The sequence below is a fragment of the Pomacea canaliculata genome, linkage group LG14, assembly GCF_003073045.1.
Source record: "Pomacea canaliculata isolate SZHN2017 linkage group LG14, ASM307304v1, whole genome shotgun sequence".
Taxonomy (NCBI): domain Eukaryota; kingdom Metazoa; phylum Mollusca; class Gastropoda; order Architaenioglossa; family Ampullariidae; genus Pomacea; species Pomacea canaliculata.
Window position 1 is genome coordinate 12,624,374 of NC_037603.1, and position 520,841 is coordinate 13,145,214.

A 520,841-nucleotide genomic window follows, 5' to 3' on the forward strand; every position below is an offset into this window, starting at 1 on the left:
AAAACCTTGGTGGCTTTTCCTTAATATTTCATGTTTTGTTCAAAAATACCATCAGAATATCTGTGATATAAAGTACATTTTTAAATTTCCCATTTGAAAAACATCATCATCTGAAATGTTCAATTCATTGTTGTTTTATGCATGAAAATAATAAATCTGCATATACTTCTAGCAAAAGCATCTCTATTGTTGAATTAGAAGATTGAACTGGAGTGTTCTATATTGCACCTCCTATATATGTCAATATTATTATTTTATTACTCTCCCCTATCATGAAAGACTTCTGGAGGAACCAGCGTATAAATGATTCACCACCTGTAACAAAAACTAAATCAGAAATGTATCTAGTTATTTTAAATAAATGTATTTCGGATGGAAATACTTATTTTCAAACTGGCTGTTGTGTGCTGACTATAGGCTTTGCATTTGCATTCTCTCGGTATCTAGAGCTTTTTCTGCAGATGACACAGACGTAAAAAAAAAAAGTCTACACAGGTAAACAAAAAGACCAACCTTCGATGTTTATGCCTTCCATCAGTTCTCAGAAGAAATCATCTACCAAAATATTTATCACTTTCTCCTTTCATCACGGGTGTTTCTGGTGGCCCCCTGTCTGCTGATGGATGTTTTTGACGACATCGAAATGAAATTATGGAAGATCTTAAATTCGTTCATTTCTTTCTTATTTCATCTTTTTCTTTTTCTGGTAAAGCCTCTTCTTCTCCCTGGTAACCTCCTCGATTAAGACTAATAGTTCGCTGTCGCACATCTCTCCTTCGTTTCAGCCATGGTATGCAGACGAATTTCGCGGCTCAGCACCATCGCTGTAGCGCAGTTTTCATTGGTGGAATATACGGTTGGCAAGGCCGCTCCCGGACGAATTTATTTATATCGCCCACCTCGACCGCCGCGCTGACCTGACCCGTTTCTCAGCTAAGCAAGGGGCTGAGCTCGCTCATGCAACAGGATTGAGACCGTGAACTTAGCCAAGACGAAAAGCGAGTTAAGCAAGGCATCTTAAGACGAAAAGTTAAGACCGCCTATGCACCGGAGCCCAGGTGGTTGGATGTGGTTGGGAGGGGTGGAGGATGAAGAGGTGAGGGGGAGAATGAGAGGAGAGCTAGCGAAGCCGACGATTCTTGAGAGCTTTGGACCAGACCTGGGCAAAGGCCTCCTGTCTCTGACCGGCCCGCCCGCCAGTATATATACTATACATACAGTATTGGGTAAAACTGAGTTAACTATATTAGTCCGGCCCTCTAAAACCATCCCAATTTCTCATGCGGCCCCTTGGGAAAATTAATTGCCCACCCTGCTTTGGACTGACGGGTAACTTGAACAAATAAAGCTGTTTTTACGAACCCTCGATCACTACTATGCCACTCTCGCTACTATGTCACTTTTGCTCGGTCCCGGTAGGTGGCATAGTAGGGAGATTTGACTGTACTGTATATATAGTATATATACTGGCGGGCGGGTGGGCTGGCGGGCGGGTGGGCGGGCGGGCCGGTCAATAAGTATTAAGCTGAGACTCAATTCAGCACAGTCGACATTGAAAGGAAACACGTTGACACGTCATGTGAACATATAACCTGTAACCATGTCAATATATATAGTAACATAAGCAAGCTGTTCAGAGTCTGCGTTGCCCTCCTGAATGTTTCAGTACAAATGCTGCACAGGCTGTGTGAACAATGGTGAACCTCGGACACAAACATTCGTGATGGCGACTGTTTATTTACTGTGATGAGTAACCCGGTCAGAGGCTCCGTCGCCCGCAGTATTTGTGAATATTCAACGGCTTGTGAACATAGTGTATCTCTTCTTTCCGATATGTACACATTTTCCCAGCATGCCACTTACGAGCCGAGGCTACAAGTGCCCCATGTCTTTGCTACAAGGATATCCGGCTTGTTCCTGGTGGCCTCCTGACACGTTCACATTACACAATGCACCACCGTGTGCACCCGCTCCCCCAGCTCCATCCTCTTCCTTTCACTCCTCCCCTGAAGGTCGGCGGTGGTGATAACAACCAGTATACTAAGTTGCTTTGATGGTCATCACTGTACTGACCTGCATGTACTGCTGTCAGGAGTATGAGTTGGACTCCGGACACCCGCACTACTAACTGCGCAACACTGGTGAACCTTGACATTGCGACAAGTAGTCTGTCATGTTCGCTGGAGAGAAAGTTGTAAATGATATTTAGCGATAATAACCTTTTGAAAACAGCGGAGCCACTTGAATTTCCTGGAGTCGTTTGAAGGAAGTCGACGTGCAGGCAGTCCTACTCACAACTCGCAGGCTACTGTAAGTACACGATTTCAAGTGGCTTTCCTCTACAACCGTTATCGTGTATTAACACTTACTAAGCCTTACTCAATATAGGTGTCTACTCATTTAAGAGGCCAGCAATCCGCTTACCTGAATTTACCTACGCTTACTGTCAGTAAAGTCTCCCAACAGTTTGACTAAATATAACAATTGTTTATAAGGCTACAGATATTAAAATCGCTCAAAAGTTAACAAAACATTCCTGTAAAAGCAGCAGCCATTATCGTCGCTCAGCAACCTGTTTCATGTAACGTGTACCAAACAATACAAGACCTCTTGTCAAAACTGAAACCTCTAGTCTAGATTTTGGTGTGACGTCGCATAATAGAGGTTGTTGCACGATGGTCGAGTGGCAAGCAAGTGATCGAACACAGAAACACAGTTGTATGGTTGAGGATAGATAACGTGACACTGACACAGTAAAGACAAGACAAGCACGGCTTAAAAGCAGCAGATAAAAGGTTGCTAAAACAGGATGTGTACTAGAGAGAAAAGTTTCCGTGTCATCAATCCCTAAAATCGAAATATGCTTGGAATGAAGATGGAGGTTGCCACATGTTAAAGTTTACCACACTAGACAGAAACTATTAAAAAAAAAATAAAAGTTTTGCCTACAGCACCCGGTGTTCCCAGGCGGTCACCCATCCAAGTACTAACCAGGCCCGACGTTGCTTAACTTCGGTGATCGGACGAGAACCGGTGTGTTCTACGTGGTATGGCCGTAGGCGAGGAGTGTGTGTTTAGAAAGCTTTATTAAATAAGCATCCCCTACCTGACGGGGAGCGAGTATTTTAAGTGTGCCTACAAACTCACATATGCAAATTCCATTATCATTAACACCAGTCATTTTAAGAAAGAACAAAAAGCACAGCAACAGAAAACAAACATTAAACGATACAATGCACAAACATGACCGTTGTGCCAAACCCAGTGTGCAAAATATGTCTCTCTCTCACACACACACAAACTACACCGTACTTAGTGGCAGGTAGTGTACTTGTTAGATGTTCTGTCATTTTTCTGCTGTGGTTTTCCCTCAGTGACAGTCCACGTCTACCCGGTATGGGTCAAATCTTGGAAAACTTTTGAAGTAATTCGAAATTGTCTAATAGTTTATCTCCCTTTATTGCTTCAACTAGTCTAAGAAATAGATAGTAAGGTAAATAATTCACTTCAAGTGATAAAGCTCCCTTTTTCTTTACCGACCACATTAGAGTTGATCGAGGAACAGCTGAGATGTTGTCAGTCGTACTGCTGACCTCTGACCTGTACAGTGTCAGACAAAAAGCAAGAGAGGTAACCGCAATGCCAATGGCGCGAAGATTGCAGTTGTCTAAACTTTTTTACCTTAATTTGAGAATTTTAAACACACGCTTGTTGCTTAACATTTTAAATAAAATGACAAATTTTAGTTTGTAATGCACTTTATTTACAATGGAAGAAATTTATATTATTTGAGTAAATAAATGGAAAAAAAGCTATAAATAAAATTCTCTGAGATCACCACTAAATAGCGCACAAATAGTTTGGGCTGCCTGTGTCACACGAACAGTTCGTTCATACTTACCTGGCACGGGAGGCACCTTGATCATCAAGGAGGTCCTCCCAGGGCTGGGTTAATCTCCCCCGCCGTCGTCTCCTTAAGCCCCTGCGGCGTCTCGTCGTCTGTGGTACCCCGTTCTTTGATCTTAGCCAAAAGGCTAAACTGCAAAGTGTAGTATCTGTTCTTCGATTTTTCAGTTTTTGCGATATCGTGGCCTTTTAAGGCCGGATACACCTGAGTAGGTGGTAGAGAGTCGACTCCACGACAGCAAGAGGAGTCAGCCACACAGCAGCGCCCCAGTCAGGGCTCCTTGTCTCAGCACTGATATTTTCTAGACATGCCTTCCTTGTACTCACAGATCGTCACCGGCGGCAACGACACCACCTCAGCAACAAGACCACCAGGCGGCTTCATCCCTCTCTCGGAGGTGGGAGTAGTTTCCTTCACCCTCGAAGATGGAGACTGCGATGAACTCCTAAAAAGATCAACGATCCAGCTGCACCTGTCAGGCCGACACGCCCTCCTCACTAGAAGGGAAGCCATCGTCGCCATCTTGATAGCGTCCGGCGTACCAAAGGCCGAGATTGTCGGCATATGGAAGGGTGAAAACCCTCGCCTAGTCAATGTCACTCTTTCAAGACCAGAGTTCGTACCGACAGTCCTTGAGGCCAGCCCCATGACACTTCCACAAGGCGTCACGGCACATGTTGAACACGCGGACCGTGCAGTGGTGGAGATAAGGATCCATTGGGTCCCACCATATATCCAGAACACTCTCATCACTAGGGGCTTCGAACAAATAGGGAGAGTGAAGGAAATTCAGACAGAACGAGACGAGGACGGCAGCGACAAGGGTACAAGATACCTGAAGCTTGAGATACAGAGAAAGAACATGGGGAAAATCCCCACCATAATCACTGTACCAAGACATACGCTCAAAATGTTAGTGACAGTTAAAGGCAGAGCGTCAACCTGTCTGGTTTGCGGACGGCCGGGACACACCAGGCGAGACTGCCCCGACGTCAGAAAACAATACAGACCAGCGACTGGACCCAGCAAAACCACCCCCGGGCGAGACGACAAAGAGCCAAGCACAGCGCCGACACTCACGGTCCTCGGCAGGGTCAAGGCAAAGCCTGCCCCGAGGACGCAGAGCCTGAGGGCTGAGGTTGTGAAAACAGAATGTGTACTAGAGAGAAAAGTGTCCGTGTCCTCATGCAGTCACTAAAAATCGAAATATGCTTGGAATGAAGATGGAGGTTGTTGCCCAATGTAAAAGTTCACCACAGTAGAGAGAAAGTATTAAAGAAGTTAAACAAATAAAAACTTGCCTACAACACCCGGTGTTCCCAGGCGGTCACCCATCCAAGTACTAACCGGGCCCGACGTTGCTTAACTTCGGTGATCGGACGAGAACCGGTGTGTTCAACGTGGTATGGCCGTAGGCGAAGATTGTTGATGATGATGATGATGTCGATTTGTAATGCGCAGGTATCCATTCCGAAGAATGCTCATTGCGCAGAAAAAAGAACAAATGAAGAACAAAAAAGTGAACAAATATATAAAACACCAGGAAAAGTAAAAAAATGGACAGAAGTGTTTCTTGGTAGTTTAAGACTCGCTTGAAAGAAACAGATGGGTTTTCAGTTTTTTGCGGAACGTGGTTGGTGAGGTGATGGTGGAGAGTGACGATGGCAGAGCATTCCACAGCTTAGGTGCCGCATTTTTGAAGGCCCTGGCTCCAGTGGCTTCTTGGTGTCTTCCACTGCAGGGAGACAGAAGCGTGACTGGGAGCCTGAGCGCAGGCCACGTGACGGCTGGTATGGAGGAACTATCTCCTGCAAATAGTCAGGAGCAGTTTTAGACATGCAGGACTGGGCAATGGAAAGTACTTTGTGGTCAATACGCTTGTTCATTGGGAGCCAATGAAGGCTCTGTAGGATAGGGGTGATGTGCTCAGTGGACGACTTTGCACGGGTGACAATCGTGGCAGCTGTGTTTTGAACTCTTTGGAGTCGATCCAACTGAGTAACAGGTATACCCCACAATGCACTGTTACAATAGTCCAATCGTGATGTGATGGTAGCCACAGCAAGTGAGTTTGCAGCAGCTTGAGTCAGCATGGGCCGTAGTCTACCTAAAGTCCTCAAAAAGTAGTAGGACTTAGCCACAACAGAACCAACATGGTTGCACATGGAGAGCTCTGCATCAATAAACAGCCCTAGGTCCCGTACACAGTCAGCAAAGGCTATGGAGGCTTCACCGACCTGCACGGCACTAATGCCAATCTGCTCCCTTCTGGCCCTGGGGCCACACAGTAACGCTTCTGTCTTGTCGTCGTTGAGTTTAAGACGATTCCTGGTCATCCACGCCTTCACCGCAACACAACAAGATTCAAGTCGTTGAAGCGCAACCCTAGCCACTGCCGGGTTGGGGGGAAAACTGTTGAGAATCTGTGTATCGTCCGCAAAGAACTGACGTCCCATCTGAAAGCGTTCAATGAACCGTCCAAGCTGTGAAACATATACCGAAAATAATAATGGACCCAGAACAGATCCCTGTGGTACGCCACACACCAGAGGAACTGCCTCAGAGCTTGCAGAGCCGACAATCACTCTCTGAGATCTTTCGGCAAGATAGGAGGCAATCCACTGCAGTGCAGCGCCCTGGATACCAGCCTCTGACGACAATCTCTGGAGCAGCATGCGGTGGTTGATGGTGTCAAACGCACTACTCAGGTCAAGTAATACTAACAGCACTAAGTTGCCAGAGTTGACACTAAAAAGAATGTCATTTGTCACACGAAGAAGAGCAGTTTCTGTGCTGAAGCCAGGACGATACGCTGACTGAAATTTATCTAGGCAGCTATAATTAATAAAATGGGTCATAAGCTGCTCTGCAACCACCCTCTCCAGTAGCTTGGGAATATATGATAAGTTTGACACTGGACGATAGTTTTTACAGTCGGAGGGATCCAGGTTCGCTTTTTTCAACAAGGGCTTCACAACAGCCTGCTTAAAACACCGTGGAACACATCCTGCTCTCAAACTGGCATTAATAATGTCCAAGATGACAGGAAATAGAATGTCCAGAAGTTGAATAATAAATTTAGTTGGTACAGGATCCAAGGCACATGAAGTTTTAGTTGATCTCGCTACAAGTTTCCTCAAGTAACTCTCATCAATACACGTCAAAGAAGTCAGCGGAACACCAGCAAATGGCACAGAATAATCTGCCTCACACTCTGGCAACTCACAAGCTGCACTCTCAAGTCCAGCACTAATTTCCTTTATCTTATTAACAAAGAAGGAAAACAGCTGATCAGCAGCTGACTTGACATCCACCTCAGGAACAACCCGACTAGTCCCGTTCTTACCCAACAAGCTGTTCACAATGTCAAAAGTCTTTCTGGGATTTCCACTCGCAGCCTCCAGCTGCTCCTGCACGAATAGCGACTTAGCCTTTTTTACAGCACAAACATATTTATTTCTGGCTAACTTATACAGCTGTCTGTCAATCTCAAGTTTGGTCTTTCTCCATTTTTTCTCTGCCTGCCATCTCTGTTTCTTGGCTTCACTCACCCCTTCACAAAACCACGCACAATCTGGTCTATCTACAACAATTTTGCTGACTGCAGGCGCATGCTTATCAAGCAGCTCTAGTAAAGTCTGATTATATAACTCTGCTAACTCATCAACATCTGTGGGAGGATCTAATAACAACTTTGACTGAAGCAGGTCTTCACTGAAAGCGTTCAGGTCAACCTTCTTCAAATTTCTACACAAATCAGATGTCGTTCTACGCCTTGGTCGAGAAAGATCAGTCACCAAGGACTGCACAAAATGGTCTGAAAGCAAAAAATCCTCGACAACAGCTGACTTGACCAGTGACTCTGATGGCGCACGAGTGATAACCCAGTCAAGAATGTGTCCAAGTCTATGAGTTGGTTTATCAAGCAGCTGACAAAGACCATGACTATCCAAAGCCTCAATCAACCGCTTCATATCACTATTTTGAGGTCTATCAAAGTGAAAATTTACATCCCCCAAAATAAAAATCTTCTCCGTTGTGAGTAAACTGTCCAACAGCATAGTAAATTCCTCATGAAACAGAGAATCGGAAAGCTGATTCTTTTTCGATGGAGGAGGTCTATACAAACAAATGATCTCTAATGTCTGCTTGGCAAATATCAGTCTTGCTGTTATGTACTCAAAGGACCTGTACTGTGTTTGTCTCTTCAACACTGTAAATTTCAAATGTACATTAAATAAAACTCCAACTCCACCCCCACTCCTACCACTCCTGGGATTATGTGCAAATGTATAACCCTGTGGCGTAAGGTCTTTGATTACTGATTCATCACCTATCTCTTTTAACCATGTCTCTGACAAGAAAAATACATCAAAGTCATTATCCAACACTAAATCATGAATGTCCACAGCCTTGTTGCAGACTGACTGCACATTTAAGTGACCAACACATAGACTTGTCAAGTTTTTCGTTTCTATTGAAAGTCGCCCGCTCTTTGACAAAGGAAAATTCTCATTAAAATTTAGACTCCGTGTTTAGAAAGCTTTATTAAATAAACGTACCTTACCTGACTGGGAGCAAGTATTTTACGTGTCCCTACAAAAATTACATACACAAATTCCATAATTATTAATTAACAACAGCATTTTTTAAGAAAGAAGAAAAAGCAGAGCAAAAGAAAACAAAACTTAAACGATACAATGCACAAACATGACCGTTGTGCCAAACCCGGTGTGCAAAATATATATATATATCTCTCACACACACACACAAAATACACCACGTAGTGGCAGGTAGTGTACTTGTTTGATGTTCTGTCATTTTTCTGTTGCGGTTTTCCCTCAGTGACAGTCCACGTCTACCCTGACGGGTCAAATCTAGGAAAACGTTTGAAGTTATTCGAAATTGTTTAATATTTTATCTCCCTTTATTGCTTCAACTGGTCAAAGAAATAGATAGTAAGGTAAATAATTCACTTCAAGTGAAAAAGCTCCCTTTTTCTTTACCGCCCACATTGGAGTTGAGGAACAGCTGAGACGTTGTCGGTCGTACTGCTGACCTCTGACCTGTATATATATATAGTGTCAGACACAAGCAAGCGATGTAACCGTAATGCCAATGGCGCGAAGATTGCAGTTGTCTAAACTTTTCTCGTTTTACATTAAGTTGAGAATTTTAAACACACGCTTGTTGCTAAACATTTTCAATAAAATAGCAAAATTTATTTTTTAATGTACTTTGTTCACCATTGAAGAAATTTATACTGAGTAAATAGGTGGGGAAAAAAAGAAAAAAAGAAAAATCACTGAGATCACCACTGAATAGCGAACAAATAGTTTGGGGTGGCTCTGTGACACGACACTCCCAGGATGAAACCTCATCAGTGCAGTTTATGCCTGTTTTTGCAAAATGGGACTGCGTTCGCGCTATCCCTGGAAAACAATGTCACATGAAAATGGTTGAATCCCATCATAGGTAACCTCACACTTACCTTAAACATTTCTGTATGGAAGTTAAATGTGTCAGCTGTGCTATATATATTTATATGGCCTATTCATTACTCACTACACATATCCACACTTTCTTCATTCTTCCACCGCCGCAATCCAATCAGTAAACACGTGTACAGTCGTCTGCTATCATCAATGTCAACCAAACGCTGCAACATTTGTATTTCTTACCACCAGTCCTCGTTCAACGGGTTCAAGTCGTTGCCGTTAGGTTACCACGCTGACACTAGGACTGTGAATACTTATAGCCTTGTTAGCATGCAAGATAGTTGTCGAACTGTGTGAATACTAGTGTATAAACTATCTAGCGCAAATTATCACATTCTTTTTCCGATTTTCAAGAACTGTTTATATTTTTCCAGAAGACTGCTGTGTCGACTTTCATCAGCGTCGGGTGGCGACAGACGAGCGGAGAGGGTTTCTCGCTTTTCTTTCTTGATGTGTATGTAAGCCTCTATTTGTGCGTGCGTGTTGATGTTTGTAAGCCTCTATTTCCAGAATGAAAAGAGCGCGTATCACTCAGATTGTGGGAAGTAGTATCTTTCACTGAGGTATTATAAAATGCACCCACCCACCACCCCACTAGAGCATTACAACAGCTCAATGATATGTATTTCTGGAGAAACACCTAGGGACCAGGGACTTATTGGACCTGACTGACAGACGGGGTGAGTGACACAAGACACTAGTGCACATGGAAAGACTGACAGAATAAGTATTAAGCTGAGACTCAATTCAGCACAGTCGGCATTGAAAGGAAACACGTTGACACGTCATGTGAACATATAACCTGTAACCATGTCAATATATATAGTAACATAAGCAAGCTGTTCAGTCTGCGTTGCCCTCCTGAATGTTTCAGTACAAATGCTGCACAGGCTGTGTGAACAATTGTGAACCTCGGACACAAGCATTCGTCAGGCGACTGTTTATTTACTGTGATGAGTAACCCGGTCACACGCTCCGTCGCCCGCAGTATTTGTGAATATTCAACGGCGTGTGAACATAGTGTATATCTTCTTTCCGATATGTACACATTTTCCCAGCATGCCACTTACGAGCCGAGGCTACAAGTGCCCCTTGTCTTTGCTACAAGGATATCCGGCTTGTTCCTGGTGGCGTCCTGACACGTTCGCATTACACAATGCACCACCGTGTGCACCCGCTCCCCCATCCCATCCTCTTCCTTTCACTCCTCCCCTGAAGGTCGGCGGTGGTGATAACAGCCAGTACTATTGCCTCGATGGTCATCACTGTACTGACCTGCATGTACTGCTGTCAGGAGTATGAGTTGAACTCCGGACACCTGCACTACTACTGCGTAACACTGGTGAACCTTGACATTGCGACAAGTAGTCTGTCACAGTCGCTGGAGAGAAAGTTGTAAATGATATTTAGCGATAATAACCTTTTGAAAACAGCGGAGCCACTTGAATTTCCTGGAGTCGTTTGAAGGAAGTCGGCGTGCATGCAGTCCTACTCACAACTCGCAGGCTACTGTAAGTACACGATTTCATGTGGCTTTCCTCTACAGCCGTTACCGTCTATTAACACTTATCCAATAGGTGGCTATACATTTAAGAGACCAGCAGACCGCTTACCTGAATTTACCTACGCTTACTGTCAGTAAAGTCTCCCAACAGTTTGACTAAATATGCTTTGTAAGGCTACAGATATTAAAATCGCTCAAAAGTTAACAAAACATTCCTGTAAAAGCAGCAGCCATTATCGTCGCTCAGCAACCTGTTTCATGTAACGTGTACCAAACAATACAAGACCTCTTGTCAAAACTAAAACCTCTAGTCTAGATTTTGGTGTGACGTCGCATAATACAGGTTGTTGCACGATGGTCGAGTGGCAAGCAAGTGATCGAACACAGAAACACAGTTGTATGGTTGAGGATAGATAACGTGACACTGACACAGTAAAGACGAAGACAAGCACGGCTTAAAAGCAGCAGATAAAAGGTTGCTAAAACAGGATGTGTACTAGAGAGAGAAGTTTCCGTGTCATCAATCCCTAAAATCGAAATATGCTTGGAATGAAGATGGAGGTTGCCACATGTTAAAGTTTACCACACTAGACAGAAACTATTAAAAAAAAAATAAAAGTTTTGCCTACAGCACCCGGTGTTCCCAGGCGGTCACCCATCCAAGTACTAACCAGGCCCGACGTTGCTTAACTTCGGTGATCGGACGAGAACCGGTGTGTTCAACGTGGTATGGCCGTAGGCGAGGAGTGTGTGTTTAGAAAGCTTTATTAAATAAGCATCCCCTACCTGACGGGGAGCGAGTATTTTAAGTGTGCCTACAAACTCACATATGCAAATTCCATTATCATTAACACCAGTCTTTTTAAGAAAGAACAAAAAGCACAGCAACAGAAAACAAACATTAAACGATACAATGCACAAACATCACCGTTGTGCAACACCCAGTGTGCAAAATATGTCTCTCTCTCACACACACACAAACTTCACCGTACTTAGTGGCAGGTAGTGTACTTGTTAGATGTTCTGTCATTTTTCTGCTGTGGTTTTCCCTCAGTGACAGTCCACGTCTACCCGGTATGGGTCAAATCTTGGAAAACTTTTGAAGTAATTCGAAATTGTCTAATAGTTTATCTCCCTTTATTGCTTCAACTAGTCTAAGAAATAGATAGTAAGGTAAATAATTCACTTCAAGTGATAAAGCTCCTTTTTCTTTACCGACCACATTAGAGTTGATCGAGGAACAGCTGAGATGTTGTCGGTCGTACTGCTGACCTCTGACCTGTACAGTGTCAGACAAAAAGCAAGAGAGGTAACCGCAATGCCAATGGCGCGAAGATTGCAGTTGTCTAAACTTTTGTCGGTTACCTTAATTTGAGAATTTTAAACACACTCTTGTTGCTTAACATTTTAAATAAAATGACAAATTTTATTTTGTAATGCACTTTATTTACAATGGAAGAAATTTATATTATTTGAGTAAATAAATGGAAAAAAAGCTATAAATAAAATTCTCTGAGATCACCACAGAATAGCGCACAAATAGTTTGGGGTGGCTGTGTCACACGAACAGTTCGATCATACTTGCCTGGCACGGGAGGCACCTTGATCATCAAGGAGATCCTCCCAGGGCAGGGTTCATCTCCCCGCCGTCATCCCCATAAGCTCCTGCGGCGTCTCGTCGTCTGTGGTACCACGTTCTTTGATCTTAGCCAAAAGGCTAAACTGCAAAGTGTAGTACAGGTAGTCCTCGGGTTACGACGGTCTCGAGTTACGTCGTTTCGTGGTTACGACGCTCATTCCGACTTACGAGGTCAGTGCATCAAAGAAAAGGAAGGCCATCACCATGGAAGTGAAAGTGGATATCATAAGGCAATCTGATAAGGGGGAAACAGCAACAGAAATTAGCAGGTCTTTAGGACTTCGTCGCTCGACTGTCGCTACGATTATCAAGGATAGAGATCGCATCCTTGAACACGTGACAGGATCTGCTCCTATGAAAGCGACAGTGATAACACAGTGTACTGTACTGCACAATATTGTACTGTACTTATGTTTGTTGATAGTTATGTAGGGACTGTGTTAGGATAGGTGTTTGGATAGGCTAAGTGTTTGCAGTACTGTACTGTTATTATGGTACAGTACGGTATGAACGTATGATCCGACTTACGTCGAAATTCGGTTTACGACGCCGCGTTAAGAACGGATCCCCGTCGTAAGTCGAGGACTACCTGTATCTGTTCTTCGATTTTTCAGTTTTTGCGATATCGTGGCCTTTTAAGGCCGGATACACCTGAGTAGGTGGTAGAGAGTCGACTCCACGACAGCAAGAGGAGTCAGCCACACAGCAGCGCCCCAGTCAGGGCTCCTTGTCTCAGCACTGATATTTTCCAGACATGCCTTCCTTGTACTCACAGATCGTCACCGGCGGCAACGACATCACCTCAGCAACAAGACCACCAGGCGGCTTCATCCCTCTCTCGGAGGTGGGAGTAGTTTCCTTCACCCTCGAAGATGGAGACTGCGATGAACTCCTAAAAAGATCAACGATCCAGCTGCACCTGTCAGGCCGACACGCCCTCCTCACTAGAAGGGAAGCCATCGTCGCCATCTTGATAGCGTCCGGCGTACCAAAGGCCGAGATTGTCGGCATATGGAAGGGTGAAAACCCTCGCCTAGTCAATGTCACTCATTCAAGACCAGAGTTCGTACCGACAGTCCTTGAGGCCAGCCCCATGACACTTCCACAAGGCGTCACGGCACATGTTGAACACGCGGACTGCGCAGTGGTGGAGGTAAGGATCCACTGGGTCCCACCGTATATCCAGAACGCTCTCCTCACTAGGGGCTTCGAGCAAATAGGGAGAGTCAAAGAAATTCAGACGGAGAGAGAGGAAGACGGCAGCGACAAGGGGACAAGATACCTAAAGGTCGAGATGCAGAGAAAGAACATGGGGAAAATCCCCACCATGATCGCCGTACCAGGACATACTCTCAACATGCTAGTGACAGTTAAAGGCAGAGCGTCAACCTGTCTGGTATGCGGACGGCCGGGACGCGTATCTTTTTTTCTTGAACAGTGAAGCAGCTTCGGAAGCCTTCGGAAGCGTGACGTCAGCGACCTTGCACACTTCCCTTCTAAGCCAACCTCCGCTTCACTCTTTGAAAGCTATGAAACTTGTTCTGGGGGACTAATTCTACAACTTTAAAATACTGTGAAGGGTGGCATAAAGTGAACTATGACAGGCAAAATTGCTCAAGGCCTTAAACTGATGACAGGTCAAGGTACAATCAATGAGGGCCCATCCACCACAAGCGAGTGAGAAACTATTTGAAAAAAAAAAAAAAGTTCGCCTACAGCACCCGGTGTTCCCATGCGGTCACCCATCCAAGTACTAACCGGGCCCGACGTTGCTTAACTTTGGTGATCAGACGAGAACCGGTGTGTTCAAAGTGGTATGGCCGTAGGCTAAGTTGCTTTGTTTAGGAAGCGTTATTAAATAAGCATACCCTACCTCCCTTTATTGCTTCAACTAGTCTAAGAAATAGATAGTAAGGTAAATAATTCACTTCAAGTGATAAAGCTCCCTTTTTCTTAACCGCCCACATTAGAGTTGATCGAGGAACAGCTGAGATGTTGTCGGTCGTACTGCTGACCTCTGACCTCTGACAAAAGCAAGAGAGGTAACCGCAATGCCAATGGCGCGAAGATTGCAGTTGTCTAAACTTTTGTCGTTTACCTTAATTTGAGAATTTTAAAAACACGCTTGTTGCTTAACATTTTGAATAAAATGACAAAATTTTGTTTATAATGTACTTTGTTCACCATTGACGAAATATATACTATCTGAGTAAATAGATGGGAAAAAAACTATAAATCAAAATCTCTTAGAACACCACAGAATAGCGCACAAATAGTTTGGGGTGGGTGTGTCACACGTTCATGTCAATCATACTTACCTGGCACGGGAGGCACCTTGATCATCAAGGAGGTCCTCCCAGGGCGAGGCCTGCCCATTGCACCTGGGGCGGGTTGACCCCTGCGATCACCCCAAATGTGGGTGACTCGAGTGCGTAATTTATGCGTAAGGGGGACTGCGTTCGCGCTATCCCCTGCAAAAACAATTTAATGTCATGAAAAACTAGAGCTTTTAATATATATTTAAAATATATTTTACCGCGGCACTGTTTGTATGCTCACGGGCGAATCCAGTGATATGTACTTGTACCGGGATATGCAATGAACTTGTGTAAAGATTTTAAGCCATGAAACTCTTGAGATATTCCTCGAAGGGATTCCACAATAAATAGGAGTTATATGTAAGTACCACTTTTGTACGCATTTCCTTTCCAATCTCTTTTGATGTCGTATCTTATCATTATATTAGTTGAGTAATAATAATAATGTGAACTGCTGTTTTGTGGCCATCTCAAGATGGAAACTGGAGAGACCATGGATTTCTGCAAGCTACAGTTGTGTTCAACAATTTTTGTTGTCCTACTACTGACATGGCTGCCAGATGCAACTGCTGCTGACGATCCTTTTAGATGTCATGAACAAGGACCATGCAGTCAAAACTGGCCAGGTATGGCCATGTGCGTATGTGTGTTTTGATTTACTTTATGGAAACTGATGATGAAGATTGGCAGTGATTAGGGTTTGGGGTCTATCTATCTATCTATTCCTCTTCGTGCATCAGGTTGCACATAAGGCCTCAACCAGAGTCCGCCACCGATGTCGATCGGCTGAAACCCGCTCTAGGTGACCCCATGTCCAGCCCTTTCCTTTCATCTCCCTTTCCACTGTTCTTCTCCAAGTTTCCTTTGGGCGGCCTCGTTTTCTTCGGCCGTCTGGAGTCCATCGTAGGGCGACTCTGGAAAGGTCTGCTGTCTGCTGGCGGAGCACATGTCCAATCCATCGCCAACGCCTTCGTTGAACTTGCGTGGTGATGGACTCGGTTTCAGTTCTTCGGTGGAGTTCTTCGTTGCTGATGGTATTTGGCCAAAAGATGTTAAGTATGCGCCTGAGGCATCTGTTTTGGAAGACGTCAAGCTTGTTACTGATGGTTTTGGTCATCTTCCAGGATTCTGATCCGTAAAGGAGGGTGCTGATCACATTTGACTTGAAGATTCTCAGTTTGATCTTCTGGCTGATGTTTTTTGCCTTCCATGTGCTCTCTGAGTGAGGCGAAGGCCTGGCTGGCTTTCGCCAGTCGGCTCGAATCTCACCTCCGCATCCCCTGTGTTTGACATTTTGGACCCAAGATAGGTGAAACTGTCAACTTCCTCAATCTCTTCTCCATTTAGTTTGATGCCGTCTTGGACTCTGGCGTTCACTCTCATACTTTCGTTTTCTTTGTGCTGACCTTCAAGCCAAGGTTTCCAGCTGTTTCTGAGAAGGCCTTTGTTTTTTCATGCATGTCTTGGTGGCGGTGTGACAGCAGGGCAATGTCATCAGCAAAGTCCAAGTCTTCCAGCGTTGTTGTTGCTGTCATAGTCATGGTCCATCTGATCCTCTCCTCTCACTGTCGGTGGAAGTCTTCATGATCCAGTCCATGGCCAGGATGAAGAGGAACGGCGACAGAATGCAGCCTGCTTCACCCCGGTACTGACGTTGAAGGGGTCTGTGAGCTCCGTGTCACAGACAACCTGGGATTTGAAATCGCTGTACAGCATTGCAATGACCTGAACAAGTTTTGCAGGGACTCCGTAATGCCTCAGGATCTTCCATAAGGACTCGCGGTGGATGCTGTCAAAAGCCTTCTCCAGGTCGATGAAATTGATGTACAGCGGTGTGTTCCATTCGTTGCTCTGCTCCAGAATCTGTCGCAGAATGAAGATGTGTTCGGAGCAGGATCGCCCAGGACAAAATCCTGCTTGCTGTGGTCGGAGGTCTTTCTCAAGAGTTGCCGTCAGTCTTGACAAAACAATCTTGCTGAAGACCTTGCTGGTGAGGGAAAGAAGTGTTATGCCCCTCCAATTATTGCAGTCTCCAAGATCTCCTTTCTTGGGTAACTTGAAGATGAGCCCTGTCTTCCAAGCAACAGGGAGCTGCCTGATTCCCAAACTTGCTTGAAGATTTCAGTCAGCTTGGGAGCTGTCACATTTATATCTGCTTTCAACATCTCTGCTGTTATTCCATCTGCCCCTGGTGCTTTGCCGCTCTTCATTGTCTTGACTGCTGCTGTCACTTCTTCCAGGCTTGGTGGGTCTGTGCAGATGTCAAGGTCTATAGCTGCTGGCTGGATGTCTGCAAGCTGAGGGGGATCTGGTCTGTTCAGAACCGACTCAAAATGTTCCTTCCAGCGCTGTAGTTTTCCTGCCTCTCCCTCGATGACATTACCGTTCATGTCTTTCACTGGCACATCACTGTTCTTAAACCCGTTGTTGAGCTGTTTGTTTATCTTGTACAGTGTCTTCAGGTCATTTTTACTTGCTGCATTTTCTGCTTCATCTGCCAGTTTCTCTATGTGGTCTCTTTTGTCGGTTCTTGCCATCCTCTTTACCTCTTTGTTTAGTTTTGCATATCTTTGTCTGAGTTGTTCTTTCAGGCGTTCAGATCTGGTGCTGTTGATTCTTTGCTTGGCTGACTTTCTCTCTTCTATCTTCTTCCATGTCTCTTCTCTGATCCACTGTTCTTTCTTTTTCCGTTGGAAGCCCAGTATTTTCTCTCCTGATTCCTGTAAGACTCGATTGAAGTCGTCTAAGGTCATCTCTTGTTGGTCTCCTAGTGCTTGGAACCTGTTCTTTACTTCCATAGCAAAGGCCCTTTCTATGACTGGATTTTTCAGTTTGCCGGAGTCCACTCTCTGCTGGCGTGCCTGTTTTCCTCGTGATCGACGTAGCTTCAGTGAAACTGTGGCTATCACAAGAGTGTGGTCACTGGCAATGTCTGCTCCTCTGTAGGCTCTAACATCTTGAAGTGAGCTCCTCCATTTTCGGTTGATGATGACATGGTCTATCTGGTTCTTTGTGCTCCCATCTGGTGATGTCCATGTTGCCTTGTGGATGTCTTTGTGTGGGAAGAGTGTGCCACCAATCAGTAGGTTGTTTTCTTCACAAAAGTCTGCCAGTCTCTCTCCGTTGTCATTGATGGTTCCGATTCCATGTTTGCCCATGACATGCTCCCTGCAGGTATTGTCACTTCCCACCTTGGCATTGAGATCGCCGATGATGAGCAACATGTCATGGGCTGGAACGCTCTCTGAGGCTGCTTGGAGCTGATCGTAAAAAGCATCCTTGTCTTCTGCCTCAGAGTCATTTGTTGGTGCATAGCAGGCTAGCACTGTCAGCTTGGTGTACTTTGAATGGAATCTTGCTCTCAAAAGCCTAGGTCCATAAGGCTTCCATTCCAGCAGTGCCTTTTCCGTTTTCTTGTTGAGGAGTAGAGCTACTCCTTCAGAGTGCTGAGCGTCTGATCTTCCTGAGAACAAGATGGTATGTCCTGACGCTAGTCTCCTCTTTCCGTGCCGGTCCATCTGACCTCACTGACTCCCAGGATGTCCAAGTTGTAGTTGTCAAACTCCTTGACTAATTGGAGCATCCTGCCAGTCTGGTACAAGGTCTGGACGTTCCAGCACCCCACCCTCAACTTTTGCCTCGGCTTCAGTAAATCCACTGTCGGGGCGCCAGCTCCCTTTCGGGTTTGGCTGTCGTCCGTCATTAGTCCAGTCACCTGGTGTGCTTCATTACCTCCGCCATCTGTGACGAGTTCTCTGGTTTTAGTTTCTGTAACATACTTTTTTTTACATGGTGGGGTTGTTAGCCCTACCACAACCTAATTTACCTCTAGGTGAGGTGTCCACCTTAGTCGCCTCTTACGACATGCCTGGCTGGATGGCAGGGACCCTATTCTTACAATGCTTGCTAGGCAAGCATACCCCGGGGTCCCACAGGGGAGGGTTTGGGGTAGGTTAGTGTTATTTTAAAAGTTAGTTTAGGTTAGTATTAGATTAGTGCGAAGGTTAAGGTCTTTGAGAGCATCTTAATTGTGTTGGATCAGAGACATACTTCCATGTTGGGGTTTTGGTGAAAAGAAAAAAAAAACTTTTATTGAGGTCTGTGGGAGGGAAGTGGTTCTGCGCTGAAACCAAGGGACTATGCCACATTATGCTATTTTCTCTGGTAATTTTGTAAAAGACTTTTTACTTTCATAAACCAGGGGTTTCAGTAACCAGGAACTATCGAGCAGGTTCGTGAATGCATCCCCAGTTTCAAGGAAATATGTACTAATATGTGTGTGAATGAGTGTGTGTTTGCAAGATAGACAATGTGTGTGCGATTGCAGAATAGCTCAGTATACTGTGCCAGTATATTTATGGCATAACCAGAATGAAATTTTTTAAGAGAAATGTTAAAGACTACTTGATTCAAAAGTAAACTACTTTGACAGCCACCTCACCACAAAGTCAGATTGCCCTTAGTTTGAAGTCACAGAGAAGAATGTAACTTGGCTTTTCTTATTCTAGCATTCTAACACAAAAAGAATTTTAAAATACTTGACAATGTCCAGCGTAATAGTCTCTGTGGGGAAAAAGATAATATTCACTTAACAGAAATTTTCACGACAATGTGTTATACTCTGATTTGCAGGTCCCGGATCAATAGATATGAATAACAATGAAAACCTGACTTTTGAAGACTTCCATGGTCGGATGGGTGCACTATGGCACTGTGCTGAAAATTTTACAACTTTTCAATGGTATAAGTTGATAAACAATACTCATGTGCCATTTCCATGGGGACGAGAAAGCGGAATTGAACTTTGTGACAGCAATCAGACCATCATTATAAAAAGTCTGCAGATGATGGATAAAGGAACCTACATATATAAAGCTAGCAATGGAACAGCAGATGTGTGGGGATTTATCAACTATGAGGTTGCCTGTACATATTTTTTTAACTTATTATTTGTTGTCAGAAAATAAATCAGAAAAAGCTTGGCTTCTTGCTGACAATAAATCTTAGCATTACAGATTTATATTTTACTTTTTTTAAACCATCATAAATTTCTGAAGAATCTATATTTTCTGAGTCACTTTTCAAATCCTGAGGCCAATATTTCCAGTGTGTATATGCATTTGATAGGATTGTGCATCTAGTTTATTGACATATTGCATCATGACCTTGCAACGTGCGCAACTTATGACAGGCAAACCTGGAAGGAGTCAACTGATCACGAAGGAACAACCAGAGCAGTACATCACCCTGGGAGCTCAGAAAACGCTTCACTGTGCAGCATACTTCGGAAACTGTGATTATCACAGTGATGGTGCTGTCATGTGGTATGTACAAACGTCACATGGTCAACAACATCTTACCGCAAACACCACCAACCGCTTCATCACATGCAAGTGAGGACTGGTTTAAATGGTATTTTCTTTCCTCTTAAATTTATCATCTAATCTCTTATAGTTTTGAAACTGTTTTATTCAGGTAATGATGACTTATACAGGCAAATGCTTTGTTAAAGTCTATTTGTCTTTTTGGAATAATACGCATTAGTTTGTCTCAACAGGACTTGATGTGTTGTTAAAAGATTTAAAAGATAAACTATTTTTGATTGCTCTTAAGAAAAATCTGGATAAATGGCATAAGTCATAAGAGAGGTGAACAGTGTTAGTTTTAATCCCTTACTTGTGTACTTGCTTCTTGACCTTCTAATTAATTCTCCTGTTTGCAGCACTGGTGGATTCAATGGACAATCTTGCAATCTTACCTTTTCAAAAGTGTCAGAAGATGACTTTGGAGTGAAATATATCTGTCTTCTGATCATACCAGAAGAGAGTTTAAGCTCGGATAATCAGTATTCAGTCGTTTTTATCAAACTAGGTGAGTCGGACTTCAGTGTTATATTTTGCTGTCAGTAAAGAAAAAAATGTTAAATATTTGAACTGTTCTGGTTCAACTTCTTATAGCTTATTCAGTATGGATACAATGATGTGAGGTGCATAAAGCTTCTGTGATAATAATCAGGAAGACTTGCAGAAGTAATACTTATGAGACTTTCAGACTAAACTATATAGCACTTATTTGTAGTGCTTTTTTACAGTTTGTTATATATGATGAAAACTTAACTTTGATGCTATGAACTGTGGTGCATTAACAAAAAATAGTTTAATATGGGTGTAATTAGGCATACCCTGCACACAAATACACTTTCTCCTTTCTGAAAATGTCATAATCTGGTAAATACACAGTACTTAATTTTCAATAGCACAAAATTTCTTCAAGGAATAATAAGAACAGTCCAGTTCAAAGTTTAATTTAAAATTTTTCAGTAATTAATGAATGCAACCTGTACTGAAGTGATCATCTTATTTTCAGACACTCTGAAAAAGTCATGGCTGTTTATTATCATTGGAACTGCCTTAGGCTGTGCATTAGTCAGTGGGATAACGGTCTTTATAGTGCGTCACCATGGAGAACGTATCAAATTTTGGCTGAGACGGCAGCCAGAACGAAGTATGTCTTTTTAACAACAAAAATAATGAAGCTCAACAATAATGCAAAATATTACTCATCATGCAAACACATTAATATTATCACAAGCACATATTTCAGCTTAGAAATAAATGCTTAATGAAAAAAAGAAATAAGAGTTTTCCATAAATAGATGAGATAATCATTTTAAAAATACATAAAATAAGACATTTTAAGCAAATTCTTTGTTTACTAAATATATATGAATGCACACAGTTTATATTTATATATACATATGAAATATGCTCCTTCTAATCTGCTTTCCACCACTGTTTGGTGTTCAGGATATTGGAAACATGATGTGGTTCTGATTCGTGATGAAGACCACGAATGTCTCGTAGAGAATTACATCAAACCTCAGCTGACGAAAGAAGGATATCGCATCTGTGTCATGAGACCAGGACATCGTAAGTGCTTTAAAAGAAAATTCTGCATACTTATTGAGCTGTGCTTGACCTTCGTGATCAGAAATAATAAAATTCAAAGCAGATATGAAATTGTTCTGAACATTAAGGGGAATTAATTCCAAAAGTCCTTTTTAACTTTACAGTATAATTCAATCTTGACTTCATGTAAGGAATGAACTTTAAGATGTAACACTCTAGAAGGTTTATTCCACTGTTTAGAGCACCAGGTTTTCCCCCCTAGAATAGTAGATATTTCTTGAATAGAAAATAACTGCTATATTGCACTCAGGCCCTACTGAAATTGGCATTTCAATATGTCAGGATTGAGTTCATGGTACCTATGGCAGTTGAGAATCACTTTGTATTGTTTTATTCTGTTCACAGCTGCCATCTTGGAGCAAACCAGTGGCATTGTCAGTGCATACAGTGTTATCTTCTCCTTCTCTCCACATGAAATCCATGGTGCTGATTCACATATGCTTGCTGAGCTTGCTGCAAGTGCCAAGCAGAAACATTCCCGGCGTAATGTCGTTGTTATTCGGAAAGATGAAGAACAAGGCATTGATCACTCTCAAACCAGTTCAGCAGAGCAAAGACAGATTCAGACAAGTGCAGGGTGTCAAATAAAAAATGCTTGGAAAGACTTGAAGCACTTGACATGGCCTAAACTTGAAATCAGTGAGGAAAGTGATCAGCCATTCCATTCTATACAACTAGACAAGTTCTGGAGTAGCCTCCATAAACACCTACCCAGGACCAATCAATCTGTCAACATGACTGTAGAATCAAGTCAACGAGAGATAATGACTAGCTGCAGTTCAACCAACAGTCGACGACATCTGTTATCCACCTGTAGTCAAGAGTCAACACATTACAGTCACGATCCAGAAGACTTCGGCACCTTCACAAATGGAATTAAAGGCAAAGATTTAGAGGAGGAAATTGATTATAACCAAAAAATAACTCTATTACAGACTACAAGCTTAACATATCCAATAAATATGCCATCTAAAAAGAGGTTTAGAGAATACCAAAATATTTCTAAAAATGTGCTGGAGGAACCCTGTAAACAAACTGAACCTGAGGAAAAAGAGGATGAGGAAGAAAGTACAGAGGATGAACAAGATGAAGATGTTCCTGCTGCAGTAACGGATTACAGGAATAGTACCCCAGAAACAGTTCAGGTAGCCCACCCGTCAGTTAACCAGACACTCACTCCTTCACCAAGTACTTATTCTTCATGTTCTCCCCTAGGTGCCCAGGTCATCTTAACAAGAATCCCAGAAGATGGAACTGTTACACAGACTCCTGACTCATCGTTTCCTATATTTTCAGACTTTCGCTGCTTGTACTCAGAACAACTGTCGGAGGAATCTGTTGCATCTGCACAATGTCATCAAGATAGCACACTCTCAAGCCTGGAGAATAGCTTTTCATCTACAGGCACCGGCCAAGGAACAACTGCTTCACAATCTGTCTTTAAATACATACCAACACAACTTATAGACAGTGCCTCAAATCCCAGTGCTTTGAGTTCTAAGCTTGGCAACACACTCAAATCACTTACAAACTGCAGACCAGCTGTCCTCTGGGACCAGAAGATGTATGCTCATCCAACATGAACTCGACAAAAACGTTTCTTGACTGGACTGTAGCTCCAGAGAACAGAATGCAATTTGCCCATGCTGTATTGCCATCAAAGTGATGTAATGATTTTCCCATCATCCAACAGCTAGCATCATTACATCCGTCTGTTGTTTATGAATATATAGTAATATGTTATTGAGTTCGACAGGCACACATACACACACATACCAACACATATACACGCTGGGTGAGCCGCACGCGTATCTTTTTTTCTTGAACAGTGAAGCAGCTTCGGAAGCCTTCGGAAGCGTGACGTCAGCGACCTTGCACACTTCCCTTCTAAGCCAACCTCCGCTTCACTTTTTGAAAGCTATTAAACTTGTTCTGGGGACTAATCCTACAACTTTTAAATACTATGAAGGGTGGCATAAAGTGAACTATGACAGGCAAAATAGCTCAAGGCCTTAAACTGATGACAGGTCAAAGTAAAATCAATGAGGGCCCATCCAACACAAGCGAGACGATGTTTCTACAAGTACGTTAGGTTAAAAAGCTTCGTAAGCTTCGCCTCTGTAGTCTAGTGGTTAGGTGTGAGGCCTGATGTTTGAAAGTAGGTGTGTTCGAAACTTGGGGTGGCGATCGTTTTTATTTTGCTTTGGAATGTTTTTCGTTTGATGTGATACTTATATTTCTGAATCTAAAACTTATGAAAGTAAAATTTATTTTTTTATGAATTTAGGCGGAATACCATAGTGGTTCATCAGCAATTATTTAATGCTGTTGAATCTTCAACAAAATTGAGTAAAGAACATTTGAGAACATTATATCACTTTTAAGACTATACGCAGCTAGATTACATGACTTCTCTGGGCAATCAACAGGTTTTAATGAAAGGCTTGATAGAAAATTGATCATATTAGAGAACGAAAAACATTCCAAAGCAAAATAAAAACGATCGCCACCCCAAGTTTCGAACACACCTACTCTCAAACATCAGGTATAAGTATACACGTAGAAGCAATTATGTTTTTTATATATATAAAACATCATTTATATTACATTTCTCCATTTGTGTACATGTGGTGTGTGGCGGGATGGGGACTGGGTGGAAGCGACTGCGTGGCTTTAAAAGTAAATGTTAGTGACACAAACTTGCATGAAAAGGTGACATATATAATCTTTATCATCAGGACTCAAGATAGTATTAACACATGTACCTGTTGTGGACTTTTTCTACAAACTGACCAATAAACAATATGAAAAATTTTCTCCTTTTATGGATGGTAAACACATGGATTGAAAGGAATATGAATGAAAGCTTTCATTGAGCTGGAAAAAATTGTCATTTTCTATAAACTCTGTTTGGCCCCCAACTGACAGTTGTGTCCGTGCTAGCGTCCCACTTCAGCTGTCAAATGTATTACCTACATATTTGTAACTGTTGAGCATTTCAGCAACATTAATTACCACGAATATAGTACTTTCAAGTGCATCAGCTTTGTATACCCTGAGGGCAAAAGTCATTTCCTTTCCTTTGAGACATTGATGTCGCGGTGTTCGACACGATCAGGAATGGAAAATCCTCGTTATGAGTGTGACAGCACAAAGTAACTAGGAATGTAACATATGTAACATATAACTGGGATAATTGTACTAGAAAGTGACGGAATGTTTAAAGTATATACTATAGAAAAAGTTTAGAATATTGTAGAAAGTATATATATATATAGTGACTGGAAATGTCGGTGGTGGGTGGTAAAGTAGCTAAATATTTTATTTGGAATCCTGGGAATTTTGAAAGAAAGTGGCTGGTAATGTCGCGGATATGAAGTGTACCATGTCATACAGAGGCAGTAACAAAGATGGCACTATACGGACGATACGGACAGAATGTCATAGAAATCAATCATGACTGGGTATGTTCTGAATGTTACATGCAAATTGCTGGAAAGATAAATTAAAAAATCCCCCAGCATTTGCTCAACTCGGTCCATGTATGGTGGCTACTGGTTAAATGTTCTTCTGTCTCAAATTTAAGCAGCCAAGATGGTCTTTTCATATAAAAGTAGCTGTTTTGCAGCATTAATGATGTTCCATCAAAAACCTCAATGACGTTGATGCTGACAGTTTACACAGGGAATAATAGCAGCTAAAATGCATAGAAATAATAAAATCCCTTTCCCAGTAGAAATTTTAATTAATTTATTTATTTTAATTTATTCGTTTGACAGCTGCATTGATGAGACAGTACACCATTCGCCTCTCTTGCAGCTAAAGCCATTGTCCTTAGTCTGTGTAGTTCATCTGCCATGTACCGTCCAACTTATTGTGAGCTTCACTCTGTGTGTAGGTTGGGGAAATGTGTGTTTCTGTGAGTGCACGCACGTGGGTGTGTGTCTATATTATATACTTAATATATATATAGGGATACAGCAGGTCACTGTCTCGATCCTTTTATTTCAGATGACAGAATAGACACACGGTTACATTCATTTGCTTCATTGTCGGGGCTCTACATCCCATTCAGGAAATGAGTCAACTGCATGGGACACACAATTCAGTGTGCACATAAAATAACCACCAACATGGTATTCAACAGAATAGTTAATGCAATCACAAAAAGAAAGTACTGGATTTTTTAAAGGCAGGACCTTGTTAGAAACTCATTTTCAGTGTGATCTCTTGTCCTCAGACTGTTCAACCTATTTTTGTCCTTCATAAAAACCTCTTCTCCAGAGAAACGGATATATCATAAGTGGTCTTCTACAAAGAGGATGTCGCTTTTCCAAGCAGAAAGTAAAGGAGGTATTGTTTAATATATTTATATATAAGTGATTTTTTTTCGTGGTACAGTACAGTACAAACTCCACTTACGACAGTCACGAGTGTGGGACCGGATGTAGGGTTGCGGAAGCTGCTCACTGGATGCCATATAATCTCTGGTCCACAGTCCAACATACTCTGTTCGTGCATCAACATCTTTTTTTCTGCTCCTGCACCCTTCTCTTCAGAAGATTAATCAGGTTAGTGTTGTGTTATGTATTGAGATGTTAATAAGCGTTTTTCTGTGGATTCTTGTCTCGGGACAACAGCAAGATGATGAGGATGATGATACTGCTAGCATTAAAACCAGTAAAACAAAGAATGCAATGATTTGCTTGCTGCCACGATTAATAATGGATGTCCTGGTGGTTGTAAATGTATAAGAGGCCTCAGTTCTTATTCGTTAAATGTTTCGAAAAACAATTATTAATTTTATATCTGATTTGTTTAAACGATGGAGTAATAACTTCTAGTAAGTTTTCCTTTCTTGAATCTTCTCTCCTCTCGGCGGAACCCTTCTCAAGTCGATGTTGAAATTCTTGTATAGTAATAACATTGATATTCTGCAGTCAGGTTTTCATTCGTTGTCTGCTGTGCTCCGATGCTCCAGGGGTTGAAAAGAATGGAAGCTGAGAAAGTGCAACTGTTGTCAGTGATTTTCACAGTTCTGGTGATGCCATGGCTGGCACAACAAACTGCAGGCACTTCTTTTGAATGTCATGAAAAAGGCTACTGCAGTAAATACCTCCCTGGTTCGTAACTTGGTCTTCAAAATTACATAATTACATAAATTCTAACTAATATAGGAAACGCACAAGTATGGGGAGATCACCTACGTTTGATGCTGTGAATGATGATGTACTTGTGAATATAACAAATAACTTAATTAGCACAGTTGTGTTAATTGGAAACAGGTTGACATAATAAGCAATTGTGATGAGGAATGTGGTTATAATTTTCAATCTTGTTTCTTATTTCTTAGGTTTCTTAGAAAATGTAAGAGAAATATGAAATGTTCCCTGTATTGCATCTGACTTGTCTCTTGTCACAGGTCCAGGGCCGCTGAACATGAATGACTATAAAAACTTTTCTCTGGAGAACTCCGCTGGCTCCGAGGAGATAATACCGAGGTGTGCCGAGAACTTCACCTCCTTTCAGTGGTATCGGATAATTGACGATACTTACCTACCGTTTCCATGGGGACGAGAAGACGGCCTGCAGCTGTGTGACAACAACCAGACCCTCATTATAAACAGTGTGCAGAAGGATGATGAAGGGGTATACGTATTTCAAGTTAGCAATGGAACGGCGCATGCGCGTGGATTTCTGAACTACACGGTTTCATGTACGTGGAAAACAGTCTGCGATCATTCAATAATTCACATATTATTTGCAATCTTTTGTCATTATTTTTTTCAGGGGTCGGTTTTAGATTCCAAAGATAATATATTGCAATTTAAAATTTTAGTCCACATCCATATTAGTGTCTATAAGATGGTCTAAGATTTTTTTAATGAAACGGTTTCTAACTGTACAGTTTACTGACTGCAATGACTGGTATAGAAAAAAAGTTTAATCACTAGCAAAGACAAGTTGGAAAAATCATTTTCAAACTGAAAAAGTGGAAAATTTATTACTTTCAGTGGCATGACTTTTGGGCTTTCTAACAGTATATATATATTGTCTACAGTTTCATCTCATGATTACTTTCCAACGGAAGTGAGTTCCGTTTTAACATCATCACTACTAGAAGTAGAATCCTGTTACCAGACCTCACCATTCACGGGTTTCACTCTCAGGGTTTTTATTATTCGCGGGTTAGCCTTCAATTATTCAAATGGGATTTTTAAAAAAAAAGTTTGTCGACCTGCTACGGAAGATACACAGTCTATTGCTTTGTTTAAATGTGTTACATATGATTAGAATAGTGATAAGGGGAGGAGAGCTGTTTTATTCGCGGGGAAAGTGGGGAGGGGGTTATAGGAACCTGACCTCAAGGGAAACTGAGTGTGGCCTATACATTGCTATGTGGACAGGCAAGTCTGGAAAGGGTCAACTGATCACGAATGAACAACCAGAGCAGTACATCGCCCTGGGAGCCCAGAAAACCCTTCAATGTGCAGCAGACTTTGGGGACTGTGGGTATCACGATGGTGTCGTCATGTGGACGGTCAATAAGTCTGATGGTCATCTACAACTCGTGAGAAATTCCACAAACCGCTTCATCAAGTGCGAGTAAGAAATTGCTTTGGGTCGTCGTCGTCGTCGTCGTCGTCGTCGTCGAATATAGTTTTCTTTTTATTTATTTATTTTTATCATTCTCTGTTCCAGAGTGAAATAGCTCTCCGACTTGCTTATCTGAGTCTTCTGTAACTTAAAAATGGAATTTAATTCAAATTTCATTTACTGTCTTTTAAAATATTTTTTAACGTTTGGCTACATATCCACGTGTGGGAAAAGTTCTTTTAATATTTCTCACTGAATATATAAAGGAGTGGGAAGAATGGTGAATAATAAGCTCATCTATAATCACTGACAGTGTGCTTGATGTCCTTTCTCAGCACTAATGGATACAATGGAAAATCCTGCAATCTTACTTTCTCGAAAGTGTCAGCTGAAGACTTTGAAGTGGAATACAATTGTCGTCTTTACACCCCACAAATTCCACCTGACCCGGCCAACCAGTACTCTGTCCGCTTACTCCAACTGTGTAAGTACCACAAACTTCAAACTAGTATAAGTACTCTGTCCGATTAGTAAGTTCCACTTGTAGGTTCACCATTGCTCTCAGCAAAGAGAAGCAAGAGAGCCTAGTTGTCCCAATAACTCAACTGGTGACGGTGGTGGAGGAATTGGAAATTATATTCAGAAAATCTTAGCAACTACTACACATGGACCGATTTCTGGAACTTTTTGAACAGAAATTAAGTTCGCTCGTGTGTCCCTCCATCAAATGCAAACCAGGCAGTCTTGTTGCTCAATAGTTTTTAAATATACGATTGCAGTCTGCATTGAAAGAAAACAATACACATCTGCAGAATCCGCAAGGAAAAAACATACATATTTAAAGGTGTTGAATATACATTTTTGTCAAGTAATGTGCGAGCAGGTTAATATTTACTTGTGTGACAAAGAGGCTGTAGTGTAACACGATGCAATTCGTGATGACACTAAAGAAGGGTTCGGTGAATGTGCATATGAAACTTGTGGGTTCGAGTTTTTTTTTTTTTTTTTAATTTATTTTTTTTATTTTTATTTTGATTTTTGGGTTTTTGTTTTTGTTTTGTTTTTTTTTAATAGAAGGGAGACAACTCTTTAAAGTTGCTAAAGAAATAAGTTTGTACTGTTTGTGGATTATCGTTCTTCCTCCATTGTGTAATGTTCTCTGAGCTAGAAAATACATATTGCTAAAAGAGTGTTAAATAATACAGAGTGCTACATTTGAAATAACAGGAAATGTAATAATAGTAATGAGAGCACTCTGCATTTAAAACATGATCCAAATTTCCTCAGCAATGAATGAATGTGGTATTGAGCCTTGAGCACGGAGTTAAACTTACACAGGTGTGACCATTTTGTTCCCAGACAGTGTGGAGGAGTCCTGGCTGGGTTACATCATTGCAGTTGTCTTGACTTGCGTGTTGGTTGGTGTGGCAGCAGTCTTCACCGTGCGGCGCTATGGTGAATGTATCAAGTTCTGGCTGAGACGACAGCCACACGGAGGTTAGTCTCCCCTGGACGGATTATGAGATCAAGGATTTAGCTAATTCTAAACAGACATTTAGAAATGTATGTGTGTATATATTTTACGTACGTCCATTACACGTTGCTTATTGTCGAGAAAAATAAGGTGGTTTTGTGTAGATGTTGTCCTACAATAGCCTTTAAAATGGTTCTTTTCGAAAAGTAATTCAAACCATTGGATGTTCTACAAGAATATATATAACTAAAATGCGCGATTCGTGTCAGAGTAAGCTCCTGCTTTCCAGTTTGTTTTTCAAGCACTACTACTCTTGTTCCCAGATAAATGGGAACATGATGTTGTCGTTATCCATGGTGAAGACCACCACTCCCTCGTCACCAACCACGTGATTCCCCAGCTCCAGAAGGAAGGCTATGCCGTTGCTGTGGATGTCGTTAGACTAGGAAGACGTGAGTATAGGAAACAAAAGGATGACATGTCTTACATGCAACACATACATTCTTAACAGTAACTGCCTTCTGTGTGTATGTTTTATTTCACAAGTATGCTCTTAATTTTCACATGTTTTGCGTGTATATTTTCTGTGTGTGTGTGTGTTATTTCACACTACATGATGTCTCTCACAGCGGAGATCATAGAGCAAGCCAACGCTGTCGTCAGTGCCTACAGTGTTATCTTCTTCTTCTCTCCCGATGAGCTCTGTCGGGGTGGTCCCCACTTTCTAACGACTCTGGCCCAGCAGACGCACTCTTACGGGAGCATCATCGTCATCCGTCAAGAAGGTAAAGGACACAATCAGAACCTCCTCAGCCTCGCTTCCCATCCCAGACAACCAGTTTCAGAGGACTTACCACTTCTGAAAAACGATGACAGCTGTATGAAGAAAACATGGAAGAATCAGGAATATGGTTCCTTTAAACAACTGACATGGCCCGAAATTGAAATCAGTCCAGAAAATGGTCAACCGCTTCCTTGCAGAAAGTTAGACCAGTTCTGGTATGGTGTCCGTAACAATCTCCCTAAGCCACGGAATAAAGACAAATCCGTGCCACCTCAGAATTTCCCTATTTGATAGTCTTTGCTATGTAATGTACCTCGACAATATCTGTATAACTGCGCTCTTCTTGGTCAAACTTTACCCACATATGTCTGCACTGTCACTTCTTGTGTCAAACTCTTCCCACAGGCCATATTTTTAATTTTGTAAAAGTGTAAATAGGTTTAAAGAACAGCGATGTAAAAATGTAAATAAGTTTCAAAAGCGATGAGCATTGTTGGGAAGGGTTAGGGTCGGAGTTATGTTCTGAACTATGAATATTATCATCACCACAACTGAACATGTCGCAACTTCATTGTATAAACCACATTTATCGTTATACCATATCACTAAATATTTGTATTTTGTAAATAATTGTACATTATCACGTGTATGTCGCATTATCACAGCTGTGTACAATTCAAGCGATAAAAAGATGTCGCATGTGTTGACTGTCATTTGGTTACTAAGTTAAGGTCTACGGTCATCTTCAGCAGTTAGCCTATCGTGTTTTTAAATTTTCTTCAACTTTCATCATTACATATAAACTAAATACCACAGTTTTATATTTTATTTTCATATGCAAAATATTTCTCATATTTAAAGAATTAAAAAACATATATTCCTTTCAGAATTATGTTAGTTCATTTGTGAATATTGCTTCTGAATGATTGTCAAAATATTTCACTGTTAAGTAGCGACTTTCTACTCACCTGTTGATGTGCAGGAGGTAACAGTTCCAGCCATTACACAGCCCCTCTTAAATCATTACACGACCCCTAGACACACGTGCAAGTTCTGAAAGATGTGTGTGAGTGCGTGCGTCTATGACTATCTGTCTTCACCCGGGCTTGTCTTCTCCTTCTCTCTCTCTTGTATGACTGCGTGGGTCTATGACTGTTCGTGCCTTTACACCAGCATGTCTTCTTTTTCGATCGTTCGTTGTGAGTGCACGTGCGTACAGGGATGCTGTTACATATTTTCACTTATTTATTCACTAAAAGTTTATCCTGAATTCATGCCAAAAAAATAAAATCAGTGATTTTATTGTCAAGGCTGCATATCATATCATATTCAAATCAAGCTTATTCAATGAATTCCTTGTACGGAGTAATGAAATACTTGTTTTCAAGACTGTGATGTATGTGTTGTCAAGTACTGCTGCTGGTTCCACGTGTCTGTGCTTCGCATGACTGACCATACAATCACTGCCAGACTGCAGGTAAACAGTTTGTGGTGAGACTGTTACAAATGAAAAATTAAGTGGTGTTGGTGTGCGTGAGTTGACATGCAGCACTGCTCTATCCCCTTCTCTCACACTCACATTCACACACACACTCACACACACACAACTATATTCAGTCAACCATCGATTACAGCTCCACTTTGTGGAACTTCACTTGTGGAACTTTGATGACTTTAACCCTCGTGAAAGCGGACAAAGGGAAGCAATCACATCGGCGCTACTCAAACGAAAACTCAGTTCCATTATTTCTCATCTCTGGGGGTCATGCGACAAACTGAAATGCAACAAAAGTATATGTTCATCTATAAAATACTCACAAGCAAAATGTCTCCTAAACTTTTTATGCTATTTTCCATTAAAAAGATACAAGAGAGTCCCTCAACTTGAATGCTCCAGTCAGAACCGACGAGTATTCTCAGGTAGTGAGTGTTCTGTGGAAAAACCTTTATTTCCTTCACACCCTCAGTAAACAGAATATCTAGTCTATACCTGTTTAAAACAGGACATAAAATTTGATCGCTTGCAGAGGCCTCCAATCCAATGTAAACAAATCCTACCTATTTATACTAAGCATTATAAAAAAAATTAACATACCGCATGTAACTTAAGTAGCACTCAAAATAAAAATCCCCTGTTAAATAATTAAGATATCAAGCTCCATCTATGTACACATATTCTTATTTTCAATTATTGTATGGAGGTGCCTTTGTTTTGTGGTAATGTAGCTGATCAGTTTTTTAAGATTAGAGGTAACTTTTGTGTTTTAGTACCCGCGTAAATATTTGGCATTGCACTCTCTCTCTCTCTAGCTCTTTCTCTCTCTCTCTCTCATCTAACTGTACATTTTCATTTTGTTTTGTTTTGTTTCTGTTTTTGTTTTTTTTTTTTGCTTTGTTTGTTTTTAATCTCCCCTATATAGCTATAACTCGAGAAATCTGTTTGCGGAATTGTACTACTTTTGCATCTCCTTATTAATCACCAGTAAACATCCACTCCCACTACGGTCGTTACTAAACCATTCTCGACAGGATGTCAGCTGCACACGCAGGTGACGCAAGATAACGTGACTGACATTTGTCAGGTGACACATTCTCAGTGTCGCGTGGTCGCGACGAAGCCAGTCGAACTTCAACTGAGCGCAGACCATACACAGTCGTTTTTCCTTAAAAATATTTTTTAAGTAAATCAAAATTCTTCATCCAGATATGCTCAGCATCATCTTCTATAGGTTGTTTCTGACTAGAAAGTTTATGCTTATGATTTCAATGAATAATAAAACATTCCTAGCTTTGTGTTTATAATCTCAAATGCAATGCTTTTAACTGCTCTCGGCTTGTGTCTTCAGCCAAACACGTGTCTGATCGACAACCTGTGCTTTCAAGATGGAGAACTCAATCCAAAAAATAACTCACAAATATGTACCGTTACACTCAGTGCGACAGAGTGGTCTCCTGTACCTACAGTTCCATGTGAGAATAACTTACGACATAGAACATTGTAATCTTTGCGAAGAAGGTGTTTTTACAAAATTCCATTCTCATCAACTTATAATTATTTCAGTTTCAAAATGTTATGATTTCCGAAAAAGCTCTACAGTGGAATCTAGTCCTAATAAAATAAAATTTCACATTAGTTAAGTTATCTTGAGGAATGTTTTTAATAATAAAATGTTTCCAGCCAAAAGGGGAGATTAAAGGAGAAGAACAGAACAGAACAGTAGAGAGGTATGTTTGCCTGAGACACTTATCTGGCTGACTGTTTTCAGCGGATTATCCGGTCATCATGTCGGTCATCGTGAGCAGGTCAAAGGACAACACCCAGTTAAGATGTGTGGTCAACGCTGATGCCTCAAAGCCCACAGCCAGCTTCCGGGTGGCCTGGGGTGTCGATGGCGACTGGCGTCAAGAGTCGGTCCTGACCAGTGGACATCTGGAGATTGCCATCAGCATGTCGGACGTTAGATATGCTCACAAGGTCTGTGTGGCCTATTTCAGCTCAATTGTAACGGTACAAAAAAACAAAACAAAACAACAACAACAAACAAACAAATGTATGCAGCCCCAATGTTACAGACTAAGGACTTCGTACGCTGTACTTATGAGCGTTTTTCACATACACTTGGTTCTTTTCAGTCAGTTTAAGTCGCTTGATGGTCACTGTCATCAACACTGATCTCGATGCCTTCTCAGATGTTATTATCTAAAAAAAAACAAACCACAAAAACAAAAACTGAAAATCACAGAAACATATCAAATAGATTTTACAGAACATAATACTTTATATACTATGCACACAAAATGCAGCGTTTTTCAGCTTTTCGTCAAGAGCGCGATGTGAAAAGATGTTAAATTGTCCTCCTCCGATTGTTGGGGAAAACTCACACGTGTACTACAAGTTGGTTTGCGCATGCGCACGCGTGGATTTTCCTCGGTGTTCCCTCAAGGTCTGGGTGTCAAAGCCGCGTATGCAAATGTCGACGGCCCTTGAGCTGCGCTGCGGTGAAACGGGTGACACGTGACACAGGTCACCTGGCGACTGGCAGCTCTCGGGAGATGACAGGTTTAGCGATGCGGAAAATGGTGGCAGGATAAAATTGCTTGACTGCTGTACACAGCACGCACAAGACCAAACTGTCATCAAACTCACGTTTACTGTTCACATACACAACACATGAACTGAAAAGATTTTTCAACGATTGCTCATTGTTGGTACAGACACGACTGATAAAAATGTAGAAAATATGAAAGTGGCCTTTTCATTGTTCTCAGCACTATGTGTACCACATGTTATCCAATCTAACCATAAGTAATGTTAGCACTTTAACTGTTAGCACAGAGAGCCATGAGGTTACTAACACCTCCACCCTGACGTCACTCAGTCACTCACAAAGATGTGTTCTGTTGTTACTTTGCTTTCTAACATATACAGTGTTAATCTGTCTACTAAGACATACCAGTGGTGTGTGATTTAGGATCTGTTAACATTTAAAGTGACACGTGGTCTCATCTGTTTGTTTATATGTACAGGTGGCTTGTCGTGCTCGTTCAGTGTTCACTGACCGTGGTGTTTTCAGTCCCTACACGGTCAGCAATATTTTCTCTATGGCGGTGAGTTTAAATCCTTGACATTTTCCTTTTTGTTTTTAGTATCACATCTTTCTCTTTCTCTGTTTCTTTCTGCTTATGTCACGCATGTCTCTAATCTTCTGCACATGTACCTGTATCCTGCGTCAGACTGACTACAAGAAAAAGCTAATTTTAATTACCTCCTATCAAAAGATATTTATCATTCCCGTAATCTTTCTGTGTTTTTTCAGGGTCTCTGAAAGCAGGAAGAAAGCCGTCACACTGCATGTTATGGAAGTTATATGAAAGTTGTTTTATTTGGATACAGTCATCAGACTATAAAAATGTTGGAACGTGAAAAGTGCTTTCTGCACCTCAACCTTAACAATAAAAATATGTAAAAATGTTTCTTTGTTTGATTCTTAGTTCCTAAGAATGTCCAAATTCTATGTTATCCACGTACTCAGCTCTGTATGTATTGTGTTTTGGTGTTGATTTATATTGATGCATGTGCGTACATTATTACACGAATATTTTAATGTACTTAGCATTTTATTAGTCGCAGTACAACTAAGTGTAACCACCCGCTCCACGCCTGTTCAACTGAGCGATCCCGTGGTATCGCAGGTGGACATTGAATGCTAAGTAATTATATGATGTAATTATATGATGCCATGATGTCCTCATTTTCAGACATTCTGTTATATACAGGGCAACATTAATAGCTACTCTTCCCTTAAGGTTCTTACACAAAAGGTGAACCTTAGAGGGTGAGGGCAATTTATGGTAAAAGAGTGGGATATATCTCTTACTTAGAATCGTATATTTAGGGCATATTAACAAACAATGGTATCGGTCTTCCACACGTTGACTATCACACTGCTCGCACTCAGGTGTGTTGCTAGTTTGGTGACGAGTATTTCCATTAAGGGGTAAACAATTACTTCTCAGCAAACATGGTCCACAATCAATAGTCATAGCTGTCAGGTAAATTACAAACTTCAAACAGCTTATATATTTATATATTTATTATAATATCCCCCAAACTAAAAAAGATAGAGACTCAAGATTTGTTTTGTGTTTTTTGTATTTTCTTTTACTTTCATGTGAACATAAAAACTCATTTAACAAAAAGTTATTTTGTGTGGCGGTACGTACTTAAAGAACATTTTAGTGTCAGGTGCAATGTCAGCATGTGCGATGTAGAAAATGTATTTATCGCATTCAGATTTATACACTTTTTTATGGTATACTACACTATCCCATAAATATTGGACGTTGGATTCACACTTCATAAATCACACGAACATTAAGCATAAACAGCCTGAAAAAAGTAAATCACAGACTAAATATTCAGTTCTAAAAATCTAACAATTATTCTGGCGTCAAACTTCCTTAATATTACTACTAAAAATTTATCATTAATAATTTCTAATATATTTATTATTTGTTATAATTTATCGTCTTAATCAGTCAGTTAAAGTCTATTCCATATTGAAAATACCCGCTGTTAATAATATTTCCGTTAATGTTTCTATTTCTAGCTCAACATTTCAGCAGATTTGCCTATTTACCCAACCACCACAGATATTTATAGTTTTGTTGTATGATGTGGGAAAATCCGATACGGTAGACTTCGTTGACACCCGGAAGAAACATCGAGTAGAAATGACTTGATCCGCCATCTTTCCACTTTCTTTTATGACCAGAGTAACAGAGGTAAGTCAGATATTGCCATAGTTACGGAATATTATACACACAACCCAGTCCATTCACTTAAAGAAAGGTGAATATTATTTCTTGTAGTTCTATCCATGTACCTGTATAGTAGGATACCACCACCACAGACAAAGGCGACAGAACAGTTGACAGATTGTGAGATTTCAGGTCTCAGGTATTGCCAGCTTTGGTGGACGAGGAGGTATAGAGGGTGAGCGCACGGACAGAAAGGGGGTTAATAGGGCTGGCAGTAAGATCAAGTTCTACCTGTACAAATTGTGCTTTTGACAAGTGGCGCTAACAATGTGCAATGCCTTGGACAATAAATATCTCACAACATCTAGTGTCGCTCATATTTGACATCCTAGCTGTCTACCATCATCAAGCACAGAGAGGACATGACAGTCTATCTGACAGACCGCAGACGACAGTCGCTGCCTCTTATAGACTTGGTCCTGCTGAGGGGAGACCACTGTCAGCCATGTCTGGTCCCCCGCCGTCTGCTTCACAACAGGTGAGACAAGGTGTAGTCGACCCAGGACTGGGAGTCTGTTGGGGTAAGACGGGTAAAGGTTAAAAAGGTTACAACTTTAGAAGAAATTTAACGATTTGTAAACTTTGTTGTAAAATATACTCTTATGCGCATTTTTATCAGACAAGCTGTGTATATGGAGTTCAGTCAAGGATGTTACATGTAAATTTGTAATAAATATTACAGGGACAATTCTGGAAAGGAGGCCCTGGAGGAGAAAGTTCTAGAGGCGGCGGAGAAGTCAAAGTTTACCTACACGCCGTGACCGACCAACAGTCTGCACTACTTCAGAATACAGGTGAGTTTGGTTTTCGTGTTATTCTCTGAGAAATATTTTGTTTTGAGCAAGATCAGGTGAATAGTGTGGTTTTTCCAGTACGACCATGAACTACCGGATGCTCAGGTCGGTGTCAGTAGATGTATTGTCGTTTTGAAGCAGCCAGGGTGCAATTTCTCACAACACCCTGAATACCCGGCAGTTCCTGTTCGAGATTTTGTTATTACCTACCATGATATATTGGTCAATAAGCAAGTCTACAAAGAGATTTACCGGCGTTTACTTCGCTTATTGCAAATGAAAAGACAAGAGTTGCAACAGCAGAAAAGGCGGCTTGACCACAATGTTGAACAACTCAAGCACTAGGGGGCGCCCTTGACGGACCATGACTGTCGGGGCAGAGATAGCTCCCATTAGGCTATTGGGGAGCACCGCGGTCTTCTACATTGTGTGGATGATACATTGTGTGCACGAGACCGTATTCAATGTTAAAGTTTTGTATCACATGCCCCAGGACCCCATGGCACACTCTCAAAAGCTTTTGTAAAGTCTATGAAGTTGTGATTTAGGTCCCACTGATACCCAAGATGTTTTTCTATCAGGACTGTGCTTTTACCTGCTATGAAGCCAGTCTGTTCTGTTACTATTAGTTTTTTCTGTCGCAGTTCTGATACGATTCTGTATTGCTTTCAACATGAGTTTGCTCGGTTGGATGATTAGACTGGTTCCTTTATCTAGAAAGAATATGAAAAATTACTGCTTTCATTCTTTTGGACTATTCTGCGCGTTTCTAGACACTTCAGCACACAACAATAAATACCACTTTGTTTGGTGTATTAATTACAGTTTCAAATGCACCTGTCGGCTAGATTTTTGCATAAAAAATAATCAAAAATATATTTTTTTTTACAGAAAACATATGTCTACTTGACGAGGTGAGCAAACAGACAGGCGCTGACATAAACTTTGATGTCAACTCATCACCTGTACTCGGTAGGAAGGTTGTCACCATACGTGGTGATCCATCTCAGATCGACGAAGCAGTCAAGCTCATCAATAAAAAGGTTTGTTAGTTTTCTTACACATTTATTTAAATAAAAACTACACGAGGATCTAACAGTATAAATATAAGCAAAAGTGTCAATTTGAAAAAAAAGCGCTTTAAACAATAATGCCATTGGTAATTTGTAATAAATATTTCATTTCCGTAAGTTCGAATAGTTTTATGTGAAAGTAAATGATAAATGTTTGTCAAAGAAAAGTCTAAATAAATTGACTTATAGTAATACGCCAAGCTTTCAGTTTCATGTAGTAAAGCGGCTTTGATGCAGTTAACATTATCAGAACAAGCCCAGACATTCTGGTTACAATGGGTTGAGGCCTCGTTCCCTGATCTCGACTCTGACGCCTACTTCCTGCCTCCTGTCTACTTCAACCGCGTGCCGATGACCAGAGAGTCCATTGCTGATGAGAGTATTGTGGTCCTTCAGCCAGCACCTGGAAAGGCCGGTCAGTCCAACAAACAAGCGATGACTCCACCTGCTGCTGGTCAGGCTCCCAGACCTCAACCTACTCGTGTTCAGGACAGTGATACCCGAGACGATGCCGCCATGAATCGGGTTCTCATCTGTCTGCAGACAATGTCTAAACAGAACAAAGAAGTTTTGGTAGGACTTAGTCAGCTGAAGTTCGGACAGTACTTGAGTGAACCTTGTTACTCAGCCGCAGTTGCCCAGTTACCTGTAGCCCTCAGTCTTCCGTCGTGTCTGCCCCGAAACTGGAAACAAGGAGACTTTGATGTACTTCTTGTTCACCGACATTTTGGTTTGGTCGTACTTGAGGTGAAGACATTTGGTGACAACCTACAGGAACTGAAGATGCCAGAGCAGGAAATAGATAATCAAATAAAAAAGAAGCTTAAAGAGGCCGTGTCACAGCTGGACAAGGCGGAGGCCATGTTGTCTCACCTGGTGTCCGACATCGCTCCCGGTCTGCGCATCACTAAGACCATCGCTTTCCCCAACCTCACGGCTCGTCAACTTCAACAGGCCATCTCCGGCGACACCCTCATAGCTCAAGTAAAAACTGTTTCACATCATGAAATTAAAATATTGTGTACATTTCACTTTTTTACTGACCAATCAAATACAGTTATTTTTATTTTTACTTGTAAGCGACTTACGTTCAGAAGTAGCCTGAATGAGTTTGTGGAGTAATCTTATATCGCTACATCTCTCTCTCACATACTTTAACAATTGTCTCCCTTGAAGATAATCTATCGTCATGCACTGGATGACCCCTTCTGTGGTCAGCACTGCTGTGAAAGGCGCTCCACTGTAACGGTCGAGTAGTACACTGCTACTCATACACACACACATTTACAAGCCGCCAAGGGGGATAGCCCTGGTTGGTGACATCAGATGATACTATAATTTTCAAGAAGCTGCTTAGTTTAAACACCAGAACTGTCAAAGAATACGCTCTTTTGATCACGTGGTTGTATTTTAGGACCTGTGTCTGTGTCTGGGAACAACAGACCCCGCCGACATCCCAGGTCTGTGTCTGTGCTGTGATCAGTTGTCTGACCCCAAGACACCGTGTGACGTCAGTAGTCACGTGCTGAGGGAACTCGGACACTGGTGGCAGCGACGTGTGGCTGGAGCTGGACATGACAGTCACATGACACGTGATGTGTACAAGACACTTGTAGCCAGGTGAGTTGTAGAAATGTATGATATGATATAAAAAAGTTTATTATTTATGGTAAGTATTTGTTGTCCAGAAAACAGCATGGGTCGTGATGAAGTCATTGGCTCTGTTGGTCTGTTTACTTTAAAATCGCTTGTTACCTCATTGTGTCCGCCGAGGATAAGATCATTAATCAAGGTTTTAGGGACTTGTAACGTTAGCTTCTGAACAACTAGGATAACCTAGCTGTGGTGCGTGATTGGATGTAGTGGCAGGTCATGCGGTAGGACTGACCAATCGCGTGCACGTACGGCCACAAGCCAGAGTTTAATATTGGCTTGTCGCTAGGGATCCTTGGAGATTAAGAATCGAAGAGGACGTCTCAACTCCAGTCCTCGCTACCTGTATTTTATGACAGTGTTATGTACATGTACCGCCACTCCAGTTACATACAGCGAACGTGTTATTCATCTGGCCACAACCACCTCTCTACCCCCATCATAAAACGGATTCCACTCGAGACCTGTATGTAGTCGCACAGGTTTTGTTGTTTGTGGTAAACAGCCCTATAACCATGGCAACTAAAAGGAAAGTGTTTTTGCTTCCAGAAAAGGTGGATATAATTACCGAGGTTGATAATAACCCAAAAGTAAAGACGATTGACATGGCAACAAGTCTTGGCATGCGAAGCGAAACATTGCAAAATGTATCAACAAGGTTAAAACATCATATCTTCAGGCTAAATAATTAATTGCACTTACCTCAAGACACTTTTCGACTTTTAAAATCGAATGACTAGAAATAGCATGGCGAAGGCACTGCCCACCCACTATCCTGCTTCACAGTTGCCACAAGTGTTTTGAAATTATTTTGCTAACAAGATTTCAGACATTCGATCATCCTTGGACTCGATATCAGAGCCTGGCAGCATCTCTTGTGATATTTCCCTGGGACACTCTCTGACCGAATTTCAACCAGCCTCTGATGCTGATATAAAGGCGGTTATTCTGACAGCCAAGCCAACAACTTGCCAGTTAGATCAAATATTCACAAGTCTTCTTCTTGAGTAGTTACATATTTTACTTCCTTCCATCACAAACATTGTGACTGTCAGCTTGTGATCAGATGTTTTCCCATCTTTGTTTAAAAATGCTCTAGTGAAGCCAGTTCTTAAGAAATCCACGCTTGATGTCAATGTGTCGAACAATTATCCCCCAGTTTCCAACCTGTCTTTTCTCTCACAGATCACAGAGAAAGTAGGTTTAACACAGCTGTGGGCTACTTACTGGATCACCAGCTCATCCCCCGTGCTCAGTCAGCATATAGACCTTTTCACAGAACTCAAACTACTTTAATTAAAGTGACCACACACATATTATCTGCCCTTGACAGTGGTGATGTTTTACCTTAACTCTACTGGACCTGTCTGCTGCATTTGATACTATGGACCACTCTCTGCTCCTTCATAGACTACACACCCTCTACGGGATTTCTGGACCTGCACTAGCGGGGTTCAACTCCTACCTCACTGATAGGATGCAGACTGTGTTATTGATGGTCAAGCATCTCGCCCTGTTCCACTTTCTTGAGGCGTCCCCCAAGACTCAGTTGTCGGCCCACTTCTGTTTATTCTGTGTATGAAGCCACTTTCATCAAGCGTCCGGTCTTACAACTCAGCTCTGATGTTAAAACTGTTAAATATTTAATGAAGATTCTTAACAATTTGCAAAAGTAATGTCAGGTTACTTTGTTTATTCACTCAGAAAAACTATTTTCACAAAGGTAACAATAGCTATTTTTTCTGGTTGGCTTTAGATTGCGGAGGTGACAGTATTTATTGGTGAAGAGAATAAAGTTAGAGAGAAGAATTCATGCTTCACCGCGACATGTACAACTGTTAGTAGACAGTAGACCATTAGTGACAGAGGGACAAACAGAATTTGGAAACTACTTCTAATTTTTTTTCTTATTATAGAAGTACGTGAGTACGTAAAGACAGAAAAAGTTATTCCTAAATGAAGCAAGCCACTTGTAGTAAATAATGTAAATAACTAAATATACAGGGTTTGTCGCAGCAGTTGATGTTTATTTTAATAGTAAGATGAGTTCAAGAAACCAACATTTGTTTGTTGTAGGTTCTGTGGTCCGGCGACAACAGTGACTGTGCCATGCACATGTCCTCCACGTGTGAGTGTCAAGACCCTGGGTCAGGCCGTGTGGTGGACAGGAGAGTGCTACACTGCTGTAATAACACTCTTCCCGGAGCAAGTTCACCTGCTACACACGGCGCCTCCCACACTCTTTGTCACCGGACCGCCAGGTACAGGTAAAACTGTGGTGCTGCTGCTGATGGCCATACAGTGGCTGCGGTGTGGTCACCACGTCTACGTTGTCAGTACGTGGTGGGGGAGTCGTGCAGCGTGCACCATGTTGTATCACCTGTTGCTGCAGACAGTAAAGACACAACAGTCAGCAGGTGTATCACCCGGTCAGCCTCACCTCCTGCAGTACGACCTTGATGGGGGTGACGTGGAGAAGGCCGTCAACGACTTGTCACAGGCGGCGAGCGGAGTGTCGTTGTACGTCATCGCTGATGAAGTGTGAGTTGTACAGCGTGTTATCAATATATTAGACACATTGGTAGATGCTGTCTGCATTTACTGGATCAAAACTATTTATTATTGTGACATCACTTCCTCGATGACATCATTGGTAACAACATTACACATGATACACAAACAGAATCACACACTAATAATAGTACACAGTGTAACTCGTGTAGCTACATTCTATGTTACCGTCATGTCTACAGAATCAAGAAATTCCAGACTTTGTGTGAGTTGCTGCAGACACGAGTTCCTCGTCTCCATCTGTGGGCAGCAAGTTGTTTCCATCAAAATTCACCCCCCAGCTGGAAAGTGGAATATTTAACCAGACCCCTCCGCTCTCCTCCGGCTGTCGTCATGGAAGTCGAGCAGGATGCGATGATCACTACACACCGTGATGTACGGCCGTACAGTGAGCGAGGTGTGCCCGACCACACAGACGGCCCGCCAGTCACACGATTGTATCACCGAGGTCAGGGTCACTCAGAACGCTTGCCAGTTGACTGTGTGACGTGCGGTCGTGAGGTGGCCAGCTTCCTACACAGTCTCCGTGTTAGTGTTACAGGTAGGTATGTGTATTGTGTAGTGTAACGTTGTTTACAGTTAAACACTTACCAATGTGATAAATAGCAAATGCGTGACAAACAGTCTTGTAAATAAGACTGTGTTAGTGACGTGTGTCTCTCAGTGTACGTGATGACGTCACGATGCTTTTGTTAATATCCATATTGACAGGGAGAAGCACAACAACATCTACAACATTGACCTCTACCAGTGCCGGCACAACACCACCCTGTCTACAGTGGAGAGACGTGCTGGTGTTGTACTGGGATAATGTTACTGATCAGTCGGGTGTGGTGACAGGACTGCAAGAAGCGGGTATCCCAGTGCAGGTGATGAAGGATGATGACATCGAGGACGTGTCCACGGCCCGCAGTGACGTGTTGTGGGTGGCGTGTGGACATCGTGTTCGTGGTCTGGAGAGAAAAGTCGTCGTCTGCCTGGAGGACCCTGATTACGGTTTGATTAGATCTAAGTATTTACAACGGTACAAACTTAGATCTGCCCGACTTGACCTCATGTCCCGCTGTACGTCACAACTTGTGATTGTCTACACTGACGACAAGCCGCTAGAAGGTGACTGACACTGACACTGACACATCTGTCACCTGCTGTAGTCGTGTGTCAGTCTCTTACACCAAGTGTTTGTCCTCTTTTACTCTCAGTCTATCACCACGTCATCACCTTATGACGTAAAAGATATGACGTCATTACAGACTTTTTCATCAACATGTCCGTGTCTCTGTTCACAAAACAACAAGTGTCAACAAGTTTGTCTGTTTCAGAGGTGTGTGTGTGTGTGTGTGTGTGTCATCATATCCGTGCGTGTGTCAGTCTACCAGTGTGATATCTGTGTCACTGTGTGTATAAGATGTTGTACACGTGCTGTCAAAGAGTCTCATCAGACTGTAATGTCAGTGTCGTGCACTAAAGTGTTCAGTCTGTTATTGTTTACTGTCATTGGTAAACAAAGGGGACAGAACTCTGAGACTAAATACAGACACGAGTGGTCCATCAAAACCCGCTTCATTGAGTTCAGAGATTTATTGATGTAAACACAACAAACACTAGCGGCTCATTTATACAACACATGTTACAAGTTTAACTGTTTGACACAAACACATTCACACGATGTACAAATGTTGTTTCAAATCGTTTATAAATGTCGCCCACACGTTTTACACCGAGTGTTTCAATAAAGATTTTTGTTGTTAGTTTAAAAAAGGTACAGACTGTTGTTAAGTGGTTAAAATAGTTTTAACAGTCATGTCACCAACAGGCAACACGTGCGCAGTTTCAACAAAGTCAAACAACAGGCTGACAATATAAATATACAGCAGACAGCAAATAAACCAATAAATAGCAATGACAGGATAGAATAACTACTCCACGATCACATGACACTGTTACAGTTTGCCAACATCTTGTCACAACACACACTATACCCTCACGGTGACATGTCATGACACGAAATCTCACAATCAGCCATTTCTGACGGGATGTTAGCCCTCAGTGACGTCATGTGGATGGAGGATGAAGATGGACAGCGACTGTCGTCTGTCAGGAAAGCGATGATCATGTACGGTGACTGTATCTTCTCAGAAAACTACAGAATCCCAAGGAATAGAGGGGCGACAGTGAGAGAAGGCAGCCAATAAAATGCAAAAGCAAAGTAGACCTCATCCAGCAAACAAAGACACGTGTTTGTTTTCGATAGTTCACATCACAAGAAGTAAGATTACAGACCGAGTACTAAACCTAAAGAAAGAGGCGCTGCTACCGATGAAGATAACACCGCTCACTCAGGAAGCAGGCAACAGAAGGTAATCCCTAACGATCAGTGTCTTTCATCTAAAAAGAAAAGCTGACAACAACGATGTGAAAAGAACGATAGTCAACCTTTAACTAGTAATAAAATACAAGATACAAGAAATCTTACAAAGCGATAACCAAACAAACAACAAACAACTTACCCAGGCTGCCTTACAACGATCAGAAGGAAGAGAGTTGTGGAGGTCAGTGAGACACACCTGTAGGCTACCTGGTGATAAAACATGGCTACCCTTCACATTCCTGTGTATGACATCTTTGGTATGTAAGTATTCCGGAGCATGCACTACACCCCGCAAGTTATATGTGACCACTAGCTTTATTATATCTAATTATATCCACAATTACTCGGTCTATACTCAAATAATGTGTGACCACTACCTCTATGCTTTGTCGCTGATTTGTCTCACATGACTTTTGTCAGACTTTAGACACAACGGTCCACACTTGTCCATACTGGCCCACTCTGGTGTACAATAGTCCACACTGGTCCCCAATGCTTACACAACTACAAGTGTCAGTAAAGGAAACACAAAATCAAGTTCAGTCAAAAGTCCAAAGATGGAAGAATTGGAGACCGAAGCCGTTATTGGAGGAAGATGTCTGTTGTAGGAAATGACGCAGCACACGAACTGAAGAACAATCCTAAACAGAGGCAAACGGTGTAACAAACATCCCAGATGAGTAGGAGACAACAAACATCAAAAGATCACAGATGAGTAGGAGTACCTTCATTAAAACTCATAACCACGAAGTTTATATATGTCTTTTGCCGTCTCGCTCTTACATAAACATTTAAATAAACGTGTGATAGACAGAAGATAGAGTAGAAGAAACACCGAAGACAGCTGTGTCATGAGATAACTAGGAATAGCCCTATAACCACAGGGTTGATGCTGCACTTCTGTTTCCTACACAAGTCGATCGAACTTGCTGCTAAACGGGTAGAAGGGGAAAGGGTCAGCTGATAGGCGGCGCTACGTCAGGTGGACACAACAGTCGCCCTCTGGCGGCACCTGGCCGATGGGATGGACAAGGGGCACAAATGTCTCACCGCTGTTTATCCCCCTGGAATCAGTTGTGCCTGAGAATTGCTGGCCGCTTACGTTAGTATGTACCTAGTTCTGGTCGAGATGTACCTAGTGCTGGTCGAGATGTACCTAGTGCTGGTCGAGATGTACCTAGCAGGACGACAGCGACCTGTGTTGTTGCAATCAACTGGACACAGTAGTGATTACTAGTATAGACGCGATTACTGACGCGCTACTGATGCGAGGGTAAGTAAGGAGGTACAGTGGGCAGGAGTTAGTCACAATGACCAACTGTCTATCAGGTGTTAACGATGTGTCGATTGGTCAGTTGTTACTGCCTCGAGGTGACGAGAGGGACACGTGGTGACGACATGCCAGTGTCAAGCGTGTCACTGCTGGTGAATGGGTGAAACAACGGTCGTTAAGAAAATCTGAGAGTCCTCCACCTGGCAAGAGACATTCGTGTGTGGAGAAAATTAAGTGGCGAATGTGTGTTGTGTGTGTTGTGTTAAGGTAGAGACTTATGATACCTGTATTGTCCCCAGGGGATCGTAACATGACTTCAGAAAACAAGCAATAAGTACAATTTTCAAGTCATTGAATCTTTAGTGAATTCTGTAGTAAAAACTCGTGATTGTTAATAATTTTCTTGACACTTAATTACCTTCAGTTCGTTATTGGGGACGTACGCTGGGGGCTTGGAGTCGATAGAATTATTTCTAGCAAATTAGTGTAAGTGTTCGCCTATACAACGGACACTGACAGTCTGCATTTATCATGGTTTTGAAAAGTAATTTAACACGATAATTGCAGACTTTGAACGTCCGAATAATCCAAAGTGTCGATCGCTCATTCTCTCTCTGTTTACATTTGACAATTTCTTATAAAATTGTAATCTCTAAATGGCAAAAGTTGCTTTCCTAGCGTCTTGTTACCATGCCTACAAGAACAAGGAAGTAAATGGTAGACAATCACGTGAGGCAACGCATTAAGATCGGGGACTTCCCAGAGGCTATTTTTAGAACTGCCTGTTCTTTTTTCGCCGATACCTATCGGAGACCTGTCAAAGTGTTCCTACATACTAACTTATCTAGAAAACAGTTTTTGGTACAATTGGCTAACGAGGTGCCTTGTATACATTACAGTCGTTACAATACGGTCTTGCACACTGAGATTCTTGGCATAACATAATCTAGTTCCGCAAACTGACCGAACGGTGTATTCTTCCGCGTCAACAGCATCATCCAAGGACAGCTAGCACGCAGCTTGCTTCTACATCCTGACATGTGGTGTTCACACACAGCAAACTGGGTTGCTCCGTCGCTCTTACTGGCTGTAGCAGCTCTTCACAGTACGTTAATTCTTTAAAATAATTAATCTTGTACATTTTGAGTAGCTTTTAAACAGTATTTCTATCGACTGTTTCCTAGACGCGCAATTTGTGTGATACACTGTCGACGGACATTTTGCGCAGCAGGCAGACAAAAATTGTGGTAATTGCCAGAACTGCGGATTGCGAAAGAGGATCGTTCTTCAACAGATAGTGATGATAAAGAACGTTAAAAAAATCCGATATTGCCGTGTTTTTTTTTCTGACAATCCGCCGAAACAATGAGATGAGATGGAATGAAGGTGCTTGAGTTAAGATGCATCGACATGGTCAACATCCTAGTTGTGGGGTTTAATTTTTGTCCATCAAACACGAGACTAGTAATAGTTCTCTGCTCCCACCACCACCCCCAAAAAAGAGCTACCGAGTTTAATGCATTAAAATATTTTTATACTAAATCTTTTTATCTTTAGAAAATGATTTGCTTTGAGATCAACTTGGTAAGCGTGTGTAAAATAACATGAACTTGTATTAACGAAGTGTATGTTTGCTTGTTGTTGTTTACATCTATGTATAATTATTTTTGTTATATCTCATGACCATGTACAAATGTTCCTGCTATACTAAGAATCAGATAGAACATTATTAATCCTTATAAAGGCATGTTCATTTTTCGATTTTTCAAGACCAGCAATTCGCATGACCCGCTGTCAGCCGGCATTTTGCCATCGAGCAGATAAAAATTACAATAAATGCTAGAATTTCAAATCAGATAGGATTGCGAAAGAAGATAGTTTTTGAAAGATAATAATATTAAAGAACGTTATAAAATAAAAATAAAAACTTCCGAGATCAGCGTGTTTCTTTATGATAAACTGACCAAAACTTTGACCAGAGATTGAAGGTGCCGGAGTTAACATCTATCGTGCTTTCCCTCTTTAATTTTCTCGTTCTTAATTCGTTTTGGAGTAGTGTTTCAGTTTCCTTTTCTTTAGACTGAGGGCTAGAGGTAAAAAAGTATAACTTTTGCTTATTATGTTACCCTCGTATATAACGACTTGCCGTTTCTCCATTTCTCGGCTTTTCTACCTTTTTCGCACTTTGTGAAGAATCCTGTCTCAAGCATTGAGCCGGGAAGCGGGTACAAAAGAAGAGGTATATGTATATCCCTAAAGAAGCCCGACAAGGATTGAGCATAAACAAGCGCCCAACCCTGTACTTTGGCATAATTGGATACAAAAGCAAGCATGCATTTTATGTAATCCTGTTGAGATACAGACTGGTTCATGTACTGCTAGAAAAACTCACACATTTTAATAAAACATATTTTCATGGTACAGAACAGAGCTGACTGCGCTGATGAACCACTCATCCTATTTGTTGCTGCACTTTATGTTCCTGGTTGCTTTGTGGTTAATTGTCCTGAGTAGGAGGCGCAGTGAAGGGCTGATTCTATTGTTTTTACTGATCAACACAATGACCGTTAGCTGAATCCTCTTGACAAATGTATTCATGCAATTAAGAGCACTGGTTCTCAAAGTGTCAACTAAAGTATCGGGCAAAGTATTAAATGTGATATATAAAGATTCTGTAAGTTTTAAAATAGTGTCGTACTTGTCTTCATTAAAAGAGGTAATGATAAGATCATCATAGTAATCTAAGTAATAAATATGATCACACGATTTCTACACAAAATTGAAAACGGAGTTTTTCATTTTCAACATGATATACTTATTCCTAACATACATCTACGTACTTATTATTAACACAACGTTTACATGTACTGTAATCATACAATTCACAACAATGTTTTCTTTGGCTGTCAGCTACCATATGTGTTTATAAAGAAAGTATTATTTATTAAGAAATTGGTAAATTTAATGAAAATTAATTTAAAATTCCCAATACTTTGTTAATTTAACATTTTTATATCGAACAAATATGATCTTTATTCACAGCAGCGACATCTTCTTTATTGTCTGTTTCACGTGTTCAAAAAAGAAATTCTTGCTACCGACTATTTGCGGTCTACTGCAAGATTTTGTTGAAATCAGGCCGAAACATTTCTTTTACAATCACGGACACATGCTCATATCTGGAGTTAGTTTTTATATCATTGTTCAGTCAAGTGTAATGGGATGATAAGTAAGCATGACTGAGCGAATGAGAGAATGAAATAGAAAATTACACGGTCTGATTTTGAAAACTGTATTTTGCAACATTTAAAAAAACGAACTTGAAATTAATGGTATTTTAGGTCGTGGTTGTGGAAAGTAGACTATACTTGTTTTCACTATCAGCTACGACCTGGCCTGGTATTCAGCGAACCCCTCGTTGCAGCGAATTATTGTACAACAGCCGGCTATAGTAGGTCCTGCATAAGAATTTTCACGCGATATCGTGACGAGAGTCCAGCGGGGGGCTACTAGCACACCAGACCTGGTTTTGTGGATTTTAGAAAGTCTGAACACAAAGTGTTTACTGTACTTGTTTTAATTCATGTTGAAAAGCCAGGGCGATCTAAAATAAGCACAGAAAACTAATTTGACCCCCGCATGATTACAGTGACAGTAATTTAACCATTAGCAATGCTAACAATGAACAGAATGATAACGATGATGTTTATCAGTTTTCTATTTGTACATGTCTAGATGTCGCTGCCCAGGCAACGCCTGACCCTTGTCTCCATGGAAACTACCAGAACCTGACGGACGTTCACCGCAGTGTGTCCTATGTGACGACCTACCCAGAGCCTCCACTGTGTGACATTGACCTCGTCGCGGGCTGGTACCGGTTTGTGGTAGATGCTGAGAGTAAAATGCCTGAGACATGTGTCAATAATTTCAAGGTAGGAAAATGAAGATTTTTATAGTCTGTCAATCGGAGAGAAAAAATGTTATTCACACATAAAAAAGATTCTACTTACACTTAATGACACGATAGGGCTGGTTACACAACGAAAAAACAATGTTACAGAAGAAAAGACAATATATTGCAATGCCTGTAACTATCTTGCACAAACAGACTCATTTCATGCTCTCCTACAATGCGTTCTTGTGCAGTGCGGGACGACTGTTCCAATATGGATGAATGGTACTCACCCCTCTGTAAGTGACGGGATCCAAACGAGGCGAGCATGCGCGAACTTCCAGTCTGGTGGCGCCTCCTACACCCCGTGTTGTGGACAGGCCGTGAAGATCGGGGTCAAGAACTGTGAGGGTTTTTTCATTTATTATCTACATCCAACACCAGCCTGCCCGATGGCGTATTGTGCAGGTAATTAAAAAACTGTTTTATTGTTGTTTACATCCTTTTGTCTGAATATTTCTCCGACCGTTCATGCACGTTTCATTTGGACCTCAATTTAAAAAAATGATTTTGCATGCATCAAGCAGACGGGGAGAGTATTGAGCGCAGATTGTATTGTATTAGCTATGTAAGTGGTATGATAGTTCAGATGTATCGTAAGACAAGCGAGTGTTAGCTCTTAAGATCTCCACTTGCTGTATTTTACAGGAAAGGACGCACCATGTCCCGCTGGAAAGTGGTCTCCTACAGGTCTTCCGCCCGACTGCAAAGGTGGGTGAATCAGTTTTCTTGTATGCATCAATGTAATATATGGACGTCCGAGCGTCTGTGTAATGAAACAAATCTTAGTAAGACATAGTTTAAGGCAGACTACAAAGTATGCGATCATCCTTCTGAGAGACATAGCCAAGAAAAAACTCGTATGGTGCGAGAAAGACAAAGGCATTTTGAGTTTCGCTGAATGTAATTGTCACGTGCTACGTCCCCGTGCACTGTCTGCTAATTCCGGAAGCGTGTTTACTTACCATGAGAGTCCATCAGTTGCTCTGCTGTCTCCTCTATCGGCAGACACCTACCCACAGCTGACTGACCCGCCGACTTTCCTGGGACCTGTGATAGAACGAAACACCTTCTACTTCACCTGTGACCTGACCTTTAGCGGCAACGACCCGGATCAAGCCTTTGAGTTCGTCTGGCTGTTTAATGCCTGGAGGACCCTAAAGTGCCGCCAGAAGTAGTCAGTGAGCCAGGGCGATCTGCGAGACTGGATGGGGCTCAACTGGCGGGTCTCCTCAACAAGAATGTGAGCTTATAATAACATGTTAACTGCAGACAACACAGTGATTGTAGGGCGTGACAGAAGGACGTAGTTATATTTTTTTCAATATTAAATACGAGATATAATTACAGCATTTATTGTTGTTATTATTTTTCTATTGAATTACTGTCGTTCTTCTGGTGATAAATGAGACAATGTAGAGGAGGTCAACTAACATATGCTGTGCTGACGTTTAAAATGAGATCAACAAAATGGAAGATTTGTGAGACATGCATAGGTACCCGAAAGCACAGTAGGGTTTACAATGGCAGTAACGAATGTGGCAAGACAAAGAAAAAAGAGCGAAATAGTAATAGAGAAAACAAGAGAGGAAGTCTGAGTCTGAGAAAGAACAAACGAGAGAAAGAGAGGGACGGAGAGAGAGAGAGAACAGTTGGAAAGCTCTTTAAACATGGGACTTCAGATTTTCGAGAGGTTGTGAGATAAGTGGATTTTTACAATCAGTGTCAACACACTAGATTCCGGTTTATCATTGTAAATTCTCGTCCCCGCCCACATCCTAATGTTCTCTTGCATCTCCCTCTCTACAATAAAGTAAACCCTGTTTCCTCCCACCCATTCCTGAGAACAAGCGAGGGTGACAGAGAAAGAGAGATTCATAACTTTCTGTGGTCATGTTCATATTAAAGTCTCATTCGAATCCTTGACAGGTTTGTTGTAAGGTGCGTGCATTTTACAAGCAAAATGCGATAAAAAAAGGACCCTGGCTGGAGAGCGCTGGGACGTACTGGGCTGGAATACAAGTAAGTATCCATAACAGGTTGAGGTTGTAAATTACATGTAGACTGCCAAACCTCTCGCTAAACACAGCCATATCAAATAGAGAAAAAGGGGAATTTAAGCAGGGATTGCAATAATAAAGAAAGGATAAGTTGTCCGCTGTGAGTTAAGAGCAGGCTTCTTGTTCCTGTAGTTAGAAAGTATTTTCTACCGTCATATCTGTCTTAGCCCAACCATTTTTTACACAGACGGATCCCTCTCACATCTCCATACGTACTGATGAAGACAAACAAGATGTGGTCATAAGGTCAACACTTCCTGTCTTATGCAACTCACCTGGGACAGATGATCAATGTTGTCTTCTGATTTTCCTGTTGGTCGATGGTTCTGCAGGCCGGGGTCAAGGTTAGTTGAGACCAGATAAATTTCCCGTCGTTCACTTTGATAACACTGCCCTCATCTCATAATTAGTTTTCTTTGTCCTACAGAAATATCTAAATTTACAGCTAGATTCAGAGAATTTTAAATATAGTTTGGAAAGGATAAAAATTGAATGCTTTTGTATGTGTGTGAATGCTTTTTTAAAGCCACCGTGGTAGTGCCAAGCGATTGCAGGTATTCAATATGCACGTCAAACTGGAACAACACGCTTCAAGAAGTGTCAACGACGGTGTCAGTCGTGCCCAGCAAGACTCAGATGCAGGATGGCAACAAGGACTTGCTGGTCTCCTTTGCTAATATTGTCGTCGCGGACCCTTCGCCGTATCATCAAATATTCCAAGGCTTTAAGATCCCCTCGGTACAGGTAAATAAAGTGAACTACAGCAACGAGCATCGTAATTTTAAATAAGACTATGTGGCAAAACCTGTTTTCTCCCTTTCTAGTTTTGCAGTTTTACACACATAAACATATAGTACAGCAAGGTTAACACAAGACAGTACAAAATATAGGCACGTGATAAAAGTAAAATATTATAATAATAGTAGTAAAGAAATATCAAAGATGCGTAATCTAAATGGGTTTCCCTTTTTCCCCCAACAGTTCATATTTTATTTTCAGGTCAGCAGTTCGTAAAGTCCATTGTGACTTTTGACAAAATCACAGAACAGACTTTGCTGTATCAATTCAGAAAGTACAACTAGTGCGATTGTGTCCCCTATAAATAAACATAGTATATTAACGCTCAGCGGATTGCTTACTACAGATGTAGATATTTGCAATCATTGTGATTTTATTGCGCACTTTTCACTCGTGAAAATACCTCTTCCTTTACCACCTCCCCGCACCTCTTTAAAGAAAGCTTGCGTATAAACATGTATAATTAGTCTGTTAATTCACTGATAATGCTCTCTAAATCTCGTTCCCGACATAAGGCGAAAGCCTGCAATGCGTTCTGTAGACACAGCGGATGAAATTTCGACAGGTATTTAAAAAAAATTATATCTACTGATCTACAACATTGACAACTATGATACTCCTTTTTGAATATCATTTTTTAAACATTTACGTAGTGTAAATTTTAAGAAATATAGGATTTGTTTTTTGATAGTAAAATTGAATGAAAGATTGTATGCGACAGAGATTTCACAAATCGGAAAGTAGGTCAAATGATAGAAATAGACACAAAATTATTTAGACGATATTAACGAATTTAAAGCATCAAAGAAACACATATTTTATTAGAATATACATTAGAATTTAAATATTACTTGCTGTTTTCTTTTATGTTTGGTTGTTTGAGTACAAATTCATGTTGAATTGAGTAACCGGTAACCGACTTTAACATGGCGCTTGATCACAGAACCTTCACTTACTTTCAAACATAACGAAATACACTGTAGCTGACTGGGTGACTTTTGTTCAGCTGTTAAAGGGAAGTAACCTATAGTGAAACAACTCATAAAGGTTCCAGTACTTGCCTCCCTTGTATATTCATTTACCCACAGAGCAATGTGTTCTAAGATGCTACTCCTACATGGTACATATCTGTAAGAACCTTTCCCTGCGACAGTGTGCGGGGTGAGGTCAGATTGTATCAGTATGAGTGGAAAGCTCTTTAAGTCGGGCTTTTTAAAAAAAGGAGACATGATTTACTGTCACTTTCTCGTGTTCGCCCTTGTACTTCACATCAAATCAAATCAAAACAGACTTTATTTTCTGTGGAGGAGACCCAGGACAGAAATTTTTCTTCGCTCACAAGGGCAGGCATACATACTCATACAGACATTAACACACAGTTAGGATTAAAGATACAAGTAGTTTGGATCTCCGTCAGATGGTAATGAAATTCCAATATTTTAAATTTCTGTGTATATATACTTACCGTTCTCAACTTTATTAACCCATTTATATCTTCATTTGCTTCTCTTGTTCTTATATATATATTAAGGCTCGCTAAGCGTGCCACGAAATATCGAAATTGTAAACAAATCTATGCTTTTTATTGTCTTTTTTTACCTGATACTCATCACACAGGTTGATGTTGAGCAAAGGGATTCAAAGCTCTGCAGCATCGTAACAGATCCACACATCACAGGACTGGAGAACAAGAGGTCAGAAGCAATATATTTTTAAATAAAGTAGCATTAGTACTGTAGTATTTATTTAATCTGCTTGTCTAATGTAGTAGTTAATTTAGAATAAAATTGAATAATGTCGAAATTTCTGGAAAACAGCAGTTCTATTTGTTTCAGAACATTTCATCTGTTTAAAGTGGGTGACTACACTGCCTACGAAAATGTCCAAAGGGACTTTGAGGTAAAGTGCAGCTGAATACCTCTATTTTATTTCCTACCGTTGTAGCAGAAGTCATTCACACAGCTCAAGGTTTATTTTATTTGTGCTCTGCTATTGAAGCTGAGGAATACAATCTAAGTTACTAAGGTTCAATTGTCAAGGTTTTTATTTTTTCACTTTCTCAGGGATATTGAGATAGTCAAATGAGTCTTCCGCATTACACGCAATGTAAATATAACAGTGTGTGTTACATAGGATATATGATTGAATGTCTGTATTACAAGACGGAGTAATGTACTAGTTATATTTTTAGTTGTAATGCCTGCTGGGGTCACAGACTCATTCCTGGATTCTGACGGAATGAAAACATTCATTTTTAGATATTGGTTTCCATATTATGCTTTGCTTTTTTAATATTATGGTTAAATCTTCCCTTGTCTGAAGGATGATGCCAATGATATTAAAGATATCAATTGTCAGTTCTCTCTCTCTCACACACAGAGAAAGTCACGTAATTCAACATCGACATTGCAACAACAACGTTCTCGCTTACGACATTAACATTCTCACTCTAACATTTCATACCTAATGAAAATAAATGATAAGTTTGTATTTTGACATTCCTGGTTTCCTACCACTCAGGTTCAGATTCGGACGTGGCCTTGCTTCAAAGAGCTTCGAAGCAGGGCGGTAACCTGTGTCTGTGGAGTTGCGGTTCGTGAGAAGGACGATCTGATCAGAGTCAATGGCTGCAATCATGGCTTCTACGGCCGAAGTGTTGGGTCACCGGAAATCAGCGTGCCCAGGCGTCTGAGAGAAGGCACGACCATACTTCAAGCTACGGATGGATCGACGATAATAGTAATTCATCTTCAATTATGATTCTCTCTTCTCTCCCTCTTTTTCTTGGTCACTGTTATTTTTATTACAGGACAAATATTTCACTTGAATGACACTGTGGCTTCCAAGTCCTTCTGACTCTTACTTGAGAAGGTTCCTTGACAGGTTCACCATCCTCGTGTCTTTTCTGGGCTCGTGCATTAAGTTGCATTTTTTTCCCATGGCCTTTGATGATGTCGTTCGAATGGGCCCAGTGGTGATTCAAAGAGTTTATATTCTAGGCCCTGTTGATAGACTACGGATCGCTCCAGCGGATGTAGATTCATTGAGCTACATTCAAGATGGCGTCTAATACACTCTAATACAGCCGCCACTTCTTGTCTGCTTCTTGCTTCTACCTTATTGAAGTAGTCTTAGGTCCTTCATGTAACAGCTGATAAAAAGACTACTAAGTTTCAAACTACTAGAAGTGTCTCGTTCACTATAGACCTGGGTATCAGAGACAATGAAAGCTTGACAGTAGCACGCAGTTCTTGTGTCTTATTAAGAGTAGTGTTTCTTTACATTCATACATCTGGGTGATGACCTATAGTTTAATAACTATAAAGAAATTTTTAAGCACATTTAATGTGTTTGTCGACATTGTATCGGCTATTGTCACAAACAATATGCTTATATTGTTTTTGTCGGCAGCTGTATTTTCCATCTAGTTCCGAGATTAAAATTACCGCATCGGCATGGTTTGGTGGTCATCTCAACCTGGAGATCTTGGTTCCTGGCACCGACTACCTCAATGGAAGAGGCTTGTGCGGGACGTTTGATAACAACCCCAACAACGACCTGACCCACCGGTCTGGCTTTGTGGACACAATGCCTGCAGACGATGTACCAGAGGATTTCACAGAGTCCTGGAAGTAATCACTGTTGTTTTGTTGTTTTCTACGTTCAGATAACTTTGGTTTACTGTCAATGTGAATGATATTATATGTTTAAACACACTAAGATTTCGTGAATTTATGCTTTAACTCCAGAACATCATTTAATGCTTCAGAAACAATGACAGTACAAGCTTGTTCAGGATTGTACCTCCAGAAATGGGGGACTCGTACGTGCCTCGATACTGCACGTGCAGTAACGACGGCAGTGGAGCTGTAAACTGTGCTTACCAAGGAGACATAATGGCACACGCACTAACGGTTTCCAATATTAGTCATTATTTACTTATTCACTTCTTTATTCACTTATTATTCACCTATTTATCCACTTGCTGTTAAAATGACCCTCGTTCCGGAAAATATCTGGGAGAACGAATATTAATGACATAATCAATGACATAATAGAACTGTGTTTCTATTATTCTTAGTACGGAATTATTACCTCATTTGGGAAATAATATAATCACACTACTTAAATAAAACATAGGCTCATTATAACAAAATGCATTTGTTACCGATCAGTGTGGTCAGTATAACAAAATGAACCAAGAAAATACTTAAAAAATAATTTGGATAGTGCTGATATAATAAAAATGATGACAAAATCAAGGAAACTTAACTTGTTCACAGCTCGGAAGAAAGCTGATGTGGATAGAGGCAGCAATTTGCCGTCGTGTGCTCTTAAAGACCAGCCGAAATGGCTCGCGGACTTTTGCAGATATCAATAGATTATGTCATTTGCCACTCGAGAACAGGCACTTATTTTCGAGACATTACATGGAAACCAGCCCATGTTGCGGTTTTAACAGATATCTTAAATCCATTTTTGTTACTCTCTTTGTCAGAAGTTTGAATATGATATTACATTCTGAACTACCCTTAGGGAGCTTCCACAGTCATGTTTTTTAATGGTTTTGAAGGACATTGAGTGAGTCACATTTTTTACCCAGCAGTGTGCAGGTGTTTCCCAGCAAACACGCAAGATTGGGCCAATCTTGGGAAAAACTTATAACACTGGTTTGCCCATTGCCAAGCATCTCTTAAACAAACGTTTGCCAAAGTTCATGGTGCGCGTGCAACGCGATCTGCGATGGGGAGATTGCAAAGCTTGGCAAAGCCGTTAACCCACCACTGCTTGTGACGAAATTCGTGGCCACCGCATTGACCAGTCTTGCTGATATGAATATTTATGACTATCAAGTTATCATTCGCTAAAAGTTTTGTAATTATAATTACTTTGTGTTAAATATTTTATAACTATATTTATCTTTATAGTTATCAGTCTAAATAAATGTGAATATATATATGTATCAAGAACCGCTCCCTCACGACAAACGCAAGTGGTCGTGTTTGTGCCATCTTCAGTTACAGATCTTCACATATCGTAGAAAGTTTTTAAAGCTAAAAGTATCCAGATATATATTCATCGCTCAATATCTGAAATTTTAGCAAAGATGAGCGAATCCCACTCAGCAAACTGGAGACGCATCATTTTATAGTACATCCTATAGAAATGCATCATTAATTTTTTAAAAGTTATGAATAACATTAAATAAGATTTTAAAACTAGTTTTTCAGGTTATTAAAGTTCTTCTATAGCAAAATGTCCCTAGCTTTTTCTATTGATAAAATGTTTTTATGATATGACTTTCGATTTCAAGAGATGTACCGCATTATCGAGATTGTCAAAAATGGCAAGAAAGCAGCAGTGGCTGTGCCTAATGAGTAGCTGGTGCTAGGCAACGCACATAAATATTCTGTCCAAGATCTGGTGGGGATTCTACTTGGGTGAAGAAGCGTAGGAAGACAGGCCCTAATTGGAATTTTTATTCCTATGAAAGCATTATCAAAAACAAAAGCATTTAATATGCTTGTGTGGTTTTTTCTTTCATGAGGAGTGTTGTATATATGTATACATATGAAAGGCCGAGCCCACCTTTCGTGGTTTAAAAATAAAAGGGTTAATATTTATATTTACTGTGTTGAGGTGGTTAAGACATCTAAATGTAAGAATAGCGTGGTTGCTGGTATGAAAAATATTCTAATATGGTTTCTGCTCACGAAGAGCAACTTGCAAGTGAACAGTTAATGTTAGTCTAGTTACAATTTGTGAACTAAAGTACAGCTTTCTACATAGATTTTTTACATTACATGCTTGATAGCATTAAGCGCTACAGAAAGTAAAGGTTTAAGAAGAGGATTTGATGGGGACTTAATACCAAGAAAAACATAATTTGGCCAAACCTGGAGTGTCCTTGGAATCTTGGCAATGCCACGCTTGGGCCAGGATTGGCCCAATATTTTATACATTGGGCCAAGCTAGGCTTTATATTGGTGCTATGTAAATGCGAGGTTTTACCCAGTCTTGGGCCAGTCTTGAATCAATCGTGGCCCAAGCTAGGCGTTACGTTGGTGTATATGGAATGCCGAGATTCGTCCAGGCTTAAACCCTTCTTTGGCCAATGTTGGGCCAGTTTTCACTCCCAATCGTGGGTTAATATTGTAACCAAGGAAATACCAATATTGGAGCCAATAACGCGCCCAGCTAATGCCGACACTGGGCCAATCTTGGTGTGTTTGCGGGGCTGTTTGTGCAAGACACTTTATGCTTGAAGCAAAAAAAAAAAACAAAACAAGTTTGATCTAAATTGTTTTTTGTGCAGTGAACTGTTCACATGTCATTTCTAACCCAATGTATGAATCCTATAAAAAGCTAACAACATCTTTTTTTTGCTATTTTACTTTTTTAATAAGTGCCTGTTTCAATAATTTACTAAGCACACAACGAATACGCAATGAAACATCATCAGCAGAACTTTGCATTTGAACACTGAGGATGGGGAAGGGGGACTGATGTGACATAGTTTTCAACCCTTGAAGTGTCATCATCTAGCTGGATTGTTTTCCTGCACTTTTATTCACTGTCCTTTATTCTATCTTATCCCTGCAAGTTACAACAGCAGCTTTGACTAATTTTTTGGTTCACTAATCTCTCTTTAAGTTTAACATGAATGTAAGAGATTTTCTTTCGTAGCTGACTTGCTGAACAAAGGTATATGGTATTATTTTGCTGAAATGAAGATATATATGTGTAGACACTTAAAAAAAACTGACTTCACCTATCCGAATAATACATGTTTGTCATAAATATCCTTCTAATCATCATCATATTTATCTTCCTCTACTTTATAACCAATCAAACAGATGTTGCAATGGACATTTTGTCAGTGACATGCTCTTTTTTAATATTTGCATGTGAAGTGTCCTGACTGCCAAGATACCACAAGAAAAAGTGATTTTACGGGAGGTGGATGGGAAACACTCAGAAGAAAGAGATCTGCAAGTGGTAATGCATACGTCGACTCTGATGAAATACAGAAACCTTACGACCCTAACGATTATGCAGGTAAATGTATTTTGTTTTATGTAATTAAATCATAATTACCATGGTTGTGTTTGTCTGTCATGATGATAGTGATAAGGATGATGGCGATTGAAACAAAAAGTGCGTTAGGGGAGAGAAATAAGTTAATTAACGAGAAGGCAAGATGGGGGTCGATCAAGGTGATTAGTTCTGATGTTCCAGATTTCCAACCGCCAAAACTGTCATGGCCGACATCGACTGGCATCAGCGAGAGTCAAGCAGAGAACTACTGCTCCACTGCCTTGAGACAGTCTCAGCTCTGGTCTCACTGTCAGGACAGAAGCCAAGAGATTCAAGGGCTGATCGAAAACTGCAAGATCGATCTTTTAGTGAGTATTGAAAACATAAAATGTACAGAATACTTCTTAACTTTCAGCAGTCTATTATACGAATCTCATTTGACACATATCTCTGCCTGTTACATTAATAGTTGTAATTTTAATCCTGTTTGTTCTGGATTTTACTCTCATTCTGACCTCCAGGTAGCTGATAATTACATAGGATTGGAAGCCATCGTGGACACTTTCCTGACAATTTGCAAGGTGGAGTTAGCCAAGAACCCGGATAACTACATCACCACACATAGCGGAGAAAGTGTCGTGAAGCCAGAGATCTCTGACGACGTCTGCAACCCTGTGTGCTACATCAACGGACGATGTGACCGAGGGCGCTGTGTGTGCATTAGAGGCTTTGTCGGCGATAACTGTCAGATAAAAGATGAACCACCTAAACTGCTTCAGATCCGAGGGTGAGGAGCTGAACTTGTAGTAGTAGCAGTAGCTGACAGCAAATTTTTGAAGGCCCAAGGAGTGTATTATTTCAGAAATGATTGTAAAGAAAAGAATTTAAATACATGACTAAGTTAATTAAAAGATCAATTTTTGCAAACAAACTAGGAATTTCTAACTGAAAATAGCAGAAAACAATAGAAAACATACAAAAATGTAGTGGATCACAACACAACGCTCATCATGTACTAAGCTTGTTTGGTTTAAAAAAATAGTAAATCAAACAGTAACATGCATTGCTACAACAAACGTTCATCTTGTTTTGCACAGGTCCAGTTTGTGTGACTTTAATGAACGGCCATGCAAAAAACTCTTCATCAACGCTGAAAATATTCAGAATACGGCGACAATGGCATGTAAAATTCACGAAATTCTGGTAAGGATTTGCAGTTGTTTAAAGCAAATAAGACCTTCCTCTAATAATTTTTAAATTGGCATTGAAATATATGAAGATTTTATTAATTTAATAATATATGAGATTTCTTATATTTCTAGGACGATGGATCAGTTTCCGAAAGGGCTTCTATGGAAGAAGCTGTTTTTCTGACTCTTAACAAACTCGGCTGCGTCTTGCCTGATGCTGGCATCAAAACAGGTGAGTAACCTGTAACGAGCTTTTCATTCGCTTCTGAATGTATGGTTCCTGTCCATGGATGTCATGTGACATGTAGGCCGGTCCAACATACTTGCTCCTGCCTATGAACCGTCCTGTTTTGATAGGCAATGCCAGGAACAAAATAATAAAAGATATCTATATTGAGATGAATGTAATATTAAATAATACTCTTTTAACTTCAGAGAAGTCCATCAAACGGTTTTATATCACGGCTACTATCGATGGCGATCGCTATAGCAACGCAGTGAACATGACTGTCTACGACTCGTCCTGTCAGAGCTGTACACAGGAGGGATGCCAGAAACTGGTAGGTTTTCTCCCTTTTATGTTCTTAATAATTACATTTAGCATTTGGGATTCGTTTATCTGTAATTGTAATACCTAACTGTCGTAGCACATTCTCAGCTTCTGATTACACACCTTCAGCTCCAGAGCGCATACACTATTTTTTAACAATTATTTCCTAGTAAATCAAGTCTCCAATCTCGACTTCTGCGCGTCTCATGTTCCTTTATTTCATGTTGAACAACAAAACGAATGAAAATTATGTTCATATCCACCACTTTCATAGCTTAAAAGAGATAAGACTTAGCCACAACTCCCATTTTCATTATAACCAAGGTTTCTTGACTGTAGTCAGTTCAAAGCGATTACTTCTGGAGATTTGTGTCTTCAGCCAGACACGTGTCTGATCAACAACCTGTGTTTCCAAGATGGAGAACTCAATCCGAAGGATAACTCGCAGGTCTGCAATGTTTCTGCGAGCACGACGGAGTGGTCTATCGTGCCAACAGCTCCATGTGAGGATGACATTTGGACATTTTTTGTATTTGTTTTTAATGGATGGAAGGAGTTCATTTACAATAATTTCCTCCATTCGAGTTCCAAGTGACTCGCCATCAAAAAAATGGAAGAGCGCTATACTACAATATGTACACTGTTTGTCTAATTAATTGTACATCGTGTTGAATTTCAGAGAACAAAATGTTTTCGGCGTGATTATGCAGTCAGATAAAAGAGACTCGTCTGTTTTGCAGCAGACTATCCGGTCATCACATCAGTGAACGTGAGGAGGTCAAAGGACAACACCCAGTTAAGATGTGAGGTCAACGCTGATACCTCAAAGCCCACAGCCAGCTTCCGGATGGCCTGGGGTGTCGATGGCGACTGGCTTCAAGAGTCGGTCCTCCCCAGTGGACATCTGGAGGCTGCCATCAACTTGTCTGACGTTAGTTACGCTAAACAGGTCAGTTGTAGATGTTGTATGTTTGTTTTCTTGTGTATGTGTTTCTAGCTTACTCTTCTTTTGTTTTTCTGTTTCTCTCCTGACTGTATGTCTATGTTTTTTATGTTGTTTTCCACTTGGCCAGTCTGTTCGATGCATGAATAGTACAGTTAGGTCGTGATAGTATGAAATATCAAACAACGAAATCATAGACACGTCTAATCACATATTTTCAAGGAGTTCTTTGCCCTTATAAATTACAATATAATGTATTTCAATAAATTGAGTGAGTATTTGTACTGGCAGGTTGATTGGTTTATTGAATCAGTGTGATACGGTTAAAAGGTAAAGTTAAACGTTTCTAAAAAACTGATTATCTAAACAGATTTGATGCCTTTTTTGAAAACTTTTTAAAAGTGAGTAATGTGTTATGGACTTGGTTCTTAGACTTGTTTCCTATGGTATGGGTGCTGTGCAGAAATATATAAATGGGATAGGTATCGGCTGAGTAAATTTCAAACAATATTTTTATTGTTATTGCATGGAATGAACCAGAGTATGTTATACCTACATTGGCAACACATAGACGTTATACATCTTGCAAACTGCAGAAATAATTTTTTCTTTCACCTCCGACACTTTACATTCATTGTTTTCTCCTATTTACATGAGAGGTTGGTCTCTCCCTGTCTTTCGTGAATGAGAAGTTTCACGCACACGACAGTCTGTCAGTAAATCCCTTTGTGTGACCACCATATGTAATTCTGTCTACATAAGCTCACTGAGCCCGCTGTACTGTAAAGAATTAATTTTATAAATGCACTGTTCGTATTAGACTATTATCACTAGTAGTAACACACATTTGACATATCACATAATAATCTGCTAATATCTACAGGTGACATGTCGTGCACGTTCCACGTTCACCGACAGTGACATCTTTAGTCCTTTCACCTACAGCAATCCATTCTCCATGGAAGTGAGCTTAGTCTTTACAATTTTTGTTATTTTTTATTATATTTGGTACGTTTGCATGTGTGTGTGTGTGTGCGTGTCTTGCGTGTGTGCAAGCGCGTGTTTGTAGTCTGTCTTCTGCTAACATTCCGTTTTAAAGGATATCGTTAAACAGTTACCAAAGATAAGTAAGGTTAGGAAGCACTCAGTGTTCCTTCTTTATATATTTTATGAGAGCATCTGAAGACAGAAGGGAATCTGGAAGATTACAACGCTACCGATGTCTGAGGAAAACGCATTTTCCTTGTTCATGAACTTAACGATTAAAAGAAAGGAACGAGAATACCTGTTACCTTAGTAACAAAAATAAATATTCATGTGTTCTGGTTTATGTGTACAGTTCTAAGTTCCTGAGAAACGCGCGCGCGCGACCAAACACACACACATACGCGCGCGTTTCACTTTCATATTCACGTGCGTGCGGACACACAGAAACACAGATAAAGCACGCTTTGTATCAAGTAAAATTAAAAAATCTTTAGATGACACTTTATATCTGCTTTGTCCCTCTATATTTTATTTCATTTTCTGTCTACCAGGGACAGGCGCCAATGTCATCCACTGTGTCGTGGAGTAGGACACCCGACACACTTCACCTCACCCTCACCCTCCTTACAGCTCTGGGCTTTACAGGCATGCTGTGGTCTGTATAGGAAGACTGGCAAACCATTACATTAATCTCTTGTGAATAAACCAATATAAATATCCAGCCTGACTGGAAACAGTTTAACTTTATAAACTACTGTAAGCTTTGGTTTTTTTTATGTACTTAACTAAAAGATGTGTAATGTTCTCTTTTATGTGGCTGTATTGACATGAAAAACTTTATATCTTCTTATTATTTGTGTTTTGGTAAAATATTCCTATAGGGATTAAAGATGATTAGAAATTTATCTTTGGGAACAGCGAATTGGAAGAAAGTTATACTGTAACAGCATCACATTGATATAACAGGAGGTTCCATCGCACGTCTGACATAGTGAGACACTGTTGTACTTAGCTGACTACCACCGAGACTGTAGTCATTTATTGCAGAAATAACTGTAGAATTTTACTGATGTATCTGTCATAATGACATCAGTGAGCATTAAAATGCAGTAGAACCATTGTCATGTCGTAGCTGAGACAGGTCTTAGAGGGGAGATCAACCAGTTCGCTTTCATTCCAGGAACTTTATATGATTTCATACATTTATAAATCCTCGTTCATGTATTTAAATTTTGAAATAAAGGTTTTATATATCCTAATGATTGTTATTTTGCTATAGCTTGGTCATGCTCATTTGGTTATTGTGTGTTTGATTGAAGATTTAGAGGGAAACTAACTCGCTATGCATTCGGCAGTCAGCAGCAAACAGCACACGTGACCCGATATATAATGGCGGCTAACGGTAGCGCCATATCATGTTGCTATGACGCTCGTATCCCATGGCCTTAAATTCCGTCTATTTAACTGGACGTGCAGGACAAACTGTATGCCCTGATGTGGTCAGTTCATTACAAGACAACTTTATCAATCAGCAAGGGCAATTACAGAACACAGTATCCATCTTTGTGTTTTCTTATGCGACAGAAAATCTGCAGCTAGTCCACGCGTTATCGTTACCTGTGTCTTTCACACAAAACAATGCCAAACATTCGACATTTTCTGGGTTAAGAATGGATTTTATCCATAACAATTGTGCCTACGTTAGCTGCACTTCTGGTGTCCTTAATGATCTGACTATATTAAATGTAGCTTTCTACCTTTTAATTGTTTACTGTGTGGCTCCTGGGAGTGGAGGTCATTTCTAAATATACATAGCTATCAGAGACAATTTTTATATGCTCAAGAAATTTACATAAGTAATTTACACCTTGACTAGAATACTACCGGATGATGTACCAAGAGGACTCAGTTGCTTAGTAGAAGTAGATGCAAAGAAAATACTAGATAAAGTGGTTTGAATATGGCCAGGCAAGCTGATGGTGCATTACAAAACACACACACAACACCCTAGCCTTCCACACACTCATTCTGGCAAATCGTCCACAGATCACATCATCCCTGGATTGCTGTCTACACGATAAAGCACACTGCATCGACTGTGTGACATTTTCACCGGCGAACTGTATGAAGAAATCATTATGGCGGGATGTAAGAAGGAGGCAGTCGATAGGAAGTTGTGTGTAGGTGGACACGGTATGGTGCAGACACAGAAAGAGCAACACAAATGAGTGTAAATACACAACAAAAACACAGATCAAGAGAAGACTGAGATCGAAGAACAAGAGAGTGCAGTCCCCTTAAGTCAGTTAGGCGAATGGACATCACTGTCGGTTTAACTGTAAGGTTCCCTCAATAAAATATATTTTTCCTACATACTGTCGCTTGTCAAATATTTGTTTGCTTTTTTTTTTTTTTTTTTAAGTATTATTTCTGTGAAATGTACTCCAGGCACTTTACGATGGACGCGCTCGTAGCAGACGAACCTCAGCGTCAGTTGTCGCAGGCTATTTTTATCCTGCTGTAGAGGGATAGGGCAGATAAAGATCAGCTGACGTTTGTTGTGTTTGACGTCACCAGTCGTCTGCTCAGCGCTGTTTCTAACGTACTTGTGTGGCTGTTGGCTGTCCATTGCCTCTTCTATCTTTGTGCACGTTTTATTTGGAGCAAAATTTCCGAATGGTGTCGGCGCTGGCTATTATTTCAGCCCCAGCCAAATATTGTCTTGAATCTCGGAATTTACCGTGTCCTGGTCAGTCGTCTGTCAGCAGCAGGCTGTGGCGGACGTGCCAGGCGGTGCTGACCGTAGTACATGGGTGCCACTGTTGGACAAGATCCATCACTAAGCCGTTTGGGTAAATAAACGAATTTTTCTCCCCCTCATCATAGAATCTTGAGCGGCTCTCATCGGTGAGTGCATACGTGGTTGTGCGTCTGTTTTCGATCAAATCCGTTTGTCTTTTTTGCATGATCTGGGAATGTTTCTGATGAGGAGTTTTGCTTTGTACTGCCCCTAATTGCCCTACTGGAAAAATTGTTATCTTTTTGGTCGGTTTCTTTACTTTAGATGATGGCTAGTGAATCCTTATACTTCAGTGATAGCACTGCCTTGTCTTTCTCGCATACTCCTTCTTTTTCACTGCTGTCCGCTTTCACACACCCAGTTATCTTTCAAACTGAAGTTGTACATAACATCTTTGCAATTTCCGCCCCAAAATACTGCTTTCTTTGATTATTTAGTTTATTAAACTGGATGAAAATAGCTCTTTCTGAATAACAGGATCTTCTCATAAAATTTAAATATCTAAATCAGTGAAGCAAATGGTAGGTAAACACATACGCGGCAAAACTTGAAGATCGGGAGAGGGGAGGAGGCTCCCAACAAGTTGTTATTAAATCTGCTTTTTTTGTCACCGACAACTATCGGAGACCTATCAAAGTGTCTCTGTATGCCAACTTATCGGGAGGACAGCTTTCCGCCTGAAAGGCTCTATGAACCGATTGGCTAACGGGACGCCTTGTATACATTACGACCATTTCAAGCATAAAGATATCCTATTTGAATTCAATGTGGTCGTGCACAGACTCGGCATAACAACATCTACATCCGCATACTGACCTAAGGGTGTATTATTCCGCGGCAACAGCCGATAGACTAGTCCCTGCTCCAATATAAATACTTGCACGCAGATTGATTCTACATCCTAACATGGGGTGCGCACATACAGCCAAATGGTTCCTGCCGTCGCTCCTCCTGGCTTTCGCAGCTCTTCAAAGTAAGTTCTTTTAAAGAATTAATCTCGCTTATAGTTTCGTAGACAATATTTCTACTGATTGTTTTGAGGAAAAATTTGCGTGATACACTGTCGCCCGAAAGTTTGCGCAAAAAAAAAAAAAAAAAAAAAAAATTGCGATAAGTGTTCTTCAGGGTGCGAAAAAAGATCGATTTTGAAAGATAGTGATGTTAAAGAACGTTTATCATGTAAAAGAAACTTCCGAGATCGGCGTTTTTCTTTGTGATAATCCTCCGAAACATTAAGCTAAGATCGAATGAAGCTCTCAAGGTTAATATAGTTGTGGGGTAAGTTTTTTAAAATATTTTTTGTCTCTGTCACGACAGTAGTAATATTTATCTGCACAAATAATATATTGAATTAAACGGTTTAAAATTGTTTTAATATATAATCTTTTTATCTCTACAAAATGTGACATTATTTGATTTGCCTTGAGATAAACTTGGTAAGCGTGTGTGAAACAATAAAATGTACGAGTTTAATGTTTTGCTTGTTGCTGCTTACATCTATGTACAACTTTATACATCATGACCATTTATAGATGTTCCTGGTGTAATTAGGAGGAGATAAAACAGAAATCCTTAAGGGCAAATACATTTTTCCAAGTTATAGAAAGTGCATATTGAAATCGAGAGTTTTTCACGTTATAAAAGCCAAGGTGAGAAAAATGTTAACAACATTATTATTTTCTATAACTATTTACTTGCTGTTATAGGCATTTGAATCTTGTTATGCAAATTTGTATGTTCTAAAAAAAATTTAAAAATAATCCTCATTATTTGGCACTTGCATTTAAAAATTTTAAATGATGACCACACTCATCAGGAAAAGTGAAGATACTAAGAAATCAAGTTTATAATTCACGTAGTGACTTTTGTCAGAGTAGGAGATGAAGATCGTAGCCAGCGTCCTGTGCCGTCGGTACCCAGAAGGACACTCGCATTTAGAGCATTCAGCGGCACTCCATCACTCGCGGCGAACAATGCCAGCCCATCCTCTCAGAAAACAGGACACGTACATCTTCACAACACACTCACAGGTTTATTTGCCAAAACAGGAATCAAAAGAAAGAAAAGAAAAGTGCACCTGCCTACGCAACAACACAACAAAATATGACCTATCACCCAACAAAGTGGTGATGTTTTGCTTTGGCTTGGGAAAACTCCATGAAGTCAGGGAATGACGTTCGCCCTCGCACAATACAGAGGAAGGAGAGGCCTCCCACTTCACGTAAACACCCATTCTTCTTAGTCTTGTTTACCCCAGTGAAGTACCGGCCCTCAACCACACCACTTTAGCGGATCCGGCTTCGAGCGTGCTTCTTCAGTTGGGTTCATGCCATCCCGGATGCCTCCACCCAGCCATGGATCGACCTCATCCACGTCTGTCTGGGTGTAAAGGACGAGCCAATCAAACAGCACCAATACACCCACGGCGTCTACATGCGTTCTTTCAATAACAAAAAACGACGACCCTTGTAAACGATCTTTGAAGCACTTTTGATGTTAATATCCTGTTCATACGTGTTAATTATATTATTTCGATGTAGCTCACTATATGCGCATTTCAGAGCAGCCTCTGGAATTTTTGCACGTGATGTATATATCCGTTCTACCCATTCTGCGTGCATGGCAGGACTTGCTGAGGCCTGCAGCCATTCGGGGCTATTCTTTTTGGAAATGAAAGCCTTCATTCAACTAATGGATGAAAGAAACTCTAATTCACCTGCCTACTTACTGGGTATTTCCAAGTTCAAAAATATTTTTAAAAGTTAAAGCGATGGACTTACTGCCGCCAAGGGGAAGAAATGTGAACGTTGTTTGCAACAGCCTCCTGGTAAAGCTGCCATTGTGAACTCTTCAAAGCAAGAAAAGGATGACAAGAGGTAGCGTTCGAGAATATTCCACACATTTGAGCAAATTACATTTTGTTATAGTTTTGATTTTCCTTGTGGCTTTACTAATTGAGATTTTGCTGTCGGATTTTATGTAGAGGTGCTGTATATACCATATTTTTTTTAACTTTAAGGAACATTTACCTATATCTGCAATTAAAGCAGTGTTTTTGGAAAATAATTGTCATGGATTCTTACATTTATGTAATAATGTTTTTAGCTGTATGTTATAGTAGTTTAATGGACATTGTGTAACACATCAAGGTTTGCACGCTTACGTTTACATGATTGCATACTGATGATTATGCCTTTCATCTAATAACACAGATAGTAAATCACGCACTATTTTAGGAACTTTTATATTTCATACTGTATATTTACATGTCACACAAATGTACAACCACATGATCATGATGTACCATATATCTTCTTTTCAAGAAATGTCTTCAACTGCACATTAAATCATGACATCTTATGGACACGGTCAAGTTTGCAACTGTACTTTGGCATAATTGGATACAGAAGCATGCATTTCATGTAATCATATAGATATACAAACAGGTTGAATGATGTAGTGCTATAAAATCTTGATGTTTGCACATGCATGAAGTGTCTGCTTCGCTATCCCAGGTTTTGAAGAAATACCACTGAGCCATCTGAAAGGTTTTAAAACTTTATATAATAAAGAGGGAACAATGGAGACTATTTTGTTATATCGATGCTACTGAAGCAATTATTTGTTTATGCAAGATTTTAAAGTAATTCTTAGACAGGTAAAACAATAGTTCATTTAATAAATTGACAAAGAATCTATTATAATGTTTCTCTAGTTTCTGTACTCATTAGTTTTTTGCAACACATTCTTTGTGTGGCCCATAGGTACTGTGTCTTCCATTTAAGAGAAAAAGAATTCTTCCCTAACAAAAGGACATGAATAAAGAGCTTTTACCATCATATGGTATACCTTCCTGTGGTAATGTCAGCTAACAATCTAAAGAATTATGACGACGACGACGACGACGATGACGACGACGACGACGACGACGACGACGACGATGATGATGATGATGATGATGATGATGATGATGATGATGACGCCGTCGTTCATCATTTGCAATTTGTACGTGCTTAGATGTCGCTGCCCAGCCAATGCCTGACCCTTGTCTCCATGGAAACTACAAGAACCTGACGAACGTTCACCGCAGTGTGTCCTATGAGACGGCCTACCCGGAGACTCCACTGTGCGACATTGACCTAGACACGGGCTGGTACCGGTTTGTGGTAGATGCTGAGAGTAAAATGCCTGAAACATGCGTCGATCCTTTTAAGGTACAAAAATAAAGATGTTTGCAATCCGTCAACACATCTGTCTATTAATCAGAAAGAAAGAGAAAGCTCTTATTCAATTATAAAAAATGATTTTATTTAAACTCACACGATATTGCTCGCTACAAAATGAAAAATTAAAGTCTGATCCAGAAAAAAGAAAATATTGTATTGCAGTGTCTTTAACGATTTTGCACAATTATTTGTTAGAATAAGCTTGAAAAAGAAACTTGACCTAAGCCCTGAAACAGACTCATTTCATGCTCTCCTACAATTCATTCGTGTCCAGTGCGGGACGACTGTTCCAATCTGGCTGAATTGTACTCACCCCTCTGTAAGTGACGGGATCCAAACGAGGCGAGCATGCGCGAACCTCCAGGCTGGTGGCGCCTCTAGTGGTCCGTGCTGTGGACAGGCCGTCAACATCGGGGTCAAGAACTGTGAGGGTTTTTTCGTTTACTATCTACATCCAACACGAGCCTGCCCGATGGCCTATTGTGCAGGTAATTCGAATATAACTCAACTGTATTTAAATTAATAATAATAATAATAATAATAAAAATAATAATAAAAATATCCGTTCCTATGTTTCATTTGGACCTCAAATTTAATTTAAAGAATTTTGCGTGGACCAAGGACAGGGAGAGCATATTGAACTCAGGTTGTGTTGTATTTGTTATTTCTTTGTGAGAAGGTATACTTCGTTTTAAAGAAAATCGCTACTCATGTTCATATCTGTGTGCTTTCATGCGTTTGTGCTTGTGTGAGAGCGAAAAAGAGATTAAGCCGGGTTGATTTCTGCCTCTAGCTCTTTCACCTGTAATGTTATTATCCACTTTTAATATACCTCTTCATTTATTCATTAAAGTCAGTCCAACCTATGCTAGGCGTCATTGAAGAAAAATAGGGAAACATACTCTTGATGTCCCTTCCCTAAAATGACAGGTTGACATCTCGTTATCAGCAATGGAGCATTAGGTTTTAAAAAAAGGGGGTGGCTCGCTCTCAGTCCGATTAGTATTTTTTCAACATGGAACCACTGGTACTTTGTAACACGGTTTATGGAGGCGTATATTAACCAAGTCCAGCACCGAACCATAAATGTCAAGAATATTCCTAACAGATTTGGTGAGCAATTGGTATAGTGGTATAGTACCACAAGTGTCGTCACAAGTATAATCATAGTCAATTGTATAATCTAGATATATATATAGATAATAAGAGAGAGAAGGAAGGGAGTAGACAAGAAAGAATACATCAAGTGCAATGATAGTTAAGATGTATCTGTATGGTTAGCTAGTGTCAGCTCTTAAGATCTGTGCTTGTTGAACTTCGCAGGAAAAGACGCACCATGTCCCGCTGGAAAGTGGTCTCCCACAGGTTTTCCACCCGGCTGTAAAGGTAGGGGATACGTTTTCTTGTATGCGAATGCATCACTGTAATATATAGACGTCTGAACGTCTGTGTAATGAAACAAATCTCAGTAAGACATAGTTTAAGACGGAATACAAGTATGCGATCGCCCTTCTGACAGCCATAGACAGGTTTGGTGTCGGAAAGGCAAAGTTATTTTGAGTTTCGCTGAATATGATTGTCAAGTGCTACGTCCCCGTGCACTGTCTGCTATATTCGCAAACATGTTTACTCACCATGAGAGTCCATCAGTTGTTCTGCTCTCTCCCCTATCGGCAGACCCCTACCCACAGCTGACTGACCCGCCGAAATTCCGGGGACCTGTGATTAAGCGGAGAAGCGTCTACTTCACCTGTGACCTGACCTTTAGCGGCAACGACCCGGATCAAGTCTTTGAGTTCGTCTGGCTGTTTGACGGCGTGGAGGACCCTAAAGTGCCGCCTGAAGTCGTCCGTGACCCAAAGCGATCTGCGAGACTGGACGGGGCTCAACTGGCGGGTCTCCTCAACAAGAACGTGAGCTTATAATAACATGTTAACTGCAGACAACACAGTGATTGCAGGGCGTAACATGATTACGTATTGCTATATCATTGTAGAAACGATAGCTTTGTTGTTTGTGGCTGCTTTTTGCCTATGCGATATTGTAGAGCGCTTATTATTATTATAAAATTGTGAGACGCGACAATGTAGGGGAAGTAATCTGGCATAGTGTGCTGAGGTTTAACGCAGGATCAACAAATTACTTGAGAAGAAGGAGGTGAGATAGAGACAGTGAAGAAGGAGGCAATAGAGAAAGAGAAAGTATAAAGCCAAGAGAAAAACTTGTTGTAAAGTTGCACTTTCTCGCCCACATCCTCGTTTTACCTGACAATACCACCTACCCTATATCCCCCACCCAATCTGGAAAAGCAATAGACATGGAGAGAGATTCAATAGAGAAAGAGAAAGTATAAAGCCAAGCGAAAAACAGAGATAGTGGGTAGACTACTTATTACGGTCCTCTAAAAGGGCTGTAAAGTTGCATTTTCTCGCTCACATCCTTATTTTACCTGACAATACCCCCGACAATACCACCTACCTTATATCCCCCACCCAATCTGCAAAAGCAATAGAAATGGAGAAAGAGAGATTCATTAGTCTGTTTGAAATCTAATTCATTTAATTATTTTTTTGGAATCCTTACAGGTTGGTTGTAAAGTTCGTGCATTTTACAAGCAAAATGTCGTCAAGAAAGGACCCTGGCTGGAGAGCACTAGGACGTACTGGGCTGGAATACAAGTAAGTATCGATGACATGTTTTCACTAACTGTAAATTATATGCCAACAGCAAAACCTCTGGCTAAATACATCCAGATCAAACAATAAGTAATTGGAATGCAAAGCAGGGTAAATATATCACCATTGACAAGGGCAGAATTAATAAAACAAGGGTAAGTTGTCCTCATGGAGAAATCTAGGGCAAGCTTCTTGCTCCGGTTGTTATAAGGTGGTTTTTTTTTTACTCCCTTAGTCATCGGTAAAAACTATTCCTCGGAGCAAAATAACATAAAGCACTGTCCACGTAATCTAGACAATGCGTCGGGACTAAGGAGGAAGAAGTTTGTCCTTACTTTCCCCATTTTTGGCGAGTAAAAAGTTCCAGGGCCCACAACTCATGATCAAGTTATAAACAATTTACTAAAATAAAGGGTTTAATCTTTAATCAAAAGTCATGTTCAAAAACTGAAAATCGAAGCGAAAATTTTAGAATGGGTTCTAAAACAGCCATCAGGCCGTTTCCAAATCGTTTGGGGAAGTTTGCAGTGTAGGTCACGAGGAAAACAGGAAATCAGGGATGTATCAGAAAAATTTGTTGTTTTGTGTTTCTTTCACGTGTGTCTCCAATTTTAGCCAATACCTTGAGCACACTAATCACCACCATATAGCAACTTTCCTTTCCACAAGTGTCACTTCATTGGAACAGTCAGTATATTTACATTATACCATATATGACTAAGTTATTTTCATATGTTACAGCAACCTTAACCGATTTTTTTTTCTCAGACAGATCCCTCAAAAATCTCCATACGTACGGATGAAGACAAGTTTGACGTGGTCATAAGGTCAACACTTCCGGTCTTATGTAACTCGTCTGTGAAAGATGATCAGTGTTGTGTTTGGATTTACTTGTCGGTCACCGGGTCTGAAGGGGATCAAGGTCAGTTGAGAGCTCAGCTGAATTTGTGTCTTTCCCTCTGATGACACTGCCATCATGTAAAGTCAATCTACTGTGCCTTTGTTCTCAAAAGCTATTCACGGTCTCTAAATCTGTCTTTTAAATTTTTTGTTAAAGGGTGTCTTTTTCTTATGCTTGTTTATTTTATTTATTTTTTTTTTGCACAGCCTTTCTGGTAGTGTCAAAGGATTGTAGGTACTCAATATGTAAATCAGACTGGAACAGCACGAGTCAAGAAGCGTCAAAGACGGTGTCAGTCGTGGCCAGCAAGACTCAGATGCAGTATGGCACCAAGGACTTGCTGGTCTCCTTCGAGAATATTGTCATCGCAGACACTTCCCGGTATCAGCGAATATTCCAAGGTTTTAAGATCCCCTCAGTACAGGTAATTTAAGGGTTCTACATCAAATAACATTTTACCAAATTTAAATTAAGAAAAAAACTTCTCGTCACTTTCTACCTTTACCTTTTGCACAAATGAAAATTTAGTTCAGCAAAGCTAACACAAGACAGTACTAAATAAAAAAAATATGAAGAATGACTATTATAGTCCCGCCAATAAAGATGTGCTTTGCGTCTTTTTCTAGCATTTCGTAATTTATTTTTGGACCAGCTGTTCGTAAAATTGCGGTTTTTGAAGGATTAAAAGAAAGATTACAGGGACATCACTAAAAGAGTAATGCCGCAGAAAATAATCATAATATATCGATGTTTATTGGATTGTTTAGCACAGATGTAGATGTCTGTGTTTTGCATGTGTGCGTGCGTGCGTGCGTGCGTGCGTGCGAGGTTTTACTGCGCAGTTTCATGAAAATTCGACTCATAATGTTTACTCTCAAACGTGGAAAGCACTTCCAGAATGTCTTTGTAAACGTTGACACGATTCACTATCACTTATTTGAGCTCGCCTTTGTAGTTCAGTGTGATCTTACTCCATTTACACATTAATGTCTTCATTTCCGTCTCTGTTTGCTTCTTGTTCTTCTGTGCCTGACCATGTATCTCTGCTAACTTAGCATGCCAAGAAATTTCGAAATTGTAAAGAAATGTATTTATGTCTGTTTTTCTTTACCTGATACTCATCACACAGGTTGATCTTCAGCAAAGGGATTCAAAGCTCTGCAGCATTGTAACAGATCCACACATCACAGGACTGGACGACAAGAGGTTAGAGGAAATACATTTGTAAATGAATTAGCATTATTACTGTATCCTTTGATCTAATTTAATATGCTTTTCTAATGTAGTTTTTGATTGAATAAACAAATAAATAATGTAAAAAACTCTAAAGCAAACGGTTCTGTTCGTTCCAGAGTATTCCATCTGTATCGAGTGGGTGACTACACTGCATATGAAAATGTCCAAAGGGATTTTGAGGTAATGTGTAACTGAATACCTGTGTTGTTCATTCGTTTATCCTTAGTTATTTCAGGAAGGGTAATGCTATTTCTGTTTGTTTATGGATCTAGGAGGCAACAACACAAATTTGAAGTAGCAGCTGAGAAATACGATCAGTAATAAGAAATAAGTTAACACGTCAAAACCCAGTAACATGTTAACAACTGATTCATCCCTATCAATGACACTGAAATTCTATCTATAAATTACAAACCTATAGAAACCAAATGATCAGTTTACATGTTGGTCTTACTGTTTTCCTCCACTACTTAGGTTCAGATTCGGACGTGGCCTTGCTTCCAAGAGCGTCCTGACAGGGCGGTAACCTGTATCTGTGGAGTTGCGGTTCGTGAGAAGGACGATGTGATCAGGGTCAATGGCTGCAACCATGGCTTCTACGGTCAAAGCGTTGGATCACCGGAAATCACCGTGCCCAGGCCTTTAAGAGAAGGCACGACTATACTTCAGTCTACGGATGGATCGATGATAACAGTAATTTTTTTTCCCTTATATTCTCATCTCTCATCTTTCTTGATTACTGGCTCTTACTTTAGAAGGTTTCTTGTCAGTAATGAGTCAAATAGTTTATTTTCTAGACCCTACCAAGAGACTACGGAAAACTCTATCTGATATAAATAAGACTGTTGAGCAGTATTCATAATGGCGTCTGACAATTCTGATACGCTCCTTAAAGACCAGCCTGACTGGTTTGCGTTTTTTCAGATATCAGTAGACATAGGCGATATAAAAATAACCTGTAAAATTAATCCTCCAAAACCCATCCGTTAATTAACTATTCGCTAAGATTCGCACCTGTTATCAACAAGCACTGTTAACAGTGTACTACCTTACGTTTAGTACACCATTCAAAAGCTTGGCTACCCTGAGTTCATTTCTCGTCTCGGGCATGCTGTTCTTTCTCTGCACGTGGCATATCGTTGTATTCGAAACTGTCATTAGGCCACCAGCTCCATTAAAGTGCTTGTTGTTCGAAGCAGCATTTACTTTACTATGACCTATAGTCATGTGTACAAACAATGATACTGTAATGCAATGTTTGATACAACTGATATTATTTTTGTCGATAGCTGTATTTTCCGTCCAGTACTGAAATTCAAATTACCGCATCGGCAATACTTGGTGGTCATCTCAACCTCTACATCTCGGTTCCTGGCACCGACTATCTCAATGGAAGAGGCTTGTGCGGGACGTTTGATAACAACCCCAACAACGACCTGACCCACCGGTCTGGCTTTGTGGACACAATGCCTGCAGACAGTGTACCAGAGGGTTTCACCGAGTCCTGGAAGTAAGGACTGTTGTTTGTTTTTATGTCCGTTCAGATAACGTTCGCTTACAGCTAATTTGTGAATAATGTTTTCTCGTTGAAGCACGCAATTTCTTGAATTTATGGTTTAACTTCAGAGTATCATTGTAATTTCAGGAACGATGACAGCACAAGCTTGTTCAGGATTGTACCTCCAGAAACGGGGGAGTCGTACGTGCCTCAATACTGCAAATGCAATAACGATGGCCGTGGAACTGTGAACTGTACTTACCAGGGGGACATAAACGAACGCAAACTACCGGTTAGCTAATATCGTTAGACATTTTCATACATATTTTCTAGAATCTAATTCACCGCTCTTTGTCCTATCTTTGCCCTGCAGTTGGAAACAACAACCCTAAACAACTTTTTAAGAATTGTTGTTAAAATTTTAACATAAGAGTGGGAGATATTCTGACTGAGATGAGTGGTATTATTTGGCTAATAAAAAAGATATGTGTGTAGACTCTTTTTAAAAACTGGATGAGCTCCCCTCTCCGGATGATACAAGTTTTTCATAAACCTCGTCATCGTCATCATTTTTATCCTTGTTTTCTTTAAAGAAAACTGATGGTGCGATAGCAATTGAGTGACATGACCTTTTAATATTTGCACGTGAAGTGTCCTAATTGCCAAGACACCACAGGCAAAAGTGGTTTTTTGGATGGTGGATGGACGTCCAAAAGAAGAAAAAGATCTGTTAGTGGTAAAGCATACGTCGACTCCGATGAAATAGAACAAGTTTACGACCCTAACGATTTTGCAGGTAACAGTGTGTCTTACTTTTCTTGTAATTAAATCACGATGACCATGGCTGCGTTTGTCTGTGAGGATGATGTGGATTATTGTGATTGAAGCAAGGGAGTGGGTTAGGGAAAGGGAAAGAAGTTTTTGAGGAAGATGGAGGGCGATCAAGGTGATTAGTTCTGATGTTCCAGATTTCCGACCGCCAAATCTGTCATGGCCGACATCGACTGGCATCAGCGAGAGTCAAGCAGAGAACTACTGCTCCAACGCCTTGAGACAGTCTCAGCTCTGGCCTCACTGTCAGGACAAAAGACAAGAGATAGAAGGGCAGACCGAAAACTGCAAGATCGATATTTTGGTGAGTTTTAAAAACTTGAAATTGACAAAAGTCTTCTTAACTTTATGCGGACTATTTTCTGTCTTTGAAGTTTTAATATGTATTATGCAAGAATTCAATAACTCACATAACGCATATCTCTGCATAGATCGATATTTTGGTAAGATTTTAAAACTTAAAATCCACCAAAAACTTTCTAACTTTCAGCAATCTATTCTACGATTCCCTTTCAAGTTTTAATCTGTATTATACACAGAAATTCAATAACTCACATGACACATATCTCTACCTGTTTTATTAATAGTTGTAATTTTAATATTTTTTGTTCTGGATTTTACCCTCATTCGGACCTCTAGGTAGCTAATAATTACACAAGTACAGAGGCCATCGTGGAAGCTTTCCAGACAAACTGCAAAGTGGAGCTGGCCAAGGACCCAGATAACTACATCACCACACCCGGCGGAGAGAGTGTCCTGAAGCCAGAGATCTCTAACGACGTCTGCAACCCTGTGTGCTACATCAACGGACGATGCGACAGGGGGCAATGTGTCTGCAACAGAGGCTTTATCGGCGATAACTGTCAGATAAAAGATGAACCGCCTAAATTGCTCGGCTTACGAGGGTGAGGAACAGAACTAGTTGTTGTTGATGAATGTTTGAAGTCTCACAGAGCGTTTATTTCAGATAGGATTGTAAGGAAAAGAAGTTAGATACACAAATAAGATATATTAAAGACAGATTACTGTCACAAACAATCAAGAAGCTTTTGCAAGGAAAAATAGAGGAATCTTTAATTGCAAATAATACAAAACAGACATGATTAATAGAAAACATGATAAAAAGTATTAGGTCACGATGCCTATCTTGTACTGAGCTTCTTGTTGGGTTATACCAGAAATACTTAGCAAATATAACAATAACATGCATTGCTACAGCAGGTATTTGTTCTTGTTTTGTATAAGGTCCAACCTGTGTGACTTTAATGAACGGCCATGCAAACAAATCTTCATCAACGCTGAAAATATTCAAAATACGGCGACAATGGCATGCAAAATTCAAGAAATTCTGGTAAGGATTTGCAAATATTTAAAGTAAACTAGACCTTTCTGTAATAATTTTTTAAATTTACTAGACATTTAAAGAATATAAAGATTTTATTTAGTTTAGTAACAAATCAGATAGGATCTTGTTATATTTCTAGGATGATGGATCAGTTTCTGAACAAGCTTCTATGGAAGAAGCTGTTTTCCTGACTCTTAACAAACTCGGCTGCGCTTTGCCTGATGCTGGCATCAAAACAGGTGAGTAACCTGCAACCAGATTTTGATTCGCTTCTGAATGTATGGTTCCTGTCATTCGATCTTTTCTAACAACTGCGCCAGTCATAAAGACTTGTAGCTGCCTGTTAACCGTCCTGATTCCATAGGCAATACTGGGAAGGAAGAGACAAGACACCTGGCCTTTCAAAGACCGCATCTATGGTGTCCACACAATAATGTGGACAGTAAGAAAGTTCATATATCTCTGCATTGATTGGACGACCTGATATGAGTTGACATAAGTGATTATAATAAAATATGTCTATGGTGAGATGAAAGAACTGTTACTGATACTGTTTTTTCAGAGAAGTCCATCAAGCGATTTTATATCACGGCTACTATTGATGGCCATCGCTATAGCAACGCAGTGAACATGACTGTCTACGACTCGTCCTGTCAGAGCTGTACACAGGAGGGATGTCAGAAACTGGTAGATTTTCTCCCGTTTTCTGTTCTTCTTAATATGTACATTTAGCAAATTGGAAGTGTTCGTCCTCCATTGCGCTTCGCTTGCTCATATTCTAAACTTCTGATTATATATCTTCAGTTCCTAAGCATAAACATTCTAACAATTATTTCCTAGGAAATCAGGTATTCATTTATAACTACTGTTCGTTTCTTGTTCATTTACTTTGTGTTTAATGACAAAACAACTAAAAACTATTTTCATATCCAGCGCTTTCATAGTTAAATAAAAACTTAGCCGCAACTCACATTTTTATTATAACCAAGGTTTCTCGATTGTAGTCGGTTCTAAGCAATCACTTTTGGTGATTTGTGTCTTTAGCCAAACACGTGTCTCATCAATAACCTGTGTTTCCAAGATGGAGAACTCTATCCGAGGAATAACTCGCAGGTCTGCAATGTTTCTGCGAGCACGACGGGGTGGTCTCTCGTGCCTACAGCTCCAGGTGAGATGACCTTATAACAACTTTGTAAGATTTTTGAATGAGTGGAGCGAGTTCGTTTAAAATACTTACCTCCTATCGAGTTTCAATTTACAGGCCATAAAATACTGAAATTTCTAGAGCGCTGTATTTCCCAGACTAGTTCTGTAATCAATTGTGCATCACGTTTAGTTTCGTATCGCAAAATGTTTTTAGTAAAGGATGACGAAGTCAGATAAAAAAAAAACAACTTGTTTGAGACATACATATAGCCTGATGCTGTTTTCAGCGGATTACCCGGTCATCCTGTCAGTGAACGTGATGAGGTCAAAGGACAACATCCAGTTACGATGTGTGGTCAACGCTGATGCCTCAAAGCCCACAGCCAGCTTCCGGATGGCCTGGGGCATCGATGGCGACTGGCTTCAAGAGTCGGTCCTCCCCAGTGGACATCTGGAGGCTGCCATTAACGTGTCTGACGTTAGTGGCACTTATCAGGTCAGTCATAGTAGCTCCGTGTATGCTTGTGTGTCTGTTCTTAGTTTGTTCATACTTCCTTGTTTTTCTTTTCGTCAGTTTGACTGTACGTTGACTGTACGTCTATATTTTTCATGCTGTTTTTCCCTTTACCCGTCTGTTGACTCCATGAATAGTACAGTTACGTCGTGTTTGGCAAAAGTACAATGCCATTCACCACATGTAATTTTGTGTCTACGTAAGCGCACTGAGCTCGCTATATGGTAGGGTAAATATGTTCCATAAATGTCCTGTTTTATTATATTATTGATACTAGAAGTAACACACATTTGACATATCACATAATACGTATATTAATATCTGCAGGTGGTATGTCGTGCACGCTCAGTGTTCACTGACAGAGGCATTTTCAGTCCTTACGCCTACAGCAATGTTTTTATTCCATGGTGGTGAGCTTGGGGTTTTCCTTCCGCAGTAACCGAATGATTAAAAGGTTAGAAGGAAAATACTTGTTAACTTAGCAATAAAAATGATGTCCATTTTCTAAATTAATTTGCAGTTCTTAATTTCTTAGAAATACACACATACATACACAGACTGGCAAACCATTACCTTAGTTTCTTGTCAAAAAAAAATCCCATTACAAATACCCAGCGCCGATCAATGAAAACTGCAGAACTTTCTGAACTACTGCATACCTTTCCTTTTTATTGATGTAAGTAGAAAATAAGTTTCGCTTTCTACGTGGCTTTATTAATATGAGAAAACAGTACATTGATAGGTTATTATCTGTGTTATGGCAAAAGACTGTTGTAAGGTGAGAGGACCTGTTTAGGTAAAACATTACCCAGCTTCCACCAGTGAAAACTGCATATCTTTGAACTGCTGCATAGCTTTGAAGTTTTATTTATGTAAGCAAAATATAATTGCAATTTTCGTTTTTTATGGCTATATTGATCTGATAAAGCAATAGCCTGCTAGCTTATTACATGTGTTATGGCGAGATACTCTGCCTTGAGGTCAGAAGGAGCTGTTTATAGCATCATAAATACCCAGCGCCGACCAATAAAAACTGTGTTTTTTTTATAACTAATGCATAGCTTTCCTTTTTCATTTAAGTAAGCAGAGAAAAATTATAATTTTCGCTTTTTATATATAGCTGTATTGATAAGGGAAACCAGTGGCTTGATAGCTTATTCTTATTTGAGTTATGGTGGGAGAGTGTGATAAGTGAGAAGAACCTGTTTGGAGTTTAAGGATGTTTAGCAGAAATTACGAAGGTTTTCACTGATGTATGTGATTAATTAAATAAACATCAGTGCTGAATGACATACAGTAAAACCATGAACTTGTATAACTGGACTGCTTACAGATGATTTTTTCCAATTAACTACTAAAACGAGTCTGGTGTATACAAAGCTTCCTGTTTAGTCACATTGATTGTTCAGACATTCATGGTACACATTGCCGAGACTAACAGCGGACAACTTCGCAAGAGGTTAAGCGTTGGTCTCGGCAGACGGACAGCAGTCCTTCAATACACGTCCATGGTGAAACCTTTCTAATAAGGCTCATATCCACCAGAGTCAGGTCATAACTGAGGGGGGGGGGGTCGTGGTAGGGAGATCAAACAATACATAACGAAGAACATTGACTTTGCATATATAAATCCAAGTTCATGTATTCAAATTATGAAATAAAGGTTTTAAAGAACATGATAACATTTTTGTTTTTGCTATCGCTAGGTCATGCTTATTCAGACCATTTGAAATGCCTTCAGCATGACAACGTAAGCAATAAAAAGTTAATCTTTTTTGCTCGTTTGTATGGTTCTTAGCTTTAAAGAGCGAAGTAGCCCTTGATATTTACCGAGTGTTGTTTTGTGTGTGTGCCTGCATTTACAATAAAACAGACAGTAATTTTTTAGCATCCAATTAGTAACAGCATATGCGCGGGTAGGTTTGAAAAATATTCGATGTAAATGCGTAGGGGAAAGAGGTAAAGAAATGACTGAAGGAAAAGCGAAGAACCAGAAAATCATGAAAATTCTTTTCCTTTCCTGAGAGGATATTCTCAAAGAGGGACAGTAAACAAGGATGAAAAGAAGAAATAAAAGAATAAAGATAAAATCGAGGATATAAACATAGTAAGGATTTAAGAAGGAAAGATGAACAGACGAAATAAAAATGGGATGCAAAATTAATGAAAGAAACGGGAAAATGGCAAAATTTCTAGGATTACCTTTGGAAGATGTGTAAGCGCGCAACACATTTAAACATCCAGCATTATCTTTTGCGACAGACATGTATAAAACAAGCGTCTTGAGAAATAACAACTCATTGAGATAAGCATCATAACTTGGGACACTCAAAACATTCAAGGTTTCTACAGCTTAAAGAAATGAGAAGTGCATGACAATCAACAATAGAAGACGTTATCAATAATATATGTCCTATCATAAAAGGTAAACAGTAAAATAATGTACGCATTTGTGTATTTATGATTTAGATGGTGTTACGGGGCATCGGAGATATAGCAGGCGGGTAGAGAGAGTGCATCTGGTCATGTCAGGACCACCTGTGAATTCCCATCCTTCACTCTCAAACAGCTCATTGGCTAACGGGATTCTCGTCCAAAATAGATTTTTACGTGTCCACCGAGATATAAACACAAATATTTCATCTTTCAAAAACATATCAAACATCATGTTTTTTTTTCAGCCACCCCGACCCGGTCTGCACTCATTTTCTTCCTTCACTCCATCTTCTTTAATGTTGTTCGTTGTTTCGATAACCTATTTTTTTAAATTTCAGAAAACAATTCAATCCGTGGCCACTCCACAGTTACTTTCTTTCTGAGAAAATGCCAATCTTCCTCGCAATCTGCAATGACTAAAAATAGTAACGATTTTCAGTCGTCTTCCCTACTCATCTGCGATTAAGTAGAGGTACAAAACAATGATAACGCAGCAGGTCACAGAATCCTTGCGTCTTGAATATTTTGAAATAAACTCTTTGTTTAAAGTGATCCTGAAGTAGGTTATTGACAGTCGGTTGGTATACCTCTTTGTAAATGAATAATTGATAGGATTTTCAGTATGTCTGCACATGTTCTTTCTTAGGCTTATCTTAAACAAAAAATCCTTTGGGCCTTTTCTTAGTGACTACAAGTCCTATATATATATTGTTGTACTAGTTTAAAATATTCGAAATGCCTCTCTTAGTCTCTTGTAGGATTAAAAGCCTCAAATGACAGCGGAAGTCTTGTTATATGCAGGGGTGGAGGTACACTTTTGTTCTCCAAATAAGTCCTGCACATTTATATATTATGGACCATACTTTTTCATTACTCGTTGTCCTTATGAACTGCATACACACACACAGAGTTCTATATAAAAAGATGTAAGATGAAAATGACTTTATCCATCACTCTCACATATTATAATTCTCTTGTCGACTGTCTCACGCATAGTGTATAAACTATGGCCGTGTATAGGTGGACAGATGTCTGTCTGGCGAGACCAACTCTTAGCCTCTTGCAAAGTTCTCCGGTGTTAGTGTCAGGGAGCTTGTTTGTTTGTTTGTTTGTTTGTTTGTTTGTTTGTTTGTTTGTTTGTTTGTTTGGTTTAACGCCGTGCCTTAAACTTAGGCTATATCACGGCGACAAGAGTAATCTTAACTTTAAAAGTTTAGAGAAGAAAGAAACTTCCAAGTAATACAACCATAACATTCTTTTTTTAAAAATAAACACAATAAGTAATCAATATGTACAAGATTGGGTAAAGCGGAGTGGTGTGTCGGGGAGCAGACTTCCAAAAGAGATGACAGAACTAAGCGCAAAGATGAAATTTAACGAGACTTTTGATGTCAACAGTATGATTACAGTAAATGCATATAAATAATCATGTTTAAAGAACAGTGAGAGAACTTACTGAATTGTGTACTACTACATACGCACGCCGACCTAACTGTATTCCTCCGCCTGAAGTGGAGATAGGCTGGCTATAAATACCGACATGCTGATTAATTCTGGAACAACATGAAGTACTCACAAACAACAAAATGGTTCCTGTGGTCGTTCTTGCTGGTTCTAGAAACTCGTTACTGTAAGTCCATTTCTTATACATTTAATCTGTTGGTCTCGTTTGGCTTTTTCATTTAAATGTGTCTCCTGTGTGTGTCGAAGCAGATCTGACTGAGTAGTATTTAGGAAGTTAAGTTTTCAAATGTTAAACCATGTAAATGTTTTCACTGTCTATCAGTCGCATTATATCGTATAAATACGATATATTTAAATTATCCTATTTCAAAAGAAATCCACTTTCCGAAATAGTTGATAAATGGTTGATTGCAGTCAATTTTGTGTTAATTTAGCTAAATGAATCTTCCACCTAATTTTTGTAAATATTGAAATTATAGATGTTTGAAGTCATGGTTGTGGAATGTAAGCAGACTAGTAGGTTTCTCAAACGACGCTCATCAGGTGTCTGGTTGTACATACCTAGATGCGGCTGCCCAGCCAATGCTTGACCCTTGTCTCCATGGAAACTACCAGAACCTGACAGACGTTCATCGCAGTGTGTCCTATGTGACGGCCTCCCCAGAGCTCCACTGTGCGACATTGACCTCATCGCGGGCTGGTACCGGTTTGTGGTAGATGCTGAGAGTAAAATGCCTGAAACATGCGTCGATCCTTTTAAGGTACGAAATTGAAGATTACCAGAATCCATCCATCCGTCCGTCTGTCAGTCCAACCATCCAACATAACAAACACATTATTTCTTGTCTTAGTTTTCGATATCAAGACAAGGAGAGACGGCAAAATTATTCGTGATAGACATTATTGCGCTTATATTCACACCACTTAAAATATTGTAGAAGCTGGTAATGCCAAATGAAAACATCATATCGCTTACTCGTAGGATAAAGCAAAGTTAGTGCATATTCCACTACTGACACTATTTATGCACTATTTATCGAACTATAGCCAATGTCTATTTAATGCTGTTATCTATACAACTCATACATAGATGCATTTTGCATTTTGATACAAATATGTCACGGATCAGTCCGTGCCTCCTTGTTTTGAAATTAGTTTAATCCCGTCCCTGTATGCAAATAACATGTATTGATGAGTGAGAGTGTCAACGAGGAAAGGGAGATCACTCTAGCGACATAGAGAAGAAGCAGACGGCACTGGCGGACATCAGAGAGGACGTTGTGTGTGAGTGTGTTTTTGATAGAAAGGTAATAATTTCTTGTCTAGACAAGGTTTATTGTTCTGTGTGTACGGGCAATTGTGTTAGAGCCCTGCTGATCGAGGATTACATCTAGACAAATCCTCGATCGCCTGAGGTAAGACACCCAGCAGTGTGTGGGCGGGTGTACCGTTGACTTCGTGTCGCTAAGAAACTGTAAGTGTAGCACTCAACGTCTGCTGGTGTGATTATAATTGAGGTAATATAATTGGAACTTTGTGTTGACTAGCAGAACTGTGAGAGCCGTGTGTTTCCTATACATAGACGGCGAGAGTTGAGATTAAGATTTAGAGCCTGCCTTTCTCTCACCGCTTGGGATAGAAAGGCAGCTGACAGCAGACGACGTTTGACGTCATCTTCCAGGTTATTTTTATCCGGTTCGCGGGGAAAGGTCAAGGCCTTTTTTCTGACTATAGTGACGCTTGACGTCATGTACGTGTAGGTCAAGCGTCGTCTGCTGTTTGCTGCTTGTTTGAACGACTTGACAATATAACGATTGTTACAGAATGAATATATGTTTTCCTGACAGAAAATATCTTTTTGAAAGTCTTTACCGGTCTGTTACAAATATTCGTTAGAATAAACTTCTGGAACAAACGACGAAAGTCCTCAAACAGACTCGCTTCATGCTTTCTTTCAATGCGTGCGTGTGCAGTGCGGGACGACTGTTCCAATATGGCTGAGAGGTACTCACCCCTCTGTAAGTGACGGGATCCAAACGAGGCAAGCATGCGCGAACCTCCAGACTGGTGGCGCCTCCTACGTCCCGTGCTGTGGACAGGCTGTCAACATCGGGGTCAAGAACTGTGGCGGATTTTACGTTTACTATCTACATCCACCACCATCCTGTCCGATTGCGTATTGTGCAGGTAATTCGGAAAAATACTTAATTTTTCTCGTTGTTAAAAATTTGTTTATCTACACATTTCTTCGACCGTTCATGCATTTTTCTTTTCTTGACATTTTCCTTCCAGGTCTAATAATTTACGCATCAAAGAGAAAAAGAGGATAGAGATCAGATTATACTGAATTTTGTATATTATTGAGACAGGATGAGCTTTGTCAAAAAGGCCTTCGCACGTATGCACGTACCTATGCGAACTCTTCCATTTGTGATGTTATTTTTATGTCCACTCAGTTTACCAATCCATCTTTCTCGAACCTCGCAGGACCAGCCGCATCAGACATCTCTCTGTTGCCTCCACTAAGCTGCTTATGTCGGCATTCATGTTGTCCTAGCTCGGGTACTGTAATTCTTTCATAGATCTTCCTGGCCTGCTTGAGAAGCTCCAGAAAGCTCAGAAGAGTGCTGCCCCCATTGTATTCCGTAAGCGGAAGGCTGACCATGCCTCACTGGTTCTAAGCAATCTCCCATGGCTGCCACTTCGGGCTGGCAACGAATTCAAACTCTCCATTCCTTGCTATCGTGCTGTTCTTGGCCTTGTCCCAGTCTGTATGAGATTGTGTTGCCATATCAGCTCCGCAGGTCAATTCACTTAGATGTCTCTGTAAGAAAGCGGATGTTAGCTCTTAAAATCTCAGCTCTTTGAACTTTACAGGGAAGGACGCACCATGTCCCGCTGGCAAGTGGTCTCCGACAGGTTTTCCACCCGGATGTAAAGGTGGGTGAATATGTTGCTTTGCATGCGAATATGTCACTGTAAGATATGGACGTCGGTGCGTCTGTGTTGATGCCTGTAATTTAGGATATTTGTCAGTCACCCGACGACTAGGTGAATAGTTAATCACGTGATCAAAGAACTTAGCCCATAACCGGATGAAATAATGCACAGTATATTAAACGGACCACAAGTATGTGATCGCCCTTCTGACAGCCATAAGCAAGGAGTGACTCACTTGGTGTGGTAAAGACACAGGAATTTTGAGTTTCGCTTAATTGTCGTGTTCTACTTCCCCGTGCACTGCCTGCTATGTTCGCAATCGTGTTTCCTCACCAGAAGAGTCCATCAGTTATTATTATCTCTCCTCTATCGGCAGAGGCCTACCCACAGCTGACTGACCCACCGAGATTCCGAGGACCTGTGATAGAGCGAAACACCTTCTACTTCACCTGTGACCTGACCTTTAGCGGCAACGACCCGGATCAAGCCTTTGAGTTCGTCTGGCTGTTTGACGGCGTGGAGGACCCTAAAGTGCCGCCAGAAGTCATCAGTTATCCGTGGCAATATGCGAGACTGGACGGGGCTAAACTGGCGGGTCTCCTTAACAAGAACGTGAGCTTATAATTACATGTTAACTGCAAACAACACAGTGATTGCAGGGCATGACATGATGAAATACTGTTGTATCATTGTGGTATGTCAACACACCAGAATCATGCTTATCTCTGCAAAGCTGCTCATACGCCCACATTATTATCTAGGCAGGGGTCGCCCTGACCGCAAAAAAGCCAACTGTATGTCCTCCCATGCATTCTGAGAGCGACCTAGAGCAAAAAAGAAAGATTCATAACAGTCTTTTGTGGGTTAGAAAAATCTCATTTGAATCCTTGACAGGTTGGTTGTAAAGTGCGTGCATTTTACAAACAAAATGCCATCAAGAAAGGACCCTGGCTGGAGAGCGCTGTGACGTACTGGGCTGGAATACAAGTAAGTATCGACAACAGGTTGAGAGTGTCTGTAAAGTACATGCCGACTGTCGCATCTCTTGCTATACACATCTGTACAGGCCGCAACTTTAAGCGGTTTACCGTGTCTAGAGATTTCACATTCCCTGGGAAGTTAAATAATATTTCTGGTAGTTTGGAAGGGGGGGGGGAATCTTAAGCCTTTTACCTTAAACCTCGAGTAGACTAATCGCCAAAAAACTTACCTTCCAGAAAGTTCACGTCATTAGAACAGTCTGTTTACATTAATATACATGTATAATATGTAATCATTGTATATAATGTCTCTCTGTGGTTTTCTACCGTCATATCTTAACCAGATCACTATTTTGACAGACGAATCCCTCCCACATCTCCATACGAACGGATCAAGACAAACAAGATTGGTCATACGGTCAACACTTCCCATCTTGTGCAACTCGACGAATAGTTCTTGTTGTCTTATGATTTTCCTGTCGGTCACCGGGTCTGCAGGAGGTCAAGGTAAGTTGAGACCAGCTGAAAAAAAGTTGAGAACAGCTTAACTTCGTGTCATTCGTTATAATAACAGTGCCTCTCATCTTATGAACAGTTAGTTACAACACCGCAAACTGTGTCTCTAGCTCACTCCCTTTCGAACACACGGGGCCCGACAAATACGTGTTATCACACAAATAAACAAAATGACTTATCTGGACGAATCTTCCTACTTTTACTAAATGCAACAAAATTACGTATATAAAAAATCATAACTACGATTTATAACCTTTCTTGAAAGAGATATCTAGTAGATACAATTCTCCGTTTATTAACAACAATTGGCAATTGCTCCCTACACTAATAGTCCAATGCGAAACGGACTCCACAACTACTCTCTTTACGTCACACTTCCTTTTTACATCATGGAGACACGCATTCAGAAAACTGACGTCATTCCCGCTTTTTCGTCCTTGCACGTGCGCTTAGTCCTACCTCTCCAACTAGATCAGTATCAGCCTTAGTTCGTTGTCTATAAAAATACCAACATTACTCTCTAATCTATATCGCAGATACCTTGAGAAAAGGTAAGATTGAAATGCTTTTCTAAAGTTTATTTATTATTTTGCAAAGCCTCCGTGGTGGTGTCAAAGGATTGCAGATATTTAATATGCACGTCACAATGGGACAACGCGCGTCAAGAAGCGGCAACGACGGTGTCAGTCGTTGCCAGCAAGACTGAGATACAGGACGGCACCAAGGACTTGCTGGTCTCCTTCGCTAATCTTGTCGTCGCGGACCCTTCACCGTATCAGCAAATATTCCAAGGTTTTAAGATTCCCTCCGTACAGGTAAGTAAAGTACACTACATTAAAGAGCTTCTTTAAATTTAAATGAGGCTATGTGAGCAAACTACTCTTCTCGCGCTTGCGTATAAAATGTCTCTTTAGTTCCTTGCTTTACTGAGAATCCTCACTCTCTGATGAGGAAAGCACTTCAAGCCAGTTTTTGCAAGAGTCGAGACATGAATCGCTCCCACTTTTTGTGTTTTCCTTTGTACTTGAATTTATTTTTCTCATCTTAATTCCTTCACACATTAATATCTTCATCTGCTTCTCTATCTGTTTCTTCCATGCCTGTCATTGTATCTATAGGCTCGCTAAATATGCCGCGAAGTATCAAAATTGTCAAGAAATATATTTATGCTTATTTTTATTTATGTTACCTGATATTTATCACACAGGTTGATGTTGAGCAGAGAGATTCAAAGCTTTGCAACATTGTAACAGATCCACACATCACAGGACTGGAGAACAAAAGGTCAAAGACAATTCATTTGTAAATAAAGTAACATTAGTACTGTATATTTGGTGTTAATTTAATCTGCCTTTTAATGTAAAGGTTAATTTAGAATAAAAATATAAAATGTGGCAATCTCTGTGGAAAAAAAAGTTCTGTTTGTTCCAGAACATTCAATCTGTATCGAGTGGGTGACTACACTGCATATGAAAATGTCCAAAGGGATTTTGAGGTAAAGTTCAGCTGATTACCCGTAGTGATATTATTATTATTGTTTTGTGTTTCCCTTTCCTTGTTGGGTCAAGAGAAGTCTCTCTAGTTTCAGAGTGTACGGAGACAGAAGATGCCGCACAACAGATCTTGCTGGTGCTCTTAAATCGAAGCTGAGAAATATGATTCAAGCTATCAAGATTGAATATTATTTAAAGTTTTTCATTCTTTCGCCCACATAGGTAATAGTCTACAATTGATTCCTCGTTACATATAAAGTAAAACCTATATAAGAGAATCCTGGCAATACTATAGAAAAAAAGATATACACAAATTCCTTTCTTTACAATCTCTCTCTCTCTCACTCTCACTCTCACTCACACACACACACACATATATAAAAGGAAATAACACGTCAGGTAAATCATCAGTGACATTACGGCAAGAGCCTCCTCCTATAAACAACATCAAATATTTATCGATAAATTATTTACCAAGAGAAATCACGGGATACATTTGCATGCTGCAGGTTCAGATTCGGACGTGGCCTTGCTACGAAGAGCGTGAGGACAGGGCGGTAACCTGTGTCTGTGGAGTTGCGGTTCGTGAGAAGGACGATGTGATCAGGGTCAATGGCTGCGATCATGGCTTCTATGGCAAAAGCGTTGGGTCACCGGAAATCACCGTGGCCAGACCTTTGAGAGAAGGCACGACCATACTTCAAGCTACGGATGGATCGACGATAACAGTAATTCATCTTTAATTATGAATCTCTCTTCTCTCCATCTTCTTCTTGGTCACTGATTTCTTTATGTTTTCGGCAAATTTTCAACACAATCACATCCGCGGCTTCCAAGTCCTTCTGGCTCTTATGTGAAATGATTCCTTGTCAGGTTTTGGATGGATCGGGGTTCGTGCATAGAGAAGCAATTGTCTTACCCATGGCCTGGGTTAGTGTGGTTTGCATGGACTCAATGATAATAACCTAGTATTTTTGTTCTAGACCCTCTCCTAGGTGTCTCTTTTAGCTGATGTAGGTAAGACTGCGTAACCACATTCAAAATGAAACCTGGCAATTTCCTTCGTTTTAAACTTTAAGTGATTCTGTCCTCTCAACCTTGTGCCAGTCAATCTACACACAACAGCCACTTTCTGTCGACCTCTTTCTTCTACCTTCCTGAGGTGTTTCAAGATTTTTATTTCTTTTTGCTGGGGGGGGGGGCTGACACTGCTTCATCACATCTCAGAGATGTTTAAAGAGACCCAGCCAAACATATTTTGGGCTGTTAGAGCTTGGGCAATTACCCTTCGATTTTAACAAGTGCCATACAGTTGCGAGCATATCGTCCGTAGCTTGGTCAAAGTAGATGTCATTGTGTCACCAGTTCATTCAAAGCTAACATTTTTATCCGAAGCACCATTTACTTTCGAGAAAATATAAACACATTTTCTAAAATTTTAAACATATTCCATGGAATTGTCAACATTTTGTTGCTTAGTTTGTCATGTATTTCTGTTCGACAATGATTGAATCATTCTGGAATGTAACGTTTGATACAGATGATTTCCTGTTGTCGGCAGCTGTATTTTCCATCCAGTTCTGAGATTAAAATTGCCGCATCGGCTATGTTCGGCGTCATCTCGGTCTAGACATCTCTGTTCCTGGTAGTGACTACCTCAATGGAAGAGGCTTGTGCGGGACGTTTGACAACAACGCTAACAACGAACTAACCCACCGGTCTGGCTTTGTGGACACAATGCCTGCAGACGATGTACCGGAGGCTTTCACTGAGTCATGGAAGTAATCACTAATGTTTTGTTGTTTTCTACGTTCAGACAGTTTTTTTTACATTTTAAAATGTGTTTCCACGTTAAAACACACTACGATTTCATGAATTTATACTTAACTTTAAAACATCATTGTAATGTAATTAATGTTTCAGGAACGATGACCGTACAAGCTTGTTCAGGATAGCACCTCAGGAAACGGGGGAGTCGTACGTGCCTAAGTACTGCAAGTGCAATGACGGTGGCACTGTGAACTGTACTTACCAGGGGGACATAAAGAAACGCAAACTACCGGTTAGCTAATATCGTTAGACATTTTTCATTTAACGTTTTCCAGTGTAACCATGCTGTTAAAATGACCCTTGGTCCAAAAAATATTTGAAATAACGAATATTCAGTTTATATTTCCATTATTTTTCCGTTATTCATATTTCAGAATAATTATTAACTCATTGGAAAATTAATAGACAAATCACCTGCATAATATTCTTAAATAAAACATACATCCATCATAACTTCTACATTTGCTATCGATCAATGTAATCAGCAAAGCATGAAGTGAAAAGAAAAATATATAAAGAATAAATGGAGTATAATACTGATGAAGTAAAAATAATGAGGATCATTTAAAATATACGTATAGTGCTAAGATAATGAAAATTATGACAAAACCACGAAAAAGAAGTTGTTAACTTTTAGTAGCATTCACTGTTCTGTTGGTGACATGCACTTTTAAATATTTGCATGTGAAGTGTCCTAACTGCCCAGACGTCACTGAAAAGAGTGGTTTTACAGTAAGTACATGGCGTCCCCCAGCAGGTAAGAGATCTGCAAGTGGTAATGCATACGTCGACTCCGATGAAATACACCGTGCTTACGACCCTAACGATTATGCAGGTAAAAGAATTTTTTTTCTGTGATTACCATCACTAAACCATAATGGTGTATATCTGTAGTGATATAGATAATGACGACAGTGACTAATGGTTGAAGAAAAATGGTCGAGAGAAACGAAGTAATTAGGAAAAAAGTCAAGATGGTCGATAAAGATGATTCACTCTGATGTTCCAGATTTCCGACACCAAAACTTCATGGCCCCACATCGACTGCATCAAGCCAGAGTCAAGCAGAAGAACTACTGCCCACCGCCTTGAACAGTTCTCAGCTCTGGTCTCACTGTCAGACAAAACTCAGGAATTCAAGGTTGATCGAAAACTGCAAAGATCGATATTTTGGTAATTTTCACAAATACGAAAAAAGACTGTTTAACATTCAGAAGTTCATTTTACAACTCTCTTTAAAGTTTTAATCTGTATTATATATATACACACATTCATATATTGTCTGACGAAATTCAATGTTTGATAAGTAATATTTATACCTGTTATTTTAATAGAATGAATTGTAGGAAACTAATAGAATACTTGTTCTGAATTTTATCTTCATTCTGAACGATCAGTAGCTGATTAACTTATACAGGAACGGAGGCCATCGTAGAAGCTTTCCTGACAATTTGCAAGGTGGAGCTGGCCAAGGACCCGGATAACTATGTTAGTACACCCACCGGAGAGAGTGTCGTGAAGCCGGAGATCTCTGACGACGTCTGCAACCCTATTTGCTACATCAACGGACGATGCAACAGCGGACAATGTGTCTGCAACAGAGGCTTTATCGGCGATAACTGTCAGATAAAAGATGAACCGCCTAAACTGCTCGGCATCCGAGGGTGAGGACTTGTTGATTATGATTTTAAGAAAGGGTTGTAAAGAAAAGTTAGATATAGATTAAGCCATCTTAAAGACTAATACCTATAACGAATATACAAGACGATTTGCAAGCAATGTAAAGAAGTATCAAATAAATAAAATAACACAAAAAACGTGATTAGTAGAAAATACGAAAGAGTAGTCCGTCACAACGCCAATCATGTAGTGAGCTTCTTGTTGGACAACAGAACGAAATCTTAGTAGATGAAAAGGTAACATGCATTACTAAAACAGATGTTTATTGTTTTGTATAAGGTCCAGCTTGTGCGATTTTAATGAACGGCCATGCAAACAAGTCTTTATCAACGCTGAAAATATTCAGAATAAGGAGACAATGGCATGCAAAATTCAAGAAATTCTGGTAAGGCTTTGTAGATTTTTAAAGCTAATTAGAACCTTCACTAGTAATATTAAAATTTACTTGGTAATAATACAATATATGAAGATATTATTATCTTAATAATAATAATTCATACATGGTTTTGTTATATTTCTAGGACGATGGATCAGTTTCCGAAAGGGCTTCTATGGAAGAAGCTGTTTTCCTGACTCTTAACAAACTCGGCTGCTTCTTACCTGATGCTGGCATTAAAACGGGTAATTAACCTTCAACCGGCTTTTATTTAGTCTCCTGATAAATGGTTTCTGGATGTCTTGTAACACGTACGCAGGTCCCACAGTCTTGGAGCTGCGTGTGGGTCTTCCTGTTTCTATGGGCTAAAATGGAAATGAAAATACGGAACGCCTTGCCTTTCAAAACCACTTTACTGTCGCGGAAAATGTTAATTAAAAAATAAGAGGGTTAAGCTGCCTCGGTTTTTATTGGACACTCTGACATGTGTTGTCTTCACTGATTGCACTAAGAGATGTCGGAGGTACTCTTGCTGCTGGTGGTGGTCTAAGGAAGTAAGGGTGGAAGTTAAAAATCATTTATCAGAAGTTTTTATTTTCAGAGAAGTCAATCAAACGGTTTTATATTACGGCAACTATCGATGGCCACGTTCTTTTCCTATAGCAACCCACCCGTGAAGATGACTGTGTTACGACTCGTCCTGTCGAGAAACTGCACACAGAGGATGCCGGAAACTGATAGTTTATCTCCCCTTATTTTGTTTCTAAACTATACACACGCAGCATCTTGAGTCTGTCTGCTTTGCTCTTCGCTTTCACACATTCTCAGCATCTGATTATATACCATCGGCTCCTAAGCGTATACTTTCCTTCGTCACAATTATTTCCCAATTTTTGCTCCACTCTCATTTATTTCATGTTCAACAACAAAATGAATGTAAATTGTCTTCGTAGCCATGTCTTTCATAGTTTAAAAAAATAGTAAAGCTTACCATATCTCGTTTTTATTAGAGTCAAAGTTTCTCGACTGTAGTCGATTCTAAGCGATCACTTCTGGCAACTTGTGTCTACAGCCAAACACGTGTCTGATCAACAACTTGTGTTTCCAAGATGGAGAACTCAATGCGAAGGATAACTCGCAGATATGTACCGTTACGCTTCAGCACGACGGATGTCTCCTTTACCTACAGTTCGAGTAGGATGACATGGCGACGATGTGGTCGTGCGCGAGTTTTTGAAGAGTGCTGTATCCACAATATTCAAACGTCACTCTAAAATAGTACATCGCGTTGAATTTCCTCCAAGTGAACAAGTTCCAATGAACGAAAAGTTGATTAAGACATAACCTGGACCTGATGTGTTACAGCAGACTACCCGGTCATCATGTCCGTGAACGTGACCAGGTCAGAGGACAACACCCAGTTAAGATGCGTGGTCAACGCTGATGCCTCAAAGCCCACAGCCAGCTTCCGGATGGCCTGGGGTATCGATGGTGACTGGCTTCGAGAGTTGGTCATCCCCAGTGGACATCTGGAGGCTGCCATCAGCATGTCGGACGTTAGTCACGCTCATCAGGTCTGTTCGAAATGCTGCGTGCCTTCCTGTCTGATTATAGCTTATTCTTTTTCTTACGATTATCTGTTCGTCTGCCTCTCTTTTTATCTATGTTGATGTTTTACCTTTGCCGTCTTCTGACACCAGGAATCGTTCAGCTTATCGCAATTCAGAGCAAGATTGATCTCAGATTGTTCTATTTCAATGACTTGTACGTATTTATGCATTGGGATATAAAGTATTAGAATAAACGGATTGATTGGATGTTTGTATTGGCAGACTGATTGGCTGATTGAGTTAGTTGCTATAGGTTTATTTGTATGTGTGTATGTGACATTTCTGGAGGAGTGAATAGCCGAGTTGGTTATTAACTTTCATTTGTAAATGATTAATTCTGTCTACGTAAGCGCATTGAACCCAATATATCGTAGGGAAATGCATTTTATAAATGTACTGTTCTTATTATTATCAGTAGGACATTTGACATGTCACAATATGTATGCTAATATCCACAGGTGGCATGTCGTGCACGTTCAGTTTTCACTGACACCAACATTTTCAGTCCCTACACCTACAGCAACATTCTTTCTATGGGGGTGAGTTTCCAATCTTAAAATGTTTTGTTATTTTTAGTTACATTTTCCCCTCCCTCGTTTGTACTTGTTTGTGTGTGCGTGTGAGTGTGATAGAGAGAGTGTGTGAGTGAGCGCGCCGTGAGTGACAAGGCTCTCACTGCTCTTTCTGTTTTTTTCGTCAGGGACGCTGAAACCAGACGAAAAGATGACAAAGAATGAAGTTACTTAAGTCTGATAACAGTAACTTAGAAATATTGGAATGGAAGTACCCACTACATTAGCTATAAAGTGAATATTTTTGGAAAAATACTTCTTTACATCCCACTTTGTATTTGTCTTTATTTCACTCTGTGTCTACCCTATACAGGTGACCATACCATCCCCTGCTTAGTGGAGTAAGATACCCGACAAACTTCCCAGACATTAACTGTGATCTCTTCCCCGCTCCCACACACGCACATACACAATATATCAAAGAACAAACCAAAGAATGTAGAAAGGAACTAGAGGAACACATCCAAACATCCAATGGCAGGCACAGCGGAAAGCACACATTCAATTATAGTACAGGTAGAAGACAATACCTGAAGACAAGCGTCGCATCTAAAGACACCCAGACACAAGAGAACAAAGAGAATGCAAAGTTTCGGCACATGCTTTTCGACTTTATTGTAAAAGTGCATGATTCTCTTAAGAACTAACTAAGGAAGCTGTCACTAAATTCTTTGGACACAAACTGTATAAATTATTTTACTTGAATGAGTTCATGGTAGTCTGACATTTATCAGTCCTTGTGAACGATCTAAAAACTGTCTTTCATGATGGTCTCACGTTCTTGCACGAGACACTTCGTTAGCAGATTTAGCCAACATCAGCAGTCTGAAAAGATGCTTATATATATATATTTATCTTAAAACACACACATATCCATATCTATAAAACATGAATCAGCAAAGTGAATGTGTTTGTACTCTATGCAAAAACCACACCGTTTGCTTCAAATTTTGCTGAACTTCTTTTATATAACAAAGGCTTATGTTTGGCATATATATTTTCTTCAGACCTTTGCTATTGTATTTTAAACTTATTGGTCGCCCCATACCTACGGAAAGAAAGTTACCCTCAACGCTGAGTAGATGATGACAAGACTTCACGTGCAACAGTTCGCTGGACAATACAGGGTGTGGTAATGTCGGGTAGCTAAGGTATTTCATTATTTTATTTGACTGACACCTGGAATATCAACCACTGGATCCAGAAAATTTGGTTGAAGAAAAAAGAAGAGGGTTAAACACGAAAGAATGAACGAAACTAGGAAGCAAAGAAAGAAAAAGTGGAGAAATAGAAAAAAAAGGTGAGACAAAAACGAGTTTTGTTCGTTCTGTGACACTCACCTGAAGGGAAATAACATTGCTGATAGTGAAAGGACTAAAGATGTTATGATCAGTGAAGTAAGACCGCGCACGGCACGCCACCTGTCGGTTAAAAAAAGACAAAACACGAGTTCAGTCTCCACTGAATAATTCAGCTGTAAGAAACAAACAAGCTGAGACACAGGTTTTTTAAAGACATGTAAAGGATTAATCTGTGGTCAGCTAAACGACAATAATTAACAGAACAATATTGCACAAAATAAGGACGATTAATTTCTTTGAACAATCATTTGGTTTAAATCTTTTTTTACAGCAAGGTCGGTCCTAAAAGCTACTGAAAGTGCAAATGTGAACTACAACCATAAGCGAACTTGTACTGTTTATGGATAAATATAAGTATCCGTACCTACATAGATAAAACAGAAACTTACCTGGACACCATTAGGTAGATCTGACAGAGTGACACTGGCTGTCAGGTGACCTGAATCCACCTCCTGTTCCTCCCTCCACAGCCCGTCAACGCCTCAACTTAGTCGGTATCTGGCTGTAGGTGCCGTGACCTCCGAGTTGATGTCGCAGACCAGCAGAGTGTCGTTGCTAGGCGACCTGCTCAGGCTGACAGCCGTTATGACCGGGAAGTCAGCTGCAGAAGCAAAACATAGGGAATAAGGCTACATTGTCATCGGCATCGGCATCGGAAACTACCCACCTCTGAGAACATTTCGTTGTCTTGGAAAAGTACAGGGACGTTTAAAGTTGAGAACGAGCTATGATAAATTAAAAAGACTGAAATCAAACTTTCATTCGCTCAACCACGTTATTACAGTTAACAGTAAACAGGTATAAGAATCACAGATAAATTATTTGTAATGGTAGAGACATATGGATCAACAGCCAATCATCTTTGACCAGCGACAACCATGATCCTCCCCCAATTCCTGTGCCTACCCGAGACAGGTGACAATGGAGTCCACTGTGTGGTGGAGTCGGACACCCGACAGACTTCACTGGCTTTGAATGGGTTGTGTTCACCTTCCTCATAGCACAGACTGTTTATAAGACACGCTGTGGTCTGAATGACAAACACTAGCGAGACATTAAATCGATCATTTGTTACTAAAGTATTGCATCCCTTAGATTTTACTTCTTTAAATGAAAACAATTTCAAATTTTCAAACGGCTTCATTGATTTCAAAACCGATGGCTTGATAATTTAATATTATTTGTGTTATGATGAATGGCTGTGTTTTAAGGTAATTAGGAACAGCTTGGGGTTTAAGGGTGATTAGAAATTATTTCTGTAAATGAGAAACCTAAAACGCTACAGAGGTCGGCAGAAAGTTCCGCCTTCATGACGATTTCTCCTGTGGAGGAAGTGACTTAGTTGTCGGGATCCTTGCTGAGCTCTGTTTGACATTCCTAGGTGAACGAGGCCGTGGCAGACACGACTAGGTCATAGGTGTCGCCAAACTGGTGTCACGTGCATAACACACACAATATTACAAGCAGTTAAAATGTAGGTTTTATTTTATATTATCAGTACAACAACTTTCATCGTCATATTCATTGTCATCGTCATTGTTATTATCATCATCATCTCACCAAAACATTAGCAACACAGTCTTGCTGATAGCTGTCGACTATCTTCTGAATACTCTGACAGTGAGTCCACAGCTGTGAGCTACGCAGACCTTCCTGACATTTGACCCTTGCCTGTTCTTCCGTCATGTTGCTGGATGTCGGCCATGTTGGATTTGCAGGTTGAAAGTCTGTAACACAAAATCACCTTCACTACACTTGGAGTCCGGGAAATTGAAATAAGTAAACAAAGATATTCCAAGCATGTAATAAAGGATTTTCTGCTGGGAACTTGACTGGCAAATGATGAACATCATGAAAAGAATTGCATGACATTCTCGTTGACATTGCTGACAGTCATCTTATAAATAAAATCTGAACTCGTTATCCCACCGCCAGTTCTTTTTCTACTTTAGTTACAATTTGTGGCAAATGGATTTTCCCCAATGTTATCCCAAATTAAAATCATTAGCCCTCTTTATTTACCATATCTACCTGTAATTTCACTGTGCGGCAAACGGATTTTTCCCAAAGTTACCCCCAGTTATGGATCGCATACCCTCTCTAGTAATTATCGTCAGTTGACCAGCATTTGATTTTAAATGGCTGATGGTGAGAGAAGTAGTCGGGGCTCTATCGATAAATATTGTCTTTCTATGTATAGACCTACTTTTATGGTAAAACAAAAAATTGCAAACCCCGAAGTTAACCATTCGCAGCTTGAGAGATGCCATCCTGACCTGTAAAACTGTCGGGTTCGGAGATCTATCAGACAGGTGGAAAGAGTGCATCTGGTCATGTCAGGAGCACCTGTGAATTCCCATCCTTCACTCTCAAGCAGCTCATTGGCTAACGGGATTCTCATCCAAAATAGATTCTTCCGTGTCCGCTGAGAGATAAACACAAATATTTCATCTTTCAAAAACATATCAAACATCATGTTTCTTTTCAGCCACCCCGACCCGGTCTGCACTCATTTTCTTCCTTCACTCCATCTTCTTTACTGTTATTCGTTGTTTCGATAACCTTTTTTTTTTAAATTTCAGAAAGCTATTCAATCCGTGACTGTGTCGTGTCAGCGATTGTGCTGTCATCCTTGCATGCCTCCCATACTGAGCTGGCCCATCGTTAGGTGTTTCTGTCATGCTTTGTCCCCTCTTTGTCTTACGTCTTGCGCCGCGCGCGACAGCTTCCTTGATGCGTCATTTTACTTTTTCCTTTTTTACGTCATGGTAGTCGTCATCAATAGTAACACGGTGCTAGACCGGTTGCCATGACAGTCAGAAGTTTTTCATTTTGTATCACGCGATCTGCCACAAGCCGTTTTGGGTGAGTAGACCCATCTGTCGGTTCCACCCATTCTAGTCTGTAAGGCTTGGGTGGCGTGGAAGTGCAAGTGAGAGAATCTTTTTATGTTCAAAGCATAGTCCGATGTTAATTGCTAAGATTTGTTACTTTTTTAGGTTGAACGTCGTGATTGCCGGGTCGCGACGGCTTGTAGCGCGTTACCGTTTCGTTGTATGGATTTGTGTAAGATCAACATTAGAATATGAGCGAATCTATGACTATCCGAGGTCAGATTATATGTGTCGGTGTAAAATATTGTTTTAGAAATTGAGCAGTTTCGGACACGCCTGTTGATTGTAAGAATTGTTTATCTACAGGCTTATTTTTCGTTCTTCTTCACTCTTTCACACTGTTGTGTTTTTCGCTCTTCCTTCGTGTCACCGTGTTTCAATCCTTTCTTCGCATTGCTGTCCGTCATCGTGTCGAGCGTCCACCCGCACCATCATCATCATCTCGTCGGCGAGTGAACTCGCGACCCTGCTGCACCAGTGTGCGGAAAGGCTTTCGACTGAACACCTAGAGCAGGAACCTTCGAGCAGGAGCCTTCGTGACCAGTGGCCGGCCCACAGTTAGTTTCTTTCTGAGAAAAGGCCAATCTTCCTCGCAATCTGCCATAACTAAAAATAGTAACGATTTTCAGTCGTCTTCCCCACTCATCTGCGATTAAGTAGAGGTACAAAACAGTGATAACGCAGCAGGTCTTGACTATTTTGAAATAAACTCTTTGTATAAGATGATCCTGAAGTAGGTTACTGACAGTCGGTTGGTATAACTCCTTGTAAATGATAAATTGATAGGATTTTAAGTATGTCTGCACATGTTCTTTCCTATCTTCGGCTTATCTTAAATAAACAATCCTTTGGTCCATTTCTTAGTGACTACCAGTCTTATATATATATACACGTTGTTGTTTTAGTTTAAAATATTCGAAATGCCTCTCTTTGTCTGTTTGTAAGATTTATAGCCTGAAATGACAGCAGAAGTCTTGTGATATGCAGGGGTTGGGGCACTATTTTTTTCTCCAAATAAGCCCTTCACATTTATATATTATAGACCTTAATTTCTCATTACTCATTGTCTTTATGATATGCAGAGAGAGAGAGAGAGAGAGAGAAAGAGAGAGAGAGAAAAATAATATGAATATATATATAAAATGATGTCCGATGAAAATGACTTTATCCATCACTCTCAAATATTATCGTTCTCTTGTCGACTCTCTCATGCGTAGTGTATAAACTATGGAGGTGTATAGGTGGACTGATGTCTGGCGAGAGCAACCCTTAGCCTCTTGCAAAGTTCTCCGTTGTTAGTGTCGGGGAGCTTGTTTGTTTGTTTGTTTGTTTTTAACTCCGTGCCTACAACTTAGGATATATCACGCCGACTGTAGTAATCTTAACTTTAAAAGTTTAGAGAAAAAAACCCTTCCAAGTAATACAACCACAACATTCTTTTTTTAAAAATGAACACAGAGCAGACTTCCAAAAGAGATGACAGAACAAAGCGCAAAGGAGAAATTTAACGAGACTTTTGATGTCAACAGTATGATTACAGTAAATGCATATAAATAATCTTCTTAAAGAAGTGTGAGAGAACTTACTGAATTGTGTACTACTACATACGCACGCTGACCTAACTGTATTCCTCCGCCTGAAGTGGAGATAGGCTGGCTATAAATACTGACATGCTGATTAATTCTGGAACAACATGAAGTACTCACAAACAACAAAATGTTTCTGTGGTCGTTCTTGCTCGTTCTAGAAACTCGTTACTGTAAGTCCATTTCTTATACATTTATTAATCTGTTGATTTCTTTTTGGCTTTTTCATTTAAATATGTCTCCTGTGTGTGTCGAAAGCAGATCTGACTGATTAGTATTTAGGAAGTTAAGTTTTCAAATGTTAAACCATGTAAATGTTTTCACTGTTTATCAGTTAAATTATATCGTATAAAATTATGCTATTTCAAAAGGAATCCACTTTCCGATATAGTTGATAAATGGTTCATTGCAGTCAATTTTGTGTTTATTTAGCTAAATGAATCTTCCAGTAATTTTTTAAATATTGAAATTATAGATGTTTGAAGTCATGGTTGTGGAATATAAGTAGACTAGTAGGTTTCTCAAACGACGCTCATCAGGTGTCTGGTTGTACATTCCTAGATGTCGCTGCCCAGGCAGTGCCTGACCCTTGTCTCCATGGAAACTACCAAAACCTGACGGACGTTCACCGCAGTGTGTCCTATGTGACGGCCTACCCAGAGCCTCCACTGTGCGACATTGACCTCGTCGTGGGCTGGTACCGGTTTATGGTAGATGCTGAGAGTAAAATGCCTGAGACATGCGTCGATACTTTTAAGGTACGAAATTGAAGATTTTCATCATTCATCCATCCGTCCGTCTGTCTGTCCAACCATCCAACATAACAAACACATTATTTCTAGTCTTAGTTTTCGATATAAAGACAAGGGGAGCCGCCAAAATTATTCGTGATATACATTATTTCGCTTATATTCTCACCACTTAAAATATTGTAGAAGCTGGAAATGACGAATGAAAACATCATATCACTTACAAGGATAAAGCTAAATTAGTGCATATTCCACTTTTGACAGATTTTTCAAACTATAGCTAATGTCTATTAAATGCTCTATCTATACCACTCATACATAGATGCATTTCCTTAATATTTTGATACAAATATGTAACGGATCAGTCTGTGCCTCCTTGTTTTGAACTTAGTTTAATCCCTTCGCTGTGTGTAAATAACATGTACTGATGAGTGAGAGTGTCAGCGAGGAAAGGGAGATCACTCTAGCGACATAGAGAAGAAGCAGACGGCATTGGCGGCCATGAGAGATGAACGGTGTGTGTGAGTGTGTTTTGCAAGATAGAAAGGTAAATGCCAGTAATAATTTCTTGCCTAGCCAAGGTTTATTGTTCTGTGTACACGAGCAATTGTGTTAGAACCCTGCTGATCGAGGATTACATCTAGAAAAATCCTCCATCGCCTGAGGTAAGACACCCAGCAGTGTGTGAGCGGGTGTACCGTTGACTTCATGTCGCCAAGAAACTGTAAGTGTAGCACTCAGTGTCTGCTGGTGCGATTATAATTGAGATAATATAATTGGAACTTTGTGTTGACGAGCAGAACTGTGAGAGCCGTGTGTTTCCTATACATAGACGACGAGAGTTGAGATGAAGATTAAGAGCTAAGTGTGATTGATCGGAGAGGTGCCCCAGAGATAAACATTGTATCATTAGTTGTGTGTCACCGATAGAGTATTGTGTAGAAGCGAGCAATTATTTATGCATGTGTGTTTTGTAATCTGTAAGTCCTGAGCCATTCGAGCATTTTAATAACATTACGTGCACAGCCGCAAGCAATCTTATTTTGTGCATTGAAAGAACACGTACGTACGTCGTGTATGTGTGTTGTCTGTGAGTGCACCGGCGTCCGTGACAAACTATGAGATACGCACCTACATCTTCGCATCCATTATATTACTTACAGTCATCTGGACTATACATGTTTATGCTGGCAATGATGATGGGGATACCTGTCGTATGACAGACATTTTTATCTGTGCCTGCCTTTCTCTCAGCGCTTGGGACAGAAAGCCAAGCAGACGACGTTTGACGTCATCTTCCAGGCTATTTTTATCTGGTTCGCGGGGAAAGGTCAAAGCCTGTTTTTCTGAAAAGCAATGCTTGACGTCATGTCCGTGTACGTCACGCGTCGTCTGCTATTTGCTGCTTGTTTGAACGACTTGACATTATACCGATCGTAACAAAATGAAAACGTGTTTTCCTGCCCGCAGAAAATATCTTTTTGAAAGTCTTTACCGGTCTGTTACAAATATTTGTTACAATAAACTTGAGGAACAAACGACGAAAGTCCTCAGACAGATTCACTTTATGCTTTCTTTCAATGCGTGCGTGTGCAGTGCGGGACGACTGTTCCAATATGGCTGAGAGGTACTCACCCCTCTGTAAGTGACGGGATCCAAACGAGGCAAGCATGCGCGAACGTCAGACTGGTGGGCCCTTCCTACGTCCCGTGTTGTGGACACCGCTATCAACATCGGGTCAAAGAACTTGTGGCGGATTTTACGTTTACTATCTACATCCACCATCATCCTGTCCGATTGCGTATTGTGCAGGTAATTCGGAAACAAACATAATTTTTTTTCTACACATTTCTTCGACCGTTCATGCATTTTTCTTTTCTTGTCATTTTCCTTCCAGGTCTAATAATTTGAGCATCAAAGACAAAAAGAGAGGATAGAGAGCTCAGATTATATTGAATTTTGTATATTATTGTGACAAGAAGAGCTTTGCTAAAAAGGCCTTCTCAAGTATGCACGTACGTATGCGAACTCTTCCATTTGTGATGTTTTTGTTATGTCCACTCAGTTTACAAATCCATCTTGTTGAACTTTACAGGAAAGGACGCACCATGTCCAGCTGGCAAGTGGTCTCCGACAGGTTTTCCACCCGGCTGTAAAGGTGGGTGAATATGTTACCTTGCATGCGAATATGTCACTGTAAGATATGGACGTCAGTGCGTCTGTGTTGATGCCTGTAATTCATGACATTTGTCAGTCAACCAACGACTAAATGAATAGTTAATCACGTGATCAAAGAACATAGCCGATAACCAGATGAAATAATGCACAGTATATTAAATAGACTACAAGTATGCTATCGCATTTTTCTGACAGCCATAAGCAAGGAGCGACTCGCTTGGTGTGGTAAAGACAAAGGAATTTTGAGTTTCGCTGAATGTAATTGTCACGTGCTACGTCCCCGTGCACTGTCTGCTAATTTTCGCAAACCCTCACCATGAGAGTCCATCAGTTGTTCTGCTCTCTCTTTTATCGGCAGACCCCTACCCACAGCTGACTGACCCGCCGAGATTCCGGGGACCTGTGATAGAGCGAAACACCTTCTATTTCACCTGTGACCTGACCTTTAGCGGCAACGACCCGGATCAAGCCTTTGAGTTTGTCTGGCTGTTTGACGGCGTGGAGGACCCTAAAGTGCCGCCAGAAGTCATCAGTTATCCGTGGCAATCTGGGAGACTGGATGGGGCTCAACTGGCGGGTCTCCTCAACAAGAACGTGAGCTTATAATTACATGTTAACTGCAAACAACACAGTGATTGCAGGGCATGACATGATGAAGTACTGTTGTATCATTGTGGTATGTCAAAACACCAGAATCATGTTAATCTCTGCAAAGCTGCTCATACGCCCACATTATTATCTAGGTAGGGGTCTCCCTGACCGCAAAAAAGCCAACTGTATATCCTCCCATGCATTCTGAGAGCGAGCTAGAGTAAAAAAGAAAGATTCATAACAGTCTTTTGTGGGTTAGAAAAATCTCCTTTGAATCTTTGACAGGTTGGTTGTAAAGTGCGTGCATTTTACAAACAAAATGCCATCAAGAAGGGACCCTGGCTGGAGAGCGCTGTGACGTACTGGGCTGGAATACAAGTAAGTATCGACAACAGGTTGAGAGTATCTGTAAAGTACATGCCGACTGTCGCATCTCTTGCTATACATATCTGTACAGGCCGCAACTTTAAGCGGTTTACCGTGTCTAGAGATTTCACATTCCCTGGGAAGTTAAATAATCTTCCTGGTAGGTGGTAAGTAAGCCTTTTACCTCGAGTAGACTAATCGGCAAAAAACTTACCTTCCAGAAAGTTCACGTCATTAGAACAGTCTGTTTACATTAATATACATGTATAATATGTAATCATTGTATATAATGTCTCTATGTAGTTTTCTACCGTCATATCTTAACCAGATCACTTTTTTGACAGACAAATCCCTCCAATATCTCCATACGTACTGATGAAGACAGACAGGATGTGGTCATAAGGTCAACACTTCCTATCTTATGCAACTCGACTTATGGTGCTTGTTGTTTAAGGATTTACCTGTCGGTCACCGGGTCTGTAGGAGGTCACGGTAAGTTGAGACCAGATGAAAAAAAAAACTGAGAACAGCTTACCTTCGTGTCATTCGTTATAATAACAGTGCCTCTCATCTTATGATCAGTTAGTTCATTTCAGTTCAGTTCAGTCCCATGCCCGGTCCGGGCGTAGTGGGGACCTTCCGGCAGCAGCAACAGACATCTTTTCTGCTGTGCGTCCATGAGTCCTTTCAGTGGGCTTTGGCGAACTTGGCGGCGCCCATCTCCTCAGTTAGTTACAACACCGCAAACTGTGTCTCTCCCTTTCGAACACACAGGGCCAGACAAATACGTGTTATCACACAAATAAACAAAATGACTTATCTGGACGAATCTTCCTACTTTTACTAAATGCAACACAATTACGTATATAAATAAATCATAACTACGATGTTTAACCTTTCTTGAAAGAGATATCTAGTAGATACCATTCCCCGTTCACTAACAACAGTCATAACACGATACGCTTCACGATGTGAAGGAAGAAATAATTATCCAATCGCTCCCTACACTGATAGTCCAATGGGAAACGGACTTTACAACTACTCTCTTCACGACCGGCCTACGTCACACCTCCTTTTTACATCATGGATACACGCATTAAGAAAACTGACGTCATTCCCACTCTTTCGTCATTGCACGTGCCCTTAGTCCTTCCTCTCTGTGACAGTGTGAGTTTGTTGTCTAGAAAAATACCAAATTATTCTATATTCTATATCGCAGATATTTTGAAAAAAGGTAAGATTAAAATGCTTTTCTTAAGTTTATTTCTTCTTTTGCAAAGCCCCCGTGGTAGTGTCCAACGATTGCAGAAATTTAATATGCACGTCACACTGGGACAACGGGCGTCATGAAGCGGCAACGACGGTGTCAGTCGTGGCCAGCAAGACTCAGATGCAGTCCGGCACCAAGGACTTGCTGGTCTCCTTCGCTAATATTGTCGTCAATGACCCTTCGCCGTATCATCAAATATTCCAAGGTTTTAAGATCCCCTCGGTACAGGTAAGTAAAGTGCACTACAGCAACGAGCTTCTTTAAATTTAAATGAGACAATGCGAACAAACTACTGTTCTCTCTTTGTATCTTGCACCTTTAAATACACACATATATATATAATTATTAAAGCAAGATTAACAAAGCGCAGTACTTCAATTACACACTTGTCACCTATAAATAAACATAGACGTTTAACAGACTGTATGTAGATATGTGCTCGTATACTCTGTGTGTGTGTGTATGCGCGCGCTTGCGTATAAAATGTCTCATTAGTTTCTTGTCTCACTGAGAATCCTAACTCTCTAATGAGGAAAGCACTTCAAGCCAATTTTTGCAAAAGTCAAGACATGGATCGCTCCCACTTTTTGTGTTTGCCTTTGTACTTGAATTTATTTTTCTCATCTTAATACCTTCACACATTAATATCTTCATCTGCATCTCTGTCTGTTTCTTCCGTGCCTGTCGTTGTATCTATAGTCTCGCTAAATATGCCGCGAAATATCGAAATTGTCAGGAAATATATTTATGCTTATTTTTATTTCTGTTACCTGATACACATCACACAGGTTCATGTTGAGCAGAGGGATTCAAAGGTCTGCAACATTATAACAGATCCACACATCACAGTCACAGGGCTGGAGAATAAAAGGTCAAAGACAATTCATTTGTAAATAAAGTAACATTAGTACTGTATATTTCGTGTTCATTTAATCTGCGTTTCTAATGTAATGGTTAATTTAGAATAAAAATAAAAAAATTTGGCAATCTCTGTGAAAAAAAAAACAGTTCTGTTTGTTACAGAGTTTTCCATCTGTTTAAAGTGGGTGACTACACTGCCTACGAAAATATCCAAAGGGATTTTGAGGTAAAGTGCAGCTGAATACCCGTAGTGTTTTTTGTGTTTCCCTTCCTTGTGTCAAGAGAAGTCTTTCTAGTTTCGTCGTACGAAGACAAAAGATGCCACACAACAGATCTTGCTGGTGCTATTAAATCGAAGCTGAGAAATACGATTCAAGTTATCAAGGTTGAACATTATTTAAAGTTTTTCATTTTTTCGCCCACTCAGGTAATAGTAAACATTTAACTCTTCGTTACATATAAAGTAAAACCTATATAAGAGAATTATGGCAATACTATAGGAAAAAAATACACGTTCCGATCTTTACAAGCTCTCTCACTCACTCACACATAAAAGCAAATAACACGTCAGGTAAATCATCAGCGACATTACAAAGAGCCTCCTCCTATAAACGACATCAATATTCTATCGATAAATTATTTACCAATAGAAATACCGTGATAAATTTGCATGCTTGCAGGTTCAGATTCGGACGTGGCCTTGCTACAAAGAGCGTGCTGACAGGGCGGTAACCTGTGTCTGTGGAGTTGCGGTTCGTGAGAAGGACGATGTGATCAGGGTCAATGGCTGCGATCATGGCTTCTATGGCAAAAGCGTTGGGTCACCGGAAATCACCGTGGCCAGGCCTTTGAGAGAAGGCACGACCATACTTCAAGCTACGGATGGATCGACGATAACAGTAAGTCATCTTCAATTATGATTCTCTCTTCTCTCCATCTTCTTCTTGGTCACTGATTTCTTTATGTTTTCTTCAAATTTTTAACAAAATCACATCCGCGGCTTCCAGGTCCTTCTAAGTCTTAAGTGAAATGATTCCTTGTCATGTTTTCTATCCACGTCACGTCTGCAGTAGGCGGTATTGAAGCACTTTAGTGTTTATGCATGAATCTCTATCTCTGAGCCTCTTTTCGGGGTTCGTGCATCGAGCAGCAACTGTCTTAGCCATGGCCTTGGTTAGTGTGATTCGAATGGAGTCAATTATATTACCTAGTTTGTTTTTTTTTCTAGAGCCTGTCCTAAGTGTCTCTTTTAGCTGATGTAGGTAAGACTGTTGAACCACATTCAAAATGGCATCTGACAATTTCTTTCGTTTTAAACTTTAAGTGATTCTGTCCTCTCAACCTTGTGCCAGTCAATCTACACCAGGGGTCTCAAACTCAATTTACCCGGGGGCCACTGGAGGCAGAGTCTGGATGAGGCCGGGCCGCATCAGGTTTTCCACAAGAAAAGCTCTTACAAAAACATTCCAATGTCATCAAATGTCTTATTTTTTCATCTTATTTTTGTGTTAAAAAATAAAAATAAATTAACAAATTCATAAGAAAAAATAAATCAATTTGTAATAAATGAATAAATTGAAAATGAAAATATAATAATAATACAGCAGATATAGAAGACTGAAGAAAATATAGTTGCTGACCAGAGAAATGTAATTATTATTATTCAGATTCAAATGTCTGTATTAGCATTTCTTTAACATTTAACTTTCTTAACATGAATGGAACATTGAACATAAACTGTTCTGAACATGGCTTCTTCTGCCTACTTCTTGCTGCTAGAGATGTGGCAGCGCTTACTCTCGCATAGCCGAGCCACATTTGGCTTAAGGGAGGAAGCAGTTGAGACCCTCAGTACGGCTTGAAGATGCTCATCAGTAAGTCTGAATCTGTACTTGGACTTATTGAAGTTCAAGGTAGAGAAGAGCTTTTCGCACAAGTATGTGCTCCCAAAGAGACACACGGTCCGCTTGAACATTCGGGAAAGCTCAGGGAAGCTAGGGGGCAATTCTCTCAAAAATTGCCCGAGCTTGTCTGCTTTTCCACTCACCTCCCTGAACTTGGCTTTGAGTTCAGAGTTGCACTGCAGGTCAATGAGCTCCATTTGAAGCACAGGAGGAGCATCTTGTACATAAAAGGAGTAGGGGTCCTCAAAAATTTGAAATGTGGTTCTGTGCGTCTTGAAATCCGCAAATCTGTGATCGAATTCCTCCTGTAGCTTCAAAATGACATCCACATACTCTTCACCACTGAACGGTGTGCCTGCATCCATGAGTGCCTTGCATGCTGGAAATGGCAAAGGTCTGTCTGAGAAAGCTGGCTTCCATAACATAAGTTTTGTAGAGAGTGCTCTCACGTTGTCATAGGCAACACTGACAAGTTGCCCCTGACCTTGTAGCTTCTTGTTCAGTACGTTAAGCTCATGTGTCATATCAACCAAAAAAGCTAAGTCCATGAGCCATTTTGGATCACTTAGCACAGGAACAGCAACCCCATCTTTCTCCATGAAGGCTTTCACTTCGGCTCTCAACTCAAAAAATCTCTTCAATATGTTTCCCCTGCTGAGCCAACGTACCTCGGTGAAGCAGAGCACATCCCCATATTCTGACTCCATTTCCTCTAAAAAAAGCACGAAACCTTCTGTGCTTTAAACCCCTGGATCTGATTTGGTTGATACATTTCACAACGATAGACATCACATTGTCAAACTTCAGGCATTTGCTGCAAAGGGCCTGCTGATGAATAATGCAGTGCAGAGCAATGGCCTCCTCCACACCTTCCTCTTCCAGTTTGTTTGTTTTTTTTTTTGTTTTGTTTTGTTTTGTTGTTTTTTTTGAACAAGTGCCACCAGTCCTCCCTGTCATTGATGGCGCTCCATCAGTTGTTATTCAACAAACCTCCTCAAGGCAAACCGGCATTCTCAATGCATCACACAGCTGGTGAAATATCTCCTGAGCTGTGGTCTGGCCATGCATTGGAATCACTGAGAGCAACTCCTCTATGACTTCAAAAGTTCATCAACACCGCGGACAAAGACTGCGAGTTGGGCAGTGTCGGTGATGTCTGTGGTCTCATCAAGAGCGACTGAGTATACAATATGAAATAATATATATGAAACATTTGCTTTCTCACACAGTTGATCATAAATGTCACTTGACAGGTCAGAAATGCGCTCTGCTACGGTGTTGCAGAAAGGCTGATGTTGCTAAACTGACCTTTCTTTTCTGGACAGACAATACATGCAGCCTGTAATATGCACATTTTTAAAAATTCACCTTCTTTGGATGGCTTTCCTGCTTTAGCAATCATCTCACTAACCACGTAGCTAGCTTCGACTGCTGCGTCATTCTCTTTGGTTGCTTTCTTCAAGAAATTTTGTTGCTTCAGTAGATGTGTTTTAAGATTAGCAACCCGGCTGACTCTCTCATCTCCCTGGTATTTTGCATACTCCTCAGCATGTCTAGTTGTGTAATAACGTTTCAAATTGTATTCTTTGTGCACTGCAACTTTCTATTTGCAAATAAGACACGTTGGGGGCGAGAGAGGAGAAGATATAACAGTATCAAACTCGGGCCGCACTAACATGAAACTTTGATATTGAGGTGGGGGCCGCAAACTTTTGTCCGGCGGGCCGCAGTTGGCCCGCGGGCCGCGAGTTTGAGACCCCTGATCTACACACACCAACCACTTCCTGTCAACCTCTTGCTTCTACCTTTCTGAGGTGTTTCAAGAATTTTTTTTTTTTTGCTGGGGGGCTGACACTCAGCTTCATCACATCTCAGAAATGTTTCTCTGCTTCTGACGGCTATCAATCTCTCTCTTGAAAGATATGTAACACATATAGTACACTAACGTTATTTGGTGTAAATTAGTTTAGAGACGTTTTCTTGGGTCTTTTTTTTTAAAAATTAGTTCATAATTTGTTTATACATAGATACCTATGCCTATGCTTGTGTGCATGAGTGAGTGAGCACGCGTCCTAAGTATGTTTATCTGTTAGACACATAGGTACTCCTCCCAATTGTCAGCAAACATTTTGTGTAATTTTCAAACAGTTTTTAATCTAATCATTAGATTAAAGTTCATGAACAGTTTTCTTGATCTATGACTGTGTTCCTTGAAATATATCCAAAGGAAAATCACAGCAATCTACTACAATAAACAACAGAATAAAGAGAGACCAAGCCAAACATAAAAAGCTAGGAGATAAAAAGTATTTGAATCACCCTCTATTCTGGACAGTTAGCATAGAGTTTGGACAATTACCCTTCGATTTTAACAAGTGCCATACAGCTGCGAGCATAGCATCAGTTGCGTGGTCAAAGTACATGTCCTTGTGTCACCAGTTCATTCAAAACGATAATTTTTTATCCGAAGCACCATTTACTTTCGAGAAAATATAAACAAATTTTCTAAAATTTTAAACATATTCCATGGTTTGTCGACATGTTATTGCTTAGTTTGTCATGTATTTCTGTTCGACAAGAAATGAATCATTCTGGAATGTAACGTTTGACACAGCTGATTTCCTGTTGTCGGCAGCTGTATTTTCCATCCAGTTCTGAGATTAAAATTACCACATTGGGAAAGTTTGGTGGTCATCTCAACCTGGACATCTCTGTTCCTGGTACTGACTACCTCAATGGAAGAGGCTTGTGTGGGACGTTTGATAACAACCCTAACAACGAACTGACCCACCGGTTTGGCTTTGTGGACACAATGCCTGCAGACAGTGTACCAGAGGGTTTCACAGAGTCCTGGAAGTAATCACTAATGTTTTGTTGTTTTCTACGTTCAGATAGTTTTCTTTACATTTTAAAATGTGTTTCCACGTTAAAATACACTAAGATTTCAAGAATTTATACTTAACTTCAAAACATCATTGTAATGTAATTAATGTTTCAGGAACGATGACCGTACAAGCTTGTTCAGGATTGTACCTCCACAAACGGGGGAGTCGTACGTGCCTAAGTACTGCACATGCAATAATGATGGCGCTGGAACTGTGAACTGTGCTTACCAGGTGACATACCAGGACACGTACTACCGGTTAGCTAATATCGTTAGACATTTTTCATTTAATCTTTTCCATGCTGTTAAAATGACCTTTGGTCCAAAAAATATTTGGAATAACGAATATTCACTTTATATTTCTATTATTTTTCCGTTATTCATATTATGGAATAATTATTAACTCATTAAACAATTAATAGACAAATCACCTGCATAATGTTCTTAAATAAAACATACATCCATCATAACTTCTACATTTGTTATCGATCAATGTAATCAGCAAAGCATGAAGTGAAAAAAAAGAATAAATGGCGTATAATACTGATAAAGTAAAAATAATGAAGATCATTTTAAAATATACGTATAGTGCTAAGATAATGAAAATTATGACAAAATCACGAAAACGAAGTTGTCAACTTCTTGTAGCATTCACTGTTCTGTCGTGACAGCAATTTAAATATTTGCATGTGAAGTGTCCTACCTGCACAGACATCACAGCCAACAGTGGTTTTGTAGTAGGTGCATGGGGTGCATGGGTGCCTTACAAAATAATAGATCTGCAAGCACAGCCAACAGTGGTTTTACAGAAGGTGCATGGGTTCACCCACAAAGTAAGAGATCTGCAAGTGGTAAAGCATACGTCGACTCCGATGAAATACACCGTGCTTACGACCCTAACGATTATGCAGGTAAAAGTATTTTTTTTTGTGATTACCATCACCAAACCATAATGATGTTTATCTGTAGTGATAGAGATAATGATGACAGTGACTAATGGTTGAAGAAAAATGGTCAGGAGAAACGAAGTACTTAGAAAAAAGTCAAGATGGGGGTCGATAAAGATGATTAGCTCTGATGTTCCAGATTTCCAACCGCCAAAACTGTCATGGCCGACATCGACTGGCATCAGCGAGAGTCAAGCAGAGAACTACTGCTCCACCGCCTTGAGACAGTCTCAGCTCTGGTCTCACTGTCAGGACAAAACTCAGGAGATTCAAGGGCTGATCGAAAACTGCAAGATCGATATTTTGGTGAATTTTCACAAAATACGAAAAAGACTGTTTAAAATTCAGAAGTTCATTTTACAACGCTCTTTAAAGTTTTAATCTGTATTATATATACACACATTCATATATTGTCTGACGAAATTCAATGTTTGATGACTAATATTTATACCTGTTATTTTAATAGAATGAATTGTAGGAAACTAATAGAATACTTGTTCTGAATTTTATCTTCATTCAGACGATCAGGTAGCTGATAATTATACAGGAACGGAGGCCATCGTGGAAGCTTTCCTGACAATTTGCAAAGTAGAGTTGGCCAAGGACCCGGATAACTACGTCACCACACCCACCGGAGAGAGTGTCGTGAAGCCAGAGATCTCTGACGACGTCTGCAACCCTGTGTGCTACATCAACGGACGATGCAACAGGGGACAATGTGTCTGCAACAGAGGCTTTATCGGCGATAACTGTCAGATAAAAGATGAACCACCTAAACTGCTCGGCATCCGAGGGTGAGGAGTAGAACTAGTTGATTATGATTTTTAAGAAAGGGTTGTAAAGAAAAGCTAGATATAGATTGAGCCATCTTAAAGACTAATACCTATCACTAATATACACAAGACGATTTGCAAGCAATTTAAAGAAATATCAAATAAATAAAATAACACAAAAAACGTCATTGGTAGAAAATAACAACGCCAATCATGTAGTGAGCTTTTTGTTGGACAACAGAACGAAATTTTAGTAAATGAAAAGGTAACATGCATTACTACAACAGGTTTTTATTGCTTTGTATAAGGTCCAACTTGTGTGACTTTAATGAACGGCCATGCAAACAAGTCTTTATCAACGCTGAAAATATTCAGAATAAGGAGACAATGGCATGTAGAATTCAAGAAATTCTGGTAAGGATTTGCAGATTTTTAAAGCTAATTAGAATTTTCACTAGTAATATTAAAATTTACTTGGTAATAATATAATATATGAAGATATTATTAGCTTAATAATAATAATAATAATTCATACATGGTTTTGTTATATTTCTAGGACGATGGATCAGTTTCCGAAAGGGCTTCTATGAAAGAAGCTGTTTTCCTGACTCTTAACAAACTCGGCTGCTTCTTGCCTGATGCTGGCATAAAAACGGGTAAGTAACTCTCAACCGCCTTTTATTTAGTCTCCTGATGAATGGTTTCTGCATGTCTTGTAACACGTACGCAAGCCCCACAGTCTTGGAGCTGCGTGTGGGTCGCCCTGTCTCTATGGGCGAAAATGGGAATGAAAATACGAAACACCTGGGCTTTCAAAACCACTTTACTGTCGCAGAAAATGTTAAGTAAAAAAGAAGAGGGTTATGCTGCCTCGGTTTTTATTGGACACTCTGACATGTGTTGTCTTCACTGACGGCACTAAGAGATGTTGGAGGTACTCTTACTGCTGTTGTTGGACTAAGGAAGTAAGGGTGGAAGTTAAAAATCAATTATCAGAAGTTTTTATTTTCAGAGAAGTCAATCAAACGGTTTTACATTACGGCAACCATCGATGGCCATCGTTATAGCAACCCAGTGAATATGACTGTGTACGACTCGTCCTGTCAGAACTGCACACAGGAGGGATGCTGGAGACTGGTAGGTTTATCTCCCCTTATTTTGTTTCTTCTAAATAATATACATACGCAGCATCTGGAGTCTGCCTGCATTTGCTCTTCACTTTTACATATTTTCAGCTTCTGATTATACACCATCGACTCCTAAGCGTATACTTACTTTTTCTTCGTCACAATTATTCCCAGTTTTTGCTCCACTCTCATTTATTTATTTCATGTTCATCAACAATTGTCTTCGTAGCCATGGCTTTCATAGTTAAAAAAAATAGTAAAGCTTACCCCCATCTCGCGTTTTTATTATTAAAGTTTCTCGACTGTAGTCGATTCTAAATGATCGCTTCTGGCAACTTTTGTCTACAGCCAAGCACGTGTCTGATCAACAACTTGTGTTTCCAAGATGGAGAACTCAATTCGAAGGATAACTCGCAGATATGTACCGTTACGGTCAGCACGACGGAGTGGTCTCCTGTACCTACAGTTCGATGTGAGGATGACATTTCGACGATGTGTGTGTGCGAGTGTTTTTGAAGAGTGCTGTATCACAATATTCAAACTGTCACTCTAAATAAGTGTACATCGCGTTGAATTTCCTCCAAGGTGAACAAGTCTAATGAACGAAAGTTGATTAAGACATACACCTGGCCTGATGTTGTTTACAGCAGACTACCCGGTCATCATGTCCGTGAACGTGACCAGGTCAGAGGACAACACCCAGTTAAGATGTGAGGTCAACGCTGATGCCTCAAAGCCCACAGCCAGCTTCCGGATGGCCTGGGGTGTCGATGGCGACTGGCTTCGAGAGTTGGTCATCCCCAGTGGACATCTGGAGGCTGCCATCAGCATGTCGGACGTTAGTCACGCTCATCAGGTCTGTTCGAAATGCTGCGTGCCTTCCTGTCTGATTATAGCTTATTCTTTTTCTTACGATTATCTGTTCGTCTTCCTGACTGTATATCTATGTTGATGTTTTACCTTTGCAATGAATCGTTCAGCTTATCGCAATTCTTAGCAAGATTGATCTCATATTGTTACATTTCAATGACTCGTAGGTATGTATATACTAGGATATAATAAATGAGAATGAACGGATTTATTTAATGTTTGTATTGGCAGACTGATCGGCTGATTGAGTTAGCTGCTATAGGTGTATTTGTATGTGTGTATGTGACATTTCTGGAGGAGTGAATAGCCGAGTTGTTTATTAACTTTCATTTTTAAATGATTAATTCTGTCTACGTAAGCGCATTGAACCCGATATATGGTAGGGAAATGCATTTTATAAATGCACTGTTCTTATTATTATCAGTAGCACATTTGACATGTCACAATATGTATGCTAATATCCACAGGTGGCATGTCGTGTACGTTCAGTTTTCACTGACACCAACATTTTCAGTCCCTACACCTACAGCAACATTCTTTCTATGGGGGTGAGTTTCCAATCTTAAAATGTTTTGTTATTTTTAATTACATTTTCCCCTCCCACGTTTGTACTTGTTTGTGTGTGTGTGTGTGTGTGCGTGTGTGTGTGTGAGTGAGTGAGTGTGTGAGAGAGTGCGCTTGAGAGAGAGATTGCGCCGTGAGTGACAAGGCTCTGACTACTCTTTCTGTTTTTTTTCGTCAGGGACGCTGAAACCAGAAGAAAAGCTGACAAAGAATAAAGTTACTAAAGTTTGATAACAGTAACTTAGAAATATTGGAATGGAAGTACCCACTACATTAGCAATAAGGTGAATGTTTTTATTTATATTACTTTGTTTCTGTGTACGTAATTCTTGCATGTTTCACACTCATATTTGCTCTGCTGGGGAACAGGTAAGCGACACATACACACTCACATATAAATATCTCCTCTCCCACACACACACACACACACACACACACACAAAGTGTTCACTTGTACCAAGCAAACTGGAAAAATACATCTTTACATCCCACTTTGTTATTTGTCTCTATTTCACTCTGTTTACCCTAGACAGGTGACAGTACCATCCCCTGCTTAGGGGAGTAAGATACCCGACACACTTCCCCGGCATTAACTGTGATCTCTCCCCGACTCACTCACACAAGCACATACATATCAATCAACAAACCATCGAAGGTAGAAAAGAACTACATCCAAACATCCAATGGCAGGGACAGCGGAAAACACACATTCAATCAAAGTACAGGTGGAAGACAATACCTGAAGACACGAGTCGCATCTAAGCACGCACCCAGACACAAGAGAACAAAGAGAATGCGAAGTTTCAGAACATGCTTTTCGACTTTATTATAAAAGTACATGATTCTCTTAACAACTATCACTAAATTCTTTGGACACGAACTGTATAAATTATTTTACTTAATGAGTTCATGGTAAACAGTCTGACACTTTATCAGTCCCTGTGAACGACCTAAAAACTGTCTTTCATGATGGTCTCAAGTTCTTGCACGAGACACTTCATTAGCAGATTTAGCCAACATCAGCAGTCTGAAAAGATGCTTATATAAATGTATTTTATAACACACACACATATATATATATCTATAAAACATGAATCAGCAAAGTGAAGGTGTTTGTACTCTATGCAAAATCCACACCGTTTGCTTCAAATTTTGAAGAACTTTTTTTTTACCTACAAAAGGCTTATGTTTGGCTCATGTATTTTCTTCAGAGCTTTATTATTGTAGTTTTAGCTTATTGGTTGCCCCAGACCTACGGAAAGAAAGCTACCCTCAACGCTGAGTAGATGATGGCAAGATTTCATGTGCAAGAGTTCACTGGACAATACAGGGTGTGGTACTGTCGGGTAACTAAGGTATGTCACTATTTTATCAGACTGACACTAGGAATATCGATTACTGAATCCAGTATATTTGACTCCATCTTGGAAAGTGGTTGAAGAAAGAAAAGAGGGTTGACCACGACAGAATGAACGAAAATAGGAAGCAAAGAAAGAAAAAGTGGAGGAATGGAAAGAAGCTGTGAGACAAAAACGAGTTCTGCTCGTTCTGTGACACTCACCTGAAGGGAGATAACATTGCTGATAATGAAAGGACTAAAGATGTTATGATCAGTGAAGTAAGACCGCGCACGGCACGCCACCTGTCGGTTCAAAAAAGACAAAACACGAGTTCAGTCTCCACTGAATAATCCAGATGTAGGAAACAAACTTAAAACTAACTTATACACAATTTTTAAAACATGTAAATTACTAATCTGTGGTCAGCTAAACGACAATAATTAACAGAACAATATTGCACAAAATAAGGAGGATTAATTTCTTTGAACAATTATTTGGTTTAAATCTTTTTTTACAGCAAGGTCGGTCCTCCAGCGAACTTGTACTGTTTATGGACAAATAGAAATATTCGTACCTACATAGATAAAACAGAAACTTACCTGGACACCATTAGGTAGATCTGACACAGTGACACTGGCTGTCAGGTGACCTGAATCCACCTCCTGTTCCTCCCTCCACAGCCCGTCAACGCCCCAACTTAGTCGGTACCTGGCTGTTGGCGCCGTGACCTGCGAGTTGATGTCGCAGACCAGCAGCGTGTGGTTGCTAGGCGACCTGCTGAGGCTGACAGCCGTTATGACCGGAAAGTCAGCTGCGGAAGCAAAACATAGGGAATAAGGGTACATTGTCATCGGCATCGGCATTGGACACTACCCACCTCTGAGAACATTTCCTTTGTCTCGGAAAAGGTACAGGGACGGTTCAAAGTTGAGAACGAGGCTATGATAAATTAAAAAGACTGAATCAACGTTCATTCGCTCAACCACGTTATTACAGTTAACAGTAAACAGGTATAAGAATCACAGATAAATTATTTGTAATGGTAGAGACATATGGATCAACAGCCAATCATCTTTGACCAGCGACAACCATGCTCCTCCCCCAATTCCTGTGCCTACCCGAGACAGGTGACAATGCAGTCCACTGTGTGGTGGAGTCGGACACCCGACAGACTTCACTGGCGTTGGATGGGTTGTGTTCACCTTCCTCATAGCACAGACTGTTTATAAGACAGGCTGTGGTCTGAAAGACAAACACTAGCGAGTAATTAAATTGATTATTGGTACTAAGTACTGAATCACTTCCATTTTAAATAAAAATGCAGTTATTCTGTATATATGGCTGCATTATATCTAAACGGGTGGCTTTGAAGCTTAATACTATTTGTGTTGTGGTGAAGGACTGTGTTTTAAGGTAATTAGGAACAGCCTGGGGTTTCAGGGTGATTAGAAATTATTTCTGTAAATGAGAAACCTGAAAGAATGAATGGTGTACTTACTTTATGATAGCAGGACGTCCCGTCGCATGTCCGACATCTACCATCATACACCGTTATATTTAACTGGTTACCATAGAGACTGCCATCATTTGTTGCGGAAATAATGTAGTGTTTCACGGATTTATCTGTCACAAGGATCTCCATGCAGTATAGAATGGAAAATCTCTCTTTCTGTCTCTCTGTCTCTCTCTCCCTCTCTCTCTCTCGCACACACAAACAGACACGCATGGACAAACTGACATACAAGTATCTGTTATGAGAATGTTCATTCATTCTTCCATGATACTGGTCCTCATATATGATCAGACAATCTTGCATGGTGGGTAACATTTTACAAAGCACAGATCAGTCATCATACCTGATTTTACACGTGCGTCTGGTAGATTACACGCCAGTCTACCGGCAGAAAGGAAGTCACCGTCGTCTACAGACATGTCAGGTAAAAGAGACCCATCTGTCTGTAAACGGAGATGAAAAGAGTATTGTCTTAATGTTCGACTGTTGAATCAAATTAACTGGAGTACAAAAAGGATGGAAAAATCCAAATTGTAGAAGGACATTGTAGACAAAGTTTTTGTGTGTGTGTCATGACACTGACATGACCCAAATGTTTGCCAATCATATCATTTACATTTCATGGTAGCGTGGACTTGTTATGTCACTGACATAAGCACGGAGCTGTCATGACAAGCACTCACCAGGACTTCCTGTACCCTACACTTCAGTTGGTCCGTGAGGGCGATGTTAGTGACGTCAATGAAGACCTTCCGACATGGCCGCTCATTGACGTCACAAGCGTTGGAGCTACAAAGAAATATTATAACGGTTTGTAGATAACGTCTGATAAAATGACAATGTCGGGGAACATTCTGATCACCTTCTGTATCTTTGATACGATAACAGAGTTTCGAGCTGGAATTTACACCTTGAGCTGACAAGTTCTTGCGATCATGTCATACATATATATATGTGTGTGCTATGTCTCTATGTTTGAAAACTGTACACATCCTCGATCAACAGAGTCAGGGGTGTCTTCAGATTTGGGTTCTGAGATAATAATTTGTATCCAAGAGAAGCAGACGGGTTAATAGTGTTAATAAATCAGTGATGGAGAAACAGGACTGATGACATTCATTGCTTCAGTCGCATTAACACACACGCTGCACTAACTTTCGGATTCTGGAAAGTTGCGGTCCCTGGCCTTCAAGAAGGTGACAGTTGTCTCCCGTGTAGCCAGTGTTGCAGACGCAGTGCCCCCATGTTGCAGGTTCCATGCCGGAGACAGGTGGCGCCACAGAGGTCGGCGGAAAGTTCCGCCTTCATGACGATTTCTCCTGTGGAGGAAGTGACGTAGTTGTCCGGATCCTTGCTGAGCTCTGTTTGACATTCCTCGCTGAACGAGGCCGTGGCAGACTCGACTAGGTCATAGGTGTCGCCAAACTGGTGTCACGTGCGTAACACACACACACACACACACACACACACACACACAATATTACAAGCAGTTACAATATAGGTTTACTTTATATTATCACTACAACAACTTTCATAATCATATTTATTGTCGTCGTCATTGTTATTATCATCATTATCATCTCACCAAAATATCAGCAACACAGTCTTGCTGATAGCTGTCGACTATCTTCTGAATACTCTGACAGTGAGTCCACAGCTGTGAGCTACGCAGACCTTCCTGACATTTGACCCTTGACTGTTCTTCCGTCAGGTTGCTGGATGTCGGCCATGTTGGATTTGCAGGCTGAAAGTCTATAACACAAAATCACCTTCACTACCCGTGGAGTTCGGGAATATGAAATAAGTAAACAACGATATTCCAAACATATAATAAAGGATTTTCTAGTGTAAACTTGACTGGCAAATGATGAACATCATGAAACGAATTGCATGACAATCTCCTTGACAGTATTGACAGTCTTGTTATAAATAAAATCTGAACTCGTTATCCCACCGCCAGTTTTTTTTTCTACTTTAATCACAATTTGTTGCAAAATGAATTTTCCCCAATGTTATCCCAAGTTAAGATCAGTAGCCCTCTTTATTTACCACCCATACCTGTAATTTATCTTTGTAGCAAACGGATTTTCCTCAAAGTTACCCCCAGTTATGGATCGCATACCCTCGTCTCGTAATTATCGTCAGTTGATCAGCATTTGATTTTAAACGGCTGGTGGTGAGAAAGGTAGTCGGGGCTTTATTGATAAATATTGTCTTTCTATGTATTGATATACTTTTTGGGTAGGACCAAAAAATTGCAAACCCCGAAGATAACCATTCACAGCTTGAGAGAAGCCATCCTGACCTGTGAAATTGTCGGGTTCGAACCTGGCATCCTGTTCATCGAGGTCAGTGGCATTGAGAGCACCTCCCGCAACAACTGTTAGTCTGTCGGTAATGTCGGGGCAGTTTGGACACTGAACATAGATCATCATCATCATACTCATCATCATCAGCATCATCAATCATCATCATCCATCATCCATCATCATCAAGAAGAAAGTTCCTGATCCTCATTATTTTCTCTAGTTTTTGGTAGAAGAGTTTGAAGAAAGAAGAGCAATCGCATACATTGAAGGCAGCGCTGGACACATGTCGCCTGCTGGTGCAGTTGCTTCTCGTCACATCACCACTTCCGGTATCGCAAGAACAATATTTGGTCGCATCGGGCTCGATTACTTTTGGTGGGAGAGATTTGAACAGACTTTGCGTTTTGTTGTTTCTGAAACATACGAACCCAGAAATCATTCGAGTATGACCCTTTCAGTAATAAAAAAGCGAAAATGTGATAACAGTTAAAGTGTCGGGAAAAGCATGGCGTTCCATCGTTAGACTGTTTTGTGTTGCTGACCTCCAAGACTCGGTGAAGTTGATGGGAAGAAGGCTGCTGCTGTCCACGTAGCCGTTGCGGTGCGTGAACTCGTTCAGCGGGTCGCCGTCAAAGGTGCCGCACACACCTCGACCTTTACCTTCGTCCACAGGTGAGGCCAGCAGGTGTACGTTCAGCCCCCACCTTCGAGCGTCGACACTGATTCCAGTTCCTGACGGCAGGTTCACCTGTGTATCAATCACAGAAACCACAAATGTATTGAACCATTGCCGTGTACAACAGGGTCACCTGTCTCACCTAGCAAATATCCGTTTTGATGTACTTCAAGAAAAGTAAAAGCTGTTCAGTATGTATCCCGCTTTGTAGAAATAGCTGTGGGTGTAGTTACAAATGAAAACCACGAAATGGTGTCCCAATACGTAAGACTATACATACATATATATATATTTCCTCATTCATACATATATACATACAACGATTTTACTCCCATCTGAAGATCGCAGTATGACTGTTCCATCTCTCAGAGGTTGCGAGTACACCGTGACTAGTGGTGACGTGTGAGGACTTCCGTAGGGCTGATCGCACTGGTCAATACGAATGATCTCATTGAGTTCTCTGATGGCGATTCCACATACGCACGTGACATTTCCGCCATTGCAAGGCCACGTGCGAGCCTGGATCTGTAAAAAAAAGGACGAACTCAACAGAAGATGTCCAGTTGGTGGTCGGTCACTAGCCTGTGTTATAAGCGACACCGTGTTTTGAGTTTTATTATCTCGATTTGCTTCGAAAGAGTGTGAGAGAGAGAGAGAGACAGAGACAGAGACAGAGACAGAGACAGGATAAAAAAGGTGAAAAAGCCTATTAGCTTGAATACTAAGATAACATCATTGGTATGTAATTTGATTTTTCACTTACAACATCCTTACAATAGAGATAAATCATTGTTGTGCTTACCTCAAAGGCTCTGCTCGGATTTTCATACATTGTGTAGTCACCAACATTATACAGGTTAAAAGACCTGGAAAATAGCAATTAATAATTTTGCTCTTATATTTTATCAGTACTCAAAAGAATCAATTAGTTATTCTTTGGTGATTCTCGCTTTTAAAAGGAAATAGAGCTATAGTACAACTTTATTTAGCCGAAAGGGAAATTAAAGATAGTTCAGATGAATACATTTTAATGATAAAGAAAAGGATGTAGAGGGAAATAAAGTTGTCTTTCAGGAAACATCCTCGTCAATATTAGACTTGTCAGTGCTGGTCAACAAAAACAGAACCCAGATTCATAACAAACCGGTCACTCACAGGGACGACTCGAAGCCATGAACGTGTGAGTCTCCTGTCCACGAGCAGGATGGTATCTCTACATCCCGCACAGTGATCTACATCGAACAAAAGAAGAAGAGAGAGACAAAACAGTAAGGAACTGGCAAAAAAAAAACCAACAAAAAACAAAAAAACAAAAACAACAACAACTAATTTACATATCTTTCCTCTATCTCGAACTTGTAAAAAAAATCTTTTGGCCCCTTCGAGTCATTATGCACTGTGCTGTGATTGTAACACTTACATTGGTGGTAAGAGCTCTGTAGCCCTCAAACACTAACGGATTCAGGTCTCCATCTTCTGCCTGGATCACCTGGAAGCTCAACAGAAGCTCAACATCTCCATCATCAATGAGATCCCTGACTGCCATCAGCGGGATGTTGACAGAAGCTGAGTCAGACACGTTTTCCCTGGCGCACAGCTTGTATTCACAGTCACCAGCCGTCACCAGATTCTCTGATAACAAGCAAACCGAAGCCAGTCTTTGGTGGATGATAACACTATTTCTACCAAACCATGAGTTTCTAGGAGTTATCTTGATTAGAAAACGGTTATTTTGAGCGAATGTGAAGATGTAATAATTCTCCAAGATACCGATAATAAAGTTTTTGTCTCTGAAACAAGTCTGATAATTTTACAATCATCTGTGTCATCCACACAAGTTAGCAATTTTGAGGCTTGAAGTCTACCACAGAATTGAAATAAATAAATCTGATTTGTCAGGCCACCGTGATTCAGATATACTCAGACTTACTTCCATACTTTCATGTAGTGGTAGAGTGAACACTTTCCTGGTAGAGCAAAGAAAAATGTGTTTGCGAGAACTTGTTCAATAGTGTTTAGAAGCTAGTAACAAAATTGAGTGTAAGTCTATTGCTTACGTCGAGAACCTTCCACGTCCAGCCTCAAGGAGAGACAACACCCTCCGTCTCGAGGGCTGCTACACAAAATCGGAATGGTGGACGTGAGAAGGACATTGCGAAGTTCTTCTTTCTCGCTGATTTCCAAGCGAGAAGGTTCTGTCTGTTTTATGGAAGTGAAGATTAAAACAAATAAGACAAAAGCGCGTTTAAAAGATGAGTTAAGTTACATTTCGAAAACTGGAATATGGTTTTCTATATCAGCCCTGTTCTCTGTTAGTATGGACAAGAGAGACAACAAACAGATAAACATCTTTGAATCTGGTCACTGTGTTATAAAGAATCATGCAAATGGTTATACAGCCAGTAAATATTATTGTGAATATAAAACATAATGTTCTTACATAAAATTATTTTAATATCATCCAACTATCAGCATGATGTCTATAATTTTAATTATAAGTATTGCATGCAGTCAAGTGCTTCTACCATAGTCATAGCAATTGTCTACCTGCAGTCCCACCCAGTAGGTGTTACTTGACAGCCATGGGCTTGCATATTGGCTCCCACGGTAGTTGGACCGCACTTTGCATCCGATCTGACACCAGTTTAGAAAAAGCTTGCTTTTTATTTTAAAATATATTTTTCAGGTATGATCATTGACGTTTAGAACACTTAAGTAAATTACATTAAAAACTAAAATTCATCTGTTAATTGAATAATCATTGTGCTATTTTGGGAAATATTTATAGAACATAACATAGAAAGAAAACATCAAAAACATAAAAAGAAAAGTGGTTTTAGTCCCGGCAGTTTAGACAAACAGAGGGATGCAGGATTTTTAATTGTTCCAAACTCTTGCCTAGAAGGAAGGATGAGCACGTCACTGTAATTTTTGTCAGTAAAGTATACGTTTTTGTTAACCAGAATTTTGATCAGCACTTTCTAATTTATTTATTTCTCCTTAAATACACACACACACACACTGACTACAGACTTACAGTTGAGCCCAAGTGAGCTTTCAGAAAGGAGCCATCCAGGTAGGCTACTCGATCAGGGTCTAGGAAGAGCTTTTTCCAGGTGTTGTTGCCGTTGACTGTCCACAGCACTTCAATCATGTTATCCGGGTCTTGGGTGAGGTCAAAGTGACACGAGAACCAGAAGGAACTGTTGCGGACTGCTGGTCCTCGTAAAATTGGGTTGGAAGCAAACTTTGGAAACAGTCCTCAAAAAAAGAACACAGGCTGTTTGTGGGGAGTATGCAAGCCTCCTTCTACATTTGAATGTGTCATTTGTTCCTTTACTAAACTTACCTTGATCGTCTCCTGTTTAACGGTTACAATGGTAGTGCTGACATCGGAGAGGAAGAAAGAAGAGGAATAAAGGCATTGGCTTCGCATTAAAAATAGTTGATCATTATGTTAGCCATGATGCAATAATCAAGTGTTCAGTTTTCAATAAGCTAATACAAAAAAATGTATATGTTTATGTTGATGCTGACCTTCCTTGCAAGGTGGCATACCATCAAGACTCCACTGGTCCTGAGTACACACATCCTTATCCCCTGCGAACAATTTAAGAATTTGAATATTTACAAAATTAACGCTCACACACACACACATCCCTAGACTCAAACAGCAGACTTTCCTTCTAAACACACAAACACAAAGAATCAACAACACAAAGAAGACAACAGACAATTATTACAAAACATGACAGAAAAATGTCAAGGTAAAAATGATACAACATAATAAACGGATAGGACACACTTGTCTGATGAAGTAGGAGAGAGTTCAAAGGTGAAAAGTCAGAGTTACAGGTCATAGCTTTAGACAGGTAAACACACCACCGCAGTAACTGATGGGACAACTATCAGTGGGACTCAGGTGGTAGACATAAAAGGAGCCGCAGTTCTTGATTTCTATGTCAATCTCGATGTCACAGCAGGGGCCATACAGCGGGCGGTCGGACCCATAGTTGGCACAGGACGTCCTCTGCACGATGCCCTCGGTGACATCGGGGTGGGTACCGTTTATCCACACAGGAGCCTGTGTTCCACACTGATAAAATATATTTTTTGTGAACATAAATTGTAAATGGTAGATATTTCACAGCAAATAAGCAGTTGGTTCTAAGAAATTTCAAATAACTACAAAAAAATGCAAAAGCATAAAATAAAATTAAAATATTAGATGGTACATAGAAGTTACAATGCATGTGGATGGAATGATGGATATACAATTATCCTATTTCCACTGAGAGGCGAATGAGTAAAGTATCCTGCTTGCCAAAGACTCCTACCTACAAACTTCCAACCGCAGTTTTACTATTCACTTTCAGTTATATCTGGACATGTATAGTTGATATAATACTTTACATGATGTAATAGTAAGTTGAAAAAAAATATTAATTACAACTTTATATGAAAATATGACCATTGTGACATCTAGAGTAGTTCTGGAAAATAAGACCAGAGTTATCTATCTCTTCTGTTTGATGACATTATCTATGTATAAACTTTGATAATCACGTGTGTCCGGGGTATGCAGGTTTCCGGCATCATGTCGCCAGCCGGACCTGTGAAACGGTACCAGGCTCTGGTCAAAGAGACATCACATTCGGGTATCTTGGGGTAGCTGAACATGTATTTCACACTGCGATAGGCATCGTTCAGCTCCTGATAGTTGCCGGCCTGGCAGGGGTCCTGCGCCGCTCCTAGTGCTGTCAGGTGCACAGGTAAACATACATAATACATAGACAATTTTACAGACAAAACCTACAGAAAACTGTGAGCAGCAAGAAAGTAGTTATCTGCTTCTGAACATTTGTGTTTATTGACTACTCACGTACCCATGCAGATCACCATGGTGACACAGACTCCAACCCGAGGAAACCACATTTCAGGGGACTCCAGCTACATTTGGTAGTAAACTTATCTTGAGGTGAGTTCTGAGGATGTTTATCGGCTGTTATGTAAGAAAACCTGTGTATGAGGGGCGTTTCCATCAGAAAGCTATTAATAGCAAATCGTTTCGATAACCAAGAGTTAAAGATAAGACATCGGGGCTCCTGTTACTGCCTGATGACAGCTATCATGGTTTGAAGGTTTGACCTTCTGATTTTGATTTTTCTTGGCACAGTAAGGAAAATTTCTTAAAGAAACAGGTGAAGTACATCTGTCTCCGGAAAAAAGAGGAAGAACGAAGAATAAGAGATGGGTAGAGAAAGACAGAGACGAAAGGAAGAAAGAGACAAAAGTAAATGCAAGGAAAAGACAGTAGAGGCAAAGAAAGAAGCAAAAAAGGGAAGAAAGGGACAGAGAAAGAGGTTTAGAAAAGATAGGACAGAAACAGTAAGGGATAGAGAGAAAGAAAAGAGTGAGAGAGCAGAAGACAAGTGAACAGATTTAAGGAGAAAAAAAAATAGACAGACTGGAGAGAAAGGTTTCTGGAATGACACATGGTTGGTGATAAAGATTGTTTTGTAATTTGGAAACTAAAATATCCGTGTATGTATTTGTAGATGTCTATGTATATTCCAGTTTGTGCCCTCGAATCTTGGATGAAGACAAGCGCGTATTGTTTTCACTCTCACATCCATTTATCTCAACAAGCCCAGAGCGACTCGGAATGTAGTTGTTGGTGTAATGTTGATACATCTACTCCTGTGTTAGACTTAAATAGAGACAGGTTTCCATTGGTTACCGTCAAAGTGTATCTTCATTACAAAATTAACGTTTAATTTAATTAAATGAAAACAGATTGGGAGGACATAGTCTCACACACACACACACACAATAAACCAGAGTAAGCAACACCTAAGGAGAGTATAGGCAATAATGGTGAGTGATTTTTTTTTTATTGACTAGTCTTCAAGGTGAAGAAGATATTATTTGAATATCATCACATAGTGGGATTCCTCTTCGTATTCGATGATAACAGGAAGGAAAAAAATGATGGGATTTTGATTAACCGGCACGATGATCCTGTAAATAAAATAAACAAAATAAGTTTAACGAACACTGCTTCATGAATGTGCACCACACACGCATGCACGCACGCGCACTAGAGAAAAACAGAAAAAAGGAAAGGAAAGAGGACAACATTATAGATTCATACCCCAGAGATTAAAAAAAACAAAAAACTCACCTATAGGGAGAAAACATTGCTGACAGTAAAAGAACTGAGGATGTTTCGATCACTGTAGTAAGACCGCACTCGGCACATCACCTGACGACAGACCAACGACGATACTTTAACGATAGACACACATAGACAAACACACAAACACACCCACACCCACACACACACCACATACACAAACACACACGCGTACATATGCATACAATCGCTCCTGGCCATCAACAAACCTCATGAGCGTTTTTGAAGTTTGCCAGGACGAGGACGACTTGTAGTTGACCTCTCGACACCTCCATCTCGCGATACCAGACGCCATCGACAGCCCAGGTCACGCGGTAGCTGGCTGTGGGTTTTACATCGCCGGAGCTTATAGTGCACAGCAGCATCCTGTTGTCAGGTGATCTAGTCAGGCTGACCGCGGTGATGACTGGGAAGTCAACTGGAGACAGAAGTCGAGAGACACAAAGACAATAATCAAGAGTCGAGGACGAACATGGAGAAGAAGAGTAAATATTTACACGAAAAACACAGTTTTCACAGTGAAAAATAAACAGAAAGAAATCTGCACCCTGGTAAAAAGTGATGGAGGGAGAAAATGTTATCCTTGCCCGAGACAGGAGCCACAGACGTCCACTGGGTCGTGGAGGTGGACACGCGACACACTTCACTGGTGTTGGCTGGGTTCTGGGATCCGTCCTCGTAGCACAGACTGTCAATCAGACACGCTGTACTCTGTACAATAGACAGGAAGACAAACGTACAGACAACTCCCCACAGCATAACACAGGCCGGGTACAATTACGATTTTTGTGATTTTAAAAATAATTAATAACCTCGTTTTTGTTTTGATAATTTTAGCTTAAGCTGAGACTATCGTCTGTCTATAACGATTGGTTTGTCCGTCTTTACAAACCCACTTTATAGACTTACGAGTGAGAGTTATTTCCCTTATACTACGATAGTCTTCCTTGATAGTGGGTCACACCGCACGTGAAATATCTCGATGCAGCCAGGTATCTAATGCGGAACATTGAAAGCATGGGTTCGAATGTGAGTTTTAACATTTTTGAAATAGGAACAGTGAAGCTGGGAAGTGATACAAAGAAAAAATAAAACAGAGAGAGAGGGGAAATTTTTTCGTGAACGTGAATATTATGTGAAAAAGTCGCAGTGTGTGGGTGAGGACATGTACTCACCTTCTGGCGACAGGAGACCCCATCACACGCTTGACAACGGGAATCATACACCGTCAGGTTCAACTGGTTTCCGTACATGTGACCATCGTTGGAAGCGGAAATGAGGTAGATCTTTACTGACTTTTCTGTTGGTAGATTATTGACAACATGGTAGGGCATGACAGACACACTTTCCACATACACACACATGTGCAAGCATTTCAAGTCCTTCCACGTGACTCATTTGCCCCATCGCGACTAACTTCGGCTCTCATGTTACTTTAGTGAGGTCACGTGACGTGTTAGTTTGATGAAGTCCCTTCCTTGTCAGATTTGGACACGGAGCGACCACATGAAAGGAAAGGACTAAAAACAGTTCTAAGAGGGTTTCTCACCTGTTTTGACCTTTGCGTCAGGAATGTTGCACGCCAGTCTGCCAGCAGAAAGAAACTCGCCCTGCTCCAGGGAAGAATTTTGTGAAACGGATCCATCCGGCTGTTAAAAAAAATCAAATTTGGATTGCTGTCTTGGTTGACCCCTTGCATATTTTGTGTGACTGCCATAATAACTTTGCTTGATAGTTATAGTTATATTCTGAGTTTTATTTTTAATCCAGAGATGAAAGCCCTTCCAATGCTGTTTCTGAAAGAAAAAGTACTTCGACATAAAGGACGATTCGGAGTTGGGACAACATAGACATAGCTGGGAAGGTTTTATATGCTGTGGGCTGAAATTACTGACGACACGAATGGGAAACTTTATATAACTTATAAGGGAGATTTTTTGCAATAGAGAAAAGGGAAGATTTATTTCTCTTACCTTTTTGGTGAAAAATTAATATGAAATAAACTACAGGTACCCGCAAGAGATACACTTGCAAAACCTGTCATGACATTAACATTACAGAAATGCCAACTGTCATGACATAACATTACAGAAAGGACATGTCGTGACATAACATTACAGAAGCACCAACTTGTGATTGTGACTCACTAGAACCTCCTGCACTCTACACGTCAGCCGATCCGCGAGGTCGATGTTACTAACATCGATGAAGATCTTCCGACATGGCCGCTCGTTGACGTCACAAATGTTGGAACTGTAAGAAACAGTCGTGATCAGCTAGGTATGAGTGACCTGTCCTACCGTGACAACTTTTGTCTTTGAATGGTAAAAGGAAAATTAAAATTTTCGAATTTATATATGTAAAAGATGGCGCATGCTGAAAAGGTTGAAAAGAAAATAGCGAAATTATCATCGGACCGGATTCAGACAATTAGCACCGATAATTAACGATTTATCATATCAATGTTATACCTTTAAACTGACAATGGATGTCTAAAACAACTTACTTTCTGATTCTAGAGAGTTGTGGTCCTTTGCCCGCAAGAAGATGGCAGTTGTCTCCCGTGTAGCCGGACTCACAGACACACTGCCCTTTGTTGCAGGTTCCATGAAGCAGACACTTCGTGCTGCAGATGTCCGTAGAAAGTTCCGGCTTCATTTCAAGTTCTCCTGTAGCGGAAGTGACGTAATTTCTGGGGTCTCTGCTGAGCTCCAGCTGGCAATCAGTTTCGAACGATTCCCTGTAGGAGTCCGCAAACTCGAATGTGTCTCCAAACTGGCAAAAGATTTCAGAAAAATAAAAGGACGAAGAATAACGAAGAGGAAACGTGTGACTGTAAACTGTCTCTGAGCATTTGAAAATACAGCTGCACTTACATTATTATTGTAAATCCGCGACTAACAGAAAAATGACAGAAATGAAGTGAGAGATCAAAGGTTGACAATATGAGCACAGGTGGAAGTCAGTGGCAGAAAGTAAACCGGGTGCCCGAACGATGGGTAGTTCAGTTTATTTTCATCGCTCACTGAGTAAACCCTCCTAAGGACTCATTGACTCACTTCGATATCAGTAACACAGTTCTCAATGAAGTTATCCACTTTCTCTTTGTCCTGGCAGTGAGTCCACAGCTGGGAGCTAGTCAAAGCCAACTGGCATTTGGTCCTGGCTTGCTCTTCCGTGATGCCACTGGGTGTCGGCCATGTTGCATTTCCGGGCACAAAGTCTACATAAACAAACAACGAATAGAGTTTCCTTTTTTTGATATCGGCAAATGTTAAAAATTCCAGCGCTACATACTTACACCTACCCATAAACTCACCCGCATCCCTACCCTGCATTTTTATCTCGTTATCCTCGATACTTTGACACCCTTGATATTCTACACTTCACATTAATTCTCCCCCCAGCGCCTGTACACCCCACCTCCATAACCAACAGTCTAGAAATGGTTTGAAGCATGTATGTAACTCAGGTGAATTTAGCAAGGGATTCTTACCTGTAAAATTGTCTGGATCATACACAGCTTCCGGTTCGTCCGTGTCTGCGTCAGTCAGAGACCTTTTCCCTCCCGCTGGTGCTACTTGTTGATACGGTGCGGGAGGGCAGCCCGGGCACTGCGAAATTATTTGTTACATTTTACCCTCTATTGGCAAGCAGTAGCTTACATGCGCCTATCTTTATTTATTTATGAGACACTTCAATTAAGATGATGTAATGTTCTCATTCATATGCAACATGTGACATTATTAAACTATTGCATACATCTCTTGCAGTGAAATTCATGCACTTATCAGAATGTATGTATACATGTGACGAGGCAGTTAAATTCACTCGAATAGTTGTAAGTTAAACTGAATTAATGTTTCAAGTTCGACGTATACAGTATTTTAATTTTTATTTTTATTATCTCCCCTAGTAAAGGGTTAAAAAAAATCATGTGTCAATAGAGAATCTTGACTTTTGAACACTGTATGTCCTAAAACTGCAACATAAAACTGACTGGTACTCCAGTGTTGGGAGACACAGGTGCAGGCGTGCAGTTGACTCTGTTCCCAGTGTCGCAAGAACAGTATCTGACAGTATAAGGATCAGTTATTTTGGCCGGAATATACTTGAACAAGCTTTCCTGTCCGCTTTTTCTGAAATACATGATCCACAAAAATGCACGATGACAGTAAATAAAGGAAACAAACTAAAAATCATCATAGTCATCATCATCATCATCATCATCAGCAGCAGCAGCAGCAGCATCCGTTGCCACATTACTAGGGTGTTCTAGAAGGTGAGAAGTCAGGCACTCTTACAGCCAAGATTGTGTGAAGGCTTCTGGCAGATCGCTCCACCGATCCACGAACCCGCTGCGGTGGGTGAGCTCATTGAAAGGGTTGCCATCAAAGGTACCGCACACCCCCCTCCCTTTGCCCTGGTCCACGCTTGATGCCAATATGTCCACATCGAGGCCGTAGTTTTGATGGCGGATGATGATGCCAGTACCTGAGGGAAGGTTTACCTGTGTCGGGAAAAAAAAATAGAGCGATTGAATGGAAGAATGTTGGTCTGTCTGCTAAATGGACTAACCGTGGATGACTTGCTTGTCAACCTTCTCAGTCGCTGAGTCCATCTTGAACATTTTTTTACCCCACCTTATGTTCATTACAGCTAGTCTTGCTCAAGAGAGTGAACGAATGTCTAAATGGAGGTATAGGTACAGAAAAATGCTAATTTGCAACATACGGGCACTCACAGTGATTCTACTGCCGTCTCTCGATCTCTGTATACTAGTTCCTTCTCGCAACGGTCCATTGTACACCTTGATGATTGGTGACGTGTGAGGGTTGCCGTACCGCTGGTCGCACTGGTCGATTCGAATGACATCGTTGACCTCTCTGATGACCACGCCACATACGCACGTCACGCGCATGCTACAGCACGGCCACGTGCGAGCTTGTATCTTAAATGAAGAAAGATAATGAGCTACAATTTACTTTATAAACCTCTCCAAGAAATCTCTTCAGACACCGTTCTCAAAAAGAACAAAGTATATTCTTTAACCATTCATCTGACTTTAGTAAGAATTCAGATGGTTACAATAGTTGTTGACAGCGTGATTGTTTTACTAAACAACATATCATTAAATGAAAACAAACACGTATCCTAAGATTGGAAATAAAGACGTATCTTAACATTATCTCAAAAAACAAAAAAAAGTTATCAACCAACCTCGAAGGCTCTACTGGGATTTTCGTACATTGTGTAGTCTCCGACTCTGTAAAGGTTGAATTTTCTGAAACACAATAATTGTTCTCACAACGAATGCGAGCTTCTGTGTCAGGTCCAGCGCTACATCTGCTCAAAAATGATGGCTACTGCCGAGGTTTGAAATTATTGAATTATAATAACAGCCTCGTCTTGTTAATGATTTTTTGGTAATTATTTACCCATGACTTGCTCAGTCTATCTACCAGGTAGACTTTCCGGCCGGGTTATTTTTTCTTAGGAAACAAGACAAGGTGAATATCTAAAAGAATAGAGATGTAAACGGTAAGCTCTACAGGTTAAAAAATGATCAATTAATGTAAGATTTATCACGGACCTGTTGGATTCGAACCCTTGTATATGAGGGTCTCCTTGCCATGAGCAAGTTTTTGTCCCGACATCCTTCACAGTGACCTGAAAAGCCAATGAATTAGTCAGGTAACTTACTCTTCCTGTTTTAATACCGCGTGTAGTAATAGAAGCGTGTCCGCACATTGTATTTATCAAATTTATCCCCCCTTTTTGTTTCTTGCGTTCTGCTACCTGTACCCACTTTCGTTGTCTGAGGACGATAGCCTTCGAAAGCTGAGAGGTAGGGTCCACCGACACCAACCCCTAGCATTGGCTCAAAGCTCAAGAGGAGGTCCTTGTCACCGTCGTTGATGAGGTCCTTCTTGGCCACTACCTGTACGTCAGTAAACCCGTCCACTGCCGGAATTTTGTACTGGCAGATGTTGGCCATAGCATTATCTGATGGGGAAAAAACAAAAGGAACGATGGCGGCGGTGATATACAAGGAAGATCATGTCTTTTCATTGTCATATGTGTGTATTTAGATGAAAGAAAGGTATTTCACTCAAATTCTGAAGCAGGAATAAAATGAACTAATACTTAGCCATTCTAGAACCAGCGAGGGACGAAGGAAACCTAAAGCTAGACAGTTTGTAGATAGAGTAAACCGCATACATGTACTTACTTGCTGTACCATCCACATGGAGCTTTACGGTCAGAGAACAATCTTGGGGAAAGTTGCAAATGATTGGGATTGTGGATGTGAGACGGATATTGGTCAGTTCTTCTGCTGCTTCACTGATTTGAAGAACAGGTGGATCTGTCTGACATGTAGAAAGTCAACGATTTGTGAACATACAGTAGTAGTGCGACAGCAAGAAATGGGACACAAGGTGACTACAACATGAAGATGATGATAAATGCAGTATATTTTGTACGGACCTTTAAGATAAGACATTTGATATAGATTATGTCAACAGACTAAACATGTATAGTCTATGTCAGTGTGCCAGTTGTCCCTGTTAATGTGTTTTAGGAAATTTAAGGCAGCGATGAACAGGGAGTGAAGACACATTCTGAATTTGGGGCCAGTGTGTGTGATGATTGTAATCCCTAACACCTTACTCCCCGACGACGTAAAGATCACGTGACGACCCTAACCTGTCAAAACCTTCACCAGTTGCACAGTCTGTTGTCAAACTATCATTACTACAATTTACACTTGTCTTCGCACATAAAATATGTCGGTCAAGAACAATTCAAGATGAACTATATCTTAGCTCAGAGGCAGAATTTTATAACAAGATATTAAAACATAAGATTACCCGGATTCCTGCCCAGTAGGTGTTGCTGGATAACCAAGGACTCCGTGGTAAGCTACTGCCGAAATAATACGAACGTACTTTGCACCCTACCTGAAAAAGACTTTTAAGGTCAAAGTTGACTTCATCATAACTTGATAAGGCTTTAGTCAATCATTTGTAATTTTTAATAATATTTCCATGGATTTATCCTCTAAATTCAGTTAACGAGCCTCTTTCGGAGATCATTAGTTGTCATGGAAACACCAAGCACTACAAGAAGGGATATTTCACAAGCCATTTACAAGAAATGCCAATATTAATACAGAAACTGGAAACAAAAACAAATAAAAAGTTACAGTATACACACTTTACATCCAGTTAAATACCACTCATTCATAAATTCACTAGAGAGAGAGAGAGAGAGAGAGAGAATGAGTTAGAAAGAGACAGCAGAAGAAAGAGGAGGAGAGAGAAGAGAAGACAGACTCACCTCAGTACCCATGTGGCCCTTTAGGGCAGAGCCATTTAAATGCGCCACACGGTCGGGGTCTGATAACACTGTTGACCCTATGACATCATCTTCTTTACCATCAAACGTCCACATCACATCAAACCTTGCATCCGGGTCCACGTCAGGAAAATCAATGGTGCAGGTAAATTCGAATTGACTTCCATTGACTATTGGTCCTTTCAAGACTGGCTCCGACCGAAGTTTTGGATGCACATCTGAAAAAAAGTCAGCAGTGAAAATAAACAGAAAATATTGTTCTGAAGAGTTATCCTTACGAGCTCATGGACCCGATTAATGATGATGATTATAACGATGAAAAGGAGGAGGATTTTTTTTTATCAGTAATGCTTAACTCTTCTCTCAAAGGAAAACACATTTTAGAATAATTGAGCTTGCAGTAGATGTTGCTCACCTCTACATGGTGGACTGCCGCTGTCGCTCCACTTGCCAGCAGGGCAAACCTCTTGATCTCCTGTGTACAAAATAATTTTTGAAACGAAGACATCTTTGGCAAAAAATTACTTAGACCTTATGGGTTGTTGTTTTATTTTATACAGAGAAAAAAACCTGCTTGTACATGTAACCGAGTGGTGGTAACCTCTACATACATACTTTAGTTGAAAAAGAGCAATTGGCAAATTATTGCCATGCCACATCATAATCAACTAGGCGAGACTTAAATATTAGAAAAATGTAAAAAGTAACCCCGAAATTAAGACAGTAGAAGGATACTCAGACAATCAAGACTTTAGAATTTTAAAAAAAATCTTAACTGCGCAATAGGCGATGGGGCAGCTTGGGGTGGGCTGCAGAAAGTAAACGAAGAAACCACCACAGTTCTTCACTTGTATCGATAAATCAAAATCACAGCAGGACCTGGCCAGAATCGAAATTGGCGCATGCTTTTCTTGTCACAATGCCGTCTGCGACACCTGGATGGCCCCCATACATCCACACAGGAGCTACTGTCCCGCACTGAATGAGTGAAGCAAATAAAAAAGTTGAAGAAAATTCTCACTGTTCTGATGACTGAATCACGTGTAGCGGCTGAACACAAGTGTTCATCTGTCTTGAACTAATGGGAATATTTATTTTCACTGTATCTAAACTTAAAGAGAGAGTCGTATGAAGTGACTGCCTAAAGTTCAGCTCAAGGCCTTATTTTTTAAAATACATAATATATGTCTAAGACTATCATCTATTATCAAGATACATGGGTAAAAAAAAAGAGAAAGAAGCCAAAGTCATGTTTGTTCAGGGATGCGACTAATTGATAATGTGGTCCCAGCTCTCCCATTGGCCGAGGCCTTGGCAGCACAAACTTATCCATGTACAATCCCTACGTCATGTTGTTACTCAACAAATTAAGTGTCCATTAAAACGGCCTTTTAATAATAATAATTACGTGAAATCTTTGTACGCAGCTCTCTGGGATTTTTTCGACCTTAGTGGAGTTGAAAATGTACCACCCAGGTATGAGGTCTGTGTCACAGATGGGGGTCTCCATGGACCCAATCGTGTAGCGAATGGAGCGATGCACCTCCCTTATCACCTGGTGGTTACCTTCCTGGCAGGGGTCCGTGTCGCCTCTTACCACTGTGACGTATAGAAGACAATTAATCGTGATTTTCTGCTAAGAATATTTTGTGTTTTGTAGCTGAACAAGAGGTTCAAGAAACGTGCCAGAGTCCTAATAAGAGTATCACAGAGACCAAAGGTGAAGAGCGAGGGTCGGGTATTTGACACCACAGACAACAGACAAAGACCTTTACTCGCCGAGTGTGGACAGGTATGTTCTGGCGCGGCGAAAATGGTAGCTAGGGGAACCAGGTAAAAGAAGCAGAAGGGAGAGTGCTGGAAAAGTGTTGCAAGCAGAAAAGAAATAAAGCACAACTTAAAAAAAAAGGCTACTACTATTTGAAGCAAAAAGCTATCAAATACACACACACACACACACACACACACACACACACACACACACACACACACACACACACACACACACACACACACACACACACACACACACACACACACAGACCTACAGGCTGGAATATTACTGCTTATTAAACAAACCAAAATAATCAACAATCTACATGTGTCTTGTAATTATTTTGTTATAGCTTAATATTTTTTTTAATTCTGCAATGCAACATAAATTCAGTTCGATGATGGCCAACATTGACATCATGCTCATAAAACGTTGAAGGTTCTTAATGATCTGTCCCTAGAAAATTACTTGTGAAATCTTCATAAACTAAAACAGTACCAAAGTATTCTGTTTGTCTACATTTATTTGTAATCAATGACTCACCCACACACAGGGCAAGAGTGACAAGACCTGACAAAGTGCAGCACAACATTTCTTTTAAATCCAGTGACTGTCAGCGATGAACATACTTTGACAGAAGTCGTGGTTATCGCCTACGTTTTTTATTTTGTGTGTGTGTGTTCAAATGTGTCTCATTTGCTGGCACAGAATTGGGGGACATTTTTTATTTATATAGGCCTTCATGTGCAAGATAAACACAAGGTCCAAAGTGAAGTGTTCCACGTGACAGACACATGTCCATTTGTGATAGTCAAAACTTCCTCCTTCAGTCTATCTTACCAAATAAGAACAACTCTTTTCTTCAAACTGTTTGATAGTCAAATTCAGCCAATACTATGGTAATTTGGAGGCTGTCAGCTGATACTCATATAAGTGACAGAGTACACACCTTTGCTATAAAATTGCTCAGGGGTGTCTATACTACCCTAGACAATGGTGTGCAGTGTCCATTATTTAATTAATTGCATACAATTTAAGATTCATGCCATTTTTATCCCAAAATAGTCTGCCAAGGAAGGTCTTCAAAATGATGTATTCTATTCACTCGAATAGTAAGATTATTTGGTTGTATGATATCAGGATGACTTTAGTTGTGTCTGGGCAAACCAAGGAGTAGGAGATATTTATTTTAAACTATTTAAGCTAAGAATTACAACTTGTTACCAGTAAGAGTGACATGATCCCATTAGAATCAGAGCAACACTTATGCAGATTTATGTGAACAACAGGGTACAAAACAATTCTACAGATACCCTGATTTCGGTTGTGTATGTTTATATCAGAGAGTAGCTCGTGAGACATGGCGGTTGGCATGTCATCTCTGTCAAACCTTAACAAAGAGAAATAATGATATATTACATTAGAGAGGTTGTGTGCGCGTGCATGTGTTTATCTGTACATGAATGTGTGCATGGGGATATGGATTTTACTTATTATTTCAATATATGGATCATGAACTTATTCACTTTGTTTGATGAGAAGTAAAACAACTTGTGTTGGAGATGTAGACAAATTCACAGTGATTATAATTACTATTATTTCTTATTGTTGTCTTGATGTCTGTACCATATAATGTGCTGCCAATGTAAATTTATTTTAATCTTAATTTTGTCTTTTCACCTCCTCAGTTAATGGCCCTCAGGATTAGTGTAGCCCTTCTGAAATGTAAACAACAAGAGTCGGAGTTCTCTTTTGATATTAAACTTACCTACAGCCTTAACCAAGGTTTTTGATTTATTATAATTTGTCCTTACAATTTTCCCGAGTGTATATATCTATATATATATATGTAAACCGATGGCCTATATAGTACGGTTCTCTCAGCTGCTGTTGATTCTCTAATGTTTGAATGAATGAATGAAAAAGAAATAAGGAATTGAGAAAAACAAAAACACAAGAAGGCTAAAGTTTAGAAGTGCAAACAGATATCTGATCATTCTTCTGTTCTTACAATTCTGTCCATGTTTTATTGTAATAGGCCATACACAGGCCATAAGCCTCATAACCTGCACAGCGGCAAGTGACGAAAGCAGCAAACTATTATCGGTGAGTTCAGAGGTCACGGAAGGTTCCAGAACGTCGACCAGCTGCTAAATCCCACGGTTCATACACCGTTCAGTACTTAGAAGAGACAATAAATTTTACCTCAATTATTCTGTGCTTCTCAAAAACAAATAATTTATTAATATATAAAAATCATTCAAACCATTCAAAAAATCACACACACACACACAGACCGTTGCGCGCGTGCTTGAAAACTCTGGTTACGACATTCCCATCATAAGTGAAGGGAGAGAGATATATATATAAGCAATATAAGCAAGATACACACACGTGTCTGTGTACATATAATTACATACATCATATATATATATTATTTTTGGAGATCACTTGCTGCGCATGAATCGTAGACTAGAGGATGATGACACTCAAGCAATCTGTATTTCAGTCCAAACATGGTTTTGTTTTATTTGTATGTCTACTCACTGCTCTTGAAGTCTTTATTACCCGTGTTATTTCCATTATTACCAAAGGATGTAAAATAAATGACATTCACTAGGATCAGAAGGCAGGTAACCACTTAAGTGTTAAAGGTTAATTAGTTCACTGTCCCGTGTTTTTGTCTCCTGTGGACTTCACAGTGATGTGCTGCTGTGATGGTTCATCAACACCCAAACAGCAAATATTTTGCTTAAATTGGTTTTATATTTTGTTAACTAAGGCTTTACCGAAACTGATTTCCTTCGTTTTCTGTCTTAAAAAATGTTTAAAAGATTTTTTTTTCTGCCTCTCTTACTACAAACTTAATGAACACACTGACATCTGCAATAGCACACGTGTGTACGATAGGAACTGTTTCTTATCTCCATAATGAGGTTACTTTAGACCTGCTATCTTTTTTATAAATATAGAACTTGGTCACTGATTTCTCAGAAAGTCTTTCTGTCTTATCAGCGCAATATTTTTAAATGTATTTTCTTGTTGATTTGTAAAAAACTTTATTGAGCTTCTGACAATTTTCTTTCACAAGAAAATATGGAAAATATGTTTGTGTGTCGTATTTTCCTTAATTTCTTTAGACATGTTCTAAGTTCTAAGTGTACACAGTGAACTAAAATATAAAAATATACTTGATTGTTTCTTACGCAATTTTATGCTTCCTGTTAATCCGGGAAAAATATTGTTTGGAATGTATTTTTGTAGGAATAATCAACACCATCACTACAACAAGACCGACCAATAAACGAGCAACTTCCAAAAAACGATTATATGAATTAAAAACAACAGTCACACAACTGCTTTGAAAGCAAACAAAAACAAAAACAAAACATGAAGACAAACTACAAAACCCTAGACACACACACAAGAATATTTGAAAACAAACAAAACACAAGACAGACAAACAAATCGTCAAGTACATTTTACATCTATGTGCGAAAGAAGGAAAGTGCTTTTCAAGAGTAAACAATCGCTCATGACGAGAAAACAAACATTTATTGCGCGGATATACTGTTTTCAACTAGGATCTCAAGGATAATTATATAAATGTAGCCATAAGTCTGTGTAATAACATCCACGCCACAGCTGGACCATTACGAAGGCTTCTGAAAAAAAAATATTTTGCTTGTCATTTCGACAATTTTCCTCATGATGACAAAGACGACGACGATGACAAAAAAAAACAACAACAGAGAGAACAAGAAATTTTGAAGCAGTGATAGAAATAGGTAGACGGGTACAGTGATTTGGAGAGACAGAGAAGCTGAAAAGCAGAAATGTTAAATAGAAGAATAAATAAATATCAGAATAGAAAGTAGTCTATAAATCATCTTCATCTACAGGTCTTATGAACCGCGTGATGGTCTTGAACACTGAATAATTATTTCTCTGTCCTCCACTCAGAGCTACCGCATGTTGATAGCAAGTCATGGAAGATAAGTGAAGGGAGTAAAAGAAAGAAATAAAGAAAAAGGAGCGATTAAATGTTTCGAGAATCAAACTCTTTAAAGTTTTTTCAGTATTCAAGACGATCCGTATGTACTGGCAGGGGTAAAATAAACAAATAAATAAATACCTGCACCATCTTGGCTTCACTGGTCAGGTAGCCACTGAAGACGCTGACGTCACGATAGAAAGAGCGAGCCATGCAGTACACCTGAGAGTAGATGAGAGAGTAGATGAGAGGATAGATGAGAGAGTAGATGATTTCAATGTCAACTCTAATATCTTTACACGTGACTATCATGATGTGTTCGTGAAAATTTATTCCAAGTTGAAAGGTCGCGGGGATTGCGATAAAGAAAAAAAACAAGCGACAAAGAATGAAAAAAGGAGAGATGAAGAAATAATCTTTTAAAAAAATTGAAGATGGATGGTGAAATTTCTATAAGAATAGTGATAGAAAATATAAACATAGCATCAATGTTTGCACCTTTCCACTTGTGGTCGGCATGTCGGGAAGGTTGTACGTGGATTCCCGAGCTGCGCCGTACAACGTTTCCGATTTCTGACGTTGGTCGTTAACGTACCACGTGACCTCGAAGCGTGCTGATGAGCTGACGTCATCTGAGTGTAGAGTGCACGTCAGAATAAAGTCAGCATCAGGTCCAGACAGGGTAGGGGGCGTCATAGTAGGATAGCGCCCTGCAATACAAACAAAACAACATTAGTGAGTGGTTAGACTTTTCGAATTAAAGTTTTCTTTAGCTGACTGCAAAATCTAGGGAGGAAAAAACAACAACAGAAAGACCAGATTGATAGCTAGCATGACAGATCGAGAGGGTACGAGAATAAGAAAGAAATAGAGTAAAAGGAAAACAAAACAAAAAAGAAAGAATGATAAAACAAAAGGACAAAAAGAAAAAAACAAAGATAAGAAATAATGAAACAAAAAAAAAAAATAAACTAAACAAAAACGAAAAAGCAAAATCAAACAAACAAGCTGCAAAAGACAATCAAAAGAGAACCATAAACAAAAAAAGAAAGAAAGAATAAAAACGATAGAAACAAAAATAGAACAAAACAAAACAAAAATGAAACAATGAACACACATTTCGAATAAGTAAACAAAATAATTAATAAAAAACAAAAAAGAACGACAGAAAAATATAAACAAAAATTATAAAAAAGGAAAAAGAAAGAGCAAGAAAAAAAAGAAAATAGAACAAAAGTAAATAAGAAAGAAAATTTTTAATCTCTGCACGATTTGTGTTTCTGTGAGTGCATGCGAGGATATATTTGACTATGGCAGTTATGTGTTTGTGAGTATGCACGTGCAGTGGTATTATAGGACATTTGACATGAAGCAATCCGCGGAGGTCACAAATTCATTTCACCAGAAGTGGTCTGAAGATTCTTCCACATGGTGGTGGAGTAGGTCACCTGACACACTTCATTGGTGTTGGCAGGGTTTCGCTCGCCGTCCAAATAACAAAGATTATTTATCAGGCACGCCGAGCTCTGAAACCGTTGGTTAGGTGTTATTATCACAAAGAAAGAAAGAAAAATTAAACACATAAAATCTACAGCAACTTAACAAAACAATATCAAGGACTCTTCTCAATAATAACAACCCTGCTATTGTTCTTTAATAAAATCGCTGGAGTTGTCTTCCACCCATTCCCCCCAAAAAAGAAGGACATCCTCCGACACCCCTGTCACCTTCATCAGTATGATCTAGTTTTGTTGGACCAACTGTTTTTTCATTAATATTTTTCTTATTTCTGTAATGGTATCATTATCTGTCCATGAAGGCTGCCTACCTTTTGCTGGCAAGTTCCTCCTCTGCATGTCTGGCATCTGGAGTCAAACACCGTCACGTTCACCTGGTTGCCATAGATACGACCGTCGTTTGTCGCAGAAATGACGAAGGTCTTCACTGACCTTTCTGTCGACAGGTAAAAAAAAATCCCTTCAAAGCCACAGCAGCGAAAACTCTCAGAATAGTACAGGTGAGCTTGCAGACACCAACACACCATCACGCGCACCTACTTCACGAAAGACAAGTTCATGAAAATAAATAATGTCCACCTTAGTAAACATTGTGGAGGAAGTGTCTCCATACCTGATTTTATGCGTGCATCCGGTAGTGCACACGCCAAGCGCCCGGATGACAGGAAGTGACCTTCTTGGATGAAAGCATCGTGCGACACGGAGCCGTCCGGCTAAAAACGAAAAATTCTAACAAAAATTCACACCAAAATTCACAATATCGTAGATAAATCTTTCAACAAAGAGTCATTAGCTCTCGATTTATTACAAAATGAACTGGACACTTTAATAGCACGGACATTATGGGCATGAGCTTGTCATGACACTGACTCACCAGAACCTCCTGTACTCTACACATCAGCTGATCCGTGAGGGCGATGTTCGTGGCATCGATGAAAACCTTCCGACATGGCCGCTCATTGATGTCACAAACATTGGAGCTGTAAGAGATACATCATCGTCATGGTAACCGGAAAATATCGCAAAAGATAACCGCGTGGACAACTTGAGATTTATAAAACTGAGAGATTTCAACAAGTGGACAGACAAGTCAGAGACTTAATTGAAGAAAACAAAGTAAAAAGAAAACGTAACAAGGGGGAGACAAACGCACCTCCTTACTCTAGCCAGTTGAGGCCCCACGCCAGCAAGCAGGTGGCAGTTGTCTCCCTCGTAGCCGGTGTCGCAGATGCACTGCCCTCTGTTGCAGCGGCCGTGGCGCAGGCAAATCGCGCTGCAGATGTCGGTGGAGATTTCCGGTTTCATCATCAATTTCCCATCAGGGGAAGTGACGTAATTGTTGGGATCTCTACTCAGCTCCATCTGGCATTCTGTGGTGAATGAGGACAGGATGCCCTCCAGGAAGGTATAGCCGTCTGTGAACTGAGATAGATAAAAAAAAATAAAGAAGGAAATGATGATGATGATGATGATGACGACGACGACGACGACGACGACGACGACGATGTAATTGTCACAACCAAAAGCATGTTCCCTGCTCTTTAAAATGGCAACAAAGATTTTTTCTAAGTTTGATATCAATGTTTTCATGCAAACATACGATAGACACACGTGTAACTTCGATCTTATTTTTGTATTTGAAGGGGAAAGGGAGAGAAACACTTATGTTGTCTCCCTTTACTACATACTAGCGTATCCGCGACACAGTTCTGCAGGTAGGTATCCACGATATCCTGACTGCCCTGACAGTGAGTCCATATCTGTGAGCCATGCAGTGTCTCCAGACACTTGGTGTGAGCCTGCTGCTGGGTGATGCCACTGGGTGTCGGCCATGTTGGATTGCCGGGCTGAAAGTCTGTCAAGGGAGAGCAATAGAAGTAAACAGATACAGTAAACAAAAATGTCAAGTCTACAAACACAGAACACGTAGTTACAATGGTACAGAGGTATGCGCGCGCACGTACACAAATGTACCTTTGTGGTCTTCCGGGTTGAATCGAGGGTCAGGCTCGTCCACGTCGTTGTAAGCTGGAGCTGACCGCCTCGTCCATCCCCCGATATTCCCCCCGAAGATCGGCGCAAGGTTTGTGATGTTCGAGCAGGCCTGGCACTAAGTATCAATTAAAAGAACATTTCTATCCAGAACTAAAATTATAAAAATTATTTAAAAAATGCGATCTTGTATTTAAGTTTACTCTATGTCACGTGCTGGTAAACAATCGTCGTCGTGTAGCTTTTCATCGTCAACCAGAGATGTCTTGCAGTGTGTGGACCATGTGAGAGTGTTGATATACATCATGGGTAATGTTAGTTGTGTTAGTGGTAAGACTGTGGACACTGTGTAGGGGTCGCTGACCTTCATGACCGTGTTGGGGATGGCGCCTCTCGATGCGCAGTTGGCGATGACGTCATTATTGGTCCCCTTGTCGCACGTGCAGTATGAGGCTTCGTAGTTATCGCTCACTTTCACAGGGAGAGACTCGAACAGGCTTGTGCTTCGGTTGTTCCTGAAAGAATAATGAGATGTGTACAAGGTGTATAAAAATGTGATGAAAAGTTATAGAACTGTGATATTACTTTATTACAGTTTGAAAGCGCGAACACACACACACACACGTACAGCCAACCACAAGGACTCGGAGAAAGAGTTGACGAGAAATGATTAGGAGAGTGAAGTGAAGGAGGAAGTTGGGAGACAGAGAAGGAGGATGGTAAGGTACACAGGTAGTTTGGTGAGTCACAGGAGGCGCCATGTACCGCCAGGAGTCGGTGAAGCTGTCAGGGCGGGGACAATAGTGACACACGGGGTCCACGTGACCGTCACGGTGAGTGAACTCGTTGTTAGGGTTGCCATCAAAAGTGCCGCACAGGCCCCTCGCCTCCCCCGAGTCGACAGGTGGCGCCAGCAGGTGCACGTCCAGTCCATAATCGGCTGCCGTGACCTTCACCTCCGTGCTGGACGGTAGGTTGACCTGCGCGAAGAGGTCAAGGGAGTTGAGGGAGGTCAGCAGTTACCGGATGTCAACAGGTTCGTCATACATCGTCTGGCTTATCAACGGCCACACTTGCTATGTATTAATTTACAGATGTCTATAAATTAATATATAATTTCGCTCCAATTCCATACATTGTTAATTTATTGATAACAGTGATTGATTAATTACGTTTTTGTTAATTACGTTTGTTATGGTTGTGGAACTGAGTGATTTACTTACGGTCACTTCATGACCATCGGTGGATCGCTGAATGACAGTTCCTTCTCTTAAAGGTTTACTGTACACTTCCACCTTCGGAGACGTGTGATGTCCGGCGTACGGCTGGTCGCACTCGTCGACACGTATGACGTCATTCTTTTCACGGATGACCACACCGCACACGCATGACACGTGACCGCAGGGCCAGGTACGAACTTGCATCTGACAGGGTGTGTGCAAAAGCAGAGATTATTAAATTGCGGCACAAAAACTTTCTAATAACTCAATTGCAAAATTTTAATTATTCTTACGTAATAAAGTTATTTTTAATATTTATTTTATCTATATATTATATTGCAGACATATTACTTGTAAAGTTATATTTGTATCTTTATCTCGATGTTCTATAAATATAAGAGTCGTATTATATTTATCTTGTATTATTTGTATTTTATTTGTATATTATTCTCTATAATACATTTTTTTATTTATATCGCTGTATCTGAACCGCCGTCAGACCATCAGTAAATGCTGCTCTATTGAAAAAATAATTATCTATATACATCCAGCCCATAATTTCTAATTTTGTTCTGGCTGACTCCAGGAGTAAAAATGTAAATTAAGTACTTTAGTGCATGTCATAAATGTAGATTGTTATATTTAGTTTTATGTTGATTTAACCCGTTTGTGTGTGTGTGAGAGAGAGAGAGATGTATGTATCTATATCGGTCAGACAAAGAAACAGAAGGTGGCCATTACAGACCTACCTCAAAGTCTCTTTTGGGATTTTGATACATCGTATAATCGCCAATCTTGAACATGTCGTAAGGTCTGAAAGAACAAGCGGCAAAGCAATTATTTCACATTTGACAATCATTTAATTGACGAATAAATCATCATCATCATCATCATCATCATTATCATCATCATCATCATCATCGGGTGCATCATCATCATCATCTCAGTCTCAGATATTAAGTGAATAGTGTTGCAGTGTTTTCAGGTTTCACACTCAGCCTAGGGTGATGTACAGAGTTAACTCCTCTTTCCGGACATTTTTGGGGTTTGTGGGAAATGGGGTGAGTGGCTCACCGTGACGCATTACGTCTTTCAGACAACTTTAAGGAGAGAGGTAAACTACAGGAAGATGCCTATTGTCTTTCAGACAAGTTTGAGGCCAGGGTTAGTATTCAGGGTATGAAAGTTGTACAGACGCAGACAGCCTCCGACAGACAGGATTGTGTGCAAGGTGTTAGGGACAGACCTTTATCTCGATCTCCTTCTCAAATAAATGCGAGATCGGCGCTCATTAGCTCATTCACACACACACACACAGATACATAAAGATGTATTTACCTCGATGACTCCAAGCTTGTAATATGAGGGTCTCCTACCAAAGAGCAGGACTTGGTGGGGACATCCAGAACCTTGATCTGCAGCACGCACACACACACATTGGCATACACGCAGCCTGACATCAGATTCTTCTTAACCTGACCTACATATTAGTCATCTGCACCTTAAAAATATTTTCTTACATTCTTACATTCATGTTCGTTTGTGCCTCTCACTGTGCACTCGACCGACACTGAAGTACCAAAGGGAGCTGAACAGAACTCACCTGTGTAGGTGCAAAGCGGTATCCATCAAAGGCACCCAGGTAGGGTCCTCCCCCTGCAGTCAGGATCTGCTCAAAGCTGAGCAGCACGTCCTTGTTGCCATCGGTGATGAGGTCTTTAGAAGCTACCAGGGGACATTCACTGAGGCAGTGTGGGTCACGGGGTTCCAGTCCTCACGACAAATGTCGTAAGTGCACTTGTGTGCAGTCACAAGATTGTCTGGCGGGAAAATGAAACCAAGAAATTTTTTTTACTTTTTTTTATCTTTATTTATTCATAGTTGTGGATTGGTAAACTTTATACTTATCTTCACCTTAATCATTGAAAAGGTGAGATGATAACGAATTACGAACTCTAGAAGAGTTGAAATCAGGGTGCAGCCGGTTAAAAGACACATTTAATGATGTTCTTCAGGAATTTTAAAGTAATTTTGAAAATTTTGTCTTTTGCTATCTTGCTTTGCTTGACCGTCTGGTGTGTGTGTGGGGGGGGTTTTTTTTTTTTTTTGTTTTTTTTTTTTTGTTTTTTTGTTGTTTTTTGCTTTTCCTGCTTTGAAAACTTGGTTCATATTGTGTCTTCGTGAATCATGTTGTTTGTTTTCTCTCTTGCCTGAGTTGATGGCACAGAGTAAATCACAAACAACCAACAAACTTGGTTTATCTCGTTTCGTCTTTAGCCTTGTCTTGTCATGTTATTTCTGGTAATTTTATGCTTTTTTCATTTGATGTCTTGGCGTTCTTTTGTCATGTGTTGTGTTTTCATGTATTGTTTTGTCATGTGACTTACTCTTGGGACCATCAACATCCAGTTTGACAGTTAGGCAGCACGTGTAGTTGTGGTCGCACACGATGGGGATAGTAGAGGTCAGGGTGACATTTCTTATCTCTTCCTTCTCACTGATCTGAAGACTGGGTGGGTTCGTCTGATGGAAGTGAAGAGACATTATGTCCAGCGAGAATATATATAACACAAACAGAAGCAACAACTACAACAGAATAGAGCAGGACAAGACCAGAGAAATTTGATTCAGTAAATATGAATTGCATGAAAATCGTTTCCATGGCAACAAGACTCACCCTGATGCCTGCCCAGTAGGTGTTGCTATCGAGCCATGGGCTGGTGACGTTTCTACCACTGTAGTATGTCCTCACCTTGCAGCCGACCTGATAAACAACATTTGATTGAGAGAGTTCAGAGGTCACCCAGACGCCAGGTGTGAACAAGAAATGGTTTCTAGAGCTGAAGGCGTTACACCTGAGGCTTCTACATGACTCACGTGCAAGTGTGATGAACATGTGGAGTGAAGTGATGGGATATTTTAATGTCCAAGATTATTCCTATAGCGTGATTAAATAAATATAAATTCAATTATACTTAATTATATAATTTATGATTTTATACGAACACCCATTCGTACACGCGCGCAAACACACACACACATAACGTCCAAAAGGGCAGATTGACGAGCTGACGAGTTGAGATCGTATTTACATTCGTTCCCATGTGACCTTTCAGCGATGACCCGGGCAGATATGCCACGTGGTCTGTGGACTTCAGCACCGTCGATGGAATTGCTGAGTCCACGTGTCCGTCAAAAGTCCAGACCACCTCAAACATCTGATTAGGGTCGTTATTTTGGGCAGGAATCTCGCAGGAAAACCGGAAGGAGTTATTCGTCACTTCCGGTCCTTTCAGAACCGGGTCTGTATCAATCTTTGGATATGCGTCTGGGAAAAACCGTAAATTAAACGTAATTTTTCTAACGAGTAAATATAGAGAATAAGAAATGTTTCATCAACATATGTTACTCTTGTGAAGAAAAAAAAAAGACGACAACATTGAGTAAATGGAACAATTGTTGACAATGTTAGTAAACAATGAAAAAACAGCAACAATCAATATGGTAATAGCATATAATTATTATGTAAGGAGCTGAGTAGTTTTTGTTTTTAATGCCAAGTCACTGAGAACAGTAGCAGATGACAGGTTGAAAGATAAGACTGGATAGAGATGAGGACCTCAAAGACTAATGAGATGTCGACACGTTAACATGTATTGCACTCAACAAAAAAAATACATCGATAACAGAAGAAATCATTGGTAATGGAAGGGTGAGTACGTCAGAGTAATGTGTGTTAACCGATGAACATTTTAATGTTTGTCAAAACCTCCAGCAAACATGTGAACGATGTGAAGAAAGTTCTAGACTTTGAGTGAAGAACTATGTTACCTGTACATGGTTCAAATCCAGTCGCTGACCATTTATTTGCAGGACATGGCTGTTTAACATCACTTGTACCTTTGAGATAGAAACAGTTAAAATTTTACTGCTAGTCTCATGCAATAGTCACAAAATTTAACCTGCTTACTTTGATGACATATGATATTAATGCAGTAGGTAAATATACGGTTGTCTGTGTTTTTAAATGTTCTCGAATGGAGTGTTTATACAAAAAAATGATCACCTGTTGAAATGTTTTCGTGCACACTATGATGTTACTTACATAAAGAAAGGCAATTTTACGAAATGAAAAGCACTAAGTAGGGAATTCATGGGTACATGACTGGAACTCAAATAAAGACACGAGCAGTCGATGTCAAAATAAAAAAGACGAAATAGCGATTTCACACGAGGACAGAAAGACGAGACAGTGAGTTCACACGAGAACGTGATGTGAGGGTGAAGAATGAAGTCCACTGACGACGGAAAGAATTTAGTGGATACACCAGTCATCAAACTGGCGCAAGAACTGCAATGAGAAACCTACATCATGTCATGAAAAGAGGTGGGTAGTGCTAAAGAAATCTTTTGTAGCGAAAACAGATGAATATTTATTAAGTACGGATGACAAATAAAAAACATAAATTTAAAGTTTTTCTTTATTTGTGCCTTAGCCTTTCAGAATGATTCAGTGAAAGGCGGTTACTTCAACAATCCCCCATCAAAAACAACAAACAAACAAAACAAACAATAAAAAACAAAGCAAAACAAACAATAAAAAACAAAGCAAAACAAACAATAAAAAACAAAACAAAGCAAACAATAAAAACAAATCAAACAATTAAAAAACAAAACAAAAAACGGCTGCGTGGGTGGGTGGCTCACTAACAGGTAAAGATCAAGTTCCGGACCTGCGCAGTAGGCGACGGGGCAGGCAGGAGTGGGCTGCAGGTAGTAAACAAAGAAGTCGCCGCAGTTCTTGACGGCGATCTGTACAGAATGTTCGCAGCAAGGGTTCGACTGCTCGCCTCCAGTTTCGAAGTTGGCGCAGGCTTTTCTCGCCACGATCCCTTCCTCCTCGTTCGGGTGCTTACCGGCCATCCACACCGGAACTATGGTCCCGCACTGAATACAACACATGTTTGAGAGAAGAGAGTATTGAAATATTATTATCAGTAATACTATGTCCCGAATTCTATTTTCCCCATGACATTTCGGCTTCTGTTCGTGTTTTTTTTTTTTTTTAATTTTATAATAGTAAGATAAATTTTGGAAAAACAGGCAGAATCAAAAATTAACAACTTCGTTAAAGATAGTACTAATTTTATGGATTCAGAGGTTCGATTAAAATATTGATTACAATACACTGCACAAAGATTTGCTTGAGGAGAGGTGAGAAAGGGGAGACTACTCACGTGGAATCTGGGGACGCAAATCTCGGGCATCATGCCGTTCGCGAAGCGGTACCAGCCACTTTGCAAGGAGATGTCACAGAGGGGGGTCAGTGGGTACTGCGCCGTGTACCCGACACTGCGGTGGGTGTCCGCCAGCTCTGTGTAGCAGTTCGGCAGGCAGGGGTCCACCTCGCACTCACACCCCGCTTAGTCCGAACACAGGAGGTATAAATGATTAGCAAGGATGGTGAGAACGTCGAAGTAAGAGATGAATGAGAACCAACACCAACACCAAAGCTGCTATCTTTTCGGTTTTATGCATATCGTGCTGTAGTAGTATTTATAGTTTTTGTTGGTGGTGTAGTAGTAATAAAAATATTTATTTATTAAAACAATGTTCTGTTTGCTGCAGAGCAGAATGATATACACGGAAACAAATAGACACGAGAAATTAAAAACAAAAAAAATTTAATTTAAAAAATGCAATCAAAACAATAGAACCATAAAGAGTCAAAGGATGCGTTTCAAACTAATATTCCCCCTGTGCAACTACTACTACTACTACTACTACTACTACTACTACTACTACTACTACTACTACTACTACTACTACTACTACTACTAATAATAATAATAATAATAATAATAATAATAATAAAATAATAATACAAAAGTTGAAAAGCGCATATTCACATTCCTCTTAGCTCCTAGGAACGTTGTACAGAACAACTTTGTATAAAGACAATATAAACAAATTTTAGTTTATTTAATCATGTGACCAACAAATAAAACTCTTATTCAAGGTTTTCGGTGTTTCTTACAAAATTATGGTGCCTCAGTGTCATTGTTTTCTTATCTCGCTTTCATCGTCAGCAAAAACGGACGATTAGAAAGACACGAAAAAGTTTCTTATCAAGTTGCGTAGAACTCAGAATGTTTTAAAAAGAAATGCGCAATCAAACAATTTCAATTTAATTCGAAAATCGATCCATGTTCAGTGAAAGTCTTACCTGCATATATTGCTATGGTTACAAGCACCCTAGACCCACACACTCCACATCTTGCTGTGGCCACAGTTGACAAAGTCAGTGAGAAAATACAGTCATGTGTTCGGTATATAAAGAATGGGTCAGAAACTGAGGCGAAGTATTTCTTTATCTCCGAACAATTGACAAAATGAGTTCAGTACACAAAAGATGAACCACACTACTGTCAAAGAGTCAAAGGTTACAGGAACTATGACAAATGTTACATAACTTCTATTTATTTACTTTACTTATTTTATTTGTTTATAATTGGTGTCAGCTTTCACAATGAAATATTTTCTGATGTATTTTCTTGCGTGGAATGTAAGGTTGGGTGTGTATGTGAGTGTTTCAGTTTCTGTGTTTAGTTGAATGGGACGTGTGTTCACGTGTGTGTGTGTGTAGGTGGGTGCGTGTGCTTCGTTCAACGTATTTGTGAGTGTGTCAAGAAAAGGACAAGAAGCAAGAAGGAAGAAAAGAAAACGAATACTCGGAAATAAAAATAATAAAAAAGTCACTACAAGTCCACAGAGAAAAAAATAAATGATATCACTGGAAGGATGAGAAAAGAGAAAAACTTCAAATCATAAACATGACTACAGCAAGACCAGGAGAGATGTGCATGTACGCAGATTTTCAAAAATAATTGAATGACACTAACATTTTCATGAAGAGATTTGCAGATTCTTCTCGTTGGAATTACTTGAGAATAGCTACCCAAATTTATTCCAAATAACCATACTTTGTGATATGAAAGTTTTTAAAACAAAATGGTTCGCACATACTGGTATAGCACATGCACTTTTTTTTAAACCCCAAAAGACTGGAGAGACAGATAAACACATCGCTATGATACTATGACATGTAGGTCTTTCACCTTACTGTCTCGTTTCTGGGACACTTTTTTCAGTACACGACCCAGTTCTGGTGACTTTCTCCGTTTCGTACCTCGGTCAGGCACGAGGATAAAGCGAACAAAAAAAAAAAAGTCGATTAGAGAACACACACACAGTGTGCGGTCAAAGAGAGACAACCGCTATTTCTAAAGTTGAATTGATTACCTTCTATAGCCTCCCCTAACACAAATAAAACCCCATTTTTTTAGAACTATTTTTTCTCACGCGTGCTTCGAATCATATAAGCTGTGAATGAAGTAAATTTTTTTTTTTAATGTTGGCATTTAGCAATGGTCAAGTGTCTAGTCTTTATACTTAATATACTTTCCGGTTTCTCGTACGCATTTTTTTTTCAAACGGTCCAACATTTTCAAGGCATACAAACAGTATGTATTCGAAGTCAACATTTCCACTCAGATAATAAGCAATTTTTTTTTAACACTGTGTTTCTGCTGCCAGTATATCGCAATTAATTTATGCAAATTGGTTTAGTTTAACATGTTAGTTCTTGGTTTGATGAAAAATAATGGAAAAAATAAAATTAAAATTCCTATGTTCATTTCCCTTTTAAAAAGGCGTATTTGTACAGTTACATCGTTTTAAAAAATTTCTTCAGAATATATAGATTAGGTCAAGAATGATAGAGAGACAGACCAAACAAAATGACAAAAAAATGTTACAAGTTAGACTGTTAGAGGAAACGTATTCCTGTGGCCAACCTTCTATGATTTTTCTTGAAATTTCTGGTCTAGTAGTGAAGTTGTGTTTGTGTCCAGTGTAGTCAGAGACTATGAAAGTCCGAGGATTCGTGTCTCGTCTCGGGTCACGCTACCAGCACCTGACACATGTCCATAGTCCTGACTGTTTGGTACTTCTCCGGGTACTCCAGGTGTTTCCCCTTTCCTTTTTCCTATTAGTGCGAAATCGTTGCTAAGAACCCGCCAACCATTATTTCTTTAGTTCCCCTATGTCTTTCTGAGTCCAGAGTCAGTAAAGCATTTATTACATCCTCCCTCCCCTATTTTCCCCTTGGTTTGTGATACAGCTGGAAAAGAAAACAACTTGCTGCTATACAGTGCCTCCGTCCATCATTTAATCGATGATAAAAATCTGTTTTTCAGCCTCTCTCTTTCGCACTCTACACATTCCTGAATCTCTCCACTAATAATTATCATCTTCCCGCAATCGCGCTTGTGGGCGTCAATAGCCGGCTGATTGAGTCCATAACCGCTCACATCATGGCTCTTGCATTGTGGGATATCAGGTTCCTGATATTCTGATTTTCTCGACGCTTCCGGTGAAAATTAACAGACCGATCAATCAGTTTTCAGCCAATTACACCTCATCACATCCGAAATTGCAGGCTCGTCAGGTTCACTGCCTGAACTGTCGGATAGACTGGCGCCAACACACCAACGCACCAGCCCACGCAAATACCGCTGCCATGGAAACGAGTAGGCGGCAGGAAGCAGGGGGGAGCATTTTCCACTCGGCAGTAAAAGGTTTTCCCGGCGCAGACAATGTTATGAGGAAGTGATCAAACAAATTGATTCAGGTTTCCTTTTGCCGTGGAATGTCAGGAGCTAAATAACAGGCAGACAAGGCCACAGGTCGCTGACATGACAGGGTTATAAACCTGTCACGTGGTTAACACACAAGCGGGTGTAGATGGCGACCAACGATCAGCCAAGCGTGACTATAGCAACTCGGTGTATAGACACTCACGGTTGACCGGCAAGTTTCACAACATTGAATCGAATCGATGGTCTAGCCAGCTAACAAAGGGTTTCGATGATCCCCATCATCATTGTTCTCCAAGCCAGGCAACCCTGACCCCACCCTCGAGTGACGGTTAACTCTCCGCCTCAGTGCTACTCGCTTGTAACAGCTTGCTGATACTGCTTCCGGCCTGCTTTCGACCTGACAAGGTGTGCAGCGCACCTCCGCCCTCACCTGAGACATCCCAGGTAAGTGTAGCTTGACAGGTGTTTTGTGATAATGTGTGTGGTAAGCTGATCGTGGTACAGGAAACCTTGCAAAGCTCTTTACAACACATCGTGGATGAGGTGGGATGACCCTGACACACCCGGTGAATGAGATGACAGCACGGTGCTGCAGGAGTGAAGAACAAGCTTTGGGTGTTGGTCTCTTAATTGTAACGGGATACGACAGGCTTCGATCGCAGGCGATTACAACTTGATTGGCAGACGGTGACGGTCACGCTGCATGCAGCACAATGCACGCTCATGTGTGTGTGTGGGCGTGCGCGCGTGCTCAGTATCACAAACATAACCGCTTCGCCCTCGATCTCGCCAGGTAACCCCAGTGACCCCGCGTTTTTCCGTATGCTCAGCTTTTATGCAGTCGCGCATGCGCAGTGGGTGGGTCATGCGTGCGAGAAACTCGGAGGCGGTGAGTGGCATAAACTCATGTTGACCCCTGCAAAGTGTGATAATATGGAAGATGTGTAGAGGGCGAACTTCAGGGTTTTTTTTTTTTTTCTCGCTCTCTCTCTCTCCTTCGTTTGTTCGTGTTTCACCTTGAAGCTGTGTAGAGTCAGGTGACAAACTATATATGCTGACTCAGGGATACGGTCTGATTGCTGCACAGCCCCACCTAGGTCAGGACAAGTGCAGGTCGGAGGATCAATCCAGCGTGACAACCCTCAGGTTTTCCTCCTGTGGACACGTATAAAGTTACTCTCTCACCCCCAGAGAGACAAACTACATAATAAATCTTCCTGTCAAGATTTTTTTTAATAATGCAGTCGTCATATTACATACATGTTGAAGATGGTACACAAGTACTCACGAACATGCACATTAAATATAGCAAAAGAGAACACACCAGACGAGTGACACATGTGTCATAGGACAGTGTCGGTCATGACACGGCAAGATTTCTGCCTTGCCGGCAGGTGAGAGTTCCTGGGTGTACCGGACACAGGTAACATGAAAACAAACCGCCGCCCACCGCTCACCTTGTGTCGCATATTTCACCTGTACCACGTCCTGTTTGTGTGTCACCTTCGTTGTTGTTCTCTGGCTGCCAGTGTCCTCTAGTTCTTTAACCGACCTCGCTTTGCCAGCGACGACATCCAGGCGATGACAGACGAAACTGATTTCAATTTCTCGTTAGTGAGTAGTATTTTATTTTTCTTGAAAACGACCCGCGATTCTGAAGTGTTCTTACTTCATTACAAAAACTGAAGATACAGGGAGGGATGGAGTGTTTACTGATCCTCGCTAAACACACTGATAAAAACATGGCTGTCCACTTGATCCTCCTCCCCCACTTTGTTTTGTCGATTGTCGTCCTGGTCTGGAGGGAGAGATAATAAATGCACTTGGGCATGCCTTCGTTGGCAAGTGCGATGGCGGAAGACACTTTTGTAAACATATATTTACTTTCAGTGAATGCTATACTAACTTGGCGAAGAACTAGAAAATAGTCGTGTTTATTTTTTATGATATGTGTGTGTGTGTGTGTAAAAGACAGAGTGTGTAAGTGGATGTATGGTGTGTAGTCTCTCTCTCACACACACAGAGTAGTTCATCTCATTCTTCGGTGTTCCAAGACATAATTCATTATAAGAATTTTCATACTCTTGCTCCAACAATATTCATGCGACTGCTTATTCCTTATAATGATTTTTCGTCGAGCCTGTCTTTCAAAAAAAAAAAAAAAAAAAAAAATCGGTTTCCTGTTTACAGGAAGCCGCCAGGCGAGTTTCGACTCAGCAACCACGAGAGCGAGGCCAACGTGCTGTGTCATCATGAAATATTAACAGAAGCTGAGCCAGACTTCGCTTCCAGACTCGATGCTGGAAACAGCCAACCACTCTGATCACAGGCTGCTGCTCCACAACCAAGACTCAATGAATTTTTAAACTTTGTAAACATGGTGGTCTATCTGGAATAGGGTGAATGGACCGGGACAAACCCACCCCCACTGTTTATACATTCATCTTTCTTTCGGCTTTTGTTTACTCCTTCAGAGTTCATCAGTTCATCAAAAGCAATAAAACTATTTTTAACACTCAAACACTGACAATTTTTTCTTCTTCACCAATAACACATGCATTCTTGACGATAAACAAGAGGCTAGACACCTACACACCCACCCACACATTGATGGTGCAGGTAGTGCAACAACTTGTGAAGGAAATACTTGACCCACTTTCGGCCTTGACCTGAGGCTTTCGAGAGTCAAATACCTTCTTCTCTCACTTACTACTGACGACCTGTACTTGAGCTGCCAAGGTGTGAAAAAAAAAATCACAGGAAGAAATTGTAAAATGGTTCTGACATCGGCCCTCTTGTTCTTCTACTTTCGAGACCTGGCGAACTACATGTTGGACTGGGGACAGATCTACTACAAGGTGAGTAGTATTCAGTCACTCAAGTGAAGCTTTGTTTATTACATTTGTAAACACAGGTACAATCATCCAGGAAATATTAGTGTGGCACGTGTGTGTTTGTGTGTGTTTACATGAATGCGAGCGTGTCCATACAACAAACAGCCAAATGTCTTTCGTTGTTCTACCAACCTTCATCTACATATCGCTTGGGTTCTGACTGGCTGAAGGCCACAGAAATGTTCTGGAAGTATCAGACGATGTTTTTTTTCTGCCGCGACAAACACGTTGCCGGGTGGGTCGATAAAACCATCGATAATGTTAACGACGGTAACCTGCCCGTCTGGCTGTGACGCCATTCCTCACACCGCCAACATGAGGGTGGAACTCTTCCTGCAACTGTCTGGGGTACGTACACGTCTGCCTTACTGCACCTGCACCCGACCTTTGGCGCTGTTGACGATTTCTGTTGTACTCGTGTACTGTTGTTATTGCTAGCTTCGTATGTAACAATTCTTTAATGTTTAATACATTATAAAATTATAAAGGTAGGTGGGAGCCAGCGGTCTCCATTCCTCTCCCTCGCGGCTTAATACCTTCATTAATCCTCGATCAGGGGTCACCAAGCGTTTTGACACTGAGAGCCACTTGATACTGAGTAATACGACGAACTATTTGTTTGGTAAAACTTACTGAGTAGCATACACGATGGTAGAGACATGCCAGGTATCAACATGCCCCGCAGGTGACACACAGTCTGTCTAGCCTACCTATCCATGCTCCCTGTAGTCAATTACCCGATCCAGACAGCTGAGTCAACAGGGGAAAGCTTACCACATGGGTATCGAACTCTGTGTGTTTGAGTTGAGCTTTCTTTCTACGTTTAAAGACAATGTAAGACACGAAAATGGCAATGGTAGATTGGTAGCAGTAACATTAGACACGTCAGATGTAATGTTACTACATATGTAACGCTGTCTATGCTTACAACAAAGGAAATGTGAGGAATAATAATAAATAACACATTGTGTGCGCTTTTTGCAGCATCAGTGTCAGAGGTCATGCTAGACAATAGAGAAAAGAAACATTGGCATTCCAAGCAGCTAGATCATATGGAATCTCGTCTTCTGTTATTGAATTATTTTGTGTCAAACTTTATTTAACTCTTTTGTGTCATATTTTTGTTATTATTATCCTTTTACATGTTTTATATCGCTGTTTTCATTTCGCGTCGTTGCTCAGTCTCGCACGCACGCGCAGGAAGCTGCTGTTTACAATCCGTGAACTTCTAGCACCTAGCACTGCGCATGCGTGACACAACCCGCTGTGGACTTGGTCAGCGGATGCACGTGGTCACGTGACCATTGATGCAGTAACGGTAATGCTGTCTTGGAGGGGGAGGCTACTCAAGTGCACATAAGGCCGGCCAGGACACGTAATCGCCCTTTGATCAGCTCACCTGTAGTTACCTGACTTCCATACAGCGTGTGTGTGCGCGTGTGTGTACGTAGTGTGTGTGCGTGTGTGTTTGTTTAATATGCGATTATCTTTTTTGTGCTCGTCTGTCTGTACGTGAACTTATCTGTGAATGTCCTTTTGGTACTCAGTGTGTGTGCGCGCGCTACCAAGAGCTGGCGGGATGCGAGACTGGAGTCATGGTTGCCCAATGGGGTCACCACCTGTGGGCCGAGGGCGTCTGTTGTCTAAATATGGTGTGTGAGCGAGGGAGCAGGAGTGGGAGGCACGTTTAACCACTTCCCAAGTAGGGGCAGGCAACCGCAGCAAGCACACAGCTGGATTCTTGTCACCTGGGTGTGTATAACTGGTCGAGCAACGATTCACCTGGGTGTCCTCATCTGGTCCTGGGTTTATCAACTGTGACAAGCTCCCGCACCCTGCTGTGACTCAGTTCTGCGCAAACTTTGTCCAACTTCCATGTTATTTACACACAGAGAGACTGAGAGTGTCCGTTTGACTGTCGGTTAGATGAAGTAAAATTTGCCGACCATTAACTTGCAGGATGGATGGAGATAGCTTCACAATACCCCCCAGGACCGTTCTTTATGCTTCCATTTTGTCGCCTTGTCTCATTCCTCCATCTTCTCTTTGTTCTCTCGATGGGAACGAAAATAATATCTATGACAAACCACAGCCAGGGCAGTAGTTGGTTTACTGATGATATACTTGCTTTTAAACAGCAGAATAAACTTCAAAGACACCGCAATAGTTAACAAGCTAAGAAGGTTGGAGACAAAAGTGTCGCAGGTAAATATTACCTATGGAACACCTGAACATGTAGGTGAGCACTGTGGCCTCAAACTGTGTACGGCTGTGGTGTGAGATATGTTGGTGTGTCACACCCACCAAAGCTAGTCAAACCAGTCTTGCCGAGCTTGTTTTTAGCAGGAAATTTATTAGCTGCCTTTATTTTATTTTATTTTTTACAGCGTTATCATCGCATACGACTACAGGTAGCGAAATATCCAGTTTTCTCGCACCTGCCTGCCATTGGACATTGCTGTTGAACAGTAATTTTTGCAACTGATGAGAGACATCGATAGATACTCTTCTTTCCGTCCTCTAACGACGACTAAAAATTTCAAAAAAATAAATAAAAACCTGTATCGCATCGATACTTACAGGTGAGTCCCCCAACTTACAGGTGCGTCCGTAAAACTTGTGCTAAAAATAGCACATCAGGCGCTTGGGGGAGGTAGTTGGGGAGGGCGGGTGTTGGTGTGAGGAGATCGACGTGTTAGCCGGGTGTGGGGCGTACCCCTTTCTACGCAGACAGTTATTCAGGGCAAAGTAGGGGCAGGCACATGCCTGGTGTTTGTATTGGTGAACACGGTCACTGGTCGTTGGGCTTGTTTATGATGGCTGCCTAATCGTTGTCGTCGTGAAGTGAGGTGACGAGTGTTGGTCCGGACACCAGACCGCCCAGAAGTCTAAGGAGGGAGTGAAGGGATTAGAGGAGGTTGTCGTCAGTTTGTGAGACGAGTCGAGTGAAAGTGGGACGTGAAGTCGCCAGGGAGGACCTGCTGGAGTTTGTGCATCTGATTGGTGAGTGTGGATGTCTGCGTGTGCGTGCACGTGCGTACGTGTGTGTGTATGTGTCCCTCTACGTCGATACATGCGTTATTAGGTGTGAACAGCTTTAATTATTCTCTAGAGAAATTGTTGTTCATGTGTGTGTAAGTGCATGTATGCCTGTGTGAGTTGGGAAGCACGAGCCTCTCTTTAGAACCTCGCTGTGTCACACTCTCAACCACTCACGCACACACATACACAAACACACAAGCAAACACCATTTCCTGCCATCTGTAGCCACCATCGATCTGCAATCAATACTTGTCACACCTTTCTATTTTTAATAGTTCAGGCTTGCCTGCACATTCATTCAAACCGCTGCTGGCGAAATACGAGGCTCGTAATGAGCTGAGCTCATTAAATCATAACAAACAATATTGCCCGCCTTAGTGTGGTCAATGCTGTTGTATTCTGTACATAAACTTTATATTTATGCAATAATATAAATCATTGTATACAGTCTGTAGATTAGCGAAAACTTAAATCCCTTAATTTATCGGCTGCTGTAGTCACACTGTATATATATATATTGTATAATATTTTATAAATAATCCAATAGCTTATGTTGGTGGGTTAGCAATGCTGCATACCACAAGCTAAAATATGAAAGTATATTGCACAACAGATATGCTTATGTTGTTACTGATATCTTACGCATTGGTAAAGTTACCTGCGCAGGTATCCCAGGTGTACTGTAGCATGACGGAGGGACAGCTTTATGAAGAGCTGATGTAGGTAAAAGTGATATATAAGGGGGAGGTTGACATGAACAGGGTGTATGTAGGTTTTTTCCCTTTTATGTCTGTCACTGACACTTACTAGACGAGCGCACTTGACAGTCCTTGAAGTGAGTGTTTACTTCAGTGTTTGTATATCTACACACCGACGGTTACGTTTATGGTAGCGGTCTCTAACAGAAATACACGCACACACGCTGACACATACACGGATACATACACACTCGCAATCACATACACACAAAGGGTATTGTGTGATCTCTAACAGGAACAACATCACATAAACATGTCAACTTTGAAAGCTGCTCCTGTTTGCTCTGAGAGAAGGTTGAAAAGACTGAATGAATGTCAAAGAAAAACAAATAAAAAAAGAAAAAAAATTATAGCCTTCGCGTATCAGCATGTAGACATAAATTAATAGCCTCACTGGACTTCAATACACGAGACCAGTCGTCATTTGTGTGTTTGTGTGCGTGTTTGTGGCTGTCAACGCGACTGTTCGTGTGCGTTCGCGTGTACAAGTAAGTAGTGCGAAGGTTCGTATGCGTAAGTGCGTTATGTGTGTATCTGGAAATGAACAGCGAGCGAGAGAGAGAGAAGAATGTGTTCACAGGGCGTGGGAAAGACTTCTAGAGAACGTTCTCTATTGACAATCCTGTTTCACAAGTCGCCCAAGACCATTCTTTCACATTCGCTCCATTACCTTCCTGGCCATTATCAAACCTTAACATCAGGGTATACAAGGGGAGAGAGAAAAGGAAGGATTAGAAATCTGTTCGCTTGCGAGAATATTAGGGATTTGGATAATACACGAGGTTTTTAAAATTGACAGAATATAATTGTGGGTTAGGGTAACACATGGGTTCGTGGGTTTTAAAGAAAAAAATAAGGTTTGCGGATTTTCAACAAAGCTTTTGGTTTTTTTTTTTTGTTTTTGTTTTTTGTTTTGTTTTGTTTTGGTTTTTTTTTTTTTTTTTTGGTTGTTGGACAATACTTGTGATACCCATCATGCACCATTCAGCATCCAGATGGAAAGGATAACAAAAAGGAATTCTAACTAGTTATAATTAAACTTCCGTAGTGTTCTATCTAGTCCTTGTCTTCGTGTTCGATTCTTTGATGTTGTAGTATTCGTGGTGTTCATCTTCTCGTAGTCTGCTTTGGCTTTCCTGTCAAGACAGAGACACGATCCAAGACAGGTTCGTTTCTCCGCATGGTCGGCTTTATGAAGACATAAGAATTAACAGCTTTGGTGTTACCCAGAATTCCTTTCCGCCTGCTGCACACCTGTGAAAGGCAGGTGACCCAGGGAGAGCCAGGATGACCTGGCAGGCGAGCGCCCGAGGGGGTAGTTACCTGGAGTTTGTCACAGCCCCGTGTCACCATTATGTGACGTCACACAGGATAATATCACAGGACAATTTGTACTGTGGTCTCTTTTCCCGCCTGCTTTATCTTTTTTTCGCTCTGTCTCTGTGGGCGTGCCTGGTTTTCAAACAAAATGAGTCAATGATGCACAGGAGGACATTAAACACTCGCTAAGCCCGGTAACCCGGCTGTTATCAACTTTTGGAGGCGATGTAATAACTTAGTGATATTAATTAATTTTTGCTCGACTGCATGTCTGAAGCATGCGTGGACCTGTGTCTAGAACATTCTCCATTCTTCTTGCCAACCCGGCGAAACAGAGCGGGTACCTGAGGTTTCACGGGAGTTAAATGTGGCGGAAAGGGAGGGTTGGGTGCTGCCTCCCACATATTGTGTTTTTTACACGGTGAACCACTTTAAGTGCCTCTATGGCTTTTAGGTTAAGGGGGTCTTTATCTTTTACCTGTTGGCTTTTACGTGCTACCTTTACCATGACATCTTACCTCTTACCTTTACCGGCTTCATTTTACATGTCACCTGTGCCCTTGACCTGTTACTTTTCCACTTGATCCTGATCAGGACCTCCTTCTCTTCGTTTTCTTCATCATTTCCCTTTTCTTCCTGTTTCCTTCTTCTAAGTGGTCCGGTGGCACAAAGGTCTGTCACCAAAACAGCGAGGATTGGTAGCCATGGGTTCGGATCTGGTCTCGGAAACGCTGTTTTTTGGTTTTTTTGGTTTTTTTTTTTTTTTTTTGTTTTTTTTTGTTTTGTTGGTTTTTTTCTTTCATGTGGGACCTGTTTATCTTTGCTTTTAGTTGCAGGCTTGGTGTAAAACACCAATTCCATCCCTCCCCTGCAAATCTTCTAAAATGGTCACGTGATGTTTGCCAGACATTTTGACATCCTCCCATGCATGTAACCGCCTATGAAGTAGTGATCATTTTACAAAAGATTCGAACAGCAGTAACAGACATTATTCACATAGTTTCTCCTCGTGGGACCATAGACCTCAATCTTCTGTGGGCCTGTCCCATGCGCGTGACGTCACGAAGTCACGTGTCCATCCATCAGCAGCTTCGTTTGTCAGATCGGCTAACAGGCATGCTACATGATGCTAACAGTGTATTACAGTCTTTACTTTAAGACACCGACCTCATAAAACATAATCTGATTTTAAAAAGGAGGATTAGGCTTAATCTGGTCGAGAACATGAATCGAGACCCCGCCACGTGACATGGAGAAACGATTTGGAGAGGGGAGTGACATCAACTGATGCCATTAGTGCGTGGATGCTAATCGTCCAATAAAAAATGTTTGAAAATATTTGTAAATCTTGTTCCAGTCTGAAGTTGTGAGATGCAGAACTAATGACTAGGACTGTTTGAAATGCTAGACACACACCTGCTGTCCCACACCTTGAGGCTGTGGCTTTGCAAACTCGCAGCCTGCTGATGTTATTCGAACTTTATTGTCACGTGGATCGACAGGGTGACGCACGCTTTTAAGGGGCAATAACTCTGTCGTGTTTTAATACCAAACCTTTACACACAAATCGACTGTATGACAAAGTAAAAGGAATAAAACATAGCATTGAACATTAAACATCCAGAAATTAGAGAACGAGAGAGAAAAGGTGTGTTTGTGTGTGTGCGCGCGGTCCAGCATGTCACATGCATAATGAATATGTCGGTAGAAGATCGGTTACCATCCTTCTGACAATTACGCACGCAGACAGGGTAATGCAGGGTACCCTGAATACAGACCCGCAGATTACGAGGACGAAAATATATCCACTCCCTGAAAAGCAAATGTTTCTGAACCTTACCCTCCAGCCCTCCAGTACCTCCCACCCGCCATCGCTTCCTGTTCGTGCCTCCCACCCACCCGCCTGCCAGCACGGGAGGGAGAGGGACCGACACCCAGTGCTGCCAGCCAAGTGGGTCACACTCGTTTTTCAGGCCCTCAAAAGGTGAGTGAGTGGCAAACGCGCCAAGTCAGGGTCTGGCTGAGGGTCTTCCGTCACTGACCTGCGCGTCTGGCCGGGCGGTGGGACTGGTTCCAGTTCTCGTCAAGCTCGCGCCGTAAGCGGTTGCACGTTACGTCCACGCGCTACGTCGTTCTGCCGTCAAGCAAAGGTCAGACACCTTTATAAGCTGCTTTTGGTTTTTAGAAAGAAAACAGTTTTATTTTTCAACTGAAGCGTTAGCACAACACGTGTTCGTGTCTGTGACTGTGTTTATTATTGTTATAATATGTTTGTGTCATATTGCGTTGATTTATCTGTGACAAACATTCTACATTTTTTTTTGTAATGAAACTACACCTTGGAAAGGGTGAGTGAAAAAAAAGGGTTGGCGGGCTTTTGTTGGGTGTTAACCAATGCGCTAGGTAACGAATGTGAAACGAAGTAAAATAAGGTTGGGCTCAACTTGGGTTTACTTGTTCTTTTTTCTCTCCTTCATAATACTTAAACGCGGTTAGTTAAATACACTTATCGGACACTGGCGATATAACACATAACTGTGGCTGTTACATTACATAAAAATGTCCCTGGCAGTAAAGAAAAGATTTCAGATATGTAATTTGTTCCACCCACGCCATCACACCCATCCTGTGCGACAAAAGCCCTGTTCACCTATGACCCCGTGAACAGAAATAAAAGCTTGAGGGTTAAACGAGTCGAGAACCTTGCAAGCAACAGTCCGTATCAAGCTATTTATATATTCCTCTAATTTTTTGTGACGGAGGTGCGAAGAAAAACCAGTTTTAGGGTTAAAATTTAGAAAATGTTGAAAATAGAGTATTAAAATTTGTCCTTTTGACATTTTTTCGGGGAATAAACGCCAAGCAGTTTTTCCTCCATGGCCTAGTCTAGTGCTCATGCACTACAGCTGTTTGGCTGGGATGAATATTAAGAACCTATCAACCATATACACGTTTAAAGTAGAATGTGAGGCTAATATTTTGTGCAACATCCTGCGGCGATGAAGGGTGGTTTGCATTAGTCATCCAACGGATTGAATGCTTGAGAGCAAGTCAAATAAATCAGCTGATTGGTTATGTTTTATATTAACGGGATCTCGACGTGGGTTTTAATCAAATCATGGCCTGTCTGTGTAAAATTTTGATTGATTCAGTAACACGTTTTCTCTCTCTCTCTCTGGCATTACTCCCTTCTCTCCTCTTCTTTCCCCTTCCATCTCTTTCTGCTTTCTCTTTTATTGTTTTTCATTCCTTTTTTGACTTTCTTTGTTTTTTCATTCACCCCTTCCTATAGATGCCAAAAAGTAGTCACATAGACCTGTAATAGCATTGGGTAGCACAGTATGTTAGGTACCTACAGCCCTCAGTAAACCTCCCAGCACACCTATGCACCTCACCAACACACACACTCACCTGGCAGTGTGCAGCGTGTCGTAGTCCCTCCCGCCATTTCTTCCCTCCTTCCCACCAGCACCCCTACCACCCCGCCCTCAGCGTGGTTAATCAGTGTCCCACTGCTTGCATCCTCCCTCCTTCCTCCCTTCCTCCCTCCCCCCGTGTCGTCATTCCCCAGACCTGACCGCAGGTATGTCGGCATGAGCGCGTCGCTCAAGGAGTGTTTTCATTATGACTAAAGAAAGCGCTGGCGGCATGTCAAGTGTCGCGTGTTTGTATTCACGGAAAAACACAATCGCTTCTTGCATGTCTTCAGAATGTGTTTCACGCCTGAGTTTGTTAGTCTGAGGATTACACAGGGGTCATTGGTATGGGGAGTCATGTCTTGAATTCAAATAGACACAGAGAAGGTAGATGTTTCGAGAAATGTTGTGAAGCAGCATGAAGCGAAAACATTCATTGGGCGGGACATGGGGTTCTTCTTTCTCCTCCTCATCTTGTCCCTTGTCTACATCATATATAAATATACTTGTGCATGCTAGCGTGTATTCACAAACAAATAATAGTTTGAGAGACAATAAATTTCCTTTATTCGATAGACTCGTGCTCATTACCGATGTCGAGGTAATGGTGGGGTAATCAAGTAAAAATACAAAATACATACATGCAGTGCCCTTATTTTAATAAATTTACAACATACATTAATTTTTATTAACAATATTAATAACTTGCAAGTTATTTGTCCTCCCTAATCTACAGTGATTGGTAAACAAAGTAGACAACATTGTTGGACAGAAAGAGGGAAGGAGATATTCAAAGTTTCATCAGCTCGGGCTTAACTCTTTTACAAGTCAACACTTCGCGATCTCTCGTCGCTTGACAATTTCAACATGAGCCTAAACATTTGCTGCATTTCATGTCAACAAATAAGCTATAGGGCTGTATTGTGCCATTGTGAATACATAGCCCTGAGTCCTTATCTCCAACCCTCCCGTCTGACACAAATGTTGAACGACAGGCGAGGACGATTTGAAAGAGGGAATGGGATCCACAGCAAGGGGTTACTTTGAGGCTAATCTGTTCTGTCACAAAGTGTGGCGGGAGGATTTATTTTTTTTTTTTTTTTTGCGAGATAACACCTGATAAAATTCTTTTCTAATACTCGAAACTTTTTCTCGTTAATTGTCGGATGTATGAATACCAACGCTTTATATCCTAGGTATTTAAAGGATTAACGAGGTGAACATCGGATATACAGGTCTGAGTTGCTTTGAGAACAACGAAAACGCTGACAGGATTGGGGGGATTCTGTGTTGACCCACTTGAAGAAAGCGGGTGAAACTGCCGTGTCCTCCAGTCCCTTCAAAACCAACACGAAACAGGCTTTTCTTGTTTGATCAGAGGTAATAAGGGGACGAGTCGACAGTTTGAAGACATCCGCCCGACCTTAATCGTGTTCCACCCTGCACCCTTGTTTTCATTCTACTCTCTTAAATTGAAAAAAAAAATTAAATTAATTTAAATTTGCAAGTCCACCAACTTTGTAGTCCGCAAAACCTTGTTCTTGACTCGAATTCTCTCCCTTTAGCCATTTTGTCTCCCTTTTTCTATTTTTCTATTTAACGCCACTTCTAAAGGATTTTTATTTTCTTTTATTTTCTTTCGGAAATACTTATAGCTTCTCTGATAATACCTGGGCTTTTTAGATGAGCAAGTAAGATTTTTGTCGTCCAAATTGATGGAAGGAGGTTCATCTGAAATAAATTTCATCTATGTACTGGTCATTCGTCTGAGAGCGATTTTCTTAGCAAGTAGACTGCTTATTATCCACTAACATGAAATGTTAAACAAATTATATATATATATTCCTTCTCGCTTAATTTTTATTATTATTTATTTATTTGGGTTATTGACATGGTCGTTAATTTGCGAAGAGATGGGAGGTTAGCTTCATCACCCAAGACACCGATGCAAACGTTTTCTTCTTTTATCTTTCCTTTAGAATCGCTGTCTTTTATTTAGCAATATCTACCTCTGGGCTAAGCTTTGTTAACACCAGCAGTGTGAACAGTACCTGGGTGTAGGTTGAAGGCAGTTATTGGTGTTCAGTCACACCTACACGGACTGTATTGTTATCAAGCAGTCACGCGACTCAGTCAACAGCCGGGGTACAGGCATCATAGCACAACTCACAAATGATTGTTTACATAAAAATATTGATCTGTTATTATCGTCTCCCCTATTCTCATCACACCCCACACCCATCATCAATCGCCTGACCCTCTCCGCATGCACGCACACTGTCTCGCACGCACGCGCACACACACATACACACGCACGCGCACACACTATTTACGCGCGAGTTCATCCAGCATCATTACACTCACCTGCCTCCGACACATCCACACAGGCAAGTATGAACTTCTGTAACAATCAAGAAAATAAATTATTCTCCATGTCACGGGAAAGCTTATTAACAGCTGGCTGGACACTTCGCCTCAAGTCGTCATCGTCGTCAGTTCATATAGTTGTTACAGACGACTGCTTCAACATTCGACTCCCTCCTTGGTGTTCGTCCACGGTGTAGAAAAACTGTTATCAGTAACATCTGTTTCCAGTTGTTTTAATAATCCTACTTTCTATGCAAATAGAAACACCTTTGCCATTTTTTTTCCCCTTCCTTTGACATTCATCGATTCACAACTTGTGGTTTTTCTTTTTTCAGAAAAAAATGGCGAAGTCGGAAGTGCAGAGGTGTTTAGACTGGCTGTTTCAAAAACAGGTAAGTGTTCATATTAATTTTTAATACTACGTGCAATAACTTGGATACATATTTTTCTTGGCAACACTGTTCAAAAAACAAATCGACTTAAACTGCTACTCTTTAGTTAATGTATTCCGGGTGCATGGTTGGGTGCTTTGCCTGTCAACTACAACTGTCGACGTGAGGTTGGCTAGTATAGAAGGAGAGAAAGAAAGCAGAACTCAAGAGTGAAATAGTCAGAGAGGGTTAGGCTTATCCGCGAGCACAAATTGAAAGCCTGTGACCTCTGACCTGTTGGAAACTACTCCTTACCAGTCTGTGCGCACGGTTTTCACCTGGCGCGTGCAGCACGTCATCACATAAGCACGACACGTGCATCAAGTTATTCAGTAAACAGTCATAGACAGGGAGCATGGGCAAGTGCAACAACATAGGACTAGTGGTACAGAGGTTTGCATGGTAAGACAGGTAGGTAGACAGGTAGGTAGACAGGTAGGTAAACAGGTAGGCAGACAGGTAGGTAGACAGGTAGGTAAACAGGTAGGTAGACAGGTAGGTAGACAGGTAGGTAGACAGGTAGGTCTGAGAGAGACCAGTGTGCAGCCATGCGTGGCGACCGTAGTAAACAAGACGCCAGGTGGTTCATCGACAAACACTACCGAAATCTAGATAATGCACGTCCTCCCCACACACATACATACAGTCACACACAAACATATACTCGTACATACTGCGTGTGATAGAAAGAGAGAAAATATAGAATGAAAATATTCTTCAATCGGATAGACTCGTGTACAGTCCCACCAACCCACAGACATGTCTGCCAATGTCCAGACCTGTGACCTGTCGCTTCACTGTTGACATGTAGTCCACAAATAAAAAATAAATAAGAATTTCACGTCAACTGGTATCAATAAATTCATAGTTTACTAAACAGGTTTAATTAATCCATCTATGACATCCATGTTAGACCTCTCTAATTAGAAAGTTTACACTTCATTACACAGAATAAAAGGGAGAAGTGAGTGGTCCAACGATTGATTTGCTGTGGGAGCTCGAGTGTGAAGAGATATTTTCAACAGAAGGCATGAGTCATGATATGTACCTTCACTCTGCAGTCTGTGTATTCTATTTAGCGGATTTTTAGCCCAACCCCTATTTCTGAATCCACCCTCCCTTCCCTCCAATCTACGCTCGACCCACCACCGGTGCCGCGACAACAAAAATACTCCGTCGTTGTCGTTGTCAGGCACCTGTCCCTGACACTAGAGCAATTCAACAAGTTATCTGCGACCTCAGATCTCATTCTGTTTTGTACCCGCACTTGAAAAGTGAAACTTCCCAATGGCGGCAATGGTTTCAGGGGAGAGTACTCGCTTTTCTTCCTCCCCCTTTCCCCACCATTATCCTGTGAGACTGAGTCCTGTGGGGTCCCCCCGAAGTGTCCTTTCAGTCTCGTGTGTCGGCCAACGATTTAGCAAAATAGACGAGAGTTTCAGGGCCGACAATCTGTCGGACAAGTCTTCTGACGCAGTAATGTCCCTTTGCCTGTGATTGAGTACGTGTGTGTGTGAGGGAGAGAGAGACAGAGGGATACAGAAATTCGAGAAAATAAGAAGAAAATTACATAATGAGAGCCACGTATACCATCATTCATTTCATCGACTCAATCATCATTCCCGGCATTAATTTTTATTTTTCTCTTGTTGATAAGGCAACAAGCTTGACGACAGAAAACAAACTAAACACCAGCTTGATTAGCTTGAACTTTTGATGCATCTTTAACCAAACCATCTTTTTATTCGTCCTCCATCTGTCATTCCACTTCTGCAAGAAGCAAGAATGTGGTCAGGCCCCCAGCCTCGTGCACTATTATCTCAATGGCGCAGTTACCCATGATTCAGTCGGCAGTAATGTCGAATCACTTAGTGGTTGACCTTTTGGTGGAGCAGACCAGCGATGGTGTCATTAGGTGGAAGCTGCTGCAGCAAACTCTGTGTCGTGTCAGGCAGTTGGGAAGTGCATGTGTGTCACTGGATTGCTTGCCGCCGGAAACCGGACATGGAGTTCACACAGGTCAAGGACCATTAACCAGAAATTGGAACGGACTGGGTTGTGACTGTATACAACCGCCTGGGTCAAAGGTCACAGGAAACTCCATTGTACTTATAGCTCTGTTGGTTATTTTGTCAATAACAATATTTATATATCATGCTGTTTACGGCTTTATATGTGTTTATTAAATAAGAAAAATTATCCTCTCTACTCTTTCATATTTTAAACTATTAAACCCATAACCACACACAATACAGAAAGAATAACATAACTCTGTACAACATAAATGAGAAAAGTACAGTTTTGCGTCCTATGGATGGTAAAGGGAATACAGAATCAGAGTGGTTCAGTGTGCCAAATATCGCTCTATGACAGTCCATCTACAGTGAATATTTAAGATCTGAATTAAGGAAAGCAGCTAGTGTGTCTTAAAAAATATTTTAAAAAAATATCCGTTTATATTCTCTGTTGAATTTAAATCTGAGAACGAGACTAATGATAGTAAAAATAGTTCTATAATTGTATAAACTATACAGTTTGTAGTCACATGACTTGTGTTGCCGTATAGTTATATAGTTGCATGATGTAAATAACTACATTAGGTATATTGTTGAAATATTTAGTGACACGTGTTCTTTAGTCATAATAGTTTAATACCTGTCTGTCACATAATTATATGGCTACACGTACTATGTATCTAAGCTATACACTTACACCAATGTTACATTTTATCAGCTACATACGTACATGTAAATAATACGATTATTTAGGCAGCTATACAGCCGAGGTTCAGGATTTGTGACTGAGGAGACAGGAGGTTGCTATCCCATGCTGCTTAGGGGCAACAACGACTTTTGTGTCTTTGTCATAATTACGGTATCTGATGATTGTTTGTTTATTTACAGAGCGAGCTGGAGACGGAGAGTTTCGGCAAGGGGAGACAAGGCGTCGTGGACGCGCTGTCTTCTCAGAGGGCAAGGACGAACGACATCCACAACTTCCGGTCCAAGATTGACAAGCTTGTGGAGACTGAGGTCTGTAGCAGAGACCCTGGCTTGGTTTATTCTTCTCTTTATTTTTCTCTTCAATAAAGATCAATGGACAAAGGTATGCACGATCTTATTAAAGTGCAAAGTAATCTCAAGAATAAGACAGGGGGTGGTCCTTGGGGTCCCTGCCAAATGGTATGCGCATTGGTCTTTGTCCATCCACCCACTTGTGTATCTTACAGTCTGTCGATCCATATATTTGCACGTTTAATGTCTTTGTCCTTCTGTATTTTCACTCACAGTCAGCTCTGTTTTGCTGTTATTAAGCTAAAAATTTCATTTGATGACAGAAATTGGCCGCAGAAACAGCGAAAGATTTGGATGGCAATTACAACTCAGTGTCGGTGAGTAGACAGATGTGGAGAATATTTAGTAGCAACCTTACAGTCTTGATTGCACGGTATGTGCGCTAATATAAGAGTTTATAAAATTTATGTTGCTCCTCATCATTCTCATCTTCTTTCTCCATCTCGTGCTCCTCTTCTTCTCTCACTTTTTCATTATCTTCTTATTTTTTTTAATCTCGAAAATGTAGAATCATTTGCAGCGCCAATCCCTTCGTGGGTCTGTTGTACTTTTACTTTTTCCATTGTCCGCTGTTTATTTTGGCGCAAGGGAGATAAGAATCCAGACAGACTTGATGTTATTGGTTGACAGAAAAGTTGGAGAGAATCTTATTTACTCGATTATGTTTGTCAAATATTTAGTGAAACTGAAACAACTACACGTTGGTTTTCAGTCCTTGTCCAAGAAAAGACAGCAATGTCTGGAGACTGTAGCCCAGATCGCTTCTTTGGAAGAATTTATACAGGTAAACAAGCTGTTGACTATTAGAATATCCTACCTTAGCTAAATAACTCCTGAAAGGCGGTTGATTTTTCGATTGAAAGAGGAGGGTGGGATTGTTGCATGAACAATCAAGTATAAGGCTCGGTAATGTTTTGGTGGAATATGCTGTTTATGTACGTTGACAACAAAAGTGGATAAGCAATTACACCTGTCATTTTGTTACAGAACATGGCAACAGAGTTCGATTCCAGAGCGCTTCATCTTGTGAGCAAAGCTGAAGTGGAGAAGCAGACCGGATCCCCAGACCAGTCCAATGAGAGTCTGGCCAAAGCCAGTCAGGTGGGTGGACATGACTCACCGGGGTCAAGGAGTGCTCCAGTCTGGTGTTACCTTTATAGTAGAGATTGAGTCTCCAGACCTGTCTGTCTCTGCCGGTCCAACTCATCATAGACCTTACTGTATGCTCACGTGCTTGTGGACGTTGGTGTGTTGGAAGCACTTCTCTCTCTGTCTCCATGGCTTTATTCTCACACTCACCTGTCTTTTACTCACCATCGTGTTCGTTACTTGGGTTCCAGACTTGTATCCAGGCGGTGCGTGCCAACTGGCAGTGGCTCTTCCAGGTCATGCAGTGCGCCGAGGTCCACCTGCGCAACGACGCCCTGTATCAGGAGGTCAGTACATGATCACGTGATCAGCACTAGCGAAGGGCAAAGGCCAATGGTCATTGTAAAGTTGGACCTGCCCACCATACGCTAGAGTGTCAGATTTTATTCATCGTCCAGTTGTTACATTATCTCTCTGTCTCTCTGCTAATGAATGTCTAATGCATTGATATTCCACAACACATCCATCCAAAAACACAAGAATTCATACTTTCTGCAAGTATGTAGGTCTGCGAGAATATGGCATACTTATCACATCCGTCTCAGAACAGTAGCAAGGGCACAGTCTACAAATATATTAATGTTGCTGAGGTTGTTTAAAAAAAAATAGGTCTCATAATTTATTGGTGGGTTCCCTTAGAATTATTTCTCATTTGCATTCTCTTTGGTTAAACACCATGCCTGACATCTGTGGATGCAGTTTTTCCACGAGGTAGAGGAGGCTGAGTACTGGATGGAAACCACACTTACCCGCATCCACCTGTCCTTTGACCGGAACCGCCTGCAGGGAAACAGAGCCGACGCGGAGGCTATTCAAGAAGAAATCAATGTAGGTGTCTCTGTCTTTTAAGTGCTTTTTTTTTTTTAATAAGAATTTTCTCCTCTGTGAGAGTCGAATTGCATTATCTATCATTATCCCCTTCTGTGAGTTCTCTTCCGCACTGTCAAGACCTTTTTTCTGTAATTTTGTTTTTATGGCATTCGTGAAAGTTAAACAAGTGTAAGCAAAAACTGCTGTGGTACAATGACAATGAAATTCGTGATTTTGTCAGAACACCTGATCTTAGACATTTGTCGATTCTCTTTCTCGTAGCATCAAACACTCATCCCAAAGCAGACAGATCCTCTGTTAGTCGTGTAATTAATCTTCTCATCTTGCTTAGGAGGATTAGTTTCTTCAAACTCTTGCTGGATGGCTGGTTTCTCTGACAATAAGTTAAATCAGGTAAACTAGGGAGGTTCAGTTTGTCAAAAAAAAAAATTCATATCGAAAGTTCATGAGACAATTCATTCACAGAACACATCCTCAGTCCATATTTCAATGGGATTATAATTGATACTTCTGCTCAAGCATAGTGTCAGAGAAATATATTATTGAAAAGCCGTTCATTTGTATGCATTGAAGTGTTTATTAAAGGGCAATAACTCTTCAGAGCTTACAAACTGAACACACGCGTGATAGGTAAATGAGGGAAAGTTACGTCCCTTTGTCTATACACTCTTCCTTGGCTGGTCCAGATTGTGTGTTAGAGGGTGATAACTCGTCAGACCTTATAAACCAGATAAAAAAATCTTTGGAGTTCCTCTCTACACACATCTGTCACTGGAGCTTGGTCCTTAGTGTTTATTGTAAAACCTCTGGCTTGTCTGAGTATTTGTAATCACGCTCTTCATGATCTCCTGTTCGTCTGTGTGTACTTGTAGATTATCTTATCTTCTGTTTGATGATCCCTTCACAATCCCCATTCTTCTACTCCACACATAATCATCACCGCATCCGTTTGTACTCGTTACTTGACAACACCGGTCCTTTCTTTCTTCCTTTATTCATTGACCTGGTCAAGCTATTCACTGAGTGTGGTCAAGCTATTCATTGATGTGGTCAAGCTACTCATTGATGTGCTATTCATCCTCCTTGGTTGCTGTGCTGCAGGACGTGCTGCAAGCCTTCCTGCTGTGGCAGACCAAGATCGACTACCTGTTCGACCGCGCCAAACAAGTCGTGCCGGTGCCGCAAAGGGTTAAAGGGATTAAAGAGCCGCGACCTGTCTTGGCCCTCACAGACTTCGACAACAGCGAGGTGAGCACCACCAGCATCTGCACCCACATGTGGTGTGAGAGAGAGAATGTGTGCATAAGTGAAAGTGTGAAGAGAGTGTGTGAGAGAGCAATCAAGATGTGTATGTATGAGACTGTGTGAGTGAACGAGCTTAGTGTATTTAAGGATAATTGCGATGTGTTTGATATGTCATTACTGTTAGTGTGTGACACCCTTGTGTCTCGTGTTTGTGTAAAGACAGGAGAGTGTGCCTGTTGTAATTTCAGAAATTCGAAGCTAATGACTCCTTAAGTTAAAGGATATCAGATTTTTTTTTTTTTTTTTTTTTTTTGATAAATAAAATAAACTAGATACATTCTGTTAAAACCTTTATTGTTGCTTACTCAGATAAAATTCATCGAGGGAGAGGCACTCACTCTGCTGGATAACTCAGATAGAAGCAAATGGAAAGTAAGTGTGTTACTGCGCTGAACAAATTGATCAGCATCATCATTATCATCATAATCATCATCATCATGCATACGATCTAGTAAGAAAATCTCTAATTTTAGTCTGATAATCTTCTTACATCTATCTGCTGAAGGGAAGTAATATTCGTGTTCTCTCCCTTGTCTTGATGTCGGATGAGGCTGACATGCGGATAGGTTGTGTACACCGTGCGTCACAGTGACGTTATGTATGTTCCTGCTTAACTGTTTGTCATCCTGTGTGGTGACGTGTCTGCAAAGTGTGTGACTGTCGAGTGACTCAGGGTCTGTGCGTTAGAGCCAGGCGTGAGAACCATTCAGACAGAAGAATGAACTGTAGAACAAGTTACATAAGAGTGAGTGTGTTACGACTGAAATTTTTGTATATCCCAGAAAGGTCCCCTGATCCAAGCCATTTAATGTTTCAACAAATTCTCTCATTATTTCATTTTTTTTCTCACAAAAGATGAAGAAACTCTTTTTCTCTCTCTTATTCTTTCTCTCTTCTCTCTCTCTCACCAGATGTCATTGTATTATCTCCTTCAACAGGTACGCAACAGTGAAGGTAAAGAATCCCTGGTACCTGCTGTGATCATTCTCATACCTCCCCCGAGTGGTGAGGCCATGGACGCGGCCATCAGGTGTGTATGCTAATGCGACCCTGACCTCACTTCCACTTTCTCACAGGTGTTCAAGGCCCAGAGTAAGATTAGAACATTCCCTCAGGTGTGTTTTCTCTCTTTCTTGCTTTGTACACGTTTACTCGAACAGGAAACTGTTTTCCAACGAAAGCAAGAAACTCTGAGCTGTAAGATGTATCCTATTCATCCTCGCTGTCTGATGCACATGCAGGTTGCGCGTGCAGCTTCTGTCGCTATGGACAACGAGTGTCAAGAGGTTAGGCTACCAGCTGATCGCCTTCATGCTTCTCGTCTTCCGAGACTGGAACGATGAGGAGGTGAGTGGACTGTAACCTACACAACAAAACAACAAACATCTTATACGTCACACGTTGCGTCATTTTCACCCTCCCCTAATGCGTCACAGTTCTTAAAATTGTCGCAAAACGTTTGCTGATGACGTCGCAGTCAAAAAGACGTCAGAATTCAGCTGGGCTTAAAGACCTACTAGAGTGCAAAATCTGTGATTTTCAAATATAATATAAAGTGTTTCAAAAGATGCTATTTCTTCAAATGTGTTGATAGTCTCGTCGTTTTTTAAGACCATTAAAACATGTCTAAACATAAGGTCTCGCTGGTGACGTCTAGTTCACAGCTATCTCAGTTGCTGTGGTCTTAAAGCTGAAACTTGCAAATATTACTGTCTGCGTTTCTGAGTGCTTCTTGACAGAAGGAAGCAACGGGAGTATTGAGGATATTCATCCAAATTTGAAGAAACAGCATTTCATTCTGAGCTCAGAACAGGTCATGGAAAAAGAAATTACGCTTTTGTAAATCTTTAACGACAATAAACACTGGAGCGCCACCTGGCGATAACATCCTAAAATAGACATTTGCTTATTTATATTTACTGAATAGGATGGAAGAATCATCGTACCACATTTTCTGGAGAATTTAACCACGACCTAGCTTTTAATTTTTTTAAAGAACTCTTCACAGCAAACATATCATCACATGCAAACAGTGATTAAAAAATAATAAAACAGTTGTAGCGCACATCTTTGCTGTGGCCTTGAAACTAGGGATGGTGTGGGAGGTGTGGGAGGTGTGGGTTCATCACCCCTAGGGCCATCTGCTGACGACATCGTCACAAACATTTCGAGGCGTTTCCTCAAATAACCACCAATCGTCCGTGCCTGAAGGCGAGGAAATGTTTAGAGGATGTCCCATGAGGCAAAGTGTTGACGACATCGCGACACTGTGTCGCTGATACCCAGAATTAGCATATGGCGGTGTGACCACAGCCTCGAGTCCACCGCCAAGTCTTTAAGTGCAAAACGCCGTTGGGTGGGGGAAGGATTTTAGTGATCTTTAATGACACGGAGACATTTGCAGTTGAATACCAGATGTGTGTACGCGAGTGTAGTACAGTTCATGTTTACAGAGGCCTCTACATTATTTATAAAGAATCATTACATCTTAAAAAAGAAAACATCCTCCCGGCTATTGGCTAGCAAAACAGAACTTAAGTGGTTAAAGAGAGAGAGAGGATAAAACTAGGATGGTGTGGAGAGATAGACACTCATAAAACAGAAGGACAATGTGTTTTATTGGTTTATCGGTTATCTAAGCCCTTAAGAAATGTAATACATCAGGTTTAAAAATCCACATTTAACCTGATCATAAAATATACTAAAGATCTTTTATATATATATAGGGGAAATCTTTTGATTGCAATATAGACAACGATACGATTTTAAATGCCAGTACTTGGTATAATATTCAGTATTTATGTGAGGTCCGTGAGGGGCTGCCTGGAGGGCGATGTGGACAGCGATAACGATGACTGTGACGTCGGTAGTGACGAAATGAGGTGCCTCTCTGTCCGCCAGACGGCGCTGTTGCAGCAACTGTCTCCTGAGGACAAGGTGGAGCTGCTGCGGGTCATCAAGTACATTGAGAGCACGCTGCAGGAGCACTGGCAGGAGTACGGGGACTTCCAGGAGCTGCAGGAGAGGATTCTGAGGCTGAGGATGATCATCGAGGAGGCGCCTGAAGGGAGAGAATCGAGTAAGTGGTGGGAAGAAGCGATGAAAGAAATAAAAAGAAGTGGTGTGTGTGTGGGTCTGTGTTCGTTGGTTTATAGAAAGGGAATGTATTTGATAAAGAAAGTGTATGTGTGTGTTGAAATAAGTGAGAGAGTGGACGAGTAAAAATGAGAAAGAATTTTATACCGTGAGTCTGTTTTGTTTTTGTTTTGTTTTTTTTTTTTTGGGGGGGGGGGGGTAAAAAAAGAGAGAGAAAAAATAGTATAATTGAAAGGTAAGAAATTATTCAAAGAAGTGGTGGAATTAATTTAAATTCCAAATATTCTATATATATATATATTCCTGAAGTATTGGGGCTCATAAGAATGGGACGTAGCGTGGGTCTGTGTGACTGGAGAATTTCTTTGGAAAGTATTGACTGAAACTCTTAAAGTTTGTTTTATTAAATGTTTCAGATACAGAATTTCTGCAGACTGTTGTCGTTCAGATTAAAACACTCGAAGACCTCTTGAAAAAGTACAAGGTAGGTAAAGGTCTAGATGTCTCACTGTGTCCAATGTGGTTCTGTGTGTGTGTGAAAGAGCTGAGAGAGACACTGCTCCCTTTTTGTCTCGCAATTAAAGATTGAATACAAGAGCATGCTGATTTACATTTTTGAATAAATTTATATCTTGAATACGCACACAATACTGTTAGCAATAAACACAGCTCTTAGCAAAGGATTTCGAGATAAATCTCAAACCTCGTTTAGTTTGATAAACATGTCTGTGGGTATTTAAACTCGAAGACTATGAGGTGAAGTTTGGTGTGTAATGAATATGACTTTTTTCAGGACTTCTGGGCCTTTTGGGAGACCTTCAAGGTGATCGTGGAGCTTCTGAAGCAACCCAAATTTTTGCTGGTGTGTGACAAGTGGGACCAGCTGAAGTACATCACCACAGCCCACTTCGTCAGGTAGGTCCACCGCAAAGGTAGTTGGGAAATATGTTAGTGGTTGTAGACTATCTGTTAGTACTAACGTTAGTCCACTACCTGTATCGTCAATTAGAGAATTATTTATCATCATTAGAGTTAGCAATACAGCCTATCATTACTAATGTTGGTAGATGAGCTGGTAAAACATTTTTTGTTTAACTTTTTTGGTAGAATTTGACTACAAACACTAACAGTCTGTAGTTGAACGGTGGAGGTTGTATGTGGGGATTGTGGTGGTGGTGATGGTTAGGCAACAAGCATGGAATGAAAAGTGAAAGGAAAGAAATGTTAGCTAATCTAGTCTCAACACCTGACTGTTAGTACAGCACCCAAAATAGTCTCAACGTTTTCAGACAAGTTCGTGATATAGTTATGATACATTCCATATATTTATCCAGTTGAAAAAACTGAAGTTGTTCCTACTTATAATCTATGCCCCTGAGAATCATAGTGTAAATAAAAGTATATAACGGCGAATATTTCATTGCAAACTTTGCGAACTCTAGCTATAAAATGACATAAGGTTTGGGCATGATAGTTTTTGACATCTAATTTACCTGCCGGAGGAAGAAAACATACAAATTTCGCATTACAAGTCAAAATTTTGCTATTTTTGCCAATAAATCCGTGTATCCGTAGCAAAATTAATTCTCACCTTACATCAACAAGAATGCGCTGTATAGAGTGCGTGTAGATACAACGAAACTCATAAAGATGTCGATGTCTTGGAAGTCAGGTTCCTTTGGAGAGAACTTTTTTAAAGACAAATGGCAGAGTTGAATCTTTTTTATGTTCACCATATCTCGTTGTATCCATGACTTTTGCTCTATTTTAATCTACATAAAATGCTCTTCAGTCTAGTGTAGGCTGCTCCTCTTTCACATCAAGCATCACGAAGTTGCTTTCCGACAGTTAGTTCTGCCCCTAAGACCAATAATCACCTGACAGTAGTATACATTTACTCAGAATAATTTCCTCGAGACTTGTTTGCACTTCTCTAGCACAAGTCCCTATTGGTTTGGGTCAAATAAACCTGCTTTCGGTCTGGTTTGTAATCTTCTGTAGGAAGCTACTGGCATGCATGCAATGGCTTGATACGTGCCTTGCAATCCACCCTTGTTCTAGGTTCTTGGATGTAAAACTGGATGCTGTTAATGGAAAAGCCAAAAAAGAGCCATCCAGCATGGTTCTGCAAGAAAAGTATCATGTCTCGATGTATACTACTTCATTTCTTTCCTGTCATTCTGTTGGTTATTTTTTTTTTTCATTTGCAAATTCTTTTTATACTGAAAGGCAGTAATTCTTCAACAGATAAAGCCGGGTAAATTTTTGATAGCAACGGAAGGCGGAGAAGATATTTTGTTTACTCTAGGACATCATAATTTTTTTTTAACCTAAAATCGTGTGAATTCTAACTTATTCATGCCACAGATTGTCATGGATGAGCGCCGGACTCACACATTTATCCCTAGAGTTACGAGTTCTTTTGTTCAAACCACGAGGACAAACTGCGGCTAGAGCTATCTACTGAAATTACCTAATTATATCAGTCAAACTAAAGTGACTCTATCTTAATATTATACATCAAATAAATAAAACTCGCGCGAACAACGAAATAACTGGTTATTTCCGAAATTGTTAAATAAAACGCAACATGCTCGATTCCAACTGTTGTAAATGCTACTCTACATGATTATTAATTAAGAACATTTACAATAATTTTCACAATTCCATGTCACAGTTACTTTTGACAATATTGTGTAACCCAGTATTTATAAATATTTTTCGCTCAGGCTATCTGGTATAGAATTGCTGCCTTCCAGTATACAACAGTGAAACCTGTGCTCTTCATCCTCATTATAACATTTTTACTTTTTTTGCTGCCTTTTCTTTCAATGTCAGTAATTACCACATACAATGTGTTTGATATGTCTCACATTTAATCTTCTTTCAGTGCGCTTTGTTTATAATTATTATTATTCAGCTTAAGTGGTGTTGCACTGAGTTCAAGGCGCTGATGTGTTAGGGACACAAAGCTGCCTCCTCCCATTAGCTGCACAGGAAACAGTGGAGAGGCTGAGTGTTGTGTTGAAGTATTTAATTACACCTGATGTGATGTGTGTCTGTGCGTGCGTGCTTGTGCTCCAGCTCCTGTATCTGCTTTGCGTGGTGTGCGCGCACATGAAAGAGAGAAAGAAAAAAGGGAAACAAGAAATAGATAAGCAAAGAAATACAGGGAAAGAGACATAAAAAGCAAAGGAGAAAGCGAGTGAAAGAGTTAAAAAAAAGAAAGGAATGATGGAAGAGGAAAAAATAAAGTAGAAAGAACGAACAAGACAGGGAAATCTGACAGAAAAACAAAGGAAATGTGATAAAATATAAACTATAGTTCCCCCTACTGGTTAACTGGGTCGATGTAAGTCCAATTCGGGTGCTTATATTCACAATTGTGTAAAATGTTAATTCAAGCAGCAAACCAAATTATTTACGAATAAGCTCTGTTAGCACTAACATTAATAAAAATAAAATCCACTAGCAAACAAACACACAAACAAACAAGCAAGCAAACAAACAAACAAAAGACAAAGAGAGTTTATTCCATGCTTGACAATCATTGACTGAAGAACCTTACTCGTGAATAATGTTGTCTATAGAAAAACTCCTTTAAACTTATTTTAATTTTACTTGTGTTAGCTTTATATAAATACAAGATTTGTTTTTCTTTGACATAGTTTGACGAAGAGTTATTCCTCTAAAAACCTAAATCAAACGGAGCGAATTTTGACTTTCAAGACAGAAAAATTAAGAAAAACGAGATAGTCTTAGATAATGTTGAAAATAAAACTAAAAGTTCCGGTTTTTATGTAAGTTGTTTAATTTTAATGAATGATAAATAGATTTTAAAAAGTGTTTTGTGGCTTCAGCGCCAATTAATTCATTTCTACCCATTCTCTAAGGAACATGAAGCCTGGTAAATTCTTCGGTCCTGCAGACAGGTACACGTGTGTTACAAGCGCATTAACTGACAGACAGGTGTGGCAGCTGAGCTGAGCTCAGTGGCTTTGTAGATGCAGCATCATCATCATCAGGCAGCAAGTCGTGCATGGCAGTGATGTTGCTACAGACGTTTGCTTAAAGCTTGATTTCTAGTGGTACCTCGGCACTCGAATTGCGGGCTCAAACATTTCAGTCTTTGGCCAATACTTATGTTCGAGAAAATTCGGTCTGGGTGCTCGCCTTCTTGCTCGACACTCTGTCATACAATACTATGAATAATACAAAGTAGTTACCTATTTATTGTTGTCGGAACCAATCAAATACATTAACATGTTTTTCTCCTGAGGAATGGGGAATGTTCGGCACTCAACCAGCGTTCCATTGTGGTCGAGTGCCGAGGTACCGTTGTATTATGATGACGTAGCTTGGACAGGTAACATTACTGACTTTTACTCAGGTAGGATTTATCATCATACACATAAGCGTGCTTCATTTGCTTTGCTTGACGATCTACGGTGAAGATAAGCTTATCAAAGTTACTTTAATCGCCTTTTAAAAAAAACCTGACCAATCCACCTAATCACTTAAAAGGACATTAAAGCCGTTTGACAGTGTGACAAAGGAGTTGGACGGTTTTGTTTGTATTTTTAATTCGTGTGGCGTGATGAGTTAACAAAACTCCTAAAAACATTTAACAAAATTTGTGTGTGCCTAATTATTTTTATATAAACTAGATTTAAAAAAAAAACTCGGTACTAAAATTTCCGCTATGAAAATGTTAGTACAATGTCAACAACACGCTTGAGTGCTTTACATGTCTATTAGATATCCTGGTAAAAACCTAAAGAAAAAAGTTTGGTTGTGCTTGCTCTTATTTTGTGTGGTTTGTTGAAATATTTAATGCTGTTTTGTTTCCAAGATGTGTTAAATGAATGCTATAGCCACAGATGATTGTAAATTATGCTGAAAAGTTGGCTGTGTTCTTTTTACACGTTTTCTATTTTTTCGCATTTAAATTTTCTTTTTAAATCTTTATTGTATGCTTACAATTTCTTTAATTCTTTCTGTTCTTTGAATAATCAGAATCATATTGATGTTGTTGTTGCTTTATTTGATGACATTATTATGGAATCCGGCTTGTACATTTATATATTAAATTCACACAAACTCGTGAACGCAAGCCAAAAAAAAAAGTGATTAATTTTTACTTATATGTGCATATTACAAATACACAATTATTAGTTATATCCTTTATTACTTTTTGTTCATTCAGTTCGTGGCTACATCCATTTTCAACTTTAAAAAATATACAAACGCACACGAATGCAGGCTAACTATATCATACATAAGTGCATAATTACAGACGAGAATACTCAAGGCAAACGAACGAAATCCCGATCTGACTTAAAAGAAAAAAAAGGATTAAAAGCATCAGACTGTGTCCCATAAATATCTAACTCTTTGTATTTCTATTTTGCCTATTTCTTTTTTTAATAACATAAAGATAAGAACTTCTTATTAACAAAGATCCGACAATAGTTGTGGTTGATACATAATGAGCTTGGAGACTAATCACATATTTGAACTTTTAATTAACAAGGTTCTGGGACACCAACCTCGACATTGCTGACGGCGACCTGACGAAGCAGACGGCATCTCTCGTCCTACAGGAGGCGCCGAGTGAGGAGCTGGTCAGCAGTGAGGTCATCATTTCGGAGGAGAAGGAGGAGACCACGACTGACACAGTAGGTTATGTAGTGCTTGAGTCCGTGCGTGAGTGTGTACGTGCATATGTGTGACGGAGTGTGTGTGTGTTTGAGGATGCTGTGAACACTACTCTCATGCGTCGCTCTTGTCTCGACAGCTGACAACGAGCTTAGAAGAAGAACAAAGCACCTTCATCATCACAGGTGTTCTCGACCCTCGCGACAACGAGAGCAAACTGACGTTACAGGAAGCCATCATGCTTGGAGTTGTTGACCAGGTATGAAGATTTGACTGATATCCTCAGTAATTGATGTCTTGCTTGCCTTCGTGAACTGATATGGCAACATTGGTAACATACAATCAGATTTTAGTACGAATTTGATGGCAGCTTTTGACATCTTGCCTGTAATCAGGCAGTGGGATGGTTGCCATGGCGATTATTGACCTTTTTTCCCGCTGTCAGGCCAAGGGACTGTACCGGAACCCACTGACCGGCAGCAGCATGACGATGACGGACGCTATGAGCGATGGTCGTGTCCTGCTAGAGATCGTCTCTAAGAAAAAGATCCGGGAGGAGAAGAATTCTTACGGCATCATCACCATCAAAATCACTCGAGAGACACGTCCGTACACCATCACAGGTGAGTCTTCAAAATTTGTCATCTTGAATCACATCCAACCCCGTGAACCACGCAGATGACATTTGCCATGCAGACTCTGTGGTGCACACTGACTGATTATCTACCCAAGAACAGAAAACTGTGTACATCATCATAAAGTGTTTTTAGAGCGACATATTATTTTTTTTCTTCTTCTTCTTTTCCATTTTTAAGACCATGGATATGACATCAGATGTCATCCTCGTAGTCCAGCTCTCCAGTACATATTATGATAACTTTTTTGATGGACAGGAGTTGTCGACCCTCACTCGGAGACGATTTTGAGTGTGACTCAGGCCGTTCACGACAATATTTTAGACACACACAACTCCACCTACAAAACAGAGACAGGGGAGCTCATTTCCATCAGCGATGCCATTGCCAGTGGACTGGTTCACGTGGACTACCACGAAGACCCGAACGCCAAACCGGAAGTCGTGTCGAAAACGTACACCGTCCATGGAGTGGTAGACACGAGGCGCAAACAGAAGGTGAGTTTAAATTTTCTGTCCTCGTCATAATGTTTCTGGCAAAGATTTTACAACTTTTACTGAATGGAGACTTGCAGTTATAAGAATTCAAGTCAGTACAAATGTCAAGAAAGGATAAGAAAATGTAGACAGAAAGATTTGGGGGATGATGTTCGTCAAGTTCTCTCATTAAAGTTTCTCTTTGAGGAAAGTTACATCATAAAGTATGTTGCAGGTATCCTTCTCAGACGCTGTTCGACTTGGCCTGCTGGACCGTGACACAGGTGAGTATATCAACAATGTCACGCATCAAAAGGTCGGAGTGCAAGAGGCCATCATGCGAGGATTCATCAAAGCCAGGGTCGTGGCTGACCCGTCCAAGCTGGAGGTCGACCCAAGGAACCAGATTGTCGTTCAGAAGCTGGAAAGTGCGAAGGAAAAACTGAAGAAAGGCGTGAGGGCAATCAAGCAGTTCAAAGCCCTTGGAAAGCCGCTGTAAACTCTCCTCTTGCCGCCATGGATTTGAATTGTAAATTATAGACTTCATGAAAGTGGAGAATTGAACTACATGCATGAAAATATATCCTCTACTGATTTAGTGTAAAGATCTCAATTTGCATTTCTTTTCTATGGGTTTCTTTTTTTTCGTCATGGCTGTAGTTAGATATTTTAGTGTCTTTTAAATAGAATTCAGAGTGACTAGAATTGAAAATATTGTAAAGACAAATAAAAATGTTATCAGAAAGTTGATCTGTAAGATTGCATGTATTATGAGCGAGGTCAAATGAATGTAATAAGTGAGAAGGTCGGCACATTTATCTGAGGAAGTTATAGCCAGCTAAACAATATTTAATTTCAGGATTTCATTAAAAAAAACAAAACAAAATAAGTCATCTTGCTTTAACTATAAGGCTAGAGATTTCCTGTGACGGAGCTTACACAGACAATACACACTTAAATGTCATGTTTATTTCTGTGCCAGGTATTAATTAAATTAAATTAAATTGAGTTAAGCTAATCATCTTACAGTCTTAGCTAAAATGATATTTTTCTTGTGGCTGAAGATACTGCAGTTCATCTGAATATTTAGAGATAAAGAAGATAAAATTTGAATCACTTCTAAGTTTTTCTTCTGCTTATACTTTGGAATTAGATAAGAGATTGATTTATATAAATTTTTATGAATGTTTAAATATATTTAAATTCATATATTTTAATATCTGTTGTACTGAAACATGCATGCACTTTAATGTAGATGTGCATTTGCATGTTTTATTCTGTGTTTTCTACCGGAATGAATGTGTCAGTAAGTAATGTTCTCAAAATATGGCGCATGTCGTCATTTGGCGTGTTACTGCTGGGAAGTAAGAAATAAAATAAATCGTTGAACTTTCTTTTTGTGAGTGAAGAATATCGCTGGAAAAAAAGAAACTGGAGATACGAACACAGATTTACTTCTTAGAGAACAAAGCAAAGTGAACATGATCTGAAGTAACACTTTTAATTCCCATGCTCCTTTTAGTGATCATATGGTTGTCTTATCTGTGAAGATGATGACAATAATGAGGATGATAGTAGTGGTAGTGCAGGTGGTGATGGGTTCACACAACGACAAAGCTGATACTTATTACATACAACAGTTTAATTCGCCATGACGCCTGATAAAAATATGCCTCTGTCTGCCTATCTGTCTGGTTGTGTGTGTGTGTGGTTGTTTTTTTTTTTTTGTTTGTTTTTGTGCAATTGTATTTGTTCAGATACGTTGTCTTTGAATAGTTCTGTCTCTTAAACACGTTTCTACATACATATATGTATATGCGTTTTTTATAAGTTAGAACGAATTCAACTTTCATCTGGGACGTACAAGCAAGGAGGTTAGACATTATAGCTGCCTTCATTCTTTATTTTAAAGGATAAATTCTGATTGAAGAAACAAACAATTTTCGCACGACATTAACTTTGGAGAAAATAGCGGATTATAATTTATCACTTTACAACAAGCTCAGCGCACTTTTTCAAATAATTCCAACATAAACATCGTTCTAAAGTAAAATATGTGTTCATGAAAATAGTGACAGCAGACTCAGAAGCTATTCATTACCATTATTCTTTCAAATGTCTATTAAATAATTGCCCACAAAAAGTTTAAATTAACATACTTATTTACTAAATAAATTTGTATTCACTGTTACCTTCACGGAAGTCGAAACTCAAGAAGTCAAAATTTTAAAGATTTATAACTTTTAAAAAAAAATCACAGGGCTGCACCTTTATTTTAGAGGTTTGTTTCATAAATCCTTTTAAAAGATGTCTTTCAAGCGGTTGTACCTAGGAGATGGGTTTGTTTAATAGGATGGCCAGGAAGAAGACTCGCGGAAGTATTCGAAGTTGTCAGACTCCAAGCCGAGGTCCTTCCAGTAACACTTTGACTTACTGAAAGGATTTGCCTGAGTAAATTTTTAGAGAGACATGAACATGAACCACGAAAACGAGGAAGAGTGGCCTCTCTAGCTAAGCTTCTGACGACAGCGGCAATTCAAAACCATCACCGGATGTTGGGACTGGTTTAACTTCCGTGACCTCTTGTCTCTACCGCCATCTTCATTGCTAACTACAGTTGTGGTCGGGTGAAAATAACTTCACTCCACTCCCACAATCACGTTTTGTATCCGTCTTCTATTTCGCACTTTCATTGTGCACATGCAATCATGTAAAGTTTAGAGTAGGTATTACTGTCAGCAAGTAATGTAAACAAAGTTATGATCATAGTTGACTAGTCCGCCTGCTCGTCTTTCCTCAGACTTCTTTTCCATCGTGTTTGTTCCCTGATTCCTCTTTGTATCTTTTATGTTTTCTTTTATTACTTGTCTGCAGAAATGTTTCTCCTTCTTATTCAGTCCATGTCTCCTACATCGTGAGCGTGATTAAGCGTTTTATAAATCACATTATTATTGTAGTTGATTTATGTAAATGTATTTACATACTGTGAGAAATTCAAGGTATTACGGCAACGTACTCAAAAAAATTTTGGAATATATTTGTTTATGTAAGGAATTATTTGAGATTTTTTCCAGTCCCAGTTTAGCATCACATACACGCACACAGGGTTTTGGTAGAAACACAGGATTACTAGAAATCTTTGTCTTGTAGATCACAAGCTGTTGAACTTTGAGGACTAAAAATCCTCGTCTGAAAAAAAGTTTCCTCCAATGTACACTAGTTAAACTGTCTGCTGTCCATTTGTTTGTCCATCCATTCTTTTTGGTGTCTCTTTTCTTCTGGCTATTCCCTTCATAATTTATCTTTTCTCGTTTGTGTATTTATCTTAAGCCTCTGTAAAAACGGTTTATAAGCAATTCTTGTCAACTTTCTTGCTACCTACATGCGCTGGACTGAATGTGGACACTCTGTAGAAGGCGAATCAAGGTAGACAAACGGGGTGGAGAGAAAGACAATGACAGAAAGAGATAATCTGTTATCATGCCATCCTCTATAGAGGCGGTCACGCAAGGGGACGACACTCTTGTGACAAGCACAGTTAACGTTCTTGATCCCAGCAACGGCGGTAGACTGGACCGCGCACGTTTCCCTTTCTGCGACTAAAGAAGGTATGAAACCCATTTTTGTGTATGACATACTTGGAAAAAAGAAGTAAACAGAATTAAATCTGACAGTGTACAAAATTTCCTTAACCCAGTTTTTATTCAGAAGACGATTTAGACCGTCAAGACGTCTGACTGATTTCACATGTGCGCAAGAGTATAAGTCCTTCTAATGCTAAGTCGATTAACTTGAAAATCTTCCCTCCTTGTCACTGAAAAGTCGGGAAAGTCATTTTTATGAGTAAATAAGATGTGTCATTTGCAAAATCTTGCTTTTGACTTTGTTAGAAATTTTGATTTGAGTTACTGGTAATTGTTGGTGAACAGTGCGGTAAAACTGAAATTTCTGTGTTAAAAATATAAAATATAAAATATAAAATTAATTTTTTTATAATAATAGGATAGAATTGTATGATTATGTCCGATATTAAGCAAGATGCCCAGATGTGTCACAGGCTGGCATACAAAATAAATGTGGCCACTCGTATTCAGAGATCTATTAAATGTCGACTGCAGATCTAAGGTTGTCTCGACATTGAGACGACTTGCGAAGAACGACAACCCCGTCCTCATACAGCATACTGATGAAGCATTTTACTTGAATTACTTATAATAGTGACACTGTTACTGCTTACAATATCAACACTATTACTGCTCACAATATTAACAGTATTTATGAATCGATCTAGCAGTGGATTGCTTTAAAAAAATGACACATTTAACAAATCTAGATAATCTGGTTCCTAGAGGGCAAAGGTTAATCCTTGTTGTAATTATCTTTTCTTTAAACATTGAATCAAATTTAAAGTTAAAGATAGAAAAAGCGGGTTCAGCTATAAATTCAACAATCGTGTATATCTTAGTTTGCTTTATTTTTTAATGTTTTACACACTCCGTAGTATCTTTTGTCCGACCAGCTCCGCCAGTTGATAGATTATAATGTATTCTTTGTATTTTATCTTCAACTTTATACAACAAATGATTGAAACATGTAATCAGATTTTCAAAACAGTGAAATGTCGGTAAAACACTGTCTGTGTTATGCATTCATTCATTTCAGCATCATTTCCCAGACTTAGGCAGAAATTCGTTGTCGTTGAGTTCAACAAGTTAATTAAATCTTTTTTTTTCAAACCTAGCACTCCGTGCACTTTCCTTTAATGTCGGGAACAAACAGGCTGGTCTCTGTTTCACGGTTGACAGAATCCCTGTTCATGACTTCAGGACAGGTCAGATGTATAGCGGTCAACATGTACGCCGCGCTTGTACCGTAAGCAGGTCGAGTTCGTCCCTGTAACAACGGCAAAAGTTCGGGTCCCCTCTTGACGACCGGAAGGCGCTCGTCCTGTGTGGCTCTTCACGCTGCCGATGGGACGAAAGGGCTCGAGTGAACAGACCTATACACAGCAGTAAGACTCGGTGGTGAGCAAAGCAAGGGGTAGGGTAGCGACATTTCTTCTTGCCATTGTGCCAAGACGGAAAAGGGGAAATTACAAACTGTTGAATACTTTGAAAGGTCGTTTGAATGCCGTATGGTAGGAACGTTGATAAGAAAAAAAAAAAAACGCAGTTGATTCTTCTTGTCGGGTTCATCATCACAAGAGAAGAAGGAAGAAGAGAGAGGTTCTAAGTGCGCAAAATGTGTAACAGTCTCTTGTCCACAATTAAGATCGTTGCAAAGACGCAGTTAGAACAGTTTGTACCATTGAAGTTCGTGGTAACGTTATGGCAAGCGTCAGTAAACAACAATATAAACAACAGTTCAGAACTTCACGGTGAATAAGTCTTTAGTGTCTCCTCCTTTTGTAGTGAATTATTAGCCGAGTTCAACCCAGTGTCACAAAGCAAACACAAGTCAAAGTTCGAAAGGCGGTCCGTGGTCCACCCTACATGTCGGTCGTGCCAGAGAGCGTGCGCGTGACGTTGGGCATCTCCTGAAGAGGTTGCTGCAGCAGCAGCAGCAGCACTGTCGCCGACTGCGGAGCGACGCGAGCTTGACCCCGCGTTCCTCGCGATGGTGGTCGATCGAGAGCCTCTGCGACGGAGGAGAGTGGCGGACATGGGAGTACTCGCGATGCAGGCAGTTAAGTGGGGGGAAAAGGGAGGAGGCGTGTCACCGTATTGTCAGGCACTGAGTCATGGCTGTCTTCTCCTCTAGCAGCGGCAGGACCGTGGATTCTGTCACGTGACAGCTATGGCGGTTCTGGGGAGTTTCAAACGCTTCTAGAAACACTCACACATCGTGATGCTTCATTTGTTCCAGTAACGACATTGACGTGAGGCAACACTTGAAAGCCTGACGTAAACAACTCACCATCCTTTAAAATCAAAACAATGACTCGGTTGTCCTGCTAGTAAGACTTTCTCACGTTCGTGATCACTATCAATGTCCTTGTTTACAGTTTCATTATAGCTGAAGTAGAGAAGAGGACTTTGTGTGTCCTCGGCAATATTCTAACTTCCTTTGAAGTTCACGTCCTTTACAATTAAAACAATTTTATTTGCTAATTAACAAATCATTTTCTAAGATTTTCTTCCGGGTTACTAGAAGAAACATGCTTACTTATCTATATTTTTCTTTGTTTTTTATTACTTTAAGACAGAATATTTCAAGGCGTTTCTGTGAAACTTTTTTGGATAAATGTGAGGGTTCGTTACAGATAGGTTTATCTACACGAACTAAATATTCTTGTATCCTCCCATTTTTCCATGTTTTTTTCGAATGTTGAGTATCAAATGTTTTAGTCTTTTAAATATTTGTAGTCTGGTAGGTTTATTAATATGAATACATCCGTATTTGTATAATCTTTAGTTTTAGAGGGAGGACAGAAAATGACATTTATAGGACATTTCAGTGACATGTGCAAAGGAGATTTTCGTCCCATTAGAGTAAAACTGAACTGACAGATTATTAGGAGTAATGAAAAGTAATATGAAACTGTATGAGCAGTCATTACACTGAACCGTTGCAGACAGTTGTACGCAGGGTGATGTAGGTACCAGGTGGGTATAATAGTCCCCTCCACCTACCCTCCCACACACACATACAGAAAAAGGCAAGTAGTTGAAATGTCAGAGTTAGTTGATGGATAGAAGTGAAGTGGAAGGTCACACGCGCTGAGGCGGAAGTTGTATACGATCGTCTGCTACTTGTGAATGAGTGCCGTGCCGCGCATGTGCAGGCCTGCTCGTGCTACACTTCTCTCCACAACAACCGCCTCAACCGGCAGCTGCTGCGTCGTGGATGTGACAGCGATGGTCCAGACATCAAGTATGATCCAGTTGGCATGGATACTCCTTCTCCCGGCGGCTTTTTCAAGTAAGTATCCGCTGGACTATTTTCTTTACCAGCTGCAGGTTTCCAGCCTGGAGTTGAACTCTTTGCCGTTAATGGCGGGTCTGCCAGTCACATCACCCACTCGATAAATTCATCTGCAAGCAAGACGCTCTGCCTTCTCCGACCTATATTTGTGTCGCACGTCACGTCGCCAATGTTATGTTCAGTGTCGCAAATATTAATTGACTCCATGCCATGGCAGACTTGTTTCTCTGTGTCGCGGTGCGGGCTTCTCCATCTCTGTGTGTGTGATGCAGACTAATAGACAATCATCTGGAGAGAGGGAGGGAGGAAGGAGATGGGAGGAATGAAAGAGGCAGACAGGCTGCCAGCTCTTGACGATTTCCTCACGAAGAAATCAGATACCTGATTTGTGGTAGATTTGTGTGTGGAGACCATGGCATGCAGTGTCAATTGGGGGTAATTACAGACATGGCACAGTCACCACGTCATCACTCACGGCACTAGAAACAAGGGCCACGGGAAATGAACCTTCTCCTTATCGGTTCCACAGTTGTTTTGAAAGCCATCGTTAGTCGTGAAGACGTTGGCGCCACGAAAACATCTTTTGCCTACGCATGGAAGCAACAGGTTGCAAAGGAAATACAGGGTTCGCTCGTGACCCCAGTTGGTTAACTGTAGATATTTGTTTGAGTACAATGTATTAGACAATGTAACTTGATTTTAAGATGCATGTCTATGAAGGATCTAAGAAGGAAGCATTTAAATTCATCAGTGTATACCAAGAGTACTGTCTGACCCAATACATTTTTTTCTGTGGCTGATTACAAAATCTGCTTTAACGTACCTGTTCGTTTCTAAAAATTTATTACCTTTTAATAGACTTTAGAAATTTTCGAATAGCGAACTGGAAACCTGTATCGTACTACTAGTGTATGAAGAAAGTTCTCTCTAAACGAAGAATAATTAATCAGGAGAAGGTTATCTTTGAATCATTTTCTTGATAACAACCAGAAACTAAATATTATCTTTTGAAGCCCATGACCATTGCGCCTATACATCACGAGCAGACGAGTGACACAGAAATAATGAAGTTGAAACAATACATGTGTAATTATGTGGTGTATTTCGAAAAGACAGCAATGCGGAAAAATGAAATATTACACATGTTTAATATTTTAAAGGAAGCACATATTTTGAGTGTGTTTTCCTGTGACTTCGCTACAACTCAGCTTGGAAGTCACGTGATCTGGAAAAAAGCTGATTACGGCGAGATTAGCGTTTATTATCCATTTAAACAAAGTTAATCGAGAGGACTTTCATTTAAACCTCTTATCAAAGTATCACCATGCAGATAGAATACGGTAATCACAGTAAATATTATCGGCTGTCCTGACCCGCAAGGGCGTGTCTCTCCCATCCCGCCTACACTTAATAAGTCTTCTAAGTTTCGGAAATGGGATCGGAAGTAGAGTACACACCACAGCGAGGCTAGATACAGTTGCCATGCCGCCAGTCGATGTTACCAATGTTTTCTACTAGTTTTGGGTTTGGTTTTGGTTCTTCTGTTCATCCAATCTATTATTGGCCTTAAACAATGCTTAGAGCCAACAGATATGACTCTTTGACCATAAAGGAATCAGAACAAGCTTCACCGAGTTTGTGGATATATTTTGTAATACAGTATTTTCTAGACTTCACGTGTATTTATCAATATGATTAGCATCATTAACCGGATTTTCCCCAGGAAATCTACTCTATGCTTAAGAGAAAAGCGCACATAGTTAAACATTGGTATGTCCTCCCTAACAGCATCATCCCTGAAGTCAAAGTCAACCTGGACATCCACCATTTCTCCCCATCCCCTTCAACAACCCATTGTTATCAATCTCAACCTTGTATTTTCTTGAAGCCAGGAGCTCCTTGATAGGTTACCTCCCTTCCCTCCCCCATTTTCCTAGTGTTTGCCAGAAAGATCCAGAACTACCAAGCAGTTGTCCTTCACTTTGGTGGCCTGTGGTGCGTGAAAACCCACATCAAGAAAGTAGGTCAGCCTGCTCGAAGGGAGTTTCCGGTGAGGGCTTTGCCCTCGGGGTTCAAGGGCTAGACAGGTCTCACCTCGGGTGAGGTGTCCAGCCATTGACGCACCACCATCCTACTTAGCCTTTGACTCACTGCTTTTCTGCTCCTCCCCTTAACAAATATCGGAGTTGTCAATGGTAAACGTGTTCCCCCAGACCTGTCTACCCTGCTGGGCAGGAACGGGTACCTGGTTTATCTCGGAAGGTAATGTCGGGGGAGGATAAGGTTGGGCTTCGCCTTTCACATACCATGTTCTAGACAGGGTGAACCCTTCACAGCCACTGTCCTCATGGTCTGTAGGTTATCCCACCATTTATATATATATATCATTTAGATTACTGTCACTTTATATTTATGTAAAGCTGTAAGCTATGTCCCTGGTATTTACAGAAATAAATATATTCAACTTTAGTGCACTCTTGCTCACTTAATTTGTTTATCTTTGTTTACCAGCATCTGTCCTCCAGCTAAGCAACAGTACAGTTGCACCAGTTGTAAATGAAAGCCACTTAGAGTACAACTTCAGGCTAGTTGAGGGTTCCATAATTTTTGCAAAAGCTTCCGTTACTGTACGAGAAAGTCAAAGGATCAAGTGGTCTGCCTTACTGAAGCAAAACCACTTCTCTGTGCGTTGACTACCTTAAATTAAAGAAACAATCTGTTTTAGTGATGACACATTATCTGCTTTCTGCTTTAGTGTAATAAATTGTTGTAGCACCATCGAGATTTTGGCTTGAATGATGTTTGTTGCAGTTCGACACGAGTCGAACTTGATCTGGGCTCAAACTCCATCCCTGCAACTGGTGGTGTCGCGCCTGGTGGGCATAGAAGGTGACCCCTCCGTGTGGGTCACCAACCGAATGCCGAGTGTCAAACAGATTAGTGCCCCGCACATCGGATGGGAGTTCAAGGCCCTGGGCTTTGACTACCGGAAGCAGATGCTTGTGTGGAGCGAGGCTATGAACAAAAAGATTCAGGGCTTGTACTTGAATGGGTTCGTATAACCTCTTAAGGTTCTGCTCTCTCTCTGTTGCATCCATACCACTTTCTTTTCTTCATTAGCGGAGTATAACTAGGGCTGGTTTATGTTTCTTCTAATGCGGGAAGGAACGGGTTCTTATACTGGAATTAAAAAACCCTCCGTTATTAACAGCAGCAGCATTGCCAACAACAGAAATAAAAATAAACAACAACTTCCACCAACACCACCAACAACTCCATATAACTACACCTAGCAAAAGAAAGAACAGCAACGACAACTTCTAAATTTTGTCAAATAAGATAAACAGCAAGTTGTTGACTCCAATGTCTTTATGGTACATGAATTCTGACTTGCTAGCCTTATATCAATAACAAATTACCAGAGAGCTCTAGACGCGGTCAAGAACACAAACGCACGTTGCAGGTCGACGGAGACAGTGGACGTGTATACGGGTACATCCTCTGAGGTTCTGGGGCTGGTCGTCGACTGGGTATCTAGCAACGTCTACTGGTCTGATGGCATCTACAACTGGATCATGATGGCGCCCTTGCGAAAGTCGGGTGGCCAAGACCAGATCTACCGAATCTTGGTGCAAGAGGGCCTGGACAACCCTCACGGCTTGGCTGTGTATCCCAAGAAGGGGTATGTCTCTACCGCCCACATCCTCTGTGTGGTCTAATGAAATCTCCAGAAAAAAGATAATTATAACGCTTAATATTTCAATTAACGTATCTTTGGAGGTTTAAAGGTCAAGGGTTGCACCTGCTTGTTGTCAAATAAATTTACAATCTTTCAAATATTATGTGCTTACTATTTTATCACTGTACCTCTTTTAACTTCTATAGCTTCAGATTTAAAAATCACATTTTACACTTTACGGTTTGATTCTTACTGACCTGAACGTTTCCAGATACCTGTTCTTCTCCGACTGGGGCATCAGGCCACGCATTGAAGTCTGCGATCTCCTTGGCAACAACAGACGGACCATAGTTGACTCGAACCTTGTGCACCCGAGAGGTCTGGCTTTGGATATGTCTCAGGATCGCATCTTCTGGGTGGACAGCGGTATATACTCTGTGGAAAGTGCCTCGCTGAATGGAATGGGCCGCGAAGTTTTCAGAATAGACACCGGGACCAGCTACTACGGTATAGCAGTCCACAAGGTACGCGAGGTGGTCCGATCACTAAATTTGATTTCAAAAGTTGAAATGAAAATGATAAAGACATATGTATTATCTGTGGTGTAAAGAATGGAACAAGAATATCTTGCTGCGTGTCTGTGTTGTTGAAGGATGACTGTCATTGAAACTGTGTTATTGGTGTTGAAAGTAATACTGTCACCAAAACAACTCTCGATGTTGTTCTATTATGTACAATGATTGTCACAAACCTTTTTGTGTTTGACACAAACCTTTCTGCTTCTATCTATTTGTTGTAGAACTTTCTCTTCGTTACGGAGCAGTCAAACGGTTTGCTCAAGATTTTCAATCGGGTCGGACATGTTCCACCTGTCAGCTTCACACTGGGTAACGTGCCCAACAGCATCATCATGTACGATGAAAGTCAACAAGAGGGCAACAGCAGTGAGTCAACCGAAAAAAATATACAATTCGTTTATCGTTTAATCAGACGTCTTTTTTCTCTGAACCCTCTTCCCTGCAAATTTCCCTCCGTTCTTCGTTTAAGTTCATGTTGCAATGAGGACATACCTCTCTGTTTGTAACCTTGCACTTAATTTGATGTGTTTGTTTACTGAAACATCCTCTTGTCCCAGGTGCGTGCGATGCAGAAAAGTGCGCACACATGTGCGTGGATGACCCTCTGACTGGCCCCAAGTGTATTTGTGGCGAAGGTTACGTCCTGTTACCGGACAACAAAGGCTGCAACCGTACGTTGGACTTAACAGTCTAAATTCACGCCTTAACCAAAAGTAAAGGTCTAGAGACGCTGACTATCGTTCTGATATACACTTTCCTATACTTTTACGATGTTAAGTCTTCGAAAACTATTTGAAGTATTCTTTTTTTTCTTTTTTTCCGATGAGAAATCTGAAACTAAATATCTACTCTGTCCTTTATATCATCCTGTCTTTGCCTTAGCAGGGATTCGGGGGGTAGGGGAGGAAGCTATGACAACCAGTGAGACCGTTAGTGTTGGGGACACTGGAGGTGTCGTACACACACAATCACTCGGGTGTTCTTTCCACCAAAAATAATTTCTGGACGTAAAACGAATATTAACACAAATGTGAAGTACTCAAAGTCCTAGGGTTCACCTTCGACTTTAAGTATTTGACTTCTTCTGTCTATCCACTCTTTTCTCTTTTTCTTATCTACCTCCTTTCTCCATCTTTCTTACCCTCTCTTTCTCTCATCTACTTTTTTGTCTTAAAATGCTACAAACTGATTTATTTACATTTTCTACGTTCTACTTTTATGTCGTGGCGCTCACATCCGTGACAGACAGATAAACAAATCTGTGATAAGCATTTCTTTAGTATATCCATCGGTATTACAATAAACATATCATCGGCTTAAGTTTGTGTCGATAAACTCATTTCAGCAAGTCACTGAGTCTATAAACATTTCTCTAGTACACACATATTTTTGTTTCTTGACGCGTGATTTTTCTTTCAGTCACCAAACATTTTGTGCATCCCTCACACCTGTATGCTATCGGCGAGGCCATCTGCCAGTACCCTGCCAACATGGCCGACATGTCCCTGGACAACGTCACCTTGACCTCGCAATGCTTCCTGGCGGAACGTTACGGATACCTGGCCTTGACCTTTGACGGCGCCCAGAACATGCTCTACTACTCCAGCAACTACACCAACACCATTTCCGCCATTCCACTGGAAACGGGGGCCAAGGCAAAGATTGTGGCGGGAGGAACTGGAACGGTCAAAGGTAAAAGCCAGAGCTACTCACTCCATCAGGGGTGGGGTAGGGGTGGGGATGACGTTTTAATTAAGCACATCCAGAGTCCTAAGATTCCTGAAATTTCACACCTCTGCAAGAAATGTTATCTGCTAACCATCGGCATCCTCGTCATGGTTTAGGAAAAATATTTCAACTACTTGCCCTCGCCTGCTTGAGAAGATGAGTTAGGGGTATGGGAAAAGAAAATCTAACCTGTTGGTCATCTGAAAACATCAGGAGGGGTTTCTCGAGCTGGGGTCTTGTTTCTATTGAGGTCTAATGTCCTCTGTAAAGTTTGTTAATACTTTTGCAGGCTTGGCGCTGGACTGGGTAAGCGGCAACCTGTTCTGGACCGACAGCACCAACAGCGTCCTCAAGGTGGCACGCAAGGACGGCGCCTACCAGCGGGTATTTGTTAACGACAAGGTGTTCAGCCCCCTGGGTATCGCAGTCCACCCAGCTAGAGGGTAAGAGTGGGAAGTTACTCTCACTTTGGCTTAGATGCTGACATTTTCTTGAATGACTGTCAGTTTTATTGTAATAATCAAATTACATAGAACAGAGAGAATCTTAACGTAAAGATATCCTGGTAAAACAACTTTTCTGTCATCAGAAATGACAACTCAGTACCAAACAACACTCAAACTTTGTAAAATTTTTAAGAAAGGTAGTAAAAAAAAACTTGACAAAATCCTTTTAAAATAATCTTATTTCATTTGCTAACATAGATGTTTTTCATCATGCACAAGATCAGTTGATAAGAATTATTAAAACAATATCCTTGTTTACCCACAGGACAGTCTACTGGACGGATCTCGGTGATGATGATTATTTAATGCACGCAAAGATAGAGAAAATAAATATGGACGGCACAGAACGAGAATTAGTCATTGAAGAACACGTTGGGCAGCCTAACCATCTTTTCATCGACTACCAGACAGATATGTAAGTCTTGAAAATTGTTCAAAATTCATTGAAAGGCTTGATGACCCCCCAAAAAAAACAACTTTGTAGTGTCGATGTTCTGCTTACTGACAACATTTTGTGATGTTTGTAATGTATTTTTCAGAATGTACTGGGCAGACTCTCAGCTAAACCAGGTGGGACAAGTTGACCTGAACACAAACATAAAATCTACTTTCTTCACCATGAAAAATGTTCGCTTCTACGGAATCAGTCTTTTTAAGGTCTGTATCAGATTTTTCATCCTCGATTAAACTGTAGCACTGACATCTTAGTCTCTTGTATAAACGAATTTCGTTCCAGTTATGTGTTGTTGTACAGGGTGGGTCATGTTAGTGCAAATCTTTTGTAGGACCACCCCAACAGTGTCATCTCCACTTAGGTCTTAGGTTCTCTTTTTTTAGGTGTATTGTAGACCAGTGACTATTGTCGTTGTTATTATTGTTGTCGCTATTGTTATCAGGATCTGCTGCTGTGGACAGACAAAGGTGAGATGAATGGCATTCACGTGGCACGTCTGGACAAGATGCGCAAGGTTCGTGGTATCATCCACCCCAGCTACGGCGACGCCAGCGACATCATCACCTTTGACCCCCTGGCGCAGCCCAAGTTAAAGTGTGAGTTCATGCTTGAAGTCTGTGGGGGGAGGGTTAGGGATGCAGGCTCCCCCATACACCTGTTGTCCGAATACCGGTGACAAATGTTTAGACAAATCTTTGCCCCTACACCCACCTTCTTCCACCCGTCCTCAACCATGCACGTCAACATTTTTTCTAAAAGCTAAAAATCAAGGTTTTTTCTATCTGTCCTTTCAAGTGGCGTCCTTCTGTCTGTCTAACTGACCTGTAAAATGACGTTCATGTGTTAGTGTCTTTGTTCGACTATTCAGCTGTCTTTGTTTCCTTGTCATTTCTGTGTGATTGTGATTGTGATTGTGTGATTAGGAACCTTCATATTTTCAAATTTGACTGCGTAGTGGTTTCAGTAGGTTTAATTAGCGCGCAATCAATGCATCCACTTGACCTACAGTTCTACACAGAAGGTTGGCTACATCAGCAGTCAAAGGGAAGCAAGAAGGTGGCCGTTAATTCAAAGTTAGGGAAATGTACATTGTACATCCTCAAGCTCTTTACCAAAAGAAAAAAAAACCTTCACCCTTTTTATGTCATTAGGGTGTGAAGCGTGAAAGACATCCCTTAACTTAGTACCAAATTAATGTGAAGGCTAATTAACCCTAACCCTGGTTAGCTCCACTTCCTAGCTACATTATCGTCACCAACTCTCTATGGGGTCGGGTACCCATTCCTTATTGTTGACAACTGGATCCAACTGGGGAGTTACTGCGCCACACGGAAATCGAACCAGGGCGCCTCTTGGTTAATCTTATTCCCTTTACCTTTGTGTGTGTGTGTGTGAGAGAGAGAGAGAGAAAGAAAGAGAGTTTAAAAGTGAAAAAGACAGAGAGTCAATGCTCGGTAGATTGCGACACCCTCAATCATGCTGACGGAGAAATGTAAGGACGGATAAACTTTTGAAAGTGTATCTTCCTTGTTTGTCATGGAACTGGTGTGCTTCTCTAACAGCCAAATGTCCAGAAGGGGAAGATAAGTGCCAGCAACTGTGTCTCCCTCACGGCAAAAGTTACTACACCTGTCACTGCGGCCTGGGATACCAGCTGGACGACAATGGCTACCACTGTAGATCAGGTAGACTACAGGTGTCAGTAGGTTGTGGTTACTGTAATGCTTCCTACAGACCAAATCTGTATTTTATCACGAAATAATAATAATATTTAATAATTATAAATAAATAATATAATAAACAATATTATTTATTAATTTATAATTATTATTACTGTTTTTGTTATTTTAACTTTTTTTATAGAGTGCATCTCGTACCTACTCAGTGGGCTCATTGTTACTCAATTTGAGTTTCAACAAACAGCAAACCAAATGTCTGAATCTGAAGTTTGTGCAATTTCTATTATGAAATTCCTTAAAAATGGACAAGTAACAGCTTACGGGGACTGATCTGTGTCTTTTTGTATTCTTCTCTCACCGATCTTTGTCTTGATGTGCTTTGGGTCGTTGCTGCCAAAGGATGCGATGCATCCTTCCATCTCGGTGGCAGTTTCTTTAGACCGGGAGACATCAGTGTCTTTTATAAATAATAATGTTAGTAAAAGCACAAACTTCCCTTAGTATTTCATCAGCTAAAAGGTTACCCATTCTTAGCTGTTTCTGTTATCATAGAATTCACAATTTTGATGTGGCGTCGTTACAGTCATCTTACCGCTCATCTACGACAATTGTTTCGTCACGCAGAGCTCGTCAACGACAACTTTCTGATCGTCAACGACGCGCAGAAGCAGATCTATCAGATCGACACCCGCAACGGCGCCATCAGCGCTCTGGGGCTGGCCACGGAGCACGAACCCATTGCCCTCGATTTCGACCCTCTGACGTCACATGTGTACTGGTCCGACAACACTGCGCATGTCCTGGCGCGCACGGAACTCCAGTCCCGCGAGACAGAGCTCGTACGGAAGCTCTCCGAAAGTAAGTTCACAATCTGTTTATGACTTTTTTCTCATTTCTTCCTTTGGAGATTTTTTTAAAGCAGGATGAGGCACTTACATGGCTTCGAGTTTTGTAATTAAAAGTCCGTCTCGTAGCCCAAGATTTTTTTAGAAAATAAAATTAATATTTGCTGACACTATGAATGAACAAAATGGTTGAATTTGCCTGGTACCCCGAGTTTCTGTCTTCAAGCTACCTGCAGATCTAAAATCGTTTTTTTAAACAAAGAATTCAACTTCTGGTCTGATCATGTTTCTGTCGTGAATATTGTAAGTGCAATCATGCTTCTGTTGGCTTCAGAGGCCATTTGTGATGGCATCGCAGTTGACTTCGTCAACCAGCTCCTCTTCTACACAGACACGGGCAATGACGTCATTGGAGTTGTGTCCATTGTCGACATCTCAAAGTTTAGGACACTCATTAACCACAGCCTTGACGAGCCACGTGATATTGTCGCGTCACCAACTGAGGGGTAAGGTAGATGTTCCAGGGAATCGTAAAACTTAGTGTTTGTATTAAAATATTCGATAAGTAGAATATGGCATGACAGTATTTATAATAGAATAATATATAAGTAAAGCATGGCATGATATATAAGGAGCACCAGTTAAATGTAGAATGACGTAATCATGATGTGAGTGATGAAGAACGACGATGGTTATGAAGGTAGCAAAGACGGCGAAAATATATTGTTGTGCTTCAATTGTGAAATTTCTGGTAAATAATGCAGGAAGATTTACTGGTCGGATTGGGGTAAAGAACCTCGGATCTCCTCGGCGAGCATGGATGGCACCGGGATTACGATAGTGATCTCCCTTAAAACTCTCTCCTGGCCTAACGGACTCGCCCTTGACGTCAGAGGTAACCTCTCCTACTCCGTAAAACGCTTTTGCATTGTCTTGATGGGGATTTTTAAATTAAAAATACAACAAACACCAATACCAAAAAATTCCCCATCAGGTAATAGTTTTTTGTAGACTCTTACAATACCTTATACCTGTTAATTTAACACCTTGCACAAAGCAAATTAAAACATTAAAATATATAACATTAATGTGGAGGTGATATTTATTGTTATTGTTTTTTGTATGAAATGGTAATATATTTACATTTCTCTCGACTTCGCACATAGGATTTGCGAGTGGTTTGACTCTATATTTGTACTTTTTTGTTTTTATTTGTGTAAACGTCATCAAGTCCGCTCTATAGTGGAGTCCGTTCTATATAAAGCTGTTGATGTGTTGATGTAGGACATTGTAGAATGTAAGTGAAGGTGTTAGACAAAGAGTGAGAGATGGTGTTTGGGCAGGTCGAGTGCTGTACTGGGCAGACGCACAGGCCAACTCCATCCACATGTACAACATCGACACGCAGACCAACCGCACCATGGTCATCGAACCTGCCGCCCACTACTTCGGCCTCTTCGTCATGGGAGACTTTCTCTACGTCACCGACTGGCGCCGGAAGTACGTTCGGAGTAGTCCTTTTTATTCAAAGCTAACACATTATTTTATAAAAGCGAACACATATTTACACGTGCAGAATGCTTATTTTTCACTGTTTCACTCCCTCCTTCCACTCGACATTGCAGCTCTCTGGCCAGGATGCACAAGTCTGGGGGAGAAATCATGCCTTACAGCACTGCCAATTTCACAAAACTTTACGGTATCAGTGGCTTCAACTCCTCTGAAATACTTCGAGGTATGAACTTTTCATCTTCAGGATCAACATCTCCCAGACACTAATCACTCAATAGTTATAATAACTCCTCGCTTTAAAAGCGATTTGAATTTTTCAGTAGCGTACAATGTACAAAGTATTTCTGGAAAGTATTATAAACGAAGAAAGGGTGGCAAAAATCTAGACAATTGTTATTACTTCAGGTTACAATTTTATTCATTTCTTTGCTCTGCACAGCCGTGAGTGTGTGTAGGAACAACTCGTGTGCTCACCTGTGCATACCTCTGCCCCACAACGAACGGCGCTGCATGTGTTCTGATAATTACATGGAGACACCTGGAGGAGGATGCTTTCCATGTGAGTCTTGACTCCCAGCTTTGTTTATGTGCTCTTTGAAGCTATAATCTCTCGAGAAACTCTTTCTATTATGTCTAACACGTAACTACAAAATGAATTTTAACAACAATTTTATAGTTATAATTTACAGGTTCCGACATTTCTTTTGGTATTTCTTACTGCGTTATACAGGTTTGAAGTGTGTAGGTACCCTAGCGGCCTTTTTGAGAAAAACAGGTTCAAAATTTTTTTAGCAATCCTACGAGGTTTATCTTAGCAACTAATAATTCTAATAGCTCACATTGTACTCAATTGTCTATGGTTATGTGTGGATACATACAATAATATTATATCTCTCTATTTATACTCACATAATACCTACAAATTTGTAGGTGTATGTACACATAACATATAAATGTGTATATGTATGTACACGCTATTGTGTTTGTGTATGTAGACAGCATGTTATCGTGTATGTTTGTGTACAAGTACGCGTAAACCGTAGGCATATGTCTAGCTAGGACTACAAGTGCACTTGTTTTGATTTCTGTATATTCACCTGGGTCTTCTTCCTCTCATCGTGTCTTTAGTATTTGATGAGAGTACCACGACGTCAAAGCCAGCTGAGCCCACCTCTTCACGCTCTTCATCTGAAGACTTTTCGTCTCACCATTTCACCTCTCACTATGACCATGACGAGGAGCACGAGGTCGATCACGATGACGACGACGAGTTCGATAAGGGGTCCCCGAGCTTACCAGCCTCCGCCACCACACCCACCACAGCAGTTACCAAGGAGACGCCTCCTAGTTCCCAGACTAACTCGGAGACGCCTCCTAGTTCCCAGACTAACTCGAAGGAGACGCTGCCTAGTTTCCAGACTAACTCGCCCCTGCCAACGGGAAACAGTCCACGTCCAACGATGACGTCGTCCACCAGCCCAAAGCACGTGACTCCAACGCCTAGGACTGGGTCTGGCACCAGCGCCAGGGTAGCGGAGACAGACAAGCCTCCCGTCGCTGGGGAAAGCCAGAGTCAGCGTGAGTTGGACAGTCTATCTTTGCTTATTTCGTGGAATTTTAAAAGTAAACATCTTGTCCATTCTGTTACAAATTGTGTGAACTAAGTCTTGATGTTACTGCTTGACGCGGATATGTGTGGATAATGTAACCTCTATGTCCAGTGGTGTCTAAGACAGCAAGTGAATTTATTCTGAGTTCCAGTTGCCACACAGGTAAACATTACAAAAGACATTCAGGGCTTCTGCTAAGGCTAAATTCTTTGGGGTCCCAGGGACCCCTTCTTCAGACTTTTAAGGGGTCCATGTTCTTCGCCCAAATTTGAATGGGACCCCATTGACGAAAATTGAAGGGGTCCTCCGAGCTTTTAATGCGTACTGTACGCAATTTTTTGCGTAAGCAGAAGCCCTGTGACATAAAAAGCAAAAATCTAACCAAAACACAAACAAAAACAAGCGACAAAAATTAACAACAAACAAACGATAACCGATTAACAAAATTCAACCAATAAACAATTATCAAAACACTAACAATAAACAATCCAGCAGCAAAAACAAACAAGCAAAATTACACAAAAAATAAAAGCCTAACGAAAGTCCTGTTAGTCAGATTTCCTAATTGTTGTTTTCTTTTTCTATGTTAGAAGCCAACTCGGGTACCATCGTTGCCGTGGCAGTCGTTCTGTCTGCTCTTCTGGTGTCCGCTGGGGTGATAGCGTTCATAGTGTACAAGAGGTAAAGTTGACAAAAATAAAAGTGATAGATGCTTCTTTCATTAGGGGAGTGACCGATACTCATGCTTATTATTTCCTCTCGACATTACACGCTGTATATTTTATTACACTTCTCACATAAAAATGTTAAGTTAATTAGCAACGTCGACTGCACTCACTTTAAGACTCTCACAACACAAGACATGATTATGGAAGGAAAAAACAGAATTGTGTTGGCTTAATGTAGCAAAACATAACTAGAAATAACTAGTGACAGTTGGGTTGGATTGGTATATAAGTAGACAATAACTAGTGACAATTGTGCAGTGGCAATCGTTTTGGTAAATCTTCTGGTGGCTGCTGCGGTTTCAGCGTCCCTGCTCAACAAGAGGTAAGGTGAAGAGAGATGAAGAGGCTGACAGATGTTGCAAAAGAGAGTGGTGGATATTTTCCCTTAGTTCTACCTCAAAACAATTAGTGACCATTGTGATGGATGCTAGAACAAAGTCTAAGTGGACAAGAACTATATTTGGCATGCATATTAAACAAGTTTTAATTCACGTGCAGTTTATATTGGTCATACATCTTTTTTTTTTTTTGGTTCTACATCCAAAAGAAAAAGGAGACAAAACTCATTGAAACTTTCTGTGCTGATATTCTCTAGACCACGGCGGAACGATATATTTATATGTGTATATGTGTGTAATAAGAACAAAACAGAAATCACTATACATTTCTCAACACAGTCTGTACAAAAAAACTGTCAAGCCTACTTCATTTATTCACAATTAGCATTTGACTCGAGACTAGTCTGGCGGAGTGCAACGCGAAGATCCAGACAAGATAATGACGAGTGTGTCAAAGACCTCTAGAATCTACCATGTCTGCCCTGTAACTCTGGGGTTGACAGAGTTTGAATGTACGAACGGTGAGGAGAAGATTGACAAAATGACAACGACGATAATTTCTTGATCCTCATAGGTCGTCAAAAAGGAAGGAAAGCCACAAAAATATTTCCATTATTGTGGGAAGAACATTTTCAGCCACGCTTCTTCTGTTGTTACTTTATACTCTAGTCATAACAAAATTTTTCACTATTCCACGTTAACTTTAATATGCATGTGTTATTTTAATTAATATTCAATACGTCACGAGTCTAACTCAACCTTTTCTTCTCTAGGCGTCATGGCTACACTATTCCTCATTCAAAGCTGACAGAAGAAAGCTCGGGAACCTACCCAAAGGTAATCTTTCCTCGAGGAGGAGACAGTGTGACGTTTGATTCCGGAATCGAAAACCCAACCTATGACGTCACGCAGACTATGTTGAAGAACGAGGAATGCTAACACGATGACTTTCATTCCATGAAATACTCATCATTGTGGCTTATTAAATATTGCAAGCGCTTAAATAATGGTTCTAAAATATGTTCTTTGTAATAATTCTTTAAAACGTTTACAGGCATAATGATCTACTTAAGAAGTGTTTGGGGTTTTTTTATGATTCGGGTACTCAGTGGCGATTTGGGATCTCACCAATCACGTTTTCAAAGGAAGATCTTATTCTTCGTGTGAGGTTTTGTTTTCGAGAAAGTGCTGGCAGTGACTGTGTTGTTGGAGAAGACGTTGCAGGACTTTACACTTGGGCATTCCAGACTTCTGTGTTCATAGAAAAAAATGTCGCTGTCATGAAGTTACGTTGTAAAACCATTTTGGTGCTATTTACTAATGTTACAGTTTTGCTTAATGTCTTAATGAAGTCTGTATTTACTATAATTGCCAGAGAGAAACCCAATTGTCACCTGCCCTTCGAGAAGGAGGCTTTAAAGAGATCACTGCTTTTTGTAGGCTAAAAAAGTTTAACAACTTTTTGATTTCTTTGCTTCTCTGTCGAGGACCTCACGTTTATGAATCTGCGGTCGACTGAAGGTATACCTACCAAGTTAGGTCCCTCAGATTTCAAACCTTTTTTTCTGAAGAAAAGTTGTCTTACTGCGTGACGTAGACCAGAGTTAAATTCACTTAAAGATGCTTTGCTAGGTATTGCTGTATTTGATGTGTATGCTTGTGTGTTTATCTCTGCATGTGTTCTTTGCATTTGAATATATATGTGTGTGCGTGAAAGCATTCGTATGTGTGCATCCTTATTAAAATAAGGCGGTACAAAAACATCCACACCATTGTTTAAGTAGCAGTGACAGTCGCTGTAATAGTAATTAGTGTAGCAGAAAACAAAGATATTTGTGAAATGTCATACCTCTTACGTACAAATTATTTTAGAATGAAATGCATGTATACAGCCTGCATGATTTTTTCACTGCATTTTTATAAACTCTGATTCAGAATCTACTCTCAGTGTCTTACTCACAATGTGTACTTAAGCATACCATCATGCCAGGAACAAATACAGACCCGTTGGTAAGGTTCTGGTTGTAGCCTGTGTAGCCTGATGTCAATGAGAAAGTCCCGTTACTGATGCCAAAGCCGTTGTTTTATCTCCATTGCCGTAGAGGAAACGGTTCACGTCCTCTTTCTAGATGAAGTTATACTGCGTGTTCATTTTGATTCTGAAGTCAATGTTTCTTCTGCATTACCCTAGTGCAGACTTGTATTTCATGTTTTCGAGGCCATTCCAGATGTCATTCCAGTTCGTCACCTGTCTCTACCTCTTTCTTTTATTCCAGGGTTTTCTTATTCTTTATTCCCTTGTTCCGGGGTATCCTATGGTCAAACATATTTTCAGAACGTATTGGGACAAAAATACTGACTTTGACCAGTGAACAGATTTAATCAAGACTTGAAATAACTAATATGATAGAGTTGTATTGTCATTGACTATTTTGATTAACTGTTTTTACTTTTTCATCAGATCATACAATAATGTCTAAATTATACTTGAGACAAATTAATGATATAGATATTGAATCAGTTTGATGGTTCAATGTAATTTTGTAGAAAAGGTTTGCTGTCCTTGTTTTCACTTTCAGGTCCATTTTGAAAATCTGTTTTTACTTGTGGTCAGTGAACAATTTTGTTTTTGTTTCTTCGGCCTAGAGCTGTAATGTTTTATGTCGAAGTAAGGATGTATGCTCTGTAATCAGAGTGTGATTGGCTACGTGGCATGCAGCCAACGATGTCGTCAATGATGAGGACTGAATACACTTTCTTTGTTCTTGTAAACCACAGTCCTCAAGCTGTTTGCTTCTGGTCAGTATGGAAACCTACGGTGATATAATGACTAAAATCATGCCTTTGTCATAGACATCAGTCTAGTCATTTTAGATTATCAACAATCATCTTAAGACATGAAATTACTTGACCAGTAGTTTTTTTTATTTGTTAGTTCGTTGAGTGTTCATGATATATTGTACATAGTTCCACAATTTGGAAAATGCGCTGAGCTTTAATCACTTGAGTCAAATTTTCCATGACATTTCATCTAAAATTATGGTAAAAAACAAACAAAGTGTAATGCTAGCAACATGTGTTGTTGCGCAGTCAGATAAAAATAATGTTTTTGTATTTTTTTCTTGTTGTTTGTTGGAATTGCAGTTATCATTTTTCAAAGCATATCAAAAAGCTGTAAAGATTGAAAACTAGTCGGTACTTAATTCTGTAATGTTACCAGAAAATTCAAATTTTTTCTAGGGTGTGTACTAAAGTACAATGTCTCCTAGGGTTTGCATGCACAGATCAGACGGGTCCATTACACATAGACATCCACATACGCACACACAAATAAAGATACACATTATCAAAAAAAAGTATAGCGCATGCTTGTTGGTACGGACGTAAAAGGACAGTCCACAGGAAATTTTAAAAAATATGTCTTGAACTTGATTTCCAATTGTTGTACATTTGATAAATTTTGATTAAGAAATACAAAAAACTGGTGATACCGATTCAATTCTTTCATGTCACTGACTTGTCATTGTCCACTGAATGACACTTTGTTGTTGCCAAACAAGCACAGGTGAGAGAAAGAAAAATAAACATGCCTTACACCAGCTGCAAATGGTTTGTCTTTGTTTATTATTAGGACCATAATAAAATATCCTTCTAGGTAACTGATGTACAAAAACAGACACATACTTGCAACTTTGAAAACGAGAAAAGACAAAAATCATGTTTGTTGTTGAATGTTCTGTTGATTTGTAATGCTAAAGTTTTATGACAATGACAGGATTTTATTATTTAAGCAATTACTGGATTGTTCACGTTTGTAATAAAATTAAAAAAGAAACATTTACGAGAATGTTTCCTCTGAGAGTACATTCTCAACCAGAAAGTCTGCCGATGAAACGACTCAAAATCTCCGAGAAATATCTGTCATATGAATTTTGGGGATCTTTCGCCTGTCCAATACTTTCTACACCTTCTTAAAGACTTAAAAACACCCGGTCGAGATGTTGAACTCATTTTTTTGCTAAGAAGACACCAATTAATTCTCCATGTTGCACCCATGGAAGAGATTTATCTTCGTCTATAACTGCTGCTACAGGAGGTGAAACCAAAGTCCGAGATGAAAAGTAACACCCACCGAAAGTTTCCATCTTATTGTTACAAAACTAAATATTGTTTTCAATGTTTATATATCTTGCGAGAACTGATGGCTGTGCTTCATCATTTTCTTGCAGATAGAATGGTAAAGACGGTAAAAATACGATGATTAATGATCGTTTAAAAAAATAGACAATTACTTTGCAAATATATTACATTCTGTTTTATCATAAAAATCAATTTCATCACAATAAAAGAATTTCTTTCATACCTTATTTCTCTTAAATTCACGCAGAAAGTGACGGTGGCAAACAGAGCTTATGCACAGGTATGGCTTTCCCGAGACAGAAAGAAAAAGAGAACGGGCAGAATTTCTAATCCTAAAGATTTGATTGGAGGGACCCATGTGCTACCTGGTTACTGTTACTGCGGGTGATGATGGTGTCTGAGTCTTGCATCCAGCTGCCCTCTGGGCGGGGTCCGGAAACACGCAGCAGCAGCAGCCGCACACGTGGCGCCATCTTGCAGTCCTCCAAACATCGGTTCTTGAGTTGCCAACGATTTGGTAATAAGTAGTCTCTCCTTGCCAACGACAGAGGATAACTGATGGGCTAGGAGTTGACTGTAGGGATGTCTGGAGGGAGTCAAGTGAGGTCTCTCTCTCTCACACTCACACACACAAACATATACACGCCAACAGAACAGACACACACTCGCACACACACCCGAAACTACACACGAACATTCACGTATACCCATGCATAAGTATAAAAGTAAGGAAAGAAGAAGGACCGGCGCAGATCTTTCATCGGAGTAGACAGGAATGGTTGGAAACATCTAAGGTGAAGAACAGTTGCTGCACGTCTTCTGTCCTCCACTTCTCGCTTCACTGAACACCGACAACACCGCTCCAGCCAGGTGATCTCAGTAAGACTATTTTTTTTAATTTTCGAGTAAATAAACTCTGTGCTGTTTAACTTCTAAAAAAATAAAATAACTAATTTTTTTATAGTAAAGTACATAAAATCATAAGAAACAACATATGAAGACCTTTACTAGATCGACAAGTATTTCTCGCTTTAAATTATTTCTGTTAATCAAAATGTTTAGTTGGCACAAGAGGATATTTTATTTATACTAGTGTGCAGCATTGCTCAAAAAGATAAAAACCCTAAAAAAATTCAATTTAAAATGAAAGCCTTTATTTTATCTGCCCTCGTCAGAGGATGAGACTCGTGCGGTTGCCGGGTCCCTGTGTCTTGCTGTGCATGACCGTCTTCAGCCACACCTCCATGGCTTCGGGTGAGTGCGTCAAGGCGCACAAGTCCATCCACTTCACGGTGCCCGGGTACATCACGTACCCCATTCATACCAACGAGTGCCGCGAGACGGTGTCTTCGGTGATCTCCCCTGTCGTGTCGGTCAACGCGTCGCACCTGAGCATGTTCCGCCGGCACTACTCCACGTGCTGCTGCGGCATCGACAACACCAGTCTCCATGAGGTACGGCAATCGTTATCCTTCTTTGTGATTTCATCATCATCATCATCATCATCATCATCATCATCATCATCATCATCATCATCATCATCATCATCATCATCATCATCATCATCATCATCATCATTCATGCATACAGACTATTCTTATTTTGTTATAGGCAGAACTGCTCAGTCTAGATGGCCGTCCGTCCATCATTCTCCTGTACCGTCGGATTGAAGAGTGTGTCTGCGTCTCCTGCGACGATGTTTCCAGAGTCAGTCGTCGGCTACTTCCGGAAATCGCCGATCGCTTCCGATCCAAGCGGCTGCAACTTGCCCGACAGCCATCGCTCGCCACTCGCGGAGGTGCGGAGGCTCTCAGCGACATCCTAGGGATGTGAAGACCACGTGACCCTGTCTTGAGGCCCCTCGGTCCCCTCTTTTCGACCACATAGCACGTGGTACCTGGTTTCCTAAGTAGGAACGAGTCGACTGTTCTGCACTGTCTTGTCGTCTGGAAAGGATCAGAGAGAAAGTAGCTCCGTGGACTTGGATTTTGAACTTTAAGAGACGGTAGTTGTGAATCTATTAATAACTTTTCCACGATCTGCTCCTTCGTGCGAATGGCGACGCAATCGGAAAGTGCCCCAGGGTTTTAAAAATGTAGACATTGTATCCCATCTCATATCCAAATTTTTTTTTACAGTTTTCGCAGAAACATGTTCACATATTTTTCTGCCTTTTTCTCTTCATCTTCACTTCTCTATGTCTATCTCACTATATATATATAAAACACTACATGCACACATACTAGTGAAAAACACCCGTTATTTTATCTTCTTTTCATCTGGAACCCAGGTTGGTAGGAAAGACAAAAGAATAAAAGTACAGTGAAAATTGAAGAAAAAAAAGGACTAAATGAACAAACAAATAAGCGAGTTTGTGAGTGAGCGAGAGAATGAGTGACAACCATTACATACCTCAGTAAGATGAAGCAGGGGCGGTAAGACAGTGATAACAGTCAAGGGGAGACAAGAACGGTAAGAGGTCTCATTTTTGGCTCTAGAGTTGTCGAAAAATAAAAGCATGCAAAATTATCTCGCGAGTCACGTGCTTTGTTTCCTTTAATTTGTATCATTCGTGTTTGTTGTGCCACAGCTTTGAGAAGGTGTTTACCGAACTCGGAATAACAGGATCATCATGACCCATGTGGTCACTTTTGCCCTCTCCCTGTCCTCCCGCATCCATTCAAGCACAGCAGCATGCGAGCACACACACATATAAACACACACAAACACACATACACACACATCTATCACACATCAAGCGAAGTCCATCATCAGTCAACAAACGGATGATGCTGTAGTTTTTCGTCGTCACAACTGTCGTCTGATTTGAGGAACCACTGGCCAAACGCTTTGAAGCGGATTATTTTCTCCCTCGTGGTCGTCAAGAAGTTGTTGTGTATGGCTTTAGGAGAGGTTCGTCTCCTAAGAATCTTGTTGGTGTACCATTTGCCGTCGACGACACTCGTGTTGTAATCCACTAAGCCATAGCGAACACCTTCGTAATTCACCTGTAACCCAGAAATGAACTAAAATGAAAAAAATTAAAATGTACATTAATGAACAAACATTTGTCAGATATTCAAGGTGTGAGCTCCCATTCAAAGGTGTTTGAATTACAAAAATATGAGTTTGAGAAACTCACCGCTAGAAGAGCGTTGAGGTACCGCTGTTCATTTTCCTTCTTCGGTGCAGACTCATTGTCTTTCAAGAATTTCATTCTGTCCTCCAAAGAGTGCATCTTACGCGTCACTTCCGCCCAGAGAAGGCGCGTGTGCTCTGTGTTCCGAAAATAAATGAATCCTCCGCACATGATTTGGTCCTCTACGGCTGATTTCGATCCGACCAAGTCCAACTCTTCTTTGAAAGCCAGCTCAAGGAAATCTGGAACCGGGTTCCTCAGCCAGACAAAATCCGTTTCGAACAGAACGAACGGCAGGTTACTTTGCACCAGTTCATTGAGAACCTCGGTTCGAAGCACCATCATGCGAACGTAGCCCACAGTGTTGAACGGCAGCTGACCACCGAGACTGAACCGCTGAGAGTTGATGGTCATGGAACGGACCCCAGGCCATCTCTGGGTGAACTGTGCCAGAGATTGCTTGTCCTCGGCCAACACCAGCAGTCTGTCGTGTAGACCTTGAAAACGCTTTGTGTGACACATCCAGTTGTACATCAACGGCAGGTAGGCGTGGTTGATGACCGTGACGAGGAGAGGATGCTCGTCTAGCAATTTCTTTGCTGCACTCGCCACGACTGACAACGAAGGGTCTCGAATGTCAGCTTTGTTCACTGCATCTTGGTAGGGCATTGGATGATCGAAAGAAGACAACAGGAGAAGCAGATATGAAAAAAAAATATTTAAGGTGTCAGTGATGGATGGCTATAATAAATAGTTAAAAATTCTAACAAAAGAAACATTTTTAATTAAAAAAAATCAAGGAGAGCTAAAAACAGACTTAGAAAGAAATATGTGATCTTTGATAAAATGTTTTCTTTTAGAACTACTAAATGCTGATTTATCTAAGCTGAACCAGCTAGTCAGAATCAAAGTTGTTATTTCTTATTTGTAACTTCAGTGGTTATAAATGACTTCAGATACTAAACAAACATACAAATCAGAATGTCCCCAGCAATTTTTATCTATGAAATCGCAATTTTTCAGTATAGGGGCACGTCCATAGCCGATAAGCTAAACGTGGCGTTGACAAAATTACGGGGGAGTTTAAAAGTCCACACTGGGAATATAAATTAACTGACATCTCTAAAGTAGCCATGACAAGTGTAAAGGTCACCAACAAGATGGACTAGAGGTAACAAAGTGCAGGGGAATGTTTATGAATCTTTACTGACACGCACGAGTCTTGGAAGAGACAGAAAAAGTAAAGATTGTTCGCGAACCTTTTCATCGCAGGGGAGAGAAGTATTACAGCCACCATGTACCTCCATGCCAACACTTCGTGAGAACGACACCCATTCTCTCGCCGACAAAGCTTACTCAACATTCCACAGGTAAGTTTTGCTACTCCACCCCGGCGTTGAACTAATGTATCTCTATGTTCAGACGTCAGCGTTCAAACCACTCAGCTCCTCCCCTCCCCCAAAGTGTGTGAGAGGGGAAATGGGGGGGAAAGGGAGAGCATCCCAACCCTATGTTTGTCGTGTAGTCGGCAGGATCTTTGACTCACCTCCATACCTGCAGTTATTGTGGAAGAGATCCGCCAGGTAGATGACCAGACACATCAAGAGGACAACGGTTATTGCTGGGCAGAGGTGGAGCCGCCTGATCCCCATGTCTGACATCACTTTACACGTGACTCCAAGCGGAAGTAGATCAAAGAAAGATATCGACAATAAATGAACAACAAAAAAAAAATAAATATAATAAATAAAAAGAAATCATTTCCGTAACAATTCGTGGTTATAAGCATGGACTGTATTTTCACGGCATGAAAGAAAACTTAATATTTAAGTTGAACTATGGAACGAGTAGTATATCACATATTTAACTTTTTAAATTATTTTACGAGTAGTGTATCTTACAGTAATAAAAAATGAATTAATGCCTTCATATTGCTTAAGAATTTATCTTAGGATATACTGAACTGCACTCATATGATTGGCAAGATTAATCCCGAAATGCGTATCCGCAATCAAGGAATAAAAAGTTCATTTTTATGCTTTCTTCTGTCTTAATGTTTTGAGACTAAGAGTGTAGCTTGATATTCGACAATGTAAATATTTTTTATTTCGCTGTTGGTCTCAAACGTACTTGTTCTATTGGTTGTTAATATATATTTACACCCCTAGATAGGTATCGGCACGAGCTTAGTTAAAGGAAGAAATATTGTAGAAGTAGAAGTCTTAGTTTTCTTCAATTAAAATCGTTTTTTAAGTCGAAGAAGAAATTGACGCAAAGAAGAACAAAAGAGACTGTGTACAGAAAAGAAAGAGTTAATAAAATAAAATCAGAAAAAACAAATAAAAACCGACACATTTACGATACACACATAGATAATCCACGACTACTTACTCGCTGGGAGAAACGTTTTCACGCGCATGTCTGCAGGTGTAACATGGTTGTGCTACCTGTATCTGTTCTGTTCCTGTTCTCCCGGCTCACAAGCCTCAAAATATCACCTTTGTACACCTGCCAGGTAACACACCTTGATAACACCCACCTCACCTGTCCCTGGGTCCCGGCGATACCTGCACAATCTTCTGCACGGAGATATTGGAGCTGACGGTCCTGAGGGTCAAGTCCTGCTGTTAAATATTTCTTATCTCTTAATTTTATTCTTATTTCTTATCTGTGCTGGACTTCAATCGCATGTCGGCTACAGGAAAAGCAAACAAGAAATTAAAAACTAAAGACCGGTTCTAGAGTGCGTTATCGGCAAAGGAGGGAAGGGAGAAGGTTAGAAGGTGGAAAGGTGTTGCAGTGTAGCTACCCCTAGTTTTTTTATCACATTTTTTTTTCTTGAGTTGTCAGTGGTAATCATGTTTGTCTACGTGTCCACTTGACTGCTTGCATGTGTGTCTTGCTGTACCTCGCACTGTGGTACAGTATAGAAGTCTGGCAAAGGAGTGCAAGAAGGTCTCATCATTAAAGTGTTTACACAGCTGAGGTCAGTGTAGAGAAGGAGGGAGACATTTGTTGTAAGAGTGTGATGAGGGTGTCATCAAGTACTTCTGTTGTTTAAAGTCATCCGTGATGACGATCTGTCTTCACGTCTGGAATAAAATGGTCTGCAACCTTCCTGGACTTATTAACTTCCTGAGGACGAAATGAGTATTTATACACATCTTGATTAGGATCGGTGTTAAATTGAATAGCACACACACACACTTATAAATTGTCACATATATTATGTGTACATATATTGTCACATATATTATCACTTTTTTCTCGAACTGCATTTTTAAAACAGTTTATAAACTTATGTAAGTCAAATTCAACAAAAATTAAAAAGAAACACAATGATGAGGAGTTTTTAAATTTTATTGTGTTATGATACAGTTGAGTACTTTTGTACAAATAATTTGACATTTGGATTTCTATTATACGAGGACTGTACGTGATTATGTATCATAAACATAATTTGAGTTAAAAATAACTGCCATTTGCAGTGCAGAATATTAATGAGTCTGTTGGTTACAAATAAAAAAATTAGCCATCCATCAAGCAAACCGAGCAATCACAGGGAGTGGAGAAATGACACTTTCTGTCTTCACGGAAAAGTACAACCACTTTCCTTTCCCTCACTTTACCTCAGGCCAACTGTTAGGGCTTAACACATTTTTGTAAGTCTTATCTTTATATTCCACAAAGCTTCTGTCCTTTGAACTTCCTGTTCTTCTACCTCACCCACTGAATGCAAATACACGCTAAATCTGTCAAAGACGGATGGAGGGACGAGTCAACCCTCCCAGCTTTACCTGTGAGGTGTGGAGAGAGGGAAGGGACAGGTGGAGTGTTCGGGTCTCGGTCCTGCGGGGAAAAGAAATGTGTAGCAGCTACCTGAGGTCAAAGGTAAGGTCACTGCGTTTGCCGCCGCGAGGACTGCGACAACCTCTGGCACAGCTGGCGAAGATATCCTCGCTAGATAACGGCGAGGAGTCGTTTACGACTTGTCGTCACGATCATGACAATAAAGGTTCAGAGAGTCGACACAAGAAAAAATAGAAATGGCCTCCAGGCTGTGCATGGTGGAGATTGGTTGATACATGGCGGGCGTGCGTGTTGGGTGTATGGAGACCTCCGTCTGGTACACGAGGACAAGGGAAATCATGGGGGAGACATCCCCTGTTACACACGGAGTAAGGGAGGAGGTTAGGTAGTGCATGCCTAGTCCCTGATACATGGGAGACAAGCAAGAAAGAGAAATGGGTGAGAGGAGACAATAAAGCCAGACTGCAAGTCAGAACTCACATGCTAACACGTGATCAAGAATAGTAAGGATAAGGGATACCTTCCAAACATTAGATTACTTACTAACGATGACTCGTGATTAAAATGATTGGTTCCTCAGACTAAGCAGACACTGAAGAGAAAAAAAAAAAAAAGAAAAAAAAAAGAAGGAAGACTTGTTGATACGTGGTATCCGGAAAGTGAAGAAAATTACCACATTAAAAATTCTGATTTTATGAACTTTTTAATGCATGAGGCACACATAAAGAAGTGAGTGTAGGAATAATTGAGACATGAGGTTACAAGCAAATATATATATATACAAGTCGCTGCTACATTTAATACCTGAGAGAAAAAGTGATTCAATGACACGTAGGTGACACCAAGGAAGATAAAAGTCACCATATCAAAGTCTCATCCGTATTCCCTCTGTATCAACAGAACTCAGTCTTTATTATTCTCTTCTGGCAATCCTCTAGTCTGCATCAGGCACTTCATCTTTTCTCGCCACTAGCAGTTTTTCTATGAATTCCGATTTTATTATACAACTCTCGCATATGAGAAAACCATTTAGGTATTATCAACAAAAACCACAGTCATCAAGTCATCAAATCACCATTTTCACTTTAGTTTCGCAGGTGCAAAGTCCTTTTTCCTTTATCTCAAATAGAAGTACAAAAATTTATTCTGTGAGTCTATCATGCTTGCTTCTTCTTCGAAAATACTTTCGGAATGAACTGCCATCAAACTATATTTAAGACGACCTCTGGCGAAAGTGATTCTGGAAATATTGTCCTGCAACGAAGTTTTGCTCCATTCTGAGAAGCACTGAAAGTGTGTCGAGCCCTCAGAGTGACGTCACGCAAGCACTCGTCAAACACAGCCTCGGTTCTGGAAGCCCCACTGAGGACTATGTGAACAAAGGTGGAGCTCCCAGGGTCTGCGATTTCCCAGAACACAGATCCGCTCTCAGCCTCCACTCGGGCAGAACACGAAACCGTTGTTGGAGTTGCGCTGCTGATGGTCTGAGGCACAGAAATGTCCAGTCTCTGGAGACTTTTAGGAACTGGATGAGACAAACAGAAAGATTAATTTTGATTGGCCGTATACCTCTGAAGTATAAAAGATGTCTCATTAGAAAACTTTGAAACAAAAACGAAGACTGGTATGGTCCAGTTACCAAAATTCTATTAATGAAGTGTGTATGATGTGGACTGTCATCCTCTCACCTTCCACCTTGACGAAAGCGCTGGCTGTGAGACCCACGATGACCTCCTGACACGTGTACAAGCGCTGGTCAGAACACGAGACATTGTTGAAGATCAGTGTGAAGGTGTTGTTGAACCCCACTTGGGTGTCCTCCAGGTCCATATTGGCGAGGAAAGTGTTGCACCCGACCATCTGCGTGCACCCGAAGACGTTCTGGTACCCGGCTATGGTGTCCGTGTCGTTCCGGAGGAGCACCACGAAGGACCAGTCGTTGCCGATGTGAGTGCAGCTCAGCTTGCCGGGCTTGTACAGCTCAAGCACCGAATCCATAAAAAGGATTTCTGTGTGGAGGAAATATCGAGAGAAAAAAATGTTTGAGATTAATTGAAGTTCGTGGGAAGGGTGGCGGTGGTTGTTGCTATAAATATTACATTGTTTTTTTCTTATCCCACTTATCCACCCACCCTACTGACAAGAGAGGTTCATGCCAGATTTTATTTTTCCTTCAACACGGACACTCCGACATACTCACCACTCTTCGGTGGAGTAGTGGTTGATGTAGTCATCAAAGTTGTTGTGGATGTCAGGAGACTAGAGGCAGGCGTTGTCACTGACGTAGTCTTCAAAAACACTGACGAGGGGCTTGGTGTCAATGATGTTGTCGGAGGGGACGAGGAAATTCTAGTCGTCACGACTACAGCAGTGGTGAATGTTGTGCTGACACTGCTGGAGGTTCTCGACACTACAGTTGGAACAGTTAGCTTGGTTGTAGATGCTGCAGTTGATGTCAGCGCTAAACTTGTAGTCAAAGTCGGCATTGTTGATAACAGGGAAGGAAACATCGTAGGATTTGATGTACTTGGAGGAGTTGTACGACTTGGAGAAATAGTCGGAGCTGTAATAGTTGTAGGAGTGGTGGTGGTGGTGGTGGAAGCGATAGTGGTGGTAGTCGAAGCAGCGATGGATGTATGTGATGTGGTCAGCGTCATTGTTTGTCGTATTCCATTAGTTGTAGCTGTGGAAGTGGTGATGATGTTTGTACTAACAGGAACTAACCGAGGTGTTGAAGTAGTTGTGGTTAGCAAACGTGTAGCAGGGTCACTGACTTTCATCGTCTCTGAAGTCGTCGATGGCAACAAAGAGGCAGAAACAGTTGTGTGAAGACCGAGGCTGGATGACGACGAGAGGACAGTGGTTGCCAGGCTCCCAGCTGTAGAAGCAGGTCTTGATGGTGTGACCGAGGACATTGAAGACGTCGCTCTTACTGCAGTAGAGCTGATGAAAGGTACTGATGTTGTCACAGACTTCGACGTCTGCGATGTAGGTAGTACAGCTGTTGTCGTGGTAGTTGTGGCTGTAGCAGATATTGCTGTAGATTGAAATATCGGAGCTGGTGTCGTCATGAAAGTGGATGTTGCACCTGCTGCTTTTGTCGTCGGGGCAACGGTGGGGGCAGTAATTGTTATGGTAGATGTTGCTGTAGCGGCAGGTGTAACCCTATCTTTAGATACAACTGTGACGACAGATGAAACAGCAGTGCTAGGTAAAACGGTTGTAACAACAGGTGTAGCAGCAATTCCAGGTGTACTAGGAGCCAGTGACACTATTTTCACACCTGCCGTAAAAAGCATTGGCGTAGGAGTAAACAAGTCTGTCCTTGTTGTTGTTTGTTGTAATCCTGTAGTCAACATTGCTGTAGCCGAAGCCGCGGACGGCAGTGTTACGGGTGGTGACGTAGGTGGCGTTACAGTCCCTGTAGTCGCAGTAGTGACGATGGATGGTGTCGTCGTCATTTGGGAGGACAGGCTCGGCGAGCCTGAAGTAGCAGTTGTCGTCTTTGCGGCCACCGTTGAGGTGTCTGGTCTCTGGGTCGCGGTGCCCGTCGTGATGGAGCTGCTTGTCACACCAGACAAGGTTCGCACCACATCACTCTTACCTGAGAAGCCATCTACTACCGTACTCCAGGTAACAGACACTGATGACGTCACTGTAGCAGCGGCAGGTAACCCTGTGTGTACTGCAGTAGAGATGGGAGAGATTTTTCCAAATAAGTTCGAATTAGAAGACATCCCTCCAGGATAACCTGAATTAGAGAATATTCCTCCAGAGATACTCGGATCAGAAGACAACAATGTTACGGGTAGTGTTACAGTTGCTGGTGTCGCAGTCCGAGCTGGTGTCGGCGTGGTGTAGGCTGGTGTGTTGCTAGGAACAACAGTCGTCAGGGGAGAAAACCCAAACGAATTTCCGCCAACTGAGGTTGATGTGACGAGAGACGTTTGTGCTGCAGATGTAGCGGTTGTTTTTGGTGTTGTTGATGGTGTTGATGTACCTATTCCATTTCCTGTTGGCAGTCGTGATGACGTCACGCTACCATCTCCTGATAATGGTGTTGCCAAGGTAACGATTGTATTGACAGCTGTTCTTGGTACCGATATGGGGACTGTATTTTCTGTTACCTTTTGCATCGATGACATAAGTGTATTTTCTGTTACTTGTGACATTGAAATAATATTTGTGTTTTTTGTTGCCTTTGAACCGGACATTACCATAATATTTCCTGTTGTCAGTGATGGCGATGTAAATATTGTATTTGCCATCACCGAAGAAATGTGTTTGTTGTCTGTCGCTAGTGGCATTGATGTCCTCACTGTGTTTGCTGTAGGAGTTGTTGTCGATGTGATGGCTGTATTTTCCGACACTAGTTTTGCAGATGTTATAATTGTATTATCTTCTGGATATAATATTATTGCTTTTACTATTGATGAAATGTTTAATGCATATCCTGTTGTAGTTGCTGTTGTTGTTGCTAATGTGGTATTTGCATTTCCTTCAGATGGTGCTACCGAAGTAATAATTGTATTACTTATTCCCGGAGGTAACAATGTATCAACTGTGTTTCCTATTTTCGGGGTTACCAATGTAGTCGTTGCAAACCCTGTCTCAAGTGATAACCACGAAGTTTGTAGTGTGGACAAAAACTCTGGGATTCTAGTTTCAGAGAAACTTGAGGTTGTTTTGGTAAGAGATGATGGTGGTGATGTCCATAGTAACGGGTCCATCCTACCTAGCAAAGCAGTGCTTGTGAATGCAGAGGTCGCTGTGTGAGATCCGAGATTGGGATAGTTGTTTGTGACTAAAACTTTTGTGGGAAATTGTTGTGGAAACATGAGGGTGGCGGTGCTGGTGACACCACTGTGTCCTGTATTTGTACCCAGAGCTGAAAGCTGGGTGAGTGAGTAAAGCTCACTGTCATGTGATGGTCTGGGTATCGTGTAGTTTCTTTCGTGTGACGGGTTTGTTATGTTCACGTAGCCTCCGGTGACTGAAACAAGAAACAAAATAGTTTACTGTAAATAAGCAGTTTCTCAAACCAAAACAGAAACATCCCCCGCCCAGTCCATTTCTGTGTTTTATTTTATTTTATTTACTTCGGAACATCGTTTACATATATTTTGATGATCACGCGCTTTAATCAGCGATTAAGGTATTGGCTTACTTGGGTCAGGGGGTCGGCTGATGATCATGATGAAAATGACAGCGATGATCCCGGCCAGGATTCCTAGAGCTCCGATCCCAAGCACCAGACAGGCCAGCGTTTTCCGCCGCCTGTCAGAATCTCTCTTAAGTGAACACTCTGAACTGTCACAACCACTCACTTCCTGGAGGGCGAGGTCTCTCTTTGCGAGTCCAGTAGTCCTGTAGTCATCGTAAGACTGAAGAACCACAGACAGAAGGGTTTGTGTCACGTGATACAAATACTTTGACATTCCTGCTACTGTATGAATAGTGCTGTTAGCTTTACATATTAGTTGTACATTCATAATACATCGTCAGGGATACACACACGCACACACACACAAACAAAGAGAAATAGAAAAAGATTTTGTAGTATATTTGTAAATTAGTAATATCGAACATATTAGGAAGAATACTTGACCCAGAAGATCATGTAAAAAAGATAAACTTTATATAAAATAAATTTTACTTAAAAGAAATAACACTTACATAGGTTATTATTATGTGATAAGGTATGTATATCTACTCTACTTGTCACTAACTCAAGATGTTCTTCCCGGCCATCTGAAGACAGTAACAATGTCCTATGGTGTCCTCTTTATTCTATTCTGCCGGATGTGGTTCTGATCCCACGATACAGACTTGTATTCACAGCGGTTTCTTTGTTCTAACTTTTTTTCTCTTTCATGAAATGTTTTGCAAGTCATGATTTATTACCCAGCAAGTCTTTGCCCGGCAGATCACATAAGATACATCGAGAACTGAGGGATACGTGTAGTGTCACAAAACGACCTTTCTTTCAAAAAAATATTGTTCTCGTCTTTCTTAATTTCTTTTATCTTTACGTGTTCTTTTTTTCCTGTTGCCGTTTATAGTCTTTGATTTCCTGTTCTCTTCTGTTGTCATTGCAAGTGATGTCCCAGAGACAGTTATCGTAAAGCTTATCGCCAAAACTTTCATGTAACACAATTGACATTCCGATGTCGCCTTGCCAGTCATTAACGACCAAGTCAGATGAATACATCTACATTATTTAAAACATAGACACACATGTGAATACTGATCTCCATATTGCTTGCTTTAGAGCGTGTACATATGTATATCTTCAAGCAGTTGTTATATTGTTTTCTTTTTTAAGTTGGATGTGTACAGATTTTTAATAATTGTGAGAGAGACTGTATAGCTATAGAGTAATGAACTGAATATAGGTGGTTGCTTATAAAAATAAATTTTGAATGTTTTATATAAAGTGGTGTTACTATTGGCAGACAAAACAATCTCATGGAAAAACATATTTATGAAGATATTTTGCATTTGTATGAGTTTTGTATTATAGTGTCTTCACACGGCCAACAAAGCTGTCCTCATTAAAATAATTATTAATAATTATAAGAGGTTCTGGGTGGCTAGTCTTCCAAACAAAATACTTTAAAAGAGATTTTAAAAGTTAGGCAACAGTAGTCAATATTAATCCAATAATCAGTCACGTGCTCAATGACAAAGACTTACTCTTCGAAAGTAAAATCCAAACAACTCGTCGATGTCCGGGAGGCTCATGGTCACCAGCCAGTCCGGCTTTTCTCGAAGATGGACTGTGTGCAGGTCGTCATACAGGGAAGAACCTCCGCCATCCCAGAAGTCATCCTTCGTCGATTTCGATTTTTCTTGCGATGGATCACCATACTTTTGGTCTTGTATACCATAGTCAAACTTTCTCGCTACTTTTGATCCAAACAGTTCGTATCTCGGGAATCCATCCATGATTTCTAGCGCCGGGTACAGCCTGGCGCAACTAGACAAATTGAAGAGTTTAAGCACGCCGATGACTTGGAAGAAAAATCACAATTTTTGGGTAGTTTAGCCCCTTTTCCATACCCTTTTAAATTTGATTACACCACTGGACACATCTCTGATCTTCTGTGGAGCAGTCAGCAGGGGTTCGTGGTCAATGACTACCTTCTGAGGTTGCTTTAGGCACAGGATCGTTCAAAGCAATGAAAAGGGATTTTCTGAGATGCAGTTATCCACACCCGACTCTATGCTCCAGGAACAAGAAGAATAAGAAGTTGTCCACACCAAACCACGCTCCCACCTTTAGTATTCTCCCCTTTTTGGATTTTTTTCGCTCCCTCCATCCTCTCACCTTCCCCTCACATCTACCTGGACTACCCCTCTTACTTTATTTCTTACCCCGGAGCAAGCGCTTAAACAGCAGGCATCATTCTCTATCGTCTTCATCTTCACCCTAATTCAAGCTCGACGGTTTCCCATTGTTATGGATGATTAACGCTGAGGTATTTGTGATTTATTAGCGTCTGGTTTTGTCAATGAAATCAGTGAAGTGTGAATCTTTCCTCCGCTCCCTCTCTCTCTCTCTCTACAATACTGTACCCTTCACGACCCATTTTGTAGCAAAACTTTTGTTCTTTCTCGTTGCTTTGCTTCTGAGTTCCTAACTACAAATATACAGAAAATATTCAACAAAAAGGTAAATTATCCGGGATACACTGTCTACATCCCCAGTCGTCATATTTCTGGTCAGTTATCGGCTTTAGAGTAGTCACGTGACAGCCATCACTCGTAGCTTCTGCCATTCTCACATAAAATCGTCGAAGCATGACCGTGGTGGCTGGTCCCCCGCCCTGCGATTGATGGTGGTCCTACAGCGTTTATGGGGTTAATTGTCGGACACTCGACACAAGTGAAGGGGTCGTGGAGAAGCTTTCACGCGCTGTTTAACTGACGTCAGTCAGGATGGGCAGGGGCGTGTCAACAGTGTCCTTGTCTCCCTTGCCTCCATCGAAACTGTTTCGAACTGAAGAAGCTGCTGATACCGTCCTGTCTTCAAAATGGATGGTTTGAACAAAAAGAGCGTTGGCGGGAGTTGAAGAGAGTGGGTAAACACATGAGGAAGGGGTGGATCAGAGTAGGTTAGTGAGTGCAGCATCAATTTAAATATCTCTATGTAAATACAATAAGAAGGGTGTGATTACAGCACTAGTAATGCCTACGGTGGTAAGCAGAGAACCACCCAGCTGTCGGGAATGGGTACCTGACTCTGTGGAGGGCTGAGGAAGGTAAAGCAGCAATGGAGAAGAGATGTGCACCTCACATAAAGGTAGTCCCGAGAAAAGTGAGGTCTGTAACTCCTCTCCTCCCAACGACCCAGCGGCTTTTTATGTAAATACCCTGTTTATCATCAGAACACTATGGAGGCAGACTGTGGATGTCAGTCACGTGATTCTGAAGCTATTAAGCACAACTCACGATGAGTAAAGTCGGTCTGTGAGCAAATGAAATCGTCTGTATTGAGCTTCACATCGCCACTCAGCTCGTCTTGTGTGTCTTCCACAGTTCTTGGGTCACTGGTGAGTGAACTTGATACCTGGTCCTCGCTCTGTGTTCGACATATCTTCGCGTCCTTCTATAATGAATAAGATAAATAAAAATAGGTGTAGGTGATTGTATTAATATAGTTCCTACACCTCTTAATACATTTTAGTCTGAGAGACAACGGTAACATCCATCTAGTCATCAATGAGAAACCGATGTCCAGACACTTGCCAACCAATATTCATAGGGGAAATAACTCTTGCCTCCTTCCCTCCCTCCAACCGTCCTTTATTTTTGGCTCTTCGCAGGTACAAGAGGGCATAGGTTATATTTTAACTTTTAACTATTTAAAACCTTCTGGTGTGTTCGAGTTTTGAGAGGCGAGTAGGGTGGGGCGTGACGTGGACTAGTGTGACGTTAGTGAACTACTCCCTTTAATGGACCACGTGATAGGAATATTTTAATTTATGTCACCGATTTATATAAGTGTCGGGTGTGAAGCAGACGGATGTCACTGCCCTCAATTTACATACTAACATCTATGCTGACCTTTCTAAGTACAAAAGATGAACTTTAAGACCAGAGATAAAAATACTACACCTATTTGCCTACCAAGTACAAGTCTTTGGGCAGTGTGTGTAATGTGTGTGTGTGTGCGCGAGGTTGTATGTTTGTATGTGTGTTTGACTGTGTCTACATATGGTTAGTGGCGAATTAAAAGAAAAAAAAATGTGTGTGTCCGTGCGTGCGCGCATATACATGTATTTGCAGGTGCAAATGGAAGTGTGCACAACGTAATTGATTGGAAAGAAACAACAAAGACGAAATGAACGGCACAAATAAGTTTAATCACATGTAGATGAAAATATAAAAAGATGTGGAAAACACACACACACACACACACACACACACACACACACACACACACACACACACACACACAAGAAAACAGAGATACTCCACGCCCAAAAGATAATATTTTTACTATTTCATAGTAACACAGAACCTTTGACTTCTGGCTATATCAGTTACTTTTGAATTGTGACTTGCATATAAATGACCGTCTGGTGGCGGTCTAGACGGATGCTTAGCCTTATAAAATTTTGCGATGTTGTTGGGATTGCGGTCAGTGTGTTGTCTACATCCCTGCGATTACCACCTCGGTAAGTATTCGTAACTTATTAAACATTCTTTTCGTCTTTAATAGGAAAAGTAAAAATTAACGACTTGTTCACAAATGTGTGATAAAATAAAATAAAATTTTATAATCATGAAAAAGTAACGTTACCGACGACTCTCGTCGTATGTAATGAATCTTTAAAAAAAAAATTTAGGACTCCCAGCGTATGAAATGACCTTTTAACACCTGTCCACTCGCAAGGTGAAGCTAATTAGTGAGCGAATGTTTCAGAGAAGTGCGGTAGAAGAACAGAATGAACAAAGGGAGAGAATCACCAATGTCTACCAGTGACACCATCGCGTCACGACTGCGGTACTGGAGTGTGACGTCACCAGAGACAATGGCTTTTATCTACGTCACCCCTGAAGGAGAGCGATATGCGTACAGCAGACGAGAGTTTTTCTCTTGGTCACGCAGGTGCGTGTAGGTATAACAAGGGAGGATCAGGACATTTCAAATGAGTTTGAATATTATACCCTTAAATCAGAAATGTTTGAGGTTGATTGTGTTACATTTCGTTTTCCATATTTTTTCCTAGTCATAATATTCGCTGTCCTTGTCTCAGGCAGTGTGTGTGTGTGTGACGGAGACATACAGAGATATAGAACGAGATATGCAAACAACTTAGAGGCTTAAAATAATCTCCGGTCTGACAGATTTCTACTTACTTTACAGGGCGGCCAGTTGGCTTCGATCCCGGGGCATGCGCAAACGTGACGTCATTCTGTGCCTGCTAAGCAACTCCCCCGAGGAAACATTTATCACCATGGGGGCCACGTTGCTAGGGGCAACAGTTATAGTCGCCAGAATGCAGTTTCAAGACGGATCGGATCTGGTGCCAGTCTTGACCCTGGGTGACGTCACGACCATAGTCCTTGACCCGAGAGACACTGACATCATTTCCGGTCTCAAGAATCACATCCCCAACTTGTCTGGTGGAGAGGTCACTGCTGACGCTTTTCCAGCCTTGAGGACCGTTATCTGTTGCAATCGAAACCCCGAGGGTTCAGGAGAGCTGTTTCTGGAATCCATTTGCAGGGAGCAAGAGGCAGAACCTGAGGACATCAGCCCCGATGACCCCGCCCACATTTTCCTTACTTCCGGTAGTACAGGACAGTCTAAGCTCGTGCTACGTACTCACAAGTGAGAAGCTCTGTGCTTTTAAAAAATTTATTGAAAGTCGATAGTTTATTTAAAACTAGAAACTGGGAGCTGCATTCATTCTAAATAATTAGTATCAATCATTTAAGTACAACATTACACGTCTTTAGTCGTTACTTAGATACAAAGACATTAATAATGTCATCCCAATCCCGTATACTGAATAAAAACGGAGAAAGTACAAAATAAATCTTTAGTCTTCAATAAATCTGCCCTTTCACTTGACATGAAACACATTTTATATCTACAGTAAATATATGCTTATACAAACAAAAACAAAACAAAAAAAACATTTTTTATTAAGGGGGATTCATTTTAGCCCAAAGAAAGATGGAAAATTTTAAAAAGGTTCTTTAGTTGAAGTGATACAAAACCAATGTTGGACATGTTCACAGGCAGGTCCTGGCCCTTGGGCCCCCGATGTGCGAGTCCTACGGGTGTAAGCCGGGTGACGTGCTATTCAGCAGCAACTTTTTTGGGTGGGTTACTGGATATCCCTCCAGTTACTTCTTTTGTGGAATTACAAGAGTGACACCTTATATCAAAGGTGAGATGATTTTTAGTTTGCATTTATCCTCCTTTTATCTGGCCACAGTTGAACTGTTGACTATTATATAAACATTGTATAAATATAATATTTCGATATGTTAATAAAATTAAAGGATAAATTAAAAAATTCTTATGACTTATACATCATATTATTTGTTGTTTGTTATTGTTTGTATCGGTAGATTATATAATTACACGGTATTTAATCCTGAAAAGGTTCCCAACCAAAAGACGAGTTGAAGTTCCTGCTAGATGTGATGAGTAAAGAGAAGGCCACTCATGTCCTGACTTTGCCCCAAGTGGCCAAGAAATTTCTCACACGCACTGACCTCCTGACCTCTCATCTCACTTGGCGAGCGCGAGCGTTCATTTTTGGCGGCTCCCCAGTCAGGAAAGATGTCGCCGGGATCCTGGGAACTCTGACGTCAGAGCTTCGGGTGTCCTGTGGAACCACAGAGACAGGCTTCAACTTGTACAAATCCTACACAGACCCTGAGAAGGTATTTTTGTTGTTGTTTTTGTTGTTGCAAACATTGTTTAGGTGCTCATATGAAGGAAAAGCCCAGGGACTCAGTTTCTACATCTTCCTCTTTATATTAAAAGATTTCGCGTACATATGTTTATGTAAGTATGCTGTGTTGGTTATCATAGCCCAAGTGTCATAGCGAACAGAACTGCGTCTAACAAACTTTTTCTACCTTATTCTTGTGTCAAAGGTCGAAAGCTTCAACTGCGGAAAACCTGTTCAAGGTGTACAGGTCAAGGTGGTGGACCAAAATCTTCAGGAAGTTCCTCCCGACACCAAAGGTGAACTGATGATTATGCACAACAACGTTTTCCCCGGTTATCTCAAGCAGCAGTCAGCTGCAGCCACACCTGAGCCTGGCTGGTTCAAATCTGGTGACCTCGCTTACGTCACTGATGAGGGCGACGTTTGTGTTGAGGGGAGACAAACCGAGGCTATAACTGTGGGGACGTGGACGCTGTATCCACAGGTAAGACAATTCCTTCAAAGTCCTCTTTCCATACAAAAAAGAAAAGAAAAGAAAAAGCGCAACAAATTTGTATCTGTTTAACTAAGATTAAGTAAATAAAAATAATAAAGCACAGCATATTAAGGCGAAAAAGAAACCAAACAAACAAACAAACAAAGCCAGCTACAGCACTAGTTTATTTACCCACCTATGTGTTAAAAAAAGAGCATTTTCGCAAAACATCCTGTAAGTTACAAAACTTTTCCTAACAACATCACATTTTGTCAGCTTTCGACTTTCATCGTTTCACCCAGTTAAACAAATACAAACACTATCTAAACATCGATGCTAACCGATGAGGATAATTTTAAAAAGAAAAGAGACATCACAAAATTAAACTCAAATAAAAATGTAAGAGAACGGAAACAAAACTGAAATCGAAAAATCACCTTCTCAACATTTATCTTATGTTGACTATATTTCATATATCTCTTTGTACTAACTACCAATTTCCAGCCCTTGGAGACAAGTCTCCTGACTTGTCCAGGAGTACACGAGGTGGCAGTGGTGGCGATTCCTGACAAGGACTTTGGTAGCCGTCCTTGCGCATGCGTCGTGCCAGATCCCAGACCGGAAGTTAAGAACGTTGTGCCTGAAGCTGTTCTTCGCCTGTGCTCGGAATTTTTTCGAGAAAGTTTTCTCCAGGAGTACAAGCAGGAATCCTCTCCTATCAAGAACTGTTTGCTCTTTGATCAGTTTCCTGTCAACTCCAGCGGTAAGGTACAACGGAGTCTGCTTCGAACCTTAGCGAGAGAGAGGCTTGGCTTGTAAACTCATCTTACTAACTTCACAATAAAATCATGGCAACTTCTATTTGCATCAAACCATAATTATTCAAATTCTTATTATTCCTTTGGTATGCTTTTAACTAAAGCCTACTCAGTGCATATGCGAACTGTGGCAGCTGATTATTGTGAAACAGTCGACATTAATGGCCAGAGGTATGACTGCAACCCTGTATGCAACGGAGTTTCTTTCTGATAAAAGCCAAGATTGAAAAAAAAAAACTCCCAAAGATTTGTGAAAGATTATTTAATCTATTCGAATATTTATTGTCTGCCATTCTCTTTGTCGGCTACGGTTATTTTTAATTTTTTTTTCTTCTGTTCAAAATTTTATTAGGATTATAACAGTTATTACATTTTTTGATTGTAAGATTATAGAATATTTTTGACGCTGTACTTGCATTTCCAACAAGAAATAAATGATGCTATATTATGAGAATTGTAACTTTTAAACTGCTTCACACAGTGGTTTTGTAATCATGACTAATTTTTTTTTTTTTTTAAAAATTATTTTTTTGCATTTTTGCTCACTTTGTTGATTTGTATGTCAATATTTACTCAAAAACTAGTCTGGCGAAGGAGACAGAGTCATTCGACATGACATTGATATACCCATCGATCTATTGTTTCAATAGATTGTTTCGTACCTTAATGTAACAGAGTGATTCAACATCAAATCCTCTCACCCTGTAAGATATCAACAACCAACAACCCTAACTGATACTCTAGAATCATTCTTGAACACTTGAGAGTTAACAAGTTAAAGCATCCACTCACGCAAGCTCTCTATTAGTAAAAAAAAAAAAAAAATACAAAATGCCAAAAAGTCTTCATTAAAGAAAATCTTTGCATACCCACACAATTATAAGAGAAAGGCTTAGCCCAATCAGTCACCACTTAATCTGATTGAAATTTGAAGTGATCTTTGATAAAAGGACAAACTAAAAGACGATGTGTTCATTTTACTGTCTGAACTTCGTGAGGTAGCAAATACTCAAGTCTTATACGGTAAAAAAACAAGTTGAGTTACAGGCAAACCTCGGGATGTTGGATTCACCTGGTTATCGCATCTACTCACGTGGCGAGCGCTTTTCTCTGATTTCTCAGGTAGACTGCTGATAATTGAAATTAGTGGCTACGGAGGCACGAATACTGAGGTACTGATGTCAGGGTATGTTTGCGAGAAAAACAAATAAACAAAGAAACAAACAAATAAAAAAAAAACGGCAGAAGTGAGAACTCATTCTCCAACACATGACAACACAACAGAAGCTACGTGATCTTTGTTAGTAATTGAATAAAGTGGTTACTTCCCTTTTCTTTTTGAGACTGATTATGTTTCTGTGTACATGTTTTTATTTCCTATTTTTTATGTATTGTCAATTAACGTGTTGTTTTTAAGCAGAAAAGCTATTGCCACAGATACTGTCAGCACTTGTAGTGCAGAAGTAACAAGCAGAACACAATACTGCGTGACATGCTGCAGGTATGTGCTTACTTTCTGAATTTTGTTTTTTAGGTAGGTTTATGTGTGTGTGTTGCTTGTTGTTTAAAAAGACTGAGTGATGCCAGATAGAAATGAATTGAGCAGCTTGTCTATAAAACATCTTTCGATTCCCGCAGGTAGCCCTCCAAACACATTTTAATGCCCCACAGTTTTAACCTTTTGACCTCCCAGTTGGTGATACCTATTATCCCAGGTGAGCCACGCTAGCTTACGTAACATCCCGACTGTCAAGCTCCGCCCGAAGCTTTCTCCTGATGTAACAGCAGTTTCTTAAGTTTACCCGGCGTGCATTGCGAGGTTATTCAGTCAAGTAACTACCTGCCAGGTGAGGCTACCTTTGAATTCTTGCCAAACCACCACTGCAGCTACTCGCTGGTAAGATTCCATTTATTTAATTACAAAGTCAGATGCTTTCTTCTGAAAATAACAAGAACTGATGATTTCTTTTTTGGCTGTGATTTGTTTGTTCTCGTTTCGATTATGTGGATGTTAGAGTCCGCCTGTCGTGTCTACAGCGTAGCCACGTGTGAAAGTGTGGAGGTCGCCATCTTACATGTTCTTAGGCGAACGAAAACAAATTGATAGGAAGTAGCGAGGAATCGTTTGACAAGAAAGAAAACTGTCACTCCAGTCTTTTCCATCTGAACACTCTCTGTACCTGGGTACAAAATCGAATGGCGCGTTTTCACACATCTATGATGCTCGTGCTTTCATGACCGCAATCATGAGACTAAAAGTGATCCCCCAAACCCTTGAGTCTCGCTAAGGTTACTAGATAACAATGTGAACCGCAAAAAAAAAATAATAATGAAAATAAAATAAATAATAAAATGAGATCCTTTCTGACTATGAACTACCCAGGAGATGTACATTTAGACATACCTGTAAACCAACGATTGTTGCTACACCCGTCACGAAACCATTTACAGCGTGACGATCTGTAATAATTACACATGTTATCATTTCTCTTCATGAGTTGTGTTTTTATTTCCCTTTTCACAATATAAACAGACCACGAGCTATCTACCAGGCGTCCTATTTTTCGTCTTCTTGTCATTTTACTCTTGCCTTACCAAATGTCACGAAGGGCAGTAATAGGGCTACACCGACAGGTGGCCCATAATTGACAGATAAAATGAGTGTCATGTATTTATTTGTTACTGATTTTTTAATCATTTTGTGTGATTTATTTGTTTTGACAGGAATGGATGCGACGCAAGAACCGCTTTTAACCAACTGTGATAAGCCGGAGTGTCCTGTATGTCTAAGCCCCTTCACAGAACCCAAGATCATGTTTTGCGGTCACGTGATCTGCCGGGTGTGCCTGATCACGTGGGTAGAGGCGAGGGGAGTGTCGGCAGGCTGTCCACTGTGTCGTCATCGTATTTTGGTAATGCAGCCTCCAGACTTGCAGCGAATGGAGCATCTGGCGGAGTATGTGGCCGACTCTCTGCCAACACATCACATAATAAAGGCGACTGCGCGCGGCACAGTGGACATCACCCCTGACACTTGTCTGAGATGCGAAAATCTCATTTGTTCCTCCAGCAGCTCCCCCCATCCTAACTGCACGGGACCGCGAGATGCACAGAACGCTGACCAGCGCGAGGCGGAGGCTCTCGACATAGTGAATGATCTGTCCCATAAGCTGCAGATGATGGTCGAGTGGACGGACTACTTTCAAGACTTCCTCCTGGACATAGTGACAGCTCTCCGTGGTCTGGTGGTCGTCAACGACAGGGTGTCTCAGCTAAAAGACCAGTCCCTGCAGTTTCTCACCTTTTTCCAGGGTAAGATAACAGAGTGTCGAACTGTTCTTCTGACCCACCAGCACCTCTTGGAGATCATGCGAGACAGTCGTCAGGTGGTGGCCACCATCCTGATGAGAAAGCCCATGCAAGAAAGAATAAAAACTATTCTGACACAGTGTGAACGCTTGCACCTCTCTTTTTCACGAGGCTGTCGAGATCTGCGCTCACCTTGGATAACAGAAACTTAACTAACATGATATAGATAAATAAACTGATATAGGTAAAATTCTCATCTGTGTCTTTGTCAGACTGTTTTAGATCACACTTTCACTCACTACATGCATGTCCCCTTTCGTGTTCTTTCAATCACAAATCACATAGATTTGTCCTGGGCAACAAAACTTTATATCAATCAACATTAACTAAATATATACAAAGTCCGTAGGTCTTCCTCACAGCGACCTATAACTCCAAACTGTCGTATGTTTTTGAATAATTCGTTAGTCTTAGTTACTCACACCCAAAAATGAAACTTCCTGGTAAAATCCTCTCTTCCCCTTGTCCAACAGTCGTGCAGTCTTGCCCACACTTGATTGATATCCACACACACACACAAACGTTTAGAGGAAACCACATACAGGTTCCGATGCTTAATGATAATAAGTGCTGACTTGGCAGACACCTAATCGACGACTCAGGTTATAGTTTCTAGGATCAACACACCAGATCCAAAACGAATACCACGAATATATTTCCTGGGATCAACACACCAGATCCAAAGCGAACACCACGCATAAATCCTCTGGGATCGACACATAAGATCCAAAGCGAACACTATAACTAATTTCTCTGGGATCGACACACAAGATCCAAAGCGGACACCACACACTCAGTCCGCCTCTCTTCACTTCTCTCAGCCGTCTCTGTATCCACACGTACAGTAAGACCACTTCTCAGTTTTCCGCCCGTCCTTTCTCCCCCAACAAAATCTTCTCCGTCGTCTCGGCGGTTTCGCTGGGGATTCCACACCCCCAGTTAGTCCCTCTGTAGTTCCTTGACTGGGCAAGCAACTAGTTTACTTATTACCGGTCCCTGTATCCACACGTACAGCAAGACCTCTTTCCCTCTCGTCTGCCCGTCGTCTGCCGTCTTCCAAATAATTTTCACTCTCACCACACTCTAAAATTGCGTCATAAAATGACGTCGTGTTCTGACGCTAAACACGACGCAAAAACACTCTCCGATACTGGTAAGGGCAATAATCCCTGACTAACACTAACAGGGGCAACAACCCCCTGTGCCTAACACAGACCCTAAAAACGTTTGGCAAAAGGGTTGCTCTTCACTGCTGGCACATCGTGATTATTCTGAAATCACTTGTTATGATAATAAAATTTACATGACAGTGGAGTAAACTTTGATTACACAAAAATGATAAACCAGTTGATTGAAATTTAGGAAACGGTTAATTTTTGTTTTCCTTAAAAGAGGATAAATTCAGCTGCTATCTAAGGCAGAATACCTTATACTCAAAATCCAGCGAGTTTAAAAAAGTAACTTCATTAGAGTCTACTTTACAATTCTACAAAGTTCCAGGTATTCAAACTTTTAATAACACGTTCATATTTCTAAATCAAAAAAATCTGAAATCCTGAAGATAATAAAGGAATATGGAAGAGAAAAGATAGTGTGATAAGAAATAAACTGATTTTTAATCGCCTAACCTAATCCTACCGACCACCAGGTGTTCCAGAGGTGACTAAGAGCCTTCTGTTGATCCCAGCCTGACTGACGCCCCATCTCGTGCTGGCCTGTCGACGTAACCGTGTCACGTGACATCATGATAGACTGACAGACAGGTGACTAGTTTACAAGTGTCATGTCTGCAGTGACAATGAGATATGACTTGATCTAAGAAGAGAAAGAATTGACACTGCATGGGGAACATCTTAATGATGGCGACTACTTACTTGACCAATGACAATTACACACTTGATCACGTGTCAGCCATGCGCCTGTGCCGGCCTCTCTCTCTCAGTAACGACTTCTCTTTTATCTACCCCTTCCTTTCTTCCTTCTGTCGCCTTCATTGTCCGGCGTGCAAGGCCACAGTGTCAACAGATTACACGGTGTCGACATCTAACGTCAGGCCTGAAGGACTCAGGGGCAAGAACTCTGACAGCACTGTGCCTCAGTGTGTGGATTTTTCTATTATCTCCCTTACTGACGTTTATTTTGCTTGGGCGTGGAGTATCTCTGTTTTCTTTGTGTGTGTGTGTTCCCATCTTTTTATATTTTCATCTAAATGTAATTAAAGTTATTTGTACCGTTCATACCCAAACATTGTAAATTCGACACTTACCATGTGTAGAGACACTCAAACACACATGTGAACACACACACACTTTTCATTACTGTGTGACACATGGACCAGAGGTTAAATCACAATCATGATCCTTCATTATGAAAAGTATTTTTTGAAATAGTATTATCATCTACACATACAATTATTTGCATTAAATATTTTAAATAAAAGATGTACTTCAAACTTTATAAAACAAAACCAAGCTTTATCAACCAAGTATTACATGTCAGCTTGTATTTTCTTCATGGCTTACTTGCAGTGTCACTACCACACTACGATGTCAAAGTTCACCGCCTGCCCCCAATTAACCTCTTTCTCTCCTCCTTTCTTCTCGTGTGTCGCTCCACACGGTTTGTGTTACTTACTGCACGTGGCTGTTTGTTTGTCTCTTTTATGGTTTGTTGTTGTTGCTTTTTCTGTTTAACGACTATCATGCACGTAAAAGGAACTTATCTTAGAACGTTTACCATTTCATCGTAATACAGAACCTTTGATAACAACGAGATGCAGCTATTTCAGGGCAGGAGATGATAACCTACTAAACTTTTGCCACCACAAAGTACTTTAAAACAATCATTAACCTTACATTATTCCCTTTCATGACTGGAACACTAGTCTAATATCCCGTCCAGATTGTTTTTCTGGTAAAGTGAGTTAAATTCGGTGACAACAAAGGTTATACCAGGTCATCACTCTTGTAACCCTATGCTCGCATTTGTTAGAGGAACATTCGAGTTGACTGGACTGTTTGTTAGAAGGAAGTAGATGTAATGTATGGAATAAATACAGGCAAACAACACGTGACAAAATGTCAGTTGGTGACGTAAATTCAAATTAAAGACGTTAGTAGGGTCACATGCCCAGAGTAGTGGATGGAGGTATCAAGGAGGGTTTAGCCTTATAAAAGCTTGCGATGTTGCTGGGATAAAGGTCAGTCTGCTATCTACATTCCTGCGATTTTCACCTCGGTAAGTATTTTTTGTCTTTTAAGAAAACTAAAGATTAACAGAAAATTGGCAATTTTATTTATCAACTAGTGCCCTTGTTGTATTTGCCAGTGAAGTAGGATCTGTAGGGATCTGGCATCGCGTCTCAAACGAACAAGAAGTTTTGTTTGAGTTCTAGAGTTTTTACCTGGGTAAACGACTTACCCTCGCCTGAAAATTACTGCTTCAGAGGTAGTCTACCTATAGGGGTAAAATCAGCGAACCGAAGGTAGTCATAAATATTCTCTTAATCATAACCTCCACGCAGGTCTGTCAAAAAAAAAATGTTTTTTCAGAAAATAGTTTATCCGAAGAACTTGCAGTTTGGTTCCATACCTAAATACGATTTTTTTTCAAAAAAAAAAAACAAACAAAAAAACCCAGTCTTCTCCCTCTCTCCCCTGTTCCACACAAAAAAGCTGAAATTTATTTGCTGTAATATAGTGTATACAGGTGGAAGTCACTATGTGTGACACTCATTTAAGAGACATAAGTTTTTTTTAAGCATTAGGTTAAGTGTGAAAAAGGAGACACAAGTGGTCACATTCATCCGTGGCATTAATCTACAATAGTTCAAAACATTTTAGTTAAAAGCTCTTACAAGTTAACTGAATTGTTTTATAAATGTGCTCCGAAAAATATTTACTCATATTCCCTTCCTGATTTGTTCACAAATGTTTTGATAAAATAAAATGTTATTATCAGTAAAAGAAACGTTACCGACGACTCTCGTCGTATGAAATGACCTTTTCACACCTGTCAACTCGCAAGGGACGAGTTAATTGTTCAGTTAATGTTTCAGAGAAGTGCGGTGGATAGAACAGACTGAACAAAGGGAGAGAATCCCCAATGGCAGACATGTCTCACAGTGACACCATTGCGTCACGACTGCGGTACTGGAGTGTGACTTCTCCAGAGACAATGGCTTTTATCTACGTCACCCCTGAAGGAGAGCGATATGCGTACAGCAGACGAGAGTTTTTCTCTTGGTCACGCAGGTGTGTGTAGGTATAACAAGGGAGGACCAGGACATTTCAACTAAATTTTAATGTTATACTCTTAAATCAGAACTGTTTGGGGTTGATTGTGTTACATTTTATTTTCCATATTATTATTTTTCCTAGTCTTGATGTTCGCTGCCCTTGTCTCAGACAGTGTGTGTGTGTGTGAAGAAGAGATACAGAGATATAGAATGACATGTGCTAACAAGTTCGAGTTTCTGAAGGCTTAATTAAAATAAATCTAAGACATACCAGTTGTGCCCTTTTTTTCCAGCTTAAAGATCCGTGAATTTCTCTGGTCGCCTATTGTCCTTTTTATCTCCGGTCTGACAGATTTCTACTTACTTTACAGGGCGGCCAGCTGGCTTCGATCCCGGGGCATGCGCAAACGTGACGTCATTCTCTGCCTTCTAAGCAACTCCCCCGAGCAAGCCTTTATCATGATGGGTGCCACGTTGCTAGGGGCAACAGTTATAGTCACCGGAATGCAGTTTCGAGACGGATCGGACCTGGTGCCAGTCTTGACCCTCGGTGACGTCACGACTATTGTCCTCGACCCGAGAGACGCTGACATCATTTCCGGTCTCAAGAATCACATCCCTAACTTGTGTGGTGGACAGGTCACTGCTGACACTTTTCCAGCTTTGAGGACCGTTATCTTCTGTAATAGAAACCCCGAGGGTTCAGGGGAGCTGTTTCTGGAATCCATTTCCAGGGACCAAGAGGCAGAACCTGAGGACATCAACCCCGATGACCCCGCCCACATTTTCCTCACATCCGGTAGTACAGGACAGTCTAAGCTCGTGCTATGTACTCACAAGTAAGAAGTTTTGCATTTTATGACATTATTGCAATTCGACAGTTTGTTGAGAACCAGAATCTGGGAGCTGAACATATTCTAAATAATTAGTATCTATCATTTAAGTACAATCTCAAGTGCATCTTTGAAGACTTTTCATGTTGTTCAGCTATCAAACTGTTGTAAACTTCAGTTGTTATTTTTAAAGTCATTAATTGTTATTTTTCAGGTATAAAAACATTAATGTCATCCCTATACTGTCAATTAAATAAAAGCGGAAAAGGGGAAAATAAATATTTGCTCTTAAATAATCTGCCCTTCTAGACATGAAACGATTTTTTATATCGACCGTCAATATAAGCGTATACCAAAAAATAAAATAAAAAAATTTTAAAAATTCTGTGAAAGGCTGATTGATTTTAGCCCAAAGTGAAAGATGGAAAATCTCAAAACAGTTCTTTAGTTGAAGCGATTCAAGAAACAATGTTGGACATGTTCACAGGCAGGTCCTGGCCCTCGGGCCCACGATGATCGAGTGCTATGGGTGTAAGCCGGGTGACGTGCTATTCAGCAGCAACTTTTTTGGGTGGGTTACTGGATATCCCGCCGGTTACTACTTTTGTGGAATTACAAGAGTGGCCCCTTATATCAAAGGTAATTTCGAGTTTGCTTTTATTCTACTTTTATCCGGCCATGGTGTACTGAGGGCTGACAATCGAATAGAACAAAGAATCTTTGCTAGAATATACATGTTTAGATAAAAATATTTAGATATATTAAAAAACTTAAAAGTTTTATTTAAATGACTTATACATAATAATATTTGCTAAGTTTGTTATTGTTTATATCCATAGATTATATAATTAGACAGTGTTTAATCCTGAAAAGGTTCCCAACCAAAAGACGAGTTAAAATTCCTGCTTGATGTGATGAGCAAAGAGAAGGCCACTCATGTCCTGACTTTACCTCAAGTGGCCAAGAAATTTCTCACACGCACTGACCTCCTGACCTCTGATCTGACGTGGCGAGCGCGAGCGTTCATTTTTGGCGGCTCCCCGGTCAGGAAAGATGTCGCCGGGATCTTGGGAACTCTGACGTCAGAGATTCGGGTGGTCTGTGGGACCACAGAGACAGGCTTCAACTTGTACAAATCCTACACAGACCCTGACAAGGTATTTTGTTTTTGTTTGTTTGCTTGTTTGTTGTTGTTGTTTGTTGTTGTTGTTTCGTTTTGTTTTTGCACACACTGAGTGAGAAGCACAGGGACTAATTAAGTTTAATTAAGTTTCTCCATCTGCCGCTTTCTTTTTTTTACTTTTACATATATTTTTTTATTTATTTTTATTCCTAACAACCTTACCCATAATGCTCGTCCTTTTTCTCACTCTTCCTTTTGCTATATCATGTTACTCTTAGCTATTGTTCTTGTTCCTGTTTGTGTTTTCTGTATTTGATTTTTTTCTTCGTTTAGTAGGGATGTTTATTCTCTTATAGCTCATACGTTGTTTGTTTGTTTTCCTGTCCCTCGTATGTTGTCCATGTTTTGTTCTTGTTCTTAAGCGCAAAGAGCATGCTCCTTAGTAGTGTGAGTATGCGCTGTATAAATTTGGCATTTATGATGTTGATGATGATGATATTATTATTACTATTATTACCATCATCATCATCATCATCATCATCATCGTCATCATCATCATCATCATCATCATCATCATCATCATCATCATCATCATCATCATCATCATCATCATTATTATATTATTATTATTATTATTATTATTAATTTAATATTATTATTTTTGTTATTTTTGTTATTTTTATTATTATTTTTTTAAAGCACAGTACTTCTGCCACCACCACTATCAAAAGCACGACCACACCAACAACATGACAGCCACATCTGTTTTCTGTCTTCATCCTCTTGTCTTCATGGTGCTGGTCCTTACAGACAATCGGACATAAGACTTTAACATAAATAGATCGAATCTTCACAAATTTGTGAATTTTTTTTTTCTAAGAATAGTTGGTAACCAAACCCGCTTATCAACTGTTTCATAAACTAATTTTGGGACTGCTAGTAACACGAGGAACAGAACTGAGTCCAACAAACTTTTTCTGCTTTATTCTTGTCTGAAAGGTCGAAAACTTCAACTGCGGAAAACCTGTCCAGGGTGCACAGGTCAAAGTCGTTGACCAACATCTTCAGGAAGTTCCTCCCAACACTAAAGGTGAACTGATGATCATGCACAACAACGTTTTCCCCGGTTATCTCAAGCAGCCAGGGCAGTCAGCTGCAGCCACACCGGAGCCTGGCTGGTTCAAACCTGGTGACCTCGCTTACGTCACTGACGAGGGCGACGTTTGTGTCGAGGGGAGACAAACTGAGGCTATAACTGTGGGAACGTGGACGATGTATCCGCAGGTAAGAAAATTCCTTCAAAGTCCTCTCTACATACAAGAAAGAAAAGAAACAGTGCAACAAATTTGTATCTATTTATCCAAGATTAAAATAAATGAAAATGATAAAGCACATCAAATTCAGGCAAAATAAACAACAACAACAGCAGTAGTTTTATTTAGCCATGTATAAAAAAAAATTATCGTATGGTGTATAGCAACAATTAAACGATATTCCCTCTTATCTTTTTGTACTAACTCACAATTTCCAGCCCTTGGAGACCAGTCTCCTGACATGTCCAGGAGTACACGAGGTGGCAGTGGTGGCTATTCCCGACAAGGACTTTGGAAGCCGTCCTTGCGCATGCGTCGTGCCAGATTCCAGACCGGAAGCTGATCGCCTTGTGCCTGACGATGTTCTTCGCGTGTGCTCGGAATTTTTTCGAGGAAGTTTTCTCAGAGAGTACAGGCACGAATCCTCTCCTATCAAGAACTGCTTGCTCTTTGATCAGTTTCCTGTCAACTCCAGTGGTAAAGTACAACGGAGTCTTCTTCGAACCTTAGCGAGAGAGAGGCTTGGCTTGTAAACTCATCTTACTAACTTCGCAGTAAAATCATGGACACTTCGATTTGTATCAACCCATTATTATTCAAATTGTTATAAATATAAGTTTAATTAGTTTTTTTTTCTGACAAGCAAGTCTGTGTTATTTTTAACTTCGTTTCAGTTGCCAGACAGATAGAACTCAGTTTCCATCAACAAAAGTATAGAATTTTAACATCACTGGAAAACAGTTCTTTTATTATAAATTTTTACAATCCATTGACCGCTTCCGTTATTTTCTGACTTTTCAACAACGATTGTTTCCCACTATTGTTCACCACTTGTATATAAAGTATTCATTTGGTGTGGTTTACCTGAAGCCTACTCAGTGCATATGAAAACTGTGGTAGCTTCCAGATTTATTAGTTGGATACTGATTATTGTGAAACAGTCTATATTAGTGGCACCAGGTATGACTACAACCCTATATGAAGCGGGTTTTTTTAAAAGGGCTAAGATTGAAAAAAAATTCCCAAAGATTTGTGAAGATTATTTACTTTATTCGAATCTTTATTGCCTGCCATTCTGTTTGTCTCCACGTTTATTTGAAACTTTTATCGATAGCTTCTGTTCATAAAATTTTATTCGGATTTCACAGTTTTTACATTTACTGACTGTTAAGATTAAACATATTTTTGACGCTGTACTTGCATTTCCAACGAGAAATAAAAGATGGTTTTATTATCATGACTAGATTATGTTCTCAAAAACTACATCAGAGAGCGACTACTATTTGTACTTCGACCATCTTCTTTTTATATATATATTTACATCCTGTAAATAAAGCAGTTTTAACTCTGTGTGTGCGTGTTTGCAAATCAACACCGCTTACCCTTAATATTAATCATATAGTCCTGTTTTCAGAGGAAACACCTGAAATTATGATTAAAATTTGACATGTTTATTATTTACTTTCATGTCCACCCTTGTTATCAGTTACCCACGGATCAAGAAAGTTCCCTAGCCAGAGCAAACTTCAATTTAACTCTGAACCCCTGACAACCGTGTAATCTAGGAGGATAGGCTGTCAGACAAACGTGAGGGGGGGGGGATTGTGGAGGGGGAACATGCTTTGTGGTCGTTGTCATCGTGGAAAGTCTCATCTCTTTCAATGCAGGCGGGTGGCTCTACCCATCCCCTCACCCCCTTCATTTGCTATTCATCAGTGCCGCCCGCACATTCACCCATGACAATTCTTTTTTTGTTTGGGACACGAACGTGACATGAGTGCAACTCCCTAATTTGTGACCCCTACAGGTTATGGAAGGGTCACCAACATTGCAAGAAGAGTAGTTTTTGTTGCTGAGTCGACGCCAAGAAGTCTCTTGTCGAGAGGAACAGGCTGGATTGGGCTACAGGAGGGGAGGATAACAGGTTGACAGGATAATCACTGTTAGACGAGTACACACTTGAGATAAATAAATATGTTTAAAAAAGAAAAGAAACATGTATGCCAGCTAAGAGCCAGTTGTACACTCTATCAACCGTTTTCTTCAGTCTGCAAAGTGCATGTCAGGGTCAGCATGTGGTCTACACTGTTAACTGTCCATGACCTCATTGACCTGACCTTAACCCTGCACAAACGATAGGTGATTGGGACCAACTGACATGTGATCTTAGCTACGAGAACAGACGGTGATAATGTTTGCCTGTCATTCTGTGACTTGGTGAACTAGCGAGGGTATTTGTTCAGGCATGTGATAAATAAAAATGGGAATAATAAACTTTATTGGCAAGCTCTTTCAAATAATGAAAATATTAATTTAAAACAAACAGACTGTCAATGTTTCTATCAAGACAACTGTTGGATGGACTTAGATATGAAAATCGCAGTGAAGCAGGTTATCAGCTCAACCTACCTCTATGAGTAAAAAACAAATAATACCGATACAAAATTAAATTAATCTCTGTTGGTGTCACTTGTCTGTTGGTGTCACCCGTTGTACTTTACAGATCCTCGCACTCAAGTGAACCTACTCGTCCTCTCCACTTACCCTACTTTCCAAGACAAGAGTGCAATCAGGTCATCTGCCGAGGTCATGATAATAAACTTTGTTCTTACATCCAGTACAAGTTTTCTCTTCTCAGACACTGCAAGCTATAAATCAAGATCGTGCTCGCCACTCGACAAAACTGCCAACAGGTATTCAGAATCTCTCAAAAATGTTTATGTCAAGTGGTCTGAATATATCACAAGTCAGGTTGACTTTGTTTTCCTTCGTAAAACAGTCGTGAACCACCCCGGGACTGTGTTTTTCAATAATTTTTAGCAAATTAAAATTGTAAGCCGAAATATTTCACAAAGTCAAACTTATCCTTCTAATTCTCTTACCTATTCCTTGCTTCCCTCTTTAAAGTTATTAAATTTGCCAATTTGCTCTGTAGAGGGTGCAGTGGATGTCGACAACCTATGCACGGTTGGCTGGGTGTCCGGCTACCGGAGTGCTTTGAATTTGCACAAACACGCCTGACCCTACATTAAAATTCAACATATTTTGTCCTCACTTTAGTTAGGTTTGAATGTGTCAGGAGAGTCTCATGTGAAGTTATGACAGAGTTAGAGAAACGAGTTATTAGAACAAGGAATTCTTTAAAGTTAGCTTGGATCCACTAAAAGATTTATATGAAAGAATCCGCGCGGCTCACAGAGATAGAGAGAGGGCAAGGGACGACGGGATGGAAAAGAAGATGAACATCGGTCATCCACATCCATTTCTCTCACCAAGTGAGAGAAATCACGAAGTATCCCCCACAAACATGCTGAACGATGGTCACTCGTGTCCTCCGATATCAGTCATAGCTAACTTAAAGACCTACTGTAGGCAAGGTCTTTCTCTGGTCAACATACATTTCGTCCTCATATTTCTTAGTTCATCATGTTAATGCTGATATACATTACACGAGCAACCTGTCAGTATTCACTTGCTTCTTTTTTCTTTCTTCTTGGCAGTGTGAAAACTACGAAGGTAAAAAAGCTGTTTATGTTCTAGCCAGGATACTGATGCAAGCGAAGAAAAGATAGCTCCTCAGTAGGGCTTTAACACAGTAGCTAAAATAGCTTGATGCATTGTCACAGTTTGTATAAATTTAAACCTACCCGAGTGTCGAATGTACCCCTTTATAAATCTCTCCTTTAACAAAGTGGGTCTACACTACCACACACACACAATAAACGAAGGGTGCGCCATTCCTTGCTGTGGTTGTAGTTCTTTTCATTTTTTTTTTCACCTTTGACATTTACTGTTATTAAACAACTTACATCTCACTCTTCCTTATCTTTCTGACAGCTCACTCCATGCACTTTTGTGAGGTGGAGTAGGTAGTGTTTATTGGATATAAAATAGGGAACACCATGTCCAACTTTTACGAGGTGAACCGACATCAGTTTGTCTATTTGATCCTGTTTATTTTTTATTTTTTTTAATTCTTAAAATAGTGTTATTGTATCCTCCGAGTGTCTTCTTTCTCCTCCTTTTAACCTTGCCTCGCCATTGTACAGCTTTAGATGGAAGCAGGGTGTAAAACAAAACTCAACCAAGAACAGTTACGTGCTATATATACAGTGGTACCTCGACATACGAGTTTAATTCGTTCCGTAACCTTGCTCGTATGTCAAATTGCTCATATCTCAAAGCAATTTTTCCCATTGAAATTCATTGAAATGCCATTAATCCGTTCCAGCTCCCAAAACACCACCTCAGTTGTTTTTGTTAAGTGTTTTTGAATAAGAAAAAGTGTATTTACAAGAAGAAACATTTATTTATGAATAACAAATACATATTCTATAAAAACATATTAAATTCTTCGTTTGTGGAAGTGTGTGGGATCTGCTTCTGCAAATCACCGTAAATCGCTCGTGCCTTCTCACACATGATGCTTTGTGTTAAGGTTCCTCCTTGAAGCTGCTTCTCTGTCACCCACACAGTCAATAGTTTCTCCATCTTTTCATGGAGAGAAGTCCGGAGCTTAGAAATTATTGTAACGCCCCTAGCTGGTGTTGTACCCTTCATCAACTCCTGTTTAAGCTCAGAACATATCATTGATGTGCTACACCCGTACATCCTCGCCAAGTCAATTACTCGCACACCTTGCTCATGTTTTTCTACGATTTCGCGCTTTAATTCAATAGACATCATCTTCTTTTTCGGACCCATGGTTACAAAAATTAATGGGATAATGTTTTGAAAATGTACAAAAAGCAAAAAAACGCGAACCCAACTTATCAAAAATGTTTCGAAAACGAGGGAAACAAGCACACAACTGTTAGACGCTGCACACGACCCTAATATCCGCCCTGCAAGTTGGGGTCGTGTGCAGCGGTGTAGTGTGCGATTCCTCGTATCTCAAATCTTGCTCTTATCTCGAAGCAAAATATCGCTCGCTCGGCGGCTCGTATCTCAAAACACTCGTATGTCAGGGCACTCGTATGTCGAGGTACCACTGTATATATATTTTTTTTTCGTTGGACTCTCTGCTTGACTGCATTTGGATTCGGTTAATATTGAAGTGGTGTAACGGGGTGAATTTTTCTAGAACAATCCTGTACTCAAATTTTAAATGATTCGGCGGAAGTTAATATTTTGAGGGAAGACGGTCGTTCATATACCTCGGGGAAGACAAAAGTTCAGACCCATGTTCAGAACTATTTTGTCTTAAGCTTAATGATTCAGACCTGGTTATCTTTGTCACCGAGTATTTTCTTGTTTGCTTTTTATAATTAAGGCCACAAATAATGGCTGCCATGACATGATATGTCACATCAGGATGCTAACAATGGAGGAAATGGTCACGTGTGAGGACGACTCTTTTCCCTGATGTTCAATGCTTCAGTCCTGCAATATTTTACCTTTACTTACTCCACGTGTCCATTCATGCCTACCGAAACTTATTTTTACTCCATAATATACAGACAATGAGGTTGACATGCAAATACGTATACAGGGTTTCCCCAAATTAATTCTTTTAAAATATATTAATGGAGGTTTTTTGCTAAAAACATTTCGTTTGGTTTAAAGATAACTAAACATCGTCAGGTTGTGTTTCAATTACCGACAGCAAGTGTAGAAAGTCACAAGAGATTCTCCCAATGAACTTAAGTAAAAAAAAATAAAAAAAATATTGTGATACGACATATTATCAGGCCTCGTTCAGCCCGCCAAGGGCTCAAGCACTAAGGGAAACTCAGGTGAGATCTAATGTTTAAAAAATAAAAAAAAAATAACAAAAACAAAAAAATAAAAAAAACGGTGAAGGACGTGAAAGAAAAACATTCCTATACTAACTATTACGCTTTCAAAAAAAAAAAAAAAAAAAAAAATACGGATAATGACAGCGTTCAACCCCTTAGCTAAAAACTACTGTTCCTGACCGGGTGTTCACCCCGCAAAATACCTGTAGACGGAGATAGCTCACTGCGATACACCGATATGTCCCCATCTCAATGTCATGATCATATTGGTGGGAAAAAAGCTCGCTGTTCTTGCGTACGATTTTTTCAACACCTGTATTTTTTTAAAGAGCAGGACGATTTTATCTTTTGGACTTGGATCTTACTCACGTGTAAATTAACTAAATCACTAAAAAAAAAAATGCTTAGTACGATGTTTATTTATATTTATTTAAATAATGTGATACAGTAAAATTAAAAAATTGACAAAAAAACAAACCCCCAACAACAACAGGATGTTTTATTGTTGTGATTTACTGCATGTTATACTATTTTTTTTTTCTCTGTTTGAGGAGGTGGGGCAAAGAAAAGTACATTTGACAGACCGCCAACCACACAGCAGCCAGGACCCACTTCATTTTATCTATCAGTTGCCTTTTTTTTCCAACAAACATTTCATCTATCCCTCCCTAGCAACAACTGTCCTTGTCATTGTCACAATACTCAGGTGAGCTCAATTTTCGTTATCTAGAGTTGTCTTGCTGACGACGATTTACACGTTAGACGTGGGGGACACGTGAGATATCAATCAAGAGCGGCCTTGACAGCCTGTTGACAAAGTTCGCCACGCATCAATAAATACCTCCCCAGGTGTACACTCCGTCACACGAGACGACTGTTTGATTCTGCCTTCTAAAGCTCGCCGGGGCCTCGACACAAAAATCGCACGGTGTAGTTACCTGTCGTTTTGCTGTGTATGATTTTTGGTGTCGACTCAGGTAGGGTTGGTGTGACGGGCTGGTGTTATCTCGACCTGTCCAAGGAACACTCGAGTTCGAAATTTGTTTAGGACAGGAGATATTGGCTTTAGGGAAGGCTGTTGCTTGCGGAAATACCTCAGGTAAGACAAAAAATTTTTTCTTGTTTCGTCGAAGAAGCTTTAAGGTCTACAGCTTAGTGTTTGAGAGTTAAATTTAGAGAACTTATAATAACAGCAGGTGTAGATGATGATCTGACACAAAGTATGACACTGGCATGAGGCAGGTAAGGGAATAAATTCGAATTTCACAACTAAGAGGTTCTCGTTATACTTTACTCCTTGCCCGACATTCCAGTGTCTAGTCAAAGTTAATATAAATTCACAAGTCACTCTTCCGTGACATTGGGGAAGTGAGCGACTGACAACAATCCCTTCTGTAACGTTCTTTTTTTTTCTGTCTACCTGTTCGTTTGTATTTAGTTTCTAAACCTCTTCTTCCTTCATAAAAGATTTGAATTAAATTTTGACTTTTTTGTATGATAAGCAAAAGTTGTGGTCTGATGTCACAGATACCTGTGAAAGGTAAGAAGAAAGGAACCGACATGATGCACGGTATGACTCCTGATGACACAGTGGTCTCACGACTGCGGTACTGGAGTGTGACGTCACCAGAGACACCAGCTTTTGTCTACGTCACACCTGACGGCGAGCGTTATGCTTACTCAAGAAAGGAACTCTACTCCTTGTCACGAAGGTAGGGAGTAACAAAAAGTCTGTAACTCTTACCTGTAGGGATGTGACCGAATTTTCGATCATTTCAGTGACAGCGATACTTATTGAAAACGGCGTCTTTCTCTGTCCCCCATTCCTCCCTCCGTTTCATCTTTTTCTACAGTTAAATCCGTTCAGGAGATGAAAACATTTGAGAACGTTGACATCTCAAGTTTTATTTCTCCTTTCAATCCCAACTGCATTGTAATCTTTATCTCCCCTTTCACTCCAGGTGTTTCACCTTTCTCAACTCTCCCCTTCCCTTTGCCCTGAGTTGCTGCACACGAGTTGTCAGACAAGTCAGAGAAAGAATAAAATAAAAATAGAACAGGTGAATATGTGTTTTACAAGCACACGGGTACAGTCTGTTACTGAATGACAATCCTGACACAAATGAAAGGGTAACGGAAGTTGATAATTGGAGTTGGGTGTTGAAGGAAGCAATTAAACCGGGTGAAGCATGGTATCCCGGTGATTACCAACGAAAATGATCCGCTCAATTATTATTTACATGTACACAAACCACATATGTAGTAGTTTACAGGTGCTTCGACAGTCACGCCTTAGTCAGGACTTTCCAAAAACAAAAACAAACAAAACAAAAAAAAAGTTTTTTATTGAGCACAACTCACAATAAGGAGTCCTTGTACAGCCTGGTCCTCGCAAGTTTTTCCACACTGGAGAAGACCAGGTCATCGTCACCTTCACCACCGCCAGAGGGCGATTGTAGAGTACACTGTAGTGCCTGTGCTTGACATACCCGTTAGAACTTCAACGACCTTTTTATGGGCGACACCCACTCAGCTTATCAATAGGCGGGGTGCCGAGCTGGGGGGAACATAAAAAAGACTGGAGGGGTTTGAACCGTTTGATTCTCGTGTTTATAAACGCAGTGGCTCACTGTGACAAGCTGCACGAGTTTAGGGTTATTGAAAGGGTCGATGGGTGCAAACGGAAACTCGGTCGGACCTTTTTTTCAGGGCTCCAGCAATGGCGCACTTTACCTTCACTTATCTGAAATAAGTGCTTAGAGTCTTAGTGTTGCTCATAAGAGTACAGAAAAGGGTCAGATACCAGTATAGATACTTGTGATATTTCTGTTAATGTCAGTTAAAGGTGGATGACACGATAGCAAGGAGAGGAACATGTGGGTGACTAAAGTGAACAGGATGTCCATTGGGGGACCTTCTCACGCATGCGCATGACCGGTCTCACTGGCGTGAGTTCTACTCAGCCCTGTCCCATCCTATCTCTCACACAACTGGTACTTCCGGTGCCATTTAAGTTAAATTAGAAGAAAAAGAAGATTTTATACATTTAAATATGATGACAATGTTTAGGTTTAATGACACTATGCTCCTCAACACTCGTAGGAAAAATTTATCATTTCATTTTCGGCCTTTCTCGTCATCGTATGAATGCAAAAGGTTAATGGATTATTTATTCTTGAGCACTGGTTACTGGTAACCATTGGTCACCCAGATAATGACTATAAACAAGACATTTTTTTTTTAGGGCAGCCACTTGGTTAAGTCAGCGAGGAGTAGGAAAGAAAGAAGTCCTTCTGTGCTTGATACCAACATCTCCTGAACAAACATTTACATCGCTGGGAGCAACGGTCTTGGGAGCAACGACGATGTGTACGATGATTCAGTATCGGGACGGTTCCGACATTGTGCCTGTGATCAACTGTGGAGATGTCACAACCATTGTCGTGGACCAGACAGACAAGCAAGCCATTAATGCCTTGGAGACCTTTATCCCCAACCTGTCACCTGGGTCTGTCACAAGCCCTGCTGCTCCTTCATTGAAAACTGTCATCTTCTGCAACCGGTTCCCCAAAGAATCAGAATTGTCGTTCCTTGACTCGATCGCCATGGAAGAAGAAGCCGAAGTCGTTGACGTGGGTCCTGATGACCTGGCGACGATATTTGTGACATCTGGAACCTCAGGGCAACCGAAGCTTGTTCCTCGAACTCACAGGTAAGAATCAGAAATGATTACCTGTTATAGGCACTGGTTCTCTAGGTTGCAACACATACATGTCGGAATAACCACAATATGGAGGTCACTCCGTGATTTCAGACATGAGACTTGAAGTAGCTATAGTAGACTATGTCAGACACTAGACTAGAAGTAACTATAGTAGACTATGTCAGACTCTAGATATGAAGTTACTATAGTCGACTATGTCAGATTCTAGACCTTAAGTAGCTATAGTCGTCTATGTCAGACTCTAGACGAAGTTACTCAGCTTGTCTGTAGGCAGGTCATGGCTATGGCTGCCCAAGGAAGTAATATCTGGAGTGCATCGGGTGCAGATGTTTACTACAGCCCGTCCTCGTTTGGGTGGGTGTCTGGCTACCCGAGTGATTACTGTGGCTTCGCTAAGACACGCGTTGTTCCCTACGTTAAAGGTAGGTATTTATCAATTAACCCTAATCTTCTAAGAAATATGGTCACGCGTTATAAATAGCCCCTATGGAATGTCCTTTTTCCCATAAAGAAATATTATTATTGTTGTTATTACATCAATTTTTTTTAAATGTGAAAATAATCTGGGACTTGTTTCCAGGTAACTCTACTTTCATTTCTAACCTTCACCTGTCTGTTCTAACGTCCTTACATCATCTTGCGTTTCAAAATTTGCAGACTGTTTATTTTTAGCACTTTTTCCAAAGGCTCGCGACCAAAAGATGAAGACAAATTCCTGTGGAACCTGCTGATGGAAGAAAATGTCAAGATTATGTTCACATCGCCCCTAAGGCTTCAAGGTCTGCTTGCACGCGCTGACCTCCTGCAGTCTGACGTCACCTGGCGCGCGAAGGCGATTATTTTCCGGGGTAGCGTGATCCGGAAGGAGTTTGGCAGTGTGCTTGGACCTTTGACCTCCAAGCTGCTCGTGTTCTACGGGTGCACGGAGGTGGGGATAGTCTCGGAGAAGTTTTATTTCGGCGATGATGCAGAGGTAAGAAGAAAGTCCGGCATAAGTATGAGCTTCTGTCTGGCTTTTAGTAAGATATAGAAAATTCCATCTGCTCAACAACAACAACAAAAAAATAATAAATAAATTAATAAAAAAACAACAAGAAAGGGAATAATTTATTTATTCTCTCAACACGTATATGTAGATAAGTCAGTCGGTATTTTCGTGCATCCACCATAGTCAACCCGTATCTGCTTGCGTTTCCTAGTGCTTCCACCCGTATCTCTGTGAGTTCGCGTGTCTCCCTTTACCTTCATATTCCCCACCCTTATCTCCGCGGGATTATCTACTAAATTTTCTACCTGTTACAAATTCTTTGCAGGTCCAGGATTGTAACTGTGGCAAGCCTGGGAAAGACCTGCAGGTCAAGATCGTCGATGACAATCTCGAGGAAGTTCCACCGTATACCAAAGGGGAGATAATCATCAAGCATAACGGCATTTTCTCCGGGTATCTGAAGCAGCCCGAGCTCACAGCATCAGCAACACCGGAAGAAGGCTGGTTCAGACCTGGCGATATTGGCTACATCAACGACGAAGGCGAGGTCTTTGTCGAGGGGAGAAAATCTGAAGTCATTTCAATCGGCACCTGGATGATGCATCCCCAGGTGAGTTACATAATATTGTAATCAGACTTAAATAAAATGAATTAAAAGATTTTAAAACCTAATTTTATATGAAATGTGCTAACGAGGGTACAATAATTCGTCTCCCTAGGTATTGGAATAGTCTTTAATACACATAATTGTATATCATTTTATTTATACACACTTTCAGATCATTGACACCAAGGTTAATATCACGCAAAAAGCAAGAGGCGCGGACAAATTTTGAGAGAAACTATTTGCACAACACTCTCGTGCCCGTGTACTTTATTAGCTGACCAGCGCTCGGACAGTAACACGAACAGGAACTTTAACAGCAAACATACACCCGCATGTTTCTCTATTTCATGGTTGTTTTACATCTCAAGTGTTGTCTTTACTTTTGTGGGTTTTTACTTTTTTTTTTGATTGTTTGTTTAGTAGATTGGATGGCTGGGTGGTGGTCAGTATTTTAATGCAATCAGCGAAGATAAGGAACAAACTTATCTTTGAATTTCTTATCATTATTTTTATTTATTTTGTGACTTTATTACCTTCTTTAGGGGAGATAATTTAATTTAGACGTCATAGAGCAGCAGTTTCCTATCTCCCTTTAAGTTCTCATACAAACTTTAACCAAATATATTTTACTAGTTGTGGACTACTGGAAATTGTTTAATATTGCCTTGTCACCGGTAATGAATTCGTGATAAAATTTCATATCACTAGAAGAAAGGAAAGTGGGTGAGGAATTAATTACGATTACGACAAGATACATGTACATTAATTAATACATTTAACCATTAATTAAATAAAAGTGTGTAATAACACTTACAGAGAGAAAGATAGAACAGGCACTTTGGGGATAAAAAAAATTATTTATAACGAAAGTACTTGTAAGATTAGATAATTTTTATGTTTGTTTACAAGATAAATGAAATTTGATATTTCTGTAAAGGTTTCATTTGAGTAATTTCTTATCCCCCTTTTATTCCCAGCCGCTGGAGTCCCTTCTCATGAAGTGTCCGGGAGTGCATGACGTGGCTGTGGTGGCTATCCCCGACAAGGACTTCGACAACCTTCCGTGTGTGTGCGTCGTGCAGGATCCCAGACCGGAAGCCCCGCTCCTAGTGCCTGACGATCTCCTTCGCGCATGCGCCGAGTATTTCCAGGACAGTTTTCTCCAGGAGAACAAGTCTCGTGATGCAGGTGTTCCCAAGGTGTGTCTGGTGTTTGACAAGTTTCCTGTGAATATTAACGGCAAAGTTCAGCGAACCGCCTTACGAGCTCTGGCCATGGAGAGGTTGGGACTACAGAAAACAGTTTGTTAGTAAAATAAACACTAAATTTGTTAAATGGCATAACTTGTCTGTCAAATCGTGATAAATATATCACTATCCTTATAATAAGGATATCTGGATTTTAATTTAATAATCTTTCTCATATTCACTTGGTTTTCAATTCTTTCTCTCTGTTTTCGAGTACGACTGGAACAATATTTTATTATCAAAAGAAGACCTTGAATCCGTGAGCCTGAGACTGTGAGAGAGCTTCTTCTAACAATAACAATAATAATAACAACCAACTTTATTAGTCCCAATGGGCAATTTAAATGGAAGGTAAACAAACCTGTTGAGAATAATAAACGTTTATTATAAGGTTTACAATGTGTTCAACAAATACCTGTTTTATAGAGTATCACTTAAATATTTCTATCTCACTGGTCTACTTCGAAGAATTTTTTCTTCTTTAGTAGACTTGTTGGACTCGTTATGGCAACTTTGACATTTTAAACCTACACAGCGACAGACCAAGACTTCACATTCAAACATGCACATTGCCAAACGCACACACATCCCCACATCACCACTATATTACTTATAACGATTATTATAAAAAGTGTGTGTTATATTTATCATATAATTATATTATCATGTAATGTTATAAGAATGACTGTCCTCTTAATTGTTAAATAAATATACCAGAACTATGAGAAAAATGTTTGTTATGCAATATGTTCCAGATGTGTATTATATTTGAACTCATTTTGCTTTCTGATTCTATGCTTTTGTTATGTTTCTTTACTGCAGAGGACAATTTGTTCCTGTTTCTTTTTCTCTGTACCTCTCTCACACATGCACAGATACTTTTCTCTCACATGCAAGCTTTCTGTTTCTCTCTCTCGCTGGCACATATTTGCTAATAATCAAGCTTTGTCATGTCTTCATCTAATTTATTATGACATATAGAGAATGCAAAACACACAACAAAAAAAAAAATCTGCCTGAGCTTTCTCTACACATACACAGAGAGAATGACATAAGATATTTAAGAGATTAAAACATACATAAATAATCCTCGTGCTGCTTCATGGCGTCTCCTTTGTACACAGATGGGTTTAGTGAACATACGATCCCAGCTCTCACACGTGCCGAGGCCTTTACAGTTTAAATCCATGTTAATCCTCACTAAGTGTATTTAACATTGTGTGCAAGCTTATTTATTTGTAGGCGTGTATCTGGGTAGCTAGAAGAGGAAATTACCCGGATGTTGGAATTACCTTCCACAAAGCTTTACCGTCTCATTCAGAAAAGTGTTCTCTGCTAGACTCTAAAGGGGAGTCACCATGTTCTGATATTTTTTCCTCCTGATAGTAACTTACCCTATGTGTAAGCGGGATGGGTATGAGTAAAGAAATAAATATTAAGGACAGGGGCAAAGTAATCTTCAATGTAACGACATTGTTCAAATTCTGAGAGAGGGAGAGATATTGTAAGATAAAAAAAATCTTGATTGAATTCTAAACATTTGCTTTGCGGTGATCTTTATTTAGAGAATATATTATAGTAGGTGAGGAGGATGTATGAACATAAACTCAACCACCAAACTTGCGACAAACTTTTATAAATGTCTCACAGCTGTTACATCAAGGTTGGTTTGTTTAGGGATATTTTCGACACTCACACACGAGTGGAACAGTTAAGACAGGTTTAACCTTTGCAAACTTTTATCAGGATTATCTTTTTGTGAGGATGGTGACCATATCCTATCATCCCTGATTACATCGCCCAAAATCTAAAGGGTCACATCTCGAGTGGATGTATTACCATGTAGCTGCTGTCTATGTATAAAGTTTAACTCAATGTTTCTTGTGAACACGATTAGGGGAAGGTATTCTTAATCTATGATAATGATATAATAAAAATGTGGGTAAAGTACTTTATCATACTTCTTTATTGTAATATGAATAGACGATGTACAAATAAAATTAATTAATTATAATAAACAGTCGATAGATACGTGAGTTAAGATTAACACACTAGCCCCCAACCCATGCAAGTTTGCTTACTAGGGCTTGCAAAATAAATTACATGCATCTAATCAAAATGCATAACGAAGGACTTCAAACTCCCAAGATCATTTTACTGTTAACTTGAGCATTTTGTATCTCTGATAACTGAAACATATCGCTAAGAAAAAAAAAACCCAACGGAACAGAGAACATGCCACATGTTAATTTATGAATCGTAACTAAATAAAAATTAAAAGAAACCAAAACGGTCTTGAGATAGATATTGAGAACAAAAATTCAAATCTGCACAGCATTTCTACTTAGAAGCGATTGTTATGGTTTCTAACCAATGTCCAAGGAAAACTAGAAAGTCAGATTTCAGTCTGCCTGATGAAAAGTCTCTCTATAGCCATATCTCGTAAAGCTCTTCGCTGCAACTTGCCGTTGGAATTCACAGGGAACTTGTCAAACACCAGACACACTTTAGGAACGCCGAGTTCTTGTTCTATGTTTTCATGGACAAAACTTTCTTGGAAATACTCGGAACATCTGCGAATAAGTTCTTCGGGTACAACTTCGTCGCCCTCGGGTGTGGGATACCGCACGAGGCAGATGCACGGAACATTCTCGAAGTCCTTGTCAGGGATAGCCACCACAGCCACATCATACACTCCTGGACACTTCATGAGGTGGGACTCCAGCGGCTGGGAATTAATCAAAACAGAAAAATAATGCCAATCATTTCTTTTAAATTTGGGTTGTTTCCAAATTTCCTTTTTCTTGACGACAAGTCATCACCATTAGTATCATACTTTTTATCATCATCATCACATGTGTAAAGGGCTACATTTGTACATGTCTTTATGGAAAGTAGGTTTTAGTTAAAGGTAAATTTTCACCTGTGGAAACATCTTGAAACTCCCAATTGAAATAGCTTCCGATTGTCTTCCCTCAATAAAGATTTCGCCTTCATCGTTGAGCCACCCAATGTCACCGGGCCTAAACCAACCCTCCTCCGGTAGGGCGACCGCTGTCAGAGCTGGCTGCTTCAGGTACCCAGAGAAAAAGCCGTTGTTCTTGATCATGATGTTCCCTTTGGTATTCGGAGGAACTTCCTTGAGATTGTCATCCACAACCATGATCTCCACACCTTTCACAGGCTTCCCGCATTTGAAGTCTTCCATCTAGAGACATTAGTTTGTGACAAAGTTTACGGAATTCAATGCATATAAGGTATAAAGACCATCCGACATTGGGATTAGTTACTTCCAATACATTGTTAGACAAACAGTTATAATCAGAAATAGATTGGGTTGTTGTTTTGAAGGATTTGGTGTTTGTTAGTATAACGCATGTACGAATGTTCACCTGGACCTTGTCGGTGTACACCTTGTAGGCGGCAAAGCCAATCTCCGTACACCCATACCGCACTCGTATTTCCACGCTCAGTTTTTCCAGAATACGGGAAAACTCCTTCCTGAAGACGCTGCCTCCAAAAATAACGGTTCTAACCGTCCAGGTAAAGGGAGTCTTCAGGAGGTCATTGCGTGCCAGCAATTTCTTCAGGCTTGCAGGTGAAGTAAACAGTTGTGTGACTTTCTCTTGTCGTAACACATCCAGCAGGAATTTGTCTTCATCATCAGGTGGCGATTCTTTGAAAACGGAAATATAATAACTGTTAAGACATCGCAGCTCCCTAAAAAGTACTTCAAAGAATTTGAAAGCAAAATTGAAAGTCTTCTAGAAAAGAGTCATAGAATCGTTGACAAAACTGGACGTGAAAGGAATACAAGCCGAACAATAAGAAAAATGTAGAAATTGTGAATGCAAAAGATAAGATAATGCTGTCCAGGCAGCGGCAGAAGGAAAATTAATCTTTGAAGAAAATCACTGATATTAAATATGGTCTTCACGAAACAGGTGTCCACTTCGACAAAGTCTAACATTTTTGTAAGCTGACACAAACAATACCAGGACATGTGATGTGACGAGGAGCAAAGACAGTAGACACGCATGTACGCATGTACGCACGCACTCGCACTCTCTCTCTCTCACACACACACACACACACATATACAAACACTACAAAAAAAAGGTATAAAAAGCAAAGCCTCTCACTTTTCACGTAGGGAACCACCCGTGTTTGTCCAAACGCAAAGTAGAGGAACGGGTACCCAGAAATCCACCCAAGGGAGCTGCCATTGAATATAACATCACCGTCTGCTGTGGGGCATATCTCATAGCTCTGCATTGCCATTGTCCAGATTTGCCTGTTGACAAACATACATACTTAGGCAAGACACACACACAGAGAATACAGCTTTCGGGTTTTTTTCCTCTTTCTTTGCCTCGCTGAAAAAAGTCGCAAAAAACTATCAATAACATACACAATAATATCAATAATAAACACATGCTTTGTTATCAAAACATAATCTCATCTGCTACATCAAGTACTACAGTCGTTTCTCACCGATGTGTTTTGGGTACAAGCTTTGATTGACCTGATGTGCCAGACGTCACGAAAATTGTCGCTACATCATCAGGACTGACATCAACAACTCTGGCTTCTGATTCCTGGATATCAACTCCAGAAACGACAACTCTTCCTCTTCTGGATGACGGTTGCAAAAGATGGCAGTTTTGACCGACGGAAACGCTTGGCTTGTGACAGGGCCAGCTGACAAGTTTGGGATGAAGGTCTCCAGAGTGGAAATGACTTGTTTGTCTGCCTGGTCCATGACAATGACAGTGACATCACCACAGTTTATCAGCGGTACAATGTCGGAGCCGTCCTGATATTTCACCATGGAACATATCGTTGTTGCCCCCAAGACCGTTGCCCCTAGCGATATAAAGGTCTGCTCAGGAGATGTTGGCACCAGACACAGAAGGACATCTTTCTTGCCAACGCCTCTCTGGTGTAGCCAACTGGCTGCCCTTTAAAAATAAAAAAGCTGTAATTCTCGTATGATTATTGAAATAAGAGCTCGAATTTTAAGAAATTATCATATAATAAAGGATTGGTTGAGTGTTCCGAGGGCAAATATAAACACAAAATTTATCAAAGCTCTGTGCTAAGCCGGCATTGTATTTGAAAAATACCATACCTGATTCTTGTTTGAACTGATTTTACAATTATCTCAACCTGTCTGATATTGTTCATATCCTTTTTCCGGTTGGATGTCTTTACCTCTCGAATTTTTTGTTAAGCTCTTTTAATCATCGCCAAAAGTTTTCATTTCTTTAGTTTTGCTCTAGTTATTTAATTTTGAGTCAAACTTTAAAAACAATTTAAATAAATAAAGGTTTTAAGCAATTTTCGGAAATAATTTCCGACGCCGCACTATTGTCTTCTTTTTTTGCTGGAGCTGTAGTCAAGAATAATGAAGCTGACTTCACACCCGATGTTGTTGCCTGGTTACCGTGTACCTGCGTGACAAAGAGAAGAGCTCTTGTCTTGAGTACGCGTAACGTTCGCTTTCAGGAGTGACGTATACAAAAGCTAACGTCTCTGGTGACGTCACACTCCAGTACTGCAGTCGAGAGGTCACGGTGTCTTCAGGACAGAGGTCAGACATATTTATAGTCTTCTTCTTTGTTTACTCACACTCTTAACCTGCGACATACCACAGTAGTATTTTGACATGAGTTATCTTTATTGTTTATATATATATATATATATTGTGCAAGGTCATTGTTATTTCATCAGATCAAGGTACTTACAGTTCAACTAATCAACAAACCTTTATGTTATTTTATTAATATTTTCTAAATGTGTATTTAGTTTTCGTTACCACTGTTCGTTAGTTCAGCTCGTTATAATTTGTCCTTTTGATATTAATATTGTCTTCATCAATTTGTCACTTGTATGGCTTACCACCATCTTTACAAATCGTGTGTAGCTTGGTTTAAAAGTTATTGAGATTATCATTTATTAAGTTTGTTTATAGATATAAATAAATAGCATTAACATGTCCAAAGGAACATTCTCTTTAACATACAGACGGACAATAACTATGATAACTCGTCACACTAACTGATAAAGGGTTTGATAGCTTGATGCCAAATTGAAGTTATCGAAATTCGTCATCAAGTTGATCAAACTTTACCTTCTCTAGTCAAAGATGAAGAAGACAGCAATTTTCTCTTTCACCCAGACTACAGACGTCTTCAGTTTGATGGTTAGACGAGGACTTCTTGTTTACAACGACACCGTCTTCTACCCTAGAAAACTGATTCTTCGACTGTTCAAGGAGTCAAAATATATATATATATCCCATGTTGGTCTTGACATTCTTGACATTAACAAATTTTGATTTTATATGCATGACATTGTGGTAAACAACAAATCTGATCCTCCTCTGACCCATGACCCTCACCAGAAGTTATCGTTCTTACTATTGTACTTTAATGTCTCCAGGTATACACATTGTGCTTTGTTGACAAATAGAAATGCTTTTTGACATTTTATTAGTGAAGATCAAACCTTTCACCGTGGCAGAGCGATCAAAGAATTTCATTACATCGTTACTCCTCTGAATAGAGAAACCAAAAGAAACCATTTTTCTCTCTTTATATATTTTTAATGAAAATGTCTTTGCTTTTTTTTAATTTTCCCATTACAAAGTGCTTCAAAATCAAGCGCAAATATTTGTATATTATTAATTTTCATGTAAATGTAAGTTTTATGCATGGTGTGCCTCCGTGAAGACAAATACCTACATGTCAGGTTAACTTCAGAAAAAGTAAATGTAATTTTTCTCTAGATTCCGTCAAAACTGTGGAAACAACAAATTTGTAGAAACAACAAATTAAAGAAAGAAGACAAAAAAAAAAAACAAAACAAAGAAACAAAACAAAATAAAATTGAAAACTGAAAGAGAAACCGAGAGGTAAGAGGCCTATGAATGTATGTCCATAATTCAAACCACTTATATCTGTGACAGAGGATACCATCGACTACTTAGGCCTCGAAAATGTCATGGAGTATGTGGCCCGTTGTGTTTGGTTCTGATGACATTTGTTAGTGTGATCGTGTAAAGTTAAAAAAAAAAACAGTCATCCAAGTAATTCTTGTTCAAAAATGTTAAAGCAAGCAAGAGGCAGTCAGCTGATAACAGAGCAGAAAGCTGGAATTAATCTGTCCAGAGCTGGTGCTTTCATTGTGCTTCTGGAATCTCTCACTCAAGACTAGCGATGGTGTTTTAGTGGTCATGTAGACAAACACGTTCGGGAGATTGTTAGGGTGGAAAATATATGTAAACGCATTTATAATGACTACACTTATAATGGTCATGCGATGTAGCTCGTGATCACTGCTACTTCATCAAGGAAAAGCCCGCAAAAATGGTTCCTTCAACGGAAAAAAATGAATGCAGAATACATTTTGTCATCGTCTCAACTCTCATCCTGATGGCCACGACAGTTGCTTTGAAGAAAGCGCCTATTTCAGGGAACATATATATATATGTATATTATACCTTCGATACAGAAAGGTCAAGAATAGGACACAATTAGAATAATTCAGACATAGGGATAAAGTCTAAACATGTCTTTAAAATTCAGTTATGTACAAGTTGTGTGTCGGTGTTATGGTGTACTTTAACGTCTCTGTTGCACAAGTGTTGGCTTGGTGTGGGTCGAGCACTGCTCACTGACCTCAGGGAGGAGGATAATCTACTGCCCGCATTCAGCCCACGACTTCACTATAGGTCACTGTAGGTCCACACCAGGTCACGAGGACACTTTCATTAGGCACACGACTGTCTTATATTACAGGTTGATGATAAGTATGATGATGGAGGCAGAAGCGGAGGACGACCATCTACAGGACCAAGAACTTGTTGGGTAGAATGAGTAGAAAAAAGCAGAATGAAGGAGCACGTGAATTGGTGTGTGTGAGAGAGACGTGGGGCATGTCTGTGATGTTCTCTCGTCTCTCCGATCATCGATGATAAGAGAGTACGCGAGGAGCGGTCTCCTGCTGCCGGCAATGGTCAACACTGACCTCCTAACCTCTGACCTCATGTGAACTTGAATTTAATTGAGCGAGATGAAATTCTGTTCTTGAAATATTTTTATTTCTTGCTCACTGCTTTTCGTAAACCATCATCGCTAAATTAAAGAACTATGTATTTTAGGTCAGCTTAATATCATAATGAAACCATTTGTTGATTTGCTTTCAGTGTACGCAGATTAAGATCGCGCAATTGTCAGGTGTGAGTGTGTTGGTAGAAACATTGACAGTATGTGTGTATTTAAGGGTGTTTTGCTTTTGCTTTTCCTTCTTAACAGTCTACAAACATCTGCATATACAATGGAAAGCGTACATGTCTATATACATGGAGAGCACCGGAGAGAAAAAGAAATTGAGTAAACAAACAAAACTGGACGACGAAATAAAAGAATAAATAAAAGAAAAGAAATTGATAGAAGGAAGAAAGAGAGATGGAGAAAGAGGTAGAGAAAGAATAAATATCGAGCAAGCACGAGATGGAGAAATGAGAGAGTAAAATAAAATGTAGGACGAAAAAACAGGAATAAAGAGAGTAAGAAAGCCTTAGTTTTATTTAACCCGTACATACAAGGCCTGGTGATCAGCCATCAGTCGAGAAGATGTTTTTACATATCAGATAATTACAGTCTGACAGGAGCTTGTTTGTAAAATGCACTATGACCTTTGAACTTCACCTGACCTCACACTACTGTCAGTAAGTTACAGTCATGATGCTGAATTCAATGTCTCTTTGCACTTTGTCATCCTTGTAATAATGCATGAAATCCTTACTGTACTTCACAGATATTATGTAGCACTTGTCTGGTTTACACACCCTTCACTCAGCTAAAACTTAATTCTTGCGAAGGAGTTGAAATAAAAGTGAACACTGAAGAGCAGTTAAATGTGGGGAACTGTTTACACTATCTAAGTATGAGTTGACAGTTGGTGATTTGATGACTACAGGTCTTAAGTACACGTGTTAGTAATTATTTTTGCTTGTGTATGGGTAAATCTTTGTTCTTCTGTGTATTCATGTTTGTGTTTGTGGCTGAATAGTTGAAAAATGTTTGGGCGGAACTGCAGCACTCTGCCTTTTTTTCTAAATAATAAATTGTTTATGTCCGATTCTGTCGAAGTCATCAACACTCTTAGAAATGCTTTTTTCAGCCGTGCACAATTCTCAAGAAGATGACAAACTAGTTTAAAGTGTTAATTATTGTGAATTTCACAATATTTTTACAATTGTCGGTACACTTTCAGTGTGATGCACTTGAAACACATAACTGATGGGAGAGAAAAGTAAACTATTTCTGTGTGTTTGTTTTTCATTTCAACGCCTTGTTTAGAGGGAATCAGGTACCCAATCAAAAAATTAATTCATCTGGGTATTTACCAGAGAAGATTGATTGAGCCACATCGCTTAAGTATATTTGATTGGATGGCGTGCTTTCAATGCACATACTTCTCCTCTGACTATATTATATTTTTATATTATTCTTATCGTCTGACTACTATTGCCCAGAAATACTTCCGACCTGCAAGAGAGGACATCAACACATTATGAGTGAGTCATTGTGTCCGTTCTATAGACTATACAGAAAAGTCTTTAACCTACCGCCCAGCCAGTGACATGGTTTATATGACCTTTTGTCATTTGCATACTACGATTGGTGCCTTCAGTGCTACTCACATCTCACCAGAATGGTTTTATTTTTCTTCTCATAAGCAGCTGCTACCCACAGATTTACTAAGTCTCTGTCTCTCATTATATACTAGTGTCAAATAAGACACATTGAGAAAAAAAGATATCTTTAACGACTTTATTCATTGCCACAAACTCATCCTTCATCCTTCTTGTACAAATCCATGAATACAGGTGTTGAGTTGGGTGGGGAATAGTGTTTGCTTTGCGGTTACAGTAATTTACAGCTTTCAATTTTATGTTGATAAACAGTTTGATAAATCCCACATACGCTTGAGTTCATCTTTATAATTAATTATATTTATATCTGATATCGCTACATACGGATAAGATTGTTTGCTATGTTGTCCAGAGTTTGATGTAAGTTTAACAAAGAAATAATTTGGGTCACTTAAGCTTTCATCTTTCATCTGACTTTCTCCATTTTTAGAACATATCTCTTTGTGCGAGTATGAATGAATATATAAGGGAGGCAAGTACTGAAACTTTAGTTCTTCCATTATAGATTACTTCCCTTTAAAGGTTAGGCAAGAGTCAACGGATCAGATATTTCGTTATGTTTGAAAGTAGGCAGAATTCTGTGATCAAGCGCCATGTGAAAGTCGGTTACTTGTTAAAGAATTCTACATGGATCTCTACTCAAACAACTGAAAATAAGAAGAAAACAGTAAAAAAACAGTAAATACTAAAATTCTAATTTATATTCTAATAAAATATGTTTGTTTGGTACTTTATGTTTGTTTATATCTTGTGAAAATTTTTTTTTTGCTTAATTCTAACGGTTGAGCTATCACCCGATTAGTGAATTCTCTGTCGCATACACTTACAATCTTTCATTTCATTTTACTACCAGTAAACAAAAACTAAATTTCTTAAAATTTACACCAGGTAAATGTTTTTAAAATGCTCTTTAAGAAAGAGAACCATCGATAATTGTCAACATTGTAGGTTAATAGATATAATTTTAAAAAATATCGGTAGAAGTTACATTATGACCGGCCTCTTAAATGAGTTTTTCATCCTTAATAAACATAGACGTGCGCGCGCGCAAGTAAGCTAATATAAGTAGTAAACAATAATTTCATACACGCACTCCTTTCCTGATTGAAGTGAGAGGACAGGGGAGATAAGGCAGGAAAGCTACGTCATAATTTGCTTACTTCCCTTTAGCCTTGAGTATTTAGTGATGTGTGATCATCATTTCTCCTTATTGTGTCGTGTCATCTCGATACTTCTTACCAATAATATTATGTAATATTGACGAGCATTCTTAACAAACTAAGCTATCTTCATTCTTTGTGTATGTCGTCACGTGCTTGACACCGTTTTTTTACTTATGTTAGTGTTACAGATGGCTTATTCATGAATGACATGCAAGTTATCAGCTCTTGACAGACACAAACACATTGCTTGCATTTTTTTTTTGTCTTTTACTTAGATGGACTCCTCAGTGATCATCCCTGTAATGCCTACAATGAAAAGCTCAAATCTCCAAGGTGACGGCGAGCACGTGAGGTGTACAGTGTACAGGTCAGTCCGGCGAGAAGTTCAAGGAGCTACACAGGTTATTCCAACATCAAACGTTTTCAACACGCCTTTGAATTTCCGGATTTTTTTACATGTTGACAGAGCATTTAGTGGTCATGTCTGGGGTTGACAATGACATTCCTTTCCTTCAACTTCAGGGTGATGTGTATGTTTGTGTGTATGTTTGTGTGTATGTAGTAGAGGGAGTAATCAAGTGTAGTCTATGTTGGTAAAGCGTTGTGTACCTGACTTTGGTTGGCGACAAGCGTTAAATAGGTTCTGATGATTTTTTTAAATACTTTTTTCATCTTTATCAGACTTTTTGCTTTACTTTATGTTCCTCTTTATTTGATTATTTTTGCCTTTTTATCTGTTGTTGTTCTTCTTCATTATTATTATTTATTCATTGTTAATATTATCAATATTAAATTTAAAATTAAATTTAGTTTTAATATTAGTAATATATAGTAGGTAAATTTTAAGAGTTTGTGTAGTTTTTTTTTTTTAGTTTATTTTGTTTTGTTTATGGCAGTGCATGATTTTCAGAAGACATTAAGAACATGTACTACCAGGTCTTGTAAAGCAATGTGAGCCTCATTTTAGTTGTAAATAACGAGATATAAGTTTTTGACTGAGGATTCTTCTTCTTAATCTACTCCTTTTTATTTTCTGAGTTTTGCTAATAATATTATTATTAATGAGGAGTTTCTTCAAGTTTTTTCAATTATACAATCTATACACAAAACATAAAATGCTACCACTTAAAACAATTTCCATAAAATAATATATTCAAAATAAAAAACATCCCTGGCAATGTACCAAAAAAACTTTTATCAATCTCTCCTCATACCCTACCTTATGGAGAAAGAAGCAGCTCACCATAGAAAATGTAGCTGTAGTAGTTTGCCCTTGCCTTATAGTTGTAGCTTAAATATTAAAAAATCGCTTTCACCCAAACTACACTATTATTTAAGGAACTTCGCACATTTCCAACATATGCTCGACATAGTAATTTATATCATAGGTAAACAACACAAATACTAAGCGTTTGCGTTGGTATTTAGTAGGTATTGTGTGAATTTCAGAAGATAGTAATACATCTCGTTGAACCCCACTTTGATTGGGGTAAGGGCAATTAAAGTTTACGAATGATTATTCTTCTTGTTAACAGTGCTATTAATTAATTAGAATCAAGAGGAAAAAAGGTGGTTAATTGTTTTGAGTTTGCTTAAGTCTTTTGAATCTGAGTGTCTAATTATCTTCAGAAGACACGAGAGAGATAGGTGATGATAGAAAAGTTGATCACTTGTCAGTCAGCAGCCCGAGTCTCTCCACAGCCAGAGCTCGTAGAGCTCTTCGTTGTACTTTTCCATTGGGATTGAGAGGAAACTTGTCAAACACCAGACACACCTTAGGAACGCTTAGTTCTGCCTGCTTGCTCAACTGGACAAAACTGTCCTGGAAATACTCGGCGCATGCGCGAAGGAGGTGGTCAGGAACCACGCGCGGGGCTTCCGGTCTGGGATCCTGCACGACGCACACACATGGAAGGTTCTCGAAATCCTTGTCGGGGATAGCCACCACAGCCACGTCATGCACTCCGGGACACTCCATGAGGTGGGACTCCAGTAGCTGGGAGTATCAGCCACAACAATAATCAATTTTATGAATGGTTGAGTGAATTCTATTACCATTTTAAAAAAGGTAATTACTTTGAAAAAGCTACGAAGGATTTAAATTATTCTTTGAAGCTAGTCATTTTTATAAAAATAATTTACAATTTATTCGTCTTTCGTTCTAATCCCCCCCTCCAAAAAAAAAATTACCTGTGGGTAAAACCTCCAGCTGCTTATGGCAATGACCTCCGATTGTCTCCCCTCAACAAAGAGATCACCCTCGTTGTTGATGTAAGCAAGGTCTCGAGGTCTGAACCACCCGTCTTCTGGTGTGGCGTCTGCTGTGAGATCTGGCTGATTGAGGTACCCGGTGAAGAAGCCGTTGTGTTTGATCATTACCTCCCCTTTGGTGTTGGGAGGAACTTCTCTCAGATTGTCGTCGACAATTTTCACTGCCATTCCGTCTACATGCCTCCCGCAGTTAAAATTCACGACCTAGGTAACGAGATTGGAAAACACGTAACAGTATATATTTTTCACAAAAAATACCCCACTAATTCATACAGAAATAAAGGCAGATAACAAAATACAGACTAAATTATAATGATAAATCCTTAAAACGACACGAGCTAGCTCTCACACAAGTATAAAGAAAGGTAAGCACAACAATTATTGTATGATATTATGTGTGTATGTATGCGTGTATTGTGGACGCGTGCATTTCAGTTCCCAGGTGTAATAAACTTTTTTTTCCGAACAGTAATCACTCTGTGTACCTTGCCGGGATCGTCGTAGGTTTTGTATGAGACAAAACCTACTTCAGTGCATCCGTAGACCACCCTCAGCTCAGAGGTCAAAGGTCCTATGGCAGGGGCAACATCTGTCCTGACTGCGTTGGCTCCAGTGATGATCAAGGGCAAGCGCCACGTGACGTCACACTGCAAGAGGTCAGCGCGTGCCAGTAGGGTCTTGATTGTTGGCGGTAATAACACTGCGCTGTCAACGGACTCTTTCTTCAACAAGTCCATCAAGAACTTGGCCTCATCATTTGGAGGAGCTCCTTTTGTACATCATTATCATCAATCAGCAATCATCAATAATCATCATCATCGCCAAATTCTTTTTTTAATCATCTTTTATCTTCTTCTTAATTCGATTCCTTTATGTTACTTTTGTTTCGTCGTTTTCATTCTTAAATTTTCCTTTTCTTTCTTCTTATTTATCTCATAATTATCTGAAGTCAAAGTGTAACGACAAGCATTTAAATGAAACTCACCTTTGAAGTAAGGAACTACCTTCGTCTTCCCACTCGTAAAATATATCGAAGGATAGCCAGACATCCAACCAAATGAGCTGGAATTGTAGTGGACTCCCATTTTGGGTCTTGACTCTGTGTGGAGGCAACACTGGTAATAATTTAACCCCATGGTCATGACCTCCCTGGAAAAAAACAACATCGTAAAGTACAGTTATCTGACGCATGAGGAGGAATAAAGCGATGTGTATATCTAAGATTGTTGTAAACTATTCACATTACTAAAAAATAAGCCGCCGTTTCTCGTACCTGTGGGTTCTGGTCACTAGCTTCGGTTGCCCGGAGCTACCAGAGGTCGCGAAAATCGTCGTGACATCATCAGGACTGACGTCAGCAAGGTCTCCTTCTTCCTCAGCGACTACAGCTACCAAGAAGGACAACTGTGAGAAGCGATTACAGAAGATAACAGATTTTAACGACGGAACAGCTTCGCTGATGACCGATGGAGCAGACAAGTTGGGGATGAAGGTCTGTAGGGCAGCGATGGCTTGTTGGTCTGTCTCGTCCACCACTAAGGTCGTGACGTCAGCGTTTTTCATCAAAGGCGAAATGTCGGATCCGTCTCTGTACTGCATGTTTGTACACATCACTGTCGCCCCTAGCAACTCCGTTCCAAGGGCGATCAACATCTGCTCTGGTGATGTCGGAACGAGGCAGAGAAGGACGTCACTTTTGCACACGTTTCGCTTATGAAGCCAACTGGCTGCTCTGTTAACAAATAAAGGAGTTCAAAGCATCAACTGTTTTGTTCTGCTTTACATTTATTCAGAGAATTCTGTTTTCAATATATATGGTTAAAAGACTAACGTTTGTAGAGAACTGTAGTACAAAAATGGAAATTAACAATGCCATAGAACTTGTTTTATCCACTCCGGCAATGCAACATATTTCTTATTCTAGCAATAAGTCTTTGAGGCTTGTTTGAAGCTACTTACAATATTGTCACACACAAGTGAACAGACACAAATAATAAACAGCGCTTCTAGAGACGGTTATACAGAAATTGACCATCCAAAGCTGAACATTTACTTCATGTACCTGCGTGACATAGAGAACAGCTCCTTCCTTGTGTAAGCAAACCGCTGGCCGTCAGGAGTGACGTAGACAAACGCCAGCGTCTCTGGCGACGTCACACTCCAGTAACGTAATCGAGACGTTACTGTGTCATCAGCAGACAATCCAAACATTCTTCTTTTGGGGGATTTTCTTCTTTACAGTCTGCAAACGCATGGATATAAAATAAGAAAATCACATGTATGAACGAAGAGAGTACGGGAGAGAACAAGCAATGGAGTGAGCACGAAAAAGAAATGGAGAAATAAAGAAAATGAAAATAGATACAGGAAAGAAGAAAGTAAAAAGAAAGATGCAGAGAAAGCAGAAATATAGAGCAAAGGAGAAATAATGAAAAGGAACGAAGGGAGAGGTAGGATGAACGAGAAAGGTAGAGAGAAAAATAAAACGTAAGATGAGAAAACATGAATAAAGACAGCAAGAGAGTATTAATTTAATCTTACCAGTTCCTACAAGGCTAAGTGAGCTGTCATCAATCGAGAAGTTATTTGTGCATGGGTATTCACCATTTACATCGTAAAAAATATTTTAAAGGAGAGAAAGTGTCGTCTACAATTTGCTGGAAACAAAGCTTTTCCTGTAAAAGAAAAAACTCCGTAGCGGCCTTTAGGGAGCAACCATCGGTTGACTCATGGGATGTTTGAAACCTCGATCATCTTTTGTAAAATCGATGTTATAAACTTCACGATGATAAAATAGTTGTCAGAGAACTTTATGGTTTACTCTGTCGTGCTGACTATAAATATATGTACATTTATTTTAACAGTAGAGATACGAAAAAGCATACTTACAATGACACCGTTTTCTACCCTACAGAAACTCTCTTTGACTGTTAAGTATATTCAGTTAGTTACTGTATATATCCCCCGTTGCTCTTGACATTCACAAATTTTGATTTTACATGCATGACATTGTGGTAAACAGTAAATCTGATCCGCCTCTGACCCATGACCCTCACCAGAAGCTATCCTCTTTACTAGTGTCCTCTACAGCCTCCACGTATAAACATTTTGCTTTGTTGAGAAATAGAAATGTTTTTGACAGTTTATTAGTGAAGATCTTGACTCAAACCTTCCACCGTGACAGAGAGATTTTATGATATCGTTATTCCTCTGGAATCTCTCACTCTATATTAGCGATGGTGTTTAAGTGGTCATGTAGACAGACAGGTTCGGGAGATTGTTATGGTGAAAATATATGTAAACACATTTATAATGAATACAATTATAATGGGCGCGCGATGTGGCTCGTGATCGCTGCTACTTCTTCAATGGAAAGCCCGCAAAAAATAATTCCTTCAACAGAAAAGAAATGACTACAGATAACATTTTTTCATCGTCTCAACTATCATTCTGATGGCCACGACAATTGCTTTGTCGAAAGCTGCTAATGCTTTTATATATTTCATGGAAAATATATATATACCTGCGATCAAGGAGGGTCAAGAATAGGTCGAAATTAGAATAATACAGACATTGGGGTGAAGTCTAAACATGTCTCATTTGTGTAAAAGTTGTGTGTCGGTGTTATGGTGTATGTTACCGTCACTAATGCGCAGGTGTTGGCTTGGTGTAGGTCGAGCACTGCTCACTGACCTCAGGGAGGAGGATTATCTACTGGCCGCATTCAGTCCATGACTTCACTCACACCAGGTCACGTGACACGTTTATTAGGCACACGACAGTCTTAAGTGACAGATTGATGATAAATATGATGAGGATGGGGAGGCAGAGGCGGATGAAGACAGTCTACAGGACCAAGAACGTGTGGGATAGAATGAGTAGAGAAAAGTAGACTGAAGGAGCTCGTGCGTGTGTGCATCGTGGTGCATGTCTGTGTGTGTGTGTCACGGACCAGTGTCTCAGTGTTTTCTTCTTGTATTATATTTCAAACCCTGTGAGTGGATGTCTCTAATGACTTCCATAACCTCCCTTCAGACAGCGAGGTTGGTCATTTTTTGTGGGTCAGTATGAGAGGGTGCAAGGGGGGTGGACTGATCTTCATGTTTTGATTGCAAGACTTAAATAATGCCGATCAGTGGAGCCCTAGAGGATCGTTAGTACTCTGTAAGGACGTAGAGTGTTGCGACTATTTATGTTGTTGTTTACCAAATCCTAAGCCAACAACGACAGGAAAAAAATAACATGATTTGAGCAGCCTCTGGCCATTATTTTGTTGTTTGTTGAAAGAACGCGCAATTGTCAGGTGTGAGTGTGTTGGTAGAAACATTCGTGCATTGAGTGTATCTGTGTGTGGAGGGGTGGTTGTGGGATGTGTGGGCGTGTGCGTGTGCGTGTGCGTGTGCATAATATTTTAGGAATAACTTAGTGTGGCCTGTACATGTCATAAATATTAAAATGAATTTTGGAGGAAAAAATATTTCCCCCGCCCAAACTAAACTATGACATTTCAACAAACACTACCGCTTCGTAAACGTCAGGGTAGAAAGAAAATATAAAACAAACATGACAAAAATTAATAGTAATAACCAAAAGTAACTCAGGAAGATAATCATTATGAGAAGGATGAAAATGTCATGAATCCATGAATACATGTGTTGGGTTGGGCGGGGAATAGTTTTTACTTGGTTACAGGAATCTACAGCTTTCATTTTTATGTTTATAACCAGTTTAATAAATCACATATACGCATGAGTTAATCCTTATAATTAATTACATTTTTGTTTTATATCGCTACATATGGATAAGATTATTTGCAATGTAGTCGAAAGATTGATGTAAGTTTAACAAAGAAAAAAATTCGTGTCACTTAAGCTTTCATCTTTATCTGCTTTCTTCTTTCTTAGAACAAATCGCTCTGTGCGTAAATATATTAATACTTAAGGGAGGCAAGTACTGGAACCTTTAGCAGTTGTACTACTATAGATTACTTCCCTTTAAAAATATTAGACATTCACCAAAAACAAACAAAAAAAAGCAACAACAACAACAACAACAACAACAACAACAACAACAACAAAACAAAACAAAAAAAGTCAACCGATCAAGCATTTCGTTATGTTTGAAAGTAGGCAAAGATTCTGTGTTCAAGCCTCATTTTAAAGTCAGTTAACGGTTACTGAATTCAACATAGTTTTGTACTGCAACAACAAAAAATAAGATTTAACCAGTCAGTAATATTTAAATTCTAATGTATATTCTAATAAAATGTATGTTTGTTTAGATCGTGTAAATACTTTTTTTCTTATTTTCTAACGGTTGACCTATTTTCCGATTATTGAATTGTTTGTCGAATACAGTTACAATCTTTTATTTAATTTTACTACCAGTAAATAAAACCTTTACTAAAATTTACACCACTTAAATCTTTTTAGTTATGCTCTTGAAAACGGAGTATCTTCGATAATTGTCAACATTGTTGGTGAATACATTTGAATTTTTAAAAGATCAGTCGAATTTCAATCGCGGCATTCAGCGCTTCGTCCACTGGTAGCATCTCCCTACGTGCCGATTCAGTTTAGTGTCTTAAAATGTTTCGGATGATGTTTTTTTTTAAGAGTCCGTTGTCATTCCGAGCCCGAGTCTGTCCACAGCCAGAGCTCGCAATGCTCGCCGCTGCACCTTTCCATTGGGATTGAGAGGAAACTTGTCAAACACCAGACACACCTTTGGAACGGCTAGTTCTCCCTGCTTGTTCACCTGAAGAAAACTGTCCTGGAAATACTCGGCGCATGTTCTAAGGAGTTCGTCGGGCACTAAGAGCGGGGCTTCCGGTCTGGGATCCTGCACGACGCACACACACGGAAGGTTGTCGAAGTCCTTGTCGGGGATAGCCACCACAGCCACGTCATGCACTCCCGGACACTTTATGAGGTGGGACTCCAGCAGCTGGGAATATAAACCACAAGATTTATCAATTTTATGAATGGTTGGGTGAATCCTATTACCATTTCAAAAAAGGTAATTACTTTTAAAAAAGCTACGAGAGATTTAAATTATTCTTTGAAGCCAGTCATTTTTATAAAAGTTATTTACAATTTATTCGTCTTTCGTTCTAATCCTTAAGAAACATACCTGTGGGTATATCATCAAGCTGCCTATGGCGATGATCTCCGATTGTCTCCCCTCAACAAAGAGGTCACCTTCGTTGTTGATGTAAGCAAGGTCTCGAGGTCTGAACCACCCGTCTTCTGGTGTGGCGTCTGCTGTGAGATCTGGCTGCTTGAGGTACCCGGTGAAAAAGCCGTTGTGCTTGATCATTATCTCCCCTTTGGTGTTCGGGGGAACCTCTCTCAAATTGTCATCGACAATTTTCACTGCCATTTCGTCTAGAGGCTTACCGCAGTTAAAGTTGACCACCTAGGTAATGAGATTGAATACCAGTAACATATTTTTATTTGCGAAAAAATTCTCGACGAAGAAATAAATAATGGCAGAGAACAAAATACAGACTGAAGTATAATTTTACGACAGGTTAAAGGCGTTCAAACCCCCCTGTACTCGTGAATTTACCCTCGTTAAAAAAATTATTAAAAAATAACTAAACAAGATAAAACAACAATTCAAATTTATTATGACAGATAAAGATGTGTAGAAGTGAGCAGTTTTACTTTAATCGTGCTTGAGAACTCACTTTTATGACAATCCAACCAAAATTAGGTGTATACAGTGAATTTTGAAAAAAAGGTGGGTTTTTTTTTACACATTTCAAACATGGCGTGGCCCGAAATTTGGGAGCAGATGAAAACCATTTTTACACGTACTCGCTCTCACACATACGCACAGAAGCATAAACAAACGTACGGATATTGATTAAGTATGATATTATGTATGAAAATGTGGGAGTATTGTGGACGCGTGCATTTCAGTACACAGGCTTAATAACGATTTGTTTTCGTACAGTCATCACTCTGTGTACCTTGCCGGGGTCGTTGTAGGTCTTGTATGAGACGAAACCAACTTCAGTGCATCCGTAGACCACCCTGAACTCTGAGGTCAAAGTTCCAAGGGCATTGGCAACATCTGTTTTGACTGCGCTGCCTCCAGTGAGGATCAAGGGCAAGCGCCACGTGACGTCACACTGCAAGAGGTCAGCGCGTGCCAGTAGAGTCTTGATTGTTGACGGAAATATTACTGCGCTGTCAACGGACTCTTTCTTCAACAAGTCCATCAAGAACGTGGCCTCATCTTTTGGGGGAGCTCCTTTTGTACATCATCATCATCATCATCATCATCATCATCATCATCATCATCATCATCATCATCATCATCATCATCATCGCTATCAATTTAAAATTTGTGTCTTTATTCTTTTTTCCTGCGATTGTTTTTCTTAGTTCTTTTTTTAATTGATCAACTTTATGATCAATTTTTTTGTAAACTTTTACCTATATCGAAATCCTATTCCTTTATGCTGCTTCTGTTTTGTATTTTTCCTTCCTACATCTTCCTTCTGTTTCTTCAGCTTTATCTGAAAATTATCTTTAGCCAAAGTGTTACGACAAGCATTTAAATTAAAGCTCACCTTTAACGTACGTAGCTACCCTCGTCTGCCCGCTCGTAAAATATATCGCAGGATAGCCAGTAAACCAACCGAATGAGCAGGAGTTGTAGTGGACGTCTGTCTTGAGTCCTGACTCTGTCTGGAGGGTACATTGGTAATAATTTAGCCCCATGGTCATCACCTCCCTGCAAAAACACGGTGTCAAGTACACTTATCTGACGCATGAGATGGAACCAAGTGGTCTACATATGTAAGATGTTTATAATCTATTTATATTACTTGGGTGGAAAGTCGATTCTCGTACCTGTGCGTTCTGGCCACTAGCTTCGGTTGCCCTGAGCTACCAGAGGTCGCGAAAATCGTCGTAACATCATCAGGACTGACGTCAGCAAGGTCTGCTTCTTCCTCAGCGGCTACATCTACCAAGAAGGACAACTGTGAGAAGCGATTACAGAAGATAACAGATTTCAACGACGGAACAGCTTCGCTGATGACCGATGGAGCAGACAAGTTGGGGATGAAGGTCTGTAGGGCGGCGATGGCTTGTTAATCTGTCTCGTCCACAACTAAGGCCGTGACGTCAGCGTTTTTCATCAAGGGCAAAATGTCGGATCCGTCTCGGTACTGCACCTCTGCACAGATCACTGTCGCCCCTAGCAACGCCGTTCCAAAGACGATAAGCATCTGCTCTGGTGATGTTGGAACGAGGCAGACAAGGACGTCACTTTTGCACACGTTTCGCTTATGAAGCCAACTGGCCGCTCTGTTACCAAATAAAGGAGTTCCAAGCATCAATGCTTTGTGTTACTTTGCATTTATTTAGAAAATTGTTGAATCTATACTATAATTATGTTCTAAAGAGAAACTTTTGTAGAGAACTGTAGTACTTCAAAAAATGCACACTATGTTACAATTTCACAACAATACAATCGAACTTTATTTACCCCCAGGGAGAACTAAACATATTGCCCGTTCAAGCAATAATATATACATGATATAAAAGAGATTATATATATGTACATGTTGAAATAGTAACTCTCACTCATTTTCTATTTCTCACTAACACACACATTCCTAACAGCAGATACAGTTGGTGACCCCAGGCCACCTCAGGCTAATACAAGATGACGGCCAGTAGAGTTTATCAAGTGAATGACACGTGGAATGAGTGAGTTGCGGTGGCGATTGGTTCTGCAGACAGACATCGCATACATACAGCCAGACAGCAAGGGTAAAACCTCAGATGTCAACACGTGATCAGGAAAAGTGAGGATACGGAATACCTTCCTATTTGTTTGCTGATGACTTGAGTCTGCCAATTCCCTTTACCTTGTTCCGGTGATCTTGGAAGAGATATTAACAAGAGAGACAAGACTTCCTGTTCCCTAGGGAGAGGCTGTGGAATCAAGAGAAGAAATAATAAGTGATGAGACTTTCAACGAAGGACTGATAAAACCGAGTTAAGATGGCAGAGTTGACAGAGAAAGATCTGAGTTTCTGTAGGAGGTCCAGACGTTGTTGACTGTTACGGAGGATAAGGCCAAAGATAGTTCCAAGATTTTTGTAACAGGTCGACTACCTCGATGACATCATCATGAATATTACCGAAAGTCGAAAATCATTTCCTTAGTCTTTGAGGCATGTTGGAAGCTGAAAAGGAAAGCTACTTAAAATATTTTCACACACAAGTGTACAGACACAAATAATAAACAGTGCATCTAGATACGATTATACAGATATCGAGCATCGACAGCTAAACACTTCATTCAAGTACCTGCGTGACATAGAGAACAGCTCCTTCCTTGTGTAAGCAAACCGCTGGCCGTCAGGAGTGACGTAGACAAACGCCAGAGTCTCTGGCGACGTCACACTCCAGTAACGTAATCGAGACGTTACTGTGTCATTAGAAGATAATCCAAACATTCTTCTTTTGTATTTTCTTCTTAACAGTCTGCAAAAGTCTGCATATACAATGGGAATATCACATGTATGAATTAAGAGATCATGGGAGAGAATAAGGAATGGAGTAAGCACGAAAAAGATGACGGAAGAGAAGTAGAAATAAAGAAAATGAAAATAGATACAAAAAAGAGAAAAAAATAGAAAGATTCAGAGAAAGAAGAAATATAAAGCAAGCGAGAAATAATGAAAAGGAACGAAGGGATAGGTAGGATGAACGAGAAAGGGAGAGGTAAAAACAACATGTAGGATGAGCAAACAGGAATAAAGACAGCAAGAGAGTATTAATTTCCTCTTACCTGCTCGAACAAGGCTAAGTGAGCTGTCATCAATCGAGAAGTTATTTCTGCATGTGTATTCACCATTTACATCGCAAAAAATATTTTAAACGATAGAAAGTGTCAAGTCTATAAGATGCTGGAAATAAAACTGTTCCTGTAAAAGAGGACAAAAGGTAAAATTCCGAAGAGGCCTTTAGGGAGCAACCATCGGTTGACTCATGGGATGTTCTAAACCTCGACCACATTTTCTAAAGTCTCAGTCATAAACTACACGATGGTAATGTTTTTTTCCAGGTAACTTTAAAGTCATTTCTGTCTTTCTGACTATAAATATACGTACATTTATTTTAACAGGACAGATACAAAAAAGCATACTTACAAGGACACCGTTTTCTACCCTAGAAAACTGATTCTTCGACTGCTAAAGGAGTGACTGTATATACCCCCTGTTGTTCTTGACATTCACAAATTATGATTTGATATGCATGACATTGTGGTAAACAACAAATCTGATCTTCCTCTGACCCATGACCCTCACCAGAAGTTATCGTTGTTACTATTGTACTTTAATGTCTCCAGGTATAAACATGGTGCTTTGTTGACAAATAGAAATGTTTTTGACATTTTATTAGTAAAGATCTTGACTCAAAACTTCTACCGTGGCAGAGAGATCATAGTATTTTATGACATCGTTATTCTTCTGAATAGAGAAACCAAAAGAAACCTTTTTCCTCTGCCTGTATGATATTTTTAATGAAAGTTATGTCTTTGCATATTTTTTTCAGCTGATAACAGAGCAGAAAACGGGAGTTAATCTGTCCAGACCTGGTGCTTCCATGGAGCTTCTAGAATCTCTCACTATAGACTAGCGATGGTGTTTTAAGTGGTCATGCAGACAAACATTTTTGATAGATAGTTAGGGTGGAAAATATATGTAAACACATTTATAATGACTACACTTATAATGGTCGCGCGATGTAGCTCCTGATCGTTGCTACTTCATCAAGGAAAATCCCGCTAAAATGATTCCTTCAACGGGAAAAAACAAATAATGCAGATAACATTTTGTCATCGTCTCAACTCTCATCCTGATGGCCACGACAGTTGCTTTTGAAGAAAGCGCCTATTTCAGGGAACAGATATATTTTTATTGCACCTTCGACCAAGGAAGGTCAAGAATAGTTCAGAATTAGAAGAATACAGACATAGGTGTGAAGTCTAAACATGTCTTTAAAATTCGGTTATGTACAAGTTGTGTGTCGGTGTTATGGTGTAATGTACTTTACCGTATTGCGCAAGTGTTGGCTTGGTGTAGGTCACTGACCTCAGGGAGGAGGATAATCTACTGGCCGCATTCAGCCCATGAATTCACTCACACCAGGTCACGATGACACGTTTATTAGACACACGTCAGTCTTAAGTGACAGGTTAATGATAAATATGATGAAGAGGGGAGGCAGAGGCGGAGGACGACAGTCTACAGGACCAAGAACTTGTGGGATAGAATGAGTAGATAAAAGTATAATGAAGGAGCACGTGTGTGTGTGTATCGTGGTGCATGTCTGTGATGTACTCTCGTCTCTCTGACCATCGATGTTAAGAGAGTATGCGAGGAGCGGTCTCCTGTTGACGGCTATGGTCAACCCTGACCTACTAACCTCTGACCTCATGTGAACTTGAATTTAATTGGAAGAGATGAAGTTCTGTTGCAATACATACCGTCTATATTTTCCAGGCCAAGTTCTCTTGAAATATTTTTTAATTTATTGCTCACTGCTTTTCATTGAGCATCATCGCTAAATTAAAGAACGATATATTTCAGGTCAGCTTAATATCATATTGAAACTATTTGTTGATTTGCTTTCAGTGTACGCAGATTAAGATCACGCAATTGTCAGGTGTGAGTTGGTAGAAACATTCGAGCATTGACAGTATGCATGTGTGTGTGTGCGTTATTGTGTCATCAGGAGACAATCCAAACATCTTTCTTGTTTTGCTCTTCCTTCATAACAGTCTGCATATACAATGGAAAGCGTACATGCCTCTGTACATAGAGAGCACTGGACAGAAAAAGAAACTGAGTAAACAAACAAACAAACAAACAAAAAAAGACGACGAAATAAAAGAAGAAATAAAAGAAGGGAAATTGATAGAAGGAAGAGAGACGGAGAAAGATGTGGATAAAGAATAATTATCGCGCTAGCAAGAGATGGAGAAATGAGAGAGAAAAATATCATGTAAAACCAAAAAACAGGAATAAAGAGAGTAAGAAAGCCTTAGTTTTATCTAAACCGTACATACAAGGCCTGGTGAGCAGTCATAAGTCGAGAAGATACTTTTGCATATCAGATAATTACAGTCTGACAGGAGCTTGTTCGTAAAATGCACTTTGACCTTTGAACATCACCTGACCTCACACTAGTGTCTGTAAGTTACAGTCATGATGCTGCATTCAATGTCTCTTGTCATCCTTGTAATAAAGCATGAAATCCTCACTGTACTTCACAGATATTATGTAGCACTTGTCTGGTTTACACACCCTTCACTCAGCTAAAACTTAATTCTTGCGAAGGAGTTGAAATAAAAGTGTACACTGAAGACCAGTTAAATGTGGGGAACTGTTTACATTATCTAAGTATGAGTTGACAGTTGGTGATTTGATGACTACAGGTCTTAAGTACACGTGTTAGTAATTATTTTTGCTTGTGTATGTTATAACATCTTTGTTCTTCTGTGTATTCATGTATTCATGTAGATTTTCCTTAAGTAGGTGATTATCATTCTGTCTCTCATTATATACTAGTGTCAAATAAGACACATTGAGAAAAAAGATATCTTTAACCACTTTATTCACTGCCACAAACTCATCTTTCATCCGTCTTTTACAAATCCACAGGGTTGTCCATGGGACATATTTTCTATATCCATCCCATCCCAGGGCAATTTATGCCTGTCCCATCCCATCCCATCCCACGGGATTTCCATTATATAATATTAATATGGAATACAGTTCAAATAAAATCATTAAATTTATGAAAGTTTAGGTATAGTGTCTACTAAATAGGACTACAACTGCAAATTTCAGCGTAAATTTATTTTACAATATCAAGTATCGACTACCATGAGAAATACAAATGTGTGCTGTCCCATCCCGTCCCATCCCATGGGACGTTTCCCATGGTAATAACATTCATATGGACAACACTGCGCATTGCACACATGTTAACAAAGTCATGGCATAATGAAACTGGAATAAAAAAATATTTTTCCTGTGCTTAAAAAATCTGACAATGCAAATTTCAGCGTAAATTTATTTTACAATATCAAGTATCGACTACCATGCAATGTAGTCCAGAGTTTGATGTAAGTTTAACAAAGAAAAAATTGGGGTCACTTAAGCTTTCATCTTTCATCTGCTTTCTCCTTTTTTAGAACATATCGCTCTGTGCGTGTATGAACGGATACACAAGGGAGGCAAGTACTGGAACATTAGCTCTTTCACTATAGATTACTTCCCTTTAAAGACTGAAAAAAAAAAAAAAATTAAAAGATCAGATATTTCGTTATGTTTGAAAGTAGGCAGAATTCTGGGATCAATGTTAATGTCTGTTACCGGTTACTGAATGCAACATGGATTATACTCAAAGAACTGAAAATAAGAAGAAAACAGTAAATATTAAAATTCTAATGTATATTCTAATAAAATATGTTTTGCTTGGTACTTAATATTTGTTTATATCTTGTAAAAAAATTTTTTGTTAAATTCTAACGGTTGAGCTATCTCCCGATAAGTGAATTCTCTGTCGCATACAGTTACAATCTTTCATTTCATTTTATTACCAGTAAACAAAACCTAAATTTCTTTAAATTTTTACCACGTAAATGTTTTTGAAATGCTCTTTAAAGCGGAGTATCATCAATAATTGTCAACATTGTAGGTTAATAGATATAATTTTTAAAAATGCCAATATAAATTTTACTCGTGGGCTGTCAGCTCTTCGTCTACTGGAAGCATCTCCCTACTCGCCCATTGAGTTAAAATGTTTCGGATGATGTTCTTTTTCCACTTCATCTCTTTCTTGTCTTTCTAATGATCTTTTTAATTAATTTAGCCTCACCAGGAAATAAATTAGTCAATTATTAAGAGCTTGAGTGAGTCTCTAACTAATGTATCTTGGTTTCTAATTATTTTCAGATTACATAAAAAAGACGATTGAGTGACACGTTTATTAGGCACGTGACAGTCTTAAGTGACAGGTTGATGATAAATATGATGAGGAGGGCGAGGCAGAGGCGGAGGACGACAGTCTACAGGACCAAGAACTTGTGGTATAGAATGAGTAGAGAAAAGTAGACTGAAGGAGCACGTGTGTGTGTGTGTGAGACGAGGTGCATGTCTGTGTTATACTCTCGTCTCTCTGACCATCGATGATAATTGAGAGTACTCGAGGGGCGGTCTCCTGTTATCGGCAATGATTAAAAGGTTCCTTGTAGACATAGGATTCAAAACCTCTCACCTCTTGTGAACTTGAATTTAATTGGACGAGACGACAAGTCCGTGTCTCAGTGTTTTATTCTTGTAGTATATTTCAAAACTGTGAGTGGATGTCTCTAATGACTGCCATAACCTACATTGAGACAGCAAGGTTGGTCATTTTTGTGAGTCAGTATGAGAGGGTGCAGGGGTTGTGGACTGATTTTCATGTTTTGATTGCAAGACTTAAATAATGTCGATCAGTGGAACCCTAGAGGATCGTTAGTACTCTGTAAGGACGTAGAGGGTTGCGAATATTTATGTTGTTGTTTACCAAGTCCTAAGCCCACAACGGAAAAAATGACATAATTTGAGCAGCCTCGGGGCATTATGTTGTTGTTTGTTGAAAGCACGCACAATTGTCAGGTGTGAGTGTGTTGGTAGAAACATTCGTGCATTGAGTGTATCTGTGTGTGGAGGGGTGGTTGCGGGATGTGTAATCGTGCGCGTGCGTACGCGTGCATAATATTGTATGAATAACTTTGTGTGGCCTGTAAATGTCGTAATTATTAAAATAAACATTGGAGGAAAAATGTTCCCCCCCCCCTACACTCAACTATGACATTTCAAACAAACACTACCGCTTCCCAAACGTCAGTGTAGAAAGAAAATATTAAAACAAACACATGAAAAAATTAATTGCTCTAGCCATAAGTAACTCATGAAGATAATCATGATGAGGGGGATGAAAATGACATGAATCCATGAATACAGGTTTTGGGTTGGGTGAGGAATAGTTTTTAGTTGGCGGTTACAGGAATCTACAGTTTTCATTTTTATGTTTATAAACAGTCTAATAAATCCCACATACACTTGAGTTCATCTTTATAATAAATTATATTTATGTTTGATATCGCTACATACGGATAAGATTATTTGCAATGCAATCGAAAGTTTGATGTAAGTTTAACAAAAAAAAATTCGGGTCACTTAAGCTTTCATCTCCATCTGCTTTCTTCTTTCCTAGAACATATCGCTCTGTGCGAAGATGAATACATAAGGGAGGCAAGTACTGGAACCTTGAGGAGTTGTTCTACTATAGATTACTTCCCTTTAAAAGCTAAACAAAGAGATGGGGGGGGGGGGTAAAAAAAGCCAACCGATCAGGTAGTTCGTTGTGTTTAAAAGTAGGCAAAGATTCTGTGTTCAAGCGTCATTTTAAAGTCAGTTAACGGTTACTGAACAGAACATAAATTTGTAATATAAAAACAAATAATAAGAAGGAAACAGTCAGTAATATTTAAATTCTAATGTATATTATGATAAAATGTATGTTTGTTTAGATCGTGTAAATACTTTTTTTATTATTTTCTAACGGTTGATCTTCCCGATTAGTGAATTCTTTGTCGCATACAGCTACAATCTTTCATTTGATTTTACTACCAGTAAATAAAACCTTTATTTCCTAAAATTTACACCACCTAAATCTTTTTAGTAATGCTCTTTAAAACAGAGTATAACCGATAATTGTCAACGTTGTTGGTCAATAGATTTGAATTTTTAAAATATCAGTCGAATTTAAATCACGGGCATTCAGCGCTTCGTCCACTAGTAGCATCTCACTACGAGACGATTAAGTGTCCCAAAATGTTTCAGATGATGTTCTTTTTCCAACTTCATCACTTTCTTGTCTTTCTTGTTAATAATAATTTTAATTAAATTAGTGTCAACAGGAAATAAAGAATTTATGTGAGTCTCTAATGTATCTTAGTTTCTAATTATTTTCAGATTTCATGAAAAAAGACGATAGAAGAGTGAGTCAGTTGTCATTCAGTCCAAGTCTGTCCACAGCCAGAGCTCGCAATGCTCCCCGCTGCACCTTTCCATTGGGATTGAGAGGAAACTTGTCAAACACCAGACACACCTTAGGAACGCTTAGTTCTGCCTCCTTGTTCACCTGAAGAAAACTTTCCTGGAAATACTCTGCGCATGCGCGAAGGAGGTCGTCAGGCACCACGCGCTGGGCTTCCGGTCTGGGATCCTGCACGACGCACACACACGGAATGTTCTCGAAGTCCTTGTCGGGGATAGCAACCACAGCCACGTCATGCACTCCCGGACACTTCATGAGGTGGGACTCCAGCAGCTGGGAATATCAGCCACAAGATTTATCACGACTATCAATGGTTGGGTGAATCCTATTACCATTTCAAAAAGGTAATTTAAAAAAGCTATGAAACATTTAAATCTGTCAGTAAAATTAATATTTAAGATAATCATTTTTACAAAAGTAATTTACAATTTATAGTATTTCGTTTGAATCCTAAAGAAACACACCTGTGGGTACATCATCAAGCTGCCTATGGCAATGGCTTCCGATTGTCTCCCCTCAACAAAGAGGTCACCTTCGTCGTTGATGTAAGCAAGGTCTCGAGGTCTGAACCACCCGTCTTCTGGTGTGGCGTCTGCTGTGAGATCTGGCTGCTTGAGGTACCCGGTGAAAAAGCCGTTGTGCTTGATCATTACCTCCCCTTTGGTGTTGGGAGGAACTTCTCTCAGATTGTCGTCGACAATTTTCACTGCCATTCCGTTTACAGGCTTCCCGCAGTTAAAATTCACGACCTACGTAATGAGCTTGAATACCAGTAACATATATATATATATATTTTTGCGAAAAAATACCCGATCAATAAATAAATAAATAATGACAAATAACAAAATACAGAGTCAAGAATTATAATTAACCCTGACAGTGACACCAGTTCGTTCTTACACACACGCACAGAAGAATAAAGAAACATACGGATAATGATTAAGTATGATATTATGTATGAATATATGTGCGTATTGTGGACGCGTGCATTTTAGTTCCCAGGCGTAATAAAGTTTTGTTTTCGTACAGTGATCACTCTGTGTACCTTGCTGGGGTCTTTGTAGGCTTTGTATGAAACGAACCCTGCTTCAGTGCATCCGTAGACCACCCTGAGCTCGGAGGTCAAAGGTCCTATGGCACGGGCAACATCTGTCCTGACTGCGCTGCCTCCAGTGATGATCAAGGGCAAGCGCCACGTGACGTCACACTGCAAGAGGTCAGCGCGTGCCAGTAGGGTCTTGATTGTTGGCGGTAATATCACTGCGCTGTCAACGGACTCTTTCTTCAACAAGTCCATCAAGAACTTGGCCTCATCAATTGGAGGAGCTCCTTTTGTACATCATCATCATCATCATCATCATCATCATCATCATCATCATCATCATCATCATCGCCATCAATTTAAAATGTGTATTTATTTTTTGTTCCTGTTAATGTTTTTCTTATTACTATCAACTTTATGTCCAATATTTTTGTAAACGTTTACCTTTATCTAAATCCTATTGTTGCTTCTGTTATGTATTTTGCCGTGATATAGCATTAGTTGCTGGCTAGGCATAAAACACAAACAAACAATCAATTCTGTTTTGTGATGTCCCTTCTTACATGTTTCTGATGTTTGTTCGGTTTTATCATAAAATTATCTTAGTCAAAGTGTTAAGACAAGCATTTAAATTAAAGCTCACCTTTAACGTACGTAGCTACTCTCGTCTGCCCGCTCGTAAAATATATCGCAACCAAATGAGCTGGGGTTGTAGTGGACGTCCGTCTTGAGTCCTGACTCTGTCAGGAGGCTACATTGGTAATAACTTAGCCCCATGGTCATGACCTCCCTGCAAAATGCAAGGCGTAAAGTACAGTTATCCGAGGAATGGAACCATTGGTCTACATATGTAAGATGTTTATAATCTATATTTACTTGGGGGAAAAGGCGATTCTCGTACCTGTGCGTTCTGGCCACTAGTTTCGGTTGCCCTGAGCTACCTGAGGTCGAGAAAATCGTCGTAACATCATCAGGACTGACGTCAGCAAGGTCTCCTTCTTCCTCAGCGGCTACAGCTACCAAGAAGGACAACTGCGAGAAGCGATTACAGAAGATAACAGATTTTAACGACGGAACGGCTTCGCTGATGACCGATGGAGCAGACAAGTTGGTGATGAAGGTCTGTAGGGCGGCGATGGCTTGTTGGTCTGTCTCGTCCACAACCACGGCCGTGACGTCACCGGTTTTCATCAAAGGCAAAATGTCGGATCCGTCTCTGTACTGCACTTCTGTACACATCACTGTCGCCCCTAGCAACGCCGTTCCAAAGGCGATAAGCATCTGCTCTGGTGATGTCGGAACGAGGCAGAGAACGACGTCATTTTTGCACACGTTTCGCTTATGAAGCCAACTGGCCGCTCTGTTACAAAATAAAGGAGTTGAAAGCATGAACTCTTTTGTGTTAATTTGCATTTATTCAAAGAATTCTTGAATTTATAATATAATTATATGGTCTAAAGAAAAAGTTTTGTAGAGAACTGTAGTACATAAAAAATGCTCAGCATGTTACAATTCTACAACAATGCAATATAACTGTATTTACATCCACGGAAAATTCAGCATGTTTCTCGTTCAAACAATAATATATATATACATGATATAAAAGAGATCATATATATGTACATGTTGAAATAGTAACTCTCACTCATCTTCTGTTTCTCATTAACACAGACACACACACACACATATTCCTAACAGCAGATACAGTTGGTGAACCCAGGCCTCCTCAGGCTAATACAAGATGACGGCCAGTAGAGTTTATCAAGTGAATGACACGTTTAATGAGTAAGTTCCGGTGACGATTCGTTCTACAGACAGACATCGCAGGTCAGTGTTGATGTCCCATTTCATTTTGTTATCAAAGATAGGTACTGGATTTTTGTATGAGTCGACTACCTCGACGGCATCATCATGAATACTATCGAAAGTCGAAAATCATTTCCTTAATCTTTAAAGCATGTTCGGAGCTGAAAATGAAAGCTACTTAGAATTTTTTCACACACAAGTGTACAGACACAAATAATAAACAGCGCATCTAGAGACAATTATACAGAAATCGAGTATCGAAAGCTAAACACTTATTTCAATTACCTGCGTGACATAGAGAACAGCTCCTTCCTTGTGTAAACAAACCGCTGGCCGTCAGGAGTGACGTAGACAAACGCCAGAGTCTCTGGTGACGTCACACTCCAGTAACGTAATCGAGACGTTACGGTGTCATCAGCAGACAGTCCAAACATTCTTCTTTTTTTTTGTATTTTCTTCTTAACAGTCTGCAAACGTCTGCATATACAATGGGAATATCACATGTACGAATCAAGAGATCATGGGAGAGAATAAGGAATGGAGTGAGCACGAAAAAGACGACGGAAGAGAAGGAGAAATAAAGAAAATGAAAAAAGATACAAGAAAGAAAAAAAAAATAGAAAGATGCAGAGAAAGACGAAATATACAGCAAGCGAGAAATAATGAAAAGGAACGAAGGGATAGGTAGGATGGACAAGAAAGAGAGAGGGAAATATAAAATGTAGGATGAGCAAACAGGAATAAAGACAGCAAGAGAGTATTAATTTCCTCTTACCAGTTTGTACAAGGCTAAGTGAGCTGTCATCAATCGAGAAGTTATTTCTGCATGTGTATTCATCGCAAAAAATATTTTAAAGGATAGACAGTGTCAAGTCTATAAGATGCTGGAAATAAAGCTTTTCCTGTAAAAGAACAAAAGGTAAAATTCCAAAGAGGCTTTTAGGGAGCAACCATCGTTGACTCATGGGATGTTCTAAACCTCGACCACCTTTTCTAAAGTCTCAGTCATAAACTACACGGTGAAAATGTTTTTTTCATGTAACTTTAAAGTCAATTCTGTCTTTCTGACTATAAATATACGTACATTTATTTTAACAGGACAGATACAAAAAAGCATACTTACAAGGACACCGTCTTCTACCCTAGAAAACTGATTCTTCGACTGCTAAAGGAGTGACTGTATATACCCCCTGTTGTTCTTGACATTCACAAATTATGATTTGATATGCATGCCATTGTGGTAAACAACAAATCTGATCTTCCTCTGACCCATGACCCTCACCAGAAGTTATCGTTGTTACTATTGTACTTTAATGTCTCCAGGTATAAACATGGTGCTTTGTTGACAAATAGAAATGTTTTTGACATTTTATTAGTAAAGATCTTGACTCAAAACATCTACCGTGGCAGAGAGATCATAGTATTTTATGACATCGTTACTCTTCTGAATAGAGAAACCAAAAGAAACATTTTTCCTCTGTTTGTATGATATTTTTAATGAAAGTAATGTCTTTGCATATTTTTTTGCGCTGATAACTAAGCAGACAACGGGAGTAAATCTGTCTAGACCTGGTGCTTCCATGGAGCTTCTGGAATCTCTCACTATAGACTAGCGATGGTGTTTTAAGTGGTCAGCAGACAAACATTTTTGATAGATAGTTAGGGTGGAAAATATATGTAAACACATTTATAATGACTACACTTATAATGGTCGCGCGATGTAGCTCCTGATCGTTGCTACTTCATCACGGAAAAGCCCTCAAAAATGATTCCTTCAACGGCAAAAAAAATAACGCAAATAACATTTTGTCATCGTTTCAACTCTCATCCTGATGGCCACGACAGTTGCTTTGAAGAAAGCACCTATTTCAGGGAACATATATGTATATAATATGTATATTACACCTTCGATCAAGGAAGGTCAAGAATAGTACAGAATTAGAATAATGCATTCATAGGGATGAAGTCTAAACATGTCTTTAAAATTCAGTTAGGTACAAGTTGTGTGTCGGTGTTATGGTGTACTTTACCGTCTCTGTTGCGCAAGTGTTGGATTGCTGTAGGTCACTGACCTCAGGGAGGAGGATTATCTACTGACCGCATTCAGCCCATGACTTCACTGACACCAGGTCACGATGACACGTTCATTAGGCACACGACAGTCTTGAGAGCCAGGTTAATGATAAATATGATGAGGAGGGGGAGGTGTGGAACGGCAGTCTACAGGACCAAGAACTTTTTGGGTAGAATGAGTAAAAAATAGTAGAATGAAAGATCACGTGAATGTGTGTATGTGTGTGTGAGACGTGGTGCATGTCTGTGTTGTACTCTCGTCTCTCTGACCATCGATGATAACAGTACGCGAGGAGCGGTCTCCTGTTGCCGGTAAAGGTCAACATTGACCTCCTGACCTCTGACCTCATGTAAACTTGAATTTCATTGGACGAGATGAAGTTCTGTTGCAATACATACCGTCTATATTTCCCAGGCCACAGTCTCTTCAAATATTTTTATTTCTTGCTCACTGCTTTGCATAGAGCATCATCGCTAAATTAAAGAACTATGTATTTTAGGTCAGCTTAATATCATATTGAAGCCATTTGTTGATTTGCTTTCAGTGTACGCAGATTAAGATCGCGCAATTGTCAGGTGTGAGTGTGTCTAACCCGTACATACAAGGCCTGGTGAGCAGTCATCAGTCGAGAATATATTTTTGCATATCAGATAATTACAGTCTGACAGGAGCTTGTTTGTAAAATGCACTTTGACCTTTCAACTTCACCTGACCTCACACTACTGTCAGTAAGTTACAGTCATGATGCTGCATTCAATGTCTCTTGACATCCTTGTAATAAAGCATGAAATCCTTACTGTACTTCACAGATATTATGTAACATGTGTCTGGTTTACACACCCTTCACTCAGCTGAAACTTGCAAAGGAGTTGAAATAAAAGTGAACACTGAAGACCAGTGAAATGTGGGGAACTAGTTAAATTATCTAAGTATGAGTTGACAGTTGGTGATTTGATGACCACAGGTCTTAAGTACACGTGTTAGTAATTATTTTTTCTTGTGTATGTGTAAATCTTTGTTCTTCTGTGTATTCATGTTTGTGTTTGTGTAAATGTAGATTTTCCTTAAGTGGATGAATATCATTCTGTCTCTCATTATATACTAGTGTCAAATAAAACACATTGAGAAAAAAAAATCTTTAACGACTTTATTCACTGCTACAAACTCATCCTTCATCCTTCTTTTACAAATCCATGAATACAGGTGTTGGGTTGAGTGGGGAATAGTGTTTACTTTGCGGTTACAGTAATTTACAGCTTTCAATTTTATGTTGATAAACAGTTTGATAAATCCCACATACGCTTGAGCTCATCTTTATAATTAATTATATTTATGTTTGATATCGCTACATACGGATAAGATTGTTTGCTATGTTGTCTAGAGTTTGATGTAAGTTTAACAAAGAAAAAATTCGGGTCACTTAAGCTTTCATCTTCATCTGCTTTCTTCTTTTTTAGAACACATCGCTCTGTGCGTGTATGAATGAATACTTAAGGGAGGCAAGTACTAGAACTTTAGTTCTTTCACTATAGATTACTTCCCTTTAAAGACTGAAAAAAAAAAATTCAACGGATCAGATATTTCGTTCTGTTTGAAAGTAGGCAGAATTCTGTGATCAAGCGCTATGTTAAAGTCGGTTACCGGTTATTGAATTCAACATGGATTTGTACTCAAACAACTGAAAATAAGAAGAAAACAGTAAATATTAAAATTATAATGTATATTCTAATAAAATATGTTTTGTTTGGTACTTTATGTTTGTTTATATCTTGTAAAAAAATTTTTTTTGCTTAATTCTAACTGTTGAGCTATCTCCCGATTAATGAATTCTCAGTCGCATACAGTTGCAATCTTTCATTTCATTTTACTACCAGTAAACAAAACCTAAATTTCTTAAAATTTACACCACGGAAGTGTTTTTAAAATGTTCTTTAAGAAAGAGAACCATCGATAATTGTCAACATTATAGGTTAATAGATATAATTTTTAAAAATACCATTAGAAATTTTACTCTCGGGCTTTTACTGGTATCATCTCTCTACGTGTCCAATTCAGTTAAAATGCTTCAGATGATGTTCTTTTTCCAATTTATCTCTTTCTTGTCTTTCTTGTTAATGATGTTTTTAATTAATTTAGCGTCAACAGGAAATAAATTAGTCAATTATTAAGAGTTTAAGTGAGTCTCTAACTAATGTATCTTGGTTTCTAATTATTTTCAGATTTTAAAAAAAGACGATAGAAGAGTGAGTCAGTTGTCATTCAGTCCAAGTCTGTCCACAGCCAGAGCTCGCAATGCTCCCCGCTGCACCTTTCCATTGGGATTGAGAGGAAACTTGTCAAACACCAGACACACCTTTGGAACGGCTACATCTCGCTGCTTGTGAACCTGGCGAAAACTGTCCTGGAAATACTCGGCGCATGCGCGAAGGAGGTCGTAAGGCACCACGCGCTGAGCTTCCGGTCTGGGATCCTGCACGACGCACACACACGGAAGGTTCTCGAAGTCCTTGTCGGGGATAGCCACCACAGCCACGTCATGCACTCCCGGACACTTCATGAGGTGGGACTCAAGCAGCTGGGAATATCAACCACAAGATCAATCACGACTTTGAATGGTTGGGTGAATCTTATTCCCGTATTAATATCAGTAATGGCATTACATAATAATTTTAATCTGTGACTATAACTAGTCATGGAACTAAGTAATTATTCATAAAAATAGTCTATTTCGTTCTTAATCCTCAGATATTCACCTGTGGGTACATCATCCAGCTGCCTATTGCAATGACCTCCGATTGTCTCCCCTCAACAAAGAGGTCACCTTCGTTGTTGATGTAAGCAAGGTCTCGAGGTCTGAACCACCCGTCTTCTGGTGTGGCGTCTGCTGTGAGACCTGGGTGCTTGAGGTACCCGGTGAAAAGACCGTTGTGCTTGATCATTATCTCCCCTTCTGTGTTTGGGGGAACTTCTCTCAGATTGTCGTCGACAATTTTCACTGCCATTCCGTCTAGAAGCTTCCCGCAGTTAAAATTCACGACCTAGGTAATGAGGTAAGAAAAAAGTTAGATAATAACTTTGTCAAGATAATAAATCACAAGGCAAAGAAAACATTAATTTGTGAAAATAAAGTTTTGAGGTAAAGCTTGGGGCTCGGAGGTGATCTACACTCTCTACCTCACCCCCCCCCCCCCCCCCCCACAGAGACCTAAACAAGCAGAAGTTATTGTAGGCGATAATTACATACACGAATGTGTGTTACTGCGAGCACATTGACTATTTTTTGCAGAGAATCAAAGCGAGGTTTGAGTTTTGTTTTGAGTGATTACTCTGTGTACCTTTCTGGGATCGTTGTAGGTCTTTCTTGAGACGAAACCTACTTCAGTGCATCCATAACCCACTAGGACCTCGGAGGTCAAAGTTCCTATGGCAGGGGCAATATCTGTCCTGACTGCGTTGCCTCCAGTGAGGATAAGGTCCAAACGCCACGTGACGTCACTCTGCAAGAGGTCAGCGCGTGCCAGTAGAGTCTTGATTGTTTGCGGTAATAACACTGCGCTGTCAACGCCCTCTCGCTTCATCAAGTCCATCGTGAACTTGGCTTCATCGTCTGGCAGAGCCCCTTTTAATAAATCATCATCATCATCATCATCATCATCATCATCATCATCATCATCATCATCATCAATTTTTATATCTCTTTCTGTTTTCATGTTAATCCTTAATTAGCTTTGCAATCTTTATAGCAATTTACTTGTTTTAAATATTTTTTCTCCATTTCATCCTTTATCTTGTATAATGTTTTAATTGTTCATCCTTATATTGATTCTTCTGCTCTCTGTTACAATTATCTCTAATCAAGGTGTTGCTACAAGCATGTAAACCAAAACTCACCTTTGAGATAAGGAACTACCCTCGTCTGCCCGCTCGTTAAATACATTAAAGGATAGCCGGACAACCAACCAAATGAGCTGGGGTTGTAGTGGACGTCCGTCTTAAGACTTGAATCGGTCTGGAGGCTACATTGGTAATAACCTAGCGCCATGGTCATGAGCTCCCTGGAAAAAAACCACAAAACAAGGTTTATTTGTCTGTGGCATAAGGAGAAATAAAACGGTCTATACAGTGGAACCTCGGTTAGCGAACGCCTCGGATAGCGAATATTTCAGATAACGAACAAAACTTTCGTTAAAAGTTTGTCTTAGATAGCGAACAAAATTTCGGATAACAAACAGCCACCTGAACCACACGTGACCGACCAGCATGTCGTCATTCGCGCTCGAGATACAGTTACTATCAGTCGTTCCTTACCTGTGCGCATCCTTCTTATTTTGTGATTTTTGTGCTTTATTTTAATACGATAATCCTTAATCATGGCTCCAAAGAAAATTAAGAGCAATTAATAGTAGTGAGGTAAGGACAATGAAGCGGCCAACAAATGAAATGAAAAAGGAAATGATTTCAAAGTATGAATGTGGCATGCGTCTGTCGGATGTGTGATGTCGTATTACCGAAGAGTTTTACAAAAAAGGCAGAAGGAACAGACACTGGACAAGATTTTTTTAACCTCAAAGCTACAGAAAAGGGAAGTCACCCCAGATTTTACAATGTCACGTGTGCTCATGGAGGGGGAATCCAAGAAGTAATTCCACCCCTTCCTCCCCACACCACCATCCACTACGCCGTCAAAACAAGTTTTCTGATGTTTAAATGCTTTCGTTAATGTTTTTATGTTTATTTAACTCCATTTATATTGTATTATAACTGTTCTCATTAAAACAAATACCTATAGAGCCTGTAACTTTCAAATATTAGCGAGTCAACAGGGGCTGGGAACCAATTAAATCTATTTCCCTTATTTCTTATGGAAAAATTTTTTTCGGATAACGAACATTTCCGATAACGAACAGCTTTCCAGAACGGATTAAGTTCGTTAACCGAGGTTCCACTGTATATCTAAGATGGTTGTAAACTATTGACGTCACTGGGAAATATGTCACCGGTAATCGTACCTGTGGGTTCTGGGCACTAGTTTCGGTTGCCCTGAGCTACCAGAGGTCGCGAAAATCGTCGTGACATCATCAGGACTGACGTCAGCAAGGTCTCCTTCTTCCTCAGCAGCTACAGCTACCAAGAATGATAACTGTGAGAAGCGATTACAGAAGATAACAGACTTTAACGACGGAACGGCTTCGCTGATGACCGATGGAGCAGACAAGTTGGGGATGAAGGTCTGTAGGGCGGCGATGGCTTGTTGATCCGTCTCGTCCACAACAACGGCCGTGACGTCACCAGTTTTCATCAAGGGCAAAATGTCTGATCCGTCTCTGTACTGAATGTTTGTACACATCACTGTCGCCCCTAGCAACGCCGTTCCCAGTGCGATGAACGTTTGCTCCGGCGATGTCGGAACGAGGCAAAGAACGACGTCACTTTTGCACACGTTTCGCTTAGAAAGCCAACTGGCTGCTCTGTTAATAAAGGAAAACGTCAAACACATCATCAATTTGTTCTAGTATTTATTCATGCAGTAGATACTTGTATAAAACAAATATGTGGCAAGATAAACAACTAGTCCATAGAATTGAAGTACTTAAAAAAAATTCAGAACATATTAGGAACTGAAAGGAAAGCTACTTAAAAATACTTTACACACACGCAAAGACTCTTATACCTTTATAAACATAGATAGCTGAACACTTATTTCCATTACCTGCGTGACATAGAGAACAGCTCCTTCCTTGTGTAAGCAAACCGCTGGCCGTCAGGAGTGACGTAGACAAACGCCAGAGTCTCTGGCGACGTCACACTCCAGTAACGTAATCGAGACGTTACTGTGTCATCAGCAGACAATCCAAACATTTTCCTTTTTTGGATTTTCTTCTTACCAGTCTGCAAACGTCTGCATATACAATGGAAAAAGCGCATTGCAGAGAGCACGGGAGAGAACAAGGGATGGGTTGAAATAAAAGAAAAAAATACATCGAGGAAAAAAGAGATAAGTAAAGTCTGTAGATGAATTTTTAAAAACCTCGGAAATCTTTTCCTTACATCTTAGTAAAGCTTTTCCACGGAACTTTACGGTATAGTGTATCTTACTGACTATAAAAATCACTGCATTTTTCTTATAAAAGGAGAGAAGCGAAACAAGACTTACTTTCAATGACACGACTTCCACACCAGCAAACTGATTCTTCGACTGTTAACTCAGTCTTCATGGAGTGACTTTATATACAACTGTTGTTCTTGACAGTCGCAGATTTACATTTTCCATGCATGACATTGTGGTAAACAACAAATCTTTTTCTTCTCTGACTCATGATCATCTCCTTCATGCCGCAGTGTAATGTCTCCACGTCTCATTATTGTGCTTTGTTGACAAATACTATGTTTATTACATTTTTGGTAAGTGAAAACCTTGACATAAAGCTTTTCATATGGCAGAGAGATCCTAGCAAATTTTATTAAAGCACTACTCAGAAACCAAAAACAAACTTCTGTTCAACTTTTGTAATGATATTTTTTCGGTTTTTAAAAAATTAAATTATCTCGTTTCGAGTGATTTTTTTTTTATTTTGATTTGCTAAGTGAAAATGGCAAACATTTCCACTGTATTTTGTAAAACGTTATCAAATTTTGTATAAGTGTAAATTTTACGTATGATATTAGTAGTTTCATAGAAACAAATACGTAGGTTAACGTTTAAAACCAAAAAAATTTGATTTGCTTTCTTGACCTGGCTGAAAAAGCTGTGCTTTTGTCGAAGAAACAAATAAAAGAAAGAAAACAAAAAGTGTGATGACACGAAGAAAGAGAGATATAGGGGGAACTTAAAAGTAGGCCTGTGAATGTATGTCCATGATTTATACCTCTCATATCTGTGACAGAAGAGTGACATAAAGTCAACGAGTCATCCGTAATTTCTGGTTCTAATGACATTCTTAATGAAATTTATTCGTGAGCTGGAGTAACGTTTAAAAGCAGTCATGCAAGTAATTCTTGTTACAAAATATTAAAGCAACCCAGAGGGCATCAGCTGATAAGAGAGCAGAAAAAAGAGTTAATCTGGACAGAGCTGGTGTTGCCATGGTGCTTCTGGAATAGTTATTATTATTATTTCATTATGAAATATACGGAACATTCAAAAGGTGTTGATTATTGTGTACGAGGGCTAAGGGATGGCAAGGGTTTCTCGATGGTCTTCGAGCAATTCATCACAGCTGTAGTGTGGTCAATGGGGCTATTATACTTGATATAAACATTATACATACTTAACGGCAGTTTATAACAGCCATGAAAAAATCTTTCATTCGTCATTGTGTACGTCTGACACAGTTGAAAGACATGTTTGTTTGAGGGTTTAAGTGCTGTGACCTCGCACTATTAGCAAGTTAAAGTCATGATGCTGTATTTAATGTCTCTCTTAACTTTGTCATCCATGATAGTCCAACTGTACTTCACAGATATTATGTAACATTTGTCTGGCTCACACAACCTCCATACGGCTCAGGTTATTTGCAATGTAGTTGAGAGTTCATGGTAAGTTTAACAAATAAAATATACAGTTCACTCATGCTTTGATCTTTCATCTGCTTTTTCATTATGTAGTCGTTTTCTTCTCGCGTATCTCATCATTATTATACTTCTTACCTTTAATATTTTGTATTCTTGACAAAACTTCTTAATATACTAAACCACATATATTGTGAATGTTTGTCGTCACACGCTTAACACCTGTTTCAAAGAATGATTTAAATTTATTGCAGTAATACGGTTTACAAGCACACTAAGGACTTTATTACATTGTTTGAACTTGTTTTTGTCTTTAGCTTATATGGACACATCAGTGACAATTAATCTCCTTAATGCTTACAGTCACACGATTGTGGTTAGAACCTTAGGTGTACAGGACAGTCCAGTGAGAAGTTCAAGGAGCTTCAAAAGTTATTCCAGCATCAACAGTTTCTCAACAGGTCTTTGAATTGTCAACGGAGACTCCTAGAGGTCCTGTCTGGTGTTAGCAATGATATTCCTTTCCTTAGACCGCAGACTGTGGTGTGTGTTTGTATAAAACAAATAAAATGGCAGTACATACACTATAGTTTTTAAACATTTTAGTATCCGTTTTAAAGCGATGTGTGACTAACTTTAGTTGGGGAACAGAGTTATCAAAGTTCTGTAAAGACTTTTATTTACTTTTTTTGTTCTTTTGTTGTTCTTCTTTCTTGCTTTTGGTATTGTTGTTGTTGTTTTTCTTTTTATTTTTTCATTATTATTAGCAGTAAAAAAATTAGTATCGAATTCACTAATACCAGAAATAAAAATAGATAATTAGAGAATTTGCGGAGGTATCTTTTGTATTTGGACTGTAGTTGCGAGCTTCATGTAATTTATCAAAACATTAAGGTCTACGTTTCTCATTCAAGCATCTTCTTTTCATCCTGTTCCTTGTTGTCATTTTCCGCTCTTTCCTCTTCTCTTTTATCATTCATATCTTTAATGAATTGTGCTATTGACAACGAATCATAATAACATAATTCATCTTTATTTTCAATGTATGTTGCCACCATGCCTAATATACGTATCATAAAGCAATAATTTTACATTATAGGCAGAGTTACAGTGTGTTATTTATAGTTGATGTCCAAGTTACAAGCTTGTCACAAACATAAACACATTGAACTTGTTCTTGTTGTTTGTTTATATGAAATCATCATTTAGATACCCATAATGCTGACAGTCGAAAGATCAAATCTCTAAAGGGACGATGAGCATCTGTGGTGTACATTATAGACAAACAAGAAGTTTTAGGAGCTGTAAAAGTCATTTCAACATATCTCAGGTGACGGTAAGCACCAAAGGTGTAGAGGACAGTCAGGGAAAAGCTGCAGAAGTCATTCCAGCATGAAACAGTTTTCAGCAAATCTTTCAGAACTTCCAGATAGCTACAATGTCTGGCAATGAAAAAAATATTCCTTTCCCTGGACCAACGACTAGTGTTCGCATGTTTGTGTGTATGTTACAGAGGGACTGGTGGTCCAGAAAATATAGTTTGTAAATAATGTCTGTAAGGCATTGTAAGCCTGTCGTTGGTTGGGGAAGAGTTCTGTAACTTCTCTAATGATTATTTTACTTTTTTATTCTTCTTTATGTTTTTGTTCTCGTTCTTAATTATCAACTATCATTATTCATAGAATAAAATTCAGTATTAGCAAAAATAAGGTAGGTAATTCTTACATCTTCTTTTTAAAGCTAAGGGTAATAATTTATAACATTAAAAAAATGAAGGTTTTACATCTAAAGAACTTTTGGGGATATCGGTAGTGGATGTCAGAGAGAGAGAGAGACTGTCTTCCCTCGTACTTCAGCAGAGACAATGGACACTTAGAGGTTTGAACCACAGGCAGCAAGTGTAAAGAAGGGAGTCTTGTTTCTCTAGGATGCAGATCACTACCTGTTGGCACTTACGATCTGGATAAAGCAAAAAACAAATTTTATATTTTCGGAAGATTTTTGCGTTTCTCCAGGACGACGAGTGAATAAATGAAGCTCTTGAATTTGATCAACTGATTCAACAGCGCTGTCATTCCTTGCCGGCATCAAGCGACTGGTGGTTGGTCGTGGTTGTAGAACTCTGTCGTACATCGTCCCTCATGTCCTAAAGAGCTTCGGATGAGGATCTTTTTCCACTTCTTCTCTTTCTTGTCTTTTTTGTTAATAATATTTTTAATTAATTTAGTGTCAACAAGAAATAAAGTAGTCAATTATTCAGAGTTTAAGTGAGTCTTTAATGTATCTTAGGGTCTATTTTTTTCACAAAATATGAAAAATACAGTTACTGGTAGAAGAATGAGTCAGTTGTCATTCAGAGCCCAGTCTGTCCACAGCCAGAGCTCGCAATGCTCCCCGCTGCACCTTTCCATTGGGATTGAGAGGAAACTTGTCAAACACCAGACACACCTTAGGAACGGCTACATCTCGCTGCTTGTTCCTGTCGAAAACTGTCCTGGAAATACTCAGCGCATGCGCGAAGGATGTCTTCAGGCAAAACGAGCGGGGCTTCCGGTCTGGGATCCTGCACGACGCACACACACGGAAGGTTCTCGAAGTCCTTGTCGGGGATAGCCACCACAGCCACGTCATGCACTCCCGGACACTTCATGAGGTGGGACTCCAGCAGCTGGAATATCAACCACAAGATTAATCACGACTTTGAATGGTTGGGTGAATCCTATTCCCGTATTAATATCAGTAATGGCATTACAGAATAATTTTAATCTGTGACTATAACTAGTCTTGGAACTAAGTAATTATTCATAAAAATAGTCTATTTCGTTCTTAATCCTCAGATATTCACCTGTGGGTACATCATCCAGCTGCCTATGGCGATGACCTCCGATTGTCTCCCCTCAACAAAGAGGTCAACTTCGTCGTTGATGTAAGCAAGGTCTCGAGGTCTGAACCACCCGTCTTCTGGTGTGGCGTCTGCTGTGAGACCTGGATGCTTGAAGTACCCGGGAAAAGGCCGTTGTGCTTGATCATTATCTCCCCTTTGGTGTTGGGAGGAACTTCTCTCAGATTGTGGTCGACAATTTTCACTGCCATTCCGTCTATAGGCCTCCCGCAGTTAAAATTCACGACCAGGTAATGAGGTAAGAAAAAAAGTTACATAATAACTTTGTCAAGATAATAAATCACAAGGCAAAGAAAACATTAATTTGTGAAAATAAAGTTTTCAATTAAAGCTTGGGGTCCCGACGTGATCTACACTCTCCACCTCATCCCCACACACAAAAAGACATGAACAAGCAAAAATGATTGTAAGCGATAATTACATACACGAATGTGTGTCACAGCGAGCACATTGTTCATTTTTTTCCAGAGAATCAAAGCGAGGTTTGAGTTTTGTTTTCAGTGATCACTCTGTGTACCTTTACGGGATCGTTGTAGGTCTTTCTTGAGACGAAACCTACTTCAGTGCATCCATAACCCACTAGGAGCTCGGAGGTCAAAGTTCCTATGGCAGGGGCAATATCTGTCCTGACAGCGTTGCCTCCAGTGAGGATAAGTCCAAACGCCGCGTGACGTCACACTGCAAGAGGTCAGCGCGTGCTAGTAATGTCTTGATTGTTTGCGGCAATAAAAAAGCGCTAACAACGCCCTCTCTCTTCATCAATTCCATCGTGAACTTGGCTTCATCGTCTGGCAGAGCCCCTTTTAATAAATCATATCATCATCATCATCATCATCATCATCATCATCAATTTTTATATCTCTGTTTTCTTGTTAATTTTTTTATATTTTGATCCTTAATCAGCTTTGTAATCTTTATAGCAGTTTTCTTGTTTAAATTTATTTTCTCAATCTTTATCATGTGTTATGTTTTAATTTTTTATCCTTATTTTGATTTTTCTGCTCTCTATTACAATTATCTCTAATCAAGGTGTTGCTACAAGCATGTAAACCAAAACTCACCTTTGAAATAAGGAACTACCCTCGTCTGCCCTGTCGTTAGATACAAAAAAGGATAGCCAGACAACCAAGCAAATGAGCTGGGGTTGTAGTGGACGTCCGTCTTAAGACTTGAATCGGTCTGGAGGCTAAATTGGTAATAATGTAGCCCCATGGTCATGACCTGGCTGGATAAAAACCATGAAACAAAGTATATTTATCTGAGGCATAAAGAGGAATAAAGCAGTTTATATATCTAAGATGGTTGTAAACTATTCACATTACTGGGAAACAAGTCGCCGTTTCTCGTACCTGTGGGATCTGGTCACTAGTTTCGGTTGCCCTGAGCTACCAGAGGTCGCGAAAATCGTCGTGACATCATCAGGACTGACGTCAGCAAGGTCTACTTCTTTCTCAGCGGCTACAGCTACCAAGAAGGATAACTGCGAAAAGCGATTACAGAAGATAACAGATTTTAAAGATGGAACGGCTTCGCTGATGACCGATGGAGCAGACAAGTTGGGGATGAAGGTCTGTAGGGCGGCGATGGCTTGTTGGTCTGTCTCGTCCACAACCACGGTCGTGACGTCAGCGTCTTTCATCAAGGGCGAAATGTCGGATCCGTCTCGGTACTGCATGTTTGTACACATCACTGTCGCCCCTAGCAACGCCGTCCCCAGTGCGATGAACGTTTGCTCCGGTGATGTCGGAACGAGGCAAAGAACGATGTCATTTTTACACACGTTTCGCTTAGAAAGCCAACTGGCTGCTCTGTTAATAAATTAAAAAGTCAAATGCATCAACGATTTTGTTCTAGTATTCATTAATACACAAGGTACTTGTATCAAACAAATATGTGGCAAAATAAACCACTACTCCATAGAATTAAGTACTAAGAAAATTCACAACATATTAGGAGCTGAAAGGAGAGCTACTTAAAAATACCTTACACACATGCAAAGACTCTTATACCTTTATAAACATAAATAGCTGAAGACTTATTTCAAGTACCTGCGTGACATAGAGAACAGCTCCTTCCTTGTGTAAGCAAACCGCTGGCCGTCAGGAGTGACGTAGACAAACGCCAGCGTCTCTGGCGACGTCACACTCCAGTAACGTAATCGAGACGTTACTGTGTCATCAGCAGACAATCCAAACATTTTCCTTTTTTGGATTTTCTTCTTACCAGTCTGCAAACGTCTGCATAAACAATGGAGAGAGCACATGGCTGTATTTAGAGAGCACTGGAGAGAACAAGACATGGGGAGAAATAAAAGAATAAAAATACAAAAAGGGAAGAAAGATATAAGTAAAGTATGTAGGGAAAGAAAAACTACAGAGCGAGCAAGAGATGGAGAAAGTGAGGAAAGGGAAATAAGATGTAGGACGAGAAAACGTCGAATGTAGAGAGCTTTAGTTTCTCCATCCCGTACATACAAGGCCTGGTGACTAGTCATCAGTCCAGAAACTATTTTTCCATCGTAGTCACCCTTTACATGAAATAACATCTTTATAACGACAGAAAGTGTCAAGTCGATGACTTGCTGGCTACAAAGCTCCCCCGGGTAGGAACAGAGAGTGAAACGCCTGCAGACCTTCAGGAGGAGCTATTGGTTGACCCAGGGAATTTTTAAAAACCTCGGGCGTCTTTTCCTTGCATCTTAGTAAAGCTTTTCCATGGAACTTTAAGGTATGGTGTATGTTACTGACAATAAAAATCAGTATATTCTTATTTTAAGCGGAGAGAGGCAAAAAAAGACTTACTTTCAATGACAACCGACTTGTACACTAGCAAACTGATTCTTCAACTGCTTAACTCAGTGTTCATGAGTGACCTCATATACCGCTTTCTTCTTGACAGTCACAGATTTACATTTTCCATGCATGACATTGTGGTAAATAACAAATCTTTTTCTTCTCTGACCCATGATCATCTCCTTCATGCCGCAGCCTAATGTCTCCAAGTCTCATTATTGTGCATTGTTGACAAATGCTCTGTTTATGACTTTTTTGGTAAGTGAAAACCTTGACACAAATTATAGTAGTAGTGAAGACTTTGACATAAAACTTTTCAGTATTGCTGAGTCATCATAGCCAATATTCTTGAAACACTACCCACACCCTCCATACAGCTTAAAAGAAAATAAAAGTGTACAGTGAATAATTCAGCAAAATGTGGGGAACCATTTGAATTATCGGTGTGTAAATATGAAGTTAACGGTTGGTGATTGTCGCAAACATGTTTGTGTACATGTAGATTTTTCTTTAGTAGCTGATCAGTTGAAAAAGGTGTGGGCTGAACTGCAGCACTCTGCCTTTCTTTGTTTTAAATATTAAATTCTTTGTTTGAGGCTCTTGATGTCATCAGCACTTTTAGAAATACAATCAACACTTTTTCAGCCGAGGGCTAATCGCCAGGAAGACGAGAAACTAATTTGAAAGGTAATTACTGTTTATTTAATGGAGATGTCGGTACCTTCTCTGTCAATGTGTGTTGTTAGCTTAATACATATATTGCTGCGAGAGAGCAATACAACATTGCTTATGTTCTCATTACATGCACTGGTTTAAAGGACCAGTACTCAATCAACAACTTAATTAAACTTTGTATTCACCAGAGGAAGCTGTGTATTTACTGTCTGGATATTTCTCAAGATTTGTCAGCCATGAGATGTATGAAACTGTCTTATGAGTTAGTCATTGTGTCTGTTCTATAGACTACACAAAGTCTTTGACCTACATTCCAGCCAGTGACCTGCTTTATGACCTTTTGTCATCAGTTTTGAATACGATGATTTACTGCATCTGATGCTATTCACGTTTCACTAGAATGGATTTTCATGTAGTTTTTGCCTCATAAATAATATTCTGCTAGTCACCCATAAATTTAACTTAATTTTCTCGCTCCATACAATTTTTGAAGTAGAGGAAAGTAGAGAGATTTCAATTAAGAAGAGGCAAGCTTAATTTTTATGTAGGAATAGTTTATGTTTTTTAGAAACCGCCCTCAAATATAATAATGAGTAATGGAGTTGATGTGCATGTCAGATACTTAATATCTCTTTCATTAATGCTAAGAATTACTTTAACATATTCGTCGCTAGTCCAAACTAATTTCTGTAGTCAGGAGAGATTTACCTACACTACAATATCATTTTAGCCGTGCAGAAGACAGGGGCTTTCATCTCTTACACCAAAATAAAAACTGTGTTAATTAGTGGTCTTATAAATAACTGTATTAAACTGTATAAAAGTTTGTATTTATTAAGGATAGTGTTTGTGCTACATAGCCAATAGATTTTTGCAGTGAATAATATTATTTTCTCTACATTTACAAATTTATTACATAGATAAATTTGTATTAGAGTCCCATCATTATAATTTTCTTCTGTGTGCAGCTTCATTCCAACTCCTGGTCAGTGAACGCCCTTCCATTTTTGTTACACACTTTTATTAACTTCACCATGCACCGTAAGAGGTCGACATTATCAGGGTAACCTATGGGTACCTATATGAATGTGTGTCGGGTAGTCTACATTCAAAAATAATTCTGAACAGATTTAACAATCTAGTGTTTGTTTTGTGCTGTTTTCATCAAATCTGTTCTCAACTTTAAGGTTTTCCTTTATTAAATATTGCTACAAAAGCACACTTTCGCTCGCAAAATAGACTGGTTTGATAAAATCTTTATGAGATATAAGATAAATATTTTATTTTTTCTTTTTTTCATTTTTGTTGCCTTTTTTTTCTTATTTATCATGATTTTGTTTTACTTCTTCTCTTTCTTTTCTTTCTTGTAAAAATTTTTTGTTATTAGTTTAGTGTCAACAGGAAATATGGTAGCTAATAAAATAGAGAATTATAAAGAGTTTTAGTGAGTATCTGGTGTAACATAGTGTCTATTTCCAGGTGACATGAAAAATACAGTGATAGAAGGGTGAGTCAGTTGTCATTCAGAGCCCGAGTCTCTCCACAGCCAGAGCTCGCAATGCTCGCCGCTGCACCTTTCCATTGGGATTGAGAGGAAACTTGTCAAACACCAGACACACCTTAGGAACACTTAGTTCTCCCTGCTTGTTCCCCTGGACAAAACTGTCCTGAAAATATTCGGCGCATGCGCGAAGGAGGTCTTCAGGCACTAGAAGCGGGGCTTCCGGTCTTGAGTCCTGCACGACGCACACACACGGAATGTTCTCGAAGTCCTTGTCCGGGATAGCCACCACAGCCACGTCATGCACTCCCGGACACTTCATGAGAAGGGACTCCAGCAGCTGGGAATATCAACCGCGAGATTAATCACTTCTATAAATGGGCGGTAATAGCAACTAAATATTATAAGTTAATGATTTTATTTAAAAATTATATAAAATACTTAAATCTCCGACTAAATGTAGTCTTGAAAGTTACTCAATTTTCACAAAAATAATTTAAGATCTATTCGTATTCGTTTTAACTCTTAGATATTCACCTGTGGGTACATCATCCAGCTGCCTATGGAAATGACCTCCGATTGTCTCCCCTCAACAAAGAGGTCACCTTCGTTGTTGATGTAAGCAAGGTCTCGAGGTCTGAACCACCCGTCTTCTGGTGTGGCGTCTGCTGTGAGATCTGGGTTCTTGAGGTACCCGGTGAAAAGACCGTTGTGCTTGATCATTACCTCCCCTTTGGTGTTTGGAGGAACTTCTTTTAGATTGTTGTCAACAATTTTCACTGCCATTCCGTCTACAGGCCTCCCGCATTTAAAATTCACGACCTAGGTAACGAGAATACACGTTACCTAATTTCTTTCGAAATAATAAAATTAAAAACAAAGAAAGCATAAAGTCTATGAAAAAAAAGGGTAAAAATGGTTGTGAGGTAAAGCTAGGGGCTCGTCATTCACACTCTCTGACCCATCCTCACCCCATACACACCTGGAAAAAACATCAAGAATGATTGTAAGCGATAATTACATGTACGAATGTGTATTTCTGCTGGTAGATGTTTGCGTGTATTTCATTTTTTCCAGGGAATTAAAACGAAATTTGTGATTTGTGCTTAATTTTCACTGCGTACCTCTACGGGATCGTCGTAGGTTTTGTATGTCACGATCCCTACTTCAGTGCTTCCATAAACGACTACAAGCCTGGCAGTCAAAGTTCCTATGACGCGGGCAATATCTGTTCTGATCGCAGTGCCTCCAGTTACGATCAAGTCCAAACACCACGTGACGTCACAGTGCAAGAGGTCAGCGCGTGCCAGTAACGTCTTCATTGTTTGCGGTAATAAAAACGAGCTAACAACGCCCTCTCTCTTCATTAAGTCCATAGTGTACTTGGCTTCATCGTCTGGCGGAGCTCCTTTCATAAACAATCATCATCATCATCATTCCTTTCTTTTTTTCTTCTTAATTTTTTTCTTTTTTATCTTTAACTTGTAATCTTTATAGCAATTTTAATTTAATCCTATTTTTTCTATTTCTTGTTTCACTTCTTTTTAATTCTGCTTTTTCTTTCTGCTTCTATTTACAAATATCTTGTATCCAAATGTAAGGTGTCCAGTCACTTAATCCCCAGACACTTCATCCCCGACACTTCATCCCCGACACTTCATCCCCTAGACTTTTAATCCCCAGACACTTCATCCCCAGACACTTAATCCCCGACACTTCATCCCCAACACTCAAGAACAATTTTCAAATCATATTGTTGAAGAACATTAAATTTACTAGCTTATATGAACTTTAACTAATGTTGTAGATGTTCAAATGACGTTGAAGTTAATAGAATGATTTGAATTTGAATTTCAATTAAATTTTTCGCTGACTTCATAATTTTTATAGTTAAGGATTTAGTTTAGGGATTAAGTGTCTGGGGATGAAGTGTCTGGGGATTAAAAGTCTAGGGGATGAAGTGTCGGGGATGAAGTGTCTGGGGATGAAGTGACTGGGAACCCAAATGTAAAAGCATTTAAACTGAAACTTACCTTTGATGTAAGGAACTACCCTCGTCTGCCCGCTCGTTAGATACACAAAAGGATATCCAGTCACCCAACCAAATGAACTGGGGTTGTAGTTGACATCCGTCTTGAGACTTAAATGTGTCTGGAGGCTACATTGGTAATAACCTAGCGCCATAGTCATTACCTCCCTGGAAAAAAAAAACCACGGCGTAAAGTAGTTATCTAACTTTAAGGTTAATAAAGCTGACTGTATATCTAAGATTACTGTAAATTAGAAAATACAATACCTGTGGGTTCTGGCCACTAATTTCGGTTGCCCGGAGCTACCAGAGGTCGCGAAAATCGTCGTGACATCATCAGGACTGACGTCAGCAAGGTCTCCTTCTTCCTCAGCAGCTACAGCTACCAAGAAGGACAACTGTGAGAAGCGATTACAGAAGATAACAGATTTCAACGACGGAACGGCTTCACTGATGACCGATGGAGCAGACAAGTTGGGGATGAAGGTCTGTAGGGCGGCGATGGCTTGTTGATCTGTCTCGTCCACAACCACGGCCGTGACGTCACCGGTTTTCATCAAGGGCGAAATGTCGGATCCGTCTCTGTACTGCATGTTTGCACACATCACTGTCGCCCCTAGCAACGCCGTGCCCAGTGCGATGAACGCTTGCTCCGGCGATGTCGGAACGAGACAAAGAACGACGTCACTTTTGCACACGTTTCGCTTAGAAAGCCAACTGGCTGCTCTGTTAATCAATAAAAATAGTTAAATACATCAACGATTTTGTGCTAGCTTGCATTGATGCACAATGTAGTTGTATAGAATATATGTGGCAAAATCAACCACCAGTCTACAAACCTGAGCTACTTCAAAAATGCAGAGCATGCTAGGAGCTGACAGAAAAGCAACTGAAAAATACTTCACACACACACACAAAACACACACACACACACACACTAAACTCTGACACTTTTACACAAAACATGAGCATCAATATGTAAACACTTATTTCATGTACCTTTGTGACATAGAGAACAGCTCCTTCCTTGTGTAAGCAAACCGCTGGCCGTCAGGAGTGACGTAGACAAACGCCAGCGTCTCTGGCGACGTCACACTCCAGTAACGTAATCGAGACGTTACTGTGTCGTCAGCAGACAATCCAAACATTTTCCTTTTTTTTTTTTTTTTTTGATTTACTTCTTAACAGTCAACAAACGTCTGCGTAGACAATGGAAAAACGTACATGACTGTATACAGAGAGCACGGGAGAGAACAGGGGATGGGATGAAGTCGAAAAAGACGACAAAAGGAAAGAAGAAATAAAAGAAGAAAAATACATATAGGGAAGAAAAAGATAAGAAAACTCTGTAAAGAAATAACTATAGAGTGAGCGAAAGATGGAGAAATCGAGAAAGAGAAATAAAATGTAGGACGAGAAAACATCGAATGTAGTAGAGAGGATGAGAGCTTTAGTTTTCTCCATCCAGTACATACAAGGCCTGATGACTAGTCATCAGTCGAGAAAATATTTTTCCACCCTTTACTTCATATAAAATCTTTAAAACAACAGAGAGTGTCAAGTCGATGACTTGCTGGCTATAAAGCTCCTCCTGGTAGAAATAGAAGGTGAGACGGCCTGCAGACCTTCAGGGAGTAGCTACTGGTTGACTCAAGGAATTTTTCAAAACCTTGGCCCTCTTTTCCTTACATCTTAGTAAAGCTTTTCCACTGAACTTTTAGGTATATAGTGTATCGTGCTGAGTATAAAAATCACTACATTTTTCTTATAATAGGAGAGAAACAAAAAAGGCTTACCTTCAAAAACACCGACTGGTACACTAGCAAACTAATTCTTCGACTGTTAAGTCAGTGCTCATGGAGTGAATTCATATACCTCTTTCTTCTTGACAGTCGCACATTTACATTTTACATGCATGACATTGTGGTAAACAACAAATCTGACTCTCCTCTGACCCATGATTCTCTCCTTCATGCCGCAGTCTTATATCTCCTCGTCTCATTATTGTGCTTTGTTGACAAATACTATGTTTATGACTTTGTTTATTCCTGAAGACCTTGACGAAAAACTTTTCAGTATGGCAGAGTCATCATAGCCAATATTATTGAAACACTACCCATAAATCAAACAAATCGCTCTTCGACTGTTGTAATAATATTTTTCGGTATTTTAAAATACAAATAATGCCATTTCGAGTTGTATTATTTTTCTTGTTGCAAAGTGCTCAAAGAAAATAGTAAACATTTCTACTGTATGTTGCAAAACGTATCAAATTTTTGTAAGTGTAAATTTTATGCATGAAAAATTCTATTCATAGAAACATATACCTAAGTTAACTTAAAAAATAAATGAGATTTATTTTCTTGATCCCACAAAAGCTGTGTAGTAACAATTTACAGAAAGAAAACAAGAAGTGTGAAGACACGAAGACAGAAGGGGGGACTTATGACCTTTGACTTACTACAGCTCTAGAGATAGTGTAAAGTATCTACCTACCATGGAGTCATTGTGCTTTATGTAAACATTATACATATAGGTAGATAATAACAGCGAAGAAAAAATTCCTTACTCATCTGACACAGTTGTAAGACATGTTTGTTTGAGGGTTTGAGTGCTGTGACCTCGCACTATTAGCAAGTTACAGTCATGGTGCTTCATTCAATGTCTCCCTTAACTTTATCATCCTTCTAATAAGTCGTGAGAGTTCAACTGTACTTTACAGATATTATGTAACATTTATCTGGCTCACACACCCTTCATACAGCTTAGAAGAAAATAAAAGTGCACTCTGAATAATTCAGCTAAATGGAGAGAACCGTTTGAATTACCGGTGTGTAAATGCGAGTTATTGTCGCAAACATGTTTGTGTACATGCAGATTTTTTTTTTTTTAGTAGCTGATCAGTTGAAAAAATGTGTGGGTTGAACTGCATAGATTTTCATGTACTTTTCGCCTCTGTTAATCACCCAGATTTTAGTTTTCTCACCCCATACATTTTTTTAAAGTAGATGAAAGTAGAGAGAATACAATTAAGAAGAGGCAAGCTTAATTTTTGATGTAGGAATAGTTTATGCTTTTTAGAAGCCGCCCTCAAATATAATAATGACTAATGGAGCTGATGTGCAATTCACATGCCTAACATCTCTTTGAATAATGCTAAGAATTACATTAACATATTCGTCGCTAGTGCAAAGTAATTTCTGTAGTCAGGAGAGATTTCCCTACACTACAATATCATTTTAGAGGTGTAGAAGGGAGAGGCTTTCATCTCTTACACCCTAATAAGAAGGGTCTTAATTAGTGGTCTTATATATGACTGCATTGAACTGTACAAAAGTTTTTATTTATTAAGGATAGTGTTTGTGCTACATAGCCAATAGATTTTTGTAGTGAAGAATATTATTTTCTCTACATTTACAAATTTATTACTACTTGGATAAATTTGTATTAGAGTCCCACCATTTTAATTTTCTTCTGTGTGCAGCTTCATTCCAACTCCTGATTAATGAACGCCCTTCCAGTTTTGCTACACACTTTTATTTACTTAGCCATGCACCGTAAGAGGTCGACATCACAAGGGTAACAAGTAACCCCCGGACTAGTGCCTCCGTGTTCACGGCCTGTCACGTGGACAGGTAGCGGCTGTGGTAAGCCAAACGAACAATCTTAATGATACACAGCAATACTGAAATACATTGTGAGAATATTACTGGTTGGATAAAATCGTTATAAGATATAAGATAAATATTTTATTTTTTCTTTTGTTCATTTTTGTCGCATTCTTTTTCATTTTTACTATCTAAGTATCAATGCCATTAACAGTATTAAATAAAGTCTTTAATTTACTATTATAAAGATAGGTAATTATAAAGAGTTTGCTTAAGTCTCTTTTATATACTAGTGTGTGTCTTTCACAAGACTAAGTTTCGTAACAGTTTTGGATCATGATTTTGTTTTACTTCTTGTCTTTCTTGTTAAAAATATTTGTAATTCGTTTAGTGTCAACAGGAAATATGGTAGCTAATGAAGTAGACAACTATTAAGAGTTTAAGTGAGGATCTGGTGTAACTTTGTGTCTATTTCCAGGTGACATGAAAAAGACAGGTAAGTATAGAAAAGTGAGTCAGTTGTCATTCAGAGTCCAAGTCTGTCCATAGCCAGAGCTCGCAATGCTCCCCGCTGCACCTTTCCATTGGGATTGAGAGGAAACTTGTCAAACACCAGACACACCTTTGGAACGGCTACATCTCGCTGCTTGTGAACCTGACGAAAACTGTCCTGGAAATACTCGGCGCATGCGCGAAGGAGGTCTTCAGGCACTAAGAGATGGGCTTCCGCTCTGGGATCCTGCACGACGCACACACACGGAAGGTTCTCGAAGTCCTTGTCGGGGATAGCCACCACAGCCACGTCATGCACTCCCGGACACTTCATGAGGTGGGACTCCAGCAGCTGGGAAGATCAGAAGATTAAATACTTTTAAAACTGGGCGGTAATAGCATTTGCATATTAATAAAGATAATGATTATATTTAAAAATTATATAAAATACTTAAATCACCGACTAAATGTAGTCTTGAAAGTTACTCAATTTTCACAAAAATAATTTAAGATCTACCATATTTCGTTTTAAACCTCAGATATTCACCTGTGGGTACATCATCAAGCTGCCTATGGCAATAACCTCCGATTGTCTCCCCTCAACAAAGAGGTCACCCTCGTCGTTGATGTAAGCAAGGTCTCGAGGTCTGAACCACCCGTCTTCTGGTGTGGCGTCTGCTGTGAGATCTGGGTGCTTGAGGTACCCGGTGAAGATGCCGTTGTGCTTGATTATTATCTCCCCTTTGGTGTTGGGAGGAACTTCTCTCAGATTGTCGTCGATAATTTTCACTGCCATTCCGTCTACAGGCCTCCCGCAGTTAAAATTCACGACCTAGGTCATGAGAATACACGTTACTTAATTTCTTTCGAAATATTAAATTGTGAAAACAAAGAAAGCATAAAGTCTATGAAAAAAAGGGTAAAAAGGGTTGTGAGGTAAAGCTGGGGGCTCGTCATTCACACTCTCTGACCCATCCACACCCCATGCAACCATGGAAAAGACATAAACGAAAATAATTATAAGCGATAATGTACGAATGTGTATTTCTGCTGGTAGATGTATGGGTGTATTTCATTTTTTCTAGGAAATTGAAACGAAATTCGCGATTTGTGCTTAATGTTCACAGTCTACCTTTAAGGGATCGTCGTAGGTTTTGTATGTCGCGATCCCTACTTCAGTGCTTCCATAAACGACTACAAGCCTGGTAGTCAAAGTTCCTATGACGCGGGCAATATCTGTCCTGACCGAGTTGCCTCCAGTTACGATCAAGTCCAAACGCCACGTGACGTCACAGTGCAAGAGGTCAGCGCGTGCCAGTAACGTCTTCATTGTTTGCGGTAATAAAAACGCACTAACAACGCCCTCGCTCTTCATCAAGTCCATCGTGAACTTGGCTTCATCGTCTGGCGGAGCTCCTTTAATAGATCATCATCATCATCATCATCATCATCATCATCATCATCATCATCATCATCATCATCATCATCATCATCATCATCATCATCATCATCATTCCTTTCTTCCTTTCTTTTTTTTATTTTTACCTTCCGTCCTTTCTTTATTTCTTTCTTCCTTTCTCTCTTCTTATTCCTTTCACTTTTATCTTTAACTTGTAATCTTCAAAGAATTGTAAGTTAATCCTATTTTTTTTATTTCTTGTTTGACTTCTGTTTAATTCTGCTTTTTCTTTCTGCTTCTATTTACAAATACCTTGTGCCAAATGTAAGGACAAGCATTTAAACTGAAACTCACCTATGACGTAAGGAACTACCCTCGTCTGCCCGGTCGTTAGATACACAGAAGGATAGCCAGTCGCCCAGCCAAATGAGCTGGGGTTGTAGATGACATCCGTCTTGAGACTTGACTCGCTCTGGTGGCTACATTGGTAATGACTAGCCCCATGGTCATGGCCTCTCTAGAAAAACCAAGTACAGTTATTTGACTCATAAGTAATAAAGCGGTCTGTATATCTAGGATTATTTTAAACTAGAAAAAAGTCTCCCTTTTTCGTACCTGTGGGTTCTTGGCACTAATTTCGGTTGCCCTGAGCTACCAGAGGTCGCGAAAATCGTCGTGACATCATCAGGACTGACGTCAGCAAGGTCTCCTTCTTCCTCAGCGGCTACAGCTACCAAGAAGGACAACTGTGAGAAGCGATTACAGAAGATAACAGATTTTAACGATGGAACGGCTTCGCTGATGACGGATGGAGCAGACAAGTTGGGGATGAAGGTCTGTAGGGCGGCGATGGCTTGTTCATCTGTCTCGTCTACAACCACGGCCGTGACGTCACCAGTTTTCATCAAGGGCGAAATGTCGGATCCGTCTCTGTACTGCATGTTTGTACACATCACTGTCGCCCCTAGCAACGCCGTGCCCAGTGCGATGAACGTCTGCTCCGGCGATGTCGGAACGAGGCAAAGAACGACGTCACTTTTGCACACGTTTCGCTTGGAAAGCCAACTGGCTGCTCTGTTAATAAATAAAAATAGTTAAATACATCAACGAATTTGTGCTAGCTTGCATTGATGCAGACGGCAGTTGTTTAGAATATATTACTGACAAAATCAACCACCCCTCAAAATAGACTTCAAGTACTTTAAATAGGAACCGCAAATAGAAATAGAAAGGAAAGCTACTCAACATATTTTCGGATACAACTTTACAGACACAGAAAATAAGCAATGCATCTACAAACTCTTATACAAAACATAAACATCAAAAGTTAAACACTTATTTCAAGTACCTGCGTGACATAGAGAACAGCTCCTGCCTTGTGTAAGCAAACCGCTGACCGTCAGGAGTGACGTAGACAAACGCCAGAGTCTCTGGCGACGTCACACTCCAGTAACGTAATCGAGACGTTACTGTGTCGTCAGCAGACAATCCAAACATTTTTCTTTATTTGGAGTTTCTTTTAGTCCTGAAACTTCTGCGAATACAAAAGAAAATGAATATGCCTGTAAATAGAGATCACAAAAGAGAATAATGAATAGAGTGAACACAAAAAACACGACAGAAGGAAAGGAAAAATAAAGAGAAAAAGAAATAGGTAGACGTAAGTAAAAGAGAAAGAAAAATGTGTACAGAAAAAAAGAAATATAGAACTAGGGATTGATTGAAAACGTGAGAGAAAGAGAGACATAAGATATAGGACGAGAAAACATCGAATTATGAGAGCAAGAAAGTTTTAGTTTTCTCCATACCTTACATACAAAGCCTGGTGAGCAGTCATCAGTCGAGAAGATATTTTTACACTGAGTCACCCTTTACGTGACATAAAATCTTTTAAACCACAAAAGCTACAAAGCTCTTTCTGTGAAAGGACAGAAGGTGAAACGGCCTGCGGACCTTTATTGGACCATTGGTTGGCTCCAGAAATTTTTAAAACCCCGGCCATCTTTTTTAAAGTCGTTGTTACAACGTGCACATTAATAAATCTTTTCCACCGAACTTTAAGGTATAATGTATCTCGCTGACTATGAAAGTAAGTTAGGTTTTTCTGTTAGAAGGAGAGAAGTAAAATAAAAAACCTACTTACAATTACCGACTTCTACACCAGCAAACCGATGCATTAATTCCTCGACTGATAAGTCCGTGTTCATTGGGTCACTTTATATACCACCGTTGCTTTTGACATTCGCTGATTTTTATTTTACGTGCATTACATTTTGATAAACAACAAAGTTGACCGTTCTCTGACCCATGAACTGTTCTAGGTGTTGCAATCTCCTGTCTTATCGTGTCAACATTGTCCTCTGTTGGCAAGAGATCATAGAAAATTTTTAGGTCACTGCCTTTTTGAGTCAGGAAAAGAAAGGTTTTTCGATTTGTAATTTACTCAATTTTTTTTCAATTTAAAAATAATACCGTTACGAGTTTGTTTTGTTTTTTGTTTTTTTGTTTTTTGTTGCTGCAAAGTACTCCAAAACAATAGTAAACATTGTCACTGAATTTTGAAGAACGAAAATTAAATTTCAGCTAATGTAGGTTTTATGCATGCTGTAAGGGGATATTAAAGCAAGCCAGAGGTCATCAGGTGAGATGCTTGTGTGTTTGTTAGCTGTGTGTCGGTGTTATAGTGTACGTGACCGCGCATGTCGCGCATGTTTTAGCTCAAAACAGTCGATTCAAGATAACAGATGACTATCTGTACCTTTGTCGGTCAAAAGTTCAGTGGCTTAGTGTATGTCGAGCACTGAACTTTTGACCGACCAGATAAAGATAGTCATCTGTTATCTTTAATCGACGAAGCACTGAGCGAATGTGTCTTTAGTGACAGGCTGGTGATTATTTAACAATCACAGTCATCCTTAAAAATGTAGTATTCTGTCACCAGACCTTACTGCAGTGCAAACTGCTATCAGTGGAAATGTTTAGGACAAGATGGTGGACCTCATATAAACTGTTAGCAAACTGTCGACAGGCTATAAACCTTTTAAAGACTTACTGAATGTCCAAGGGTCAGTTAATTTGAGTAATTTATTATATTATTTAACGCCGACAGTTGTAGTCTCTCTATACATAAATTTAAAAGATGTGTTTGTGCAATAAGATCATTCAGCTTCTCAGTCACAGCGCCATCGTCATATTCAGTAAATACATTTTGAAGTGTAAGCTATGTGAGCTGCGTGTGTCAGATGGTATAATTATATTTTTATTAGTTTTTAATGTACTGAGATTTAAAGGATTGTATTTAGAAATTTTCTCCCCTCAAACCGTTCAAAAAATTGGTATTTAACATCTGATATGTTTTGAGTGTTGTGATTATTGTACATTAAACGTTATCTTTACTTTATACTTCAATGATTATACATCATATCTATTTTAATTAACTGTCTTTGCTTATTCTCTCTCTAACACACACACACACCTTTTGCTGTGTGACTTTCTATAATTAATGTTCACAGCGGTGTTCACTGACTGTTGCAGCAAACGACTATTAGGCGTTGTCTCCCCTTACTGAAGGGGACGATGAGCATCTATGGTGTACATTATAGTCAAACAAGAAGTTTTAGGAGCTGTAAAAGTCATTTCAACATATCTAAGGTGACTGTAAGCACCCAAGGTGTACAGGACAATCAGGGAAAAGCAGCAGAAGTCATTCCAGCATCAAACAGTTTTCAGCAAATCTTTCAGAACTTCCAGATAGCGGCGATGTCAGGCAATGACAAATATATTCCTTTCCCTGGACCAAAGACTAGTGTTTGCATGTTTGTGTGTATGTTACAGAGGGACTGGTGGTCCAGAAAATATAGTATGTAAATAATGTATGTAAAGCATTGCGAGCCTGTCGTCGGATGGGGAAGCGTTGTGTAAGTTATGTAATAATTATTTTACTTTTTTATTCTTCTTTATGTTCTTGTTCTTGTTCTTAATCATCAACCATCATTATTCGTAGAATTAAATTCAGTATTAGCAAAAATAAAGGTAGGTACTGTTACATCTTTTTAAAGCTAAGGGAAATAATTTATAACGTCCAAAAAATGAAGGTTTTACATCTAGAGAGCTTTGGGGGATATCGTTAGTCGATGTTAGAGAGAGACTGTCTTCCCTCGTACTTCAGCAGAGACAATGGACACTTACAGGTTTAGCAGGCAGCAGGGAGTCTTGTTTCTCTAGGATGCAGATCACTACCTGTTGGCCCTTATGGTCTGGATAAAGCAAAAAACAAATTTTATATTTTCGGAAACTTTTTTCGTTTCTCCCGGACGACGAGTGAAGAAATGAAGCTCTTGAAGTTAATCAACCGATCAACAGCGTTATCGTTCCTTGCCTGCATCAAGTGATTGGTGGATGGTCGTAGCTGTAGAACTCCCTCGTACATTGTCCCTCGTCCTAAACTGTCCTAAAAAGTTTCGGATGATGATCTATTTCCAATTCTTCTCTTTTTTTGTCTTTCTTGTTAAAACAATGTTTAATTAATTTATTGTCAACAAAAAATAAAGTAGTCAATTATTAAGAGTTTAAGTGAGTCTCTAATGTATCTTAGAGTCTATTTTTCAGGAAATATGACAAATACAGTTAGTGATAGAAGGGTTAGTCAGTTGTCATTCAGAGCCCCAGTCTCTCCACAGCCAGAGCTCGCAATGCTCCCCGCTGCACCTTTCCATTGGGATTGAGAGGAAACTTGTCAAACACCAGACACACTGGGGGAACAGCTACATCTCGCTGCTTGTTCACCTGGCGAAAACTGTCCTGGAAATACTCGGCGCATGCGCGAAGGAGGTCTTCAGGCAATACGAGCGGGGCTTCCGGTCTGGGATCCTGGACGACGCACACACACGGAAGGTTCTCGAAGTCCTTGTCAGGGATAGCCACCACAGCCACGTCATGCACTCCCGGACACTTCATAAGGTGGGACTCCAGCAGCTGGGAATATCAACCACAAGAATAAACACTTCTATAAATTGGCGGTAATAGCATTTGCATATTAATAAAGTTAATGATTATATTAGTATCAATGCCATATAACAGTAGTCATTTACTATTATAAAGATAGGTAATGAGTTTGCTTAAGTCTCTTTTATATACTAGTGTGTGTCTTTCACAAGACTAAGGTAACAGTTTTGGATCATGATTTTGTTTTACTAAAAAATATTTGTAATTCGTTTAGTGTCAACAGGAAAATATGGTAGCTAATCAACTATTAAGAGTTAAGTGAGGATCTGGTGTAACTTTGTGTCTATTTCAGGTGACATGAATAAGTATAGAAAAGTGAGTCATTGTCATTCAGATCCAAGTCTGTCCATAGCCAGAGCTCGCAATGCTCCCGCTGCACCTTCCATGGATTGAGAGAAACTTGTCAAACACCAGACACAAACGGCTACATCTCGCTGACCTGACGAAAACTGTCCTGGAAATACTCGGCGCATGCGCGAAGGAGGCTTCAGGCACTAAGAGATGGGCTTCCGCTCTGGATCCTGCACGACGCACACACACGGAAGGTTCTCGAAGTCCTTGTCGGGATAGCCACCACAAGCCACGTCATGCACCCCGGACACTTCATGAGGTGGGACTCCAGCAGCTGGGAAGATCAGAAGATTAAATACTTTTAAAACTGGGCGGTAATAGCATTTGCATATTAATAAAGATAATGATTATTTAAAATTATATAAAATACTTAAATCACGACTAAATGTAGTCTTGAAAGTTACTCAATTTTCACAAAAATAATTTAAGATCTACCATATTTCGTTTTAAACCTCAGATATTTCACCTGTGGGTACATCATCAAGCTGCCTATGGCAATAACCTCCGATTGTCTCCCCTCAACAAAGAGGTCACCCTCGTCGTTGATGTAAGCAAGGTCTCGAGGTCTGAACCACCCGTCTTCTGGTGTGGCGTCTGCTGTGAGACCTGGGTGCTTGAGGTACCCGGTGAAATGCCGTTGTGCTTGATCATTATCTCCCCTTTGGTTGGAGGAACTTCTTCAGATTGTCGTCGACAATTTTTCACTGCCATTCCGTCTACAGGCCTCCCGCAGTTAAAATTCACGACCTAGGTCATGAGAATACACGTTACTTAATTTCTTTTGAAATATTAAATTGTGAAAACAAAGAAAGCATAAAGTCTATGAAAAAAGGGTAAAAAGGTTGTGAGGTAAAGCTGGGGGCTCGTCATTCACACTCTCTGACCCATCCACACCCCATGCAACCCTGGAAAAGACATAAACGAAAATAATTATAAGCGATAATGTACGAATGTGTATTTCTGCTGGTAGATGCATGGGGTGTATTTCATTTTTTTCTAGGAAATTGAAACGAAATTCGCGATTTGTGCTTAATGTTCACTGTCTACCTTTAAGGGATCGTCGTAGGTTTTGTATGTCGCGATCCCTACTTCAGTGCTTCCATAAACGACTACAAGCCTGGCAGTCAAAGTTCCTATGACGCGGGCAATATCTGTCCTGACCGAGTTGCCTCCAGTTACGATCAAGTCCAAACGCCACGTGACGTCACAATGCAAGAGGTCAGCGCGTGCCAGTAACGTCTTCATTGTTTGCGGTAATAAAAACGCACTAACAACGCCCTCGCTCTTCATCAAGTCCATCGTGAACTTGGCTTCATCGTCTGGCGGAGCTCCTTTAATAGATCATCATCATCATCATCATCATCATCATCATCATCATCATCATCATTCCTTCCTTTCTTTTTTTTTATTTTACTTCCGTCCTTTCTTTATTTCTTTCTTCCTTCTCTCTTCTTATTCCTTTCACTTTTATCTTTAACTTGTAATCTTCAAAGAATTGTAATTTAATCCTATTTTTTTTTTTCTTGTTTGACTTCTGTTTAATTCTGCTTTTTCTTTCTGTTCTATTTACAAATACCTTGTGCCCAAATGTAAGGACAAGCATTTAAACTGAAACTCACCTATGACGTAAGGAACTACCCTCGTCTGCCCGGTCGTTAGATACACAGAAGGATAGCCAGTCGCCCAGCCAAATGAGCTGGGGTTGTAGATGACATCCGTCTTGAGACTTGACTCGCTCTGGTGGCTACATTGGTAATGACCTAGCCCCATGGTCATGGCCTCTCTAGAAAAACCAAGTACAGTTATCTGACTCATAAGTAATAAAGCGTCTGTATATCTAGGATTATTTTAAACTAGAAAAAAGTCTCCCTTTTTCGTACCTGTGGGTTCTTGGCACTAATTTCGGTTGCCCTGAGCTACCAGAGGTCGCGAAAATCGTCGTGACATCATCAGGACTGACGTCAGCAAGGTCTCCTTCTTCCTCAGCGGCTACAGCTACCAAGAAGGACAACTGTGAGAAGCGATTACAGAAGATAACAGATTTTAACGACGGAACGGCTTCGCTGACAACCGATGGAGCAGACAAGTTGGGGATGAAGGTCTGTAGGGCGGCGATGGCTTGTTGGTCTGTCTCGTCCACAACCACGGCCGTGACGTCACCAGTTTTCATCAAGGGCGAAATGTCGGATCCGTCTCTGTACTGCATGTTTGTACACATCACTGTCGCCCCTAGCAACGCCGTCCCCAGTGCGATGAACGTTTGCTCCGGCGATGTCGGAACGAGGCAAAGAACGATGTCACTTCTACACACGTTTCGCTTGGAAAGCCAACTTGCCGCTCTGTTAATAAATAAAAATAGTTAAATACATCAACGATTCTGTGCTAGCTTGCATTGATGCAGACGGCAGTTGTATAGAATATATTACTGGCAAAATCAACCAACCGTCAAAATAGACTTCAAGTACTTAATAGGAACCGCAAATAGGAATAGAAAGGAAAGCTACTCAAAATATTTTCGGGTACAACTTTACAGACACAGAAAATAAGCAATGCATCTAGAAACTCTTATACAAAACATAAACATCAAAAGGTAAACACTTATTTCAAGTACCTGCGTGACATAGAGAACAGCTCCTGCCTTGTGTAAGCAAACCGCTGGCCGTCAGGAGTGACGTAGACAAACGCCAGCGTCTCTGGTGACGTCACACTCCAGTAACGTAATCGAGACGTTACTGTGTCGTCAGCAGACAATCCAAACATTTTTCTTTATTTGGAGTTTCTTTTAGTCCTGAAACTTCTGCGAATACAAAAGAAAATGAATATGCCTGTATATAGAGATCACAAAAGAGAATAATGGATAGAGTCAACACAAAAAAGACGACAGAAGGAAAGGAAAAATAAAGAGAAAAAGAAATAGGTAGAAGTAAGTAAAAGAGAAGGAAAAATGTGTACAGAAAAAAAGAAATATAGAACTAGGGAATGATTGAAAACGGGAGAGGAAGAGAGACATAATATATAGCACGAGAAAACATCGAATTATGAGAGCAAGAAAGTTTTAGTTTTCTCCATACCTTACATACAAAGCCTGGTGAGCCGTCACCAGTCGAGAAGATAGTTTTACACTGAGTCACCCTCTACGTGACATAAAATCTTTTAAACCACAAAAGCTACAAAGCTCTTCCTGTAAAAGGACAGAAGGTGAAACGGCCTGCGGACCTTTATTGGACCATTGGTTGGCTCCAGGAATTTTTAAAACCTCGGCCATCTTTTTTAAAGTCGTTGTTACAACGTGCACATTAATAAATCTTTTCACACGAACTTTAAGGTATAATGTATCTCGCTGACTATGAAAGTAAGTTAGGTTTTCTGTTAGAAGGAGAGAAGTAAAATAAAAAACCTACTTACAATTACCGACTTCTACACCAGCAAACGGATGCATTAATTCTTCGACTGATAAGTCCGTGTTCATTGGGTCACTTTATATACCACCGTTGCTTTTGACATTCGCTGATTTTTATTTTACGTGCATTACATTTTGATAAACAACAAAGTTGACCGTTCTCTGACCCATGAACTGTCCTAGGTGTTGCAATCTCCTGTCTTATCGTGTCAACATTGTCCTCTGTTGGCAAGAGACCATAGCAAATTTTTAGGTCACTACCTTTTTGAGTCAGGAAAAGAAAGGTTTTTCGATTTGTAATTTACTCAATTTTTTTTCAATTAAAAAAATAATACCGTTACGAGTTGTTTTTTTTATTATTATTTTGTTGCTGCAAAGTACTCCAAAACAATAGTAAACATTGTCACTGAATTTTGAAGAACGAAAATTAAATTTGATCTAATGTAGGTTTTATTCATGCTGTAAGAGGATATTAAAGCAAGCCATAGGTCATCAGGTGAGATGCTTGTGTGTGTTTGTTAGCTGTGTGTCGGTGTTATAGTGTCCGTGACCGTGCATGTCGTGGAAAGTTTTAGCTCAAAACAATTGATTACAGATAACAGATGACTATCTGTACCTTTGTCGGTCAAAAGTTCAGTGGCTTAGTGTATGTCGAGCACTGAACTTTTGACCGACCAGATAAAGATAGTCATCTGTTATCTTTAATCGACGAAGCACTGAGCGAATGTGTCTTTAGTGACAGGCTGGTGATTATATAACAATCACAGTCATCCTTAAAAAAGTAGTATTCTATCACCAGACCTTACTACAGTGCAAACTGCTATCAGTGGAAATGTTTAGGACAAGATGGTGGACCTCATATAAACTGTTAGCAAACTGTCGACAGACTATAAACATTTTAAAGACTTACTGAATGTCCAAAGGTCAGTTAATTTGAGTAATTTATTATATTATTTAACGGCAACAGTTGTGGTCTCTGTATACATAAATATAAAAGATTTGTTTGTGCAATAAGATCATTCACCTTCTCAGTCACAGCACCATCGTCATATTCAGTAAATACATTTTGAAGTGTAAATTATGTGAACTGCGTGTGTCAGATGGTATAATTATATTTTTATTAGTTTTCAATGTAATGGAATTTAAAGGGTTGTATATAGAAATTTTCTCGCCCACAAACCGTTAAAAAAATTGGTATTTAACATCTGATATGTTTTGAGTGTTGTGATCATTGTACATTAAAAGTTATCTTGATACTTGAATGATTATATACATCATATCTATGTTAATGAACTGTCCTTGCTTATTCTCTCTCTAACACACACACACCGTTTGCTGTGTGACTTTCTATAATTAATGTTCACAGATGTTGCAGCAAACGACTATTAGGCGTTGTCTCCCCTTACTCCATTTATTCGTCTGTAAACGTCTCTTGAGAATTTTATCATTTTTATTTAGGTATATTTAGATGTGGTCTTCATACAATACAAAAGATGCTAATAATTAGAAGTGTATTTCTATAGAACGTAAACAATAACAATATATGTTGATACCATACAAATTATAATAACTAATAATGTATTTAATAAAAGCAATTATAGTTAACTTGCTTGCCTGGGATAAACCACGAAGCTACCGCCATTAATGACGTCACTATGTTTGTTGACGTAAGCAATGTCGTCCGATGTAAACCAACCTACTTCCGGTGTTGTTTGTGCTGTGAAACATGGCGGCTTGATGTCGCCAGCAACCCAGCCTTTGTTCCCGATCATAAGCTTGTCTCCATTGTTTGAGGGTTAGGGTTAGTGTTAGGTTTAGTTATATTTATTATATTTAAAGATGTTAATAAACAACTATTGTTACTATTCTAGATAACTGCTTCAATTATATGGTAAATATTAATATGGTTTAATGCTTTAAAAGGCAAGTTATTTTATTGCATAACAAATTATTTCCTATGAAGCAAAAAAAATAGTATCACTCTGTTGGGAGCGTTGTGATCCAATGAAGAAAGATATCTTTTCGGTCTCTCTTCCTTAGGTTCAGCCAATGCCGCTTATTTACACTAAAACATGTGTGTAGAGTCAGACAGACTTTCTCTTGCTTCTCTTTCTTTGTACACCCTGAAATTCTTTTCTGTTTGTTCTGCAGGTTTGGCTTTCAGCTAGTTCTATTCTGAGTTTTTTTGAGCGTTTAGATTATTTTACCTCTCGAGACAACAGACGATAGGATGGTTGGATGTTTTTTGCCTAATTTTAACCTCTTTTATATACATATACTGATGCAATAACATCACATGTCATAATAAACAATACTGAGCAGAGCGCGCGATTGTTTATTAGAATTAATTGAAAGCTGTGTGTAGTGTGCAAACTTAACGCTAGTCGTAGGTACTGGTGCGCCATCTGTCGGGGAACAAAGGCAGATGATCAGAGCTAAGCACGTGTTGTGACTTTTCTAAAGACTTTTACTTAATGTTAATTTTCTTCATAAAGATCGAGAACATTACACGGTGTAGTGAAGAGATTTTTGTAATTTCAATACCAATCAAATTTCAAATTAAAGCTAGCCGTTAAAATGGCCAAGAGAAAAGTTGATTTTGAAAACAGTCTTTCAAAGCCAGTGGGAGGCTGACTACATGTTTACTGATATCAGCGGTAGACCAGTGTCTACTTTGTGGAGATACAATAGCTGTGACCACAGAATATAATCTGAGACGGCATTACGAGACTAAACATTAGGACAAGTTGAAAAGCCTGAATGCAGAACAGAATCTAGAGAAAGTGGAAGAACTTAAGAGGAATCTGAGATGACAGCAGACATTGTTCACTATAGCAACATAACAAAGCTGTGAGAGCAAGTTTTATTGTGGCAGAGGAGGTCGCTGTCAGCCCGGTCATTCAATGAGGGAGAGTTTGTGAAGATTTGCATGATGAAAGTGTGTGAAGTCTTGTGTCCAAACAAAAGAAGACAAATTTCCAACTCTTTCACAACCCATTTGCCATCGACGTGGACACTGCACCTATGCATTTGCAGATGGAACTCATAAAACTGCAGTGTAATGAGTCACTGAAGGATAATAACCTTCGGCCCGCCACCTTGTGTACGATGTGAGATTTGGCTCCCTGGGTAATTAAGTTTGAAACCCCTGTTCTAAGGGGACGATGAGCATCTATGGTGTACATTATAGTCAAACAAGAAGATTTAATAGCTGTGAAAGTCATTTCAAGATATCTAAGGTGACTGCAAGCACCCAAGGTGTACAGGACAGTCAGGGAAAAGCTGCAGAAGTCATTCCAGCATGAAACAGTTTTCAGCAAATCTTTCAGAACTTCCAGATAGCGGCGATGTCTGGCAATGACAAATATATTCCTTTCCCTGGACCAAAGACTAGTGTTTGCATGTTTGTGTGTATGTTACAGAGGGAGTGGTGGTCCAGAAAATATAGTTTGTAAATAATGTATGTAAAGCATTGTGAGCCTGTCGTCGGTTGGGGAAGCGTTGTGTAAGTTCTGTAATAATTATTTTACTTTTTTATTCTTCTTTATGTTCTTGTTCTTGTTCTTAATCATCAACCATCATTATTCGTAGAATTAAATTCAGTATTAGCAAAAATAAAGGTAGGTACTGTTACATCTTTTTAAAGCTAAGGGAAATAATTTATAACGTCAAAAAAATGAAGGTTTTACATCTAGAGAGCTTCTGGAGATATCATTAGTCGATGTCAGAGAGAGAGAGAGAGACTGTCTTCCCTCGTACTTCAGAAGAGACAATGGACACTTAGAGGTTTGAACAGCAGGCAGCAGGTGTCAAGAAGGGAGTCTTGTTTCTCTAGGATGCAGATCACTACCTGTTGGCCCTTATGGTCTGGAGAAAGCAAAAAACTAATTTTATATTTTCGGAAACTTTTTTCGTTTCTCCCGGACGAAGAGTGAAGAAATGAAGCTCTTGAAGTTAATCAACCGATTTAATAGCGCAGTGATTCCTAGCCGGCATCAAGTGATTGGTGGATGGTCGTAGCTGTAGAACTCCCTCGTACATTGTCCCTCGTCCTAAACTGTCCTAAAAAGTTTCGGATGATGATCTATTTCCAATTCTTCTCTTTTTTTGTCTTTCTTGTTAAAACAATGTTTAATTAATTTATTGTCAACAAAAAATAAAGTAGTCAATTATTAAGAGTTTAAGTGAGTCTCTAATGTATCTCAGAGTCTATTTTTTCAGGAAATATGACAAATACAGTTAGTGATAGAAGGGTTAGTCAGTTGTCATTCAGTCCCAGTCTCTCCACAGCCAGAGCTCGCAATGCTCGCCGCTGCACCTTTCCATTGGGATTGAGAGGAAACTTGTCAAACACCAGACACACTGGGGGAACAGCTACATCTCGCTGCTTGTTCACCTGGCGAAAACTGTCCTGGAAATACTCGGCGCATGCGCGAAGGAGGTCTTCAGGCAATACGAGCGGGGCTTCCGGTCTGGGATCCTGCACGACGCACACACACGGAAGGTTCTCGAAGTCCTTGTCAGGGATAGCCACCACAGCCACGTCATGCACTCCCGGACACTTCATAAGGTGGGACTCCAGCAGCTGGGAATATCAACCACAAGAATAAACACTTCTATAAATTGGCGGTAATAGCATTTGCATATTAATAAAGTTAATGATTATATTTAAAAATTATATCAACTACTTAAATCTTCAAATAAATGTAGTCTTGAAAGTTACTCAATTTTTACAAAAATAATTTAAAATCTATTCGTATTTCGTTTTAACCCTTAGATATTCACCTGTGGGTACATCATCCAGCTGCCTATAGCGATGACCTCCGATTGTCTCCCCTCAACGAAGAGGTCACCTTCGTTGTTGATGTAAGCAAGGTCTCGGGGTAGGAACCACCCGTCTTCAGGTGTGGCGTCTGCTGTGAGACCTGTGTGCTTGAGGTACCCGGGGAAAAGACCGTTGTGCTTGATCATTATCTCCCCTTTGGAGTTGGGGGGAACTTCTCTCAGATTGTCGTCGACAATTTTCACTGCTATTCCGTCTACAGGCTTCCCGCAGTTAAAGTTGACGACCTAGGTAATGAGAAACACGTTACCTAATTTCTTTTGAAATATTAAATTGTAAAAACAAAGAAAGCATAAAGTCTATGAAGAAAGGGATAAAATGTTTGTGAAGTAAAGCTGGGGGCTCGTCTTTCACACTCTCTGACCCATCCCCACCCCATACACCCCTGGAAAAGACATAAACGAAAATGATTGTAAGAGATAATGTACGAATGTGTATTTCTCTTGGTAGATGCATGCGTGTTTTTCATTTTTTCTAGGGAATTAAAGCGAAATTCGCGATTTGTGTTTAATGTTCACTGTGTACCTTTAAGGGATCGTCGTAGGTTTTGTATGTCACGATCCCTACTTCAGTGCTTCCATAAAGGACTACAAGCCTGGTAGTCAAAGTTCCTATGACAAGGGCAATATCGGTCCTGATTGCAATGCCTCCAGTTACGATCAAGTCCAAACACCACGTGACGTCACAGTGCAAGAGGTCAGCGCGTGCCAGTAACGTTTTCATTGCTTGCGGTAACTGAAACGCGCTAACAACGCCCTCTCTCTTCATTAAGTCCATCGTGAACTTGGCTTCATCGTCTGGCGGAGCTCCTTTAATACATCATCATAATCATCATCATCATCTCTTCTTTCCTACCGTTCTGCCTTCCTTCCTTTCTTCATTTTTTTCTTATTCCTTTCTTTTTTATCTTTAACTTGTAATCTTTATAGCAATTTTAATTTAATCCTGTTTTTCTCTTTCTTGTTTCACTTCTTTTTCTTTCTGCTTCTTTTTAGAAATATCTTGTATCCAAATGTAAAAAGCATTTAAACTGAAACTGACCGTTGATGTAAGGAACTACCCTCGTCTGCCCTGTCGTTAGATACAGAAAAGGATAGCCAGACACCCAGCCAAATGAGCTGGGATTGTAGTGTACGTCCATCTTAAGACTTGAATGTGTCTGGAGGTTACATTGGTAATAATTTAGCCCCATGGTCATGACCTGGCTGGAAAAAAACCACGTCTTAAAGCACAGTTATCTGACTCATAATGAGTAATGAAACGACTGTATATCTAAGATTATTGTAAACTAGAAAATAAGTCTCCTTTTTTGGTACCTGTGGGTTCTGGCCACTAGCTTCGGTTGCCCTGAGCTACCAGAGGTCGCGAAAATCGTCGTGACATCATCAGGACTGACGTCAGCAAGGTCTCCTTCTTCCTCAGCGGCTACAGCTACCAAGAAGGACAACTGCGAGAAGCGATTACAGAAGATAACAGATTTTAACGATGGAACGGCTTCGCTGATGACCGATGGAGCAGACAAGTTGGGGATGAAGGTCTGTAGGGCGACGATGGCTTGTTGGTCTGTCTCGTCGACAACCACGGCCGTGACGTCACCAGTTTTCATCAAGGGCGAAATGTCGGATCCGTCTCTGTACTGCATGTTTGTACACATCACTGTCGCCCCTAGCAACGCCGTCCCCAGTGCGATGAACGTTTGCTCAGGCGATGTCGGAACGAGGCAAAGAACGACGTCACTTTTGCACACGTTTCGCTTGGAAAGCCAACTGGCTGCTCTGTTAACAAATAAAAATAGTTAATACATCAACGATTTTGTCCTAGCTTCCATTGATGCAGACGACAGTTGTATAGATTATATGTGGGAAAATCAACAAGCTGTCAATGGACTTTAAGTACTTTAAATAGGAACAGCAAATAGAAATAGAAAGGAAAGCTACTCAACATTGTTTCGGATACAACTTTACAGACACAGAAAGTAAGCGATGCATTTAGAAACTCTTATAAAAAATGTAACTATCAATATGTAAACACTTATTTCAATTACCTGCGTGACATAGAGAACAGCTCCTTCCTTGTGTAAGCAAACCGCTGGCCGTCAGGAGTGACGTAGGCAAACGCCAGCGTCTCTGGCGACGTCACACTCCAGTAACGTAATCGAGATGTTACTGTGTCGTCAGCAGACAATCCAAACATTTTTCTTTCTTTGTATTTTCTTTTAGTCTAGAAACTTCTGCGAATACAAAAAGAAAACGTATACAGAGATCACAAAAGAGAATAAGGGATGATGAAGTGAACACAAAAAAGACAACAAAAGGGGAGGGAAGAAAAGAGAAAAAGAAATAGGTAGAAGTAAGTAAAAGAGAAGGAACAATATGTACAGAAAAAAGAAATATAGAACGAGGGAGTTGTTGAAAACGAGAGAAGAAGAGAGAAATAACATAAAGGACGAGAAAACATCGAATTAGGAGAGTAAGAGAGCTTTAGTTATCTTCATACCGTCCATACAAAAGCCTGGTGAACAGTCATCAGTCGAGAAGATATTTTTACATAGTAGTCACCCTTTACGTGACATAAAATCTTTTAAACCACAAAAGCTACAAAGCTCTTCCTGTAAAAGGACAGAAGGTGAAACGGTCTGCAGACCTTTAGGATGGCTTCAGGAATTTTTAAAAACTCGGCCATCTTTTCTAAAGTCGTTGTTACAATGTACATTTTAATAAATCTTTTCCACCGAACTTTAAGGTATAGTGTATCTCGCTGACTATGAAAGTAAGTTAGTTTTTTCTGTTAAAAGGAGAGAAGTAAGCTAAAAAAACCTACTTACAATGACACCGACCTCTACACCAGAAAACTGATGCATTAATTCTTCGACTGATAAGTCCGTGTTCTTTGGGTTACTTTATAAACTGCCGTTGGTTTAGACATTCGCTGATTTTTATTTTACGTGCATGACATTTTGCCGTTCTCTGACCCATGACCCTCTCCTAGATGTTGCAGTCTGCTGTCTTATCTGTCAACATTCTCCTCTGTTGGCAAGAGACCATAGCAAATTTTTAGATCACTGCCTTTTTGAGTCAGGAAACCAAAAGATTTTTTTTATTAAAAAAATAACGCTTTTTAAAAAATTTTGTTGCTGCAAAGTACTCCAAAACAATAGTAAACAATTCCACTGAATTTTGAAAAACGGTGTTAAATTTGAACTTATGTAGGTTTTATGCATGCTGTAAGAGGATATTAAAGCAAGTCAGAGGTCATCAGGTGAGATGCTTGTGTGTGTTTGTTAGCTGTGTGTCGGTGTTATAGTGTACGTGACCGTGCATGTCATGCAAATGCTGGCTAAGTGTATGTAGAGCACTTCTCTTTGACCGACAAAGGTAAAGATAGTCATCTGTTATCTTTAATTGACGAAACACTGAACGCACTTGTCAAACTTTTATGCATGAAAGAAAAACAGTATCAAATAGATTGATATTTATGTTATATTTGTAGATATTAGTAAATTGAATGTTAGAAAAAATGTAGGTTGAATACATTATAAACAACACAGTACAGTTTTGAAAAATAATGTTCTTTTATGCAATACAAATGATAATAATAATTACTATTGTGTTTAATACAATACAAAAGACGCTAATAATTAGTAGTACGTACATTTTGATAGAATGTAAACAATAACAATATATGTTAATACAATACAAATTATAACAATTAATAATGTATTTAATAAAAACCATTATAGCTAATTTGCTTGCCTGGGATAAACCACGAAGCTACCGCCATTAATGACGTCACTATGTTTGTTGACGTAAGGAATGTCTCCCCATGTAAACCAACCTACTTCCGGTGTTGTTTGTGCTGTGAAACATGGCGGCTTGATGTCGCCAGCAACCCAGCCTTTGTTCCCGATCATAAGCTTGCCTCAAGTGTTTCAGGGTTAGGGTTAGTGTTAGGTTTAGTTATATTATATTAGTTATATTTAAAGATGTTAATAATAAAACGTGTGTCGAGTCAGAAAGACTTTCTCTTGCTTCTCTTTCTTTGTACACCCTGAAATTCTTTTCTGTCTCTTCTGCAGGTTTGGTTTTCAGCTAGTACTGCTCTGAGTTTGTTTTTTTTTTTTTTTGAGCGTTTAGATTATTTTACCTCTTGAGACAACAGACGATAGGGTGGTTGGATGTTTCACTATGTTATAAAGTACAGTAGCTCCATGGTCCTACAGTCGGTGATAATCAAACCCACGAGAAGAAACGTGCTGAGTGATTGGATACTGGTAGAAACGCTTTCAAGGTGGTGAGATAACCGAGAGAATTGCAAAAAAAGCATTCTCTGATTAAGATTTATCAGCATTACTTTTTTTTGCGTTCTATCTTCGACTCATCCTCATTGAGATTAGCCAAAACTAGGAAGATAATTTACAGAGTATTTCGGGACAGATGACACTTCAAAGGATTACACCTGCGATTTAGCGAGCAATGAATTAGAGTTTGAAGGGAACAGTAAACACTTCGAGAGAGTGTCTAGATTATTCTAGATTATGTCATTATAAACAATGTCTATACTCTGCCTATATACGAAGTTTACATTGTACTAAGATATAACTGTATAGTGTCTACACTTTTTCCTATAAAGTGATCATAGATCTGTCAATACAGTGTCTACAAAGTGTCATTGCATATAATGTCTCTACTATTTCCTTATATAACATCTAAGTCTCCAAGATGTTGTAATCTCAGTGCTCCTCAGTAAACGGAGGATGTAGGGCCAGCGGCCAGAAAGTCTAGCTGTCTTTGTTTATTCCAAGTCTCTCCAAGGCCAGATGGCGCAACTCTCTTCGCAGCAACTTGCCGTTAGCATTTACTGGAAACTTGTTGAACAACAGGCAAAACTTTGGACAGGTGGATTCTTGTTCTTTATGTTCTTGGCGAAATCCCTCTTGGTAATACTCAGCACAATAACGAAGGAGGTTGTCGGGCAGCAGACGTTGTGCTTGTGGGCTGGATCCTGCACGACGCAGACACAAGGAACATTGTGGAAATCTTTGTCAGGGATGGCCACCACCGCCACGTCATGCACTCCCGGATGTCGCATAATGTGTGCCTCCAGCAACTGGACAATGATGACAACAATGAACAACAGACTAATATGTAATTAAGGGTATTTTTAAAAAATCAGACAAAACTAAGGCTTGAAGTACCCTCTAATCTGAGACTCCTAATTCACGTCTTACATTGAGCAATGCGATAGTCGTTACACATAATGTAGTTTCCAAACAATACAGAGCAGTTTTACAGAAAAATACCGTATTTAATATAATAGGTAACTTGCTTGCCTGGGGATAAAACAAAAAGTAACCAACACTGATGACGTCAGAACATCTTCCCTCAACGAAGACGTCACCATGTTCGTTAATGTAAGCAACGTCTCCAGGTCTGAACCAGCCTTCTTCCGGTGTCGCTTGTGCTGTGAGTTGTGGTTGCTTCAGGTATCCAGGGAACCAGCCCGTGCTGTCGATCAGAAGTTCGCCTCTGGTGTTTGGAGGAACTTCTCTCAGAGCCTCGTCCACAACTTTAACCCTTCGTCCTTTTGCAGGTTTACCACAGTTTGCTTCTTCCACCTGCGTGTCAAATGTAAAATCTTATGTTTGACGAATGTTCAGAATGTATTAACCGTCTAAAGGCCGCTGGGGTCAATACTGACCATAACCGAAGTTTTGCTAGTTGTAAAACGCAAATATTTTATCTCAACATTTTAAAATTTCTTGATTTTTTGGTCTTTAGTAGCGGACACATTGTTGATGTGTGTGTCTGACCTAGCGGTTCTTCTTATCTCTGCGTCGAATTACTCATCGTAGCTTCAAATCATCCATACCAAAACAAAGTAATAGCCCGTTATTTTAACTTTCACATGTTATCTGGGCGGTAAAGGAAACGACTTTGTTTTGGACTTCAACAAGACAAAATGTGGCGTCGATAAAATCGACCAACTGGTTACTGCTACACCACGAAACGAAAGACACGAAAGTGGCCTCTGGTAATCTTCTACCTCATGGTAACCCTGACCATAACCCTAACCCATCATCATATCAGGGCCTTGAATGCCTACATGGGTTGCAAAAGTCAGAAATGGGAATTTTCGAGATGAAACTAGGCGAGAATCTTGTTGGACTTTTTGTTTTCATAACAGATTGAGGAAGAAAAGTGTGACCAAATCTTGCGATAGTCTTTGTATCTTTTTTGTAACATTACTATGTTTTGTCATTGTAATATTTATGGTACATGTTAAATACAATGATTTTTGGGCTTGAATAAAATTGTTATTGCATTTTTCCTCAGCGTGTGATTTTTATCATGAAAATTAATGGAAAATGGTATGAGGTCAATGGGGACTCCACTGTGGTTACCGCTATAAAAAGTACACGGCCGTTAGAGGGTTAACCAGACAAATATCAAGAAAAGGCTTAACACGCCTTTGAATCGTACATCTGTGATAGTTAGCGAAGAGAAGTCAGTGATAAATGAAAAGGCAAGACTTGACTATAAGTGAACTGTTCTCGAATGATAGACAAAACAGAAACAAATAGCAAAACGTGACATGTTTATGTTGGTGTACATGGAAAACGTATGTAACACTACCTCGTCATCTCCTCTATATATCTTGCATGTAACAGAGCCCATTTCCGTGCTTCCGTATACAACACGGAGTTCGGAGGCCAGTGTTTTCCACGCTCCGATCATGTCCTTGGTGACGACACTGCCTGCCGTTATTATAGAACGTCCGCGCCATCTGTCGTCTGGTTCTAGGAGGTCAGCTCGCGCTAGCATGGCTTTAAGGAAAGCAGGGGTAACGTAGGCCTGGATCACTCTTTCCTCTTTCAGCAAGTTAAACACGAATTTTTCTTCATCTTTTGGAGGCGAGCCTACGACAGGGAACACAACAAAGACAAAAGTAATATTCTTAGCTGAAAAGCACCAAACTGGGGTCCGGTGCTTCAAATATCTCCTACTATGACTTCAACAACCATCTTTTACTGCTGCTACACATATATGTTACTTCTGCTACAACTAACTGCTACAGTTATCTACTACTACTACAGCCTCACTTATCTAATTCTTTGACTGCTATAGCTATTTACTACCACTGCTACAATTACACTAGTTATCGATAAAATTATTATCGCTTTGGAAATGTCTTCGTGTGACATAACGTGGTGTCCTGAGCTTGACTGTGAGAATGAAAATGTTTTTATTGGCCCTTGTTTCACAGACATTTGTAATGGCCTAGTTTTAAAGTGTGTCACTGTGTCAAGGTATCTGTATGACTGCAAGAACATCCTAAATAAATCTACAATGACGCCATATTGCATACATCACATCTCATAATACCGTCATGTACACATCACCAAAGTTTATTGCGTCATTTTCTGATGACATGATGCAGAGCTACTGCTGAAGGAAACTGACGTCAGTAGTGTACTATATATAGAATAGTCACAAAGGCTAAATAAACATTTAAAATATTTCAGCCTTTAAGTTTATACTTTTGTTACATAAAACTGTTAATATTTTATCCGTTACAATACACAACACTTATGCCTGGAAATATGCCTGCTTCTCCAGAGACTGTCGTCAAAGGCTGGTATCCAGGGCGCTGCACTGCAGTGGATTGCCTCCTATCTTGCCGAGAGATTTCAGAGAGTGATTGTCGGCTCCGCAAGCTCTGATGCAGTTCCTCTGGTGTGTGGCGTACCACAGGGCTCTGTTCTGGGTCCATTATTATTTTCGGTATATGTTTCACAGCTTGGACGGGTAATTGAGCACTTTCAGATGGGACGTGAGTTCTTTGCGGACGATACACAAATTCTCAACAGTTTTCCCCCGACCCGGCAGTGGCTAGGATTGCGCTTCAACGACTTGAATCTTGTTGTGTTGCGGTGAAGGCGTGGATGACCAGCAATCGTCTTAAACTCAACGACGACAAGATAGAAGTGTTACTGTGTGGCCCCAGGGCCAGACGGGAGCAGATTGGCATTAGTGCCGTGCAGGTCGGTGATGCCTCCATAGCCTTTGCTGACTGTGTACGGGACCTAGGGCTGTTTATTGATGCAGAGCTCTCCATGTGCAACCATATCAGTTCTGTTGTGGCTAAATCCTACTACTTTTTGAGGACTTTAGGTAGACTACGGCCCATGCTGACTCAAGCTGCTGCAAACTCACTTCCTGTGGCTACCATCACATCACGATTGGACTATTGTAACAGTGCATTGTGGGGTATACCTGCTACTCAGTTGGATCGACTCCAAAGAGTTCAAAACACAGCCCCCAGGATTGTCACCCCTGCAAAGTCGTCCACTGAGCACATCACAACTATCCTACAGAGCCTTCACTGGCTCCCAATGAACAAGCGCATTGATCACAAAGTACTTTCCATTGCCCAGTCCTGTATGTCCTGACTACTCCTGACTATTTGCAAGAGATAATTCCTCCTTACCAGCCGTCACGTACCCTGCGCTCAGACTCCTAGTCCCGCTTCTGTCTCCCTGAAGTGACAGACACCAACAAGAAGCGCACTGGAGCCAGGGCCTTCAAAAATGCGGCACCTAAGCTGTGGAATGCTCTGCCATCGTCACTCTCCACCATCACCTCACCAACCACATTTCGCAAAAGACTGAAGACCCATCTGTTTCTTTCAACAGTCTTAAACAACCACGAAACACTTCTGTCTACATTTTTTTTTTTTACTTTCCTGGTGTTTTACATATTTGTTGGCTTTACTTTTTCTTCTTTTATTTATTCTGCGCAATGAGCATTCTTCTGAATGGATACCTGCGCATTACAAATCGACATCATCATCATCAAATACCTTAATACCTTAGACAACGTTTGTTGTATTTGTGGGAAGGTAACAGTTGTCAACCCGAACAAAAGTATCATGTATCCACTGAAGAAAGCATGTCATCTTTACTTCTGATGTAAGACTGGCGACCTAGACGATCCTTGTCAACTACTATTAGCATGCATTTTGTGATGTACAGAATAATTATTGCAGATCCCCCCCAAAAAAACAACAAATTTTGCATTTTGATTGTCATATTTGCGTTAAACACACAGAAAAATTGATAAAGCATGACTAGTTTTATTTCTGTAACATGACCTTTGTAAACATTTGTTAACCGGTGCTATCTACTGCTATTTATGTTTCAATTACTTACTACTATTTATGTTTAAACTACTTGCTACTTTTGTTACTATTTACTGTAACAGGTTTTTATCTTAGTACAACCAGAACTATCTACTACTACGACTTTCTCCTACTACAGTACAGCTACAAAAGTCATTAAAATGCTCAGCGATTCTTGTAACCAGGAAACTTTTATAAAAAGACGAAATCCTCAGGGACAAACAACAGAAACACATAGCTGACAATCATACTTTCTATGCTAACTAGTATAAATAAAAGTCATTCTTGTCAAAACCAAAGCCAATACACTTCGCTTACGCTTTACGTAAGGAACAACTCTGGTATGTCCTGCCACCAGGTAATCTCCGGGATATCCGACAGTCCAGCGAAGGGAGCAAGGGTTAAATATTACTTCACCCTCCTCCCAGCCCTTTACCTCGCAGATATAAAGTCCTGATTTCAAAATACACCTGTAAAAAATGTAACATAGTTACACCACGATTGATAAAAAGAGAAATTTTCTTTGTGTACCTGCATTCAAATCCCAGTTTAACTTTAAATATGGAGAGATCGGATAAATAGCTTTCATTGACCCTTGAGATCTTTACCCTTAACCCTCACCGTTTGTAACAAATATAATTTAAAGATGCTACTCTACTGAAAATTTATTCTACTTCAAAACGCAGCAGTCCATTCCCTAAAATGGCGGTTGCCCCTGAGAAGATGCTTGAACATATTGTAAACACAGTAGTTAGTCAACAGCAAACACTAATGCTCTTCTCTGCCTTGTGTTTCAATCTGTCATTATAGAGAGAAGCTTAAACGTTTGACTAGAGTTATTATGTGATGACAACAGTAAGCTACATGCATGTGAAACATAAAACTGACTACAGGCAGACCGCAAAGCAAATCAAAAGCTTGTTATCCACAAGTAATGCATCATAAAACAACTTAAGAGTTTTTTAATACAGGGTACAGAACTTTTCAAATAAGTCACTATAATTGTTTAATATTTTCAGTATGTGTAATAAAGCATTTTCAGCAAATGGCATAAACTATTATATATATATATTAAACTGTATTTTTCTTTCTTTTCAGTTTTATTAAAAGAAATTAACTGAAACTTTTTCTTTTTTAAGTAATGAACACGTTTTTGTTGATTTAAAATAGACCATTTTGATTATTTTTTAATCTTTTAGCTTCAGGCAACGATTATCTAAGGGAAACACCCAGAGGGCACACAAGCTGACTTCATCAGCCCATCTAGTGTGACATGAACAAAAAACACAACTTTCCCAATGAATGCGGATTTTAAGAGCGTCAGTTCTTTGTCGCCGAGAAAGTTTTCTCAAACGTATACTAAAATTTATTCTAAAGAATCTACATCATAATAACATTGTATATTTCATAACATCATCCCGTTTTACCTGTGAGATATGGGCAGTAGCTTTGTCTGCCCACTAGTACCGGAAGTAGTAAATATTATCGTAATTTCATCAGCACTGAGGTCAACAAGGTCAGCTTCTTCCTCGTTGATGACGGATTCCAGGAACGTCAACGTGTCCTCGTCAGAGAAGCGCTTGCAGAAGATAACAGTTTTCAACGACGGGATGGCCGGACTTGTGACCGGTCCAGGACACAGGTTGGGGATGAGCTTCTCCAGGGTGGAAACGGCTTGTTGGTCTGTCTCGTCCACCACCAGGGCCGTGACGTCACCCAGCTTCATCAAAGGGACAATATCCGCACCGTCCTTGTACTGGATGCATGAACAGATGATTGTAGCGCCCAGCAACTCCGTTCCAAAGGTGATCAACGTCTGTTCCGGCGATGTCGGAACGAGGCAAAGGACGACGTCACTTTTACACACGTTTTGCTGACGTAGCCAGCTGGCCGTTCTGATACAAATATGTTTCAAAACTTGTTAAAAAATTATTTAATTTTTTTTATTTTTATGGTAATTAATGGTGACTAATTATACTTCTGCAAGCAAATTATTAAAAAATATTGTTTGATTATTAACATGTTGAACGTTCATTTAATGTTTATAGAGAAAGATTATGTCCGTAAGTGAAAAACGTATGTTGTGACCATTGTGAAGATGATTGAGTAGTTGGAATGTAATGCGTTTACCTGTTCTTAAAGGTAGGTCACTCACAAATGTTCAATTACCTCAGCACCAACGGAATACCACGGAAAATTTATTAAATTCTATTGAATCACCTACCTCCGTCTGTTATTCTTTACGTGTACCTGCGAGACAAAGAGAAGATCACTTGTCTGGAGTAAGCATATCTCTCTCCCTCAGGAGTCACGTAGACAAACGCCAGAGTCTCCGGTGACGTCACACTCCAGTACTGCAGTCGAGAGGTCACGGTGTCTACAGGTGAGAGGTCACACATGTTCTGTCTTTTCTCTTCAGCTGACCTGAAACTTTGGTCTCTGACATGTAGCATTAAGTCCTGAGATTTGTTGATTTTAGATGAATATATCGAAACTAATTATTTTTTCAAAAATTAATTCAATGTTTATTGACAAAAAGCTATAAATGTTGATCAATCACCAATCAATCATTAATCAATGAAAGGCAAATGTCCTAAAAGAAGCACACAGTGAGACAGTTACACATCACGATTTTAACTGCAAGCTGAAAGTTTGAAAGTCAAGCATTTAGCTTTTAGCATGAAAAGTTTTGCCTTTATCTACAAAACTACAAACGGAAAAAAGACAGCTTACAGCTTCTGTATGACAACAAAATCGAAGATTACTGATGCATACTGTGATTACAATCCTGATATATATTGACGTCTGCAATTCTTATTTTCAAGCGACACCTGCAATGTGTCTAAACATCAAATGTACATCATACTGAAGTCAAGGTGTTGCCATGTGTATCATATTACTGTAAGCAGCTGGCAGCTTAGTCTTTTCATATTTTGCATTCCCTGTTTGTACAGGTGTGTGTGTGTGACGGTTATTTTGTAAAGCTGAGTTTATATCAAAACACCTTTTGTTTGCTGCCAGCAAAGAAATGTATTCTACCTACTAAACATGGTGCTTCCGCTTCAAACATTTCGATAGAGTTTGCTTTTCTTTATTTTGTTCCAAGATAATAACAATAATAATAATAACAAGAAATAGGATAAGCACTAAAGTCACATTAAAAATATCAGTATACTACAAACCTTTAGCAAAAGGGTAACCACCCCTCCCCAGCACACACACACAAGACATAAATAAGTCAGGTACACAAAGGGAAGGAAACACGAACGCACCGAACACACGGAGCAAAACGTTCACATATAATGCTTAGGACATAAAAGAATCTCATATCTCACCTCCTCTTACTGTCAGGGTGGATTAGCGAATGGGACATCCGGGTTACCGAGATACAAACCCCTGGTCCGCAAGATACAAAAAGGAACTCTACACATAAATAGGTATACGTTTCAAAACACATTTTGATACCGACCTTACTTGGGACACTGAGAACTCTCAACAAAACCGATGAAAAAGATGAGTGAGTCTCTCACAGTGATTAACTCACAATGATGATGTGCCTCCTGACTTTTTAAAGCCCCGACTGTGGGTTAAGGTGTGGGCACAGTAGAAATTCAAAACAATTAAAAACAGCAATTTGACAGCCCGCTCCTCCACAAAGAGTAGGTATGTGTGTTCTAAATAGTTAAGATGATGATGATGAGTAGTAGAAGTATTCATTTCCGGCATAACCTGGAACAGAAAACTGTGCATTCAAAAATTCCTGACACTATTCCACTAAAGTTGAGTGAATCAGAGAGAAACAGGCCAGCAAAAATTTTCAGAGAAAGAAAGATGACACGTTTGGAAATAGATAAGCCTAAATAATGTCGGTTACCAGGTCTCCTGTCGCTGAGGTCTTCATGACAAAAAGGTGTCTGTGTCTAGAGCACTACGCCCCGATGACTATGTGGGTTATGTTGACCGACCGACATAGGACGCGCTGTTAAAAAACTTCAGGTGCGCACAGAAACAGCTTTTGATTCCCGTTTATGAGAATTTTTTTACCTGGGATATTTGGTACTAAAATAAGGACGACAGAGAAGAACATGATGATGGTTAAGATTCTCTAGCTTAATTACTTTTAACATATCATAGTAGGAAATGCAGTTCCAACAGGTACATCCAACAGACGGCATCAGTCTCACTACAACGACGAATGAGACTGAATGAGAATGTAAGCATGAAGATCCAACACTTTCATCCAAATCAAGACATAAAAGAGCAAAGAAGTAAAATTGAGGAAAAACCTATGCCCCAGTCTTTTAGACAAGTGGCATAACTCTCAAAAGTAGATTATTCGTTATGTGAAAACTGCTTGTAATCTTAAAAGACCAACTGAATGGTTTGTGGTTTTTGCAGATATCGGTAAATATAGGCGATAAAAACCTAAACTGTGAATTTCAGCCTGCAAAACTAATCCATTAATTAATAATCCCCTAGCAAAGCCTTAGCCGATGAAAACCACAGACCCTCATTTAAAAGTTCCTTGAGAAAAATTGAATTTAGGGCAAGGGAGACAACAAACATTTGGCGAGTCGGGTGTCAGTAAGGTTATTTCCCTTTACGTTTCTCGCAGCATAATTATTAAAATATTTATTTACTAACTTTTAAACAAATCTTTCTACAATGAGCCTCAAGCAAATATCGATAGCTTTATACTGAGCAAAATCGTTAAAAAGTCGTTTAAATAAAAAAATAAGCTCAAACATTCATTTTAAGGAATATTTCGACTTTTTGAGAAGTTCCCGTTATTTGATTATCAAATTCTTCTTTCTTGTACAGCTTTTTATACACTACAACTCTACAATTTATTTATTTTTTATGTCTTAATTTTGTGAAGTCTCTTCTTCTTCAACTTCCTTGTTTTTCTTCCCCAAGTTTCTTTTATTAGTCTGGTGTAAATATTTTTGTATACGGTTGTCAGGTGACTTGGAACAATAATCATTCTGGACATGTCCTTTTCCTGACTTTTTAAACATCTGGAAATAGATCTTCTTGATGGTTTGTGTGTTTCCTTGGCAGTGTGTCTGTATACAGATGGCAATGTGTCCGTTTGTCTTTATGTGCGTGGATGAATTTTTTTAACGTAAATGTTCAGTCAGGTGTGACCACCCACCGATCAACACACACACACATACACAGTGTTTTGATATAAAATAAAGAGAGGTTCGCAAGCGGCTGACAACACCTCACATTTTTCGAAATTTTGTATCCAGCTCGCTCCGCTCCAGGATTTTTATTTCGGTTAACCATATCACGAACTATATTTTCTTTCTGTAAGCCCTTGCACCGAACATGACGCGAAAGAGACATGGTGACGGACATATGATGTCATTTTAGTGTCTGATGTCATTTTACCATCTAATGTCATTTTAGTGTCTGATGTCATTTTACCATCTGATGTCATTTCTGTGTGAGGTCACAAGTAGCTGGAGTATTTGAAGAGTAGGAACAAAACTTAATTAAAAGAACAGAACTAGTGCGTTGTCTCCCTTAGGATGGATCATACTTTCACAAGCACGTCCACATTAATATTTGATAGACCCACTCCCATAATTATTTGTGAGTGGTAGGTATACTCTACCTCTGTGTGTGTGTGTGTGTGTGTGTGTGTGTGTGTGTGTGTGTGTGTGTGTGTGTGTGTGTGTGTGTGTGCATATATACATATATAGAGAGAGTGCGAACTTCATAAAAAAAATTGTAACACGTGATTAAATCTCTACTTTGTCTTGTGCTTCACCCTCTCTTTCTCTCTATGTCTCTGCTTCTCTGTCTCTCTCGCGCCATGCCTGTATACTTTCTTCTTTTTATCTTGTCTTTATCACTGTTATTGTTTTTTTTTTATCTATCTGTAACTCTCGGGTTTCTTTTATACCTCCTAAGCATCAATAGCACCGATTGATCCATTGTCTCATCAATTTTTCTATCAGCCAGAGAAGAGAGAGAGAAAGAAACAAAAAGAAATGGATATACAACATCCAGGTGATAACATATTCTTATTTATTGCGTCCTAGACAGCAAAGACTGCACAAAGATGGCAAGATATTGTCAGAATAATCAGAGCCCACGAACTGACGATGACTGATGATTTTGCATTAAATTATTCATTGAAATAAAGGTTTGACAGATTGCAGTCTATTTTACAGTGCCTTCCTTACTGCACGACAACTATTTTGTGTCCCATACCTATGTGTATCATTGTATATATTTAATCTACACGCGACCAGCGATCTTTCAATGCCTGATTATTTAAAATTCATCTTTCTATTTCATTAATGGACACGTGGCTGATGACGTCATTGAGCACTTTCCCAGTCAGCTAGAATATCGTTGTCATCCTGGTCATGTTGACCTCCACTGGTGACCTGCACCTGCTTATGACAAAAGACCTTTTTCCTCTCTTTTCATCTCCCCAGCGACTCATCCTCTTTGCCCCCGCCCAGACTTGACATACAGACCGAGGTCCCCATCCCTCTTACAAAAATCGCCTGTCACCATCGCTGCATGATTCTCTTCTTTTTCATCCTCGTAAGCTTCTCTCGCATCCATAATGGGCAGCGTTCGATCCCCAGTGTTTCATGAACCCGTCTGAAAATAGATTGGATTGTCTCGAAAATGTCTTTGGGTTAGAAAGAGAGAGAATAGAGGTAGGGGGGGATTTTTAATTGAAACCGAAATCCTTGCAGCTTGAGGTCCAAGCTTTATGAGACTTTATGCTCCTTTTATAAATATAACGAATACATAGAAATAATATCAGAACAAAATTAAATTAAGGTAGAATCAACAGAAAAAAAATGTCGGGATCCACTTACAGCCCAGAGCCAGACATGGCCCATGACTCTCTGGTTGCCTTGGTAACCATGGCTTGCATTCTTATGACCGTCTCTAGCGAATGTGCGTGCATACTAATTGCTGCTTGTGACAATGTATCTGTGACTCTCGATTGTGTGTATTGTCTATGTTGTCCGTGTATGTCTGCATAAACAGCTGTGTAACAACTTTCTTACTAATAATATCACCTACTCTGTTATATCTATAGCTCCTACATTCTTCTAATATTTTCACACATTCCTGCAAACATCTTTACATCCACAAATTTTACAATATTTTTCTTCCCTTCTTTTTTGCATTGTCATCTATTGCTTGCTTGAATTATTGACGGATTGTTTTATTGATTGATTCAATCAGTAATTCGATAATTCATAAAGACACACCAGGGACCAATCTTGAATTAAAAAAATTCGCCAGTTGTAACGGACAAACAAACAAAGAAAAATCACGTGCACTGCTCTTGCCAACATTTCTGTTTGAAGTTTGCAATGAGAGGGGTTGACTGTCTGAATAAAGTGTCACCAGCCACTGAAGTTACTCAAAGATTTATGTTTGTTTGTCTTGAGATCGCTGATTGGATCAATGGTATTAGGGGATCATGTGATCGATCAGGGTCCTTGAGCGGCTGACGACTGCATTTGAATTTTCTTCACGTCTGCAGTGTGTGAAGGAGGTGCCAGAATCCGGGAAGCAGGGAGGTGAGGGAAATGAGGATGGTGAAAGAGTGGATGCTAGAATAATAATAGGTAGGAAGTATTCGGCTTACTCAAGGTAGTCTGCAAAAGAAGAGAGAAAGCAGGATAATTATCGTTCCGTCTTTTTCTTTTATTTTGTCTACCTTTATTTCTCTCTTTCTTTCATTTGTCTGCCATTCTCTATTTCCTTTTTATAATTTTTATTTTGTAATTATATATATATATTCCTTTTTATACATTGATTTAATATGTCTTTTATTGGAATTTTTTTTTCTTTATACTCTTTTGTATTTTTTCTTTCTTTTTTCTTGTTTCTTTGTTTATAATGTCTTGTATTTTTTTTAACATTTTTCTTTCCTGTTTTCTTTTATCTTTTCTCTTTTCTGTCTTTGGTCGACTCTATCGGATCCTTGCTCCTGCTTTAACTGTCCGATCTAAGACGAATAATGTAAGATATCAGTGCAGTAAAGAATAATTTCCACTGGCACCCTACACCCGCGTTACCCCGATATCTCCTCGCGCATTAACGTTTTTAAGGCACGAAACGTCATTCAAGCGAAAATTTCTTTGTCATGCATTATTCATGCGAACACATAAAATAAATTGTGCGTAAAAAATTGAGTGAAAAATAGGACGCACGTGCAAGCAAAACACACACACACGCGTGCAAAAGTGGAGGGTAAGAGTACTGAAGAACGACTAAAAGATAGTGTTTGGTTGGTCACGAGTGTTTGTCTGCTTGCATGCATGACTCTCACACTTACGTACGTACCCTCCCCACCCACGTTCGTCCCCCCACCCTGAATCCCTGAGCGCAAAATTCAATATGGCGGACCTTTCCTAGCTGACCTAGCCATTTCCGATCTATTTTCTAAAACCCATTATCGCCAGCATCAGGGGCGGTTCCTCAGGGACTCGGGCCGCAGCGAGCTTCTCGTGGCGGAAAGTAGCGGGAGGATGAAGGAACTGCACATACGTCACCTCCATCCTCTACCCACTCCCTCCTCCCTCTTCATCCTTCCTGACAGTCACAACCCCCCTTCTTTCTCTCTCTCTGTTTCTTTATCCCTCGACGCTCAGCTCTGCCAGTGAATAGCGGAGGCAGCTTATCTTCCCTCTCTGGATACAAGCAGTCACAGCCTCTCCTCTTCCTCTTTCGCTTCATCTTCCTCTGGGACTGGAAAACCTTTGTGAAGCGAGGGTCAGGCAACATGCTGCTAGACCTTGTGAATATTGCACGAGCGCTGGGACACTGGTGGACACCAGCACTACACGACTTGCTCCAAAAGAAAAACACAACAAGAATGAAGGCAGGAAACGTTGGGAGGGGGAGATGAAGGGGTGGTAGTGGGTGCAGGGTGAGCATGGATGAGGTGTCAGTCAGTGCACGGTGGTTATTAATATCTGTCACATCATACCCGGGGTCCATCCTTCCTCTCCTCCCATGTCCCCTAACCTTGTGACCCTCCCCCCTGTCACATGTTCTCATATTCGTCTCCAAATTCAACCACCTGTGTTCGTCACCCAGTGTTCCCTTCTGACTATAGACATTCTTTCGTCTGATTTTCTGGGCTTTGGAATTTTTTTAAGCGTCAGTTATGAAAGTGCTTAGTGTGACAGGATCATCATCATTATCAAAGGTAAAGGTGTTTGGGGTTATTTTTGACATTGAAGAAAAAGTTTTATATTAAAACCCGAACCATAAGAAAAATCCGGGATTTATTTTGGGTAAGTATGTAAGGTAGAGTTGATTGGTTGTTTGATTTTTATTACTTTGACATGGTTTCAGCAAGATGTGACGAAGAGACAGACAAGAGTCTGAACTGATAAACATATTTGGGTAGACAAATATAGTCTAGTAAACTTCAGACTAATAGCTTTGAGGGAGAGAATGCCCGAGCATCACAGAAACCACAGTATGTAAAGTTTCTTCTACCATTATCTTTCTTGTTTATTGTGAATAAAGTGTGTTGTTATATTATAGTTTTGGCGTTATGTATTTTTTGTTTTTTGGGGCTTTTTTTCGGTTTTTTTTTTCTTTTGTTTTGTTTTTTGTTTCACATGGGTTTGGGAACTACGGGCACTCATCTACATACTTAAGGACATTCATGCATAGATGTATGAAGATAGACATGCAGACACACAGATTTGATTTGTTCATTGATTTTCTCGGCCACGTACCGTTTTCCGGCGAGAGATGTAAGTAAAGTATAGTCATGGTCACCGGTGGCGCGAGATAATGTAATTCTATTTTCAGAAAAGTGTTCTGTCGACCATGAAATTGCTGGCAAACTACAAACAGTCCATTAACGCAAACAATATACAATGAAAATCTCTTTTGTTTTGTTTGTTGTTGTTGTTGTTGTTTTTGTTCTCCATGAGCATGAGCAGATAACCGCGTCGCAATACCACTGGGTCAGACAAGTGCAGCAAAAGAAAATATTTGGGGGCAGAATATCACAGAATTGCACAGTTCCGCTTATTTCATCTAGTAATGGTTACTCCCTTGCTGCGATCTCTCTTTTTTTTAATTCTACACTCAATCACCTGCCTTCCCATGCAACCCCTTCCACAAAACAAACAAACAAAAACACACAACAAAAAAGCCAAGGTTCGTGTGACACACACAGCGCGGTCGCTCGCCTAGAGCGTCATCAAATTCTCGTCACAAGGATGGCGTGGCCACTCACGTGAAAAACCGTTGACTAGGAAGTCACGTGCTTTCCCTCCTCTCCCCCAACCTACCTCCTCCCCATCCCTTCAAACTCCAACACACACACACACAACCGCTCTTCGCGCTCCTGACTGTCTGGCGAGGGATGCTGGCATGAGTTTCAGGTATCTGGACATGAAGAAGTGATTGACTCCCTGCTTCGCGGAGCAACTGCCTCTGGAACTGATGTTGATGCGCATGACTTCCTAGAAGATGGGTCTAGTTCCTCTTTCTCTCCCTCGTCGTCGCCTTGTAAGATAATTTTTACGTGTCATCACCTGTTAATTTAACCACGACCAAAAAAAAAAAAAAAACTGAACGATCAAATACCACCGACTCAATGTCCTCCCCCTCCATTAGTCATTGTTGCTATCGTAACCAATTGTTATTTTTCCAGACGTATTTATCAATAATTTAGGATTGGTGCTGTAGGTAGGCAGGTTGTACTTTGATGTTTGCTATGGCTTTACCAGCATGTGACTTTTTATTCGGAGAAATTTGTCCTGTTGGTGTCCAGACCCAGCTATCAACGACTGTGGTCCTGCTGCTGATGAACGAGGTTAGTATCGACTGGTGTGTGAACATTGTTATCTGAGGTGCTTTTGCTTGTCAGGAAATTGCATTCCAATTCATTTATCTTGTCAATATGTAGATAGAGATTTCAACTCGTTGTTGGCCTGCTGGTTGTGAATAAGGTTAGTATGAAAGAGAGGCTTGATCTTTGATGTCTGATCGGGCTTCGCTTGCGAAGTCCTTAGTCACGTGTTGAGGGAAGAATACAATCCAATATGTATTACTTTCTGTTATTTGCATATTATTTTTCGTGATTCTCATCAGCAACAAGGATAAAGACTGATAAAGGATTAATATCACAATGGAGTGAGGCTTCCTTCCTGATCAAAGCTTTCGTCTTCAGTCGCGTGTCGTGTCTGTGCAGCAGGCGCGCGAAGACTACAGCAGGAAGTGACCCCTAGCTGGCGACGAGGTCAACAAAGGTTGCGGTCAGTGGTTTAATACCATCTTACATCACCGCTGCTCTTCGGTGACGGAGGTAGCAACTTTTCTCCGACTTGAAAGCCATCAGATGTTTCTCGCCGAGAAGGGGAGGCTGGCTTCCTCTGGGGAACTCAAACAGGATTACTGTTAGAGTGAATTCTGATTGTGACGTGGAATTAGCTGGAGATGCTCATGTCACAGCAGGAATAACACAAAACATTTTCAGTTGGCGCTTTGTCACTTCTGAACCTGCTACTCTCCAAATGGAAAAACTATAAAAGCTCGCCATTGTGTGTGTGTGGCTCTGCTGCTCTGCGCGGTCACCGGCATCACTCCGCGGTGTGGTGAGGACGGTTGTGAATGTGAGACGACTGTCACAGAGAGATTCATGCATAACAACAACAAACAATAATTGATACACAAGTTTCCACACGTCTGTGTGTAGCCATGAGGCGACGGTCGTGGTACTGGTCGCGAGTGTGGGTTGCAGTTGTCGTGGTGGTGTTTGTGGTGTTGCTGAACAAATCGCTCAGGAGCGACGATATCGATGAAGGTGAGTAACTAGATGAGTGTGGGTGTGATTTTGTGTGTGGTGGTGGTATCTTGGTATCTTTCTCTATATTTTTTTCATTCTCTTTTACATCTGTCTTTCTTCTGAGCATTTTCCTAGACGGACTTGCAGTTTTCCAGTTGCATGGAAATTGTCTTCACTTAGTTTAATTTTTTCAGATTATTTTATCCATTTATTTTTATCTCAAAGTTAATAACAGACAAGATGGAAGGAAATGAACAATTAGTTTGCCCGCCATGTCTTTTCTTTTTCTTCTGAAACTGAGAAACATCTATGATGACACTTAGCAGACAAACTAGATTAACAACTACACATCTTTCTTATTCATTATCATCTTCTGAAATGTCGCTGTAGATTAACAATTACACATCCTTCTTCTTCCTCCTCCTCCTCCTCCTCCTCCTCATCATCATCATCATCATCATCATCATCATCGTCTCTCCTTCTTCTTTAATATCGTTGTTTTTGTCGTTGTTCCCTTCCCCCGCTCACCATTTTCCTGTCTCATAAATCTACTCGGTCGGCGGGTCGATGTGATCACGAGAACAGCTTTAGCAGCTGTCCACCTCTCAATGTTTTCTCCAGCTCCTTGGGAGTTGCCACATGTCAAGCCTGTTTATTCGTGGGAGTTGTCTTCCCCTCCCTGTTCAGAGTTGTTTCCCCTTCCAATGTGTGTGTGTGGACGAGCGAGTGCATGTATTGTCTTTAAAGATGTTCCTGGCCAGTCGGTTTTTTTTTTCTTTTACAAATGTAGAGAGTGACATCTTATGTCAGATGTTTTTTAAAGAGGGATTTTTTTATGCCTGAGATAACCACTGTTCTCACGAATGCCTCAGGGGACATATTTATATGTGATTCATAGCTACAAACTGTAGTGGGAATAGTGTTTAAAGATTTACTACAGACTAGAAGCAAATCGGAAATCTTCAATGAACAAACGAGTTCAAAGTATTGTCTCCACATACCTCAAAAGTCTCGTTATTACGACCTCTGTATAGCTAGCAACTACCTCAGAGGTATCTCTATGCTGTCTCTACCAACTATTCTTGTAAGAACTTCATCTCTCTACATCTTCCTTTACCAGTTTCCAGTTGGTCATCTTTTTTACTCACGGTGAATAAATAATATCTCAGAAACCGTGAATGATTAATTCCGATGTCCAAGGTAAAAAAAACCTTTAACGACTGACATTACAAAGAACTGGTTAAAAAATTTATTATGCCGTAGGCAGTGTATATTTGCAAAACAAAATCTGTGATGAATATTTTCAGAAACGCATTTTAATGTCAAATTACAATCAGTTAGGGGCAAAGGTGGGACTTTATGCTAATAGTCGTCTCCCAGGACATTAGACATTAGATACTTGTATGTCTCAAAGACTAAAATTATTCACTTACATCTAGGAGATAGCAATTTGTACTTATCTCAACCCAATCACTAGAAAATAGAAATTGCGCCCTAGTAGAACTTTAAATTCTAGGAACACTGAGGATTGGGTGGATCGTCAAATTCGTCTTCGCCAAGGCGACCCTGCACAGTTGGATAATTATCAAATCCTCGTGGAGACGCTGCAATAACCCAAGAAAGGACAAAGTCCTCTTCAGTGTGATCGAGCAAAATCGATCACAATAACCACGATCCCTTCCCCTTCCGAAGAGAGAGAGAAAGAAAAAAACTGCTTAAGTGGCAACAATAATGGGTGTGTACCAATGAGAGAATGAGAGGAAAAATATTCTAGCAGAAATCAATCGAGTGACGTTAAAGAAACAAACAAACAATAACAGGAAAGCAAAACTTCGTGACGTATTACCCGTCAGGAAAAACATTACCTCACGGCTCGGTGAACGAGCGACGGCCCCAAGAGGCGGTAGTGATGTCAGCGTCCTACAGGTCATCCGAGGGTCAGCAGTACCCTACGTAGACGTGGAGTGTATTTTGGGGTAGGAACGGTTAGTTAGAATGGTGGTGGTGGTGGGAGAGCAATGGAATGGAAAAAAATGTCACAAAACTAGGGTCAGCCTGCAGGTGAGGTCTTTAGCTCGACATCGTGTTAAGTCGTACGGTTTTTTTTTGTTTTTTTTTCACGATTTAACTTTCAGTTAATGGTTTGCTGGTGAAGACTTGGAAATATATCTTAAGTCATTGTTGACAGGTAGACATTGAGACATGATAGTGAGACTTTGAATGTGGCCCAACCTAATATTATTATCATCTTCGTAACAGACTCACGTTAAACGTCCAGGACCTTCACATTCAGACACGGAGCATGTGGAAGAATATGTGAATATATATATATATAAACACGTCAGTATACATGAGTATATGTCTATGTTTAGATAAGTATGTGGTGTATGTATGAGTATATGTATGAAAATCTGGGAGTAGCTATGTATCGATATTCATGAGTGTATGTATATGGGACGATCGGTGTGTGTACATGGGAGTATATATATATATGTATGAACATAAGTATATGTGATTATCTAAGAATATGTTTGAGTACAATATTAGCTTCTTGTCCCACACAAACAATCTCACACTTCCTGTTGCTGTCAAAACTGACACATGTGGTCATCGCATGCCTGTGTCTGGTGCATCTGGAAGGGTAGACCTTCTTGCCATTATAAATCCGCCATGTACAGTCCCATGGGGCATTCACGCATGTCTTTAAAGCGGACTTAAAAACACACTTGTTCCTTAAATGCTTTTAGCAATGTCTTTCCTGTTACTGGGAATTTACAGTCGCACCTCGTTGTCCCGCCGCCATTAGTTTAACACAAATGTTCGGCAAGACTGCGAAGGCAACCATCGAGGTCAATCGTTGACAAGGGCCTACAATGTGGAAGTAAAGTGCTCAACATCTACTCCACAGACATTCTTTCATTGTGTCTCACACACAGAGAGACTCAGACAAACACAGACTTACACTTACACTCACACACACACACACACAGACCTCACAGACATTCCGGAGCCATGGCACCGACAGTCTCATCACCTGTCCTAGTCAAGTCTTGTTGTACATTCCTCCCAAAGACTCGATCTGCGAGCGGCTACAATCTCCCAGGTGATGGTCTGGCAATGCTTGCAGGGTATGGATGGGTGTGTGTGTGATGGAACTGGGGTACACCCTCCCCAGTCTCACCCCACCCTCACATCCCCCGCTCCCCCAACTCGTGCGCGTGCGTGGACAGTGTGACACATCTGCTCCTGAGTTGTCGCTCCCTCAGGGCCTCGGTTCCATGAGGGCAGGACAGTCTTGCCGAAGATCGATTAAAATATCGTTGCTGGCATCGCTGATGTTTAAAAAAACCCGACCGACATTCAGCGCTGGACAAAACTCTTGAAGAATAAGCGAGTTTTTTGGCGGTGAGTGAGTGAAATCAGCCGTGGGTTAATGAGTTTTAGCTCGCTAGCAGCATCGGCCCATCACTTCCATACTATAAAGCAAGGCTGATTAATTCCGTCGCCGGCTGACTGCCTGCAGATAGGCTGATGGATTGGGCTGACGATAATAAAAAAGACAAAAAAATGGAATGTAAACTTGGGTGGCCAGTAGTTTTCGTTCTCGGAAAATAATGGACATGCGGTTTTGAGGGAGCATTCTTTCACTAAATCCTGTAGCGAAATAAAGATGGGTGGTCGTGTCTGTAGACTTATTTATTAGAACTCATGTTATAGCTTGATGTTGATGTTTCTGTCTAAATTATCTCGCGAACTGATGCGACTAACATACCTGTGTGTGAGAGAGAGAGAGAGGCTTGTGTTTCGGTGATACTGTGTGAAAGAGCAAGTGAAAGATACTGTGTGTGAAAGTGAATGTAGACATCAGAAAAGTAAAATTTGAGACACTGTCTTCTTTTAAGAAAGAAAGACAAAAAGAAAAACGGAAACTGCCTTGCTTGCTCTTTGCTTCCTCAAACCACACTTGAAGCAGGAGGCCATGTCCTCAATTCACTCCTGTGTCCTGTCATAATGACTTTGGTTGCTTAGTAATGCCCAAGACAGCAAAGGCCGGAGGGAAAGAGGGAAGAGAAAGAGAGACCATAGGTTAGAAAGACAAGCAGTGAGGCTTTTTCCCTCCAGGAATGATAAAAACTGATTTTGTAGAACGAAGGTTCCTCGTGGAGGAGAGCTCAATGAGCTGTGAACGAAAGGTTATATACGAATGGATAGAACGATTTACAAGAAAAATACGAAAGGTTGCATACGAGCGGCCAGTCTGATATACAAAAAAAAAAATAAACATAAAAAACAACAGTTAACGGAAGATAATGTCGCAAACAGGATCGAATTACATAGATGAAGGTAAAAAAATTGAAGATCGAGCAGAAGAGTTGTTGAAATACGATAGCTTGTTCTTAGAGAAAGGAGTTTTGTGGCCGGACTTGAAAGTTTCAAACATAGACTCAGTTCAAAAAGAAAAGGACATAGCATTCCAAACGGTGAAGTCAGAGAAAGAAATGGAGCATCTGGTGAACCTCTCTCTTATGATCCTCTTGGAGGATGGTCGACGGCGCGGTGACGGAAGGAAGAACTGGTTAGTGAACATCAAAGACTGGACTTGTTCACTATCGCCCAACACAGGCGTGAACAGCAGACTTTTCATCTGCTGCTTCTTTAATAATAAATAATATAAGCACGTTTATTATATAGCGCCTTTCTTCACTATCCGCTGGACTCAAGACTCTTGACATCCATAAAGACGAGGTTTAGGACCGACATCAAATGCACTTGCATAAACATGCATACAAAGAAGCATTCAGAGTGCAAAATAGAAATAAAGTTGATGAAGAGAGCAAGTCCTCCAACATCAAAAGTGGGCTCAAAGCCCCAGTCACAAAAAAAATTAAAAGACTCATGGTCACTGGTCTCAAGACAAAGGAACCATTGCGTGCCAAAGATGGACACAATCAACACAGTTGATGCGGTCGGCAATGGAGTCCACTACATGAAATCTTTGATAAAAAGTTCTTCTTCAGAATGTATCTGAAAAGTTATCATGACACTTGTATGGAAGCTCAAAGCACAATTCCCGGTGCAGCAGCTCAACCTTTGCCGACAGAAACCTCGTTCCACCCAGACTACTCCCGTTAGAGCAAACGGTCATTGCAGGATCAGCCTCCCGGAGGAGCACGATGTCTGCTGTAACCGACTCGCCCCCAATGCACACCAAGCCTGATGTGACATCGCAACGATTCAGCTCTCCGGGAAAATGGCAGAAAAAGGACTCCGAGTATGAAAACCACAGTGACATCCACAAGTCTAGGCTACGACAAGATGGCGCAGACAGGGCAAGAGAAATAAATAAGATGCTGTGTTGTAAAAAGATGCGTGTGTGTGGTGATCAATTCTTACTACAACAACCTTTTAGGATTCAGTCATATTCTTCAACACCTAGTTTCGTGAAGTTTTAGAGTGCAACGATGTTTTTTTGATGTCAAAGACCTTCTTCCATTTCTTTTCTTTGCTACTATAATTGTTCTGCCAGTGGTTTTGTTATTATAATTTGACGGACTGTAGTACTTCCAGCAAAGTGAAAAAAATACATTTTTATTTTGTTTCGATTGTATGTGTGTGTGTGTTTATCATGACAAACCAGGCATTGAAGACACCAGTCAGTAAGTGATTAACAAACTTCAGCATGACTAGGTCTTTGTTGGCGATTGAATTACTTGTAAAGAGACTACCAAAATCAGAAAAAGGTTTTTCAAAAATTATTTGGAGGGAAACAGACCAATTTAACAAATAAACACAAGTGCTTAATCAAATATTTACGAACCACATAATGGAGAATGTAATTGTCATCGTACGGCTCAGCGCCTGGAAACTTTGAAGAGTTTCTGCATGAATGGTGAGATCTAGGACATGCGCAGTAGATAGGTGTTGTCTGCGGGGAACAATGAGCACAACTGGACAACAGATGATCACAGAATGGACCAATGACAACAGATGATCACAAAATGGTCCAATGACAACAGATGTAAGTGTGCCATCAATGAAACACTCCCCCTCGCGACCAAAACTGATGAACATGGACCTACAAGGACCGACTAACCATCATTTAAAGAGAAAGAAATTAGCTAAATATTGTAAAACCTGTCAGATGTCATAATATAATAAAGTTTGAAATGCTTTCTAATGAATATGTGTCAGTGTGTCCCCTAGTCCTCCCATCCCCTGTTTAAAAACCATCAACCGAGCCTCTGCACTCACAAATATCAAGACAAAAATGTTCACGAGTGTCGCATCGACAAGGGGAAAGGAAAAGGGGGATGGGGAGGGCAGTGGCCGGGGCCAGGCGTTGCACGACGTAAAAATAATCTTTCTTCAGCAACATCCGGGCCTCCCGAGAGAAGCACGCGCTCGTCATGCGCACGGTCTGGCAGGCAACGCCTCCCTCGGGTGCCAGCGCCAGGCGCGACAATCGCGCTTCTGTCAACCCGAGCCTTATCGCCCATCCCATAATATGCATGCATATAAAAGTCAGTGTGGTGGACGATGCAATCAAGAGACGAAGCTTTTTTGCCAGAGCTTCCTCCTGATGTGTTTGAATGTTTTAACTTTCGTTTTCTGTGTACACCGCTTTCCTCTTAACTCTTTCATTTTTTTCTTCCTGTCTTTTTGGGTTATTCTAATTTAAACAATATTGCGAGGTTCTGTAGTTTTGATAGTCTGTAGACTTTCATAACAGAAATGTTCAATGGTGATTTACAATGTCTTATTTCTCTTTGTTCATATTCTATCACATTAAGCCTTGTGTGTGTGTGTGTGCTCGCGTGTGTGATTGTTATGTGTTTGGATATATTCGTACTCACGTGTGTGTGTGTGCGCGCACGATTTTTTCCACAGTCGTAGACAGACGAAACAAGCTCCATCCCGTCGAGATGGTATGTTTGACAACATCCTAAATATTTGTCTTGTATTTCGCGTTTTATTTATTTTTTTTTTATTTTATTTTATTTATTTATTTCATTTTTTTTTTTGCTTATTCAAAAAAAAAAAAATAACTACGCATAATTTGTGCGTGTCTGTGTGTGTGAGTGTGTGTGTATGTTTGTGTGTGCGTGTATGCGAGTATAAAATTTTTCGTAAGCTCCTATTTAATCCTTTCCTGATATTTGCCATAAAGTAAATATTTACGTAAGTGTCAGTGTGTGTGTGTGTGTGCGTGCGTGCATGCCAGGGTGCATGTGAATAACCTATCCATACATCTCCCTGACTATATATTTATGCTGGCACGTGCGTGCTCGTGGCCTTGTCATGCATTTATGATGTGTGGCTCGGCACATACAATTTTCAGAAGGTAAGAAAGCCGCGAGATTGCGCGATAACCTCTTGGGCAGAGGTCAAGGAAGCTCATCAATATCCAGACGACAAGGACGTTTCTATGGAGAAGGATGTCGTTAGTAGACGGGAACACATTCAGAACATGTGTCGTACGCATGTGCACACAGGAGGGAGAGTGTCCGACCCTTACATCCATGTACCCAGCAATTTAAGCATGTGCCTCGTACCAAAGGTATATCTTAGCTAGGATATAGTTAAGTCTTACCTAAAACTTTAAACTTAAAAAAATATATCTAACTTCTACTTTATGTATTTAAAATAAATAAACTTTGATGTTCATAGATTTTAAAGGCAAAAATGTTCTAAGTATTTAACATTTTTTCCAATTTATTTAACTGTTCTAGCAGGGACCATGTTTAAGTAATTGTATCTGTTTGTAAAAAACTGTTACACACGTGTGACTACTCTAACAAAGCACTACAATAGACGAGACTTATAAAACGATTGTTGACTCAAAAATTTTTGTAAGTCATTCTTATACAAAAATACATTTTCTATTCAAGGCAAGTGCATTCTAACACACACAGACACGCTCGCGAAAAAATAAATTCCATAGCATGCAAAGTAGTGACTCTCTCTTTATATCAATCTCCATCTCTTTTGCTCTCGATTTATCTCCTCATTACTGTCCCTCCTCTCTTTCTCTTTCAAATATTATGAGAGAACTGGTTGCTGCATGTGATCAGCGTGTAACAAAACAAAGTAAAAATGAATTTTTACCTTCAGCCCCACCTCCAAAAAAAAAAAATGAAAAAAAGAGTGTGGAACATGATGTTTGTTTAAGTACAGTAAATAAACAAACCATACAAACCATAAACATTACAAATCAAGATTGTGATCATTAGCAATTTTCTCTCCCCGGTAAAGTCAGCAAACTTACTTTCATATTTAAATTCACTCATGCACACCAGCCCAGGAAAGGTAAAAATTTAATACATAATTTAACTTTACTGTCAAGACGGTCTCCCGAAATTTTTTAACTTAGAACATAACCGTTAGTCTCGGCAGACAAATACCAAAAAGACTATGAAAAAGAATAAAAGAAGTAAAGTTCAGCAAAAGGTAGAATATTTTTAAACGTGTTGCAGGTAGGCTGCACCTTTTGGAAGCGAGTCTTTTTCCACCTGTACGGCGATAGTGGCAAGACCCCCGGACAGGTCTCCACGCCCCTGGACATCGACCGCCTGTACGTCCACTTCGGAGGCAACCGCACCCCCAAGACTGTCTCGCTCAATACACAGCCTGGCCGTGACGTCATCTTCAACAGCACCAGGGTCATGTTTGCACGTGACCCTTGGAGTCGACTTTGGAGCGCGTGAGTTCAGTTCCCACCGGGGTGGGCTGATTACATTTTTTATGAAAGTCGTCTGCGATGTGTTGCTAAAAAGAAGAGACAATATAGCGTGGTGCACATGCTGGCCAGTCCCAGGTGTCTTCATGTTTACAAGTTTATGTTTGAAACAACAACTTATTATTATTATTATTATCATTATTATTATTATTATTATTATTATTATTATTATTATTATTATTATTATTATTATTATTATTATTATTATTATTATTATTTACAGTTGTGCATGATTTTTTTGGTAGTAGTACACAACGAACAGCTTTTTGAGACGTAGCACAGCTATTGGAATATTTAATGTTTCACTCCTTACTTTTACATATTCTCACTTGTTTTGTCTATGCGACCCAAGTGCGGATCAAAGTTTACGGTCGGTTGTCTCGGTTCTGATGTTGCTGCAGACTGACTGGGAGCCAGATATCTGGCGCACACTATTAGGGTCTGAATCCCTTCAGGACAGCATTTCATCGACAGAGAGAGATAATTGCTTGAAAACCATAAATGCGTAGAGAGTTGAAACAAAGTGTTAGTGACACTCGAGAAGGCGACCATTAAAAATGTGTTCATTAACCTGAATGTGCACACACACACATACACACACAAACGCACACACACACACCGAACCATCCATGAGGCCGTTGTGTTCCAGGCCAGACGCCAAACAAACGGTTGTAAACAATAAACACAATAAAATACGTTTTCTACATGTACATGCCGATACTTGTACATAAATTGTTGTCATTGATCAGTGATGGAGAGAACCTGTGGTAAACAAGAAAGACATCGCCTTATTTACGGCAAGGTGATCTGTTTACCAGAACAACAAGCTGTAGTGGACTAAGTGTCTTTATCGCACGTGCCTACGTCATAGACTAGATTACCTGTGATACCTTTCGTCGTTTAACTGCACAGGTATGTGGACAAGTTTATTCTTCCGGACTCGTGGCTGGACCACGGGCAAAACATCGTCCAGCTCCGCCCTAAACTCGGTGTTAGCGGTGATGAAGGACCGAACAGCAACCACACACGGGATGCCAAGCAGATGGTAACCTAAGAAATATCTGAGTAAAAAAAAAGTCTTCTTTTAAGTCACTTTTTGTTATTACATTTTTTTTCTTCTCGTACAGGTAGTCAAGCATCAACATCGATGTTCTAAAATTTAAGCTTGATACAAATATAAATGAATTTTAACAACGATTTTTATAAGGGGACTAGTAGGCTGTTGATGACTATAAATAGCATCTTTTATGTTACAGCTAGAGCAACGACAGATAGTAAATAATTTTCGTCTATCGCCGATGCTCACCTCCAACATTCTCTAGTTTCAGAGGTTCGTCTGCGCTGACGACATCACGTTCAGTGAGTTTTTGAATTACGCCTTTCAAGTCAGCATCGACCCCCACTGGAGCCCGATCCACGAGCTGTGTGACCCTTGCATCTTCCGACCCCACGTCGTGGGCAAGATGGAGACCTTCGCGCGTGATGCGCGGTACGTCCTCGTCACTTCCGGTCTGGGTCATTTGCTGCAGGGTCTCGACCATGCCAGCCACGTGCAGGACGAGCTGCAGCTGCTGACGCGCTACCACTTCCGGATGCTCGAGCAGCGCCCCCTGCTGCGTGCTTGCCTCGATGACGTCAGCCTTGCGCGCCGCTTGTGGCGGGCGTTCCAGCTTAACGGTTACATCGCTCCTGGCCGGGGATTCCCCGCTGAGCTTCTGACGCGCGAACTGCAGGGGGCGACACCTTCGCAGTCGGCGGCCCTCGTCACGTCCCTCGTGACCGCCGCAGCCACAGACAGCGCATTCGGACATGCGCAGTGGGCTGCCGTTCGTCACCGTCACATGGTGGCGGCGTACCGGGCGGTATCGAAGGACCTCCTTGCTGCCATGCAGGAAAGGTTCGCTTTGGACTTCGATCTTTTTCAGTACGACCGCGAACCGGCGGACATCTTTACTGTGTTGCCATGACATCGTCAACAGGGAGAGACATTGAGATAAACAAATGACAAGACTGCTTTCTCTTCTGTTTAACGTCTGTAAAAAGATTTTGTTTTGTCTGCGTTTCAATGACTAGTTTAAGGCCACACCAGCAAATCATTTCCTTCGTAATCAACACATCTAAAACATTCCACTGTACAAAAATTGTAAAAAATAATTACTCCTATTAAGAATTATATTCACACATTTATATTGTCATGGCTACAGCCAATGGGAGAGGTGGACGCATGTGTCAATCATATGAATGTGTGGACGTTTGCAATGTCTCGGTGAGGTGGAGTAGAAAGATTTGTGTCTTTGAAATGGAAGACAAGTTTACTCAGTATTCAGATTTTGGGAAATAATATTTTGAACCATGCTGAGCTTAGTGATTTGAAAAAGAAAAAGTTCTCACGTTAGAGACATTTTACGGTACTGCTAGACATTTCGCCATTTCAGAAAGAATTTTAACAGGCTTTCAATTAAAACTTTACCCTATACTGTATTTCATTATAAAATATATGAAGATTTCGCGTCTTTTACCTCCTTTATCGTTATTATTTTAAAAAATTAAACTATATTGTATCTTTTACAGGACTGAATTGATTTTAATTTTCAAACTCTTTTCAGAAACTTAATTATGATGCTAAAAATTGTTTGAAGCAAGAAGTTCTGTGAAATTTTATCGTGTTGGTTATGTTTAAACACAATAAAATTAAAAGCAAATGTGACACCTGCTAATCATCCCTAATCAGACTCCGAACTAAACTAAATGAAGCATGAAGTGTGTTTAGAAAGTCGTGGTTTCACTGAGTTAAAATGAATAGTTATATAACACAAGGAGTAATGTTGTCACAACAGGCAGAATATGATGCAGTTATGATGTACATTTGTGATTGAAAATGTCTCAATATCTCAGCTCAAAGGCAGGGACCATTCATGGAAGATGTGGTCTACAGGTGGGAGCGATTTGGAGTAGGTATACACCGATAAAAACATAGACATACACACACCGCAACAAAAGGCGGCAAAAAACACCAAAGTCTACGTTAATAAATAAATAAAACAAACCAAAAAAAAAATACTTATTGGTATTAAGCTATTTACCTCAAGGGACATCACTCTCATCGGTTGGGCAAGGCTCTCGTCAGTTGTATCCACTAGTGGTATGTAAAAAAAATATGTCTAAAGCTGTATCTCCTCCTGATGTTACCATTGTTATCATGTACATGCATGACAAAAATAAATAAATAAAATAAAGAGCTCGTAGAAGTGCAAACCAGAGGTCACCGTGTCTTCAGGAGAGAGGCCAAACATCGTTCGTTCTTTTTCTCGTTGTTTGCATTAAACACAGCTGTCGCCTGTCAGGATTCCCAGTGTCATTTTACACCTAATAAGGGTTGAAAGGAAATGTAGTTTCGAACTTTCAAGAAAAGCAAAATTCGTAATTTTTCAGGGGTTTTTTTTCTCTCTGCCGTGTATTTTGCTCTGCTATTTTTTTTCAAACAGTTTGAGAAACCTCCATTGTTCGTGTTCCTCGTGTTTACCGCTGAACAACATTTCCTATATTTCTGAGTCAGTTTTCAGGTTTTAAACATGGCTTACAAGGCGCAGCACCACTGGCAAGTTTGACTTAACACAAACCCCGAAACATTAGTAAGTCTGGATCTGGCAGTTTTTTTTTTTGGTTTGTTTTGTTTTTTGTTTTGTTTTTTTGTTTTTTTGTGGTGATTTTTTTTACAAAAGTCTTTTTGGAAGAAACATTCTCAAGTTCAATTTTGACAGGCGTTGTCTGGCTGGACACTTTGGCGATTTAAAGATTTAACTATGAATTATTTGAAAAGGTAATAATTTTCAAAAGGTCTCGAGTTTTTATATAAATTATTGTTCAGTCTGAGGTAGTATTTCCGGCTACGCTGCTAAGCCCAGCTGGTCATAAAATAATTTTAATAACCACTCATGATCTGATTTTTAGTGGATTTATACAAAGTCTGGACGAAGAATAATTATAATAAGATTACACTTCACGAAGTAACAGACATTGCAAGTGGCAAGTGCACGACTTTAACCTTTCTTTCATATACTACAAATAACATTACATAATCAAACACCAATGAAAATAAGATTGGAGGAAAATGCGTTTACAACAAAAGAAGAAATTGTTAAGAAATCTACTAATGTAGAAAGGGAGAGAGGTAACTAAAATTTGATCGAGAACCATTGGAAAATTCTTTTAAACGTTAATAAATAAATATTTTAATGATTATGTTGCGAGAGAAAATATAAAGGGAAGTAATATTGCCGACACTGTTTTTCACCAAATGCTTATTGCCTCCCTTGCATGATATTCCGTTTTCCTCATGAAATGAAGGTCCGTGGTTGTCCCCACCTCGGATAAGGCTTAGTCTAGTGTATGTAAGTAGGTGTTAGCGTGTGTGTGCGCTAGAGAGGTCTTTACTCTCTATACGTTGCACGACATCATATATATAATTATTATGAGCAACATATGTTACAAATAGTTTTTTTTTTATGTCAGGTTTTTTTTAAGACGAATCGAAAGTGATAGAAATTAGTTTACTACCCAATATTATGATCATTATTCTCTCTGTCTATATATATATACTAGTGCAAATTTCAATGCACTTGTGTAAACTGCAGTAGCGTGTTGGTCCTGACATGTCCGTGTCTGTCTGTCTGACATATACCTGCTCATCAGTTGTTATGGCTGTTACTCAACGGCTAAAGTTCTGAGACCCAGGTGATTATTTTGCTTCATGGATCGGCAGGTCAAACAAGTTCACTACCCTTTGTCGAGCAAGAAAAGATTCTCTCTGCCAGGTGCCGCCGTTCCTCATAAACCTCTTGTCTACATTTACAACCCTGTCATATCTATTACCTCCCGTCAGACCCCAGTGGAAGTCGGCTCTAATGGCCATGTATCTTCAAATTTCACCAAGCCTCCAAGGGTATTCTAGTTTGGAGTAATCTTTGATGATGATGATAAGGAGGAGGAGGAGGAGGATTGATGATTGATGATTAATGGATGGATGATGGATGGGTGTGTGGATGGGTGGATGGATGAGTGGATGGTGGATGATGATGGATGATGATTGATGATGATCATCGTCGTCATTATTATTAATTCGTTCAGCTTTATCAAAGTGTGAGTCTAATTTGAACTAGCTTTCGCTCTAGCTAAGTATATCCAGTCTGTTGTATCATCCTCATCGTCGTCGCCATCGTCTAATGAATATTTTGATTTCTGTTTTTCTCTGTAAAATGCATTTTTTTTTTACCTTTTTTTTAATTTGACAGATGATTATTTTCTTTATATATGATTGAACTATGTGCTTTAAGATTGAACTAGTAGTTGAAATTTTTATAGACCAACCAGCAAAGCGTTTGACTACGAAGGTCTCTGATTGGACAAGACGGCTTTGCAGCCAGCCGTTAGGCAACTTGATACCCCGGGTGGCTAGCGTAGATGCACTTTCTAAATCTGGAGTTGCACAAAGCTTCGCCTGTGTTCAGTTCTCAGGTTTGTCTGTACGCATGGAGCTGGCCGTTTAACTCTGGCTTCATAAAGATTTGTAAGAATTCGTAAGGCTTTGAGACATGAAAGAGGTAAGTGTAACATGTCTTTACAATCGCTATGTTTACCTGTGCTAACGGCTTTATTTCAAATGTAAACCGATAGAAACAGCTTTATGCAAACTGAAATACAAGTATCACATAAACAAACAAATGATCATACTATTTCTATCCCCAGATAAACACAGCACACTAGCAGTCATTAAACTACTGTTGTAGTCATTGAAATATACCGTGAGATTAGTCCTTGGTGAGCATTGTCACTGATTTATTTCATTAGCTGTCAACAATACAAAAAAAAAGACTATGAGAGAGAAAAAAGAGAGAGACAGAATGAATGAACAAACGAATAAATTAATTTATTAATTAATACTATTTCGAAAGTGGGAACATTAGAGAGAGAGTGGGTTATTACTTCCCTTTAAAAGTTCAGATTTCCAAAACACGTGACAAAGAATGTTGCTGTTGTTGTTGCTGATGTTACTGAGTGGGAGAAGTGTTTCCGTTTGAAATGATTTCGTACTGTTTGGCCAGGGGTCATGAGGCATCGAAATCGAATGCCTTTGAGGTTGTTTTTTCTTTAAATGTCTAATCAACCGTCACAAATTCATTAAACATGAATAAAAAAAAACATTAGATATCTAGTTTATTTTACAATAACAATCCAGTCAAGTCATCGTCAACGACCAAGATGGCGTCTTGTATTGTCTTGGCTGTTACTTCCCGATGAGCCAACACTGTGAAAACTAAAACCTTTCTTTCTCTCTTTTTCCTCGTTCTTTTTCTTTGCGTGTAGCCGGAAAAAAATTCTACGTCCTTTATGCCGTCAACCATGTCCCTTATAAGCCTCAAGCCCCCCTGTAAAGAGATCCGAGAAAAGAAAGATTTCGTCACTTGCGGTGCGATCATGTAAAGTTAAAAAGAAAGTCTGGACAAAGAGAGTTATGTCCTGTATTCAACCCACCAGTTGTGTGTTCAAGTAGCAACAGTTCAAGACACATCCTCCATGATATTCACGTGACTCACAAAAAAGTCGAAATCTTCATCTGGTGTTTCCTGACGAGCTGGAGTTTCGTCTACTGACGATAACTCATTCACTACGTCACACTGCGGCAGAGTTCTGAAGGAACGATAAAAGTATCGCCACTGGCTCCTAAGGTCGAGAGTTTGAATGAGGAGAAAAGTTTGCCCTCAGTCTGTTTGTACTCTCTCTCCTTTGGTGTTCATCTGTCAGTCCAGTACACGAAGAGGACCCTCCGGTGATCCTCAGCCGTTGGTCATGCGCACTGGCGATGCTGGAGGGCAGGACTGCGAAGGTAAAGGATGGAAGGAACGAAGGGGTGGACGAATGAAGAAAATGACGAGACTTTACACACAAAGACGGAGTAAAAGAAGCAGAAACCCACGCGGCTCGTGCTAGGTCTGTCGGTCACCCGTTGATAGAGCAGCAACAGTAGCCCAAACAATCTTCCACTGTCCTGTGTGGTCATCACCACCTGCTGTGTCCACGAACAGCACCAGCACCACGGTCTCTCACCATCTTGGCACGTCCTACACCACTCCCTGCCTGACTCAGAGGGTCTTTTTGTGGGGTTCGCCAGAATGTCTCTCAGGGGCTGAAACTAACAGCCAGCGCCCACCCCACGTTTGGCGGGTACAGGGGTTAAAGGTGGGGTCAACAACAAGACCACTAATAGTAAAAACAGGATCTCGAGTAGCGACGTAAACACGTGAAGTAGAGCGTGAAGGACGTTACACGCCGTTGGAATGGAGTGAAGGAACAAATATTTTTATTGACATGGACAGCGAGAAAGACCTTCTGTCTCTCGCCGACCCGATAAAAGTAGCATTAGAAAAATAATCGTCTGCTGTGCGCTGCCTCTTCTCCTGTGTGAGTGCCCTGCGCTAGGAGAAGACATAAATCAGAACAATAACACATAATATGAGGTAGGTGATCTTTATGTGTGTGTTGCACTCAGATTGAGTTACTTTGTACTCATTTAGGATAATGGCAACAAACGCCAGTGGATTGTCTTTGTTCACAGATCTGTATATACACATCTCTGCTTTGTTCAGACATGCCGTGCGAACTTCGTCCCCACACCGTACTTAAAAATTAGCTCAAAACATTTCAAAATCGGTTGTTTTCCAGTCACAGTCACAAACACACGATCCGTTGTATCTTTATGTAACCGAGTGGTAGAGGTGTGATGTGATATTGGGAAAACTTAAACTTCTTCCAACTCACTCAAATCAGACGCAGGAACAATGCAGCAAAAATGGCGCGTCCTTCATTTTCGATGGCGTCACTAGTTCCCCACGTCTGCTTCTCTTCTGACGTCAAACTAGTCTTTGTTTTACGTCATTATACGTCATGATAACTATGACGTTCTTGACTGGAATACTCAGGGGAAGAGAAGATGGAGACCAAAGCAGATTCGGACAAGAACAGTCGAGAGCGAGGTTGGAAATTGACTATCTATCAAATAACAAATTTACAGGAGTCTTATATAAACTCACATTTGAAATGTATTTATATTTTATTATTAATAATAGAGGGAGAAAAATTTAGTCAGCAATGAAAGCAGCACCTCGACACCGGTGATTTACAACGTGATGACGCTTGTATTGTCAGCGTCTCAAGGAGTCTCTGTAGTGCCACCCGCCCATCTGTCAGGCAGAACTCTCGGGGTGGGGAAAATACGGGAGGGAGAGGGGAGTAGGTTTCGAACTCTGGTTAGGGTGGTCTAGATGCTAAAGTTACAATAGCTTGAGTTTTAGACCAAAGAGCAAAAGAAAGAACAAAGGAAGGTGCTGCGGATGTTTCGTATTCATCAGGGTGCAATCCACTTGTCGCTACTCCATAAAGAGGCTCTGTGCTCAGTAGAATCTACTCCATGTTGACAAGAGTAGGTCTGAGCTGATAGTCTTTATCGGACAACACTTTTAGCCCACAGAGAAACTGGAGAAACAAAACGCCCAGCAAGACAGTGGCACAGCGCTTGGTACACTGTACCACTCACCACCGATGGTGACCCTTGTCGCAAGGGTTAGCGGTTGTCATGGCGTAAGCACGGTGTCAATGGGTACGCCGAGTTTCCGAACCCTTTCATCTCCTCCACTTCACACCTGAATGACTAATAAATCAAGCAGTCTCAGAAGAAAGGTTCTTGCGAAAGCAGGGATCTGAAGCCGTAGTCAGGAGCTGATATTATCGGCCAGACACCTCCATCCACCTCCATCCACAACCCTCCCCATGCAGTGGTTATCGAATTATCGAAAATCGAATGAGCTTGCTTTTGAAGTTATCAGTCACAAAAAAATACACTTACATTAACTCCGATGGATTACCTGTAGGTGACGTAAGTGCATACTTCTTACCATTATAAAACAGATTTAGTTGAAAAAGAAAGAAATATTTTAATGAAAATAAAGCGTTTAAAAAATAACAATAGTTTGAACGATGATGATTGATGATTGATGATGGATAATGGATGATGTTATTTGTTTGCAGATTTGTTTCACCATGCTGAAGTTACGGTGGAGATGGAGGTGGATCTTGTTACTCTTTCTCGTCCTGTTCATATTCCTGTCTGCCATCATCCACAGACCAGACGGATTGAAAGATACAGAAGGAATCACACGTGAGCCACTAGAATACTGCTAGCCCTTGGTTTTCTCCTTCCACTAACTTAAGTATGGAGCTAGTTTTGCTTTTATGTTCCTGGTGAGCATTCAGAAGCACAAGGGTTTGATTCCCATAATATTTTGCCACCGACCGACGATGACAGAAGTGTATACAGTAGAGGACGGAGACACACCCAGCAAGCTCATAAATTTTCAACCGAACTCAACGACATATCCATACGGCCATGCTATTGCCACAGGACTGAAAGAAAGAATGAAAAGAAACTTTTGAGGCATTAAATGATCTTCGCGACATAAATCTCTCAGAGCTCGTTTCGTCCATTGTCGATGTGTATGGCGGCAGTACAAAGGAAACTCTCCGTGACAATATTTAATGTTCCGGCGCAGTCGTTGATGATTAAAGTGGTATTTAATGGATGTTGCTATTTTGAGATTTATTAAAAGTACTGTAAACACCTTTGAGAGTGAAAACTGATGTTTATCGTGGCTCTCTGCCAACCTTTGAGAAGTTGTCAATAAAATTGTATTCATTTGCTAATCAGGGGCACGATTATTGAATTATCGGTGTCAAAGGTCAGCTTGAGGACCGGGTTGGTCCCTCTACACAAGGTGTTCACTCATTGTTATGTGGTGTGAAGAAAACGCGTCTATAACAAACAAACTGACGATGTAGACCTCAGACTGACTTCAATGGAGCATTTTCGAGAAGGTTCTATGGAACAAAAGCGAAAGCTGTAAGGATTTTAAGAGCCGAACGGGGCAGGAGAGATATGTTCGACCTGAAGGAGCGGGGTCAAGAAAACATCTAACGGTGATTATTCTTGTTGGATGACCGGGTGGTTAGAGCGCTGATGTCCCAACTGAGAGGCACACAGGGATGGGTAGCTGACTCTAAAGAGGGTTGGCGAAGGTAAGGCAGGGAGGGAGAGGAGATGGGTATCGCCCTCACATACAACTGGTTCCCTGAAAAGTGAAGTCTCTAATACATTACTCCCTAATGACCTAACAAAGGTCATGGGTCAACAAGTACCCTTACCTCCCTCCGCCTGATCGAATCCATTCTTTCTTAAAATAATAATAGAGCTGCTATGTGGCCCAAGCCTATGCATCCACACTTAAACCATCGTTGCAGACATGGCAGTGGACGACAGTCAGACGACGGTAAAAGCTCAGGTTCAATACCAACAGACGGGGTTGTTGAGTCAGGGACAACGATGACAGAAAGATGAAAGATGTTTGTGTTCGATGTGAACACGGGACGCGGGTAAATTCAACAGCAGAATTCTGGCCTTTGTTCCCTCGTAAAATTTTTAAAAATATTTTATTATATATGTTAAAATAGCACCTGTTAGGTCACACTCGTTTACTAGGCACTCGGAATTCGGAATATCTCGAGTATAGTCACGTGATACCTGATAGAATATTCAGGTCGCCTCCTGTACTAACCCTCCAATAGAAAAACTAAAAATGTTCTTCTAGTCATCTAGAAATCTCACCATCAACAAACTCGGATTTGGGGACACACGCTTATTTTGTTTCAAGTGACGGTTTTAAGCACACAAAAATTTACAACGGGGTGTTGGGGTCAGAAGGTCGCAACGCGAAGTGAGTCTTTTGTCAAACATTTGCACAGTTTGTCAAACATTTGCGTGTTGCCACACAGTTTCTCCTGTCAGGGTCGTATGAAACCCGAGTATAATCCACGGTTGGTTATGTTTGGTTGGTTTCTCAGTGATTTCTTTTAACTTAAAATACTGTTGGCGTCTACATTTACCCGAGTGTACAAACAGATGTAGTTTAGAAGCGGTGTAAGCTCTCCTGTCATTTCTTAGTGGATCCCACTCCAACCTGTTGTGGAATCACAACTCCATCACGAAATAAATGTCAGGTTCACAGATACTAACCGTCCATATACAATCAAGACATATTTATTGAAACACGAGGGGTAAAATGGAAGACTGGTGTGAGAAGAGGGGCAGATCTGGGTCACTTCTACATTTTGAAAAAACAAATTCATAACTTTTTGGATAGCTTGCTGATTCCTACAATCTCGCCTAGAAACCTGGACCTTATAAATTTGTCTAGAAAATAATGATTCTCACTGCCGGATGTCAGCTTGATAAGAACATTTGTTTTTAGTTATTCAATTGATGTACGGTGAGCCTGCCTGCTGGGCCTGTAGTTACACTTTTATCTCTAGTCTCACACACACACACACAGTGTCACACACACACTTATACATACAGACGTACTTAAATAAACTTATACATACAAACACACAAACACATATACGCAGACCAGGAGAGGAAGAGAAGGTTGAATTTGAAAAAGCGTTTATTCAAAGAAACATCTCGATTAATTTTTTTTTAAAGCATACCGCTCAACCACATCTAACCAGCTAATCCAAACAAATCAACCATCCTAATCTGAGAAGAAAACAACCAACAAGCAAACCATTCAATCAGCTCAGACAAAAATCAACCAACCGCCCGGTGACTCGTGTTGCAGCCGCCCATGACGGGCTGAGGATTGTCCAGGCCGCCGCAGCCATCTTGGAAAGGCGGCCTCTCCTCGTCACCATCATCAACGACGGCTTTGTCCCGATGACCTACAACTGGCTCTGCCACACCGCCGGCATCCCCAACCTCCATGACGACATCCTCCTGCTGGCCGAAGATGACGTCACCCGCCAGCGCGTGCAGCGGGACTGGCCGAGGCTCCACATCGTTTCGGTGGAGTCCGCGGGGGGAGAAGGCCCCCGGCTGAGCGGGGAGCTGAACTTCTACACGGTGGCATACGTGCGCATGATGGCGCTGCGAACGCGTCTTCTGAACGAGCTTCTTCAGGCCGGCTATGCCTTCGTGCTCTTCGAGACCGACTTTGTGTGGTTTGAGAATCCCGTGCCAGACTTCCTGGACCTGGCGCGCACGAAGAACCTGGACCTAGTTGGGACCAATTCCTCCGTGGACGACCAGATCATGTGCGGGGCCTTCATCTACTTCCGGAATACGTCCCGCACGCGCGCCGTGTGGGCGGAAGTGACGCGCTTGATGGAGGAGTTGGTGGAGAAGATGAAGGTTTTAGACCCTACGCAGAGCCCGCCGCGGAAGCAGAACGAGCAGCGGTATCTCAACAGGCTGCTAGTGGTAAGCAACTGCGCACTCGAATGTCTGTCTAACGGACGGACGGACGGACGGACGGACGGACGGACGGACGGACGGACGGACGGACAGACAGACAGACAGACAGACAGACAGACAGGAGAACAAGCGAAACAAAATCTTTCTGTTAGCCGTCCATTACCATTTCGGGCATGCCAAACGTTCACAGCCCAGTCAGTTATTTCTCCGGAAACGATGATTGTGTTCGATGTTAGCAGTTTTGTGGTGGTGATGACGTCAGTCGCTGTAACGTCGATGGTAGTCTTGTCTAGCCTCAATATAGAACTATGCATAAGTAATCATGTAGCGTTCCAGTATTAATGATGGTGCAAGGAGGACGCACACGACTTGTGAACCCGCCAGGCCCACCCCACATCATCCCACCCCGCAGCCCGTTAGTAACTGTCGACAAATCACAAATTATCATCTGCTAGAGTGGAATTCCTGTGTGTTTTTTCAATGAAAAAGTTGTAATGCAAGGAAAGACTCTGGGTAGGGGGGACTGTTTTTTTTCGACAAGCAAAAATCTAATACGATATCGAGTCACATCACCTAACCCTGTGTAGCTCGTTAAAAAAAGCACAAAAAACACAAAAAGCAAGCAGTTTACCCAAGATGAAATCGGATCCCGATGATACCCGAGTTTAAACCACTGACTCGCTGTCAGAAAGTTCAAACGATCATATTTTATTGCTGTTCCAGTCCAGGCTGGAGGTTATCTGGTTTCTGTGATTTTTTTGTTGGGGGAGAGGGGTGGGATATGTCACTGACTACCTACGAGCTTGTCTTATTATGAGTACCCGAGATACAGAAACTGTTATGCTGGCAGCTGCTATAAGAATGTCAATCTTAAAGTTAAGTTGCCTTTAGACCGTGTCCCAGCAGATGTAGTTGGATCGTCCGAAACAGCTGACAATAAAACCTTTTATAGGGGCTATCAGCCCTGAGGACGTCACGAAGGACAAGAATGATGGATTTATTTCGACATTTTTAAAGACCATACCGTGTTCAAGTGCTGAGCACCGGATTGTACCCGAGAGACCAAAATATAAAATCCAAGAACATAAGTGTCCTTCAAAACAAGACTAGGGTACCGAGGACAAGATCCTTTGACCCCATCCATCTGTTGTCTGGGATACGACATGCTCACTCTCTCTTTCTTTCTTCACCTAAGGTGATAACATTTATTCCTACGAATAACGGATACAAAAACTACAACAACACCGTGTATGTGAATAGTCTATAAGTGTGGCTGAGTAAGGGCCTACTCTTATCTTGTTGTTTGCTTTAACAATCCACAATCTAAAATAAAAAGAAAGATGTGGAAAAATGACAATATTAATTTTGTATATTTCATAGTAACGAAGGCGTTTTAATTTCAAAAAGGATTATTTAAACTTCACTTATCTGTTTTATCGACAGGAAAAGCATAAAGGCATCCGATACGGTCTGGTGGACTTTGAGACTAGTGTGATAGACGGAGTGTGGTACAAGTTCAATAAAACTCGGCGTCAGACATTGCACCCCAAGGCCATCCACAACAACTTCCTGGATACCACCAGGGAGAAGGTCAAGAGGTTCAAAGATTTTGGACAGTGGGTTCTCAACGACGACAACACTTGCAATAAGGACAAAGTCCAGAAACTACTGGAGGGCAAGTGACGGCGATAAGTGCTCGTCATGATGAGACTGAGGATCTCAGGACAGAATATCCCGGTTCTTTTTAATGCTATTTTAAATTATGTTTAAAACTGTTGAATGTTTTAAGAGTATGTTACTTGTAGATGACTTTAGCTGGTCTACATTTATCTACGATTCAGTCTGCAGTGTTGCTGGTTCATGCAGGGGAGGAAACTATTTGGATTCTTCACTCAACGGAGTTGTTTCCCTTACTTAAGGCTTACGTCAGGAGACATCATCGCAAAAGATATCAGGGGATACAACCGCTACTAATTTTGTGCCAACGTAAGAATGTAGTGAAAAAATGAGATGATGATGATGATTATGATGATTCAGGGTTTAAAACCTTTATATACAATTTTTAGATGTCCGAATTTTTTCACACAATTTACACACACCAAACGCTAAACTTTGATTGGCGAAGTGCTGAAAATAGAAAGGTGTCGCTAAAATAAAGTTTTCGTCTGAAATGTCTTGTTATATTTATTTATAAAAGGTGGAGGACTACTCTGTCTTATCTGACGTGTCATTCCTTCACTGGACTTCCTTTTGAAGTGTAGTCTGTGTCGCACCTGCCACTGGACGTGTGGACATGATGCCTTTTCACACCTCAGTAGCTTCGGGTCCTTAATTTTGACCCGGAAACTTCACAATCCACGTGAACTCTCAGGCTTCAGTTCCTTCTCACCTTCCTTCGTCTACAGCGTTTTATGTTTGTGAGGGATGACTGGCCCTGCAATACCAATCATTCTGTGGGAATAGACTGCCTTTGTTACGGTTATGTCGTACTCAGGGCTTCTGCATACGCAAAAAATTGCGTACAGTACGCATTAAAAGTTTGGAGGACCCCTTCAATTTTCGTCAATGGGGTCCCCTTCAAATTTGGGCAAAGAACGGGGACCCCTTAAAAATCTGAAGAAGGGGTCCCTGGGACCCCAAAGAATTTAGCCTTAGCAGAAGCCCTGCGTACTGCTTACATGGCTTTGGGTTTTGACACGTGATGTGTTTATTTTGGTTTATATGGGAGGTTATTTTTTTTACATAATCCACTCAATCTGTAGGTCATATTGTAATGGGGTCTTATCTAAAGTCTGAAACCTTGGACTGTGTCAAAGTAACACAGGGCCTAATGGACAAGTCTGAGGTCAACCTACAAGACAATCACATCTTCATCCTCTCATTTCAATATGTATGTTTAATCTATTGTAAAGCGCAGCTTGCTGGTAGCCATGTGAAAAATATGCAGTAGATGTGCTTTCCCATAATAATTATCTTCCATTTTTTCCTTCCTATAGCATCAAACAGGTCCCATGGGGAAACTATAATTATATCGTCTTTATCGGTCCCTTTGGCATTCTATGCCACTTTTATTCTTTTTTTCTTCCTTTGTTTTTTAGATTGTTTTTTCTATCTTTCCTTTCCTTGGTGAACGCTGGGAAGAAAAGGTTTATACCGGGTGACAGTCGATTCGCGAAAGCAGAAAAAAGAATGCAGTAAACACTGGAAAGCAGACTCCATCTTAGGATCATCTGACTTTTGTTTATATTTTTTTTTCAAGAGAGACGCTCTTCCCAGAACACACGACAGATTGAAGCCGACAATTTGCCTTTGTTGTTTACGGTGGAGGTGCGTGCGTCGTGACACTATGACACCGTGACACACAGGCCACGTCATGCCCTGCCCCGGAGGAACTCTCGTATCGCGAGGACAGGCGGTTGGCATTCAGTTATCTACCGACGACCACACAAAGAGCTGGTCTGAGGGCACGTGAGGAGACTAAGTAAATCATTTGAAACTATTTTAATTAATACAGCAACTATAACTACAAAAAAAAACCCAAACAAACAAATATAAATGTTTCATTTAGTGGTTAACGTTGTGTCCTACGACACGTGTAAGTTTGTTTTTTTTGTTTCTCTCAATCTCTCTTGGAGTTTCTTTATTTCATCCGCTTATCTTCTCCCCCATCTAGTTTCTCCTTTAATTCTTCGTAGTCTCTCTCGTTGTGTCTCATCCGCTCTCTGTCTCTCCCGTCCTTTCTCATTCACTCAATCTCTTTAATTTCTTTGTTCATCCTTATATCCTGTCTATCGCTCCTTCATCCAGTTTGTCCCATTCCGTCTTTCTCGTCCTGTTTTTGTTTCTTTCATCAAGTCGCTTTTTTTCTCTCTTTCTGGTTCTCTCACATCCGATCTCTCTTTCTCTCTCTTGCTCATCCAGAGTTTTCTTCTTCTCTCTTTCTCGTGCTTTCTCATCTAGTTTCTTCTTCACTCTGTCTTTCTCACTTATCCAATCTTTCATTCTTTCTTTCTATCACCCTTGCCTATTTAATATTTTTTTTTCTGTCTTTCTTCCCCAGTCATCCAATCTTTTCTTTTTTTTCTTTCTCTCAGGCTCTCTCATCTTTGTCGCACTCTTTTTTCATTTAGTTTCTCGTTCTCTCTCGCTCGCCTTCTGTTTTTGTACCACTGTCTTTCTTTCATCCAGCCTCTACCTCCGTCCATGTTTCTTCCCTCTCTCCCGTTCTTTCTCATTCACTCTCTCCCTGACACTCATTTGTCTTGTGCTCACCCTCCCCACCTCTTCGAGTTTCTTTATTTTTCTTTTCTCTATCCTCCTGCCTGTCAATTTCATCTGACCTTTGTCCCATCATTCTGCATCTATTCAGGCTACTCCCTCTTTCTATGACACATATTTTCTGTCATCTTTCGACGCTGTCTGTCCTGGTCCCTCCCAGTCACCAGGTCAACACTCTACCTACCCATCCCCTCCCTGATGTCTAACTTCTCTCTACACCTGTCTGTCCTTCCTCCACTTCTCTTTGTCTGCCTTCACTTCCCTCTTCCGTGCCCGAGATACTGTATTGTGCCTTCTTTCTTCTTTCCTTTTTTCCGTGTCTGGTATCCTATCTTCTAAAACCTTCTGAGCACAAACGGCATATTTCAAAACCCATTTCCCTGAAAATAAATTTTTTTTGTTGCCACAAAAGTGAGCATCTCATGATGAACACTCTAAGATATTCGTTGAGGAAACAGAATTTTTGAGGAAATGGAGTAAAAAAAAGACAAATAATAGTCATTTCAAAGAAAAAGAGGAAAATTGTGATTAGGTTTTTTTTAGTGCACATAACCCTGCACATATACACACACACAAACGAGTGAACATACAAGCATAAGCTCCCGCGCAAACACACACAACACACACATATATATATATAAACAGTATACATATATATGTGTATATATATATGGGTGTCTGTGCACGTATGGGTTTGTTTATATGGTTTTTAGTCTACTTATGCAACCAGTAAATTACTGTTATTCATTAATGTGTTGACCGGAAAAATTATAGATGCATGAGTATATAAGTTGTGTAAACACATAAAGCTATTTATAAATATTATATACATGCATGTCTTAGCGAGAGTGCAACTGTGTGTGTATGTGGGAACGTGCAATGTGTATATGTATGCGTGTAGATATGTTTGCTAGTGTGTGTGTTGTAGTAGTAACAAAGGTATATAACAAGAACTAGCCAGTCCTTCCAAACACACAACATAAAATGAGACGGAAGAGTTGCAAGTATAATTTATGTCCTCCACTCTCAAGACAGGTTCTCGAAGCTCTGACATCCACCGACCCTCGGGTTTATTTTGCGTAACAGTCATGTCCTCGCATGTGAGAAGCTCCTTTCAAGTTTCTTTGATGTCTTCCTTTCTGCTGAACCAGAAAAAGAAATAAAACAACATAAATAAACTGTTAGGACACAAGGCCTCATTAATTAAGTTGGCATCAGTGCAGTGCACTGAGTACAGGGTAAGTTGAAATAGAGGTTTCTGGGGTTGCTAAACCGACTGCTATGTCTGAAAATTTAGCAAAATTCCCCAAACACATCTCTACTCTTCCCACATTTATCAAAAAATTTTTGTTACGAAATAAATCAGAAATTCATTCAAATTAGATGTAAATCTGGAGTATGATCAAGAACCTTTCAAAAACTTTAGTTTTAGTTTTATATATTTATTTTATGTTATGCTAAAACTGAAACAAGCTCTGAGTTTTACTTTTGTATATTTGTGAGAAAAAATATAAAAAAAGAATATAAAAGAATATAAAACTTCTCGGACGAACTGTGATGACTGCAAATAGAGGCGCGTTCTTCTGTTTTTCTCCAACCTTCCTCACTGCCATGACTACAACGGGATCCATCACTCTCGTCTGAGATCTGTAACACGTCTCATATATTACAAAACTTTGTTGTAAATCCCCTTCTTGAAGTCTTCCTCACGAGGGGGACCCATCACTCATGAAGGTATACACGCTCCTTCGCCAATAAATGGAGTGAGAGGAAGCGAACCCCACCGACATCGCCAACAGTCATGTTCTGAAGGTGATGTATAGAGTGTTTTTGTCCTTTATAGTTTGTCTCACCTGCGAGTACCTACCTTCAGGTGAGAAGAGACTTCCTGAAAAAATAACAGGTTACCAGGTTCGACAAGTCAGCGTCTGACACTGACTTGGTCAGACATGTCAGTGGCAGAAGTGAGCCTCATTATTCCAATTATTCCATCATCTTCTCTTTGTGATAAACGACCTAAGAAGAAAATAAATCATGAATGAGTGTGCCTGTGTGTTCGCGTGCGTGTTTTAATTGTCCGACTGCCTTGTATTGTTATTCATACAGCAAAGGAAGCAAAACTTTTGTCACCGAGACAATAAGGATTGGAGCTTGTATTTTTTTTTCGAAATAACCTTTTTTTTTTGAAAATGTGTGCAATCTATATTGTCAGGTAGGACTGAGATAGTATGGTTTACTTCTGCTTAATTTAATTAATAGGACATTAATACAAACTTTTTTTTAGCAAATAAAATTGTTGCTCTCCCTATCTGGCCACAAAGGAACGTTGGAAAGTAGGATTGTGACTTTATTACTGGAGGTCTTCAAGAAGGAAACAAAAAAGAAAAAAATTGTAATCAATTATTGTTCTGTCATTTTTTTCTAGTTATTTATTATTTATTTGGAGATTTTTTCAGTTTTTGAACTTTCAACGAATATGATAGTCCTTCTTTCTCTCCTTCTCTCTCTCTCACACCCCTCACCTGTAATGTCACAAATGGAAAGCACCAACCTAAATTTATAATTATCAGTGATATTTTGTTGTCTTTCACGATCATTAACAGAAATCCACTATCGACCATTTCACACCATGAAAGACAACCACTCAACACCAAATAAATAAACTACTGCAGCAAAAGCACTAGCGTGTAGCATCAGCAGCAAATATTTCTTCAGTCTGTCTTTCGTTTTTTCCCGTCTGCCCTCCTGTCACCCCAAATGGGCGGGGCCAAGTGAAAATGTCGTTTCAGGCTAAAGTCGTGGGTTTTATGTCTTCTCACCGTTCTCAACATGCACTGCGCATGCGTACGGTTGAAAAAGAAAAAAGAAATAAATGCCTTCGTGAAGCAGCCACTGACGCACACACCAGACCAGCCGCTTTGATTTATGATAGGCAAGTCATGCCAAAACTTTAGATTTAGCTTCCTTTTAAACAGGCATCATAAGTATCCGCCGAGCAGACTGTGTCGAGGTGCGGTGTCTCTTGGAGTTACCCCGAGACCGTCCACTCCTGAACATCTTTTCGAGCTCTAAGGAGTTTTTAACCTTCGGTACTTGAAGATTTCGATCTGAAGGATGTTTGAGTGATGGACTTCCATTTCTTCGCAACCCCGCAAAAAAAAAACCCGCGCTTTCCACGAAAAAAATAATTGAAAAAAATTGAAAATATTGTGTGGCCTGGAAATGAAGTGACACTGCAGTGACGTCATAGGATGGCGTGTCACGTCCGTTGACTTGGCTTGATTACGCAAGTGGATGATGGGTGGTGTGGACCATTCATATGAAGGCGACAGGACAGTGAGATTCTTAACGGGTTCTTAGCAGCAGAGTGGAAGAGAGATGATTTGTAGCAGCGCTCCTGCGTCGTGATGCGTGAAAAGCCTTCAGGTAGGTGTCACTATTGGTCCATGTCACACCCGTGTCTGTGTTTGGTGCTTATATCTCTGAGGGGGAGGATTGATAAAAAAAAATGTATACAAATAAATACAAAATTTAAAAACGCGATTTTATTGAATATGTGTTTCCTTACGTCAACTGATCGAGGAATCGAAAATAAAGAGAAAATATTTTTATCCAATTAAAACATTTTATTTTTTTATTTTTTCCTCTCGTCTCATCCTTGTCTCTACTATTTCTTTGTCCGAAACGGAAATACCATCCAACTACACAGGAGAAGTCCTCTGCATTCGTAAGGACATGTTGACACGACGACACAGGAAGCCTGACACTTTGCGGCATTTCACTCGCAAGACCCTTGTCGCAAAATACGCGCCACCTTGTCGCCTTTACGTCATGTTCGCATTTGTCGTCTGGCCATCACGTGTGGTGTCGTGTGCTGGAGAAGAAAGGAAGGACGAATAGAATGTCCAAAGGTTCAAGCAGCTTCAAAGTTCAGATTGATGAGGTTGCTCACTTTAAAGCAGCTTTTTCCGACTGGTTAACATATTCCGGAAGTGCTTCATTTTTTTGAGATATGTAAAGGAGTACTTTCATTATTTCTGTACATTAAAAAAAAAAATTCTTTTTCGGCCTGTCTGTCTGATTCTTCTCCTCTCTCTCTCTCACCTTCTGTGTGTGTCCTACTCGCAAGTGTAGAGCATCAATACCTCCTTTAAACGACAGATGGATGTTATCCTTTTTTTTTTTCTTCGCGGTATTTTTTTCATTCTAGGGTCTGACAAAACCTCGGGGGGAAATAAGTGTGTCCTCGGCTCTCTTTAAATCATTAGACAACCTACGCACGGGTCGTTAGCATTCATTTCGCTCCACAGCGCACAACAGCAACCGTCGGAGGTCAGGCAAGACTTGCTAGCACAGCAAACGCTCGCCACTTCATTGTCAAGCTGTGAATGAACGGATTGTTTCAACTCTGATGGGGATGGGGACTGTAAATCCAAGGATAACTTCAACACTTGTGCTCAAGCTCCATTGAAGCGGACTAAAAGAGGATTATGCCTCGTTACATCTTGTGAGGATTTCGAATCAGAAGTGTAGGACCTCACCGCCGGTCCTCCATTGGTGACTTTGTTCAAGATTTCATGTCAAGCCCCGAGTACCGGAGGTTCGTGGTGCAAAATATTTTTTCCACTTTGGTGTCGTTCTACGACACGTGAAAGTGCAATGATATAAAAGAAGTTAATTAATTAGTATTTTGTTTATCTGCAAGGGTTGTCAGGTTTTGTACATCTTCGTTTATATACATTTACTCTTTACATCTTCGTTAATATACATTTACTAGCTGAACTTGCCATGCACTAGTAAAACTAAATACTTGCATGAAAGGATTATGTGATGAGTTAAAAGTTGGTTTAACAGTTAACATTTTGTCCTGTTTTCAGAATGAAATCCGAGGCCTTCGCCAAAAAATCCACTCTAACGGCTCTGGTGACTCTGGTGGTGAGTGTCCTCCTGCCGGACTGTGTGCTGTGTCTGATGAGTGGACACTACTCACTCTATGACGATCTTTGTGATTCCCGTCCCAGCATCATTCCTGTACCCTGGGACTGTACAGGATACATACGATGCGATACCTCAATCGGAGGCAGAGTAAGAGCTTTGTGGACGCTCTGTGACCCAGGACATGAGTTCAACCCACAGGTCTCCAAATGTGTTGCGGGTTTCACGGGATGCCTAAATCCTTATGGTGAGTAGCATTCAATGTCGGATGTCGTGTCTGAGTCAGAAAGCTTAAAGTTTGTTCTGTTTGAGGATTTGATAATTTGTCGGTAAGCTCTCTGCAGGTCCCGTGCCTCAGAAGACATCTATGATGACATTCCATCCCACGAAAGTTATAAATAATCTTTAGTGGACTTTTTGACCTTAAGATATTGGAGCTACATAAATATGTATAAATCTAAAATATAGATAGTTTTCATCTACTTTTATAATCCGTTATACAGTGGTTTGGGTCAATGGGCCATCTATTTGTACGTCAAGACAAATAGATCTTAATAAGGCCTTTGATCTTTTGTATTTCTTCTTGTTACATAGCCATAATGTTTTCGAATGCTCATATGTTGTTCATAAGTACCAATACAAAGCTAATGAACTGAAAATTAGTGAAACTTTTACAAATTTACATTATCTACTTACTATGTTTAATTACCTTACATTCAATTTTATAACACCTGTATAAGAGGTTTTCAGAAAAGGTTGTACTTAAATTTCAAAAGAATTTTAAAACTTTATTGGCGCTTAATGCTATGAACCCGTATTTCAAAGACATCGTCGTCACCTCAGTACTCATCGGCTTACACTAGTTTGTTGATGGATTACCGACTCTTCACATCATCATCCATCCACATCTGACCCACTTAGTCAGACCACTTCAGTCAAGCTCTTTCTCTTAATCAAGTAATCCCCCCTTCCTCACTTATAGGCAAAGACACACACACACACGCTTATATAGCCACACACACACACACACAAAAGCAAAATTCCAACACGCGCATGCACACACACAAAGATACTTCAAATATGCGCAAAAGCAAACGCTATATTTTTTGACAAAACCTTTTTCTTGACAGATATTGCTAAAATACACACCCCAGGTAGACGCCTACACTGACAATCCCTGCTCACCTGAAGCATTTGTTCATTCTGACAGCTTTTGCCGCCTCCATCAGTCACGCTTCGTGACTCACCCCTCATACATACACACGTGCACCCACAAGCAAACGCCTGGACATGCAAACAAGAAGATTAAAAAAAGAAAGAATGGAGTTATTTTTGGCAGCACGTTTGTCCAAATATGTTTTTGGCAGCCAGCTTGAGACCTGCACTTCTTCATCTCGTTGGGGCAGAAGACAATGGCGCTTGTTTTGTTGTCGAGCACAAAATTTAGAAACTATTTGTCGCTATGATGGGTTGTAGGTGTGTAGGTGGTTTATAGGCGCGTTATTGTGTGTGGGTGTGTGTGATGGCCTGCTGAGCCATATGCTGAACTGTTTACCTGGTTACAGCCTTTTGTTTTTAATCTACTGATTTCAACTTTATTCGGCTAGTCTTCATTGACCATGCGTCATGACTTCGTTTGCACAAGTCCTCATTGCGTTGCACCTTACATTCTCACCTGTCATGTTTTAACCCTTAATGCGATGTCTCTCGTGATGAAATGGGATCACGTGATAATCAAGCATGATTTTATCCCCTTTCTTGATGATTGGACTATCTATTTTGTCTGACAACTGACTGATCGCTCCCACCAACATCTTGGTCAAAGATCTTGGACCCCGTCTTCAGAAGAAAAACATTTGCATTCCGTTAACATACTTAGTGTATGTGTCATTATTTGAAAACAGCTATGGGCTTGCACATAGGGCTGTGATATGTTAACTTTATTACTAAAATGTGTGAGTGAGTGAGTGCTTCTTATTATTTCAATTCATACAAAAGCTCTTAAATGTATGTGCTTTCTCAGATAAAACATACGGTAGTTTGTATCAATAATGCCCTTAGGTTCATTAATGAATTAATAAATACCGTGCATAGAAATTGTATTTTTAAGTTATTTTAAAAAAGATTTTGGTTATTGAAGTGTTTTGAAAGAGTTTCACCTCTGAATTTATGTCATTTTGCCTGTCATCTGACCTTCTGTCAGTTATCCAGTCTCTTATTTTGTCCGTGTCATCAATTCTTTCTTGTTCTGTGTAAGTGTTGGGTATATTCTTGCGTTAACACGTAAATGAGTCATTTAATCAGTGACCTTACATAGAAAGAATCAGATATATCCATCCAAGTAATGTCCTCCTAGTACCACACCTCAGACTAGTTGTTACCTAACCATAAAAAAACTTTTAGTTATCCATGACATAATTAGTAACCAACATGTCAACACACCTTTGCTTTTGATTTTCGAATTGCAGAAGCAGCTGTAACATTCTGTCCGGAATTTGCAGCCCTTACTTTCCTTCATCCGGGCTCTTGCTCCATGTTCTACAACTGCAGCCAAATCAGCTCTCGGGGTCCCCTCCGGCAGTACGAGAGTGAATGTCCTTACCCTCAGCTCTTCGACGCAGACATCTGGAAATGCGTGCCAAGGTCCACCGACAACGGTCTGGCAGACTTCTGCGGCCAACGCTCGGTTCCCTGCAACCCATGTACGTCAGGTTGGGTGGGGTCAGTGGGGTCGTGTGGTGATGGGTGGAGGCAGTGGTGGTAATTTTTTTTTCTCTGATTTACCAGGAGACAGATGCAGGTCACGCCCTTTACTTGCCTACAACCCTGCATGATGCTGTCAGTCATGGACTCACTCCCTGTTGTTGAATAGCCTTGACTTTCAAAACATCCGGCGCCATTTAACCCACGAAAACATGTTTCACGGTCTTTCACGTCCGGATTACGTTCCACACCTTTAGCCTGTATGGAGAAGTTCAAACGAGTTTTTTCCCCTCCCTCACCCCTTCCCCTACAAACAATCCTCATCGCCTTTGCTTGTCAAGGTCTGTTGCCTTCTCAACCCTTCTACATATCACGCACTGACTGAACCATCACGAACACAGCTTGGCACAGTTTTCTTTTGAGTCATCCTTCTGACTTTTGCAAAGCAAATGAGTGAGGAGGGAGGTACAGGGTTGTGGGGAGGGAGATGGAAGACAAGAAGGATTACACACATTTTTTTTTAGTTTTCCTGCTCCATATTTGTTTGCCTTTCTTTTAGCCGGATGTTGTTTAGTAAATGTAAAATTAAACACGCGTTTTCTTTCCTTTTTTGTTACTATAAATAGCCCTTCTTTCTAGGGAATATATCAGAGATATCAAACTTTCAGTCCGGTCGTCACCCAGGAAAGGAAAGCTTGCAGCATAAAGACATGTCCCGTAAAGCTTTCGTGACAGGACACATCCTGAAAACATCACAAGCCATCTTTTGTTACGTCCTAATTACGTTCTTGCACTGCCAGAAAATGAAGGATGACGTGAGATTACGTCGAAATCCACCTTAGAGCGGTTATTTTTTAAACCAAAGTCGTTTTTTTTCTCTCTCTCTCTTTAGGTGACTATACAGTAGGCTGCGGAGCCTCCGACAGGTGTGTGGGTCTGGCCAACGGGCCCCAGCCTGACGCCAAAAACGTCTTTGCGCCAGATTACATCATCTGTCAAAATAGCACCGTTGCTAAGGCAACCAGCTGCCAGCTCAGCGGCCAGATATTTGACCCCAACTCACTGCAGTGTGTGTTCGGAGTGAGGGACGGTAAGTGGACTGTCAACGTCAGTTGTAGATACGTGATTCGGCGCCATCACGTAGTTTTTGTATTTTGGCTTTTTTTTTTTTTTTACATTTTGTTTTTGCTGTTTGAAAATTTAATTTGTTTAACATACATTCATACATGTTCCCTGTTACCAGCTGTAGCACTAGGGTAGGCACCACTCCTTTGCGCAGACCACAAAGAATGAAGTCTGTACATCAGTCTTCACAACAAACACTTTAGATGGTCGGCTGTCACAAAAAGAAGCCTTGCCATTGTCAGAAACTAAGAAACAGCTCAAAGAGCAGTGTCACCTTGAGAATTATTCAAATTAAGGAACAGGGTTGCCTTTTGAATTATTCAAACAAAGAAACACTGTCACCAAAAGAATTATTCGCAATACCGAAAAACACTGTCACTATAAGAGTTATTCGCACAAAGAAGGTAAGTAATGATAGGAATTACCTGAGGCAAGAAAGTGTGGCTGTGACGAGAAACGAAGCGACTACCATCGGTAGCAGCACATACAATGTATGAGGTTGTGGATGTCGTATGCGACTAAACATACTCAAGAGTGAAATTGTTTGGACTTCGCATGCTAACATCATGAATTTATAATTATTTCTGACAATAGTCTAAAAATAGGATTAAAATTGTCGAGGACGACTTTTTATATTATTATTATATTATTGTTATTATTATTATTATTATTATTATTATTATTATTATTATTATTATTATTATTAGATCCCAAAGCAAAATGGTTTGTACATGTCAACTTCGCATGGTAACATCATAAATTTATAAATATCTCTGAAAATAGCCTAAAATAGGATAAAAATGATGATGATGATGATGATGATGATGATGATGATGATGATGATGATGATGTGGCAGAGTCCGTGACAGAGTACTGCGCCAAGAAGCCCTACGCTGTGTTCGCGGACCCTTACCACTGCGCCAGGTACTACAACTGCTCCCAGGTCACGTGGCATACCGGGTTAAGGGCCAAGCAGAACGAGTGCAAATATCCGCTGCTTTTTGACGTCATCACGGCAAAGTGCGTCAGCTTCCATGACGTCAAATGCGGCACGAGAGAAGAGCCCATTCAGCCATGTAATCAACATTTGAAGTAATCACTTTAGGAAACACTTTGTGGCACTGTTGTTAGTCGGCTAGCAGTCTGTCAGAGTGCGTGTTCCGTGTGCTGGCATGGCCATCTGTCTATCTCTCTGTCTCTTTCTCACTCTCTCACTACCTTTTCCCTGCTTTCCATAATCGCCAAAAATGTTATTATATGTCGACAACAGCTAGCAGTTGTTTTGCTTTTAGTTGTTTGTTCATATACTTCTTCTTCACTTTGTCCACATTTCCTTCGAATTCCTTGTTTTTCAAATTTTTCATGTATTTAATTTATTTTGTGTGTGTGGTTTTGTTTTTTGTTTTTTTGGGGGGGATCTTTTGTTGTTGTTTTTGTTGTTGTTTTTTGTTAGTTTCTTTATTTCATTTTTTTCTTTATTTTTTTTTTTTTTATTAAGAATGATCACAGAACCAGAGTTATTGATACAATAAAATCCTGCCTATACTCGGGTCAATCTTATGTATGGGACATTCAGAGGAGAAATTTCTCGAACTTTTTCTCTATATATACTATTCAATGCATTCTATAGGTGTATAATGCATTCTATATTTATATAATTCAATTCTTTAATTATAAAATGCATTGTATATATATAGAGAGAGAAAATTAGAGAAAATTCCCCTCTTGACGCCCCATACTTATGATCATAATTGTCGTCATCGTCATCATCATTATTATCAAAAAATGAAATTATCATGGCAATTATAATATCTGTCTATTGGATTTCTGGTCAAAAATACGTCTGCCTGTCTTTCCACTTCTTGTCTCCTTTATTCTCTCTCTGTCTAACCATTTGCCTTTCTCTTCACCTTTGCCTCCCCCTGCCACGAGTTGTCCCTTCCACAATTCTGTTTCAAAGTATTCTTTCTTTGTTTCCTTCCCCTGCAGGTGATTACATCCTTGGTCACTGTCTGGACCGACCCGAATGCATTCCTTGTCAAGCCAGCTGTCTGGGGCTGCCCAACGGGTACAACTCCTACCCGGGGTTTGTCTTAACCGCTTATCATATCGTGTGCGAGAATGGACGGACGGTGGACATCCTGAACTGCACCAAGGGCTTGGTGTTCGACCCTCAGCTTCGCACCTGCGGCTCCCAGATCAGCCCTCGTAAGTGACCATCACTGGCTATCAGTGTTGTACATTTTTAGATTGGTGGGCTGATGAGTACCTGTTTACTTAGTCTGGATTTTTTTAAAAATTAATTGAATGTTTTATCTGCTCTTGCAAGTGCAATGTTGGTGTGTTTAAAGAGACGCTGGACCTGTACTGCGCTCAGAACCCGGATGGAAAGTTGCCCCACCCCAGTGAATGCAGTCTCCTGTACGACTGCACGCACCTGATGGTCAAACCTAATTTTCCAAAGTACGTCAGCGAGTGCAAGTACCCGTATCTGGTTGATGCCGACACAGCGCAGTGTAGACCTCATGACCAGGTGGAGTGCAGAGATAGACGGGAGCCCATTTCGCCTTGTAAGTCAGTTTTAATCAGTGTGATGCTGTGTTTGTTTCTTTGTTTATTTGAAATTAATAAGTACAAACGTGTTACTTAGCTACACCTGCTAATCAATACGTCATTGCAGGTGATTACCTGGGTAATCAGTGTACGTCTCCCCAGTGCACAAGGTGTGACCTGATCATGCCCAGTTGCTACGGAAAGCTGAACGGTTTCTACTCCGTTATCAACCAGGAAATGACGTCATCGTACATGGAGTGCAGAGACCAGCGTGTGGTGTCTTTATCTTCCTGTCCAGGCGGCCTCATCTTTGACATGGTGGATCGCAAATGTGTCGACACTGTTTCACAAGGTTCTTCTCTTAATGTCTCTACATCTCAAACAGAAACGCACGAACATCTCTCAGTCTCCTAATTTTTTTTCTTTAATCATCCTTTTGCTTCCTTCTTCGTAGTATCCACATCGCATCCCTCAACTGTCTTTGCATTGTCCAGGCTACAGTTATGTCAAATCTTTTTACACTATCCCCTATCGGTACTAAATGTTTAGTGTTCCCCATCAAGGAAAAATATTTGTTTAGTGTTCATCATCATCTTCTTCGTCGTCATCATCATTATCATCAAAAAAAAGTTGATTCACTATACTTCTCTTGTACAATTAATTTTTGTTGCTGTTATTACTGTTGTTACAATTTTGTACGTTTTTTTGCAGTTTCCATGTTGCAGTTCTGCACCAACTTTCTGCAAGGCCGTGTACAGAGTCCTGGCAACTGTGCTCAGTACTACGACTGCACCCAGAACCTGACGACGGTGAAGGAGTGCAATTACCCAGATTTGTACCACGTGGAGACCAGACAGTGCAAGCACTACACTGAAGTAGACTGTGGAGGGCGACGAGTTTTTCTGGATCCCTGTAAGTTGTTCGCCCTTCCTTCCTTTTAGAACAGTTTCACAGTCGTAAGGAGCTTGAAAGAAAAATAGCAAGTTTGGAAGGTCCTAGGTTCAAATGTTGCCTTAGAGAACATGTAGTTTCTATCAAGATTGGGCAGAGGAAGTTTTTTCTAGGCACTCAGCTTTGATCACCCAAGCTCCAAACAGAAATGACTGCTTGCGAAAATCCCTGTCAAGTGGAGATAATCAGCTATCATCCACCATCTTATCGACTTTACCAAACAAAAAATAATTATCACATAGTTTGATAAACTACAAATCACAACATAGCAAAACTTCTTATTTCAGCTTTTTATTCCATTGTACCTTTCCCAATTACCGCCCTTTGCTCCTCGAGGAGCAACAAAGAATAAACAAACCTTTCCCAATTTTGACCCACGTTTTCGTCTCTAACTTCGTTCCATGTCTTGATCCATGTTTTCGAACAGGCGATAGCTACACCTTCTGCCCTCATGGACCATGCCCATACTGCCCTTCGGCGTTCCCGACATGCATGGGCAGAAATGGCGCCATTGGGGGCTTTAACTTTGACCCACGCCTCTACTACCGATGTATTGACAACCGCATGATCCTGGGTCAGTGCCAGACCGTCTACAACCGCGACCTCAAGCGATGCAACGAGTCCAGCGTGGCTAGCACAACAGCTGTAGCTCTACAAAGCTCCACTCCAAAGACCAGCAAGTTTCCTTTGATTATTTCATGTTATCTGTGTTTCAAAACCTTTTGTCTCTTTCTCTCTCAAACTCTCACACACACACATCATAATCTGTGTGGGAGAGGACATGTGGATACAAATGTAAGCAATTGCCTGCAGGATATATATTTATTTCTATTCTAAATCAAGCATTCCTGAATAAGTCACACTTTTTTTCCAGCAACAGTTCGAATTCTCACTACAACAAAAGCAATAACGACTACAACGACATCGACTACTCCACGAACAACAATAACAGCAGCACCACCAACAACAACAACAACGAGAACAACAACAACAACAAAAGCAACAACACAGAAAACCACTGCCAAGACAACAACCACAACAGTTGCTCCCAAGCTGACAACGTCGATAACACATCATCCGTACCCGAGTCACTCAGGTAAGTAAGGTCAAAGTTATTCAGGTAAGAGAACGGCGTAAGTAATTCATATCTGCATCCAAAAGTCGAATGGCACTGTATAGTATTGTGCGTTACAGTTTAATTTATAGATACCTTAAAGTCAAAATTAAGCCTTTGTACAACCAGATTCTCTAAGGAGTTGTGTAAAAATTATTCCTTTTAAAGTGAAAGGAAGATATAACTTTCCGCTTTCATTTCAAGATGTCACGAGTGAAAAGAAAAATGTTATTATTAAGCATCCAGATTAAATACGGAATCTTAAATAAAGGAATATTTCTTTTAAAGGTAAGGAATGATTTTTAGAGGTTATTATTTTTGTCTGTCCCTAACAGATATCAACAGCACGTGTGCGAAGGACCCAGGGTTCGTGGCGCCTAAGGGAGACAACTGCGCGCAATATTACAACTGTTCAGCGCAGGTTAGCCCCCTTGGACCCGTACGTGTCCGAGTGCAGGATTGGCTTCCTCTTCGATGCTGGGAGGGGGCTGTGCTTCCCCCGTCACTCTGTCAGCTGCCAGCACCGCTACGAGCCGCTACAAGCCTGTAAGTTCAGCCAGGACAGACTCATCATCAGCAGCAGCATCATCAACATCATCATCATCATCATCAGCAGCAGCAGCAGCAGCAGCAGCAGCAGCAGCAGCAGCAGCATCTCTCATACTCTTGCTTTAATCATTTTCTCTATTACTCTTACTACGAGAAGAAGACAAAGAAAATTTAAGAGACTGAGTGGGGATGAATGGGATCCTAGCCAGCAAGTGAGGCGACCTTACGATTGTAAACAGGAGCCAGAGAAAAGAAAAAATAAACCAAAATGTGCTGGAGACGAGATCTCCAACCAGGACAGCCAGTCCTCACTGTAGGGTGACACGTTCTAACCCTTGCCCCACCGGACTGGCCAGAGAACAAGAATAATACTAAGAGGAAGATGATGATAAAAAATTATTGTAGACCTTATCTTTCTGAAATGCAGCCAAACAATGCAATTTTCAAAAATAATATAAAAATTAAAACAGAGGCAAGTAAACAAGTAAACTGTAAAAACAAAATGGTTTCTGATTGCAGGTGACTACAAGATGCAGCACTGCCCTCCAGACAGCATCGGTAAGACCTGCACCCCTTGTCACGAGCGTTTTCCGACCTGCGCGGGTCGGACGGACGGCCCGTGGCCTCTGCCCCGGAGACTGTCGCCACTCTACATCCGGTGCTTCAGAGGGAAAGTTCTGGGTGTCTTCGAATGTCCACACGGTCAGTTTATGGATCCACTGCATAAGGTCTGCACATCACAGTTGACCATGAGTAAGTACTCGTCTGGTTTTAAATAAATAAACTTGCTACAGATTAAAATTAATCAAATTATTTTAACAGGATTAATACGGATAAAAATTACTTTTGATCTTATTTCCTGTCACTTCAATTTAATGTTTTCTTTTAAAAGACATGTTTACTGTCAGACATATCTTTGCAAATTGGTAGTTGAAGACAACGTAGTGTGAAAATATTTTTCTCTTTTCAGATACAACCGTTCACTTTTGCTCGTTATACACCAACATTCTGACTCCACACCCCCGGCACTGCGCGCGTTATCTATTATGCAGAGGAAGGGGGACACCTCCGATGGAGGAGAATGTTCATACCCCAACCTTTTCTCCAACGGCCTGTGTCTGAACTTCAAAGATGTGTCCTGCGGTTCTAGATATGAACCTAAAGCTCCGTGTAAGTAAATGGAAGAACACAAGGTTGTTATCCACAGATAGGAGTGTGCGCGTGTGTATGTATATATAGGTGTGTGTGTGTGTCTTATTTGATATCACGGTGTGTGGTCACGTGTCTTCGTCTACGTGGATGTGTTTGTAGGAATCAAATGGTTTCTAGTATTTATTTATTTGCAGGTGAGTACGCGTCTATGCGAGAGTGTAGAGACACCACGTTCATGTCCGACTTGCGAGGAGCGGTTCCCGAGCTGCCAAGGGTTACCCGACGGTTTCCGGCCCTACCCAGGCAAACTCTTGTCGCCCTTGTTCGTCAAGTGTCAAGCGGAACGGACGATGGCTGTCATACGATGCGTGGAGGGGTTGTTTGACCCCATTTCTTTGAAATGCGGGGCAACTCTTGAGCAGGGTGAGTTCGGATCTGTGCGTGCGTGTGTGTAGATATATTATAGGATGACATGACTTGACAATCTAGAAGAAAAATTTCTGCAAAATTTTGTCTAGATGACATTTGTATGTTATCGGACGTGGCTAAAGTTACCTCTAAGCAAGAATGGCCAGACACATTGTCTCTGGTAGACACGTCCAGAACTGTTTGTCCTCGGACTCGACCGTTGCTAGATTTCCGTTTGCAAAACCAAAACACTGTCGAGAAATAACATTAACTGGTTTTGTTTAATTGAATCCTTCAATTTACAGGTTAAAAAAATCATGGCAACAGTCCTTTCTTGCTTAAATAATGAACGCTGACAACATTTATCGTACTAATACTTCCGTACACCGATATCATTATTGATCAGTTGAAAGAGGTCTAAAATATTATAAACAAACAAAAAAAAAAAAAAGGAAGACAACCATTTTTAACGGGTTAGAGAATATGACTGTGCCATTGCTGTAGCACCAAACCGTAGCATCAACAATAATAACTAAACAACAACAAATAATAACAGTAATATATCATGTACTCATCTCAGAGCTCGGACTATCGAGATGGGGATGTAGCTCAGTGGTAGAGCGTTCGCTTTGCATGTGAAAGGCCCCGGGTTCGATCCCCGGCATCTCCACATTTTTTTTTTTTTTTAACCTTTTTTGAATACATGTACTAATAAGCCTGGCACTTCTTTAACGCCATGTCAGCAGCAGGGTCTATGTTAATGCACAGTGCTAAATTTTCCGATCAGAAGATGACCGAATCTGAACTTTTCGAGCTTGAAAATGGAGATGAGGAATATGGAATTTACGCCGAGCCAGCAGTTAAGCTGTATAACGGCAAACCAGCCAGACCTGCAAATAAGTGTCACATGTAGAAAATAAAAAAATAGCGTGTCACAAACAAGATGTGAACCCAGGACAGCCAACCCGTACTGTATTGGTGAGTGGCGCTCATTGCTGCGCCAGCTGACCGACCTCTGCAAATGGAAAAGTGCCTTTTGGCATCCAGCAACATAAGGGTCAAAGGCATCAGTAGGAGAGGATTCGGCTGCGCTTATCACCTATCGAACTCTAGATACGATGAACCACTTACTAAATCTTAGTCATTTAACCCTTACGTAATATTATTCCTTATGTACGAGAATGCTAATGCTTTTATTGTTGTTGTTCTTTTTTTTTTTTTTTTTCAACAGTTCTGGTCTCGATAGCACGAGATCCTGCGAAATTCTGCGGCCAGTACCCGGGTGCCGTGGTGGCCGACCCTCTGCATTGCGCGCGCTACTACAACTGCTCACGCACAGGCCCCGCCCACTTTGGACGCCCCTACCTCTCTGAGTGCCGCTACCCCGCCCTCTTTAACCGCCAGACCATGAAGTGCGACTCCTTCATCACAGTGCAGAGGACGGCCGGGTGCGGATCTTCAAAACAGCCCATCCACCAGTGTAAGACAATCTACCCGAGATATTTTCAATACTGACGCTAATATGTTTCTGTCTCCCTCCTCTAACCGTCACTGCCTCTCCCCTTCTGCTAGCCTCTTCTCAGCTTTGTCAAACAGCATGCACGTGTTAAAGTTCTCTCCGCTTGTCTTCTGCAGGTGAGTATTCCGCCTACTGCCCCAACACCCAGTACCGCACCTGCAGCGACTGCTACCTCAGCCTCCCCACCTGCCGCCATTTGACGGATGGCATTCATACCCTCCCGCCAGGCCGCCTGGTCTCCCGCGGCTTCGTCTACTGCCTGGACCAGCGGGCTCTAGTCTTCTCCGAGTGTCCCCCCGGCTTCCTCTTCGTCAGCAACTCAAAGACTTGCGTGCTGAAGGGCACCCTCCCGCTGCTGGAACCGCCGGAAGTCAAATGACTAGAGGGACAAAACTCCAGCTGGGGAGCCCGCGGAAACAATTTGTTGAAAAGTTCTTCCAACCCGGTGATAAACTTTCTTTAACGAAGAAAATCTTTCGTGGGATGATCGATCCCTGAAAGAGTAAAAATGACACAAAAGAGAAAAAAAAAAGACACACGAGATTGTTCCATTCGCCACTGAAGAATGTAGTCTTTCTGCATGACACAACGGTTTTCACCAGCTGAAAGTAAGCGAATCTGAACAAAACTCGAACCTCAGCTCTTCAGGAACAAAGTGTTTACAGCGAACATTACTCTCTACTCATTCGTGCCATAAGATAAATCTTCAACATGGTGTCCATTGAAGGAAAAGATGAAGAAATTGAAAGAATGAAGAGTCTTTGGTCTGCTCGGACTTTGCCGATGTGCAAGACAACAGAAGTTGTCAAACATTGGTGTGGCCTCTTTGTGGTCAACGGAGCTCGGATGCTCTTATACAATATACTGAAAGTGAACCTCCTTGTTACTTCCTGGTGATTGGGCCTGGTGGCTCATAACACTTGTGATGGTAACCTTTAAAAAAATAAACAAAGCTGGAATAAAATTGTGGAATCGGGACGCTTGAAGAGTTGAGCTGGTACACCTGCTGTGCATTCTTTTGTACAAGAAGGACTTTTATGGCTTTTGTCTTTGAAAGCTGGGATAGGTGTGGAGGAATTCAGACTAAAGATTTTCTTCCTTTCCAGTCCTCTTATTTTCCAGAAGCCTATTGACGGCAAAGGTCAAGTGAAGACTAAGTTGTAACGCAGGTCTTGTCCTGAAGACTTATTGTCCAATGCTTTACATTTTCTGAAAGACTTCGCCAATAAGTTTGACGAACATAGACACATATTTGAAAGTTTCAAGGACTATTACCCCGTCTACCGATTCTTTGGAGATGTATGAGGAGTACAAAGGAACACTGCCCAAGCCAGTCTGCTTCCAGTACAGCAAGCCAGTGGCTTTCCGGTCAAGTAATGCTTCAAACCACAGTGTCTTTCTGTGTTCCACTAGCATCAACATTAAGGGGGTGGGCAGCAACTCTGCTTTATCCTGGCCCCAGTCATAAGAATTCGACAAAAAAATCAGAAATTTCCGTTCCTTTCAATGTTCACTAGTAATTTATTTTCAATCAGTTAGAAACGAAGGGAGACGAGGATGTAGTACAGCCTGTGAGGAAGTAAGAGTTTTATTTATTTGATGATCAACTGAAGTAACTTGAGTTCTTTTATTTAAATCTGTTATGGATGTAGTCTTGGTGTCAAATTGAAGTCTTCCCGAGCTTTTCCATCCAAATATTAAAAAGAAAGAGGAAAAAAACATCTGGGTGTCATTTGCTGTATGCAGCTTGTTGAATATAGCCATTACATATTTGTTAAAGAAATATGTTGTACACAAAAGAAATGGAGGTAAGTGGTCTCTTAGAAACTAATCTAGTATGGGAGTAGTTTTTATGCTTGTATGCGTGCGTGTCTGTGTGACGTGTGTACATGTTCTCACGTTTTTCTTCTGAAAAAAACAAGTTCTCATTAGTTTTCCCTGAAAGTACTTGCTCTCATGTTTGCTCTTCCTAAAAGAACACATCATCTTGACATTATTCTTTAAAAGGAACATGTTTTTCACAATAATATTCGTCCCCACCTTTTTTTAGAAGCTAACACAAACTGCTATATGTGTATACAAAAATCATTCATCAGAGTAAAGTGCTCGTGAGTAATATCCAAGTTAGTTGGGGTTTTTCTAAGGAACAGAGCTGTTACTGTACTAGCGAGTTTCTAGTCATAAATAATAATAATAATGTTCGCTTAAAATTACTATTTCTCGAAATGTCTGTGACCATACACCTACAAACATAATCACTTACAGAAAAAGGTCAGAATGAGACATGGATATGTTTAAATTATAAAGACCTCAACAAATGGGAGACCTGGGAGCATAAAATAATTAGAAGTTTTATCTCTTTGCATTGAAACGTAGCTTAATAATAATAAAAAAAACCAAGATGTGAAAAGCACACACACATACAAAAACAAAAAAAAATTAACCACACGAATTAAGACGTTGGTACGATACAGTTAACATGCATCGATAACCAGTAAACAACTACCTACTGAATTTACATTATTTTTGCTACATAATAAATACTATACCACAGCAAAGTAAATTAGATCAGGGAGGTGTATGGTAATGGCTCAGTATTAACCCCACCCCTACTCCACATCGTGCGATCTAAGTATTTATTAAATATAATCAAGCATAAGCTTATCTACATAGTTGTAATCTCCCTTATCTACATCACATTCTTACAGCGATTGTTTCCTGGCGGGAATAAACAACAAAAACGAGAATTGGTGTTTGTGAACGTGATGTTTATAGTAGGAAACTGGTTGTATGAGCGGCCAATGGCTGTTTTTAAATATAATTGTAGTTTTTTTTAAATATTGTTCCCTTACAGTTAATAATAACAACTAAATACAATGATTCCTTATACAACACAGAATTATACCTCACTTTATTTTAGGACATGGATACTGATGCTCAAGATATATTTATTTGAAGAGTCAAACTTCTTAAACTTGATGCTAATCCTCGTCTACTATTTGTTTTTACCGCAATATAATTATATTTTATGTACTCCTTTACATGCATTTTTCCATGGTATACAGTTTCAAGTGTTAAAGGACCCCCAAGTAAGAGCACTTTCCCTTCCAAAATAAACAACAACATATACAGCATCAACAATGTGTGTTTCCTAAAATTCATTACTGATCATTGAACACGTTTGAGGAACAACTTCCACGTTCATGGGCGACAGTGAGACGCAGAAAACAAATTAAAGATAACGGATCAAGCACGTGCCACCTTTGATCGATGACAACACCTGGGCAAAGGTGTGCTGCACACAGGTTTTCTTCTCAAGTGGAAGATTGTAAGACCACGTGGGACAGCAAAGCGGAGTGTAGAGGGCTTAATATATCTGAGCAGCGCTCATGTTCCCCATCTGTCGCAAAGAACGAACAAGCTTGCTGCTTCCTAGGAGCTTGTACATATCGGCAAAGAAACCTCGTGAAATCACGAATAGAACGAGTTTTAACTGGGAAGTTGATGAATATTAAAGAATCAGGTAAAGAAGGCTGGTCTAAAAGGCAGAGACATAAATCACGACTATAATTATTAATGTATACGTCTTGCAGGTTGACTTTGAACCTCTGTGTTCGATTATAATACACTCATAGCATAATTATAGGTCAATGTCGTAACCTCATAATGATAATGATGATTATGACGATGCCAAACAAGAAACATTTTTGAAAACACCACTAGTGACTGAGATTCTGTGGACATTAAGCGAATTGAGTACAACTACAGACTCGTGGGTCACTTTAAAAAATGCATTATGGTCCAGACTGGCAAACAGACAAATACCGACCAGCATGAACAAAGATAGAGGACACACGGACTGACACACAGTCAAGTCGATCGCTTATCCGTCCACCCCAGTCTCAAAATGTAGCACACACTTGTGAATCTTCCTTGCACGTGCCTGGGTTATCTTCGACAAGTGGGCTACCATAAAATGAGTTGGAATGAGGCTACACTGCTCAGGTGAAAACATTACTTACTATGAAACATACTACTGGGTCGTGGTCTACTCTGTAAGATATTTCACAATACATGAACACATATGTCAGCTTGTTCTTTTTCCTCAAGTAAAGCCAAGTACTCCAGTACCATATGACTCCTTCGTGATGATCGAATCTAAGGCTTTGTCCAATAACTAATAAAATTGAAAAATATAGTGTTCATTATCTCAAAATACTTATTTGTAAATTATAGAGGTCGCTCAGTTTTTACTTCTTTCTATCGCTTTGTTTGCTCGTTTCTGAAGGTGGCACCGCTGGTCTCCAGAGCTAAATGATCGCACCTCCTCAATAATGTATTTCTATTATAAGGGCTAAATCGGTTAGACATCCTTTTGATTCTTTATCTTCCCCGAAGAAACATCATTTAGGAATGGCAACTGCGATCATTTTCTTGTCGTAGGTCTTGGAAGTCAGGCAGGACAACATGAACTTGACGAGGTCAGCGCGTGGCAAGGAACTGGCGCCGTCCACAAACTGGCCCTCGCGTGTGATGATCTCCTTGCCTGCACACAGAACGACGTCACCAATTGTCACATAGTGACGTCACCAACCGTCGCACAATGACATCATGTATACGCAAGGCATAAAATATTTAGGACAAAAAGTAAACAATGGGCTTGAAATAATATTGATGTTACTATAAAGTATGTACGTAAAACAATAAAACACCAGTTACCTAGAATTCGTCAACAACCTACAGTATTTTAAAGCACAACAGTTCTAGTGATACTGACAAGCATCGGAGAGATAAAATACAAAAATAAATAAATAAAAATAAACAGATTATAACCAATGCTTACCAGACAGCGGGTTGTTGTTGAGTCCTGGAGGTCGGACTACTGTATAGTTGATGTCGCTGCACTTTTCTTGAAGAAAATTTTCCATCTCCGCCATGTTTGCCAAAATATTACGCAAGAAGGTGGGCTTCAGGAACCACGTGATGATTCGAGGCAGACCTGGTTCATCTGTTATCAGCAATCACCATCATATTCAGCCTTAGCGGCAGCATTAACATCATCTTTCACTCTTCCAAACAATAAATAAGTAAATACATTTTCTCCTTGTCCCAGCTTCTCCTCCTTTCGCTCTATAACATCTCAGGTGTACTTGTGAGAATAATAAAAGGAATCGATTGGTCTACAAATACGACTGAGGCTCACACCTTTTGCGCCCCAGGATGACATGCAGATGAGTTTCTTGACACGTGCATCGCGCATGGCGCCCGTGATGGCTGCTATAGAGTCTGTGTAGAGAGTGCACGGCGTCCAGATGCCTGCTTGTCCTCCCAGGCAGACACGATGCCATCAACACCCTTCAGAGGGCCCACCAGGTCCTCTTGCTTCGTCACATCAACTTTGTGCACCTGGACAAACAGATCATGATGGTATCTCAGCTACTGATACGACAACAATGACGATGAGGACGATGAGGTCGATGAAGATGATGATGACGTAGCCTTTACCGAATTTCACGTGCAGTTTAAAATCCCACGATTCTATGGGTACTTGTTTAATTTCTTAGAGCATTTCAATCGGCATTGTCACCATCACCATCACAAAAATTAGCAAAATTTTTAATCTTCTCAAAGACATAATTTTGTCTTCGAGTGCTGTCTTAAAGCATTATTATATTAGAAGCATTTAGACATTAAGACATGCATGCAAGCCACAAGGTCTCCAAATTCTTTTATCAAAACCTAACAGTGTGTATGTGTGTGTGTTTTCGTTCTTCAGATATATCAAGATCCGTTATTAAATCCAATCGATCCAACCAGATCACTCTTGTCGACAGCTGCACATGACAGTGATGAAGTGGCCTTGCGCTAATCCCAGGGTAACTCCTGTCACCAGCAGATAAATCAACGGTCTGAGGAAACCATCTTGGTAAGCATCTTGTGAACACATTCGATCACCACCCACTGCTACTTGTAGACCTTGAACTCTACAGAAAACTGATGCAAAAATAGCTCATTCTGCAACATTTGTACCCTCCCCTTGTTATGCGATACACAACGACCTGTTATAGTTATAATTGTAAGTTTTCAGGCTGTTATGTTGTAGATTTTCAGATTAGCTTCCAAAAATGAATTGTTTAAAATGGATGGAGGTCTTTAAAAGTGGCTTATGAACTAGTCCTCTTTAAATCAACTTTAGTTTCTGTTCATATAGCTATACTTACAAGGTAGTTTTATCTCCATGACTACGGATTCTGGTATACCCTTAAGCCAGTAGAAAGTAACCAGCTGTGCTCTCAGATATCAGCTACAAGCAAGGGTTTGTTTGCTCGATGTAATGATTAAAGTGACACGCTCAGTCGATCGTTACTACCTCCAGCACAACCTAAAATTAAATATTCCAACCGGATATGTGACAAAGATTACACAGCCATGTGGCCGGGTAGTGTGTGCTACCAACATCTGCATGATCTTTCCTCTTCTAGCATTAGTTATGAGTACAAAAAACTTTCTTAATTACCTCAACATACAAAACAGTTTAAAATGCCAGATACAGCCACAAACACGGTCACACCATGACAAATAAAGAAACATTTTTACAATGAGTTTTTCATGCACACAGCTTCTCGTAGGCGACCTTTGCACGGTGACAAGGAGACAACACAAGCAATTTATAATCTGCACATTTCCTGATATATACATATGCACAAACATTTCTCTAAATATACATTTTCTATATATATATATTAGATCCTAGGTTTTGTTTATCCTTTGTCCCTTTAGCCACTCTACAGACGGAGTTGTACATTTGATGAACGAGTCTGTTTCGCGCAGTATTTTATTTAGAGAAAGAAATTTCCCTGAGGATTTGCTAAAGCGAAAACTATTAGCACACGAGTGCAAACAGACAAAAATACCTTCAGAGCTCACCCAACACTATAATTATGTGGCTTCGGGAGCACAAGCTGCAAGATTGCTGGTTATTGAAACAAAAGGAGAAAAGGGCTGTGTCCTAAGAGTAAACAATCGATATAGAATGAGGAATGTAAAGCATATTTTTCGGTGGTGAGTTCCACTGTTGACAGAGATAATGACAGAGGCAATAGACTGCCCTCACCCCACCCACCAGTTACTTGCCATCCCGACCGCTGTATCCATTCTACTATTAATAAAAATTCATATTTTTTTTAAAGTATTGACAGGGGGATGGATCCCACCAACAAAGACTTAAGATTTGAGTGTGTGTGGATTGTGTGTGTATCTATACAAAATTGCCCTCTGGGACAAATAAAAAGTCTTATCTTATGTATATATACTGTAATCCTATGTGTCTCTCTGTATGTGCTTGTGCATCGTGCTTGAGCTTTTCTGGGAATAAAAATTCTTAATTCTTAATTATTTTCTCTAAGTTTCTAACACAACGAATTAATAAGACAAGAAAAAGCAAAGTGTATAATGCAGATTCTCTCCATCCATCTCTCCCTTTCACACATGTATATTAAGCACGGGAATATTACACAATATTCTTTATCAATTATTTGATGCAAAGGCTTGTGAACAACTAGCCAGTAATTTACAAGATGTTCGGTATTTTTAGAAGAAATCAGTTATCTTCAGATTTGTCATGTGACAAGCCCCAACGTATTTCAAAAGAAGGGGAGAATAAAAACACAGGTGGCCTGACCTTCAGTTTGTCGTGCTTCACCAGCGTCGCCAACTTTTCTGGGTCGCGAACCAAAGCCACGACATCGTATCCAAGTTCGAGGGCTTGTTTGACAACCTCCACACCTGTGGGACCCGTCGCCCCTAGTACAGCTACCTTCATCTTGATCTCACCTGCCAACTTGCTCTTCAATCAAACTCGATCTTTGCCTTGTATGCGATAAACACCTTCTCCTGCCTTCAGCTACCGACTGCATCGACTTATATGCGCGCCAAGCAAGATCGTCTGCTTCTGTTACCTCTGACCTTGCACGAGGCCAACTGAGAGGATGCGCGCGCATTCACACTGTGACCTTTGTTGAAGAATGGCCGCGCCATGCTACACAAGGAAGACGTGTGCCGTGTGGGCCCCAGTGAAGGGCTCGTGAGCTCGCGCACGTCAGCATAGGTTTAAAAAAAAAAATTGAGACAACCTGACTACAGTCGCGAAGCCTCATCTACGCAGTTGCGAGGGCAACTAACTCGAGTTTCAAGACGAAGGGCGCGCACTGAACAATTTTGTTTACTTGTTTGTCTGCTCATGGGCCAACTCCTTTTAGAAGCTGTGATTTTTGTCACGAAATGAGCATTACTGCGAAAAGATTATTAAAAAACTAACGATCTGTGTCTGCATCTCATTATATATATATAATAGTAAATATAGGTACATAATACAGAGTGAGGCGATATTTGTGGTTTTGTATGGAACTTTAAGCAAAATCCACATTTGTCCAATCCTCATCAGATTTGGCAGGAATTAATATTCTTTTTGTCTACTGGTCTATCGTAGGCTGTTTTCTTGGTGTACTTGCTCCGGATATAACTGAAATAAGAAAAATCTAGAAATTTCAACATAGGTATATGAAATAGGCAGTGCAAATTTTGGCAACTTTTTAAGTTGAGAAAGTACACTATAAGAAAGCAGAAAGCCAGGATAGGGGTGAACGAAGTGCGATCGAGGGAAGGCGTGAGCACTTCTGTTTCCGAACATGAGATGTCAACTAGTGTATATATCATGTCTAAAGGAATTGCATGGTCATCATTCATGTAGTGTTGCCTCTAGAAGTTTAATTACAAATTAAAAACTGTTTTAACTTTCTGTGTGTTACTTTCACAGTGAAATATTAATTGTTACATCTATTCTGTACATGTGTTGTTATGTCTTCTTTTCCTTGTTCTTTTTGCCTCCAGTGGAGTATAGTGCCGGAACTAAACACAGCGGACCGGGTTCTGAGGCGTCCCTCCTAAAGAGGAATCTTCCTGTCCAGGCTCTCGTTGTAGTAGTGTTGTAGTTGCAGTTTATGTAGCATGGTTTTTATGGAGTGGGGTTGGTAGCCACACGCCCTACCATCCTCCTTCATCCAGACTTAATTGGACAGGTTGCCCGGGGGTTTTCCAAGCAGAGGTATGTTGTTATGTGTATACATATTTGTTAATATGTTTCTTTTGTTTGCCTGTTTTGAGTCTATGTTCAGGTATCTGTGCTTTACTTTGTTTTGTGCCTGTAAAGCCCATTTCCTCGATCTATGCAGATGACATACATATAGTTGCTGATGCAGCAGAAAACCAGTGACAGTAGATTAAAACCTTTATCATCAGCAAGGCTAGGACTTTGAAAATCATAAATATATGCTACACTATTACAACTGCTAATAGCTATTATACTGTTGGGCTCTGTCTCAACGTTAATACCAGTTTTAGCATGTGGGAAGTATTAAGCTGCAAATTTTAAATTAGTTTAATCAAAAATTGCAAAAATGTGTATCTCCCAAACACATGTCCACAATCCAAGAAAACATTGTAGTACATCAATAATATTCTTCTAAAGCATTCTATATGGGTACTCTCCCTCCTTACCCCTACCAAATCATTCCATGATGATGTTAGATCATCACAAGGTGAGGGTATTATTCTTCCCTTTAAACTAAGAACTAAACAACTTATTTAAATTCTATTGGGAGGCAAAGGCATCTGTTAATCAACTTTGCAACAAAGTATTATTGTATAAAATATTCAGTCAGGCTTGTATATTTTCCCTGCTGTTTGTTCATGATGCAGGAAAATTATAAGTTTGGGTTATTATCTCCTGCCTAACATTTTTTATTTAATGTTACACTGAAGAGTAGCGAAACAAAAACTGACAACACATATCATGATTTCCACATAATAGTTTATTACTGAATAACTGGTATTTTTATTTATACAATATAAAGAACATAAGAAATATATAGTTTAATAATGGTACTGACACTGGTCCACGATTATTTGACAATTTTAAAATTACTGAGACTCTAGACTCTGGCAAGAAAAAAGCAAACATACATATGAAGTTTTTACATGAGGATAACAGTCAAAAGTTTACTTGAGGCTAACAGTCAAAAGTAGAAAGACAATTATTAGTCATGATTGTCACATTACAACTATAGCATAAAAATAACACTACTAAAAAAATATAATCATTCAATTTATAATACACAAATATATATATCACATTTCATAAACACATTCAAAAATGTCCAAATATCCTAAACAAGCACTGTTCTTAGTCAATATCAATCAAAGTGTAGTTTATTATTTCTCAGAAATTGTTTACAGGAATGGAACAGAGGGAAAAAGAAAAGAAATTAATGGCCTAGCAGAATGTGTTGTCAGGCTGTGGATTAAATTGTCTCCCTTGGATTATCTAGTCAACCTAAGTGTTGCCTACCAAACTGAAGGTGAAAACAAATATCTCCAAACGCTGGGCAAAGAAATAAAACAGAAACACAAGTGAAGTGAAAAATTATAGCAATTTAATACATTTGTATACACACATATATAACAATGTGTATGACTTTACACTGATTTACTGCAACAATATATTTACATTGTGAATATAAATTAATAATGTGTATATGTGGTGTGTTTCTGATCATTTACATGTGTGAAAGTGTACAAGCATACATTTATGCATGTTTGTGTGTATGCTGTAAGCATGTGCTATGATATATATGTATATAGATATAATTATGTGCATGTATGGGGGGGTAGTGTGTGATGTGTATCCTAGCCTTCTTGTGATTACTTATATGAGTGCTTACACATGAGTATATATATGTTTCTGTGCATATGTCATATGCAAAGTGTGTGCACTTTTATTTAAGCACATTACAGGTATGCAGGCGTGTGACATGTTAACACATGAACCTTTACCTATGTACACACCTGCCTGCATTTGTGGGTGTTTCCTCTGTGCCCTCATGCACCTGTGAATCCTAGGCAGTATCCAGGCTTGTAGTACATTTGAATAACATCCACTCAAACAGAAATGGCAACCATTTTCCTGTCATAATTGTCTGTTTCCAAACACGATAACATGAAACGTGCGACATCAGCACGTGGCATGTAAAGAGCAGCATTTGGAACATACTGTCCTTCTCGACTTTTGATCTCTTTGTCTGAAACAAGCCAGGAAAAAGAATTAATTGTTATTATCCAAGTCACATTTTAGAAAAACAAATTTAAAAAATTTACAGTCATCAGTAACATAGTAATGAGGATATTTGACAAATTGAGAAACCATATAACACTACAGTCGCTATGGTTCCAGAATTGTGTCCACATAAGAACATGTACTAACAGTTAGTTTAGGAAAATGTTATGGTATGCCTGTATGTAAAAGTAATAGGCACTTGAAATCTTTTGTATCCATCTGAGTTAAGCTGCTCAACCATAGATGAATTGTTGGTTGTGTGAGCATGTGGATGTATGTTACAAATGGTATAGATGTAAAATTGCATGCCTTTATCTTCTGCTATGATGCATCAATTCCCTTATCCTTGTTCTGAATTTTGAATAAGTGTAAGTATAAAATAATTATATTCAAGAAATAAACATAACATGAATATAAATGGTTGACATCATTATGTTCAGACTATTTAGCTAATAAGAGTAAGACTCCTTACTTGTACTAGGCTTTTCATTAAGTCCAGGTGGGCGAACCACAGTGTAATTGATATCTGCACACTGCTGCTCCAGGTAATCTTCCATAGAAGCCATACTTTTAAGGTTTTTTAATAGTGGTCTTAAGACTCTCGCCAAGAACATTTCTCCTTGCTCCCCTGTCATGATGTCAACACTCAGAGGTAATACCTTATACATTTATTATGTCTCCACTGTATGTCAACATGCATGAATACACACTACATCTTCCTAAACTTCTTATATATCTTTATACGATTTAGAAAAAGAAAGAGAACTTCAGGAAAAATGAAAGAGCTGAATAAATGAAGCACAAATGAAGCAAACGCAATAAGTAAACAGCACAACTGTGTATATTTTCAGCATCACAATCTACAATGGTAGTAAGTACATAAGCAAAGTACATTAATAAATCAATAAAAATGAAAGACAATGTTAAATCAAAGCTTGTGATTGACAAAGTTAAGAAGAATTTGGAAGATATCCAAAGATAAAGCTTAGGAGATTTACAAAATGATTGATAAGATCAAATGTACTAAAAGCTATACTGCATATGATTTATGTCGATTACTTTAGCTATCATACCTTTTGTTCCTGAACCTGACATGATCACTAGCTTCTTGAGACCAGTCTGTCGCATGGCACTGACAATAACAACTGCAGAATCCTGGTACAGGGTTGTGCTTTTGAAGAAACTCGAGCTTGGGGGTGCACCAATGCATGACATCACAGCATCTGCCTCCTTCAGAGGTCTCACAATTGTAGCCTCATCATTCAAATCTACCTGGTAAGCCTGATGTCAAGTAAATAAATTCATGCGTTTTAAGTCTGATGTCTGGCAGAACAACAATAATAATCTATCTTGTAAACTTGAAGTCTGAGCATGGTACAAAGCTCACTTGTAACCCAATTAAAAATATTACAAATCCATTATATTAACCTTTTAAAAATCCATCATAACGATGTTAATGAAGTATAGTTGGTAGAAGAAATTTTATTTCTGCAGTAGAAAAGGTTAATCTTAATGTTTATTGAAATCAAAAAAAGAAATACTCTTTTCCTCTCCCCTCCAAACCCCCTTTCCCCCCTCCTTTCTCATTCAGTCCAAAGGACTGCATGCATGTGTGTGAGAGAGACATTATTTTTGTTTATTAAAAGGAGAGGATACATTTTATTAAATATGGTTATTCATCATACATCGACTGATTCTTAAATCTAAGAAATAATTCTGCTTGATAATGTGGCATACACAAAGATGCATTACGACAAGTTACTTCCCTATATTAATATTTTTGTGTGAAAAAAAATACCTTGAGTCGTTCGTGCTGAATTTGCTTCGTCATCGCCTGTGGGTTTCGTACAAGAGCCAGCACATCGTGTCCCTGGTCAAGAGCCTGTCTGACCAGGACCAACCCGGTCCGCCCAGTTGCTCCAAGAATAGCGATCTTCATATCTCTGCCTCTTCAATCTGCGATAAAATCTCCTTTTAATGCTTTTTGTTCTTAATCAACTTCGCACGACCAATATTATTATTGAGAACGCAGAGTATTTACAAGATATGTTTCTTGACGTAGATTGGCAAGGGAAACAATTCGCTCAAGCTTGCTTTTTACATTTATAGTTAACTCCCTTGACTAGTTACTCGATACTGTGAGGATCGGTTGTCTTTGGTTCAGCTCTTGTCTCGGGCACCCTGTTCTTTCTGTGCATGTGTTTATAGAACTGGCTGCCTTGCCTTGATATACCCTAGTTACTGGCTCGGCGTAAAATACCAATTCCTCCTCCCCTTGAATAGTTAAAGAGGGAACGGCTAGAAAAAAATATATTTCTGCCTTTTCTTGTATATGTATATATTCGCCGTAACTAGCCAAGCATATAACATTCAAATATCCAAAAGACTGCATGGTGGCAACAATGAAATGTTTGGCAAAATTAATGTCAGTCACATATATCCCATATGTCTGCCAAGAACAATCATATCGGATAAACAGAGACCATGCATAGCAAACTAAGAAATATTACCACTGCGTGTTTATTAACTATGGACACGCTATAGTGTACATTATCTGTAGTATTCATTTTTATTTCGCATTTCTCTCTCTCCAGAGGACTGACTGATCTGTCACTCATACCACTACAAAGAGTTCTTTTTTACACAGCACAACAAGATGTTTGGGGAACGTGCGTGCTGATAATCACAGCAAAATCAAGGAAAACTTGGAAGTTATTCCTCAGCCAAGTTACTGATCTGATCAACGACCTTTCTACACAAATCCACACCAGTGCTGTAGCTCTGTAGCCAACGAAAAGCTGCGACTGAGTGAACTGGGTCAACATACGTAAAACCGTTGAGGAAAAATAAAGAAGGAAGGCGAAGGTCGCAAGCCGGTGTTTTCCAGCAGCGATCAGCTGATCGACAGTGCAGGGAGCAAGGTTTTTTTCCAGCATCCCTACTTGATGTGTGCTGTTCTCGACATGACAGTGGTCATTCCTCAAAGTCTCGTTTGTGGTCGACCGAGAGCTCTGTGTGTGTGTTACCTGCATCCTGCTGGCAGCTGATGCTGCGACGCGGAGAAGTTAGGAGTGCTGCCGCGAACTCTGACCTGTGGAACGTGCGTGTGTGTGTGTTGCACCACCTACACACAACCAGCGGAGCTGGCTGACTGTGTGGAAGGCGATCAATTCATCCACTTAGCGGTCGCTTGCTCATGTTTGAATGCCTGCCTGCTTCGCCAGTCGTGTTTTGCTTGCTGGCTGATGTCAGCTCGCGATGTTGGCGACTGTGTCACATGACGCATGTAGACACTGGGAAGCGTCGTTATTCAGGTAAGTGTTTTGACATTTTCATGTATTTCCGTTATTCTGTCATGCCATTTAAAATGATTGTATAAAATATAAAAAGAGTAGACACGTTCGACCAAAACACATATTCGCGCGCACTCACACGTACGTACGTTAAGATAACGAGTAAGAGAGAGAGAGACAATGTATGGTTGGTATTGTGAAACAAGACATTCTAAAAAACGAGAAAGGATTTTAAACAGAAAACTGGTGAACTGTTTTCTGTTGCATAAGCTGCACTTAGGCTCCACCCCAAAGTGTGTTTGCACTTGCTAACTTTAGGATTCACTCGTGAGCACACTCGTGTGTGTGTACATAAGGCCTGGAGGCAGGTGTGAGGCGCAGTTTCATGAAACTGCAAAAAAATTTGTGAATGTCTAGAAAGGGCTAGATCCTCCCTTCTTGCTGACTAATTGACCTGAAACATATTTATAAAGGATTGGCTTGCTGCAGGTGCAGCGGGTACATTGGACACTCAATACACGCATGGTGTAATAACCACTTTTTTCTATTCATTGTGTGGGTGTGTCAGTACGTGTGTGTGTGTGAATAATACTATGCAGGAAAGGTTAGCAGGGAGGGTCCAGCCTCTGCCTATACACGTTACATGTAAAATAATATTGTTGAAAGATCTATTATCAAGGGTTTAAGGAGACATAAGGACCCCTGTACTGCCAATATATACCCAGTAAAATTATCACCCGATGTAACTTGTACAGCTTCAATCAGCGTTCCGGTCTATTGATTCCAGGGCAAGGTTAGTCATGCGTGCAGGTTAACCGTGCTCAGCGTTCTTTGTGTTGCAGCTGGCAGTTGCACAGTATGGCTGCCGCACTCGCTCATTTCATGTTTCGCTTTCTTTCTCTTTCTCATGCTTTTGTTTCTCATTATTCTTTGTCCTTAATTTTGTGTGGCTTTATTTCTTTATGGTCTCTCTCTCTCTGTTTTCCTGTCTCGCTGACATGCAGAACGACACAAAGAATATATTGTTTCAAGCCAGGTGTTACAGCTTTTTATGATCTTCGAACCATGTTTATTGAGTGCGGCTTGCACTTGTACACCTGTGGGGTCTGTGTTTGTGTTGGGGGAGCGTGTGTATATAGAGAGAGAAGATACAGTGTATAAGAGAGAGAGAGATGGGATGTGTCTGTCTGTGTGTGTGTGTGCGCGCGCTCTCGTAATGAAGAACTTCCGGTACATCTTTTACCTTTACCTTCGTTAACCCCCTACAACTTTTTTCTTTTCCTTCTCGTCGATCCCTTCTGTAGATTTTTTGTGACATCAGTCGTCTGAATGCAAAACTACATCCTGCTTTGCTGACCTCTGTTCCTGTTTTCCCGCAGACGTGTTGCACTTTAATCATTAACCTTTCAGGCAAATATCGAGAGTTTTTTTGTTGTTGTTATTTTTTTTTGCGCTTCCTGAGTTTTTAAGGAAAGGATTTGCTGATGTGATGTGTCAGATCCTGCCCTTATCAGCGGTTTGAGAAAGAGACAAATGACTAATCTTTATTTACAAGGGTAACAGAATAAGCAAAAGGTATGCTTTTTTACGTCTACACCTTGGACTAGTAAGTAGAAATTGAAAAAGATGAGATATGTTATTATTCTATTAACCACGTACTATAATGTCGCCACTGCTCCTCGAGGTAGGAATCTTCAGAAATCACACACAGTTGGAAAAAAAATAACATGTTGATAAGCCTGATAAAAGTCATGTCAACCTAACCTGATTCCGATGAATGATCCTGCCCCGCTTCCTCCAAAAGAAGGGATCAGAGGTCATTTATTTAGAGAAATGCGATACGTATCGCAAATACGAGCAATGGCCATAATCGTGACTGGCAACTGGTGTAAGTGAAGCACCAGTTCGATATAAATGTACCTCCACCGATCATATTCTTTAGCCAAATGGGCAAAGACATTTGCCTCCGTGAGGATCATGAGGGTAAATATATTTCAGTGGTAAGAATAAAATGTGAAGCAAGGCGGAAAAAAATGGTGGCTTCTTTACGACACGATGCATTGAGTGGCTCATGGGGTCCAGCCAGTCTCTTAATCTTGTAATCTTTTTATGCATGGAAATCGAAGGATGAATGTTCTTGATAACGAGATTTCAAACGACATTTTGGGAGCTCGCATTTTAAGGCTGACATTTTGCGGAAGGTCAGGGGGAGGACAATGGATTGCCGGGTGATTTAATGTTTGGGACAACCAAGTTAAAGCCATGGACGGAGGTTGATATCTAAGTGGGGAAGCGATGAAGAGGGAGGGGAATTGGTGTCAACCAACCAAACTGATGATATCCTTGAGTTTCTGCTGTACGTGAGTGTGGACTGGGTATAGTCAACTAGTGCTTAGTACTCCTGATGCTACCTCTGGCCCCGAGTAGCTCCCCGACACAGGGGCTGGAGTATCAATTGGAGAGGGCTGTTTGGTCGGAGAAGAGGTCACATCAAGTGCTCACTCAAGATGAGGTTTAACCAGCCGCCACATTCTGAAGTGGGACGAACGTGTCCGAGCAAGCATTGATGGCCTGATGACACTCCCCTCTTCGCACTAACCTCTTCTTTGCAATAAAATTATACGACATCCAGCGCGAAACTATCCTTCTCTTCAGACAGCCAATAGTTTGTTTGTTAGCGTAAAGTACTTCCACTTTTACATCCTTCACAGTCAAAGGGTTGGAAGGAGGACACAAATATCCCACATTAAGTCTTCATGCGAGAGGAACTAATGCTTAGTAACACCAATTAAAAAACAGACAGGAGTCTCTCTCACTGGTCTGCTACGCCATTAGGAATGACACTCGATCACCATCGAGGATTTTTGTCTGGCAGAAGGTGGGAGCAAACAACATGTGTCGTGAGGCTCACAGATTCTTCTTGAGATGAGGACTTTAGGGTCTGTGTGGTGGATGTCCTCACAAAGCTGTGGAGCTTGGCACGAAGTTCCGTTCCTGTTGGCGTTAAATGCGAGTCTGAGAGCCGATCGACCAAGGTTTGGGAGGCGGTAGCCTAGGAGACAAATCTGATGAGAAAGCTTTGCGTGATGGTAAAGACCTGGCTGCAACACCTGGGACTTTAGCAAGATCAATGGCATTGCCCCACCCACCATCCATCCATCCACCCGCAACAAATACACACTCGGGGTAGCTACCAACAGATTTTAATCACAGTAGCGGACTTGATGTTTGGGCGGTGACAGGAACCTGACGGTCTTCTTTGACTTCTGACCTTTTTGGGGGTCAGGTGCTGACCTCTCATGACTCATTAGTTTTCCGTCCTTTAGACACGGCTCACTGCACGTGCCTTCATCGTGTGCTTTGCTCTGATGGAATGCTGTCTTACACGCCTATCACAGCAGCAGACGACAGGGAGTTTGTGACAGAAATTGTAAAAACTGTCGTTATTGTCTTCTTGCTTGCCTGACCTCAGCACGTGGTGATCGAGTGTGTCGGTAGGACAGGTCAAAGTTCATGTCAGGTAGGTGGGTAGGTGGGAGTCCAAGACCCGCCCATTGACCGGACGCCATGACCTTCCAGGCTGGACAGAGGAACAAATCCCAGATAACGAGGGAAAATACCCGAGTATTGTAGAAGCGGGTCGTCTGCGGGCTTTTTCTGATTTCATTTGCCAAGCCATAATGACGAAGGTGATGCAGAGATGAAGTCTCTCTCTCTCATTTACCACACAAAACATGCACACACGTCTGTATCAGGACGATAGAGAAACCCTCTGGGTTTTGTTTGTTGTTTTTTTTTGCTATTATTTTCCGATAAAATCACTCGAATGTCTTGCGGTGTTTCCTTTTCATCGTCTTTGGGGATTTGCATTCCACCATTTTTTTTTCTTTGTAATAACGAAATCGAGATGCAGAAGATTAAGTCTGCACGCATGGAAAGTTGAGAAAATAGAGAGTGCAATGGAGCTGCTCTACATTGACTTTCTCGTCCTCTTTCTAACTAAAACATATTAAAGGAAAAAAGAAAGCTAAAAAAATACTGATTCTTTTTTTAAGTCTGAATTTGATTGAAACTTGAAAGGAAGAAGCCCCGAGACCGTCTATAAAAGCAAGACGAATTAAATAAGTGTAAGAATGTAAGTTTTTGTGTCAATATCAATATCCACCGCTGGTCCGTTGGTGTCTCGTGTAGAAGTATAAACAAGCAATATATAATATATTTCACGTCAACTGTCTATAAAAAAAGTAGGCAGTTAAATTGTAGAGTGTGGGGTAGTGGTGGCATTCTTCTTGACAAATTGTCGAGACTTGCTTGAGCGACTAGTTTTATGGGAAGCGAGTGTCGTCAGAGACGTTGAAGCCTGGCGACAGAGCCACAACGGTGGACCGTAAGAACTCTACGTCACCACGTAGCTTGACATGCGATCCTCACGTCCATAAAACTCTTCTCGAACCCCCGCTGTCGATCAGCCATAAACATTTGCGGGCAAGGCTCTTGACGGAAGCTTGACACTTTTTTGTACTTTTCTTCTTCTTCTTCTCTTTTTCTTGAACTTGAACTTGTTGCACGAGCAGCCGAGATTTTGTGAGGTCGCGAGGTCGAGGTACTCTCTTCGCAATTGTGTATTGTAAAGGACTATACAGAAACAGACGTCCATAAATTTTTACCCATAACTACTTGTACCACAGTTACTTAGCTAGTCACAGTGGAAAGGTCAGAAGCCAGATTCAAACTAGCTGCTGCCGCGGAGTGTGGTCGCTGCTGCGTATTTTTCATAACATTTCCTCTTACCATCTGTTCCGACATCTTGTTACCTTTGACCTACCACGATGCCCGGACAATCTGCTGGAGACTGGTTAGACCTGGAGGTGTTTTGATTCCCGCTCCGTGTCGTTATCACCAGGCACGTATGAAAGGTCATGCATGTCTATAGAAATGTGATGCACTTGAACTTTGTCGTCACACGTGCTCGCCTTCAATTCATGGTACGCGGGAACCTTTAACCCTCGCGGGACTGCAGGAACTGTCATTGTCCTAGGTTAAAAGGTCTACACCCTCCTTCATCTGCATTCTTTTGTGGTGATTGTAGCTTTTTGCTGTTTTCCTCTTTGAGTGGACAGACGAAGTTTTCGTTGAGTAACGGTCTCCGTATCATCCCCTCTCATCATTTGTAGTATTTACTATAACAATTGTTGTGCATCCAGATGGCGCTTTGGAAACACTTGCTTCAATTTTCCAGACCTTCTTTGCTTGGATGCTTTCATGAAGAGATGGAAAAACAAACGATTATATTTAGACCTCCTCAGCCAGTTATCATTGATTGGGGTTATCTCCCCTTTGCTAATTAAGATGACCTTTTTGTACTTCTTATTTTCTCGTTTATCTCCACCTAGTTGGATGTCTTTACTGCGTTCTTTCTAAGACAAACTAGTTATCGCTGCATTGTCCTCTCTATCGCATTTGAGAGAATTCTCATCCTTCTGCAGACAAAGCGCTTGGAGCAATAAAATGTTCTGTCTGGTCTCTAGTAGCTGTAGTGGCAGTAAACGTGGTTTACCGGGTCTGTGTGGAGGTCGGAGAACCCAGCACCATCATTACCTACCCTGATGATAAATCAGGTACCCGTCCTTGCTAAGGCGTAGAGGGAGTGTTCCAGCTACAGGTCCTAGCGGCCTTCGAACCCACAACCTTCTGGTCGGCACTAATCAAGTTAGACCACACCACTATATCTGAATTATTCAAGAAAAGTGTTGCACATAATGTCATTTCATGTCTCACCAAACGCTTAGTCACTTCCCACTCGCCATTCGTCACGTGATTCAGACAACCGGCACGAAGCAGCCAATCAGATGAGGTGTGACTTCGGAGATTTGCTCCACGCGCAAGTTGAACTCTGCGAGTGCCTGGCTACACTTCGCACGCGCATTACAGTCTTGGCGAGTGCTCACAGTCTGCAAAGCCAAAGACCTTCGTGCGAGAAGCTTGCACTGTGGCAAAAAAAAAAAAAAAAAAAAAAATCCCCTTTAAGACAATCGGCTCACAGATGAGCCATCGGGAGGGGCATCCGTTGCTGAACACCGTTTACCAATTAAAGGAGACGTGAGAGCTCTGCAGGAGATTAGATTGATGCGATGTGTTGAGAGGGGATCAGAGAAGATAAAGGATGGGTTAGAGTAGCAGAAAGAATGAGATAAAGGAAAGAAAGAACGAACAAAGGAAATAAAAATAGAGATTGAGAAGGACTGAACGAACAAAGGAAATAAAAGTAAGCAAGACTAAGAAGGACTTTTTCCAATTGTCAGACGCATTGTTTGCTGCTGTCGGACACGAATTGCAGCGTTCGTGGCGATCGTCTGTCAACAAGAAAACAAAGGAGACTACTATCAGAACGACCCTTTTGTTTGTAGATGTAGTCATTAAGCCTGGGAGACCCTTGAGAATAAGCAGCCATTGATGTGATCACACTAAAGTGAACACGACTCGGAAGTGCAATGGGCGGCAAGTGTCGATTCAGATGCAGTGCGCATGTTTTTTCCGGTTTTCGGGTCATGTGAATTTTAATTAACATGATTGCTGAGTTCCAGCAGGAACTATTTCTACAGATGCAATGCGTACTCCTTGGTCAGCGTGTCTTACCTCTAACGGTGATGACTTACAAAAAAATAGCATGTTCATAAACTGAACTTCTTTTTTCTTGCAAAGGTAAGAACTGCTCGAGCTCTAATATTCTCCACACTCTCACTCTCAACCCTCAAAAGTCGGTAGCCACCCACAGCTGAGAGATAAGCTAAAGATTCTTAGTTATATGATTCTGGTTTCAACATTTATTTCATTGTACCACTGATGTACCATGTACCAGGTGTTTTGCTTCGTTCGTAGATAGGGCAACAGCAGACATCTTGCTCAGATAGGATGCTTTTCCTTTATCTGTCTCTTGTTGCTACAGTTAGCACATGAAAATGTCCTGCAGCCGTCTGGCTTAGTTGTGTTTACATAGACACAAGACTTACACATGGTAATGTCAAACACACAGAGAGTGGTTAAGTTTCTTCGTCTAACCGTCTGAAGTGGCTTCTGTCTTTTTCATCTTTTGTTTTTCTTTTTGTCTTGTTTGAAGTCTTTGCACTGAATTTAGTGTTGATGTGTCTTGACATGGCTTCCTTCCATTGTGCAATTGAAATTTGATGTCCTTCCCGTTGTGACAGTGGCAGTTCCTTGTTGACGGGAAGCCACAATCAGACCTTTGATGTTTGACCTTTGTTAATCAGTGAGCTTTGCCTTGGGACTCATTCGTCATTCCACATGCGACTCATGGTGTTTGTGTGATTCTCTGCTTGGTGACTGTGTTTGCAACCTCATTTTTATTCATTTGCATTGTGGCTTAATTTTTTTTTTTTTTTTTACAGAATGCATTTAGCTCGATTCTCGGTGAAGAAATGCGCGACATCGAGTGCTTTGGTCATTAGCATAGTTCATTAGCGTGGTGACCCTTTATCCTCAGGCAGGACCGTGAAATTACCTGTAGGAAAAGGTTTGCAAAGTCAGAACCTCAAACAGCATGGAAGGTAGAGCAGGAAATCGTTTCTGCAGCTCACAACACCAATGGTGTCTTTTTTTTTTTTTTTAAGAAAAGTACGCATGACGAGCTGTGGCTTTGCCAACTTCCTTTCCAAAGATTCAGTTTCTGCACAGACGTGTCTTTGATGGACTCCTTACAGACATTTTTTATGTTAAGTTCTAGAACGAGGCCAATGTAATCATCCTGAGTAGTTCTCAACATCAGGAAGAAGAGCAGACGACAACAACTCTCGTGCTGACGAAGGTAGAAGAGCTCAAACTTTATGGTCTGTTGTGTTTTCAGTTTATTGGCTCTAAGCCGCGGGAAGTGGAGGTCGAGGGCTTTTGCCAAGGCAGAAGAAATAAAATGTAAATAAGTAACAAATTTATTGCTAGTGTATTGTTCACTTTAAGAATTTTATCTCGTTTTTGGATAGTAAACAGTTACATGGTTTGTCTGGACCTAACAGCCTATAACTTTGCCAGCAGTCCAGACATTGATGTCCTTGATTTCTATGTCCTTAAAATCAAATACACTGTACTACACTTTTTAAAAACCTTTTATTTCCTTCTCCTGGTTATTTTTAACATAATGGGATCTTTAATCTGCATTGCAATTAGATGAGACGAAAGGAGAAGGAGGTACACCAAACCTCACTGTGACAAGTACAAACTGTTGCTCCACAGGACCGCTAAAAAGAAAAGAGAGAGTAACCGAGTCCTAATTCCAATTTGTCAGATTTAATCAACAAGTCATCAACAATAGTTATTTAAAAGAATTCCACAATTTATTTAACACGAGAGCAAAGTTCCATAATCCAAGTAAAAAAGAAACTAGCTTGAAACCCGGATGTTACCGGCTCTTGTCTCTGTTTCTCCTTCTCTTGGTTTGTTTGTCTTATGCACTTCTTTTTTTTTTTGTTAAGTCATGGTAACTCAGCGCACGTGACATTCTTAACATTCCTCATCTCGGTAATGAAATTCCAAGCTGCCATCCATCCTCTTATGCTGTTGCTAGGCTAGAATTCTTCCTAGGTTACCATGTCAGTCAGTTACTACAGTTTGAAGATGACCTTTTGTCTGAACATCTTCAACATCTTCTTCAACATGTTTGACTTCAAACATCATCTTCTTGGGGTTGCTTAGCGACATGGCTATACGAAGCTGGCTAGCTAATAATGTTTATATGACCTTTTGCATCAGGGGGACATTACTCACACACACCAAAGATCCAATGTCCAGGAAATTGCTAGAGCAGAGAGTTGTAATGACTAAGTCTGGCAGGGGGCAACTACAACTGCCGTGGTCCGTACACTCGACCCCGCCCCCGGTTCCTTACACATGTGAGTGGCACATTATGGACACTTACATTCTTACAGACTTACATTTCTCCCCGACATGTTAGGAAAGACAATAGTGGTTTTATCTCGTGCACTGCGATTCTGTTATGTGATAACCGCCAGATCCGGGTCTTGTCGTTCTCCTATGTGTCAAAGACCGACTTTTTTTTTTTTTAGGGGAACGGGGGGACTGGTGCGAGGGTTACTCATTTAAAAAAAAATTTAATCGAATTTTCGATGGCAACGGGTGCTCAGTGGAAGGTAGTGTGTGTCACGTGACCAAAGGGAAGCTACTGACATGTCCCATACGCTGAGATGGTAGTGACAGTTTGTACAGTAAGGGTGAGTTATTGCGCCTCGTCTGATTGTATCATCGTAACAACTCCTGGCCACCACGTGCCTGTCTTTACTTTGTCTTCAACTACATCCTTGCAAATGTAAGTCTCATTTCTTTTTAATTGACAAAAAAAAGTAAAGTATCCGACATCATAACTGCGGCTGAATTTTCATGTAACTCAACCTTTGCACATTTTGGGTAGGAGACAGTTTCAATTGGTCATGAGAAAAAAAAAATGTTGTATTCCACTAAACCTTGATACTGTCCACACCCGCAGTTCCCCGCCTTTCATCCATCTTAGTGACGAATCGATAGCACGATCGCTAGACATATGCTGCTGATCGATCTACGATTGGGCGAGCTGGGGTTGCATCATCAGACAGCAGTCACGTGAGAGCGTTTTTGAACAGACGTGACCGTTCAACTCTGCCTGTCGTCAGTGCCAGCGATCGATCTGCTGTTTTCTTTTTTTTCACTTGGATTTTCTGGTGATTGTAAATAGCACCTTATCAATTATTTAAGTAATTCGCATAAAATTGTATAATTATATAAATGCACTGCGTAAGTTAAGTACTTTAAGTAGAAACTGTAATTGCATTTTTTTCTATGAGTAGTAGAATTTATCATCATCATCATCATCTTCATCTTCATCATCCCAGCCATTATATATGTATTATAACACTATATTCGTCATCTTCTCGTCTGCTTAGTGTGTGACAAGCCTAGTTCTCGATAAAGATGAGATTTGACCGAATCGCACCGTGTGTAGCCGGCTTTAGGTCATTATTTCTTTACCCAGCTGATCCAGTTGGAAGTTGCTTTCAGTAAAACTTTACCTCAATAAATCATCCATTTTCCTGCTGACAGTTGCGGCACTGGAAACTCCAGCTTATTTTGGCAGGTGATTTTTGTGGGGGCGTGGGGTGGGATTTTCTGTTGCTATGGTGCTGAGGAGAGCAGAGTGGGTTGGGGCAAGGAGAGGCTGACCCATTGATCTCAGGGCCAGCATCCTTTGATTTCTTCTGGAACATACGATGTACTCAGACAGCTCAGCTCGGCTTCCTTGCAGAATTTTGCTGGCGCACTGAGAAACGAAAATATGCGACACGAGGCGTGTACAGCAGGCTGTGTGTCCGTGTGTGTGTATATATCGTGAGTTTTTGTTTGTATGTGTGAGCGTGTACATTTGTGTGTGCGTGGGGGTATTTTGTGCGTGTGTGCGTGTTTATTCTGAATTTGTGAATTGTAGTAAGAGAGACTGTGCGTATGTACGAGAGAGAGAATGCGATACTCATACAAACCTTTGCCTTTTTTTTTTTTTTTAAATTCAAGTCACACAAAAATCTGTGGAGTCACGTGTTCATGTTGGCATGTTTCCACCATCTGGTTCTTCGTAATTCTTAGACTTACATCCTATCGACTGCCAAAGACTCTGTTGACCGATTTACACATTAACGCGAGTAAAACCTTGTTATTCTAGAAAAGGTGATTTTATAACTCAAGAGATGAAAAACCTCACAGGTAAGGTTGTATTACTGGTTCCCCGGGTCTAGATTATGCAATAAGAACTCAGTCACCTCTTTTCGCAATCTTTTGCCCTCGCGACAGTAAATACGATCCTCGTTAGTATGGATGAGCAGGGAGGAGTTTCTTAGTCAGTGGCCCAGGAGACCGAGAATCAAGAAGCCTTCTTCTCCGGTCGAACCCACTGTCTCCAGACAGTTCTTAGCTTCACCACTGGCAGCAGACTTGAAGAAGCTAGTGTATCTATGACCTCTCACCTCCCGCAACAAATATGACCTAGTTCTGTGCATGAAGAAACTGGACTTGGGTAGGTCTTTAAGTAATAATTGTGTCTTGTGATGGAGTTTGGACCCAGTCCTATATTCAGTATTGTACTTAAAAGTACGTTGTCCGAAACAAGATAATTAATGTAAACAGGTTTCATAATGATCTCTTTTGTTCATGGTCCAAGTAGGTGGGAATGGAGGCGGGTGGGCGAACCGGTCACCATGTCAAAGGTCACGGCATTTGCGGTTGGCAGCAGTCCAGTAGTAGACTAGTGGGTGAGCGCTAACGACTACAGTGACAGTCTTACATCAGTTCGAATCTCGACTTGGGATATACATCCTTCTATCTGGATGTGATACCCGTAACAGGGACTCACTGTCAGGGGATTTCTCCAGTTACTCTACTTTTTCTTTCCCTTTCCATACCCCTATTCCTTCATTGTGAGACATCATCATGCAGTGGACACACCACACATCCAGAATACATAAAGGGTGGAACAAAGATGTCCTGGGTTTAATTTTAAAAAGTTAAAATTTCTTACAGCACTGTTCCTTACTCCATAGAGCATGAATGGCGCAACGGTTAGTGCCTGTCACCAAAAAAGCGAGGCCTGGGTTCAGATCTCGTCTGGGGGTACATTGTTCTTTGTCTACCCTGCACCTGTTATATATGGCCGACTGTTGTACCTCAACATAACCTCATTTGCTGGCTCGGCGTAAAACACTAATCATCCCTCTGCCCTTCCCCTTCACCTCATTATCCTGCTGATTCCGGCTTCTTTGATAATGTGAGTGGTTTTCAACCGGTGCATGCCAGCTACAACATTTATTTTCGGGTGCATGATCTACGTAGGAAGAGTTCTAACTGCGCAGCAAACACCCTGAGGTGTGTGTGTGTGCTCACCTGGGTAGGTTACCTGCTAGGTATGCCAACATGCGCGCTCTCCAGCGATAAGCCGCCGCCCACTTCCCTCGCCGACAGCTGGGTCACGTGACTGGTGGGGTCGAGGTCGAGGCTACTCACCGTTTTACGACACCACCGACAACCCCACCAGTCAGCTGTTGGATCGGGAAAGCACCGCGGAAGCCATCATACAGTGAACAGGGAGGCGGCAGATGTGGGAGAAAGCCAACGGATCGTCTCTCTCTCAAAGTAAGATTTCTTAAAAACATGTTTGTCGACTTGTCTCTAGATAACACGCAATACAATGTTTGTTTGTTTGTTGAGACTTGGGACGAGAGGTTAAACATCGCTCAAGTCTCTTCTTCGAAAAAAAAATTGACATACTTTTGGTTCCCTTTATACATCACTTCGCAGTTCTGCTGTACTGGGCTTTTCTCGCCGATGAAACAGAGTAATTTACTAGGTAAGATATTCTGTTCAGAATTACCCTTCTGGGTAATGAATATTGCATTACTTGCTGTAGTTTATTCAAATACATTCCTAGCGCCATGATTTGCAAGGGCATCGTTCTCTCTTCTCTCTCTCTTATCCCATATTTCTTTTACTTAATGGCTTCAGCGCCTAAGATCTTACGAAAAAAAAGAAATTTGATGATTTTTACTGGGAATATGAACCTCACTTAGAAGTTGTAGCTGGCTCATATTTTCTTTAAAAACTTCGGTCAGTGACTTAATTTTCCGTCTGATTTATATACATGTTTCCCAATCGGCAATCTTTAAAAAAAAAATTTCTGCAGAAGGGGGAGGGGTAGGAAGAAGTGGAATTTATAAAAAAAAAAAAAAAAAAAAAAAAAGAAGAGAAGGGCAATGCACTGTAATAAAAGGAAAAGTTGGCGATGACTTCACTTCGCACGAAGTTTTTGTTTTTCGCTCACGTGCTGAGTACTTAGCGGTAATGAGTCACGTGGCGCCAGTCTTTCCGGTACGTCGACCGCCTCGGGACCTTTAGGAATTTTGCACACATCTCTCGCCTGTGTCAGCATCAGATGGGATAGACAGAAAGACCCGTTGATTAGTCGGTCCACGTTCTCTGGGCCTCATCCAAAGCCTGCAATAGGAAGCCAGGGTGGACTCGTGCTCGGAGGGACGGTCGGACGTTTTCCACCAGCAGAAACTATTTGGGTTGAGGTGGTGCACAATGTGCTAGATTATATATTTTGGAAGAAGTACTTAAGAGTTTTATCACCGAGGCATAGAGTGTCAGCTGTAGCTCCTTCAGTTATCTTCTTCACCTGTTGGAAGGTGAAAGGTCACGTGAGTACCTGATGCTGTAGATTCTTGCCACGGTGCAGCCTGACCTACTGACCTACTCTGCGCTGATGAAGTGTTTCTTTCCTCGGCTTTCTTTCTTTGTCTACCACGACTGTGAGTCTCTCTCTCACACACACACAGATTAGCAATGACCACGACAATTGTTTATGAATAAGAAGATAAACGAACAATGAATTTAGTAAATCTAGTCGTCACACTGCAGATGGATAATATGTCAAACAAGAAGTGTAGGTAATAAATATAATATTGAGGCATATTAATAACACACTTAGACATTAGAGACATTTTCTAATTGCACCCAATGTAACTCTAATTACGATTCTTAAATTTTGTATCTGGGATTAGACAGGATGTGACATCTCTACCTGTTTGTTCTCATTAACTCCTGCTTCATGTACCTTCTTAAAACAAAGACATACTTTGACAAAGATTTGATAGTAATATGTCACTTTGCCAAAATTTTGTCGATATTTATTTGGCTAAGATACGACGGGAATGTGTGGCTATGCTTAGCAAGATTGTTTCATACGATCGTCATGTACAAGAGAAAATCTCGGCCACATCCAACACATCGACCCATCACATTTTCGAGAAAATATGTCAGATAAAGAAGGCTTTTTCCGAATCATAAAATCGTGCTCTTACCGGTTTAACAAAATAACTGTCCTCTGTGAGCTTTAAAGCTATTGATCCTGACATCTTTAACACCCCCGAAAATGCTCCGCGGAAATTTAGGAACTGTCAGAGGGTGTCCATTCCCCTGTAAGCTGCTTTCATCCATTGAAGTTCAGAATCCACTGGGTGCATATCCCCTCCAAACACTGTAGCCTTGAGCTTTGTGTCATAACTAACCAGGTTTGTCAATGAAGATAGTCTGTGCTCACCTATATTAATTTTTTGCTGAGCCAGCCAGACAGCCGACCGACCTTCCGACCTGCTTATCCACCCGCTAAACTACCACCCGATTGAATTGTAGGTCTTACCTATTTTTTTTTTTTTTTTTTCCTTTCTATTTGAAAGCATTCCCACCTCGATATTTGACTGGTCTGAAATCAAGTTTTCTTTTTTTTTAAATTGTTGAAGTCGGTTTGCTGGTGACGTAGCCAAGATGGCGTGTGTAAACACGAAGGAAAGAAAATTCTATCTCTTTTCAATCGTTGATTAAGAACGCCTGTGCCAAAGCAGCTGAATAGCTTTCTTTCTCCGCACGCAGGGGCCGTGGTTATGAAGCGGAAGTAAGCCTATCCCCAGGGCACGATGGGAAGCTCAATGAAAAGCTTCTTTTTGTGATTACATTACTTTGCCCGGACCCGGCTGTTACTTTATTTTGATTTAATCTGTGCTACCGATTTATAACCGCGGCTCCAGGGATAAAACAACATCTGCGGGGTCTGGATACAAGATTCTTGTCCTGTCGTTATCCATGTTGCCTCCAGGGCTTATACTTGCTCGGTAAATACCACCCGAGGTGTGTGTGTGTATTGAGTGGGTGAATGAAAGGTCGAGATGACCGGGAATGCACCCAGACACGGACAAGCACGCACACGTACACACCGTTCCTGACAACTGAGACAGAGATAGAGAAACAAGAGAGAGAGAGAGCTGGAAAGCGGCAAGAATGAAAGATTCCGTTAGTACGGAGCTGATAAGTGTGGACATGTCTGATAACCTTTAACCTAAGGGCAGTTAATTTAGTGCGATGCGTCAAGGATGTGATAAAATGTGCTCGAGGGGAGGAGACGAGCACTTGAGATGTAGTTGTGGTGAGACCTGTGCACACAGTCGACACAATGCACACAGTCTGTCTCTCTCATGAACGAGCACAATTGCACATGTATGCGCGCGCGTTGTTGATTCAATAAGGTGACTCACATCAACAAACGGCAGTCCTCAACAAATTGTATGACTGTTCACTGTTCACAAAACATCGGAAACTCTGATAAATTACATCTCACATTGAAACAGTTTTTTTTTTTAATTTTAAAAGCATGATACAGTGGACTTGATGCTATTGTGCTGACGCGGAGTTTAGGAGGGAAAGTGCTTCCACCTTGAGATGATTTCGCACTGGATGGTGCCGACCTTATCAGAGGCGTCAGATATGCACGTCGTCTTTGTCACGTGATACAGTGTCAAGGTGTGTCACGTTTACACCTGCGACTGTGATTGACAAGGCCACGCGATGAGGCGATGCACCGTTAGTGTGTGTCGTGGACAGGTGTTTGTTGTGCGTGCATGCGCGTGTCAGCGTGTGCATACATATGCACGCTCTCTGCATCGTGATGCTGAATCACAAAAATCTGGTGTTGATCTTCGGGAATAGTAACAAGTGGCTATGCAGAACTGGAAAGTAGAAAATGTTGACAACTCGTGCGTTTATGATCTTGAATAAACTCGCTCACTATGGTCGTCTGTCCATTTTTCCCCCACTGAATCAATATGTCGCTTGATAAATGTGCGAGTGGGTGGACACCAGTGTTCATTTGCAAGGTTCTTTGACACAATATCGATTCTTTGTTTTATCTTGTTCGAAGAAGACATTAGGACGACATGTCTGATTGTATCGCTGCGTAATAATTTCTACACCGTTACCTGGATACCCTAGGGGAGAGGGACTGTTCACGACCACTGGTGTCCATGACAACCCACGGGGCATATCGTGGCTCATTTTGCTATATTCCCTTGCACCCGCTATCCTGTTTTCGACATTGTTCTTCGCAAATGTTCCTTAGGAGTAAACAATAAGGTTGATTTGTTTCTTTGATGAAAGGAGAAAAAGAAAATGGTATGAGTCCGAAACTATTAAAGACTGTTTTTAAAAGCTAGACAGAAAATGTTTCACACAGATACTAAAATGTAATAGAAGTGTTCAGCAGACTGGTGTCATATGTAACAAATACGGACTAAGCAACAGATCACCAGTCCATACATAACACCTACAGGTGAACATTATTTTTCTCACTTTTTACCTGACAAAGTCTAGTAGAGAGATACACACACTTAATTTTGTGTCAGGTAACTGTTTTATTTTTTTAAAATTAATTTCACAGAGAAGGAATCTTTTCTTATTTTTTATAAAAAGTGAGTCCTTCCCTTCTATTTAAAGTCTTCTGTAAACTGAGATGTAAACAAACCGCGAAGAATGTTATTGTCAGCAGTAGATATACAGAAACCAGCACGAGGGTGTAATTGATGTCTACGTAATAAACAATTGCGTCATCGCTGACATAATTGACGTCTAGGTACTTAAAAAGGCCTCGTCTCTGACGTAATTGATTTCTACGTAATGATAAAAGACGTCAATGCTGACGTACTTGACTCTACGTAATTAAAAAGGCTTCATCGCTGACGTAATGGACGTCTGCGTCATGATAAAAGGCGTCATTGCTGACGTCTTGCGAAACCTTGTAATGAGCTGAGACAACTCACTCCCAGGAAGATTGTGCTCAGTGCATGGCGCAGGATGCAGGATGCAGAGGATGCGAGTGCATTTGGCGCAGACTGTGATGTTGGAGCATGAAGGACAGGAGACAATGTGTAGTGCCGGGATCGATTCAGCGCGAGACCCTCTACCCTGCACCCTCTGATGTCGCTGTCTTCAGCCGGAGGTGGTGTCGCCTGCTTGCTGCGCCGTCGTGCGGGATGAATCATGTCCTGCTGTGATCGATGGGTGAAGATGCAAAAATTAATTTTAACAACGGCATGATGAGGCTGGCACCAGTGCGGAATCAGTGTTCTGGAACCAAGGTAAAGGTGATGCAATTTGTATTGCATCTTGTTGTTGTTATTGTTGTTTTTTTCGATATTGGAGGTTTGTTTGGGGTACCTTCAAATTAAATTGCTCTGATTGTGCGGCCCGTGGATGAAAGGATTCCAGGATGCTTTCTGTTGATTTCGGTCGACTGAACTGCCAGGTTCATTTAGCACTGCAATGAATACATGTAATTGGTCTTGTATTTTTTTTTTTTTAGAAAGTAATTCTCTTCAGTAATACGAAGAGATTCACTCATGTACACACAAATATACCCTTCCACCTTCACACACACACACACACCAACCGATGAACATTTTTTAACCGATAGGAACGTGGTGTGGAGGTTGGGGATTATAAAGAACACAAGTGACGCAGGAATGGTCCACCAGTCTGCGGTTTCTCTCCCTTTATTAATAAAGAGTTCGCTTGGATTGCCAACCCTTAGTCGTGTCCTTTGATCAACCGCATTGTGTCATTGTCCTTATCACTTTCGTCATCACCAAAACCATCGATTCTGCCTTCTGTAAAAACACTTTCAAAATCTGTTTACGTCCGTCTTCTCAGCAACACATAGTTAAAAAATAACAACAACAACAACAACAACAACAAACGTTTATCACTCCTCTCGTAGAGGGATGAGTGGTTTAAATCAAACTTGCTCACAAAAAGTGAGCAACAAAAGCGCTTGGGGTTGGTTAGGGGGTGGTGGGGCGAGTTGGGAGGGCAGCGACACCCGTGGTGTCAGGAAGAGTAAGAAATGTTTCTCTAATGAGAGCCTCCTCCAATTTACGCCGCCATCTTCACGGCAGCTGCTAGTCGTTTGCAGCGTCTGGTGTTCCAGAAGTTTCTCTCCACAAAGCGCACCATCCGTTGACAGGAAAAATCTCGGTCTCCAGGGAGAGTGTCAACGCATGCGGCTGACGCACAGAACTGCCGGCAGTTTGTTGTCTTTTTATCTCGGGGAGGGAAAAGGTTTGCCTAGGAGGAAGAGGAGACCACTCGGCGTCATCTCAGCCGTCCTGATTGTGTCCCTTTCATTTTTTTTTTTTTTTCCTGAAGATGGGCCGAGACGCAGAGGCAAGAACCTCGTGGAATTGTATAGTTTACGTCGTTGAGTAGCCGGGAAAACCGTGACACTCAGTCGACGTGACATAGTTCATGTTAGTGACGTAGCTCACAGTCCCTAGTGACGTAACTAGGGGAACCTTAATCCTCGAGTTTGGATCATGAATGAGACTGTTCGATTTTAATTCGCTGCAGAGATCCAAGATATTACGTGTGTTTGTTTTTTGTTGTTGTTGTTGTTTTGGGGGTTTTTTGTTGTTGTTGTTGTTTGTCATTCTGTTGTTGTTTTTTCGTAATTCTGTAAGCCATGTTAGAATTATTTATTCAGAGACTGAATCAAAGCTTTTCTTTTACATTCGGGCACAGAGATAGATATGGCTGACGTATAAATATTTTTAAGAGCTTTTATTATTTTAAAAAAATACATACATGTACAACACATTCAATCATACACAGAACAATTCAAGATTTAAAAAATTCATATAAACAAGCAACATACTATACATAAAGCTTTCATTATTATTTTTATCTGGACCTTTTCTGTCTTGTGTTATTATATATTCGAGACCCTTTATGTCAGTTTTTGTGTACCTGCTGTGGACACGCTCCTTCCGTAACCCATTCTTTTTCGTTTTGATTCCAGAGCTAACATGACGGCAGAGCAACAGCGGTCGTGAACCCCAGGCGGGCCGACAACCCCCGCAGCAGCAACATACAAGAGCCACAGCATCCTATCGATCGCCTCCCTTCTTACCAGCCTGCTTCCTGGCTGCCAGACCATCCCAGGCGCCCCGGCAACCACAGGAGGGACTGGGACCTGCGCCCGGCAGCACGAAGGTGTTTGAGGCCGCATCATGGGGAAGGGAGCACACAACGTACAGCAGAAGAAGAGTGACGAGGGCAAGGAGGTGGAACCTCCGGATGGAGGGTGGGGATGGGTGGTGGTCTTCTCGTCCTTCCTCATCCACGTCATCGCCGATGGCGTCGTCTACTCGTTCGGCGTCTTTCTGATCGTCTTCGTGGAGTACTTCCACAGCGGACGTGGCGAAACCGCGTGGATCGGGGCACTTCAGCCGGCCGTCACCTTCACCGTTGGTGAGTGCTTGTTTCCTGTCTAGCGATGAATGGAAGAAAAGAAAAAAAAAAAAAAAAAAAAAAACAGACAAAGTGACTGATGACAGCACGCTGGACGGTGGAATGAAAAATGCAATCAATAGCTCGATCGTTTGAATGTCGGTCATAAAGAATTTACCTGGGAAGACACATCTAGTGTACTGACTTAGAGAGAAAAAAAGGAGAAATAACTAGTTCTTGAAAAGTAGACTTCTGGGAGGAGAAAGGTCAGAGGTGGAGGTGTGCCAATCGTACGGTCTGAAAACTGTCTATTATTATTCAATGTCTGTCTTAGCGTTGGGAGACCTTCAGTCCCAGGAAACAGGATATTTCTCCCAGGAAACGAGGATGAAATATCCTGTTTCTGCAGTGACAGGGATAAACATAGTAAAGAAATGTTTTGCGGAAACCTCACACAGTTCATTAAGCTGCTTCCATTTTAGATATCAATAAAGTCACTTGAACGAAATATTGTCATATTATGTCCTCAACGGACCCTCATGGACATGACTTCGGATATCCTTAAATAAACATGTAAAGATGAATATTAATGTTGAGATCACTGGCAACCCGGTGCACATCTGGTGGATAGTACAGATTAAACAAATAGATAATCATTAATAAATAAATAAAGCAGTCATGCTGAGCAAACGTCGAATCGTTGTGCAACAGTTTTACATCCATTTAACCGTTGAACACATGATCGGGATAGAAGGGTTTCCGCACGACTGCTCACCCCAGTCAGCTGCAGCCACAGATAAACGGCTTTACGCTGACTGACGCTGTGTCATTGACCCGTGACCCAGTCCAGGGAGGACAAAATGTAGGGCATGCGTACTTTGAACGGACGGACGTACACGCAGACGCACGCTCTTCTTTCTGATGCGCACACGCACGCATACCCACTAACACAAGCAAATATACACAAAAACTCACCCTGCAAACAGCACACACAAACATAAACATGTGTACACTCACATACACTCACACACAAACACACACACACGTTTTTGTCACACACACACACACACGCACACACTCCCTCACACACACACGTAAACTTTATCTGTCCCTCTCACTTGCAAACTGTTGAAAAGAATCAGGGGATATTTTTATTTTATTTTTTTATTTATTTTCTTGGGGGGAGGTGCAACTTGAATACTTAATTGCCAGCCTGCTTGCCCTGATCGATGGGGTCGATAGACCAGCGCGGCTTGCGCTGCAGGATGGTGGCTGTCATCGCCCGCTGGAGTGTGATAATTGCATAAAAAGGACAATGACAGTGAGGACACTGGTCTGATGAGATTTTGATAACAGAGACAGTCAATTCTGTCCAGTTCGTCTTTCGGGTTAGCATAAATTTTAACACACTTACATCCTTATAACAATAATAACAAGAAAAAGATTGTTAGCTGTAATAGCCAAAGTCAGGCTTACCACAATTTACAAACATAAAACATAGGATTTCTGTGTGAAAGTAAGGGGACTGGTGTCACAAACGATTTATTTAAGCAACAAGTTACATGGTTTCCCCATTAAAATAATCCCCATGGAGTGTAATGCACTTTTCCATCCCACGTCGTGCTTCTCTGTAGTCTTGGAAGGATTCTGAGATGCTTCCTCAGCTTGGTCGTTACAGGATTGACTATATCCACGCCTTCAAAACGGGTTTTCTTGATTACCACCTTGGGCTTGGGGAATATAAAGTTACATGGGTGAATTGGGAGGTTGTTTTATTACAGTGATGTTCTCGGCCAGGAACTGCCGGATGCTCAGGACGGTGTGAGCAGGTGAATTGTCATGATGAAGCAGCCTGTCCTGCCATAACCCTCGTTTCTTCTCTCGCACTGAGTGAAGCAAATGGCGAGGATACCCTTGTAGACTTGCTGATTGACCGAGATAGTATGTTAGATGATAACAAATCCACTTATCCCTCTGTCGTCCATAGCACACACAGCACACCCTGTCCTGTTACCCTCCAGACCTCGTACCTCCGTGCGATGCTGTTGTGAGTTTCAGGAAAGTATATGATCTCTAAGACGACTTTATGGCGAACTTTACGATGATGAGTTTGAACAGTAATTAGTCTGTAATCTGCCACGTCACCCAGAGTGTCATGCTTGAGATGCTGTGCAGGTCCATTGGCCAGTGCGCTGACCAACAGATACGGATGCCGGGTGGTGACCATCGTTGGCGCCGTCATCGGCAGCCTCGGCTTCATCCTCAGCGTCTTCGCGCCTAACCTCTACTTCCTGTACTTCTCCTCGGGCATAATGGCAGGTGGCTCCACTTCCAGTTTCTTTTAGTTTCGTAGTTTAATTTTCATCGTCTTCATCGATGATTTTATTGTCTTTTTCATTGAAGTCATTAATATTTTCCTTGTTTTGATTATTTCATCAGTCGTCATTTTGTCACTTTTGTTTTTGCGTAGCATTTGTCATGGCGATCATTTCTTCTTCCTTTGTTTAATTCGTTTTTCCGAATCATTACCATTCATGATAATGAACTGTTGATGTTACTATAAATCTAATAGTTATATTTTTCACTGGAAACATTTTATGTGACATTACAAGACATTAAGTGTAACCTGGATGATAAGCTGTTACATGAAAGTCCTAAAATCTAAGCTAAGAATCTTTAGCCAAAAATTTGTCCATATTTTTCCGGTTAAAATGGCATTTTGTGATAGTTAATGCCTTATATTTAAAACCTCAAACAAAGCTGAGTGCCTTAACTATCAACGAGCTAGAGTTGATAACCCTTCTACAACGCCACGAGTACTCAACCCCTATTCTTCTCTTGTCTTTTTTTCTCCCTCCTTCCCAATCATCCCCACTCTCAGGGCTCGGGTTCGGGCTCATCTATCTGCCGGCCATCGTCATCGTGGCTCAGTACTTCGAGAAGCGCCGAGCCTTCGCCACGGGGCTCGCTGTGTGTGGTTCAGGGTTCGGCACCTTCATCCTGGCGCCCCTCACAGAATACCTGCTGGAGGTCTACGGGTGGCGCGGCACCATGCTGATCGTGGGTGGCGTCCTCTTGAATGCCATCGTCTGCGGGGCGGTGTTCAGGCCGTTGCTAGCCCCGCAGCGTTCCGTCGACGCTGCCGCGGAAGCGACGGGCGGAGGCGACGCGGACCCGCCGCGCGACGAATGCGGGGATGCGGCGAAGGATGGAGTGCAGAGTGTTCACACCCTGGACCAGGAACTGGCTTCGGCGGAGAAGTGCAACAGCCACCTCAGCGACGTGCCACCTGCGGAGAGAGACGCTTTATTGAGTAAACTCAACGTCGATCTTGAGCTGGTGACGCTGGAGAGTATAGAAGGTGAGTGGCAGGGTATTATGGGAACAACACTTCTTCGCCAAGCCCTAAGGATAGTCGTTACTCCCGAGGCAGAGGTTAGGAGATCAAGGGTGACCATGTTGTTCTCGTTATAAAACTGTGATCCGCGGATGTTGCTGCATTACCCTGGATGTATTATAAAGTTGCGTGGAGGAAAAAAGATACCGGGGGGACAAGAATGTGAACTTATCTCCATCCTCTATGACCATAAACCTCAATATTTAATATCTCAACACCGTCAGGGTTTCAAAATTATACATCAGTTTTGAAATGCTTGTTTTGGGGTCATTCCTAAATGTTAGGCTTACCTCTTTAACGTTCCACCATTTTTCATCCTGTCAATAAATTAGATGGATATGAGTTCGTATTGATGTTTTTGAATAATTTTAGTTTTGTTTTTTTTCCCCTTAAAATATATTTAAGAGGGATCACAGCTATGCTAGTTGACCTCATCTGTGTGAACAGAAAACTTCCAATCTCAGAAAATGAAATTCAGACTTAAAGTGATTGAGAATCATCCGCTACTTTTTCTGTATTTTCCCACTGAGCAGAGATCACCTCAGACAGCGACCTACAGAGCGACCCCAAGGTCTTCGTCGATGTCGGGACGGTGCGGGCCACGGAGGGTCACAGCAACTTCCTCCTCCGCGCCCCCAAGTTCCACGATCCCCGGATCATCAGCAGCCAGCAGCACCTGGCCCTCAACCGCGGCGACCAGCCTCCGCCCACGTTAGCCGACCTCGCGAGGTCAGACGGGGCGATACACTACATGAACGGACAGCCAGCAGCTCGAGGGGAGGCCAAGAATCTGGTTCTCAGGCAATTGTCCACCCCGGCCAACCCTACCCCCGTGGTGGCTGCGGGGGTCGTGCGTCCAGTGGGTAGCCGCAAGGACGTTTTCTACAGCGGCAGCCTGCAGAACATTCCCATGTACCGCTCCCACCACGACTTGTACATCACCAGCATCACTTCTATCCCCGAGGTAAGATAATGAATCATACTGTACACCTCATTTAAAAAAAAAAAAAAATTCCAAAAAACTCCTAATAAAAAAAAAAACTACAATATATAGATCATGTTAATATTGGTATTCACATTTTTTTGGATTAAAAAAATCGGAATATAAATTTTCTTGGTGGACAGTTATGGTTTCGAGCAAGCCATCGCTACCAGAGTGAACTTTGATCCCATAATGATTTCTCCTTAAGAGTTCACGCCCTAAATAACTTTTGAAGATTCCAGACTGGGACTACGCATGCGCAGGCCGGCTTCTAACTGGCGTTTTTTCTCATACCCGATGAATGTAAACAGACATTATTGAGTCATTGAAACTTTTCGTTTCGTGGCATGGGGTAATGTCCATCATTTACAACCTGCAACCTTGGCATCCCTCTGAAAAATTTCTGCTGACATGCACCGATATTTACATACCTCGATGTAGGTTAGCAGGTGCTGCACGTGTTCACGTGTAAACATCGTGCAAAGTTTGGCACATCTGCCACAAACACACTTTTAGCGTCTGGAGCCCTTCATGCATGATTGTCTTTTCTCACACTTTTTTTTTCCCGCGCTCATCTCCATTTACATTCATTTCCTGTAATTTACAAAATAAATTGTAAGGGGAAAAACGTCTCTTACGCTTTAATATATTATTAAAACAGGTTTTTCCAAGTTCATCGCGTTGGTGGTATGGAAAGAAAAGGGAGGCAAGCAAATAAACTTGTTCACGTTCCTAAAGATACCAAGGCTTGCCTCCCTTGGGTAGTAACGCGATGCGGAAAGCGTGGACAGGGTGTTTGGCGAAAGGAGGCAGGCCTCAGCAGGTTTAAAGCTGTTTGCAAAAATGGTAGAGGGTTTAAAATGTGCTTATGTCATGCTGTCGTCTCAGGTGGACTGGAGAAACACAAAAATGAGAATTTTGTCGAGTGTAGAAACTGCAACGAGCACTTAATGACACTGTTTAATGAAGGACAGTAAAGGAAACGCTTTAATAAATGAAAGGAGCTAATGAAGGAAAATATAATAAAATTTTAATTACACTTATGTCTAACATGAACATTTCTAATACACTTTAACTGAAGTGGTCTATTTGTTATTTAGTTGTATTATGGAGGACGGTTGATGATAGAAAGTGTGTGTGTGTCGAATGACAAGTTTCACCTGTTCCTGCCTCATTTGCATTTGCAGATGGAAGAAGAAATTAAGGAGGAGGAGAAGTGCTGCGGGATGACAGTGTCCACCGAGTTCCGCGAAGCCTTCCGGGAAATGCTGTCGTTTGCTTTGCTAAAGAACCCGGTCTTCCTTATGTTCGCCATCTCCAACTTCCTCACCTCCATCGGCTTCAACATGCCTTTCATATTTCTGCCGGACAGAGCCAAACTAGCAGGTAGAACAAGCTTCCTTCTCCTTCACCTGTATCGAATACAGCAATACAATAAAATAACTTTTTGAATGATGATCTTAGATGTAGTCGGAAACAAGCGACATTTATGTCACGTGACTCGTTCTTGTGTAGGAATCGACGAGACGAAGGCTGCCTGGCTGCTGTCCGCCATCGGCATTTCCAACACCGTGGGCCGCGTGGTGTTCGGGTACGTGGGCGACATGCAGTGGGTGGACCGCCTGATGCTGTACAACACAGCGCTGGTTATCTGCGGGGTGGCCACGGCCCTCAGCCCCTTCGTCGGCGGCAACTACGAACTGCTCGTGACCTATGCCGTGGTCTTTGGAATATTCATAGGTGAGAGGTCGCGTCGCCCAGGTTAATTGGTGCCAGCCAGTTCATTCAGCTGTGACATTATTGTTAACTTTCGATCTCTTGCTTGATGTGAGCGAACCGTATTCATGCGTGAAGTCAGTGCGCATGTCTCGATACTGACCAGGCTGTTGTTGTTTTTCCAGGTGTATACGTGTCACTGACCTCAGTCGTTCTGGTGGACTTGCTGGGCATTGAACTGCTGACCAACTCTTTTGGACTTCTGCTGCTTTTCCAGGGTGCTGCCACCTTTGTTGGACCACCTATCGCTGGTAAATAGGATATATCCTGCATTTGCTAGCACGAATGCGCGCGCGCACACATATATATATATTGTATATAATTTATATATATAATGAGAGAGAAAGAGAAAAAGACATAGGATAAATATGTGTTAAATCGTTATAAATATTGGTACATTGTTTGAAGCTTTGATCCACACGGACAAATATGTTTATTGTTGTTGTTGTTATTTGTTGTTGTTGTTGTTATTGTAGTATTATTATTATTATTATTATTATTACACACCACTTGTGTATGTATATACAGTGTCTTTATTGCATTCCTAAAATTTCTATTCTTGTTCCCTACTGTATGTTCAAATACATGTTTTCTTCCCCCACCTGCCAGGTTGGTTATGTGACTGGACCGGAAGTTACGACATCTCCTTCAACGTCATGGGCGTCATGATCGCCATCAGCGGAGCCATGTTGTTTTTCCTGCGCTGCGTGCAGCGGCGCTACGAGCGAAACACGCCGCCGCAGGAGAAGGCCCACCAGATCGAGATGGGCAAGCTACAGACCACCATCTCCACCTCTGCTGCCGAAACCCACGCCTTACCTGAAGAGGAGGGAATGCTCACCTCCGACCCTAAGCACGAGAAGGCTGTGTAGCGTGACCTGTGACCTGTGACCCCCAAGAGCATCTCGTGAGCGGCTTGTGGTGAATGGTGTCAGCGGCAGTGTCCCGCGCTGGAGAGAATCATCAGTGTGTGTATATGGCCTGCTGCTGCTGATGATGATGATGATCATGATGATTCTGGCATCTCTTAAATTAATTTTTTTATTAATGAGCAAGATGAATTGAGGACTGAGGTCTCGACAAATGTGATGGCTGCTTAATCGGTCTTGCAACGATAAAACATCTAAACTGAGAACAGTGCAGCTCTGCTCCTGTTGGAGTTTATTTTGATGATTTTTGTCTTTCACTGTCTCAGAAGGTAGCACCAGAATCCTAACATCTCATCCCAACCAGGTGTGCACATTAAAGTACACATGTTTGTCCACACTGATAGAGACCTTGTATACTTAGGTTTGTCACAGAAGTACCAAGTGCTTAATACCTCAATATATATGTCCATGTTGCCTTATGTTTCCTCTTTATCAAACACTTGAGACTTCTGGAACTGTTCGGAAGCTCATCTGTCTGATGTGCTGACTGCTAGAAAAAAAAATATTACTCGTGAAGAGGAAAATGGAGTGGTGGAGAGGAGGTGGCCAAACTAGCCCTTCACTAGTCGACTAAGCTCAAGGAGCAATGTGAACGATCCATCTCTGGGGATGGTGGACTTGGAGGGAATCAACACCAGCAGCTTTGGTGTTCTCTCACATAGGAGAAAGTTAAGTCCAAGTTTCAAGATGGCGATCTCTCCTGGGGACCATCGCCCAGACTGGTGAAAGGATCTTCTTCAACAAGACAGCGACACTTCAGGGAACATCCCCAAATAAAGTTATTAGAAAGGCTTTTTATAAAACCTCCCTATCCGCGCAAGCACTTTTTGAGCTCACTGTTACAAATTGTGGCAGGTAAAAGAACTCGAGAAGAATTCCTATCAAAGAACCGACTTTCAACTTCCTGCGACTGGCTTCCTGCAAAGCTGAAAGGCTGATATGATGTTGAAAGTTAAGATGAGAAACTTTCTTGCTCTCGCTCCTTGTCAAAACTGTCCGGACTGTAGGCAGATTCGCAGACAATGACAAGGCATTGGACTTTATTCTGTCTGCGTTGTTTTACAAGGTAGAGATGAGTGACTGTAAGCATACTAGTGGATTTCATTCATCCCAAAAATACGAAATGAAGATGATATAAATTTGTACTCTGTGGGCTTCAGACTTTTGGGGAAGTCGGCCACCCAGTGCTGTAAAGGGGAGGCAATTTGCATTTTCATAAATGTGTCTTTACTTTTACGCTTGCAATTACTTTTTTGTACTGCTAATTTCGATACACTTAATTAATCACATGCTTTATTTTTTTTCTTTCAGCTCTTCTAACTTCATCTTTAAGAAACAATGCCTCACAAGCTCAAAATTTATTGTTACTTTAACAGACGCGGTAATGTTTTGTCAAATATAAAACTCTTTATTTTATCCTTTTACTAGAATTTTTATTTTAAAAGAGCATTTCATAGTAAAATTGTAGAGGTTACAGTTTTAGCAAAGTCGGTCACTGTCACTTTTAGTCAGTCACAAATACATGTGTCTATATATACTATATAAATATATATCAGAGAGGAGAGAGAAATTGTGAGTTTTGTGTATTGACATTCACAATATATTTTGACATTTCTGCTGTTTCCATTCTTAATTCAAGTGACGAGAACAATTCGTGGGAAGTAGTCGACAACTTTTATATCTAAAATTATTATCACGTAGCTGTCTCACGTGGCAGGGGAGACTACCTTTGACTAACCTCTACTACCAGTTGCGACCCTTTGTTGCGCGTGAGTAGAGTCTGTTCTGCACAGTTCGCGAAGAGAGAATGTGTGTGTAAATCAACTTTGTCTTATTTGCTCCTGTCTCGAGAGTAGGGCTGCCTCTGTATTATGGGTGAGTGTGTTCTGTTGGTATTGCTGCAATATTGTTTATGCTGCCTTCGCAGGTTGTTCAAACATGTCTTCTTGTGTCTGCAAATGCCTTTCTGTATGAATACAAACATTATTTTCACACAGACGCCTTCCTAATATCCATCATTCAAAGTATTTTTGTGTAAAACCATGTATTCACAACATGTTACCACGTGACTGACTTTTGTAAAGACCAAACCGTCATTTATGTTCTGACCATATAGCTAGTTATTTGTCTATCTTTCTATCCTGAGCATGCTTGACCCCTGTCTCCGTCTGTAGTCATTAATCTATCTTTCGTCATTTAAAGCATTATACAGTACATGCCAGTGTCCAGGGTGTCCAGTGTCCACTGAATTCATTAACTCTATTTTCTTTAGTTTTTTTGTTTGTATGTATGTTTGTCATGTTGAGCCATTTTAATGTCTCTTTGATAAATTGTACTGTAAGGAAATGTCATACTTAATGTGTCATGTGATGAAATTTTCTGCAAAGAGAATTATGGACTTATGTAGGCTTTACGTTCAAAATATTTAGCAGTAGTAAGTTTTCAATGAGGCATTTCAATTTGATGAATATAGTCAATGAATCAAACTACAGTCGACAATAATACTACAATGAAAGGGCATTATACACTACCACTGCCTTTCCACACATTGGGTGTTCAAACAGCATTTTTTTATGAAAGCACATAACTTCATTCCTTCACACCATCGGGTGGATTACTGTCTCTTGCGACTGATGTTTATTCTTTAACTGCTAACACGCTTTGCAGACGACAGTTCCAGATGATGTCAATTAGGCGACTGGACATTTTTTTAAGAATCATTTTCTGCCATTCAAAGCTGTTTTATTGAAAGGCCTAATGTACAATTATATTTTGGGTGATATCTAAAATAGTCAAACAACCAAAGCAACAAGAAGAAACAACAAATGTCATCTTCAAAACCACTTGTTCTACAAACCTCCAGAGCACGGACTATGTAAACGATTATCTCCATTTCTGTCAGTGTGAATTTATTCTCGTCAGTAAAAGCAAATCTCAAACTCACACTGAATAGTGTGCTGTACATATCAGGCCACTTTATGGTGGGAGTCTAGCTAATCTTGCTTTACTCAGTGCTTTCCCCGCAAGAAAGTTTCAGTTCGGGTGGAACGTGTGGATGAAGAGGTGAAACTGAGGATGTTTTTGAACACTTTTTTTTTTTTAATAAAAATAAGTGTTTTCTGAGATGGTCATTGGTTGATCCTATACTAAAGAAAGTTATCGCCTCTCGCCACACTTTGTGGTAAAAGTGACTCCCCCTCCACCTTCCCTGAGTTACTCTTCCTTATGAATCACATTCTTCATGTCTCAGCCCCTCGCCCACCATATGAACTGGATGAGGGCGAGACTACGATGTGGGCCAGTATGAATTCCATCGTTTAATATCCGCAGTCGGAATTTTATAAAAAGGAATTTATTTATTTCCAATGTAATTTATCCCCCTTTCCATTCACCGCTCCTTCTTAGTCCCCCAGATAACAACAGTAGAAATAAATAAATGAAAATTAATATTTTCGGATTTTTTTTTTGTTTTTATTTTTTTTTTTTGTTGTTGTTTTTTGTTTTTTTGTTTTTTTTTTGTTTTTGTTTTTTTTTTGCTTGTTTGTTTTTGTTTTGTTTTTTGTTTTTTTTTGTTGTTTTTTTGTGCAGTGTCTAATCCCAGGAAGTTAATTTTCTTGCGCATTGCTGGCTATTCCGAAATGTTCTTACAGACATCCCTTATGTGTGCTTGCATTTTCAGGATTCCTGTTGTTTCGAAAGCCTGTGCGCGAGCGGTACACACTTTCCTTCAGCACAAATATCTTCGCCCCGATTGCTAAATATGTTTATGGTCGTGAATTCACACCAGTTGTTAAGTGAACAAGCCTCAAACAACGCTCTCATTGTGATAACTGGAAACTTGCCATCAAAAATCGGCGAGAACCCGGATGTTCAAACCGCCGCTCCATGTTGAATCCTTTCCTGTTGGCTTACTTCCCTTCCCGCCTTCGTGGCAGATGCTCCTGTAACATGTTGTTGTATGCTCATTGCCTTTTTTTATATACGATGTAACTATTTTTGTCTGTCTTTACTATAGAAGATCCGGATGGCCTTCTTGTACGGTCGCTAAGTACAGTGACATTGCCAATGCTCTTATGAATGACATACCGGAAGTTTGAAGTAAAAGACAACGCATTTATCATCGATGTCTTGATTTTCTTTATGAAAAATCTGTTTGTGAATATTCAAGTTTCAGAAATATCTGAAATAGTGATCGCCCTTTTGTTTCTGTTTCCTCTTTCATCGCCTCCTTTTTTTTTCTTGCTTATAGTTTCTTTTCTTTTTTTCTTTCCTCTTTCTTTTTTCTCGTTTTTTTTTTACCCTTATGTCAAATCAGAGAATGTGCGTTTTCCTTGTGTTGACCTAACCCCACCCAAAACAACTTTCACCTTCCAAAACTGACATGACTGCAGAGAAACAGCAACATATATACAAGACCCACAGCATCCTATACATCGCCTCCCTTCTTACCAGTCGATTCCTGGCTACCAATCTATCCCGGGTACCAGCCAACGATAACAGGGACCGGAACCTGCACCCGACAGTGTCAGAAACCTCCTCATGGAGCAGGTGATGCATGACGAGGGCGGCGATGTCGGGGATGGGTGGGGATGCGTGGTGTACTCGTCGTTCCTCATCCACGTCATCGTTGGCAGCGTCAACTACTTTTTCCACACCTTCCTCGTCTTCTTTCTGGAGGACTTCCACGATGGACCTAGTGAGACTGAGTTTATTTGGGAACTGCAGCCGAACTTCGTCTACATCATCGGTGAGATCTTGCTTTTGGTCTGACAGGCGCGAACGAACACACACACATACACACTTATCTCTCTCATTCTTTAGCTCTCGTGCACACTTGTAACTATCAGCTGAAGATGTTTAGCAACAATCTTATGATCTCAACCAAATATCTACATGCCCGGAGTGTCCGCTTGATGCTGTGCAGGTCCAGTGGCCGCAGCGCTGACCAACAAGTACGGGTGTCGGGTGGTGACCACCGCTGGCGCCCTCATCAGTGGTTTCAGCTTCATCTTCAGCTTCTTGTATGCACACAGTCTCTACTTCATGTACTTCGCCTTGTGTGTCATGGCAGGTGACTCAGCTTTCAATTTCTTTGAGTATTGCAGTTTAATTTTCGTCGTCTTCGTCGTCGTCTTTAGTGGCGTCCTTCCTTGTCTTTCTCATCGGTATCATAAATATTTTCCTTGTTTTGATTTATTCCATCAATCGTTATTTAGTCACATTTTTGTTTTGTGTAGCATTTGTCGTGGCAAAATTATTTCTACTTCAGTGGTTTGTAGATTTCTTTATATTCATTTTCATTCTCTAATTATTATATTTATTAAGTTGCAATACAAAAATCTTAGCCAAACTTGTCTTTCTTCTTCTTACCCTTCTTCTCACCCTCACTCCCACCCATCAGGGATCGGGTTCGGGCTCATCTACCTGCCAGCCATCGTCATCGTGGCTCAGTACTTCGAGAAGCGCCGAGCCTTCACCACGGGGCTCGCTGTATGCGGGTCAGGGGTCGGCCCCTTTGTCCAAGCGCTGCTCACCGAACACCTGTTGAAGGTCTCCGCAAGGCGCAGCGCCATACTCGTCATGGGCGGCATCTTCTGGTCGTCATCGTCTGCGGGGTGTTGTTCAGTCCACCGGAAGTGCCTCGACGCCCAGTTGTGGCAGTTACAGGGGAGAACATAGAAGGTGAGATGCTGGATATCTGTACACACTTATCATGTTAAGTCAAGCAAAGTCGCTAACCCTGAGGAAATCAAGGGTAAGAGTTGTCTCTCTGTAGTTATAAAATGTTTATAAAAATGTTTCGTTCTCGTCTGCAGGTGGAAGAAGACATAGAGGAAGAGCGTTGCTCTCTTTGCTAAAGAACCAGGTCTTCCTCGTGTTCGCCATCTCCAACTTCCTCATCTTCATTGACTTGACCATGCTTTTCACACTTCCATGGAACAAAGCCATACAGACAGGTACCACAGACCCCCTTCTCCTCCCCCGTTCTTTTACATACAGGCTGTAATAGACAGGTACAACAGACTCCCTTCTCCTTCCCCATTCTTTTACATACATCGAATACAGCAATGCAATGACATTCCTCACCATTTGAGTTGTATTTCGAAATAAACCACCTTAACTTCTATTACCCTGTGACTTGACCCGTTCAGGTTCAGGAATGTGGACTACCCCGCTTGTATACGTCATTTCCTGCGTGGTGTTCGGGTATGTGTCCGACAAGCAGTGGGTGGACCGCCTGATGCTGTATAACACAGTGCTGATCATCTGCGGGGTGGCCACGGCCCTCATCCCCCTCATCGGCGGCAAACTTCTTGTGACCTTTCCCCTAGCTTGTGGAATATGCATAGGTGAGAGGTCGCAGTAACCAACACACATAAACACAGATAAAATTATGTACATGTTACCCGGCTTTGCCAAAGTTAATATCTGCCGGCCTGTTCATTCGACTGTGACGGTATTGTCAACTTTCTATGTCGAGTGAATCGTATTCATGCATGAAGTCAGCGATCGTGTCTCGATACTGACCAGGCTGTCTTTTTTCCAGGTGCATACGAGACACTTACCTCAGTCTTGTTGGTGGACTTGCTGGGCATCGAACTGCTGCCCAGTTCTTTGGGATTTCTGATGCTCTTCCAGGGTGCTGCTCACGTTATTGGACAACGTGTCTCTGGTAAAGAGGCAGATGAATATGCATTTGCACTTGCACGCACATATATAATATATAATATGAAAAGAAAAAATATTGATAATGTAATATATAATATATATCTGACCTCTATCCAATTATTATTATTATTAACGCCCTTTGCGTTTGTCTATACAGAGTCTCTTCCTTTACCTCATTGCTCAATTTTTGCCCGTGTTTTCTATTTATCTTGTATGTTAAAATATATTTTTCTCCTCCTACCACCAGATTGGTTGCCCGTCTTGAAGGGGGTTTCGAGATTTACTTCGTCATCAAGTGCGCGACGATCGCCATCAGCGGCGCCATGTTGTTTGTCCTGAGCTGCGAGCGAAGCACGCCCTCGGAGAGGAGGGTCCATCAGATCGAGATGGGCAAGCTACAGATCACCATCTCCACCTCTGCTGCCAAAACCTACTCTTTACCTGAAGAGGAGGGAATGCTCACCTCCGACCCTGCGCACCACAAGGCTGTATAGCGTGACCTTTGAAGAGCATATCCCCGAGCCTGAGAAAGTCTCAAGTGTGTGTACATTGCCTGTTGTTGCTTGCTGCTGCTGTACATGATGCCTTAAAACACCAATGTCATCAGAGAATATTAAAATCTGAGCTTGTTGCACGCTTGGGGCAACTTTCATGTCCAGCAAGTGAGCATTGCAAACAACCTGTTGAAGTAAATGGAAAAGTTTGACAATTCTTTCGTCTTATCAGCTTTACAGCTTGCTTCTGTTATAAACAAACAATAAAAATAATAAAGTTTTCTTAAATGATATGTGTGTGTGTGAAGCAATCAACATATTTCATCTGGACATTAACAGAACTGTTCACTGTTGTTCACTTGTTAATATAAATTAATTTGTGTTATGCTGCAGATGCAAAACAGTTGGTAAATCAATTGTCACAGGAATTGTCCCTGTGTGAAACTCCACTGATTTCAACTACTAGTCGTGTTTGTGGGTGGGCGTGTGTATCAAACAAACAAATAAATCTATGTATCATACAAACATTGACACAGTCACTCTCTCTTTTACTCATACAGTCAAGGAGGCAAACGGACAGAACAGACCTTTTACTTATCTTCCGTCTTAGACAGTCTTTCTTTCTTGACTTTTATGTGTAACGATTATTTCACCGGAAGAGGAAGTACTCTGAGGGTGTGTGAACACCTGTGTGTGTGTTTGTGTGTGTGTTTTATATGTTATGCATCATGCAAACAGGTTAACAGTCATTTCCTCGCTTACTCACTCGTATAGTCAGACAAGCAAACGGATAGACAGACAAGTATTCTAAATGTCCCCCTTCTTAGAAAAACTTCTTAATTCTACCTCACAAAGGTAGTTTCGAATGAAAGAAGTAATCCAAGCCTTTGATACTAAAAAAAGCAGATATCACTACGCTTACTTATTTTCCACTTATTCATTCTTTCTGTCAAAATCTTACTCTCCCAACGCCCTGGTGTCGCCCGAAGACCATGTGGAGGGTCAGCGAAAGTACGAGTCTCTGAACGACATGACCGGGAAGTTTTAATTATGAAACATAAAAAAAGGAAACATTTTCCCGAGGAACTGGCTGCGCATGTGTTGCTTAGAAAAGAAAGAAAGAAGACCTTTGAATAAAAAAAAAATTGTCTTCACTTGAATTTGTATTGAGTATCGTCTCGTGGGAGTCTCATTCATCAAACAAGTAGTTCATTGTCCTTCATCCATCTGGATTTGCGATTTTTTTTTTAAAGCTGCAATATTTTTTTCTTCCCTTTCCTGCCTTGCTTTAAGCATTGCCAGTAATAGATAACCATACCTACAGTTCATTTAGTTAATATGAGTAAGAGTTGGCAAGTTGAAGGCTGTTCAGTACATCAATCCTTCAAAGTGTCCCTAAGTTCCATCGTATTGGCAAATGTATTGGTAAAAGCATTGGCAAACACAAGACTGTTTGCACTAAAGACTGTTCTGAGGCATCACAGTCCTTTGTGAAAAGTTCTTTATATTATAAACGAATATTTGACCGAGTATGGCGACATGTTGAAACTTCGCCCACGAGGTCAAGCATCCGTCCACATTTTTCTCCGCTTCTGAACACTTAGCTTAGCTCCTCCACATACCGCTGGTTTTGTGTGTGTGTGTGTGTGGTTTTTTGTTTGTTTGTTTGTTTGTTTGTTTGTTTGTTGGTTGTTTGGTTGGTTGGTTGGTTGGTTGGTTGGTTGGTTGGTTGGTTGGTTGGTTGGTTGGTTGGTTGGTTGGTTGGTTGGTTGGTTGGTTGGTTGGTTGGTTGGTTGGTTGTTTTGTTGTTGTTGTTGTTTTTGGTTTGGGGTTTTTTTAATTTTTATTTTTATTTAGTCATCTTAACACACAGCTTCACCAAACTTGGTCAAACACTCAATGATATTTATTTGTCTAAGAACGAGTTTTTGTAAGTGGTCAGTATTAGGAAATAAAGTTCAACAATATGGAGTGTAAAAATTATACTTTAAACCTGTTTACACTATTGATGTTTGAATTTTAAAAAGTGATTAAAAGAGAACCCACTTTACATAAAAAAGTGCCACGCTAATTACGAAATTCTTATTTAATTAGTTGCTTGCGAACAGTTTCTCTTCGTCACAAGGTGTGGGAGGAGATCATCTCTGAGGTTTGCCAACATCATCTGGTAAATGGTTTCGTTAGGGTTCGTCAAGGAAGGTGTCTACTGTGCTCCGCCCCTTCACTCGCTCTTGATGTAGGTCTGAGCGACAGTTTCATGTCCTTGTCGCGGGGGAGGGATGTTGGTGTCTTGGTGTTCTTTGTGTGTGAACCTCGCTGTGTCTGGACTGTGGATAGCATCTGTTGCCTTGTGTCTTCGATGGTGGTACCGGGACCTTGCTCTACCTTCAATGCTTGTAATGTATATGTATGCATGTGTGAGTGAAAGAGTTTCATTTGTAATCGCTCTCATTCTATTACTTAAAACTTTTTGTTCTTTTGAGTACAGTTTTAGGTTGAGAAGCGAGCAACTCAATGAGTAAAGTCCTTTCGACACTCGGTAACTCATCATAGTGACTCACTGAACTTAGTCTTAGGGTTAGCATCCATGCTGGTGCGGATAACAGAGGAGATAAGATGGCACTGCCTTCAAGTAACAGCTGATCCCCGACAGAAGTGAAGTCTCTAACAGCTCACTCTCTAACAACCTGAAAAAAGTCATAGTACGACCTTTTCAGGTTGCTGATGGAAGTCGAACGCGGGATAGCCTCCTCACCTCTTTTTCTCACAAACAGAAGAAAAATATAGTCCCCGACAACCGAAAGGTTAGGGAACTACAAGATATATTATTGCAATCCCCAAACTTCTTGTGCTCCTACTTTTTGTCTCCCTTTATTCCTTTAAATTTATTCTAGAAATAGTTTGTTGTCATGGATATGTAGGTATGACAATCAGGAACGTCACCGTGTCGTATGTCATTATCATAATCTGTTCCAGAAAAAAATAAACCCGCGTAAAGATCAATAACCGATACAGGTGATTAGTTTCGGGAAAACCCGTTGCGCGGTGTAAAGGTCACACCTGGGTGGGGACACTCACTCAATAACCACGTAGTGCACGTAAACGACGTAGTGAGCCGTCTGCTTTCAAACCATCAGCTTCACATAACATGGCGGTAACATCTGTGACGGGGGAAACCCGTACCGCCGTACATGTCGTCACTGAGAAGATAGTCGTTACTGCGAACCCTGTCGTTACGTCATCAGCGACAAGGGCGTGGCCAGGGTTACTTCACTCTTGTCGATTATTGAGCGCAGGGTCTGTGTAATCTCAACTGCAGGAGATTATTTTTGTCTGTGGGAAAACCATTATAAGACCACGTGATCGGAATGCTGTACCTACCATGTATCTGTGACGTAGGAACCAGGGGGTCGAGGGAGCGGGGGGACAGCGACCCCTCAAAAAAAGATACTGAGTAGGCAAGAATGTGTTAACTGTCAGCAAGGGGTCCCACCCCCCACAAAGCCGGGTATGTTACCACCCCACTGTGTATATAACACATTCAGCACATGCCAGGCTGCAAGTACGTGCAGGGTGCGGGCTGCAGCATCACACGTGATGTGAATGTCATCGAGGGGGTTCACCATCACCAGCAGTGCCAGCCACAACGAGTTTTAGTGAAAGATTGAGAAGATGATGTGCTGCACAGACAAACCTGTGTGAACGCTACATTTATGAACAGAACGATACAGTTAGGTTACCGTTCACAGATCTCAACAGTGGTAGCGACGATTCTTTCGATGAACACTGAACATTAACCTTGTGGATGTCAACGACAGGTATGTGAACAGCAAAAGTAATTTTCTGCTACTCCAGTGAAAGCTTTGTCATCGATAATAAACACAGATAACATGTTTTTTTTTTTAATTTTTCTGCGAGGCGTTGCACCTATTTTGCCAAAAGGTGTTTAAAAAGGTCAACCTCTATGAATGACAGCATTTTTTAAAAAAAAAAGAACAAAGCAACTGTCATTTTTTTTTTTTTTTTTTTTTTTTTAGTAAAGTAGCCTTGAAACGTTTGGACATCACCGTCTTGAAGTCGGGGGAAGTGCTGGCCCTTGCCTCCTGTAACCGAAGCTGATGTTATTAAGAACACCTGTAGTTTACAAGAATAGAACAATCTTTGGTGCCTAGTTTGTTTATTACCTGTAAACACAGTTTAAGAAGGCTCAATACTTTTAAAATCACATAGCACCTAGATCGTGGGTACATTTATCGAAAATACCTTCTTCTGTCTGAATGACATTCCCGTTTGTGTGTTATCCAACCACACCCCAGAATTCTGTGAATTATCATGCTCTTTCTACTTTCGCTTTCTGTCACGACCGTATTACCCTTTACTTAAGAGAAATAAATGAAGAAAGGATGAATTAAGGAAAGGTAAGAGAAATTAGTTTTCTTGCAGTCTGTTTCTTCTCTTTACAGCTTCTTCTCTCTTCTTCTGACTCGCTTCCATTTCAGTCACCTCTCAACTGGAACAAATTTTGTTGCAGGATAAAATCGTCTTTACGGACCACACAGCTCACAAGGCCTTGGTGAATGAGTTTTTAAAATTATGCGACATGAGTTTTCACATTCGGGTGGATGCAGAAAGCTTGTGTATATCCCTCCGCCATCAGGGCCGAGCATCGCCCATCAAGTTCTCAGACGTTCTCATAGCGAGGTGGTGGTGACAAGATGGCGCCGCAGACAGTCCCATGATGCTCGATGCCAGTCTGACAGCGCCATTGCTGTGACGAGGTGGGACCGCAGTCGACCTGCTGACGCCGGCAGCAAATGTCTTGGATGCAAAGAGGACAAAGAACATCGGCGACACCGTGAACAGGAGTGTGTTCTAGAGCTGAATCGGGGGAATTTCGAAGCGAAGGAGAATGTTGACGACAACGGCAACGATGACAGATGTGTCGTCAAGACAACAACAGGACATTCCCCTTCGGTTTTTGACAAGCTGGTCTGCATTTTGAAACAATTCCAACCTCATCTTTTCCTCACCCAGTAGCAGAGGGGCGGAAGTCATGTTTACCTTGACTACTCGAGATGACAAAGAAAAAGGAGTCACGTGGACATCAAAAACTGGCAAAGGTGAAAAAATAAATGTTGTAAGCAAAGCTACTTTTGATATTAGCAAGACGAAGGTAAAGGAGAAGAAATTGAGAATAAATTTAAAACGGGATTCGGTGGATTTCTGTAGGGAGGAAACAACACCCGGTCATGGCGAGTGCCGGGGATCTCAGGACGTGAGAGTGACTAACCGAGGGATGAATGGTGTGGTTTCAGCATCTGTGTTCTCAGAAACTTTTAAGAGATCGACAGATGTTGACGTCATGTGAGTATTATCTTTGAATTGTGTTCGATCAGGCAATCGATCAATTAATCATAATCGATCATATCGCTCCATCATCAATTATCACTATCTGATCGTAAGCATCGTCTATCAATAATCCTCAATCCTCCGCCCATGAATCAGTGAGTGGCTTGATGGGTAGAGTACTTCTCCTCCACGCTGTCTGTACTCATATATCCCCCCCCCCTTACTCTTCATCAGCTTCCCCACCTACCCCTCGCTCCTCAATCCACCTTCACACACTCTACATCTCTCTTCCCATGTCTTCTGCGCAGCGTGCCCCCAGAAGCGAGGGAGCCTCACCGTTGCCTAGCACCACCGGAGTCCCGCCCACCCCGGCCGTGCAGGCGCAGCATGACGTGTACATCGCGCATGCGCGGGAGGACCTGCAGGTGGCCACGCGGCTGCTGCGCGTGATGGAGGAGCGAGGGTTCTACTGCTACATGTGCGAACGAGACTTCCCCGTGGGCGACTGCATCAGTGACGTCATCACCGACGCGGTGCGAGCCTCGCGACATGTCGTGGCCGTCGTGTCCAAGAGCTTCCTCTCCGAAGACTGGTATGACGTCATGTTGGTGTTGGGGGAGGGGAGGAGTAGGATGAGTAGAATCAGAGTCAGCAGAATCTGGTGTGTATCTGGATGTGGCACTTGCTTACACTTGTTGTTGTTGTTGTTGTTGTTGTTGTTGTTGTTGATGATGATGATGATGATGATGATGATGATGAGGATTGGCACGGAGTGCATAAAATTACTTTTCTGTTTTCACCTCAGGGGCATGTTCAAGCTGCATGTAAGTCTGAGCCGGATGTACGAAACAAACAGAGCTATTCTACTTCCGTGCTGGTGGACGTGTGTGAAAAGGACGTTCCAAGCGTTTTACGTCACCTTAGCTACGTGGACATGCGCAGTGACCCAAACTACGTTGACAAACTTATTTCGATGCTACAAGGTGGGAGACATTTTGTAATATTTTTATATGTAGATACAAAAAGCTGATCGACGCTCTTTAGCAGAAGTGTATGTTTTTTTCATCTTCAAGCATATTTTTAAAAAAATACTGTTGCATGTTCACTATTTGCATACTCATATAGTTTACTGACTGTGCAGGACCAGAGGTCAGGGTGAATGAACTTTTACCTGTTGGGAATCTCTCTTACGGCATCGTCTACAATTACTACCTGGGCTACCTGAGGTTCGTGCTGCCAGGTGAGAATTTGTGATAAATCCCACACAATTTCCTTGCTGTGATTTTCAGCACCTGGGCAGTAAGACGAGAGCCTCAAGTTCCCCGTAAACACGTGACACAATCTCAGGATTTTGTTTATTATAACTCAGTAAGACTTCCGCGTTCTCACCTGTGAATACGCTGAGTCATTATCATGTAGAAGCAAATAATTGTGCAACTCCCTGTCTCTTCTGAAAGTAACTTCTTTCAACAGGAAGCAGAAAATATTTCTATAAACCTGCTACTTTCCAGTGGATTTTTTATTTCCTTTTTTTCGGTTCGCATGACCTGACAAGTCTCAGGTAAACTTCAAATAATTTTTATTTCCTGAAAAATTCCCCTCACCTCGAAGTCGTCCGCAGTTAATATTTTGTAACCAGGAGCAAAGACAAGGCACGAGGTGCATTTTATTTAAAGTGCAGGTTCGAACCTAAATGACTATGTTTACACGTGAACACTCCTTTCTTTCTTTCTCTCAGTCCTTCTTCCGTCTCTAATTATATAATTAATCCTTTTTTATTCCCTTTGTTTGCTCTGACATCATTTGTTTCAATACTTTTTTTCATTGATATTGTTTTTTCCTTTATTTCTCTCTTTTGTTTTATCTCTGTAAACTCGCCGACTCATTCTCTTTCAGTCTTGTAGTTCTCGACGACGATAGACAACTCTTCTCATAGAAAGGCACTAACGATTAAATAATCATCTCCCTTTGACTATGTTCTTTACAACATTTTAAGTCTTTATTTGAAGTGAGTTTTCTCGGCTTTCATAGATTGCAATTAAAAAAGGAGAATGTCGAGAAATGTAATTAAAGACAAGTGCATACACCTATGCCCCTCTATGCTCGCTCACACGCACACGCACATATCATTGGAATGGAGAGTGATGTCCCTTCACCCAACTGGCTAAAGGTTGCTCTCCCTTCGCTCTTCGTATTTCCGTTGATCTGCGTGAAGTTTTGTGTCTAATGTTCATTAGTACATCTGTTGTGATATTTGCTAAGTTCCTTTTGTGTCTATGTTTGTTTGTTGTTTTTTTTTTTTGTTTGTTTGTTTTTTGTTTTGTTTTGTTGTTTTGTTGTTGTTGTTGTTGTTGTTGTTGTTGTTGTTGTTGTTTTTTTTTGACTCATTTGTCTGCATGGTTGTTTATCCTTCCATCCTTCGTATTCTCTCCATGTCTCCTACTTGTCTTAAGCTCAGAGCATGTTCCTTCGGGAGTGCCATTATGCGCTGTATAAAACACACATCATCATCATCATCATCATCATCATCATCATCCTCCTCCTCCTCCTCCTCCTCCTCCTCCTTCTTCTCATCCTCATCCTCATCATCATCATCATCACCACTCAGCTTGCCCTAAACGTCTCTCTTTTTCTCTCCCCTGACAGGAATCCAGCAAAGGATCGACAGATGGTGCCAGAAGCACAGCAACACGCAGTGCTTCGACGCACGCATGTCCCGGAAGTTCTACATCCTAGTTCCGGTCAGCTGCTACTGTCCTCACACCCTGGTGGACGCGGGCTGCGCCATCTCCTTCAGTGGTCACGTGGACGACCTGGAGCTGTCCAGGGCAGGCAGCCTGCGCCGCGTGTACAGACACACCGTGTGGAGCATCACCAAACCCAACGGGCAGGTAAGCTTGGTTGCCATGGCCGCCAATACTTCAACGAACAGAATTTAAAAAGATTCGTGTGAGCCGTGTGTGTGTAGTGGTGGTGGGGATGATGATGGTGGTACGTGGATAGGCGCGTGCATATTTATTTATAGAAAGATACTATACCCTCCATCAGTTCATCAGTGTTGTGACCTATTCCATGCCAGGTGCTTCACTTTGTGGGTGAGTACCCGAGCTGCCTCAACACCTTGTACCAGATGGAGATGATCAGAAACACGGGGCTGGACTCCAGTGAGAGGCAGAGACAGAGGGAGGAGTTCGTGGCCAGACTGAGGGCGCTCCTGGCCAGCAATGACCACACGGACAGCGTTCGTGTTGTGGACTATCGGGGTCAGCACTTTGCTCCTACTTTTCTTTGCTGTTGAAGCTCTTGAAAAATAAATGTTTAAATAATGGTAAGAGGAACTAAATATGTAAATATATGTGTTTTTAACCGTAAATCCTACTTTTGGGAAAAAATGTCTCACTGTTTACTAATTTCATGACATGCAGACGCTGAGAAGCGTTTGTTGTTGTTGTTGCTGTTGTTTGGTTGGTTGGTTGTTTGTTTGTTTGGTTGGTTGGTTGTTTGTTGGTTGTTTGTTGGTTGTTTGTTGGTTGTTTGTTGTTTGTTGTTGGTTGGTTGGTGGTTGGTTCGTTGGTTGGTTGGCTGTTGGTTGGTTGGTTGGTTGGTTTTTTATTCAAAACGTTAAGCAGGTTCTGGAAATACTATCTTTTACAGATAAAGACAGTTTTGGAAACATCATTTCTCTCTCACAAGTCCTCGCTCCAGTTATCGAGGAAGACAGACTTCCACCCAGTGAGAGCCAGCAGACAGTGAGCTGACTTTTGTCTGTGGGGACGAGGCGTAGAGAGACTTGTGTGGGCATTCCTTGTTACGCCAGTCAGGACATCAGCAACGAATCTTCTCAAAGCTCAACTGGATCATTCCTAGTTTGGTTGTTTTTGTCATTTCAGGATTTTTGCGAGACAATTTTTTAAAAATCTGGTATATTTTGCACTCGCTTGCCACAAGACAATCTAATCTTTAATCAGTTACTGTAAATTATTTAAGTATTTATTAAAAAAAATAATCATTTTTTATGTAGAAGAAGTACTGTAATCTTATGGTCAAAGGGGGAGTGAAGGCTACAGCCCTTTTTTCCTTTCGGAACCATTTTAAAAAATTTTTATTGAGCGGTATCAACTGCAGTTGCTTTAACCACATAAACAGTATTAATCATTGATGAATATTCTTATTGTCCTATTTTGTGTCAATATATATTTATTTTACACAAGCTGTTATCACCAGATAGATAAATGTGAAGGGAAATAAACTGTCCTATAATTCAATTAACAGTGTAGTTAATTAACCATCGAACAAGGCACCGAATGTGTGGTAGAGTTTGTGTTGTAATCATTAAATGGCAAATCCTCACTGACTAATGGCTGACTAATGGCATCCCGACTCCTATTAGAGAGTAAGTCAGGGTATATTAGCCCAAAGAACGACTTTTATCATGGGAAAGATGGGTAGTGGGAACGGGGTGTGCTAAGTCTATTAAAGGATTTGTAAACTCAGTTGTGTTGCTTTAATTAGTATGACTATACCAGTCGCTGTCTTTATTTTTCCTTCTGTCTCCCTCTTTTCCTTCCCTTCCTTTTCCTATTATTTTTGTCAATCCACTCTGTCTATCTTTATCTATCCGAACAGGGCGGCCTATTTACAGGAGTTTAAAAAATTCTAAAAAATTTATTTTATGATGCCGAAAATAATCTTTGTGGTGTCAATGTGTGTGTATGTGAAACTAAGAGATTGCAGAGAGAGAGAGAGAGTGCGTGTGTGTGCGCATGTGTCCGTTGGTGTGTGTGCGAACCTGTCTTTGAGTCTGTTCTTTGTCGCTTACATCTTTACCTTGTGGTGATTCAATGAGAGTTGTCCTTTCTTGTTCGTTCATGACTTCAATCTGGCAAAGAAAGTGAGTAAATAAACCCATTTGATTCTGAAGCAGATTAAAAAGCCTCCTTGTTCTGTGTTAAACCTTTCATCTTCTGTTTCCTTTTTCCTCGAGTGCTTATTGTCGCAACACGTCGACGCCATCTCAAAGCCACGCTGCACTACTGCGCAATCTTTCACCGGAAGTCGCCAGTCGTCGTCCAGAGGCGACCGACACAAAAAGCATTTCGCCTCCTGATGCTTAACGCACACGCGTCCTCCGCTCTGCGCATGACCACACACGTGACTCCTGGACCGACGCACGTATGGGTACTTTATGACTGCAACAAGACCACTTTACGGCCGAAACAAGACTCCAAAATGGCTGGCCACCAATCTTAAACAAACCCTGATTGATCTTTGATGACCCCCACCACCGCTGTCTTGTCCCAGGGCGCCGGGTCCTCGATGCCCTGAAGAATTCTAGATTTCAAGATAACGACAAAGTCGATGAAAAATCAGCCTTGGGCGCGAGAACACGATGTTTGCTCGTCTATCGCGCACTTGAGAATGGGACAGCTTTTGCAAATACGAGTCGATAGATTGGAAACAGATAATGACACGCTCTCGGTCGCGCTCGGTCTGAGGGGACAGATCGAGTTAAGAACTGGACGAGGCCTTTCAGTACCTCCTACTTCCTGGCCTGGACTCTGTCCTTGTTCCGCTTCACTGATTTCACTTATTTTTAAAGGCACGATTTCGCTCAAGTGTGGTTGTGAGGCGACGGGCAGCAAAATACACATTGCTCGATGAAGGGAGATAATGTGCTTGTAGAAACCACGAACCGGAAAGGGTCTTCGCGAGCCTTTGTTGTCACATGCAGAGAGCGAGAATAATAATAATAATAATAATAATAATAATAATAATAATAATAATAATAATAATAATAATAATAATAATAATAATGCATGTAATATGTTTGACTGACTCCCTGTTTATTTGTTACCTCCCCCTTCTCACATTCTTCTACCAATTATTTCAGTCTCTTACTTCATCGCGCGCACGAACGCACACACACACATTTGAACACATTAACATCCTCGTTCAACCACATCATTCATTCATTCTCGCTCTCGGACACCCGTGTTCGTCAGTGCGTACGTCCAGGAAGGAAACAAGGCGGTAAGGGAGATAAGCGGTTATATGTCTGCGTCGTTGAGGGTATAACTTCCGGTTAGAGTTCAAGATCTCCGCAAAGAAAGGTCTTTGGGGGGAGGAGGACGGGAGGGCATCCTACACGACCTCCTCTTCCTCCTCACAAAACATCGAAGGCAGCGCCATCATTAGAAATGTAAGCTCATGGTGTGCACTTTATTGTCTCAAGGAATCTTCCACGTGCCAGGCAAACACGGGCATAACTAATTGGTAAATTGTTGGCGAAGATAACCGCGGACAAATAGCAAGCTTATTACTAATGCTGCCCTTTTTTGTCAGAGACAGATGTAGATAAGAACACCATTAAGCAGGGCTTCGATCGCTGGAGGTATTTCTGAGGCCGGAGGTTGCTTCCCCTTTGACTGCCGATGCGTTGGCCTCTATGGAGACCTGCACAAAATAAACATCGTGCCTGGCTTTTAAAAAAGGAGGAGGCAGACACTTTGTCTTCCTAAGAGGCACATGAGTGCAAATTATTTGAAACGAATATTTTCAGCTCATTAGGAAATATTTATTTCCTAAAGGGGAGAGAAATTATCTCCTACTTGTTAAGTCTGTCGTGAATTAATGTGAACATGTCTGATTCATGTCTGAAAATTTTGGGTTGCAAAACGTGACTTGCTTTTCCCTTTAACGGAAATTGTGCCACCAACACCACTACCTCCCACCACCACCACCACAGGTCTCGTATGTCGAGGTGTCTATATATGTCAGTCATTTTCGTCCATCCGTTCTATATGTCTGCTTTATTTGTCTATCTGTGTGTCTGTATGTCTGTGTGTCCATCGGTCTGTCAAACAAACAAAAAAAAACTCACTGTTTTAAATGTCTGTGTGTCTGTATGTCTGTGGATCACAGTCTGTCTACAAAGCCACAAACACGATCACTGCCTTATTTATATGTCTACGTATGTGTCTATCGGTCTATCTATAAACCATGCAAACTCAAAAAAATTACTACCATAAATAAATCGGTGAGTGAGGAAATGAGAGAATGAATAAGTGAGTGAGTGACAGGAACTAAAAGTAGAGTAAGTTAACGAGCTACTAGAGAACCAGTCGTCAGGACTTTAAAAAAAAAAACTAACGCCGACAAAACAACAAAAAAACAAAAAAACAAAAAAAAAAAAAAAAAAGAGAAAAAAACATGAATGACAGCCTCAAAATTGAGGGACAAGAATCAACGATGGTCTTGTCATCGCCAGGGCAGGCCAGTGACGGCCATGTCCTTTGTCCACACAGCGTTGCGCCTTTTCACACACATCGACCAACGGCAGTTCCTTGAAGAAGTCGTGGGAACGGCGCCAGAACAGCAGCGCCCTCCTCCTGCTCCCGCGAGCCCTCCCCTCCACCCCGACGATGACAAGAACTACGGCCACAAACAGCGAGACAGCGGCCACATAAACTGCACTCTATTAAAACTCAATTTTCACGCCATTAATTATTTACCCACACATTATCCCGCCAAGCGCGAGCGGGGTCCGGCGGGAGGAAGTTGGGGGCTGGGGGTTGGAGATGCGGAGGAGAGGTGGCGCTGCCACTTCATGGTGAGCGCGGCGCCGTGTGTTCGATGCCCATTTTTTTTCAAGATCGGCTGCTGGGTCCGCGAGCCTTGTTCTTCCCCTCGTGAGAATGGAGGAGAATGGAAGCATTTGGTGCCCACCTTCCCCCCCTTTTGTGCGCGAGCAGCGTCGCGGGTCGCACTGAGGAATGCCGGGAGTGGACAGTTCTTGGATGATGTTCTACTGTTGTCACGGCTGGTGCAGGTGCTACTGTTATCTGTTCTTCATTTCTGTGCTTATCTTCTTCTTCTTGTTCCTCTTCTTCTAATTCTGGACAGCATCTTTTATCTCATAGGTTTGATGATAAAGATAGTCGAAACTTTTTTTTATGGGTTATCGAACAATTAGGAGGTCACGTGATCTCCTTGTGCAGTAAAACTTAGTTTATTTGGACAACAACGGTGCAGATGAACATTGGTACACCACCACCACCACCACCACCACCAGTATTACAGCCACTGATGACAACGTTCGGCGGCGCCAGCGTCTGGTGGGGATGGTTTTTTTTCTGGGAGGGTGAGGATGGGGAGGAGCAGGCAATGTGAAATGTGCGAAGACGAAGAGGGAAAGACAAGAACAGCAATAATGCGTATAAAAGAAGCAGACGAGGAGCGGTAAAGGGAAAAGAAGCCCTCGTGATTGAGAGCTACACCGCGGTATTACCAGTTGCCAAATTTAATATCGACCATGGACAGAAAATTTCTATTGGAAACAGCTGTGACGTAGGGTACCCTTCTCCTCCCGTCCTCCCCTCGCCAAAAACAGGGGCAGTGAAGTGCGAAGCGTTCGCGCCAGGGGGACATAATTGAGTTAAGCGGTTTTCCGCGGAGCTCTCATCGCGATTAAACCGCTTAATTGATTGAGCGGGAGGAGGAGAGTCATGTGGCCTCTTTGAGGGCAACTTTCGATGACAACGCCTGCGACGAAGGCCGCGGTTTTATAACGAGTCCTTTTTATATTTTTTACGCTTCCTTGTCATGTCTTTTTATTCGTTCCAACAGTCTTGTGAGCTCTTTATTTCTTCTGGTTGCCACTCTCACCCTTTCTTCTCTCACTAGCTCCTCCCTCACGAACCTCCCCTTGCAAACCCTCGTTTAATTCTCTCTCTTTCACCGGTCGTATGTTTCCAGCTGGGTTTTTATTCATTTCTGATGGTTTGGATTTCTTGTCGTCTGTCATTTTTTTTTTATTGTGAAATATTCTTGCAAGATTTGCTGATGGTGTTATGCTGAGATCATCGAGAAGGAAGAAGTGTTCTCAACACGGTGGGTCTATAGACATGACCAGAAGACGATCTCTTTAACGAATCGTGTAGACAAGCACATCTTAGAAAACTAAACGCTGACAAACAGATTACATACTTCTAGATATGAGAGAAGGAAAGGAGTAACGAGTAAAAGAATAATGACTTAAAGACGAAAAAAAGGAGAAAGAAAGGAAACGACGAATAACGATGACGATAGGAATAACATTTCGAACAAACAAAGAGACAAAAAAGAAGCAGTCGCCAACCTGTGTAGTTAGAAGGTGAGTCTTCCTAAACATTACAACTCTGAATATGAATTTCAAGTCTGAAATAAACTTTCAGTTTCTAATGGAAAGTTTTGTGGATAGTGTATGTGTGTGTGTGTGTGATTTATCTACAAAGGTATCAAAATATTATCTACAAATTATAGTTTAAATTTTGCTGCAGATTGCACACCTAACTTTATCATAATGCCCTTCTCCTAGCCTGCTCTTTGCATGTCCTGCAACATCCGTGGAGCACGAGATGCGACAGTGCGACCATGAGAGACTGGAGCCGAGAAAGGGAGGGAACTCCGTTTACCGAGACAATCTGAGTAGTCGATCGTAATGGGTCTCGGGAGAAGAGGGTGAGAGTAATCTACGGGGGGCGCCAGTGTTCGATAATTCGAATGATTCCTTTCTTTTATAAATGGCGAGGCCATAGTGATCTCGCCAAAAGCGTGAAAACACGCTCCACTGACAAAGTGAGGAGCTCGTCCCGAGAGTGGCCTCCCCTTGAAGCAGCGCCCACGATGGACAGCAGTTCGTTAGCCTCCAAATGTAGCAAATAGGGGATTGGAACTGGGAGGGGAATATATTCCCACAAATAGACCACCAAAAAAAAAAAAAACAGATGGACTGAATGAAGTAGACAACAATTTCTTGGAACTTCCGCTTTAAAAAAAAATCCAATGCGGAATTTACCTTTTTTACGATTCCGCTTTTACTGCAAATATTTGTATTCTAACTCCTCAGTGCATCCCACTAACCGGTTTGATCAAGAACTTTTTTCATAAAGCGAAATGTTTGACTGCTTTATTGCTGCAGCTACTTTTCTACACGACCTGACCACAGCCTACCGGAACTGACGACATTTGCGTCACCGGAAGTGCCCTCCTTTCGGTCGGACATGGCTTTTTTCCACGATCGCCACGAAAAACAATTAATCTGGGACCTAGAATTTCCACGGGGCGTGACTCGGTGAAGGGCCGAGCTGTTGAAATGTTTTCGTCTGTTTGTGACCGGATTTTCGCCTCATATTGTGACAACATGTGGAGTAGTACAGGCCATCGTGCTTGAAGTTTGCCCGCCAACAACAGGTTTCAGGTTGCTTCACGTGCAAACCCAGCAAATGGGAAAACACTCTTGGCACAAACACGAGTTTGCTTTCATTGGCTGGGGAACAAACGGCGATTTCGAAAATGCATTTGCACGCGGAGGTTAAACTCAATTAAAACAGTAAAAGGTTTGTTCGAGATGTCTTCTTTACAATCAAATGATAATTTTTTTACTTGTTGTTTAAAAAAAGAATTTAAGGGTGGGAAAGCTTTCTAAAATTTGATATTTTAATCGCATATATACATCTATACATATATGGCGGGATAACGAGATAAAACACTGTAAAAACAAATGCGACTGGCGGGGATACGAACACAAGCAATGATGCATTTCTGGTGGGAGGACCAGTTTGGCTGTTCATTGCGAGAAATAAGAGTGGAGGGAGGAGGAATATCCGTTCTGCTCCAAAATGGTGGCGAGATATTGAGCGTGGACTGAACCTCACTGCTTCTTCTAAGTCTCTGTCACGTGTCATTAAAATCAGAGGAAGAGAGATTAAAAAAGAAAAAAAACGAGGATTAAACTCGTAGGAAGCAGGTACGGGCTGCCCAGATGCGATCGTGGTGATTGGTCAATTTTGGTGTTCCTGGCAGCGGTTGTCTGCCTGATGAACGCCAGAGATTTGCGCCGCAGAGAACAAAGATGGCGCTGCCCGCGATGTAAGACCGACGTGCGAGATAACACAGCTGAGGGTGTGAGCAACGGTCCGGACAGCTCCTCTGTGAGGGACACAATTCGTCCCTCCTTCCACTCGCAAATTGTGAAGCATTTAGTCCCGACTGCTCTTGTTTAGATATCGAAATATTTAACTCCCGACATACGTACATCACCGTGGTTGTTGTCAAAATTGTCAGTCCCGACTTACGAACGCTGAATGCTGAGTGAAACTGATGTATTAAATGAGATTGGATTGCTTAGTGTGTATATATATATAGGAGAGAGACTTTGTCATGTGCAAGTATTTCCTCTTTCAACTCACTGAAGTGACCACTAACAGTACCTGCTTGGACATTGAAAAAATAAATATATATATATATTGATTAAATGGATGAGTATATATAGGGAATAGCTAATATATTTCTACATTGATTAAAGTGGAAAAATAAATTTTGCACCTAAGCTTTCACCTCGGTGAGAATCAGAGCAAGGGTGTTTGTCTTAATCGCAGTATCTAAGTTGACATTCTTGAAAACGTATTATTTGACCTGTCATCACCGTAGTACCTATGCCGAATACTTCAAAAACTACATCATCAGCCATCGGGATCCTCTTCTTATTTCATTTTTTCAACAAAATTGCCAATCAATCCAATAATTAAGAAATCGTTTTCTATGCAAAGCATCTACTTCGCATGGGGAATAGAGTAAGTAGGTTACCTTCCCCGTTGGAGAAAAAATCTACCTTAAATTGTTTGTTTTTCAAGCCGACAATGCAGTGGCCCTGTTGTTTTTCTCTTGAATAGGACACATGGTTGCCCTGTCCCGATGGTCCATGGGAGCTGAAGGAACAACAGCGTGGGCAGGACGCATCCAGCCATGACACTGGGCGACGGAAGAGTGCGTGAGGTTTTTACCTGGCCATACCTGGCCAAACAAAGCACCACACAGATAACGTGAGAAAATCATCACCACAGCCGAGGACTCCGCCGCAGGAAGCGGATGTCCCAGCGTCCTTTCTTGCACATCAGGTGAGAGCCAGTCATTGCTGACGAAAAGGTGTGTTTGTCCAGCCGCACGGAGCCCACCTGGACACTAGCGAAACCATACAGCGAATATGCCGGGAACCCATACACGGGCCTTGAGAATATCACATTGTTTGGCTTGTCATTTTTTTTCTCCTCATCCCACAACGCTCGCGGTGGTGGATGGTCAATGGAGGTTGGAGAAGGCCGTGTACTTTAGGTTTTATCATAGAGCTTCCAATATGAAGGTATTTGCGGGCAGTCTTAGACAGAACTCTTAGTCCACAAGGTCCTCCGTGTTAAGCACGTTCTCTTGTTTATTGCCTGAATCTCTCTCACTCTCTCTTTTCTTCTTCTCTGATCTGTCAACAGCACGAAGGAGTGAAAGGGCCTGCTAATATTGTCAAAAATGAAGGGGAAGGAGCTTCTATAAACGCGTTCATAATTAAGAACTGTTCTGGAAACAATAGGAGGTTAGTAATGTTTAGTCACGTATCTTTTTCAACTGGAAACATCGCTACAACATTTCCCGACTGCTACATATTATTTGTCGTGATCATCATCATCATCATCATCATCATCATCATCATCATCATCATCATGAAATTATTGTTCATGAACTTTTTCTGTTTTTTTTTTTTTTTTATTTTAATGAAAAATTATTTAAAGTAATGTCTGCTGTATTTTCCTATCTGTAATCTTTAATTTTTAAGTGACTTGATATTATCAAAGCAATAAGGTTAAGCTGACCAATCAGATGATATCCATCTTTGTCCTATTAATGGAACTCCTTTAGGTAAGAAGACTGAGATGCTTAAAATTGTTTTCTTCCTAAAATAGAACTTTCGACTCACACTTCTTGTGCAAATGGTTTTTATTCGAACTGAGGTTTCTATGAGGTGAAAGGTCAGCTGTAGAATAGGCCTAAAATAAGAAGATAACTTTTTCCTCTTTTTTTTTTCTCCTTTCCCGATAAGCAGCTCAGATCCCTGACCACGATGAACATCTGCCTAAGACGGTCAAGTTGTACCAATCCCAGCCGGTGTGAAACAAATGGAAATTCCTACAGGAAATTGCAGTAAAAGTTGTGATTTGACCACTTTAAAAAAATTTTAAACCAGCACGAACAGGTAATAATTCAGGTTGCTTGATCCCAGCTCTATACCAAACACCTGCAAATAGTAGAATCCAATCTCTTGATAAAAAAAATTAATTTCCAAAACCGTTTTCTCACTCACCAGCTTAGCATATACTTCTTCATTACATTCGCTAAATTTCCAATTTAATTATCTTGTCGTTGGTTTGAAAAATATCTTGCCTAATTATTAAAGACATTTCGTTACATTTTGTGCCATAAAAATCTCTCTAAAACATATTTAAAATAACGGGAACGATCTCAGTTTAAATCATGCTTGAAAGGAAATTCTTCCAGCCAATAATTTTATGTGGGAGATTCCTGCGATGACTCAAATTCTCTTAAGAAATTTAGTTAATCCTAGTTAATGCTCTTATCAAGGAAACACGAGTAGCTTTGGCTTGAATCCCAAAGTTCTCTTGCCTGAATAATTAACCAGGGAAATGAATTTTTTCAATTAACACCTTTGTGGATGGAGTTTGCAAACCGCTTCTATTTTACCCAAGAAAAAAAAATTTTTTTAACAGAATTAAAGAATATCTTTCACAGACAAAGACAAATTCTATTTATATATATATAGAGAGAGATGGGGTAATTATTAATACCATCAAAGGTTACATTCCAATGCACAGTGAAAATGTTAGACTAGTCTCTAAAAGCAAATAAAAACTTCTTTCTTTCTCTTTTTTTTTAATTGGTTTTATTCCTTTCTTCTTGAATTGATTCATTTGCTATCATTATTTCTTCTTAGTTTAATTCATTTGTTTGTTTATTTATCTTTTTTTTTTTTACTCAACGTTTTGTTATAATTTGTTTCTTCATTCGGTTGTATTGTTGTCGCTGTTGTTTATTTACTTTTTATTGATATTTTTTTCTTGTTTTACTTTCTTTCTTCCTTAAAAGCAATTGTTTCCAGGCGGCAGACGGAGAAAATGAAACTTGTGTTTGGCCTGAATGGTTATTTGGCGAGATGTCAAGGCCTGATTTGACCCCCAAACAAAGTCGGGGGTCCACGCCTTGTGGTCAGAAAGCGGCGATGGGGGGCGCTGCTCCCTGCTGATGCCGTGGGAGGGCAAAGTGGGAGTCGTGGGCGGACCACAGACAGGTCAACAGACAGTGATGAGGATGGATCCGGCTGTACAAAGGTTTGTCCTCCCATGTCGCTGCATTGTGTTAGTGCAGTAAACCTTAGTTAGCCGCGCCAGACGGATTAACACACACACTCAAACACACAAACACAAAACACACGTTTACATTCTGTATGTCATGATAGTAGTTATTTGTGAATAGATTTTACCAATTTTATTTTCTTCTTTGATGTAGATTCCTTTAACAGTAATAAAAGGAGTAAAAGATCCATCTACATGTTCTTGGTCATGTCCGGGAGGTTACTCGTCGACTGGAGGGTGATGGGTTTGAAATCATTTGAGACCAGCCACTGGTACTGACAGAGGACAATGTAGTATACTGGGACGGAGGTGGGGTAAGATTCGAATCCACATCCCCTCATACACACATTATTACTTATTATTCATTGGATTCGGTCTTTTTCACACACACACATGTCCGTGCCATAGTCAGCGACTAATAGTTTACCCAACTTTCCAAAGACACAAACACGCTAACACGCCGCCACACGCCTTCCCGACCGGAGGACCGACGTCTGGGTAAACAGCCTCGTCTCCCTCCCCTTCCCCTCCATCACAACCCTTCTTGACGCCCGACCCTCACATACCACCACCCACCCCACCGACCCCACCCCTCGCGGCGCGCGAGCCTCGGCCAAGTCAAATCAAGCGGAATAACAGGTGAAGAAAGACTCAGGTGGGAGGGCAAGGTGGGTGGTTGTGTGGGAGGTAGGGGTTAGGGGTTGGGGGGGGGAGTCTTGTAGACGCTCCTCGGGATTTGGAAGTGGGAGGCTGGCTCGGTGCAGGGTGAGCGCTGAGGGTTCTAAGGATGGGGAACTGGCCGGCATTGGCAGACAGGGGCGATAAACAAGGCGAGAGCGTCGCAACGGAAGTTGAAATTCCTGTCCGACGAGGGCGAGTGGCCTGCAGTCGATGAGGAGATGCTGTGGCTTTTATTGTCCTGACAATTCCAGCAGAGAGGCCTGGATCAGCAGAGGCACGCCACGGATGTACAGACGCAGGTCCATGAAGTAGCAGGTATTCCGGAGCTCAGGTGGAAAGACGAGCGAGTGGGGCAAGGGGATGGAGGAGGAGGAGGTGAAGTTGGGTCGGGGGAGGGAGAATTTATGTTATTTTTCTTTTCTTGTTTTTGTTCGGCTTTTTTTCTTTGATTCTTTGATCTTTTATCTGCTTAACCGTCAAAAGAAAAATAATGAAAATAAAGTATAGAGAACGTAATAAAAGGATATAAAAACAATCATGTCGAAGTGTATATATATATAAATAAATATATATAAATGATGAATGATATTGGATAGCAAGATTATGGGCAGAGAGGGCAAAGTAGAGATGATTTCAATTACTATCTCTTATTAACACACCCAGGCAAGCACAAAGGCATAGAGCAGATGTACAAACAATCTGACAAGTACAAGACAAGAACACACGAGTGTACAAACGAACATACACATAACCTCTCTCATACACACACGCAAATATAAACACAAACACTCGCACACACGTATGCTTATCAGACTGTTTTAATATAAAATGATATACACATGTTTTTTATTCAGTAAATATGTTAAAAAATTTATTGCTGAGTAGTTGGGTGTTTGTGTGCCTGTTTGTCTATTCATGTATCTGTGTACCTTTGTGTGTCTGTGCCTATGTGTATATTTATAGTGAGAGAAAGAAGGAGATACGGATAGTGTGTATGTGTGTGCGTATGCGCGCTGGCCCCGTGTGAAAGAAAGCAAGAACTGTTGATCATATCACTGGAAAACAATTATTTAAAATTATTGAAAAAAATCTTTATTTTTCTTTTTCTTCCTAATAATTCAATAAACATCCACTGGACAACAAAAAATGTCAAATCATTCTGGTTTCTTACAAGCGACAAAAAAGATTCCCCCCAGGCTGTCATTCTCTCCATTTACTATATCTTTCTCTGTCTGTGTGTGTGTATTCTACTTCCCGATCCATCATCCATCCTTTTTTGCCTTTGTTTGTCCCTCAGTCAACGCCTGCCTGTCTGTCTCTCTTTCTGTCTCCCCTCCCTCCGCTCCTCTTCTCTTTCACACACACACACACTCTCTCTCCCCCCCGTTCCCCCTCCCATGTCCGGTATCACTCCGCGAATTTCTAGCCGCCTGACAAACCAGATGTCTTCCTGTCTCCCCGTGTCACTGAGTGATTTCTCCCAATTATTTGTAAATGAGCTTCATCAATTATTCACCGGATGGGAATTATCCCGATTATAGCCATCATCCCGTTCATCTGTCAGCCAATCTCGTGGCTTCTCGCGAGCTCGAGATCAACCATCAGTCAGCTGTCGGCAGGTTCCGCAACATTGGCAGAAAGCAAGAGTTAATTGACAGACAGACGGACAGTTATATCCTTGGACTACACAGTGAGTTCACACAAAATAAATTTATAATGTCGTCTACCGATGACATCCCTGCTTTCACGGGGTAACGATGTGAGCGATAAGTGTGAATGAAATCTTGATGAAGCAGCACAGAGCTAAGCTTCTGGACGTCCATTGCCTCGTCACTCTGAGGAACGATCACACTATCATTAAATCTTTGTTTTTTATTTATTTATTTATTTAAATTTTTTATTTATTATAAAGTGTGTTTAGCTCGAATTCAATGTTTTAAGCTGTCTTAAATAATAATAAAAGAACAGAACATTAATTGTTAGATTGAGGGAACCTGGAGCATCTCATCATCTGACATCCAAAGCCAAGCTTAGTCCACAGGTGCAAAGGTCTTGAACAGGTGAGCATCGTGCATCTCACACACTCATCGACTGTAGTGACCCCCCTTTGAAGACGGTATTTAGTGGAATCTGTGAATGTCGATGTCTAAGCCGATTGGTGGAAGTGCACGTTTAAAAAAAATATTTCACTTTTATTGATAAACACTTCTTTCCAACTGGTGCAGCATATTAAAGATGAGCACCTGCTCAGAATCGAACGTGTGTCAGGTCTGCGACAGTTTCTCATGCGAGGGTCATTCGTGCAGATGGTCTTGGTTGTTCTTGCCCTCTCACCCCTGACCTCACTTCCCCCGTTGTGTGTGTATGCAGGCGTGTCCGTGTTGTGGGGAGTGTGATTAATAGTCTAACCAGCATTTTATAAGCAAAATATAAGTCAGGTATTGGAGAAGAAGAGAAGAACTAAGCATTCATTGCATCTTTCTGATGTTTTGAGGGAAGGTGTGATAATTGCCTTTATGTCCAGAGATTATTGTCATTTTATTATACTGTCAGTATGGGTAATTATTATTGCTTTATACAATCAGGTTGTGTGTGAATAATTTTCGCTTTTGTCTTTTTGAATAGTTCAGACAACATAATGCACTCAACATTTTCATTGAATAGAATATCGAATGTAATGTCTTTGAGTGTAGCTCGCTGGTTAACTGACCAACAGAACTGTTTGACTAAATGAATAAATGTAAGGAAAAGGAAGAATGGAGCAGAAAGGAAAGTAAGGACTGAAATGTCTAAATGAATGGAAAGGAATGATTTTTTTAAACTGGTGTTTTATGTCTAACCTGTAACTAGGGCTATGACATGGGAAATTCCCCGGATTGCCAAGATTTGAAAACCAGGAATGGAAACCGATGAAAGCATTCCATTAATTAGACTTTAACTGACCGACTATTAGACTGACTAAATGAAGGAATTGTAGGGAATGACGGAGAAAATTAATAAATAAATCACATATTTGCACACACACAAACCAATTCCCTTGTTTGCCTCCCAATGACACTCAAGTTGGTACGGACAAACATCCAGTCTTACATTTATCCGCAGGGTCAGGTCACGTGATGGCGCCAACTCCCTCTGACGTTCACCACTACCACCACCACCACCACCACCACCACCACCACCACCACCACCACCACCATTAGCTGCGGGACACGCCGTGGGCAAACACGAGGGTCAGCTGAGCTTCACGCACAGTCTCTCGGATTACGAATTTTATGAATTTGATTTGCTGCTATCATGTCCTCACGCCACAGCAGTCCGCCTCTCGCGAGATTCTCGGGGATCGATGAGGATGCTTGTTCTAGAATTTCCTGCGAAGGCCACAGGTGGCGCGGTGACGGCAAAGGGCGATCAAGAGGACGGCTTGCAGACGACAAAAGCCCGGGGTTGGGTACAGTTGTTTGGGAGGGAGGGTGTTGGTGCTGGGAGGGCAAGGGGTGGGAGGAACATTTGCCGTTGAGCATGTTATGAATTCATGTGCGTCAAGGTAGCGACAGGCAAACAAGGAGGACGCGGCTGGAGGTGAAGGTAAACGGGTTTAGGAGAAGTACGTGTCAAAACTGCCTCCAAAGAACGCCATTTCTATTGCCAGACATTCTGGGGCTAAATGTGACCGGGTGTAAATCACCGGAAGGGCAAAAATCCATGTCAGTCGAGACAGAAACTCATGGATCCGACCTTTTTTTTTCATTTCAGAGATAGAAGGCATCCTGCAATTATAGAGACTATGGCGGATGCAGAAATATTCTGTTGAATTCTTTAATTCTGGAGAGGAGGAGATTAGAAAATACCGGAGGGGAACAGTTTTCACACCGTTTGACTAGAACCCACCTAGCTTCTGAGTAAAGGATGTTATAGTCAAATGATTCTGACATTGAAACCTGTCTTAATGTGACATATTAACTTTCACATCTTTCATATCTTGAGTGGCAAAGCTGTGTGCATAAGTCACAGTATGACAGTGGTTTGGGTTCAAATTTTCGGAACATTGGAAACTTTGGTCAACAAATTAGTCCAAACTTATTTGCCATTACTATGCCAATACAATTAAAATTCGGGGCACTTAAGAGATTTCCGACTCAGACACTTTGTTAGGCACAAACAAAAACAGAATCAGAACTTCAATGAAGTATGTGCACATCCCATCACTCACAAAATTATACCACAGATATAAAAAAAAGCAACATCAGAGACATTTTCATTTCAAAGACAACAACAGGTAAACATCAATATTTAGTTTTATTTCTTCATAGCAGGAAGGACACAAATAATGGTTGACACCAACATTTACTGTCCTTTTGACAGTCCATTCTACGTAAGGCCAAGACCACGTGATCACTTAATGCGAAGAGAGTAAGACACCACATCAGACGGACTTCACTAACTTCACTGTGAATGTTTTGTGCGCTGTCAACAAAACTTGATTCAAAATCACACTTGTGCTCTAAAGGGAAAGAGGTAAATATATTAGATTTTCAGGCGAAATGTTACATAATTATTATAAAACTTGTCTGACCAACCCACACACACGCGCGCGCGCTTCATCCTCACTGGGGCAGAATCGAGTGACAGAAGGGTCTGATTAGATAAATTAAAAAAATTAACATAAGTGCATTCATGTGTGTGTGTTGATGAATGGATGACACAGTTATGTGTTTTATGGTTGTTGGTTTTTTTTTTTTTGTTGTTTGTTTTGTTGTTTTCTTGACAAGCTGCCACTTGCAAGCAAACGGTGTTTCCAGACAATATTATAAAATGGAAAAAAAAATACCTTGACTCAACATAGCACCATTGAGTTTTACATTATCATGTTCGTTCTGAGCACATGTTCACTCTGCAACAGCAAGGAGTGGCACTAACAGACTCGAACCACCTGACTACAAGGAGTTTTCTCGGCTGCCATCAGCTCAAAGATGTGGACAAGACTTTGGGTCAGAGGTTACCCAACATTTGTCCATTTAATGAAGATGTACGATTCACAGCTAGTATGGCGCCGATATCTGTATGGACTAGAAACCTTTACAACAAATTCTATCTTTAAAACAAAATCATGACGGGAAATGATGTTGAAAGAGAGAGAGAATGTGAGAAACACCCTATCTACCTTTCATTTCTTCTTTTCTCCAGCCTTTCTGTACAAGTATCGCAACTCTGCAAAACTGCAGATTTTGGGCAGAAACAATCACTAAGAAAACTGTCGAGGTTTATAAACGCTGCTTGGATCATTGGCAGCATTCACCGTTTCGACCTCTTGCATTTTGATAATGACAAGATGTGTAATCTGTGGTTACAGTGAGGTGAGTGCGCAGGTAACACTCTGCAACTTGACCTCATGAACTCAGTATTGTTTAGTACGGGTTCTCGACTAAAAGTCTTGACCTCAGACTTTTACACACACACACACACACACACTCCTGATAAGTATACATCAGGTGAACTTAAAGCTCGTCAAAAAAAGACATTTTATCTGTAACCGATTACACAGATATCATGAACTCAAAGAGAACCTGTGTAAGAAGACCCTGAACGCCATCTTGAGTTTACATCTTTGCAGACACTGGTTGTATCGTAGACTGGACAGTCTGCCATGCTCATCCGAACCTTTTACTTTCCCTAAATGGTGGATTTAACGTTTTGTTTGTTTGTTGATGGGTTGGTTTGTTATTGATGGGGTAGCTGAGGACGGGTGTGAGGTGGAGTAACCCCTCAAAGGATGTAATGTGTGTTTATGGCACGTTGTGTATCGCTGGCAATAATAAGTAAATATTAGTCCTCAACTTTTATCTCCGTCTGTACTCATTTTGCACATGCTTACTTGTATACTTAACTTCTTGTGTACAAGATCTTATATACTTCTTTAACGAGAGAGAGGAGACATGGTTTCAGATTAAATTCTAGACAAGATTTCTTACTTTCCTTACTGGACAATTTTCGACCTCGAGGCTCCATTCTCTCTTTCCTGGCAAAGATGACCCTACGTGGTCCAGACCGTGTCCTCTAACTGTCAGCCAGGTATAAATAACTCCTAGACACCGATGTGTCCTTCACCATTTGTGACTTTTGTCCTGTTTAGACCACAACCCCTGTACTGATAGGTTTATTGTAAATATTTTTTCTCTGTCACGGATTTGATAGTTTGATCAAAAGATTTAATAATAGGACAATCACAGGCATATCACAAAAAGCAACATGAAGGGATCTCGTAGTTGGATCTTGTCAAATATCTAGTGTACTTGACAGTGAAGAAGTAGAATTCAGAACTTTGAAGTTGTTCTAGTAAGTCACACGCCATTTCTGTGATTGAAAGAAACTTTGCTTCAGAAGTCAGACGACAAAAGTATCGTAAGGTCGGTCCTTTCCCAAAATCGTGGATGTGACCTGTAACCATGGCATTCATGTACACTGGCATGACGACCAGGAGGCACTGTCCACATCCCTGTTTTATGATTTCCTGACATTAATACAGTTTTGCATCCCCAGTCCTGTCTCCGGTTCTTGAACTCGTGCCATAACTACACAGTTCCATGGCAGTCTCTCGGTTTTGTTGTCTGTCCTTACTTCGTGTCACTCGTGGACAATGTCACTGCTGTCCACAGATGCTTCCACAAGTTCTGATGCCATGCTGTCATTCCAGCGCCACCAGGCTAGCCTCTATTATGATATAGTGTCATCGACGCACGATATAATGACACTGACACTGCCCTTTCATTCGAAATGTCAATGCAGTGACACTGTTCATTAATACACAATACCGTTGCAGCCCCTCACGTTGCCCCCCATTCTAATTTCATGCTCCCGCGCTTTCAGTCTCAGTGACGCAATGCTGGAACTGCGTCGGTCATCCGGGGGCGAGGACGACGTCACGGTCCCAGCCTGTGACGTCACAGGAGGCGGAGGGGGCTGTGCGGACACGGGAGAGGAAAGGTCAACGTACGTCTCCCGCGCCTTGGCCGCCGATGACGTCATGCTGGCCAGCAGGTGCTGGAAGGAGCCGGGAGGAGGAGCCGGGATGCTAAGGTGAGTCAGAGGCCCGCGCATGCTCACTCCGAATGGTCCCACCGCCGGCGAGGTTGCAGCCGCCATGCTGAGCGTTAACGGCGAGCACAGGGCCGGGTTGAAGGTTGTCATAGGTGACGTCATACCGTAACGTGACATCAGCGTGCTCTCGTAGGTCTTGAGGAGGAGGTCGGAATATGACGGGTGACCTCCGGCGGCTGCGGCTGCTGCTGCAGCAGCAACTGCCGCTGCGGATGACGCTGCCGACTGCGGACCCACCACTCCTCGCGTCACCAAGTTCAAGGTGTTGCTGTAAGGGTTGTACGGGTGTCCTTGACCTCCGACTTTCTCCTTCTTCCGCCATTTGGCACGTCGGTTTTGAAACCACACCTGGAAGACAGAGAACAATACGTGAATGTATTTAAGAAAGAAAAGAAATTGCTGCTTACTAAGTTTCTGTTACCTGGACTGGAATTTATCCTGAGGTTGTACGTTTTCCTTTACCCCCACATCTCACCTGGGACGCCTTAGCAAACCAAAGTGATTGCTAGCGATTTTTTTCTTGCCCTTTTAAAAAAAATGGATAACAGGTGCTATATCATTTTTATTCTTTCTCCATTTACTTCATTATCACGAATCCACATATCTCGCTGTTCCACCCAACCATTTGAAATTTTCTACCAATCCTATTGTCAATACTTTCCCAGAGAAAAAAAAAAAAGAAAGAGAACAAGAGAGAAAAAAAAATAACGACAACATTTCCCCACTCTGCTTCCCACATCAAGCATCCCCCCAACCCAACCCCGCTAAAAAAATAAAAATATAAAAAAAATTAGATCGTTGAGATTTGCAAAGCTAGTCGGGACGGTTAAATTTGGTTTTCCACTGACATGTTGGCATTTCAATGAAAAGTTACCCGTGTTGGGTGTAGTTTAACGACGGCGCGTGACCCCACCATGCACACACCTCCGGGAGGGTTCCCGCACACCCTGGCTGTTAGCACACCTTTTCACTTGAATCAACACTTGCGCTCAAGCGCTTGTCTGTGATAATATGCCTGCTCAAATCATCTGCCGATAACATCGCACGCGCACTTTATATCAATTAGCAGCTTCTGTCTGTTTACCCTCTTCGCTCCGAGACGCAGGCCTCTTAAAATGAACTGCCTGCCTTCCAGAAACCTCGCTTTTGGAGAGAGAGAGAAAGAAAAAAAAACTATGGTAGTTGTAGTAAACATTGGAGTAGAATAGTCATATTGAAAAGTTGTTGTTGTAGTAGCGACAGTAATTGTTTATGAAACAAATAATAGAATTAAAAGTTTGGGTATGTTTTGAAAAATTATTAAAATGACAAATATTTTATACAAAAATTTTACATAGCTTCAGCTTTAAGCCGGACACAGTGGAATAATAATAGGTAGGCATTAACCGCCAAAGACCATTAAAAAATGAAATTGTTCTCGAAACTAGTTGAGATGTTCTGATATTGATTGTCATCAGTAAAGGAAGGATGTGGACGAAATTCTTTATTGCGTTTATGAATTCGTGGCGATGTCTTCATTAGTCGCACCGTGTCAGTCAGCCTTTACTTGCAATACTATCAGTTGCAGTGTCCAACTTTCCAACTTGTGAAGTGAATGATCATTTTGCAATGTATAATATTGCATTGTATAGGCGTGTTATACAAGTACTGAGTAGAGCAGTATCGTAATTAAAAACATTTTATTTATTATTTTATTTCCGCTCGCTTCGGTTGCAAAGTTTGCACTCCTTCGCCATTGCGGTATATTTTTAGTTCAGATATACCAAATTATATTGCATTAATTTTTATTTACAGTATTTATTACAGGAATTTTGCAACTGTATTGTTTCACGTTATGATTTATATTTTTATTGGTATATTTATTGGTAATTTTAATAATTAATATTTAATCGAAAATCATAATTTTGTAATTCACACGGTCAACAATATGGTCAATAATACATCTCGAGGTTTCCAGACCCAAGACTTGTGTTTGTGGTTCTAAACCCAAATCAGAAGTGTGTATGGGTCCTGCAGGGACAGGAAGGCGATGTGCGGTAGTCTGCCCCTAGTCGCGTAATAATGGCGCATTAGATGACGAAGGCGGGCAACCCCGCGCTGCGCAAACTTCGCGGCATGTCTAACGACAAAGGGAGACCACCCAGGCCTCCCACAGACGTATTTATCTACCAATTACCTCAAGAAGGTGACATTTGAAAAGGGAGGTAAACCTGAGAAGCACTCCACTGCTACTTGCTAGAAAACTGACTTTTCGTGACCCGTTAGCCTAATGAGGCGGCGCGCGGTGAATTTCGGGAGATGCTTTTCACTCTCAGCTCAAAATGCTGTTGCCGAGATTTCTGAGTGTCTTCCATGTTGATGAAGTTTGAAATTTAAAAATAAAATTCTGGTCTATGCACAACGGTTGGAGATCAGAGGACAGGGGGAGATAAATAAGACAAACCAATAAAGAGATTCTTTGATATGTTGGATCCCTCTCCGGACTAAGGACAGTTCAAACATTTTTCTTTTCTTTTCTTCTTAATCACAGGATAACTGTGATTGTTTGAAGACATAACCAGTTAGATCGTTCCGATATAAGGTTTGTTGAGAGAGAGGTGGGAGTGTGTGTGTGGGTGAGTTCACCTACCTGTACCCTTGCCTCTGTCAGGTCAATCCTCATTGCCAGCTCCTCCCTGGGGGATAAACAAAGACCAATCATCAGGTATGTAAAATGCTCAGGTACAGGCAAACAGTGGGAGAGGAGAATGTGCGCAGAAAAGGCCATGACGATGATGATGATGATGATGATGATTATGATGATGATGATGATGAGGAGGAGGAGGATCAACAATAGCAGTGCAAAACTAAAGACAAAAGGACAGACAATAGCTGATGACAAATACCAGAAAAAGATTATTCTGTAAGAATAAAATCCAATTTATTATGAGTTATCTACGCTGACCAAGAAATAAATAAATTAATAAATACAGAAGAAAACTAAACCAATGTTACTGATTAAAAGACATTTTAATGACCAGCTGAGCGAGCAGGTACTAGAAGCTTTCAAAGGAAAGTTGATGTTCTCATCTTTGACAAGAACAAAGTTTGAATCTGTTTACCTACAGTTTGCAAAAGTCCAGTAAATTTCAAACAGTGTTTATTTAAATCAGATATTAGACACATAAATTCTCTTCGAAACCTGACAGCAAAATGGTTAAAGAGATTTTAAGAAGTCTGATGTTGTAAATGTAGCACGTGTCTTATCTTGGATGATGGTTAAAATACTGTTCTAGTAATTTTAAGAACAGAAATAGTGTTCTGATGTGCACGTGCACACAAACAAACACGCACGCGTTCACACACACACACACTAAGAAAGAGAGAGACGTTGACTGAAAGAAAAAGAAGAAAGAAAATGAAGTCGACAAAAAGAATGTTCATCGATCCCATACTTGAAAGATGTTTGCTACTAATATATACCTCTCTGACATTACACATATAATTAATTTTTCTTCAAAGTATAAGAATTGCAGTTTTGTTTATCCGGCTATCAAAATAAGACATCTGACATAACATTTCTAATTATAATATTTTCCAGCAGCTGAACAGACAATGTCCATCTCTTTCCACAAAAATAACTTTTAATTATTTTTTTATTTTTAGAATTTGTTGCGCTAATTAAAAAATACTTGGTGTCCTAAAAGATTACTTCCTTGCTCCCAAATAAATAATAACAGAAAAACCACCCTGTTACCGCACACGGTAGGCTATTTCTGTACTTCTCGCAGATTCATCTGCCACCCTGACAAATCTCGGGGCAGAAAGGCGGACAATGTATGCAAATGGCGTACATGACGTACGTGTATCATTTTCTCTTTTCTCTCAGGCAACAATCAATATTTTATTTTCTTTAAGGGTGCTTTCCTGCAGCAAAATTAAAAAAAATTCTTTTTTGTCCCTTGATTTGATTCCAAATGAACTTGCAGGCAACTGAAAAACGTTACGTCAGTTGTAAAGTTCAATGTATTGCATATAAAAGGGAAATTCAACTTTCACAAATAATTTTTTGGACGCACACTCCCACCTGCAATCGTTCTAACTAACAAACAAACAAACACAGAATGCACTGACCATTTTTTGTGTTTTGTTTACTAAAGTTATTCCGTTTTGTGACGTCAAACCGTTTTTTAATGACGTCACTGAAAGACAATTCTTTGTAACTGTCTTCGTTGAAAAGAACATCGCCATCTTTTTCTGCAACGAAACTTAATTATTGGATTTTGGAGTTGCCTTCTAATGTTAATGACACCTGCTCTTAACTTTAAGAGCAACAAAAAGAAAGGGCAGGCGATTGATTGAGACAAGGAATTGCATGCTTTCAGATAAAGGCTCAGGGGTCGAGTTAGGACCATGTTTGCGGCCTGGCAGCAGCAGCCATCCCGGCGCCCTTCCGCCATGTTTGATTTTCCGATGCCCTTCTTCCCCTTGCGCCGGTCCCTGTAAATATCGGACCAGTTACAGGTAAATAGGGGGAGCTTTTTAATCTCTGGCGTGCAAATTTGAGCTTAGGGCTGCGAGAACGCGCGTTCTCGCCAACATTTTGCCATTATTGTTGGCCCAGGTTGGCCAAAATCCGATTTCCTGTTTGCGCAAAAACAATGGCAGGCGCATTGATACAGGCGGTTTGCACACGAACCGCAGCCAGATCGATTTGCACACGGCACGCCGACAGCGACTTGCAGCCAATTGAAGGCAAGTCGCCAAGTTTTTGTGGACCTGTCACCAAAGAAAGTTGTGCGACCAAACCTGTTCGAGGGGCTCCCTTTTATTTTCCCCTCTCTCTTTATCTGGACGACAGGTTTTGGGAAAAGTATCCACGGATGTAAGCAGCGAGGAGGGCCAGTGGTCAAAGGGAAGGGGGGACTGCTGGGGTCGGAGGAGCGGTGAAAGGTCAGATTATATATACTGATGTCACAGCGTGTTGCCGATCATTACGCTAAACGCTTGTGAGACCGGAGGCCTTGCACAGCTAAAGCTTTGTCAATATTAGTGCGAGGATGCCATGCCCCTCCGTGCTTTTGTCCTGTCCTCCGCAGGGCATACTTGCTTTTGCTGCTTTGCCAGGAGAGGGACTTGGTCTGACACTTCTCCTAGACTTCAGGAGTGAAGAGATTAATCTTAGGGATTATTCTCAATCAACTGTCATCGGTACTTGGCGGTACACCTTTGAAGTTCTAACTTCTAAATCTGTTTATTTCATTAAACGACTTAAAATTTAATCGTAAATTGTAATTGTTGTTATTTACACACACAACTGTAAATCACAAAATAAATTAAGTTTATTATTTCATAGAACTAACTTTTTATGTATTAAAAAGAGCTCTTGCTCCTTTGCTCTTTTGTTTTAGTATCTCCTTGCTGTTAAAAATAGCTCAGACCCTATAATTATTCGAGAAAATGTTAAAATTATTGTTTGCAACTAGTTGTGTGAAGAAGTCCCTTAACACTGACAAACCCGCTGTGACTTTCATATTTTATTCCTTGCTACTCCTCCAGGAGTTGTGACTCATATTGTCAGGAATCCTGGGAAGACTACATTGATTCTGTTACGAAGTCTCGATGCCTCATCATCATCATCATCATCATCATCATCATCATCATCGTCATCATCATCATCAAAAGTAGAAAGAAAGAAAGAGTGCAAGCTAAAGTCTGTTCTCTTTACAAACAAGGGCTCAGATTAATCAGTCTCTGAGGATTAGAATCAAGGTGTGGGATAAGCTCTCACCTGGTAAAGACATCCGGGTAGTGTGTTTTCTGGAATGTCAGCTCCAGTTCCTCCAGCTGGTAGGAGGTGAAGGTCGTGCGGTACCTCCGCTGCTTCCGCTTCCCATCTCCTCCATCTCCTTCTCCCGCTCCGCCATGAAATCCTCCTTTTCCGGCCGCTCCACTTCCGGTTCCGTCGCCGCAGCGCTCAGGTTGGACTCGCTGGCATCCTTCAGGTCTTCTGCGATCTGGCAGGAGTCCTCCAAGAACGTGCTGGACCTGACAGGAGTCCGGCCAGCCTCCATTTCGCTCCGGTTCTCCGAAACCTTGCAGCACGCATGCGCGCAACGCTCGTCTTGCCCAGCACTACATGCCGTCCTGGTCACGTGACTGTCGCTGTGACCGTTACTTTCGGAGGACGATTCCGAGTCGTCGAAGGTACGTGGAAGGAAACACATGTTCGTGAGAGTGTCTACCTGGTGGGAATCTTGTTGTAATGATGATTTTTCTGGAAAAAAAATATAAATAAACCATGAGTAAGAATTTCAAACTTCGGTATACTCTCGTTCAAGAACATAAGAGTTCTCTCCCCTACCCACTCTGGCATTCCTCTAGCACAGCTCAAATGACCATGCCTTTGTCCAACCTATTATCGCCCAACCTTAATTTTTAGTCCACCTTAAAGAAGAAAGAATAAACAATGCGCTATTATGGATGGCTTTTTATCTTTTCTGTTAACAGACCTTTAAACTGTGAGTACACTGCCTCAACAGTCCAGTCTGTACTCAAGTACCAACGCTCAAAGTTAAGTGCGGACGCCCGCGCCCCGTTGTATGTCGAGCCCTCGAAAGGAGCGGAGAATATTCATTTTCAGCTTTTCACAAACTTGTTTGTCGCGCAGACGCCGGAGACAAAACCGGCGAATTGCCTTTAAAATGCAACGACAATTTTTCTTCCCCCATCTCGTTCATTTATCTCGTAGTGTTTGCGATCGTTTTAAAAGAGGATCGAGAACTGAAGCGAAAAATAGACTTCTTTTCTTTTTGGATTCAGGGAGGAGAGAGTCCACAGAACGAAGAGGCGGAAAGAGGAGGCTGGAAGAAGGAGGACGCAAGCGGTATGATTGTTTTGTGTTGCAGCAGCTTATTAGGAGAATGGAGGAGGGTTAATTACAATAGAAAAGCTATTAGCGTCTGGTCTGCACAAACAGGCCGCCAGGGGTGGTCAATGTCATCCTTTCTGGTGCCATCGATTAAGGTGGATCAGCCCGTGGAAACGGATCGTCTTAAGCATACACACGCGCGCACTCTCCACTTCGGGCAAGCGGCTTGGTTTTTGCTCTTCACTCAAAGAGCCTCGAGAATTGAATCGATGCCTTAATGTGGAGTAGTATGGAATTAAATGATCAACGCTCCCCGCGGGATCTTTGAGCCGCTGCTCCGGCCAATTGCAGTATTGATTCCGAAAATGGGTGATGATTGATAAAATAATGCTGTTCTTAGTTGGGTAAGCTTGGCTACAGCGAAGCAGGGTGCGAGAAGAAGATACGTGGAAAGAACGAGAAGAAGGAAGAAAATGAAAGAAAGAATAAGAGGAGAGGAAGAGTGACTGATGAATGAAAAGGCATATAAACAAAGAAAAGAATAAATAAAACAGAACTAAAAAATATTTTTTTTTAAATTTAAGCAAAATGAAGAAAGACACAATAAAGGATTAAATGAGGGATTAGGAGAAAAGCTGAAGGAACGGTGAGGAAAGAAGAATTAAAGGAGGAAGCCGACAAGAATAAAAAAAAAAAATGAAAGGCATAATGATAAAAAAAAAAGTTTGAAAAAATGAATTAACATGCGAATGAACGAATAAACAGATTAAAAGTAACATAAAGAAGAAAATATCGATACAGAAAAACTAAAAAGGGAGAAAATCTATGTCCCAGTCAATAAGGGGAAGCAATACGTGTAAGTTAGGAGAAATGTTTCTCTGATCCCAACTGTGTGTGAGAGAGAGAGATAACGACCAAAGTGTCATCTTCTATTCATTCTTTCTCTAGTTCCTACCCTGTATCCTAATCGAACCTCCTTAATTTTTAAACTGAACGAGTTTCCTTCCCCGTCAGAAGATTGTATTTTATTGTTGAATGTCATCAGGGTGGAAACACACACCCGGCACGCTATTGTTTATCGGGTATCAAAGTACCCCGTCTCCCTCTCGTATTGAACACGCCATTTACACTCAGCCAACAAGCGTGCACAAAATACACATATCTTTCTTACATGTTATTCCAGACTATTACTTGTGATACCCGAACGAGGCTTGCACATTGATACATATTGGTCTGGCTCAGGTATTCGTCTGATGTTCGTTTATTTGAAAGTTGGACATTATTTTCTGTTTTCTTTTTTTTCTTTTTTTTTTCTTTTTTTTTTTTTTTTTTGTTTGTTTTTTTGTTTTTTGTTGGGGGTTTTTTTTTGTTTATTTTTTGTTTTTTTGTTTTTTTTGTTTGTTTGTTTGTTTGTTTGTTTTTTGTTGTTGTTTTGTTTTTTGTTGTTGTTCATTCTGACACGCAGATGAAATGCCCAGGAATGTCCGATGTGCTATAAAAGCTCTTCTTTTAATTTAAACTGTTTACACGACCTTGTTTAGGGATGTTAACTATTTGTATGACATGACATTAAAAATAAACACTGTCTATAATATTGTTTACTATACTAGTAATGTGAGACAAGGAGGGGAGATAGGGAGAGTTTGGGAGGTTGCAGGGTAACGTGTCACCACGTGCTGAGGGAGGGACGGGGATAGGACTAATCCCGGTGGTCCTCACTGCACCTCGTGACCCCTTCAAGTCATCGAACGTTGCCAGCGCCAGTCCTTCGCTGGGTCACGTGATTTTCAGTGTTGGCTGTTCGGACCTCCTGTGCTGCAGTCAACATGTTGCAGCCCAGCTGATAATATATTCCACGAGCTTTATCCCCTGCAATGGTTTGCACGAACTGATGAGCACAATACGTCACAGTTCACCACGCTTAAGCCTTCTGATAACCATGCTACGTCACAGTTCACCCCCTTACACCTTCTGACAACCATGCTACGTCACCATTTGTAAATCATCCCCATTCAAAAAGAGTTTGAAGATGTTGTATATCATGACCTTAAAATGTATATGCCAGCTCTCTGAATAGATAACAACAGTAACAAACAGAGGGTTCGCTTCTACCCTGATACCTGTCCCTCCCACCCACCTGTTTGTATGCCACTCGTTTTTCCAAGCAGCACTTGGCCGGGGGCACGGGCACCGCTTCCCGGGAACGGAGCCGTGAGTCTGTGTTTGCGGCTGTCGTTGGACTATTTGCCGAAACCATTAGAAAGTGTAATCGCCATGTTACCCACGTATGTAGGCACAACCGTCCGGGGAAGCTGAACGAGGTTAGGAGAGACACACTGCCCCCCTTGCCCCCCCCCTTGCTAATAGATCCTCTCTGCTGTAGGTGGGCTGTGTTTGACAATGAAGAAAGGCATTGCCTTGATTGCAGCGCATTCCTGAATTAATGCCCCACGGTAGACTGGCATGTGAGTTCTCCCCCCTACCACCACCACCCAAGTTCCCTCACCAACCTGTGTGCTTACCAAAGCCGTGTCTGAGATGGCGGGATTCGAACGAATCAGCCTCTGACCGCAAGTCACGTGATCCTGTGGTCGTGAGGTCACAGAGGACGGTGCGTTCCCATCCAAACGCCTTCATCAGCAGCTGGCGACTCTCGATTTGCATTCGTTTGGTACAAAAGCAGAAGTTTGTTGGGATATAGTGGGGATGCCACTGAAGTCTTTCTGACTAGATCATAAATTTCTTCTCCCGGCAAATGAAAAGAAAAATTGAGGACAGGACGAGGGTTAGATAAAAGGCAAGGTAAACCAGTTAGGCAAAGGTCAAGCTTTCTTCATAATACCTTTGGGAAAAGATTTCGACACATAATATTCACGAAGGATTTTGTAAACATTATTGCAAAAACTGAATTCTCTCACAGTGTACGAGACTACAGAATTTACCAAAGTTTTTTTTCTCCGTTCATCAGGTCTTCACCAGAGTGCACAAGCCTCAATCCTCTAAAGTTCCCCCAGGGTCCATTGAAGTGGCAAATGTATTGGCAAACACGTTCGGACCTTGCTCTGCACGTCGACCAAAGTGCCAATATCCCGAACATTCGTCCCTAGAGCCATTGGCTGCTTGTGACCTTTACAGACAACCTTGCAAAACTGGTCAAACGTTCGACGACATTAGATTGGAGGGCGTTGGACTCCGATGGTGTGGCATGCAAAACCCGTGAGACAATTCGACAGGTTGCACATGATCTCAATAAACTGCAGGTTGTTGCTTGGGAAACCCACTAGCAAGTGTCAGGAGCGTCAGTGAAATACTAACAGAGCCAAAAGAAAAAACCCCACAGCCAGCACCGCTATTGCGAGTAAGAGTAAGAAATAAAACATATACACTTTCAAACAAGATTTTTGTACAAAATAACTCTTTTTTTCAAAAAATAACCTTTTTTTAAATCTTTTAATGCAACCAAAAGTTTTTCGCTGTGTGTGGTTTCCGCCACCGGGCATTTTCAAAAAAAAGGGACCTAACCCTTTCTCTCCCCTACCCTTACCTCTCCGCCATCCACTCATTCGCATGCAGCGTGGACATGCGCACACGCTAGCATTTGCACTCTAATCGTTTCAACGGCACCTGAAGCTAGTCCTTAGCCAAACGGGGCTTAGCCGTCAGATAGCCGGTCATTTACCTCATTAGCTTGTGTTTGCAGCCGACAGGCCGTTACAGGCGCGGCGAGGGGCGGGGGCGGGGGCAGGGGGCAGGGGGGCTGGGGTACAGTGGATGGTGGGCGAGGTAAAATGAAGGGACTGGGGGAGAGAAGGTGGCGACAGTCAAATGGTGGCTAGACATGGAGGTAAGAATCTTAAACGAGAGCGGCTAATGGGTAGATAATCTTTTATGAGAGAGAGACAATTGTGTCGGGAGGAGTATGGGAGGTAGAAAATAAGGTCAAAGCGATAGCGAATGAGAAAAGATGGTCGTCTTTTCAGATGACTGGCAAATGCAGATGTTGGTGTAGACTAGAGAGGTGATGAGCTACTAGTGAAGTTAACAAGACAATCAGCGATAATGGCGCCGAGACATAACTGTCACTGTGTGCATAAGTGGTAGCAGTGTGAACAAGAGGTCGTATTGTGAATCCGAAGAAATGGTGCAAATAAAAAGCAGTAGTGTGAATAATAGGTAGTATTGTAAATAATCGCAGGAGCAGCAGACTGATGACTAGTGTGCTTAACTTTCATCAAAAAAGCCGTTGGTTTCAGGCTTTCAGGGTGAGTAACTACGAAACTCACCCACTCTCCGTCCAATACACACACCCTCTGGATGAACACAGTACAAGTTCATCCAGTATATGCTCACACCCGCTATGATCATCAAACTGAGAATTGTACATGTATCAAGCGCCAACTGTCAGTAGTAAGAACTTCCTGTATCTGTAACAGGAATGTGGGAGTATATTATTTGAAATTATTGTAGACAAGCGAGGTTGATGTGGGTAAAACGTGTTTATGCCGAAAAGAGGCATCACTATGATAAAGATGTGTGTATGTGTGTGTATGAAGTAATAGCGTTGCCAGAGTGATGTCCCTTCCACTGATAGGCCGTCAGCTGTCAGCGTGCTCGCGGACCAGATCAAAGAACAGGAGGGACACCGCCGAACCTTGTAAAATAAATACAGCTGCGCCTCTGGCCCCAAGTCGCTCCGCTCTCTCACTCCCTCACACATACACATACACAGCACCACATTATACTCTTTCTCTATACAGACACACACATTAAAGTACATTCATTCCTTCAACTCCAACCAAATAAACAAAGTTGTTAAAAGATGGGTGAAAAAAACTTTTGCCAAATCTTGGTCAAATGCTTTTAAGCGATCGCAATCTGAAAACTTTGCCAAACGAAGTCAAACGTTCGTTTCTATTTCTCAATGTATAAACAGCTTTTCACAACAGGTAAGAGATGTGTTGTGAGAGAGAGAGAAAGAGTAAGAGCTGTGTATATATATATTTTTAAATAAAACAATTAATAAGTGATATATCTAAAAGTCGGGACCACTCGTGTTCTTGCCAAGAACAGACAGACAAAAAATGGCCAACTGAAGGGTAGAGATAAAAGGTTAATATAAGAGAGATTAATTCTGCAACATCTCTCATCTTAGGTTCCACAAAGGCCGACAATCAAGCCGCTGAATGAAAACCGGGTTCTGTCCCCTCAATATCATGCAATCGTAGTGACTCATCGCGGGCCCGGGCCAGCGGTTAATTGGTCGGGTGTCACATCCGGGTAGGTCTAATTGGTAAGGGCTTTAAAGAGGTCCGCGGATACTTTCGCTGCTGGGTGCAAAGTGCCATCGCCGACACGAACCTATGACCTTTTGGGCCGACGGTGGCGCCCTCTATTCTCTGACTGGAAGAACAAGCCGCCGCTGGGTGTCCGTCAGTGCGAGTAAGTAATGGCGGTGGGACGAGGGCTGGTCGAAGCCGAGGTTCAGCAGTCAAGGCGATCTGCACAAATCCTTTTTTTTTTTTTAATGTTAAAACTAGAGAGGTAGACCTGCGGTCACTTGAGTGGAGGAAAAACACAACGCCCTAATTAGCCCACGGGTAGGTCGGGTGGCGGGTGGACATACACAATAGCATTGTGTGTGTGTGATTAAATGCATTCATGTGTTGTTTATAAATATTCTGCCGTGTGTTTGCGTGTGTGTTTGAACAACCATGATGCATTAGTTTCAATCTGTGTCTCGAGACTTTTTCGCTTTGAACATCATCGTTATCATGATTGATAAACTACAATAGAATTATAGCCAATGTCCGTCTCACTGCACAATAAAAATTCAGTAGTCTCTCCAGATATATATCATACAGTCTACACCCAGATATATAAATATATTGTACTGTTTACTTATACATATCATTGCGATGTAATATCACCGTATTCAAAGACAATCCTAGTTAATAATTCAAAACAACACCGAAACTTTAGTCACGTGACATCAGTTTGGCTTTGTTTGTACAGAGCAGCGAAGACGCATTTCGGCACAACTTAAAAAAAATAAAGTTTAGTGATATCAGGAAAATATATATAATTATATTATATGGAAACACAAGCACGCACGAGCTAAAAAAAAAACAACACACACACTTCCACGACTACAGAACACTCGTGGATGCAAAACAAAACCTCCAAATATTTCTTCTCATCTGATTACTCACTAGAAGCCTGATTATATCAACAATATAAAAATTCTTCAAACTCTAACACTACGCCGAAAAAGTAGTTCCTTAAGTGTTTTTTTCTTAGATAAAACATGTCTGCGGATTCTGCAAACGTTTCAAATGCATCGAAAGTTTTTTCGTTTTTCCTTTTTTTCAGAAGGGGACCCCGTCTCCGATTTCCGAGATGTCTACCTGAGCCTGGGAGATGACCATAGAATGGAAGGAGATAATGCAAACACTGCACGCACACTGCAAACAGGCTGTTTCAAATTTTCAACCGTCTCCAAACAAAGAGATGGAAACACAATCGTGTAAACACGCAAAAAGGCTTTTAAGAACAAATTATCTAATGGGCTTGTGTAAAAAGAAACTGAATCTTATGAAGTAGCGAGCTTCTGTCTTGTCAAACATGAGCTTTGCATTACCTTATCCTCGAAACGATAGTCAGTCGATGATCGAAGAGAAAGGGAGAGAAAGAAAGAAAGAAAACAAGAAAGAAAGAAATCGGACATAAAAAAAATATACAGATGAAGAAGTAAAAGGAAAGAAGTCAAACAGTCAAACACGAAGGACTGCAGGCAGGCAAACAGACAGACAAACTAAAAATGTAGTTTTGTTTGTAAATTTATTAAAGGTGTGACTTGGAGGAGAGTGGGTCACGTGACTGCAATGAAGACTTAGACATGGTGAGTTCTGCAAGGACTGTTTTGATTGGTTGGAAAAACCAGCAGAGCAGGCAAAGACTATGGCACCTGTCACCATTTCCCAGCTAAAAATTATCTAGTTATGAAAAGACTCTTCTCGTGAAATATTCTGTGATGTTGTTGTAGTTGCTGATGGAGTTGTACGGATGGAGAGATGGTCCAAGTGCGGAAAGTCTTATCATCGTGCATTTTCCTCTTCGATTAAAGGTTGATGGGCATGCGAGGGCTCGTACATTTTGCGATGCATTAAGCTGACATGAACAAATAAGCGACGGCAAGTTTCTGACCAAAGATCGTCGCACAGATTATCGCGACGATCGATGACGGCCCAGGGGCAGCGAAGAGCTGTCTGCGGAACACGTGATACAGTCTGCCGCCGCCTCCGGGAAAGACAGAAGGAGGGAAGTGGGGGAAGAGGATGGGTAGAGAAGACAGAGAGATAGGAGAGAGAGAGAGGAGGACTTGCACGTGCTTGTGTGAAAGCATGCATACAGACGCACGCGTCCTCACACTCCTGTCCACGCGCAGGCGTGCACGGGTGCAAACACTTATCAACCAGGTGAAGATTGTTTAATCATTGAAAAATCAGTGGAGCGTGAGAGACGAGTGAGGAAAGAATAAAAAATTAGTAAATGAAGAATGAGACACAATCAGAAAAAAGAGAATGAGAAAAAAAAAGAGAAGAAAGAGAGAGACAGCTTGAGTTGCTGAGTGCCCGACTTTATTTGTTGTTCTGTGTGTTTTCGCAACAACAAGAGAAACAGTACACATCCTTCACAAACTAACCCTCAATTTCGAGCGTCTACTCATCCGTCTTTAACTCCTTCATTTCTTTATTCGTGAGCTGAACTTTCTTTTCGTGTCTACCCAGGGTGCAACCGTAGCTCTGGTATACATCTACCATAGAAAGATTTAATACCACGATAAACGCTGAACTGGGCTGGCATAGCTTTTTCTGTTAAAACTTTTTCAGCACTACTGGAATCTCATTGAAATAAGGAGACCTTGGGATAAACATGTTTACTTGTCTACTAGAAAATAGTTCCAGAATACAATTAAAGGATATATGAGAAATATTAGCTCAGATCCTCTAAAGCAATGTATATTCTTAACGGAGGAGGTGGAGATTACAAGAAGTATACAGTCTCTTGTCAGAATCTTCGTTAAACAGAACTCAAGTCAGAAAAACTAAACTTAAAGTTTAAAGCCTAAATATTGGAAGTAATTGAGATCCATGAAGGATCCATCAATACTTCAGGTGGTACTTTTTCCTTAAAAAAATTACGAAATTAATTATTTTTCAGGAAATATATTCTAGCTTTTGAGATAAGCTTTTTATTTAACAATTTTGGATGTTTTCAAGAAATTCATTTAACACCTAAATCAACCTTTGACCTGAGCAAAGTAAATAATCTGACTAAACGATTCTTCCCAGTCCTCCAGCGCTTCCAGGAATGTTTAGTTCGCCTAGGATTCAGTTCCGTCAGTCTGAACTTACAGTTTCAATAATATCCTCACGAAATTTGTTGTACAGTAATTCCTGTTTTTCAAAATATTTATACACTATAAGACCATGAGGGTCTGATGAAAATATTTAGCTTGTATCGTAAAAATCTCATTATCGATACTCGACAGTTTGTTTCAAATATACATTGACTTGTCATAGGCTGTCAAGGAAAGAAAATCACTCGCACGGTGCTCTGGGTAAGTAAACTTTAATTAAAAATAGGGACATCATTAACCTTTATTTCTCTAGAATAACCTCTTCTAAGAGTTTCCATCCAGGAATCTTCCATTTTCAAAAGCGTAAAGATCCTGATACTTAAATTTTTATTATGTAAGTGCCTTTCATTCACATGTAGAATATAGCATCCATCTATCTATCCGCCAATCTGTCATCTTGTCTGTCTTCATTTGTTCTCTGTTCTGTGTAAATGCGGTTGGAAATGAGATTCATTCATTTTGAGGTTTGTAATTAATACAATTTCAAAAGTTAACAGCCAGAATTTTCATAGGTATGCTGTATTTTACTTACATCCGGCACTTTGTTATAATTGTATGGATCCGAGACTCACTATGGTCGAGTGAATGTATTTACTGCTTCAAGGTTAGTCTGAGCTAGCATTACAATTAAATATCATATATCATAAACATTATTTTAACATTTTTGTATAACATGATAATCTCTCATTATTTCAATGTTAGCGGTCTCTAGAGAAAGTAGGTGTTTATCAATAGTGTCGTTAATATTGTCATTAAAATTACAATTTCCAGACAACTTCGATTTATATTTCAGTACAACAGGAAAAGACCTTGTATTCGTGTTTTCACACATGCGTTCGCTAGTCTGTTGCTTACCTGTGTGTACAGAACAGGTACCCAAGCCTGATTAAGCTTTGTCATTCTAAGTCATTTAGTTGTCTTTATTATTTTAGCTGGTGTGAAAGTTTATTTCACAGGATGTTAATTATACTCAGTGATAATTTTACGATAACGGGAGTAACACCCTGAAAATGATCGGATATGCTTCTATTATAATACCCAGGACCTTAATTAATATCCTCACTGCTTTGCTAACAAGAAATGATGCTTTTACCCCATCCAGCCCTCTCCTACCTGGGAAAGTTTTAGTCACAAGAAGTATTTTAAATAACATTTATTACAGCATCTGCTGTTTACTGCTGACTAAGTTCAACAACATCTTTAACGGAGTCCTGTAAACAAATGTAATATTCGAATAGAAATAATATTTAGCATTTTAATAAGAACCAGTTTATATATGATGCATTCCATATTGTTGTATTTTAGTGAGATTTCCATGCAGAAGATTTGGGAATAAAGAAAGAAATGATCTGTTTAATAAGTATTGGACGATTTATCAAACGATTTATATCACTGTACTGTAGGATTTTCTTCTTACAGTTGAATTAAATATTTTTTGTGGAATTTACTGAGCAGATATTTTATTGGGATTAACGATATCATTAACCTAAATAAAATAAATGTGAACGAAAAGCGATTGGTTGTTGCCGTCTTCGTCAATTATTTCAATATCAACAATTAGTTGATTTATATAGCGCTTTACTTCACACCAAAGGAAGGCTCAAAGCTTTTTTTTAAATATATAAATAAAAATACAGACAAATAATAATAAAGGAGGCTGGTCTCAAAACCAGAGAGAACTTGGCCAGGAAGTGTAGCTACTCGTGTTAAAGTGAATACCATCAGCTTAAATAAGGTCTGCAAGGAATTATTGAGAAGTCAATAAAATTCTGATTATAACCGCAACTGAAAGGTATTATGACATGTATATTGAGCTCAATTCACATTCTTTGCTGCCATGGCCTAACTTACAGACAGAAATATCATATAAACACAACTATTGTTAGAGAATGAAGCTAGCGGTCATTGCTGAGCTTCCTGGAGATGGACAATGTCCGCCATGTGGGACCTGACTTTACTTGGCACCAAGCTCACTGTCTCAGCTCAACACCAAAACTTTCTGAAGCGATTGCAGAAAAAGGAATCAGCTTAAAACTGAACCTGCTGATGCCCAGACCTAACCTCTAACTGATCACAAGATGGCGTAGATGTGGGAGTAGAAATACAATTGTCTGGAACACGAAGAAAAGAGTCGCTGACACAGAAATCAATCCAAGTACATAGGAAATGGCCTCGTGCTTCACAGATGGATGTTAGACACAAACCTTCATGCTGACAATCGGGCAAAGGCAAGAAGGAGGGAGACCTGTCACCCTCTCAGGTAGGCAAAGAGACATCACTCATTCAATATGAATATACTTCAATACTTGTTTGATTCGCTAATATTCTCATTAAATATTTGCCCTGATGATGAGCGGCATGTGTGTGTGGTGAGAGGGGAGAACCAAACTTTACTGATGAGACTTTCAGTTCAGGATCGGAGGAGATGAAGCATGAATTGTGCTCATCTTCAAGAACAATGTGTTAAACAGATGGCAATGTAAGTAGTTACATCATTAATTACAGAAGCGAATATGCGAAGTCTTCTAAATTTATTCGGTTAAGGGTTGATAATAAAGAGTTGATCGGTTTTGGGGAGATAAGAAGAATAAAAGAGAAGTCAAACACTTATTTCCCTGGAAGATGTGAGGTAGTTGGGTGGAATAGTAGAAAAAAACTTATTCCCCCTCGAAGACAAAGGCTGGTCTCTCCTGTCGTGGGAAGATGTTAGTACAGTGTCTGTGATTAGTCTCAGTTATGATGTGTAATAGCAAACTAATAGGAAGTAACTGTGAGATATTTATCTACGATATCGGTTATCGTTTGTCCTGTCCACTACTTTAAGAAATAAACAACAGCAAACAATCTGTCGCGCAAACACAATCACAGAAATGTTGAAAGAATACATTAGAAAAAAAACATCAAGACAAGATATAGACTTGAAATGAAGGTGAATATTAAAATTTATTTTTTTTAAAAAAGTGAAAGTAAGAAAGAATAAAGAAGAAGGGAGGTAAAAAAGAAAAAATATACACAAGTATACATAAGGACATACATGTACACATAGACACGCATATACACAACTACATGACACACACACAGAATTCTCTTGTACTCATCTGTACTCATACTTTTATATATAAGTAAACTAATAACCATAAGCACCTAACTCTAACGCTCGCACGCAGAACAGAAGCACACGTGCCAACACTCCCACGTATTCCCCTCCGATACTCGCAGACCAACAGTGAGTACATTCCAAGCAACACTCCAAGGAGTCCTCCTCCCACAGACCCACACTGACCTCAGAACTCACCTTCACTGTCGTTGTTGTCGCCTTCGTCCCGCTCGCTTGCTGCCTCCGGGCTGTCAGACGACGGCGACATCTTTTTTATCGTCTCCCCCAGCAGGCTGTCGATGTCGTAGGCGGACTTCTTCTTCATTGAGAGATCCATCATGGTCTGGTGTCCCTGCTGTCTGTCGCTGGCATTGAAGCTTTACTCAGCCTCTTGCGGTGTGGTCCACTTGGGCGTGGGGCGAAGTGGTCAACACCTGGTCACACCTTTGCTTAACAAACCGAATATGAGTTGTCTGTGGATGTTTTTGACATTTAAAGGGGACAGAGCTCCTGCCACAAAATCTTTTTCCTTAACACCTGTGTGTCAACAATCTTCTTTCAAGAAGGTGTCTTTTTTTTTTTCTTTTTCCAGATGTCTCTGGATGAAGACTAGGAATCTGAGGGGCAATTATTTGGAAGGATCAGCAATTGTAGGAAACACGCAATTTTATACTTTCCAGATGCTATCCTCTTCTTAAAGTTTAGTTCAGTTTAATTCAGTGCTCGAAGCTTCAGAGATGTCTTGGCTTTGTAAGACACAGAGGCCACCATCGGGTCACCGAGGACGTACAACGTGGTCCGATTGGTCTATAGATTTTCAAAATACCGTCTGTTTCTTTCATTGGAAGTGAAGTTTTATACCCTCGATCGCTCGGATCTGCCAAAGGGATCCATCCATCTACCAGTGCTGCCCCCTCTCGTCCTCTTGAATCTGTCACCTCCCAGCACACTTTGTTAGTGTCAGGTTTCTCGGGTCTAGAACGACTTGCCGAGTGCCAATTTAAAAGCCATTAGAAAGGCAAAGGGTTAATTCTTTGTCAGCCAAGACAGCAGGAAACGAAGTGAAAGTTTAAATGTCGGCGACATTTTGAAAGTGGTGTTTCGCGACCACTTGCTCTGCTGCTTGCGGGGATGTTTGAACACAATCCAGCCTCTCTGCGAACACGTGAAGAAGAAAAGAAGAGGAGGGAAAAAACTTTCTAAAGAAGCTGTGTCTGGTCACAATGGCAAATGAGAATTCGGCAAGCCGAGAGTAGGCCCACAAGCTCCGGCTGTGTGCACAAGCAAAGACACTCTGGTACAAGGACACGGTCCCTAGTTAAGTCTTTTCAGTGACTGTCAACGAATCCAAACAAAAAGACAACGCCTTTTTTTTAAATGAAAGCGATGTTGTTAACCAGCCTGGTGATGAGGAAAGTCAGAGCCGCAGTTAATCCCTTTTATTGTACTCGGAAAGAGCGAAGGTGTTACCTAGGAACATAGGAGTTTGGAGTCTTCTTGCCACCTGGACAACGATCAACACATCTGTACTTGCACAGCTTTCATACCTGTACAGTCCTCCCGGGTAGAATTCAACAATCATCAGTATGCTGCAACCACACGACACTGTTTGTTCAATAAATAATTAATTTTTACAAACTTTTTGATTTTTAGTCCTTTTTTTAAGATGTTCTGTTCAGCTTCTCGTAATAATAGTTCATTTGAACCTCGAAATATATAGAAACACAACGAAGAAGGATTTTTCTGTACTTGAAATTTCAATATTGTCACATGCACCACAAAAGCCACCCGACGAACAGGTGATCGAAGCTGGGTTTCCCCTCACCACCCGTGGATGTCAGACCTTGCGTCGCCTGTCGTCAGATCGTGGGTGAAGTTAGGTAACGATGACAGGCTGGTGTCACCTGCACTCTTGTCGGCTGCTGTGGTGGTGACTGCTGACACCCTCGCCAGCAACTCCCTTTTTGGCCCTGCCCCCCAGCGCGCGCGCGGTGTCGTCGCAGTTGAGCCGCTGCTGCAGTGGTCAGCCGCACAATTATGTTTGTCATGAAATTGTAGTTGTTTGAGACCTACCCCACTCCTCCTCCCTCCATCTTTCCCTATATTACTCCCCCTCCCGGTGTCTTAAGGTTAAGAGGCGGTGATCGCTGCTTTCCTGAGCGAAGTGGAGGAAAACAAGACTGAAGACCTTCGCCAGCCAATGGGAGTGCGGCGATGGGGCGCAGGTCCTGCAAGCTCCACCCCTATTGTTGGCTCGTGCGTGGCGGCAGCCAAGGGTGGAGCACAGATCGATAAGAGGCGTGGCCTGGGGGTTGTTACCGGAGGAAATCCCTTCTGATCTTCTATTGGGAGCAGATGGTCGTAAAGGGCCTCGTGCCCGGGGCACAGCTCGTTTCCCTCAGCACCAATGCAAGTGTTTTCGTCACGCCATCTCGGATTCCCACCCCTACCCGTGTTTACTGGCCGTTATGTGTGGCAGGATTTACACAATGAAAACGCTTGTGTAATCAGAGCTAAGATTAACACTGAGTCGATGATTTTATTTATCTGCTTGCAGCACTCATTTGATTGAGGTTTGTTGTTGTTCAAGGATGTCCAAGGGACATACCAATATTCAAATTCACCGTCTTTTGAATAGTCCAGTTAGTACTTGGGTGCGTGACCCGCCTAGGAACATCGGGTTCTGTAGGTCCCAGGTTCGAAGCTTGCTCGGGTCTGCTGTTGGAAAACTCTTTCCTATCTGCATCCTTCATTTGTAAGAAAACTGTCGGTTGGAACCTGATTTTCCTAAGCTGTGGTCTAAATATTATAAATCACTTATAATCCGTGACCTCTAGGGTCACTCGGCAAAGGAGCTCCTTAACCTAACCTTTATTTATTTATTTTTTTTAAAGCGGGTAGATAAAACTCGTAGATTCCTTAATGAAATTTGGTGAACGATACATTTTTCTTCTTCTGTTGTCGAGTTTAACATCAATTCACCAAAGAGCACTATAGTTTTGGTGGGAGGAAAAGACTAAAGCAGTCTTTTTTATATTAAAAAATGTCCTTCCTATCCTACCTGAGTTTCTTTAATCTTTGTCTTTTCTGGCATCCAGATTGTGTCAAATGTATCAGAATGTCACAGAGAAAGGATTTTGATGACGTGTACACTCAGTACCATGGCAAAGGTTAAAATGTATTCTCACCTGACTGCCCTACGTGGACTGAGCAAGCTGGTCACTATAATCTCACAGTTAAAATCAGAGGTGAGTTTTACCTGAGTTTCCGAGATCGTTTCTTGAGAAGGCAGTATTTTTTTTCACTCCTCGTGACCCCTTTAACCAATAAAAAAGAGTCGATGCACAGAGGGTCAGTCGATCGCTCGAACAACTGAACTGGTGGAGAGTCCAAACGTGTTGTTATCCGAATGCTGGACTCTTTGGACAATAAAAACGCCTGCGAACTAAACGTGCATCGTACATCTACAGACGGTCCCCGACTTACGATGGTTCGACTTACGATTTCTTACTTTACGAAGGTGCGGAGAGCGCCACGCATTCAGGAAAAAAAAAACATACTTGCACGTTTGGCATCCATACTGCTTCCAGATGTCAATAAGCCATTTCTATCCCAACAACGCGCAACGAAATTATTTTAAGATCTTATAACATCTCAGCAAAGAAGTCTTTAAAATGTTTGTTTAATTCGTTATTAGGAGTGTTGCTAGCCGTTAACTAATTTCATTTTGATTCACACATTTGTGTGATAAATTGCAGAAAGAATGTGTCAGTCTGATACAAAAGACGCCATTTTGAAGTTTGGGTTCTTTTAATACCCGGTTTTCTTTTTTCTGTCTTTTGTCATCTGTTGGATGTTTTTTCCACAGGAATGTATTCTGGCAATCTGGCCCTCGTCCAGTTACATGTCCATTCAGATCATCCTTACTGGCCAAAGAACGGTCTGTACTCTTACCTACTCATTCAGATCATCCTTACCTGGTCACAGAATGAAGTCTGTATGCTTTCATGCCGGATGTTGACTCTTCTCCACACAAACATCTTTTCAGGAGCCACTCCTGTCAGCATGGTTGTACAATGATTGCTTAATGATTAACAGCTTTGGACAGAAAGCTCTTCTGGGCTGACTAGTTGTTAATGCGGCTTGTGAACAGTTTCTGCTGAAAGAGGTTTTTTTTAATCAGATAAATTTTAAAAAATGGTCGAGGGCGCTGAGTGTGTGAAAACACAATGATTGAAATTCTGTTATAAAGACAACAAAGCAGGTTGGCATTGTTTGTTTACTTGTTTCTTGTCAATTAATGGATTGATTAAGTCTTGGGTTCATAAGACAGTAAACTTTGGATGTTGAGGTGCACGGACGAGACTACACAGGCAGGGACGAAGTTTTTCTTCTCTCTCTCTCTCTTACACACACGATCACACACACGTGTGCATTCATAGCCACGCACATGGTGTAGTCATAAAAAGGTTGAACAAACACAAATGAAGGAAGGTATACTTATTGTATTTATTTATTTTTACGTGTGTAAAAACCTTCCTTTCACTCTATGAACAAAGTAGATGAAGACGAGAGCAACCTGAAGCTTTGTGATGTCCAAGCTTAAGACCATCCAGAGCCTTCACCCATACCCTTCGTGTCAAAGCTACGGTCAAAATGTGGCGAAGACTTGTGCCTTTGACCCCTACATCCAGGGTCTGATTGGCAGAGCAAAGTTCTCACAGCTTTGCTAAATTGTGCAGGTCGCTTTATTCTCACGACGACCACAGGTGTGTTTGAAGATTTGAGTTGTGTCCTCTTTGTTCTGTTTGCTTCACATGAAGCAAAACTTGCTTTTATTAGCATTGGTCGCTTTTGTCATAACCATTCTCACATCCTTCCCCACTCCTCATCCGACCCCAGATTTCAGGATATAGTTCACTTCCGTCACATACAGCAGTCACCTGGTACGTGACGTCTGCGCGTTTGTTGTTTCCGGTCTGGAGAAGTCACATCATTGGTTCAAAGTTTCCGGTCATCTGATATCTCCTTATTGACCGCTGAGACTAAAATCTGTGTAGTTATCAGTGACAGCGTCTGACCTCCACTGACCTATTGCTTAGGAGAGTCAGACACACGCCGTCACATTAGCAGGTCAAGGGTCAAGCGTTGTGAGAAATGCTATCTTCGCTTCCGTAAGTCATCGCTAACCACCGTGTCCAAATAAATAAATTTTGATTTTTTTTTTTACCCCTGTCACTCACTCACTCACTCACTCACTCACTCACTCACTCACTCACTCACTCACTCACTCACTCACTCACTCACTCACTCACTCACATCTCTTAGAACACGTTGGCTAGTTTCGCGCGCTCCCCTCGTCGCGGGCGGAGGACGAAGACCCTGCGACCCCTTGACTCCTGCCCCTGTTGACCAACAGCCTCCGCTTGTGTGCTGAACAAATTAGTGCCGCTTTCATTTAAAACTCGCCGCTAGCTCTACGTGTGTACTTCCCGTTTGCTGGCACGGTGTTTGTACATAATAACTGGTTAGCCCTTTGGTTTTACCGGCTCCTGCATTCAGGTGAGGGGCGAGGACTGAGAAACTCTAGCTTTCTGATGCCTAAAGTCAATTAGAATATATGTTCCAGACGAAATCAGAAAATTTCTTAAGGCTACTAACAGAAATATTAAAGCGAACTTAAATATAATGAACTAAAAATGTATGAATACTAAATATAAATTGTGGTGGACCCAGCTACAAAATATGTTCTAACTAAACTGAAAATGTCCCCTAAATAACTAAAAATGTATTACTGATAATTAAGAAATGTATTAAAAACTAAAAAAAGAAAAAATATACGTAAACCTTTGACCCGGGCAAAGGTTGACTCGGAGACGAGTCAAGACTCATCTAGGGTTGAAGATGTTTTTTGCTTATACATCTACAACGTGAGCTTATGCGCGTGCGTGTCTGTGTGTGTTTGTGTGTGTGTGTGTGTATGTGTATGTGTATGTGTATGTGTATGTGTGTGTTTGCCTGTGTGTGTATGTGTGTGTGTGTGTGCACCCACGCGCCCACAATCCAAGAAACGATTGCTAGAAGCGATCCCAGCATGCATTTAAGCCCGTGGCCCTCGACCTGTCCTCCAGAAGACAAAGGCCGACAAACAGCTTTTCACAAGACTGTCGCAGGCAAACCATCACATTGTGCAAGTTCTCTCCAAACAATGGTCGAGCTTAACAGCGTGTTAAGCAGGCGCATTTAACTATAGTTATTCTATTTCCTCCTTCTGAATGCATTCAAGCGAGAAAAATCAGACCTCCTTTCCTCTATGTATTGGAGGAATTGTTCTGTGTTTTTTGGAGCACTGAGCGCTGCGAAGAACCACGAACAAAGCTTGGAGAGTCCCAAGGGTGTGTACGACTTGAGACACGAGGCAGGTCATCTGTCAGTCGAGGAGGCCATCTAGAATGAAGATGTAGTCATCGAAACTATTTTTCTGGCATCACTGAGAATGTTGACCTCGTTGTCCTGGCGAACAGCCGAGGTCGGGTGTTGTGATGGAGACAAAAGCGAGAACTTTCCGGGGTGGACATTCGGAAATGATTGTAATTGTGGGTTCCTGCAGAGCTTTTTTTTCTATCTGCGTGCAAAAGTAATTCATCGTATTTTTACATCTGCATGTGTGTGCGCATGCGTGAAAAAGAGTCGGGTAGGGCAGAACTTTTATGTAAGCTAGTGTGATACGTGTTCATATCTGTATCTAAGTGTGTGTGTGTGTAGCGGAAGGGGGGGGTATATCTATCTGTATCCGTCTGTATATGCGATAGAGAACTAGAGAGAGAGAGAAGCACAAACAAAATGTAAATACAAGTAGGTACGTATGTTACAGCGAGAGGGATACAATGAACTCAAAGAAACAACAAATACAAATCAAAGACAAACGAAAAAAGGCAAGGAAAATAATAAAAAACAAACAAACAAACAAAATGAGCAACAAAGATAGAACGATGACAGAAACAAACACAAAAATAACACAAAAAGAAACGAAAAAGCAAAACAGAAACAAATCAAAGACAAATAAATAAAGAAACCAAATATAAAGGAAAAAAAGAAACAAGCTAAATTAAAAAAAATTGAATAAGTCAAGAAAGTAAACAAAAAAGTGCAGAGAAGAATAAGGACAAAGAAAAAACAAAGTGCATGCTGTAGAGTGAGCACCCGTGTAGACAGGTCAGGTAGACGAGTGCTCGCGCTGTGCGAAACTTGTTTGAACTCTTTTCCCCAAAGCGCATGCGTAATGTGATGCCGACATTCGTGCTCGTCCTGTCATTCCTTCCATATCCTTGGGTCCACATCTTTCCCCATCCCCAGTAGTCAATGCATCCTCTATGTAACTTTCTTCCCCCTTCCCCCATCCCCTCTCTAACCATGCCAATGGAAAACGCTGTCGTCGCTTGGTCCTCGATGAGCTGAAAGGCGGGTGATTAGGCAGATAAAAGAAGCCACCCGGTGTTGTTTTTGTTGTTTGTTCGTTTGTTTGTTTTTGGGGGGTATTTTTGTTGTTTGTTTTGGTTTGATTTTTTCAAAGAGAAAAGGCGTCACCTCCAGAAAAAAAACCGCTGTGACGTCACATGTGGGGATGAGGGAGAGGGTGGGGCTCGTGGGGTGAGGGTAAGGAAAATGTTTTCTGAAACAACTTTCTTAGATGTCTGCGCCGGTAGTAGCCTTTTACTCCACTCACTTCTGAAAGTCAGGCTGCTACATGTGGAACACAGCCCGACTTATTATTTTAAGATCCATTTTTTCTAACTACAAATGTCGGCAGCTTTTCCGACCGTTTTCCTCGGATTGTTTAGACTGGCAACAACAATATGGTGGCAAACTCACACCGACCCACGAATGCACGCGCGAGTGTGCTAAAACATACAAACACTGACCAAAAAAAGAAATGGGGGATAACTGTGTTACGGAGTGCGCGCACGACTTCATGAGCATTTACCTCCCGCGCGTTATTTTAAACGATGCATCATGATGATGATGAGGATAAAAATTTCCCAACAATTTTGTTCATAAAAGACAGTTCATGTGCATTTATCATCAGGACGAATTTTTAACGACCGGGAAAAAAAAAAATAATTTAAATAAAATATGCCGTTTAAATTACTCATTTAAAGGCAGTTTAAATTCATGCCCGTCTCTCCCTCCGTTCAATTTGTTCACCTCCATTAATTTCTACTCGGTAGGATCGCAATCAATATTTCTCTCAAACATGACATGTCATGACATCGCGCGCGCTTCGAAAACACAGATGTACAAAAATATTATTGATATATACAATGATGATGACGGCCATGGCCGGTGAGGAAGTCAGACGACTGCACCCCTCCACCACCTCACACTATCCCACATTCCTACACCCCGCACTAGAGCGCGGCGGAGAGTCACAGTAAGCCTTCGTTATTCGGCTCCTAATGAGTGCGCTAGTCACGGAGAGTGGTGCAGACTGTGACTGGAGAGCTCTGAGAGGAGTCAAGGATACAGAGCGATGTGTTGTTGATGCTATTTTATTTTCTTTTTACGGCTCTTGTCTTGGGTGAGGACTGGACTCTTGTCCGACACTACACTCCTGTCTACCTTCATTAAAGCCATGTATGTATCTATATATGTATGTTTATATATGAATGTAAAGCTAATGATGACTACGATCGTACCAGGGGATTGAGGTGTTAGATGCCTCATTTTACTCGGGGCTAGCTTTTTGTTAGTGTGGTACTCATGTCCTCTCACTCGCTGTCTTACCATCCCCAGCCCTCCAAGAAATAACGTACCAGCAACACAACTATGTAAACAAAGAAAAAAAATCTCGCGTGACACGGGTATCGAATCAGTAGTGTGTGTGTGCCTTTGGATTTAGACACCACTGTTTTAGCCCTGTGTAATATAATATTCTATAGGTTTGTGGGCAGGCGAGCATGGAGGAGCTGGTGGTTATAAGAATAAACCTCCCCTCTTCATTAATTAATCAAAACATTCCTCATTAGAACTGCCGCTCTTAGTGAATACCCTGTAAACACCTACCCCATAATTAATTTGCGGTTTGGAGAATGATCTCTTCCATCTCCTCAGACACGTGGCAGATCGAATAACAGTTGGATGACATGCCGTTGAAAAAAAAAAAAGAAAGAAAAGAAATGGGGTTGGGAGGATACCAAAAAACCCACAAACCTCTCATCTGACAACCCTCCTCACTCATCTACCCCCCACCCCTACCTTCCCTCAAGGCGATGTCTCCATCGCCGACCACGAGAAAAACAGATGGTCCTTGCCGAACACTCTGCGGTTCCAAAAATGGTTGGGAGAAGGGGGTGCGACAGGACGAGGAATCTGGCTGTAGTGCCTATTCACCAGGCTTCGTGACTAGATCGGTGCTAGTGGTGAAATGCTGCTCCGGAACCTCTCCTGTCGTGGATTTTGTTAAGGCGCGGCAAGCAGGGCTGGAGAAGTGTTGCCAAATGGGACAATTTCCCCCTGAATTTCCTCTCAGCCTCGTTTTAATCGCGCGACGTTTCGGCGTAATTGCCGCCATATTGGAAAAGTTTGCTCAGCAAATGAGCCCGACCCCAGCGCCTACAGACGCGACCGGGGAAAAGCAAATTGCGGACGGGAAAACAAGAAGAAACGAAACACAGAAATTACCGGGCTCCCTCGCGCCAAGGACGAGCCGCAGGCACGCGCTGCCGTGCCTGTCTCAAAGGACGGCCGCCATCTCAAATTAAATTTTCAAAAACAGCAGCCGTTTAATTGGCTGATTAGGAGGGAATGCCGCTGCGTGCTCGCCCTTGTTTGTTCTCAATTGATAGGTGGCGCCTACTGTCCGCTGTCCGTTATTTCCCTCACACGTGAGAGAATCAAGCCTCGGCTTTTCTTGTCTTGTCGCCAGACTGCCTTTACAAACCGACCGACCGCTTTTCGTTGGGTGCTTCACAGCAAAATTTGAGAATACCACAGAAATCTGTGGAAACGAGGACGGAACCATTGGCGAAAAAAAGAAAATCTGGTAAGATAGCATTCAAAGGGTAGTAATTGCTACATTATGCATGAACACATTCATGTACAAACGAAGACAAACATAAGTGTTGAGATGAAATATTTTAATTTTAGTACTCACGGATAAAAATAATAAGATAATGAAGTGAGAATGGTGGCCAGTCAAAAGTTACCTGAAGTTTTGAAGCAGCTTGGGCGTTATTCATCAGATTGCTGAAAACACCTTTTAAAGTTATTGATAAATAAACAAATGTTAGTAGGCAAACGTAAATTTAAAAAAATTAATGGTTTAATGGGATGTAATTTTTCTAATGAGTGCATACAACTTAATGCAGAACACAATTTCCCAAAATCTGGGCCCCTCTTCTTTAAATCAAGATACACGCCTTCAAGCATCATGATGAACAGAAAGAAATTAAAATCGTGATGTCACTTTTGTACACAGATGCTCCTTAATAACACTTGGTCCCAGTCCTTCCATTGGCTGAGGAATTGACATGGAAGTGTCTATGTACAATCGTGACGTCTTGTGGTGTTAACCTAGACCTGTGCGTGGTGATGTTTTGAGGTGTGTTTCTCGAGAATGGATGGGATATTAGCTAAACATCTGGGGAACAGTATCGTGCACTAAGCTTTTCTCAATCATTAGTATATATATATAAAATAAAATCCCACAAGACCTTTTCAGTTAACGCAAACATCATTTGGTTAAAGACTCTCCAACAAGACAAAAGACATTCCTTCTTTGTTCAGTCTTTATCGGCGAATTTAATCTTTAATTGGATTAAAAAGCAAGTAGAACATTCGGTATACCAGGTTCAAGGAAGAGAGACATGTTCTAATATTGACTAGTACCCCGCCATTGGAAGGGGACGATCGGCATGAGGGTGGAGGGAGATAACCCGGAAATTCATGACTGACTGTCGACACGGTTGCCTGCCCATCGATACTGTAAACGCTTTTAGGCTAGAAATGACAGATCTTTCTCCTAGCATCTTTTGTTGCCATATTCTGACTATATTTACTCTTTCATTTGATCGGAGCTGTGTTAGGTGGCCGAGAGAACCGGCGAGTGTTGTTTGACCCCCCCCCCCCACACACTGACTCTCACGATCGTGTTTTTGAAACGATTCGCTCGCAACTTAACGGGAGCCTGCTACATGCAATTACAGCTGTCGGGTCGCCGAGCGGAGGGAGGAGGAATCGATTGTTCAAATAGCTCGTTCGATGCCCTTCTTTTTCCTTCCCTCTGGTAAGGATTGAAGAAAGGCCTACTACATGAATGCTGGTCCAAACTTTAAAATCTTTCCTCTTTCCTTCCGTCCTGTTACTTTCAATCATCATAACCATTTTACTGCCTGCGTATGCGAAGAACGGACAGTAAGGAATGGCGATTTTACGAACATCGTTACGAAAGAAAATGGACTTTCTGTAATTAGAAGAATCTGAAACGGCTTCCATCGGATATTTTCTTAATTTCCCAGAAGGGAGATAAATTAGACTGCCACTCTCCACCGCTAGAAAATGATGTTTAAAAACAAATGAACAAAATGATGCGGGTAAACACAAAGGAATATTTTAGACGACGAACGCAGAGATAAAACAATGTTATGCCTTAGCTTTGTCAGAGTTCACATGTACAGGTGAATGTTCTATTATCAGAGGTCACCAAACAAACACAGAGCAGTGTAGAACATATCTTTATCCGGGTAAAAGCTTTTAATTGCCTGAAGTCTCTGATCGAAGAGTTAAACGAGAATTAATGTGGATATGAACGAGAGAAGTCTAGAGAGACAGATAAACCAAACTAAAAACACTTTATTTGCGAGTCTTTCGTGCTCTAGGTAACTGAGTGGATTCAGGTTATGCTGGGCATTTAAACTAGTGTAAATTTAGACATTTTTATGATTACATATTTATGATTTGAACAACTTTGATATACAGTTATAAAGATATTTTTAATAGATGATTAATTTTCATTGACGGGCGTCTATGTGTATGTAATAAATTATAATGTGCAATGGTCTGGTACATGGTACCTACACTTATGTAGCGATAATGATCTATACAGAAGCCTGGAACGACTCGGTAGGCAACCTTAGTATTTATTCCTAGTTTAACATAATATTTATATTTATTCAATAATTATATAAAAATACATTTTAATCCTTATTTATAATTTTGAATTGTTTTGACTTGACGATAAACACCGATGTCTCAGTTCTCTTTCCTTTTTCTTTCGTGTGAAACTGCCACATTTCCTTTGTTCTATCACTTTATAACAATAGCACACGAATTTCTTGCTCGCTAATCGATCTAAAGGGGAACAAAACTCTATTTCATTGCCAACTTGTTACAGCTTGGTTGTTTCCCTTGCATTAAAACCCGATAGTCAATGAACCCATCGAAAGCTGACTACAAATCGCAATGTGAAAGTCTCACAGCTATTGGTTGCGGCAGCAGTGAGCTGTAAAATATCGACCACTGATGGTTCCGGCTAAGGTCACTTCCTCACACTTGTTTTATCTTCTGTATTTACTCTGTGGCTGTCTCTGTTGTACCAGTACATGGTTGGAGGGATGTTAGTATGTCAGTTGATCTGTTTGTAGGTCCTCTTATTTATGAAGAGCTCTGACTAAATTGTTTTGGAAAATCACTTTATTAGTGTTCATTATTACAGTGTCCATAACAACCTATGTCCATGTGTCATGAGCCCACCATAAGCTTAAATAAATGTTCGTTGTTCTTTCAAACACTTTGTGCTTATTTGGTTTGTTCCAAACATTCCTACAATGATGTGCTTCTCGTAACAACAATTCAAGATATGCTTTAACATAGGGGGGTTTGCATATGACTGTAAAAAAATATTCAAAGCAGTAAAATAATATGTAAAGTCAATACCTGCTAAATATGGACTAAATATATATAGGGAGTATGTTACTTAGCTTGTGATGGTTGTATTTTAGTCTGTTCTTGAGATAATTTGAATGCATGAACTGTTGTTTCTTTTGTTCTTTTAGCAGTTTACAAATCAGTTGGTGAATACTTCACAGAAGCCTTAAAAGCAGTCGAGGAAAACATCGCAGAAAATGCAAGTGATAATTTTTTTTTCATAAAAAGGTACATCCATCTGAAAACTAATGTCATGCAACCTGTTCTTTGAGCAGAAGAAAATTAAATATACTTTTTAGTATTAGGTATAAGTGCTTTTATGCTATAAATATCCTTCTTTTGATTCAATAAAAACATTAAAGTGCTAGCTCAGATTTGAAAATCTTTCAAGCTACTGTTTACTTCTCTTTATTATTTTTTAAAAGCATCAAAGGCCAACAATTTGGAATGAGCTTTTTCACCATCAAGATTTATTTATTTTGTATTTAAAACAGCAAGAGTCCATCACTTTTCTTTATTAGACTTTTTTTATTATTTAAATTATTGTGTTGTGTATTCACACAAGACTGCTTAGCTTTTCCAATAAATAATTGAATCATCTTGATTTTAATGATGTACACAACAGCAAAACAGGATGTGAATGTTTGTCTGTATGCTTGAGATTTTCAGACATTTTGATTGAAAACTGCTTTAGTATAATACTGCCATGCACCCCAGGGACAAGACATATTCACACCAAAGAAATGGAACTGCCCTCTAATGTGACAAGTCTGTGGGCATGTGTGATTTGATGGACCTCTGCATGAAAATGAGAATGACAAGGAGTCAATAAAAGACAATGACATTACTACAATTTTTGCACTCCCTTCACTTTTGTCCACAAGTAACCAAGAATAAGTTCAGAGCAATCTTTATTGTGTTTTAAGGCATCAAGAAAACCAAATGAACGCTTACACTAATTAAAACCAGTCTGAAAATTGTACTTTCAAACGCCAAAACTCAAAGGCCGGAATGTCTAAGGGTAAATCTGAAGGAAGACAACAAATACACAGCATGGGTCAAGTTATATTTAATATCTTAATGTTCACATTTGTTTTCACAATAAATGCATTTGAAATTTTTGTGTGTGTAACTGTTTACAAACTGCAATTAAAATTAAAATTAAAAAAATGAGATGAAAGGAAATGTTTACCAAGAAGATTACTTCGGGGAAATGCAAGGTCTTACTTTCAGTCCCTCACAACCCTTGACATTACTCAAGGTGGTCACAGGGATTACCATGACTTAAAGCCCAAAACAGAAAAGAACCACCAAATCCTCCAGTTACCGCCATGCCTTCATTTTACGCTATAAGTGCCTTGCAACTGTAATCCATCACCCGAAAGTTCTAGAGAATATAGAACATTTTAAAAGATTCTGGATTAAAAAAAAAAGCCAAAGCTTCGACCGATGAAGGCCCGACTCCACAAGGCACTGACAAAACCCACAAAGCAAAAATTAAATATACTGATGAAAATGCTAAAATTAAAATGGGGAGGGGGGATCAAGGATAAGAAGTGAGAATTGTGCGAGGGCTGGCGTCTTACCCATCGCTAAACTCAAATCCAAACCAACAACCAGCAAGTTACCCAAGTCAAACACTGAGACCAAAAGCAGTCCCTACAAAGACCAGCAAATTTGTTCTCCAGTCAAAACCCGTTTCATTTCTTTGACATAAGATTCTTGACTAGGCAAGTAAAGGGTCTACAATCATGCCGAGCCTGTTATCCACTTACAAGTCGTCCAACCTTGCTCATTTCTGCCCTGGGAAGATAACCTGTGCTCACAAAGAATATCATGACAATGAGCAGACGCAGCAGATCATAGGCTTGACCGGCCTGAAATGCTAGACACGTGAACATCAGCCCAGTTTATCTTGTTCGACCGAGTGCAGCCAGGAGCTTCCCTGTGGCGCGTTATGGAGGTAGGTATGGGAGATGGAAAGACGACAGAACATGAGCATTTCTTTCGATGAAAGCATTTAGTGAGTATTAAGTGTTGTTCAGCCTTGATTGTCACTAGCCAACTCTCTATATCTAAGCTGGAAACAAAAATTTGTGCTACGAGTATTCAAGGGCCGTAGCTATGAAGCAATAGTTAGTCCTTTCCCCAGGGCAAAATGGGGAACAAGGAGGGAAAGCGTTTATTTTGTCTAGACGCCAGGCACTGCTCCGTGTTTCTTTATCCAGGGCGAGGTGCCACCGACTTCCAACAACTCCGGGTCTGGACATCGCTTTATATTTGCCCCAGGACAACGACCTCACGTTCGCTTCATAACTGCCGCTCCAGGGATGACACATTGTTACACAATGAACCTGACCACGCTTGCAGTATTACAAGAAGTTACCGTCTTGGTTGTTTTTAATACTGAAGTCGGCTAAACCTTGGTTTCGTGGTTCGCTTGTCTCTTCTGCTGCTTAAAAGTCGGCAATTCGTTCCAGCAAGAGACTTCCGTCACAAATCAGCCAATCCACGAATAGGTTCTCAAGGGAAAGGAGGGGAGGGCACAATCAAGCAGAGAGAGGAAAATAAGTTGGTATACTGCTGGATGTAATGTCCTGTTACCTCTCTTGCAGCACCTCCGCCTCAATACCACACGCACCACGACTAGGAAAAAATGTGAATACCATGCACGAAAAATAAAAATAAATTTGATAAATACAAGAAAAAAAAAAAAACTCGACTGATGGCCGAGCGTCTGTAGTGGGTCGAGCAGAAACTGCGACTCCCACGGATCTTGTAGATCCACCTGATCGCAACGATCAGATATCAGTGATTTGACTCGACAAAACAGGACAAGTTAATGTACTCTTTCTCTTTAAATAACACCTTTTACGAAGTCTTCCCAAACAAGTATAAACAAAGATTCTCCCGAATGAAGCAAGAAACTAAAAAGAAACCAACAAACACACATCAAACACTACTGCATCGCCAAACCGACTACAGAAATCCATAAAAGTCGACAGCAAAACACACAGGACATTTGTCTCTTTTTTTGATTGTGCACTGACATGTCAACATCAAAATTTGCGACTTCAAAAACCAAAACCCCTCCACAACCATAAATGGTTTTAAAATGCAATCCTGGCCAGTCTACGCACTCAAAAACTGTATGATCAAAGATCGGGAAATGAGTATGGCCTCTCCCAAACAAAGCATCCATGTACTCAAAACATCTTCAATATATTTTACGACTGAGTACGCAACATGCACGTATTAACATTACCTGGCACAGTATTTTGCCACCGATTACAAAAGAACATGAGTTTAGGTTACGAGGGAGGGGCGAGGGCAAAAAACAACCTTGCCAGGATCCGTCAAACCTTTGACCCACTTCGTCACCTGCGAACGTGCTGAAATCTGGGGTCAAATATATTTTGAATGAAAATAATAAATTAAAAAAAGTACGTCAGTGACGAAAATCCATAAGGTACGAGGCTTTCATATATGAATGCCCTTAGGGTTGACTTTCGAGAGAAGACAAATGGCGATGACGGCCGCTTCATAACTTAGGGTTTTGAGTCAATGACACTGTACTTTTCTTGCACATAGTTCACGACTTGGACATTTTCCCGATTCATACATTGAAAAAAAAATATAATAATGCCGTTTGTAAAATTCGTGCATCTTTTTCGATATGGTTGAAAGTACATCACAAATAACAGACTACACGCAGTGATGACCAAGCTCAGCTGGACTTGCTTCGCCACTCACAACGCGAGACTTCTTCAGGTTTGCTATTTATAACATTTTGTGTTGTAAATAGTCTTTCTATAGTTGTTCACTGGCGAGTAATGCGCTATGAAAGTGAAATCATTAGTAGTATCAGTAAATACTTTGTTTAACGAAATGCTAGACAATAGGTCGACTAAAAAATCGGGGGCAGGAAAATAAAAGATGGGCAGAATCTGTACTGGCAGACCCATGAGGGCGTATCACAAAGGAGCTTGAGAAAACCTGCAATTACTTTCGTGACCAGTGGTAAGTGAAATGACAACCTCTGCTTAACTGCTTCAAAGAAGTGAGGGAGCTATTAACATCATTGATCAGGCCGTGGCCAGATGGGTTTAGCCTAAATTTGTCTAAAAATGGACAAAGCCGAATGGCTGCTTCCGTCGACCTTTGTCTCGATCCATCAGCGCGATACGCCCATCCTGCTTTCGCAAAACTTAAAAAAAAAAAAACCAATGTAATCTGATGTCGTCTAACTTTAAAAAAGAAACTTCGGCTGTGAACACAAAGCTGTCAGCAACAACCAAAATAATGATTAGCTGCATCAACAGCAAAGTCTACCACTCCTGCCGCCACTGACAGAGTAGTCCCTATGACCTCAAAAGCTACTCTGGGAAAAAAAAATAGTTTGCTTGACATAAGGGGGAAAAGAATTTTTTAAAACTAAAAATAAACTTGCTAGCGAAACAAATTGGACATCTTTCACAACATCTAAATGACAAAACATGTCTAAAAACGATTTGGTCTGATACGAGCTGAGCACAGAAGTGCGGCGATTTGATGGCAAGCAGCCCAAGGTAGCGCTTAAAATGTCATGGAAACAAAACACTGATGGCATGAATTTGAACACTTGGGTCAGCAGTGTACAGCGTGCCAGAAACTGTTGTAGCACAGTTACACAGCCTCCTTTGGTTAATTACAAAACTCAGTTTCAACTTGGTATAGATATGTCATCTTTGTAACATACGCTCATTTGCCCAGTTCATAAACATGTACTCTTTCTCTTTGCTTACAATGCAAGGTCTCATTTTGGTATGGGTGATAAAACCCACAATAAACATACACAATACTTCCTCCGTGTCTACTCATGTACACAATGCATGTAATACTCATTCATCTTCATATCTGCTTGTACTGGTTGAACCATCAACATGCCTTATGCACTGATCAGCTCTGATGCCACCAGCAATAATCATGAAAATGATGAACACCATCTACAAGTGCAAAAAAGGAATAAAATCCACCATCCATGAAATAATTTACCTTTCTGACTTTTACTTCTTCTTCTCATTTGCAAGCTGGTTTAAACATTTGTGATTAGCAGCAACACTCAACGCACATCTGACTGACAAAAACTTTTGGTACTGATGGCAAGTATATTAACCTACCTGGATCTCTAAAGTATGGAATGCAAAGAGTATTCTAGGAATCAAAGTGCTTAACACCATCACTTATGCAGACATATTCTCATTATAAATATGTTTTAAACAAGACAAATTATTCCAATAAACAAATGCAACTTCTGCATTCACTAGAATTAACCTTTTGATTTTGAGACTACCTGACTAGTTAATACAACAGTTAGTAGCTACAAGCACATTTGGCATTAAAAATAACTGCCTTTTTTTCTTTCAGGAATCTTGCATCAAGCACTTCACATGTGTACAGTTACACTGTTTGGACTGATTATGGCTACAGTTAAATACTTTGCCAGAGATCATGACAGGCAGACTAAGTTAAACTTTAATGTATTAAAAAAAAAGACATAAAAAAGCACAAACAATAAGCATAAGTAGTAGTATTAGTACAGTACTTTGTGGAAATACAAGAATGTTTACCTCACAGCAGCAAAAAAAAAAGTTTCTTGTTTGAGAAACTGAAAAAAGGAGGCAGCAAATAGTACAAGATCTCCAAGCTAGACTAAATTCTGTTCCATCTGCAGTGCACGTTCATCTTCAGTTGATAACTGGAGATTGTTTATTTTTTAAAAAAAGCCACGGAAAAAAACCTAAGCAAACAAACAAAAAAAAAAACAACAAAAAACCACCCCACAAAAATCACCTACATAATGTACATATAGGTGTGTTTACATTCATGTGTGCACATATACACAGGAACACCAAATATTCACTTCCATAATTTCAAAAAAAAAAAAAAAAGGGGGAACATTTTTCTTTTGAATGGGATTCAGTATGCCCAAAGACCACAGAAATGAAAGTGATGCAGGTTTAGGTACCACACACCATGGCTGTTTCTCAGGTACTCCCAGACTATGGGATGCATAGAAGGCACAAACATGTCCAGAATGAGTTCTCACATTTCTGACAGAAATGCCTGTCAATATTCTCAATGAACCAAGGGCTTAGGCAACTACCAATCACTGTGACAACAAAGACAGAAAAACTGCAACAAATATTCACAATAATCACACATCAAGTACTAAATTTGTACAGATCTCTTCGTTAACACTTCTATTTTTGTATTTCTAGCAAAAATCTTTTCTTTTCATTTTAAATCATGTCATCAAATCAGAAAAGAACTGTTACAAACTTAGTACTGCCTTCTACACCCTACACGTTCATTCTAAATTTTAAGAATTTCTGTCAAAGTACCAGCCAATAAACAATAAAAATGTTTTTTAATGTTCCTCTAAAAAGCTTTTCTTAAAAAAAAAGAGAACTTCCAAAAATAAAGCAAATGGACAACATTTTATTGAATTGTGTCTTCTTGAATCTAGTTGTCTGAGAACAAGATAGATAAGTGCATCAATTCTAATCCGACAAATGTTGAGAACATGAAAAGGGCAATTTATGTGGCACACAATGCTGCTCACATAATATTTTCACAGATTGATAGGTAAGAAGTGGAGGAAAAAGAGGAAGAGAACACTCTACCAAATTCAAATAAGTATATTTTAATAGTAATACAGTTTGCAATATTCTTGTTCTAGACGAAGAATGACAACTGCAAAAATAGGTAGAAGGAAATACATGAAGTTCCTAAATCAAGGGATCATTTATATAAGTGTACCAGGGTAGAGTCTGGTATAGTATGCTGCTTAAGATATTTTCTAAACATACGGACAAAGGCTGGCAGAATTCTCTCTGAGCGCACTTGAACCAGCTCTGGAAACTTCTTTCGAAAGACACGTGTCGCCTCCTCCAGGTGGTAGTGGGGAACCATGGAGAACAGATGGTGGATTTGGTGAGTACCAATGTTGTGGATGATATTATGGCACCAGCCATAGTGGCGGTCCACGGAGCTGAGCTGGCCACGAACATATTCCCACAGGGAGTCATCGTACCATGGTATATCATCCTCTGTGTGATGCAGGAATGTGATGATAACAGTGTATGAGGCAAATATAAAGTCTGGCACAATATAGTGTACAAACAGCTTCCAAAACCCGGCAGATAGGGCATACTGCCAAAGAACAGCTACCCAACCTATTATCAAGGTTAGAGACAGAATGCAGGCTGGGATGTGGCGAGCGAAAATTGGATCGAAAGATTGATGTGGCTAACAGCACGAGGTTTGTAACCCTTGAGAAGGTAGCCAAACCATCCAACACCCAAGCCAAAATAAGGCAAAAGAGAGCCCCCATTATTGTCTCTATTGCGGACTGGATAAAAGACTTCATCTTTGTCAATGTTACCCGTATTCTTGTGATGATGGCGATGTGACAGTTTCCAGCAGTAGTAGGGGCAGAGGAGAAAGGTGTGCAGGATGTTGCCTACAACATCATTCAGAAGATCATGCCGAGAGAAGGAGGAGTGGCCAGCATCATGACCAGCAACAAAAATGGAGGTGAAAAAGGTGCCCTGCAGAAGCCAGTACCCAGGCAGCAGTACTAGCAGTCCCCATGTTGGAAGCAGTGATGATGACCATACCCACTCAGCCAGCAGGAAGAGGAGAATCACCTGTGCAAAATCCTTGAAAGCGTAGTACAAGATGTCATGGCGTTGCGCTCGAAAACATGGGGTGGAAGCGCTGCTTTGATGTCTACTATGGATGGCAGCTTTCTTGGCAGACTAAGGGTATCGAGGATTCCTCCCGGATCTTTGTCCACACCAGCGCCCCCTGACGGCTGAGCCCCTGCAATAACTGCGGGTTCTGGGTGAGAGGCCAATCCAACATCCTGGTAGGTGGTAGAGTCTTCATGCTCTGCGTTACGAGCACTTTGGTCTCCTCCTTCAACCATTGTGACCAAGGTATGCAACTACCAAGGATGAGACAACCTGTCAAGAATAATAATAAATGAAGTTAATTAATATTAAATTTTTTAAAGTAACTACTTTGAAAAGTCAATTGACAACATAATGTACATTAAATGAAGTTGGCTGAAAGCAATTATCAGAAGAACAAGCATACTTAAAAAGCAGATTTGCTGAACACGAAGAACCAAAGCCTACAACTAGAAATTTGTTACAGACTATGGAATGATCAAATAAACTGACCAGCCAGCAGGTGGGATGGACTTAAGTATTAAACCATCCCAAGGTGTTATCTTCTGTCCTGATAAAAACTTTGAAAGCACATGACCAAAACTGGCCTTCCATGAAATTTTGAACTGTGACCAAAGGACTTTGAACACCATTTTCACATTACCAAAAGAGGTAGCAACCTACATCTTCCGATACATTGATTATAGCAAAGATAATAAAGACCTCCAGCTCTGTGAGTGTCCATATATGTGTGCAAAGCAACCTAGTTAACTTTCTGACACTGTTAATAAACTATTGCCCTACAAACCCACTTTTAAAGTGCCTTCTGTGATATGCTAAACAAGGTTGTTTTACTATCTGCACTTATTGTAAGCCTATTCCCTAAAAATAATTTACCCATCATTTCTAACAAACAAGAAAAGAACCCCTTTGTTTATATTTTACACACAATTATAAACACTGACACAAAAAAGCTTTGTTTTAAAGTTAAAAGTAGCTGCTAGTTCAAACTGAGAATAATGTTAACACTGAAAGCAGTAAAAGTAAAATTTTAACTTCTCGAGAGGATTTATCAGTCACACTTGCCAATAAGTGTTCTACATCATTACTGTCTTCCACCCAAGCTTAACCATCAACAAATACAAAAATTAGTGGACTTTATGCCGTGAAAATTCACTAGAGGGCTGATGACTGACAATGAGCCGAACATGTAAATGTCAGTAATTTAATTTCACTCTTCTCCTAGATAAAGAAAGAATGCAGGTTGTTCAAAGTCCACAGAACTTTGTACGTGACAGATAACATCCAGCAAAAGGTCACTTGAGGGCTAATGAAAAACAAAAGTTACACCTACTATCACAGTGCACTATCAGGTAGTGACCTGATTTCTCTGCAAACTACTAAAGAAAACAAAATTAAAGAGAACATAACAGTTGGTGATTCTGTTCACTTGCATCAGCATTCATTCTATCTTCCATTACAATGAAAGACATAACAAATGGTTTAAAATGATTTTCCCTATATTTTCATATACGATCATGCTCATGGTCAGAATTTTCTTTTTAAATCACTTATAGCTAGTTAAAAAAAAAAAAAAAATCAAAACTATCTTCTCTTTAAAGTCTCTTCCCATCTTGATTATCACAATAAATAAAAATTATCTGCACAACTATACTCCACTTGGACTTATGTTAAAGTAGTTTTTTATCCATTTCGTGCTTATGGTGTCTCCCAAATTACCATGTAATTGGAGAATAGCAATGATTTAGCCCTACAATATCTTCATTTCATCAAATCAATAACTGTTGAGGAAAGCTTTACTTCATTTTAATGGACAATGTTAGCCTACTTCAGAATATTCACATGTATAAAAATATCATCTGGAGTGGCATTGCTTGTTGCAGTCTTGACTTGTCCTTAATTCCAGACACAGATAAACACTGAGCCTGCATATGGAATGGAAGAAACAGTCTGCAGCTAATAATGGACCAACTTCATCCTTCCTGCCAATGACCTTTTCTAACTTATGCCCTCTGGTCTTCTGCTCTATTACATCGAGGTCAGCACAACCTTTAAGAAAAGTTGAATGTGTCACAAGCACTAACAGGATGCAGGACATCCTCAAGCACATTTTCCTTCAAATAAGGTATCACTATTAGTTTGCCTACATAGGGTATACACCACGATTGTTATTTAATGTGTGTTAGCCTCGTCTGCTGCCCCTATGTGTGTGCATAGTAAGGAATATTTATGAAATGCTCAGACAACCCACATAAGAGTCTGCCCAATGTTCACTTCCATTAGTCTAGCACAGTTGTACAGGGTAATTGACAGTCACTTCCTGCATTTTGTTATACAAGAGGCAAGGTCTATCTGACAGATTCTCATAAAATAAAGTTAAATCAGTGGAAGCCACAGTTAACAATAATCAAAGTGGAGGACAATCAACTACCTGACTTTTCTGCAGATCAGAGACAACCTGGCTGACAGCAACCAAGTAATGGCAGGCCACCCCTATGTCTGTGCACATTCAAAGAGTAGAACTACCCACAGAACGTACCTCTGTGACCTGCACAAAGGCAGTTTTGGTGGTGCCTACTGCCACCCACTGCTGTTTTCATCTTTCCTGTATGTAGTTTTTGTAAACGGGACACCTCTGCATTATTGTGTTCTCTCATTTTAAGTGGAACTTCCACCATCCATTAATATGCTAATCCATCGTTTGACAGTTATTTTGAAAGTTCCAGTCCATGCAAGGAAATTATTCATCTTCATTTTATAAAATAACCTTTTTACTAACCCAGTATAACAATTATAAAGTGAGGAACAAAATCAAACGTGGCAGATGGAAACAATTCAGACACCTGCTGTATTGTATGAAAAACTGAAAAAAGTGTTGGGGGGAGGGAACATTTTACACAATTGTTGTGCATCCACAAGTCTCTCTCTCTCTTTCGTAAAAGAAATGTAGTATAAGAAGTCTTTGTAGAAAGAGATAGGGATGGCTTCCGATTCAACAATACTATACTTATGATGTTGCGGTAAAATTTCAAACAAAATGCAAACATCCTTGAAATGCCCTGGCATAACAATTGAAACACTGATGTAATGCGAGCGAAGCCGGTAGCTATATTTTTATATTGTAATAAGCGAAATCACAAGAATAAATGAGAAAAGAAATGATCTTACACTTCTCTTGACGTGTAGCTTTAGGTGACAATGTACGAGTAGCGAAGACGCTTACTGTCACCACCGATTAAGCTCTCACAGCAGCTTCTCTGGCAAAGGCACCTCGCGCCACGTTGTGCTAGCGTGCTCATGCCACCTGAAGGCAGAACTAAATATAAAATGTAAACGAAAAGGACACATTTCTGCAACCTATTTCAAAACGAAAAGTCATAATCTTATAAATTATAAAGTTTAGTCCAAATGGGGCTATTTTATGTATTTTTTGAATATATATTATATGGAATTCCACTTGGTTATAGATTGGTTTTACAAATAAAGGTCAGGGACGCTAGATCACGTGACATTTAGCGTCTGCTTAAAGATCCCCCCTCCCTCTATCATTTCGCGGTAAGTTTCTCTCTGCACACTTTTTTCTAAACATTAAAATTAAAATGGTGCTCAATTAGGATAATGAGTTGAAGCACAAAGTACCACAATATCTTGCTTGTATGCAATTACGAATATTTCAACATTCATTGAAAATTTTTAAGTTTCTTCAGGATCCTAATTAAATGGGTCTGTCGCTCGACAACGGTACGTGCTATCATTAATTTTCATTATTTTTGAGGCTAAAGATTTTTTTTTTCAAATCAGAAACTTGATACTGATTATTAAGCAAGTAATTTAATTTAGTCTATGGTTTTAAACAGCTGAAACTAGAACTAAAGAGCAAAGATTATATATATTCTTCCGCACACAGAGATTCGTACTGTCTTCATATTCAAAATAAATATAAAGCTAGAGGCGTAAAGTAAAATTTAAATTTATAATTTTACTGTAGAATTAATAATATGTATAGATTTGTTAAACTGACGTGTCCATTTTTTTTTTTATTCATTTGTTTTGTTTTTTTCTAGCATGTTTTGGTCATTCAATCCCAAATAGCATTTAAAAGCTTTATAAACATTTACAAATGGCCAAGAATCCTTTGTAAATGTTTATAAAATTAATGCTTAAATGCTATCAGCATCTGGCAGTTCAATCTGTTGTGATCCGGTAAAATTTCCTTCAAGGGACAGCAGCTTGTTTATGCGACAGAATTGGAAGATGCATTGGTACTGTCCCTTGAAACATTACTCCAACATTGACAGATCTTTCATCGACTACAACCCGATATACTACATTGGAGATCTCTGACATTTAACTATCAAATCCCTCTTTATGTGTGTGTGTTCAAATATTTTATTAAATTACTTGTAAACCATCGTTCGTGTTCTCGCCAGTCACTCTAAAATCCGGTAAAGCGAAACTGTCCAGATAAATTGGGAGGTATGGCTCAAGTGATGGTATAATAATGGTGACTGTCGTTGACGCTGTGTGCGATACTGCCGTGGCTGGGAGGCAAGCCCATAAAAAGCAGACAGGCAGATAATTGCTTATATGAGTTATGCCACCAATTAATTCACACTTTAGGGGATTGACAAGCAAACAGAAGCACTCACCTTCTGCAGAAATTATGGGGTGTTATCCCTTCTTTCTCCTATCACTGGTGATGTCGGTGTTAAATCTGTGTTATCGCTATCTTTATATATTGCCCGGGGAGCCTGTTTAATTTTCGCTTTGTTTTTGATAGTTTTTTTTAACTTCATTAGTAAATTAATTTTTCTTTCTATTACCTTTCGTTGCATTCCATTTATATACACACACACACACACTTATTTAGCAACAAAGGTGATAGTAGAGTTAAGTAGTCACATAGTGTCATATTTGAGGTACAGTAGAATCTCAATAATCTACAATGAATTTTATTTTTCAATATCAAGATATTATAATCCTTCTGGATTCTTTTAAGTCTCAATGTAGAAAATCAAAGAAAATTATTGAATACGACCAATTGTTAAAACTAACCAAGTACAAAATGAAAAGAAAATGAGATTACCGAATGCTGGACGGCCATTTGTTATGCCCAGGTCTGTGACGCAATATTTAAATGACGTTCGACTCAGTTACGTCAATCGACTATTACGCAAGAGAAAGGAAGACAATCGTCTGCTGCGAGAACGAGAGAGCTGTCTGTTATGCGAGATGACAGGTACAATGGTTTCAAACAAGCAGCGTCAGAATATTTTGGAAGAGAAAGCGCAGATCCTCGCTGCATTTGATGATGGAAAGAAAATGGTAGTTGTGGCTGACGAAGCTGGCATTTCGCAATTCATGCTGGCGACGATTTTCATAGACCGTGAACAATCCATGCTGTTGGGACCACAGCGCAAGCCTGCTAAACATCATCATCAAACCAGCATCGGCTGGCTCAGCCGCTTCAGTAACAGGTACAGCATATCGGCGAAAGCAACTGGTGGTGAAACAGCGATGGATCGCTCGAAAAAGTGAACCAGTGCCGTTCAGGAGAAATCAAGAAAATCCTTTCATCGTTACGCGAAGAGGATATATTATTTCTAAGATAGATAATCCTTGTCGTGTAGGGGAAAAAATCAGACTAACTTCGCCTGACGGAGTTATTTCAGTGTCAAGTGCTTATAACCTAAGGCATTTGGTAATAAATAGTCAACAAACCCGCATTGTGTTAAAACAAAACTGTGATTGTGAGACCAAGCTTCAATGACTGAGTCACTGATCCTTGACATCTGAATGAAAAAGGAGAAACAAAAAACAAATTCCTCGTGATTGAAAGCTGTTCTGCTTTCTCAATCGTATGGAGAACGACATGGTGTAATATCTGTCTTCGAACTGCACTATTATCCTCCAGCCGCTGGATCTTGGTGTCATCAGAACCATGGAGACCATCTAGCGTAAATCAAAAGTGGATGAAGGAAGGTCGTAAAGAAGATCTTCGTCAATGTTTCCTGGTGACACGAGAAACAAATCGATGCCAGGAATGCCATAGACATAACATGTGGTTCCTGGGATTTGGCTCAATCATCTACGACTGGCAAGTGTTTAGCATAAGCCTTGAATCCAGATAAAACGAATTATCCGATATATCAATTTTTTCTCTTATCCTAATGATGTCGTTTCGCTTCTATATTATCCTTACCTACACAATAGGTCTACCTCAATCGGCGCTAAACAAAAGGAAAAATTGTTTCTGTTTACATTTTTAATGCTATCATATTTCACAGACTTGAGCTGTATGCATTAACACTGTCAAATTAATATCCATTCATGTGCCCAAAAATACACATAGTGTTTTGCGATTTACTTACTAATGGTGTGCGTGTGTGTACGTGTACTAGCGCACTGTGTGAATAACATTAAATTTATTGTTCTTTTTGTTAATATGTCATTTTAACAATTCTTTTACTACTAAACACCAGTTAATTGTGATCGGGTGCCATAGATAGCATTGTTTCTCAGCTTCTTTAAAATATTTCCTTAAATTTAATGCAAATCGTTTTTTGCCACTATCATCAAGCATTTAAAAATATAAGTGAAAGAATAACTACTGCCTATTTGTTCTTAGAGTAAATAAAACGACTGTTCTTGTCATCTTCAAAGATTAAATGTCTGTTTCAGCTGTTGAGCCGAAGTACCAATAAATGGGACACCAAAGAAAAAAAGACATAGCCTTCAATTCTTCAACCTATGCAGCTTATCTTAAATATGTATACTTCTGACCCCGTTGTCTGTAGCTTTCTTCCTGATCAGGAGAGATGGGAAGATAATTGTGACGTCATCGTGCTGGAATGTCCACAAATCGAACCCAAACAATCAAAACCCATAAAGCACAAGGAACAGCAGTTACTGAGCCTTGTTTTCGGCACAGTTTTTTCCTTTCTACGGATCCTCGGGATGCCAGTGCCACCTCTTTGCACTCACCTACAGGAAGCCGAATATTCCCGTGAATATCCAACCATAAAAAGCACTCGGTTTTCAAAATCTGATAACGATCAAGTGTTTTCTCGCCAGATGCCAAGAGAAACGGTAACGATAAAAAACAAGGCTAACGAGAGTTATCAGGAGAAGAACGGCGAGAACTGGAAGTGCGGTTTTGTCTGTCACACCAATGTGCTATGCCTCACATGCAGGCGGAAAGCTGCGCCTCATCAAGATCATGGCAGCGTTCATCTTATGCACGCTGGTCGCCAACGCGGTACGGTACATGACCGTCTTCTTCCGGGTCACACAGTTAACCGGAAGTGTTGTAACTTCCATCGTGATGATGGTCTTCTATGTCGTCGCCATCCTGCTGTACGCACAAAACTACTTTTCCTTCGCCAGGAACTTGCCTCCTCTTCTCAACCTGTTGGCGCAATACGAAAAGCGTTTTGGCACCTGCCTCGACTGTCGTGAGTACAACCTGCGGCTCAAGAGACTCATTGTCGGGTGGTGTCTGACTGGCTCTCTCGCGGCTTTCATCTTAATGTTTTGCGCCACTGCATTTTTGCCTTCTTTCCACCAGCATCTGGCGCCATTCGCCGACTTGCACGGCAGCCAACTATATGTGGTAGCAGGAATATTTGCTGTCATTCTCAGCCTCCTCATTGCCATCGAGAACGCCTTCGCGGTCTTCCTAAACATAATGACTAACTTCCTCACCAAAGAGTTCACTGACGTCAAAAGCACATTTCAAAGCCTGCTGGCTTCTGATGATGATACGGCCTCAAAATGTGTCCGAAAAGGTAGAAGTGTGATCGAAGACAGACGGAAACGAAAAGCAATGACATCTTACTTTACACTCAGAAAGAAGAAATTTTAAAGGCAAAGAGTGTTCCTAAGCTTTCAAAATATCCCCAGTCATTATCCACTGCCTCGAGAGATTTCGAGATCGATCTAGGAAAAGGCATCAAAACTGGCCATGACCACCGACAGGATGAAGCCGACGTTGTGGACACGACCTTATCAAAGAGCCAAGCTAAGGTCATCCATCATCAGGGTAGCGATAGACGAAGCCTGGAGCACCAGTTCAACGACATTAGGGCTCGTCACGAAATTCTGTGCGCGATCGTGAAAAAGACTCAAAAGTGTCTGAGGCACACCCTGGCCTTCATGTTTATTTTAGGCGTTCCAGTCATCTGCTTGGTGGTCTATGGTTTGGCTTCCGGCTCCTTACACTGGGACGAGTGCATGTTCCTGAGCTTTGTGATCTTGCAGACTATATGCGAACTGTGTGTCATCATTTGGACGGGTGCCAAACTCACAGAAAGTGTAAGTCCTTTTATCTTTTTGTAGTTTTTACATCCACTTGTCACTGTGTGTGTGTGCCATGTCAGGTGGCTGGCTGTGTACCAACGCCCAGTATTGTGGTGGTTAAAACACTCTATTGTCACTACAGAGCGGTTCAGGGCTCAGATCTCGGTCCGGGACACTCTGTGTATGTGACACCTGTTCGCAGGGTGGGCCTCGGGGATTTTCTCCGGGTACTCTGGTTTTCTCCCTCTCCCTCTCTAAACACTTTCCTGATAAATAAACCAACCAGCCAACTCTTGAAGTAGCCCGTAATTATGTAGCCAGGGATGTTTGGTTCTAGACTTGACATAGCGCTTAAGACAAAACTTTCCTTGCCAACACAGCAAAGAAGGGATTCAGATTGTGGCTTTCACTTTTCGTGTCCTTAATTAATAGTGAATCACTTACATCCTCTGACTTCAACGGCAACATGCTATGGGGTTAATCATTAAGTTCACTGACTGGCTATTGGTTCAAATAATGATAACTAAAGTTTTCACAAGAAATATTATAAATTGTCCAGAAATGAAATCCTGTGTTAGGTTCTTTTCTGTCTTTTTAACCATAGTTAAATTTTACTTTTAATGAGGGGTCTCATGCAACTAGCTCAGTGACGTATTGATGACATTGATTCCTCTAGCCTCGGTTGCCATTTCAAACGACTTGTTATGTGGAAACAGTTTGATAACCACACCTATGCATTATTCCAGAAAGGCGTGTGGTTCTTTGTGTTTGTGAAACACTCATCCTGACAAAACAAGGTAATTGATGGAGGCACCACGCTCTCTCAATGTCAGTAGAAATCCACCCCATCTTCACCCCATGGTCTTGATGAGATTTGCGCATGAAAACAACAGATCACAGCGTAGTATCTTTGTTCTGGTAAATTGTGCATACGGGTGACTCTTTTCTAACTTTTTCAAATGTAATTGTATGTGGCTCGCGAACACTCAGTTGATAAAGTATAGCAGGTATGACATCACTTCTAAACTAATGTTGTGTCCCAGTTTTGCCAGTAGGATGTTGCGCACAGCATATTTCGAAGCACTGCTATGAAGTATCTGCTGGTTGAAGTCAATGAACAATAATAATAATTGGAACTGACACTGACGTGTACACTGTTTTGGTCAAACCTTGTTTGGTAAACAGAAAAACAAGTCATTATCCATTTTCCGTAATAAATGTAAGTTAAAGCCAAACTGTTTCAACAAGGTACCTGAGGTTATGATCACAAAGCTTTAAAAGAAGAACATAGCCTTCATTTATCGAATATACATTGTCTAAGAAATGCATTCTTCTGAGCATGTAGACTGTAGTCTGCCCTCTGATGGGACGCAATTGGCAAATAACTATGACATGATCGTGTTGGAGTCACCACGATGCAAAACAAGACATACAAGATCCGTCGAGCAGAAGCATCAGCAACTACTTAACCTTTTTTCGGCCCAGTTCTTTCCCTTCTTTGGATCACGGGAATGCCCTTGCAACTTATTTGCTCACAAAAGAGTTTACTAACATCACAAGCAGATTTCACAGCCTGCTAAACTCGTTCGACAGTTCCTCAAAATTTGTAAGAAAAGGCGGGAGTGCGAGAGAAGACGGACGTAAAAGAACTCTTTCGACATCGTCTTTTGTGCTGAGAAAGAGGAAACTGAAACAAGTTGCAACAATTTCAAGCCATTCCAGGTCGTTACCCAATTTTTGTGCGGCCCGAGACAAGACCCGAAAAGCGACAAGATCACTGTACAGGCGACAACGTCGGTGAAGAACACCTGCAATCTGAGCCACAGGTTCCCAACACAACTTTCTCACCCAACCACACTAACTTCATCCAAAGCTGTATTGAGGGCGACGAGAGAAAAAGCTATGAGCAGCAGTTCGATGACATGAAGGCTCGGCACGAGAGTCTTTGCGCCATATCGTGGAGAAGACATGCTTATGTCTGAGACACACTCTAGCCTTTATTTTTATTTTGGACGTAACCGATCATCTGCCTGGTGCTCTATGGCTTGTTCGCTGGTTTCAGAGACTGGGACGAGTGTTTGTTCCTGAGCTTGATAATGATTGAGGTTGTGTGCAGATTGTTTGTCATCATTCTTAACGGTATCAAGATCCCAGAGAGTGTAAGTCATTTTTCTCACTTATTCACTTTTTTTTCTTTCTCTCTCGCACTTTCTTTCCCTCACTCTGCTTGCTTTGTGTGTTTGTGTGTGTGCGCGCGCGCTTGTTGACCCAATCTACATTTTAGTCAACACTAAAAGCGCGCGATGTTTTTCCTGTTTACCAAATACTTCTCTGGACGTTACGCATTTTCGGACCAATAAGCAAAGTACCCGATCAGAACATTGCAATCTGTTTAAATGTCAGTGAAAATCCACTCCATCGTCACCATGGTTTTTAAAAAAAAAGAGATTTACGCATGCGCACAAGAGATTCCATTAACGGTATTTGAGTGGCAGTCAATCGTGTAATTAATTGAATGACTGGCTTTTCTACACAAAATTTGCAGTTCTCTTGACTTGTAGGCTCAGGTGGCAATGTACAAATGGTGAAGACCATTACTGTCATCATCGATGAAACTCTAAATGCAGCGTTTCTGGCAACGACACCTCGCGCCACGTTGTGATATTGTGCTCATGCTACCTTTAGGCAGAAATAAAGCATATAATATTAAGCTAAAAGACACATATTTTTGCTAGCTTTTCAATACCAAAAATATCAAGACCTTATAAAATATAAAATTCAGTACAGTTGGTAATATTTAATATATTTTGAATGTATGTTTTCCGCAAAATTCCCATTTTTTTTATAGATTATACAGCTAGAGGTCAGGGACACATGACACACATGATCTAAAGATGGCGAGAGTTTGATCGCGACAATTTTCTGTCGCCAAAGTGAAAATGACCTTTCCTGACATCATGGTTAAAAAAAAACCCACATCGCAATCACAATTTTTTTCTCTTTACCCCTTTTCTTAAAATAAAAATTGAAGTGTCCTCACTGATGATGAATGCGAGCACAAAAGATAAGAATCTTGTTTTTAGGTAATTAAGAATAGTTCAACATTCATTCAAGATTTTGAGTTTCTTTTTTGGGATTCTTAATGAGACTAATCAGGTGGATCGAGTTATTTCATTTCATTTGTTTATGCATGTAGTATTTTATATAAGAAGAGAATCGATGTTGATCATCATTAAGGAAGTAATTTTAGTCGAAGAATTCACCAATTAGAAGTAGAATTCGTGAGCAAACTATTCCTTCACACACAGAGACACATTTGTGGAGAGACACAGATTCGATCTAACAGCAAGGAAATTAAATAGTATTTTTGTTTCAGACTGGTGGACTAAAGTGCTTTACCTCTGTATTCAATGCAGGCCCAACATTTGAGTTCAGCTGTACTTTAATAAACGATGATCTGCGTAGTTGAGTCTCTTGAACTGATAAGGCCCGGGAGCAGTGGCCTCCAACCTCCAAATAGTAAATTTGGTTTAGAATTTGATGGAGCTCGCAGACCATATAGAAACGGAACTCCACTGGATCCTCTGTGTTGACTTTAAATCTTCTGACCAAACAGCGAAACCTACGGCTGTTATCATTCGTCCTGTGTGTTTTTCATTACCTGGCATTTCTAAAACGCGTAAGTTGTTTTTCAACGAGTTGAGTTTATCTAATTAACTTGCACGAGTTAATTCTTTGTTCGTGTTTGCCATTGTGTCATCCTTGTGCTGATGCTTTTGCTTCTTTTATGGTTGACAGTCGGTTCGTTTGCGATCTTTCACGTGCAGCTCACATCCACAAGGTGAAGTATAGGCTTTAAAAATTCTATTATTATTATTAGTCTGTTCCTACGCGTGAATGCGTGTGTGCGGCTTGTGTGTGTGGCGAGGGAGGGTGTTACATGAACGTATGTCCCTATGTCTCTTCAGTAAATTTAGAACAACAGAGTTGTTGCTAAATAGTGTCCCGCTTCTCAAAACGTGTGGCTTCAACACTCATTAGCATATTCTGCACCCTCTGGTGCCAGGACCATGCTGTCCATTTATAGGAGACTTTAAAATATTGTATGGAAAAACAGCCTCTCAAACTATCGTACGCGTTCTCGCCAATCAGTCTCAAAGCCGGTAAAGCCCGCATTTCCAGATAAAATATGGGAGGTAGGGTCAAGTGGTGGTGACAACAATTATGACCAACGGCGACTGTCGTTGACGCTGTGCGCGATACTGGGAGACAAAATCAGAAAAAGCTCACAGACAGATCTGCTTACTATCCCCATTGATTCACACATTAGGGGATTGACAAGCAAAAAGAAGCACTCACCTTCTGCAGAACCTTATGGGTGTTATCCATTCTCTTTTCTGTCACTGGTGATGTCGGTATTAACTGTCTACTGTCGCAAGGGTTTTGTTTGGCGACTTATGAAGGATGATGAATAGTCTTGAAACTATTATATCGCTGGATTTGCATTGCTTTCCTTCAGTTGGTGTGTGAACTCATTTTGATTTTTCGAACAGGCATTCTGAAGGCAACTCAGTGAACAGAAGAAAGGCTTCTACCTAATAGATTCTTTCTATGACTGGATCTGTGGATCAGATACATACACCGTTTCCGCGCTTGGTACACGGCGAAAGCAGTTTGTGGTAAGATAACGGGTAGGCTGAACAGAAAAGGAACAAGTGGCGTTCAGGGGAAATCAAGAAAATCCTTTCATCGTAACGCGAAAAGAATATGTTTATTCCTGCTGACATGACGACTTCCTATGATATGTAATCCTTGTCGTGGAGGAAAGAAATCCAAACTAACATCGTCATAACTCTGTGTTGGTGCAGCATCCGTCTAAAAACTAGTAACAGTCAGCAAACCCTCATTGTGTCAAAAAAGTGAGGTTATGAGACAAGGCTTGAATGACTGAGTCGCTTTGTCAGGTGATCTCTGGCACCTGAATGAAAAATTAAAAGAAAACCATTCTCCCCAAGATTGACAGCTTCTCTGTGCATGACCTTTTGCCCCGCATCAAGAAATTCAGGGTAGAATAACTGCCTTCAAATTGCACTGTTGTCATCTAGCTACCGGATCTTGATTTCATCAGAACCGTAAAACTATCAAGCGTAAGCTGATGAAGACGACGAAGGAAGGTCCTGAAGATCTTCGGCAACATCGCCTGATGACACGAGAAGCAAATCGATGCCAATCTCAATCCTCCACGACTGGCAAGTGCTTGGCTTAAGTCTTGAATCCTTATATATCCAGTTACCTAGTTATTTTTTCTTTGATCCGAATGGGGTTGTTAGACCAATATCGTCTGTTATCTACACAATAGGCGTGAATAAATTCTAATGTAATGTTATTTTTGTTAGTATATGTTTTTAAGATTATTTTTCTTCTAAACACTAGTTTCTTTCAATTAACTCCCATAACCAAAATTATTTCGTAACTTTACAAACTTTCTAAAAAAGATATTTTCTCAAAGCATCAGACACAAAAATATAATAGAAAAAGTAGTTATTAAGTACTAAAAAATTTGATTTTTAAAGTAAACAGAAACAACTGTTTTTGTCATTCTGGGACATAGGTCATCTTTAAATGTGTGTTCCAGCAGTTGAGCCGAAGTGCAAAAAAAGGGAATTTTAAAGAAGACATACATCGCCTTAGATTCTTTAATCTACACACCTTGTCTGAAATATGTTTTCTTCTGAGCGTGTTCTCTGTAGTCTGCCCCCTGGATGGACTGAAAACTGCGACGGCACCGTGTTGGAATCTCCGCGAATCGAACCAAGGCAATCGAAACCCATGAAGCAAGAGGAACAGCAGTTACTAAAACTTGTTTTTGGCCCAGTTTTTTGCCTTCTGCGAATCATCGGGATGCCAGTGCCACCTCTTTGCACTCATCCATCAGAAGTCAAACATTTCCTCGAAATTGAAGCCAAAAGAAGAACTTCTTTTTCAAAGTCGCCCGTCCATAAAATCTTTTCTCGCCAGATGCCAGTGGAAATGGTAACTCCAAAGAATATGCCGAACTCTCGAGCCGACGAAAGGTGGAAGGAGCAGAACGGCGAGAACTGGAAGTGCGGCTCTGTCTGTCACACCGGTGTACCATGCCTCACATGCAGGCGGAAGCTTCGCCTCGTCAAGATCATGACAGCGTTCATCTTTTGCTCTCTGGTCACCAACGCGGTACGGTATATGACCGTCTTCTTCCGGATCACACAGTTAACCGGAAGTGTTGTAGCCTCCATCGTAATGATGGTCTTCTATGTCGTCTCCATAGTGTTGTACGTGCAAAACTACTTTTCCTTCGCCAGGAACTTGCCTCCTCTTCTCAATCTGTTAGCGCAATACGAAAAGCGTTTTGGCACCTGCCTCGACTGTCGTGCGTACAACCTGCGGCTCAAGAGACTCATTGCCGGCTGGTGTCTAACTGGAACTCTCGCGGCTTTCGTTTTTTCGTTTTGCGCCACGGCATTTTTCCCTTCTTTCCACCAGCATCTGGCGCCATTCGTCGACTTGCACGGCATTCAACTGTATTTGGTGGCAGGGATATTTGCGGTCTTTCTCTGCCTCCTGGCTGCCATCGAGACCACCTTCACGATCTTCCTAAACACCCTGACTAACTTCCTCACCAAAGAGTTCACTGACGTCAAAAGCACACTTCGAAGCCTGCTGGCTTCTGATGAGGATACGGCCTTAAAATGTGTCCGAAAAGGTAGAAGTGTGATCGAAGACAGACGGAAACCAAAAACAGTGACATCTTGCTTTACACTCAGAAGGAAGAAATTTTTAAAGGCCAAGAGTGTTCGTAAGGTTTCAAAGCATCCACAGTCATTACCAACTGCCTCGAAAGATTTCGAGATCAATCTAGCAAAAGGCATCAAAACTGGCCATGACCACCCACAGGATGAAGCCGACGTTGTGGACACGACCTTATCAAAGAGCCAAGATAAGGTCATCCATCATCAGGGTAGCGAGAGACGAAGCCTGGAGCACCAGTTCGACGACATTAGGGCTCGTCACGAAATTCTGTGTGCGATCGTGAAAAAGACTCAAAAGTGTCTGAGGCACACCCTGGCCTTCATGTTTATTTTAGGCGTTCCAGTCATCTGCTTGGTGGTCTATGGTTTGGCTGCTGGCCCCATACACTGGGACGAGTGCGTGTTCCTGAGCTTTGTGATCTTGCAGACTATGTGCAAACTGTGTGTCCTCATTTGGACGGGTGTGAAACTCACAGAGAGTGTAAGTCATTTTATCTTTTTATCCTATAGAACTCTATCTGTTTGTGTTTGATTGCTGCATGCTTTTTGTGAGTTACATTTTTAACATGTTCAATTATAATTTTATTTTGGCTTTATAGAGGCAAAGAGACCGAGTGAGAGTATAGGCAAGCAGGTTGTTTTTTTTTTATTTTTTTTTGTTTTGTTTTTGTTTTTTGTGTTTTTTTTAAATTGGCACCAACATCAGAGCTATCTCCCTTGATACTTCTTCGCTTCGTTTGGCGATTTAGCTGCTAATTTAAGAAAGTTAAGGGAGGCTCCTGAAATATCCAGTAATTATGAAGCAGCAAGCGGAGTTTGATTCTAGACTTTACTAGGCCCTTGAAGACATAACTTTATTTGACAACACACCAAAGAATGGATTTGGATTCCGATTTTCGCTTATCATTTCATTAACTCTTAGCGAATCACTGACGTCCTCTGACTTCAACGACTGAAAGTTATGGGATTCCACACCGACTGGGTATTGGTCCAAACACTGATAACCATAGTTTTCACACGAAATATCCTAAATTGCCCTAAAATGCTTTTAAATCCAATGCTTACTTCTTATCTCGCTTAACAGAAACGAAAAATAATGAAATTTGCTTTTAGTAAGGGAACTTATTATGCCCAGAAATGCTAGAATGCTTCGACCTCTACCTCGTAACCTATTGATAATGTATTGATCCCTCTAGCCTCGGTTGTCACATGCAAAGTGACTCGTTACGTTGAAGCAGTTTGATGACCACATCTGCAAATCATTCCAAAAAACGTGCGGTTCTTCATGTTTGCGAAACACTTTTCTGAACGCAATTTCGAACGAATAAACATGGTACTTAATGGGGCCATCACAATCTCTCTCACTCTGTCTTTCTCTATCTTCCTTATCTGCTTCCCGTCGTTGGACATCGTGAGTTGCAGCAAATTTAGTGTAGGCACGCCAGTTGGGCCTGTCCTGCGCCCCATCTGGCAGATCAACTGGCAGCCTGTCCACTTGTTGATGTTATTCAGTCCACCCTTTTTCTGTTTGCTTCCACCCATCCCTGGATGAAGTGTTTTATATCGTGCGACATGTCCAAACCAAGCCAGCTTCCACCTCTCGACTGTGGTGAGCAAATGTTCCTGCGCACCGATCAGGATAGTGACCAAACGAATTCCTTTGACTTCTGTTCCCTGTAGAAGATATAGAGCAGTCTCTGACGGCGCCATCTCGGATGCCTGGAGCTTTCTCTCTGCATCAATGAGCAGGGTTTGCAGCAAAAAAGGACACAAGTTTTTAAATATAACATTGACATTGTTTACATATCTGGGCCACGCCCGAAGGAGTCTTGTCAGACGACAAATCAGTCAAGTGTTGTTGTTTGGATAAGCTGTCAAGCTGGGGGAGCACACTTGCGTATTTAAGGATACAGACCTGTATCACCTATTACTATTATTATTCGTGGGCAAAACTATCCTTGTGCTCAATTCAGCTGTTGTCAAACTTTTTAGGGTAACCGAGAAAACAAACATTGTCATTCTCCTGTTTAAACAATTTACCCGAGGTTATGATGATAAATTTTTGAAAAAAAAAACATTCACAGCCTT

At 40.6% G+C, this 520,841-nt stretch overlaps 40 protein-coding genes, 1 long non-coding RNA gene, 6 other non-coding genes and 1 pseudogene across 91 annotated transcripts in view; 20 read left to right on the forward strand and 28 right to left on the reverse strand.

Annotated features, from left to right (window-relative positions):
- LOC112555198 overlaps nucleotides 1-24,022 on the forward strand; it is a 60,631-nt gene extending 36,609 nt beyond the window's left edge. For 3 of the 11 annotated variants that reach the window (XM_025223477.1, XM_025223476.1, XM_025223480.1), the window contains 5 exons: nucleotides 20,058-20,259; nucleotides 20,589-20,737; nucleotides 21,233-21,370; nucleotides 21,673-21,795; nucleotides 22,180-24,022. In XM_025223477.1, coding sequence (XP_025079262.1) covers nucleotides 20,058-20,259; nucleotides 20,589-20,737; nucleotides 21,233-21,370; nucleotides 21,673-21,795; nucleotides 22,180-23,417 — 1,850 coding nt within the window. In that variant the 3' untranslated portion in view covers nucleotides 23,418-24,022. Of the gene's footprint in view, nucleotides 1-1,836; nucleotides 2,311-10,484; nucleotides 10,917-15,341; nucleotides 15,507-19,067; nucleotides 19,098-19,498; nucleotides 19,793-20,057; nucleotides 20,260-20,588; nucleotides 20,738-21,232; nucleotides 21,371-21,672; nucleotides 21,796-22,179 lie in introns of those variants that run through there. The other 8 variants (XM_025223472.1, XM_025223470.1, XM_025223475.1 and 5 more) reach the window with 8 other exon arrangements.
- On the reverse strand, nucleotides 2,943-3,061 carry LOC112555975. The gene has a single exon (XR_003097575.1). It is a non-coding gene; the product is annotated as a 5S ribosomal RNA (ribosomal RNA).
- Nucleotides 3,894-4,090, forward strand: LOC112555988 (annotated as a pseudogene).
- On the reverse strand, nucleotides 5,206-5,324 carry LOC112555974. The gene has a single exon (XR_003097574.1). It is a non-coding gene; the product is annotated as a 5S ribosomal RNA (ribosomal RNA).
- LOC112555972 lies at nucleotides 11,532-11,650 on the reverse strand. Its single transcript, XR_003097572.1, has one exon. It is a non-coding gene; the product is annotated as a 5S ribosomal RNA (ribosomal RNA).
- Nucleotides 14,258-14,376, reverse strand: LOC112555977. Its single transcript, XR_003097577.1, has one exon. It is a non-coding gene; the product is annotated as a 5S ribosomal RNA (ribosomal RNA).
- Nucleotides 14,859-15,022, forward strand: LOC112555983. Its single transcript, XR_003097581.1, has one exon. It is a non-coding gene; the product is annotated as a U1 spliceosomal RNA (small nuclear RNA).
- A 2,218-nt stretch (nucleotides 24,023-26,240) lies between the features above and the next one.
- Nucleotides 26,241-31,578, forward strand: LOC112555199. 3 transcript variants are annotated; one of them, XM_025223483.1, is made up of 8 exons: nucleotides 26,241-26,405; nucleotides 26,775-26,957; nucleotides 27,257-27,550; nucleotides 28,242-28,440; nucleotides 28,767-28,915; nucleotides 29,791-29,928; nucleotides 30,229-30,357; nucleotides 30,535-31,578. In XM_025223483.1, exons 2-8 carry the CDS (start codon nucleotides 26,807-26,809, stop codon nucleotides 30,978-30,980), a joined length of 1,506 nt encoding a protein of 501 aa, XP_025079268.1. In that variant the 5' UTR covers nucleotides 26,241-26,405; nucleotides 26,775-26,806; the 3' UTR covers nucleotides 30,981-31,578. The 3 variants fall into 3 exon arrangements, with proteins under 3 accessions (XP_025079268.1, XP_025079267.1, XP_025079269.1); XM_025223482.1 differs by having other exon boundaries at nucleotides 26,779-26,957; XM_025223484.1 differs by having other exon boundaries at nucleotides 26,816-26,957.
- Nucleotides 31,579-47,670: 16,092 nt separating this feature from the next.
- Nucleotides 47,671-118,558, forward strand: LOC112555122 (von Willebrand factor D and EGF domain-containing protein-like). 6 transcript variants are annotated; one of them, XM_025223337.1, is made up of 23 exons: nucleotides 47,671-47,850; nucleotides 50,481-50,677; nucleotides 50,892-51,105; nucleotides 72,613-72,675; nucleotides 72,967-73,202; nucleotides 73,875-73,967; nucleotides 74,733-74,886; nucleotides 75,072-75,289; nucleotides 75,995-76,071; nucleotides 76,218-76,281; nucleotides 76,576-76,794; nucleotides 77,391-77,611; nucleotides 77,747-77,891; nucleotides 78,251-78,395; nucleotides 78,568-78,734; nucleotides 79,070-79,335; nucleotides 79,676-79,781; nucleotides 95,296-95,395; nucleotides 116,709-116,833; nucleotides 117,172-117,295; nucleotides 117,471-117,679; nucleotides 118,161-118,241; nucleotides 118,436-118,558. In XM_025223337.1, exons 1-23 carry the CDS (start codon nucleotides 47,784-47,786, stop codon nucleotides 118,442-118,444), a joined length of 3,300 nt encoding a protein of 1,099 aa, XP_025079122.1. In that variant the 5' UTR covers nucleotides 47,671-47,783; the 3' UTR covers nucleotides 118,445-118,558. The 6 variants fall into 6 exon arrangements, 5 of the variants coding, with proteins under 5 accessions (XP_025079122.1, XP_025079125.1, XP_025079124.1 ...); XM_025223340.1 differs by lacking the exons at nucleotides 47,671-47,850; nucleotides 50,481-50,677; nucleotides 50,892-51,105 and adding exons at nucleotides 66,931-67,115; nucleotides 71,081-71,277; nucleotides 71,564-71,777; XR_003097410.1 differs by lacking the exons at nucleotides 47,671-47,850; nucleotides 50,481-50,677; nucleotides 50,892-51,105; ... (4 more) ...; nucleotides 118,161-118,241; nucleotides 118,436-118,558 and adding exons at nucleotides 67,635-68,036; nucleotides 71,081-71,277; nucleotides 71,564-71,777; ... (4 more) ...; nucleotides 97,219-97,299; nucleotides 97,461-97,597.
- LOC112555124 lies at nucleotides 61,286-65,515 on the forward strand. Its single transcript, XM_025223342.1, has 7 exons — nucleotides 61,286-61,380; nucleotides 61,916-62,015; nucleotides 62,219-62,343; nucleotides 62,713-62,836; nucleotides 63,074-63,282; nucleotides 64,160-64,240; nucleotides 64,815-65,515. Exons 2-7 carry the CDS (start codon nucleotides 61,946-61,948, stop codon nucleotides 64,926-64,928), a joined length of 723 nt encoding a protein of 240 aa, XP_025079127.1. The 5' UTR covers nucleotides 61,286-61,380; nucleotides 61,916-61,945; the 3' UTR covers nucleotides 64,929-65,515.
- LOC112555127 lies at nucleotides 97,736-99,268 on the reverse strand. The gene is made up of 3 exons (XR_003097411.1): nucleotides 99,083-99,268; nucleotides 98,673-98,753; nucleotides 97,736-98,157 (listed from the first exon to the last, which is right to left on the reverse strand). It is a non-coding gene; the product is annotated as an uncharacterized LOC112555127 (long non-coding RNA).
- A 121-nt stretch (nucleotides 118,559-118,679) lies between the features above and the next one.
- On the reverse strand, nucleotides 118,680-120,832 carry LOC112555126. The gene is made up of 3 exons (XM_025223343.1): nucleotides 120,197-120,832; nucleotides 119,819-119,899; nucleotides 118,680-119,295 (listed from the first exon to the last, which is right to left on the reverse strand). Exons 1-3 carry the CDS (start codon nucleotides 120,458-120,460, stop codon nucleotides 119,233-119,235), a joined length of 408 nt encoding a protein of 135 aa, XP_025079128.1. The 5' UTR covers nucleotides 120,461-120,832; the 3' UTR covers nucleotides 118,680-119,232.
- Nucleotides 120,833-121,576: 744 nt separating this feature from the next.
- On the reverse strand, nucleotides 121,577-127,298 carry LOC112555123 (von Willebrand factor D and EGF domain-containing protein-like). Its single transcript, XM_025223341.1, has 13 exons — nucleotides 127,133-127,298; nucleotides 126,643-126,729; nucleotides 126,153-126,294; nucleotides 125,516-125,727; nucleotides 125,251-125,327; nucleotides 124,898-124,961; nucleotides 124,414-124,620; nucleotides 123,962-124,167; nucleotides 123,682-123,832; nucleotides 123,416-123,527; nucleotides 122,696-122,862; nucleotides 122,266-122,535; nucleotides 121,577-121,899 (listed from the first exon to the last, which is right to left on the reverse strand). The coding sequence occupies exons 1-12, from the start codon at nucleotides 127,247-127,249 to the stop codon at nucleotides 122,299-122,301; spliced, it is 1,779 nt and encodes a 592-aa protein (XP_025079126.1). The 5' UTR covers nucleotides 127,250-127,298; the 3' UTR covers nucleotides 121,577-121,899; nucleotides 122,266-122,298.
- Nucleotides 127,299-127,547: 249 nt separating this feature from the next.
- On the reverse strand, nucleotides 127,548-129,103 carry LOC112555936 (oncoprotein-induced transcript 3 protein-like). Its single transcript, XM_025224549.1, has 4 exons — nucleotides 128,982-129,103; nucleotides 128,662-128,852; nucleotides 127,978-128,191; nucleotides 127,548-127,695 (listed from the first exon to the last, which is right to left on the reverse strand). Exons 1-4 carry the CDS (start codon nucleotides 129,028-129,030, stop codon nucleotides 127,586-127,588), a joined length of 564 nt encoding a protein of 187 aa, XP_025080334.1. The 5' UTR covers nucleotides 129,031-129,103; the 3' UTR covers nucleotides 127,548-127,585.
- Nucleotides 129,104-129,980: 877 nt separating this feature from the next.
- LOC112555935 (von Willebrand factor D and EGF domain-containing protein-like) lies at nucleotides 129,981-140,067 on the reverse strand. The gene is given in 24 exon segments (XM_025224547.1): nucleotides 129,981-130,116; nucleotides 130,280-130,360; nucleotides 130,501-130,709; nucleotides 130,879-131,002; nucleotides 131,467-131,591; nucleotides 131,841-131,940; nucleotides 132,439-132,544; nucleotides 132,798-133,066; nucleotides 133,351-133,514; nucleotides 133,788-133,905; nucleotides 134,292-134,430; nucleotides 134,596-134,801; nucleotides 135,036-135,242; nucleotides 135,512-135,575; nucleotides 135,885-135,961; nucleotides 136,101-136,297; nucleotides 136,524-136,662; nucleotides 137,164-137,253; nucleotides 137,633-137,868; nucleotides 138,066-138,125; nucleotides 138,426-138,535; nucleotides 138,537-138,628; nucleotides 139,059-139,249; nucleotides 139,968-140,067. Coding segments are annotated over 23 exon segments (3,153 nt in total). The 5' UTR covers nucleotides 140,017-140,067; the 3' UTR covers nucleotides 129,981-130,116.
- Nucleotides 140,068-142,960: 2,893 nt separating this feature from the next.
- LOC112555624 (von Willebrand factor D and EGF domain-containing protein-like) lies at nucleotides 142,961-154,423 on the reverse strand. Its single transcript, XM_025224053.1, has 23 exons — nucleotides 154,417-154,423; nucleotides 153,385-153,569; nucleotides 152,855-153,094; nucleotides 151,979-152,047; nucleotides 151,240-151,461; nucleotides 150,825-150,911; nucleotides 150,535-150,670; nucleotides 149,751-149,872; nucleotides 149,486-149,562; nucleotides 148,897-148,960; nucleotides 148,151-148,351; nucleotides 147,693-147,907; nucleotides 147,292-147,442; nucleotides 146,910-147,045; nucleotides 146,624-146,790; nucleotides 146,089-146,357; nucleotides 145,810-145,915; nucleotides 145,549-145,648; nucleotides 145,247-145,371; nucleotides 144,821-144,944; nucleotides 143,917-144,128; nucleotides 143,560-143,640; nucleotides 142,961-143,089 (listed from the first exon to the last, which is right to left on the reverse strand). The coding sequence occupies exons 1-23, from the start codon at nucleotides 154,421-154,423 to the stop codon at nucleotides 143,078-143,080; spliced, it is 3,108 nt and encodes a 1,035-aa protein (XP_025079838.1). The 3' UTR covers nucleotides 142,961-143,077.
- A 2,497-nt stretch (nucleotides 154,424-156,920) lies between these two features.
- LOC112555141 (microtubule-actin cross-linking factor 1-like) lies at nucleotides 156,921-188,653 on the forward strand. 8 transcript variants are annotated; one of them, XM_025223367.1, is made up of 23 exons: nucleotides 156,921-157,251; nucleotides 158,998-159,665; nucleotides 170,940-170,996; nucleotides 173,939-174,067; nucleotides 174,373-174,426; nucleotides 174,822-174,893; nucleotides 175,097-175,210; nucleotides 175,450-175,545; nucleotides 175,958-176,086; nucleotides 177,191-177,337; nucleotides 177,704-177,766; nucleotides 178,333-178,424; nucleotides 178,636-178,741; nucleotides 180,296-180,473; nucleotides 180,907-180,974; nucleotides 181,284-181,405; nucleotides 182,552-182,626; nucleotides 184,384-184,422; nucleotides 186,024-186,168; nucleotides 186,288-186,407; nucleotides 186,594-186,771; nucleotides 187,042-187,280; nucleotides 187,495-188,653. In XM_025223367.1, the coding sequence occupies exons 2-23, from the start codon at nucleotides 159,582-159,584 to the stop codon at nucleotides 187,756-187,758; spliced, it is 2,571 nt and encodes an 856-aa protein (XP_025079152.1). In that variant the 5' UTR covers nucleotides 156,921-157,251; nucleotides 158,998-159,581; the 3' UTR covers nucleotides 187,759-188,653. The 8 variants fall into 8 exon arrangements, with proteins under 8 accessions (XP_025079152.1, XP_025079151.1, XP_025079150.1 ...); XM_025223366.1 differs by lacking the exon at nucleotides 156,921-157,251 and adding an exon at nucleotides 158,271-158,421; XM_025223365.1 differs by lacking the exons at nucleotides 156,921-157,251; nucleotides 158,998-159,665 and adding an exon at nucleotides 160,002-160,049.
- A 2,140-nt stretch (nucleotides 188,654-190,793) lies between these two features.
- Nucleotides 190,794-211,441, forward strand: LOC112555231 (low-density lipoprotein receptor-related protein 4-like). Of its 4 annotated transcripts, none has more exons than XM_025223534.1 (22): nucleotides 190,794-190,867; nucleotides 194,044-194,180; nucleotides 196,995-197,235; nucleotides 197,647-197,865; nucleotides 198,134-198,386; nucleotides 198,662-198,806; nucleotides 198,998-199,111; nucleotides 199,860-200,132; nucleotides 200,458-200,611; nucleotides 200,940-201,089; nucleotides 201,214-201,331; nucleotides 201,571-201,724; nucleotides 202,691-202,813; nucleotides 203,432-203,665; nucleotides 203,987-204,158; nucleotides 204,417-204,547; nucleotides 204,996-205,152; nucleotides 205,278-205,387; nucleotides 205,604-205,723; nucleotides 206,293-206,742; nucleotides 207,365-207,455; nucleotides 208,614-211,441. In XM_025223534.1, the coding sequence occupies exons 2-22, from the start codon at nucleotides 194,117-194,119 to the stop codon at nucleotides 208,777-208,779; spliced, it is 3,639 nt and encodes a 1,212-aa protein (XP_025079319.1). In that variant the 5' UTR covers nucleotides 190,794-190,867; nucleotides 194,044-194,116; the 3' UTR covers nucleotides 208,780-211,441. The 4 variants fall into 4 exon arrangements, with proteins under 4 accessions (XP_025079319.1, XP_025079317.1, XP_025079318.1 ...); XM_025223532.1 differs by lacking the exon at nucleotides 190,794-190,867 and adding an exon at nucleotides 207,761-207,824 and having other exon boundaries at nucleotides 194,001-194,180; XM_025223533.1 differs by lacking the exon at nucleotides 190,794-190,867 and having other exon boundaries at nucleotides 194,002-194,180; nucleotides 207,368-207,455.
- Nucleotides 211,442-212,053: 612 nt separating this feature from the next.
- LOC112555918 lies at nucleotides 212,054-213,850 on the forward strand. Of its 2 annotated transcripts, none has more exons than XM_025224504.1 (3): nucleotides 212,054-212,850; nucleotides 213,156-213,434; nucleotides 213,592-213,850. In XM_025224504.1, the coding sequence occupies exons 2-3, from the start codon at nucleotides 213,159-213,161 to the stop codon at nucleotides 213,811-213,813; spliced, it is 498 nt and encodes a 165-aa protein (XP_025080289.1). In that variant the 5' UTR covers nucleotides 212,054-212,850; nucleotides 213,156-213,158; the 3' UTR covers nucleotides 213,814-213,850. The 2 variants fall into 2 exon arrangements, with proteins under 2 accessions (XP_025080289.1, XP_025080288.1); XM_025224503.1 differs by having other exon boundaries at nucleotides 212,055-212,859.
- Nucleotides 213,851-214,713: 863 nt separating this feature from the next.
- LOC112555917 (UDP-D-xylose:L-fucose alpha-1,3-D-xylosyltransferase MGP4-like) lies at nucleotides 214,714-217,667 on the reverse strand. 3 transcript variants are annotated; one of them, XM_025224501.1, is made up of 4 exons: nucleotides 217,511-217,667; nucleotides 216,666-216,794; nucleotides 215,123-215,769; nucleotides 214,714-214,988 (listed from the first exon to the last, which is right to left on the reverse strand). In XM_025224501.1, exons 1-4 carry the CDS (start codon nucleotides 217,536-217,538, stop codon nucleotides 214,752-214,754), a joined length of 1,041 nt encoding a protein of 346 aa, XP_025080286.1. In that variant the 5' UTR covers nucleotides 217,539-217,667; the 3' UTR covers nucleotides 214,714-214,751. The 3 variants fall into 3 exon arrangements, with proteins under 3 accessions (XP_025080286.1, XP_025080285.1, XP_025080287.1); XM_025224500.1 differs by having other exon boundaries at nucleotides 215,123-215,775; nucleotides 217,511-217,666; XM_025224502.1 differs by having other exon boundaries at nucleotides 215,123-215,775; nucleotides 216,666-217,665.
- Nucleotides 217,668-218,473: 806 nt separating this feature from the next.
- Nucleotides 218,474-226,749, reverse strand: LOC112555930 (mucin-5AC-like). The gene is made up of 5 exons (XM_025224543.1): nucleotides 225,626-226,749; nucleotides 224,097-224,313; nucleotides 221,130-223,922; nucleotides 220,618-220,938; nucleotides 218,474-220,454 (listed from the first exon to the last, which is right to left on the reverse strand). The coding sequence occupies exons 1-5, from the start codon at nucleotides 225,875-225,877 to the stop codon at nucleotides 220,132-220,134; spliced, it is 3,906 nt and encodes a 1,301-aa protein (XP_025080328.1). The 5' UTR covers nucleotides 225,878-226,749; the 3' UTR covers nucleotides 218,474-220,131.
- Nucleotides 226,750-228,863: 2,114 nt separating this feature from the next.
- Nucleotides 228,864-232,571, forward strand: LOC112555958 (medium-chain fatty-acid--CoA ligase-like). Its single transcript, XM_025224573.1, has 6 exons — nucleotides 228,864-229,046; nucleotides 229,305-229,772; nucleotides 230,186-230,337; nucleotides 230,556-230,839; nucleotides 231,056-231,334; nucleotides 231,830-232,571. Exons 1-6 carry the CDS (start codon nucleotides 228,883-228,885, stop codon nucleotides 232,142-232,144), a joined length of 1,662 nt encoding a protein of 553 aa, XP_025080358.1. The 5' UTR covers nucleotides 228,864-228,882; the 3' UTR covers nucleotides 232,145-232,571.
- A 2,298-nt stretch (nucleotides 232,572-234,869) lies between these two features.
- LOC112555625 (E3 ubiquitin-protein ligase TRIM32-like) lies at nucleotides 234,870-235,664 on the forward strand. The gene has a single exon (XM_025224054.1). It carries the CDS (start codon nucleotides 234,870-234,872, stop codon nucleotides 235,662-235,664), a length of 795 nt encoding a protein of 264 aa, XP_025079839.1.
- Nucleotides 235,665-238,604: 2,940 nt separating this feature from the next.
- LOC112555423 (putative acyl--CoA ligase YdaB) lies at nucleotides 238,605-244,368 on the forward strand. Its single transcript, XM_025223814.1, has 7 exons — nucleotides 238,605-238,749; nucleotides 239,570-239,765; nucleotides 240,121-240,588; nucleotides 241,070-241,221; nucleotides 241,456-241,739; nucleotides 242,705-242,989; nucleotides 243,237-244,368. The coding sequence occupies exons 2-7, from the start codon at nucleotides 239,617-239,619 to the stop codon at nucleotides 243,549-243,551; spliced, it is 1,653 nt and encodes a 550-aa protein (XP_025079599.1). The 5' UTR covers nucleotides 238,605-238,749; nucleotides 239,570-239,616; the 3' UTR covers nucleotides 243,552-244,368.
- A 4,910-nt stretch (nucleotides 244,369-249,278) lies between these two features.
- On the forward strand, nucleotides 249,279-256,047 carry LOC112555349 (probable 4-coumarate--CoA ligase 3). Its single transcript, XM_025223706.1, has 7 exons — nucleotides 249,279-249,855; nucleotides 250,284-250,468; nucleotides 252,001-252,468; nucleotides 252,751-252,902; nucleotides 253,167-253,453; nucleotides 253,794-254,078; nucleotides 255,053-256,047. The coding sequence occupies exons 2-7, from the start codon at nucleotides 250,317-250,319 to the stop codon at nucleotides 255,383-255,385; spliced, it is 1,677 nt and encodes a 558-aa protein (XP_025079491.1). The 5' UTR covers nucleotides 249,279-249,855; nucleotides 250,284-250,316; the 3' UTR covers nucleotides 255,386-256,047.
- Nucleotides 256,048-256,516: 469 nt separating this feature from the next.
- LOC112555350 (putative acyl--CoA ligase YdaB) lies at nucleotides 256,517-261,582 on the reverse strand. Of its 2 annotated transcripts, XM_025223707.1 has the most exons (7): nucleotides 261,456-261,582; nucleotides 260,776-260,962; nucleotides 259,817-260,283; nucleotides 259,465-259,616; nucleotides 258,715-258,998; nucleotides 258,246-258,530; nucleotides 256,517-258,050 (listed from the first exon to the last, which is right to left on the reverse strand). In XM_025223707.1, exons 4-7 carry the CDS (start codon nucleotides 259,601-259,603, stop codon nucleotides 257,718-257,720), a joined length of 1,041 nt encoding a protein of 346 aa, XP_025079492.1. In that variant the 5' UTR covers nucleotides 259,604-259,616; nucleotides 259,817-260,283; nucleotides 260,776-260,962; nucleotides 261,456-261,582; the 3' UTR covers nucleotides 256,517-257,717. The 2 variants fall into 2 exon arrangements, with proteins under 2 accessions (XP_025079492.1, XP_025079493.1); XM_025223708.1 differs by lacking the exons at nucleotides 260,776-260,962; nucleotides 261,456-261,582 and having other exon boundaries at nucleotides 259,817-260,734.
- Nucleotides 261,583-267,211: 5,629 nt separating this feature from the next.
- Nucleotides 267,212-271,593, reverse strand: LOC112554865 (probable 4-coumarate--CoA ligase 3). The gene is made up of 7 exons (XM_025222926.1): nucleotides 271,370-271,593; nucleotides 270,543-270,722; nucleotides 269,754-270,212; nucleotides 269,466-269,629; nucleotides 268,966-269,249; nucleotides 268,400-268,684; nucleotides 267,212-268,205 (listed from the first exon to the last, which is right to left on the reverse strand). The coding sequence occupies exons 2-7, from the start codon at nucleotides 270,689-270,691 to the stop codon at nucleotides 267,876-267,878; spliced, it is 1,671 nt and encodes a 556-aa protein (XP_025078711.1). The 5' UTR covers nucleotides 270,692-270,722; nucleotides 271,370-271,593; the 3' UTR covers nucleotides 267,212-267,875.
- Nucleotides 271,594-273,073: 1,480 nt separating this feature from the next.
- Nucleotides 273,074-278,697, reverse strand: LOC112554869 (2,3-dihydroxybenzoate-AMP ligase-like). 2 transcript variants are annotated; one of them, XM_025222932.1, is made up of 7 exons: nucleotides 277,816-278,697; nucleotides 277,371-277,437; nucleotides 276,346-276,804; nucleotides 276,063-276,226; nucleotides 275,457-275,740; nucleotides 274,613-274,897; nucleotides 273,074-274,426 (listed from the first exon to the last, which is right to left on the reverse strand). In XM_025222932.1, exons 4-7 carry the CDS (start codon nucleotides 276,217-276,219, stop codon nucleotides 274,091-274,093), a joined length of 1,062 nt encoding a protein of 353 aa, XP_025078717.1. In that variant the 5' UTR covers nucleotides 276,220-276,226; nucleotides 276,346-276,804; nucleotides 277,371-277,437; nucleotides 277,816-278,697; the 3' UTR covers nucleotides 273,074-274,090. The 2 variants fall into 2 exon arrangements, with proteins under 2 accessions (XP_025078717.1, XP_025078716.1); XM_025222931.1 differs by lacking the exon at nucleotides 277,371-277,437.
- Nucleotides 278,698-284,574: 5,877 nt separating this feature from the next.
- On the reverse strand, nucleotides 284,575-286,022 carry LOC112555626 (putative acyl--CoA ligase YdaB). Its single transcript, XM_025224056.1, has 3 exons — nucleotides 285,674-286,022; nucleotides 285,093-285,377; nucleotides 284,575-284,901 (listed from the first exon to the last, which is right to left on the reverse strand). Exons 1-3 carry the CDS (start codon nucleotides 285,923-285,925, stop codon nucleotides 284,575-284,577), a joined length of 864 nt encoding a protein of 287 aa, XP_025079841.1. The 5' UTR covers nucleotides 285,926-286,022.
- On the reverse strand, nucleotides 285,830-288,706 carry LOC112554871 (4-coumarate--CoA ligase 1-like). The gene is made up of 5 exons (XM_025222934.1): nucleotides 288,600-288,706; nucleotides 287,762-287,953; nucleotides 286,572-287,030; nucleotides 286,314-286,460; nucleotides 285,830-285,957 (listed from the first exon to the last, which is right to left on the reverse strand). The coding sequence occupies exons 2-4, from the start codon at nucleotides 287,908-287,910 to the stop codon at nucleotides 286,316-286,318; spliced, it is 753 nt and encodes a 250-aa protein (XP_025078719.1). The 5' UTR covers nucleotides 287,911-287,953; nucleotides 288,600-288,706; the 3' UTR covers nucleotides 285,830-285,957; nucleotides 286,314-286,315.
- A 1,976-nt stretch (nucleotides 288,707-290,682) lies between these two features.
- LOC112554866 (probable 4-coumarate--CoA ligase 3) lies at nucleotides 290,683-295,751 on the reverse strand. The gene is made up of 7 exons (XM_025222928.1): nucleotides 295,705-295,751; nucleotides 295,261-295,449; nucleotides 294,560-295,018; nucleotides 293,442-293,605; nucleotides 292,886-293,169; nucleotides 292,304-292,588; nucleotides 290,683-292,125 (listed from the first exon to the last, which is right to left on the reverse strand). Exons 2-7 carry the CDS (start codon nucleotides 295,407-295,409, stop codon nucleotides 291,799-291,801), a joined length of 1,668 nt encoding a protein of 555 aa, XP_025078713.1. The 5' UTR covers nucleotides 295,410-295,449; nucleotides 295,705-295,751; the 3' UTR covers nucleotides 290,683-291,798.
- Nucleotides 295,752-299,586: 3,835 nt separating this feature from the next.
- LOC112554870 (probable 4-coumarate--CoA ligase 3) lies at nucleotides 299,587-302,844 on the reverse strand. Its single transcript, XM_025222933.1, has 7 exons — nucleotides 302,763-302,844; nucleotides 302,010-302,198; nucleotides 301,311-301,769; nucleotides 301,023-301,186; nucleotides 300,479-300,761; nucleotides 299,905-300,188; nucleotides 299,587-299,727 (listed from the first exon to the last, which is right to left on the reverse strand). Exons 2-5 carry the CDS (start codon nucleotides 302,156-302,158, stop codon nucleotides 300,565-300,567), a joined length of 969 nt encoding a protein of 322 aa, XP_025078718.1. The 5' UTR covers nucleotides 302,159-302,198; nucleotides 302,763-302,844; the 3' UTR covers nucleotides 299,587-299,727; nucleotides 299,905-300,188; nucleotides 300,479-300,564.
- Nucleotides 302,845-304,430: 1,586 nt separating this feature from the next.
- Nucleotides 304,431-311,137, reverse strand: LOC112554868 (3-[(3aS,4S,7aS)-7a-methyl-1,5-dioxo-octahydro-1H-inden-4-yl]propanoyl:CoA ligase-like). The gene is made up of 7 exons (XM_025222930.1): nucleotides 308,755-311,137; nucleotides 307,958-308,157; nucleotides 307,226-307,684; nucleotides 306,963-307,126; nucleotides 306,054-306,337; nucleotides 305,467-305,751; nucleotides 304,431-305,269 (listed from the first exon to the last, which is right to left on the reverse strand). Exons 2-7 carry the CDS (start codon nucleotides 308,104-308,106, stop codon nucleotides 304,952-304,954), a joined length of 1,659 nt encoding a protein of 552 aa, XP_025078715.1. The 5' UTR covers nucleotides 308,107-308,157; nucleotides 308,755-311,137; the 3' UTR covers nucleotides 304,431-304,951.
- On the reverse strand, nucleotides 311,093-311,854 carry LOC112555627 (4-coumarate--CoA ligase-like 1). The gene is made up of 2 exons (XM_025224057.1): nucleotides 311,606-311,854; nucleotides 311,093-311,410 (listed from the first exon to the last, which is right to left on the reverse strand). Exons 1-2 carry the CDS (start codon nucleotides 311,852-311,854, stop codon nucleotides 311,093-311,095), a joined length of 567 nt encoding a protein of 188 aa, XP_025079842.1.
- A 5,259-nt stretch (nucleotides 311,855-317,113) lies between these two features.
- LOC112555628 (probable 4-coumarate--CoA ligase 3) lies at nucleotides 317,114-328,925 on the reverse strand. The gene is made up of 7 exons (XM_025224058.1): nucleotides 328,880-328,925; nucleotides 320,424-320,609; nucleotides 319,693-320,151; nucleotides 319,432-319,595; nucleotides 318,860-319,143; nucleotides 318,419-318,559; nucleotides 317,114-317,431 (listed from the first exon to the last, which is right to left on the reverse strand). The coding sequence occupies exons 2-7, from the start codon at nucleotides 320,570-320,572 to the stop codon at nucleotides 317,114-317,116; spliced, it is 1,515 nt and encodes a 504-aa protein (XP_025079843.1). The 5' UTR covers nucleotides 320,573-320,609; nucleotides 328,880-328,925.
- Nucleotides 325,215-328,279, reverse strand: LOC112554867 (probable 4-coumarate--CoA ligase 3). Its single transcript, XM_025222929.1, has 6 exons — nucleotides 328,100-328,279; nucleotides 327,372-327,830; nucleotides 327,097-327,260; nucleotides 326,581-326,864; nucleotides 325,998-326,282; nucleotides 325,215-325,797 (listed from the first exon to the last, which is right to left on the reverse strand). The coding sequence occupies exons 1-6, from the start codon at nucleotides 328,246-328,248 to the stop codon at nucleotides 325,471-325,473; spliced, it is 1,668 nt and encodes a 555-aa protein (XP_025078714.1). The 5' UTR covers nucleotides 328,249-328,279; the 3' UTR covers nucleotides 325,215-325,470.
- Nucleotides 328,926-330,832: 1,907 nt separating the features above from the next.
- Nucleotides 330,833-337,721, reverse strand: LOC112555629 (putative acyl--CoA ligase YdaB). The gene is made up of 6 exons (XM_025224059.1): nucleotides 337,483-337,721; nucleotides 336,660-337,127; nucleotides 335,650-335,702; nucleotides 332,688-332,971; nucleotides 331,381-331,669; nucleotides 330,833-331,056 (listed from the first exon to the last, which is right to left on the reverse strand). The coding sequence occupies exons 1-6, from the start codon at nucleotides 337,683-337,685 to the stop codon at nucleotides 330,833-330,835; spliced, it is 1,521 nt and encodes a 506-aa protein (XP_025079844.1). The 5' UTR covers nucleotides 337,686-337,721.
- Nucleotides 337,722-345,265: 7,544 nt separating this feature from the next.
- Nucleotides 345,266-359,213, forward strand: LOC112555860 (carbohydrate sulfotransferase 11-like). 5 transcript variants are annotated; one of them, XM_025224405.1, is made up of 8 exons: nucleotides 345,266-345,762; nucleotides 346,028-346,069; nucleotides 346,348-347,059; nucleotides 353,930-353,967; nucleotides 354,381-354,599; nucleotides 355,516-355,742; nucleotides 356,691-356,823; nucleotides 357,101-359,213. In XM_025224405.1, the coding sequence occupies exons 3-8, from the start codon at nucleotides 346,954-346,956 to the stop codon at nucleotides 357,743-357,745; spliced, it is 1,368 nt and encodes a 455-aa protein (XP_025080190.1). In that variant the 5' UTR covers nucleotides 345,266-345,762; nucleotides 346,028-346,069; nucleotides 346,348-346,953; the 3' UTR covers nucleotides 357,746-359,213. The 5 variants fall into 5 exon arrangements, with proteins under 5 accessions (XP_025080190.1, XP_025080189.1, XP_025080191.1 ...); XM_025224404.1 differs by having other exon boundaries at nucleotides 345,266-346,069; XM_025224406.1 differs by having other exon boundaries at nucleotides 345,266-346,069; nucleotides 346,448-347,059.
- Nucleotides 359,214-361,265: 2,052 nt separating this feature from the next.
- Nucleotides 361,266-370,304, forward strand: LOC112555858 (UDP-D-xylose:L-fucose alpha-1,3-D-xylosyltransferase 1-like). 3 transcript variants are annotated; one of them, XM_025224401.1, is made up of 4 exons: nucleotides 361,266-361,378; nucleotides 364,860-364,989; nucleotides 367,502-368,139; nucleotides 369,577-370,304. In XM_025224401.1, the coding sequence occupies exons 1-4, from the start codon at nucleotides 361,370-361,372 to the stop codon at nucleotides 369,814-369,816; spliced, it is 1,017 nt and encodes a 338-aa protein (XP_025080186.1). In that variant the 5' UTR covers nucleotides 361,266-361,369; the 3' UTR covers nucleotides 369,817-370,304. The 3 variants fall into 3 exon arrangements, with proteins under 3 accessions (XP_025080186.1, XP_025080187.1, XP_025080185.1); XM_025224402.1 differs by lacking the exon at nucleotides 361,266-361,378 and adding an exon at nucleotides 361,500-363,292; XM_025224400.1 differs by lacking the exon at nucleotides 361,266-361,378 and adding an exon at nucleotides 364,234-364,707.
- Nucleotides 370,305-375,182: 4,878 nt separating this feature from the next.
- LOC112555630 lies at nucleotides 375,183-392,017 on the forward strand. The gene is made up of 17 exons (XM_025224060.1): nucleotides 375,183-375,837; nucleotides 376,622-377,011; nucleotides 377,289-377,593; nucleotides 379,815-380,048; nucleotides 380,942-381,139; nucleotides 382,032-382,250; nucleotides 383,164-383,382; nucleotides 383,526-383,744; nucleotides 383,855-384,079; nucleotides 384,439-384,639; nucleotides 385,106-385,354; nucleotides 385,553-385,774; nucleotides 386,128-386,338; nucleotides 387,312-387,474; nucleotides 387,688-387,916; nucleotides 389,133-389,381; nucleotides 389,537-392,017. Exons 2-17 carry the CDS (start codon nucleotides 376,989-376,991, stop codon nucleotides 389,797-389,799), a joined length of 3,429 nt encoding a protein of 1,142 aa, XP_025079845.1. The 5' UTR covers nucleotides 375,183-375,837; nucleotides 376,622-376,988; the 3' UTR covers nucleotides 389,800-392,017.
- Trnaa-ugc lies at nucleotides 388,500-388,571 on the forward strand. Its single transcript has one exon. It is a non-coding gene; the product is annotated as a tRNA-Ala (tRNA).
- Nucleotides 392,018-392,167: 150 nt separating the features above from the next.
- LOC112555334 lies at nucleotides 392,168-397,393 on the reverse strand. The gene is made up of 4 exons (XM_025223695.1): nucleotides 397,102-397,393; nucleotides 394,626-394,826; nucleotides 394,264-394,428; nucleotides 392,168-393,966 (listed from the first exon to the last, which is right to left on the reverse strand). Exons 2-4 carry the CDS (start codon nucleotides 394,678-394,680, stop codon nucleotides 393,824-393,826), a joined length of 363 nt encoding a protein of 120 aa, XP_025079480.1. The 5' UTR covers nucleotides 394,681-394,826; nucleotides 397,102-397,393; the 3' UTR covers nucleotides 392,168-393,823.
- A 1,877-nt stretch (nucleotides 397,394-399,270) lies between these two features.
- On the reverse strand, nucleotides 399,271-402,677 carry LOC112555727 (flavin reductase (NADPH)-like). 2 transcript variants are annotated; one of them, XR_003097524.1, is made up of 5 exons: nucleotides 402,389-402,677; nucleotides 401,664-401,871; nucleotides 401,063-401,218; nucleotides 400,323-400,555; nucleotides 399,271-399,858 (listed from the first exon to the last, which is right to left on the reverse strand). XR_003097524.1 is itself a non-coding variant. In XM_025224221.1 (4 exons), exons 1-4 carry the CDS (start codon nucleotides 402,527-402,529, stop codon nucleotides 400,416-400,418), a joined length of 645 nt encoding a protein of 214 aa, XP_025080006.1. In that variant the 5' UTR covers nucleotides 402,530-402,677; the 3' UTR covers nucleotides 399,271-400,415. The 2 variants fall into 2 exon arrangements, 1 of the variants encoding a protein (XP_025080006.1); XM_025224221.1 differs by having other exon boundaries at nucleotides 399,271-400,555.
- Nucleotides 402,678-403,292: 615 nt separating this feature from the next.
- On the forward strand, nucleotides 403,293-434,239 carry LOC112555146 (monocarboxylate transporter 12-like). 6 transcript variants are annotated; one of them, XM_025223378.1, is made up of 9 exons: nucleotides 403,293-403,904; nucleotides 422,605-423,056; nucleotides 425,211-425,354; nucleotides 425,917-426,396; nucleotides 426,966-427,396; nucleotides 428,602-428,800; nucleotides 428,930-429,154; nucleotides 429,316-429,441; nucleotides 429,800-434,239. In XM_025223378.1, the coding sequence occupies exons 2-9, from the start codon at nucleotides 422,816-422,818 to the stop codon at nucleotides 430,060-430,062; spliced, it is 2,109 nt and encodes a 702-aa protein (XP_025079163.1). In that variant the 5' UTR covers nucleotides 403,293-403,904; nucleotides 422,605-422,815; the 3' UTR covers nucleotides 430,063-434,239. The 6 variants fall into 6 exon arrangements, with proteins under 6 accessions (XP_025079163.1, XP_025079166.1, XP_025079167.1 ...); XM_025223381.1 differs by lacking the exon at nucleotides 403,293-403,904 and adding an exon at nucleotides 410,465-410,585; XM_025223382.1 differs by lacking the exon at nucleotides 403,293-403,904 and adding an exon at nucleotides 413,018-413,217.
- A 127-nt stretch (nucleotides 434,240-434,366) lies between these two features.
- Nucleotides 434,367-438,405, forward strand: LOC112555148. Its single transcript, XM_025223383.1, has 6 exons — nucleotides 434,367-435,190; nucleotides 435,521-435,801; nucleotides 435,936-436,076; nucleotides 436,272-436,469; nucleotides 436,667-436,792; nucleotides 437,036-438,405. Exons 1-6 carry the CDS (start codon nucleotides 434,973-434,975, stop codon nucleotides 437,125-437,127), a joined length of 1,056 nt encoding a protein of 351 aa, XP_025079168.1. The 5' UTR covers nucleotides 434,367-434,972; the 3' UTR covers nucleotides 437,128-438,405.
- A 1,210-nt stretch (nucleotides 438,406-439,615) lies between these two features.
- On the forward strand, nucleotides 439,616-446,573 carry LOC112555920 (stimulator of interferon genes protein-like). The gene is made up of 8 exons (XM_025224505.1): nucleotides 439,616-439,678; nucleotides 441,814-442,646; nucleotides 442,940-443,223; nucleotides 443,437-443,614; nucleotides 443,773-443,871; nucleotides 445,278-445,522; nucleotides 445,711-445,894; nucleotides 446,286-446,573. The coding sequence occupies exons 4-8, from the start codon at nucleotides 443,566-443,568 to the stop codon at nucleotides 446,387-446,389; spliced, it is 681 nt and encodes a 226-aa protein (XP_025080290.1). The 5' UTR covers nucleotides 439,616-439,678; nucleotides 441,814-442,646; nucleotides 442,940-443,223; nucleotides 443,437-443,565; the 3' UTR covers nucleotides 446,390-446,573.
- A 17,496-nt stretch (nucleotides 446,574-464,069) lies between these two features.
- LOC112555631 (homeobox protein aristaless-like) lies at nucleotides 464,070-483,344 on the reverse strand. Its single transcript, XM_025224061.1, has 5 exons — nucleotides 483,206-483,344; nucleotides 470,866-470,897; nucleotides 470,412-470,755; nucleotides 467,271-467,316; nucleotides 464,070-464,989 (listed from the first exon to the last, which is right to left on the reverse strand). Exons 1-5 carry the CDS (start codon nucleotides 483,342-483,344, stop codon nucleotides 464,342-464,344), a joined length of 1,209 nt encoding a protein of 402 aa, XP_025079846.1. The 3' UTR covers nucleotides 464,070-464,341.
- Nucleotides 483,345-496,825: 13,481 nt separating this feature from the next.
- Nucleotides 496,826-508,793, reverse strand: LOC112555112 (delta(12) fatty acid desaturase FAD2-like). The gene is given in 5 exon segments (XM_025223324.1): nucleotides 496,826-503,211; nucleotides 503,214-503,654; nucleotides 503,657-503,940; nucleotides 506,836-506,971; nucleotides 508,754-508,793. Coding segments are annotated over 3 exon segments (1,185 nt in total). The 5' UTR covers nucleotides 503,904-503,940; nucleotides 506,836-506,971; nucleotides 508,754-508,793; the 3' UTR covers nucleotides 496,826-502,714.
- Between the last annotated feature and the right edge of the window lie 12,048 nt (nucleotides 508,794-520,841).

What these genes read in the sequence shown, in the direction of transcription:
- LOC112555626 (XM_025224056.1), bottom strand. Translation starts at nt 285,925, where the DNA reads ATGGACTTGTTGAAGAAAGAGTCCGTTGACAGCGCAGTGATATTACCG. An exon ending in CCTACAAAGACCCCAGCAAG is followed by an intron (nt 285,378 to 285,673) that starts GTACACAGAGTG and finishes CTCATTACGTAG; the next exon opens with GTCGTGAATTTTAACTGCGG. An exon ending in GCTTGATGATGTACCCACAG is followed by an intron (nt 284,902 to 285,092) that starts GTGTGTTTCTTT and finishes TGATATTCCCAG; the next exon opens with CTGCTGGAGTCCCACCTCAT.
- LOC112555860 (XM_025224404.1), top strand. Translation starts at nt 346,954, where the DNA reads ATGAGGCGACGGTCGTGGTACTGGTCGCGAGTGTGGGTTGCAGTTGTC. An exon ending in GAGCGACGATATCGATGAAG is followed by an intron (nt 347,060 to 353,929) that starts GTGAGTAACTAG and finishes TTTTTTCCACAG; the next exon opens with TCGTAGACAGACGAAACAAG. An exon ending in AGCTCCATCCCGTCGAGATG is followed by an intron (nt 353,968 to 354,380) that starts GTATGTTTGACA and finishes TACAATTTTCAG; the next exon opens with AAGGTAAGAAAGCCGCGAGA.
- LOC112555148 (XM_025223383.1), top strand. Translation starts at nt 434,973, where the DNA reads ATGTTTAGCAACAATCTTATGATCTCAACCAAATATCTACATGCCCGG. An exon ending in CGCCTTGTGTGTCATGGCAG is followed by an intron (nt 435,191 to 435,520) that starts GTGACTCAGCTT and finishes CCCACCCATCAG; the next exon opens with GGATCGGGTTCGGGCTCATC. An exon ending in GAACAAAGCCATACAGACAG is followed by an intron (nt 436,077 to 436,271) that starts GTACCACAGACC and finishes TGACCCGTTCAG; the next exon opens with GTTCAGGAATGTGGACTACC.
- LOC112555727 (XM_025224221.1), bottom strand. Translation starts at nt 402,529, where the DNA reads ATGAAGATCGCTATTCTTGGAGCAACTGGGCGGACCGGGTTGGTCCTG. An exon ending in GTCAGGTTCAGGAACAAAAG is followed by an intron (nt 401,219 to 401,663) that starts GTATGATAGCTA and finishes ACATCATGACAG; the next exon opens with GGGAGCAAGGAGAAATGTTC. An exon ending in TAATGAAAAGCCTAGTACAA is followed by an intron (nt 400,556 to 401,062) that starts GTAAGGAGTCTT and finishes GGCTTGTTTCAG; the next exon opens with ACAAAGAGATCAAAAGTCGA.
- LOC112555123 (XM_025223341.1), bottom strand. Translation starts at nt 127,249, where the DNA reads ATGATTGAAGTGCTGTGGACAGTCAACGGCAACAACACCTGGAAAAAG. An exon ending in CCTACTGGGTGGGACTGCAG is followed by an intron (nt 126,295 to 126,642) that starts GTAGACAATTGC and finishes TCCATAAAACAG; the next exon opens with ACAGAACCTTCTCGCTTGGA. An exon ending in CAGATGGGAGTAAAATCGTT is followed by an intron (nt 124,168 to 124,413) that starts GTATGTATATAT and finishes ATTGATACACAG; the next exon opens with GTGAACCTGCCGTCAGGAAC.
- LOC112555920 (XM_025224505.1), top strand. Translation starts at nt 443,566, where the DNA reads ATGCGCAGTGACCCAAACTACGTTGACAAACTTATTTCGATGCTACAA. An exon ending in ACTTATTTCGATGCTACAAG is followed by an intron (nt 443,615 to 443,772) that starts GTGGGAGACATT and finishes CTGACTGTGCAG; the next exon opens with GACCAGAGGTCAGGGTGAAT. An exon ending in CCTGAGGTTCGTGCTGCCAG is followed by an intron (nt 443,872 to 445,277) that starts GTGAGAATTTGT and finishes CTCCCCTGACAG; the next exon opens with GAATCCAGCAAAGGATCGAC.
- LOC112555629 (XM_025224059.1), bottom strand. Translation starts at nt 337,685, where the DNA reads ATGCTACATGTCAGAGACCAAAGTTTCAGGTCAGCTGAAGAGAAAAGA. An exon ending in CTACTGCCCATATCTCACAG is followed by an intron (nt 335,703 to 336,659) that starts GTAAAACGGGAT and finishes CATTTTTTACAG; the next exon opens with GTGTATTTTGAAATCAGGAC. An exon ending in GGTAAAGGGCTGGGAGGAGG is followed by an intron (nt 332,972 to 335,649) that starts GTGAAGTAATAT and finishes TCCCTGTCGTAG; the next exon opens with GCTCGCCTCCAAAAGATGAA.
- LOC112555349 (XM_025223706.1), top strand. Translation starts at nt 250,317, where the DNA reads ATGATGCACGGTATGACTCCTGATGACACAGTGGTCTCACGACTGCGG. An exon ending in CGTTGTTCCCTACGTTAAAG is followed by an intron (nt 252,903 to 253,166) that starts GTAGGTATTTAT and finishes CTTTTTCCAAAG; the next exon opens with GCTCGCGACCAAAAGATGAA. An exon ending in CCTGGATGATGCATCCCCAG is followed by an intron (nt 254,079 to 255,052) that starts GTGAGTTACATA and finishes TTTTATTCCCAG; the next exon opens with CCGCTGGAGTCCCTTCTCAT.
- LOC112555858 (XM_025224400.1), top strand. Translation starts at nt 364,633, where the DNA reads ATGAGCTTGCTTTTGAAGTTATCAGTCACAAAAAAATACACTTACATT. An exon ending in ATGGATTACCTGTAGGTGAC is followed by an intron (nt 364,708 to 364,859) that starts GTAAGTGCATAC and finishes ATTTGTTTGCAG; the next exon opens with ATTTGTTTCACCATGCTGAA. An exon ending in ATCTCAACAGGCTGCTAGTG is followed by an intron (nt 368,140 to 369,576) that starts GTAAGCAACTGC and finishes TTTTATCGACAG; the next exon opens with GAAAAGCATAAAGGCATCCG.
- LOC112555918 (XM_025224504.1), top strand. Translation starts at nt 213,159, where the DNA reads ATGAGACTCGTGCGGTTGCCGGGTCCCTGTGTCTTGCTGTGCATGACC. An exon ending in ACAACACCAGTCTCCATGAG is followed by an intron (nt 213,435 to 213,591) that starts GTACGGCAATCG and finishes ATTTTGTTATAG; the next exon opens with GCAGAACTGCTCAGTCTAGA.
- LOC112555930 (XM_025224543.1), bottom strand. Translation starts at nt 225,877, where the DNA reads ATGGATGGATTCCCGAGATACGAACTGTTTGGATCAAAAGTAGCGAGA. An exon ending in CAGCCGACCCCCTGACCCAA is followed by an intron (nt 223,923 to 224,096) that starts GTAAGCCAATAC and finishes TTCTTGTTTCAG; the next exon opens with TCACCGGAGGCTACGTGAAC. An exon ending in CGCTTTCGTCAAGGTGGAAG is followed by an intron (nt 220,455 to 220,617) that starts GTGAGAGGATGA and finishes TGTCTCATCCAG; the next exon opens with TTCCTAAAAGTCTCCAGAGA.
- LOC112555625 (XM_025224054.1), top strand. Translation starts at nt 234,870, where the DNA reads ATGGATGCGACGCAAGAACCGCTTTTAACCAACTGTGATAAGCCGGAG.
- LOC112555350 (XM_025223707.1), bottom strand. Translation starts at nt 259,603, where the DNA reads ATGGCAATGCAGAGCTATGAGATATGCCCCACAGCAGACGGTGATGTT. An exon ending in GGTGGTTCCCTACGTGAAAA is followed by an intron (nt 258,999 to 259,464) that starts GTGAGAGGCTTT and finishes CCGTTTTCAAAG; the next exon opens with AATCGCCACCTGATGATGAA. An exon ending in TGTACACCGACAAGGTCCAG is followed by an intron (nt 258,531 to 258,714) that starts GTGAACATTCGT and finishes TAATGTCTCTAG; the next exon opens with ATGGAAGACTTCAAATGCGG.
- LOC112555958 (XM_025224573.1), top strand. Translation starts at nt 228,883, where the DNA reads ATGAACAAAGGGAGAGAATCACCAATGTCTACCAGTGACACCATCGCG. An exon ending in AGTGACACCTTATATCAAAG is followed by an intron (nt 230,338 to 230,555) that starts GTGAGATGATTT and finishes AATCCTGAAAAG; the next exon opens with GTTCCCAACCAAAAGACGAG. An exon ending in CGTGGACGCTGTATCCACAG is followed by an intron (nt 231,335 to 231,829) that starts GTAAGACAATTC and finishes ACCAATTTCCAG; the next exon opens with CCCTTGGAGACAAGTCTCCT.
- LOC112555126 (XM_025223343.1), bottom strand. Translation starts at nt 120,460, where the DNA reads ATGCCGATGCCGATGACAATGTACCCTTATTCCCTATGTTTTGCTTCC. An exon ending in ATCTACCTAATGGTGTCCAG is followed by an intron (nt 119,900 to 120,196) that starts GTAAGTTTCTGT and finishes TTGAACCGACAG; the next exon opens with GTGGCGTGCCGTGCGCGGTC. An exon ending in GCAATGTTATCTCCCTTCAG is followed by an intron (nt 119,296 to 119,818) that starts GTGAGTGTCACA and finishes CATTTATATAAG; the next exon opens with CATCTTTTCAGACTGCTGAT.
- LOC112555124 (XM_025223342.1), top strand. Translation starts at nt 61,946, where the DNA reads ATGGAAGAAGCTGTTTTTCTGACTCTTAACAAACTCGGCTGCGTCTTG. An exon ending in AGGAGGGATGCCAGAAACTG is followed by an intron (nt 62,344 to 62,712) that starts GTAGGTTTTCTC and finishes TTGTGTCTTCAG; the next exon opens with CCAGACACGTGTCTGATCAA. An exon ending in GCAATCCATTCTCCATGGAA is followed by an intron (nt 64,241 to 64,814) that starts GTGAGCTTAGTC and finishes TCTGTCTACCAG; the next exon opens with GGACAGGCGCCAATGTCATC.
- LOC112555936 (XM_025224549.1), bottom strand. Translation starts at nt 129,030, where the DNA reads ATGTGGTTTCCTCGGGTTGGAGTCTGTGTCACCATGGTGATCTGCATG. An exon ending in CACCATGGTGATCTGCATGG is followed by an intron (nt 128,853 to 128,981) that starts GTACGTGAGTAG and finishes TGCACCTGACAG; the next exon opens with CACTAGGAGCGGCGCAGGAC. An exon ending in TCCCATCAGTTACTGCGGTG is followed by an intron (nt 127,696 to 127,977) that starts GTGTGTTTACCT and finishes AATTGTTCGCAG; the next exon opens with GGGATAAGGATGTGTGTACT.
- LOC112555122 (XM_025223337.1), top strand. Translation starts at nt 47,784, where the DNA reads ATGTGGTGTTCACACACAGCAAACTGGGTTGCTCCGTCGCTCTTACTG. An exon ending in TAAACGAACGCAAACTACCG is followed by an intron (nt 77,892 to 78,250) that starts GTTAGCTAATAT and finishes TTGCACGTGAAG; the next exon opens with TGTCCTAATTGCCAAGACAC. An exon ending in TCCTGTACCTACAGTTCGAT is followed by an intron (nt 117,296 to 117,470) that starts GTGAGGATGACA and finishes TGTTGTTTACAG; the next exon opens with CAGACTACCCGGTCATCATG.
- LOC112554871 (XM_025222934.1), bottom strand. Translation starts at nt 287,910, where the DNA reads ATGTTTGGACTGTCTGCTGATGACACCGTAACGTCTCGATTACGTTAC. An exon ending in CTGTTCTCTATGTCACGCAG is followed by an intron (nt 287,031 to 287,761) that starts GTAATTGAAATA and finishes ATTTTGTAACAG; the next exon opens with AGCGGCCAGTTGGCTTCATA. An exon ending in CTAGTGGCCAGAACGCACAG is followed by an intron (nt 286,461 to 286,571) that starts GTACGAGAATCG and finishes TGCATTTTGCAG; the next exon opens with GGAGGTCATGACCATGGGGC.
- LOC112554868 (XM_025222930.1), bottom strand. Translation starts at nt 308,106, where the DNA reads ATGTTTGGATTGTCTGCTGACGACACAGTAACGTCTCGATTACGTTAC. An exon ending in TTAGTGGCCAGAACCCACAG is followed by an intron (nt 307,127 to 307,225) that starts GTATTGTATTTT and finishes TTTTTTTTCCAG; the next exon opens with GGAGGTAATGACTATGGCGC. An exon ending in GCTGGATGATGTACCCACAG is followed by an intron (nt 305,270 to 305,466) that starts GTGAATATCTAA and finishes TGATATTCCCAG; the next exon opens with CTGCTGGAGTCCCTTCTCAT.
- LOC112554867 (XM_025222929.1), bottom strand. Translation starts at nt 328,248, where the DNA reads ATGTTTGGATTGTCTGCTGACGACACAGTAACATCTCGATTACGTTAC. An exon ending in CTGTTCTCTATGTCACGCAG is followed by an intron (nt 327,831 to 328,099) that starts GTAATTGAAATA and finishes ATTTGTTAACAG; the next exon opens with AGCAGCCAGTTGGCTTTCCA. An exon ending in CCTACGACGATCCCTTAAAG is followed by an intron (nt 326,283 to 326,580) that starts GTACACAGTGAA and finishes CTCATTACCTAG; the next exon opens with GTCGTCAACTTTAACTGCGG.
- LOC112555423 (XM_025223814.1), top strand. Translation starts at nt 239,617, where the DNA reads ATGGCAGACATGTCTCACAGTGACACCATTGCGTCACGACTGCGGTAC. An exon ending in AGTGGCCCCTTATATCAAAG is followed by an intron (nt 241,222 to 241,455) that starts GTAATTTCGAGT and finishes AATCCTGAAAAG; the next exon opens with GTTCCCAACCAAAAGACGAG. An exon ending in CGTGGACGATGTATCCGCAG is followed by an intron (nt 242,990 to 243,236) that starts GTAAGAAAATTC and finishes CACAATTTCCAG; the next exon opens with CCCTTGGAGACCAGTCTCCT.
- LOC112554866 (XM_025222928.1), bottom strand. Translation starts at nt 295,409, where the DNA reads ATGTTTGGATTGTCTGCTGATGACACAGTAACGTCTCGATTACGTTAC. An exon ending in CTAGTGCCCAGAACCCACAG is followed by an intron (nt 293,606 to 294,559) that starts GTACGATTACCG and finishes GTTTTTTTCCAG; the next exon opens with GGAGCTCATGACCATGGCGC. An exon ending in CCTACAACGATCCCAGAAAG is followed by an intron (nt 292,589 to 292,885) that starts GTACACAGAGTA and finishes CTCATTACCTAG; the next exon opens with GTCGTGAATTTTAACTGCGG.
- LOC112555141 (XM_025223367.1), top strand. Translation starts at nt 159,582, where the DNA reads ATGGTTCTGACATCGGCCCTCTTGTTCTTCTACTTTCGAGACCTGGCG. An exon ending in CTTTGGAAGAATTTATACAG is followed by an intron (nt 174,894 to 175,096) that starts GTAAACAAGCTG and finishes ATTTTGTTACAG; the next exon opens with AACATGGCAACAGAGTTCGA. An exon ending in AGCATGGTTCTGCAAGAAAA is followed by an intron (nt 182,627 to 184,383) that starts GTATCATGTCTC and finishes CCATTCTCTAAG; the next exon opens with GAACATGAAGCCTGGTAAAT.
- LOC112555630 (XM_025224060.1), top strand. Translation starts at nt 376,989, where the DNA reads ATGTCAAGCCCCGAGTACCGGAG. An exon ending in CTCGGTTCCCTGCAACCCAT is followed by an intron (nt 380,049 to 380,941) that starts GTACGTCAGGTT and finishes CTCTCTCTTTAG; the next exon opens with GTGACTATACAGTAGGCTGC. An exon ending in ACGGGAGCCCATTTCGCCTT is followed by an intron (nt 383,745 to 383,854) that starts GTAAGTCAGTTT and finishes ACGTCATTGCAG; the next exon opens with GTGATTACCTGGGTAATCAG.
- LOC112555631 (XM_025224061.1), bottom strand. Translation starts at nt 483,344, where the DNA reads ATGGATCTCTCAATGAAGAAGAAGTCCGCCTACGACATCGACAGCCTG. An exon ending in TACAACAAGATTCCCACCAG is followed by an intron (nt 470,756 to 470,865) that starts GTAGACACTCTC and finishes GACGGCATGTAG; the next exon opens with TGCTGGGCAAGACGAGCGTT. An exon ending in TACCCGGATGTCTTTACCAG is followed by an intron (nt 467,317 to 470,411) that starts GTGAGAGCTTAT and finishes TTTATCCCCCAG; the next exon opens with GGAGGAGCTGGCAATGAGGA.
- LOC112554869 (XM_025222931.1), bottom strand. Translation starts at nt 276,219, where the DNA reads ATGACCATGGGGCTAAATTATTACCAATGTACCCTCCAGACAGAGTCA. An exon ending in CCTACAACGACCCCGGCAAG is followed by an intron (nt 274,898 to 275,456) that starts GTACACAGAGTG and finishes CTCATTACCTAG; the next exon opens with GTGGTCAACTTTAACTGCGG. An exon ending in GCTTGATGATATACCCACAG is followed by an intron (nt 274,427 to 274,612) that starts GTATGTTTCTTA and finishes TTATATTCCCAG; the next exon opens with CTGCTGGAGTCCCACCTCAT.
- LOC112555628 (XM_025224058.1), bottom strand. Translation starts at nt 320,572, where the DNA reads ATGTTTGGATTGTCTGCTGACGACACAGTAACGTCTCGATTACGTTAC. An exon ending in TTAGTGCCAAGAACCCACAG is followed by an intron (nt 319,596 to 319,692) that starts GTACGAAAAAGG and finishes TGGTTTTTCTAG; the next exon opens with AGAGGCCATGACCATGGGGC. An exon ending in CGGGTACCTCAAGCACCCAG is followed by an intron (nt 317,432 to 318,418) that starts GTCTCACAGCAG and finishes TGATATTCCCAG; the next exon opens with CTGCTGGAGTCCCACCTTAT.
- LOC112554865 (XM_025222926.1), bottom strand. Translation starts at nt 270,691, where the DNA reads ATGTTTGGATTGTCTGCTGATGACACAGTAACGTCTCGATTACGTTAC. An exon ending in CTGTTCTCTATGTCACGCAG is followed by an intron (nt 270,213 to 270,542) that starts GTACATGAAGTA and finishes ATTTGTTAACAG; the next exon opens with AGCAGCCAGTTGGCTTCATA. An exon ending in CTAGTGACCAGAACCCACAG is followed by an intron (nt 269,630 to 269,753) that starts GTACGAGAAACG and finishes GTTTTTTTCCAG; the next exon opens with GGAGGTCATGACCATGGGGT.
- LOC112555146 (XM_025223378.1), top strand. Translation starts at nt 422,816, where the DNA reads ATGGGGAAGGGAGCACACAACGTACAGCAGAAGAAGAGTGACGAGGGC. An exon ending in GGCCGTCACCTTCACCGTTG is followed by an intron (nt 423,057 to 425,210) that starts GTGAGTGCTTGT and finishes GATGCTGTGCAG; the next exon opens with GTCCATTGGCCAGTGCGCTG. An exon ending in GGACAGAGCCAAACTAGCAG is followed by an intron (nt 428,801 to 428,929) that starts GTAGAACAAGCT and finishes GTTCTTGTGTAG; the next exon opens with GAATCGACGAGACGAAGGCT.
- LOC112555627 (XM_025224057.1), bottom strand. Translation starts at nt 311,854, where the DNA reads ATGGCAGTGAAAATTATCGACGACAATCTGAGAGAAGTTCCTCCCAAC. An exon ending in GCTTGATGATGTACCCACAG is followed by an intron (nt 311,411 to 311,605) that starts GTGAATATCTGA and finishes TGATCTTCCCAG; the next exon opens with CTGCTGGAGTCCCACCTCAT.
- LOC112554870 (XM_025222933.1), bottom strand. Translation starts at nt 302,158, where the DNA reads ATGTTTGGATTGTCTGCTGATGACACAGTAACGTCTCGATTACGTTAC. An exon ending in CTGTTCTCTATGTCACGCAG is followed by an intron (nt 301,770 to 302,009) that starts GTACTTGAAATA and finishes ATTTATTAACAG; the next exon opens with AGCAGCCAGTTGGCTTTCTA. An exon ending in GGTAGTTCCTTATTTCAAAG is followed by an intron (nt 300,762 to 301,022) that starts GTGAGTTTTGGT and finishes ATTTATTAAAAG; the next exon opens with GGGCTCTGCCAGACGATGAA.
- LOC112555624 (XM_025224053.1), bottom strand. An exon ending in GGATGTTGATGGTCCCAAGA is followed by an intron (nt 149,873 to 150,534) that starts GTAAGTCACATG and finishes GTCCCCTGGTAG; the next exon opens with CTTCTAAAGACCTCATCACC. An exon ending in ACAAGCTTGGAGTCATCGAG is followed by an intron (nt 148,961 to 149,485) that starts GTAAATACATCT and finishes TTGTTCTTTCAG; the next exon opens with ACCTTACGACATGTTCAAGA.
- LOC112555334 (XM_025223695.1), bottom strand. Translation starts at nt 394,680, where the DNA reads ATGCGCGATGCACGTGTCAAGAAACTCATCTGCATGTCATCCTGGGGC. An exon ending in GTCATCCTGGGGCGCAAAAG is followed by an intron (nt 394,429 to 394,625) that starts GTGTGAGCCTCA and finishes TGCTGATAACAG; the next exon opens with ATGAACCAGGTCTGCCTCGA. An exon ending in CAACAACAACCCGCTGTCTG is followed by an intron (nt 393,967 to 394,263) that starts GTAAGCATTGGT and finishes TTCTGTGTGCAG; the next exon opens with GCAAGGAGATCATCACACGC.
- LOC112555199 (XM_025223482.1), top strand. Translation starts at nt 26,308, where the DNA reads ATGCCATATAATCTCTGGTCCACAGTCCAACATACTCTGTTCGTGCAT. An exon ending in AACCGCTTCATCAAGTGCGA is followed by an intron (nt 28,441 to 28,766) that starts GTAAGAAATTGC and finishes GTCCTTTCTCAG; the next exon opens with CACTAATGGATACAATGGAA. An exon ending in GAGACGACAGCCACACGGAG is followed by an intron (nt 29,929 to 30,228) that starts GTTAGTCTCCCC and finishes TCTTGTTCCCAG; the next exon opens with ATAAATGGGAACATGATGTT.
- LOC112555917 (XM_025224500.1), bottom strand. Translation starts at nt 217,538, where the DNA reads ATGCGCGTGAAAACGTTTCTCCCAGCGA. An exon ending in CAATAACTGCAGGTATGGAG is followed by an intron (nt 215,776 to 216,665) that starts GTGAGTCAAAGA and finishes TGCCCTACCAAG; the next exon opens with ATGCAGTGAACAAAGCTGAC. An exon ending in ACCTCAACGCTCTTCTAGCG is followed by an intron (nt 214,989 to 215,122) that starts GTGAGTTTCTCA and finishes TCTGGGTTACAG; the next exon opens with GTGAATTACGAAGGTGTTCG.
- LOC112555231 (XM_025223532.1), top strand. Translation starts at nt 194,018, where the DNA reads ATGAGTGCCGTGCCGCGCATGTGCAGGCCTGCTCGTGCTACACTTCTC. An exon ending in TGGCTACCACTGTAGATCAG is followed by an intron (nt 202,814 to 203,431) that starts GTAGACTACAGG and finishes TTCGTCACGCAG; the next exon opens with AGCTCGTCAACGACAACTTT. An exon ending in CTCCTCTGAAATACTTCGAG is followed by an intron (nt 205,388 to 205,603) that starts GTATGAACTTTT and finishes TGCTCTGCACAG; the next exon opens with CCGTGAGTGTGTGTAGGAAC.